General features: G+C 56.2%; 12 protein-coding genes across 23 annotated transcripts; 8 read left to right on the plus strand and 4 right to left on the minus strand.

Moving 5' to 3' along the window:
- The first annotated feature begins 19,919 nt into the window (after positions 1-19,919).
- On the plus strand, positions 19,920-392,499 carry SHANK3 (SH3 and multiple ankyrin repeat domains 3). 5 transcript variants are annotated; one of them, XM_072856101.1, is made up of 22 exons: positions 19,920-19,967; positions 20,545-20,871; positions 59,327-59,530; positions 63,379-63,450; positions 76,473-76,581; positions 94,256-94,407; positions 94,720-94,887; positions 95,979-96,095; positions 97,407-97,484; positions 121,974-122,040; positions 138,766-139,093; positions 187,024-187,217; positions 238,598-238,711; positions 264,911-264,986; positions 301,412-301,494; positions 313,695-313,819; positions 337,073-337,208; positions 340,088-340,168; positions 347,667-347,794; positions 349,711-349,816; positions 359,166-361,491; positions 392,297-392,499. In XM_072856101.1, the coding sequence occupies exons 2-22, from the start codon at positions 20,614-20,616 to the stop codon at positions 392,400-392,402; spliced, it is 5,028 nt and encodes a 1,675-aa protein (XP_072712202.1). In that variant the 5' UTR covers positions 19,920-19,967; positions 20,545-20,613; the 3' UTR covers positions 392,403-392,499. The 5 variants fall into 5 exon arrangements, with proteins under 5 accessions (XP_072712202.1, XP_072712182.1, XP_072712208.1 ...); XM_072856081.1 differs by lacking the exon at positions 392,297-392,499 and adding an exon at positions 385,384-387,059; XM_072856107.1 differs by lacking the exon at positions 392,297-392,499 and adding an exon at positions 364,889-365,750.
- Positions 392,500-397,639: 5,140 nt separating this feature from the next.
- Positions 397,640-411,939, minus strand: MAPK8IP2 (mitogen-activated protein kinase 8 interacting protein 2). 2 transcript variants are annotated; one of them, XM_072856138.1, is made up of 13 exons: positions 411,789-411,939; positions 406,376-406,481; positions 405,497-405,739; positions 403,596-403,698; positions 403,266-403,415; positions 400,971-403,139; positions 400,424-400,499; positions 400,106-400,278; positions 399,891-400,000; positions 399,676-399,795; positions 399,520-399,590; positions 399,147-399,245; positions 397,640-398,948 (listed from the first exon to the last, which is right to left on the minus strand). In XM_072856138.1, the coding sequence occupies exons 1-13, from the start codon at positions 411,851-411,853 to the stop codon at positions 398,876-398,878; spliced, it is 3,558 nt and encodes a 1,185-aa protein (XP_072712239.1). In that variant the 5' UTR covers positions 411,854-411,939; the 3' UTR covers positions 397,640-398,875. The 2 variants fall into 2 exon arrangements, with proteins under 2 accessions (XP_072712239.1, XP_072712231.1); XM_072856130.1 differs by having other exon boundaries at positions 400,971-403,415.
- Positions 411,940-416,797: 4,858 nt separating this feature from the next.
- CHKB (choline kinase beta) lies at positions 416,798-421,211 on the plus strand. Its single transcript, XM_072856178.1, has 11 exons — positions 416,798-416,955; positions 417,623-417,731; positions 417,912-418,025; positions 418,197-418,330; positions 418,507-418,611; positions 418,950-419,008; positions 419,210-419,297; positions 419,399-419,507; positions 419,699-419,805; positions 420,002-420,083; positions 420,219-421,211. The coding sequence occupies exons 1-11, from the start codon at positions 416,813-416,815 to the stop codon at positions 420,273-420,275; spliced, it is 1,107 nt and encodes a 368-aa protein (XP_072712279.1). The 5' UTR covers positions 416,798-416,812; the 3' UTR covers positions 420,276-421,211.
- Positions 421,212-423,745: 2,534 nt separating this feature from the next.
- CPT1B (carnitine palmitoyltransferase 1B) lies at positions 423,746-436,668 on the plus strand. Its single transcript, XM_072856150.1, is given in 20 exon segments — positions 423,746-423,856; positions 425,643-425,802; positions 425,886-426,025; positions 426,584-426,755; positions 428,408-428,509; positions 428,599-428,736; positions 428,945-429,022; positions 429,109-429,216; positions 429,428-429,512; positions 429,616-429,811; positions 431,828-432,013; positions 432,092-432,197; positions 432,702-432,780; positions 432,783-432,815; positions 433,091-433,257; positions 433,796-433,930; positions 434,496-434,648; positions 435,729-435,842; positions 436,155-436,247; positions 436,572-436,668. Coding segments are annotated over 19 exon segments (2,316 nt in total). The 5' UTR covers positions 423,746-423,856; positions 425,643-425,661; the 3' UTR covers positions 436,662-436,668.
- Positions 436,669-438,716: 2,048 nt separating this feature from the next.
- On the plus strand, positions 438,717-443,042 carry LOC140649105 (dromaiocalcin-1-like). The gene is made up of 6 exons (XM_072855805.1): positions 438,717-438,764; positions 441,330-441,408; positions 441,733-441,827; positions 441,915-442,058; positions 442,750-442,855; positions 442,975-443,042. Exons 1-6 carry the CDS (start codon positions 438,717-438,719, stop codon positions 443,040-443,042), a joined length of 540 nt encoding a protein of 179 aa, XP_072711906.1.
- A 2,033-nt stretch (positions 443,043-445,075) lies between these two features.
- Positions 445,076-451,052, minus strand: LOC140649255 (C-type lectin BpLec-like). Of its 2 annotated transcripts, none has more exons than XM_072856199.1 (6): positions 450,759-451,052; positions 449,125-449,199; positions 448,170-448,300; positions 447,766-447,903; positions 445,869-445,983; positions 445,076-445,262 (listed from the first exon to the last, which is right to left on the minus strand). In XM_072856199.1, the coding sequence occupies exons 1-6, from the start codon at positions 450,796-450,798 to the stop codon at positions 445,195-445,197; spliced, it is 567 nt and encodes a 188-aa protein (XP_072712300.1). In that variant the 5' UTR covers positions 450,799-451,052; the 3' UTR covers positions 445,076-445,194. The 2 variants fall into 2 exon arrangements, with proteins under 2 accessions (XP_072712300.1, XP_072712293.1); XM_072856192.1 differs by having other exon boundaries at positions 449,125-449,202.
- A 9,220-nt stretch (positions 451,053-460,272) lies between these two features.
- CIMAP1B (ciliary microtubule associated protein 1B) lies at positions 460,273-462,162 on the plus strand. The gene is made up of 6 exons (XM_072856211.1): positions 460,273-460,381; positions 460,486-460,689; positions 460,770-460,871; positions 461,370-461,491; positions 461,823-461,963; positions 462,085-462,162. Exons 1-6 carry the CDS (start codon positions 460,273-460,275, stop codon positions 462,160-462,162), a joined length of 756 nt encoding a protein of 251 aa, XP_072712312.1.
- Positions 462,163-464,100: 1,938 nt separating this feature from the next.
- On the plus strand, positions 464,101-468,600 carry TYMP (thymidine phosphorylase). Its single transcript, XM_072856164.1, is given in 9 exon segments — positions 464,101-464,298; positions 464,374-464,472; positions 464,685-464,832; positions 464,913-465,031; positions 465,130-465,292; positions 466,968-467,198; positions 468,065-468,154; positions 468,157-468,204; positions 468,296-468,600. Coding segments are annotated over 9 exon segments (1,278 nt in total). The 3' UTR covers positions 468,478-468,600.
- A 29-nt stretch (positions 468,601-468,629) lies between these two features.
- Positions 468,630-470,144, plus strand: SCO2 (synthesis of cytochrome C oxidase 2). Its single transcript, XM_072856304.1, has 2 exons — positions 468,630-468,892; positions 469,353-470,144. Exons 1-2 carry the CDS (start codon positions 468,763-468,765, stop codon positions 470,114-470,116), a joined length of 894 nt encoding a protein of 297 aa, XP_072712405.1. The 5' UTR covers positions 468,630-468,762; the 3' UTR covers positions 470,117-470,144.
- Positions 470,145-470,228: 84 nt separating this feature from the next.
- On the minus strand, positions 470,229-479,906 carry NCAPH2 (non-SMC condensin II complex subunit H2). 3 transcript variants are annotated; one of them, XM_072856291.1, is made up of 21 exons: positions 479,780-479,906; positions 478,821-479,099; positions 478,589-478,690; positions 478,080-478,135; positions 476,604-476,682; positions 475,778-475,849; positions 475,510-475,589; positions 474,456-474,607; positions 474,031-474,120; positions 473,639-473,748; positions 473,457-473,528; positions 473,168-473,234; positions 472,743-472,850; positions 472,312-472,362; positions 471,651-471,721; positions 471,440-471,533; positions 471,241-471,288; positions 471,003-471,055; positions 470,753-470,854; positions 470,512-470,661; positions 470,229-470,415 (listed from the first exon to the last, which is right to left on the minus strand). In XM_072856291.1, the coding sequence occupies exons 2-21, from the start codon at positions 478,926-478,928 to the stop codon at positions 470,278-470,280; spliced, it is 1,803 nt and encodes a 600-aa protein (XP_072712392.1). In that variant the 5' UTR covers positions 478,929-479,099; positions 479,780-479,906; the 3' UTR covers positions 470,229-470,277. The 3 variants fall into 3 exon arrangements, with proteins under 3 accessions (XP_072712392.1, XP_072712377.1, XP_072712385.1); XM_072856276.1 differs by having other exon boundaries at positions 475,778-475,852; XM_072856284.1 differs by having other exon boundaries at positions 475,778-475,852; positions 478,821-479,112; positions 479,780-479,845.
- On the plus strand, positions 479,893-488,634 carry LMF2 (lipase maturation factor 2). Of its 4 annotated transcripts, none has more exons than XM_072856236.1 (14): positions 479,893-480,026; positions 480,997-481,250; positions 482,685-482,713; positions 483,038-483,234; positions 483,460-483,638; positions 483,817-483,955; positions 484,303-484,491; positions 484,602-484,707; positions 485,093-485,189; positions 485,299-485,481; positions 486,589-486,757; positions 487,091-487,202; positions 487,495-487,603; positions 487,690-488,634. In XM_072856236.1, the coding sequence occupies exons 1-14, from the start codon at positions 479,930-479,932 to the stop codon at positions 488,038-488,040; spliced, it is 2,211 nt and encodes a 736-aa protein (XP_072712337.1). In that variant the 5' UTR covers positions 479,893-479,929; the 3' UTR covers positions 488,041-488,634. The 4 variants fall into 4 exon arrangements, with proteins under 4 accessions (XP_072712337.1, XP_072712344.1, XP_072712354.1 ...); XM_072856243.1 differs by having other exon boundaries at positions 484,357-484,491; XM_072856253.1 differs by having other exon boundaries at positions 487,386-487,603; positions 487,690-487,830.
- Positions 488,635-495,992: 7,358 nt separating this feature from the next.
- Positions 495,993-502,228, minus strand: ADM2 (adrenomedullin 2). The gene is made up of 3 exons (XM_072862220.1): positions 502,113-502,228; positions 501,846-501,976; positions 495,993-498,236 (listed from the first exon to the last, which is right to left on the minus strand). The coding sequence occupies exons 2-3, from the start codon at positions 501,950-501,952 to the stop codon at positions 497,756-497,758; spliced, it is 588 nt and encodes a 195-aa protein (XP_072718321.1). The 5' UTR covers positions 501,953-501,976; positions 502,113-502,228; the 3' UTR covers positions 495,993-497,755.
- Between the last annotated feature and the right edge of the window lie 8,816 nt (positions 502,229-511,044).

The raw sequence follows: 511,044 nt of genomic DNA on the forward strand, positions 1-511,044 counted from the left end.
ACACAAGGAGCAGGAGCTGTGGGGTGCAGCAGGGGCTCGGTAGCCTTGTGGGGCTGGCAGTGCTGTGGGGCAGGAATCCCCTCTGCCATGGCAGACCTGGAGCAGGGGGAGGCCGTGCAGCTAAAACGAGTACAAAGAGTAAATTGTCATCCCACTCCTAAATGCAGCTGAGCTGCTGTAACTGTGACAACAGGCAAAAGCTCTGGTTCATGAGTGTCTTGGCTCCTGTTGGCAGCGTGGGAAGGGGAGGCAGTGCTGGCTTTGTGGAAGTCTCTCAAGGATCAGCCCAAACTTTCAGGGGATGGGGTGTCTGTGCCACTACCAGCAGTCAGGCTGCCCATCTCGTTATGGGGAGCAGAACGAATGGGGACTTTTGTAACCCGAGAAGCAGGTTGATCAGGAGACTCTTCTATCATTAAATATTGAAAGATATTCTCTGGCAGCAGTGCGTTCCCCCTCACTGACAGCAGCTCTGTGAGTTTGTGATTCTGGATGTTGTATGGACTCAGCTCTGACTGCATGGGTGACTTTGGGTGGGACAAGGCTGTGCGGAGCCTGGGACAGTACAGGGGGACCATCAGTGCCAGCTTCTCACCACAGTGAGCCCCTCCCCAAGCAGAGCTGAGCCCCCAGGATGTATGCAGGATGTGCACCCCACAAAGAGTCTCCTGCAGCCTCAACTTGCCAGGAGCCCTCCATAGCGGGACCAGGCGTTTGTGCTCCAGCCCAGCCCCTGCTTTAATGGGCTGCTCGTTTGGAAGGAGGCTGGTTCTTTGGGTTGCTCTTTCGTGCCAAGGTGGCTGACTTTGCAAGCTCCAGAACAGCAGAGAGACCTTGGTGGGCAGGGGTGGGTTTGGTGGTTGGCTGGGCCTTGTTTGCATTGAGAAACCCGAGGGTGCAATTTGGTTCAGGGCTGCACTTCTCCCCAGGACAGAACTGATGGGTCCTGGGCTGTGTCCCACCTCCCTACAGCTGCTCCCCCCCTTGGGGACTGCAGGGCTCCCTCCCCCGGGAGAGGCTGGCATTCCTGACTTATTTAAGGAGTGGTTTAGACTTCCACGTCTGGATTCTTCTGCTTTTTATAGACATCCTAAGGGGAGTGCAAAGAATGGCAGGAAACACAGCGGCCCCACAAGTGCTCAGCCCTGGATAATATTGTTCAGCACTGGCGGAAGCCGGCCACAGGCAGGGCTGCCCAGGGGACCTTCCCCTGCCTAGAGGAGGCTCAGCAGAGGCTCAGCCATGTCCTTACAACGTGATGTAATGTTTCCTGGCCTTGGTAGAAAGGGACTACGGCTCTCGGCGTGCGTGGGGATACAGGCCATCGCATGCTGGGGCTCGGGGGCTGCAGGCTGTAGCCCTTCCTCAATGTCTCCTGCTCCTCTGCAGGGTCACAGATCCCTGGAGCTGTGAGAGGAGCCTGCTGGGATGTTATGGCCATACTTAAGCTCACCCTGACTGTCTGCTCACCTCCAGCCTGAGTCCCACAGGCCCATGGGGGCCACGTGGAGCAGCTGTGCCTGACCAGGCTGTGCCAGGCAGTCCCGTGCTGTGGTGGTAATTTGGCAGCGGTGTGGCCAGACCAGTGGCTGAGCTTGGTCTTGCACAGAGATGCGCAGTGATGTCTGCCCGTGGCACTGCAGTCCTTGGCCCACGTTTGTGGCTGCCATGTTGCCGGGGAAGGCTTTGTCTGCATTTCTTGTCTGGAGCAGCTGGAATGGATTCCTTGATGATGCTTGTGAGAGGGACCAAGTGGCATTGTCCCTTTGTGGGGTCAGGGCCCCGGGAGACCTCAGGAGGCAGAAACAGGCACGTCCCCTCTGTATGAACCCTGGTCACAGGCATCTGTGTGTGTCCCATCTGCCATATCCTAACCCCATGGATGTCCCTCTGTGCGGAGAGGCATTTCCACAGCCCTCCTGAGATAGGAATCTCCAGATGCTTCCCAGCTCCCAGTTCTGTCTTGGGGACAGTTTTACTTCCTCTGACTTGTCATTTCTGATCATGTCGTGTTTGTTAGACTGCTGGGAACCAGCTGCTGTGGTTACTGCGAGTCTGCAGTCCTTGCCTCTTATCCTGGTAAGGGAAGAAGCTGAACAAAAAGCAGGGAATCTGGACATTTGTGATAGAAGAGTCAGACTTAGGCAAGCAAAAGGCAGAATTGCCATTCATGAGCAAGAGGAATAACAGCCTCCCTGGAGCTCTCCCTGCTAGTCTGAACAAGGCCCCTCTGGCTCCACAGACAGCAGGATCCTCAGGGACGGTGAGGGCTAGGATCCTGGTCGTGTGCAAGCTGCAGTCTAAATACATTGCAGATCATCTGCATAATTTATTCTTCTGTGAAGAGTTTAATTTATCAGGTCCAATAATAAACTCATAAATCTCCTTTGCCTGTTATCAGGGTTGGGAGAAGATGCTCATATTATAAGCATTTAATTTATCTCCTGAGCTGCTTCCTGTGCAGATCAGTGCCTTTGACATTACTGGATGCATATTCCCATGGTTGACGTTCCACTGGGCCCTCATCACCTGAGGACAGAAAAGATGGTGCTCGAGAGGCCCAGCTCAGGAGGAACCCAGGAGGTTATCATGCTGGCCCAGATCTGCTCTGGAGGTCAGGGTGGGATGGAGATGGTGTGGACGAGAGCCAGGAGGAAGAGCCATCCTGCTGGAGATTGAGCAAGGCTGCTGCCGGTGCTGGGAGCCACTCTGCAGTTCAGAGCCACGCTTTGGAACTGTCTTGCTGCCTGGTCCGCCTCTGGCACTGCCCCAGGGCTGCAGAGGGGCAGTGGGTGTTGCAGGAGCTGGGGACTGGTTGCCTGCACTGAGGGGTGATCCTGCTGGCTGTCAGCAGGCTGCAGCAGAGCCTGCAGGAGGGGGCTGCACAGCCTCGCCAGATTGCTGCCGCTGGTAACTTTGGTTGGTATCCTCACCCACAGAAACCACTAGATCTGGCTGGGAACTTGCACCGTTCTGGGCCTCAAGGGCTTCCTGCGGCAGTGAGCTACACCATCTAATTACGGGCGATGTGGAGAAGTATTTCCTTTTCTTAGTGCGAGATCCCACGACATTTTCCTCTGCCCTCATGCTGTGAGATGAAAAGAGCAGAAGCGTCGTCTCCTTTCTGCAGACTGTTCAGGATGTTACAGCCTTTTATCTGTGTCCCTTCTTATTTGCCTCCTTCTAAGGCAGCAGTCTCTGCTCTTTCCTTTCTCTTCTTATGACAGTTTTTCTTGCCCTTTGGTCACTCTTGCTTCCTGTTTCTGAGTCCTCTTCATTTTGCATTTTCCCGGGGAGCCCTGGTGCCCAGTCCTGCACCCGTTAGATGCGTGGGGCTGTGCCCAGGATGGTGGCTGTGCAGGCACCTATTCCTCACGTGTTCTGTGGCCCTTTTAGCTCCCAGCGCTGCCTGCACTGCCCCAGCCCTCCCTTACCTGGCAGGATGGTGGTAAAGTGCAGCCGGTGCTTGGCTTGGTCAGGACAAGGTGCTGCCAGGGGCTTGCAGCTCAGCATCCTGGGGTTATGCCGTGGCTGTGCCAGCAGCCGTCACAACCTGGGGCCTTGGTGTGTATCTGGGGAAGGCTCCCATGCTCCAGATGACTGCCACATGTGTGTGGTTTGGTTAGCTGTCCATCTGATGCCCATGTGGATGCCCAGAGGGTGTGGAGCCGGGCCACCAGGCGTGATGGGGTGTTTGGATTATTCTGCCTTTGGTGACATGTAGCTGTAGCCACGCTGTGTAGCTCCATCCCAAATGCACCACGTCCTTGGGCTGAGGCTGCCTGGAGGCGGTGGGGTGAGCTGGGAGCACAAGCTGCTGGAGATGCCTTTGGTGGACAGGGAGTTCCTGCTCTGTGGCACCACGCAACCCACTCCCTCATCCGAGCCTCCTAATTGCAGCAAACAAGTCTCCTGGCACCGCTGACAGTGGTGGGGTGGGAGGGCTGGTGTGTGCCCTTGCCTGGCTTCAGACCACACTTTGTGCTGCAGTGAGGGATTTCAGATGGTGCATGGGTGGGAGGGAGGCTATGTAGGTGTCCCAGCCTGTGCCACCCTGTGCCCAGGGGTGTTACCCCTCAGCCCTAAGCACTGCAAGGCTGTGCTCGTAGAGGTTTGATGTCCCTGCAGTCCCCTGCCCCACTGCCTGCCCTGCTCAGTCTTGGTATTCCCAGTGCTAAGGGACAGGAGAGAGACTCAGTTCACTATGGTCACTAAATGTCTAAGCAGGACACACACATACCCTGTGCTATTTTGTTTAGGTCCTACATAAACAGCTGTGGTAGGTTTCCTCTGTTTTCATGGCACAGGTGTCCTGTGAACTTTTCTCAAGAGAGGAGTCAATAGGGTAGTGGTAGCTGTGTCTGGAGCATTGTGCTACGGCCCCACTGGGACCTCAGCAGCGTCATTTTACGGAGAGGCACACAATAGCCGCTAAGCTTTCCAGGTGCATCGCAGTGTCTGTGATCCCTCTGCCAGTGGAGGCTGGAGTATATCTTATAAAATGTTTAAAGCCTGCTGGCACCCCAGTTGCCCACGTGGCACACCCTGAGCTCTCTGCAAAAATGGGATCCTTGCTGCGGCCCCTTCCCCCTGCAGCACCTTGCAGTTGCTGACACCAGCTGCAGCACAACAGGAGTGCTCCAAGAAATCCCAAGTCATACATTTTTAATTTTCTACAACAGAGCAGCCATTTCAGCCACTCACCCAGAAAGGATCTTTAATGAGAAGCGAGGAGGGAGAGCATGCACATTTCCAGCACATAAGAGAGCAGAGACATTATGGATACCGTTTTCTCTTTTCCTGGCTGCCCGTAGCTGTTCCTGTATTTAGCCAGGGACACTTGCCCTGGAGTGTTCTGGAGGTGGGCTCAGCTGGCCCTGGTCTCCTGTTGCTCATCCTGAACAAGAGAACAAGAGGGTCGGCCCTGTGGAGGAACTGATCCTTAGCATTGCTGGCATTTCAGCTCGAGCCTGCCTCTGCTTTCAGGCTGTGTCCCACCCAGGACTCTTGCCTGGGAGCGGATGAGCCGGAGTGGGAGAGGTGCACAAGGACCCCTGCCGACCCAGGGTAGGAGAAGTGCTGGAGGACCCCCGCCGACCCAGGGTGGCTGCGTCCGCCTTCCCTGGTGCTGAGGCCTGGGCTGTTCCCTCGGGAAGCTGCATTGCCCTCGCATGTGGTCTCCCCGAGCCATGCTGCGGGGCCAGCGGAGGCAGGGGGCTGCCAGTCCTCCAGCCTGCCTGGGCAAGGGGCAAAGCCCCTGTGGCTCTCCGCGGGGGGCAGCAGATGTGCCTGTCCACGGGGTGAGGATGGGCTCGTGCAGGCAGGAGGGCTCGGGGCGCAGTGCTTCTGCTTGTGTAGGGAGGCCAGGGACGCTCTTTGGCAGGGCGGCAGGTGTTGGTGCAAGCTGTAGGTGACCTTGCCTCTCTCCCTGGTGTCCTGTAGATTTGCCCTGGGGATGCTCTTGTTCCTAGCCCTGGGGGTTCCACACCTCCCTGCTGTCCTGAGGCTGAATCTGCTGTCTACATGGGTGCAGCGTGCCGGGGGGCTGTGCATGTGGTGCGCTGCACTGATGCTGTCCTTGCTGTCTGTTGTCTGCAGGTTGATGAAGAGGGAGTGCTGTGACCCTGTGCCCGTGACAGTCGTTTCAGGTAAGCACTGTCCTATCCTTCCCTTTGTGCCTTCAGAAGGGCGCTGGGCCTCCCGACGGGAGGTGGTGGGGAGAGGGCTCAGGCTGGTGAGGGCCCTGCAGCCTTGTCCCGGGAGGGAGTGGCCTGTCTGGGGCAGTGGGGACAGGGACCTGGCTGTGGTGCTCAGGGACAGCCATGTGGAGAGCTGAGGGCAGAAACGGGGCTTGTGAGGGCTGGCAAAGGATGGCAGGGCTCAGGCTGGAGGAGACAGGACGCATTCAGACAGGCTGCAAGTGATGCAGAAGCAGTTGAGTCAGAGGTAGGTCATTACTACACGACGTGCTTTGAGGAGGCATCAAGAGGAAAGGTCCCAGGGGAGACTGGCTAACCAGGTCTGCCTGGGCCCATCCAGCTGGGATCCAGGGTACCATCTCTGATGGGATCCCCCCAGGCCCATCCAGGTGGGATCCAGGATCTCTGTCTGGGGCAAGTACCACTGGCCTTGGAAGACAGGAGGGTTCCTGGACATCACGCTGGTGTGGGTGCTTCTTCCAGCGCTGGCTGCTCGGATGCTGCCTCATGCAATGGGGCTTTTTACTACCCTGCCTGAGGACACTGGACCCTTTGCAAGCATTGCCTGTCCCCAGCACTGGTGTGGCTGGTGATCGTGTCACGCCACAGCTGTGCTCATGGACTGGGTGCTGCATGTACACTGCTCTACAGACCAGGGCAAGGTCTTGATGGGAGCTGGGTGCGAATGTGCAGCATGTTGTGAAAGGCATTTTCTTTGGCTGCACAGAGTCATTTAGGCTTTTGATGCTGCCTCTGTGGCTGCTGTCAGGCTGGCACGAGGGGAGTTGCAGTGCCATGGCATGAGGCCACCCAGCTTTGTATGTGCACAGTGAACCTGCAGGACCTGCAGGTGCCACAGCTCATGTCCCACAAAGGGAAGCAAAGCAATGGTGGGCGCCCCTACCCCAGGATGCTAGGCCAAGGGCAGGGGCAGTGCATGCTTCCTCCCAGGGCACCGAATGGATGTGAGCAGGGGAGGGATGCAGCAGCTGCTTGCTGTGACTGTGGTAGGGCCAGAGCCTGGCACAGAGGGAGAAAAGGGCGGCCAGAGCTACACTGGGGACAGGGAAGCATGAGGGACAACGTGGGAGAGGGGAGCAGGGAAGCTACTGCTCACAGCTGGTGGAGAAGCAGCTTGAGCTGTAAGATACAGCTGGGGAAAGGCAGGGGAGAGATGTCCTGTGGGAGTGGGAGATGGCAAATGGCAAACGTCTGCCCATGATCTGGGGCTGGTCTGTCCCTTACCTGCCTTATGTTCTTTGCTTGATGGTAGGCCCAGTCTCCTGCCCTGAGTCATGCACTGCCCTGGCCCCTGCGTGCTCCTCTGAACAGCCTTCTCTCTTCCCTCTCCACAGGGGTTTCTTGGTGCCCAGCAAGGATCCCAGCCCCTACCTGGCACAGTACCGGCTGGTTCCTGCCAATGGAGGGTCTGGCTGATGCTGTTCCCGCTCCAGGTGTGCACACCTGGAGTGTGTCCCTGAGGGTGTGTTCCCACCTACTGCTCGCCATGCACCAGTGCAACCAGTGCTGGGGCTTGCAGAGGAGCAGGACTCCAGCTTCTGCCCCTGTCCCCAGGCTGTGACCTGCCAACCCCATTCACTGCAGATATTTGCCATGTCCCACCACAGGGCAGGGACAAGCTGAGAAGCAAGGGTCCCCCGTGCACGTGCACACCATATGGACACCTCTGTGGGGCTGGGGCTCAGAAAGTGCCAGCCTCACCCAGCCCCTTCTCCCTGTGCACTAGGCAGGCTGAGCTGTGGCGTGCAGCAAGCAGTGTATGTTAAGCTTCAGGGTGAAAGCTTGTAAACCAGAGGATGAAACAAAGGAAACATAAAATGCTAATGCACAAGAATAGTGGGTGCTTTTTCTGGCTTTAGCAGGCTCTTTTCAGAGCCTGCAGCTTCATTCCAGGACCCCTGAAATGTGTTGCCACTTCACCTTGTAAATCCTCCAGATAATTCAGGCTGCCCATGCAGGGCTGGCTGTGCTGTGTGGGCCGAGCCGTGTGGGCTGTGCTGCGTGTTTCCGTGCAGGGGCTGGCTGTGCTGCGTGGGCTGCGCTGTGTGGGCTGTGCTGCGTGCTTCCGTACAGGGGAGTCGCTGTGCCGTGCTGTGCCATGCCATGCCTTGCTGTGCCAGGCGGTTCAGGACTGGGGAGCTGCTGCGCTGTGAGGGGTGCTTCCCCGCAGGGCTGCAGGGCTGTGCCAGTTGTCTAAGCACTGGCTGCCAATGCAGGACAGGTGTAGTCTTGGAATATGTGTGGTGGGAATGAATTGTGTTTGTACTGAGATGTGGGCATTTATCCAAGCTATTCTTCTACTGGCTTGTGTGTTCAATGAAGTCAGTCCTGTGTGGTCCCAGAGCACATCCATGACTTGCAGGGCCCATATCTGATTGCTGTGGCAGCATCATTTCTGAACACTTGCAGCAGATCGCTCCACAGAAGACAGTGCTCAGGCCTGGTCCTCCTTATTCTGCAGCAGAACAGCAGATCCCAGTGGGAGCAGGGCCCCGTGGAGCTGGGCTTGGTGAAGGCAGTCCCTGTTGGAGGGCTTTGCTCCTAGCCCTGAAGGAGAAGGACCGTCCTTCCCTGCTACAGCAGGAGCCCAAGTCTGTGCGACAGGGGGAGGCTTGTCAGCGTCTGCGGGAGGCCGTGGCTAAGTCAGGAGCCTGGCTCAGTCCTGCCCTGCTCTGTCCCTGCCGTGGCTGCCTGGCCAGCTGCTGCCTGGAACCTCTTCCCCGACTCCTGCCAGTGCAGCAGCTCTGCCCTGTGCTGGCCTTGTGCTGCCTCTGCAAGGTGGAACGGGCCTGGAGGCAGGGCTGGACAGGGGTGCAGGGAGGGGAGGGATGCCAGAGAGGCGATTAGCATCTCAGTCCCAGACAAACAGATGGAGGCAGCGTTATCCTATTACCTAAGGGCTAAGTGGGAGAAGCTGAGTGGTGTGTTCAGGGTGGCTGATCAGTGGGCGCTCTGGGCTCCTGCAGCGGCAGGATGTTTTTCTGGGGCGGCAGCCACCCCGACACCAGCTCTGGATAGTGTCTGCACCCGGGCAGCACTGAGTCCCTTGGAACAGGTCAGATATACTCTTCTAGACATGGGGTCAGGACTGGCAGCCCTGGACCCTGCGCTCTGCTGCTGGGGCCTGGAGCTTTGGCAGGGAGGCCAGGGCACCTGCAAGGTTGGGGTGCTGGGGCAGGGCCAAGGCCATCGCAGGTGCGGCTGAGCGAGGGGATGGTGATGGGACCCTCACTGGTGGGGATGATGAGGGGGTGGTAGGTCCTGGCAGCAGCAGGGCTGTCCCAGTTGCTTCGCGGATTGTGTAATTCCTGAAGGTTCTCGGGTTTCTTGCTTCTTGCTGTGTCGTGCTCCTCCTAAGCTGGAGCCAGGAGGGCGGAGGAACGGTGCAGGATTGCAACAGGTACAAGGCAGTCGTGAAGTCTGTGCAGCCCCACAGCTGTGCAGGATGGCAAGCTGGGTCAGCCTGGGTCATGGCATTGCCCACACATCGAGGGTCTGGGTGTTTACCTGGCTGTGCTGCTGTGGGTCTGTGCCTGCTGCCCACTGTGCAGGGACACAGAGGTGTATGCTGAGATGAGGGTGGGAAGTGTGGGAATCTAATGCTTGGATTTACTTGTCCTTGGCCTGTACCACCTTCCTGGGCTGTGCTTACCTGCAGTTGTGCCCAGTGGTGGTATGGGGAGATGGAGGGAGCAGATGTGCTTTCTGCCAGCCTGTCCATGGTGGGGCAGGCCCCAGGATCTTGTTCCTCCTGGCTGTGTCCTCACGTGTGTCTGACCCAGGCATGCTGCTCTCCTGCATCGATGGGATGGGTGTGTGGGTCCTTATGCCCTGGCTCCACATGAGGAACTGGTGGGGGTTCAGTGACTTGTGGGACGGGAGGAGATGCCAGTCCATCCAGTGCACACCTCCGGGCAGAGGTGCTTGTGGCCAGGCTGATCTGTTGGACTGTAGAGGGGTCTAACTCCCTGCTCTGGTCTTGGTGGTGATTTCCAACTGCTCTCGTGGTACTGTGGTTGGTGCAGTGCCACCAGTGAGGAGAGGTTTGTCCCTGTCCCTGCTGGTCCTGCAGGGCAGTGTCACCTGCTGACTGGGCAGGCAGCAGGCTGCAACACGGGTGCAAGATTGGGGGACCCCGACCAGGGGTGCACAGGGCCTTGCACGTGCTCCATGAGAGTGTGTAGCTGTGGTTACCAAGGTGACTGAGTTAAGTGATGTTCCTATGGCTACGCACCGCTCGCGCTCAGAGTTACCACGGGGGGAGTGTGCGAAGCCCCCAGGATCCCTGGTGCCTCCTCACAAGGCTGTTCTCATTGCAGCCATCCCCTAGCTCCCACTCTGGAGACACCTTCCCAGGGTGGGAGAGGCTGCATGGGCAGCTCTCGGTGCTGAGCTTCCCCGTGGGCCGTGGGCTCTGCAGACCCCGAGGGCTCGGGGATGGACCAGCCGTACACTCTCCCTGCCTGGGTCTCCATGGCCGGCAGGGAAAGACTTGCGGTTTGCAGACACCCCTGTTGGGACAGGCCCTGCGTGGTGATGGGGCTCTGGGGACACCCTCACCACTAGAGCAGCAGTCACCAAATCCTTGGAGCCCTGCATTAGTAGTGCCAGCTCCTGTGAAGTGCCCTCACAACACAGGGAGCTCATATCCCAGCTGCATTGTAAGGGAATAGGTCCTGCAAGCTTCAAAGTCTTCACCCACCTCTGCCTTTCCCCAGGCTCTGTTCCTCCCTTCAGGCGGGTGCACCCAGAGGTGGGGTCCTGTGGGGACAGGCTGGGGTGCTGCATGGCCTGTGGGGCTGTCTCCGAGCGCATGCTGCACAGGGAAGGGTGAGGGGCAGCCCAGGAGGAAGGACCGTGGTCACTGATACTTTGCCAGGAACTCGGATAGATACAGAACTCGGATAGATACAGGGCCACGGGGCAGGAAGCAATGGGGACTTGCCCCATCTCTGATGGAGAAGAGCTTGGGGAGACCCGAGACATGGGTCAGTCGTAGAGGGAAAAGGGATGTCTGGGAAGTGGTTCTCCACTCTGGATTTGTACTGGAGTGAGCCCAGACTGGGAGGCTTGACGGACTGTCCTCATGTGGCTGGGGCAGCTGCTTGCATCTTGCTGCTGCTGCGGGAGCCTGGAGCCCCACACAGAGATGTTCTCCCTGGGGGGCAATCAAGGATGCACAGACCCCAAGGAATGAGGCTGGTATGCTACAAACTCAAAACTGCCTGAGGGTTAGCTGTTCCTGTGCAAGACCAGGAGCTGGCTGGCTCAAAGAGGCTGTGGAAACAGCCAGAGTGCAAGCAGCAGATCCTGGGGAGGTGGGCGTGTGACAGAAACCTGGATTGAAGAGGCCACATGTATGGCCAGGGCTGTGTGTGCAGTCTGATAGGGCTGGGTTACAGACTTTCCACCCCCGCCCCTCATTCCTGCTCTTGTGTCATTGTTCATCGCCACTTCTGCGTTACAAGAACAGCTAGAGCTATGAGCTGCTCCTGCTAAAAGCCATCAGGACAAGATGGGCTTGGTTTTAACTTGGGCCAGCTTCCTGGGCCAGCTGGCAGCATGGGCTGCCTGTGTGTCTGCATGTCCACCCCAGGGGTGGAAGTGAGTGCACAAGGATGGGGGCAAGGACCAAACCTCTGTGTCCCAACGTTGCCACTGAAATGCCTATGTGGTGCAGCCTTCGCATGCACGTGCTGTCCTGCCCACCAGACCACTGTCCTACCTGCCCAGCTTGCCCAGTGAAGGGGGTATGTGGCCAGGCAGTAGGCAGGGCTGAGCCTGGCAGTGGCTGTGCTGCCCCAAACCACACTCAGGGCTGTGTGGCCAGTGCCTGGCACCGGATAGCACTGTACTCTGTGTGGGGACTGCAGGGACAGAGAGAGGGTTTGCTGGCCTGTGCTCCTTCCTCCTGGCTGGGACCAGCCAGTGGGTGCTGCTCCTCCAGCATGGGGCCAGGGGTCTTGTCTGGGGCTGTTGGCTCCTGCTCTGCCCTGTGCAGGCTGGCAGGGAGCTCTGCTGCCCATCAGGCCACCTCCAAGGGGTCTGGCTCCTTCCAGCAAGGGGGGCAGTCCTGCGTCACCACAGGGTTATGGGGCAGGCAGTGTGGCCGTGTCCTAGAGCTGGGGATGCACGACCCTCCCTGTGGGAGGTAGGCAGCCAGGAGTCCGTGCAGGGCTATGACCTGCGGGAAGCATATGTATTTTGGGCCAGGGATTACCGCTGTCTGTCCTGTTGAAGAGTCAGCTCCAGCTGGGACAGCGTCAGGAGTGAGCAGAAAGCCTTTGCTTTGGCTGAGTGGGGCTGCCCTGGGGCCAGGCTGGTGGGGATTGGCTCCTGTGGTTGTGTGGTGCTGTGCTCGCTGGTGGCCAAGTACCAGGTTCCTCTCCTGCAGCAGTGCGCAGCGGACGTAGTCAGGCAGTGAGGGACTGTGGGACAGCTGTTAAGGACAACTCTTGGGAACCACTGTGCTAAAGACTATTGCCCCAGAACTCTGCAGACAGGATCCCCTACAAGTTGCCACCAGCCATGCGCCACAGCTGCTTCCACATGTGCATGTGCTGGAGGAGTTCAGGGGTGTCCCTGCCTCCTTGCTGGGCACTCAGAGACACAGATGAGCCCCGGTGTTCCCAGGCCTGCACTGTGTAGGCAGAGGATGCTGCTCCTTATCCCTCTGCCCCTCACTGGGGTCAGCACTGCTCTGCTGTCACCTCAGGAAAGCCAAGCGCTGGTGCAGTGGGTTTGCTCCCAAGAGCGGTGCGTTGCAAGACTTGCCCTTTAATCACCCACACATCCCCAGTGACCCACTAACCCTGGCAAATGGAGAGAGGGAAAATCAATTGGCAGGAGAATTACCCATCAGGCCCTGTAGGACACTGCGGCTACATGCAGGCTGATCAATGAGCACTGCTCCCTCTCCCTCTCCTCGTTAGCTCTGTGCATCCTGACACTCAGTTTGGGGCCACAGTAAGCACAGTCCTGTGCGTGCCCCTGCCTGCATGGGTCAGTTCTGGAGAACACGGGCAGTGGTGGCAAAGGACAAGGTTGGGCTGGTACAGGCTGCTTTGTGCTACCTGTCACGTGGGGCTGGGACGGAGCCATGGCAAACAGCAGGGCTGACTGACCTGCTGGTGCCCTGATAAGCAATGAGGAGGGCTCCGGCATTGTGGAACCCTAGCCCTGGGCAAGGCCCTGCCCGGTAGCCCCGGCATGGAGCTGGCAGCGTACCGAGGACCAGCCCTGTGTCAGTGGGCAGGTGGCCCGTGGGAGCCCCAGACTCCCGACACCCTGCGCAGGGCACTGAGCTCAGGCCCTGCCGTGGGGGCAGAGCAGCACAGTCCCTCCCGCTCCCTGTCCCCCCCCCGCGGAGGCCACCGTGCCTTCCACAGTGCCTGCAACCATCGACCGTGCATTCCAGCTGCAGCCGCAGCCGCCCCTGGTAAATCAGTAACGTCTGGCCTGTGTGAGAGGACGACTCTGCTTGTCCCATGGGCATTGCTAGCCAAGCGAAAGCGGACGCTCCCTGATCCTTTGAGGTGAGGGCTTGACTCCCTGCAGCAGCGTGGGAGGGCTGGGGGCTCTGGGCAGGGCTGTTAAACATGACCCGGGGCTCCCTGGTCCTGGGAGGTCTCAGGGGTGACGAGGAGCTTGCACAGCACCTGCACAAAGAGCCGGGGCCAGGCTCAGGAGTGCCGTGGGAGCTGCTGGAGCAGGCATCGGGTCTGGTCTCTGGAGGGGCAAGCATTGCCTGGGGCTCTGCAGCTGTGTCTACAGGGTCTGGCAGGGTGGGGGCAACGCTGGTGCAGGTGGGTGAATGTGCTGCCTTGTCCCCGGTGCAGCTGGGTGCTGATCTGGAGTAAGTCAGGTGAAGTCTGTCCTTAGTCGGACCTTTCACTAGCAGTGAGGCAGAGGTGGTACCCCAACAGCTTGTCCTGCCGCAACCGCCCCAGCTCCAGCACGCAGGGCCGTTCCCAGTGATCCCAGTAGAGACAGCCCTGTGTGCTGCTCTCCATACCCACCATGGCAGCGACATCCCAGTGGGATGCCGGATCTCCCCTTGGCCCCCACTTGTGATGCTGCTGTATCCGCCCACAACCCCCGTGCGGTGTGAGGAGCCCTGGAGCACAGGGACCTGGTGCAGCTTGTGCCCCTGCCAGTGTGCGGCCGTGGGGGAGAGCTGGTGTATGTGCTTCTCCCACACGTCAGCATGACCCAGGTACCTGGTCCCTGCTGAGTCGGTGCTGCAGTAGCTGCCACTCCCTGCCATCTCTCCCAGGAAAGTAGCACTTGTGCTAGAGAGCAGCTGCCTGCAGCCTCCTGTACCATGCCTGAAGCGCCAGCCCTTGCTGTGCAGGCACACCTGGGGATGTGGTGAGCCAGATGCTCCCATGCTCGTGTGTCTCAGGAGACCCTGTTCCTCAAAGGGCCAGGCCTTTCCGGAGTCACAGAGTCACTGGGCATGTGAGTTGGAGAGGCAAAGCCCGAGGCAGTGCACCAGCAGGCTCACTGTGCATGGGAAAGGCAGGTGCTGCAAAGGGGAGGGAATTTAACCCTGATTCAGACAGGGAAAACTGCCAGTCCCAGGCAGGCTGCATTACTTGCTGTAGTAGACTGGTGCTTGGAGGTTTCTGCAAGACAGTGTGGCTGGATGCAGGTTAACCCACTCAGGTGTTTGTGGCCACCATGCCTGGGTGGCCAACAGTCCCTGCAGAGGAAGATGCAGAAGGTGTGCAGTTCTGCTTTGCCCCCATGCTGAGACTTGTAAGATCTCCCTTGATTCTGGAAAGATTGTCGCTGTTGCTGTTGAGGTGTTAGCTGCTATTATCCTTGTTTCGTTTCCAATGCTCCCTAGCAGACTGTTAGCATCCGTGGGACTGCTGCTGGGGCAGGAGCTGATACCTGCCTGCGATGCGCACTCTGGGTGACAAGGATTTTGAAGCCTGGAAAAGCACGAGCCATGCACCGCACTCCTTCGGAAGTGTGTTATTTTGTATCCCTAAGTATGAATGCAGCCTGCAACTGGTCCCTGTGACCAGGGCCCCTCCTGAGTCTGTCAGTCCCTGGGGGAAAGGGGTCTGCCATGCAAGAGGAGACCACATAAGTTGCACTTGTTTAGCCTGCAAAGTGAAGTCTGAGTGTGGATCTAATTGCTGCCTGTGATATGTATATAAATACATACATAAACAAAGGAGGAGAGAAGAGCTTGCACAGGCTAACAGACAATGCTGACGCAAGAGTAGGGTGAACTAGCCGTGAATGTGTGGGCTAGAAATTAGGCCATTTCTAACCATCACAGCAAAGAAGGGTCTGAAACAGCTTTCCAGGAAGAGGAGAGAGAGCAAGAGGAGAGCTGGAGGAAGGAGTTTGGTAAGACGATTTCAGTCATGGCGCCTGGGGTGCCAGCAGCCCTGTCCCTGAGGATGGAAAGAGCTACCTCCCACCCTCCCACAGCCCGGCGCTGGCCAGCTCTGGCTCCGCACAGCGCTGGGCTCTTGCTCCAGGCTGCAGGACCTGGTGCCAATGCTGTCCACAGCCGCAGGTCTTTGCACCCCTTGCTGGGGTTCCTTTGGCTGCACCAACCCGCTCTTCACCCTGCCACAGGACGGAGTGGCAGCACCTTCCCTCCTGCCCAGGCAGGTGCCAGCTTCCCCTGTCTCAGGAGCAGTTCCAGCTGGCACCCCTGCTGCGGACTGCCTTGGTTTCTTCTTCCTGCTCTTATCATGCCCTGGGGCTGCGTGTCTTCTTCAGATCTTACCTGTTGCACCTTTCTAGGTCCCACCACCGCAGTGCTAGCACTACACATTTCCCAGGATTCTCCCAGCCAGATGCCTTCTCTCCAGAGCAAGAGTAATTCAGTAATACACCAAGTGACAGCCACGGTTCTGCATTACCTCTAACCCAGGGGGGACCTGGAGCCCCGATGGAGAACTCTGAAGATGCCAGAGCAGTGTTCAGCAGCATGGTGTGGGATGATCCCCATGGCATGGCTGCCCTTGACGGAGGGATTTGTGAGAGATGGCAGGGAAGGTGGCTTAGGCTCCGTAACTCTGGGAATGGTGGAGAGTGGGGCAGGCCATCAGGGAATGCTGTTTCTCACAGCAAAAGAGGTAAAGGTGGCTAGACTTTACAACCTCTTGTGAGGGCTATTGCAAAGAGTATTTGGAAATCCAAATAAACTGCTCTACTCTGGGTTTCACTTATTGGTGCTCCTGGTGGCACGTGCAGGCAGCTCTACTAGACTAGTGAGGTGTGACTTTCTTTGATGGAAGCAGTACTGATTTGTTCTTCTCACTAGAAAATCTTCTTGAAAGATTTTACAACTCTCTTTGATGATTTTTCATCCATTTTTCCTGGTGTTAGAATAAGACTCATTGGATTATAATTTCTAAGATGCTCAACTTGTATCTTTTTTCAAGATAAGTGATTTTTTTCCTCAGCAGAGAAGTTGATTTAATAAGAGAAAATGAATGTGAATGACTCTGCAAGTCAGTAATGGAGTTCGGGCGTGGGGGTGGCCAGTGCATTTTTCCAACCATTCACAGTTGTATCTTAAACATTATTGGGAACTAATGAGGTACCAGAAGACTGGGGAAAAAAAAAAAAGAATAATCCTGACAATTACCATCTGGAGCATTTAATTTCTCCCCCTAGTGAAATAACAAGACAAAAAAAAGGAAAGAAATAAAATCAATGAACGGCAATAGTTGAACAGAACTACAGGCAGCAGACCACAGGCACAGGCTCTGATGGGTGCCGCTGCGAGGCTGGGTGGAGGGAGATTTGCCCCTGAGAGGCCACAAGCCAGAGCCACCTCTGCCCACTGGGACACCCTGGTTGCAGGACTGATTTAGGGGGTAGATCCTGGCCTGCTTGGTTTGTTGCCGCAGGGTGGTATATGAGGGTGGCTGAAGCTGTGCTGGCTGAGGCAACATGAAGGGACAGTTGTGGCATTGCTCTTGTTTAATTCCCTGTGTGGTGGTGTGTCAGAGGGAGGAAGGCAGCGGGTGGGAGCCAGGCCCCTCTGCAGCAGCGCACGTTCAGAGGAAAGCTGTAGCATTTGGGGGGTCTCGTGCAAGAACAGTGCCCACTGTCAGTGAGGCGTGCCCCTGCCTGCACGGCACGGGCATGGCTCCGGAGAGGTGATGGGCAGAGCTCGGGATCCATCCCCAATGCCTTTGGGCAGATGGGTCCGCATCCAAAGTATTCCTCTGTGTTGGCTCCAGGCTTCCTTCAGCTCACGGGTCCTCGCCAGCTCCGTGAAGGTACAGGTGTACATGTGTGCCCCAGCTGCAGGAGGTCTTCCTGCTCTGCTGCTTGCGAGGGCGTACACAAGTGTGCATTGCCGTTGTCCCCTCTGTTCCAAGGTCTGCCTGCCTCTGTGTAGATGCATGCCCACAGGATGCAGTCAGACCACGTGTTGCTTGTATTTCTGATGATTTATCTCCTTACTATGTGCATTTTTCCAAGCAGAACTTCGTGTTCCTCCTGCTCTTGTTTCTGATCTCTTTGGGGCCTTTTCACTTGCCTACTCCCAGTTTCACACCGCATTTCATTAAGGTGTTGTTCGATCCTTTCTTCCAAGTCACTAATAAAAATCAGGCCCAGTCCTCGCCCTGAGCCCATGGCAGTAGCTGAACAGCAGTGGTGACAGCTCGTTTTGCGTCCAGCCTTCGGCTACTTTCAAGCCTGACCAAGAGGCAGGCAGAGCCAGTCTCCCACGCTACAATGTCGGGCGAGGCTCTGCCCGTCCCATGGCAGCTGCCACTCTCAGGGAGCAATCCCAGGCCAGGGCTTCTGACACGGGCCCTTTGTTGGCCCATCTCCCGGCCTTGCTGGGCGGCTGACACGCGCACAGCATCCTCCATACAGACCCGGCTTCCCTCAGCCCCGCTTCCTCCGCTGGGGCATCAGCTGTCAAGATTTGAGACCATGGGCTCTCAGGGTCATGCATGGGTTATGACGGGTCCTGCCAAGGGTCTGCACGGTCCCTGTCCTGCCCTCAGCCCCTTGCCGCAGGGTGCTGGGCGCTCCTCAGGGTCCTGCTGGATGCTGTGCTTCCTCATCTTGCCATGTCTCAGTGCACGTGTGAGGATGGGACAGCCTCCCTGAACACTGTGCCACCCTTGCCTGTCCCCCAGGACCCTGGCGCACTGCTGGTGGCAGACTGGGAGAGGCCCCATGGACCCACGCTCGCGTGGCTGCAGGTTTCTTCTCTTGGCCTTGAGCCGTTCGGAGTGATTCTGCCATGTGCAGGCCGCAGTTGCTGGCTTCCCAGTTCAGACTTTCCATGCTCCCCTCTCTGGCCCTTTGTTCAAGATGTATTTTTGCCGTCTCCCTTCCTGACCACTCTTCTTCCTTTGTCTTTTGTGCTATGAGAGACTTCAGCCGGCGGCTCCTTCTTGGCTGTTTGTGACTCATGGTCATTTCATCCACTTCTTCCCCTCACCAGCCGCACCTCGTCCCTGGTGTCCCTGACTCAAAGCCGCAGAGCCCAGCCTGTTCCCTGCACCCCTCGCTTTTGCCAGGTGGTCTCGTCTGCTTCAAAGCCTGCATCCCTTTGCCTGAGACCTGTGAGCTGCTCAGCCCCAGCGTGTGCTCTGTGGAGCTGCAGTTCTGATGCACCTCTACCTGGGGCCTGGACAGACACAGGATGGGGTATGCTGTGTGCTCTGTGGAGCAGGAGGCTTTCCAATGCCATCGGTCTTGTCTCCTCTCGCCCCAGTGCCCTGCTAGAGAGCTGTTCTCAGACCCCGGGGAGACACAGCAGGAGAGCTGCTGAGGGACAGGCACCCTGGAAAGGCATGGTCTTTGCTTGCTTTGTTGCTGGGCAAGAATGTTTTCTCATACCTTAAAAAGGGACTGGTTGGGGATGACTGAAACTGTCATGGCAATGTGTCCTCCTGTCCGAGCACAAAGGCTTGACCCATGCCAGGGTGGCACTGAGAGACCAGGGGCGATGGGAATCTGGGGTGCAGGGGAAGCAGGAGACTCCCTGGTCCTTGCATCTGTGAAGCAGCAGCAGACAGACAGGACCTGCAGCTCTCCAGCACAGGGGTGCAGGTGTGGATCGAAGGAAAGGAGGAGCCCAGAGACCGGCCTGTTGCTCCTGGGCTGATCTCATTGTTTGTTATGATCAAGCCATGATTTCTGTTCTGGGGCTAGTTCCACGGAGTTGCAGTGCTCGTGCTCCAGGCCCTGTTAGACTCCCCCTGTGACCCTGAACTTCCAGGTCTGTGGATGCAGCCTTCTCTGCCTGTCTCGCCTGTTCTGCCAGTGCAAGGCATTTGCAGCAGATGCTGCTCCAGCTGGGAGTTGCTTGGGGCCAGCCAGCCTTGCAGAGTCAGGCTCTCACTGATGCCGGCCTTGTGCAGTCCCTCGGCCTCAGGGTGGGAGGGCTGAAGGAAGAGCCATTAGTCATTTCCTGGACAGATCCAGGCCATACCGTAAATCTCTCCAGCTCTTAGTGGTTTGGGGGCTATTTCTGTTTGAGGATTGTCACGTAGATTAAAGCCTTGAATCCCAGCCAGTGCTGGACCGGACACAGTCCCATGCACAGTCCTGCAGGGCTCAGCCCAGCATCCCATCTGCTCTTGGCAGGGCAGTCGCTGGCCTGTCCCTGCCTGGGAGCAAGGGCTTGACCTGCTGGGCAGGCAGGGTCCTCCTGGCTTTAATTAGCCTTCACTGGCAGGGGGACTGGCAGAAATAGCAGCCCGTGGTGGCAGCTGCTTGCGTCTCTGCTCTATGCTGGACCTAACGGTAGCTGCGCCTGCCACTGCTCCAGTGCGTGCGCATGTGGCTTCTCTGACTGAGAGAGGTCTCTGGGGTGGAAACACAGGTCAGCTGTCCTCTCACTCCCAAAACTTTGGCACAAGGGCACCGCTGCATCCTGTTGTCCCAGCACAAGCCAGTGCGGGAAACCCCTGGCAGACAGCCCCAGCTCCTCGCCCAATGTGCTGGTGGAGGTGCTGCTGGAGCCTGCAGTCCAGGGCCCAGTCTGGCTGTTTGCAGGTGTGCACAGATGCACTGGGTGGTGACCACCTCCAAGCAGGGATATTGGGGTTAGCACTCCAGTAACTGCAGAATGAATAGTTTACAGGGCCAGAACCAAGACCTTTCCCTGTAAAACGCAGAGACAGGCAGGGTGCTGACCCCCCCGCTTCTGAGTCACATCTGCTTGTCCTGCTGATGTCCAGCCTCCCACATGAGTCCCCCCTGGCAGATGGGGAAGGAGCCAGGCAGGTGCTCCAGGTATGCTGGTGTGGATGTGGAGATGGAGGATCATGGTTGCAGATGGGGGACAGGGCCACTGGGGCCAACTGCAGGCATTGGTGATGGTGTGGAGAGAAGACAGCTGATCAAAGGAGCAAAGCAGGCCCCAGAAGCTGGGACAACACATCCTCCCTGCCGGGGTCCCCCCCCGTGGGGTCCCTGTGGGGGTGCCTGTGTGCAGTGTGGGGGTCCTCTCCCAGGCCCCTGCCAGGGTATGGTCCCTGCTGGGGGGTGTTCCGCGGGGAACCACAGGAATGCCCGTGTGCAGTGTTGGGGTCCTCTCCCGGGCCCCTGCTGGAGGATGGTCCCTGCTGGGGGGAGTCTTGCGGGGTCCCTGCGGGGGTGCCCGCGTGCAGTGTGGGGGTCTTTTCCCGGGCCCCTGCTGGAGGGGGGTCCCTCGGGGTCCCCGCAGGGATGCCCGTGTGCAGTGTGGGGGTCCTCTCCCGGGCCCCTGCTGGGGGATGGTCCCTGCTGGGGGGGGGTCCCGCGGGGTCCCCGCAGGGATGCCCGTGTGCAGTGTGGGGGTCCGCGCTCACCGCCTCTCCTCACCCCGCAGGGTCCCCGGGCGGGCTGTGAGCTCGGCCCCCGGTGCCGGTGCCGGCCGCCCCGCCGCGCCGCACGGAGCATGCCTCTGAGCCCCGCCGGCAGCAAACATGAGAGCCCGGAGTCGCCGCCGCCAGAGCCGCCGCCGCCGCCGGAGCGACAGCCCCGCGCCGCCGCCGCCGGGGAGCCGGGCGCCGGCCTGCGGGAGGAGGCGCGGCTCGACCCGGCCCGGGGCCCCGGCGGGCCCCGCTCCCCCAAGCTGGCGGCCCCGGCGCGCATGGAGGAGCCCGCGCCCGGCGCCATCGTCGTCCGCATCGGCATCCCCGACCTCCAGCAGACGGTGAGTGCCCGCCCTGGCCCCGGCCCCGGGCCCGGCCCCGACCCACACCCCGACCCGGCCCCGGTTCCGCTCCGCGACAGCTGCCGTCCCGGCACCACCCGGCAAACTTCGCACCGCCGCGGGCCCGGCAGGACGGCTCCCCGGCGCCCCGCTCCCCGGTGCCCCGCTCCCCATTGCCCCGGCTCCCCATTGCCCCGCTCCCCGGTGCCCCGGCTCCCCATTGCCCCGCTCGCCGGCTCCCCGCTCCCCGGTGCCCTGGCTCCCCGGTGCCCCCGCTCCCCTTTTCCCCGCAGAACCCGGCAGGGACGCGGGTGGAGCGGGCCGGGCAGCCCCGGCCGCAGCGCTGCCTTTCCGGGGCACAGCCCGGCCGGGGCGCTTCGGGGCCCCCGGTGCGGCCGCAGCCGGGGCCGCTCCCGCCGCCGGGGGCCCGCACCGGCCCGGGACCGGGCTATGCTCCGCCGCCTGCCCCGAGCGCGGGGGACAGCGGGGCTGGGCGTGGGGAGCGGGCGCAGCTTAGAAGGCTCCAGCATCGGCATGGTACCGGTACCAGTACTGCTCCAGCACTGGCTCCGGCACCGGGATCGGCTCCGACACCAGGCCGGGCTCCGGGCCGGGCGACGGGAGCACGGAGCCGCAGCGCAGCGCTGGGACCTGACGGCCGCCTGCTTGCTGGCGGTGTGGGCAGGCAACACCGGGCAGGGCGTGCGGGCAGCGGGGCTGCGCCGAGCCGGGTGTGGGTGTGCGTGGGCTATGCATGGATGCCGATGTGACCGCAGCGGGGTCAAGCGTCAGGCCCGGGTGCAGCACAGCAGTCGCGTTGCGTGCTGGTTGCGCTGCTGCGCCGGACGGCAGCACGGCGGGGTGTGGTGTGCCGGGCCAGGGTGCCGCAGGCAGGACGTGCAGGTGTGATCTGCCGGGAGCTGAGGTGTGACACAGGAGGGCACAGGCATCACAGCGTGTCAGCTGGGGCGGCTGTGACGTGGGGCAGCACGTGTGGCACAGAGGGGCAGAGGGTGGCATGACGGGTGGTTACCCGCGGGCACAGCGGGTGCCTGGGAGGGCGCAGTGAACCATGGAGGGTGTGGGGTGGCTGTTACAGACTGGGGCAGTGCTGGGGGTCACCTGTGGTATTGGATGCCTGGGGGGAGCGAGTGCTTGGAAACTGAGCCTGGTCAGTGCAGGGAAAAAGTTCACTGAAGGCCTGCAGTAACTGTGGCCCTAACGAAGAGTGCTCATTAGAGGTGAGGTGCTGGGAGCAATGGCTTGCCTGGGGATGGGTGGACTGCGAGGCAGAGGGAGCCCATGCTCCAGGACGAGGCATTGCGGGCAAGAGAGGGGGTGCCCCTTGGGGTTGAGGGGTGGGGGGAGATGAGGAGACGGAGAGACTTGGGGCGAGCAGAGCATTGCTGGGGTGGAGGGGACTAAAGGAAGTGAGAGCACTCCTCTTCGGTGAGGAAAGAGTTCTCTTTTGGAGACTGGCATGGGGGTCCTGCTCGGTAATGGAGGGGTAGCGGCTGGGGCCAGAGAGCTTGCTAGAGGACGGTGGCTCTGGGGCTGAGCTGGGGCCAAGCACTTGAGGCTGAGGTGCTGGCACACTTGCAGGCACAGCTCTGCAGGCTCAGCTGCCAAGCACTGGGGAGCGGCAGAGGCAGGTGAGGCAGCGCTGCCTTTGCTGTCGAAGAATCGGACAGACGCTCTGCTCTAGCGAGGACTGACCTTGTGCTGCAGGAAAGGCTTTACACCTGCTCGCTCCCGCCCCAGCCTCTACTGGGGTTGTGAGCAAGGCTCTGGGGACACGGTGTCTGCTCTTTCCCTTCACTGTTGTATTAGCCCCAGCACATCAGCTCCTCCTCTGTCAGCCCTGTGCATACCCAACCCCGAGCTGATGCACAGACCCGGGTCTCATCCTGCTCCAGCCCTCACCCCAGATCCCGTTGTGTGATGCAGCACGGGGCAGGGCCCAAGGACTGTCAGTGAGGGCCCTTGCTCTGCACATTGCCATGGTATCCACCTCTCTGCTTTGCTGTTCTTTGGGCACTGCTCTGCAACTCCCTTCCTCGTCTTAGTTTGTTTTGGGAGCGTGCATGGGCATTGGAGGAAGCAGCAATGCTGGAGTCAGTGTGATGGTGTGTTGCAACCCTCCCACCCCTCCTTCCTCCTTACAAGTCTTCCACTGCAACCAGGGGATAGTCCCAGAGTCAGAGTGAAGCCGCTCAGCCTTGCCAGACGGAAGATCACCAGATGCAGTGGAGGGAATGGGGCACTTCATGCAAAGCAGAGCATCTTTGCATGTGTAAAGTAGGAATTTCCCTCCCAGATCTCCCTTCCGCAAGGGGCAGATGCATATCAGAGAGCTGAAGAGTGGAAATGTTTCTGGTGCAACCTCCGTGGGCTGGGGGTGGGAGCCAGCAGAGCAGGAGCCCCTGGGGAGACCCGCGGGCTGCCTGGGGCTGGGGGCGTTGCTCCTCTCGGGCGGCCGAGCAGTGCTTCGGGCTGGCAGAGGGGCGGTGGGGAGCGCTGGAGGCGTGGGGCAGCGCTGCCGGGTGCAGGTAAGAGCACCAGAGCGCTCGCACCCTGCAGAGCGCAGGCTGCGCACCGTGAGCCTGGTTGATGTGCAGAGGCAGTCACTGCAGTCGCAGCTCGGGGCTCTGGCTTTGCAGTGCGAGTAGTGGGAGCTCACAGGTCGAGCACGGCGCTCGTGGAGGGGCAGGGCTGCCCGACCAGCCCTGTCCCCGCTGCCCGTCCCACGGGGCAGCGTGCTCTGGATTTCATGGGATGCAGATGGGAGTTGGAGTCTGTGCTGTGGCACCTGCTTCCCCGGGCAGAGAGAGGCGGGATGAAAGCAGATTTGGGTGCAGGCTCCCTGCAGAGCAGTTTGCCCTGGGGAGCCGTGGGAGGCAGGACGGGGGGGGGGGTGATGGCTGCTCTGTCAGACCCTCTGCTGCCCCGCGGGCTGGGCGAGGGGAGCCGGACACCCCGTGCTGCTCCCTGCACAGTACTCCCGTGCCATCACCAGCCCACAGCTGTGCTCAGGCTGGTTGATGTTGGGGGCATCCCTTTATTTCAAACCAAGGCAGTGCCTGCAGAGGGCTGTTGCATTTACAGCTCAGGTGGGGGCTGACTTCCCAAATAGAAACTGCCTGTTTTGCAAACTCCTCTTCTGTGCTAGCTGAGGCACCTTCACTTAAATAAAGGGAGGCAGGAAAAACCCAGCTGGCTTAACAGTATGCATCCCTAAGAGCTGTATAGTGTCCTGTGACTGGCCCTGAACTTCCTTAGGCTCCTGTGCATCATCCCCATGCATCAGCTCTCTGTTTCGGGCACTCACAGTGCTCATTCCTTGTGCCTTGAGCAGACAGGCTTGGTCCCTGTCTGTAAGGTGACATCCAAGCAGATTGGGGGCCTGACCAGTATGAAAGGGGACAAAGGGGAAAATGAACAATTGAGCCTGTCCCATCTGCCACTGCTGGGCTTGCCGCTGTACTCCTGTCTCCTCCATGAGGCACTCTGGGATGTGTTGGAGGATGTTTGCTGTGTTTTGGAGAAGCTCACAGGACAGATGCTCTAGAGCTGTGTGCATTACGTGCCTCCTCCTCCACTCTTACAGGACATGGGGTCCTTGTTCTCACCCAGCTGGAGAGCAGTGAGGATCCTAGACCTCTTCCCTGCTCCAGCTCCTGGCCCATATGGGTCCTGCTCCTCCCTGCAGTTAATGGGCATTGCGCTGGCACCTGTCCGACTGGAGCCCGGCTCTCTTTCCCAGGGCTGCTGTGGCTCAGCAGGGCTGTGGCACACTGTCTCTCAGGCCAGGTGGGGACCCATCTCCTGGCGTGGTCTCTTGCTGCTCAGACCCTTTTCCCTGGGCTTGGATAGGCCTTTGCACTTCAGAGGAGCTGCTGTCGAGCTGTTGTTTGCCTGAGTCTGCATCCGCAGGGCAGGGAAGACCCCGAGGCACACGCATCTTCCTGGAGGTGTCCTTCCTCTGCTTTTGCTGCTCTGCTTGTCTGGCTTTGCTGCAGTGGTGGCCCTCCCTGGGAGACAGCCAGCAGGGAGGCTGACACTTTGGCTGCTCTGTGGGGGGCTCTCACTCCTGGCCAGGGTTAGTGTCTGCACCCTGGGAGGGATCTCACAGCCTGCGGGTGCAGACTGAGACTCAGGCAGGCTGAGGAAAGGGAATGATGTCCGGTAGGCAGCGATGAGGCACAGGACCCTGATGGCACCTGCAAGAGAGGCAGTCAATTGCCTGCCTTGTGATGGGACCAGTCCTCACCTCCTCTGACCTGGCTCTGCGTCTTTTTCCTGGACCTGTCCAGATGCTGAGTTGCTCTGAGTGATGGGGCACATGCATTAGGGACCATCCAAGAAAAGAGGCTTTCTTCCCTGCTTGCTCTAGGAAGAGCACAAACATAAGGAGAAGGGATGGGACCCCAGCAGGGATCACTGGCCTCCACAGGACTGTGTGGTGCTGGCAAGGGGTTGGCGTGCCAAAGGGGTTTTGCTCACTGAACTCCAGCCCTTGCACAGTATGAAGTGACCCCCTACCCTCCTCCCATGGGTGCCTCTGGCACTCTGGGTCTGGCTTGGCAGCTGCAGCACATGGCTGCTGTGCCATAGGCTTTGCTATAGCAAGCTCTGCTTGAAGACGGGGATTGTCTCTTTTGGGATCTTCAGGCACAGGGTGGATAGGTGGCCTTTCAGTAACAAGTCAGACTCCATTAGCTGCCAGAGTTTCAGAGATCAGGACTTCAGCTGGACAAAGTTCAGTTTGTTCAATCAAGTTCATGTCTTCTGTCAGGGTTGGAGCCTTCAGGTGGGTTTTTAGACTGTGAAGCAGCTGACTTTTCAAGTCAAGTTTCCCAGCTCTCTTGGAGTTGTCTCCAAGCCTCTTTTAGGTTCCTTTGCAACTCTCCATCACTGTCTTTATTCAGCTGAAAGCCTTTGAATTCACTGTTAGTGGTTTCCATTGTTAGGAGCAAATCTCCACCCGAGGCTATGACCTTGTCTCTGAAAAGGCAGTCTCTTCAGGCACATCACTGTTTACATCCTAATGGTGGGCCAGCACTTTCAGCTTAAATAGGCTGAACAACCTGCACCGACTCTGAGCTCAGGGAAGAGAGGCTAAGCTGCCCTAACACCCATACAAACAGCTTGAGAAATGGAACCTGGAGCACGGGAGGAACAGGACATGTCTCCTACTCTGCACAGACACATGAGATGCAGAGAGGCAGTTAGAGATGGGACAGAAGGATGGGTCCTTCTGCAGGCAGAAACTGGGGAGGGATCCGCTTGGATGGTAAAGGGAGCACATCTTAATTGCCAAAAGGAGACTCCCTTTCTTGCAGTGCAGAAGTAGCTGGTGGCATTCCCTGCTGTGTAGTTGAAGAGCTCTGCTGGGAATGTAAACAGGCTATAAACCCCTCAGAGTACTGACCGACAGAGTTGCTTCAGGGAGTTGCATGGTTCCTAAAGCCTATGGGCATGGGACAGCCTTGCAGGTGTTGGGGGTCATGGACTGTCCTGGGCAGGGGCAGAGGCTGGGGCTGTGGGAGATGAGCGGTGCTTGGCATGTGCTGGCACACGCTGCTCCTGTGCTGGGGAGTGCCTGGGACTGCGGTCAGGAGCCACACAATGCCCTGCAGCCTGAAGGGTCTTCTGTCCTGCATGGCCTCTGGCAGGCGACTCCACTACTTAGCTGGATATTTTTCATGGTTCCCAAAATTTGCTGTCCCCTATTCCCCTCTGTGAACTCTCTGTGTGGCAGCTGAGGCACTCAAGGCAAGTGTTTGGGGAAAGGAAGGTGCCACAAGATGGGTACATCTTGTCGCTTCAGTTTTGGGTCCTTGCCTCCTCTCTTCCCCTCCCTTCCCACTAGCAGTTTCCGAAGGACTCTAAGTAGCAGTGTCCCGTGTGTTTGGGGACTCAGCTGTTCAGGAGGTGCCTGGGCCTGCCCAGCCTGCTCTGGGGTCCATCATGATGGGACCCCGGCTCCTGCTGCATGGACTGTGGGTGCTGTGCTCCTGCAAGCAGGTTTTGGGGGATGGTGGGTGCAAGGGGGGTGGCCGGTCTGCTGGGAGCCCCGAGGAGAAGTCGGGGCAGGTCATGTTGGTGGCCGGGCAGGCGGAGGAAGGACAATTTGTGCTGTAGTGGAGGGGAAGAGTGATATTGAGACCCTTTGAGGGGCAGATGCTAATTTGGCATGAGAAACAGAAAGCTGTTTGTGTTGGAGAGGATGCTGTGGAGGGGTTTCTTGCAATGATGCCGTTCGGGAGCATCTGGGCTGCACAGGGAAGCTGGGCGTGCGAGGCTGGAGGGACCATCCGTCTATGGGAGGCGTGTGAGCATGGCTGCTTGGTGTTGCTGGGAACGTGGGCTCTGCTCCTCAGCACCGGCATAGCGGGCAGTGCCAACAGGGAGCCACTGTCTCTCGTGGCATCTGTTTGGGTGCAGCCCTGTGGTGACAGCCTTGGCAGTTTCAGGCCAGATCATCGGTTCTCAAGCTGTCAGGATCACAGTTGGTAAGGTGGATTTGCAGCCCCGGATAGAATTTGATCTCATCTGCAAAGGGGATCATGCTGAAGCGCAGCCAGTTAGCTGTGTCACAGCCGGGAAAGCCCGGGTGATGCTGAAGGATCTGCATCCTGTGAAAGGATGTCCTGTGGTGTCCAGGCAGTGGGACCTGACATGTCTTTCCTCTGCTGGCATCTGTCCTGCAGGAGGGCTCCTCCCCCACGCAGGGCTTTGGTGATCTGTCCGGACCGGTGAGGAAATGTCTCACGATGAAGGGCCTTGGAGGCATGGGACCACCCAGCTCCATTTGTGAGAGGCTGTTTGAGGTCTCTGCTGAGGCCAGGGCCTCCCTTTGCTGCAGGATGGAGTTGCTCATTTCCCTCTGTGGCTGCAGAAAAGGCTCTGCCCTAATTCCTCTTCTCAGTCACCTGATACTTCAGGTTAATATTTTCTGGCTTGTTATCTCCTTAATGCAAATGAAAGAAGAGCCTGAGAACCAGTGCACAAAGCATTGATTTTTCTGTTAAGCCAAGGGAAACGAAGAAATAAATTTTCCTGTTATAAAAGAGAGATAGGCAAAGTTTTCTTGAACTTCTGCTTAGCCAGGACTGATGGCGGGAAGGCAGGCTGCTAAGAGACGGCATGGCGTGCCTTTCATTTAGGATCTGATTTGAATTCACTGTGCCACAAGCCCATAAGCGCGGCTGCAGTTCATCCTGCGAGCAGTACCAATGCTGCATCTCTGCAGCCCGGTGAGGCAGGGATACGGTGGCCACGAGCTGTGGCCGAGCGAGCTGCCCACTGATGATGGAGGCACGGGGACCGCGCACAGCTTCACCTGTGGCCGGAGGGGAGGTGGGGTGCAGTCAGCACAGGGCGGGTGGGGAGGGGTCTGTGGCACCTTTGCTGATGTGTCTCTGGGTGCTGCAGAGGGGCTGTGCGACAAGGGACACTGGTTCTGACCAGGTGGCTTGCAAAAAAGGGTTGTTGTATTTGTAAATTAAAGGCCCTTTCTATAAAACATGCTACCTGCTGCACTGTTTCTCTGCTTCATAAAAGCAGATAAAAGACAGGGGAATGTAGGAAATGCCAGCGGGCACATCTCTTCTGAGCCAGGAGTGCTGAAGCCTCTTGCTCTGCTGCTGTGTGCTTTGTCCCAGGTGATTGCCCATGACACAGGACAGACTTTAACTATGAAAAGTACGTGAAGAGGTGCAGTCAGTTTGTCTGCTCTGGCTTGGCAGCTACAGACGCTCGGCAGCCATGTGAAGCAGCTGGGAGGACCGCTGCAGCACCATGCTGGCAGGCATGGCAGCAGACCTGCCCACAGCCCGCTCTGGCTTCCTGGACAAGGTGCGGTCCCTCACACTGGCTGCTTTTCTGCAGCTACAGAGAGTTTTATTCTGCACGGCTGTGCGGATGCCATGTGCTAAGTAACATGGTGCTGACTGTGGACATCTCAGCAGACAGAAATGCTGAGCTCATGAAAGCAATTGATAAGAAAAGGATGAATGAAACTATTCTTAACATTTATTGTGGGTTAAAAATCCAATAGTAAAAATCGTAGTGAAAATCTGCTGGCATGTATGCTTTATATAAATTGCTGTCCCAAACCCATGTTGCTCCCAGGGTGGCTTCAGGTGTTGGCAGAACAGGAAGGGCTTCCTGGGGTTGGTGGCAGAGGCCTGGGGAAGCACTGCACTCTGGGGCATCCCGGCTCTCCATAGGACCCCCTCGCGCCAGGGCTGGTGTAGTTAACATGCAGACTTTGAACAGATCTGCCCTATATACACTATAGGTTGATAGGAATCAACACAGGGGACCACTCAGTTGCACAGAATCCCTCCTCATCATCAGCTGCTGCTGCACAGAAAAATATGAGAGGCTGTTGTTCTGTCAAAGGAGGAGGAGAAATTGTCTGGTCGGTGGTGTAGTCTTTGAGCAGCGGCATGTGATGGTGTAATTAAGGACTGCATGGTGCTGAGCTCACGAGGGGGCAGAGCCGCTGTGCTCCACGTTCAGCAACTGCCCGCAGACGGCGTGGCTGGCAAGTGCCACTCTCCTCTCTGGCTCCAGGGATTGTCTCCCACAGGATCTAACACTTGCTGGGAAACCCCGGATGCTCCTGGCTGCTCTCGTGTGTGTCAGTGCACTTGCAGGGCTGAATCTGGGGAGTAACACTGCTCGATGGGCTGTGCAAAACAGAGTGGGTGGGCAGGGGTGAGCAGACCCCCCGCGGGGGAGTGGGGCTGCAGCCCAGGGTCTGCCGTGCCGGCGGTGCGGCGTGGGGAGCCCAAGCATTTCATCGGTCCCAGTGCAAGCCTCTGGCCACCGTCCCGCTCCCCACTCAGCCATGCTGGGGAAGCAGTGGTGCGGGAGCTGGGCTCATTGCTGGTGGCAATGGTGTCTGGTGCGGAGCTCCACATGCCTGCTGTCAGTGCTGTGCTAGCGTTTCGCTCCATGGACCCATTCTGTACCATGGCTGTAGGGCAGGGAATTGATTTGTTTTGACAGCCTGGGCTCTATAGTGACTCCCAAGATAGCAATTTATTTGGAGTTTGATAACCTGGGAAGCTCCCTTCCTCCTTTAACCCTGGTCTGCATGAGCTGCTGGTGCACACTGGTGGCCTTGCACAGCCAAAGGAGTGTGAGCCTGGGCAAAGGAAAGAGGAGGACGATGTGCAAGGCCCTGAGGATCCTTTCTAAAGCTGGTGGAGCTTCTCTATCTCGCCTGCCTGCTCCTGCATTCGGCCCATGGCTCCTTATCCTCCAGGAAAGCCATTTCAGCTCAGCTTTTGGCTGTGCATTGCTCTGTGGGAGGGGGTGGTGGAGACCCAGGATAAAATTATCCCAAACGCCCACAAGATTTATGAGATTATAGTTTGTTTTTTAAGGAGACAGAAACTTGCCCAAGCTAAGGTTTGTTTCTCTGAAATAGTTATGAATTGTGGGTCTGTATCATTAAAACATGTTTGAAAACTGATTCCCAAAGTCTTGCGGCGGGAGCGCTTTGGAAACGAGTCACAACCTCATTTGGAGCCTGGTGGTAGGAAAAGGTGGCAATACAGAAATAATCCTAGGCAAAAGTGCCTCCAGCAGTCATCAAAGTCCTCTCTGCAGTGTGTGCTGGCGCTGAAATCCTGCAAGGTGTCTGACCAAACCTGGGATATATCCCATGGGAAAATGCTTTCTGCAGCAGCTGGTGGGCAGCACTGGCCGCCCTCCACATGGCCAGTTGCCACCATGCTTGTAATTATGGAACGGCGAGGCGCAGGTTTTCTATTTACTTTTTCACTGGAAGCAGGGAAAACTTGTTCCAAGGAATCACATCGCATAAAAAACTTATACGTAGAGAGATAAGAGCCTCTTGCAGACGAGTGGTACTTAGGAAGCTGCTAACTATCAGAGAGCTGGAGCTTATTGAAATAGCTTGGAAAGATCTAGATGAATGGCGATGTGCAGTTGATGAGACTTCCTCCCAGAGATTTCCAAGGGCTTTTCTTCTCCATTGTGTGCTGGCAACTCTTTTTCTTTTCCCTTTTAAATCATGTTAAAGCCAGACTGAGGAGCTGCTGTAGGTTAAAATAACAATTTTCCCCATTAGCTTTAACTGGCAGCAGCTCCCTGCGCCGGGTTAGAGTGCACCAGTGGAGTCCAGGGAGGAGATGGGCCCCCTGCAGCAGCAGCAGCCTGTCCGTGAACTGCCTCCTTCATGGGGAACACAGGCCTTTCTCCTCTTCTGGATTGTGTTCAGCTGGATCTGGCATCAAATGGCGTCCACAGACATCGCCACTGGCAGAAATGGTGACTGCCCGTTCCCGCCCCGCGCAGAGCCAGCACCGGCACTCGCACCGCCCCGGGGCTGCGGGGCGGATCTGGTGGTGTCTAGCTTTATTCCAGGTGTTCACACTGAGCGACACCAGGGATGTGTTGTGAGCTCCTGGCAGCGTGCGGATGGAGCCCGCGATTTAAATATACACCCACCCACACCGTGCTCTACTTAGGTGCCTATCTGCTATCACAAATCAGGAATAAAAAGCTCAAAATCATGTTCTTGCATTTTATCTTCTCCGAGGTAATTTCTAACTTGAGGAATGAAAAGCCTTGCTTTACCACAAAGGCCTTTCCCCAAGGGCCGAGGAGGACATCGCCCTGTGTCCTGAGGCCGCGCGGGAACACCGCTTGCTGCGGCTTCCTTCAGGAGGAGGAAGAGGCGTGAGCCAGCCTGTGCAGCCGCCTGCTTTCGGTGCCCAGAGAGGGAAGGGAGCCCGACAGAAAAGAGAGGGGCGAGGAGAGCGGGGCTCGCACTGTGGCCCTGCTGGCGTGGCAGCTTCCCAAGGGGCAGGAGCGTGGCCTCCGGCCATGGCACCTGCTCTCCCGTCCTGGGCGTGCAGGCTCCTCTCCTCTGTCCCAGGCTTTGCCTCTCACTGGTTTCCCAGTACCACGTAAATCCTAAAATCCCTTTTTCCAGGCTCTGTTTTGTCTCAGCTATGTGAGCAGTGAAAAAAAAAAAGAAAATCATCAGAACTTTATTGCTGCAAAGGGAAGATCTGGAGGTCAGGAATTGACCTCCAAAATGGCCTAAACCTGTGCTGAAAACTTTGATCCTTGGCCAAAGCATCTGCTTTCTCCTGCTGTAAAAATCTCTAGCTGTCAATAATTGTATTGGATTTTTCACCCCTTTTAGGGTAGAATCAAACCACTTATGCACATGCTTTGAGATGCTTTTTGATTACAAGCCACACATTGTTTTTCCATAGGAACCCAGCCTCTTTCAGTTCAGATTAATAGTGCTCAATGAATGAGGCAGCTGTTCTGCTTTTTTTTATCTTTCTTATTCACTGTGCAGCCCCATGCTTCATTACTGTATGCTGTTGAATGCGGCACCAAGCATGACATATTTTAAAGTTCCTTTGTAGCCTTTTTTGTGTCTGTTTTCCTAATGCAAATGTTTGAGCACTCTATCAGCATCCAGACGGTAGGATCTGTAGAAGAGTGGGCTGAGATCCTCAGTATAACAAACCATTACATTTTATCCAGTGTCCTTTACACCAAGCTGAGTAGGTTGGGGTTCGCTGCAGCGTAGCACCCGGCCAGCAAGGCATCCGTGCAGAGCTGGTACGAGCGGAGGAGCCCACCTGCTCCCTGGGGAGCGTGTCTGCAGCAGCCTGTCGGTTTGCTCCGTGCACGAAGGGAGGTGAGGAGCAGAGAGGTGGCGGCCGATGTTTGCGCACCAGTCATTAACGTGGGTCACATTCCTCAGCAAAGAGGATTCCTCGTGGGTCACATTCCTCAGCTGCAGTTTAGGCTGTAGTTAGGCTGTAGTTCAACAGTTAATGCTAAACCCATTGGCCAGGGTTTGCTGGAGTTTACCCCTGAAGCCTGCATGGGGAGCAGGGCAGAGCATCGGGCCCCATGGCCACCCCTGCTTTGCTGGAGGTGTCAGAGCCTGTGGGATGGTTGTGCCCGGCTGCGGGAGAGCTGCCCGCGCGAGGGGGACACGGCACAAGGAGCTCAGAGGAGCCCCGGTGAAGGCCAGGCTGGGAGCGCCGCATCTGGTTACAAGATGCAAAGCGCTGGTCCGGTGCTCAGCGTGCGGTGGGCCGTACTGGCGGGCTCTGCAGCCCTGGGCTTTCTGCTGGCTCCGGCGTTGCCCGTCACCCAGGGACCACCAAAAACTGGCACAAACTCTGGGCCGCACACCGAGAGCCGGTACTGGCACAGCTCGCCAGGCTCTCCAGGCAGGCAGGGCCTCTTGCCGCAGGGCATCTGGGCAGCGAATCCCGGAATGGCTGGCAGCCCCAAAGTCCAGCATGGGGACCGAAGGCCACGCCACTGCCTCAAGGGGCCAGGGCAGCGAGGGACTGGGGCGCTCTGCTCCTCTCTGCCCTTGCCCATGCAACGCTGCCGGTTCCTGCCTGCAGCGCGTCTGTCAGGTGTGTTGTGTCCCGGACCACGGGGACGGGCTGCGTTAGAAGTAATTCATCTTCCTCCCAGTGACTTGAGCCGGAGGGTCCTGAGTGGGCGCAGCCAGCAGGAGGGACTCGTGGAGCAGCCCCATGGTGCTGGCTCGGGGTGCTGCGACCCACGGGGTGGTCAATCAGCGCAAATCAAATGAGTGATCTCAAAGAATCCCTTGATTAAGTGTGTGAAACTAGTTCAGATACTAACCCAACTTGTCACCATAAAGCAATGCAAGTGTTTCCTTCATTTTAGCCAGTTCATCTCACAGGTTGTCCTGGTTTCGGCTGGGATAGAGTTAATTTTCTTCCTAGTAGCTGGTATAGTGCTGTGTTTTGGATTTAGTATGAGAATAATGCTGATACCACACTGATGTTTTGGCTGTTGCTAAGCGGTGTATACACTAGTCAAGGACTTTTCAGCTTCCCATGCTCTGCCAAGGTGCACAAGAAGCTGGGAGGGGACACAGGCCAGGATAGTTGATCCAAACTGGCCAAAGGGCTATTCCATACCATAGGATGTCGTGCCCAGTATATAAACTGGGGGGAGTTGGCCGGGGGGTAGCGATCACTGGTCAGGGACTGGCTGGATGTCGGTCGGCGGGTGGTGAGCGGTTGTATCACTTGGGTTTTTTTGTTGTTGTTTTCTCTGGGTTTTGTTCCTCTCTCTCCCTTTCTTGTTATTTTCCTTTTCATTACCATATTATTATTATTATTATTATTATTATTATTATTAAATTATTAAACTGTTCTTATCTCAGCCCACGAGTTTCCTTACTTGTGCTTTTTGGATTCTCTCCCCCATCCCACCAGGAGGGGAGGGTCAGCAAGCGGCAGGAGCCTGCATCTCTCTGTGTTGCCCAGGCTACACTGCAGTGGCTATTCACAGAGCGGATCCAGAAGTGAGGAGCCAGGTGGAGGCTGAGAAAGCTGCAAAGAACTTGCTCTTCCTTTCCACTCCAGCCATAAAAGGCACTTGCAAGAGGGCAAGATGCACCAGCTCTAAGATCTTGATGGCTGTGAAGAAACAGTTAATTTAAGTAACCATCGATAAAAGTCCCTTTTTACGTCTGTTGCTTGTAGGTGCAAGAGATATTTTGGTTGCTTACACATTTCCTATGAATCCAGCACAGGTAGTTTAGAGTAGTTGTATTTAATTTGTTAGTACTGAGAAATATTTTAACATGATAAATGAACATATCTTAATGCCATTTTTATCTTAGTCCACTTTGACTTAAATCACAAGTCAAAAACTACTCATCCTCTATTAAGTAAGAAATACGCTGTTCACTCTTCTCTAAAATATTTAGGTAAAGTTAAAAAATTGAATTGATATTTTACATTATAATTGCTGAAATAGATGCATACAATTACAGTGTGTCTACTTAGGAAAAAGCACTTTCGGTTGTAAAGTCTATATTAAATTGCAAATTAATCTAATGTAATGGTTATCAATTGATCCGATTCAGCCTTTCTTTAGGAAAATAGCTAAGGACTACCAATGCAAAACAACATCAGACTCAATTATTTATATTGAGAATTTCTGCCAGCTGATTTATCATGGTTAAAGTTGGTGATCACTTTGACTTAAATCAATCCACTTTGCTTTATTATGTGCGTGGAGGGAGGCTTTTGCCCCCTCCCAAGTGGGTGGAGAGAGCTGCGGGTCACTGTGTTGGATCTTGTGGCTGTGGTTGATTATTTTGGGGTCTGGGAAGTTTAGCTGCCGTGTTGTGCAACATCCTTTGGGACATTCTGGGTAAATTATTTAATGAGTTGTTTTGAATAAATGCAATTTATTTGCATAAAACTGTTCAAACGATTTAAAGAAAGCCATGTAAATATGCATGTGTGTGCTAGCATAGCGGATTCAGCCCTCTGCTTATCAACAGGGCCAGGCAGTCAGCTCTTCCTAGGTCCTGCTCTGCAAGCATTTCACAGTCCTGATGGAGACTGGGTGGGGAAAGGGGACTCCTTCTTCAGAGCAGAGACGGTATTTCAGGCTCCAAGGCCAGTTAGTTGCCGGCCCCTAATTATTGTGAAGGCTGGTGGCTGTGGTGCACAGGCTGGCTCCTGCAGCCAGGTCCTGGGAGGGCAGGAGGACCTCGTCGTGTGGCGTGACACCGTGTTTCCTGCATTTTGTCCCCAGCAGTGGGGTGGTTGGTGTGGCTGTTCATGTACGGTGAGGGCTGGCTGGGCTCAGTTCCTGCAGCGAGAACGCCTGAGCTGGGGGTGCAGCTGCAGGTGCCCAAACGTTCCTCTGGTTTAGGGGCTGAAAAAGGACAGGCTGCCTCAGGCAGTGGGGTCCGTCTAGTCCTGGGGCAGTCAGGAGCTGAGGACCCTTCCTCGAGGCGTCCCAGACAGCTTGGGAGGAGCCTGTGGGTCCTGGGGACCAGCTCAGGTGGCTCCCTGCCACCGTCCCTTCCGCACAGGCAGGGACTGCTCTGAGCCCGTCTTGCTCTCCAGTTAATTGCTTCCTTGTAGAATTGCTCTGAGAAGATTTGAACATGCACTGACTAATGAGACACGTGCCTCCATCTTGTACATCTGTTCTGAGTTTGCATCCTTCCCTTTGGATGGAGTGGGACTCCCACGTGGGAATGGCGCTGGAGGGTCCCTGGCACTGCCATCACAAGTGCGTTGAGCTGATGCAGTCCTGGCCACGAGAGCGTGAGTGCAGCAGGGTGCAGGGCTGAGGAGGAGGGGGCGAAGGTAGCCGGTCAGAGCTCCCATAGCTGCACTGTCAATCAGTGCTGAGCATTGCAGGTCATCGCGACACCCTGTTTGTCATGTTTTGCTGGGAGAGGGTGTGGGAGCAGGGCTGAAACGTTTTTCTGGAGCTGAGCGTTCATGTATCATTTCTGTTTTCAGTGATGCTGTTCAGCCTCGCAGAGAGCTTGTCTGTAAAGTGGGTCAATAGCAGTTACCTCACCCTAATGTTTCGCATGTGCCCTTCACTGTTTAAGGGCGGGCGCCAAAAGCAATGTTGAGCATCATCGGTGCAAGAGCTGAGGCGAACAGTCACGGTTCCTCCTTGGAGCTGCAGAGACAGTGATGGTAGAGGTTTTAAGTGATGGAGAGAGAAATGAAAAGAAAGGTGTTTCACCTGTGTTGACCACACATCTGAGCTAGAGTTTTTCTCTCATTAACATGGGTTATGCTTTTGCTTCCCTGACTTCCAGCTAGACATGCTCATGAGTGCATTTAACATATAAATGGGACCCGCATTTCATTCATGCCTGTTAGGTTCACTCTGGGGCCTCCAGCATCCTTGGATAATTTGCTGATGCTTCTGTCCATCCCTGTCTGATGCCAGAGCCAGCTTTGTGGTAGGGCATTCTGGACACTGCATGACGGACCTTGGGTCCCTGCGGGAGCTTCCTCCTGCAGTATTTCTGTGTCCTGTGCTCTGGAATAATTGTTCCTGGTCTTTCAGCTTCATGAGGTGAGCTGTAGGACACAGGGTTGTTTCTGCGGCTTCTTCTTTCCTGGCTGCCAGGCGCGTGGGCTGTGAAAGCTTGCTCTCCTCAAGCCTGGCTGGAGGAAGGGAGGGTGCCTGCACGGCGGTGCGAGGGGCTGGGGCGGGTGTCAGTGAGGGGCTCTGCCCGAGGTTGAGCTGTGCGCCGATCACAGACTGGCTGCACTGACCAAAGTGGAAATTTTCCTTGCTGTTGCTTCTTCTACTTAAAAAGAAAAAAACCTCTTTTCTTGCAAAGTCTCTACCGTCAAGCTGTCCGACGGTTGCTGTTTCACTGGCTCCCCGTCCCACGAGCCAGCTTTCTGGGCAGAAGGCGGTTGAGGCAGGAGGTGCCACCACAGCCACGCAGGGCAGACCTGCCGTGAGGGAGGTGGCGGTGCTGGTGGTGGTGGGGTTGGGGGCCAGGGGACCGGGCAGCCCTGTGGGGCGCAGGGAGTACGTAACTGCTAGTGAAGTGGATGGAGGAAAACTTAGAGTAAGCAAGGCGTGAAGGATATAGCAGACACATGTTCCTTGGGCTAAATTGTCAAACAGGCATTTCTCTCATTTTTCTGAGCTCTCTCCCCTAAGCAGTTGCAGACCTGTAGTTGCCAGAGCTTTTGTAGCTCGAAGGTTCAACTGTTGATCCACTCCGGGAGCTGAAGGTTTGTTTGTGGCCGACAGGGACAGCGCAGGGTGGATTTCACAGATCCTCGGTGGGAAAGTGCTCGCAAAATGTACTGCACCATGAGCGTGAGGTCCTGCTTGTGTGTGCAATGAGGAGCTCAGGAGCAGGCACAAGCTTGTGCTATGCACTTAATTTTTTTTCGGAAAGAAGACATGAGGGCAGCCCTCCCTCTCTTTCCTTGCCTGTGCGTAGAGGGCAAAGTGAACATAATTGAGCCATAATTCACAGTTACTGGAAAGAAAGCATGGGCCGCAGTATGAGAAGCAGTATTGGAGCTTTATATTACAGCTATCTCCAGGGGAGATTATTTTTATTAAAATCTGGGTTGGTGGAAAATTCTGAGATTAGCTTCATTTTTAATGTATGGTTCTCTGCGGATCAGCCCAAAAAGAGGCTTCCTGCTGTCTCCAGCTGCCAAGCTGTTGGCGTTCCTGTGCCCAGCAGCGCTGGGACATGACACCCGATGTGCTGAAGATGCCCGGATCGAAATAAACATCTGAAGTTATTTATTAGCATTTCCAAAAAAAGGTGGATATGAAATCTTAGGTGAAAAAGACCACATAAATTATTGGAAATTTACAGTAAAAAAGAACAGTGCTGCAGACCCACGTCTTCACAAAACCGCCGCCAACTCTATTTGCATGCAAGGAAAACGTGCGATGGCAGATCTGGAAGTGCAAGCAGAGGAGGGAGCATCTCTGCCCGTAGGGATTTGTTATGACACTGTGGGGCTTGGAGAAAAGTGCCCCATTGCAAGGAGTGCAGGCCCTCCTTGCTGGTCGCATCCCATGTCCATGGGACGGGCAGGCGGGCAGCCCCCTCCCCACGCATCACGGCCCCTCCTTCCCGTGGCAGTCCAGCCAGCGACCCAAGAGCTGAGCCCTGCTTGTGCCACTGAGCAGCCTAGCTCCGTCCTGCTGGCTGGTGTAGGCACATGGTGCCCAGCGGCTGCCACTGAGCCAGTGCCATCAGGGAGCAGGACCATCTGCTCAGTGGAGCACACTCGTGCTGAGATGTGAGCCCCTATGCAGGCGTGGAAATGAAGGTGAAAGCATCCCGCTGGACCAGCGTCGGCACACACCAACATCTTCACTTGCGGGGGCTGCACCTACCTGTCCCATTTGATACTTTGGTCTAAGAGGTGCTCTTTTAGTGAATTTGGTATGAACTGATGCACAAGTCAGAGCTCAAGCTGGTGCATTCACCTGCTTGACAGCAGTGGGTTTTGGAAGAGCATCCCATGCCAGCGCTGGGGAGGGAGGAGGTCAGGGCTGGCTGTGCCACATGCTGTGGGAATAACAGGTTGTGTAGATACAGCCTTGGAGGGCCAGTACCAATATGCTGTACGTGATGGATGTCTGCCCCAGGGCACCCACGGTCCCACTGCAGGCTGCCAGCAGTGAGCTGGGCACGGGCTCCACATCTGCGAGCAGGTCTCAGTGGCTCCCCACTGCGGGGCTGCCTGGAGGGTGCGTGCTGACGACGAGGTCTGCCGACTGTTCTTGCCCATGTCTGGCCAGGGTGGAGACTTGCACCCTGGGTACCGGGTGCAAGGGTACTGGCACTGTCCTTGAAACCTGTGCATTGTCTTTCTGGTGGCTCTCAGGAGGAACCAGCAGTTGCACTGGTACCATGGAGCCCTTGAGGTGCAACCACCCAGCAGCACCTGGGGACACGGTGTTCCTGGTCACATGCTGGGCCCAGGGCTGCAGGTCCAGTCCTGCCCCTGCCTTGCATGGCTGACACGTGTTCCGGCATGGCTGGGGCTCCTCAGCGCCCACGTGGTGCCTGCAGGGACCTCAGGAGTGTCCCTGAATTTTTAAATTACGTCTGAAAAATTTCCTGATGCGCTTTCACACTTAGGGTTTTTCTCTGCTAACGGCTTGGCAGTGGCTGGATCTGATCTGCTAATGGATTACTTCTGGGTTTATCTGAGTGTATGTTTGGAGGGATGGGGACTCTGGGGTTCGTTACTGTTGGACCAGTTTCCTGATCCCACTCATCGTCTGCAAATGCTGCACTCATGGGAGGGAGCGGGGGGATCGCTTCACTTGTGTTGGGTTCAGCTCACCCCACAGCACAGCCTCAGCTCCCTCTGTGCTGTTCATCCCCTCCCTCAGTAAGATAATTGAATGGTAATAATAAATTTACGAGGTAACCTTTCATAAAGTACACACTGTTAGAGTTCTTTGTTGCCCACGTTTTGCAGAGACTCAGTGTAATGCATTAGAGCGTGCTGTTCGTTTTCAGACTACAGTTTTTTCAAGCATGGATGAGGTGACTCATGATGTTTTCTCCCTGGGTTTTGGAGGAAGGCTGGGACCTGTGCATGCAGAGAAGGGCTGTTCGTGGGCTTGGTCCAAATTCAGCACCATGCCGTGCTATTCAGCATGCTCCTCTGGCTTTAAATTGTTTTTTTTGCTGTCCCCAGCATTTCTCAGCCTGCGGTTAGAGTTTGTGAGTCATATAACTTAAAAATGAATATCTACACAAGTGCTGAGGAAACTTAATTGAAATTATTTCTTTCTTAGTGTCATGCAGGGTCCAAACACAGTACAAGAAGTTAACAGAAAAAGGCTTTAAGAGGGAGGAATTGGAGTGCATGTCGTGTACAGCTCTGGAGACAAGTTCGCTGCCCAACACCACTCTGACTGTCTCTAGCTGTGTCAGGAAGTTTTTTATGCATTTAGTTAGAGAGTATATTTTTAAAAAACTTGCAATGTTGTGCATGGGTGTGTGGATGGATGGACTGTGCAAGCATTGTGTGAAGGTCCTTCTTGCTGTAGTGGGTGAGATTACGTCAGAGGTGAGAGTTTGGCAGTAGGTTGTAAGTAATTGCAAATCTGAAGATGTTCAAACTTGGACTCACCAAATATCCTGTAAAAGCTGGTTCTGCAGTGGATTCCCTCCTTTTTTGCCATCTCTCATTATGTCTTGTCTCAGATATTTTTATGGCAACATGGGCTTTTTTATAGACCTTTGGGCCACTTGTCTACTGTCTGCTTCTTGTTGGAGACAGGAGAGGGTTGTGGAGCAGCACTATCCTTCGTTAGATATACTAATATAGCTGGAAAAAGCAGACAAAGCTCTCCCAACCTGAGGAATGCGTGGTGGGCCTCAAACCCCGTCTGTTTTCTTTAGCTGTATCAGCTGAGTTGACAGTAGACAGTACCTCTTGCTTTATACCTGGGCGGTCATACAGCTGTAGATGGCACTGGCAGGGCTGCCTTTGCCAGAAGAGTGTGGGGTAGCAAGCCTTTGGGGAGATGTCTTTCCTCACCTTGGCCTATGGCACCTGGCCGGGATGTGGCAAGAGCTGTGGGGATCAAGCTGTGAGTGAGTTGTAAGTGCAAAAATCCAGTTTGTTTGTTAGTTATCGCTGTGGTGCAGCTGGGTGTTGGCAGGGTGTCTGTACACACCCAGGGCACACCGGCTGCCTGTTCCTTGGTGGTCCCAGGTCTCCCGTGATGTCTTCTGCGCCCCCGAGACCATGGGCCAGCTTGGGTGATCTCTGTACCTTGATAGCAAGCATTCCCCCATTCCTGGGCTCCTAAATTTGCAGAGGCCCCAGAGGATTTGTTCTCAACATGGTTTATGGGGAGTCAACACTCATGAAAGAATAGCGTGGTTCTGGTTCACCCAAATCCACTTCACACAGTAGGCAAGCTCAGAGTGAGAACATGAACTTTACGCTAGGAAAAGAAAATGTTAAATCCCAGAGTACAAAGTCAGCAGTGCAGTTACAAAAGAGGCAACAGAGCATGGTTTTAGAATATATCTTGCATTTACATTTTTTTTCTGTCAGCTACAGGAAGCTGAGTTTTCTGCCTGGCAGTGTTCTGCACCCAAGTTACTCATTTGGAGCACTTTCTGATGCAGAAATCTTGATCTCCAATTTATACTTTTTATTTCCAAATTAGCTTACCCATACAAAATTTCAAAGCTTGTCCTACTGCCTACCCCCCATTCTCTACAGCTGATGGGACTTCTTGGTATTGTGACCATCCATTTAGTTGCTTGTTTCTTTGACGAGAAGCCCAGCAGAACATATAAGCATGTTTGAGAAGCATCGTCTCTTTGATATCAGCGATTCTCCTGCTTCATCTCTAGCCTGTTCATTTCTTCCTTCAAAAAGTAAATGGAATTAGAACCATAAACTTATATTGCAAACTATGTAGTAAAAAGTTTTTGGCATTGTTTTCGGTTTGGCCTTCGGCTTACTAGCAGCGTATGGAGATTTGGTATTGCATGATGTTACATGCTGTTGGTCCCAGGGACAGTGCACACCATTGGCTTTGCCTCACAGCAGTATTCCTTTCTCAGCCACTCACAAACTGAACTTTCATCTTGCATTTAACTGGGTTTGGTCAATTGATTGCCTGCAGGATGAGGAACAAGGCCTGCAGTGACCCTGTGACAATGGCTGGAACGGGAGGTGGGCCTGGCTGGTGGGCTGACAAGCCTGTGATGGCTTGGCCCGGGGGGAGCGATGCAGCTCACCTGTGCCGGTCACAGTGCCTGCACCTGGGGCAGCGATCAAGGGAATCCTGTTGGGGAGGAAAACAGGACAGGTCACCGCAACCCTCGGGAACAGGGTTAAATACAAGTGGGTGCATGCTTTTTAGTCCCTGCTGCTGGCCCATGTTTGTACTCAGTGAAGGGTCAAACAAGATCTGAGATTTCACATTGCTTTGGGATGGGGGCTCTGTACATTTGGTGTAAGTGGTCTTGTCCGGACTCCTGCGGAGCCGGCTGTGATCCCAGGGGTCTCTCTGGTGGGGAGGCAGAGCTAATTGCTGCTCCAGTAGTGAATGAAGTATGGGACTGCAGAGTGCACACTTGCTGTTGGTAATTGAGTCCAAGGGACTTCACTAATTTTTTCTGTAGCTTTGCAGCAACCTTAACTGGTCATGCTGGCTTATGGATTCATAATTGGTAGAGATACTGATATGTATTTATGGCAATACCCAGGTTCTCATTTCTGATTGCAGTGTCAGTATCCTGGGTGTTGTATAAACACATACAAAGACTAATTTTCCAGCCTGCAAATGTTCTTATTTCTATTTCTGTTTTCCTGCTTAAAGTTACATTTCAGTATATGCCTTTTTTCCAGCTAATAAGTTGCAGAAAAAAGGGTGTGCAGGAGCATTGATTTAGTTTTACTAACAACCATAAATTATTTGTCTGTCTTTATAACTGTACAACACTGTAGTGATCCATTAAAGTAATTGTTGTGTTTTAATATTTGTTTTACTAATCTTTCCTTCTGTTGGTCACTTCAGATTAATGAATAAGTATGAACTGTTTTCTGAATTCCTTTCATTCTTTTGGTGCTTTTCTGGTACTGAAGAGTCCTAACATTAATATGTCATCTTAAATGCATTTACTTCAGTCGTTCTGTGGTGTAATGCCTTTGCAATGTAGCTTCAAATCCAAGAACCAAAACAATTAAAAGGTCCAGTAAGCATGTTCCCAATTGATACTTGTCACCTTGATACTTACTCTTCACCCAAATATCCCAAGAAAGCAGGTTATTTGCTTCTATGGGAGATTACAGCATGGTTTACTGTCTCTGGCTGTTGGGAAGATGTATTTTTTGATGCTGTCTTTTTCTCATAATCTGCTCTCTCTCTGTACGAGGTTTTAGTGTGCCAGTCACTGTGCTGTGTTAGTAAAGGAAATTTGTACTGTGGTGGGTAACACAGCATTTCTCTGTCCAAGGACTGGCTAAGGAGTAGCTCTGGGATCTGGGCTCTCTGGTTCCAGCACAACATGCTATGCAGAAATGAACTTAATTCGCATCAGAGAACATTAAGCATCATGGAACTCGGCTTGGATCTCCTTCCAGCTTGTGTCCTTCCCTGGGATGACCTGGAAAAGCCTGTTGGCCCCGTTATTGCAATTGCTGGGACTGTGGGCACTGAGCTGCCTCTGCCGGTGGGTAGGGTCTGCTGTCCCGCTGCCCATCCCCGGTGGCTCGAGCCCCCCATGGTGGCCCCAGCGGGCCAGAGGCTTGGGCTGCAGATGGCTGTCCTGCAGCTGCCCTTGGAGAGCAGCTCATGGCAGTGCTGTGCTCGCAGCTCTCCGGTGAGGGCTCACTGCACCCTGCTCCTGCAGCTGCTGCAAGGACCTCAGGGTTGCTGCTGCAGAAGGGAGCTGTCTTGGTCCTCCAGTATTTTCTCTGGGCACTTGCAGCGTTCCTGTGGGAGAGCTGTTTCTCTCCTTGTGTGTGTGAAGTAGGGGTGCCGGGCTGTGCTTGTTTAGAAAAACCAAGAAAGCAGAAGGAGCTGGGAAATGAGGAGCAAAAGGGCTCCATGCTACATTCCCACTGCTTAGACTACCTTGGCATCCAGACCATCCTGCAAGGCAAATTTGAGTAGCCCTGAATGTGCCCCTCTTTGCACAGAGCAGGAAAGCAGCACAGAGCAAGATGCCGATCCCAAGCTGTAAGGGCTGGATGCTGGTCTTGGAGCCATTTATGGTTCCCGTTAGCACAGTGGTGCTTCCTGACAATATTGGGCTGCGTATATAGAGATGTGCCTCTCTTCCGTGCTCTGGCTCTGAGTACCTCACAGCTCTTAGGCAGGGCAGGAGGCATGCCCTGCTCCCCTGCCCTTGGACAGAAAGGGAGCGGGGCACTTGGAAATGCCCCTTCTCCTTGGTGACGCGGGGCAGGATGTTGCAGGTTCTCTTACCTCTCTTCTGGGGGAATTTCCCTGGGGAGCCTGGCCGTCCTACAGCGCAGTGTAAAGCATGATGGGGGATTGCAAAGCTGCTCCCCGTGGACCCTTTGCAGTACTGTGGTCACAGACTGCTGAGATCCTCAAGGCAGAATCTGCATGTTGACTTGTACCAGAAACAAGTGTCGTGTTGGTGGAGGGGATGAAGCAGCAGTGTCCTTTCTCCTGTGGATGTTGTCTCTCAGGGGTTCGTAAACCTGGAGCTGTGATGGTGCTTTACCTTCAAGCCTTTTGCCTTGGTGTTAGCCTTGTCCAGGCCTGAGCTGGCTGCTTGTGTTTGCTGGTTTTTTTCCTGAGAACATTGTGGGTGTTTACCAGCAACTAAAACTAAATGGTGTTTCTTCCCACTGCTAGTGCTTGTTTATCAAGGCACAGATTAACTTAGGGACTGGTGCTCCAAATGAAGCTGAACTGGATCTGGATGGGGGTAATTTCTCTTCCCTTTTCTGTGATCTGACAGAGTGTATTTTTCCACAACATTTCTTTTTCTCCCCCCTCATTGCTGGTAAATATATTTCTAATTTGCTGTCTCATGTGTAGGTCATTATCAGGCATTGCAACTTGCATAGTTTCTCTCCTCTACTGAGTATGTGTGGGGGCAAAGTTTTACAAAACAGGATTAGTTTTTGCTGAGTCTCATCTTATTGTCTAGAAACACGTTGCATTTTGTGGTATAACTTGCGATAGTATATACTTGATGGTATAACATCCTGCTTATTTAGGATGCAAACTTTGTTAGTGTCATCTTATTTCCTTTTAATATCTTTGCTGTTTGATTGACTCCAGATGCCTTCCAACCTCATTACTCCATTCAGGTCTTTGACATTATTTATTGTTGCTACTGTACATTTCTTCAGCCCTCAGCTGGTATGATTGTGGCATACCCATGACAATTTTGGTTAACTAAAATCCTGCAAACCAGATGTCATGAAGCAATATTAAACAATGCCTCTAGAACATGGCATCTAGTCCATTCCCATGGTCAAGTAATTTTACAGTTCTCAATAGAAAGAAAACTTCTGTCAGTCTGTTAAAAGTAATGCTTTTCCTGATGATGCTAGTTTTAATAAAACAGTCCATAGCCGCTTTTGGCTTATAGCTTAGTTTTGCTGTAGACCACTGTTGCTCTAAATGTGTCCTGACATTCACAGGTCATTGGCATCGTTAAAGGCTTGGCTGATTCATTAAACAACCAGCTAACCTAACAAAATCCTCCTCCCTGCTTCTGATTGGGTCTTCGTTGTTATTGGTTAATCAATGGAAATTAATACATTTTTTTTAAACCCATTGTTTTACAAGATTGACTTCTGTAACGAGCATCGAGCTGTGAGAGTGGAGGAAGCCTTGAGTGGTGACCAGGGGAAGGCAGCAAGTGTCCAGAGGCAGAATGCGCTGGGCAGCAATGCGTGCTCGGGATGGGCAGCAACGCGTGCTCAGGCAGGACGCATGCTCAGGCAGGATGTGCACTGTGGAGGGTGTCAGGAGGAGAGAGCTGATGCGTGCTTGGTGACGGTGTGGGTGGGGAGCACCAGAGGGGAGGGGGAACAGCATCCACTAATGGGTGGAAAGAGGTCATAGCAAATGCAAAATGGGAGGTTGCTAGAGCAGCAGTGCCTGCTTCAGTACAGCAAAGGCATTTTCATTCTCTTCCCTTAGTAATGTCTTGGCATTCATTTTCCAGGTAATGAGATGTTGTAGTTGCTGCAGGGAAAGCAGAGTCAAGGTTGTGCCACAGGCTGTCCTGGGCAATGTCGGGGTGAGCGTGGCGGCTATGGATGCTGCGCGGGTAGCGCTTGGCAGGGTCTGGATGCTGAGCCGGTAGTGCTTGGCGGGGTGTTTCCGGCGTGGTTGGAGGCTGAGGCCTCTGGAGTGAGGCACAGATGATAACTGTAATGGTAGCAGCTTAGATCACCTCCTTTTGGAGAGCACACGTACCCCTGCTACCACCTTTTCACTAAACTATTATCTTCTGGCCTAGCTCACCTGCCGGTACCACTAAGTATTTTGAGCAAAATACTAATATATACTAGGTAGCTGGAATTAAGGCACATGCTTCAGGATGGACTTGTCGTTGTAAACTATGGATGTTTGTAGCAATATGTAAAATGATTTGTGAAATGTTTTATTTGATAACAAAAAATTAGAAATTAAGTAACTCATCTTTTTAATACTTTCTTTCTCTGTGTGTATTAATGTTCATACTTCTGTTGAAACCCTCCTTTTCCTTCTTAGGGATGTTGATGAAAGTTCTGCATCTTCTCCTTGGAGTTTCAACAGTGTTCGTTTAATTGATATCCTTGTTTTAGTTTGCGTTAGACCAAAGCAAATGTGTGGATAAGATTTTTCATGGTTAGGGACCGTTTTTTTTCTTGCTTTCTTAACACCAAGAAGTTGTAATTTTTATATGGTTGTTAGGCCATTTTTAGTCCACTATTTCCCCAGATTCTTATTGGAAGGACACGTTCAGTTGTTGTCTTTTTCTTCACTGGGTTGGTTTAGAGTTTTTCCTACTTTTTGTGCTGTTGTGACCAAAGTAATTGCATCCTGCCTCAGGGTCTTTGTTTTCTGTGGGAAGCATGATATAAATTTCCATATAGACCCAAAGGAATCTGCAGTATTTAAATGCAGCAGCTTTCAAACTCTGCAGTTGCTAATAGCAGAAAAATGCTACTTTTTTAAATGGGGTAAAATACAGAAGTAAGGCAGTCAGTATTGGCCTCCTAATACTATTTAACTTGCTATTAACTTTAGTTTATTTGACAACTTGAAATTCCTTTGTATGGCAGAATTTTTATTGAAAACATGGTAATATTGTAAAGTCCTGTGTGAACCTGGAGGCTGTGGTTGCCTGGGAACAGTCAAGCTTTTGGGTTGCTGTTGGGAGGCTGCCAAGACTCCGCATGTTGGACAAATACTGGCTGAATTGATCATCAGAGGAGTGGTTAATAAATTTATCAACGTTGTCACTTTTTTTTTTTTTAAATTAAAAGCCACTGAGTAGAGGAGCACGCCTCTTCCAGTGTCTCTTTTGGCTCGCCAGCTGGCACTGCTGCAAGCCTCACTGCTCACCTGGCTGTTGGGACGCTTCTTTGCGAGGGGGTGGGAAGGCAGCTGGGGGCAGCAGCCCCTTGACAGCGCAGCTCAGCCAGAGGGGTTGTGTCAGGGCACCTGCAGCGTTGCCAGCGCCGGGACTCCCGGCCACGACAGCCCCTTATCTGAGGCCTCAGCGATGGCGGAGAGCAGGGACATGCCAGCCTGAGCACCACGCACCTCAGCCCACGGGAGTACGGTCCCGTTCGAGCATCCAGAGCTCGGGGTAGAGCCACGCAAGGAGGCAGTAAGTGAGGTGAAGAAACAAACCGAGTTAACAGTGTAAAGCGTTGGGAAGTTTCACAAAAGAATGGATCAGCAGGTGAGTGCTGAAGCAAACTGATTTAAAAAAACAAAACAGTAGGTAATTACTGAAGGAGTTTTAAGTATGGAGCAGATGAGTAGGTAGTAATAACGTGCATTTTCTTTTCACTCAAAACAGTTATTATATCAGGGAAAAGAGATTAGCAAGAAGGAGCTGTTGAAACCATCTTTAGTAAAAGCCTTAGTGTCAATGTGGAGACCTAAAGACCATTGAACTTATGTGTGGTATAGTAGTTATACCATTAATAGAAAACAGGAATATTTATCAGCTGGAAAATTTCTGGTGAGATTTAACCATTGCATTTTCAGAAGACCATGTCTATCTAGTCTATTTTAATTCTTTAATAAGAGAGAATGGATATAAGAGAGCTGACTGATGGGATTTATCAAAACTTCAAAACAGCTTGATGGAAACGCTTCTGAAAGGGCTGTAGAAGTTACAGGTGGAGAGCGGAAGAGCTACAATGCACTGAGTGCCAGGCAAAGAGATCAGCATGGGAAAGCGTAAACAAATGAATTCCTGTCTCCAGAACAGTTTGGCTGGGTGCTGAGGGGCAGGAGAGAAAGCACCTCGGAGTTTGTAACTTTGTTCAGAGTATTAATAATTTGAAGAGGAACACAGCAAGCAGGCAGATGTGAGTGTGGTGACACCGGGTCAGAGCGTGAGGGTCCAGCAGGGTCCTGTCAGGAGCGACAGGCAGAGCTGTTGCTTCTGGAGGGGTAAGGGAGGCAAGGGACACGCACACAGTGACACCTCCCCAGGGAACGCTTCCAGCCTAAATCAGCAGTTGGCTTAGGGGCTCCCTGGGCTGGAGGTGGGTTACCTGTTAACCCCCAACTGATGTCTTTTCCAGGAAATTATAGTATTATATTTTGAATGCATATCAGCTCTTAGTGCTCGCATCAAGGGTGGGGAGAAAGGAAGCTGCGGGGGGCTAGTGGCCTGTCAGCATCACCTTGGTCCCTGGGAAGGTGATGGAGCAAATCTCCCTGGAGTCCCTGGTCAGGTACATGAAGGACAGAAGGTGATTTGGAATAGCCAGCGTGGATCTGTCAAGGTTAAATTGTACCCAACCAACCTGATTGCTTTCTCCAGTGGGCTGGCTGGCTCTGAACGGGGGGAGTGCAGGAAAGGTTGTCTACCCTCATCTTGGGGAGGTGTTCAGTGTGGTCTCCTGTAGCATCCCCATTGCAAAATGGGACAGGGATGGTTTGGGCAGGTGGACAACAAGGTAGGTGGAAAGCTGGCTGGATCACCAGGCTCAAAGGGTGGTGATGGGCCATACGGAGTCCAGCCGGTGGCTGGTTATGAGCCCATTCCTCAGGGATGGACATGGAGCCGGTCCCTTTTGGTACCTTCATTGACCACCGGGACGATGGAGGGAGATCCCTGTCACCAGCCTTGGGAGCAGCTGACAGGCGGGAGGGCAGGGCTGCTCGACAGTGGGACCTCCCCAGGCTGGAGAAAAGGGCCGACAGGGACTGGCGGGGCTCGGCCGTGACAAGCGCCAAGTGCGGCAGGCCAGGACGGGGCGGCTGGCTTCCCTGAAAAGGCCTGGGGGATCCCGGGGCCCCTCAGGCATGGTGCTGGCAGCACCCTTGGGCAATGGAGGCCAAGCACCTCCTGGGCGGTGATGGCCCAAGGGCAAGCAGCGGGGTGAGGGCAGGGATTGTTGCCCTCCGCTCAGCGCTGGCGAGACCTGTCGGGATACTGGGGCCAGGCTGGGCTCACCAGCACAGGAGGGACATTGCAGTAGTGTGGTGGGTCCCATGGGGGCCTCGGGACGGTTGGGGCTGGAGCACGGGAGGTCAGGGGAGAGGCTGAGCATGGGGTTTGCTCAGCCTGGAGAGGAGAAGGCGAAGGGGAGACCCTACTGCTGCATGGCAGGGTGGGGAGAGAGGATGGAGCCAGGCTCCTCTTGGAGGTACCGTGACAGGACAAGAGGCACAAGCTGCAGCCAGGGACGTCCTCCCTCCGTGGTAGGAAAAGCCCTTCACTGGAGGGAGGTCGGACACCGATCAGGGTCCCGAGAGGCCGTGGGGTCTCTGGCCTTGGAGACACTCAGCACTTGCCCAGCCACAGCCCTGAGCAGCGGCCTGCCCTGAGCCAGATCAGCTTTCTCCAGGACCCTTCCCCTGACATGAGCCTGTGACTTGCTGGTGTGGAGCTCCACAGTGAACACGTGCTGGGTAGTAAGGAAATACCAATTCTTTGTCCTGCTTTGACTCCACTAGTTTCACTTAATACCCTCCTGAGTTTTTTGTTTTGAAAGAGACTTTATTGCTGTTGGGTAGGGGTTAGTGTAATTTAACAGAAACAATGCAATTGTAACAAACAAGGTGTATGTGCAAAATCTTGAAGTCTTAAGTATGAAGAAAAAGGATCCAGCCACAAAATTAGACTGGTGGTTGAGACCTAGAGGCAGAGGGGGTGTAGCTTAATGTAAGATGGGAGAAGCTGTAGCTTTGAAGAAAAGAGTGGTGGTAAACTGTAACCCAAGAGTTATTGCTGCAATTAGAGTCAGATCTGGGTAGGGTGCTCTGACTAGGTTAAGCCAAATGCCCGATGATGCACACCGTACTGATTTGTGGTTATGACTATGCAAGTGAAGGTAGCTGGGAGACCAATTTGGAGTCGATTGCCAGAGCCCGGCGGCATGCTGTTGAGCAGATCAGTGTGAGTGTGTCTAATGAAGATGTCCTACCTGTCACCTTGTCTTGTGGTGTTTGCATCAGTTCCCAAGGAGATAATACCTGTTTATCTTTTCCGTGCCACTTTTGGTTTTGTCATATTCCTTCTCAGTCTTCTCTTTCCCAGACTGAAGAGTCTTGTCTATTTAGTTCAGCCTCACATGGGTGCCACTCCAGGCCATTGATCTTTTCCCCCTTGTCTGCACCTTTTCCACTTCTGGTATGGCCTTTCTGAAAGGGGAGCCAGGACTGCAGGTGGCCGTGAGGACACAGGCATGCCAGGGGCTCCTGCAGTGATGCGGTGATGCTTTCGGTTCCTTTGGTCCCTGCTATTCTGTTGGGCACTTGCTGAGCATTGCTGTGGTGGGGTCACAGGGCTGCTGGCCACAGCCAGGCAATAGCCAGCTCAGAGCCTGTCATTGTTAGCATTTTACTTGCATGGGGTTGATCTGCTGTACTCTTCAGCCGTTTGGATCTGTGAGGTCCTTCTGCTGGGTTTTGCAGTCAGCTCTCAGTTTTACTATGCCAGGTGCCTTAATTGTTGGCTCACAGTTTGCCTCCCCTTCCCAGACCATCCCAGACCCGTGAGCAGCATAGGCACTGGCACGAATCCTGTGGGACTCTGCTGTGAAAACTGCCTGGTTGTGCCTGCCTACCCCCCGTGGCACATCTCTTGATCAGCTGTCTGTGTGGGTGAGACCCTTCCCTCTCCTCCCTGGGCAGTAGAGCTATTCAGCTGCACAAAGCTATCTGTAACAGGTCAAGCCCAGCGAGGAGATTCAGGGGGACCTAATCAATAACACAAGCATAAAACCCCCAATGGATAAGGATCAGTGATGATGATGCACAGTAAGGTGCATTAAAGAGAGGAACATGAACTCCTTTAATGCCTGTGCAATAGGCTAAACTGAACGCACCCACACTGGAAAGGGACTTGGGGGTTAATATAAGAAATTTAGTTCCTTATGGATCATAAGGATCATAAAGATCCCTAAGGACCTAAACTTACATTAACCCCTGAGTTCTTTCATTAACAACCCTGATCCATAAAGATCTTAAAGATCTTATGGATTGATCCATATGGATCAGGTTGTTAGGCTATGTTAGAAATGACTGTTTTGCAATATGCTAAGTATAAAAATACAGAAGCAGGAGTAAATATTTGACAGTTTTTTCATATAACTAAAAGCAGTGGTGGAGTTATGAATAAAGATGTGAGCATAGGTGCCATAAATAAGAGCACAAAACAGCCCTACTGGGCCAAACCAGTGGTCTGTGACCCAGTATCCCTCTCTAGCAGTGGCCAAAGGACATGCTGTTCAGGGAATGCACAAAGTCTGGCCACTTTTTGCAGGCCATTCCCCCCCTTGCTCCTCCCATTTCAACAACTGCTGGTTTAGGGTTGTTAGAGGCTGCATCCCCATCTCCTTTTTTTTTTTTTAATATACATGTAAAACAAATTAGACCTGGGCCTATCAAAATAAATTATCTTTCAATTCATTCAAATGCAGAGTTTTGCAGGTAACTAAGGACTAATGCCAGATCTAGAAAACAGGGAGCTATATCCTGGAAAGGGTGTGGGGTTTGGCCGTCTGAAAGGAATGGAGCGGTCAAAGTAAACTGAACCCAAACTGCCACATGCGTTAGTGAAAAGTGCTAATGTGATGCCTGGAGATGGAAGCAAGGGAATAGTGAGTTGAGGTGAGGACAATATTTTATAGCTGTATATGACAGCTGGGAGACAGATGCTGGAATATTGCCTCTGGCTCTGATTCTGCACTTTAAAAAGTGTATTTAAAATTAAAGAGGGTGCTGAAAAGAGCAACAGAAATTATTTGAGATCTGGAGAAAATGCACTACAATTTACGAACACCAGCCTCTTCTGCTTACCCTAAACGAGACTGAGAGGTGACAGTGTTAAATTGGGGCTACCAGTGTAGCAAGAAACTGAGTACTAAAGAGCTATTCAGTATCACAGAGAAAGATATAACAAGAAATAATGATTGTATTGGAAGTTTAAACAAGGGAAATCAAATAAGAACTAAGACATACCTTTTTTTCATTGAGGATGAGTGTTTGCTTATTAATTTTTCCAAGGAGCGAGTGTGGTTTCCATCATGTGATGTTTTTAGACGCAAGTTGGATGCTTTTCAAGGAAACTGTTAGCCAAATTCAAGTAATTTAGTTCATTATGGGAGTTACTGGTTGAAACTTACGGGGCAGTGATACATTGCTCAGATGAGATGATCTTACGGGCCCTCTTGGCTTTGAATTTGTTGAATCAGAGGGCATGCTGAATACATGCTACAAAGGCAACTACAGTGTGCTCTCTTCACTGGTTTATTCCATTCTCTAGTCAAACTTTATTTCATTTGCTCCTTTATACTGAGAAGTTCTGTATCTCTTTTGCATGTGTGTATTAGGACCTACCTATCCAACTAGCATGTCTCAGCCTTGATGCTGGATGAACAGAAGATCTTATTCTCTGTTTTCCAGAAGAAGCTTTGCTCTACGTGGCTTTTTTTCAGCCCTAGATGGAGCTAAAGTTTCCCAGGTTCTCATTTTCCAACTGATCACAAGTTAGACAGGTGGCTATGGTTGTGGTGTTGTAATGAGCCAAGCAGGAAATATTCCCAGGTCTCTGAAGGTAATAGTCATCTCTTTAACCTGTCTTGGGCCCTTTGGTAGGGTCAGCTTGATTTACAGGTCCAACACTTTTGCATTTCCCTCTGTGCTGTCTTTTCTGTATGAAGAGTTCAGCAGTTGGATGAAACTGGCTGGCGATTTTGCTCTTCAGCAGCCCTTTCCATGCAGGTGGCTAATAATAAAGCTGTTGTAGCTCTGTGTAGGAGGGAGGTTTTGCCTGAACCAGTCACTTAGAGTTAATCAGGAGTTGAATATCTTTAAACATTCATTTCAAGCTGTGTTTGTATCAGAGGCAGCTGCTCCTCTAAAAGCGCTGACTGGTGGGACTGTAGGATGGGGCTGGTTGTCACTGTCGGTACTACTGAAGAGCTGTAATAAGGGGGCTCTTGGACGCTTATTTTTTAAATAGAAGTAACTGGATGGCTTCCTGTCTCAGGCAATGGATTCTAGGGGATGGTACAACAGTCAGCAACATCCTCCCAGACTGGCTCATAAACAGCAACTGTTTCGCTGGAAAACCCGTAGAGCCAAAATATTTTGTTATCTACAGCATATAACTCTGCAAGAAGGGCTCGTGCACCGGGCGCTTTCCTGCTGGGAGCTGAGAACCTCCCTCCTGCTCTTTATCTTGTTTCCTTTTGGTGGAGGCAGCTTCTCCCAGCGTGGCGTTTAGCACAGTGGATGGCAGGGCCAGAGCTTTCCTCAGGAGGTGATCTAAGCCCAGAAATTCCTGTTGTTTTGTGAGCATACACAATTTGCTCTCTAAGCTGGTCCCAGTTTGCCTTTTGCCAGCATCCAGTGCACAGAAAGCTTGTGCTGATCTCTCCTCTCCTCCACTAAAATGCAGAGTGGTAGTTGCTCTGCCCTGGTCGCTGCAGAGCCCAGCTCCTTCCCTGCACCATGGTCATGAAGGGAAACAAGCTGCAACGATGATGTTCAACCCTTCCCATGGTCCCTGGCCAGGGGCCGTCCACACGAGGGGGCCACTGCTGGCTCCCCAGCCTCTGCCCTGCAGGGCTGGTGGTGGGTTTGAAGGGCTGCTGGTGGGAGTGCTCCGAGTGATTCCTGTCAGGGCTGTCTTGTGGCTCTGATCCCTTCTCCCAGTGGTGTGCAAGCGAGGTCAGGAGGATCCTGCGGGATTTCACACACTGCAGGGGACCAGTGATGTCTGCCTCAGATTGCAGGAAGAGCTTGCTGCTGAAACTGCTGCCGAAGGGGATAGGCTTTTAACGAGTAATTGGGAAGAAAAAATGTATAATTGGAGAAAACCAAACATAATCTTTTAAGGAAAGGTGAAAAAGTTACTTGGGCTTGTTTGTTTCATACACAGCATCTGTTCCTGTAACTTTGTCCCAGTCCCGGTGTTACAAGGAGCTGCTGCTCACTCAGTGCAAGCACCTGGCTCGATGCTGTGGAGCGCTGCACGCTCCTCTGGGATGCTCCGCTCCAGCTCTGAGTTCAGACGTGGTGCGCTTGTTCTCTGCAGACCGCTCTGTTCCTCTGGTCACCTTTGTCTTCTTTCCCTTTACCTTTTTCCTGTTTCTGTTGTTTCCTGAAAAGACAGTGCCACCAGACCTGCACGTGATATAGAAGATCTGGATGTGCTGCCAATTCATGAGTGTCATAGCAGCCCTTTCTACATCACTTCAGCCCAGATCCCAGGACGGGCCCCATGTGACTCTGCTGATGAACTCTGGTGTCAGGAAATCTGCCTGGTTGACCTTCACCTTTGTTTACTATCTTCCTTGTCGGTTAGGGATCCAAAAGAGTGCTTTCTTGCTTCTGGCACTTTAGTTTATGGCAGCAAGGGACCTTTTTGGAAATGCACATGCATATTGGTAAGCAGGTCAGCCTTTTTCTGGTAGGCATGAGTTTCCTCCAGGCTCTCCTTGTAGGTGTGAGGCATGACTCCACAGAAAATAAGCAGATTTTTCAGCAACATAAATACTTGTTGCAGTTGCTGTCCATGTTCCTAGGACAGAGGCCAGGCCTTTGGGCCCAGAGCATGGCAGAATTGCAGAGCCCCTCCTGTGTATCAGCGTCTCCTGCCTGTGCTCTGCTCCCGTTCCCGGGAGGGTTTGCACAATGCGGTGCAGAGCACTGCCAGCACCGTGCATGGGCGATTGGTGCTGCTTGCAGTTGTGCTCTCAAATCTGCTGTGCTTGTGCATCCACTGGGGAGCTTTTATTCCTTGTCTGCGAGACCCTTTGCATTGGCATCTGTTGTGATGGCGACCAGTGAGGAGCCCATCCTGCAGTCGGTCCTCATGGGAGGAGGTCCAGGACTCCTCCTTGGATGACTCTCATGCCTCGGTTGCTTGCCGGCCTCACCCACTTTCCGTCAGGCTCCCCTCTTCCTCTGTGTTTGCTAGTTTTTATGCCTTCAATACAGTTGTCATTTTGTGTGTAGCATGGCAGGACTGTGCTCTTTTCTGTTCCCATTCAGAGGCAACTCCCATTTTCTAAAGGAAATCTTTTACTTTTGATAGACTCCTCTGCTCTGTTGGTTTGGCTGCTCCATCTTTCTGTAGGGGCCTCTTAGAGGCTGTTTCTTCATTTTTGCCATACATTTGCTCAGAGCTTCTAATGTGATATTATGAAATATGCTCCCTGCTGCCTGCAAGCACGTTACCTTTTCAGCTGCTTCTTTTAATTTCCTTTCAACTCTTTCTCATTTGTGTGCTCTTCGATGAAGAATTTTTGGCTTTTTTGCTCTTAAGGGATTGTTGAATGTAAGTTCTTTATTGTCATTATTGCAGGGTGGCTCTTGAATAGATCTTGTCTGTCATCCTATGCATTGCTGAGGATTGAATCTGAAGCTCTGAGCTCTTTCTTCCTTCAGGAAGGAGTCATCCGTGCTGTCTGAAAGTTGAGAAGCTGTACCGTTTTCTTTCAGGAGTTGTTCCTAAGGCTTTGATTGTTGTGATCAGAGCTTATAATTGTATGGAAGAAATTATCGCTTGTAACTGCAAACCAGAGTGAGCAACTTGTTCTGAAAGCTGCTCCCACACTGCCCTCCTCTGAGCCTGCCTGTGGCTCTGGGACCTGCTCCGGCTGCAGAATGAGCTTTGCGGGTGCTGTGCCGTGCCGGCTGGCAAGCAGAACTGGTGCTGCCGCAGTGTGCTCCCCGTGGCAGTGCCTCCTTTGGCTCCCTGGGATCCCTCCTGGTTCTTCTGGGGACTGACGCTGGGAACAGCGCTGAGCCTCTCGTTTCAGGAGAGCGTCAAGAGGAAGGGGCAGAGACCTTTCCTTCCCCTGTGGGCTTGGGACCATACAAGGCAATTTGGTTCCTTTTAAAATTAATGTTGACTTGAGTGTCCAAACCCTCAGGGTTGGAATTTATTCACACCCTCTGTGAAGTGCTGTCTCTGGGCTGGATCTCTCCATCCAGTGGTGGCAGGTGCCCCATGCTGTCTGAGCTCAGCCCCTCTTCCTGATGGAGACGGTATCAGTGCCTGGCATGGCATCTGCAGCTCGGGCAGCCAAGCCCTGCTCTCCCTGGGATCAGCCCAGTGCCGGTGTGGGAGCTGCCAGGGCTGTCCCAGCCATGCTGGAGGCCAGAGGAGAGCAACGTGCTCCTCGTGAGATGGAAAGCGGAGGAGCCCTCCCTGCTGTGTGTCCTGGAGCAAAGCAAGCCCGGTCCCCCCGTGCACAGAACAGCTTTCTCCTGCACAAAGATATCCCTTGCAGCCCTTCTGGCAGGGGTTTGTGGGATTAGCCTCATGTTTCTGGATTGCTCCTGGAGTGGCTGTGCTGCATCATGGAGTGGAATAAGCAAGTTTAGTTGTAGGATCTCTGATATGAGAAAGGCATTAATTTATGCGATGGTATTTGGAGAAGCAGAGTCATAAGAGACATTTAAGTAGCTGGATTATGCCCACAAAGGGCTGTGCAGCGTCTTGACCTCACAGCTGAAGTAGGCATTTTCTTATTTCTTATTTCTGATGCAGGTTAAAGACAGAAAGAGACACACTGCAGGGTGGAAGCTGTTTTCTCTGTTAAATATGAAGTGTTAATACTCCCCAGAGTATGTCTCTGCAGTATAAAGTTTGGTATAAAATCCAGTGTTTCTACGCCAGGACCTTCCTTCAAAGGTGCTTGTGCACGTGTGCATGCCTGTCAGTGCTTTTTTTCCTTTAGCCACATATTTTAATACTGAACAGCATAATTTGACAGTGAGGAAGAGTCCTAGAGGCTAAATAAACATATAGGAAGGTATAGACAACGTTTATTTTTTATTTAGGGTCCCTGAAAAGAATTATGTGTATTCTCCTTCTCTTTGAGAACTGAAAGAGAACAGAGCTGGCATTTCTCAAAGGTTTTGAACTCCTGATTTCTCACACCGGCAACCGGCCACCACTTCCTCAGTACCTGCTGGAGGATAAGCCATAGTTGATAAGCATGCTGACTCACTAATACGGTCAGCAATGAAATAGATAACGCTGACCTCCGTTTGCAGTACAAATGCATGCTGTCATGTGCAAGTTATCTGTGCCTGAGAAAAATGAGCTGTAACATCAGCTCGGTGGCTGTCTCGCACGGTGACTTTTCTGGGTGGTGGTGCACAGGCAGGTGAGCTGGCACCGTGCAGGGCAGCGCGGGTGCTCTGCTGGCTCCTGCCCTGTGCCCAGCAGGGTCATCTGCTTCTCTCTGGGCAAAGCTGTTCAGTTTTTTCAAAACGGTGTCCGTTTAATTCGCAGAACCAAAATGATGCTATTAAGGGGACAAGGGACCAAAACAGGCACTGGGGTTAAATTTTGAAGTTGGAAGTGGGGCTGAAGGGGTGAGTGAGGATGTGCAGTTCCTTCCGATGCTTGGGGTGAGTGTCCTTCTCCTGGTCCGGTGCGGACGCAGTGCGGCGGTGGCAGGAGCTCTGGTGCTGCGGGTCCATTGTAGCCGCTGGAAGTGCTGCTGAGCATGTGGAGAAGGTGGGAATCGGGTCAGTCTGTCTGTTTGGAAATCCAGAGAGACGTCTGTGTTCAGGCTTCAACTTTTCAACACCTTCATGGACAAAATGTGCTTATAGCGCTGTGTGGATCCATGCTGCGCCTATCCCTTGGACACGGCGTGCACTTCCAGTCTCCTGTTGCAAGGGTGATGATGTGGACTAGGGGAATAACAAGGGTGGGTGGAAGCGTGGAGTGCCTCTGTGTGATGAGTGGAGCAGGACTCCGCCTGGGAAAGCAGCAGCTGCTGGGGGAGCACTGCAGAGGCAGGGAGGGTGGTTGCTCACTTTGCCTTCCAGCACAAAAATCAGGAGCATTAAACGGGGCTGACAGGCTGTGGCTTTGAAATGAAAAGCTGAAACAAGACTAAACTCTGTCTTCTCCTCCCCTCCCGCAGAAAGTGTGGAGGGGGAGGAGAAACAAACAAGGAGGAAAACAAAGTGACTGGAACAAGGAAAGATTGAGGGCCAACATGCAAAACCAGGGACCTGGGAGGGGAAATGGTGGCTGCCGATGGGGACAGGCTGTTGCGAGACCAACCTCTGGTGCTGTCAGCACGGCACCCTCTTGCCTTCCTGCTCTTCGCCTGCAAGAGCAGATGCTGCGAAGAGCCTGCTGCCCCGCCACCGGGGTGGAGGGGATACAGAGATGGTGCCACAGCACCTGTGTCGGGCTGCGCGTCTCGGCAGGCTCTGGCCGACGCAGGTTCCCACGGCCGACCTGCTCCGCCAGCACTGCAGCCCCAGCCCCGCAGCCAGCCGGGAGTGCGGCAGCAGGGGCAGCAGCTGTAGGAAATACAGCCTGAAGATGATGGGCTATAAATATTTGATGACTTGGGTCCTGGTGGGGGAGGGAAACTGCTTATGGTGTCGGGGAAACCCGCTATAGTCACAGGGTGAGATGGGGAAGTGTGACTTTCCATGTGGGGAGGCAGAGGGCTCTTCTCCTTCCCTCCTCCTGCTGGGAAGACCTCACTGGATGCCTCCAGCTCCCGGCAGGGCTCACAGTGCTGCTGTTCATCCCTCCTTTGTTTGCACACCTATGAAATCCGTGGTGGTGAAGTCAATAGACTTTTTACACCCTATCAGGGATTTTTGAGTGAAATTTTGCTATTATACTGTTATTAGGCCATAAAATATTTTTTGACACTTCTCATATTTTATAGGATGTTATAACGTACAGGGTTTGAGTCTGCCCTGAACCCCACAAAATGCATTGGGGGGATCTGCTAAGTCTCATCCTTCTCTTAACTCTTTTTTTCCCCTTCCCATAATCCACTGACATGGAAAAGATTGTGACTTTCCCATTTTATCCTTCTCCATGTTCTTACTGTGCCTGTTCCTGGGTGCAGCTATGACTGGACCTTGGTGATGCTCAGCTCTAATTGCCCTCTGTGTCTCTCCACAGAAGTGTCTACGGTTGAATCCAGATGTTCCTGTGTGGGTTTCCAAGCAGCGCATCCTCTGCACTTTGAACCACAGCCTGAAGGATGTTCTGAACTACGGGCTCTTCCAGCCAGCCTTCAATGGCAGGGCTGGGAAGTTTCTGGATGAGGAGCGCCTGCTGAGAGAGTACCCCCTGAATCCAGACACTCCTGTCCCCTACTTGGAGGTAGCCATCATCTTCTTTTTCTTTTTTAAATGTCTGTATATCTCTGTATACGTGTGTGTATATATATATATATACACACGCATACATATATATGTATGTACATAAGTATGTAGGACTTCTATGATCCCTTCCACTGTAGTCTCTGTAGGCACCACAGATATTAATGCCCCCTGTCCCCCTCCCCTTTTTTTTCCCCATTTCCCTTCCAGGAGTGAAAGCATAGAAATTTGTGTGGGTGTATGTTTACTCACGGAGAATTCATTGAGGGAAAGCTGAGGCAAATGCCTCTGAGTTTTAGTTGCTCGTGACTCTGTCTGCTCGAGAGCTCCGTAACATCTGCCATAGTCCTGTGAAAAAGCTTCCCTGCTTTCTGACCCTGTTGATCAAAATTTCTTTTTTTCTAGTGGCGCATAACTGTCATGGGAAATTGCAGTAACAGAAGGAAAGCCAGTCTCGTAGGTACAGAGGGAAGATCATAGGGACATCTTTGAATATGAGGCTGAAGGACTTGAGTTTGATATTTTATTTCATTTACAGTTATTGTAAAGACTGGAATGCAACTTTGTGCTTTGAGAGCAAATGGCTCTCCCTGTATGGACCTCATTTGTGTGATGAGCATGGAGGATAATCTATACTATTTTCTGTTCCAGAAAATTAACTAGAGCAGAAATTAACTGAATTAACTCTGTATTTACATTTGCTATAGGTTTTGCCTTAGGCTGGGATTCAGGTGATAGCATGTAGGTGTTTATTCTGAAGTGACCTGCAGCATTTCTTGGGCTCCATTGACTGTCACTGTGGACATCCCCACTGGCTGTAATGCGACTCTAGTTACCTGTACGTGGACTTCTAAATTTAGGGATCTTGTGCTATATTTTACCCACAAAGTCTATTTAAAAAGCATCACACGCTTAAGCTGCACGAGCTCTTATAAATGCAAGTGTGAATGTTGTTATTATAACTAATCCTGACTAATTTGGAAAGAAAGTGCAGCACAATTTCTTAGCAAACTAACATTTAATGTAGAGAGAAACATTTGGAACAACATTAAGAATGCTTGCAAATAAACCTATGAAGTAGTAAATTCCTTAATGTTCCTTATACAGGCTTTAATGCTTTGTTTTTGTATAATTTAGGATAATGTCCACACTTAATGTCTTAGCACAGACATCTAAATGCAGACTTGACATGGATATTTGTTGTGTGTCATTTTGATTCTTCATAACCTGATAAGAATGGCAGCTGAGCACTGGAGAATCCTATTGGAAAACCAAAAATCTGCAATCTATTTACAAGACATAAATCCTATGCTGATACCACTGAGGTTTCTTGAACCCAAAAGATAAATTATCCCTCAGGGCTGCATATGAAGGTGATTGGATAAATGAGAGGTTTGTGCATATTGACAGAAAAATTACATTAAAAAGCAGGTATCTGCAGTAGTTGCCTGGAGAGGTGGGATGCTGGCTCTATGCTACACCAGGGAGAGCTGTAGGTACTCCAGATTCCTTTATTGGGATAAGATAGCAGCTGCCACGCAGTGTGGTGGTGATCAAGCAACATGCAGTGAGGTCTACCTGCCCATCTGCTGAGAGTCGGTTACCCTCATGTGCGTTTAGGGGTATTGACTGTATCCTGTATTATCTTACTGGTTGTTATCTCCTGTCAGAAGCTTACTGTGTCCTTCTTTATGAGGCAGTTATTTTGTTTGCATGCCAAACACACCGTTGTGTTCTCACCATTATTAATCATCACACATTCAATTCACGCACCTTGTAAATTTGAATGAGATTTGGAAATTCTCATGCCTGTATGTCCTCCCCACACAAGTCCGGTCCGCGGGTGAGCTGTTGGAGCAAAACCATTGGGATGTGACTAGCTTAGGGTCGGCTGCCCACTTCAGTCGCTTCTTCAGAAGTTTTGCTGCTCAGTTCTGAGCAGCTGTACGCCAGCTTCTCAGACGAGGTTTTTGCCTTGCACCTGGGTGGCAGTGTGTGTTGCTCTTGCATCAAAGCTGATATAGCCTGGCCTCCCTCTCTCAGACCTGCCTTGCTGATGCACTGCCCTGGCCCCTGCCTGCACAGCGTGGGGCAGCTGGGAGCCCTGCAGGACCTTCTCCAAGGTTGAGTGCTGGGAGAGCAGCGGTGGGCAAGTCCACCTGAGCCAGCGTGTTCAGGCAGGAGGTCGAAAGTGAGCGATCTGCAGAGCAGCGCTGCACTGGCTCAGCCATGGCGCTGCCCAGGTCTTGGAGGTGGAGGCTGGGCACAGAGCTCATTTGCAGACCCTCTAACATGGTGCTGGATGTGAAGAGGAGCCACTGAAGGATGCTTGCATGACTGCGTAGGGATGCACAGAGGATCCCTAACACTGGCAGCATCTGCAAAGGACCAACGTCTGTAAATCACTGAGCAAGATAATTTTTACCTTGGAATGGTTATAAAAAAAAAAAAAAATTGTGTGAGAAAACATCTGCCCAATCATACAAGTTTGTGATAGACTGAAAATGTGCTAATATTTTGCCAGTATTGAAAAGTAAGTGGGATGAGCTTAGTAACTGCAGTCCAAAGATAACTTGGTGTCAGTTCCAGCTGAAATAATGAAATGTTGATGGAGGATTAAGTTCATAGCAATTCAAAATCTCAGAATACAATTCATTCTTTGGAAAAAGATCTAGTCAAACAAATCCAATTTCATTCTTTAAGGAAATTGTAATTCTGCTTGATAAAGATAACTATACAAAGGTAGCAGCCACTTGGGGGTACTTGATTTTGTTCTACATGATATTCAAGTTCAGGATTAGCACTATAAAACATCAGTAGGACAAGTGCTACTGGCTAACTAATCAATGATAAAAAGCAGTTGTCACTGCGATCATCACTGCATAGATGTTTTTCTAGTGGGGTTTCTTAGGGACCAATGTCAATTTTGATGTGGTTACCCCAGGGATCTGGGTGCAAATGTAAAAGCACTGCTGATAAAGCCTGATTACACAAAGTTTGGCAGAGAACATAACAATGTTGAGTGCGCCGTCTAGGTCATTTGGTAAGTGGGGGTCCCATCAAAGTATGGTCTAAGTCAGCCAAATGACAAACATATGACAAACATATAGCCAAACGACATATAGCCAAATGACAAACATATAGCCAAATGACAAGGATTGCTTGCAAAGGAAGGACTCTCATTGTGGAAAACAAGTTTCTGAAGAAAATTTTTGAGCCTTTTGGTCAAGTAACCTAACAGCAATTGCCAGTGTGACGCTGTGGCACAGCGTGACCCTGTAATCCTTCAGTGTGTACCCTGCCAAGTAGTGAGTTGGTTTTAGGAGTGGCTGGGGTGGAAGTGGTTGGTATTGGAGTATTGTGTGGGCGACAGTCAGTGTGCTTGAAAGAACATCAGAAAGAGACATGGCACAGAAAAGAGCAGCAGAAAAGATCTGAGAACAGAAGAGAAGATCCCTCAAGAAGAGAGATTGAGGGAGAGGTTAAGCTTGGCCTGCTTACAGGGAAGTCAGCTCTAGACCACCTGTGTAAGAACTGTCCTGGGGAAAACCATTCTGTTGTTAGAGAGATCCCTAATTAATTGGGAAGAAACAGAATAAAGCCCACACCATCTGGAAGCTGAAGCCAGACAGATTCATATGAAATACTGGTCAGAGTTTCTTTAGTGAGGAAAACAATTAACTGTAAGAGCAAATTAGGAAGGAGAACAGTGTATTCTGTATCTGTGGTTGTTTTCAGATCTCGACTGAATGTCTTCATGCAAGATGACGTTTACTGGAGCTGCTTGAGAGTGGTTTGATGCTGAGTGGGTTTTGTTCATCTAATATCTGACATTCTTCCCCCTTGCAGTTCCGGTACAAAAGGCGTGTGTACACCCAGACTTTGCTGGATGACAAGCAGTTTGCCAAGCTCCATACAAAGGTAAGACTGGAGTCTAGCTGGCAAGCTCAAAGCCCTGGTAGCATGTTCAGCACTGATGATGGTCTATCACAGAGAGGATACCAGGTTTTGGGATGTTTCAGTCTTCCCTGCTTGCCAGACTGCAAACCACTCACGAGAAATGGATGGTGCTTGCCGAAGCCTGGGGTGGTTTAGGTGGTGGTGCAAGCTGAAGGACCCCATTGAGCCATGGTAGGGTGCCCACACAGGGATAGACTTGCACTGCTTATGTGCGCTGGCAGGCAGGTGTGTGGTTGGACTACGCTCTGCGGGAGAGTGTGGGGTCAGCTTTCCCTGGGGTGGTGAGGCAGAGGAACACATGATGGGCCAGCTGAAGAGAAGCTTTATTCTCTGGCTTGGAGGAGTCACTAAATGCCTGGAGAGCACAATGGTGCACATTGAGGAGCATGCCTTCCCTTCCCCCAGCGAGAGGCTGCAGCACGCCTCTGCCTTGCTCGCGGGCTCGTTGCTTTGTCTCTGGCTTTAACCCATGCACTTGGGTCAGGATTTTGCTGGTAGGATCCATATGTGAAGTGGAAAGAACTCTTGGTCTACTGCAGCCCCCACGTGTTGTGGGCGATGACCAAGGCATGTGTCAAGATTAACGGTGCAGGCACTGAATGAACCGTCTGGGTGTTTGCAGAACAGGGAGTGTGGCAGGAATGGTGCTTTTGGGTGCATGGGTGTTTCCTGGGAGGAGAGACACCCCACCAAAACCACTGGGCTCTGTGGCCAGGGACGCCCCAGTTGGCATAGCCAGAGGGTCAGGGATGCTAATGGTGACCAGGCCTTGGGCACGTGTTGGCTGGATGCCCTCTCGCTTTGCTCTTCCCCTAGACAGCTGCGGTGGTCCCATGATGTTGCTGCTTGCCTAAGAAATTGAGAACAATAATTGAGGAGAGGTCTGGAACCATCAGAAGATTTCTGCTGCCACATAACTCTGCCTTGAGATGGCATGTGGCCCCGTGGGGGCTTTGATGGTTCCTGGGAGGGCGGGGCAAGTGGCGCGTGGGAACTGTGAGACAGGAGGAAGGAGGTGGACTCCGTCAGCGCGGTGGCCGTTGCACAGCTGGGTGGCTCTAACGCACTGGGCAGCATTCAAACTGCTGGGTGGCATGAGGACACTTTCATCCCCCATCAAACTCATTTTCTGGGAGAGTCCATGGGGAAATGCTGGGGCAGGGAGCAGTGGCATGGAGGGGCTCATGGGGATGGCTCGTGTGTGGAGGTCACTGTGCTGGGGAAGGCCATGCAGAGAGGCTTTGGGGGTTCTTGTTTAGGAAGGACGTGGGACTGGCCAGGACCCCAGGGCTCCCTGCTAGCTCCCTTGTTGCTGTGTATCACAAGCTTCCTCAGAAATCCCTTGTGCAGAGCGACTGCTTCCCGCCGAGGGCTGGGCAGCCTCTTGGCTGTTTTTCTTTTGCCCCCCTGACGAGCCGCGTGCCATTGTTTGCCTTGACCTTTCTCGGCTACTCAGCCACTCTCGCCCGACAGCCAGCAGCTCTGAGACGTGCAGGACGTGCCCAGGGCCGGGCGACCACGGAGGCACACCCGGGTGCTGTGCCTCCTCCTCTGCCTCCTAGCAGCCCACGTCGCTGCTGGGTGCAGGGTGCCCATGCATGGCTCCTGCCATGGGTCTGCAGGGTGGTGCTTTGTTTCTGGTCACATCTGCTCTGCCAGAGACAGGCAGGCAAGGGTTGTAAATTTTCAGTTAACAGGTACAACAGCAAGAGCTGAGCTAGGTGGAGCCACAGATATAAAGCAGAAAGGAAGAAAACCTTCTCCCAGAGGGCTTGACCTATCCCAAAGGTGAAAATCTTCGTGGGAAGAAGGAGCTCCTCTGTCTTCTGTTTGCAAGAAGCAGGTCCTCTGTCTTCGGTTTGCAGAGCTGCAGAAACAAGAAACAAAATGCTGTTAGGGTTCAGGTTTGAGTCATGAGGATTAAAGTCACGAGGCTTCTGTCTGGTGGCATAAGAATATCCAGGCAGCAAATCTGGAAAGCTCTCAGCATTTTCCTGGCGCCAGGAAGCATGAATCACGGTCCTCCTGAGCCTCGCCAGTGAGAGACCATGACTGTTGGAGGGAGGGCTGGAGGCACCTGCCACAGGGAGACCCGAGCAACAGCATCTGAGGACTTCCCCTATGAGTGTGTAGTAGCCATAAATGCACTTTATTAAATATTCACTTAATCTCCATTCTTTAATTTCTACTTAAACAGATTTCCTTCATGTTGTTTCTTTATTTTTAAACCATCCCTTGCCAATAAAAATACGGCATCTGAGTGAGCTCTTGCATCTCCGCTCCCTTTTGCCTCCATCAAGAGGATGCTGATGAGCGTTTCCTTTGGCTGCTGTTTTCCCAGAGCCCATGGGCACTGTGGGCCACAGTGCTTGTGGGCACATAAGAGGAGCCCTCGCCCTGCCCCGGGGCTGCTTCTGCAGGGGTGCAGTGTGAGGGAGGCGGTGGAGGCAGCTGCAGGGGATAGTGCCAGGAGGGGCACGAGCAGGAGACGTGCTCAAGCTGGCCACTCGTTGGAGTGATGCCGGTGCTGAGAGCCGGCGGCAGCATGACTTACCCGCCTGGCACAGATTGACGCGGTTTCGCTGGGAGAGGGTGAGAGCGGAGCATGTGTGTGCAGCCTCCCGGCAGCTGGCTTGAGGGTGAGAGGGGGTTGGAGAGCGGAGGGACATGGGCTCCTCTCTGGGATGGCGGCTGGCTGAGCAGAGAGAAAACCAGCAAGCTGCTGGGGACCGCAGACCCCAAGCGAAGAGCACAGTACTGCCTGCTTCTGCCCCGTCTGCTGTGCCGCCTCTGCTGCGGCTGCCCCAGGCACCGCCAGGCGAGGGGCCACGGGGGGACAGTCCTCCCGCTGTGCCACCAACCCTGTGGAGGGATGCTGCAGGGGCTGGCAGCAGGGCAGGAGCGGGTCGGGGTTCATTCCCCACGTCGAACGCGCAGTGAGGAGGTGTCTCCGGGCCGACTTGGGGAACGGCTGGCTCCTCCACCACTGCAGGCTTGTACAGGCTTGCACATCGGGTCGGCTGCTGTGGGGGTTTCTCCTTCTGTCTGTGCATGTAGGGGCTGATGTTTTCTTCTGGCGAAGCAGATGCAGGGAGGTGATGCCTCTGTGGTGTGGTGCAGACCGTACACGTCGCTCGAGGTGTGAGGCTTCCCTGTTATTTGTAGCAATGCCTAATCGCTTGGGCAGTGAAATACCATTTTTTATGAGATGTGATAATTTAAAGGGCTGTGAAGGATTAGCTTTAGGTCTAACAGGATGGTGGGACCGCTCCTGAGGCTGTGGTATACGTGAAATCTTTAGGCCTGTGGCTAATGGTCTCATCTGAATGAGAGCAAAGTATGAAAATGTTCAGAGTTTAGAGTCTGACTTTTAGTGGCAGGATACACTACTTGAATCTTTTAATGACCTTGAAACATGATTCTTAACTGCCATTAAAAAAGAAAATCAAGAAAAAGAAAAATAACTCCTTTTTTTGAGTGCCAGTGGACTTGTTCTAAGAAGTGGGGAAACTGATTTCTCGTATTGCTAGCAATAACGAAGTGACTTGGTAAAATCAGTCAATCAGCCTCAGTCCCTTGTGCCTCTTGGGATCTGCAGGCAGTGACATTTCTTATAGATATTTTTCCCACTGAATTGCAGTAGACCATTTAGAAATGGGAGTGCAAAAAAATGCATGTTAGAAAAGGGCAATCCCATTGTGCTTATAAACGAAAATCTGTGCAAAAAAATCTTGGCATTTACCAAAATGTCCACAAAGGACATTGTGCTACCAAGAGACTTGGGATATTACCACCTTGAAGGGGAAAGAAGCAACACACTTAAAACACACTTAAAGTGATTATTAGGAGCACATATGCCATTACTGTTGTAGATGACTGACATTAGTGTAGAGCCAGAAGTGCTGGCCACAGATGGCGATCCTCTCACACTGCAAACCGTACAGTTACAGAAGAACGGCAGCCCTGGTGTGGGGCTGGGGCGGGTGCAGGCAGGGGCTGCAGGCAGACCGAGGGTGATGAAGCAACAAGAAAGTGTCAGCTTGCTGGACAACACCTGCGGCAGGTCCGCAGTGTGACTGTCACCACCTTTCCCATTGGGGTTAGTGCGCGAGAGGGGTGGTTGTAGCGGGGAGGGGACAGTGGCACTGCTCTGCAGAGCAGCAGGACGCAGGGGATGTCTTTGCCTGAGGCGCACCTGGGTGAGGGAAGTGAATGCCATGGCCACAGCAATGCTGGGAGGAGACAGCAGAAAGGAGCCGGTGCAGGCTGTGAAGGACCTCAGGAAGAGATGGGCCACTGGGGCTGGATGCAGGAGCATCCGCGTGCGCTGGTGCGGCGTGTGCTGGCACAGGCAGTGTGTAAGGGGGGGCTGCACCCGCCTTCGGGATGGAGGGCTTGCACTCGCCCAGGCCAGAGGAGGATTTTGCATTAATAGTGGCTGAAGGTGATCAAGGCTGGGGCAAGGATTCAAGACCTGAGGATGGAGAACAGGGTGGTGCCTTGCTGTTTGCTGTTTTGCACTGCCGTCAGTGCCATCTGTGTCCCGGAGTCCCCCTCTACAGCAAGAAACACATGGGACCTCATCTACTGGCATATCACAGCTGGGTGCAAACGAGGCCCATCCTGCCTCTCTGCTGCAGGAGACCTCTAGCTTGTCTCTGACTTCTCCTTCTCTACCCAGACAAACTAACGAACGAAAGCAGGACAGCAGGATCTCATGGCTGAGAGCATGTGAAGGCTGCCCTGGGTGACCACAGCCCATCTGGCCCATGATCCTCCTCTGGTAACAGCTGACCCGGATTTCAGTATGTCCTTGGAGAGAAACAGAAGGGTAAAAGTGAAAAAAAAAACGGTGGGTTGAGATAAAGACAGTTTAACAGATAAAGCAAAAGCTGCGTGTGCACGCAAAGCAAAATTAGGAGTTCATTCACTCCTTCACATTGATGTAAGGACCATTGATGAACACGGCAGGCCAGGACATGTTCAGCCAGGACAGCAGGGCTTCATCACACATGATGGTGACTTGGGAAGACAAACGCCATCATTCCAAACGTCCTCCCCTTCCTCCTCCTTCCTCCAGCTTTTATTGCTGAGCATGACATCCTGTGGTCTGGGATATCCTTTGGGTCAGGGGGGTCATCTGTCCCAGCTGCGTCCCCTTCCAGCTCCTTGTGCGTCCCCAGCCTGCTCGCTGGCTGGGCGGTGTGAGGAGCAGAACAGGCCTTGGCGCTGTGCAAGCGCTGCTGAGCAGTAACAAAAACATCCCTGTGGTATCAACTCTGTTTCCAGCACAAATCCAAAACACAGCCCCATACCAGCTACTATGAAGAAATTTAGCATTATCCTGGCCAAAGTCGGTACATCCCGGCAGCGTCCCATGTGGAGGAGGTGTCCCCGCTGATGAGGCGCTGACAGCAGGGGCTGTCCCCGGTCCTCTGTGAGGGCTTGGCCTTCTCCGCGCGTGGGCCCCTGCACGGCCTCTGTCCTGCTCGCGTTGGGGGTGCTCCAGGCGGGTGCGGAAACGCCCTGAGCCAGCCTCCCAGACAGCGGTTAAACATTGTTGTGGTGTGTCATGAAATCGATTATTTGATGTTTCTGTGGGAATCAATGCAGTGTATATTTGCTGGTGCCTAATGGCTTGTCACACAGCCAATGCGAGGGAGGAGGTTGGTCTTCTCCAGTCTCTTCCAGGGCCTGTGACCCCACAGCAGCCGCCACGCTCTGGAAAGCAGATGGTTTGTCTTAATTCCAGCTGCTGTTTGGAGCAAACTGGACCCTGAGAAAAGATTAGTCTTTCCTTGAGACTGAAATTGCTGGAAACATCAGCATGTGCTTGGCGTGAAGGGGATGTGTTGTCTTTCCACTCTTGCAGAGCACCCGAGCCGGGTGCCTGGGGTTGGCTTCCCCCAGCACCCAGCCTGCGGTGAATAGCAAGTGACAGAATAATTTCTCTGCAAGAAGAATATCTCATTTATTTTCTTTCATTTTGATTCAAGAGAGGGAAGCTTGTTCCCTCGCACCAGTTTCCTCTCAATGAGCTTTTCTTTTCTGGAGGGTGTTGATTTTTCTTGTGGTTTGGTGCTAGTGGAGGATAATGGACTGTGGCACGGCGGCTGCCAGCTGGGCAGCTGGAGCTGTGCCCCATCCCCAGGCACTCTCCCGGCGTGAACCTCCTTCTCACTCTTGTAAACAAACAAAAGTGCCTCAGACTCGCTCAGGAGTAATCTGCTGAGATGGGTGAGCTGAACCGAGCTGAAGCACCGGAGCTGCGGTTCGGGCAGTAGCCCAAAGGGTAAGGGCAGACCCAGGCTTTGGTTCCTGTCTCTCCTTACGAGGATCCTCCACCTCCTTCTCGGGGAGCAGTGCAGCCTTACCCACAAGAAAGAAGATCCCAAAGACAGGGATTGCTTCCCAAAGGTTTTCCAGGTAGCAGGTGGGAGATACAGGAGGTGGGAGATACAGGAGGTGTGAGCTCAGCTCTGTTGCAGTTTCCTTAAAGACCTCGTTGGTCCCAGTGCAGGGGCGAGAGGGGTCCCGCCTGCCCGCAGCCCCTGGGCCCCCGCCCCTGCCCGGGCTGTGCCATCTGCTGCGGCTTGCGTGAAGGCACCTGGGAAATAAGAGACTTAAAACACCCCTTAAAAAAGCAAGGTGGAGTCTTACCCTGAGCTTTAATTTTATTTGCATGAGTTTTTGTTGGGTCCTGGTGTTTTTTCCTCCCTAGAGAAAGCTTGCTTCACTCTGGTTAGCATAGCCGTTCAAACATATCGATTTGCAAATCACCATAATCTTCACACTAAATACAGTGCTTTTGCTCACGGGAAGATCCATTATGAGTGTTTGTTTAAGCAGTTAGATAGTTTATATAAATACATTTAGGTTTTAATTTTTGCATATAGGAAATGGGATGCCATGCCTTTACTGGCTTCTGATTATTTTTTTATTCTTTTGATTTGTATCAAACTGCATTTGGATGAAAGCGGAAATTCAATTAAAATGAAAGCAAAATAACATTTTAAATTGTGTCTTTATCACTTAAATAAATGTTGCTTGAATGTACTGGACACAGAAGACGAAAAGTAAATTTATCAGTACATATCTTTTGTATTTAAAGCTGACTGATCTTTTAAACAAAGGAAGATTTGGTTTGTACGAGTGGTTCTCATCACAAATTCTCAAAGGTATTTAAGTGCCAGGAAATAAGCAAGTATCTAGTGAGATTTTAAAATTGCCTAAGCGGTTTAGGCATCTGCTTAGCTCCCCTTGATTTCAGTGGGAGTCTGACATTTGCTCTCTCTCTTCATGTCTAGTCACCTTAATACATTTGAAAACCTGGCCCCAAATCCCTCAAGTTCTTAGAATAATGAGATCTCATTCCTTTCCCACCAGGGTTTTATTCATAGATTGGGGGGGGAAACAAACTTCCTTACTTTCTCAGTTCTCAAATCTCCTTTCAGCTTTGAGTGAATCAGTCCAAATAATAAGGAAAATATTCTGTGTTTCTAGCTAAACTGAAATGGAAAACAATCAGGAAAGCTTTTCTATCAGCATAAGCTGAAAAACCGACATGGAAGAATGTAAATAACAGCATTTGCTTCATTGTGAAAAGTGGATATAATGTGCCCAGCAAGGGACATGGCTGTGACATATTTGTAGTGTTTGAGTTGATTTCAAAAGCTAAGTATGTTTTGCTTCTGATTCTGAATGAAAAAAGCATGCTTGAACCATGACTGTTGGCAGAAGGGCCATTTAACCAATACGTTTTTATAAATGCTTGTAAATACAGACGTCCGTATGAGCTGTCATGCTGCAAACTCAGGTTAAACAGGTGCATTTTTAAGATGGGAGATACCTTTAGTGTAACTGAAATCTTACTTAAGTGAAACCATTAAAGCCAGGATCAAATTGTTGTTGGTTTGGCACCGCTCTGCCACCCACAGTGCCCGGGGCTGCTGCAATGACCACAGTCGCACCCGGGTGGGGAGTAGCTCCCCGAGAGCCCCTGTATCCCCTCTGTGAGGAGAGGGCTGGCGGGGACAGCCGTGCCACGGGCGGGGATTGCCGCATGGCTTTGGCTGCACCACGCAGCGCTGGTCTGATTTCAGTTAAGCTCTTTGGTCGGACCTGTACCGTGCTTTGGTGGTGGTTCAAACGTTGGGTGCCTCAGGTCTGGCTGCACCGGCTTGCTGGGAATGGGCCGCTTTGACCAAACCAGCTGAAACGGCACCTGGGGGCTGCGGGCAGATGTCCGCGGGCTGTCGAGGGGGGACTGCACACCCCGCCTGTCGGCAGACACCGTGGCGGAGCTGGGGTTCCTTCGTGGAGGCTCCCCAGACCTGCAGCAGCTTCTCTTCAGGGACCCTGAGGGATGCCCAGGAGGCACTGGGAGTGAGCAGGGAGCTTGACGGGAGGTTTCCGTTCTCTGGTTATTGGGCTGCAAAGGCAAAATGCGCGAGAGGCCTGCAAAAAAGAGAGTCCCTGCATCTTGATGCAATGGTTTTAAGCATATAGTGATCAAGATGTCTCAGTTAGCAATTTCCTCTTCTTTTACCTAATCCAATTTCTGTTATTTCCCAAATCTGGCTATTGGTAGATAGCACCGTAGAGCTATCTGGGAAGTAGCAGACCGCCTCCCCAGAATTTGTTCATACAAACAGCGGTGTCTCTCTCTGTGGTCATTGAACTTGAATGAAACAATATATTTTTCTCTAACTTCATTCTGGAAAACAGCTTAATTGAGCTAATAAGTGTCTACCTCTGTTGGTAAAAAATAAGCTGAAAAGTGTCTGATAATGGGAAGTGTTGGGCCACTCTCCTTGTACATGCTGCTGCTCCCGGTGTCGCAGTCGAGTTGCTGTGGTCGCTCTGGTTGCCACCGTGTTACCCAACTGTGCCATTCCAAACCTGCTGTCTTTCAGCAGTGAAACACATATGGTGACCCCACTCCTGGCTGCTCGGCCATGTCTCCTGCCACAGCTCACTGTCTCTGCTGCACAAACACAGCTCTTAGTAAGGCCAGGCTCTAAGCCTGATCAGAGACACCGTCTAGGTTGCGATCTCCTTTTTCTTTTTCCCTTTTTTTGATCTCTTTCCTTGTTATGCCTTAATTCAGGTTTGTTTGTAAGTGGAGCAAGGCTGTCACCTAAATCCTGGGCATGGGATTCTTGTAACGCCTCTGGTGAATGGTCTTTTTCATTATCTATATTCTTGGTTTTCTTAGGCATTTTCATTGTTCCCTGAGGTCTAGGACCAAACCGAAGGAACAGAACTGGGCCAGGGAGGATCAGACATCACTGTGCTGGTGTCCTACCCTCTCCTCATAGTGTTAAGTTTGTGAATTGCAGCAACCTCTTAACGTGGGCACCGAGCTGCACATCTGGAGCACGCTGCAGAGCAGATAGGCAGCTACAAACTGATGGAAAGAGAATATTTTTCTACGTAAAAATTAACTGGTTACATCTCTGGACTTTATAAATTATTTTTGAAGCATTGTTGTGGATTTGGTCCAAGACCTTGTATAGATGAACCTTCTTTGTTCTTTATCTGGAAATGCAGGGTAGTAATTGATTCCCCCCAAAGGGAAATTCCATGTGTAGACCCGTTAATGCCTGCGTGCTGCACAGGACCATGATGATGAACAAGGATCTACAGCGGGAGAATGCAGATCCCAGAATCAACGATGCCTCTCTCTGCATCCTCCTTTTGCTCATGCACTTTCTCTTCAGTTTCCTTTCTAAATATAAAAAGTACCATTAAAAGTTGACATAGTGCATCAACTTCCTACTGTCAAAAAATGTTTTCAATTCCTGAACACCTAGAAAACTGGAAATATAAAAAAGCACACTGCTGCTGGGTGCTGATGGTCTGGGTAGGATGCATTTCTGGGGCTGTAAATGAGAGTCGCTGGCAGAACCTCAGGGGCAGAACTTCAGGTTTGTGCCTGGGATGTGTCTGGTAGCAGCATAAAAGTGAAATTGCTGTGAGCCGCTATCGCGTATGCAGAGGTTCAGTGTTTGCCTTTGCAGGGAGCGCGCACAAGGACCTCTCTGTCCCTGGAGGCCCCAGGAAGGCTGCTGGTGCAGGGGCCTGCATAGGCAGAGGCTGCCAGCATCAAGGGGACGGGCCATATGGTGGGGAGTCCCTTCCTCGGCTTGTGCCTCCATGTGTCCCGTGACCACTGGTGCGGTTCTTGGTGGGACTGGCAGTGCCATTCCTGGCCACAGGGGTTTGGTGGGGTCACGCATGGAGCATCATCGGTTGGGTTAGGTTAGCATCATGTGCTGAATGGCTGCTGGGAGGAGAAGAGGCATATGGACAAATGGGAGTGGAAGGAACAGGGTTAAATCTGCGCCATCGGGTGATGGTTGGGAAGAGGCATTTTGGGATGGCATCCTGGAGGCGGTTGCTGGAGTTGTCAAGTCCCGTCTGTGCTATTGCTGGCAGGCAGCTGTGATTTCCTTCAGTGTTTCTGTACTTCTGCAGTAGCTGAAGGGATACTGAAGCAAGAGGTGGATTTTGCTTTCAGTTACTTGTGAGGCGAGAGGGATCTGGGGGAGAAGTAACACCGAACAGTGAGGGTCAGGGGAATGTCTTGCCACCCGAAAAGACAGTGCTTGTGCCGTGCTGCAGTTGACGTCAGTTGCCTTTTTGCCGTGCTCGTGATAGGAGTGTTCGTGCTGTGGGAATTGCTTATACTGCACGTAGACATTTCCAGCACCTCCCGCTGTGGGTGACCCAACCCTTTTTTATCCTCTGAGTGGTTCCTCCTTGCTTGTGTGCACTGTCCCGTGGTTGCATTGGGTCTGTCCTGGCGGCCCTGCCTGGGCTGATGCGGTCTTGAAGGATGTGAGGGAGCACTCGGGGATGGGCAAGGTGGTCGTAACGGGGAGTGGGGCCGTGCTCCGTACCAAGGGATCAGCTGTGGCATCTGCCATCCCTGGTGAATCCCTGCTCTTCTTGGCTCTTGCCTTACTGCACTGTTGGGGCACTAAGAGGAGTGAACCTTGTAACTGAATTGCATGTTTGTGGCTTTGTGTATTACCTTGTGCATTCCTGTGGCATTGGCATCTCTGCACGCATCTGTGTATCGCTGCAGACAGCCAGAGCGAGCAGGTCAAGTACTGGCATGGGTGCAGTGGAGCTGTGTTACAGTAGAGTTTTGTGTGAGCTAATTAGCTCTGCTGAGATGGAGTAACATTGTAGGGGGTAGTGCACCAAAATGGCTATATAATTTTAAACATGTGACCTGGCTTGTTTATCGCATGGCTCCGTGGTGCTGATTTTAGAAAAGATGTGCTATATGTTTTAGGCTTGATTCTGCAGACTAACCACACAGAGGCTGAATTTGGTTTAAATCAGGTTCACAGCCCAGCATTAATTTGTCTCATCCTTGGAAAGTTTCATCTTGGTGATATTTTCTGTCTGACTTCTTACCACGGTCTCCTCAGCATGTCAGAGATGAACTTGTGGGTCCCAAGTTTTGGGATTTGCAGGCTCCTCTGTAAAATTGGTTCTAAAAGTATTACATCCCCCCCCCCGAAAATTAAATTTTGACAAAATAAAAATATTATGCAAAATAATGTGGTGAAATTTTGTTTAGGAAGCCTTTGAAAAGAATTGTACATGTTTCTGCATCCTGTTTGGTATTTGCAGAATTCTTTTTTGTTCTATTTTCCAACTGGAAATCTTCAAAATGAAATTTGAAGTGAAGCACTTTGGAATTCATATTACTTCATAACAGATACAATTTTTCTATATCAAATTAGGGGAAAAAGGTTGAACCTTGAGTTTTTCACTGGGTGAAAAATCTACTTTGCTCAGATGCGTTCAGCCAGCTGTGCAGTTGTTCACAGGAGCAAGAGCAGTTCCCTGACTGTTGGCTGCAGCTTGACCGGTTGGTTAGAGCTTTTCCCAAAGACTTCCCTCAGTTAATTGCACAGTAATTCTGCTGTGTCAGACACTTTCTAGAGTGCTTTTCCTAAAGCTGGCTACTGCAAGGTTTGATTAAAATAAACTCAAAAAAACCCAGCCAACCTGCAATCAAAGGTCTGAAAATCTGGACTGAAATGTGTGTGAGATGGGTGTTTTCACGCTGTAGTCCGTCACACTGTAGTAACGTTGCCTGCCTGGCAGAGTTACAATTTCTAGAGTCTAGAAATTTAATAAAAGAATGTATTCATCAAGTATAGCTATCCAAAAGAGAAAAAAGGGAAAAAAGAACAACAACCCACAAACAATCACGCGTCCGGACTTAAAGGAGAGTTTTCTGGGCACTCAGTCCCCTCAGGAGAACAAGTCCTTGGCCAAAGACAGAAAATTACACCAAGAATAAAGCGCAATTTCACAGCAGACAGCGTGGCAGCTGTACCCATTGCACCATACAATAATGGTCAGTGTTTGAGTAGCTTGATCTTTCCTCCGAAGTGTTTTAAGTTCAGCAGGCAGATGGGTGATACGCCCTTAAAATGAGTTTGTGACACAACACAATGTACACGACGTTGCAGTGAGACACGGATGAAACCCTGGGCAGTACAGTTTGCCATTGCTGGGATGCTGCTCAGCTGGCATAGCACTTTCCACAGCCAGCGCTGTACTGCATCGTTGACGAATGCATGAAGTTACATGTCTGTTGATGTGCCTGTGTCACAAGCACGTGCAACGTGTGCCTGTCCTCATGGTGTGTACGAACAGGAAGTGCCTTAGCATGGGACTTGTGGTGGGGGCAGTGGGTGGTGGCTGGCAGCCCCTGACGGTTTCCATGGGGTGATCCAGCAATCCCAGTTTTGAGGAGAGGGACAGAAGGACCATGTTCCGTGTAGATTTGTGGCATACCCTCATGTGCCCTGGCTTCTGGTGGGTGCTGCCCCATTATTCTTGATGGTTGCCTTGGGTCTCCTGAATGGGGATATTCCTCTGGTGGCTTCTTTCTTCATATTGGGGTGTTAACATTGTGTATTGTGTGTTTTCCTGGGGTGTCATGGCTGCAGGCAAATCTGAAGAAATTCATGGAGTACGTGCAGATGCTAAATGCGGAGAAAGTCTGCAGACTGCTGGAGAAGGGACTGGACCCCAACTTTCATGATCCGGATACTGGAGGTGAGACTGGCTTCTCCAGAGAGGGGAGAATGACAGAGCAGGGTTGGGGAGAAAGTGTCTGGGAGACACAGTAGGAATTTGGGGGAGTGGTTGTTTTTGAGGGGGTATAGCAAATGATATATTGTCTGAAATGTAAGGTTTGGAACAGAGGGATGTAGGTTGAATTTCTCAGTAGTGTGTCTTCTTATGATGCTTGGGTCTTAGGAGCATGAAGTTACAGAAGGCTCTTGGGAGAAGGTGGTGTGTGTGTGGGAAAGATACAGAGTCTGGGAATGCAGCATAAAATGAAAGAGCTGTGGGGCCGTGCATCTTTCAGTGGGATTCTGGGGAGGATGAGGCTGTCTCTGGGACTGGCATGTTGGGCGAATGCAAATTGCTGACCGAGGATCGCTTCATGAAGCAGTCAGAAGGTTTAAGAAGTCTTTTGGGGGTCAAGAAAATAAAATCTTGGCCTCTGGCTTCCTTGATTTTTTTTTTCTTCTTTTTTTTTTTCCTATCTATGTGAGCAAAATTCACCCCAGAGAAGTCTGGTCACTGGAGCACTGGCTGTTGGGTTGTCTGCAGGCTCCTGGCTGTAAGAAGTGAGAATAAGACTCCAGCACATTTTCCTTACTGATGGGGCAGTGAGGCAGGACCTCTCCCCATTTCCCCTGCTGTGAAGTCTCATAGTCTTGTTCTGAGAGAGGAGTTACTGCTTTTGTCGCTACTGTTTTAAAGTAATGCAGCTTATTAGTATTTATTATAGAGTTGGACTTCTGTGTGTGAATCATGGGCACATTTCCAACCCATGAGCAGACTACAATCTGATGATTAATTTTCTTTGTTTCTGGTTCAGTTGGATGGTTTTTCAGGTTGTTTCTGAAACACTGGCTACCTCTGTACTCAGAAATTTAGTGTGTCCATGCCATTTTTCAGCACCGAGATCAGGTGGCAGAGTGTGGTGTCATTCACACTATTAACCTCTCTTATCCTCGCAGATAACGCAGCTGCATCCGAACTGCCCTTTGGGAATGGCCTCTGCTAGCTCCTGAACTGGGAAGGTGAAAGTTGGTGCAGCCAAACTCTGGCAAGACCCATTTGAACAGTGCCCAGAAATGTTCATACTGTTTAATTTGCTGGTGTAGCCACTCTGTCTGGACCTGCCAGAGTGTCCTGTTGAACAACTGCTCATATGAAAAATAGCTGATAGCATGCGAGTGCAATCACAGTCTGCCCTGGAGCATGACAGGACTGTTGATCTGCTTGAGGGGAGGAAGGCTCTACAGAGGGATCTGGACAGGCTGGATCCATGGGCTGAGGCCAATTGTATGAGATTCAAGAAGGTTCAGTGCTGGGTCCTGCACTTGGGTCACAACAACCCCATGCAACGCTACAGGCTTGGGGAAGAGTGGCTGGAAAGCTGCCCAGCGGAAAAGGACCTGGGGGTGCTGGTTGACAGCCGGCTGAATATGAGCCAGCAGTGTGCCCAGGTGGCCAAGAAGGCCAATAGCATCTTGGCTTGTATCAGAAATAGCCCAGGCCAGCAGGACTAGGGAGGTGATTGTGCCCCTGTACTCGGCACTGGTGAGGCCGCACCTCGAATGCTGTGTTCAGTGTTGGGCCCCTCACTCCAAGAGAGACATTGAGGGGCTGGAGCGTGTCCAGAGAAGGGCAACGGAGCTGGTGAAGGGTCTGGAGCACAAGGCTGATGGGGAGTGGCTGAGGGACCTGGGGTTGTTCAGCCTGGAGAAAAGGAGGCTGAGGGGAGACCACATCGCTCTCTACAACTGCCTGAAAGGAGGTTGTAGAGAGGTGGGGGTTGGTCTCTTCTCCCAGGTAACAAGTGACAGGATGAGAGGAAATGGCCTCAAGTTGTGCCAGGGGAGGTTTAGACTGGATATTAGGAAAAATGTCTTCACTGAAAGAGTTGTCCAGCGTTGGAACAGGCTGCCCAGGGAAGTGGTGGAGTCACCATCCCTGGAGGTATTTAAAAGACGTGTAGAAGGGGTGCTTAGGGACATGGTGTAGTGGTGGACTTGGCAGTGCTGGGTTAACGGTTGGACTCAATGATCTTAACGGTCTTTTTCAACCTAAATGATTCTATGATTCTATGATTCTACGTCCAAACAGCTCAGCTCTATGTGGTTTTCATTTTTGCCCAAGACCTTACAAGCTTTTTGAGGGATCTTTCCTTATAAAGAAAGTCCTCCACTCTTCTAAAGCTGATTCAGCTTTCCAGAGCATGTTATATTGCACAGTGCAGTGTGCTGCTTGAAAAGATGCTGTGAGAGTTTTGGATCAGATACGGTTTGAACCCAGATGTTATTTCACAGAAGGGTAGAGGCTTATAGGAGCAGGCTCTTGAGTACTGAAAAGACTCTGTTAAATATAGAGGGGGAAGAACGAAAAACACCTGACCCAAATAGTCATTTGGATCCAGTTCAGAACTGAGGGCAAAGCCATAGTGGATGCTATGAGATGCAAAAATAGACTGTTAGAGCAGAGAGAGTCTTGGACACCTCACTTCTGGAGTCCTAATTCTTGTGCAAAAACACTTCATTACTGTTTGCGTTACAATCTGTTTCGTGAACATGAAAGAATGACATAAAACTGCTGTTCACTATTCATGGGTTCCTGGAATTTAAGACCAGATGGAGCTATTGTACCATCCGACCTGACCCGTATCTCACAGGATACTCTTCACCCTCCACACGTGTGCGTGTGTGTGTTTTCACTAAGCAAAGCTTAAACATGTTTTCCAGAAAGTCATCAATCTTGATTCAGGGAACAGAGGATCCGTACCTTTCCTTTGTTATTTGGTTAATTGCCCTCATGGTTTAAAATTCGTGTCTCATTTAAATTTGTATGCTTCAGCTTCCAGCTGTCGTTATACTTTATCTTCTAGATTAAAGAGCACTTTAGTACCTGGTATGCCTTCACATGAAGGTATTTATACATGGTAATCAAGTCAACATTAAATCTTCCTTTCCTTAATTAAAGAGAGGCCAAACTCCTCCAGTCTTTCATTTGAAGGTATTTGCTCCAGTTTTCCTGTCATTTTTGTGGCTTATATGTCACTACTCGATTTTTAAGAGGTTTTTAAGAACGCAGGTACCAGACAGCGTGCTGCCTGCCTGTGCCACTTGTCACGGGCAGGCGCAGCTCTTCCTGCAGGTCCCTGCTCTCCGGCCTCCTGGGTCTGCGTTTGGGAGGATGGGGATGACTGCATGTCTCTGGGATTGGACCCCACGTTACGTCCTGCTAGATGGAGGGCCGGGGAGGCTTCCTTTCCTGTTCCTCCTCCTGCGTTGTGTCCTGCCCCCACCTTAACCTGGGGTTACTTGGCCCATGTCAGCTGAATGAAGTGGAACCACTAAGGAGTTCCTTGCTTGGGAGCTTTGTTGTGGGGAGGTGGTCTTCCTTCCTGTTGATTTCCCACGCAGCCTGGGCTGGATGATGGAAAGAGCATGGCAGGAGTGTGCTGCTTTCTCCCGGGCCACCGACCACAGCAGCACGGCTGGGGAGGTCCGGCTTGGCCCCCTGGACAGGAGCATTTCGCAGAGCCGTGACCACAGGGTGCAGCTGCTGCTGCCGCCGCCCGGGGCAGCACGTCTCCTCCCTGATGTGCAGCGTCTCAAATGCGTCCTGCAGGGTTTCCATGTCTGTTGTTCCTGGTTCTGGGATTGCCCAGCCCTGATTGCTCCTAGCACTCTTCCAAGCCTTGTGGCATCTACAAATCTGATCAGAGATTCTCATTTACTTCAGGATAATTGATGAGGATCTAGAATAGAGTCAAGTCCAACACCCTGAAGACCCTCTTCAGCACCCACATGGTCGGCCACGTTCCCCAGTGACTGCTCTGACTGCTGCTCTTCAGCTGGATTTTTGTTCATTTGGAACATGCCCGGCTGACATTTTATACCACTCATTTTTAATGTCATGTAGGACTCAGCCAAGCGTGAGTCTTACATCAATACAGCTATCTGCATCAATCAAACTTTTAATTTACCAAGGAAAGGAATTACGTTTGAGTAGGGAGACCTATTTACTGTAAAGCTTGATTGGGCAATGTTAACAACACAGGTATTCTTTAATGCTGTGTCAATTAAATTCCAAATCAATTTTCCTGGCATTTTCCGAGGATCAGCGTTATTTCTCTGACTTGTAGTTTCATGGATCATTTTACTTGCCCCTTTTTGAACATTGCTGCTTTTCTTCTGGTCTTTTTGAATATCCCAATATTTCAAGATGTATTAAAATTTAATTTTTTTTGGACCAGGAAGATCTTCAGGGAGAAGATAAGGAGGATGATATACAACATTCGCTAGATGTAAACAATTTATTCAACATCAGGTAGCTCATGCCAAAAATCCTTATTTGGTAATGGAAAGGAAAATAATGTATTTCCATAGCAGCAAAATAAAAAAGAAATGATTGGTCATTTTGCTATCTGCATTTATTAGCAATTATACACTCTCTGCCTAGTGACTGACTGGCTTGCACAGGGGTTGGGAAGTCATTTCCGTATTATCAAATTTAAACAACAGCAGCAAAACCGCTCTCTGATAGTCCTTTGCCAGGCCAAATGTGGATTTCTTTACTCCTATGTGATTTGTTCTTGTTATTCTTCAGTTTCTAATTTTCAGTTCATATTGACCACTACCTATTTCATCATGTCCTGTTGTTAGAGTTGTCTCTGTTTGTAACTGCTGCCGTCACTTTGTTGCTGACCTGGGAGGGGCGGGTGGAAGTGGTTCTTCTCTTTCATTTATGGAGTTGTAGTTCTGGGTCACACAGAAATTGTTCTTCAAGACTTCCCAGTCACCTTTTACTTTCTCTTTTTAATTTTAAACCTCCCACACTTCCTATGATTGATTACCTAATCTAATTTCTCTTGGTTGATTCCCTTGGGAAGCATCAAATATTCACCTGGCTAGTCGGGACTTTCTTCTTTCCATGTCAACCCTAGCTGACTAGACAGCAGTCAAATATTTAGCAGATTTTTATTCATTACATTGAGATCCAAAGTAGCATTCCCTTATGTTGGAGTGAAATGGTATCTATAGAAAAGTGATCAGTTTTCTCCTTTTTAGAAAATGAAATTATAATTTGCTTGTTGGATGGGACACCCAGCATTTTCCTTCAAGTTGAAGTTTCCCTGATAGTGCAAATGTTAATTTATACAACTTGGAGATAAACACTTAGAAGTTAATGCCTTTTTTTTTTTTTAGTGGTCTGTAACAAAAATCTGTTGAAGGACTTTTATACTTATTACTTCAGACGCTAATCCACATACATTCAAAGTCCTGTTCTGAATAATCAGTGGCCATACGATAGATGATGGAATTTTAGTGTAAACTCTTCCTCTGGTCCTCCTTGCCCACTCAGTACTTTCTCATTCTCGTAACAATTAGGCATCCTTAATATTCTAAAATGGTGTAATTGTCTGTAGATTTTAGTACTGACAATTATATCACAATTCTTATTACCAGTAAAAGCAGTCCACATCCTTTTTCTTGTTATCCAGCCTCCTAGCATTTTGCAGTGAGCAAAGAGGAAGAAAAAAATCTTCCTCAACGTTCTTTGTCAAATGGGTTTAATTACTTCTGACACGGTGCATTTGTGCTGTGTTTCTCTCTTTGGAGTAATTTTGCTTGTGTTCTTAGTTTAACGTCTTCCTAATTGCTCTACCTATTTCTCAGCCAAGATCATCATCTCACCTCTCGGTGAAGTGCTGGTTGGTGAAGTGCCGGTCGGGTTGTTCACTGAGAGTCCCCCAGAATGGACCAGAACATCTCGGTTTTGCTCCCATCATGTGGCTGATGAGTCACTTACTTCCAGTGTTTTTTGCCTGATGCCTTGTCTTGCTTGTAGGACTGAAGGGGTGTCTGGGATGAGCATATGGACCTTTCTGTCCTTCCACTTTCCTTCCATGTCCTCGTGCCCCTTTGCTAGCAAATTTCTGCTCTTTAATTTCACAGGCTCATCCAGCACTAAAGGAAAATTGTGGGCTGTCCTCAGCTTCCGTGTTCAGACACGTAAATGCAAGTGCTGCTGCATGATTCCCATTCCCTTGGCAAGATTTCCAGATTGTGGTGAAGGGCACCCAGACACGTTTCAGCAGCTGGCCCTGAGGCTGGAGTCAGTCTCCTGGAGTGGACACCTCATGCCGGGGAGTCCGAGACATCAGCGTGGACCTGGCAGGCTTGGTGCGGGGCTGGCAGGAGAGCTGCCTCCTGCCATGGCCAGGAGGTCGGGTGGGATCGGCACCTGCGGTGCTGGACAGGGTCCTCGCTGGGGCAGCTGAGTCCCACCCGTGGGCTGCTGCAGGTGAGCTCAGCTGCGCTCCACTGAGTTGTCCACTATGTCTCCATTAACTGTGGTGGGAGCTTACGTACCCACACTTATGCATGCAGGCTGAGCCCCATCCCTCTGGGTTCAGATTGAGGAAGACAGTCCGCTGTTTTGGTCTCTCACCTAGAACAGTCTTTCTTGGTGATGCTTTTCAGGACCTGAGCCTCTCATGAGTCTTTGTATAAACTATGAGAAATAAGAGCTGATGGTCTTGCTGAAAGCAAATAGAAATAATAGAAAATAAAATACATTTGTCTCCTTTTTTTTTAACTATTTCACTTCCGGCCATAATAGTAATGAATACAGAGTTAGACTAGGAAAGAAAAACCATCTCAAACTCCCTTCTCCATCCCTCTTTGACGTACCCATTTTGCTTTGGTTTGGACAGGGGTGTTTCTCTAGTAACTGCTTGCTACTCTCAGCCGGGTTCCTCTCAGAGGCGCTGGTCATGGTTGGTACTTCTGTTGCCCATCTTGATGCTCTGCTCTCCTGCTTTCTCTGTCTCCCCAGTTCCCTCCTTGCAGATCCTTCTCCTTGCGCTGCCTCTAGGGTTGGCTGCTGAGTCTAGCTGTCCAGCTATCCTCCCGTAAGTGTTCGTATTTCAGATGTTGCACAATGGTGCAATGTGCACTTCTGATCCATATCTTTCATTTGTCACCAGTTCACACTTCATATGCAGGACTGGTTCTTTCCCTCTGTAGAAAGGAAAGCATAGTGCATCCAGCTTGGCATAGCTCTTCCGCTCATGCAGCTGGAATAGATCCATGCCCGAAAAGAAGAAACCATATTCCTTGTGAAACTCCTCTTTGTCAGTCCTGTTTTCAATGGACTTGTTTACTGAACTAGAATTTCCTGAATTACTGGATGAAAGATGAAGGGGAAGCAGGGACCCTATGTGGCAGAGCATGAGAGCAGCATTATGGACCGTGTGGTCTCGTCGCAGTATCAGCAGTCAGTCACGTTGGTACAGTTTGGTGCTGCATGTGTGCAGCATTGTGATACTGCTATACTGTCAGTGCGTTGCCCATCCCTGAGTGAAATGCAAGCAGCTCTGTTCTCTGTGGTCTCTTCATGGGTCTGCAGCTTGGTGGCTGTCACTGTTGTTGTTGCTTGCCACTTTTGCAGTGCTTGGGGGGAAATCATGCAAGTGGCCTTTCTGATAGTGGCAGGACCTCAGACTCCTTAAACAAGGACTCTTCCAGATAGACTCATCAAAGTGTACAGGCCCTGCTATAATGTGGTCATCTCTAGCTCTGTTTATTGTTTCATCACCTGTAGGGCTTCTTTGGATATATAGCTGAGACACCAAATTTGGAGGCATTGCATGTGGTTGTACTGCCTTTCTGATGAGGTGGAGCTCAGGCAGAGAAGGCACATAGCAATTCCCATCAAAGAAAAGTTTTTGGAATTTATCATGGACTTATGGTCTCAACCTGCCTCCCTTCTGCTCCTCTGCAAGAAGATAAATTAGTTATCTCAAGTACCTAGTAATTCAATTAACCCAAGTTTTGGGAAAAAAAGTGGCTCATTTTTACTGAAAACTGTTAGGCAAGACTCCTGTGAAGAGCTGAGCTAGCACGCCGGGATGGAGGCCCTCCAAGTGTAGGGTAGTGAACAAACAGTGGAGGAAGGCTGGGGGAGGCAGTCTCTTCAAGCAGCACAATTGCAGTTGGAAGAGGATTTTTAACAAGCCTTCAGAGTGTTCCTGTGTAAAATTGCACTGATGTAATTTATGGTATGAATTTTAAAGGCTGAACAAAGCAGCAAAGACAGTTATTTTAATATGAATATCTTAAACGTGGTTTGGAAGAGGCTTAACAAATAGCTCTTTATCAAAATAAATATATTTGGGCTATTTTTCTTTAGTTTAGCAATTTTTTTTTCTTTTTTTAAAGTAAACATCTGTACCATGGCAGCACATATGGATGGAGCCTTAGGGTAGAGTTCTGTGTGCAAACCCATGTGGAAAAGCAAGATTAGAAAGGACGCTTGCCTCTCTGCCTCCTGGTAAAGGTCTTAGGATTATCAGTGATGCCTGCTTTGTAATGCTGATCATTACAAGAAGTCAACAGTGGTGTGCTCAGTGTTAAAACCCAACAGCACTACATGGTGTACAAGTACTGCATCTTTGTGGTGCCTGACTCCTGTAACCTGAGGCCTCTCCCTGTTTCCTATCAATGCTTTTTTGCTGTTCTTAAGAGCCCAGTGCATTTTTATCTGAACTTTAAGGTATTGGGCAGAGAGAAAGCTAATTATTTATCTCAGATTATTTGTTTTCCGCTACCAGTTTTCATACTGTCCTTTATGGCAGTATGTTAACCAGTATGATCGATGCGTGTCAGTTGTGATCCTTTTTTGTACCATCTTGTCCTGGGAGAAAATAAATATACATATGTGCAGAATAGCGTTTTATTTTGGTGAATGGTAAAGTAAAAATGTAATTGTTCTGTGTCCTGCCTGCTCTGTCTTTATGTTAGCTAGCCAAGGGTGATGGATGGAAGAATATTTTGTCTTATATTTTTATATTCAAGGGGCTTAACCAAGTCTCAGCCTGCAACACAGGAGGTCTGCTAAAATGAGCATGTGCAGTCTCCGAGGTTAATCAAAGGAGGAGGCCATTGGCTTGCCCAAACTGGGAAGGACACTGGAACTTCCCGGGCACAGGAAACCTGGGAACAGAGGGAGTTGCTGAGGATGAAGCCAGTGAAGTTTTGTTGCAGGACACCATCTCCTTGCCAGTCCCTGTGGAAGCAGAGAAAGGGTGTGGAGAGAAAAGAGCATTAATTTAATACTTAATATTCTCTTCCAGAATGGGGAAGACCCTTGGTGATTTGGACTTCGATTATGCCAAGGCTGAGCTAGTTCAAGAACTGGCTTCTGTGCCTACAGTTCTGGACAGAACCTGACTGGGTTTGTAGGAGCTGCCTCTTTCATTATGTTTGCTCTTAAAGCTTACTTGCAGGCTGTGGGGAAGCCTTCCTGTTGAAGCGCAGAAGCCTTCAATACCATTATTACATCCAAACCCATCTGTGACTCTACAGGTGCCTGGGAATTGTCCTCTGGGACCCCACGTTCCCTCCAGCTGGCCAGGGAGATCTGCAGATGTGGCCAAGCTTCCCATGGCAAAGCCACATGGCATGGTGGCCAGCTGTGTTGTGGCCTGGTCTCTGAGATGAGGAGTAATGCTGTAAATATGTTTTTTTCCTCCTCTGGGAAGCAGGGAGCCGTTGCAGACCAGGCTGCTGAGCACTCCCTGCGTGCAGGGGACAGCCCCAAGAGCCAGCGGGAGGCTGGACAGGCACTATGCAACAGGGGTAAGAATCACTGCTTGACATCCCTGCCTCCTGGCCAGCCAGCAGTCATGGAAACCATCTTTTTCCCAGTGAATTCAGCAGAAGCATGCCAGGAGACATTTAGGGACAGAGGTGCAGGCTGTGCCACCTGGCAGGCAGAGGCAGAAGAGCTTGTAATACATCCCTGTGGGGCCAGGAAGGCTTGGCAAAGCGCGAGAAGGCTGTTTGCCCCCGAAGCCTGTGGGGCAAGGAGGTTTTCTGCCTCTCTGAACACCAGGTCAGATGATGATGTGGCCAATGTTAAATACTGAACTAACAGTGCCTTTGCTCCATCCCTTCAGCCCATAGCGATATTTGAGCATAATGACCAAAGCGGAGACAGTTACCAGTAGTAAATCCTCCTCTGTCTCTCCACTTTCTGAAGACGACGATGCCACAAACTTCCATAAGTGTTCTCTATTCAGGAGCTATCCCTCATTGCACCATCTCCAGGAACCCAAAATCTTTTAGATCTTGTGGTTTTGTTTTTTGGCTTTGGCCTTCTTCATTTTCTCAGGGATTTTTTTAACATCCTCATCCCAAGTCCTTCTGAAACAGTGCTCCTCTCCATCTTTGCCAAGAGATGCCCACCTGGCATCAGCCAGGTCCATCAGCCAGGAGTCCATCATCCATCAGCCAGAGTCCATCAGCCAGGACCCTCAGATGTGGGAATCTGGTAAAACCTGAAACTAGAGAGGATACAAACACAGGGAGGAAACACTCTCTTTCCAAAAGGTCTTAGAGTTTTCTTGCCTACTACTCTGTATCTCCTTTAAGGACCTGCAGGGATACTGTGCATGGAGAGAGAAAAAGCCACTTTGCTGCCAAGTCAAGCATCCTCTCTCCTTGATACTTTGAAAACCATAGTCTTTCCTTGGTTGGGAATACTTCTAAAAATTCTATACTGAATTTTTAACCCAGAGCTTTCAGGTTTATCAGTAAAATGATGGGACTGTGGGCAGATGTCCAACTAAGATTTCAAGAGGAGGAATAAATAAATGATGGTATTTCCAGTGCTTGGTATTTAGCAAAGATAGAAAAAGCTGTAGTGCATAAGTGCTATTCTTAATTTCTCAGCCATCCTTTACAAAATCACTGTAGTAAATCTACTCTCCTTTTAGGCAGAGCAGCATTGCTATTAGCAATGGTCTTTTATCCACTGTGTCTCTAGGGATGAGTCTACCAGGGATATTGTAAATAGGCCCTGACACCAAATGCTCCTTTCTGTGTGGCCAGGTCTTCAGCAGCTTCGATAATTACAAATACCATTTATTCTCCTTCCTCGTACAAAAGTGGAGGGGGGGGAACCCAAACCCTTGAGGTTTTGGAAATTCAGCCCTTCAGCAGCTAAAGCTTTCTTCTTCATCCACTCCTGTGCAACACAAGTGTTCCCTTCGTCCCTGTCCGAAGGCAGTTTGTAACTGCTCTGCTGATTTTTGAGGCAGTGAATGCAGTATTACTGTCTCAAAGACTTTGCAGTATAGATCCCTAATAAAAATTATTCATCATCTTCTCAGTTTCTGTAACCTTTTCTTCTTCCCCTCTTGACCTGGGGAAAAAATGTCCCTGCAGAAATTATTTGTGGGTCATTGTCCATGATCCTATTCAACACAGGGAAATTAATAGTCTTATCTGCAGCCTGCTAGGTTTTCCAGAAAGCAGTGGTCTCCCCTTGCTCCTGAACTATTTCTTTTAAAAGAGAGAAGTCATATAACCCTGCCTGAGGTTTAAATTCCAGCAGTTCAGAAGAGGATGTATCTGTGTTGTAGATGGGAATGATGAAGCACATTTGCCCAGTTCATCTGGGCCACCAAAATACCTGCACTTACTCTCGGTTTCTCCTGTGCTGTTCTATCTCTTCCCAGGACACACAGCAGCCACGGTCCAGGACTTGTCATCCAAGTTGTCCCCGTTAGGAGGAAAACATTTCCCTTCTGCTGTTAGCACAGCTCGTTTGTATTTCTAACGTCAATGCTAGGCTTGCTGGAGACATGGGAGGTTTGCAGCCCGGTTGCACCAGTATCCCCTCACGCTTCATCTGTGTGGGTGTTGCATGCTTGTCCTGTGCTGAATTCTTCTGAACAGAGCGGTTCCCTTGCATGCAGGTGGTGCATGTGTGGAGCTCCCCAGGGCAAGCTGGATGACCCTGCTTGGAGCAATGTTCTTCTGCAGGGTTAAATCCAGTTGATGGATTTGAAATAACACTGGCTGCACCATGAAATACTCTGTGCTTTGTGGTGCCATCCTCACAGCAGAACCACCAGGAAGATATGGCGTCATCCCAGCCTCTTCAGTGCGAAGCTTGGTATCTTCATTTAAGCTGCTTTTGGGAGTGGTTTTAAGCTGCACTGAGGCAGCTGAAGCGCAGCACATGTTCCCGTTCCCCTCACTCTGCTGGGGTGAGAGGGCAGAGAAGAGCCACGTCTTAAACCGTCACAGCCCAATTTGCCATCCTTCACGTTTCAGTGCTGTGGGATTGCTGGGAAGATATTCTAGGAAAGATTAACAGTCTTTGAAAGAGATTAAAAGAAAAATTTCACAGTTGCTTCCTGTAGGTACATTTTAAGGGTGTAAAAAAAATACTTGAGAAGTTACCATTATTCTAAAATTAGACCCAAGCCTGAGTGATAGTTTAGCATGTAGAAAAGAGAAAGGCAATCCTCAATATTTAACATAGGATGGCAACTGGGGAACAGCAGGAGAATGAGAGGAAATAATTGCATTTACAAAGAAGTATTCTTGACTGTGTGCAGCAATACGGACTGTGGCCCCAATAGGATATGAGAACAAATAGCAGCAGGAATAAGTAACTGGGGAGAAATACTTGCTGTGCATGACAGTGCTTTCTCAACCTTCTGCTTACTGTTAGGAAAAAACCCTCTGCCCAAGGCGCGGGGGCTTGCTCCTCTCCTGCTTTGGCTGCACTGTATCCAGACTGTCTGCTAGCTGTGGCATAAGGTACACATGCACAATTACTTGTTTAACAATCTAAATAACTCACCTTCATACATGGTATATTTTCTGTTGCTTTCAGTTTTAGTAGCTAAGAGTTACTCTTTGGTTCAGCCAGCAGTTGTGGTTAGATGGGGGAAACACTGGATGAGACTCCAGTGGCTTGTGGTTTGTAAAGTTATTGTCCTTCTCAGTTTAAAATCTGTTAATCTAGTTGCTTTAAACCATTTTTTTTGAGCAAACTGGTGGCATCTCTTTGAATTGAACATGCAACTGGAGATTAATGAAAAATGATATGTTTGTATTCAGCTGAAACTGGAGATTAAATGTCATCTTGTAATGTTTTCACCTACAGCTGAAAAACACTACCATGAGATTCTACTTATAGGTGGTATTTGTCATAGGGAGATATTTTCTATTATTGTGTGCTATAGGTCTGTATAGGAACACTGTATAGCCAGTAACTCTCCTCTCCAGTAGCTTGCATTAAAACTTTCATATCAAGCCTGTTGTCATCTCAACTTGAACTGAGATCCTCTCTTTTCCTAAATAATAAATTAAGTCCTGGAGTAACAGAGATTTTTTTTTTTTTTTTTTTTTTTTTTTTAGTTCTGGTATCAGAGTGGAGGGGTTGTTCCTGCTCGTGTTGGAGCACTCTCTGGGGTTTCTCACTTTCCCTCGCCATGTGAATTCCAGTTCTCATTACATTCCCCGAATGTGAGGAGCCTCCGCAGTTTGTTTCTTCTGTGAGGCTGTAGAGGAGCATCCATGTCGTGTGACACGGTGGCTGTCCTCTCAAGTTGTCTCTTTGCTGCTGGCTTCTGGGGGGTGTGTGGGACCTGACCCAGAGCAGAGATGGCTGTGGTTGGAAGGAACAGGGGATCTCGGTCTGGTTCTGGGTATGGGAGCTCAGACGTTTTATTCCACAATGCATCCTTGTTTGGATTCATTGCTTTCATAGAAGTGACCAGCCTGAGGATTGCCAGAATATCTTGTTTTGCGATTAAAACATTAGCAATGCTTTTCAGTCTAAGCTTCTTTTAGCAGAATGAAGAGAAAACATAGGTGCAAGACAAAACCAGAAAAAACACTTCTTTAAGTGGAGCAGAAGCAAACTCCTGCAAACTTTCCTGGACCCAGACCTGCTTCATGCTCCAGCTGCCAGAGCCAAGTGCTGTCTCGGCAGTGTCCTGCCCCAGTGGTGCCCCAGTCCTGTGCTGCTCTTGCCAGTCAGGCTGCTGGATCGCAAGGGTGCCCTTTGCACAAGGAAATCCTCCGAGAAGCTGTTCCAGTCCCCACCTCTGCTTCCCTACAACCCATTGATTAGCGGAACAGTCCCACCAGCAGCTTTTTAGACCCGGACCATGTCACCTGCTCCTTCCCCAGGCTCCTGTTCCTCCAAGCACAGGCAGTGCTCCCAAGAACAGCTCTCATCTGCTGACCCTGATTTGCAGATTTGGCTGCAGAATTTAATTTCACCCCCATCAGGGATTAGGTGCACTGGCGCAGCCGCCATGTGCAGCTGGGTGCTGGCTTTGCCATGCAGGCCTTTCCCATTAGAGCAGTTCAGTGAGTGTCAGAGGGAGCACTGGTCTCAAACCCACGCTGTGGAGCTCAGCTGCCTGACAGCCCACAGGCAGAGTCCAACTGCAGCTCCTCCTTACGTCCATTAGTTTCTTAGACTGTGCAACGTGCAATGCGTTGTCTTGCTGGTTCTCGTTTGCTGCAACGGATCTTGTGCACTTATTAGTTAATTACTTTAAGCATATATTCAGATACGCACGTTTCCAAGAATTAGCAGAGTGTAATCACTAAAACGCTAGATTAGATAGTGGTTAGATTAATTTTAGTGAACAAATTGCTAGCTGCAGTTCATTCAGTGCATCTTGAAATGCCCTATTTGGACCTTTCTCAGTCTTTGGGATTCAAGATAATGTGATAGATTTCTCAATTGAATTTGGCATATTAATAACTGAGAGTAAAGGAAGATTTGAAGCCTTGTTTTCTGTGTCTTTTGCCTCTCTGAAAAATTTGTCTCATTTAAGCTGAGATATTGAAAAAAGACTGGTGATTTAACTGTATGTGGAAATGGAAGTAGATGTCTGGAGCAGGATCTGATGAGGATACTTCAGTTCATATGCACAACCTGAAGTTTGTAGCAGTCTGAGTTCTTATCAGACTGTAAGGGCCAAATATGTGCTCTCAAAACAATTAAAAATAACCATAAGAGATTTTATAGAAATTATGGTGAAAAAGCAGTATCTGAAAGTCAGTGGTAACAACAGAAATTAAAGCAATGGCATTTGGCACAGAAGATAAGTGATGGCCCTTAAAACTTCACTAGACTTTCCTCTCTAGCTTCCCTTTGCCTTCGGCTGGAGGTGGCCCTAGCTAAGGAGCTGGGGTATGAGAGTGGGGGAGCTGCACAGCAGGTGGTTTTGGTGTTGGTGGGGAGGAGGAGAGGCTCTCCTCCCCCTGGAGCTCACCCATGGTCACCTGCTCTTCATCTCCCTTGGTGTGTGGAGCGGGTGTGAATCAGGACTTCCCATCCCCATCCTGCTTCAGTGGAAGTGGACTGTGCTTCCACCGCAGCCGCCCAGCTCTTCTGAACCACAGAAACCACAGCAATGTCTCTGCAGATTCCACCGAGGTCTTCCAAGAACCTCCACCAGCACCTCGTCAGCAGCGCGTCTGTCTGTTAGTCATGACAAGTGGTGGCGTTGTCCACTGTTTCCTGTGCCAGGTCTGGCACTGCTCTCTCCTGGTGGCTGCACCCAGTGTGAGAAGGGTTGTAGACTGTTACCAACAACCCTCCACTAAACCCTTATCTTCACTGCTATTGCTGAGCTAAGGAAATATTTCCACTGCTTTTTCTCAGGTGACATTGCTAGTCATGGGGACACCATTACATTCCCATGTAATACGTACGTTGTTACAATGGTAATTACCTTCATGCTTAAAACGCATCCCTTATTTTCTAGCTATAAAGCATTGCACCCGTCCTCTGCTGAAGTTTGACATTGGGCAATGAATGCATGAAGCCATTTCATTCATTGTACCATTTACTTTGCCATATATAACAACATAGCATGTATGTGTGTGTGTGAAATTTCTTAGAGATTACTTCCTATTTTCTTCCAGGTTGTTGTTAAAAATGATTGACAGTTTTGAGCTGAGGACAGGTCCTTAGAAGACCTAGCTGTAACATTCTCATTTACTGGTGATTCCTCTAACTGGTGAACCCATCTTTAATCCTCTTGACAACAGTCTTCAGTAATCTTCATTTTTTATATTGGTGTCTTGTAGCACAAACCCCAGAGAGTTTTAGCAAAGCCACAGAACCTTGTCTGACCTCTACCTATCTTGTTTAAAAATTTGGCTAATAGCGATGCTCTAAAATTAATATTCATATTCTTTTTTATTTGTATCTCAAACCATTTTATTATTGTCATTTAAATAGTTATTTCTACTAAATTGAGATATTTTAATTTGTGTGCAAATTAGGTACCTTTCTAAAAAATACACAGCTGTATTTCTAGCTGATGGCATCTTATTCTAGCTAGTGTCCACATTGCTCCATTTGTGGTATGGGGGATTTGGATGGAAAGACCTCGGGATTTGTTTGAGAAAGAAGGTGTACTTTTTTTAAATTTTTGTAATATTGCACTCTGAAGAAAAAAAAATGATTTACTTATAATCAAAATGTTCAGAAAAACATTCTGTCTCTTAAGGAGACTTTACTAATTTTATATCAAAGGACATTTTTCTTCCTTCTTTGTGCTATCAAATCAGCCCGTGGATAGGCAAGCACAGTCCTTTTGCAGCTCAGATCTCCCTAACACCATCAGGGCAGGACAGAAACCCCCATCCTGTGTCAGCACCGTGGCCCCCACCCAAGGAGAGGTCCTCCACACTTGTCCATGCGAGGACCACGGTGGGGACCTGCAGGTGCAGGTAGGCCAGTCGTACTTCTAGTTTGCAAACCTGTCAAGGTAGCGTTCGGCCAACAGTTGGATGCTGAAATCTGGTCCTTGAGGGAAGGGTGTAGCAGCTCCTGTCGGAAGAGGCTTTGCCCATCCCGCACAGAGGCGCCTTTCTGCATTTCGGAGCTGCACGCACCGATAGAGAGCACCAGATGCGCATCGGGGCTCCTGCTCCCACCCGCAGAACAAAAGCAGAGGGTGGCTGGGGGCCGTGGGGGTGCACTTGGTGAGGGAGGACTGTTGAAGGGGATTTCCATAGTTTTTCTGTTGCCTGCTCAAATGATATCCCTAAGTGGAGCAAGTCCTACACGCTGGGCAGTCCTTGGAGTCTGGACTGATCCTGGTTGGAGCTAGGACTGAAGCAGCTGGGGAGTTTGTGCAGGCTCTGCTGTGCAACAAGCCAGGCTCCTCAGAGGCGAGGGCGGGGGGTCGCACAGGTGCAGGGGCCTTCCTCCCGTTTGGGGTGAGCGTTTCACGTTTGGAGCTTGCTGCTGGTGACGTGAAGTGGTGAGGACCGGCTGTGCGACAGCCGAGTGTGGAGGAGCTCAGAACAGCTCTGTGGATGCTGGTGGTGGTGCTGGGGTGCATAGCTGTGCCTCTCCTCCTGAAACAGCAGCCCCTTCTCCATGCCTTGCTGCAGGGAAAAACTGAATGAGGATACCAATTTTCACCCCCTTCTTCTCCCCTTTGTATAAATGGTGTGTCCAGATGTGTTCTTTCCTGCAGCATAAGAGCCAGCAACAGCATTTCTGCCGTTCACTAAACTGCCAGCGCTCTCCTCTCCCCCTTCTCCTCTGCGGGGCTCTCATCCGCACCCAAAAGAAACTGATGAACAGCCTCTAGCCCGCTCAGACCGTGCATGCACGGTGTTTGGGAAAACTGCTGGTGTCTGAGCTGGGCTGGGAGCAGACACAGGGTTTGGCGCAGCAACCTTGAGGGGAGTGGGGAGCATCCTGCGTTGCTGGAGCCCAGGCAGGAGACGTGCCTGAGCGAGAGGCCAGTGGTGCCACGGCGCCCACCGAGGGGGTGGGTGCCCCCACGGTTCTCACCTGTCTCTCTCCTGGGGCTCTGCAGAGTGTCCCCTGACCGCGGCCGCTCAGCTGGAGCTCAGCACTGAGATGATCAAGGCTCTGCGCAATGGGGGAGCACACCTGGATTTCCGGACGCGGGAGGGAATGACAGCTCTTCACAAGGCCGTCCGGTGCCGCAACCACGCGGCACTGCTGGTGAGTCGGGGGGAGCTACTGCGGGGGCTCTCCCTCCCCTCTGCCCTGTGCCCCAGCACCGGCTCCTCCTCCCACCCCGTCCGGGCTGTTGGCAGGGTTGTGCCCTCCCTGGGCCAAAGCATCTCGCACGTTGCTGTCGGGGAGCACAGCCCATTACAAAAGTGTGGCACTGATAACGTGAGCCTTGGGGGAAAGATGGGGTGAGCACTGCCTTCTGCTGTGGCCGGAGCATCCCCGAACCCTCTGCGGGGCAGGTTTTCCAACCACTTGTCTGCCTGAAGCTGCAGAGCGAGGCAGGTGCTTCTCTTGCAGACACTGCTGGACCTGGGTGCCTCCCCAGACTACAAGGACAGCCGAGGGCTGACACCCCTGTACCACAGTGCCATGGTGGGGGGGGATCCCTACTGCTGCGAGCTCCTGCTGCACGACTACGCCCGGCTCGGCTGCGTGGACGAGAACGGCTGGCAGGAGATCCACCAGGTGGGACGGATGGTGGGAAGGGATCCAGCTGGGGTGACCGCTGTCCTGCTGCCAATGGAGGAGGTTGTCCCATCCCCTTGTGTGCCGCAGGCAGTGGAGGCACTGCTTGGCAGGGGTGGCTGGCACAGGGAGCCAGGCTCCTGTGTGGAGGACTTGGATATGGTGTGCCAGCTCTGGCTCCCATCCCGGGCCAATGCTCAGGCTGTTTTCTTCTGGCCTCAGTCAGCAATGTCTGGGATCCTCCCCAGATTATGAGTGGCTCATAGGATAATGCTTTGGGATCTCAGTCCAATGCCTGAGGCATCCTGGTTCCAAACCACAATTGTATCTGTCCTTGTTTTACACGTTGACAACTGGATTTGGCATAGGGAAGACATGGGCTAAGGGTTAGGGGACCTGAGCCAGCTTTGTGTTTCAAGACCAAGACCCTTTTGGAGAAGGGAGGATGTGCTGGCTCTGCCTAGAGTCCCCTTGTCTTGGACCATTGGGAGGGCAGGTTGTCTTTAGGCCCGTGGCCTCCTGAAGCACCCAGCTCTCAGCCCTCTGCAAGGTGGACGAGTACTGGCACAGCTAAGGATGAGAATGAAAATACAAGAGATGTGAGTTTGTGATCTCGATTTACTGGATATGACTGTCCTCCTTCCTGCCTCCATCCTACATTGCCTTGGCACATCTTTGAGGACTGCTGGTCCCAGGATGGACGAAACGTAGGGGAAAATACCACAGCAGTTAACTAGAGATGTGGGGCTGTTGTCCTCCTCTTTGCCTGCTTGTGCTTCAGGGCTTCTTTTCACCGGATAATTATACTGAGATAGCAAACAGTCTGGAGGAGGCCCTGGTACCAGTATGATGGCGATCCAAAATTTGCAATTGATCTAGAAGTAATTTGTCCGATAAGTATTCAGGTGTATATTGCTGTAAGGAGCAGCAGTAGGTCTGTGTGCATGTTAATGGGACTTTTCAGGATACAGGTCTAGCCTGATTCAACTTTTCTAGCATGGATGAATCCAGCAGAGGATGTTATGGGATTTATTATCTTCCTGCTGCTCCCTGATTTTCTATTTCTTTTTTCTGTTTTGCATTTTGGGCAGGCATGTCGCTATGGCCATGTTCAACACCTGGAGCATCTTCTCTTCTATGGAGCTGATATGACTGCACAGAATGCCTCAGGAAACACCGCTCTTCATATTTGTGCTCTCTATAACCAGGTACATCTGTGTCATTTGGGGCACGAGAAAGTGTAGAGGGGGCACCAGCCTGCCTGAGATAGAGAGAGCACAACAATGGGCTGGGGCATCTTCTCATTGCTATTACTGTTCCCAGACCCAGAAGGGTTCTTCTGAATTGTATCCACACTCTGTCCTGTTTCTGTTTGTAGCACCAGGCTGATTTTGGATTTCTCAAGAGTCAGGTGGCCAGAGAAGAGTCCGTGGTTTAATCTGTTCCTGTTCCCAAGATGTTTTTGCTGATTTACTGCCTAACATGTTCTGTAATTTTTCCTCTGATTCCTATTCCTACTTCACAGCAAGCCCCCATTACTGGCTGGGAGGGAGCAGTTTGCCTGGGTGGAGAGTGCTAATTTTGCCCATGTGCTCACATTTAATTTGAGGTGGGTACGTGCCCTAAGCAGGGCTTGTTGGGCACATCCTGTGGCTTTCACTCTGCTCTGGGGAAGGTATGTGGACTGGGGTCCTGTCCTTCTTACAAATGGCCCTAAATCCTTACTGCTAATCTCTGATTTTTGAAGAAGACTTTCCAGGCAACATAGGACCATTTCTGTTTTATTTTCTGTATGGTCACTAACAGTTCAGGGGAAATTGAAGGTGGAGGAATAGTACTCTCTGATCTTATACACTCACTGTTCTCTTTCTGAGATGTGGAGGTCAGTATCTAAGGATTCCTTCTGTAGGTTTTGTTCCTTCCTAGAGATTTTTTAATACATTTTATTATGTGTTTTTTTATTATAAAGGGAATTTTCAGTTTCTGAGGTGTCCATGCTTTAAAAATTGAACACTGCTATATTTTGCCATAGACGGAGGTACATGGAGGCTGATTTGTGGCTTGTTAGGTGGTAGGTCAGTTCTGCACATTGAGGACTCTTGTACCCAGGTGCCTGTCCATGGTGGGGTGGGTAGAGCGGCATTAAAGAGTACAGAGGCTCATAAACATGTTGAATTAACATAATTTCAAAGCACAGAGCATTCAAAACAGGGACAATAAAAGGCTTTAGGAAATAGCAATACCTGGGAACATGTGGTGGCCACTGTGCCTGTATCTGTGCTCTTGGGCTGACATTTGGGCATGGCCATGGTGCCAGTGCCGCAGAGCTGCACACAGGCAGGGGGACTTGGTCAGCTTGGAGTTGGGAGGGACCTGTTCGGAGGGGTTGAGCATCCTTCCTTGCTTTTGCCAAAGGAGGCTTTCTGAGCGCAATGAAGCCACGTGGTTTGCCTCTTCGTTGTCACCAGTCTACAGAGCTAATTGGTCTCTTCCCCTTTCCCCCTTGCTTGCTTTCACAGGAGAGCTGCGCTCGGGTTCTCCTCTTCCGTGGTGCAAGCAAAGAGATTCGCAACTACAACAGCCAGACAGCGTTCCAGGTGAGGCAGCGAGCTCCGGGCCCCGTTCCTCCAGCAGAGCTCCTTGTGGCCCCCGATGAGGGCAGCCTCTGCAACGTGCCTTGGGCACATGTGGGGTAAAGCTTACTGGAACAAAACCATTGATTCAGGATGTCTATTCTGACACTGGCTTAATTGCTGGAGCAGGAGGGAGGAAAGAGAACACGTGGTACATGTGGAAAGGGCTGCGAAGGTGGTATCTTGTGGTGGGAGACTGAAAGAGCTTGGCTCGTCTGTCCATGTGTAATGGAGGTAGAAAGGAGAATTTATTGCTGTCTGTACAAATGTTGCAGTAAATGTTAGAGAAGGAGCAGAATCCTTAGAAATAAAGGACAGCGTTGCCACAGAAATGAATGCACTTAAACTTGCTGTTAATAAACTGGAAGTCAGAAGATCTCTAGCCACAAGAGGAGTGAAACTCTGGAATAGCTTTCTAGTGAATATGCTGGGTAACATAGGTGGAAAAGGGAAACTTGGTCATTTTGCAGTGTGACTCCTTCCATAAGTTTGCAAATCGTGGGAAGTGACTGCCTGGAGGCTGTAGTTTGTGATGCAGGAGGCCTCTTCCCATCCAAGGTCTGCTTTGCCCTTCTTTTTTAAAGTTTTTGAACTTGGAATAGCCATTCTGTCTGTGCTCTTATTGAAGCACAGTCATTTGCCTGAGGACCTTTCAGAAATGTTGTGACTCAATGTCCAGTAATACTAATCTTCAGGTGTCCCTTGAGAGCAGAGAGTGTCTGTCAGCGTCTTACTCATAAACCAGCTCGGGTGGCTGCAGATGAGCTCGCTAATTATTAGCCCTTTAGAAATGCTTTTTCTCACTTTTCCTTCAATGTTGTTTATAGCAGCTTTAGGCCACAGAGTCTCAAGTGTGACCACGATGATGTCATACAGTCCCTGCGAACATCAAGTGTGGCCCCTGTGAGAAAGAAGCCTTATTACAGACACAGTCGCTCTCAGTGCACGTGTGCGACTGCGGCTGCCGTTGGAGCGACAGCACATCCTGGGGGGGAGGCGGGCAGGGAATTGCTGGGCAGATGCTCTGCACTCGCTGGGAATCTGCCACACTGGGTCGCGCTGCACCAGCGTTGCCTCCCATGCAGAAGAAGTGGGTATGCCTAGTGAGCCTCGTGTGTCCCGAGGGACTAACTTTACTGAAAAGGCACCAAATCCCTGTGCAGCGTGTGTGCCGCGAGTACACCGGAGAGCCGAAGCGCCCTCTGACCTGACCCAACTGCTCACTGGCAGCCACGGTGAACCAGCTGTGGTTCCCCCTGAACCCCCTGCCACAAGCTGTTGCAGTGGTGCTCTGTTCTGCATGAGGATATTTCATTTAAATTTTAAGTATATTTTAATGCAAATTAAGCATACTGTCCTAAAAAGAGTACGCAGAACTCGTGTGTGTACTTACCATGATCGTATATAGGAATCGGGCAGCCGTGCGGAGATAATCAGTTATGAATCACTTGTGTGTACGGTGTGAAGAACTAAAAATGCTTATGTAGTTTCAGAAAATGAATACATAGCTTAGTCTTGTTTAAAAGTAATTTCTTTATTAAGGCTGAGACCATGTTCCTTAGAAGCTGTGCTACATGTTGGCTTGGATGCTGAGAGGAAAAAGGGCCTTGAAGGTCAAATTGAGCATCCTTATAGGTGGTCTGGTATTTTGTCACGTGCAGGAACTTGAGATTTACACCCTGCAATTAATTCTCCTATTAAGTGATGGTTGTCTGGTCGTAGCTGGTGGAGCTCTGTCACTGGGAGTGTCATTTGTGTGACGAAGTGGGGGTACCTGTCTGCAGAGAAAGGGAGGCTTGTCCTCTCCTCCACAATGGCCCAGGGAACGTGGGGTGACTGACTCTGGCTCAGTGCTCATGCGCATGAGCATGACTGCCACCGCAGCTTTGCTCCCAGTGACTGGTGTGACCTTGCTAACCACAGCAAATGCTGAAGGATGCCTGAGCTCAGCCCTTGGTGGGCAGCCCTGTTCTCTGTGAATCCACCTTAGCTCAGATCTTCCTCTGTCTGCTCCATGTTATCTCCTGCCTTGGGAGGTGGGTCATGCAAGGCCTTGATGTAGCAAGGGGAGCTTTGCTCTGGGGATTGAGGATAGTCTCATCTGACTGCTCTCTGATTTAATGTAAAAATACTTATTTCCAGGGAAGGGCTTCTTGCAGGAAACTGCTGACTCCTTTTTGAGATGAGCTGAACTTTTGGAATCAAGAGATGGAGAAAGGATGATCTTTTTGCTTTGGGTGTTTGCAGGACATGGGGTGGTGTAGCAGGTGGTGGAGGGAGGCAAATGGCTCCTGCTCTGATTTTGCTCGTGTCCTGCGGAGTCCTAGTGGGTCTTAATGAGGAAAAAACGGTGTTTGTCTTTTCCTTTTTGAAGTAGTGTGACTAATTGAAAGTTTCTGTTCCAGAGAATGAAAACTGTGGTTGGTAATCCAATCAGTTTGTTTATTGGCAAATCCAAATCAGAATTTGCTATTAGTGTGATATGCTCCCTCAGTTCCCAGCTTTCAAAGAGAAACTCTACAACTCCCTGCTTGGATTGCTTGCTTGAGACTTCAGCATGTCATTAAGTCACTGTCCGCTGCAAGTCTGGTGCTTTCTCGCATATCGTCTTCATGTGGCTGTGGTAATGGGGTGCTGCCTTTCTACGATGGAGTTTCAGCACGGCAGAGGGCCGAGCCTGTACGAGGGAGCGTGCGCTACCCTGCAGTTCTGTGGCTGCTGGGAGCTCGTGTAAATACCTCTGCTTCTGCATGGCTATTTAGTCAGGTTACTGCCCATACCTCCTGTGAATTTGATTGCTACTGTTAATCAGATAGCTTGGTGTCAGTGGCCTGAGATGACTCAAGATAGCAGCGAGTAATTTAGAGGGTTTAGAAGTTGTAATCTGCTTGGTTATCTTCCCTAAGGCAAACAGCATGCCTGGGGTGGCATGCCACCTCTCGCTGTGTCGAGTTCCTCCTGCTGCAAAGGGGCCTGACCCCCACTCATGGAGTGCAGCGCATGGCCTGGGTGGTGGGGCAGGAGTGCCGGGAGCAGTCTCACCTCTTTGTGGCTGGTAGTAGGCTTCAGGGAGGGAGTGCAAGAGCAGGGTGGGTTTAGGGTGAGAGTTTTCCCAGAGTATCTTCCCAGCTTCTGGTAATCCCTATCTCTCTGTTTTCCTGAGCCATGTTTGTACCTACATCTGTCTTCAATGCTCTTAGCTGGCTTTTCATCCATAAATTGTCTAAGAGAGTCTCCTGTGCAGATGCAGTCCTTCCCAAAGCTCCCCTGCCTCATCCAAATATCTTATTCTCACGGAAGGATGGAGACATCATTTTCCAGGTAGGATATGCATACTCAAAATGCACTGGATGAAAAGAAAGTTGGGTTTTTTGGGGGATTTTGTTTGGTGTGGTGTGTGTGGTTTTTGTTTTTTTCCTTCCAGCTGCTTTAGCAGTATCATTGATCAGAAACAAAGTGCTGCCAAAGGGCTAGTTGTCTCTCAAACCGCCCGTGTGCCTTGTGGTTCTCACTGACTGGACTTGGGATTTTGGCCACTGGAGCATGCCGTGGGTCCGCAGCCTGCGATGGGAAGGACAGGCACGCAAGCTGGGACTGTGAAAACCAGCAGTTCCTGTTGTTGATGTGGTGAACTCACCATCCTATCTAAACAACAGAAAGGTACCCAGCAGAGACTGGAACGCGTGGACAGGTGCACAGGTAGGCAGTTGTGCAAACACTGAATGGTGGCTGAGTCAGTCAGCGGTGTCCTCCCTCCCACTGGTGACTTGTGCTGGATCCCAGGGAGCTGAAATCCTGTATTCATAAGTTTAAGTTCAGGATGGCAATGTTAGGCAATGTTTTGTCTCTTAGGAGGGTGAAGACTTGTCTCTAAGTCTTGTTCTTCAAGAGGTGCTCTTTTATTTTGTGAAAAGGTTACCCACTGTCACTACTTCAGTCTTTTTCTTGCATGGGACTATTGAGAGCTCAAGGTCCTCCAGGTCAGCCTATCTACAGTTTCTTGTGGTTTTTACAAAAGTATTAAGTGCTAGCTGCTGTTCAACTGCAGTATTTTGGGTTTCTCTTTTCCCTTTCCTTAATGCCAGGTTGACAGAGTGATTGCAAAAGAGAAGACCTTTAAATTCTGTGAATGACCGTGTCCCTCTCTGAGCATGCAAATCACATGATTTGACTTGGAAATGAAATCATTTACCTTTGCAAGCTGAACTTCATCAGAATGATGATCCACACCTGGTGTTGTAGACAGGCCATGTGAAACAGCCTTCCTGTGTCACACTGGGGTTTGACATCCAGCTGATGAGAAATGGTTTGACAGGGTCTTCATTAACAAGTGTGTGAGAAGGAAGGGCGTACCCTCTACTCTTGCAAAAGTCACTGTCCCAGTGTCTCTAATCCAGCTTGCTATCTACCAAGACCTCCAGGGCCTTTTCTGCTGAACTGCTTCCCAGTCTGTGTCGCTGCCAAAGCTGCTTCTTTCCCAGACATGGGGCTCTGTGTTTGTACTTCTTCAGTTTCAGGGGGGTCCTGCTGGTCTATTCCTCCAGCCTGTGCAGGTCCCTCTGGATGGCAGCGCTGCCCTTGTCGATATTGACCATTCTCCCCAGTTTGGTGTTACCTGCAAACTTGACCTCTGTGATGCTCCACCTGTCACTGGCCATCGGGTAGAGAATGACCTGTTAACAACCACTCTCTGAGCCCAACCATCCACCCAGCTTCTTCCCATCTAGCTGTCCACCCATCCATACTGTAATGTCCTAATTTCTGTATAGATAAAGATGAGACATGGAAGGCTCCATCTGTCTTACTTCCCTGTGTCCTCTGAGAACTGCTGGTTTTCCTACCTCCGTATCAAAGAGGTTGGGCCATCTGTGCCACTCCTGTCTCTCAGCAGTGTGCCTTGTGTGGGGCTGGAATTTTGCTGCCATCGCAGGAACCCTGCTCTCCTCCGCATAGAGATTTCCCTGTAAACAGCAGGAGAATCCTAAAATGCTGCTGTTCAGTAGCTGTACCGAACAGTTTGTTTCTGCTGCCTGTGCATCTGTTTCCCCATCAGACCCAGCTGCTCCGTGTGATTGGTGTGAGCTGGGGGTAAGACCCTGCCTTAGCTGGGTTAAGTCCTTTGGTTTCTTATCACCTGGCTAGTCTCTGCCAGTGCATCAGGTCTTGCTTTCCTTTTCCTCCCTGGTTTTCAGATGTCTTAAGGACTCACTTAAGTGTTTTCTTTCTCAGGAGCCCATTACTCTGATGGGATTAAACCAGGTGTCACATGCTGGCAGCCCTGCACTTTGAACCTCTGGCTCATTTTTTCACCTTTTGTTTAATAAAAGTAGCTTTTTCAGTTGCCCTTACCCCTGTGTAAAAAGTAGGAAAAGTCCAGGTCCTTATGGTCAGGTCACTACGTGCCTTGCACTGTATTCTTCAGTGGCCTGTTAGAGATGCCAGCAATTTCCTTCTAAGAAGTATCCAAGTTTTATCTTGTTCACAATGCTAACTTCCCAGTTTTCTTTCCCAAACCTCACGTCTCTAACATGGAGTCTGAACTTTGTGTTCTCAGTGTCAAGATGGATCTTTCTTGTCTAGAAAGTTACTTACGCTGCCCCTGTATGTTCCTGGAACGTCTGTGGGTCAACCACGATGGTCATATGACAGACCTTGCTGTAATTTGCTATAGTGAAGGTTCCAGCCCTAATCAGAGGAGTGCTTTCAGTGCCCAAGTGACTTCAGAATCACTTGTTGAATATCTCCACCCTTGATATTTCTGGCGTGGACACCTGGAGCTTGGCCCCTGCCTTCCCTAGGTACTGTTTACTGCAGCATCTCAGAGCTGAAGTGGTCTTGGTGGGGCAGTTTGCAGCTGGTGTACGCAGGAGGGACTTCAGGACCCCTCTGCAGCAAGGGCGCGACTGCCTCAGTGTCATTCGCAGCACATGCAGGCTGGGTGAGAAGTTGCAGTTTCTCAAGCAGCCTCGTCCACATGCTGACTTATTGTGCACCTGCCTTTCCCAGAGCCCGCTGAGGTACCGACTTCTTCCTCTGAGGTGGAAGAGGATCTGAAATGATGACGGGCATGTTGTACCTTTTGTGTTCAGTCTTGGAAGGAGAGGGGTTATGAGCTTGAGCTGCTGTGGTAGTTCAAAGGGAAACGAATGGGGTATTGGGGTGTTTCTAGTTCACATCTGCGTTTATGTGGCTGTACAGTCACTGGTCAGTCATCTTTTTTTCTGCGTGTGTTCTTCCAATCCTCCTTTCCCAGCAGTAATGGAAGACACTTTACTGCACCTTTGATGTGCCTTTTCTGGATGGAGGCTTCTCATCTGTGTTTTCCACAAATCACATTGCTTGGCCAAAGTCAAAAGTGGCTTTTCCCTTGTCTCCTCAGCAACATTTCTGATGTCCAGACTGTGGCCTTCAGGGCTGATCCGTCCGAGACCCCAGTGCTGTTGGTGCCTGAGTGCTGCTTATAGTACCAAGATCATGTCATCTAAGAAAAATTACCTGTAAAACACAGCTTAGTTGTATGGTGTAACCATACCTGTAAAACACAGCTTGGGTGTATGGTGTAATCATTTGTCTCTATTTGATTTCCATTCTGCTTTGGACCATTTACCATATACCAAGGTATACACAGGAAAATTATTATAAATGTGTGAGCTTGTCGTAAATGTAGCTTTTACAGCCAATAAAGGTGGCTATGAGGACCTATCAATGTGAACTCAGCACTGGAAGTTTTAATTATCAAGAGATAATAATTCAGTGTTATTTATTTGAAAAAAAAAAAAAAAAACACCTTATAATTTTCTTCATCTAAAGGTTTGTGTATGTATGTGAGCAGGTGACTCTGGTATCAAGCTGAAACTAAACATAGATTGTGATTTCTTTCCTGTTGAACTTGTCTGCCAATGGAGCTATGGGGTCACTTGTGTTAGCTCATCCCAAACATGCCTGATGTAAGTTTTAGAAGTGCAGACAAGTTTCTTAATGATCAGTAAATGTCAATTTTGTACAGATTTATTTGTTCTTCCCTCCCCTGTCCCTCCCTCCTCCCTCCCCCGCTCAGGCTAAATTCTTCTAAGTGAGTTTTTGTGGGTGGGTTTTTTTGGTGTTTCTGGGGTTTGGGGTTTTTTTTTGGTAGGTAATCATGCTGTAAGTAAACAAAGTTTCTTCTTATGATTAGTACAGGCTTTGTTGATGTACAGCTGCTCTGCCTGTGGTGCACTCAGTCACTTGTGCTAGCATCTGTAACTGGAAGACTGACCTTGGCCCTGAAACTCAAGCACATGTCAGAGCCTTTAACTTGACTATGAGCACTTCAGACAAACATTTGGCTTGACATAAGGAAATAATTGCTCGAATCGGGTGTACATGTAGGGAGGTTGCCTCCCTGCAGAGCCGAGGTGGTGCTTGGGGTTGGTGATGGTCGGATGTAGGGCAGGGGATGTGCTGGCAGGTAGAGATGCCCACGGTGCCACTGGGCAGCGTCACAGGGACAGGCAGCAGCATCTTGCGTGGGGAGCTGAGGTCCCGCTCTGGGCATGGGTGCAATTCATCCCTCGAACGCATTGCAGAGCAGGACGTGTGTGTCTATCGCAGCTTGATTTCTTTCCTAGCTCATGGGGGGATAAGGTAGCTATGATATTTTCACATGGAAAATTAATAGCATCATAAAACTGCAGAACTGGAGAGGTGTGGAGGGGCAGCTGAGGTGTCCAGCGCCAGCCCTGTGGGAAACAGCGCCCACCAGCACAGGCTGCTCAGGGCTGTGGCTGGGCAAGTGCTGAGTGTCTCCAAGGCCAGAGACCCCACGGCCTCTCAGGACCCTGATCGGTGTCCGACCTCCCTCCAGTGAAGGGCTTTTCCTGCCACGGAGGGAGGACGTCCCTGGCTGCAGCTTGTGCCTCTTGTCCTGTCACGGTACCTCCAAGAGGAGCCTGGCTCCATCTTCTCTCCCCACCCTGCCATGCAGCAGTAGGGTCTCCCCTTCGCCTTCTCCTCTCCAGGCTGAGCAAACCCCATGCTCAGCCTCTCCCCTGACCTCCCGTGCTCCAGCCCCAACCGTCCCGAGGCCCCCATGGGACCCACCACACTACTGCAATGTCCCTCCTGTGCTGGTGAGCCCAGCCTGGCCCCAGTATCCCGACAGGTCTCGCCAGCGCTGAGCGGAGGGCAACAATCCCTGTCCTCACCCCGCTGCTTGCCCTTGGGCCATCACCGCCCAGGAGGTGCTTGGCCTCCATTGCCCAAGGGTGCTGCCAGCACCATGCCTGAGGGGCCCCGGGATCCCCCAGGCCTTTTCAGGGAAGCCAGCCGCCCCGTCCTGGCCTGCCGCACTTGGCGCTTGTCACGGCCGAGCCCCGCCAGTCCCTGTCGGCCCTTTTCTCCAGCCTGGGGAGGTCCCACTGTCGAGCAGCCCTGCCCTCCCGCCTGTCAGCTGCTCCCAAGGCTGGTGACAGGGATCTCCCTCCATCGTCCCGGTGGTCAATGAAGGTACCAAAAGGGACCGGCTCCATGTCCATCCCTGAGGAATGGGCTCATAACCAGCCACCAGCTGGACTCCGTATGGCCCATCACCACCCTTTGAGCCTGGTGATCCAGCCAGCTTTCCACCTACCTTGTTGTCCACCTGCCCAAACCATCCCTGTCCCATTTTGCAATGAGGATGCTACAGGAGACCACACTGAACACCTCCCCAAGATGAGGGTAGACAACCTTTCCTGCACTCCCCCCGTTCAGAGCCAGCCGCCCTGTTGGAGAAGGCAATAGAAAGCTAGGACTGAGAAGGACCCTGAGAGGTCATTTTTTGGGCTCTTCTGCCCCCCCGCCCCAGGACCAGCTCTGTCTGAAAGTGTTATGACTGGTGTTTGCCGAAGCTGCTCGTCAGCCCCCTGTGCTGGGCGCTGGCTGCGGCCTCCCGAGGTGGTCTGCTCCTGCACTTAGAGCTGTCTGCAGTCTCAGAAAGCGTTTTCTGACATCTAACCTGAATCTTTCTTATTGAATTTTAAGCCCATTGCTTTTCCATGGTTATTGAGAATAGATTATTTTTGTCCTCACTGCAGCTGCCTTCTTTCTGTTTTTACCGTCAGTCACCCCTTCCCTATCTTCTGTTCTCTGGGCTGAATATCCCAGAGCACACAGGCTTTCCTGCAGAGACCTTGAAAGCATAATCCAATCATTACTATTGATTTATTCTGGATTCTTCCCATATCTTTTATTTAACTCTGTTCCTAAAAGTAGCCTTCTCCAGCTGAAACCCAACCTGTTCTGCACAGAGCAGAGGGGTTACCTCACACGTGTTAGAGGTGAGGCTGCTAATTGTAAATCCTGGTATGTTTTCCCTTTTCTGCCACAGCGTGACTTTGTTGACTCATTTGCAGCTTGTGATCCTGCAGTCCTCAGATCTTCTTCAGCAGGACTGCTGCCTGCTGTCTCCTAGCTTGCGTTTGTGCCTGGTGTCGCAGACTCACTGAGCCATCCGGACCGGGGAGATCCGGGGATGTCTCTCCTCCAGCTCTCCTGCTCAGATGAGCCAGCCCCACGGCTGCTGAGGGTGCTCAGGGCCTTTCCGGGCCAGGTTTGGAAAGCCCCCATGCCTGGAGCACTCCCCCCTTGGGGCCTGTTCCCATACCCTGCCATTCTCCTGGTAAAGAGCCTTTGCATTATGCCCAGACAAAATTTCCCTCATTGCACCTTGTGCCCGTTGACTCTTGTTCTGTGTACACCTCTGAGAAGAGGCTGGCTCCATCTTCTGTAATCCCTGTACGTAAACTGTCATTATGTTTGTCTCTATTGACTAAATCTTCCCCCCACCTATTTCTTCAGTTTCCAAAAATCATTTCAGTTCTAATCCCCTAATAACTTTGCGTCTCCTTCCAGCTTGGTCTCATCTAGGTACTTAATAAGCATATTCTGCACTCTATCATCCAGGTTGCTAATGAAAAAATTGAATATTACTGAACCTGGGATAGGGTCCTGTGACATCCATTTAGCACACATTTTTAGTCTGACAGTTAGTCACACATTAGTTTTCTGATCAGTTTTTCATCACTTGGCAGGAGTTTCAGCTAGATTTAATTTCTGTTGTTTCTGAGAATGTTACATAAGGCTGTCAAAATTTTTGCAGAAGACAGCTGTATATCTTCAGCTCCTTTCTCTTCACAAAGCCTGGCCTGCTACCCTCTCCTAGAAGTAACTTGGATCACTTAAATTTGCTTTGCTCTTTACAAATTGCTGTTGTCAGTCATCTCTGTTTACAAACTATCTGCTTTGCCCAGCGTTTTTCTGGACAATAAAATTAAGTTGCCTGGTGTGTAGTGCAACGTTCCTCTCCTTGCGCTGCACATTTACAGCTGGTTGTAACCTCCCTTCTTCTCCAGGCATCTGAGAACTGTCACGGATGATCAGAGTTCACCACTAACGCCTGAGATTGCTCCAAGCAGGTTTTTGGCAGTGTGACTCAGCTCGTGGTCTGCAGATCTCTGGTGCTTTGTTGAAAAGTAAAGACAATTCATAAATTGATTGCAGAACCAGGCACAAAGGCAGATAATGCCCCAAATACGGTGTGTCAGTTTTATGAGGCCCAACTGATCTGCTGATTTGGTGATATTTGCTGCATGATTGCAGCCAATTGTGGAGTAACAAGCTCAAGCGAAAAGACAGCAAACCCTCTGGCGTTTGTGGTACTAAAGCTTTCCTGCCCTGCTGGTGCGCTCGGTCGGCTCTTGCTGAGGGCGCATTGTAAAGCGCTATCCTGCGGCCCCGCTGTTCTTTGCACACCTTGCTTGTATCCCATTTTGTACCTTGACCTTTCTAAACCTCTTTTGCATCCGTCACACGTATAATTGGGCCTTGTAACACTTTGAATGGTCCTCCTTAAAGATTTACGCTTTGATGTTATCTTAGCATACCATTTGTATCATTTTTTGGTACAATACAAACAGGTTGTTAGATGTATTTTCTTCAAAGATTTGTATCTTGTTGCTTTAAAATAGACATCATGATCTGAACTCTGCAATTTGCAGTCACGTTGCCCAGGCAACAGAATATTCTCAAATGGAGTGATTTTGTTAAAGAATGTCTTCAGTTAACTGTGATTTTCCTAATTTAAATTAAATTTTAGCCGACAGTGTTTGGATTTCTAACTTATTAATGACATCATATCTTGTGATGACATAGAAATTAATACATTTATTTCTACTTATGTAGATTATAAGTGTTCAGTGTTAAGAATTCTTGAAAGGAAATGATAAAGCTAGTCGATATTTTACAGTTTAGTTAGCTTAGTTGTAAACTCTTGCTAGCTAGCTGCCATTGTTCCTCAACACGTGTAAAACGTAGAAACAACATCTGCTGTTTGACGTGTTTTAAAGACTTAGTCCTAACTAATGCCAAACATTTTAGCTGATGTGAGAATGTCTATAGCATTATTTTTATTAATAAGCTCCATATTTTTCTTGTCGTCACTACAATGGTAACCTTGTCCTCCTCCATCTGTTCTCTCTTGTCAAACATTTGGATTGTAAGGGTTGTGGGTTTTTGTAAGTGTGTGCAGAGCCTACTGATTTTTCTTTCTAGCTCTACTGTAGTAGAAATTAAAGTAATTTATGGAGGTGTGGAGTTCCTTTTGGCACCTGGAGTGGTTATTCAACCTGTTATGTATTAAAAATGCAGCACATCTTCCTCAAACAACTGTATTTGCTATCTGAGTGGGAAAACTTTTTTTTAGCATTTAAGAGTATGTTTGTGAACTTTTAACATTACAATTCATTAAAGTTTGGGACCTCTGAGAAATCTATTATCTGTGCTTAGGCTCTTCATTGTCCTTAATGATCAGTAACATAGTAACCCAGCTTCTTCTAACCTTTCTTATGCTTCAGATTAATTAAAAGCTTGCTCATAATCCTGACTTTAAAAGCATAGTTTGCAATGAAAATAAACCATTAGTGATTGCAATGCCTATTTGCTTCCTTTAGAGTGACAACGTTTTCCACAGGTGAGATTGGCACCTCCGGGTTTGACTGTGGAGCTGAGCTGGGCTCAACACCTTTTGGGGTGCTCAGTGGCTGTTCCAACCACCTTGCTTGCTTCTCCAGATACTGAAGAGGTGTTGCTTCTGCAGTCCTCAGCTTTTCTGATGTGCCAAATATATAACAAGCCTTGCTTGTGTATGGGTGATTTCTCTAATTTTTAATTGTCATGTCTCTTTAGGACTATTAGGAGTTATAGGTAAAGCAACCTCCTCCTGGAAAAAAAAAATTCATTAACCCTCTGGAGTGCAAACTCAGTCTTGATTCAGGGCTGGAAATACCAATGGGGGGTGCAGGCAAACCCGTCCCCCCTGTCCTGGGGCAGGGACACACGGCTCCATGGAAGCAGGGGGGCTGCCAGGTCTGCGCTCCTTGCACATGCGTGGTGGAGTCTGCCACCTCTCTTCATAAGCTGTTTAATTACCCTCGCTGCTAGAAGTCATCTTTTACCTCAGTGTTACTCTGCCTAATTTAATCATCCTGTTATTAGCTTTTGTGTGTGTTGCAGCAATTGGAAAGCCTTGCAGTTGGATTTCTTCCCCATACCTTAGCACCTACGCAGTGATCGCCTCATCTCCATTGAGCAGTAGAATAGTTTGATCTACTCTAATATTCACATTTTAAAGGCTTTTACAGCTACTGGATCGCTTTTGTGTCCATCATATGACTCTTCCTCTGTTCCTATGTTCTTCTTGACCTTGGCTCTAGGAGTGACCCAGTGCATTAGCACAGGTCCGCTACTGCAGCATGCAGCTCATCAGTGAATTCACACATATTTCTAATTGATATTTTCAATTAGTCTTTATGGTCACAGTTGTTTTTCTAAGAGTTTATGCTGAAGTTTGTCCCTGCTTTCTGAGACTTTCACCTCCTGCAGCGGTGTGCTGTGCTCTCACTCACAGCCTGGCTGTTCTCGGGCCCAGACTCTGCTGCAGCAGTGACCTGGCTGTTATCCCACCAGACTTTGTGCACCTTCAGTTTTACCCTCAGTGTCGATACCTTAGGCTAGGTGTTCATTGCTAGCACACAGTTGGTTGGGACCAAGAACCTGAGCAATACCATTAAGTAATGTCCTTCTTGATGATATCTCTATGTTAACAAATACATTTTGAGCAAGATAAATTATATATAATAAATTATACACACACACACACCTCTCTCTCTCTACTGGACGCAATCTAGATATACTGTCTGGGGAAAGGTAAATGTGTCATATCATACATTTCTGGGCACAAATGTCTTGAATGGAGGTCAAGGTGCCACTTTTCTACCTACTCTGAGTAGGCAATCAGCCCTGGAAATGTTTGTCGAACGCTACGTTCAGTCAAATTAGATTTTTCTCAGTGTTCCCTCTGTGCTGAGAAAGTCAGAAATTTGTTCTTAGGTTTTAATCCTTTTTTTTTTTTGCAAAGTAAGCATATTTCTTTGTCCTTCCAACAGTGGGCTGGTGGGATAATTGATCACCAACCTTTTTGTAATACTCTTTTAAGATTTAAGGTGAGCAAACCAGCCTCTGTCAGTCTTTCCTCAGTGGTCAAGATTTCCAAGTGCTTTTCCAACTTACTGCTTTCAATTTGTTTACCTCCTTCTTAAAGACCTGTGTCCCAAAACTGGTCATATCAGTCCAGATGGATCCTTGCCATCTTGTTAATACCTCCTAGAATTAAATTTGTCTTTATGCAATGTCACCATTTTCTTGGCTTGTGTTTAGTTTGGGATTACCACACGTTGTTTTCTGCTCTACGATGCCTAGCCGGTTATTCTCCACCTTGTATTTATGCACTTGATTTCTCCACTCCAAGTGTAACAGTTCTAGACCTTACTGGATTTCATCTTTCTGATTTCAGACATCGTTGCTTCTGTCAGCCAGACTCATAAACTTGTCAATCGAATTTTATGTATTACGCTTTTTTCTTTTAACAAGATTTTCTTTCCCAAAACTAGGGAAATTATCAGTAAAACAAGAATAAAATCTAATTACAGTTGTATTGGGTTTGCATGGCAAGGTTTTGGTAGTGGGGGGGCTATAGGGGTGGCTTCTGTGAGAAGCTGCTAGAAGCTTCCCCTATGTCTAATAGAGCCAATGCCAGCCGGCTCCAAGTCAGACCCGCTGCTGGCCAAGGCCAAGCCCATCAGCAATGGTGGTAGCACCTCTGTGATAATAAATTTAAGAAGGGGAAAAAAACCACCTGTGAAACTGCAGCCGGAGAGAGGAGTGAGAATATGTGAGAGAAACAGCCCTGCAGACCCCAAGGTCAGTGAAGAAGGACGGGGAGGAGGTGCTTCAGGTGCTGGAGCAGAGATTCCCCTGCAGCCATGGTGCAGACCATGGTGAGGCAGACTGTCCCCTGCAGCCCGTGGAGGACCACCGTGGAGCAGATGTCCCCTGCAGCCCGTGGAGGACCCCACGCCGGAGCAGGTGGATGCCTGAAGGAGGCTGTGACCCCGTGGGAAGCCTGCACTGGAGCAGGCTCCTGGCAGGACCGGTGGAGAGAGGAGCCCACACTGGAGCAGGTTTTCTGGCAGGGCTTGTGACCCTGTAGGGGATCCACGCTGGAGCAGTCTGTTCCTGAAGGACTGCACCCTGTGGAAGGGACCCATGCTGGAGCAGTTCTTGAAGAACTGTAGCCCATGGGAAGAACTTACATTGGAGAAGTTCATGGAGGACTGTCTCCTGTGGGAGGGACCCCGTGCTGGAGCAGGGGAAGAGTGTGAGGAGTCCTCCCCCTGAGGAGGAAGGAGTGGCAGAGACAACGTGTGATGAACTGATGGCAGCCCCCATTCCCTGTCCCCCTGTGCTGCTGGGGAAGGAGGTAGAGAATTCGAAGATGAGCCTGGGAAGAAGGCAGGGGTGGGGGGAAGGTGTTTTTAAGATTTAGGTTTTATTTCTCATTATCCTACTCTGATTGGTAATAAATTAAACTAATTTCCCCAAGTCAAGCCTGTTTTGCCCGTGACAGTAACTGGTGAACGATCTCTTCCTGTCCTTATCTCGACCCACGAGCCTTTCATTATATTTTCTCTCCCTTGTCCAGCTGAGGGGGGAGTGACAGAGCGGCTTGGTGGGCACCTGGCCTCCAGCCAGGGTCAACCCACCACAAGAGTCTATGGTGTCAAAACTGGGATAAGGTATGCAAGCAAAAAAAATTCAGAAAAGCATTCTAAATGCTAAATATGCATCAGTATTCTTAATATACCATAGGTGGCCCCTGTGAAGACTTTACAAAACAAACTAGATATTGTGAGTCTAGGTAATGCTTCTTATGCTATATTACTTATAAAATATTGTGATACTTCTGAAAATGTTTTGAACAGCAAGAAAGCTAATCCAATGAGAAAAAGGTGCAGTAATGAATGAAAAAAATAGGAATATAAACCCAGATATGGGCAAAAAAGGAATTGTGAAGCAAAGAGAAGGGAAAAGGTGTGAATAACCATAACTGAAAATATGAAGACAAGTTCTGGCTTCTTGGTAGAAGAAGAACCAGGAAAGAAATTAGAGGAAAACAGGAAAGGGATAAAAAGGAGAGTTCAGTTTTAACAAAGTTAAAATGGCTTTTTGTATTTTTAATGAGGGAAATGCGAATGCATGCTTTTTTCCTAGCAGTGTTTCTACTCTGTAATCTAGAATTTAGCCCTTTCTTGGATAGAATAAAACTTTTTTTATTTTAAGAAATAGTTTGGTGTGGTCAGGTGAAGCTGGGACATGCAGCGAAGTCCCTTCAGCGTGAGCGGCCAGCGTCACAGAAGCTGCGGTACCAGAAGAACGAGTCTGGAGAGGCTGAGCGTGCTGCTGAACTGCTGGCGACCTGGGCAGGGGCCTGCGCTGGTGCGGCCAGCTGTCTGGAGGGGCCGACGGTGACACAGCAGCCGGTGGTGGGAGAAACGTTCATTTTGTCTCATGTCCTTGGGACTGATGCCAGGCAGCTGGGCCCTTGGTTTCTGAGGCCAATGCTTTTGAGAATCTTAAGTGTTCAAAAGCACTGATGGTCCTCCTGTTCCCTGGAATTTCTCTAGTTTTTCAAGACCCAACATTTTAATGTGTATGGAAAGTTCCTCTACTTGTTTTTTCAAGACTTTCTGTAACTTACCAGGACTTGCCTCTTTGAATATTAATTAAGTTTAGCAAATGCTGCCTGCCATCTTCCTTTGTTATAGCTGGGAGATTTCCACTCCTTTTGGGAAGGACGCATTCCCCTGTTCCTACTACGCACCTGCCTTCCTGCCTCTTCTGCATTGCTGTCTACAGTTGTATAGTCTGCGTCCATGATGGACCAAGGACAGGCCTGTGCCTTTCCTTCTTTGTGGTAGATTTAATATGTTTTCTCCTGGTAGATTACTGGTTTCTTTAGCTTCTCTTATCAATCACAATATAGTTGAACTCTGGGCTTCCAATTGCTGGAGTAGAAGATTGCAGACCATGAGAAGACTATCTGGCCACGAATGATTTTCTGTCATCGTGTAACGGGCTGGAAGTTGTTTTTTCTGAGAGGCTGAGCACGGGCATGCTCACAGAGTGAGGGCATGTGCCGAATGAGAAGTACCCTAGCCTTGCTGCCCTGCATGGGACGCACGCCGCCTCTCCCACGTGCCACCTGTGTGAGCATCCGGAGGTCCATGCCTGTGCGCTGCTCCAGGCACAGGGCAGCCTGCTTACCAAGGAGCAGCTTTCATTTGCCTGATGAACTTCTATTTTTTTTAATTTATTTATCTACTCTCTCAAGGCTTTCTTCTTATCCTCATTTTATTTGATTTGTTTTCTCTCTCTTTTCATTTGAAGTTTGTCGTATAAAAATTGATCAGGTTTCTGGCCTCCTGGCTCCCTCCCACTCCTCCTCCAGTCTTCAGTGTGAGACTGATCTAATTCTGAGTCAGATGCCATCTCGGCTTCGATTATCCAGATGATGTTGCTGACTTGAAATCTTCCCTGACCCGCAGCAGTCACACTCCAGTTACAGATGTTACACAAAAGTCTCTGCTTTGCACAGGAGGCCCTGCATTTCCCCATCCGTCGGACTGAGTCGGGTAGCTCTCGGAAGGTCTGTCAGACCTATCTCTAATCTGGTGGTAAGGACCATTCTGGACACAGATCTACACGCTGTCCAGTCCCTTGAGAGCATCCTTCAGTGCTGGCTGGACCAGAGACCAGACTGACCAACTCTTCCCCAAGAAGACCAGCCTGTCCTCTCTATCCTGTTCTGCCTGCCCTAGATAGCACCATCCATCATGACTCCAACTGAACAAGGCAGACAAGAAGTATCCTCACTGATATGTCTCCCCTCTCTCCTGTGTCTGAGGTACTCTTTTCCCCAGCACTGACCAGCCATGGACCTTGCATTCAGCTCCCTGTGACAAGTAACCATGACTTGATTTTTTTAAGGCATGCTTTGTGGCACTGGGAGGTTTCTATGCAGATGCTATCATGGCTCTGGCCAAATCTGTCATTCTTCCCTTGCAGAATCTTTTTCTGAACTTTCAGGAGATGCCACCAACCCACCTTTGGTCTCTGCAGGAAGCTGAAGCTCATTTCCAGAGCCTTTCTGCAGCACAACAAATTCACGGAAATTGTGACCTCCAGGACATCCACTTGTCAGCCTGCATGGCTGCCCAGCACACTGCTGCCATGGCCTGCAAGTGTCACAGCAGGGTGTAGGGGAGGTGACACTCCCGTGCCAAGACTGCTGGTGGTGCTCGTACCAGTACTTCTTGGATAACACACCACTGTTCTCCATATAGCCTGTACTGATGGTTATCAGCCCTGCTGGAAACGTCAGTCCTGATAGAGGTGAGATTCACTCCTCAGTCTGGAGGTCACATTTCTCTTCCTCCAGCTCAGAGGTTTCCTGAGCATAATGGCTCCAAGGCGCCTTCTTAGGGTTTGTTCCTGCTTTCCAGAAGCATTCAGAGTTCAGAACACCCTGCTCCCCTTGATGGAGGAGATCACAGCATCACTTGCCTCTCTTTAGGATAGTTTCGTGATGCATCTCATTAGGAGAATCATCTTGTTTTTCCAGTAGCTCCATGTGCCTCATCTGAAAATACTGAGAAAGTTCTCTGTCTCTCTTAGCCTAGAGCTGAATGGTTGAAGCTTTGGACATTTTTTGTTTCTCATGTATGTTTACATGTACCCGTTGTCTGATGCAGACCATTCACAGATACTCCTTGTAGGCTTAGTGGCAGAAGACGAGTCTAGCTGCCTGGCTAAAGTGCCTCTTCTAAATCAAGGGCTCGGTGTGCGGTCCATAGGAAAAAATAAATACTCATTTGCTGTATAGACCATGGACATGGTGTTTCCAGGAAGTCTTGGATCTACTGCGTACACATTGCAGGCACAGAGGGCATGCGAGATGCGTTTGTCCCAGATCAGCTGTGTAGCTCATGCACAGGAGCTCTGTCTGTTGCTTCCAGGAAGTGTTGTGTCTACAGCGTAGTCATGCAGTGACTGACCCCAGTGACACCTCCTGTAAGCATCAGACGAGCTGCATCTGTGCAATATAATGGCAGCACACATTGCTGGGAATGTAGCTAGAGTTTCTGCTCATATGGCAGCCCAGATGGAGCTGCCATATGCGAGCAGTAGGATTGACCTAGTAGGACTGCCAGATTCTGGAAATCTAGAACAAATATAGAACATGCTTGAGTCTGCCTGGCCAAGTAAAGGTAGACAACTTTGAAAAAAGTCCAGACATATAGCAGCACTACCTGATTAAATAAAGTGTGATGATTAAAAAGAATCATTCTGCTCTCTGTTACCTGGGATAATGGAGAGGTAGAACACCATCAACAATGGAAAGCCTCAATAATTGGAGAAGTCTTGGGTAAAGTGATACAAAAATAGCTGACAACAGTCTGGCATGTTTACAGATGCTTCTCAGGGTCTGAGGAGAGCTGAGTAGCTTGGATGTGTTATGACACTAAATTGGCTGCTTGCACCCTACCTAATAAGCCCTTTAACATTCTGCTTCCGCAGAAGGTCTATTCCCTTCTTGCCCAGCAGCACTGCTGATGATTGCTTCCTTCTCGCCCCATCATCTCCTAGAGCCACTGCTGCTGCCTCTCACCTGCCTCCCTCATGGCTCTGCTCCTGCCTTTGCACCCCACAGTCATCACTGCTCCTGATGCCTTTTGCACACGTGGGATGATAACAGTGAAGTTCTGGACTTCTCTAATTATTGCAGTCTGCAACTGAGAAATACCTCTGAGAGCATGGTGTGCTTTAATATGGAGCAAACAACATGGAGGTTTGTTTGATTCAGAAAGAGTCTTTCACTTCCCAAGCTAGAGGTTCCAGAGGGTGGGGGTATGTATTTTTTCAGGTATGAAAATACCAGCGTTTTCAGAGCCACTCTGTGTTCTTCTGACCTTCATCCAGGTAACTCCTTTTTGAAGATACCATCAAAAATGTAAACTGCCACTGAGATTGATCTCTTTGCCTCCCTCTCTTCCTTTTTCTTCCCACTTTGTGGAAGTCCTTATCAGCTTTTATGTCAGCTGGATGCTTCCCTCAAGTCAGATGCATATGGCTAGGAGTCTGTGACTCATGGCTAGTTGATATGTTTTGCTACTCTTCTGTCTCCTGATTCCCCAATCTCCTTGTCTTTGAGACCTTTACAAGGTGGTATCTCCAGTGGTGGCAGCCTGTCTGTGAGCTTTGCATGCCATAGGACCCATCCCTTCTTCATCACAGGGGAATTGTGCTTTACCGTGGATATTTTTAGGGATCAAAGAGCAGATAATGGTGGAAATCCACCTTGGACCTAGTAGTGTCCATACTTGTGAGCACAAGTTCAAGGTGATTGTACCCTCTGTCATACTGTCATTGCACCAGGAAAGTGGCTCCATTTTTTTTAATCTTCAGGATAGCTATTCTTCACATTTCCCATGTAAAATACCGTGTTGCAGGTTGGCCAGCACTCTTGTCCCTGGAGGTATTCCTAACCTGAGCCCTCCACAGGACCACTGAGATCCTGCCATGGCGGCAGGATCATCAAAATAGATTTCGTATCCTTCTGTGCTGTGGTTCTTCCTCAGAAAAACTGCAGGAGTGGGAGCTGGAGGTCCCGTCGGACGGTCTGAGCGGGCGAGCTGGCTGGGACTCGTGTGGCACCTGTGAGTGCAGGCAGCTGCAGCGTTTGTTAGCCCTGCCCGGGGGTGGGGGGAAGCCATGGTCCCTCCTGGAGGTGGTTGCCCTGCCCTGGGCCTCTGCAGATCCATGTCTGCGGCGAGTGGAGGACACGGGCTGGCGATAGCAGGTGTAGAGGGGCCGCAGGGTTTGGTCTGCAGGGCTCCTTTCCTGCCTGCTGGGAGCCCGGAGGTGCCTCTTCTGTGCTCCTGCTCTCAATTGAGCAGTTGTTCATGTAACGTAAGCTTGTCCTCTTCCTTGTCCGAGCACCCTACCACTTTGAGATTCCTTTTGGAGCTGAAAAACACAATGTCTTCCTCTAGCAAAATACATCCATCTGAGATCCACCCTGGGTCTCCAGCATACATCACAACTCAGTGCAAAGAGATAACTGATCCTTTAATATGAATATACAGTGACAATTCAGAACAAGAACAATTAAATATTGTTATAAAAGCAGGCCTAGGATGAAAGCCCAGTTAAGTGCCATGGTTTAAAGTTATTTAGCCAATCTCTGTGCATCTTTGATTTACATTTGGTGGCAAACCAATGATTGCACACCTCTCTGAGAAACCTGTGCTAGGTGGAGCGAGGAGGCAGCAGCCCTGGCCAGCTGTGCCAATGGCCTTGACAGTGCGGAGACGAGTTCCTTTGGTTTCTCTTCCGTAGAGACTGGACACCCCCCGTGTGGTCTGAGGGCTGGGTTAGTGGATAGCTGACATGATACTGCTTCCACTGACGTGATGTGCAGCAGCAGTTTGCAGATGGCCCCTCTGTGCTATTGCACCTTGGCACGCTGTTGCTGCGTTCATGGTGAATCCTCATCGGTTGTTACCCGAGCTCTGTGCCAGCCTGTGTTGCCAGGAGGGTGGGAGGGGCTGGGGGATCTTCTAATGGTTTCATGCTGTGTAGTGGGCTTTTTTTTTTTTCCAAATGTTTGCACAGTACTGTTATCCACAAAACCTGGGTTAGATCTCAGAGCGGTGACTCTTACCAGGAATATTTAAATGATCTTTCTGTTTTCTGCTGTTAACTTTTAAGACCTTATAAGCACACCGACATTACATGCTGCACAGCCTGTTCAGATGTCCCTCCTTCTTTCTTTTAGAAATTACTGAGTTTGCCTAAAAAGATAAAAATAGGCGAATTGCTGTTAGATTAAAAAGCGTTGTCACTTTGATATCATGCTATGGAATGACTCAAGGTGTTACAGCATTTCAGAAAATAACCCTGTGCCAGCGCCATAATATGGTTGTATGTCTTGTGCAGCCTGAACGCGGATTTTCGTTCTTCAGCCTGTGGCGTGCAGAAGGACAGAGTCTACATTCATTGCATCAGGGCAAGACCCGATGATAAATGCCCTTTGCCCAGTGTCTGCTGTCTCCATGACATCACCAGGATACGTAGCTTGGCTATGATGTTAAGACGGCATTCCTATGTGGGACATCTGGCTAATTGCTTGAAATTAGATCATTTATCTTCTGTGAGGAAGTCAGACTATTTTTTCTGATAGTCACCAATTCCTCCCACTTTCGTGTACAAGCACTAAAATTGCTAGCTGTGAAATATTTAAAAAAAAAAATAATAATTTTGTTTTCTGGAGTTTCCATCCTTGAGACTTTCTTTTCTTGTTTACCTGTCCCCAAAAAACTATTGCTTTTGACTTAGAGGAGTTCACTGACATGGTCTATCGTGCAGTCTCTTAAACTGTTTCGTCAGCCTGATTGCATGCAGCAAAGTGGTGCTGGGGCAGGAGCGAGCAGGCAAGCATGGGAACGCTGTCGGTGGTTTCATAGCTGGGGAAGCCGGTGTGCCAGGAAGCACCAGCTGAGGTGACAATGCAATACATGAAATCCTTTCATCTCCTTTGCTTTTTCCAAGTTGGATTGAAAAATGTAACCAGCAGGGCTCTTCTCCCTTCCTAGGGATTTATGTGAGATTATATTCTTAAAAGACTTCTTATCCAGCGTGTGTCTTCTCGCCCTTCCTGGAAGTCATAACACTTCCAAGGCAGGGAGAGAGGGAGCTTCTGTCGCCTGCAGCGTCAGCTGTCCTGGTGCTGAGACCGCCGGCGGGGTGGTGGGTGCAGTGGTGGGAGACCTCCGCCTCCTGCAGCCAGACCAGGAGGGACACCTGGGGTATGTGCAATGGCAGAAGCAGCTCCTGGTGCAGCACATACATTCACCATACATTTTAGGAGTTATTCCCGAGGCATACATCTAATGAGACTCATAATTTGTACTTTGAATTTGGATTTTGCATACAGACAGTGGACCATATGTTAATTGTTCGTTTGAGGAACATTTGAAGTTCAAATGCTTTTTCTAAATTCTCCTTTCCAGTCTTTTGTCAGTTTGGTTATTTTTGTTTTCACATTTCCCCAAATTCAGGTCGTTTGCCCTACTGTACAAAAGCTTTCTTTGCCTGCTCAAAGACTGTGACCTTTGGGAGAGCAGACCTTATAAATGTATATGTATATATAAGGAGAGACAGAGAAAGATTGCAATTTGAAGCAAGCTTGGGAAAAAACAGAGATTCTTCCTCGATTTTCTCTACTACGGTGGCCTAATTTCCCAAACGCCAAAGGAAGGCTTCGTTTCTTCCAGCCATCACTGATCGCTCCCAGCTCTGGCTGAGGAGGTGGAGCACGAATTCTGGGCCTCAGAAAATGAAAAAAATTCACATAAACATTGTTGAGCTGAGGATAGTAAGACTATTTCTGCTGATAAAGGATCATAGTAGAGAGGTGTGCATGCTGTACTGAGTCACCAAGTTAAATATATCCCTTCGTCACAAGTTAGTGGTAAAATGCAAATGAACCTCGTATTTCTAAAAGCTGTTCTTGTAGGAGGGCAGGGAAACGTTTAACAGCTGGAGCTGACAGTATTGCTCTTGACTTTGTCAGTGTCTGGGGAGGGTTTGGTTTCTGCTGCCAGCCTGATCAAATACGTTAATCTCAAATACCAACCCTAACTTAAAAAGAAAAAGGGGTGGGGTGGAGGGGTGGGGTGATGCTCCCAGCATGGACAGGCAAAACCAGCAGCTGTATCTCAGCCAGTTCTTAAACGCGTTTTCATGCTCTGAGCAGCAGCACTTTGTTTTCACCCAGAATCCACTTGATCTGGCTGCTTCTCGTTCCCAAATCAGCTGTAGGTGCTGCTGAGTGAGGGCACCGTCCTAAGAGGCTCAGCAGTGACGGGGGGGACTGGGTGTGCTGGGAGGGGTGGGAAGGGCAGAGGTAGCCACGGTTCACAGGGCATCGAAGCAGGACTCAAGCAGTTCAGTCCAGAGCAGTTCTTCCAGTTTATTTTCCTGAGGGCCAGTGATGGATGTCATGTACTCCTACCCATCTCACTGCAGCTCTTTCGCACGTTAAAAGAATACTTTTGGACCTTGTTCTGAAAATATTGGATTGTTCTGCCTTACTAGCTGTGATGTGGTGCTGTTTTGGGTTTTTTTTTCCCAAATATGTAAGAAATCAACAGAGTTCAAGTGATATCGCTAGTCTGTTGGTTGAAGTCTTGCTTCAGGAGAGTAGTACTTCAGTCTCTCTCCTCTTACGCATGTTAACCTACCTTCGTGTAGACTGCTGCAGTTCCCCAGGACATGAGCACCTGTAGAAGCAGTTCCTGGAGTAAGACAGACCAGTTTTGTCTGTGTGTTTTGCTGGCAGACCCACGTTCAGCTTCCCCACTTTCCTTGTTCCTTTGGGTTCTCTACGATTCTTCCTGTGAAGAGAAACCACAGGATGGGTGGTGGGCAAAGCAATATTTAATGTTGGTCTAAAATGCCCTGACTTTACTGGGGCAAGCTGCTACTGCAGCTTTCTGAGTGGAAGCGGTTCCTCGGCCAGTGCAGCCTGGAGCGAGCACGAGTTAGTCCCGTGGACCGTTCAGGTGAGACGTGCAGGGAGCTTGGTTGCTGGTAAGTCACCTTTCATCAGCTAACTAGGATTCACTGAAAAGCTTCAGGCTGGAGAACATCCTGTCAGTACCTGCAAGACCTAAGATTAATTCCTAGCTGGTGTTAGGCATATCACCACCAGACCCTGAGGAGAGGGGAAGGGTTATCTCCGAGCTATTCGCCACCCTCTTGCTGCACAAGCCATCGACATACGCTCTCCCTGTGGTGCCGAGAGCGTATTTTCACCTTGGGGTTACTGACTGGGTGAGCTGAGGCAGAACAATTGTTGGCTCTGCGTCCCCCACGGAAAGCAGCTGTTACTAGTCCATATGGCGTAATCCGTTCAAGCAAGCACAGGATCAGTGCTGTTCAGAGCCACTCAACGGTCTTCCCTCCCTCTCTTTTCAGGTGGCCATCATTGCAGGAAATTTTGAATTGGCTGAAATCATCAAAACCCACAAAGAGTCCGATGTTGGTGAGTTTGATCTTTCTTCTACCCCCTTTTCTCCCTTTTTAATCTTGCTGTAGAGTCCAGGGCTATGTTAGTGTGGGTGTGTTAATGGGTAGTTTCCTGGTGCTGCCTGCAGTGGTCGGTGGAAGCTGCAGCTTGCAGCCAGTTTTGGGTCTTGGGAGTGGCAGGATAGATCTGCTTTCCTCCTGGGGCCATCAGTATCCAGTTTGTTTATTCAGTCCAGTGTCTGCTTATGACTGCTGAGGTTGCCAAGCTAAAGAATTAGCCAAACCGTTAGTCTGGAGTAGCTCTGAAAAGCTCTTCTGTAAAATCCCTTACCTTTTTCTCTCTCTTTGCATCCTTGAGGCCATTTCATACTAGAGATCCTCTCCTGCTAAGGCTATTAACTGGGCTTGGCGCAAGGAGAAGACAACCTCTGTCTTAGCAGTGATAATGGTTATGGAGCTGCCTCACACTGAAGCTCCTGTAAGTAAAAGAAGTGGCAGCCATTCTGGTTGTACTTGCTTCTTTATGGAGGGATATTTTTGGATTTTCTGGTCAGCCTTTTTTGTTTTGGCATCTCTTCTGTCCTTCTGTGGGGTAGATATTATCATGCGATATATTATATGCCATGCAAAACTGATTTTTAGGTCAGATATAAAATCAACACTTACTGAGTTTTCTTGAATTACTCTGGACCAATAAACTTCTCAGAACTCTCTAGAGCAATGGAGGAACCAGTGTGAACAGTTAATTCTCAGCATGTGTGCCTCTATAGAAGGTAGAGAGTCATTGGTCAGCAGCTGAAAAAAGATTTGTGGAGTTTGAAACGGCCAGCAAGTATTGGGCTTGGTTCTTAGAAGTGGCTGTGAATCTAGAAACCTGGGCCCCAAGACATCCTTTATCACTTCTCTTCTCAGCTAGCTATTGCTGATGGTTATAAACAGCTGCTGAGAATTTGTAGGAAGATATAAGAGTCAAAAAGGATGTGGGGAAAAGCCTGAAAATTCCTTATAACTATGTCAGTGAACAGTGCTCGCAAGAAAGCCACCCTATTAATTCAAGAGGAGAGTGACTGTCTTTGTGAGAGGGGTTTTGGACTAAATGACCTCCAAAGGTCCCTTCCAGCCTAAATTGTTCTATGATTGAATCTGAATCTGTGATTGACTGGCTCAGTTATTTTTATTGAAAAAGTTTAAGGAAAAAGGGCATGAAAACATGTCAGGTAGAATGAATTGTTCATGTTTTAGATACGGCTGTTTATGTAAAATAGGTCAGGTAACAGTTGCAAACTAATCACACGCAAACCAGCAGGTCCAGATGGTATCCACCTGAGGTCAAGGGAACTGGCAGATGAAATTCCCAAGCAAGGAGAAATTGGTTTTTTTGAAGTTCATTAAGAACTGAGAAGTGTGAGTGTCTGACCGGAGGAGAGCAGACTGGCATTACTTGGGATGAGGAAGGGGCAGTGCTTGGTCTGGCCTTTGCTCTGATAGTCCTATCAGAACAGCTGGAGAAATACTGAAACTGAGAATCTGGTAGGAAAGGGCAGCATAAGGCAGCATTGTAAGTGATAGATCTTGGAGAAATCTTCTTCTCGAGTTCCCAGTATTAGGCTGCAATCGTCTGGCTGTGAGACAAGAACTGGTGGCCCCCACCATCACAAGTACTCGGAGAGGACCTGCTGCGTTAAGGCTGCGGGAGGAAGGATGGTTAGCAGTAGCTTTTGCTCCGTTCTGCAGGACAGTCCTTCGCATGTAGCTGTACTTCCAGGCTCTTAGAGCATTTCTCAGTGTTTCCGTCTGGATCCGGAGCGCTCTTCTGAGATGGAGCTGGCTGTCCCCACTTGCTGTGCTTTGTCTTACAAGGTAGAGCAAGCCCAGAGGGTGTGAACTGAATTTCTTTCAGATTAAAATAACCCAGAAACTGTGTTCCAGAAAAACACCTTATGTGCTCCATCTGCTGACAGGCATTCAGCCCATGGGTCTAGCCAGGGTCAACACAGTTTGAAATAAGATGCCCAGTGCGGATGCTGGTGGTCAGTGACAGCTGTTTACAGCCCATTGGGCTGCAGGACTTCTCGTGCAGGCTTCGCTGTGGTTCCCTGTGCACAGGTCTCCGTCCCTTCAGTCAGTGCAGAGACCGAGAGCTGCTTATTTCATCACAGCCACCAGCACTGGGGTCGAAGAAGGTCAGAGTGGAAGGCTGCAAATCTGGGGAGAAAGAACGTGTTCTTACAAGTAGAAAACGTTTGCGGAGACTGTGGAATTGGGCTGTTTCATCATTTCTGGTTTTTTCCTTATTCTCGTGTTTTATGGATCTGCAGACAGGGAATGCCAAGAATGGCAACTGCTGCACTTTATTTTTTTGGTTGGATCTGAGAGGTTGGATCCTGAGGTCTTGTCAATGCCACCACAGACCCTCTGTGGCATATCCTGGTGCTTGCTGGCCAGTGCAGCCTCTGCTGTTGCCTGTATGGGAATGGTTTCTGTGGAGCAGCGAGGGCAGCCCTAACCCTCTTCCTAAGCAGTAGGAGGGTCTCCTAGGCTATGGCTGCAGAGCCTTGTCTCTGACCGCTCCAGGGAGATTTGGAGACGTTCTCAGTTAAGCACTGGTAATGCCTTGGGGAAATACCTAGGCCACCTACTCTAGCAACCTTGAGTTGGTTTGCAGGGGCTGTAAAGGGAGAGCTCACTGCAAGGCGGTCCTGAGCCATGTATCTAGTTCCCAGCACAGCCTCTGGAGATGGCAGTGGAAAAAGGCTGAGCAGGAACGCCAGGAGCTGGTCAGCGGGAAACAATGCAAATGGGATAGCGTCTGAACCTCGGGGCCTCTCTGGAGTGCCGCTGCCAACCTCCTGGCATGTCCGTTTGCTTGTCCCATTGGTGTTCAAGTCTTAAATCCACATCAACATTTATCAGTCAAATATGTAATTCCACTCAATAAAATCAGATGTGCACCATATTACCTGTTTTTCATTAAAGCATTTGCAGTTATGCTAATTGCACGCTGGTTTTTAATCAGTTGGATCCCGTACCAGCTGCTCAATAATTTTCATGATCCATCTTTTTGGTAAGTTTTCTTAGCCTGCAAGTTTTAAAGTATTTGTTTCAGCTAACTAGTAGCTGTCTCTGCTTTGTCATCATGATGACACAAATGCCTCTTCTTGCTTCTTTTAGAATATACTTCTGCATCTACAGAACAACCCAGAAGCTTTTTTTGAAGCTTCCTCCATTCTACAAACCACTTGTTTTTCTGTATTGTTTTTAGCTCCCCTTATCGCTTTTGAATGTATTGTAACTTCGTATTGATTTCAATTATTTTCCATAATTACAGAATAAATATAATCTGCAGTACCGATCGATGTCTTAATTTTGCCACTCTTGTCCAAATAGGCATTTAACCATAGTTGCTTTATTTCATAATTGTGGTTTTATAACTTTTCTTTGTGTGCTAATTTTTTAAAAACTCCTGATTTTCATTCATGTTTTCTCTTCCTACATGAAAGTAGATCTGGAGGAATAATATAACATTAGTCTAATACTGAGAAATTAGCCTTAAGAGTTACATGTACGTAAGACTGGTTGGGGCTGTCTTCCCTTTTCTTACGCTGAATATAATCAGGTCATGATTCATGGTCACTAAGCAACCACCAACTTCAAGTCAAAGGAATTAATTCATTATCAGTTATAACGAGGCCCAAAACAGTTACCCCATATTACGTGGAATACCTTTTTGTTGGAGAATGATGATCTGCAGCTCTGTATGAGATCACCGGCATTTGTTTCCCAAACCGAAGCGCTCCATAACAACACTTGTTTTCCTTACGTGTACAGGCAGGGGTGGGGAGTAACTCATCCCTCAGTGACTCTGCGGTGGTCCCTGCTTTTTGGGATGTGTTAGTCTCTTGGCCCACATCTGCTCGAGATCCTACAGCCATGGTGTACCGTTAGCTCTGTATGGGCAGTGTTGCTGGCAGAACCTTCCTCTCTCCTACTTTGGTGTGGATTTTTTTCAGGGTATTTAGGCATAGGAAGACATAGATTGGACATAGCAAAGGTCAGAAAACGACCTGGCCACCTAACTCCTCATGAGGTGTCCATTCCAGGTGTAAAGATGATAAGCAGTGTATATCCAGATGCACATGGCCCCGTTCCCTAGTCCTTTCCCTGTGTGAGCTGACACCACTATTAATTTAGAGCACAACATGCTAGGAAGGTTACATGAGACTTTGGGCATTGAATTGTCAGTTGTTGTTGAGAAATCTCAGCTTTATGACGTTTTATAGCTCAAACCAAAGAATAAGTTATTTCTCATTAATGAGGGTATCCTGGAGCCAACCCAAGACCAGTGTCTCCTTATCCTTCAGGTGCCCTCCTTATAGAATCACAGAATCGTTTAGGTTGGAAAAGACCTTTAAGATCATCAAGTCCAACTGTTAACCTTGCACTGCCAAGTCCACCACTAAACCATGTCCCTAAGTGCCACATCTACACGTCTTTCAAATATCCCCAGGGATGGTGACTCCACCACTTCCCTGGGCAGTCTGTTCCAATGCCAGACAACCCTTTCAGTGAAGAAATTTTTCCTAATACCCAATATAAACCTCCCCTGGTGCAACTTGAGGCCATTTCCTCTTGTCCTATGGCTTGTTAGTTGGGAGAAGAGACCGACCCCCACCTCACTACAACCTCCTTTCAGGCAGTTGTAGAGAGCAATAAGGTCTCCCCTGAGCCTCCTTTTCTCCAGGCTAAACAACCCTCTTATCTGAAGCCTGTCCCAGGTATGTCCATGCGCTGTGAAGCTATCTGTCAGAAACTGTCTGTGGGAGCTCAGTTTGGGATTACACAGCGTGTGAAAAATCTAACATCTTCCAGTGCTACTGATTCTTCAAGTTGTCCCCTGTAAAGAGGAGAAATCCATGCCAAATGATTTAAAAGACAGTGTTTTGCTTCCTTAGGACGCTATGACTTCATATCACTTGTTGCTAAGATCCAATAACTTGTTCATAATATTCACCGTCATTGAAACATTTTTCCTTTTATGTGGGAAATGTGATGCTATTTCAGATCTTTGACCATCCATGTTGCCCTGGTCTGAACCTCATCTGGCTCTACTATGTCTTTTTTGAGATGGGGGATTTCTACAGTTGTATAAGGATGTCTGCTTCGCTTTCTATATTTTTGTAATGGTATCTTGTGCTTGAATAGTGTTTCTAACCACTACCAAGCTCAGAGAGAACTTTTTCTTGGAGCTACGCTGTAGAATGGCATAGAGTGTCTCAGATAGATGTGTATGACAAGCAGAAGTAGAGGTTATGACATTTCTTCTTCCTTTCTAACCTTTCCCCTTGATCCCTTCTCAGAGAAATTTTTGGAAAGTCCTAAATGAGGTAGATGTTGAAAAACTTCGTATGGAAGCCATAAATGAGTTCTTGTATGATGGAAAGCTTTATTTCTTTTTGTCTATTTGCATACAATTTCCTGTAATGTGTAACAAATGCGGATGTTCTTTTTGAGCTTATTCTATTTATAAGGATAGTTGGAAATCTGTAAGCTGGCAGTGGTGAAGAGATAAGATGGAGAATGATAGCTTTCTATGTGCCCTTCTTTCTTATGTGCCTTCTACAAAGACTTCTTTTGCTCACTATTGTCAGACAGAATATTAAGCTACCTGAGGCTTTGGCCTGACCAGTACAGCAGTTCCTAAGAAAGGGTATGGTTCTCTGCAAAAAATACAGTGAAATATGGTGGGACAACTGGCAGCTGGTCCTGCCAGAAGTTGGTCTTCAATTACAGCAGGGTAGAGACAGTTTTCATGCTCTTCTTGGCACAGCAGATTCAGTGGTCCAGACTAGGGATGTTCCACAGCAGAAGTCATAGGATGGTCACAGAACATAGATATTCTGCAGAAAATCACTCCTGGCTGGGAAGACAGAGTTGAGTTGTGTTTGGTGGCAGGGCTTGATTAGAAACGGAGTTAAAATCCGGGCCGGGTAACCTCAAATTTTAGAGTTTATTTGTATATCAAGCATGTAGTTGAGAACAGCAGCTCCTCAAGCTGCGGTCTCCCCTCTCCGAAGAGAAGGGACGCCTGCACCTCGTGGTAATGCTCGGATATCTGCACCTCCCTGGGAGACTTGTTTCTCCATGGTGAAATGCTGGAAGTTGTTGATCCTTCATTTTCACCCAAGGCTGGCAAGGGGACCTGTGCAGGACGCTGTGAGCCTGCCCCCAGGATACTCCTCCTGTCCTCATCTCTCTGAAAGCTCTTCGCCACCCCTTCTGTAGGGGATGCCATCAGTCCACCAGTGACTGTAGGCCTGCGCAAGGGTGACCTCACAGGAGAAATCTATTTTGTCGTCATGAGTTTGAAAAATTCCTCAAAAAGCTACTGATGGAACAATACATTTTTAAGACCAGAGTGACCAGTATTGTCATCTTGTGACGAAAAGTGTAATGCTTGCACAAGTCTACGCAAACTTTTGGATAAGAACTCTTTCCCAGTTTACAAATATGACTGTGACTCTGTCACCTTGGCAAACCATGAATAGCTTCTGTTTCATTATTTTCTTAATATAGAGCAGGCCGACCAGCTTCTGAACCATTGCATGGCTTTATTTTGAACACTTTCTGGGTTTTAACATTATTTTTAGAAACATAGACTGAATTTAGATGCATTTTTCCATAATAACCTTATGGATGAACAGACGATGCTACCCTTTTGAGGGACTGATATATCTGTTAGTTATGTTAGCTCTTCTGCTCTCTGCATTGGTCTTGGAGCCTGTCCTCAGGTGGTTTGTGTCAGGACTCATGGGCTTGTTTCAGGCTTGCTGCTTTTCGAGGAACAGTCCTATGTTGTACAGCCTCCATTCATGTTTCGCAGATGCTTCATCTTGCATCAGGCTGTGATGAAGCATGTTGAGACGATCCTGTCTTAACAAATGCCCGAGATTTCATTGTCTTTGATACCCTTTCTTGTATGTCACAGAATCACAGAATGGTTTGGGTCGGAAGAGACCTTTAAAGACCATCTAGTCCAAGGCCCCTGCCATGGCAGGGACACCTTCCACCAGACCAGGTTGCTCAAAGCCCCATCCAACCTGGCCTTGAACACTGCCAGGGATGGGGCATCCACAGCTTCTCTGGGCAACCTATTCCAGTTTCTCACCACCTTTAGTGTAAAACATTTCTTCCTTATGTCCAGTCTAAATCTACCCACTTTCACCAATGACATTTGGCCAATGTCACTGCACCAGTCATTGCATCAGCTGTACTTTTACTGCCAATTATCTGTATTTTTTCTAAGTCATTGATAAAGGCAAAACTCTAAATACTACTGTACCAAGAACTGACTTACTGGATGATATTGGAAATATTCCCACCTGTTATTCTCCATTAACCAATTCATTATCGTGTCTGTTAAAATGTGCTCTGGTAACTTGTCCAGCGGTAGCATGCAATCAGAATATCATGGGGTCAACAGTTTCACCCAAGCTTATGATGTCAGCAGGTATTTTTGTCAGTGAGATTTGGGCTCTTAAAGCCATCCTGGCTAATATAAATGAAATTCTCGTTCCTTTGTATTAATTGATAAGTGTCCTGTTTCAGTTTTTCCAAGCTTTTCCTAGAAATGATATGAAGCTAAGCTCTGTACAGTTATTGGAATCATCCCACTGACCCTTTCAAAGCTGCCTCCCCATCTCTGGAGCTTTTGAAGGAGTATTATAAATATAGGCCAGCGACTCAGTGAGCTGTATTGTAAATTCTTTTGAACTTTGCTGCAGAAGCTTTTGACCTGCTAATATGAATGTACATAACTGAAGAAGCACCGGTTACTGCTATCCTTGGAATTGTGGGGGAAGTTTTAAATGCTCCATTTTGGTCTTGGGTGCATTTTTTTGCCAGTACAGAGGTATATATGGGAATTATTTTTAAAGACAGATCAGAAACACGCGTTAGATTTTTCTCATTTTCTGTTATCATCATTGTTAATTTAATTGTGTGCCGCCTGTAACAGGTCTGAGCAGTTGTTAGGATTTCCTCTGGGGGCATTTAGCAATGGACTGATAGTCCAAGCAGGACCCTCAACATGCTGAATGTAACAAGGTGAAGCAGAGGAATGAAAAATGCACCAAGCTCTTGCAAGGAAAAATTTTGAGTGTTGAGATGCATCAGGCTGATGGATTTTATCTGAAGAGCAAGGCTGAAAATCTCTTATTAGAGTACCACTCACAGGTGAATTGCCAACGCATTTGAGAATTGCTTGTAGGGGAAAACTAGCAAGTTTAATTAACATGTATTTTTAGCAGTTTCAATTTAAGTTTTACAAATGCAGAGTAAAATCTGTTTCCAGCTGTGAAGGGCTGGCACCGAGCAGGGCGAGGCGCGAGGCCTGTGTTCAGGCGAGGAGTGAGGAGGGGCAGGTGGGAGAGGAGGGGGTGGCTCTGAGGGGCTGCGTCCAGGGCTGCAGCATCGGGTGTGAAGATCGGTAGCTGAGAGGCAAATGGAGATGGCTGGAGAAATGGTTGAAGGATGATTTTTTTTTTTTAATTAAAAAAATATAATGAGGCTATAATTCCTTTCAGTGGACTACTTCTCAGTAGCAAGGTAAATGGCCAGCTCCCTCTGTCGAGCTGAGAGGTTCTGGTCTCCCTCATCTTCTCGTCCTTTTCCTTTAGTTTTCATTCCTAGAAAAAAATCCATACCTGGAAGGTCTCTTGGAGTAGCCTCTCTCTCCTGCATGGGAGAGAAGCCTGGGCATAATCTGCCGCGTGCCGCATGAGGGGAGATGCTATGCGCCGTCTCCAGTTTGCTTTGTAATTTTCCACTATTAAAATGTAAATGCGGTCTCTCAGCTTGGAACTGTGGAGACATTTGCACTCCGTGTGCTTTTGCTCTTTTACATGAATATTTAACATTGAGCCAGCAAATCTAAATAACCTCCGAGTGTTGATTACACTTTGGTTCATTAGGCTGCAGCTCGGGGTTGTTTGGAGCGTGGTCCGGGTGCCGCCCAGGTGCCAGCGCAGCATCCGGGGGCTGGGAACTCCTCGGGGAGCCCTGGCTGCGTCCTGCTCCCACCACACCTGAGAGGAGAGAGGTGTTTTCGAGTCGAGAGCCGTGCATTTCCCCTTCTGGAGGGCAGAAAGCAAACGCGGGAGCGTCAGATGAACCAGGCTGGCTGGGGCACGGTTGTGCTGCTTCGAGCAGCGCTGTCATGGTAACTGAAGTGATTCATTTTGCTGCGAGAAAACCAGTAAACATACTTTGATTAAACTCTTGAGAAGGTATAGAAAAGAATCTTCAAAGCTGATTGTATGAACTGCACAAAGTTTTTTCTTTATTGCTCTCACTTCCCTCACTTCCCCACTGGGGACAGTGGATTTGGGGGATGGGGGGGAACCTTCGTCATAATTGGCTATCTGGCAGCAGCCTGAAACTCTCCTGTTTCTGGCGCCTGGTGGCTGGAGTTCTCAGGCTCAGCAGCTTATTGTTGTTATTACCAGCTTCAGGCAGGTTGAGGAGTAGGGAGAAGCCAGCCATGCAGCCCATGGGGCTGGCCGAAGCGTGCCTTGGGACTTGTACGGTGGTTTGGGGCATCACGGCACGCCAGAGCACCTCAGAGCCTCCTGGCGAGGAGTTCACTTGACAAACCAAGGCAAATCAGCTCTTCCCGTTATAAATTGGTGTCATGAGTAAACTGCCCGTACAAAGCCTGAGTCTCCACGCTGGGGTTTGGCACATCAGACCCTGGCTAGGGAGCAGCTCCTCAGGTCTCATGCCAGGTCCAAGGTCTCTTCCTGCTACCCTGTCCCTGCTCCGAGGCTGGGGGAAGACGAGCTGTGTCCTGGCTGGGTGCTTTGCTCCCCCAGCCTGTGGGGGATGGTGGCCACGTCCCCCTGCCCACGCTGGGCTGGCTGCCCTGGCTCTAGCTGGGGACTGCGTTCCCCGGGGGGGAAACCTGCCCTCTCCGAGCCTTGTTCCCAAACCTCTCGACTGCCTCTGCGAGGGGCCTGAGGACACAGGTAGCCAGACTGGGCTGCTTCCCTGTCTGCTGTTAGCTTGCGGGGGCTTCCTTGAATGCCCCGCTGTGCATGCCCCCTCTCGCTCTTTCCTTGCTGGCTCCTGCCCTGGTGGTCCCCGTCCCCTCCCCAGCCCTGCGAGGATGGTGTAATGAAACTGCTTCCCAGCTGCTGCTGTAGCTCAGCAGGAAGCAGTTTCCTGAGGCAGGAAGAGTCAGGAAGCCCCGGCGCTGTGGCCGGCTGCGGTTCCCTGGCACTAGGGCAGGGCTGCACTGGCCTCAGCTCCCAGCCTGCAGGGGGTCTTGTCCACCGGTCTACATTGCTCCTGTGTATTTTCCTGCCCCTAGCTCTTGCATGGCTCTGGTTTTCCCTGACCCAGAAGAAAACTACTCTCGCACGGTTATTCATTAGTTTTATTTTGCTGCGTGTGCTTTCTAGGAGGCTGATGAGTTGAGCTGGCCTGGGGCTGACGCCTGGGGCTGGCACCCAGTGCAGGGGGGAGTGGTTGAGGGGACAGGTGCCTCTGCCTTCTGGCATTGGGAAGCTGTTGGATGAGACACGTCTCGCATCCTGCAACAGATCCTCAACCTGCTGGGAGCCCTCTCCAGCCCTCCCTTTCGGCTACCTTCTTTCTGGCGAGGAACATTATTTCAGTCCTTCATACTGCTGTGACAGTGGCCGGCAGGGGACAGGGCAGGATCCCATCTCAGTGACAAGCTGGGGCTTGCACAGAGGATGCAATGGGGAGAGCGGCATGAAGGAATCTTGCTCAACGTCCTTCTGAACAGAATAGGACTAAGCTCTCTCTAAAGCTGAGGTTGACCTAATTTTTGGCTGAATGAAGCCACTCTGCTGTGCTGGAGGAGGTTGGCCCTCAGAGTTAGAGCCAGCAGGGCAGACGGGACCGCGGCATCCTCACCGGCATGGTGCAGGAACCGAGTGCCGGCCATCACGCAAGACAGCACAGGCAGAAGCGGGCTCCTCCTGCATTTAAAGACATTAAATGGGCTGGGATTGTAGCACGTTCTGGAGACCTGGATGTAGCTACATTAATGTAACTCGGCTGTTGCATGCACGTGGCTGGTCTGTGCGTTGTTCTCTTAGGGAGCTAGGGTCTCTGAAGCATGCTGCTCAAAACAAAGAGTTACGGTTAATTCAGCACTTCCAACCCTAGTAGGAAGTTCTTGTCTTTCACTCGTCTCCTTCAGAACAGCAGAGGGTTTCCCCAAGACTTTTGCTTTTGAACACACGGTGCTCCCCCAGGGAGAGCAGTAAACTGAGCCAGGCACTGCTGTCAGTGCAGGCTGTGGTCGTCCTTTGCCCGCATCGCTGCCCTGCGTATGTGGTGGCCTCAATTTTCTGTCTGCTGCAGCCCCCGGATGTGTTCCTGGTGCCTTTGCTGTCCTTGTGACTGTGCCAAATGCTGATCTCCTGCTGGACTTTCTCACACAAATAAGTGCACGTGTAGCACCCTTCAACATCAAACTGCCTCCACCAGTTCCTCTTTTGCTTCAGGATCTGCTTTACGGATTTGCCCCAGCCCACATCCCATGCCCACATCCCATGGGTATCTCTCCTGTCCTTTTGCCATCTGGCTGTGGCACAGACAATCTTCTCTTCCACATTTCTGCCATGTGCAACAGATTTCGTCTCCCTTGCTGTCTCCATCTCGTTGCGTATCACAGCTGAGAACATGGTTGTAGCTCTCTGAATAGATCTAATTTCTGTCCAGAAAGACCCAGGCTTGCACTGTATCTGCATGGCAGAGCTTCCAGACTGGCTGGACGTAAGTCTGCACTTAGATGAGGGCTTTGGAGAAGCTCTGGAGCATCTGGGGAGAGAAGTCCTATATCGCTCACACGAGCAGTAACTGTATTCCTTTGATTGCCCTCCTCCTGTGAAGCTGCCTGGATGTCTGTTCATCGGTGTTCTCCGTGAAAGCCAGGCTTTCCCAGGCAGGTACTATCATTTCTAGATCTCTACCCTCTGCATAGAAACATCTGATCTTGGTCCAGTTGCCTTCCTGGCTGCACAGTGACCCTGAAATGGGCCCCGAGGCAGTCCAAGCGCCAGAAGCTAAGCACTGAAGTTGGGGCAGGTGAGGTTTCCATCATCTGTACGTCTGCTCTGAGGCTCCCGAGGGCTCTGCTGAGTCCCCCTGAGCTCTCGCCTATGTGCCAGAGTAGACACCCTGGGTCCTTGGCTGCAGCTGCTTGGGTCAGGAGACATCCGAGCATGTCTGGACACCTGAGAGCCTATGGAACTTTGCAATCTAAATGTATGTCAGCTGAAAGTCTGTGCTCCTATGGTAGTGCTGGAAAGCAGGCTTCGTCACTCATTTTTGGCACTTGTGTGACTCCCTTGCCCCTAAATCCCACTTTGGCAAATAAAATAGGCTGTCTGAATCCCACTTCGTGTGCGGTTACTGTGTGCTGGGGGCCAAATTAAAATTACACAGCGCAGGTACGTCCTGTCTTTCAAGAGACAGCCTTTGCAGCTATAATACTGTCCTCTTAATATGATTCTGGAATTAAATACTCAGGAAACTTTGGCTTTACAACCTCTTATGTGACCTGGATGCCTTCTCTCCTGTAAATGCTATGTTATGTTGTGCTTCAGGGACTCTTATACTTGATGTTATGATGAATGGATTAGTGAGTAGGAGAGCAGTCCTAGGCTGCTTTCTCCAGCCACTCTGCTCTTCCTCTCTGATGTGAATCTGAGACAGAGGTTGTGTTTTTCTTTGTTTTTAAGGTGGATTCTATAATTTTGGTGTTGGGAGGGAGCACTTTGAATATATAAGGTGATGACTGCTCTTGCGTAGAGTGTGGAAATGGGTGACCAGGTGATTTATTTGACAGGCTAAATTAAAGCGCTCACCCTGACCTGTGTCAAGAATTATAGAGTACCTTCACTTTTACCAGTGAGTCGTTGAGCAACCTGTTTGTGTCTCATTGCCCAATAATTGGTGCTTGCTGTGAATGTCTTGCCATGAACCATGCCGATCTTCCCCCTCTGAACCTGGCCCTGACCCATTCGACATGTCCCTGGTGTGAAGTCTGTGCAGTGGGGAGAAGCAGGGACTGGGACAGGCTTACTGCTTTTCAGTTAAGCTAAGACAACCAGGAGCAGAGGAGATCTAGCACAGACCAACAGGATCTCCTGCCTGGTGTGCTTCTTTCTTCCCTTGCATGATAAATCTATGCTTTTGTTTGTTTTCTCTTTCTGTTTTCTTTTTTCCTTTTCTTTTGTCAACTTGGTAAAAGTAGCTCACCAATAGGATTATTTTACAGTAAGCTTGCATATGATGAGTTCAGCGTACAGTTATGATTTTTTTTCTAAGCCATTAATATCAAGAAACTAATAATTAATTTATGGAACACACTAAAGCAAGCCCAGGCCAACTCCTGCTGTCTGAAGTTTTCATTGTTGCACTCTTGTTTTTCTGTTTCTTTCTCTCTTGGTTTGGTGTCAAGACCAATGATGCTGAGCCCAGTCACGCACGGAAGAGCGATGAACCAGACCAGTACCTCAGCACGGGTCTGGCTGTAGTTCTGGTGCTTTGAGTGGCCCTTTTTGCCTCCTTGTAGTAATGGACGTGCAGAGGGGGGAGCGCAGCATGGACTCTGCCTGAGCAGCTGGTGCAGAGCATGGCAGCACCAGTCATTTGCAAAGGGCTGACTGCTGCTCCTGGCTTCTCCCAGGATGGGGGGAAGAATGGTCCAGGCAGATTTTTCTAGATCTCAAATTTTTTCTTGCTGAATATTTCCTGTTTACCAAAATTCTCATATGGTGCGGATCCAAACCTCGCATTTCTCCAGCTGTGACATTGTCTACTGATGGAGCACCGCTGAGACCACCTCTCTGGGGCGTTGCTGTTCCCCAGCTTAGGCGTAACAGGCTCAGATTGACTCTGTTCTGGCAGAACAGCACTGAGCTCCTGTTTGGTTGACTGATGCTATGAGCTCACGGCCTTTCTCCGGTTACAATCCCCTGATCGCTCGCTTTCACCTATGGTGTTGGTCCCTGGAAGTACACCATCGGTGTACTCACTTGACCAGTATGTGCCTTGGCCTTCAGTTTGGAAAGGTATTCAGGCACTGACTGACGTGCTTTTATCACTAGGCAGTGTTTGGCACTTTTAGTAAAAGTAATTCTGTACTTTTTTCCAAGAACCATGCTTAAAGTTACTGACTTGGCTTGGTTGGAAAACAGCTCTTTGAGACTAGCAAGAAACTTCCTTTTATTTCCAGTGACTAGGTCCAATTTCTAATAGTTTTTAGATCCGCCAGTTACCATGACATGCATCCATTTAATGTTTGCGTCTCTGATTTTTGTAAAGTGGTTTTCTATGAAAAGTGACGTAGTACAAAGTTAAATGCCTCCTGGACATCTGTCATATGTCTGGATGACACATGAGCTCGGGCGGCAGTCCTTGTCAACCAAACCTGTTCAGCACTGCCTGCGACGTGTTTGTAGTCAGCCCTGACTGTGGCTTCCTCTCCAGCGGGTTGTGTTGGTAGGACAGGCTGTACATCAGTGTCCGGCATGCTACAGTCCTGCAAACTCCCAGACATTGAATCCAAAGCACATTTTACCCCAGGGACTGCACCATATCAGGCTTTGCTTCTTTCCCTCTGACATCCCTCCTTGCCTGTCACCTCTGGGTGGCCTCTGGTGAGGCCGCACCTCTAATGCCGTGTTCAGCTTTGGGCCCCTCACTCCAAGAGAGACATTGAGGGGCTGGAGTGTGTCCAGAGAAGGGCAACGGAGCTGGGGAAGGGTCTGGAGCACAAGGCTGATGAGGAGAGACTGAGGGACCTGGGGTTGTTCAGCCTGGAGAAAAGGAGTCTGAGGGGAGACCTTATCGCTCTCTACAACTGCCTGAAAGGAGGGTGTAGAGAGGTGGGGTCGGTCTCTTCTCCCAGGTAACAAGTGATAGGATGAGAGGAAATGGCCTCAAGTTGCGCCAGGGGAGGTTTAGACTGGATATTAGGAAAAATGTCTTCACTGAAAGGGTTGTCCAGCGTTGGAACAGGCTGCCCAGAGAAGTGGTGGAGTCACCATGCCCGGAGGTATTTAAAAGCCATGTGGACATGGGGCTTAGGCACATGGTGTAGTGGTGGACTTGGCAGTGCTGGGTTAACGGTTGGACTCAGTAATCTTAAAGGTCTTTTCCAACCTAAACAATTCTATGATTCTATGATTTTGACCCGTTTTTCCTGTTGGGGTGGCCTGGACGTGGGGCAATGGCAGCACCAAGGCTGCGGGCAGGTAGCCAGCAGCAGGAGGCTGGGGAGCTGGGCTGAGCCGCTGCAGGGAGCGCAGACGCTGCCGGCAGAAATTCCCCTGCCACGTGGTTGAAACTCATCAGAGAGCAAACGCATCGCGTTGCTATGACAACAGGAAGATTTACAGGAGCCTGAAATTCTTGTACTTCGAACCTAAAATATTCCTTGGAAAAATATTGTGAGTGCGGCCGTGCAGCACAGCTGGGAAGTGCCTTCAAGGTGTTTGGTCAAGGGTGACACAGGTCTGAGGCCTCGCTCAACCTCAGGCAGCATCCTGCCCTGACCCCGGCTGCTCCCGTCCTCTGCAGCCCCTTGGTGGTGGCCATCGGCGTGTGTTCAGGGCTCACACACCTGTGTGCAAGTTGCTGTGGGAGAGGTGGCCTTGGAAGGACGAAGCCAGGGGAGTCTCGAATGCGGGTGGGGCAGGAGGTTCCCTGTTAGCAGGGTCGCACCGCTTCTGAGCATGCCTTTGAGCAGGAAGGCAGGAGACCTCTGTGTGCTTTACCTGTCCCCTTGCTTTTGCCACTATGTTTGCACCAGAAATGGGCTGGATATTGTCAACTTTGGGCTCCCCGCTGGACATGGCCACACATGTCAGACAAACTTTAAGCATGTTAAGCTTTAGGAAGGAAATGGATTCACTAAACAAAATTTAGGAAAATGCATCTTTCCTGACCTGAGGTCTGCAGTGCTGTGGCTCTGCAGTAAAGCCCGCTTCCCCTGTGACCGCGCCGGGTTCCCCATTTCCACTCTTTCTCCCTCTGCAGAGCCGCAGGCAGAGGCAGGGTTTGTATCTTCAGGTGGCTTCATGAGGTCCATTTCTTCCGCAGACTCCTGAGGGTTAGGTAGCGTGTCAGGTAGGGCAGGGATTGGCTGGTATTTTCTTCTGTGCATTGTATTTTCTAGGCTTGCACTTGGCACGTGCCTGAAGCTATAGATTTAGGCCTTTCCTGCCTCTGAAACAGAAGAGTAAGCGGTGGCTGGGTTGCTGCCAGTGTCAATATCCTGTGCACGTGTCACCACCTCTGAACTGGGGTGGCAGCTGGAGATGGACTGGCAGGGGTCCTGCTGGTGGCCCTGCGCACCCTCCCCGGGTGCCCTTGCTGGCGCTGCCTCCCCCTCTGGCAGCGCTCCTTGATGCTTCCTGAGATGCCACCTCCAAATCCTCCCCACGCCGGTGCGCCGTGGTCAGGCTCGCCTGCCCCCTGTGCTCCCGGGGCAGTTTCCCCGGGTGGTGCAGGGAGAGGAGCTGGAAGCAGGCGGAGCTGTGTCCTCCTCTGCCCCGGCCATTCCTGCCCTCCCGGCCCAGCTCCGCATGCTTTCCCAGCCCTCCTGCTTTGCCGCCGTCTTCCAGCCCGAGCATGGCTGGCCGATGCCAGATTTGCCCTGTGCGCCTGGTAGCTAATGCTGCTTTCCCTGGTTCTTTTGCAGTGCCTTTCAGAGAAACTCCCAGCTACACGAAGCGGAGACGGATCCTCGGCGCCGGTGGCCTCTCCTCCCCGCGCATGCTGCAGCGCTCGGCCAGCGACAACAACCTGAAGGCGGAGAGCCGGGCGTCCTACTCGCCAGTGCCCTCACTCCGCAGCCTGCCCCCGCAGCTGCTGGCCCAGATGCAGGAGGCAGCGGCGGGGGATGGCAGCCTGGCAAGCTCCGGCAGCGCCCGCAGTGCCCACAGCCGCTCCCCGTCCCTGCAGCGGGTGCAGGAGGAGAAGGAGGTCGACCTGCCCACGCTCCGGAGGAGCAGCCGTGGCAAGGCCAGGTAAGGGGCCGGGGGGAAGCAGAGCGAGGCTGCCGCATGCCATGGCTGGCGCATGCCTCGGCACCCACTGGAGCCCCTGTGCCCACAGAGGGCCGGGCACCGGCGGGACCGCGGGCAGCAGGTGGGGAGCAGGAAGGCCCGTGGAGCCCGATGCGGCCCTGTGTCTCCCTGTCTGTGCGCCACAGGGAGCAGGGCTGCCTGGGGCCTGGAGCAAGCACCGAGGGGTTTTTTCCTCAATCTTCTCCCCAGCCCTCAGTCTAATCTTGCATCTCAGAAAAATGGTAAGTACATCAATACCGCGTTGCGCTTGTCGTTGCTATGACAATGAATGCATCTTGAAAACTAATACTTCGAGGTGGCACATTGCAGATAAGCCAACACCTAATGCGTCCCAACCAAGCTGTGGTTATTGCGGTTATTGGTATTCCACCTATGGACCTGGGTGGTGGCATTGCTCTGCTGAACCCACCGGGGCCCGGGAGCAGCTGATGGACACCCTCGCCCGACCCACTGAGCGGCATGGGGAGGCCTTCCTTGTGCTTTGCGTAGTTTCTGTGGCTCAGAGGCATGGGAGCAACATGGACCTCGCGTTCTCCCGCTGCTCCCTGTCGCTCCCTGGCCATGTGCAATGCGAACATGGGCTCTGACACTCCTCACCACTGCTGGTGCTTGCCTTCGGCTGGAAGCCCAGCATGGGCAACCGTTCTGATCCAGGAGGATGGCCGCTGCTCCCCTCAGACAGCAGAAGTGCTGCTGGAGAGCCTTCGTGGCTGAGGGTCCCTTTGGTGACCACTGGGGTCAGGCTTTGCTTTCGGAAGCCCTCTGTTAGTGGAGAGGCGAGAGCGACCGCAGCCACGGCTGATGTAAAGCAGCATCTGCTCAGAAAGGGTAACGAGAAACTCTGATGTGTGAGGCCAGAGCAAGAGTTTGAAGAGTGAGTACCAGGTCTGGGTTGTAGCTGTGTTCACTAATGACCGAGAAAAGGATTTGAACGTTGAAGAACCAGTCTGCAGATGGCAGCTATTTACATTAACTCCATAGCAGAAACAGCTCTGAGGCCCTTTGAGGCAATCTAAAGAATCTGGGGAAAAAGAAACATGTCAGTGAATAAAAAATAATGAAAATAAATGTAAAATAGCTACTAGAGGGGAAAAAATTGAACCACTCAGGTACCTACTAGGATTCTTAATTAATAGTTTAACTCAGGAAAAGCTGCAGGATGTTTTCTAAACAGCTCAATGGAGGCCTCTGCTCAATGTGCAACTTCAGTACAAAATGCAGCGATATTAGATGACCTAACAGTGTGATGGATGATAATATGGAAAACAGTCTAATGCCTTGGTCAAAATCAATGATGGCACCTCAGAGTGCTGCGCACCAGGCTGGGCACTACCAGTCAGCACGAACAGTGTGAGTTAAAGGGTTTCGGAGATGCAGTGAAAATGATCAGGATCGAGAAAAAAAAAAATCTCTGCTTTGAAGAGAGACTTAGAAGAGCAGGATTGTTACCTTAGAAACAGGATGAATAGGAGGAAATATGTTAAAAATATTGAAAATACTGAATGGCTTATCAGAGGGAAATAGGGAACCTCTGCCTGTTTCATGGCACAAGGAGAAAGGAGCATGTAATGAAATTAATGGCAAGCACGCTCAAAAGCAGTACGAAACAGTGGTTTTTCTCCACCCTGCAGTTAGCTCAGGAATTCACTGCCTTGGGACTTGCTGAAGCCAGAAGCACAGTATGATTATAAAAGCATTAGGAGGTTGGTGTGGGTAAAAAAATATACTGTGGGCTTTTATAATCAATAGCTTTTGGAAGTATTCCCAAAATTACCAGGAGCACCTGATGGCAAGGCCAGAGGAGGGCAGCTGGGGAAGAGTCGAGCCTTACCCAGCCGGGCAGTTCCTGGCGGGGGGAGAGCGGGAGCACGGCTGGGCATGGAGGTGCCAGGGGATTTGGGGTCTGCCGAGGGCAGCAGCACGAGGGGGGCTCGCAAAAGCGGGTCTCCAGTGCCACTGGAAGAGCTGGTGGCCAGCAGCTGGTGTGCTGTGCTGCCAGCTCCGGCCTGGGTAGCTGCCGCCCCGTCTGCTGGCCCCACGTCGGCCCGTTTGCTCCCTGCCGAGCGTGGGAGGGGTGGGATGCTGCTGCAGGCTTGGGGCTCCTCTTCGACTTGGTGCACAGACCTCCGAAGTACCGGCTGAGTGTTTGCGCCTGGGTTGACCGGCTCTGGGCTGAAGCCTGTGGGAAGGCTGCTCGCCATGCCTTCTGTCGCAGCTCAGTGAGTGCCCGGAAAGGGCAGAGGAAGGCAGCTGCCTCTTCATCCTGCTGCCAAGCGCTGCTTAGAGTGTGTTTGCCCCATTTTCTTCTGTCTCCTGCTTGTGCAAACTTTTAAAGGATTGCTGAAGATGACTTAATTATTCCTAGCCATATGCATTTTATAAAATGCATATAAAAGTGCATTTTACTCCATTATTTTCAGATACTTGTATATTTTTGCAGGGATAGGAGGATTATGAAATTCATTACACCGAGTTCGGGGCAAGTGAAAGTCACGTGCATGCAACCTGCATGTTCAATGGCTGGTACGCGCTGGCAAGTTCAGAGCTGTCAGGATCGTACAAAGGTGGTCTTAGTGATGGGAGAAAAGCAGAGGCAATAAGTCAGAGGGGAGGAAAAGCAAAGGCTGTTGATCAGGCAGCGGGGTTTGAGCACAATAGCCGCTGTCCTGTGTCCCGTCCCGTCAGTTGTGTGGTGGGCAGGGGTTGGCTGCCCTGGGCTGTGAGCAGGGTAGCGCAAAAGGGACGTTCTGGTGTAGGGCTGGCTGTCACCACGCGGTGCCCGTTGGAGAGCAGTGCTGCGTGGGCGTGAGTGGCCGGAAACTCCTGGAGGAGCAGAGAGGGGCCAGAGGGCCTCCTGCCTGCTGCCCCCCTCTCCTGGCCGCGGGGGTCCCGGTGGTGCCTGGGGAGGGTGTCAACTCCGCTGGCCCTTCCCACGGCTGCCCCCGCGTCGCTGCCGCCCCGCAATGGCCGGGGATGCAGAGTGGGTGCCGCTCTCCAAGTCGCACGGGCTGATATTCTGTTAAATTACACAGATGTATGCACGCACCGTTGCTGTTCAGCATGAAGCGAAGCTGTGTGCTAACAAGTGCTTAGAGCAGCTAATTAATAGTGGTATTCTGTTTGACCCAGTATTTCTTTCACTTGCTGTTTGGCCTTATCGCTCTCCCGGTCGGTTCCCAGTGTGTTTGTGTGTTGACAGAGCTTTTATTTACTCCGGGGCTGGGGAAGAGCCGTGCAGTGATCCCTATCTCATCTGAATACTCAGTTCCCAGGGATGTTTTATTTTCAAACAAGAGAGCCTTCGCTTTGTGGTAAGTGACAAGGCATCTGTAAACCTGCGGAGTCCTCTCACATCTTCCTTGAAAAATCTTGCAGAAAAATTGATTCTGGGTCAGATTTTTATTAGAGTAAATATCAAGAAAATTTAGTGTCTGCAATGTTGCCCCAAAATTCTTTATTCTGAGGGCGAAAACTCCCAGCAAAATTCTGATTGTTTTGCAAATATATTCAGGATGGCAAAGAGGATTTAAATGAAAACTAGTTTAGCATTAGCATTTCGTTTTTTCCAGAAATGATGCGCAGAAGCACTTTGCATGCCTGTGGACTGGCCGGCGGTAGCCTCAGCGCTGGCGTTCAGCGGTACTAACAGCAGGAGCAGTCATTTGTCCACGTTACTCTCACGACTTCAGCCACAGCAGTGGTTCTGGTGCCTGAGTCCTCCCGTGGTCTGCGGCTCTCCAGCCTCCACGGAGGCTGAGCGGCGGTTCTGGCTGGCTGGGGGAGGCTGAGCGTGGGAGCACAGGTCTGACCCTGGAGCAGGGGTGGTGGGTGCGAGCCCAGGGCCAACCATCCCCGCGGTAAGGGATGGACTGTGGCCAGGAGCCTCTCTCGAGTGGGATGTGCAGGGCTGCAAGGAGCGTGGAGCAAAGGACCTGGGTGATGCCCAAGGTTAATCCACCCCAGTGTGGCTTGGATGAGCCATGCATGGCATGTCCCCAAATGCCTTCTGGTGGTCTGCTGCGTTTGTGCTAATAACCTGCTCCTGGGAGTGAGCCCTGGGGGAGGCTGTTGGCAATGCAGTTGGCTCTGAAACCCCCACTTGTGTTGTGGATCGTTGGGGTCCAGGGAGGACCACTGGGAAGGGTCTAACCCACAGAACACCGACTGTGCTCATCCTGCCTGTTCTTGGGAAACCCCGGTGATGGGCATGCTCTGGTGTTTTCCTCACTCCTGCCTCCCTCTGTCCTCACCACTAGGAAGTTTTCTAATGTCTGATCTGAAATTTCTCCCACTAGCTTGTTATGCCACGTTTACTCTGCATAGGTATGGTGAAGAGCTCACTCACTTCCCCCTCACAGCAGTCTTGCGTGCGCTGAAGACTGCTTGCCATGTTTTCCTCGGTGTCGTCTCTTCTGTCAGCTGTTAGCCCCCGTTGCCTTGCCCTGCCCAAAGGTCCGTTTTCTCTGAGGTCCTGCCGTGGCTCCTCTCCAGGCTCCCGCTGTCCCACTCCTTCCCGGCAGTGCGGTGCCCAGAGCAGGCACACAGCAGCAGAGGAGTGCGGCAGCAGAATTGCGTTGCATGTCTTTCAGGCTGTAGTTTTGATAGCTCATCATATTGCATTTTATGAAATGGTGTGATGTGTGACTCACATTCAGCGTGTGATAGCCTCCACGTTTTTTCCCCCTCAAAACCCACTACATAACCAGTGTTTCCGTATCTGAATCCTTGTGCAGTTGATGATTCCTGTGTAGATTTAGTACCTTCAGTTTATCAGGATCCATTTAAACCCTAATCCTGTTCTTTGGAGTATTTTGCAGCCCCTTTGTACTGCCTGTAGATTTGGCCAGGATCTTCTCCAATCCATCGTTCGTATTGCTAAAGGAGACGGTGACTCAGTCAGCCCCCGGGTATCTCCACCTTTGACAGGGAGGCATCGGAGGGTCGTTCTCCCGCCCTGCGGTCGGGTGGTCTCAGGGCAGCTGTGGGGCTGTGAGGAGCCCAGCGAAGGCCGAGGTGTGTGGCTGCTACTCGGCAGCCAGCTCCTCTCACGGTCTGTCCTTGACAAATCCCTTCTGACTGTTACCATGTTGCTTCCTTCTAGGCAAGCACAAACACTTTGGCTTGTTATTTGTTCCAATGTTTTTTTCCAAGAAGTGAACTGACGGTATTTCTTTAGCTTTTCTTTTTCACCCTTTTTGGCCATTTGCTATTTTCTACTCTTTTGGACACACTCTATATAACATGAGCCTTCAAAGGTGACCTTAGGTGTTCTTAGATTGCTTCAATCTGTTCTTAAACTTCCTACCACATGTGTAGTCAGGCACATCCAAATATTCTTAATTAATTCCTGCTTCTGGTTTCCAGGTAGGATCTTAACTCTCTGCCTCTGAAATCTCATGGTTGATCTCTGATTTAAAGACAAACAGGTATTAAGCACATTGGTCTTTTTAATTTCATCCATTGAAAGCTTCCCCTCTCTGCAGTTAGCCAAAGGAGCACAATTACCAGCAATTCCTGGGATCTTTTTCTTGCTGTCAGTGTATTTACAGAATGAATACCTTCTTCTTGCCATGGTGGTATTTCCTCTCATGCTTGTGCTGTCCAGATTTTTGCTTCTGTTGGCTTGTGCTTTTCCTTTACATCTGTCCCTAGCAATCACTCCTGTTTTCCAGTTTATGTAGTGTGTTTGAAGTCAATGATTGTCTTTATGATTTAGCTGGTTTCTTACTTCACTGCTTATGCATCCTCCATGTTGGGATAGGCCTGAAGTCCGTTTTCCTTCACCGTCCCCATCAGGGGATCATGTAATAGTTTGGGTTAAAAGGGTCCTCTGGAGGCCATGTGTCCCACCCAGGGCTGACCTTTCATGAAGCCTTGCCTCCAGTATTCAAGACCATAGAGAGCTTGGCCTCAAAATGCATTGCTCATATTTTGCTGGTCTTTCTTGCTTTCTTCCAAGAACTGCCGAACACTTACCATTTCATGATTGTTCCTGCCAACGTTACCTCTGCCTGCACATTTTCAGCCACTTGGAATCAAAGCGCTAAAAGAGCTTCTATGGCTGTTTTCTGCACCTTCTCTATAAAAATAAATTGTCATGAATATAGCCCAAGAGTTTGCTGGACAGTCAGTGTCCTGATCCTTCCCCAGTAGATCTCTGGATAAATGCAATCTCGTCCCATAAGTCCCATAAGCTAGCATCAGAGGGGCATAGCGGAAGACACTGCACTGGATCGGAATGGATATCTGGCAAGCCCGGTGTCTTTTCTGATGCCTGCCCGTGGCATGTGCCTAAAGAGCAGGACATGTGCTGAGGAAACCAGGGATTATCCTCCCTGCTTTCTGAAATACCTCCTCCTTACCTCCTCCTTTGGTCCTATCCGTGACTATCTCTGCAAAAGGGAATGTGAATTGCTGATGCATGGCTGGCTGGTAGAGTCCTGTTCAGACAGATACTCTCCATAAAAACTGCACTGAGCTCAGTGCTCTTCAGCAGCAAGTAAATACAGAGAGCATCCTTTTCTAGCACCTCCCCTGAAGATTCTTGGCACTTTGCCACCTTGAACAAACATCCTTCTTCTGAAATTGCTAAAACTGCAGTTATTGCATCAACCAGAACCTGGGGACTTTCTTTCTAATATTCTTGACCTTTCCTTGGGGGGTTTAATAAAACAAATGCCTTGTCCCAATCTCTTTTTTCGTATTATTACTTTTAACAATATGAACTGATTCACTATTCCCAAGCCCTTTTTTTCCTCAGCCATGTGAATGAGATCTTTGCCCTAAGTACGAAGTCAGTGGTTTATTTATTAATTTATTAAAAGCCTTAGACGATTTGTTTTCCCTTCCTGGCTTTTGAAAGGGTTAGATCCATTTGATTTGTTCTACCTGCATCAGGGATTTGAAAAGAAATTACCCCAATTTGTTTCATTCTCTCCTCTGAGCCTCAGTTTTCAGCTTGGCACCAGCTGTTGATTTGAGTCCCCTCTGCGTCACAGCTGTAGCCTGAGTCCCCCTACAGAAGCTTCTCAAAGATAAATCCCTGGGGTGGTGGGGGGGAACCTGAAGGTGGGTGATGCACAGGCCACCCACTTCTCTGGATACTCCTGGGGTCACCAGGCTGCTTACGGTCCTTCTGCGCTATTTGCAGCTCAGCTGATAGCGCTGAGCAGGGCAGCAATGCCAGGCCATGCCCAGCACTTTGGGTATGATGTTTTATTTTAGGGTTGGATAGTGAAGAGCATAGGTAGGGGATCTCTTGCTCCTAGCGTGACGCTATGGTCCAAGACAACTCCACAAGTAAGTACTTAGATGGACAGTGCTTTGTGGAGAAACGCGCCGTGAGGAGACAGAGTCCCCTGGAGACCTTGTGCAGGAAATACAGGGTGTTTGCAGAGGAGTTACAGACTTGCGGAGTAATTTAAGTTGGAAAGGACAGCTGGAGGTCATCTGGTCCATCCCTCCCATCTCAAAGAGAAAAGTGGGCTCCAAAAACCTGTCAAGTAAAGCAGCTGGAAGGGCCTCGTCTCTCCCCGCTGGGTGTGCTCCTGCCCTTTGCTGAGGGCTGCAGCTGCCCCAGCCACAGCCAGGGTCAGGCTCTGGGATGGGACCGAGCCAAGAGGGTGCGGGAAGCCTCACTGGGGGCAGCCCCTTGGCTGGGGACCTCATCGCTGGTCCCGGGCTATGCCATGGGGTGCCTGTGCCTGGCGGGTTCTGGGACCCGCCTTGTGCCCAGGACTTGCCTGGCATTCCCAGGATCACCATCCTGCCGGCCCATCATCTTTGTCCCCCGGGACCACACCCCTGCCCTCACCCCGGGCTCCTGCCTTGCCAGCCCTTGCAGGGCAGCTGCTCCCAGCAGGGCCCCGCTGTAGACCCTGTACGCACCCCAGAGCCAGCTCCCTTCCACCGTCCGTCCGCTGCAGGAGAGAAACCTGCTTTGGCAGAACGTCCTCTCAGGACCAAGTCTCACCTTAAACGTGCGAGTAACTGCCTGCACCACAAAACGTCTCTGAGACGTGCTGCTCCCCTCAATGCACGCCAAAACGCACCTGAAGTAACTAGGACAAATGCCTTTTAAGTTTTGATAAACCAAAAGGGAATCTGAGCAATATTCAAGTGAGATTACCTCCATGCCAGGCATATTTGTCTCTGTAATAGCTTTTTCTGTTTGCCTCAAAGTTCCCATAAGAATATGTGCTGTCAGTCTGGGATACCAGCAAAGCTTCAGGAATATTTGTTTCAGTTGGGCAAAATTAAAATGGGACTAGATCAGACGAGCGGAGGTGCCCAGCAGTGTGCTCTCCTCTGCTGGGGTGCAGATGCCTGCCCTGCCTCCAGGACTGAAGGGCCACCCCTCGCGATGATAGTCCCAGCTTTTGGCCGGGGCGTTCTTACCAAATACATACAAAAATCTGCAGCAGTTCAAAGAGAGTGAGCGATGCACACAGCGCTCTCTACAATAAATACAACTCAACACCTGAATAAATAGCAGAGCATTTGGACAGGCTTTCACGTATTCTGTTGGTTAAAACGTTGCCTTTTGTGTCTGAAAACTGTACTGCAGGATTTCTGGAGCGTGGCAGTTTGCAGGACCCTCCTGGTGAGCTGTTTTGTTCTGGGTGAACTGGAGCGCCCGGCAGTGGAGGAAGGTCTTGGCATGTTGGTAGAGTGAGGAGACATGACGGGCTAGCATTAAATCTGATCTGACATGTGGAAGATGAGATTAGGTACCGGACAGTTGGAGCAGTATTTGGGAAGGTTTGGCGGAGTCTGAGGAGTTGAAGTTTGAATGGCTGATGCAATCCAGAGCTACTGTGGAGACAACCCCCAAGCCTGGGGGTGCGGGAATGGGAGGGCTGCCAGAGCCCAGCGGTGGGGTGGCTCGTTGGTGGGGAAGAGCTTAACGATGAGAGCCCTGTGGTCGTGTGTCCCAGGCCAGGAGCTCTGGGGAGTGGCTCGCGCTCCATCGGCAATCCCCGCGGGGACCGTTCCCTCCAGAGTGCATTGGAGGAGCGGCTGCGCTGCATTTATCTGCACGTCGCGCTGGCGCTGCCTGTGCATGGAGTTACAGGAATAGCCACCTTTCAGAAAACATGGAGTGGTGAACGACAACAGATTTACTGGGCTCAGCATCTTGAGGAAGGAGAGGCACTGAAAACACTTGCCGTGCCAACTTCAGAAGAGGAGTTTCAAAAAGATAACAGAAATTCATCAGAAAGGCCTGAAAAATCAAAAGCCGTAACAACATCCGTAAGGGCGATACAGGAAGCGATGGCATGATCCAGGCAGAGCTGCACGAAGCAGGACCTTTGGAAGAGGAGATCATCAATAAGGAGGTATAGCTGGTCTAGGAGACTACTTGAGAGTAAAGGGACCACTGGGAGCAGGAATCTGGGTTTGGGGAAGACAGCGTGAGCTGCCAAGAGCAAAGTGAAGCTGTCTTCCAAAGGAGGAATTTGCGTGGACTCTGGTGGGATCTGACGTCTTCAGCCAAGGTGAGGTCCCAGTGCAACAGGCAGGATAGAGAGTGTCCGGAAGGAGAATTCCTTTACTGCCCTCTCCCCCTGAGCTGGAAGGGCTAATCAGGGTTTGGGAAGAGAAACCATGTCACCCTGAGCAGAGTACTGTGATGGCAAGTGTGAACAGGACTACACAACGTATTTATGTTTAGCAGGTGGTGGCTACATGAGGGGGGAAGGGCTCAAACTGTAATGGGATTTTTTTAGCAGGGGATTTCCATTTTACTAGTCCAAAACATTAAAACTTTACATTATAAATGTTACAATGATGTACAGATAACGCTTTAGAGTGTTTTTCCCCCCATATAGCGTTTTGATCTTTTTGACAGTACAGGGCTGGGAACAGCAGAATGAATGATGGAGATGAGGAGCAAAGGCCAAATGGGAGACGGGAGTAGGAAAACAGAGAGAGAGAGTAAAGCAAAGCGGACCACTGACTGGAGCTAACGCTCAAGGGTTTTGACAGCTTCCATTAGGTTTCCCCTCGTGTGAGGTTAATATGGAAACTAGGCACTTACGGGTATGATGCAGAGCAATGCCATGAACTTTATCTAAGAGAAAAGAAATTGTCCACATTAAAAATGACTACTGCTGTGACAACAATATAGCAAAAACTCACTCTGTTGTTTAAGTCGGGCTGACAGCCTTTCAGGGCAGTGTGCCAGTCCTTACTTTTACCCGAGCTGGAGGCTGCTCTTGGCATTGGCTCCTGACTCCTGCCCTGCAGCGGTGGGAGGCAGAGCTGCTGCCCCCAGGGTGGCAGGCAGCAGGCAGCCTGCGACCAGGCAGCAGCTCTCCGTGTCTTTCAGAATCCTAATTCAGGACAGCCTGGGGCTCTGGGGCCCCTGCAAACCCTCCAGAGCTGGTCTTTGTGCCTCCCTCGCTCCGTGTCTCTGTATTGCTGGTCCCTGGCTTAGTTAGTTTGTACTAGAGGAAACTGTGAGACTTCAAAGGCCAGGCAATGGCCTTTGATAAATACAGGCAATGTGTACTGCAAGGAGGAGGTTCAGACAGCTTCTACATTTTGCTAGATTTTAAATTAACTGCAGTCCCACAGGCTTCCTTGTCAGCGCCGCCATGAAAAATCCCTGCTTTTTTATGAGGACTCACTCATTAAAATACAGAACAAAGCATCAGAATGTATAAAGTGAGATGGAAAATAACGTCAATAACGTGACGATGCTATTCTGTCACTCGGTGGGACGCTGTTACCTGGCTGGAGTGCAGCCCCGGTCGCCCCAGCCGAGCAGAGGCCCCGAGCAGTGCCTCGGGGCAGGCAGCAGTGCTGCTGAGGAGGGGTCTGCCAGCGGAGCAGCAATGGGCCGGGGTGGCCGGGGGGTGGCTGGGTTTGTCCAGAGGAAGGGAAGCGTCAGTGAGATTGGGAGGTGACATTTAAAGCTACCAGAAGGAAACGCGATTTCCTTCGTACCCAGCTGTGCCATGCAACTCCCGTGGCTTCATTTCTCATCATTGGTACTTCATTGCGATCTATGCCTGTTGAGATTTACTGCCTGTGATTTACACTTGCCGTTTGACCGTCAGCTTGCTGCTGAGGAGGGTGTTTTCTTGGGACCAGCTTGCCCCTGCGGGCCTCTCCGGGGTGTCCAGCCCCCCCTCGGCAGGGGGTACCTGGCAGGGTCTGAGCAGAGGCGGCCGCGCCAGTTGCCTGTGCCAGCCCACGGGCAGGTGAGTCCCGCGGATGGCCTGGCTGTGCCGGAGGACCGCCGGCATCCTTCCCAGTGCACCGCTCCCAGTCCATCACTGTAATGTTGCTCTCCCAGACGAGCTTTTCAATCCACAGAATATTTCTGCTTGGGGCTCTTTCTTTCCTCTTTTAATTTTTTAACCTTTTTTTTTTTTTTTTTAAGGGGTGCCTGCTTGCAGCTGCAGGATCTCAGTATGAGTTTCTCGTCCCTCACTTGTCATTTGTGTGTCCTGCTAACAGAACAGCCCCTGCTCCTCTCCCCGTGCCCACGGGGCGCACTTGGGCATTCCTCTGTCCCTGTGCAGGTTCAGGGAGGGAATGTCCTCAAAAGACCCAGGGTGAATTTTGGCACAGCTGTGCATTCCTGGCAGGAAGCGAGTGGCTGCGTCGCTCAGAGCAGGGGGCTGGGAGCAAAGGCAGTGCCCGGCGTGTGGATGAGCATTGCGAGGCTCTGCAGGCGTGAGCAGCCCGCACCTCCTTGCTGGGAACCTGGAGAGCAGACAGCAATGCAAAGCGGATCGAGCAGGTGGGCGATGCTGTCCCAAGCGAAGGTTTGCCAGGAAGGAAACTGCGTTGCAGTGGATGGTCAGATAGCATGGTTGTCTTCTCTGATGCAGTGCCCTGGTGTGTGCTGGGCTGGTTCCAGCAATATATTTTCTGGATAATAATGTATCATGACTCTCAGCTTGTGGCTATCTACATGTTCTCTGTGCGTCCAGCTGCTTTTGCCAAATACATTAGTAAAACAGTTTTTTCCTTCTCTCCAGCATCATCCAGCTGTGATCTCCGAGTGCTTCACGTTGGGGAGTGAGTTAATACTCTTGTCTCCAGTCCTTGAGTTATAGGAGACAGCAGAATCGCTGTGCTTTGCTCCTGTCCCTGAGGAGCTGTAGGTGATGTCCCTCGGCCCTGCTGCGGTAATTTCTCTCCTTCACCTTCAGCCTCCTGCTGCCTGTCTCTGTGTATTTACCTGCTGTGTTGCTCACCACCCTTCGCACCGTCTCTGTGCCATTTCAGCACTGCTTCTCAGTGCTCCCGGTGCCTGATGTGCCTGTGTGAGTGCTGGGCAGGAGCCGAGATGTCATTGCAGCCACCTCAGGGGAGGCTTTGCCCGCTGTGCAGGTACTGCCAGAAATTAAACAGGCAGTTTGGCAATGTAAGAGACAGCATAGTGAGTAGCAGCGAAGATATCCCGGTGCCTTTGTATCCATCAGTGGCACAGTCTAGTCTGAATATTGTGAGCATTATTGGGCAACCTGCGTTGAACAGAGCTCTGCGGGGTGAAGGCAGAGATGAATGCTGTGAATTAGCGGGGGCCTGGAGATGCTCTCTTGTATGCAGAGATGTTGGAAAGAATGGGATCAAACAAGGAGCATGTGATTTAATGTAACAGTTGGTTTGGAGGAGCCATAAAACTGGTAGTCTGTTCTGAGCAGGGTGGAGGCACCCGTTCATAATAATGCCCTCCCCGTAGTGATTCACTTGCATTTCTCACAGCGTCGCTGTTTCTGTAAATGTGAGCAGGTACACATTTATTTATAGATGATAGATGAGCAGGCAGGCAGAGCAGTGGCTGGTCAATACTGACTGCACTCCTCAGCGGGGAGCGCACTCTGCTCCGGAGATGCTGCAGAGCCGGGTGCCCTGGCAAGGCACAAGGATACTGTGGTGCAGGGAATTGGTAGATAATTTCAGTTTTGCCAGCCCAGAGTATTTAAAACTGACATTGGCTGCAGGGCTGACTCACAGCAAAAAGAAGCAGGGACCAAGCAATGAAATGATGAGCTGTAAAGGAAGTCATTACTGCCCATCAGGTAACAAACCTGGGAAACTCGTGTGCAGGTGCAGCACGTGCCCAGCACCTGGGGAGATGCAGAGGAGCGATGCTTCTGGCCAAGGCTCGAGGACTGCTGCTCACAGGAGTTATGGCAGGGGTATTACAGCTCCTGTCAGGTATTGTGGGAATTTCTAACTCCGAGTAGAAAACTGCCTGTGTGGGGGCAGGTTATTCCTGCCTTGCTACTATGGGTTTTTATACCTTCTGCCTTATGAATTAACCCTGCCTCCCACTGGTGATTGTGCAGGCTGGACTTCAGTTCTGAATCCAAATTGCCATTTCTAGGGTTATACTGTTGTTTTGCCGTAAACTACCTCAGTTATGTAGACAGTGCATGGCAGAGGCTGTTGTTCCTTGCCCTGTGGCTGTGCCAGCAGTGGGGCCAGGCTGGCAGTGCTGCCCTGCAGTCCCAAGGCGCTGGCCCTTTTCTGGGAAAGCACCCATCCCCTCAGAGCTTTTCAGCAGGCTCAGAGCTGAGTCCTCCTGGAGCTCAGTGCAGCAGCGTGAGACGTCCAGCCCTGGTGTCTGCCAGCAAACGCTGCTCTGGTCCGGTAAGAGCATGGCCAGCTGCGGGGAGGTGACTTGCGCTCCTGCAGACGAAGATGGGTCCAGTGTGCTTAAACTCGGCTAAGCTGCCTGTACCAAAGTTCATAAAGTGTCTGTGCGCTTGCCAGCGTGCTGTTGGTGCTTCGCTTCATCTGATGCTGCAGGAGTGGTGCTCACCTTCAGTGCAATTGCCTGCATCTCCAAAGTCTTGGAGCAGAAAACAGACGCCAGTGCCAGGGGTTTTCCTGAGCATGGGAGGGACTGCAATAACCCTGACACCGCGTGCCCCGGTGCAAGCCGCCTGCACCCTGCACGCCGTGCAGGTGGGCACGAGGCCAGAAGGAGAGGAGGGAGCGGTGCTCATGGCACCTAGTTCAGTGGACATTTTGGCTGAAGGACAGCTTTTAATTTTATCTAAAGATGGCCAACTTTGAAATACACACTAAATCTGGAAGGCCGGTCCGTAATCCCAGTTTTTACCTGCTTCTCCCAAAAAAGTGCCCTAGTGCAAGGCCAGAATGATTAAGCACCTCCTCCTTTGTAGGCTCATTTTGGCGTTACAATTCCTGTCTGCCTGCCCAGAGGGCAGCTGCGGTTTGGCAGGAGTTTGGCCCTGGTTTGAACAGTATGATCTCTTGGATGACATGCTATTTTGGGAGGGTCATTAGGCTACACCTCCAGGACATAAGGCTGCAGCTTCCCCGGACTGTCTGCCGCTCCAGGGCATGCGTGGCCGCCTTGCTGGGCTGGGCATGGGCGCTGGCGTTGTGCACCCATACTTCAGGGCACCTCAGCTGCCTCCGTGGGAGGTTCAGCCAGGTAGGCTCACAGGAGGGACCAGGCACCCGAGAGTGGTAAAGAGATGCCCCAGTTATGAAGCTGGGCTTCAGCCCAAAGTATGTGATCTTTTAAGAATTTTATGTCTTGGTTTAATGTTTATGTGGCTCATAACCAGCGTGCAGAAGTCTCCCTGTAAGACTGCCAAAGGCACTCGGGACCCCCGGAGCTTTCTGGTGTGAGCCATATGGAGTGACCTTGTGCTGAAGCAATGAACATATCATCGTTACCATTTCAATGATGCGGTATTTATCACACATTTTTATAAGGCTCCCTAGCTATGGTATCTGCACCCCAAATAAGACCACGCTTTATGGCTTGGCATGAAATTGCTAATATTGCCTGGAATTCAGCATTGCTGACACTGGGTAGCAATCTCAACTGTTGTAAAGTGGTGTTGTTTCCCATTTATGGAGCTATTACTTTACGGTGGGTAGAAGTCTTGCCAGTGGCATTTACTGAGCTAGACTGCTCGTAGTGAAGAATTTTTTTAGCCAGTTTTAATCTTTCTGTTCAAATATCTTCCAATCTGAAATTTCCCAGACTTTTCATTGCTTCTGGCTCAGTTTCAGTTAAAAAGGACCAGAATTTTTTAAATGAGGCAAGGTGAAGGAAAAATGGTTGCAATATATCCTTTGAGCAGACATGTTGCTTTTAGAAAAACCCAGCATGATAGAAAGCTAATATTTTACATGGGTGTTAGCAGTGAAGCAAATAGGTGACACTTAGTGCTTCAGAGGAAATGAATTCTGATTTTGCATGGTAGTAGGGATTAGAAAAATCAGGTGTTGTAGATGTATATTTATTTATAAATGGCAGTTTACTGAATCAGGGTCCCATAAATGCTGTCGTGGTCTAGGTCGTATCTCTAGAGAGAGGGATTTACCTTGGCTTCAATTCCCCTCTCCTGCAGTCACTTACTGATCCTTGCCCCAACAAAACTACATGGACGTCTAATAGCACATGTGGATTAGAAAGCCAAGTGCAGGTCCTTATCTCCCAGGTGTGCCATGAGACGGTGATGAACATTCATGCCTTTGACCACACTAAGCACTTGAGCTGGCAGTGACACTTCTTGCTCAGAATCCTGAAATAGACCCTAAAATTCACAGCCCATATAAATATCTGCCTTAGAGCAGGGTGGGGAGCCCTTTCCTGCAGCACTTCACTTGCATTTCTGATAGCACAGCTATCCGTGTCAATGTGAAGAGGATGACAGATGAGCAGCCGGGGTTTGATGAGCGCTGGAGAGGACACCTCGGGTGTCCCTTGGTCAAGGTGCATGCTGCTCTCCCTGGGGCCCGCCACGGAGCCAGCCCTGGTGAGGGACCAGCGTGGCTGCAACGCAGGCAGGCAGTGGATGCATGCGGTTTGGCACGCTTTTCCCTCTGCGCTGGAGCTCCTTGGGATCCCCAGTGCTGGACCAGGAGACAGATGGCTGCAGGGTATGTGGCCCAAGGTGCGGGCATGCAGTCTCATCTTCTGGGACTTCTACAAGTGCCGGGGCAGGTTTTGTAAAAGCTGTCAACTTTAGCTTGTGTTCTCCTTTGAGGGGTGCCTGTTTAGGACATTGCTGTTGTTCATATGTCGGTGCTATGCACAATGATGAGAGTGAGCACTGTGCACAAACCCAGTGTGGAGCTGAATGTCTGGCTTGCAAATGGTAGCAGAAACCTGAGGTTACAATGGTTTCTCGCTCCCACCTCCGCGCTGCAGAGCTCCGGTTAGGGGGGCTTTGCCTGTTCCCTGCCCCAGCTGATGAGCAGGTGAGTTCAGGTGGCCATGGACAGCGTTGCCTTTTGAGCTGAGGTTTGCCCAGAAGTGTGATCAGACATTTCTGCCTAATATGTGACTCTTATGTCCTCCTCCACGCTTTCTTCTGCGTGATCTTTCACAACTCCTTTAAGTCCAGGATCACTGGAGCAAAACGGCTCATCTTCAATCTGGAATTCCCAGCACCATGCCAGTTTTCTGTGCAAAGGCTTCCCTAATGAACACAGCAAATGCAGTGGTGTCTGCCCTCCTCATTGCAAGCCGTCACCTTCTCAGACTCTGTTTGGGGTTCCCATAATTGTAAAATTACCCCTTGTACCTGTCAGGAAAATGTTTCTTGTGTCATTTGTGCCTGTGGACAGTTTTGGGTCCTGCTCTGGCTGTTTTAGTGCTGTGGGTGTTACTGAAGTAGGTTGTTGCCCATATCAATTTTCCCCTCCGTAGAATAGACACAGTTGTACTTGCTGCTCTCAGAGCAATATAGTATCCTTCCCTGACTTGGTTACTTCTTTAAAAATGCATGCTACTGGTCCACTGCTGTCATGTGCCAGCTCCTTTAGGAATCTGAGGTGAAGATTATCCAGCGTTCTGTCTGAACACAACAAACGTTCTAGGGTTTGCCTGCACTTCGTATGTGTTGATTTCCATAGCCTCATCTCTGTTAGCCAGTCAACCTTTGCATTACATTCTTATCAAAACCAAGGCAAAGCATTAATTTAATTTTTAGACTATCTTTATGCCACCCTCACCACATAGCACCTCACCTCTTTTGTCTGTGTTCTTTTTTTCTGAGTGCCTGAAGAGCTTTTCCCCATTTGCTTTAATTTCCTTTGCAAGGTTTTCCGACTGCTGCAGTTACACAATCCTCGTCTTTTCACTGCCTTCTCACACGGGAGTCTTTCCAGAATTTTAGCTGCTTATTTCTGAACCCTCCTGCTCCCAACTTGTTGTGTCTATTGAGAGAAAGAGACCTAAACTTCCCACCCAGCAGTGAATTACGCATGTGGGCACACTCAGTCACTTGGGGTCTCAGACCGGACTCATCTAGCAAGAAGGAGGAAGCTGTGGGTGACTATATCCATCAATTTAGGAAGGGATTTTAAATGCCCTCTTTAGGGACAGACCAGCTTCTGTCTACATGAAGTTAGATGAAACTTCCCTGGTGAATGATCCACCTGATGTTTTGTTCTGTTTTCCCGGAAGAAGCTGGTACTGGTCACTACCAGGATTTGAAGGACTGCTAAGCTGGTGGGGACTGGGAGCCTGCGCTTCTGTCTTTGAACAACTGAGTGGGCTGTGAAATGATTTTACATATAGAAGCATCCTCTGAGTCTTGTGCTGAGAACAAGGATGGCTCTGAACTTCTCCTTAACGAGAAAGAAAGCTCTAGGTTAAACAGTGGTGGCACATCAGACTTGATGGCTGGCTCACGGGAGTATCCCCTGAGCTTGCAGAGCTCAGGACTGGCAGCAGTGGGCTTGGGAGAAGACTCCTCTGGCCACACAGTTCAGAAAAAGGAGCCATCATCATGCACAGCATTCATAGCAAAACCCAACACCAACCCTCCTGAATATGATCCAGGCCTGCAAAAGCCAAGCGTGCCTTGTAAGGGAGCAGCAAGCATGAGCAGCTTGGTTTCTGCACAGAGCACTGGTTGAGCATCGCTGACTTTTGTGTACTGATGTGCTATCCGTATTTTCAAGAGGAATTTGGAGACACCTTGGAAGGGAGATGCAAGAGCTACTGCTGTTCTAGTCCAGCTGTGTGGTGGAGGGCTACTGCAGGGATGATGGTGTGCCATGCTCTAGCCAGGGAGCATCGTTCTGAAGGCAGTTCCTGCCATCTGTGTTAGAAGAAAGTTAGATTAGGTGACTGCAATGATCTTACCTGAAATTCTAGGAGCCATTTTTAGCATTCATCTCAGCTTAGGCTCTCTGCTTCCTCTGGCATTGGAAGCCCTCGTTACTGAAACACATGCGTGTGAGACAAGAGTTCCCAGTGTGGGCCTGGGTTTTTGCTTGCCCCACACGTTGGCATCTCTTGCCACTGAAGCTCTCCATTCTGTTCTCAGTTTTACCAAGCTTCTCTCAGCTGCAGCCTTTGCTTGTCATTCTCCATGGTGTCCTGACAGATGTCTTCATCCTTGTCTAACAAGGTGGTAGGTGTCCGCAATGAGAGCAGCTGAAAGAAGCTGCTTCAGCTCCAGCAGGAGAGTGCATGGCACGGTGTTACAGGGCTTCTGCTGTTTTCCTAGTATTGTAGGGGGAAAAGGTTGCCCAAGAGCTTCACGCCAGCATTACTCTGGGTGAAATGACAGAGCCCGGGATGTCAGTGGTGGCATCCCAGCCATGCTGCCCCTTGCGCACACAAGGCCGAGGGCAGGCACAGGTCTGGCATGTGGTCCATGGATCATGGTGGTGCAGAGAGGGGTATTTGGGCATGGGAAGAATGGGGGAGCCTTTGAGGACCGGAGGGACCTGGACAGGAGAGACAGAGCCAGCCTGCTGGTACCGAGAAGTGACAGGTCATGAGGAGTACTTATACTAGCATTTACAGGAAAGCCTGGGGGAGTTTAAATGTGAAATTGCAGAATTTCTGGCTGAGGTGTGAAACCTGTCATTGCAAACTGCCACTGTGCCAGAGGACTGGGGTTGCCAACATGATCCCCATCCACCAGAAGGGCTGCAGAGGGGATCCAGGAAGCTGTTGAAATCCCTTGTATGATGGTGGTGTCTGCAATCAGTAAAGGATAAGGTCACTGAGCATGTGGAGGACAGCCTGTTGGGAAGGAATCAGCATGGTTTTTGTGAAGGGACACTTGCCTTGCTGACCTAATAGAGGAGCTGTACAAGGTGTCAGCAAACCTCTGGATGGAGGGGATCTGGTGAACAAAAGATATTTGGATTTTCAGAAAAGCTTTGGATAAGTTTTCATATCAAGACTATTGATGAAACTAAAAATTGAAAGACTTCCTTGTTAAAATTGAAAGCTTGTTAAAGGGAGGAAGCAAAGAGTGGGACTTAAATGTCACTTTTCAGGATGGGAAACAGTCAGCAGTGGGGTACCCGCAGATGGTGTTGGGACCTGTTTCCTTCTCTGTTTTCATCGGTGAGCTGGAGAAGGGAGTGTGTGTGAAACCTCCAAGTTTGTGGATGATAGAAAGTTTTTTGAGTAGCCAAATGATGCTGATGAGCTCCAGGAGGACTCCCAGACTGAGAGGGCAAAGTAATGCTCCTAGGGAAGAGCCATCTGAACATGCTATACAATGCTGAACATGGACCTGGTGGGTACAGCTCCAGAAGTCTCGGAGCTGATGCTGACAGCTCTCAAAAATCACAGGCTCTGTGCACAACAGCAGCCAAAAAAGCCAGCAAAATATACCAGGGAAGAGATGGAAAGCAAGGTGGGCAACGTCACGTGGGGCTATGCTGATCCTGCACATGCACACCTTCAGTGCTGTGTGCAGGTCTGGTTCAGCATCTCAAGGAGGAAGTGGTGGAGCTAGAGAAGGGCCAGAGAAGGACAACTCAAATGGTCACGGGGATGGAGCAACTGCCCTGCAAACACAGACTGAGAAGGCTGGGACTCTCCAGTCTGGAGAAGAGAAGGCTCAGGGAGACGCATGGCCAAGGCTTACAAAACCCCCCAAGGCAGTGGGTACAGTGAAGGCAGAGCTGCTGTTCACCAAATCCTGCAGCATTAGAAGGAGAGGGCTCTCAAGGAGACTAGTGGCAGACCAGATAAAACCAGGCAAAAGCAAGCCTTCTTTATGCAGCAGGCAACGGTCGTCTGGAGCTGGCTGCCATGGGAGGCCGTGGAGGTGGACAGGACTGGCAGATTCAGGGAGAGATGAGATGAATTCCTGGAGAGCAGGTCCTTGCACAGATTGGAATGGGATGAACAGGGTCATTCCTGCTATAATGTCCCCAGTATGACGACATTGGATGCTGGAAGGCACAAGGGGAATGGACCACCCAAAATGTCCAGGCACCTGTGCTCTCCTTAATTACTGGCATCTTGTAATGCCACTGTCAAGGACAGGGAACTGGGCTAATGGACCTTTAATCTGGTCTTGTGGAGTATTTTGTGGAGTATTTAGCTATTGGTTAATTAGCTCAGAGTGAGACTGTTACTGTTGTGTTGTATTTCTTTGACCTGAAGTTTGTAGAGAGTGTTTCGTTCCCACCCTGGATGTTGAAACTGTGATAGAAAGCTTTTGGCTTTTAGTATCTGCTGGAAGTGCAAGCAGCACACATGTCTGATTGCGTTAGATGTGTAATTTGTAGGAGCTGTTTAGGTTAGGTATTATTTCCATCCTCAGGCCTTATCTCCCTCCGTGTTAGAGCTGACACAGCTTCGCTCCAGTGTTGCTGTAGTGTTTCTGCGTGTGGGAACCCTGCCTGGGGCAATGCGCCCGTCGACATTTCAGATGTGCTGGCAGACCTGCTGCTTGCTTGTTGGGGCTAAGTCTGTGACTTTGGTTGTGTGGAACTTCTCAAACTGCATCCCTGAAGTTTTCTCTCTCTCATCTCGGTTGTGACAGTTCGGAGGATGCCTTAAAGAGGAAGAATAGCTCTGAACGGGCTGTCCAGGTCCTGACACAGACCTCGTTCCTGGGGCACTTGGCCACTTCTGTCACGCTGGCTCTGATTGACATGTCTGAGCACGAGGTGGGAATGAATCATCTGAGGCTGGCTGAGATCGGGGCCCTGGGAAGCTGCCAGTCTCAGGAGTCTTTGGGCGAGCTGGAAATTGAAGCTGGCCTTGGTGAGTGTTGGTATAGTGCCGTGCGACCCAGCCTGGCCATTCTCCTGGCTCCCACCAAGTCCAGTTTCTCCTGCAGCTGAAGCCTGCCAGGGGCAGAAGTTGTATCAGTCAGACAGCCCTTTCCTAACCCGTCTCTAACAGGCTGGAGGTGTCCTGAAGCTCAAGAGCACTTGAGGGCATGTCCCTCCATGCAAGCTTGGAGACTCACAGAGAAGGGCAGTTACCTTTCCTGGTCAGGTCCTGCATGTCTCATAGCTTGCAGCTTGTGGTAATAGTGGCAATTTAGAAGTTAGTCTGTCCTACAGAGTTCTTGCAGAAAGTTGCTCAGATTGTATCAAGGGCCTGAGAATTGCATGTTCAATGGACGAGCTGAAGACCGTCTCTATAAATGCTGCTGTGTCCTCGCCCTCAGCCCCTGCACCAGCGCTGCCTCCAGACTGACTCCAGCTCAGTGCAGGGGACTGCTGGAGCGCTGTGGAAACGGCTCCTTGTGTCCTCTGCTGTGTTGTGGTTTCTTCCATCCCTGTGACCAGAGTCTGTTCTCGTGCTGCTCCAGTATTTCCCTAGGCATGGCTCAGCTAAGTCCCTCTTCTAGGTGAAACATACCTTCAGCAGGTTATGATCATCTGGGGGTTGTTTTGGACTGCGTCACAAGGAGGAAAATTAAATGGAAACTCCACAAGTCCCCTCTGTCTTCCTCGTAGAGTTTCATTTAAGGTATTTACATGCTCTAGAGATCCTCTTGCACACTGACTACCAGGCACATCCCACTCTTTCCATCAGCTCTTCCTCCTAATCTGATTCACATATTCAAGAACAGGTTCTAAAATTCAATCAGATCCCCTTTCCAGTTGCCTAATATACTCTAGCAGAGTTTTTATTATTGAACTATATTAAATTATGTTGTTCCTTTCACATTTCTTAAAGGTGCAGTTCTAGTTTCCCTTTTTTTCCCCAGAATGAATAACCGTATATCCTGCAAAACCACGTACACAGGACTGCAGGGAACGGAGCTCAGTGTGGTTTTTCATTCACTGTCTCCATAGAGAGTAAGGTCTGACATGCTTTTCCGCTAAGGCAGTTCAGTGAAGTAATGTTTTGTGACATCCTTAAATCCAGTTATTTTGCTGCTGGCTAATTTGTCTGCTAGGGTGCAGGCATAATTCAGACGATATCAATTGCGCTGGCAGATAACTTGCTGGTACCTGTGGCAATTCCAGCTTTGCTATTTAGATGCAGGCCCCGTCTATATGTCAGCTTCCCCAGTTGTGTGGGGGATCTTGTGGAGGGGAAAGGCCTGGAGGATGGCTGGGGCTGAAGTCACCGTATTTGGGTGAGGAAACAGCCTTGGCAGCCACTGCTGCAGGAGGGTTTTATCAGCGTCAAAATCTGAAGGCTTAGTCAAAGACAAAGAACAGATACTATGGCGACAATCTACTTGAAGAATTACCACTACTGATAAGCGATGTCTTCCCCTCAGTGAAGTTCCAGTTTGTGTATTTATAATCTACTTATCTAAATTCCCTATGTACTTTCAATTGAATATGGCATTCTGCTCCACTTCCTATATTAAACTGATTTGTAGCATTACCGTGCACAGCAAACCAGCTCTTGTAGTTCACCCCAGATGTGGTGAAATTTCCTTGATGGGTGAAATTATTGTCCCTCAGCCTTTACCTGAGAGGGAACGTGAGCCCCGGTTACTGTTGCAGAGGACCTGAAAGCTGTGCCTGAAGGAGTCAGTGCAAGTGCAGGTTAGTGCCAGGTGCCGGACCACAGCGATTGCCACCCAGGAGGGCTCGCTGGGGTGGCATGGGCTGGCTGCAAGCGACATGTGGGCTCCCCGAAATCGTGCTGGTCATGTCAGGATGGGGATTACCATATTGCGTCAGGGTATTGATAAGGACTGTGTTGCTGTAGGAGCTGTGACTTCCCATTCCTTGACCGATGTGCCTGAGGTCTTCTGGGGTGACATGTCTGCGCTACTGCAGCAAAAAGCTCTGCCATGGCTGGGGGTGCAGGCAGTGGGGCCATGTTGTTGAGTGCCGGGGTCGGGCCAGACCAGCCCATGGCACCGTCCCAAAAGCCTTGGTTAGCCAGGCAGGTGTGAGGGGGTCCCAGGTGCCTTCTGCTACCCAGGGATGGCAAGCGTGGCGAGCAGGCTTGAGTTCCTGTGTTGTCTGTTGTCTCTTTGCAATTTGCAGTCGGTGGGAGGGACTGACTGGTGTGGAGCCTTGGCAGAGACCTGGAGTAGGGGAGGTGTGTGTTGGGTGGTGGTAGAGATCAGCCTTGCACGGGAGCTGCCATACATACGATATCACACATCATTTTGTGTAGAAATTAGCATACCTGGCCTCTGCCCTGAGAGTGTTGCAGAGCCTGTGGCTGAGGACAGTGCAGGAGATGGTGAATAGCGGTGTTTGAGAGGGCAATGATGACACATGTGAAAGGCAGCAGAGAGATGGTGGTTTAAGAGAAGGTGTGAAAGCCTTTAAGGAGCTCTCGAGCTGTGATGGCATCTGGAGGGCGCTGGAAGCAGCAAGAGATGGGGGAGGAAGGCTCTTCCAGGGAGGTGGCCCATTGTGTGCAGGGACAGAGCTGGGCTACAGACACCCATCGGTGGGTCCGTCTCCTGCAGCTCACTGCGGGCTGGGGTAGCTGGGGGGCACTAGATGTGTGTTTGTCTTTGGAGAAAAGCAGTAAAAATGATTAATGAAAACTGAGTTTACTGTCCAAGCCGGTAAGTCAAAGCTCTCCTGTCCATGCTAGCTCCAAGAGGGGGGCCAGCTGGTGGGTTTGTGGTAGCAGGGCCATTGCCTGGGGCCAGACCACGGGTATCGAGGCTGTGCCAGCACCCGGTGTGTCTCTGCTGCTGCCACAGTGTTGCGAGAGTATCGCCAGGGTGGGAGGACCGCTCGGGTGTTTTGGTCAGGGCTGGAGGCCACTGAACCCCAGGGATCCAGTCTGGTGTGGACAAGGAGGGGATGCATGGGTGCAAAAATTTCCAGTCTGCAAAAAGTGCTGTAGGGAAAGCCAGGGCAGTGACATGTGGGTATTGGAGGAGGGAGGTGGGGGGACAAGGCAGCGGGGTGGGGAGGGGATGATGCCCTGCAGGACAGCAGGAGAAAACACTACAGGAGAGCTGGACCGTTAGGAAGCGGCTCCACAAAGGTTGAGGCAATGAGGGGAATTGCCACACCCCATGGAGAAATGTTTCTGGGACATGTGCCCATGGGGGATGGTGTTAATTTGGGGAGCCTCGGTGTTACAGTAGCCTCCCCTGGGCTGCATTGACTGCATCAGCACCCCACTGACACCAGCCCTGGCCCCCACGGTCTGGACTGGGCAGGACAGGGTCCTCTTCTCAGAGCATCGCTGTTTCCGTTGCCGGTGGTTCTCCGCAGCTGGAGCCTCGGAGCGGTGCAGGCAAAGCCTCACTCACCCCCTCCGCAGAGGGCAGTCGTGCAAAATGCAGGCAGGAATTGGCCCACAGTCACGCAGGGATTGAGGACAGACGGAGTCTCCTCCTGCCTGGCCCGAGTACGTGGAGGCTGAATTCATGTGCTGTGAAGATGCACACGCATTTATATATGCATATGTAATGTATATAAATGATTTATTGTGGCTTGCCCTTTAGCTCTGTAATCCATGATTCAGGTTTTAGGGACCATGTGCATCTTTTTTATCATCACGAAATCGAGTCCTCTTAGATCTGTACTTGCTACACATGCAGTTCCCCAGCAAAGGTGAACACAGTAGATCTAATCTGGGCGACAGTGGACCTTTGATATAATGCCCTGTGTTAAATGGTTTATTCTCATAGAGAACGTGGCATAGTGCAGAGGTGTAATGTAAATAAGCAGTGATCTAACTGTGCAAGAGCAGTGGGTTGCTGAAAGGGGAAGTGCTGGGGCGGAAGGAGGTTAGAAGGAAAAAATCGAGCATGGGTCTTGTGAATGGACTTTAGTGTTTTCTCTAGTGTCCTTGACACGAGAAGTACACTCTTGAACTTCATGGATGATATAAGGTGGGTGCTTAAGACGACTGGAATATTAGGGAGAATTTGAAGGACAGGAAAACTAGAAATAAGATAAAACAGTAAGCAAGCTGTATTTAAAAGATAACAACAAAAATTTCTACTATGAGTTCATAGTTGCCTTATCTGTTAGAAACAATAGAGGAAAATGTCTGGGAATTTTTATCAGAAGATGACAGCCAGGGTCTGTTGTGACGTGAAGGCAAGTGCTGCCATAGTTGTACAACATCCTGTAAGACCTTATTTAAAGTACTATGCACTGTTCATCGTTACAAATGCTCAGAAAAAGATGAACAGAAGCTAGAGCAGAGGAGGGCTGCTGGAAGGGCCACGAGACACGGGGGGAGACCATCCTGGGACCAGGCCTCCTTGCGCCCCACATCCTATCCCCAGTGACAGCAGGTAGTGCATATGCAGGGAAAAGTCACAAAAGAGAGCAAATGCCCAGGAGTGACTCCCACAACATATTTGCCCATAACTGGTGATCAGCAGTCAGCGGGCTCCCTGAGACAAAGGTTGCCTATGGATTATCATTTTCATTAACCAGCAGTGGATTGTCCTTCCTGAACTTGTCTAATCCCTTTTTGAAGTCGTCTCTGCGACTGGCATTCATAACATCCTGCGACACTTAGTCCCTTAGCTGAGCGAAATGGCATTTCCTTCTTGTGTTAAAATCCATGTCCCTGCCACAAGGTTAAGTAATACAAAAGTACTGGAAAATGGGCTTGTTTATCCTGAAGAACTGGAGACAGAGATGGGATTAAGCATCAAGAAAGGCCAACATTCACAGAAGTGAGAGATAATGTCGGCACGGGTACAAATTGGTATAGTTTTTCCATACATCAATGTGGATCTGGAAAGTAAAAAGTGACCCTTGGAGCTGCAAGGGGAGTTCTTCCAGTAGGAGCACCCTGAGTCAGGTGTTATCTTTTGAGTCCTCCTTGAGTCCGCCTTGGCACCTTTTGTACTTAACGGCTCTCCGTGGAGAGGCTTCTGCCTTGAGTTTGTTCTGTGGCTTTTTAAGCCCATGTAAACTTTCCTTTCCACAAATCAGACGGGGAGAATTTTGCAGCTTCCGTACCTGTATGTGAGTAAGTACCACCTGTTCTCTGTTGTGGACTGACTCTCTCCCTGCTTCATTTTACATCGTCCAGTTCCTGCAGTTAGAGAGCCTGTGAACAGCAGATCCCTGTTGATCTTCTGAGCCCCACCCCTGGTTTCACAGACCTCTGCTGTGTCCCCCAGTTTTCTCCTCCCAGGCTGCGGACGCTTTGGTTATGGAGTTGCTCCTTGTGCAGAAGCCATCGTAGACCTTTGCTCATGCCAGTCACAGTTCCTTGGCCTCTCCCAGATCTGCAACAGCCTTTTGGAGGCAAGAGAACAGAACTGCACAGAGATTCACAAAGATGGGTTGTCTCTTCCCGGTAATTCCTGTTTGTCCATCTGTGCAGTAGTCTTCATCTTTAAATAGCCTCTCAATTTGGCCGGTAGAGATATCAGGTTTAGTGGTGTGCTATTTCTCCCCCAGAAACTTTTTTTAAAAATTGCTGTCCCATTTGCCACGTTCCAGTGCTGAAAGCAGATTTGAGGAAAAGGTTACGCACCACCGTTAGCAGCCCAGCTGTTTAAAACGGGTTCCTGGTGATTTCTTACTGCCTCTTTGCTGACCTGCTTTTCTGCTGACTCCTATCGGGGCTGAGGCAGAGTCTCTGGTACGCCACCAGTCAGGAGGAGATCCCGTGTGGGGTCGTCGGCAGTCTCTGTCCAATCTGCTGAAAACATAGATGGCAATTTTCATTTTGTTTTTCTACTATGGCTTTATTCTCTCTGAGCACTCCTTGTATATCTTGGTTATCTATTGGTCTTTTAAGTCCCTGACAGGTTTTCTGTTCTCGATGTTTCTGAAAAATAACTTACTAGTTTTTAGGCTTTCTGCATGTTATTCTTCCAACTCCATATTTGCCCCTCCCCCACCCCCTTAACAAAATAATGCATGATCCGTTCTGGTTTTTTCTCATTTAAATAAACTTTGTCTTTTTGACTGGCATTCTTGCTTCTTATAACCTTATGTACCCTGCTATTCTCTCAGGTCTAAGTCCTTCTTGACAGGTAGCGTGTGTCTGAGCATCCAATAATGTGTCTTGAAATAGTCTCCAGGACACCAGTAAAGGCTTTACTTTTAATGGTCCCTTTTAGTTTCTTATTACCAAAATTAATTTTTATGAATTTTGAAGTCCCTGTGTTTTAAACTGAGCACAATGGTAGTTGATTTATTAGCTTCCATTGCTTCGGCAAGATTATGACCCTAGCTATAGTGGGGTCACTGTTAAATAATGACTCTTAATTAATAAGATTATGAGCTACCGCATGCTCACTGGTCAGTGCGAGGTCAGGAATGCATTTTCCTGCGGTTGATTCCCTGCCTGGCTGCTCCACTGGCCATGCCTAAAAATTTAATCTTGCCATCGTACCCCAACGTGGTGCTTGCTCAGTTTGTGCAGAATTAACTCACTCGCGTATCTTGTTCCCCTGGCATTCGCTGACCTCCCTGGTCTCTGGCAGATCACATTTAGCATCACCGTGCTGCCTGGGTGGCTGGGAGTGTCGTCCTAACCACCTACGTCTCCTGCGGGAGCATCAACCCATGGCAAGTCTATGTTCCTCGTTGGCACAGTTAACTCGTTAATCTGATTGAGCTCTAAGCTGTCTTTGCAATGCCGCACCTCCTCCCCTGCCAGTGCTCGCTCTGCCTTTCCCGAATGCTTTGTGTTATGCTTCCCTACTGTGTCTTTCTTCCACTGAGTTTCCAGTGCATCCATTGTATCAATATTTTTATTAGAACTAGGTATTCTGGTTCTCCTGTCTTATTTCTTAGACTTCCAGCTTCTGTACAGAGGAACATATGCATTAGTTTGGGGTTTCTGTTTTTTCATTCTGTTTGTGCAACTGCTCTTCACGGTTTTGTATCTGACTTTTGCCAGCTCCTGTCCTGTCTCTTTGTGGCTTCACCCCTACAGCATGAGTCATCCCAAAGCAGGTGCTTTTCTGCATATGCTGGCTTTCCTATCCCTTAAGCTAAAAGCTCTCCTATAACCTTGTTCATGTTAAATCCCAGCAGCTTGCTTCCACCCTGGTTTAGAAGTAGTATGCCTCTCCTGCATGAGTATCCTATTTTCAGAGTTTTCCCCAGTTTCTAATCAGTACACATCCTTCTTTTTTACACCATTTTCTCAGTCATGCAGTGGGTTTTTATCTCCCTGCTCCTCTATCTGGCTTCTGCATGGTGCTGAGGGTGTTTCAGAAGACATTAACATTCAGATCTTGATCTTCAGCTCCCTAAATGTTGCCTCCAGCTGCTCTCTCCTACCCCTCCCCATTTCACAGACCCAGGGACCTCAAACACGGGATCCTCCCCAGCATGTCCAGACATCCCATGAGGTCTGCGATCTTACCAGGCGGGACATTAGTCACCGTGAAGTCTAATTGTTTCACAAACCTGGCCATCTCTGTGCTTGGTAACCAGATCGACCACTCTATAATTTGCCTTGTCGGGCAGCATTTCCCCCTTCTCGAGCTTTATTCTTTTTTACCATGAGACTTGCCCCCCTTTTCAGCAGCACCAAGACTGAGGTCAGAGGGGAGATGGCTCCATGCAGTGGGACTTCAGCTCTTCTCTCCTAACTTTGTAGCTGTGGCTGGGCTTCCACCTTAGCCAGATCTGCTTACTGATTCAGTGATTGGCCTTAACTGCTTGCTCAGCATCTCAGATCTCTGCAGGGTTTCACTTTTTTCAGCTGTCATGTTGTCTTTGCTTTTGCAAACTTGCATGTTCATATCCTGTGCCTTTCACACCTCCATGCAAAGCTACAAATCATGTGCACAGCTTGTCGTCAGTCATCCTTATGGCATAAGTTTTAGGGTTAGCCTTTCTGGACTCAGAGATATTAAGAGCAGTTGTACAGCGCTCCATAATAGACTCACCCTGTGTGACTTCAACAGCTCTAATCAAGCAGCTCGTCTGCAAGACGAAGTTAGTGCTAAGCAAGCTGAGGAGTGACTTTGCAGCACAGAAGCCAGTTTGCACCTGGTGCGGATGCTCCTCCTTGGGATCTGCATAGGGCTCCTGACACCCCATCTGCGTGGGGAGAGAGTGCTCGTGGCCTGGTGCACCGCAGTTCGTATTTACACTTACTGTAATTCTACGCAGATGAAACCCTTGGAGTGCTCTTTGGCTGTTGCTCAGTTGGAAACAGCTACAATTATTTTAGTAAATAAAGCAGTGTCAGAGCACAGGCTGACCGGTGTGGCTGTGGTCGTGTTCCCAGGCAGGGCCAGCATCATGTGGGTTGGTGGGGCTGGGGACTGGCTGCGCCCGGTCACTCTGCGGTGAGGGGAGACGCGTGGCGTGAGCCAGCGTCAGCCGCTTGGCTGCAGGGCCAGGGAACAGCTCTCGCCTGTTTTATTAGTACCGTGGGTCCAGCTGGTGGTGTTTGTGCTCGTGGCATTGTTCTGCACCACCATCCCTCCTCCCTCAAATGTGAAACCTCAAGGTGCAATCATTTTTATTTTGAAAAGGCAGTCTCTCCATCTGCAGCTACAGATGCCATAAGATCCACTTGGCTGTGGGAATCCTTGTCCTGGGCGCGCTTTGCCCTGCTGTGGAGACGTTTGTCATCCACTGCTTATGGGGTGAGGTGAGGTGGCCTAAGGGTGAGGTGGTGTTAGGACTCTGTGTAAGAGACACGGTATGAGAATTGCTCTGTTGTTCACATATCACATTTTCCATAATTACGTTGAGAGATAATTGTCTTCAATTTGTGCACGATACCTGGCTCCTAAGGGTCCCGGCCCCTGACCGGAGAGCTGATGTCGAAACAAGCTACAGAGAGTGACTTGGGAGACCGCGTGGTAGCGGGTGCCTGGGAGCCCCACCGGTCCCTCACAGGAGCCACGCAGCCGCCAGCGTGGCCGGAGGCCCTGAGTGCCAGGGCAGGGCTGATCCGTGGGGTGGGCAGAGTCTGTCGCACCCTCTGCGATCTCGCCAGGAACTCCCTGGCTGTCCGGGCGCAGGGGAGTCAGGGTATGCCCGCAGAGAGCACCTCCTCTCGCTGCTCTGAAAGCAGAGGAAAACAGCACAAGGCATTCACAGAAATCATGTATGTGTCTGGGAAGTGGATTAACACGTTAGCCCAAACACATGGTTTCTGAGAGTTGTGAGTCTAACCCCTGTCTGGAGAAACGTACCCCGCTTTAGGTACGGCACTGCTCAAGCAGAGCTGTAGCAACAGCCCCACTCCTCTTTGGCTGCCTTCATCTCCGTGGCACCAGCTAAGGTGCTGGCACATCTCCCGGGCAAAGAGGGGCACGTACTTGGGACACCTCAGTTACAGATGGAGCCATGCAGGAGAAGGTCATGGAGATGAAGGAAAGGATCATGCCTCCACCGAGGGCTGTCGTGGATGTGTCTTTCTGAAGCATATTATCAGTTTTGTGAATCCTCACATGTTGAAGTGGTGGCTGCTAGACCTTTTGACACTTTGTGGCAAGGCAAACCCATTCAGAATTCAGTTTCGGTCTTCCTTGAATATGTTCTTCCATCTTCTCTTGGCTTGTGCCCTTGAGATGTCCTCTGAAACTGACCTGAGTGTGTCTAGTCCATGACATCTGCCTCGTAGGAAAGAACTTGGTCTCCCACCTCGGTGCTGTGTGCCGTTTCTCAAGCTGTGAGTCCAGAGTCCTCTGAGGGGAGAAGTGCGTCAGACGGTCTTTATTCTGCCATTTAACTCTCAGCCTGTGTCTCAGCACCTTCTCCAAGCGGGACCTTGTGCCTTGGCTTCTTGAAGCATCCCATCCTTCTCTCCTGAGCTCACTCGCAAGTCATCTCAAGTGTGCTAACAGTTGTCCCGTGGAGTTTCAGGCCGTTGACAAAATGTAGTAACTGCAATGCTGAAGGCTTGATTTTAGCTTGCTGGAACTGTTTTTGCTGCTATTTTAATGAATGTACAATGTTTAAGTAGTGTATTTCCCGGGCACTGTCAGCGGGCTCTGCCAGAAGGACACTGAGGTGTGATCTCAGCCCTGTGGCACTCAGCTAGTGCGGGGCTCCCAGATGGTCCCGCTGGTGCCGGTGCTGCCCAGCACGGCCCCAAGCAGTGCGGCAGGGCTGACAGCAATGGCCTCTACCACCCCCACCCCGCCCTCGGCGTTATACTGTGTGAACGTGGCTTCAGCATCCCCCTGCAACTATTTGGGGATACCTGGCTTAGTTAATCCTCCAGGCTTTAGTGGAATATTTTAAAGTTATGGGACAAACCTGCCGGCCTGCTTAAAGAGTAGTTTCTATTCAAAGGAGCAGCCCCTGTAAGGACGGTGAAATTACTTCGATGAGTAAGTGCAGTAGAGTCAGGCTCAAGTAAATGCTTGGGATGTGCCATACCTGCTCTTTGCTGTGCAAGAGCTAAAGATAGTCACCTGTACTGCATGCTTTATGCAAAGTTGGTCCAACTTTGAGTAGAATTAAAGCATCGATAACATAAAATAAAGCAGATCTGGCTTTACTATTCCCCCAAACTGATGTATTAGAGAGATTAAATATCAAAGAAACAGATTTTCTACAAGTACGAGAAGTTATTAGCAAAAGGATCACGATGTTTTGTAGATAGAAGGACCATTGCAGAGTGAAAAAGCTACCCTTCAAGGATTCTATCGTGTCATTTATCCTGCAGGTTTGTTGTCCTAGATCCATGCTGTACCATTTTAAACAGAAGGGGTCATTGCTGTGTTTGCTATGTATTCCCAAGCAGTCATTCCCCTGTTTTTTCTGGGGTGACACTTGCAAACTTGCAGTCCAGTCCCGAGTTGTGATGCTTCATTATCCTGGGGGTGACATGTGTTGTACGGTCTGCGTTGACACCCCGAGTACTTCTGCTGTTCAGGCATGTGCTTGCTGAGCAGGGGCAGTAAGAAATGGGCCACACCACCCCCTGTCCTACAGGGGACCTGTTCACGGTGATCCCTCTCAGGTGTTTCTTGTCAGTACCTTTGGTAGATCTCAGCTGGTCAGGGTTAGTGGTGGAAACCTCAATGTTATTTTCTGCACAGTCACTGCCGCTCTGAGCACTGAGAGATGAGGGACAACCCAGTGGGTCCAGTGGGTCCATTTCCGATGCCGTTGGGTCCCATTTCCACCTGCTGCAGCCATCTTTGTCGGCAAGCCTTGTCTTTGCATCATTTTGCCAGAAGCTGAGGCTTCTGATCCTGAAAATTTTTGGAGCAGCAGCCAAACGCCGTGGCTGGGGCTGTGTGACGGATGCACTCAGGTCCTGTGTGAAGGTCACCCTGCTGCCGCGGTGAGCTCTGGATGCCTCCTGCCTGATGCCACCACATCTGCAAGAACTGTGTCACTGCTTGGATCCTGAATCAGACTTGGTGGTGGCAAAATATTTCTGGCGGCGGGGTAGACTATATGCCCCTTCCCAGGTGCCTGTCTGCTAGAGGCGTCACAACAAGCCGCTCTGCCCAGGCGTATGACTCACACATGCTCCCTTTTTTAAGAAATACAGATGCGGCGTAAATGGGAATCAATTACACTTCCTACACAAAGAATCCCCTTGATTTGGCATCTGACACAGACGCATCCTTCCTTCCAAGGGAACAAAATTGAAAATTAATTTGAGTTCCAGGGAAATTTCAGTTATGAATACTCTTTCTCAGCAGTGATTCTCCTTGGCCCTGTCACACACGTGAGAGTCCCCACAGCAGCAGCTACTGGGCGTCTGCCGGTGCCAGAGGGTCCCTTCCCGAGCGGACACCCCCAGGACAGCACCGGTGCGGCTGGGGGGCCGATCCCCACGGATGGAGCTGCTGCTGCTGCTTCCCCTTTCCACCACGGGGCAAGGACCCGCTTCGCCCTGGCACCTTGCAGCCACTGTGATGAAATAAGCTGCTGACCTGAGCAGCAGCCCTGAGAGCATGGCTTTCCTTCATTAGTGCTTGGAAACGCCAAGAAGGTGTGTCCAGGCATGTACAAGAAGGCATCTGTGTTTGCATGTCTGGAAACGAAGAAGGGCTGATTTACCTGCTGAGTACCAAGGACCTGTGACTCGAGGGGCTGGGACATTCATCGCAACCTTTACCCTGTTGCTGTGTCTCTCAGGCAGAGGCAGTGACCGGGGACGGGGCGAGGTGCATGAGTGGTCTCCAGGACGTCAGTGACACACTAGCTCCCTGCCATCTGGGGGTGTCTGAAAACATCTGTTTGCGACACGGCATAGGGCAAAATGCCTGAATTCCTGCTTTGGGGCTCAAACAGACAGAAAGTTGTATTCGTGTCCAGCTGAGGAGTACGTCTCCTCTATGTTCTTCCTTATTTTGCTTTATCCAAACGATAATATGGAAAATAAGGAAAAGGAAAAAAAAAAATATTTCCATCTATCATGCAGGGCCACAGTTGTTTCCAGATCTCTCTGACCTTTCTGGAGATGCATACTGGCAGCTCCCAGCAGCCGCAGATGTGGTCTCAGTGGGCCTGGCATGTTCATGGTGCTTCCTCATCACCTCTGCTGGCTTGGGCTGTGTTGCCAGCAGATCCAGCCCCCCTCGCTGAAGGTGCAGCACATCATGGAGAAACATCCATGGCACCATTGAATTCAGGTAAAAAATTCTTCAGGACTGAGTGTCTTACAATGTTATGGAAGAGAAAACGTCAGTATTCCCAAACTGCCAGTCCTTTGAGAAGAAATCTCTTCTTTTGTGCCACGCAGGTCAGCAGTTGTCTTTGATCAGTCTTTGGGCAATGACAGTTTTAGTGAAAGAGCAATTACTAACAGAAGATCTGGCTCTGAGTGACATGCAAACCACAAGGAGATGGCTGCAGCCACCCTGGCAGTCCTCTGGAGGCCATGTCCCAGGCTGGAGCTGGTTTTCATGTCTCAAAACCAGGACGGTTTGGCCCCAGCTTTCTTGGTAAAGTGCTTTACAGTCCAAGTTTTGAAGCTGCTCTTTTCTGAACAGAGCCAATGCCTGAGCAGGGACTTTGCTGTCAGGGGCTGTGACATTTCTGGGATGCCCTCAGCCAGGCCCTGCTCAGCTTGGTACCTCTGCTGTCTTCTCTGGTGCCACAGCCCCGCTCGCTGCCACAGATGCTCCCTCCAGCACCTCCTGCTCTCCCGGTGTCGCAGCAATGGCAGTGGCTCCTCTCTCAGCTGTACAAGGAGGGGAAAACGAGTGCTACAGACCTGCCGAGAGACAATACTCTGCACACGCTGCCAGTGCAGTGGGAATTTTGTGCAAAGTTGCTGTCTTCTCTGGATCTGAGATGTGTCCCCCACACCAAGGGCTTCTTCTGAAGTTTGGGTCAGGAGATGGTGCAGTTGCTGTTTGCCTGACCTTGCACACTGCACCGAGTGACAGCTGCCTTTCCTCCCTCTGGGGATATTCTGAACTGCATTTTGGCAGTGTGAGATATGCTTCTGTGCAAGTCCCCATTCTTTGGCCTTATTTTAATCCTTTAGCAGTTCCAAGCAGTTCCAGTAACTTCTGGACTCAACCATGGCTGTCTCCCAGCCACTGTTCCTGTGATTAAGGAACTATGCGGGCAGAATGAGTGAATAGCATTTGGTCAAATTATTTAAATTCACCATTGAGAGAGAGTTGGAAAGTAACTTACAGCTACCGTCACAAAGACAGAAAATGACTGCTAGAGTCCACGGGATCTATGAAGGAGGGATCCATTAGGAAACTCTGGATTTCCAAAGGCAAGGACAAAGAGGGTAATGATCTATGGGCATTAGTCCAGGCAAGCCATGGCGTCAGCCTAACAGAGCTCAGGGTAATGATGGTCGTGTTTGGAATAGAAATACTGGTATCTTTGTGCTGACTCTTGAAACAAACCTACAAGAGTTGGGATATTTAGCTTGACAAAGGCAGTTTCAGGATCATCTTTGCTGGTTTCTCAGAGGTGTAGTGAGCTATATGTCTCTGGCTGAAGGATGTGCAAGAAGGGTACCTTAGGTTGAAGAATCTGGTAAATGCACAAAGGAGAACTTAAAAGCGGGCCAAGAAGGCTGTTCTTGGGTGAGCTGGCCAAGAGATGCCATCATTTTCCTAAGGGGGGAAAAGCTAATGTAATTCAAGGAGTTAGCTGCAGGCTTCTGATTAATAAAATAATAAAAATGGTCATGAGTTAAGCAAATAAAGAATCTGCAAAATAAGTTCCTCTGCATTGCTAAGTTGTAAATCTGTAGATCTCTGCTGGTGTGTGCACACGCTTATCCTGGTGTTCTGGATGCACTGGGATGGGTTTGGGAAAGCTCTCTGTGTGCAGCCTGTTCATTGTGTCCATAACGTATGGCATGTTCAAAGAGGTAGCAGTACAGAAGTATGAAAGCACTGCAACAACCGGCACTGTGGTACCAAATTTGAAGGGCATGGCAAAACAAATGGGATCTAGTTGCCCACTGAGGTGTCCAGGCTCCTGACGCAGTGCATGAGGTGTCTGAGAGTCTATGAAGGTGGGAGCAGAGGGCTGCACTATGCCACTGCAAGAGGGAACATCCTAATTACTTCAGCTTCCCTGCAACTGCCTTGCTGCAAACTGGTTACTCCTCCCATGGCCTGGCAGTCTGGGCCCTGGCCTCTTCCTGGGCTGATGTGCTGGTCCTTACTGGTAAGGAGAGTAAGAGGATGGGGGTGCCGTGTCCCCCCATTTTATCCAGGAGCTCTGTGGCTTTGATGGAGAATATGGATGGTTTAGTAAACTCTTGGTAAAAAGCATAGTGTGCAAATCTTATCGTATCTGTTGTGTTTGGTGGGAGTTGCCAGGGCTCACTAAGGGTTTGGATGTGCTAGCAAGTCAGGGGAAGGAGCAGTAGCTGATGACACCAGAGCAGCTCAGATGCTGTGCACGCAGTCAAGGCTGAGATATCCTGAGCAGCATTTCAGGAGTCTGGGGACGTTACTGACGACGCTGGAGAAATGCTGCAGGTGTCAGTCTCTGAAGATGGGACAATAGCAATAATTTTGAGGACCAATGTTTCGGACTACAGTGTTAAAGTCTCAACTCATTCTCCTCGTGGGTCTTGCTCCAGATGCCTGTACCATCTAAACAGTTTTCCCAAGGTAATTTTAGTGAAGGCAGAAGGTGTCTACCTGTGGGTTGTGGAGTCACAAGTTGTTTACCAGTTGTGCTGGAGTAACCAGATCTATCTCAGTCTTTGTCATGGTGCTCTGTGGAGCTGCGTGGGCACCTGGGGAGGACCTTCTACAAAAGGCCCTTCTAGACCTCTAGGTCTGCTCAGTGTCTGGCCACGTACAGGGAGGTGGTGATGTGAATATTTGTTTATGAGGAATGGAATGTGTACCCCAAAACCAGTTGCACACAGCAGATGCTGAATGCATGTGTAGGGCACGGGGTTTTGACTGAGACACACATAAGGACTTAGCAACCAAACTGTTAAAGGTTTGGTAGTCATAGGCTTTGCAAATTATTTCCTACTTTACAAAGCAGCTCCTGCCTTCTGCATGGCATGGGTTTCTCCACCTCTAGGAGCTGCAAAGCCACAGACCTGGGATTGGAAGGTTCGTGGTGCCTAAAGTAGGGAGGGACTGATTAATCATCTCCTGTCACTCCTGGGTAACACTGACCAGGAGATACTGATGAAATGATTCTTCTTTTTCGTTTTTTTCATAGAGCAAAATTTTTGAAATAGCTCGTCTTGATCAGCAGCAGCTTGCAAGGATCCACCTGGACCTTTGCCTCCACCTTACAGTGAGGTGTGGGGTTTGGCAATCCTCTTGCAGCTCCCTTCAGTTACTATCTACCGTAAACTCGTCATGTGCCTTTAGCAGAACTAGGCTTTCTCTCACCTTTGTGAAGAGCATCTGCCAGAGAGTGAGGTGCATGTTAATTCACGGTAGTTGCCTGTTCTTGCATTTGCTAGGCTTATCAGTCAGGTTGTCCAAATTCCTAAGGACTGTGATCTTGCAGGACAGGCAGGATTAGAGACATAATTTTCAGAAATCCTGTTATCCTCTTTGTCAACTGGTAAAACTGTATTTTGTCTTTTCAGTAGGACTCTCTAAGATCTCATGGAACTACCCAGTGATATAAAACACTTTCAGCTGTCAGGGTGGAGAGGCACAAATCCAGCTACCACTGGGGATGTTTCACTGGCTGGGATGCACACAGAGTGCTTTAAAGAGTGAATCAATATCTGTGATGATGTAAAGGGAGACAAAACCTTTTAATTCATTGTCTCTCTCGGGTTTCCAGTTCTGCTCCATCTTCTCCAGACGCGTTTGTAAGGCTGTAGCCACAGCCAGGCAGAGGTGTTTATACTTCAGGGGAAGTAGTTCTACATCCAGACTAATCGTTGCAGTAAAGCATAGGTCACTGCCCAGAGAGGAGGGTGCCTGCAGGACCTCTCCTAGCTGCTGCTTTGGCCAGCTCTCGCAGCCACTGTCAGTGCATCCTTGGCGGCAGACTCTCACGCCAGCTTTCTGAAGCATCTTGTGGGTCACGATTGCCGGTGCTGCTTGGCCGAATGCTCTTCTTCTGAGGATTTTCGCGTCCGGTTGCTGGCCGCGTGGCTAATGTCATCCCACGCTGTGTTTCCCTTGCACGGTGCAGCGCTGTACTCCATCCTCACGGCGCTGCGGAGGAAGGAGCAGCCCCGCTGAGCTCCCGCTGCTCCCGGCGGATGTCGGGATCTGACCGAGGGCTCCTGCTTTACATTTTTGTTCAGGCCCCCCCCCCCCCCCCCCCCCCCCGTGCTAGCTAATTAGCTGGAGCACTGGTCTGGCGGCTGTCTGAGAAGGAGCATGGAAGGCAAGTGATTCCCGTTGTCCCATTGTCTCCCTTTTCCCGAACAGTGTGAATCTGCCACTAATTGGCTCCCGTTAGCAGGTGACTGTGCTATTCTCTTTTAGTTGTGCAGAGATGATCTGAGACCAGAAGTTTCTCAGCAGACTGAACAGCAACCTAATTGAGCCATGCTCTAGGAACAGAAAGGAATAAAATAATTTTGTGCAAGAGCACTAGCGGTTGGCCCCAGAATATCAGCCCAGGTCTGCCTCATTACCCAGCTCGGGGGGCGTGTGGGGGGAGAGGGTGGGGGACCTGCTCTGCTTCTGTGGCTGGAGGGAGCCCCAGCAGTGAGGCGTAAAGCTCACAATGTCAGAAACTACCTCCTGAATTTTGGACAGAACCTGTGTCTTTTGGTTATTATAGAATCATAGAATCATAGAATTGTTTAGGTTGGAAAAGACATTTAAGATCGTTGAGTCCAACCATTAACCTGGCACTCCCAAGCCCACCACTACACCATGTCCCTAAGCCCCATGTCCACACGGCTTTTAAATACCTCCGGGCATGGTGACTCCACCACTTCTCTGGGCAGCCTGTTCCAACGCTGGACAACCCTTTCGGTGAAGACATTTTTCCTAATATCCAGTCTAAACCTCCCCTGGCACAACTTGAGGCCATTTCCTCTCATCCTATCGCTTGTTACTTGGGAGAAGAGACCAACCCCACCTCTCTACACCCTCCTGTCAGGCAGTTGTAGAGAGCGATAAGGTCTCCCCTCAGCCTCCTTTTCTCCAGGCTGAACAACCCCAGGTCCCTCAGCCACTCCCCATCAGCCTTGTGCTCCAGACCCTTCCCCAGCTCCGTTGCCCTTCTCTGGACACGCTCCAGCCCCTCAATGTCTCTCTTGGAGTGAGGGGCCCAACACTGAACACAGCATTCGAGGTGCGGCCTCACCAGTGCCCAGTACAGGGGCACGATCACTGCCCTACTCCTGCTGGCCACACTGTTCCTGATACAAGCCAGGATGCCATTGGCTTTCTTGGCCACCTGGGCACACTGCTGGCTCATATTCAGCTGGCTGTCGACCAGCACCCCCAGGTCCTTCTCTGCCGGGCAGCTTTCCAGCCACTCTTCCCCAAGCCTGTAGCATTGCATGGGGTTGTTGTGACCCAAGTGCAGGACCCAGCACTGAACCTTCTTGAATCTCATACAATTGGCCTCAGCCCATGGATCCAGCCTGTCCAGATCCCTCTGTAGAGCCTTCCTCCCCTCAAGCAGATCAACACTCCCGCACAACTTGGTGTCATCTGCAAACTTAACTGAGGGTGCATTTGATCGCCTCGTCCAGATCATTGATAAAGATATTTAACAGAACTGGCCCCAATATTGAGCCATGGGGAACACCACTTGTGACAGGCCACCACTGGATTTAACTCCATTCACCACAACTCTTTGGGCCCGGCCATCCAGCCAGTTCTTTACCCAGCGAAGCGTATGCCCGTCCAAGCCATGAGCAGCCAGTTTCTCCAGGAGAATACTGTGCGAAATGGTGACAAAGGCTTTACTGAAGTCTAGGTAGACAACATCCACAGCCTTTCCCTGGTCCACTAAGCAGGTCACCTTGTCATAGCAAGAGACCAGGTTGGTCAAGCAGGACCCGCCTTTCCTAAACCCATGCTGACTGGGCCTGATCACCTGCTTGTCCTGGACGTGCTGCATGATGGCACTCAAGATGATCTGCTCCGTAACCTTCCCCGGCACCGAGGTCAGGCTGACAGGCCTGTAGTTCCCTGGATCCTCCTTCTGGCCCTTCTTGTAGATGGGCATCACGTTTGCCAACCTGCAGTCAACTGGGACCTCCCCGGTTAGGCAGGGCTGCTGATAAAGGATTGAAAGTGGCTTGGTGAGCACTTCCGCCAGCTCCCTCAGTACTCGGGTGGATCCCATCCGGCTCCATAGACTTGTGTGTGTCTAAGTGTTGTAGCAGGTCACTAACCGTTTCCCCTTGGATTATGGGGGCTTCATTCTGCTCCCCATCTCTGTCTTCCAGCTCAGGGGGCTGGGTACCTGGAGGACAACCGGTCTTACTATTAAAGACTGAGGCAAAGAGAGCATTAAGTACCTCAGCCTTTTCCTCATCCTTTGTCACTATGTTCCCCCCCGTGTCCAATAGATGATGGAGATTCTCCTTAGCCCTCCTTTTGTTGCTAGTGTATTTCTAGAAACATATTTTATTGTCTTTTACAGCAGTAGCCAGATTAAGTTCTAGTTGGGCTTTGGCCCTTCTAATTTTCTCCCTGCATAACCTCACGACATCTTTGTAGTCCTCCTGCGTTGCCTGCCCCTTCTTTCAAAGGTCATAAACTCTCCTTTTTTTCCTGAGTTCCAGCCAAAGCTCTCTGTTCAGCTAGGCTGGTCTTCTTCCCCACCAGCTTGTCTTTCAGCACATGGGGGCGGCCTGCTCCTGCGCCTTTAAGATTTCCTTCTTGAAGAACGTCCAGCCTTCCTGGACTCCTTTGCCCTTCAGGACTGCTTCCCAAGGGACTCTGTCAACCAGTCTCCTAAACAGGCCAAAGGTAGTCCAAGGTAGCAGTTCTGCTGACCCCCCTCCTTACTTCTCCAAGAATCAAAAACGCTATCATTTTGTGATCGCTGTGCCCAAGATGGCCTCCAACCGTCACATCACAAGTCCTTCTCTGTTCACAAACAAGAGGTCCAGCGGGCGCCTTCCCTAGTTGGCTCCCTCACCAGCTGCATCAGGAAGGTCTCTTCCACACACCCCAGGAACCTCCCAGACTGTTTCCTCTCTGCTGTATTTTATTTCCAGCAGACGCCTGGTAAGGTGAAGTCTGCCACGAGAACAAGGGCTAGCGATTGTGAGACTTCTCCCAGCTGCTTATAGAATATTTTGTCTGCCTCTTCATCCTGGTTGGGTGGTCTGTAACAGACTCCCTCTGTGATATCTGCCTTGCTGGCCTTCCCTCTGATTCTTACCCATAAACACTCAACCCTACCGTCACTGTCATTAATCTCTGGACAATCCAAACACTCCCTAACATACAGGGCTACCCCACCGCCTCTCCTTCCTTGCCTGTCCCTTCTGAAGAGTTTATAGCCATCCATTGCAGCACTCCAGTTGTGTGAGTCATCTCACCGTGTTTCCACGATGGCAACTATATCACAGTTTTCTTGCTGCACAGTGGCTTCCAGCTCCTCCTGTTTGTTGCCCACGCTGCGTGTACTGGTGTAGATGCACTTCAGTTGGGCTATTGATCCTGTCACCTTTTCAGGGGGAGAAGCCCTAATTCCTACCTGACCATTCTCAGGTGCTTCCGTGGTTTCTAACACATCCATAACCCTTTTGTCTTTGCTGCCGCATGGATCTCCATCCCCTACCTCCACTGAGACGGCAGACCGAAGGACCTCACTAGCCACACCATTCCTCAGACATTGGCCTGCCATCCTCAGGCTTATCTCTAGCGAGCCTGGTTTTATCCCTTCCCCCCTTCAAATCTAGTTTAAAGCTCTTTCAGTGAGCCCTGCTAACTCCTGTGCAAAGATCCTTTTCCCCCTTTGAGACAGGCGTACCCCATCGGTCGCCAGCAGGCCTGGTGTCATGTAGACTGACCCACGATCATTATATGAGGTCTGACCCAGGTGATACCCTAGGCAGAGTGTCTCTGAAGATTTCTGCCATTTCTGAATTCAAGATCACTCCCAAAATAGCTAATTGACAGCCAAGGGAAATTCCCATTGACCCCAAATATATGCTGGGGGGCACCCAGCTGGAAAGGAGCTTTGCAGAGAAGGCCCCAGGGGTCCTGGCTGACACCAAGTTCAACATGAGCCAGCAACGTGCCCTTGCCGCAAAGGCGGTGAATGGTATCCTGGGCTGCATTGGGCAAAGCATCTCCAGCAGGTTGAGGGGGGTGATCTTTCCCCTCTGCTCAGCACTGGTGAGGCCACACCTGGAGTACTGGGTCCAGTGCTGGGCTCCCCAGGACAAGAGAGAGGTGGACATACTGGAGAGAGTCCAGTGAAGGGTCACGAAGATGATGAAGGGACACGAGCATCTCTCCTATGAGGAAAGGCTGAGAGAGCTGGGACTGTTCAGCCTAGAGAAGACTCAGGGGGATCTCATCAATGTGTATAAATACCTGCAGGGAGGGTGCCAAGAGAGCACGGAGCCAGGCTCTTTCCAGTGGTGCCCAGTGACAGGACCAGAGGCCATGGGCACAAACTGAAACACAGGAGGTTGGTTCCCTCTGAACAGCAGGAAACACTTTTTCACTGTGAGATTGACTGAGCAGTGGCACAGGCTGCCCAGAGAGGTTGTGGAGTCTCCTCCTTGGAGATGTTCAAAAGCCATCTGGGCATGGTCCTGGGCAACCGGCTGTAGGTGTCCCTGCTTGAGCAGGGGGTTGGACAGGATGACCTCCGGAGGTCCGTGCCAGCCTCAACCATTCTGTTTGATTCTGTGAATCTGGGAAAGTTGTAGAAGCGACGAAGCTGCTATTTTCTTGCTGGAGCTGAAATCGCTTCCATCCAACCCAGTCTATTTCTGTATCTGTCAGCCACGCTTGTAGTAACAATTTGAAACTCCAGAACAGCAAAAGCATTTCTTCCAAAGGACACATAGTAAGTGCCATAATCGAGAAGCAGTGTTTGGTTGTCAGTCAAATTCTGTCTAACGGTACCAGGTTATAAGGACCTGGTGGACTTTATAATAGTGCTTATGTGATGGCAAAATCTCTTGTACCTAAAGACCAAAGAGTGCAACTCGCAAAGGAGATCGCTACAGGTCTTACTACTGGACAAAGCTGAAAGACCTGTGGCCGGGCATGTGTTGTGTGCTTCTTCCCACCAAGCTTTGGGTACAGATGTCTCCAGAAAGGTTCATAACAGAGAAATTGTCTCCAGGTACTGTGTGGGTGCAGAGCTGTATGTGTAAGAGCACGTAAATGTTCTCAGAGCAAGAGGAATAGTTTACAAATCCTTCCTTCCATGGCTGAAGTGAAAGGCAACTCCAGCACCAGAGGCAACTCGTTTAAAAAACAAAAAAGAAAAAGTGTGCTTTGGGGATTGGTGCCTTGTGGACAAGAACAATTTCACAGTCGTGCAGTTACTAGAAAAGGCTAACAGCTTAACTGCAAAGCTGCCAAATACATTTCATTCCTGAAGGGTTCAGTTTATAGCACATTTTGAAACAGTAGGAAGTTCCTCCATGCAAAAACTTTTCTGTATCCTAAAGCAACAAAAAAAATCCGATATTCATCTCTCAAGGGGGAAAAAAATCACGATCTGTAATAGATACTTTCATGATAATGGGCAAGACACCTTAGTATGTTCACTGCCTTCCAGACATTTGCAGAAATGTGGCAAGACAAAGCTTGAGTTATTCCCAGAGCACCAGCACAGCCTCGATGGCTTGGATCTGCCACATCCCCTGGTCCTACCTTCATGGCCCGTGCTGTGGCAGCGAATGCTGCAGCACCCATGGATCATCGTCTGGGCTCCCTGAAAACCGGCGTGCCTTCACCTCGCACCGTGGGTGCTCCGCTGGGATGGTGGTGGGCAGGAATTCCCCAAAGAAGGGAGGAGGAGGAGGGTTGTTTAAACCTAAAACAAGAATCCTTCAGCCAGCACTCACCTGTCAAAAAGTGACTCTCTTCTGATCAGCCCCTTGAGAGCTGCTAATAAAAATTAAAGCAGCTGTCCTGGGTATTTGGGATTGCTTGATGTGTTTGAAGTAATTGTGGGGACTATTACGGTCTGTTAATTCACTTGCAGTGATTTGAACCTAGCACCAGCCTGAGGAAGGGAAGTCTGTCTTCCCTCAGAAATGTCTGTGGCCTGTTGAAGGGATTATTGTAAGTGTCCGCTCTTGTGAGGAAGCTCTTCCGTACTGGGACCCAACACTGTTTCTGATGGAAGCACCCTGTCAGACGGTCAGGTCTCCATCACCGTCTCCAGGCACTATCAAGTCTGGATGCTTCTGGGGGCTAAAATATCTGTAAGAAGCATGAGACGTGGAGTCACACATCAAATCCATCTCAAATAGTTATTTTCAATAGGCAGAGCAAGTGTGAGACCTCAGAAATTTTATACCAAGGCGTGCCATCAGGTTTTCATACTGATGCATAGGCTTACAATAGTGTTTCTTGAGCGCTCATTTATCTGCAGGAGAACCAAACCTGAGCACCTGGACTGCGAGCAGCCCCCGTGCAGGACCTGGCCAGGAAGAACGCCGTATGCAGGCTGCTCAGGCTCCTCCTCGCTCCAGGTGGAGTGTCCAAAGAAATCTGATTTGATCGCCGGCTTCCAGAGCAGGTTGCTGGTTGCAGAGGCAGCAGGTGACATTAGGAGGACAAGTCCTCCATCTGCTATTGAGGCTCATTCAAACCAGACATGCCCCTCTTGCTGGCATGCTTTAGTTGAACGATACCTACTGCTGGGCTGATTTACCCAACATCGTTCTCCGGTCGCTGCGGTGAAATCTGATGTGTAGTTCAGATGGACGAGTTCCAGGTAAACGGCCGCCATGAAGAGAAGAGCCCTGTGATCACCAAGGGCAGGATCTCTGTGCAGAAAAAGAAAGGGCTGCAGCTCTTTCGCAGTGGCTATGTTTTAATTGAGCTGCCCCCACTTCGCACCCCCGTGGGGAGCGGTCTCCTCTGGCACCCAGGCATCTTGGCCACGGCGTCCTGTGTTTCTCGGAGAGGAGGAGGATGTGGGCATTGTGCGTGGCAAAATCACTATTATACACTGGGGACATTGAGAAGCTCCTTAGCTGCTTAATAAACGCTGCCGCGGTAGTGTTTGTTTTATTCATAATATACAAGGCGTCCTGGCTGCTGTTCAGAAACAAGTTATGGATCCAGCAGCGATTAGCTACAGCTTAACTAGGCGATACAAAGGATGAAACCCGCTCCTTCAGGCCTCAAGGTGCCTTATGGCACAGGGTGATAAAGTAGGTGAAGAAACACATTGTCAGTTCACGTGGAAACGTGCCAAGAGATACGCCGCTCCTGACTGATAGAAAACATAAAACCCATTCCAGGCAGTTTTTCTCACATTTTCCAGTTGGGAATGTAGGTAGAAGTGTTCCCAGAGTAGAGCCTGAACCTGGAACAGCTGCACGACTGACACAGGTCTCTATCAAGCAGGCATTAACATGAAATACGATTAAACTAACGAACATCCTTTAATTGAAATTGAGCCTGCCAGAAGAGCCCAAACAAAAATGGTGGTATTCTTTGAAATTATTACAAAACTTGTTATAAATGTACCTCTGATGTAATAGATATAGGCTTCTGAGACATTTTGACTTAATAACTCCTTAACAATTAAAAAATGAGTGTGCTACAAAATCAACATGGCAGATACAAACTGGATTGCAAGCCACATCATTAATGCTTACCCAGTGCAACTGCTGAAGAGGAGCCATGGAGCCTTCACAGAATCACGGCATGGTTTGGGTCGGAAAGGACCTTAGAGATCATCTAGTTCCAACCCCCGCCGTGGGCAAGGACACCTTCCGCTAGACCAGGTTGCTCAAAGCCCCGTCCAGCCTGGCCTTGAACACTTCAGGGATGGGGCAAGAAAGAGAATTTGGGCTGTTGTTTTGATCTTCCTGTCACTTGTGCAAGGACCGGCTCTTGGTGTGGCAGCAGTATTTCCAAATATCACGTGAGAGACGGTGCAAGGTTGTTGCTGAGAAAATGTGCGGGCGATGGTGCATAAAACTGCCACAGTCCTCCTGGAGGGTGCCAAGGTGCAGGGTCAGCGGTGGAGCTGTGGGCTCCTCGGTAGCTGAGGCAGCTGCAACATAGGCAGCAGGGTTGTTTGAGAACAGCATTGGTGCCACAGCAAGGGGAGGGCAGACTCATAGTCAGTAGCTTGGTGGAGCAAAATGGCTGGAGTGGGATCCCGCTTGCTGACATGAAGGTCTGTGTGGGCACCCATTGCAGTCAGCGGAGCTGGAGGGGGTTCACGGCCCCAGCGCTGCAGTGAGCCCACCGCACACCGGCAGCCTGGCCGTCCCGCTTGCGTACCCACACCTGCGCGCAAAGCCCGAAGCACAAGTGCCCGGCCCCGTGGGCTGGGCGTCCCCAGGCCAGCGTGAGCTCGCAGCAGGGTGCAGAGCTGCAGTGTCGGCGAAGCGCGCTGCACTGAGCAGGTATTTCTGTGAGCTGCCTGCAATACCTACATTTTCTGCATGCTTCTCGTGACTGTTTCTAAAAACATAAAGGAGCCTTTTAGAGATCTGAGCTGGTCTTTAATATCTCTGCACTGACTAAAAATGATACTGGAGTGACATTTAGAAGTATTATAAGGAAACGGTAGCTATTTATTTCTTATTAAGTGTTTTTTCCCTAGAGGGAGTGTAACTTAGTGCAGTACTGAAGCAGCAGCCTTCTGGGCTGAGGCTGGCAGGTTACCCGGCGCCCATCCCCGGTGTGACAGTGCCTTCTACTGAAGCCTTGTGCCTGCGGATGGGAAGTTTGACGAGAGGGTTTGGGCAGCCCGCTGATGGGCAAGACGGGAAGCCGTGCCCCTTGTGCCGGGCTGTTGGTTTCGGCATTGGGTCACCGTTGGAGCGCTGCTCTGTGACGGCGGCGGGGCTCCTGGGGGAAGATCAGACTGTCCCAGGCAGAGGGACCCGTCCTCTCTCCTGGCCGCTCCCCGCTTTCCGAGGAGCGGTGTCCTCCTTTGGGTTACAGCCGTTTCTGGGGGTGCGCGGACGGGACGGCTTTTCCTGCCGCAGCGGCCGTTCCCCTCCCGGTGCACCGTCACCGGGCAGCGCCTCCGGCAGCAGGAGGGTCTGCGGGAGGAGACCCCGCTGCCCCGCCGTGCCCCTTCGCCTCCGGCCCGCGGGAGGAGACCTCGCCGCACAGCCGTGCCCCTGCCCCTCCCGAGGGCCCGGGGGGCAGCAGGGGGGTGGTTGGGGGCAGCCCCATAGCGGCTGTGGATGCGCAGCCCCACGAAGCTGGGGGACGTGGGGGCTGCGGGCTGAGGATGTACGCACCCAACAGGGGCTGCAAGCGCAGATCGGGGGGGGGTGCAGCTGCGGGGCAAGGGGGCCCCGCAGCCCACGGCTCCGGCGCAAGCACGGAGCTGGGGGGCTGTAAACCGGGCGCTGCAGGGGCAGCAGGAGGCAGCAGGAGGCACCAGCCCGCTGGAGCGGCGGCGGGAGCGGGGCGCTGCCAGCGAGGCTGCGGCCAGCCCCGGGCCCCCCCCCCCCCCCCGGTGTGCGGGGGGACTGCGGTGCGCGGCGGTGGCAGGTCGGGGGGCAGAGGGACCCCCCCCGGCACCGCCCCCGTGCAGAGGGCACTGCTGTCACCCCCTCGGGGCACTGCTCCCCGCCCCGGGAGCGGGAGCTGGGCACCCCCACATCCCCCGCCCCCGAACTACGGCACTGCCCCCGTCTCTCCCGCGCACACTCCCCCACCTGCCCCCGGGCACCGCTCCCCGGGAACTCCCCCCACCCCCAGCTGCCCGCCCGCCGGCACTGCCCAACCCGCCCCCGGAGCCGCCCCCCGGCGCTGCCCCCCCCCCCGCTCCCCCGGCCCGGGGCAGCGCGGCGGCGGTGGCCGCCAGGGGGCGGCTCGGTGCGCGGCCCCGGCCCCGGCCCCGGCCCCGCGGCGGCGGCGGCGGCGGCAGCGGGTCGGTCGGCGGCGGCGCGGCGCGGCGGGGGCGGCGGCCGGGGGCGGGAGGCGGCGGGGCCGGCGCCGCCCCCGCCCGCAGGGGGAGGAGCCGCCGGCGGCGGCACCTGCCCCGGGCCATGGTGCGCGCGGCGGCGGCGCGGCGCCGGAGGGAGCGGAGCGCCGCGCGGGGCGGGCGGCGCCGCGCCATGGAGCCGGCGGCGGGCGGCGGCCCCCCAGCCGCAGCCGGTGCCCGCGCCCGGGCGGCGCCGCGGCGGCCGGGGCTGCGCTGAGCCCCGCGCGCCCCGCCGGCCCCGCCATGGCGCAGCCCGCGGGCCGCGGCGGGCCGAGCCGCGAGCTGCCGGGCATCAGCACCGTAACCTACGTCTTCGTTTACAGCCCCGGCGGCCCGGCGGGGCCCCCCGGGCCCGGCCCCGGCGCCGAGCCCGCGCCGCACGCCGCGCCCGCCCCGCTGCGCGGGCCCAAGCGGAAGCTGTACAGCGCCGTGCCCGGCCGCAAGTTCATCGTGGTGAAGAGCTACGCGCCGCAGGGCGAGGGCGAGATCCAGCTCAACCGGGGCGAAGCCGTCAAGGGTGAGTGCGGGCGGGCGGCGGCCGGGGCGCGGGGTCGGGCGGGCGGGGGGCCCGGGGACGGTACCCACCAGCCACCGGCTCCTGCCCAGGGGTGCCGCTCCAGCCAGGGCGTCCCGCTCTGGCCGCGGGCTGGGGGCCGGCAGCACTGGTTGCCCCGTCTGTGGCCATGGGGTCCCGAGTCCGTCTGCGGGGCTGCAGGGCCCTAGCCCAGCTGTGGGGTCGCAGAGCTGTGGGGTCCTCAGTCAGCTCCAGCCACGGGTCCCTCGGTCAGGTCCCAGGGGCGCAGGGCCATGGGGTGCTGGTCAGGCCCTGGGGCTGCCCAGTCCTGCCCAGGCCCCAGATGTGGGGCCACAGCTCCTCGGTGTGGCCCTGGGGCTCTGGTCCTGCAGTCAGGCACTGGGTCATCGGTCCCACCCTGTGACACAGGGCCATGGGTGCCACGCTGTGCTGGGACCCTCAGGAGAAGCGGGCACCTCTCTGAACCCTCTTCTCCCCAGCCCGGCATTGACTGTGTGCCCCGAGAGCCGCTTCTGCCTCGCGCTGTGCCGTGGGCCATCTGCAAAGCTCCCGCTCGCCAGCCCACCTCTTGCTGGGCGCGGGCTGAGAGCAGCAAGGGGGAGGTGGGCAAGAAAGCGCTTCCTAAACAAAACTCCCAACCGCACGCGCTGAGGAGCCACGCCGATGCAGAGCTCACGGGGAGATGAGAGGCTTAGAGGGATGATGGCATTGCCCATTATATTGGGCAGACTTCTTGAAAGACGTGTAAACCCTGCGGTAGGTCATAAGTCCGCTTCCAGCAGACAGGGATAAGAAAAGGCTTCCTCTGCAAGCAGGCTAATTCCATAGTTTTTCACAGAAAGTTTAAGGATCTTCTTTTCATCTTCCTGCCTCCACTTTTTTTGCTGATGCCTCTTACAATGCAGGCTGGAGCAGTCTCTAATCTAACTAGTTGCATTAGCTGTAATGTGGATCTGAGCTTGGGAGTGGGAGACAGGGCTTGCTGTTCCATGCTCTGAATTGCTGCTTCAAAGGCACATGAGACCTCTAAGTCCTGTGCTGTGGATGCCGAAAACCTCCCCTCAGAGGTGGCAGTCCAAGCAGACTTGCTGTTGCCCCCACCGATGTGTTTTTGTCCCCTCAATGGAGGAGGAGATAGACGCGAAGTGCCTGTGACTTGGCTGATGTGCCAGGTGGGGAGGCTTTCTGCAGCGGGGTAGTTGGAGTTAATGGTCGTTTGGTGTGTGGAGCTACACATTGTGTGGTCGCGGGATAAAGGTGTTTGTTTCCAGGAGGCTGGGAGGAATCAACAGATGGACAGGGCTTTTGGGTCAGAAGTGCTTTTCCCATCTCTTGTCTTCACCCACTTACCCAGTGTTTTCTATCACACCCTTCTGTATCTCCTCATGCATTTGCATTAAGTAGGTGGTCCTGATGCCATTTCGTAGTAACTGCAACAGAATCCTTAATTCATGTATTCACCTGTAATTGCATATCTTCTTCATGTGATCTCCTGAGAGAAAGCAAGTTGTAGGAAGTACTGTGGGGAGGAAGAGCAGACTGTGATGGGCAATGGCTCCTCGGAGCTGGAGGCACTCTCAGCTGGCTTTTGTAATGCGTGGCTGAGAAGGCTTAATAAGAGTTAAAAGAGAATCACTTCAGTGACTCGCTTATGAAAGATCTCCAGGCAGTGTAGATGGGCAGCGCTCAGTTATTTACTGCTTTTGAGATGCTGATTAATTTTTGCAAGGATAGGAATATTGGCAGTTATTGGATAGGGTGCCCTGGCGTGGCAGACAGGTAGAATGATGGGGATAAATGGAACCTAGCAGTCTGAGCGGAACTGCTGCGGCTGGTGCTTTGTCATGTTTGGTGGACTCGTGACTCCTTTTGGAGACGGGGTGATCTTCAGTTGGTGGGAAGAACTCTCTCGCACCTGGCTTGTGGGAAATAGAAGTTGGTATAAGTGAAGGTCCCTGACTGAGGTGGTGCTGGACTTCTGCTTTGAGCTAACAGGGGTGCCAGGGTGTCCGCAAACGGGTGGCAGCGGTGAGAGGCGTTGGGAGAGTGTGGTTTGAGAGGATGCCTTGCCATGGGCAGCTGGTTCGTCAGCCTGGGGGACTTCAGATCGGGATCCTGAAAAGGATGTACCAGCTGGGTAGGGACTAACTGAGCTGCCCAGGAATCGAAGTGTTGGGGTGTTGGGGGTGGAGGGTCCTGGAGGGAGAAGGTGGCAGTTGGAGGAAGTGTTGAAGTGTGGTGGGTATGAGCAGAAGAGCTGTTTGGGGAAGGGTGGGAGCAGATTTGGGGAGTGTTGTCAAAGAATTGCTGGAGGCAGTTGCCTGATAAGATGAGCTGCATTTGGGGAGATGTGCAAGGGTGAGAGCCCTGCATGGAGGGAGTTCTCTGAGAGTGTGATGCTGAGGGAGAAACCTGTCCGAAGATGCAAGTCTGAGTGAGGAGCTGCCTACAGGCAGGAGTGTGCTGCCAGAAGGGACCTCCACAGGGAGGGCAGCGCTGAGCAGGCGGAGGCTGGGGAAAGGAGATCGCTGGCGTGGAAGCTGTGATAGGGCCCGTGTCTCATCTTAAGATGTGTTAGTGAGGGGACTTGACAGCCATCCCGTCGATGCAATGAAACGCAGCGATTTCAGATGGCTAGGTCTGCAAGCAGTTAGTATAAGAGAGGAGGAGAACAGCAAAACATCTGGCAGTTTTTGTCTTGAGAATTGCAGAGAAGACGGAGAAGAGTTTGAGGTGGAATAACATGAGTACCTCTGTACTCGTGTGTAAGCCATGCAAAGGTTTGTGTATGGCCCTGTTTGAAGCGTGACTGTGTTACAAAGCAAATGCTGCTTGTTGGTGTGCTGTCTTGAGAGAAAGCTGAGGATCCTTGAACAGTCACCCAGGGTTACATTCGGAGGTTGCGTTCCTTGTTGAAAGCAAATGTTACTCCTGCGAAGGTTCTGCTGAACGCTGATGTTAAGCAAGGGTCTTGTGTACTGGATTTGGTGGAGCGAGAGAGGCACTGAACCTTGCACTGTGTGATGGATTTCCTCGGGGCTTTTCAGTAGGAGTTGGTTTGGTTTCAAGAGCACGGTGAAAGTTAGGGTGTCTATCTTGACTGTATACTGTAACTATCCTGGTAGCTGTTGGATGACAAAAGGCAATAATCAATACGGTTATTTCGGTTGTAAGATAGCTAAAGAATTCAACCAGAGGAGAGTCTGTCCTTGATCTGCTCGTTACTGATAATGAGAAATGAAATGAGATGTGAGTGCCCCAAGCAAAGGGAGAACCAGGAGTCACCAGCACTGAAATCCCAAGGTCAGAGGGAGAAATGGTTCCTAGGCAAGGCACAATGAGGACTGAATCTCCAGCCTGGAAACTAGGGAGAAATTAGGAACACTGTGAACGTGCTGGTTTTGGAGTCTCATTTCTTTGCACTTTGTGATTAGGAGGAGTTATTCTCAAGCAACTGTTACCATGTGCATCCAACAGTAGGTTTTCCTCTCTAGTGTGGTTCCTTATTGCAGTTCCCTACTGCAGTATCTAAGCTAACTCTCTGTGAAATAAATGGCAAACTGAATTTCTGTTGGTTTTGTTGAATTATTGTTGTAGCAGTTCTCAGTTGTGCTGGAGGTTGTTTAGATAGAGGGGATTGTTTTACTTGTGAATAAAGTTGTTATTGCACAGAGAAGATAGTTTTGTTAGTGGAAGGTTTTGCAGTTTCTGTTTGATGATCAGCCAGCTAGTTTCCTCTGGACTTTCTTTACCCAGCCAGAAACATTTAGAGAGACTGCTCATGCACAGTTCACCCCGGGCTGTAGGATCCCTGCTGCCCTGCGGGAAGGCAGCTGTTCTGGCGGTTAGTGACGGAGCCATTAATAACTTGGAAGGTTAAGCCAAAGCTTTAAACTTCACCCTCAAACTGTCTGTGCCCATGGTGATCTAGAGCAAAGGGGTGACAAACAGCTGCCTCCTCACCAGACCGCCACTCCTGCCTTATTCCCAGCGATGGAAGAACAGAGGTGGTGACCCGTGTGGTCAGTGAGTCGAGACCTTGCCCCTGCACGGCTTTACAATCACCTGTGAACTGATCACGCTCCACCACTGACACTTTCCTCCTCCTATTCTGGTGGGGAGGCTGCTCTAGAACCTTCCAGACTTCAGGCTTCATCTCTTCCAAGTTCTGAAATAAGTGTTTGTGGCTGGTTTAATAATTTTTTGGTGTGCCTTTAGACACAACAGACTGCTGTGATCTGGCTGTGAGACATTAAAGGCACTGTGACCAGGTCCTCGTTTGGGAAAAGATGACTAATTTTTTTCCTTTCCTAACAAATGAAATGACTTAGTCATGAGTGCTACCTGCTAGCCTCATTTTAGTGATCCACCGAGCAGGGATCCCAGGGTTTACTGGCTCTGGTGAGGGCTGGGTGCGTGAGAGCAGTATCCCACCTGACGCTGCAGAGCATCTCCTCGTGCTCGTTGTCTCCACGGTCTCTTCAGCTCAAGCTGCCCTGTCCTGTGGGTGCTGACTCCAGAGTGTTCTCCACAGCACCAGACAAAGCTGGGAGTCATCGAGAGCCTGTTGCCTTCTGAGCTTGTGGTGCTCCACTCTCTCAGTTCTGTTGTAGCCCTTGGATGCTGACTGTTCTTGCTTTCCCTCTGAGGAACTCTTTAACTCTTCTGGGGACTGAAATGCATTAAAGAACTGTATTTGACCCCAACATCGTGAGTTTGCTGAGAGCCGGACTGTGAGAGTGGATGAATGCTGTTCCAGTTCTCTACAGCCCTAAGTTCCTCGGAAGTGATTAAGCACGCGTGTGGATCCTACCAGGACTTTGGAGAAGAGGAGTCATTGTCTCTCATCGTGTGCTGGAGGGGGAGCGATGGCAGACAGCAGTGCAGAGCTGTCCCCATCCACTGTGGTACATTCCCATGCATCTCCTGCGCCATGGCTTTACCAAAGGTGCTCTGCCGTGAGCATGGCGGTCTTGGACACGCACCCTGGAGTGATTTGAACGATACCTTGTTTGGGAACCAAGCGCAAGGCACCCTAATTGGGTGGCTGAGGTTGTTAGGTGTTGTGGGAGCCTGAGAGCTATGCTTCTGTGCTGTTTGTCTGGCAGTCAGTGTTTGGAAGTTAAAAGATTCTTCAGGAATAATGAGAGCTTCTTGAGACATGGATGAATTATTTCCTCTTGTTGTTGGAAACTTTGAAAAATGAGTCATGGAAGAAGAAAAAGAGAAGAATTGCTCATGAAAGACAAAAGAAAACGAACGGAATAAAACTAAAATATCTCAGGGACGTGAACAAGTTTGTTTGGAAGAAGTGTTTTGGAAGATATGTACAACTCTATGGCCAAACCTGCAGTGACCAGGTGACAGGATACAATCCCGTTCCCTTTCAGGTCAGCGGGACGTACAGTTTTCCAGCGTAGGCTTGTGTAACTTCTCTCCTAGATCTAAGCAAGGTCCTGTCCCTGTGTGGTAATTAGTCTCTGACTAGCTAATGCCAGGGGCTCCTGGAAGGGGTATGGTAGCACACTGACCTGCAGAAGGACTGGCCCTTGAGAGAGCCCGATGGTCCTTGTCTGGCTCCTGCCCCTGCGCAAGAAGATCCATGGTCCCTACTTTGCGACTGTTCTCCTGAGGCAGCTGGACATCAGCAATTGTTGTTTCTCTTCTCTTCTGATAGTTTCATACTCACTTTCAAGCCACTTCAACATTTTCAACCAAATTTGTCCCATGTGTGGAGGTTTCAAGGCCAAGTTGCTCGAGACATGGCAGCTGAGGGTGGGGAGAGCAGCCAGTTGATGGCTCATCAGGCCCGGTGGTCCTGGCCGCCGAGCCTATGCAAGCTCCACAACAGCCACGGCGTGATCTGCTACATTCCGGCCCAGCAGGAGCAAGGGAGTGGCTGGGAATATTGCGGTGGGAAGAGGCAGCGGGGCTGTGTGGGGAGCAGGTGGGGTGTGCTCGGGAGGGAGAGCCGCTGTGGGTGCGCAGGGAGCCGGGGACATGGGGGGATGATGGGTCTGTAGGACATGGGCTTCCCAACTGCAGCTCAGCAGTGGGCTGCCGAGTCAGGGGGCTTTGTTGCATCTTGCCTAGTGTATCTCTGGCTGTTCTTGTGTTCTGTGTAAGTATCTGACCTCTTTCTGATCCCTGCTGTGCTCTTTATGCCAGTTGTGTCATAAGACAGCTAATTATGCCTCATGTAGAGAAGCGTCTAATCTTACTGGTTTATAAATATGTTACTCTTCAGTTCAAGTGTTCTCTTGTTCAGATGCTCCGTGGAAGTTTTGGTTTTTTGAAATCCTGCTTGCCATTTCATATGCCTGTTTTGTATCTGCTTAAATATACATTGCTTTGCCATTAACGTGCTCCACTCTTTAAATCTTGTCCTGCGATTAATTTTTTTTTTGTACCTCTGATCAACCCTTCTGCTCTTCTCTAACCCAGTTTGGTTTCTATTACAAATAAATAGGTCTTTGTGATTGCAGTCTTGGGTGGTATCCAAAGCGATGTAAGATCCACCTGGACAAGTGATTTAAGATAAAGAGAACATAGAATTTATGTTTTACTTACTTACTGTTTTACTTTTTTTAAGCAAATAAACTTTACAAAGTTTAGGAATATTAAATACATATTTAGCTTAAGCTGTGAACCATACCTCCCTTTCCTCTCCGTTTGCATGTTTATTCACTTGTTAAATGTTGATAACAGCCCATGTAAGTCACAAATAAAGGTGACTGTACTTTATTTGGTGTTTCTTCAGGGGCGTTACAGCTTGGATTGCAGTTTATACAGTTGTTCTATGACTGTACCCTCCCGTTTATTGAGGAGGGGGCTGATGAGCTGGGTTATGTTGGGAAGTCACGGCATTGCACTCCCCAGTGCTCACTGTCATGGGGCTGTGTAGCACCAGCAGCTCCAGGGACTGCGTTGGGTTTCTCCAGGATTGCACAGGAGACCAGTTCTTGGTAGCTAGCGTTGAGCTGGGCCCTGACACCTGAAATGTCACTTGCTGGTTGGTTGGTGGTTGGAACAGACCTGGACCACAGGGAGGAATGTGCTTTTCCGAGGGAAGTGCTATTTAGTAGGCAGTCTCTTCCATTCAGAGTTGGCTGCAGGTTTGTGGTGATTTTGAATTATACCCACCGCAACAGCATAACCTGGAAAGAAAGAGACCAAAAGCCTGGATAGGAGTGTAAGGGTTTCAGCTCTGAGGTCCCTGCCTTCCTGATGAATGCAGGGGATCAGAAGCCTGCTAGATATGTGCATCTACCTGGACAGCCCCTAGCACCAGGCTCTGGATGTTGGGGCTCTGAGCGTTTGCAAGAAACGGCCACCAGATCCCATGAGTCTGTGAGGTACGTTAGGACACTGGGGAGGAGAGGGAGGTAGCTTGTTAGAGTCTTACAAGCTTTTTGGAATGCTGTTTATGGTCTAATATCAATCAAGGATTAAGAAGGTCGGGTGGGATCTGATGAGGACAGTGCAATGGGAAGAAGTGTCAAAATCTACTTCAGTGCAAAGAAGAGATGGAGATTCCCTGAGGACACTATAAACTCTATTTTTAGGAATCCTAAACTATGACTAGAAAAATGGGTCTGGCCTAAAATTTTCTCACTCTGTTTAAAGTTTAATTTTTGCCACAGATCAGGCTGTGCACCTTCAGGCTTCCTCGTGTCATCTGAAGGGATAAGCATGCTTGCTTGCTGAGGGGAGTGCTTCTGTGCTTCATGCTCACGCCCTGGGCTCAGAGCACTGAACTGACCTAGGACAGGCAATCCCGGTCCCTTCCCTGAATAAGCAGGTAATGTGTACGCACAAATATAGATAAACCGCATCCTGGCATCAGGGGTTAATCTCCAGAGTTGTTGTATTTGAAGGCAGGGTTGGCCACCATCACCTGTATTGCTGCTGAGGGCTCTTCAGGTGGTTGGTTGGGCCGGGCTCCGCTGGCTGTATGTTGTGTGTAGAAGAGAGTCTCTTAGCACGTGCTTAATCTGAGTGGGTTTTATGATCACTAGCAACAAAAGTTAACAAAAACCCCTTGATCTTGTGTTTCCTTTTCTAGCTTTATTTCCATGAATGAGTTTATTACAGTGTCTCTGTGTCTACTTGAAGGCTGGGAGGGACTCGGAATTACTGGTGAAGCTTTTCCTTCGTACCAGGGTCAGGAAATTCTCCTTCTGTTCCTTCTTGTTTTGTCTACTGGGAAGGTCACTTTGAAAGACATGGGAAGAAGCCAAGATGCGGCTAGTTGCTGTAGCCTGGTATGAGAATTATACAACCTCTTGGGACTGCTGTCTGTCATAAGTCCTGCTTTCTGCTGTGCTAAATTTCTTTACTTGAGGTTAGGACAGGATTTTTCCACTGAGCTCTTACGTGTTGCAGGTCAACAGCATGGTTTCTGGATTGTTGGAGCTACTAAACTGAAAACAGCTTGCTAAGGCCAAATAACCTTTCTGGAAGTCAAGGTGTCATTGACAAGAAAATTCTCTGCTTCAGAATTTGGAGAAAAAAAATCACAAAACAAAGGGAGGATTTAGAGACCATGTCAGGCAGAACAGAATTAGGATCTCAGTTTCTCTGCCGCGCATAGGAAGGACAAAACTGGCCTGAACTGTTGTGGTCCACTTGCCTCCAACCTTGCTTTCCATTCAGGTACACTGGTGGAGAGATTTTGCTCACTTACGATAAAACAAATCTCTGAAACTTTTTTCTATTTTCTTTTTTCTTCAGCATGAATTCCTCTGCCAGGGAATATTAGTCTTCAAAACTTATGGGAACTTCCTTCAGATGTCAGCTTTTTTCAGTACCAGCTTTCTACAAAGATGCTCATTATCCATGTAACACCATACTGGTGAGATAATTACATGCTGGAAGAACAACTGTATAAGATACAGAGTTTGTATTAATGGGTATCGCACAGGTATGCAGTCTGTCCTATTGTGCCCGTTTCCCACGCAGGACTCAGCTCTGCTGCCTTTGAGTGTTCACACTGAAGCTTTAAAGTGTTTGAAAGCCTTTAGGTCAAGATGACTATTTTCTGTGATGTTCTGGATTTTTCATTCTTTCTTCATCTGCGTGTTTTTAATGGAATTTCTTCTCTCCTTTTATTAAGAGAGGGGTAATAAGCGTTTCCTATGTCAACAACTTTGTGTTAGCATGTTCAGCAATGAGTAACGTTGCTCCAGTGTCTCTCTGAAATACACCAAAATGAGATTCTTTAGTGTGTGCATCCAATACCATTTGAAAGTCAGATAGGTACCCAGTGTGAGGTTGGATTATTGCATATTGCCATAAAAATGATAGCATTTGTACTTAGCATCTGCAATGATACGTTGAGAATTCTTATCAGCTTGTCACTGGAGGAGCGGAAACCTTGTTGGCAAGTCAAAAGAACAAGATACCATCAAAATTCTTAACTTCCATAGCGGAAATCCTCTGTCTCCTGCTTTCTTCTCCTTGGGTACTGGGTATCTACGGCTGCGTCCTGAGCCCAGCTGCACAGCAGGGAAACAGAAGGTTCCTAGCAGACTTTATTGGGGTGGTTGTACTTGGCTTGTGTGCATCGTTTCAGTAGCTGGACCCAAGTACAGAGAAAACATATGTGCTTGAGATTGACTAGTACAGAAATTGTCCTTTATTTTTAGTCTTATTTCCAACAGGTGGTTCAGAATGCCTGTGTTTTTCTTGCACCTTGCTTTTGGATGGACTTTCTCCTTTGAAGAAATGTTGGGTTTTCTCCTGAAGATACCCCCTTTTAATTTAATTTTTTTAACCAAACCTATGATCCAATTTGTTCTTCATCCACTGGATGCTCTTCTAGCGTTGCAGTACTTACAGATGCAAGTTCTTGGGGAAAAATGTAAAATCAATCATCTTAATTTAACATGGAGAGTGTTTTTCAGAAGGTGTGTTTGGAGGGGTGGGTTTATGCTCCTGAACTCTTTCTGAAGGTCTTTCTCCATTTCCTATGCTTTGCCTACATCTTAATTCTACAGCAGAGAGAAATTTGTCTAAATTGTGCACTGCTGAACAGTATTTTTGAAAGCATAAAGAATTTAAAAAGCATCCTTGTTGAGTGGCTGCTGAACCAAGTACTTGCCAAAATAATAGCCAAGGTTATTCCCTCCTCAGGTTTCTTCCAGCAAGGTAGAGTTCTTAACGCGGTGACGTTTTCTGCTTGTTGACACAGGAAGAGCAGGACAAATACAAATGTCTCATCTCATCTACCACATGCTCCTCTACTTCCCGCATCTGTCAGATGTGCTTTCAGGACAATCAGGTACTGACAGCTAGCATTGCCTCTCTGTCTTAAATCAAATTACAGCGAGGTTTGCTCTAGCTGCCGAGTGTCTTCAGTCAAATTCCTGGCAGATGCTGTTTGGTGCTACCAAGCCATCTTCTTGTGAGCACAACCCATCCCATTCCCGGACCACAGCTGATCAATTAAATAGTTATTCCTTTCAGTCCAGTCCCGTCTTCAGCCTGTACCAGTTGTGAACCTGACGCTGGCTCCAGCTACCTTAACCAAGCCGCGTGCCCCTGGCAATCCCTGACCTGCTGTCACTCCATAGCTGAATAGGCCTGCTCTTTTCTGCTATAACTTGCTTGTGGGTTTGTTTTTTTTTTTTTTTAAAACATTGAATAGCTTGAAATTTGTGTTAGGTTATAACAGAAAATTTGCCTGTTCATGTTCTCAGAATTTTATTTATATATATGTGTACGTGTGTGTCTCTCTCTCTCTGATTTTACATAATCCCACAGCCCCTTTCTGACATCCCATGATAAGTTTCACACGGTCCTGCAAGCCCCCTGCATACCCCAAAATGTTCCTGCTTGTCACATTTCCCCATTCTTGTCGGTGACGAAGTCTGGGTCGCCCTCTCCAGCGCTGTGCTGCCCGGTTCCCTCGCTGCCCGTCAGTGCAGACCCACAGCGTTTTGGTCTTCGCTGTTGTCTCCAGTACAACCCGCTGTGAATGCTTGTGTGTCTGCGTTTAATGTACGGCTTCCTCTGGTATTTGTGGTTTCTGTTATACTTGAGCACTAGCTACTGTACCGAATCGGGTGCTTTCCCGTTCCACGTACCCTCGCAGCAAAAGCTGGCTGTCTCGGATGGATGGGTAGTCTCCAGGATCTCTCTTTGCACAGCAGTTTTCTGCTATGAAGTGACTATTTTTTTCCTCCCAAACTGTTTTCCCAGCTCTGGAAGTTTTTCTTCTGAAGTTTCTTGTCTGTCGCACTTGAGCTGTTTCTGTAAAGGGCAGAAAGTCTGATTATCCCCCCCCCCATCAGCTTTCTGTAGGGTTTCTCAGGCTGATCTGGCAGCCTTGGAAAGGAGAGGCTTAGGTGGAAGATGCATTCTCCCAAAGTCTGGGTTCTTGGAAAGCTCCTCCCGAGGCGGTCATGGCTCCCGCAGGGCAAAGGCACCTCTGACCCAGCACGTCCTTAGGGGCAGCAAGCACAAACCAGAAGCAGTCGGGGTTTGCGGATGTGGCTGTTGCTAGAGAGTCTCTGCCGAGGTCCTTGGCTGCAGCGGCCCTCGTGCAGACCAGCCGTGGGGTTAGGGTCACCCCTAGGGTTACTGGCAGAGCTGCCGTCCTCCTCGAATGAGTCCCCTCTCTGCTCCAGAGGGAAGTTTAAAGGCTGTCGGAGAGGAGAGGGGGTGATTCATCTGTCTGTGTGTGGCTGGCTTAGGTACACAGCTACACCTGAGGTAGTTGTCTAGACTCCCTGTAGTCAGTGGTAAGAAATAGCTCTTCCAAAGTGCAATTTATCTCATCCCAAGTTAGGCATTTAAAATAAGTCTGATGAATCACACTCTGAAATAGCCTATTTCTCTGTTGACTAGCTCAGATATAGATAGCCTTTTAGCTGTTTCTTTCATCTGTCTTGGCCATTAGCAGTGGCTCTTGCAAGCCATAGCAAGGGTTGGTTTGACTTTAGCATCCGCTTGCTGTCCAGAAAGTGTGCTCTGCTGTTGTCTTTACCATCCTGCTATGGAAGTTAATGAAATGGGCAGTCATCAATCTGACACTCCTCACCTACCCCAGGTGGGTATTAACCAAAGTTACGGGTCTTCTCTTGGAACCACCAAAATGTTCCCTAATGAATCATCGTGCTTTCCCAGCGTAAAGGCTGCTTTCTGTGTGGCCGAAGCATCGCTTTGCAAAGGGAGCCAGAGACGGATGTTCATGGCTGCCTCGGCGTACGCTGCTTCATTTGAATAGTGAATTCATATCTTTAATCTTTTAAGGGTGAAGTTAATTAACGACTGAACAAACCTACCGGTGGGTGTCTTTTGCATAAAGATCAGATGTGTTTCTATTCAAGGCTTTCCAGCTCAGGAGAGGTGAGACTGGCACTTTAGCAGTTTGCTCCCAAGGTGGAACTCTGTTGTTTGACTGTCTGGGACTCTGCTGGCACAGAGGCTTGCTAGATAATCTGAATCTTCAGCTTTGGGAAGAAGCGTGCCAGCAGAAATCTCTGTGCCTGACAGTAACAGCTTGCTTCGAATCCAGCCACATGTTTGTGGATTAAATATGGACCCAGGGTCTAACACCTGTAAGACGCACCAGGGGCTGCCTCTCTTGGGCTCTCCAAATGATGTGTCACAGTCTCTTAAAACTAGAGGCATTGCTGTCACAGCAGCTGGGAATAGCTGGTGGGCATGAGGGGTCATCCTTGGTGTGTTTGTTTCCTGTCTTGACTGAGAATTAGTAATGATCCACATACTCTGCTCCTCGTTTAAAGCTTGCTGTCAAATCATGTCTGTGTATTACCATTTTCCTTTGATCCCCTGCTGCCTGTCAGAAGCAGCATTTCCTTCTCAGTGGGCTCATGATTGATATAGTCGAGTACAATGTTGGGACAGTTGTTAATATAGTCTGCCTACAGACTGGGCAAGAGATGCTGCTGCCTCCTTGCACCCCAGTGCCAGCACGCTGGTTGCTATCTCGTAGGGAGCCTTCGGGAAGGAAGGTTTGAGTCTGAGCTGGGTCTTGGGAAGAGCTCAGCTCTGATGTAATGTAAAAGCTAAACCCAGGACGCCGATCTTGAATCCCATCCATGGGAGGCATGGAGGAATGTCCCAGCAGATTTTTAGGAGGTTGACGAGGTAAAGCTATGTTATCTATTTCTAAAATACAAGTAATGAAAAGAATGATTTTCTGTAACTTCTGTATGTTACCTCTAAATACTGTTTGGTTAATTTTTAATTGTAAGAATAATGGCAGTTTCTTGGGAGCGCAAGAGTTGCAGTTCAAGGCGGTTGCTCTAGGCTGCTGGAGCAGGTAACTCCAGAGATGCTCAGTGCTCCGACCGAGTTCATACAGCTAAAGGACAAGGGGGACCTCCTCCACCGAACTGCAGGTGGTCATCAGCAGGCCAATTGGGCCAGGAAGAGGCATCTTCGGAGCAGCTTTTGGCCAGTGTACCGCAGATCTATGGGGAGAGGTTTTAGCTTGGCGTGGATCCACAAGACATGTACCTAGTCAGGTAAAGATTTTGGTAGAAGGCTTTTGGTTGACAGCCCAGGGTCCAGCCCTGTTCTGATCCGCCCAGGGTTACTTCTTCAGTGCAGAAGTTGCCGGGTGAGGCTGTGTGCTGGCAGAAATCAGACCAGCTGTAATTTGGCTTCTGGTCTCCCCCAGAGTGCTGCTGGCCTTTAACTTGATGAGAGTTTTCTTTGCACTTCTCCTCAGCTCTGTTCTGTGGCCCAGACACCTAGATCTGCTGCTGGGATTTTGGTGACTTTTTTAGCGAAAACTTTTGATCATCATCATTTTTGAACCCAGGGATTTCTTGTTAATTGGCTGCCTGTAATGAGCATCAGCACAGGCAGTACTGAGTGGTGAATGTCTCCTTATCAACAGCGTGGTCCTTTGAGACTTCTATTTGTTAGATCCCACAATTCTTTTTTTTTCCTTTATGGCCTGGCTAGATAGGGTAACCAGAAGAGCTGATCCATGCTGCCCTTTGTAATAGACCAGTTTACCCACTTAAAGCAGTTGTGGCCTCTGACTTGGAATAAAATAGTTCATTTGATTTAGTTCAATTCACTCCCAAAGCTATAATTAGGATAAAAGAAATTATATTCACTTTAATTCTGCATAAGAGCATCCACTCATAAATATGATTTGCTGTGACTAATACATTTCAGTTCAGATCACTGATATAAATTAACTAATCTTCTTGCACGTCAGAGCCTTGGCATTGTAATAGATTCTTGAACGGTGACAGATAAAGGGGATGCGCCTGGTGGTATAACCTTGCTGATCTGTACAAAGTGGTCAGGATGCACACACATCTTTCACCAAAGTTGCTATTTACAAACTTTTGGACATACAAACAGTAAACGTAGTAGCAAACTTACTGCAGTTTAAAAAAATAAACAAACCTCCCCCTCTTTCTTTTAAGGTTTAATCAGGATATTTCTACAAGTCCTGGCACTTAGTTCTTACTGCATATATAATCCTGTGGTTTGGTCCTTGAGCATTGCTTTTCTCTGTCCTCTGGGAAAAGGAGTTTCCTTTTACACCCCCTTCCTCACTGAGATTTCTGTAGGCTGTATATCAGTTATTAGTCAGACTTAGGGGGCATTCCTACAAATGCAGGTAAACAAGATGGTACCTGTATTCTCTTGGTAATGGAATGCTCTCTGGGACTTGGGGGTGGGATTGGTAACTGTTGGCTAGACCACCCTGGGAGTGCAAGATAGGCTTGCCTCTTGCCTTGGCTGCAGACAAACCCAGTAACGTGGCAGAGATGTGTCTTCCTGCCAGACATATCGGCAAACAAATTTCGGGCAGAAATGTGTTTTGTAGATGACCTCTAAACATGACCTGTTGGAATTTGGGGATGCCATTTTAGCAACACATAATCTGTCTTTCCTTGGAAACTACTTAAATTACTAAGACATTCAAGTCAAATGCATTTAGGTGTGCACTGGGCTGGCAGCTGTCCCTATTTACCTTCCAGAATTAGAAAACGCTTCATTAATTCAAGTCAGCATCTTCTGTATGCCTCAGCTTGACCTTAGTAGTGTCCCAGTTTTCGACTATGGGGGCACACAGACCTATTATTAGAGGGAAAACTCAGGTGTGAGCTTGCCAGGCTTTAGTTGCCGTAGGATTGATGTGCACTAGGGAAATGTGGCTTTCTGCTCGCTGAAAGAGTGCATGGACCGTATTCACAGCTAGGTAAGGCTGTGCATATGGACAACTGTGCAGAGCAGCTGAAGCACTGACTGTATGTTTGCATGCTTCTATGTTCTTCAAGAGCCTGCTGATGTAGTCAAGTTCTTAGACATCCAGAGAACTGCCTCGTGAACCCTGGCTTCTCTCTTTATGGGTGTATGTTCTTTGCACCTGTTGATTATTTAATGGTAGAAACAGGTTTGAAAGGGCTGTGTAACAGTCTGATTTGGATATTCAACCTGATCTGGGGATCTGTGTTGAGGATGCTGACCATTCGTGTGCAGCATGGTGTTTGTTTGAGCAGATTTCAGTGTCCTTCATTCAACCGAGTCCAAGAGCTCGGAGCTGAACCTGGGAGCAGGCGGGTGTGAAAGCACCTTGAGGGCAGGGGCTGCTGGGACAGTCAGGTGGGTGCAGTCTTGGTGGACTTTGGTCTGGTGCTTCCAAATCTCTCTCGAGATTAATGCATGTTTAGCATCCTTGTGGTTTACACAAGCACTGTGCTGAGGATTGTATTAGTTGAATGTATAGGACTGTTCACATCTCCTCTGCGCAGCACCAAGAAGTAGCAAGGCATGCAAGGCCATCTTCTGCCATTGCAGGGCTGTTATACACTGATGGTTTCTTCAGGCCCTTTGGTTTAAGAAGCTGCTAGAAAACACACCAACTCCTTTCCTCTTGCTTACTTCTGTGCTTCTAGAGTGACGCTCCCTGACTGTTTTTGCATCATGGTAGGATGTTTCCCCATAGGTGCAGTGGGAACCATCTCTGACAGGACCATAAGCCCAAGACCCAGCAAAGAATCTGGGCAGGGAGAGGCACACGGTGGAATGTGGAGCCAGCTTTACATTAGGATGCTCTGACCTGTAGCACCAGTCACCTCCTCCTTTGTGCAGTGTGGCATGGGTGCCCTACCGGACTGTGGGCGCTGGAAGGGACTGTGCCCTCCCCACACAGCTCCTCACCACGTCCCGGGTTGGGTGATGCAGGAGCTGGCACTGTAGCACAAAGTGGGAAAGGTTCATGCCTGTTGTAAAGGAGTAAGGTTGGTCTTGATTCAGCAGTGCCTGAGGGTTCAGCATCTTTTGTGAGGTGCTGCTGACTCTCTTGAGGGACAAGAGGCCTTGCAGAGGGATCTAGATAGATTGGAGCATTGGGCAATCATTAATGGCATGAAATTTAACAAGTCCAAATGCCAGATTCTGCACCTAGGACAGAGTAATGCTGGGCACAAGTATAAGTTGGGAGAGGAGTGGCTGGAGAGCAGCCCTGCAGAAAGGGATCTGGGGGTGCTGGTTGGCAGCAGGCTCAATAGGAGTCAGCAGTGTGCCCTGGCAGCCAGGAGGGCAAACCGCATCCTGGGGTGCCTCAAACACAGAATAACCAGCCGGTCAAGAGAGGGGATTGTCCCGCTGTATTTAGCGTTGGTGCAACCTCACCTTGAATACTGTGTGCAGTTCTGGGCCCCACTATTTGAGGAGGATGTGAAGGTCCTTGAATGCGTCCAGAGGAGGGCAACAAAGCTGGTGAAGGGCTGGAAGGTATGTCCTATGAGGAGTGGCTGAGGACTCTGGGTTTGTCTCGTTGGGAGAAAAGGAGGCTGAGGAGCGACCTCATCGCACTCTACAGCTTCCCGAGGAGGGGATGTGGGGAGGGAGGTGCTGATCTCTTCTCCCTAGGATCCAGGGACAGGACGCCTGGGAATGGTTCAAAGCTGCATCAGGAGAGGTTCAGACTTGACATTAGGAAGCATTTTTTTACCAAGAGAGTGGCCAAACCCTGGAAGAGGCTTCCTGGAGAGGTGGTTGATGTCCCAAGCCTGTCAGTGTTTAAGAGGCATTTGGACAATGCCCTTAGTAACATGCTCTAACTTTTGGTCAGCCCTGAAGTGGTCAGGCAGTTGGACTTAGATGATCATTGTAGATCCCTTCCAGCTGAAAACATTCTATTCTATTTTATCTGAATGTAGGCCAGAGGAAGGGCAAGAATTCTGTGGAGACAGCCAGCAAAGAAAGGTAATTTAGAAAGCAGTGGTTGGAAGAACAGGTGTTGGTATGTTTCTTGATGATGAGATTAGTTGTTCAGATCTGGAATCACTTGGAGCTTCTTGAGGACTTTAGTGGACAAACCAGATATTCATCTGTCTGGATTCAGTTTTCAGGAACACCAGAATCTCGTGGACAGCCAGCTCAGCTTAAACAGGCCATATGTTGTGTGGCTTAGGGCTTCTGGCCATGTCAGCAGCATGCTGGTTTATGCAGAACTGCTGTTGTACACCGTGCATCGGGTATGAGAGGGGGGACCAGTAGGTGAGCAGGCTGTCTAGGGGAGGAATATAGTGGGCTGTCCAGAGTGGAGCAGGAGGTGGTGCAGGGAGGAAAATGAAAATGCTTTCTATTTCCCTCCTGGGCAGAAGGGACAGAGGAGAGTTCTTTTTATTTTTATCTTTAGTTTATGGACTATTTTATAAATTGAATTTCCTTTTCTGTTTTGGACCGACAGGGCCTTGCAGAATGGGTTTGTCTTTTGGATGCGAGGCCATGGGGTAGAGGAGTCAAGAAGTGTTGTCCTCTAAAGGCTGTATCGTTGGACAGCGTGTGGGCCTCTGGGTTTTCGTAAACCAGACGCTGTGGGGCCAGCGTCAGTGGGCTGTAGGATGCCAGGCTGTCAGTGCCCTCTTGCTCCCTGTGGTCTGGATGTGTCCCAGTGACTGAGCTGGAGACAGCTCTTGTGCTTAACTTCTGTGTTTTTCTGCTTTGCTCTCAGTGCATGTGTCCCATGTTTTTTCTCTTTCATTTTCATTCATGCTTCGCAGTAGACGAGCAGCTTCGTGAACTAGGTAACTATGATTTTTTTCTTTTTTTTTCTCCACTCTGCTGCATCCTTTTCCACTTTTCTCCTTGCTGTGTCCTCTGTGTGTGGGAGTTTACAAGGGCGTTTGGAGACCAGCCTTTCCTCTTCTTTCCTTGATTCCTGCTGTCTAGCCTGGATGGGGTTGGGGGGCAGAGTACAAGAAGGGACCTTCCTTTCCCATCCTGCTGGTTCTCCCACAGTCCTCTGTTCTTGTATGTCTCTGGTGACATACGCAGGAAGACCAGCTGAGGAGATGCACATGCCTCCGAAGAAGATACTCCTATGGTGTCTGGTGAGAGCTGTGGAAAGGAATGAGCTGATCACAGGAGAGTCTCTGCAGAAGTGCTAGCTGTCTGCCTGCTGCTTGCTGCCGAGGTGGTGCGGGACAGCAGGGCAGAGGCAGTACCAGACCCTACTGCTTCCCCCGTTGCTTATGAACGAGGTGGCGAAGTTCGCACCCAGGTCATGTGGTCTTGGTGTAGGTTATTTGGATTTTTCAATGCCAGGATGTAAGTATTTGAGCTTTATTTGTCAAGAGGGACAGATACCATACTCTTCTTTGTGATACCAGTCCCCCCAGGCCGGAGATCCAATCCCCTGATCTGTGAGGATGTGACTGGGGAGCATCGGGTCAAGCAGAACTGACCCCCGCACGTGCTGTGCACCAGCAACGTCCCCGTCTGCTCCCGTTGCCCTCTTCTGTGGGGAGCCCTGAGCCGAGTCCCACTGAAAACGCCGTCTCCTTCCTGTGTCTGCAGAGGAAGCCCCGCTCACTCCAGACAGATGCCCGCTCACTGCCAAACAGGTCTCGCCTCTTGTTGCAGCGCAGGCGAGGCCAGGCAGCTTTAAATCTGGGCTCTGCCTCCTCCAGGCTGCTGTTCTGGATAATAAAGCTAGCTGCTAGTCGATGCAGGACGGGTAGAGGAAACTCTGCATGAAAATGAAATTATCTTCCTAATTCACATTGAATAATAGTTGGTTTCTGCCTGTAAACATTGTTGTAGTTTACAATTACAGGCAGAGCTGGCAGCTGAGATTGCCATGCACCTTCTGGGCTTTCCCAGGCTTGCTTCCCCCATCGTGGTACCTGTTGTGGCCTCGGCACGGGAGGGCAGCCGTCCGCACTGGAGGGCAGGAAGAGGAGGCACAGCTTCACGGGAACGCTGTGGACAGCTAGGGACTAGCTTCAAGGTAGGATGCGGCAGAGACAGCAGAGAAAAGGAGAGAGGCAGAAGACCAGGAACAGGTTTGGAAGCGTTTTTCCTCCCTAGGATGAAGCAGGACCTCTTGGCCTGTCAGAGCAATGGACACTATGTGTTCTCAGTGTGAATGGGCTTCAGAAAGTTATCTGCAGACTTGGGAAAGTGATACCAAGCATGTGTTCAGCTGTGAATTTTTCTTTTTTTTTTTTTTATAAGCTTAAGCTGTTCCCAGATGGGGTTGTTTTTGTGTGTTGGTGGCAGTAAGCACCTTGCAGAGACCTTTTCTGCCATATTTAAGTCCATCATCCGGAGTGTCCAAGTGTCACGGCTGCCTGTTCAGGATATTTGTAAGAGGTTTTTTGTTTGTTTTAGACCCTGTGAAAATGTTTCCTTTCAGCTGTAGTTCTGAACCACAACTGGGCTCCAGTTCAGTTCCAGGCTCAGCTGGAACTTGTTGTTTAAAAGATCATTGAGGCAAATACTTGGTATAGGAAAAGTCATACTAAGCAGTTAACATTAAAGGTTGCTGAAAACAGAATGTTTTGGTGAAAAAATGTGAGACGACATAACGCACTGGCAGCTCCACCATGATGATTTATCCTGTTGTAAACCGTTGCCAGTGTTTCCCTGAAATGCGATTAGATTTGCAAATGCTGATTCTGCTCGGGAGTGTTTCCTGGGGCTCTGCTGACTCACAAGACCAGCTCTGTGCAACAGCACCGTCTGCTTGGCTTGCTTGGCCCCGATGGGAGGAGGAACCCCGCTCTCCCGTGGGTGCCACCATGCCAGCCAGCACAGGGTGGATGCGAATGTGTGACGGGAGAAAGCTGATCTCACCAGTCTGCGGCTGGAGCCTGGCAGGCTGGTCAGTGAAGCGTATGCCCATTCCTCGGTATCCCAAACCTTGTCTTGTATGTGAAGTGCAATCGTGAATTTGAGCATTGCTGTAAAGGGATTCACTGTTCTTTAAGGAACAGCGGTGCTTGCCAGTTTACCGTGAAGTGCTCTCATTGCCGAGCACAATGAAGTGCAGAATGAGGTGCTCTAGCAGAGAGTGGAAATGCTGCTTCAAAAGGAGAGGGGAAAAAAAGGTGTTACCAATATCTGCTTGAAATCTAGCAGTATTTCCGCTGCTGCTGGGGCCTCTCTCCTGCCATTTTTACTGGGACCTTCCTGATGACACTCCATGCTGTCAGTATCAATTTTGGATCCAGTACTTTCAGTAGCCCTTGGCTCTTAATTAGGAAATGGAGTACCTCCTCTGCCTATATACTGGCTACTTGCTCTTCATCCTTGGCTTCCTTGGGCTACTTCAGAACCACCCCTTTAAGAACTTTTATGAAAGTGGAATATTTTTCTCTTCCTCCCTTGTAATTTTCTTTGAGTTTTTCTTCCCTCCCCATTGGTTTGTGTCAGGGATGCTGCTCTAGGTCTTACATGAAGCGTGGTGGTGAAGGACTCGTAACTCCTTCCTATCTCTCTTTTCTAGACAGGAGTTTCTCTTGCTTTCCTAGGCAGCTTCATTAATTAGCACATTTCTTTCCCCCGAAAGGTTTTCCTTCACTTTGCAACACTTGCAACGTGGATAGCATATGTTGTCAGCCATACGCCATATGAAGTGTTTACTGCACATACGTCTTACTGGGTCGCTAACTTCTAGTCTCTGCTGAGAACCCGCGTGACATCGGGATCGCTGATGAGACTTCGTGCTAAACGCCTCTTTCTTAATATCAAAACTGACAAGCATGTGCAGGACAGTACCTAGGTTTCATTATTATATTTCTTCATCATTCCGCCCTTATTTTCCCTTCTTTAAAAGTTCCCAGGACTTTCAGTCTTTTACCATAAAAAGCCCTTTCGTGGCTCTGGTCACATCACTTGTTGGTCTCTAACTTTTCTGTAGCTGTGAAGTACTCTTGAAATGAAGCAGTCAGTGTTGCACTTGATGCACAGATGCGGTGGCCCATTTATTGTGTCATGTGTTTTGTTCTCCTGACTTTTTAAAATGTTTTTTTTGTAGTTATGGCAGCTATCCAGAACTCTCAGCACCTGCTTGTCATGCTTCTGGGGTCTCCTTGCTCTGGGGATATATTTAGTTTGAATGCAATGAAGTGTGAGCTTCTCAGATTTTTCTTCGCTGCATGGTGCACATCATACAAACTGCTGTCCATGATCGTATGACACAATTGCCCTCTGAGGCTATGATTTTTCATATTCCTTGCATAATCGCCTTGTCCCAGATAGCAACAGTAGTTTTGTGTGATGACTGCTCAGTGCAAGGGCATCTTCTCTTCTCCACGTTGTTGTCCTTTAATATAAGAATGTAAAAACGGTTGTGTTTGATCAGGACAAAGGACCACCCGGTTCCACTTTTTGTTGGTGAGAGTGGCCCAAAGCAGTGGCCTGCAGAAGACTATGAAGGGAGGAAGGTGCATAGTGATGCTTGGCTGGCGGCTGGGAGGTTACGCTTACAATGACTCAAGGTTTAATTTATAGCTCTTGGTGATTTTTCTTCATTAATTTCTCCAGTGGCATATTGAACCCATGATAATTTCTACTGTCAGTAATGTCCTGTGGCAAAGTGTTCCTCAGCTTAGTAAGCATTGTATGAAGGGCTACCTCCCTGGTTTTGTTCTAGACCTGCTGACCGGTGTTTCGGTTGGCACACCCCAACTCTTGTGTTAGGAGAAGCAGTGAACGGCTGATGCGTGTCCATCCTTTCCTGGGCATGTGCGATTCCACTGACCTCCCACTCCACTGGTTTCGTACAAGCTGAAGGGTCCTGGTCTATGTATTTGTGTGCAGATGCTATTCCAGACCTTTGTTCTCATTGCCCTCCTCTGGAACTTCTCCCAGTTCTCTTTTGTCGCTTCTGAAATGGGGAGACTGGAGCTCTGCGTGCTCTTAAATAGGTGGGCACGCTCAGGATTATGAGGTGGCTCAGTGACAGCTTTGCTCATGCTTGATCTTACTGAACCTGCAGCAGCAAGAGAACAAAATGTTTATGTCCCCTCCTAACCTGAAGAGAAGTAGCGCTAGGGAATGATCTTGAGCCCAGCAAGTAGGAAGATACTGATGAAGCTGGTCATCGTATAAGAGTGTGCTAAAGGATGGCTATTACCAGCTTATTCTTTTTACAGAAACTGGCTTTAAAAGCCCTTTTAACCCTCCATTAACTGTGGAAATTAAAGAAAAAATAACTTTAAAAAATACAAAGTAGTTACTAAGACTTTCAATTTAACATTTGCTCTCCATGTCCCAGGAGGGAGCACTATTTGAAACCCCCATGCTTGATCATTTTTTTTTGTTGGTACCTGCCATTTTGGTGAGGTAAAGTGAAAGTTAGCTGTGATGATGTAGAGCAGCAGGGTGGGATCTAGTCCTTTTAAGACATGATAAAATAAAGTTTCTGCTCCTGATGCAGCTTTGGGTATCTGTGCACTGAACTACCTTGTGCGGCATAAACACATCCTTATTTTCAGACCTGCTGCTTGGAAAGCATGGCAAGAATGCAAAATAAGGTCAGCCCTTCAGAGACCTGATAAACTCATCTCATGTCAAGTCTCTCCAAGGCTCTGTTGCTTTCAGCTGCTTTTGGTCATATGTTCAAAGTGACATTATATTCCTCATAAGCTAACCCAGGCTTTTCACAAAAAATGAGAAGGATAAGAAATAAAGCAGTAGTAGAGGGATGAAGTGGGAATGCAGGGAGGAGAAGGCAGGGAAGGAAGGGTGTGGGGATAAGCAGAACAACACGCATAGTTCGCTCCAGATGGAAGAGGTGGGAAGCCACGGATGTCTGGCCGCGGTCTCCGAGAGCTGTGGGCAAGCCCTCGGTGTTGTAGGGCTGGTTGGAAATGCCAGTGCACCGATGTGAGTCACAAGCTGCTTTTGCTGCGCTGTCTGCAGGACTGGCTAAGGCCGTGCCTGCCTTCGCTCGGTGGTGCAGGAGGATGGCTGCCGCACAGAAGTGCCTTTCTCCCTGCCCAGGCTGGGGTCTGCGTGTCCCTCTGTGGTCTCCGCAGGAATGGGCTGCGGGGGCGGCTGCTAATCAGAAATGAAAGCTTCCTTTCATCTGCTCCCTTCACGTCTGTGTGGGCGTTTCTGTCTCAAGCAAATTGGATTGCGGGTTGCTGAAGCAGCGCCTATGGGAAAAGCGGCGAGCACAGCTCCAGCACTTGGGCTGGCGGCTAGAAGCAGCAGCCACATTCAGCGAGGAGCGCCGGAGCAGTGGCAGCAGTGATCTCCAGCTCCCCGTGTGGGAAGCGGGGTGGCTGTGCGCCCAGTGACCTGCAGGGAGGCTGGCACAAGCCCTGGGGCCCTGGTGGCCCCTGAGCCGGTGAGCGGGAGGCAGCACAGCATGGGGACTAGTGTAGTGGCCGTGCCTTGCAGGCGGCCGATGGCCTCGGGGGGTATTCCAGCATCTGGTGCCCTGCTACTTGATCAAATCCAGCCCCTGGAGCGCCCCTGGCAAAGTTGTTCGCTCGCCTGTCCATAATGAACTTTGGAAGAGAAAATTAAATACAGTATTAATGAATTCAGGAGTTTCCACAAGGACTGAGCAGTTTTTCATAGAATCATAATCATAGAATCATTTAGGTTGGAAAAGACGTTTAAGATTACAGGGTCCAACCATTAACCCAGCACTGCCAAGCCCACCACTACACCATGTCCCTAAGCCCCATGTCCACATGGCTTTTAAATACCCCCAGGGATGGTGACTCCACCACTTCCCTGGGCAGCCTGTTCCAATGCTGGACAGCCCTTTCAGTTAAGACATTTTTCCTAATATCCAGTCTAAACCTCCCCTGGCACAACTTGAGGCCATTTCCTCTCGTCCTATCACTCGTTACCTGGGAGAAGAGACCGACCCCACCTCTCTACACCCTCCTGTCAGGCAGTTGTAGAGAGCAGTAAGGTCTCCCCTCAGCCACTGGATTTAACTCCATTCACCACAACTCTTTGGGCCCGGCCATCCAGCCAGTTTTTTACCCAGCGAAGCGTATGCCCGTCCAAGCCATGAGCAGCCAGTTTCTCCAGGAGAATACTGTGCGAAACGGTGACAAAGGCTTTACTGAAGTCTAGGTAGACAACATCCACAGCCTTTCCCTGGTCCACTAAGCGGGTCACCTTGTCATAGCAAGAGACCAGGTTGGTCAAGCAGGACCCGCCTTTCCTAAACCCATGCTGACTGGGCCTGATCACCTGCTTGTCCTGGACGTGCTGCATGATGGCACTCAAGATGATCTGCTCCGTAACCTTCCCCGGCACCGAGGTCAGGCTGACAGGCCTGTAGTTCCCTGGATCCTCCTTCTGGCCCTTCTTGTAGATGGGCATCACGTTTGCCAACCTGCAGTCAACTGGGACCTCCCCGGTTAGGCAGGGCTGCTGATAAAGGATTGAAAGTGGCTTGGTGAGCACTTCCGCCAGCTCCCTCAGTACTCGGGTGGATCCCATCCGGCTCCATAGACTTGTGTGTGTCTAAGTGTTGTAGCAGGTCACTAACCGTTTCCCCTTGGATTATGGGGGCTTCATTCTGCTCCCCATCTCTGTCTTCCAGCTCAGGGGGCTGGGTACCTGGAGGACAACCGGTCTTACTATTAAAGACTGAGGCAAAGAGAGCATTAAGTACCTCAGCCTTTTCCTCATCCTTTGTCACTATGTTCCCCCCCGTGTCCAATAGATGATGGAGATTCTCCTTAGCCCTCCTTTTGTTGCTAGTGTATTTCTAGAAACATATTTTATTGTCTTTTACAGCAGTAGCCAGATTAAGTTCTAGTTGGGCTTTGGCCCTTCTAATTTTCTCCCTGCATAACCTCACGACATCTTTGTAGTCCTCCTGCGTTGCCTGCTGTTTTCAGTGCCTGCTGTTTGTTTCACAAGGAACTTTAATGCTGACTCAGTAATCTCTCTGGTGTCCACTGTGATTTGGACCTCAGCCCGAGAGCACGTGATCCCTTCCCCCCCGTGCTGGCTCCAAGTAGAGAACTTCCCACCTTCCCTTCTGCCCCCCCGGCTGTAGTTATTTCCCACCTGGCTTTAAGGTTTTCATGTCAGCTGTGAAGTCTTTTGATTGTACTTCCATCGGTGATCATGCCAAATGTTTCCTCTGGTTGGAGTGTAGCAGCGGAGTGGCGCAAGGCGTGAACTTGAGGAAGCACGGTAGCTCTCCCTAGCCCTTTCCCAGTATCTTGCTGGTGGTGGGGCTCCATGAGGCCCTGCACCGCCGTATCCCGGTAACGTGCCAGGATAAGTTGCCCTTTTGGTCACTTGTACTCTGCCATCATGGGAGACAAAAGCCAGAGCCGTATCCCTCTGGAAGCTGAAGTGATGAGCTGAGCGGCCCTAACAGTGCTCTAGTTCTGTGCTTTGTACGTTTGTGTCAAATTCGGTCCATTTAATATCACAGAAGATGTTTAATTTTCAAAGTGCTTCACTTCTGCTTCAGAGAAGTGCAGTGTCATGCTGCAAAGCACCTTGGACAGGAGGAGAGGTCTGTGCTGCTAATTACAGAGCAGCAAGCTCTTGGCATTTGAAATTGCAAAGGTGTCAGTGGGCTGCTCAGAAGTATATGATCTGGTAATTTTTTAAAAAAAAAAAAAAGCAAGCAGTAGTGAAATGGCTACGAGTGTTAAAGGAAAAGGTGACGTGCTACTACGCGCAGTGCTGCGAGTTGTTTGCGGAGTCAGGCAGAGAACAGCCCCTCTCGTTCTCTCTCTCCGAGCAGTCTGCAGACACCACAGCATCCATGCTCACCCAGGGCTGATAGCTTGAAAGCTGACTACCGAGAGCTGTGGAGGGATAACATGGTGCAGAGAGAGCGAGCAAGAAAATGTCTGTTGAAGTTCAGAGCTAACAAATGCAAATCGTGCCTATAGTGAAGAATAGCCCAAATGATACGTACGCAGCAATGGGAGTCAATTAGCTATTGGCATTCAGATAGTAGATCTTGGAGTAGCAGTTTCTCTGTAGCATTGTCAATTATAATTATAAATAAAGAGATAACCAGCAATACTCCCTGTAAAATCAGTGCAGTGCTCCAGAACTGGTCAACCCCACCCCAGCTGACGGAAAGTTAGGAATTACTAGGGAAGCCCTTAAGACCAGAACAAAACCCATCAACGTGCGTAGTGTAAATCCATGACGTGCCTCATCTGACAGCTTAAGCCCCCCTCTCCCTGCGGCATACAGCTGCGCTGGCGGAGTGCAGGGAGGGTATCGGGGGTGATCAGAAGCCTTCAGTAGCATCTGCAGAAGGAGATACCCTTGTGCAGTTTAAGACTTACCCGTTTGGGAAATAAATGGTGTGACAGCAGTCTGTAATTTCGTGAATAGTTTGGAGAAAGGCTGCTTACTAATCCTCTAATATGGGAACCTGGAGGTGCTCAAAGAAATATTGGCTCCAGCCTTACGACAGAGGAGAGCACTTTTTTGTGCAGTGTGGTGTTAAACTGCAGAATTTATTGCTGCAGGACACTGTGGAGGCCAAGAATGTGAACGGATTTTAAAAAAGGAGTAGGTTCACTTATGGAAGACAGGCTTGTCAGAGTCTGTTAGGCAGTACAACCGCTGCAGTCTCCGGCTCCGGAAAACCCCCTGGACTGTCAGCAGCTGGAAGCCGAGTGTGCTGTTCCTCGCAGCCCTTCTCAGGCAGCTGCCGTCACCTATGGGTCCTGGGGACGGGGTGGTGGGTGCCTAAGCCTTTGGCTGGGTTCAGGAGGGCTAAGCTGGCGTTGCCCATGGCTCCTCCTTTGGATCTGGAACCGGGTTCTCTGTTTCAGCCAGCCAGCAAGCCCCCAAAAGAATTTGCCTGATTTCCATGTCTGTTGTTTTCAGTCCAAGACAGGAATATGAGAAACGAGAACGATTTGGTCCTTTGTGCTGCACTTCATGTGCAAAAGGAGGAGGGAGAGAGAGAGAGAGTGTCGCGCAGGGCAAGGTGAGGCAGCGCGTGGTGAGCTCTTTGGTTTGCCTGGGCTCTAACTCCTGAGTTTGGCTTAGCTTCGGTCTCGCAGAGAGCGTTTTGGACGGCAGCCTTTGCTCCGAGCTCTCGCAGCTGATGGATGGCTATTGACGCCTCCGCAGCGAGCCTGTGCTAGTCACTCTGCTTTCCTGCAGGCTTCTTGAGAGTGATGTGTCAGGGTGGGGATTCCTTCCCAAGAGGCCACCGAGTGCTTTACAGTTCAGGCTTTCTTCTCTATATGGCTCTTGAGTGGATCTAGGGAATTCTTAATCCTTCTGCCTTTAAGGACAAGCTTTCTCAGCTGCAGCAGTAAATTAGAATTGCAGTTGCCAGTCCCTGTATAAGTATCTGATCCTGAAATGTTCCTCGGAGTGGGGCTCATTCAGTGAGGGTTTAGAAAAATCACATCAGCCTGTAATAACCTCCCAGACGCTTTCTTGCCTTTCTGTGACAAGGCATTTTAGCTGTTTGAGTGGTGTTAATACAGCAAAGCGCGTCACAGCACTTCAATGGAAAGAGGATTCAGGCAGCAGACAAAGGGATTTCCTGAACTCCAGGACTCTGACGGGACTCCTCCTCCAGGAAAACAGCTTGTCGGCGAGGAGCAGGGGGGAGATGAGCAAGCAGCGTGATGCAGCTTGGCAAGGTGGTTGCGTTTCTCCTGGATCTCTTCTTCCTGGCAACCCGGTGCTAGTGCGTGGCTGCGAGTTTGTTCTGTGGGCAGCACGCTGAGCTCTGGGTGCGAGCCGGCTGAGAGAGCTCTCTGGCTGCTTTTCCATGTTCAAGAGCTAGGGAAGCACGTGCTGCTGCTGCTTCCTTCACACCAGCAACACCACTGATGCCACTGAAAGCCTGTGACCCCTGCAAACCAATGGCGCGCGTCCTGCTCTGCAGCACTAATGAACATGCCCGGCGTGGCGGGGCATCGGTATGCACAGCAGGACGGTGGCACTGCCGGGCTCTGCAGTTAAGTGCTCTAACGGCCCTGCTCTTCTCTCCGATTGCCCACCAGAGGGTTGGAAATGAGATGGGCAAGGGCATGTGAGATGGTAATGAGGCAAAAGAAGCAAAAAGTCTTGTGCTGAGGAGAAAACCGAGACAGGCGACAGCTGGCGCGTGGGGGGGTGCTGTGTCTGTGTCATCCCTTTGTGCAGAAGACAGGGGTGGTGTAAAGGGCCCCCCACTCAAGGACTGCTGAGCTGTGGGCTCTGAATCCAGAAAGTCCTCCCGTAGTGGAGCTGCCAGGAGTGAACCTGCAGCACGGGAGCGGGCGGCAGGGCAGAGCACCCTCCCCAAGGGCGTGCTCTGGTCCTGGGGGATGCCTTAATCAGTGTAACCTGGCCAGGAGGGCAGTAAATGGGCACTGTGAGTGCTCTGTGCTGGGCAGCTGCTGCTTTTCCCTCTGCTGTCCTTGCTAGAGAAGGAAGAGGCTGGCTGCTCTTCTGCCTTTTCTTCAGACCCTTGTCACCAGCGTGTCTGCTCACCTCGTGTGCTGCGTGCAGCACTACCTTCCTTCCCTGTGCTGGGAAATCAAGCAGGGATTATGTATCACTTTTAATGAATATAGTACACTTGTTCTGTGCTCTGTGTATATATTAGCAATGGAACTCCCCCACACACACACCCTAGGAGAGAGGGAAAAAAAAAAGGCTTTACTGTGGCCTCTCCTGCAGCAAGAAATGCCCCAATGTCTAAGGAGCAGACAGTGCCTTCTCTTGGGGTCTTCCTCCCAGGCCTTTTGGTCCTTTCAGGTGCCCTGCGAGAAAGCAATGCAGAAGTCGTCGTGCAGGAGCCTGGCTCCTGTGTGGCTGGGGAGGCACGTGTGCTCTGGGTGACCAGGGTCCCCAAGGCTTCGGGGGTTTGTTGTTTCTTGTATCTAGTAGTACAGTGTGTGTGAAAACAAGACCAGGCTATTGTCCTTCAGGATGATATTGAGCCTGCAGGTGACCAGATGTCGTGGAGGTGGTTTTCATACATACTGCTCTGCAGTGCTCAAGATGGTGAGGAATTCAGGAGCCTCCTAAATTTTATCGGTGTAATTATATATTAAAAAAACCCCACAACACCATGTCTGCAAAGGCATGTCTATCTCATAGTTAACTTCTCCCAGCTTTCTCTGTGAGTGTTTTGCCAAATAGCAGGTCCTCTTGCTGCTGGTGGCATGGATGGACACGGTGGAAGGTGGGTAGGGCTGTTAGGTGCACATAGTTCTTACTTCCATTTCTGTCATCCAGCCGTTTCATCCCGTTGCCTGCAGGTGTCAATTGTACTAGAGAGATGTGATCCTTCCAAAATCTTGACATGTGAGAGATCCAGCAGCAGGAATACAATTGCCTGCAACTCTTTTTGGGTACACCTTCTGAAGAGTTTCTTATGTTCATGTCCTCCTGTCTCCTCCAGGCAGCACAGGAGCATTTCATGAGCACTGCCTCTGCACAGACGGGAGGAGTTCTGGTCCTTCCCAGGCTCTGTGCCCTCTGCATGCCCTTCCCTTGGCAGGAGATGTCTGAGGACCAGGAGATCTGCAGGGTGCAGATGGACTAGAATTACGTGGTCATCCAGCGATGTCTGTGTTGGCTGTTAAAACTTTTATGTGCTGACAAGAGATTTCAGTGACCTTTAGTCCTTCTCATCTGAGCAACCCCTTGGTAATTCTGTGTCTGCCGATCGTACGTCCGTCGCTGTCTCCTGAGTCTATCTGAAGTCTGTACTTTGGGGGAGATGTTAGCGAATTAGAAGAAGTGTAGAGGAGATCTTAGGAAAGGGATCTGACTCTGGAAAGCTTACATGACAGCTTTACGGAAGGAGGCAGCTTATAGAAGGGACTCTAATGTAGCGCAGAAGGAAACAGGATGGTAGAAGCTGAAATAAAAACTTCAGACTACAAGATCCGAGTGTTGTGGGGTGGTTTGTTTTTTGGGGGGTTTTTTGGGGTTTTTTCTTTGTGGTGTTTTTTTTATTATTATTTTTATTTTTAAATCTTGGGGCTATTTAACCACTGGAGTAACTTACCAAGGGCTGAAGTGGGTTCCCTGCCTTAGGCATCAGACGCTCTGGCCCTAGAGTCAGTGAATTGTTGGGGCACTGAAGGCAGGATATGGTGGATTTACCATCCCCTGAAGTTAAAGATTTGGTGTTTCTTTCTAAAACACTTGTTCTAATACAGACAGAGTAATGGCAGGACGCAGAGATTCTGATATTTGGCAAAGCAAGATTAATACAGCAGTTTCCTCCATCCTCAAAAACCACCAACTCACAAAGCCCCGTATCCTTGAGCGTGCTGGATTTGGCTTGCTACGTGACCTGCCTGAGCAGAGTGCCCATGGCTGTGGGAGCTTCCTGGGGATGAGGGGAACTGACTGGATGAAACACAGGGCTCTTCCAGGCAGTAGCTGTTTGTGAAGTCCCTACTGGGACCTGCAGCCTGAAGACCCAGGCCCACGTGTGTCCTGAAACTGTCAGTGGGCAGTGGAGGGAGATGGAGGAAGAGACAAGCATTTGGATTTTGCAGCTGAAACTTTGAGACCCCAGTGGTGAAGTCGAGGACAGTGACCCTGGTGTGCCCACCAGCTGAGAGCTGTCACTGGGAGCTTCTCTCCAACCCTCTCTGAGCAGTGGAAGCTGGGGTCAGCACAAAATCCTGTCCAAGCTTGGCTCTGATTTCCTGCTGACTGGTGGTTAATTTCCAGTGGCTCGTCTTATTTGGATTGAGCTTAGTGTAGATGTTGAAATCCTTTACCTGTGTTTCTTCCTACTTATGGGTCGGTGAGAGGTTGTGTAGCAGGGAGAGCAAAGGCAGCCAGGATGGGATTGCTGGAGTTGTGCTGCTAGTCCCTGTTCAGAAGCTGTCAGAAACTTTATATGTAGTGAAGCCCACAGACTCAATGCTGTTTGTCATCTGTTTATCTCACTGTAAACAGCATTGGCTATTGAGGCTTGGTTTCTGGTTTGTGCAGATAGGATGGTTTCAAAACGGAGAGGCACCCACAGCCATTATTGTGCCACCTTTTCTGGCCTCGGTTCTCTCTGAATGAGCGGTCAGCGGCAGTGGGTACATGCCTGCCCTCCTGGAGGCGAACTGTCCCTGTTACCAAATGCCATAGATAGGACATCTGCCTGGTCCCTGGCGGAGCTGACACGCGTGCTGCGCTGAGACCTTGAGCCAGCTCCTGGACATGTGTCAGTGAGGACGTTCCTGCAGCTGCCTGCACGAGACAGAAGTCACGAGCATATAAAAACTTCGGCTTCAGGTACAAACCAGCTCTTCTGACAGATTTGGGAAGAGACTCCCCCCAACCCCCATCCCCCTCCCCAAGGCAAGTGATTCTCTTCCAGTCTGTTAGAAGGAACCTTGCTCCTTCCCCTAAACATCTGCCTCTTTCTCCTCTCACAGACAGGAGAGCAGCTTAGATGAAGTCCTGCTCAGGCAGCTGCATGATGCCCGTGTTCCTCCTCGCTTGCCAGCATCCTGTGCAGCGTGTTGTGGTGCTGTCGACTGCAAGCAGTGATCTCCGCTTCCAACGGCGCTGCCTCTGCAGAGAGGATCAGCCCGTGGAAGCTTTGGCTCGTGCCTGGGATGCTTCACCTGCTCCTCCCGCCCGTTCCCAGCCTGCCAGCACTCCTGCTGTCGGCGCGTGTGGTTGCACGGCAGGCTGTCGGGGTGCACACGGGCACTGTGCAGACTGTCCACAGGTGGGGTTGATGTTCAGTGGCTGGGGCCCAGCTGCTCCTCCCGTTACTTTAGGTACCAAGCTGAATCACCTGGCTCTGACTGTGCCCCCAAGCTGGGGGGAGAGGGGAGGTGCCGGAGCATACGATGGTGTGTGGGCTCGGCTGCCCTTTGTCTCTCTCCATGCGCTGCACTGGCACCGCAGCTCCTCGCTACAGCTCATCACCTAACGCTTGCTCCGGTGGGTGCTTCAGTTAGGTAACCGCATTAGCCAAGATAAACGCAGGCTTTAGAGGGGCTGAGCTGGCCTTTTTGGGACCGACGTGATGGGTGGACAAGTGAGAGTTTGGGCCAGTGTGAATCGGAGCATACCACGTTGGGTCGAGGCTGCCCTGTGGTCCCGGTGGGGTGTGTTCACAGCAGCGGGAATTTCTGAGATTTAGGAATTGCAGATTGTCATATTGGTACCTCACCACTAGCAGAGGTGGAAATGGGCTATTTTCTGGATTTCCTGTTTGCTGCTTTTAGTACTGTTTCTGGCCAGGGATTGTTGACTAGTTTCCACTTTATCCTTTTGAGGCAGATGCTTCTGTAGCCTTCAGCTCATCCTTGGACATGAACTTTTTGATTGGTCTGCCCAGATCCAAAGACCATCAGATATGACTGCTGTTGCGTTATCGTCTGTTGCTGGCAGGTTGGAGGAAGAGGGAATGAGTGTGGGGTGTGTGCGTATTGTATATTATGCAAGATGCACAGCACTTTGCCCTTTTCTTTTCCTTCTTTTTATTTACCTGGAATGCCTTCATAGTCATTCCTCTGTAATGGAAAAAAGAAAAAGCAAGGAGGGGAAGCATTACAACCAGCCGTCTCTGCACTGCTGCGTCACTCCCAGTGTTGTTCTCGCTGTGCCTCTGAGGCTCAGGCAATCCCCAGCTGCTGCTTTTTATCGTGGGTGATCTCTGAGCCCACCTGCTCGCAGGTACCACCGTACCTCACCGTCTGTCCAGCACATTAACAGCTCGTTATTATGGGAGTGGATCTTTTGCTATCTGATTACCAACTTTGTGTCCTAATGAGGGCTCCTTAAAATCAACCTGTTCTGTGCTTTGCACACATATTGACATCTTGGGTACAGAAAGTGCTAGATACGCCTGCTGTCTATTCCCTTTTTTGCACACACATGTGAATCCTCCACCTGCGCTCCTCTTGGCACGTGTTGAACAACTGCTGTGCCAGAGCTGCCTGGGGTGCTTGCTGCTCAGATCTGTGCTTGCTGACACAGGATACCCCAGCGGTGCCTGTGACCTGCAGCTGGATCTAGATGTGTCTGAGGAGCCCACCCATACTTTCCTAAAAGCCTTTCCATGTTGTGAGGCAGATGCTGATGAGCACAGGGGAAGAAGAGATGGAGTGGAAGTGTTGCAGGCTGAACTGTGCATACTTCTGGCATGAGAAGTGAAGAGCATCAATGGGACCGGTTTTCAGTTCAAACTAGCTTTCTTTGGGGCACTTTCAGAATGCCAGAGGAGTGGAGTCTGGGCTTCTTCCTCCCTTTCTCTGTCTCGATGCGGTCGGCCATGCAGGGAATGGGTGAGGAGCTGTGAAGAATCCGATTGAAGTATGCAGCACCAGGAGAACTCCCAAAGGTTTGCCCAGGTCTGTTATGCCACCTTGAAACAAAAGGGGGCTGAACACATACAAACAAGAAGATTTAGAGCCAGGACAGGAAACCGAGCTTGTGGCGAGGTGCCAGTTGCACCCAGGAACAGGGAGAAGTGTCTCTGTGGGAGCCTTAGGTCAGTCCTGGTGGGATCTCTTTGGGGGGTGAAGGAGTTTCTCTGCAGACCAAGGAAAGGGATGGATGGATGTGAGCAGGCTGGAAAGGCTGGGTGTGTTGGTGCTCTGTGGAGGGAGGGGAGGGAGTGAGTTGGTACTAGCTGCAGTGGAGATTGCGATGGCGGTTGCTGTTACTGGTGGTGCTTCCTCGGACCGGTTCTCTCCGACCTGCTTTCATCCAAAGTTTGCCCTTTCAGCTGGAGGCTCTGTTCTCCTGTGAGCACGCGTATCAGGGAGCCTTGGAGAAGCACAGGAGGGGGAGTGTGTGTTGCCTGTCTGTGCCCGTAAGGCACCACATGCCCAGGGCTCTTCCTCCCAGGCATGCAGGGGAGAACGGCCACATCAAGAGCAGGCTCCTCCGGCAGTGCTGTATGCTCCTCCTTTGCTGGAAACTTGGAATACTTCCTAAAAAGTCTCCTCCAGCGGGTTCCTGTTTGTGGCTTTTGGAGGGACAGCCAGCCCATGGTCGGTTTGGCCCGTGCAGGGGTCCAGCAGCAGGAACGCAGCTGCCTGCAATCCTCCTTCCATTCACCAGCGCTCATGGTCAGCGCTTCCGGCACCGGGGCAGCGCCTGCTTGAACTCGTGCGTGATGTGCTGCAGCTACAAGCCACCCGTTCATGAGGGACCAGAAGCTGCAGAACATCTTTACCAGAAGCCTGTTAGTCCTTGGCGTGATCCTGCCTGCTGGGAATGGGAATAGGAGCAGCCCCGTCAGCCTGTCCTCAGCAGTGGCCAGCACCAGGTGCCTGGGGAAGAGAATGAGATTGGGAAGCGTATGAGGCTCAGAGCTCTTCATCTGTGTTCACAGTCCCTAACAGTGCTTGTTGGGGTTCTTGTAGGAATCTTGTCTCTTTGCTCTTTTAGCCCGTACAAATTTATTGCAGCTACAGCAGCTTAACTGTGCATTGTATGAAAGCCATTTCTTCTGAGGCTCTTTTGCCTGCTATCTGCTGGTTTTGTTTGATAGCCCCTAAATTTTTGGTGAAAGAAGCAGCAGGCAGGGGATCCCTGTTCATGCAGTGCTGCTCTTGACTTTGTACACTTCTGTCATAGCCCTTTGCTTCCAGGCTACATTCCTTGTCCGGGAGACATTATTTCATTGCCCTGGTCACCCTTTTCCATACCTTTCCCAGTTGTATTGTGACCTCTCCGAGCTGAGGGAGCTGACCTGCACATGGTATTTAAGATACGCTCCCTTTTCCGATCATCCCTAACACTTTAGTTAGGTTTCTGCTGCTGTCGGTCACTGGGCTGTTCTCACACAAAGATCTAAATCAAAACCTCATTCCTGAGGGGCAACAGGTCAGAGCCCAGCATCATACATGCAGTATTAGTTACTTCTGCTCACACACAGCCAGGGCACATTTCCCTGTATTCGATTTGACCCGTCGCTTTCTCGCCCCTTTGCTCGGTGTCACACACTGTAAGCGTTGGGAGCGATGTCGTGGTCCGGCTCCTCTCCCCTGGAGCGCTTCCAGCCAGGCACCTTCCCGGGCGGGCTGGTGAGCGCAGGCGCCTTCAGGCCTTCCTGAGCAGCTGAACCCCGGCCTGTCCTGAGCGGACGGGATCCTCCCCGTGCTCCCAGCCGTTGGCAGCAGCCAGCGTCCTGCAAGGGGCCGCCCGCGTCGCGGAGGGGTTGTGGGCCCAGACAGGTCTTCATGGCAGGTTTTTGTGTAAGCTCTTGCTTTTCCCCAGCAGCACGGTGTTACCATGCACTACCAGACTCCCGTAGGGAAGCTCTGAGCCTGAGGGTGAAATCGAAGGTGCAAGGGGCTCTGCCGCACGTCTCCCCGAGTGCCAGCCTGCAGGGGTGGTACCCCCGACTGGCTGCAGGGCTGCATGAATATTCACGGCATGAGCGTGCATGTGGGAGGGATGTCTGGGAGAACGCCTGCTACGGCTCCCGTCATCGCTGAAGACTGGGTGTACTCTGTCTTCATGCTGCTCTGTTGTTCCCATGCGCGCTTTTGCAAGGCCCGAGAAGGAAGAGCATGGTCACATGTGTTGCCTCAGGTTTCCCTATACCATGGCTGCGGCAGGAGCTGGAATTGGGGGAACCTCCCCTTTATCCTGGTGCGTGCAAATGGCAGATTTTGACAGTGAGCCATGCCGGTTTGTCTGGTGCAGCAGAGCAGCCTGAGCCCTTCCAGTGGCCCACACGTGCTGGCTGGCAGGAACATGCCCTCGGGACAGGTCTTTGGCTGCCAGTCCTGCGGCCCCTGCCTTGCTGGGGCTGACCCCAGGAAGTTGGGATACCTCAGGGGTAAAGAGATCTCAGCCCCCTGCGACAGAAAACTGTTGTAACAGAAGTTGCTGAGGGTGCGTGCACTGGGATGCTGGGCACAGTGACTTGTGCAGTGGTTCATCTGAGTTTTTGAGGGCAGACTTGGCTTTAGGGAAGACTTGACAGGCCCAGTGTCCTGAGACGTCTCCCTGAAGACTGCTTGTCAGACCGGCTGCTAATGCTGGGGGAGCTGCTGGGGCCGGGGCTCTGCAGCGCTGGGCTGTCTGAAATCCCGAGCAGCGGATGTGTGCTCCAGTTGGTCTGCGACGGCCGTGGAAGGGACACGGGGCCTGGGTCCCTGGGGAATCCACTCACGGTGTGGAAATACTGCTGCTGTGAGCAGCCTAGGTGGGACTGATGTCCCCAGCAGGTAGGGAAGGGGAAGGGGAGAGGAGGGGAGTAAGCGTGGACAGCGGAAGAGAACCACGGCAGTCGCCTTTCAGCTCTGGCCATCTGCGTCAGGGCCACCCTGCTCAAGCTTCGCGTATGACGTTTTGAATCTGCTTACTGGGTACCAGATCCTGAAGCTCTGCTTAGGCTGAAAAGTCCTCATTAACATTTTGGGAATACGTTAATTCCCTTCCTTTCCTATTCCAACCTGCTGACTTTGATTGGCACTATTTTTTACAATAAATGCTTAATTAAAGGCATAATGACTGTATAATGATTGTATTAAAAGCAAGATGATTATAAAAATCAGCTTAGCAGCTGGAGGCTGCAGGGCTGGAATAGCTCAGAGCAGAAATAAGCGTGGCGGTGCTGTGGAGGCTGTGCTCACAAGTTGATTATATGCAGCATCTCTGTTGCCGTTGCACTCACGGACCCCCAGCCCGCAGCCCCCTCGTTCTGAGTGCTGTACAGGGATTCACTGCAGAAATACCTTCTGCCTTAAGGAATTTCAGCCTAAACCAGCAGTAGGTGGGGGAAAGGCAGATGTGCCGTTGCTGCCTACTACCAGGATGACTGCAGATGAGGGGCAGAGCTGTGGCATGAAGGAAGCTACAAAATGTAATGCATTTTTGCATCGGCACCGGCTACAGCCTCAGGTCTCTGCTGGGCGCCGAGTCCCACAGAGGCGAGCCAAGGTCAAGGTCTGGGTCCTTATCTGCAGGGTGCACAGCAGTCCGGTCCAGCACAAGGAGCCTGAAGCTCTGGGCTAAGGCCATGACTGACGCATTGCTCCTCGGGCACAGCGGCACCATCCCCAGCCAGGGTGAGACATGCTGGTTTAGGGCCAGCTTGCTGAGAGCTTGCCACGTTCCCCTCCTAGCCTCCCTGCCTCCTGCTCCAAGCACCGCCACTCCTCACTGGGCCACCTCTGCTAGCGTGCACACACGGTCGGTGTGCGACCAAACCAGGTCCTTCTCTACCCAGTCACCAGCTCACTCCCTGCTCACGCAGATCTCGTCCCTGAGGAGTGGTGGGCATGAAACGTGACAGTTGGGTGCATTGGCCAGCCTTTGTTGTGTGTCCTTAAAGCACTGATGAGCATGACATGAAACTTGAATAGAGCAGAAATGACCCAGGAGAGGGAGCATGACAAACCCCTGCAGAGCCTGTGGCTTGTCCTCTGTTGGACCATGTGCTGTGCTGCAGGACTCTGCGGGGCCAAGGGCGGTGTGTTCTGGTCTTAGAGCTTCTGTATGGGCTCCTGCCCTTCCCTTCTAATGGCACTCAGGTGGATCCCATCTGCTCCTGGAGACTTTTCAGGTCCCCAGGCCTTGAGCTTAATTGCTTTTACCTGCCTGCATCTGAAGGTGCCAGGAAAGTTGCAATGTAGTCGGTGACAGATGGCGCAGGCAAAGGTGGTCTGAGCTTTCTCTCTGCCATGCCAGTTCCCTCTTTGTGCCCATTCTTCAGGTCGTGTCCCCATTCATCCATAATGATCTCATTTCCTCCACTGCTATATTTGAGCTCTGTGCCACCTCAGATCTCACTTGGACCCAGCTGTGCCTCTGTTCCTCTGCGGTAGCTGGAGCCCCAAACTTAACAAGATACAGAAGAGGTAATTTAGAAAGTGCCCCTCACCCCAGACTGTTACTTGTGCCGTGCCTGGGTCAGGGTAGTCTGTGTGCAGAGCTGAAGGTTGCAAGTTTAATAAAGCATAAACACTTAATATGATGTTCAAGGGCGTTTTTAAAAAAAGTTGCAAGCTATTTAAGTGTGCACTGATGAAGCAATGGTAGGAACAGCTGTTGAGAGAAGTCCTTTTTGTCTAGAGCTGTGTGCCTGTAAAATAGGCTACATCCATCAAAATGCAGGTTACGTGTTTGTAGCAGATGTTCTGGTGGTCCTAGGTGGGAAGCACTGTGTCTCTGGCTGGAAGCGTTCAAGCACAGGCTGTGCCTGTGGGCAGGAGCTGCGAGGAGGGACTGGACACTGTTGCTCAGTCGTTATCAGCACTGCTGTGCTTCGCCGCTGCACAGGGGACACTGCAAGTCTGCAGGGCTGCTCTGCTTGGAGGGTGCCCCTTTCATGGCCTCCTAGACCGAGGGAGGTGCAGAGCTGCCAACACGAACCTGTGCCTGGACTGCCCGTTGTGAAAGGCTGTGGGGAACCCGTATGTGCAAACCTCTGCCAGACCCATCAAGGCTTGTTTGGTTTGTGTTCTTCTGAACGGGGCTTAACAGTGTGCTGGTCCCCTGCCTGCACTGGTGGGCCTGAGCTCCTGGGAACAGGAAGAGTGGTGATTTCTGCTCCTCAGGCAGACAGCGTAGTCCCCAGCAAAGGTAGCACTTCTCTTTTTATGGACAGAGTTGGTCCAAGCTTGCAGAAGAAACTCGTGCAGCAAGAACCCAGCGCAACCTTACGGTCCTCAGCCTCAAGCCCAGCTGCATGTACCGCCAGGGCAGGCGGCTGCTGCAGTGTTACTCAGCTGATTCTTTGGACCACTGTAAAATTGAATTCTCCCCAAGATTTCTTCAGGAACAATGAGAAAACACTCCCCCTCCCCCCCCCTTCTTTTGTTTCTAATACAGCAATGAAGGTTTTCCTTCCTTTTCATCCTTCTCAGTTTTAAAAATTGTTTAGACGTAAGATACCATGAGTGCAAAATAGTAGGATACCAAAAAAGTCACGTCCATCATCTTGGCCTCTTCTTGTATAGGAAGCAGATAAAAGCGCCCTGTCCTCAGAGTTAGCTTTAGTTTGGGGGTCTTTTTTATCCCTTCCTCTTGGGATGATTTGCATTTTCTGCCTGACTTGGAAGTCTATGATCTGGCATGCTGAATTGCTGCCAAAGTTGCTTGGCTTTAACACCAGTTCTGCTGGCTTTGCTATTTTGAAGATGCTTCAAGAGCAGCCTTTCCTCAGGAGCCACGCACTTGACCAGGTAGTCGTCTCTGCTTGTTCAGTTCAACATGGCAGACTGCAGCCTGGACTCATGCCAGCACATGCAGCTGCAGTATTCACTTTATTCATCCACTGATAACTATAAATCATACCAACAATTTCATGGGATCACTGGCGGCTGCAGTTTGAGCAAGCCAAGGTAAAGGCTGTAAGTTGTCAGGCATTTGATACACTACACGGAGACTTTCTGTGCCCAGGACTAAAAGCATCTTACAACCTGCCCTGGTGCGATGGTAGTTTTCAACTCTTAAAATTCTTAGTGAGAAAATTCAAAAGGGGATTTTGGGTCTCTTCTGTATGGTCTGAATATTTGTACTCTCACTTGCTATCTTAGCCCCTACTGTGATTCAAGGAAAGAGAAGTTTGAAGAGACAGGAATTCTTCAGTCTTTATTAATTTGTCTTCTGTATTTGAGGGGGAACCATTATTCTGCTGCAAGAGTAAACTTGCATGGTAGATTTTGAAGCTCTCCTTTAACTGATCATTTTCACTGATGGGTTTTTGGTCAAGATCTCCACTAGCCACCAAGATTAATCTGCCCTGGTCATAGAGATCACTTGCAAACTCAACAGAGGTGAATAAGTGACTAGAGAGCCCACCAGTTTCCTTTCTACCTATGTGGAGAGCCGACGTTCTCATGGCAGGACGTCTGAAGACTCTTCCCTTCTGAGCTAACACTTCGTGTGTTGGATTTCTTTCTGGAGTAATTTGTTTTAATATTGTAAAGAAAACATGTAACCTTTGAGTGAGAGAAATCCACTTACTTTGCTTTGAGGCTATTTTTTATCACCATGAAGTAATATAGGTAGGGGAGGTAGCTGTAGCTGAAGAATGCCAAATGGCCCTCGCAGAGGAGCAGTCACACGAAGCCTGTTTGGATGGGAATGACTGGAGGCTGTTGTAGGAAGCTTCACGTGCACTTACGTCCTGGTGTAACCTAGCATTGGCCCAGCTAACCAGGTGCAGGTGCTCCTGCATTGGAGCTGCTGAATTGTTGGTGTGGTAAACTGCTCTGAACACCAAGTGTAGGACACCCCGAGGGGAGGTGGCGAGGAAGAGTCTGGCTGTGGAAAGCGGGTTAGGTCGAGGCAAGACTTGGGTAGAAGTTCTCGCCCCAGTGGTGTACAGCCTCTAAGGCAGGTAACTCGTCTGCAGCAGACTTGCTAGGGTCTGTAGCAGGGAGAAGTGTGGAGTGCCTCCATTGGGGAGAATTATGCACATACGAAGGGCTGGGAGAGGGTCCAGCCTTAGGATATATGTAGAACTTCCCATTGGAGAGCAAAATGCTTTCCTTGGCGAACCAAAATTGCACTTGGGTGTGCTTCTGTTTTTGCACTGGGGTGTGCTTCTGCTCATGGGCAATGTGGGAATGGATCATTGCCCACGCATAGTTCTGTAGTGTGTTTTGAGGTCTGTGTCAATGCAGGTGTATTCAGTGGGATGGTGGATGCGTCTTTGGAGTGGAAGACGTCTGTATCCATGCCTGACTGACAGGAGGACTCCATTTCCATGTTGCATGCAGGCTCCATTTCCATGTTGCATGCAGACCCTGACTTCTCATCTGTTGTCAACAAAGGAGCAAGTGGCGTCTAATGAAGGCTTCTTCAGTGTAGCCAGCATCAAAAGCCTCCCCAGGGCATTTCACTGGAAGGTTATGAGGCTGGTTGACAATCATTTTTTCTGTTCATCTGGGGGCCCCATATGAGTCTTTCCTATTTTCCCTAATTTCTTTAACTGCCAACTTGTCTCTCCCTTGGTTTTTTATTAATAAACCCAAGTGAAATCTGTTGTTGCGATGAAAGGACCCTGCAACATCTGCCAGACAGATTGTATGCAGTCAGTTTATTAATTTGATGGGGCATTTAAAATCAGCTTTTATAATTGCATTTTAATTTCATAACAAATAAAGCAGCTGGGCAGAGTAAAAAGTTGGGCTACTGTGGCATATACTGGGGGCTCACTGACTCTAGAAATGCCTTGTGTTTTACAGCTTGACCCATCAAGGATCTGTGAACTTCATCAGATAATGGGGTTTGAGAGTCTCCCAGTTCTGGGAGTTAGGAAGACTGTAGCCTCGTTGTGCTGATACTAGAGACTGTACCTTCCCAGGTCTAATGTCCCCAAGACCTGCGTGGCACAATAGGTGGGCTTCTTCTGGAACGAGGATACTGCTAACATTGGTTCACAAACACTCCTGGGATTTGGGTATCGAGAGTGTGAGTAATTGTGCACTTGAGGAGATGTAGCCTGTGCGTGTGGTATGTGTTCAGGCTTACCAGACTATGTGCATACCCTTGGGCAGTGTGCTCGGGTGTTGAAGTTGAGCTTGGACTTAGCAGGGCTCAGAGCAAAGGATTTAAAGCCATATGAAACTTTACAGTGCTTGGCTTACTTCCAGTTTTGATTATGTCTCAGTATAGACACAGGCAAATTAAATGGAAAGGAGGAGAAACCTTTCCTAGTGTGGGAAGACAATAATAGGAAGAAACTCAGAGCCTGATAAGTTCTGGAGCTAAGTGAAAGTCACAGCACAATGCTGCTGCTCAGAAGAGGAACTTGACCAAAAAATGGGTCAGTTGCTGATGACTTTTCAGAGCTCAGCAACAGTAATTTACAGCTGACATTGAGCAAAACTGTGCTGTCGACACGGTTCTGGCAGCTTCCCTTTTTCTAGTACGGCAGTGGCTCAGAACTGAAAAACATGAAGGTGAAGAGTGTGGTTGAGAGGCCATGTCATCTCCGTGTTACCCTCTCAGACAGATTTGGGTGCTTTGTATAATACACAGGTTACATGAGAGATTGTCCGGGACATGGAGTTGTTGTGCAAGTTGAGGCAATGTTTGCTTGTTTGCTGGGAAATTATTTTGGAATAAAAGTGCCTAGAGAGTTGTGTACGACAGAAGTACCCATTTCCTCTTGACCTGATCTTGGATTACAAGTGTGTAGTGGTGTTGTTTCCATGATGTGATGTACATCTAGTCTTGGAGTGAGGTCAAGGTACCTGTTCAACTTTTTTTCATTTTGTAGCCTTCTGGAGTTTGTCTTTGCTTGTAACACGTCTTCCAGGGACCAACTCTGCTGGGGTCGGGCTGGATATAGACTGGAACAAGATCTTAGCAATGCAGGCAAGTTTACGGCTTCAGCCACGCTTGGCAGCTGCGTATTGTAGCTAATCTGGAACTGCAAGTAATCCTGCGTGCCTGGGGATTTAGGAAGCCCTGAAGCCCTGTGGCCTATGGACAGCAGCAGTGCTATGAGCATGAGGGTCCCAGGTGATCATCTTCATGGATTACCAAGCGCTGCAGATATGCCGCTTGGAGTCATGTATGAGGTTTGAGAGAAACACGAACACTGCGTCAGCCTTTCTACCTCACCATTGAGGGCATCTTACATGGTCGGGGTGGCTTCAGGATGTCCTTTCTGTCAGAGTGGTCAGTGGAAGGTCTCTGAAACCCGAGTCTGATACCCCTCTCTGGGCATCAGCACACGTCTCAGTGCTGCTTGTTGCAAAGGTGCAGTATGATGCCTCTGGGCTTCCGAGGTGTGCCTTATCGCAAGGTTTGGAAGTCTCTGGATTCAGATTCTGTATCTGTCTCCCAAATGGCTTCCTGATAGTCATTTAATAGATAAAACAAGCAGAATGGCTTTGTCCCTTGTTTGTAGCTCGATACATAAGATGCGAATTATGATGTTTTTCTGCCCCTCAGGGGGCTGAAACGAAATTAACTTGTTATCTAGCAACTTGGCCACGACAGCTCCCAAGGACACAGAAATCCCACAAACAGGGCAGTGGGTGCGATCCAGGTGCAGTGCCTGAGCGAGGCTGACGGGGAGCTGCAGGGGGTCGGAATCGAAGGGAACGCACCGGGGTCCCGTGTCTTGCAGTCCCCGGGTCAGCGAAGGAAAGGGCAAGTCTGAACGGCGCCGGAGCGGCCTAGAGAGCGTGGTGATAAGCAGGTTTGTGTTGGAGTGTTAGGGAAGGTCACAGGGAGTAGCAGGACTGTCCTCAAACACTGCCTCTGCCACTTTGCAGAGGAATGCTGGAAAGAGCAAGGTCCCTCTTGGCACTGCTGAGGAGTCAGGATTTGACGACATCGTTAGAGCAAGCGGGAAACCTTGGCGGTGAGTTAAGTGTGAGGGACCCCAGCAGAGTTCAGTGTGGGAGTCTGAAGGGAAGATGAGCAGAGCTATGGGTAAGGATTGATATGAGGAAGCCTGTGAAAAATGAAATTAAGGGTGTTACACACTGGGAAGCAGGGCCTGCAGAGTTTTCCTTGTTGCCCTCTAGGTTGCTCTCTGTCTTCATGCATTAACTTGTCCCCAGCACAGCAGAATCTGAACTGGAAGTCACGTTCGCATACTGCAATAGCTGTGTTGGAATATCCGGGGTCCTTTCAGCTTCTCCCCTCGTCAGGGACTCCACAGTGCTGTGAGTGAGGACAGCGGTCACGCGTGCTTGGCTGTGAAATCGCTTGTTTGTTTGATTTTAATACCCTGGAATAGATGATGGGTTCAGTATATTATGACCTTCTGAGTCTGTGTCATTAGCTCAGGGGTGACAAATGGGAAGAGTTCAAATAGGACCTCCCGACGCAAGAGCTGGCCGGTACGTGGGATTAGTCAGCAACTCTGTTACACACCTATCTTGCATCTTCATCTGGGAACAGAGGTAATAAATTGAGGGATGTGTTGGAGAAAACTACTGTGGCACCGGTGTTGTAAGTGTAGAGGCCCCCAGGGTGTGCTTGTGTCTCCACCAGCTGCCACTTTACACTGCCTGCCCGGAGGAGACCTTCGCATATGGCTCATGGTGACTCCATGCCCTTGGGGGAAACCTTTCTAGGGCATATTCCCTGCAGCATGGGTCGATCCTAGTCTTCCGGCTCTCACCTCTCCTTGCAGTAATGGCTCTAGGCAGGAATAACAACCAAAACATTTTTTAAAATATACCACCGACTGCGAAGACTGAAGGGGTCTGTAGGCAGCCCAGGCTCAAGCCGAGTCTGTGCAGATGCAGGTGGCTGGGTCATGCAGCTTCTCACGAGGAAGCAAGGCTTGGGGCTGGAGCGCTCTGCGGGCTGCGCTGTGCTCCAAGCACGGTGCCGTCCTCGGGACTCGCCTCGGAGAAGCTACGAGGAAGAATATCGCAGTGCACCCCCTTTATGGGAAAACGGCTGATGCTGAAGAGAGAGCCTGGCTTCCTCAGAGCAAGATGGGGACCGTGCCTCCTGAGCAACCGCTATGGGAACTGGGCCGGTGGCTGCTGCCAGAGGGATCGCCAGCACATGCCAGAGGGATCCCTGCACTAATAGAGCAGGAGAGGGAAATTGTCTTGCGAGACAGAACAGAGGAGGAAGATTCTGCTTGAGCAGTGAATGAGATGAGGGTTGGCCTGAGCCCAGCCTCGTGAATAAATGAGCAGCTTGGTGCTAGGAGTGACATTTCTAACAGGGAGGAAACGATAACAAAGCAAAGCGGGGCAAGTCTGTATCTGAGAGACTGTGTAAGAAGGCAACTTCTGGGATTATTCCGGAAAGGAGCAGTCACAGATCAGTGAGTAGGGGACTCAAGAAAGGGAAAACCTGTGGTCGCTGTGGATTGGTTTTTGTCTTTTTCTTTTTTTTTTTCTTTTCTTTTGGTCTTGGAACCTGTGAAGCAGAGGAAAATGGGAGCTTGAAGAGGAACAGTGGTAGGAACAAACTAAAGAGTTTTGCAGTCCAGCCACCTGTGATGTCCCTAGCCCATGTGAAAGGCATGTCTTGGTAGCGTCTAGAGTCCTGTCAGGTTGGAGACCCGCATTGTGCTGTGCAACACACAGGACCAGATCCTGGACCTGCAGGTTGTAGAGTCAAACAGTAGAACAGCTGGCAGTGCAAATACGGGGTGCAAAGAGGTGGTATTAAAGAGCTGACGCTGCTGAGCTGGTTCTATACGTAGGCTTTAAGGGTTAAATGGGGTTGAAATGAGTGGGAGGAACACAGGAAAAAATGTAGTCTTTGGTCAAGACAGCTGCCTTGTCATTTGCACCTGCCTGGGGTCCATAAGCATCACTTCAGTAGGGAATTTTCCACGAGACCTGAAGGGTGCTACAGTGGATCTAGGGAGAAGTTTGCAGGGGTACAGTGGAGTGTGTAGGAGGCAGCATAAAATGGTCTGAACGACATGTTTGGAGGTGAGTAAGGGCTGCGAATGGGGTGGGGGGAAAGTAGGGTCAGGTCCATGGTAGAACAGCGGTGGAAGGTGGATCTGTGCCTCCAAGGGCAAGGTAGGAATGTCTGCATTTGGTATGAGAGTGGAGAGGGAGCCAGCGAGAGAACCCTCAGGAGTGGTTGAGAGAAAGCCAAGATGTTTTCAGCAGCTGCTGCAGGCTTTTCCTCCAGCATCCTGCAGCAGCAGGTTAAAGGATCCTTGCAGGCAAACCCAACTCGAGAATGTGGCAGTCACTTGGGCTTCTTTGTTCAGGCCATGGAGCAAACAGCAGTATAGCACGACCCTAGGAAACAGCAGTGGGACTTGACTGGCCGGGGCTGGCATCCGGAGCTGATTAGCTATGACTTCCTTCATTAAAGAAGTTTTGTCCCAGTATATCTTGTTTGTTAATCTCTTCAAAGCATATTTAAGCATTTCATGTGCGCATCCCCACATGACTTGGTATATGCCTCATTACCATGTTTATAGCTATTCAAATTACCAGTGACCTTCAGAGCTGATGGTTGTGTGTATGAGTTGCCCAGCTTGCATCAATGATTTCTAGGCCTCGGTAGACCATTTGTTTCTCTTCTCCTGTCAGCGCCAGCTTTTTCTTGACCGCTGTGGTATTGCCCACTGGCTCCAGGGCCCCTGCGGGAGAGGAGGGCTGTCACAGGCGAGTTGGGCTCACAGGGAGTTCTGAGCCTGGCGCCGAAGGAGAAGGGCCTGACTTTGCAGAAGAAAATGAAACAGGCTTTTGGAGTGACTTGTCAGGAGAGACTGCTGAGAGATGGCATCCGCATGTCAAGTCAGGCCCTGCTGAAGTCCAGCTGAATCTAAGCTGCTGCTTTGAGTGCTGTCCTTTCGGTGTGCCAGGCATGAACTGTTGTAGCTCCAGAGCTCCTTGGCACCCATCTGCTCCTCTCCCTGCCAGCCCAAAGCCCGTGCTCTCTGTACCTCATTTCAGAAGAAGTTGCGCGCTTATACAGCAAGAAAAGTTTGAATGAGCTGACTGAGGCTGAGGTACCTACCTTCCTCACCTCAGCCTTCACTGGTAAGACCAGGCTTCAGCAATCCCAGATCTCTGAGACCAGCGGGATAGTCCATGGCAAGGTAGGCATACCCTCAGTGGAGGAGGATCAGGTTAGGGAACATTTGAACAAACTGGACATGGACGAGTCCATGGGCCTGATGAGATGCACCCATGAGTGCTGAGGGAGCTGGCCGATGGCTTTGCCAGGCCACTCTCCATCATCTTTGAAAGGTCGTGGTGGTCAGGAGAGGTTTCTGATGACTGGAAAAAAGCAAATGCCACTCCTGTCTTCAGGAAGGGCAAGGAGGAGAGCGTGGGGAACCCCAGGCTGGTCAGTCTCACCTTGACCCCTGGGAAGGTGATGGAGCAACTAACCCTGGAAACCATTTCCAAACACATGAAGGGGAAGGTGGTGATGGGGAGTAGCCAGCCTGGATTTGTGAAGGGGAAATCCTGCTTAAGCATGCTGATCGCCGTCTGCAGTGAGGTGACTAGCTTGTTGGGTGAGGGGAGAGCAGTGGATGTTGTTTGTCTTGACTTGAGCAAGGTTTTAATGTTGTCTCATGTAACATCCTCAGAGACAAACTGGTGAAATACGGACAACTTTAAATTTTTCCTTTCATTAGAATAGACTCAGTTTGCTGTTACCTTAAAATCTGTGTTCAGCTTGATGAACTCAGGCTGAAACTTTAGTCCTTCCAATCCTCAAGAAGTAGCAAATCTTAAAAAGGAGTACTATGATTGAAGAGCCAAGCATAACAATACAAGAACAGAAGGCTCTGGAGAGCTGGATGAGCTCTCCTCCACGAAGGGCTGGTTTGGAAGTTGGAAATACAAAGTACTAGAAAAGGGAAATTTTCCACTGGGAAGTGTTAGCAGAGCTTCTAAAGCATGGATGAGAGCAGCGGGAAATAAGGTACGGGATTTGGGTCTATTCCAAATTGTGACAACATCATAACCTTTGGAGAGCAGGAGCATTTGCATCTCAAGAAAAGATCTAGAGAAAAGACTGAAATGAGTCTCCTGTTTGGCTTGTAAATCAGGCTTGCTTGTTTGTTTTTCCCTTGCTTCCTGTAGGACTAATGCCTAGATACAGGCAATCATGAAGTTCCTCTTCTTTGGGGAATTTGCTTTGGCTGGCATGGAGCAGTGCTTAATTTATTAATAGCTCTGGTGTTTGGATTTAGCTATGAATGACACATGGGCACTATGGTGATGGGTGCAGGGATAAATCTGATAGTGCTGTCTGCGAAGTGTTAGGAGGGAGCTGGATTGGAAAGGTAGCAGCACATGGTAGAGTGTGGATGTGTCTGTGCCTTCTGCCAGTTGGGATATCAAATACCATAGTAATTCAGGTGTTTATTTGTTAACTAATTAAAAAAAAAAAAGTCCACTCAGTTACCAGCAACAGGAATCCCAGCCTGGCAGTACGACCATGGTCCATGTGTGCTGCTGTGTGCGTAATCGCACACTTTTTTTTTCCTGAGATCAAAGTCCTGTAAATCCGCCAACTGGGAATTAAGCCTTATGTTGTATTCCCACCACTGGCACTTGTCTGCCTTACCTGGGAAGGACAGCTTTCCCTTCCAGCCCTGCGTGTTGCTTGGGGCAGGTGGTGAACACCCAGGGGCGGCAGGAGCGAGTTCCCCGGAGGTGTTGGCCCGGACGGACGTACCAAGAGCAGAAGGACTCCTGCATGGTCGGGGCTGCTGATATTTTGGACCAAGACAGGAAAAGAGGAAAAAAAACCCACATTTCCTCAGAGGTCTTTGACTTGGAAGGCACCACTGCACTAATGAAGAGAGCTAATTACACAGTGATTTGTGTAGAGATTATCAGCTGGGGCAGAAAGCAGTGCAGCTAACACGCATGAAGCCTGAACGCTGAAGGAGGTGCAGGCAGGGGCCCCGGGGGTGGTGGAGGAGAGCAGGATGACGCAGCGGTGACAGGCAGCAGTGCCATCATTTGGGCACAGCGCTCCTGCCTCCCCCCTGCCTCCCCCCTGCCTCCCCGTGCTACCATGAAGCGGAGACATCCAGGAGAGAGGAGGTGACCGTGCTGGCCTCCACGGCCCCTTATGGCCTTCAGGACAGATGCCTCACCGTGTTTCAGCTGTAGGTGGAAGTGTCTTCATGGGGAGGAAATCTGAGAGGACGGCTTTTTGGGAGTGGGCGCTCACGCTTTCAAACTGGGCATTTTTGTGCGTTCTGCAGAGTGCCCAGCCTGTTCTGAGGTGATAGGTAAAAAAGTGAGGAGCGACGGGATACCAGGAATTGTGCAGAATCCTTGTGCTATGGAGAAGACGAGCAGTAACTGCTGTTCGTGGGGCTCTGACACCACGCACAGCCATAGGATACTTGCATAGCCTTGTGATACAAATTTTATTATTATCAAAGAGTTTATCTCGAGAGCTATTCCCACCGAGGATCGAAGGTCCGGTTGCTGGGGCTCGTGTCGTACCATTGGTCCCATTTGCTTGGTGGTTTCTTGCATCTGGAGCTGAATAACTGCTCATCAGCTCTGTTCATTCTGCGTGGTTGCAGTGCAGCCTTAGGAGACAGTAAGGTTTCCCTGTGCTTGCTGGTTGCCTCGTCACTGTCATCTCGTTGCCAAAGGGCCTTTTCGGTAATCGGTCACAGGAGGTTCCTCGTCTTGTATGGGCGCCTGCTTGATGGTTGGAGGGAGCATCCAGCAGCCTCCAAGGTCGCTGCCTTTGTGCTGGGTCAGGTCCCGAGGCTTGTCCGCAAACCTGCGGTCTCTACCTCTGGGAGGAGCAGCTCTCTTTAACTGCCAAATTCACTTGAGTATGTTTCAGATCGTAGGCAAGCTCAAAGTGAAGATGAAGTTTCTGCTGTCAAAGCCACAAGGATAAGTTATGATTACAAAGTTGAAGAAACAGCCATAGGAAAAAAAGCATAAGATAAGATGATGCAAGTTTAAAATAGACCCAACGTCAGCCTTTTACTTCACCTGTTGCCCAGGGATTTGTTGAGGAGGTTAAGAATCCAGTTTAGTGTCCCTTCTTTGTATGAGGGGGTTTTATAACGGCTCCTGAAGTTTCAAAGCAAGTCCCAAGAAACCCCGCATCTCTGTGCTAATCGAGGGGATCTCTCGATGTGGCGGGCTTGTTTTTAAGAACTTGTTATCCAGATAATGCTGAGGGAATACTTTTCAGATGGTTTGAGATTTCACTCTGACAGCAGGGACCCCAGGATGCTGACTCTTCTGTTTATTTCTCATCTGGATGTCAAATGAATTGCCGTTATGAATGTTTTCCAAAGGATGTATCAAAAGCTTATCACTTTCGGGTGATGTGCAGCAGTTTCTCTTGATCTATAGCATTTTTAGACTACATCTAACACATTAATTCACAATCTGTTCCAGAGACCACTGTGTTACAAAGAGTTAGGAAAGCGTGGTGAGCCACGGTAACCTGAAAACGTATGTAAGTGCTCTCTTTCTCCACTTTCTTGCATCAGGGTGGTGCAATTAATTGGCCTTGTAAGTGCTTGAATTCAATTGAGAGGTGCACATCAGCCATTTTCTGGGTAAAATAGGGGTAATATCTGGGCACTCTGGATATAATATATAAATAGGGAACATCCAGACAGATCGGTAACTATTCTCACCTCCCTTTTATCTCTCTTGCATTGTGCACATTTTTGCTCTCTTGGGTGCTCCAGGAATAACAGTCATTTTCTCTGTGGCCATAGGAAATGTAGTGGTCACATAATGTAGTGGTCACATCTGACACATTTTTAAATGTCCCAAAACAATCCAGATCTTTCTTGCAGAGCCTGCTAGCATAAGGTGTGGGGGATCCAGTCGCAGGGAACTAGGAGATGACAGGTGACATCAAACACACATTTGCTGGCAATGGTTTTCATAGCAGAAACCTCAGACTGTTTTGTAACCTCAAAGTGTGCTGCTTAGTCTGCTTTGGACCCCAGTTCATTCTTCAGGTGTAATAAGAAGTACTGATTTTGTCTGTAGCTCTTCAGTAGTTTGTATCCTGGCTACCTGAAAGCCATCCTTTTCAGCTGGCAATTGGTGAGGAGTTCAAGCTGATAGTTCCCTGGTTTAATGAGGATGCTCCTGATGTGATTCTCCGTTAAAATCTCCTTGACTCTGAATTCATTTAATCTTCAGAGCACATTTCAAGACTTTCTTTCTGTTCTCTAAGCTTTGAGCAAGTAAAAACAAGGCTTAATGGGTTGGGAGAATTTTGCTGTGGCAGCGAAGTACCTTCCTGTTTTCTGCTCCGTTTACAGTGAAACGGCTCGTGGTTTTTGAGCACGGGCCAGTCAGGACACCCCAGTTCTCGGAGTGACTTGTATTGTTGCCTTGGCCAATTTCTTTCCTTCTTCCCGTCTCATTTTCCTTATGGGGCTGTGATTTCTCTGTTGCTCTGAGGATGTCAGAAGTTACAGTAGGTAGCATGTTTCCAGGAAATGGTTTTATCAAAGCCCATGTTATGTCTGGGTCCCCCATCAACAATTCTTCTTACAAAGACAGATGCTACCAGTTCGCTGTGTAATTTTTGCAGCACATGGCTGCATGAAGGCCACTGTCTACACTGTCTCTCTTCTGGACATGGGTGAAAGAAGCTTTTGAAGGCTTCTTGAGGTGCTTTCTTCCTCCAGACCACTCCTGACCCCAGACAAATTTTCTGTGCTCTGCCCTTTTGTGTTTCTGCTGCGTTAACACGATACGATGGTCATTCTGGCCTTCCCTTTTTCTGAGCGTCCTGCTCATCCTCATGTACCTGTTTCTTTCTTCCCACAGTGCTGAGTATTGGCGAAGGTGGCTTTTGGGAAGGAACTGTGAAAGGAAGGACTGGCTGGTTCCCGGCAGAATGTGTGGAAGAGGTGCAGATGCGACAGTATGATCCACGGCAAGGTAAGCTGTTTTCTTAGGCTGAGTGTCTCTCAGCAGACACACTGAACAACCCCGGAAATTCAGAAGTATTCATTTTAAATTTCTAGCAGCCTCTGAGTTCGCCCATTCTGTGCAATGGGTGATGGATGCATCTGAAGAATTGTATTGCTCAAGGTGTTAGTTTATGATAGTGAGTGCATTAGCATCCAGTGGTAGACACGCTGATCCACGGTAAGTGTGTGGTGCTGTCGTGAGGAGAGCGATCTCCGGTCCCTTTCGCAGAGATCGCTGCAGTCGCAGGGTGTTCTGCAGCGATGGAGCAAGAGAGTGTGACTGTTGATCTGAACCTCCAACCCCACATTACGTTGTAGGAGACTTCAAAAGAAAGCAGTAGGCGGATCCTGAGTAATTTACATGTGTTTGTTCTAGTCCAACAGAAAATATTAAAAATGGCTGTGACTTGGCCCTGGCACTCCTGACCCTCCATCTCCAGCACCAGCCACCACCTAACAGGTATTTGCTGTTCCTGGAGGACAGCGGTGTCAGGAGGAGCTGCAGATTGCATGTCCCAAACAGTATGGTGTTCTTGGAGGTCACCGTGACTTAACGGGTTTCCTGCTGTTGTGGGGTGTATCACCGCAGCTTACCCCTCGTCACTGGCAGCGGCCCGGGCAGCGTTCCTCCAGCCTGAGGACTGAGTGGGAAACACTTCTGGCAAGCCTGAACTTGTCCCGCTGTAAAGCAACTGAAGAGAACATCTGGATTATTATTTTTTTTTCAATGTAGCACTTAGGAGAGGGGAGAAGTGGTCCTGATTTGGCAGATTCAGTGAAGTTCACTTTGCATATTAAATGAGCTTTAAAATTCACACAGCTGGATTCTGGTAAGTGAGGGTTAAACCTTGATTGTGAAGTTGGAAACAAAGTTGCAGAGAAGAGAAAGGCAAATCAATAAAATATGGTTCTCTGTTTTGCACAACAACTAGTTTTAATTAGTTTCTGGAAGCCCAAACCCACTTATACAGTCTTTTCTTTGCTCTAATCCCATTCCTTCCTGAGAGTTTTAAATGTGTATGTTTGCACCCTCAGGCATCTCCGTACCAGGATGCTTGGATTCCATAAGTGAGCCACTAACTCTGTGTGTGCTGTGACGAGTATGTGGCAGGTTGCGTGTCCTCTGGGACACTTGTACGTTAGCCCCTGTGGCTAAAGTATTAGGTGCCTTTGGGACCTGGTCTGGTGGCCATGGAGGGCGTAGTGGGAGTGGATCTCCACCGGTCGCACTGCCAACCTGCACACTGCGGGGTCTCGTCAGCAAAGCTTTTCTCCCCCCGCCTCTGATTTGGTTCAGCTGTTAGCTCACCAGTCTGCAGTTCCAGCTTGGGTTCCCAGTGCTCATGCATATTCTTTCTTAAAATTATCTTCATATGTGCTTCATCTCACTGCACTGGTGACCTCTGCCTTTGCACTCTCCTGGCCAGAGAAGGCTCCTGTCTGAGCGCGGTGTGGTGAACTCAGCTGTGCTCTGGGCCCATTAGAAGTGAGGCAGATGTGTTTCAGTTGTGCTGATGGGAAATGCTTGATGACAGTGAAGGCTTGAATGGGATATTCCTCCTTTTTCAGGGGTGATTAGGGCTGATGAGTTGAGACTTCCACTGATGAGGTTCCACCCTCTGCCCTCTCATGCTGCTTTGGAGCTCTACTCTGGAGCCATTCCAGTGTACAGGGGCTGTTTGCCCTGTCCTTTTGTGATGGTAAATAAAAAAGAGAGCAGACTAATCAATGTGGCTTATAAACCCTTCCTGTATCTAGGAGTTCATGTTTGCTGGGTGCTTTCTTGGAGAATGTTACGTGTTTGTATTAAATTGAAATTGTGTAGTGAAATGTGAAAAACAGATGGTATTTAGACACTGAAGCTGGAGCAGAGGTATGAGTATTTTCCTCCAGTTGTCCATACTGTTTAGTTGTTGGCATATCTGCCAGCGTGGTTTTGGCTTTTGCCGACCTCTACTTTTCCAGACAAAGTTTGGGCACAGTTTTCAGGTACAGATTGTTTGCAGAAGGTAGTTTGGATAAGACCATCATGTTTGTGCACAGAAGAAAGGTTAGCTGCATAGACATGATGTTGCTCTGCTATTTCTCATCAAGATCACAGAAAGAGAAATGTCTGTCTTATGAGTTTAAGTATAGCCCAACAGCTGATCAGGCTGTGCACTTGTGGAAAGGTTTTGGCCTGACTATACTTTGCTGGGGAACAAAGCCACATCAGGCTTGCGGACATCTCCGACTGTGTTTATTGGTTGAGGAGAGTAGCAGGGTTGCATGGCAGATACCTGACTAGACTCTTGTTGGAACAGATTGAAGATGACTGTGACAAGGATGAGAGCAGCTCAGGAAATTCATTGTGATCTTCATTGAAATTCAGAGCGCGCAACTTTCAGGGTTGACATTTTGGAGATGGTATTAGGATGTTCCTTTAACCTGCATGTATTTTCATGCTTTGAGGGAAAAGGCCATGAGCTGCATATTGATCTACCTAAATGAGCCAGGTTCTTCTCTAAGGGTGCCTCTGGGTCAGCACTTCTCTCCTAGGTCCCAGTTCGTAGATGCCACAGTGATTGTTGACTATGAAGGAAGATGTCCTGTTGCCCACCTCTGTTACAGGCCCCAAGGCAGAAACTGAAGTTTCTCACTTCCCAGTGAGGATCTCCTTAGATATCTCCTGTCTGTGGAACTGAAGTCCTTTGGGGCCTAAACAGAGTTTCTTTGGTAAATAACTCAAACTTTCTGTACGCTCTAAATGTATTTCTTCTGGCCCTACTGAGTTGGAGATCTCTGCTTTTGCCCGTCTTCCCATAGAGATGATCCTTCTTGTATCATCCTGACATCCTGAGAGGAGATCCAAGTTCTAATTATCAATCCCATCACTTCATTACACACTTTTATTCCTGTCTGCACCTCCTATAATACCATACCCTGTATTCTACTTAAAGTGGTGTGACATTTCTGTTGGATTCAGGGAATTAATCTTTTTGTGCCTTCCATGTGGTTGAAACAGGCCTTGTCTTTCTGCCAATATAGGATCAAGCTCTTCAGGTGGTCCTCGCAGCTGTTGGTAGTCTGAGATCTGTGGGTGTAAGAACCTGCATGCGAACACCAGCTAGTCAAATCTCCCTGTCTCTGGATCCATTATGAGACTATGGCGTGCAGACCTGCCTTTGGGCAGTGGGAGTGCCTCCCCTCAGATCTCACGCTGCATCATGTGATTCTGCACAGGAATGTCTTTGCCTCCCTGAGTGGAGGCACTGGTGGAGCTTGGGACTGGAGGGACTGTGCTCCCGCTCCCGCTTGTCGAGCAGCCACTTGGAGCTTCATTCACGCTTGCAGAGATGCTGTGGAGTGTCACTAGGGGACATGACAGGTACCATGGCTGGGCAGCACTTGTACAAGTACCTGAGAGACTGCAGATCTATCTCCAAGTGATGTAGGAAGATGATCTTTCATGGTGTGAATGCATGTAGGGCTCTGACTAAAACGGAACAGAAAAAGAGGTTGTTTGTCAGTGACGGTTTTTCAGCATGTCCAGCCCATATGTATATCTACCTCCTACTCTCCTTCCTTTCCTCCTCAGCATGTCCCCAAGGACCACGTAGCTCAGGGTTGAGAGAGCACCAGGTCACTAAGCATGAGTTGCCTGATGTGCATCATCAACGAGGGAAGGAGGCACGTGCCCCTGGGGCTGGTGCTAGAGGAAAGCCCTTTGCCTGGCGTGGCGATGCCCCAGGCCCACGCGAGTGGTGGTTCCCAGTGCTGGTAAGTCACCTGCTACTCAGCCCCTGAAAGCATTGAGAGGAGCAGCGCTCAGTGAAGGGACTCTACCCAAACGTCTGGTCCCTCAGAAATCAAAGTGGCTTTAAACCGAGAAATGAGGGGGCGTGATTTGGATAGGCTGCTATCTGCATTGCTAGTTTTAGTACAAGAAGAGAAAAATCAGGTAGACGTTGACATATCTTTGCCCAAAGGAGCACAAAAGCGGAGGCAAGTGGACAGGTGAAAGCAACAGCAAAGCAGGCAGACTGCTCTGAGAAGAAGCTGTCTTCTCTGCCGATGAAATTGATGGTGGCCAGTAAGATAAGGCTGAGGTATTTGGAATACAAATGCCAGCTCATGAGCGCAGAGGGGAAGAAGCTGAGCCAAGTGGTTTGGTCAGTACAGCAGCTGTTAGGGGTGAGAACAGGCCAGAGCAGCTTGTCTGTGCTCTAAGGAAAGGTGGAGGTGATGTTAAAGCTGTGAGTGTCGAAAGTGCGTGTGATGCATGGACTGTGCAGAAACAAAGACGGGCAAAAACATACCTTTACGTTGCTTTAGAAAATGATGGTGGAAGGTATCCTGGTAATAAGGATAAAGTCTAGATTTTTGTATTTGATAAAGAAGAAAAATGTAGCGAAGTAAATGGAATTTACTATCTTCAGTGAGTTAAAATAGAGGTGGAATTTTGAATGAATATTTTAAGTCAGAGCTACAAAAACCTGCTCTAAAGTGTATTCCTGGCAAAAGAGAAATCTTGCAGGTAGGGAATCCAAATGCCATTGTCCCTAGGCCTGTATGAATAAGCAGAGCTCTCAAAGGACAAAGACTAAGATTCATCTGCAAAAAAATCTGTGTCAGGGGATCTGAAATCAGAAATGTAAGATGCAGCTTGCCAAAAACTCGGCTGAGATAGACCTTGAGAATGTTAAGAGGAGTAATAGTAGATTCTTCAGCTGTACAAATAAAAGAGTAAGGAAAGAGGATGTAGACCTATTAAGCAAAAAGAATGAGAGAAGATCAAAGCTAATGAGATAAAGGTCCAAATCTACCAGAACAGCTCCCTGTCAAAACAGGCATGATGTTGGATGGATGGGCTATGGTGGGACTGAGACTGCCAGCTGGGGAGAACTATGTCAGAGCCCTGAGGGCACTAATATGTCTTAATGTCCCTGACCAGCTTCACCTGGGGTCTCCTCCCACACCACTGGTCCCAGGAGCTCTATTTAAGCTCAGACTGTGGCTTTCGGTCCCTGCCTGAGCTATGTTGGAGGAGTCCTGGTCTCCAGCTCAGTCATAGTCATGCCCATGGCTGGCCATGGACCCTCTCGGTCCAGACCCCAACCCATGGACTGATTTCCCAGCTTGACCTCAGACCTGCCTCATGATCACTGGGCAGGTCCACAGTCATTAGACCTGGCCTTAACACCGACCCGCAGACTGGCTTCCTGGCTTGTCTTGAGACCTGCCCCTTCGCTGTGCTACTGCCTTATGAGCTGGACTCCTGGTGGGACCTGGCCACCATCTCTGGGTCTGTACTGCTGGCCTTGCTTGAGTCGTGGCCAGCGAGGCCCCTGCCACGGCGGCTGTGGGGTCTTCTGTGTTCCTGGCCCCCCTCCCTTTGGGGGCAGCCCTGCCCTTGCAGCCCCCAACAAACCAATGACACCAGCGTTCTGAAAAAATAATAAGAAAAATTACTGGCACGTTAGCAAAGATTTCAGTGAGGTAACGGTGAACCTTGTGCGTGGGAGCACTCTGGGCAGCCCCAGTCAAGGTGCTCCGCATTCACTGGTACAAAAGTGTTTAAAGCAGATTTTGAAGGAAGAGAGAGATGGAGGAAGATGGGAAAAGGGGTAGGACAGAACGGTGTTTAAACAGGAACGTTTTTGTGCTAAAGGAGATTGATTGGCTGTGTTGGCTATGGAAATGCCGTTGTTCCAGCTTGCTTAGATTTCAGGACAGTGTCATGTGGGAAATTATGAGTAAAGCTGGAGGAAATTTGTCATCTGTCACTAGCTGATTAACGATTTCACCTATTACATGCTTTCACTAATAGCTGTGGCCAAAAGAAAACCAAAACGTGCTGCTAATGTTTCCTTGTGACGTTTTATGAGGTGAGAACATTTTACTTTCATTGCTGCATGAGTTGGTGTAACAGAAATAGGATGAAATTCGGTAGGATAAAATGCAGGATCTTGCACTTAACGGAAAATCTTCTCGGTAGTTGCAAGCTAACATTTTACTTCTTGAAGCAACAGGAGGAGGCATATTAGTGGTTCAGGAGATGACTGTAGTGTTATGTGTCTGCGAACGAGGCAGACGTGAACCTGGGATGTCTTGTACAAGGCATTTCCAGTATGTGGGAGGTGTTAGTGCTACGGCACGGGGAGCTGTTAACATCTGATCTGGAGTTGATTGCCATTCTGATCACTGTCTGTGGGAAACGGGGTTCACATCGCTCTTGTTCTCCTTGTGTGCACACGCTTGCTGTTGGGAGCTGTGCTGCTCTCATAAGAGAAATCCAAAGTGTGGGCAGCCTCCGTATGCTCGGCAAGGAACCGAAGCCTCAAGGGTGGGATCCCATCTTGGACAGGAATTGAGTAACGGCTCGTAGGGCTGGGACTCTCTACATGCTAAGCTTGCACACACAAATCTCAGTAATATCATTAGGGAGTATTTGCAATATATGAAATTAAATATGAGTATTAATTTTTCAGGACCTAGTTTGTCAAGTGTTGGACAACTTTCTGCTGCAGTTGGCACTGGAATGGCTGCACCTCTGCTTTGAACACATTCTTGCTTTGGGTTAATTACAGAGTAGTCCTGAGTCTGCGGTCCAGGGAAGTGTTGGGAGAAGGACCTGCAACTTTGGTTAAAATTGCAGAGGAACATTTGGTAGCTGTAGTTAAGACAAAATAGCTGTTTGGGATAGGTTGCAGGCACTGTAAAATGTGCATTTACTTATTCTACCTTGAAATGTGGCAGTACTGTGGTAGTGTCAGCACCCAATTTGGGCTCATTTCACCCTCAGCTATCGTCTCTCTCTCCCCTGACCCTCACTCCCTTGCGTTTTTCAAAATCGCCTTTTGCGGCAGATCCTGACTGTCTCTCCCACCTGATTTCAGTGGTGGAACAGACCTTACCTGCCATACAGACCTCGCCGATCTCTCAGGAAGAGACACCCAGAAATTAAAGGACATGTTTGAGGCTGTGAAGCCGAATGCGCCAAATGCTTCAGCGCATATGTGCGAGCAGCCTGTTGTCGCAGTAACTCGTCCGTGGACTGAGAGAAGGTGTGAGAACGGAGCATAAGCTCCCCCGTGCACTGCAAGCCTGGAAGCTGGCCTTGGTAGAAATCCAAGACTGTTGGGTATCACCTTGCTACTATTTGCCTCGCTCAAGTTGTGTTTGTTTGGAGAGATGCTTTACCGTCTCCTCTAGGAAACATTCTGTGCTGTTTATCTGCTTCCACGTACAAATCTGCCTTTGTGGAGAGAAATGTAGGGAAGCTCTTTGCAAGCTTAATTAGGCTACAGTCTGAACTGGTGGGCTGAAGAGCACTTGCAGACATATGGGGTCTGGGTTTTCCTGCGGCTGCTTCCCCACCGTTCAGGGATGTACAGCTGTCTCCTCCCTCTGAAGCAGCTGAGACCTGGGATGCTCTGGCAGTGCCCTGGTTCAGACAGTTACAGGACCCGGAGGTGGGTGCGCTGCAGATACGCCTGCTTTCCGGGGTAGGGCTTCTTGAAGGATGGGCACGTCTTCGGCACCAGGAGACGCAGGGGTGCAGCCACACAGACTGGGAAGGCGCTGACACCGGCTGTGGCCGGCTGGGGCTGTGGAGAGCGTGTTGTGGGGGGCTGGGACCGACTAAGAGCTACGGCTGATCCTGGGTGTGCCATCGCCCTGGCACGAGTATCTTCTTCATCAGAGCTTTCCCTTTGTATCTCACTTCAATTCCTTTGGAAGGATTTGGGAGTCAGTGGTGTCCCGGGAACCGTCTGTTTTGCATGGCAGAGACCTCTCTCCTTACTGCTCCTTGACGGCCCATCTGTTTGTGGCAAGATTTCCAGTTGTTTTCCATCATCATAGCATCTAAATTACTATTACATGAAACCAGGTTAACCGAGTTCCTAGTGGACTTAGTCTTTGACATTGCTGCTTTTTCTGAGAAAAGAAAAACAATTTTAAGGGTGGAATACACCCCCCTCGTATGACGGGGCTGCATTTGGTTACTTCCTGGGTACCTGCGGGTAGCAGTGGAGGTGGTGGAAGTGTTACCACTTCTTCCTGTTGTGGAAAGGCTTTTTGAAGAACGAATTAGGAGTTTGAACGACCTTTTGATCAAGAAATGAGTTTCTTATGTAAGAGATGTTTTGAAATTGAAATAACAATTATTGGGTACTTCAAATTATTTACAAGTCTAATAGTGAGAGCACCTTGCTGGTTGGGCCTGTCCCCTCACTGCCTCTCCTGGTGGCCAGCGTAGATACTCGAAGAGCAGATGGTATAACAACGGGATTTAAAAAAAAAAGGTTAGTATCGCTGTTCCTGAATCATCCATTCCTGTGTTGCGTAAGAGAGGTCAGAAGTATTTTCCAACCTGGTACACCAGAGGCACCGGAGCACATCACCGCTGAAGAAGATGAAGTGTTGGTGCACGTGCTTGGCCCCAAGTGGTCTGAACATGGACCACGTCATCCAGAGTCCAACCTGAGCTTGCCTTCCGTTGGAGAGCAGGGCTGTTTCTGTCCCGGCTGTTTGGGCTCGGGACGGGAGGTTGCAGAAGTCGTTGGCTGTTTCTTTTGGTAGAGGGCACTGTTGTTCTTCACTCGTCTCTGATGCCAACCTCAGGTGATGCAAATGCGGAGGTTGCAGAGGAGGGGGAGGATTGTGGAGGATTTTGGTACCTTAATGAAATACAGCTCCCTAATTTCCTGCAGTGAATTGATCGTCTCCCTCCTGGAGGTCTGCACCAGCCTTTGGGGAGGTTGGCTTGTTTTGTTATGGCACCCATTTCATAACTTTACCTCTGTGTGTCCTGCATGTGAAGGAACAAGTTATCTCTTTGGCCTTCTCTTTTGTTTTCTTGGTACGTTATGGAGTCTGCCTCGACTGACGGTGATCCTCCTCTGGAGAACTTTATCCCAAAGCGAGACTGGGGGGGTATTGAACTAATGGGGGATATAGCCTCATCCACAGGGAGACTGGATGGTGTGTGGAGCAATGGCACGGAGTTGTGGCCCTGCAGCTGAGATGCTGTTGGTGTCCCCTGTGGCCATTTGTGTGAGTTGGGTGTTGTTGGTTGTAGGTGTTTGCATGTAGCACCCACATCCCTTGTTGTAACTTAGTGGTCATTGCTTTTGACAAATACCTTGCTTTTTGAAGAAAGACTGCAGTAGGAGAGGAAGTACGGACAACAGGAAATGAAAAAATTCAGTCAGCTAAACTTCCCAGGGCTGGAAAGGAGAAGCCCTGGCTGAGCAGCAAGCACCAAGTCTGCACACGGTGGCTTTTCTGAGCAGGTTTTTTGAGCTCCTTAGGAGCTCCTAAGGAGACATCTGCCTCAGAGCAGCAGGTTGGGAGTCAAAGCGGTGCAAGCCCAGCCTCAGGAGCTGGAGCACCATCCCGAGAGCCCCTGCGGGAAGGAACGTCTCTCTTACTTTTCCAGCTCTTCGATGTGACGTTGCAGAACGATCAGCGAGAAGATGGACGTGCAAACGCTCCACTGCAGCTGCGCTGGGGAGCAGATCGGCACCTCGGCACTGCGTGACGAGCGCGTGCGCTTGGTGACAAGCTCAGAGGCAGCTTTCTCGGAGGATACCGAGTGACAGCTCGCGTGCTGGGCGCAGCTGGGGAGCACCGCAAGTGCTGCAAGCTGCCCTGCTGTGACTCTGCTTTGCACCTTCTGACCTTAAGTTCAGTCCCCTCCTTTAGTCTGTACGCTTAATGGTCCTGGGGAAAGACTTCAGCATGAACTGAGCTGGAACCCTGCTTGGCCTGCTGGCCACCAAGTCATCGTACGTAACCCAGCCAGCGAGCCCTCAGTGCTCAGACTTCACCCAGGTAGACAGGCAACCTGAAGAAATCTCTGAGCTTGGGACAGGAGGAGCGAGGGAAGCGGGGGAGCAAAAGCATGGAGTGACCAGCATGGATTTACCATGCACGAATCGTGCCTGGCATGCCTGATGGCCTTCTGTGTTGCGATGGCTGGCTCTGTGCACGAGGAGAGGCCCATGGTTGTTGTACGCCTTGGCTTTTTTCAAAGCCTTTGACGCAATCTCCTGTACTATCCTTATAGCCGTTTACTTCCACACTAAGAGTGGTGGTAAGAGTAGATCTGCAGCCTAAAGTAGCTTCCTTGTTAACAGTCAAAGAAATGTGTCTGCTTTTACCACAGTCTCTTGGCTGAAGAGAGATGACTGTTCCCATTTGGCCACTCGTAAGGTGACAATTCCCTGTCAGAACGGGAAATCAGAATTTCCTCATCTGCAGTGAGGAAGCGTGTGTTGAGCTTTCTGCAGCTGACTGCTGTCCCGGCTGGAGTTATGCATGCAGCACATGAACACACGGGAGCATGTGCAGAAAGGGCTGAAGACCTGATGACAATAGAGCTGTAGATTATGGAGCATTGATCGACACGGCCAGCCAGCTGCTGCTGGAAAAGCATGCAAATTCAATCCATCTTCCAAGAGCTCAGATAACCTCTCATCCCCCCTGGGCCTGGTGCACCGTCCAGCCTTCCAAGCAGAGCTGCGCTCCCCTCCGACGTGCATCACTTGTCATGCACGAGGTGGGAACGAGCCCTCTGGCTACTTCTATACCAGCATTGTAAAAATCCTCTTAATTTCTCTTTCACTTTTCTGACTTCCTTCCAAGCCTGATCCTGTCTCCATTGTATTGCTGCCTATGTGAGGCTTCCTCTCTGGCTGTGCTGCCTTTAACCTTGATCCTCTTTGTTTCTCTGAACTTTCCTCCTGTCTTAATTAATCTGCTACTCTGCTGCCAGCTTCCTCCTGCGGTCAGGAATAAAGGTCAATGTTATGAATATCCCAAGGTGCTGCTTAGGTTTTAAAACTAACATCTATTAGATTTGCTGATTTTTCCCCTTCTCAAAGTGGGAATGTAAAACTTTTGACACTAGATTCTTTCCAGATTCGCTTTTCCTTAACATTTCTGATAACAGAACACTTCATACTGTTTTGACCACTCAGCAACAAAACCCATATGTGTATCATGAGTAGGTTAGTGGTCAGGTTTAGGTACTACAAATGTTCTGGGCATGAACTGAACACCCATGTTCCTTAAAGTGATGGGTGTAAGAGTACTGAGGTCAAGCAGGTGTATCAAGGAGCAGTACAAAGTACCAAGGTTTCCCGTGCCAGTTACGTATGAAGCTCTTATCAATGCCTTGGCGCTCTTAGCCCCTTTATCTCACTTGCACCGTGTCTCCAAGGAGTAAGGATGTGGTTGTCCTAAAGCATTCTTAGGCTGACATTTGAGCTGTTCAGAATGCAAGGGAATTTGAAATACAAAAACAAGCAGTTGCTTAAAGTGGTTTCTCCTGGGCTGATTTGTTTAGGTCTGTAAAAGAAAAAAAAAAGTCTGTAGCATGACTTAGTTTAAAAAACAAAAACCACGTCATTGCTATTTGGCCTCCTGCAGAAAGAATTTAGACTCAGCAGAATAGTTTTATTGACGCTACAGAGCATAAAGAACAAGAGACTCCCTGGAGCAAAGATTTGCACTGCTGCTCCTTGTAGCCTGGGAGGAGAGGAGATTCTGGCCCTAGGCTCTAAATGGAGTAATTCTGAATTCTGCATCTCTCTTGTTTCAGCAAAGCACTAGTCTGCACAGGGTGGACTCAGGCTTATGTGTACCTTACTCCAGAATTCTTGAAAGGAGTTAGTCCTTTTTGTTGTCATCTGGACGCTTGACCGCTGGCTGGTTGGTGTTTCAGCTCTGGTATTTCTGCTGGTCTGTTGATGCTATGCAAGTTGCTGTAGTTAGCGTCTTCTGGTCATTTTTGTTTCAGGCCGATTTGTGTTTTAGTAATTTCCGGCACTGTTTGATATTAGCTCACACAATGAGTTAGTATTTCTGTCTTTTTTTTAAGCAACTGTATCATTATTAGTTGCTAATATCTTCTGGTACTCTTCTTTTGTACTGTGCACTTCCCATTGTTTCAGTAGCTCAACAGTCTTAAAAGAAATGGATACAAATCCTTTCTATATCTAGTTCCCTGCTTTTCTCAGTTAACTTTTTCATTTCTTATCTTCTGGAGCTTGCAAGAAGCGTTTGTCCAGCTTCAGGCTGCTGGGCAGCTGGTGAATGGTAGAGGCCTTGCTCTTAATTAGGCGCCCGTCCTCAGAGCTGGCTGCACAGTCTGAATCCCATCGTCTGCGTATGTGAAAAGTGATTCATTGCCCTTGAAGTTTGCTGCAGGAAGCTTTTTGGTTCAGGCAGCTCAAGTTCAAATTAGAGGGGTCCAAGCCTTCAGTAGTGCTTGCCTTGCCATTAGCCACGGGGGGAACCCGGGTAGCAAGGGTGGTCCTGCTGGGGCCGGGTGTCTCACTGTTAAGCGTGGAGCATTGGTTAAGGTCAATTTTCTCTTGGGCAACCTGGGTCTGCTCTGTAACTTTGTAATTGGTTTGTGATACGTGCTCCGAAGGTAAAACACGATCCAGCATTGCTGTTACGTTCCAGGTGACCCATTTGAGTAGCATCAAAATGAGTGACCAAATCAAATTGTTAAATAATCAAGTTCTTACTGGCTTTTACATGTACCTCAAGATCAGTGTCAGCTTTCATGCTGTAACTACAAGAGCCGTCCGCACTCATCCTTTGAACACTTGCCGCTGACTCGGCTTTCTTCTGCTCCTCAGTTACTTGCTCTGTGTTCCAGGACTTACTGAAAATGTTACTCCAGGGACATCATCAGTGAGATCCTTAAAAGATCCTGGCTAAGAACTCTTACCTAGAACTGCTAATTTTAAGGTACTCACCTCTCATAGTTGTTGTTCAGCATCTCCTGTAGTTACCACTGGAATAAGAACTACATAGACAGTAGGCATCATCTTTTCTATGTATGAGGGAAAAAAAGAAGTCTTGCTTAAAGAGTTTAGCCTTAACTGCATTATTTTTCGTTACTGTAATAGATGAGCAACACTGCCGGGATATAAAGACAAGTAAGTCTGATTTCTTTTTCTTTTTTTTAATCTTGCAAATCAGTGAAAACTAGAATAAAGCAATATTTTATTGACTCTTCCTCGTTTTAAAACCTTTTTAGGGGGAAGTCCACTAGATGTCCTACAAGTCTTTGAAGTAGTCAATGACCACTGGGACGAGGATTGATATAGTATACCAGCACTTTCAAAAAGCTGTTAAGTAGGCTTTCTCAAACTCTGCTTTAAAAAAAAAAACTGGTTGAAACATAAGAAGCAAAGGCTAGAAATAAGCAGGCAGGTTCTACAGCAGATGGAGATTGCCAGTGGTGGGCCACAAGACTGTTTCCAGATGAGGAGAGACTGAATTAAAGAGGCAAGTGTGGGGAGATTGTCAGGAGAATACAATGGGAGTCTGAGAAGGTATGGAGAAGTTCGGTGATTTATTGTTCGTCTAAACGTGAGAATTAAGGGACGGTCAATGAAATTAAGCAGCAAGCTTAACTCCACCAAACGAACTATTTCCACACAGCGCACAGTTGTGGATCTCATTGCCACAGTTAGTGCAGATTGAAGGCTCCAAAAGGAGGTGAGGCAAATCCGTGGAGGTTGTGTTCCTTAGGTTTAGTAGAATAATGATTCTGATACTCGTGCTGCTGAGGGGAAAAAATGAAGCCTTTGCTAGCACACTCTTTGTTCAGAGCATCTGCACTGACAACTGCTGTTTGCCAGCATGCAAAGCCTCCCCGAAACCATACTGCTGAAAGGTCTTCCTCCAGAGCCTTCCCATCTGGGAAGTCTTTTAAGTCACTGTGGAGAATGAGAACACCCCAATCTTTGGTGCCAGTCCCAAAGACAGCAGGTCTGGTGCCAAGGACTAAGCCAAAGAACAAGGATCATAACTGTTACAGATCTTTATCAGCACCCTGAGTGAGGAGACCTGATGAAACCTTTCCACTGACTTCCCTCTGCACCATGTTCTTGGCACACAATGGATCAGCAACATGTTATTGATCCTCATCAGGCTTAAGGTTCCCTCTGCACACACTTTTCATATTACTACTCAAGTTGGAGGATGCCATATCATCAGTGCTTTTGTTTCTTGTTGCTGAATCCTAGAGTAATGGCCAATCTTTTGCTAAGCCAGATCTAGAAGAGGTCATTAATGATACCTTTTTGGCCCCTCGGCTGTCATGCTTACAACTGAAGGACCTCTCTCTGTCCATTGCTCTCCTGCTCCTTCTGCAGCAGGAGTGTAATGTTTGAGGATCAGCAGACAGAAACGTGAATGATCCTCCCCAGACTTGCTCTGGTTGTAATGCCTGCACTACTTGCAGTGTCACCATCCCCAGTGGCCACCCATATCTCCAGAATCTCCATTCTCTGTAGCTGGCACCAAGTTCCAAGTTGGTTGTGCTGTCAGTGGGTTTCCTAGCTTGGCAATGAGCTTGTGCAGGGGGACAAATCTCACTTGCCAGCTTCCCCTCTTTACTCTTTGTGATCCCCTCTCTTGGCTGGGTGTTGGGACAGTACTCTTCAAAGAGCAGCTTGTCACAGAGGCGTGATTCCCTCATGGGAAGAGTGCTCTCCATTCTCTGTGGGGTCTACCGAATATCATTTCAAGGCCTCTTCAGCAGGATGTCAGATTTCTTGCATCTTTGCACACTCTGAGCAGTGTGAACATATGTGCTCTTGGATGTCTGTCACCATATAGCTCCTGTTAAAGTGACCCTGTCCATCAGTGAGGTCATAACAGATCTGCTACGGCCATCTGGCACTTCCCTACCCCTGCTAAAGCCTGCACCTCTAAAAATAGACCTAGTACCAGAATCCAAGAAAGAACTTGGATTCCCTTTATGTCCCTTACTTTGACTCTGATGGTTCTGACTACCACTTGAAGGTCTAGTTAAGCGAAGTCTTTAGGCCAGGACTCAAGAAAATTAGATACTGTGGGCAAAAGAGCATACTCCAGAGGCATTCCTATTTTTCCATTTTGCCGGATGACCAGACACACTTCATTTGCAAGGTATGCTACCCTTGGATAGCTTGGCTATGTTGGCATCCACTTACTCTGTGAACTCCAGAAAGGACATGACAGGCTTTGGTTAAAATCCAGCTCATAGCCAGAACTTCAGTGCAGGCTGCCCTGAGTGTTGTGGGCACTAAAATGGCCACAGGCCTGGCCATCATTGTATCTTCAGTGTGATCCTTTTGACTCTGGAGACCTTACTCTCCTAGAAACACCCGATTTTTGGTGTGACTGTTCCTCTCTGTGGTGTCATCTTTCTGTTGAGGACAGATGCAATGCTACATTCATAGGAGGGCTGCAGTTCTGCCCATGTGCACAGGGACAAAGAATTCAGCCTGTTGGCGTGGGTCAACACCGGGCGTGCTTTGGTGAGCTGAATCGTCCGCATGAAAGGTTTCTGCAGGCAGCTTTCCCTGGCAGACGTGGGGACATTGGTTCTGTTTGCAGAGGGCAAGGATGAGAAGCATACATATGACTGAAGTGCTTTTCTCCCGTTAGAGTGCCGCAGCTGGCAGGTGTGGAGATGGTTGTGCATTTGGCATAAAAGGTTTCTGTGTAGTGTACAATGGTGTAAAAGGCAGATGTTGCATCCCCTGGAGGGTAGCTCCTGCCGTACACCTTGGTGAAGAGCTTTGCTCTGTCTTCTCAGTAACCTTCTCATGTGTCCAGGGAGACAGCTGTTATGTCCTCCCGAAGCTGTCTCCTCGGCGCTAGGCAAAGCCCAACGGCCAGCAGGGCCGCCTCGGTCTTACGGCAGGTGGCTCCTCAGTGCTGCAACGGATGAACACCTCTCTCCTCTGCTTCACCGGGCCCAGGTTTACTGGTCTCGGTGAGGATGCTTTTATTCTAGCTTGGTGTTGTTCAAACACGGGAGAAGGAAGCCCCTCTCTGTCGCAGTGCTGTCACATGCAGAACTTCAGGGCTTGTGCGACCCTTGAGCCATGTCACCCTGTTGTGCAGAGTGCTGAAGGCCGAGATGGTAAAAGGATAAAGCAGTGTCAAGCACTGTCATGCCACTTGCTGAACCCTAAAGATCTGGGAAGGTGAGAAAAACACGTGAACGTGTAAACAGAGTGCTGCTCGGTGGCACCTCTGCGTGGTCCCATAGAGACGCTGCAGCTGTGTTACTGGTGGAGTTGCCCTGCTTTCAGAGTGCTCGTCAGTGGGAGGGTAGCCCTCACTGGGAAGCTCTCCACTGAAAATTGGTTCGTATTTCACCTGTGTCGTGAACCATGGAGAAGGAGCGTACCAAGTGCGTGCCGTGCCTGTCCGCTGCTGCCTCTGAGCAGCTTTGCCCAGTTTCTGTTGCTTACAACAGCGGCGTCCCTAGTGATGCCTCTCTACATTCTGCACATAACGTTTCCATCAAAACCAGGTGATATTAATGTTCTTGATAAAGGGCAGCTTCTCTTTGTACTTGTGGATCAAGAGTTGCTGCTGGGAAGCGATAGCGTCCTGTAAAGCTGGGCTGTTTCACGGGCTGGTTCTGTCCTGACATGATAGCAGCTATCACGGGTCCGGACAGGGCATTCACCTTGTCTGTCTGGGTGCACGTGCTGTCATGTCTTAGTTGTCTGATGGGAAGGAAGGCTTTCTACTGCCTCTCGTTATGTGGAGAAGCTGATACGGTCCGTGGTGGGGACGTGGGTATCAGCTTCCCTTGCATTCGACTGGCACCTCACATAACTTGGACTTTGCTAAAGGTGCTTGAAAACAGCTTACATGAAATCAGCAATGAGGTGTGGAGTGAGAAGCAGGAGGGAGAGAGAAATAAGAGGAAAGATTGAAGTTGTGAGGGAGTATGGACAGAGGAGTCACTGAGAACGGGAGGGGGACCTGCACTAGGTTGTCTCAATAAGCATTCTGTCATATATACATATACATATGCGTGTGTGTAAGCCTATATGTACATATGTGTGTGTGTGTATATGTATATCTCCATGGGGATTTGGGGTAAGGGGTGTCTTTTTACGTGCAGACCTTGGATGATACAAGCAGAAATACAGCCAGCTCCAGAGTGGGTGACTATTTCCTGCCTCTTGGCCATAAATTCTCTTCACCGCATACCCCAGATGCATGTGACAGAGTTACCCTAGGAAAATTTATAGCCTGGAAAACTTCACAGACCTAAGGAGATCTGTGAGTGGTTTTTCTGTCAGAGAAGGGTGGTATTTAGCACCTCTCCAGTCAGTCAGAAGTCCTCCTGTCAGCTGTTAGGACTTCTTCTGGGACTTATGTATGCCAGAGACTCATGGGTTGGGTCTATGCAAGGGAACAGCTGTAGGATTTCTTAATGAAGACTTTCAGAAAAAACCTGGAGGTGGGACAGACAGTCTGGGTAAAAGGTACTGGTTTGGGGAGTGTTGGGTGTGGGTGCTGGTCTGTGCACCCCGAGATACGGGTCTGCTGCTGAAGTGACAGAGACTGGGGAAACTGGCCTGAAGAACTTTGGGTCTGGGAGATAAGCAGTGTACTGCCGCTGTCCCTGCTAAGGAGCACTGCGCTGCTTTGGCCGTTCTTTCTTCATCCCTGTGCCCGGAGCCTCATGTCTCATCCGTGAGCAGGTCCTTGCTGTCTGTCCTGCTCCTCTTTGGGCCTCCTGAGGCTCAGGACAGTTGCTCACTGGAAAGCACTAGTATCCTGTGCTGGACCGTAGCTGGTGGCAATGGCAGAGGCTGAGGTGGGCGATCAGGTTGTGACTATCTTCTTGCTGCCTCACGCTTCTGCCTGCTCTTTCCCACGCTCTCCACCCTGTGTCCTTCCCGTGAGGACCCTGAAGCACCGTGGGCAACAGGCCCCCCAAGTTCAGGGTGAAGAGCGGCAGAGGAATCACAAAAGGTGCGTGCTACGTGTGACGGGAGCAAGCGCCAAAGGGACCCAGTGTTCAGGGAAGGGGCTGGGAGGGACGGGAGGGAAACTGTGGGGGACCTCTGCTCTTTCTGGTGCCCTTCTGCATCTCTTTTTTGAGACCTGCAATGCATCCACCTTATTTTTGGGTGCCCAAACTGCATTTGAAACAGTACTTTGGAGCCCATATTACAAAATGGAAACTACTGATCCATTGGTGTCTCACCAGAATGCTACAGCTGGAGTCTGGTGAGTTTGTCTGTGACCCATCTCCACTTCTGAAAAGCTTGGTATGAAGAGCGAAGGCTTCCTGTGTTCCCTGCTGCCCATATGTCCCCAAGACACAGATCTGTTAGTGCAAATCGAGGATGTTATAGAAGCAGAGGGAGATTTTTTTTCCCCAAAAAAGAAAGAAATGGAAAGTGAGGAACTGGAGAAGCCCGACATAAAGGGTTCTGGTTAAGGTTTAGGTAACCTCAATTCTGGCCTTTCTTAACTGTGTTCAAAGCAGGCACCATCTGCTTTGGAGAAATACGCTTGACCTGGAGACTTTGGAGAAATACCACATACCTCACAGGCAGACAGGCAAAACTCTGACCCATTTCTCCCTCGCCGTGCCCGGTGCCGGTCGGTGCTCTCCCCTGCTGCCTCCATCCCTCTGGTTGGCACCACGCTGCCCGACGTGTCTCCGACCTGCCTTTTCCCTGGAGCTGCAAGAGCAGCTCTGGCTTACCCTGCGTGTTCTCAGCACTTGGTTGCAGGGTTGGGGTTCCCTGTAACGGTGGGACAGTAACGTGTTGTGCAGGTGTTCAGAGCAAAAACGCCTGTCCCGTGCTGTGCTGAGGAATTCGGTCCTCTGCGACGTCAACAGAGCCCTGGTCCCCATAACAGGGGGGTGGCCCCCGGGGCTTCGTGTGCCACACGGATGGCTCTGGCTCCTGTCCCTGGAGGGCAGAGCGGTCTGGAGGGGGGTGATGTGTGCCAGGCAGCAGGTGGAGATGTGGCAAAGTAACCCAGGCTGTCAGTACCGACGGTGTTTGCGTGGGTCTTCACGCTTGGGTAGGGTCCCTGTGCTTCCGAGTCCCCCGTTTGCTGTGCGTGGTCTGGGGTCAGGAACCCAAACCGACCTGCGCTGGGTCATGGCTCTGAGGCCTCCTGCTGCCGGCCTTCTGGACAGCAGGGAGATGGTGTTGCTCAGGTCCCCGTCTGTCCTAGCATGGAGGTGTTGGTGCAGGACTGGCAGGCTTTACCCTAGGATTTGGCTGTGGAAACCATTGGCACAAATGATCTTCCCTGGAGGTAACGAGCAACTTGTGGGAGTTCATGATCCTCATAGACTTGTTGTATTTCTATTTAAAAAAAAAACCCAAACAAAACAACAAACCAGAATAAAAAAAATCCATACTGGGATTGTGGTGGTGTCCCCCCTCCCCTGGTGCTCCAGAGGAGGCGTGGGCCTCTCCCGAGGGACGTGTCCTGCTGATGAGTTCATTGAGGTGGCATCTCCAGCATGAGCAGTTTGCTCCAGGAGTTGCATCTGGTGCTTCCCCCGGTGCGTTGTGGCCTCCGAGGAGGCTGCGGGCAAGGACTGCCCGCCCCGAGCACCTCGCTGCTGCACTGGAGGAAGGCGAAGTCCGACAGAGCCGTCCCCGAGGGCTTAGGGCTCAGTCAGAAAGACTACAGCTGCCTGGATGGCACTTCTAGAAGTACCTTTGTTGCAGAAATGTGGATAAATCCACATGGAATAGCTGTGGAGACCTTCTGCTGAACATAACCTCCTAGGTCCTGCTCTGCTACGTTTGGCAGTTCAGCGCTGTGGCTTGAACTGATCTCCTCATTCCTCTCAGGCTGACGGCCCGGCCGTTAAGTCCCCGTGAGAGGTAATGCACAGATGCTGCTCTCTGACTCATAGTTATTTGAGAGTAGACTTTCATTTTATTTGCATTTTTTCAGTTACAGAGAAGCTAAAAACTCTAACAAGCATAACTGTATTGCAAATATAACTCATAAAGGGCAAGAGGGACTAATACAATTATCTCCTCTGCGCATTCGTGTAACGCAGGCCAACGTTTCACCAGATGGATCACACCTTGTGTGTAAATTGTTGTATGAAACTAAGAATGATACAGCAAAGCTTCTAAAAGCATTCACTCAGAGAAAAGTTGTATTTGAACTTCATAGGATAAAGATCAGTCATGGGGAAAGCATAAATTAGTTAACCATTCTGCATAAAATACAGTAATACCACAAATCACTAAGCAAATACATTCTTGGGCTTTTCTCTGTTTTCAGTTAGCGGATCCAGGTGCCGCAGGGACATGAATCAGTTCATTCTCCTGGCAGCCCTGTGAGAAGGGGAAGAGTCATACTTCAAGGGTTTCCTTGCTTTCTTGCATTTGAAATAAGGCTCCTGGCTGCGGCAGGCAGACCCCTGCCGAAACGGGACCCGCTGCTGCCCCGGGAGCACCGGCCGGTGGTCGCCGCAGCTGGCGACAGAGGCGATGCACTCCAGCGTCTTACCTGCTCCGGCTCCTTCTCTGTGCGGGGGAGCATTGGGCTCCTCCCTGGTCTCGGGCACTGCGTGTCCTTTCCCCCCTCAGCATGGTTCAGCATCTCTTCTTCTGAAATAATTCCCTTTTTCTTCATCACCAGCGCTCTGAGGCTGCCCCAGCCAGATTGGCTGCCTGGCACAGAGCCTGGAAGAGGCTTTAATTGTGGTGGCATCTGCTCATCAGCCTACTCCGAGTCAGGTGCTCGAGAGCACGGTTTGGGACACGTGGGTGAAATCCACCATGGGCAGCAGCGCTCCGTCTGCCCGCGGCAGGGTGGGGAGCCAGGGGGCTGCAGCGTCTCACTGGCTCCGGGGCTGAGACGCTGCTTCTTGGACGTGCTGTGGCACCGCAGCTCTCCCACCAAAGCCCTCCCGGCTTTGGAGGGTTCTGCTCCCTTGGTCCTGGCGCTGGCTGTACCCGCAGAGCAGCACAGCTCTCCCTCGGCACTGAGAACAGCGTCAGCCAGGCTGGTGGTCCAGCTGCTGCAAGATGAGACTGCCCACCACTTCTCCTCACTGAGAGCCTCAGCTGAATATGGTGTCTCTTCCAGGGCGATGAGACAGTTCAAAAAGCAATGAATCAGTACTCCCGTAAGGGATTGCTGAAACCGAGACAGGGCGTCTGCGCGCCGCCTCCGTGGGTGTGTTGGCACAAGAAGTGTCCATGTTCTTGAGAAGGCAAAATACAGACCCCAGCCTTCCCTGTCACTGAGACCGCATCTCTGACTTGCATGTTACTGCTTTTAGTTGGCATTTCAACTTAGAAGGTAGTATCTATTTTAAACCCTCTTTCTCGACTAGCACAGAGCCTAACGGGTATCTCTCTTCCTCGATTCCTTATCCCTGATGGCTCCATGGTTTGCTGTGTCCTTGACCTCTCAGGTGGTCTGATGTACCTCTTGGGTGATAACCGTAACGTCCCTGCTGCTGTATCAAATGACTGAAGAGATCAGTTTCCAGAAACTGACTTGTCATTCCTCACCCAGTGCTGCGGTGCAGGCGTCTGCGTTGCGCTGGCCCGAAGGGCGTGCAGCCGGTGACCATCGGGGAAGGTGCTTGTTGGGGCGTGCTGGCTGCAAGGTCCAGTCCTTTGTTTGGCTGCTGTGGGGTGCTTCTGCCTGTTAACCTCTGAGAATGCCTGCTGATTAGGTGCTGCTTATGATGCAGGAGCAGTTGGTCCAAAATAGATGATGAAAGAGAAATTGCTGCCAGTAATTAGAGGTGCATAAATCGTGCATTTAATAAGATTAAATTGAATTAAATTAAATTCTAAATAGTGTTTAGAAATATAATTCCAACATTCTGTAGAAACAAAAAGGTATATTTTCACATTCCAAAAGAGTTACTTTTTCTGTTTGCAACCCAGTGTTGGTGCCTGAGAGGAGGGAGGATGGGGACAACCCAGGTGCTGGAGGATGCACGGGAACGGCACCCAAGCTTCTTGTCAGTCTGCCCTGGCGCAGCAAGGCTCTCTGTCCGGTCAGTTTGCGTGAGTGCTGCTTCTCTCCCAGAACCTTTTCTCTGGCATGTCCAGTCTGCTCTTGGCCTGCCATGGGGTGCTAATATTCCTGTATTTTTATCTAATGTGTTAGGCAGACTTACCGAGAAGGAATCGCCTTTTAAAAACTTCACAGAAGCGCTTTACAGGCGGTGTACAGAGCAGCTTGAGCACAGCCTGCACCCATCCACGTGCTCCCCCTGGTTTCCAGGCCGCAGTTTTCCAGTGTTTTGTATTCCCTGCTTCCCTGCTTGTGCCTGTCCTTTGTGGGCTGCCTGTGCTGCTGCGTGTGTCTGGATGAGCCCCTGCCACCCCGTGGGCACAGCCCGTCGCACTGGGCTGCCCTGGCGTCCTCTTGCTCCCTCTTCTCTAAATATAGAGCCTCCCTCTCCACACCTATCTGCAAGTGATTTGCTCTTCTCCATCCATCAGCCTCAGTGCCTGGTGCCTCCGTGATGGCTCCATTAAACACGCGCTCGGCAGCAGCTATATTTAGGAGTCAGGAAGAGAATGAGCCTTTGGGCTGCGGACAGCCCATAAATCCAGCTCCCATCACCAAATCACCATTCTTTTATCTGGAATGAGATCGATAGAGGTGTTTGCAGATGAGGTACAAGTGTCCATGCATGTGTGGAGGGAGGCAGGGGATGAAGAGGAGGAGGCAGAGCAGGGTGGAGAAGAGGCAGGAGAAGGGACTGAAGCATGGGCGCATGGGGCCGGGAGAAGCGGGACGTCCTAAAGGCAGAGGCGAGGCAGGAGGAGGGGGTGCCTGTCTGAGCAGGGTTTGCTGTGCCGCAGCAGCAGCATGCTCCCTCCCTTGCAGTGGTCTAAGGGGACTGTGGCTAGTCTCTCCCTGAAGAGAGTCTTCGCGTGCCTTGAGGCGGAGAGGGTGGATGTGCTCACCATCGCTGCCGTGACCTGCTCGGGCTATGCCGTGCAGCGCCTCCACGGGAGTCCGCCTTCCTTCCCTCTCCCACCGCCCCCCTCCCATTTTTCGTACATCTGTGTCAAGTTGTAAAGAGTTGTGGGTGCCAACTTGTTCACAGGCACAACACACAAGACTTATCCTGATGTTTTAGGTATATTTTAGGCCTCTGCTGTCTTGCCTCGTTCCTCAGTGGAAAGCGTTGCGGGATCCCAGCTGTGCGCATGGCGTGCAGGCAAAACCGGAGCCGGAGGTTGCTCCCTGCTGCCGTTGTCTGGGCGCTCCCGCAGCAGCGGGGAAGGAGCCGGTGTGCGGTGCGGGGAGGTCCCCGAGAGCACATCAGCGCCTCTTGAGAGCACGTGGTGCCCGCTCTTCCTTATGGCCGCAGCGTGCGTTGGTTGTGCTGCGGGGGGTAGAGTCCGGTATCCCTGCCTGACGGAGCTGGGAACGCTCTGCCTCTGTGGAGGATGGGGAGCAAGGTGAGAAGCTGCCTCAGATGATCCAGGTGAAAGGGTTATCTCCTTTAACTCTTTACAGCGTGTTGCTGTGCTGATCAGTCCTTAACATCTCCATTTCTTGGTGTAGCGTGTCTTTTTGCCAGTAAGATTAATTCCTTGGTTCTTTGAGACAGTTTTTCCCAGGACCGCAGGGACGGGGCTCGGTGGACGACCACCTAATCGGAAGATTCACGGGGAGCCATCAGCCCCCCTTGTATCATCAGGCTCCAAGAAATCTTCTTCCAGATTAGGTAAACACATTAGGCGATGGACGGTGGCGAGGCTGGAATAGCACGTTGGATCACCAGGGGCTGCTCCCTGCACAGTGATGTCCCTTAAATGCTCCGAAGCCGTGGCACTGCGAGGGCTGGGCTGCACCTCACCTAGCACGCGGCATCCTCCTCCTCGCTGTCTGCGTGGCCTTGCTGGGGGGTTGCTGTGCACTTGCTTCTTTTTGGGGGGGACTGCCAGAGCACCTGCGTTGATCTCGGTGATGCTGCATGTCCCGTGCCTTGGGGTCTCACCATTTTGATCACGTGCCCCTTAGTAAAAAAAAAAAAGTTTGAGCACACATCCCTGTACGCATACATTTACTTATGAATTATATACCTGCACTACTCTGCTAAGATACTATGTGCACTGTAAAGCGCATGCAAAAATAGAAACTAAAAAATAGTGAGATAGAGGTAGAATAAACACCATTTAAAAAATATTTTAAAATTTTATTAACAGTACCAAAAAAAGTTTTCTTCCTGCGCCCCAGTGGATTGTCTGCACGCCCCACTTCAGAGACCACTGCCGTAGGAGGCTGTCTGACGTGGCAGGAAGGAGAGCCAGAACCACGTGGCATGGGGCATTGCCACGTGGCATGGGGGGACCAAGGGCCAGGAGGCTAGGGCTGTTCTTCAGCTCTTCTGAGAAAGAAAGGAAAAAGCTAAATAAATTAAAAAAAACCTAAAACCCACAAACCAAACAAAAACAAACATGCAAGAGGAGCAGAAAAACAGGAATTGGAGCCGGGGGGGAAGCAAAGCTGTGTTTTCAATAGTATAAACAAGTACCATTTTTGGTGATTTTATTTCTAAACTTTGGTAAAGTTAATTGTTCTTTCAACCTTGCCAACAGCAAGCATGTTTTGCATGTGAAATGGAGGTGCATGCTGAGCGTGAGGTTCCCCAAGAGCAGGACATCGGTGCTGAAGTACGTACCTTGTGCCCCGTGCAGAGGCCCCTTTGGGATCGGAGAGGCTACAGCCCAGTCTCTGGAAACGGTGTCCGGCAGTGGAGGGACACGTGAGAGGCAGGACAGCGTGTTGGTGGGGTGACAGGGCTGCTGCTGCTGCCTCGAGGGCTGTCGTCTGTCCCCAGGGTGGGAAACCGGTGGTGTGGCTGCTGTGGCAGCACTTCCCTCTGCGAGCAGCAATGGTTTCACGTGACCGTGAGACCAGGATGAAAGGTTTGAAAGTGCATCCTGTCCTGAGTGTAAAACAAAGTTTGTTGGATCGACAGTAAAAACTGCCCCTCTGCTTTTGCAGCCCCTTCCCACCGGCTGCTGCCATTCTGAATTCCAACGCAGGTAAAAACAAATATTTATTTTGCGTTGTTACTGCTTTGGGTGCAACCAGTTTGTATCCCTACTGGAGAAAAAAGGCGAGTCTCATCTATACTTTGCTCTTTATTTCCCCTCTTGCTCATCCCCTTTATTCATTCCTTCTATCTGACTGCCCTAGTTAGCGTGCTTAAAGACCTGCTGAATTTAAATCAGACCAACAGCCTACCTGGTGGTGTAGCCAGGAGCGCAGTGAGCAGCACCGAGGGCTTCATGAGAAAGTGCTGACAAAGTAGAGGAGTGGAGTTACCTGGTTGTTTGGAATCCCTTCACCCTGGGATGGATGAGTAGCCATGGATGAGTTGGTTTGGTGGAACGTATTCAGTTGGGTTTGTGCAAGGACCCAGTTGCTTTCTGAAGGATGAGTCTTACGGACTAATCCTGGGTCGTGCAATAAATTCCTTTTTCGGTAGTGTGATGCAAATTCCTTCTGTGTTAGGAGAATGGTAGCTTAAATTCTTTTCCATCTCCCTGTCGTGTCTCCTCTTAAGCCATTAGCTGCAGATCGCGTTTTGGATGTCTGCAGTGGCACCTCTGTACGCTTAGTCATGAGTCAGGCTGCCTTCCTTCAGCATCCACCAGCCTGGAGGTCCTGGCATCTGTTTTGTTGTTGCACAGATCAGGCTGGCAGGTTCTCTGGCTTTTTCACACTTCTGAGGCAGGCGAGTAGACTCCTGAGCTGTTACACCCTAAAGGGGAGATCTGGTCCAACAAGTATGGCCCAAAAAGCCTGCTGCCCTGACTTTGGCCAAAGGGCTGTTGAGGACGGTGCCAGGGTTAGTAGAAGAGCAGTAACAGAAGTCTCTCTGGGTTCCCGGCTTTCCTTCCTCGTAGCTCCCGTGACCACCAGGTGAGGAGGAAGGCTAACCAGGACTATTACCATCTCTTCTGTGGGAACTGCATCGCTCTGCCTTGAGACATGGCCAGACACAAGGGGAAGGAATCTGGCTGCTGCCCTGGGACGTGGAGTGTGCGTTTGCCTTCCTGGCGCTGATTCTCCTCTCTGGCTCTGCTTCGGAGTCTTTGTGAAATTTGATGACTTGATGTGGTTTAGAAGTTCTAGTGAAGAGATCTTACCGTCACAGAAGCTGTTTGTGTGCGTATGGGATTGTACACAAGCATGCATGGGACTGATCACATTGACATATGTCTGCACACAGATTATTACTTGTTTATTAATAAATGCTTGCATGAAAGCAGGATTCACTCTGTTTGTTTACATGTAGGGGAAGCAGAGACAACGGAGAAGTGTTCCTCTAACTCTCAGGTTTGTGATGTGTCTTTTTTTCTTGTAGAAACCAGAGAAGACAGGACAAAGCGTCTCTTCCGACATTATACTGTGGGCTCTTACGACAATTTCACCTCTCACAGGTAAGCATCAGCATCTTTGCTTTGTGATTACGAGGAGATTCATTGCCATGGAAAAAGTATCTCCTTTTCCTGACAGAGCAGTATACATTGTTTTAATTTCATGGGAAGGAAACTTTTCTGGTGGTTTTGGTCAATTCAGTTGTAGTCTAAATTGTTAGTCTAAATTATAGTTGAATAAAAGGTTGAAGCTGCCGGGCAGTCTGACTCATGTCTCAGTTGAGGAACAAACGTTCTGGAGACCTTTTGGTGCGCTCCAGGAACTGAAGAACATGTGTTGGATGCAGATGCAGAGTTATAGGTTTGTTCTGGAGGGAAGAAGGGGCAGATGCTGTTGTGCAGGGGGTGGCATGGAGACAGCTGTCGCTCTGGCCTGTCGGCAGTGCTGAGCGCGCTGCCTGGACGACAGAGCGAACACCACCAGCGCTGTCCCGGTACCTGGCGACCGAGCAGACTCGCCTCGGCATGGAGACTGACCTTTGAGAGGGTGGTCAAACTCGACAGGGAAGCAGTCGTGAAAGCAGGGGTGTGTTGCTGGTTTGTGGCCTTGAGCGCGTGTGGCTGGTGGACCTGTTCGTGGAGGCTGGGCTGTTGGAGTGGGTCCGCTGGTTGGATTCAGGAATATGCTTTTGGCACTGGGTTTCTGTGTTTGAGAGATGAATGTAGGGTTACTCTGTGGAATACAATCTCTGCTCGCAGTCAGGCTTTAGTGCTCTTAAAAACTCTTGGTCATTAAAGTAATTGGATGGGCATTATTGCTTCTGACGTGACAGGAGCAAATTGTGAGAATTCATTACACAAAAACTAACTTATCCTGATGGAGCTTGCCAACAAAGCAGTGAATGTGTTCTGGTTTACTGAGCTTCTTGTCCCAAATCTGTCTCCGTGGGTCTGAGCACTTTTTACTCAAAGTTATATGTGTAACTTGTTTTGATTTTCAAAAATCCTGTGACATGCTTCTTCAGGGCTGTTTATATTCTTAACTGATCATGGGGCAAAAGAGAAAATGCTGCTATGACTCAGAAAACAGTAAAGAAATAAAACAGAGGAGGAAGACGGTCCGTTTCCACCATGGCCAAATGCTACAGGGAACCCCCAGAAGGTCTGTGCTGGGGTCACTGGTTGCTCTTGGTCTTAAAGGGCAGGAAATCGGTCAAAATTTGCAGATGAGTCAAAATTACATTCCTTAAGCAAAAGAAGAGTAGGTGGATGGGATTGCATCAAGCTGCGTTGATAAACAGTGTGATATTAAAATAAATTTATTTTGGCACATGCAAGATAACACGCACCAGAAGAAACCCTGTGAGGTACTCTTGCCCAGTAAAGATTGTTCAGCTCTTCGTAATTGCTTAGGAATAAAGATCTGACATCACTGTGGCATCACAGTGAAAATATCGTGTTTAGCACTGAGGCATTCAAAAAAACAGACAAAAGAGTAGGTCACAAAATACAACTAAAGCAGTTGTGAAGGAGGGTCACTGGTGACACTGGGTACTGGGTGGTCAAACAGCAGCTGAACACCAACACAGAAAAACAAGAAGTAATGCATATGGGGAAAAAAAACAGTAATAGTATTTCATATTCAGTGAAGGTGTTAGACTGACTTCTGCTCAGGAACAAGATTTGGGGCTTACTTTGATTCCAGTCCAAACCTGGAAAAAAAACCTGAATTTTTGGAATTGTTAGGAAAGGAAAAAACAACAAAACGGAAAACCTAATTATTAATATCTTTGTATAAATCTGTACTATACCAACATCTTGAAACCTGCATGCAGTTTTGGTCTTTCAGACTTAAAAAGTAATACTTTAAAAGTTGGCAAAGAAAACTAACAGGTGCTCAAAACTGTGAAACATCTTCCATAAGAGGTGAGACTAAATAGACTGAAACTCTCAAGCTTGGAAAATGATGCTGACGGAGAAGGGTCCATAAATGAGTGATATGGAAAAGGTGAACCAGAGGTAGTTGATCTTTGTCTCTTCCTGTGCAAGAACATGAGGTACTGAATGAAACAAGTTTGTGGTTCTTCATCAAACGTACAATTAACCTGTGTGACTCCTTGTTAAGTGACACTCTGAGGGCTAAAAACTGACAGGGGTTCAGAAAGCAGCGGGACAAATCTGAGGAAGAAAAATCATTTGCAGGCTTCTGAGTATGAAGAGACCAGCTCCGACTCAGGGACTCGCTTGTCATCCAGCAGCAGAGGTCAGGAGCGCGTGGTGGGGAGCATTGCTGTCTTCTCACTCTGCTCTTCTTTCCTCGTCGTGTTCCCGTTATCAGCCGATGCTGGGAAGTCAGGAGGATGGCTGGCCTGACCCAGTATGGCTCCTGCTGTGAGCTGTGGGTGAGGTGGGCTTTTCTCTGAAGCCCAAAGCAAGGTTTCCAGCCCTACAGGGAGCAGATTTCAAGGCATGGCCTTCTCCCTGATATCTTCTGTAGCTGCTGAAATGGCTCTGTGGTCAGGCACCTGGTCAACAGTGGTCCTGTTCCTGGGCTCTGAACTCTTCCCTCCATGATGGAGAAAGCCTGGGCGTCTGACCTGAATGTCTCAAGAGCAGACTTCAGCCTCTTCAGAGATCATGGCAGAAGCCCATGGGGTACCATCCTGGAGAGAAGAAGCGTCCAAGAGAGCTAGTTGATATTCCAGGACAAGGTCCTCCAAGCTCAGGAATGGCCCGTCCTGACAAGTAGGAAGTTGGGCAGTGGCAGCAGGAGGCCTGCGGGGCTGCACAGGGCTAAACTCAGACACAAGAAGGAAGTGTACAAGGGGTGGAAGCAGGGAGAAGTGACCTGGGAGGCACATGGAGACACTGCCCAGTCCTGTGGGGATGGGGTTAGGAAAGCCAAAGCCCACCTGCGGTTGAATCTGGTGAGGGATGCGAAGGGAAATGGGAAAGGATTCTGCAAGTGACATCAGCAGCAAAGGGAAGATGAGAGAAACCATGGGTCCACTGCTGAATGGGGCAGGGACCCTAATGACAAAGGTCAAGGAGAAGGCTGAGATACTAAATGCCTTCTTTGCCTCAGTCTTTGCTGGTAAGACCAGCCTTCAGCAATCCCTGGCCCCTCAGACCAGAGGGGAAGTCTGGAGCAAGGAGGACTTGCCCCAGGTAGAGGAGGATCAGGTTAGGGAACATTTGAACAAACTGGACATGGACGAGTCCATGGGCCTGATGAGATGCACCCATGAGTGCTGAGGGAGCTGGCCGATGGCTTTGCCAGGCCACTCTCCATCATCTTTGAAAGGTCGTGGTGGTCAGGAGAGGTTTTTGATGACTGGAAAAAAGCAAATGCCACTCCTGTCTTCAGGAAGGGCAAGGAGGAGAGTGTGGGGAACCCCAGGCTGGTCAGTCTCACCTTGACCCCTGGGAAGGTGATGGAGCAACTAACCCTGGAAACCATTTCCAAACACATGAAGGGGAAGGTGGTGATGGGGAGTAGCCAGCCTGGATTTGTGAAGGGGAAATCCTGCTTAAGCATGCTGATCGCCGTCTGCAGTGAGGTGACTAGCTTGTTGGGTGAGGGGAGAGCAGTGGATGTTGTTTGTCTTGGCTTCAGTAAGGCTTTTGACAGTTTCTCGTGTAAGGCCCTCATAGATGAACTGACAAAGTATGGTTACATAGGTGGAGAGTGAGGTGGATTGAAAACTGTCCGAATGACTGGGCCCAGAGGGTTGTGACCAGTGGTACAAAGTCTGGTTGGAGGCCAGTCATTAGTGGGGTACCCCAGGAGTCAATACTGGGGCCAGTACTGTTCGACATCTTCATTAGTGACCTGGACACTGGGGCAGAGCGCACCCTCAGCAAGTTTGCAGGCAGTACAAAACTGGGAGGAGTGGCTGATACACCAGATGGATGTGCTGCCACCCAGAGGGACCTGGGCAGGCTGGAGAAACAGGCAGAGAGGAACCTCATGAAGTTCAGCCAAGGGAAATGGAAAGTCCTGCATCTGGGGAGCCTCCAACTGTGGAGATACTGGAAACCTGACTGGCCATGTTCCTGGGCATGCTGCTCGAGCGAGTAGGTTGGACTATCTGATCTCAAGAGTCCCCTTCCAACCTCACCAGTTCTGTGAGTTTCCCGACCAGCAGATGTAGACTGATGCAGCTTTTAAGCCCTCGTGTCGAGCTGCATCTCCACAGGCATTTGGATAGTTATTTCCAGAATCGCACATTATGTGGTGCATGCTCCCAGAATCCCTTGCCAGCTCGGCCCCCTTGTTCAGACCCTTTCCTTCAAGCCAGTTTATTTTCCATGTAAGGCAAAACAAAAACCCTACTTAGAGAAAGGTGCTTGCCCTATGGTCTGTGGGTCATGTGTTGCTGCAGAGGAGCCAGTCTTGGCTCTGGCTTGTTCCTGTTTTCCCTCTAATCTGAGGGAAATCCCCTCCACTGCCATATGCGTGCCTCAGAAGTTTGTGTCTGTATAAAGAGCCTGTGTCGTGGAGGAGGGTGCTGGGAAGGACGGCAGAATGGAGCCGTCTCCCACAGGTGAATAAGCCGCTGTCCCATCTGTCTTACAACGTGGTCTCCAGGGACCCTCATGAAAAAGGGCAGCTGGGAGCAAAGTGCATGGATCGTTCTGGTGGCGGCAGTTTTGCTCGCAGTGGCCCAGTTTCCCCAGAATCAACTGGCAGAGGAAGGGGAGGAGGTCGTGTGTACGCGCATGCGTTTAGCTGCACCCTTAGCCAAGAGGAAGACCACATCTTTCCACCCTGAAGTCCCCCAGGGCTCCGTGTCAGGAGGATGTAAGCCTCTTCTGGACCCAGTCATGTATGGCTTCTTGCAGATCATAGTCCAGTTGGTCTAGGCAGCCGATGCATGCAAATTACTGATAAACTAGACTGCTCTGCTAAAGTACGACTGGGGTCTGCTGGGATCACAGTAACAATGCTGACACTGGCTGTGAAAACTTGGCATTTTGACAGATTTTGGTGGGTCGAATTGGAAAAGATTGGAGGATTTTAGCTGCATCCTTGTAGCATGGTGCGTAGTCATGCAACATAAAAGCATGAGGACGGCCACTCTGGAGCACGCTGCAGGTCCTCCAGGCCAGTATTGTGTGTTGCACGGTGGCCAATGGCAGATGCTTTGTGCCGTTATGAGAACAGAATAAGCAACCCAAAATGTTATTCCTGCCTGCAGCAATTTTCTGTTCAGAGTCTTCCTGAGCCAGAGGCAATGTCTTTGTATTTAATAGCCTTTAATGGATCGTTATTCCATTAATTTGCCCAATGACATGCAACTCGAGTTCTTTTGCTCTCTCCTGAAATGGAGAAGGAAACTAGGGTTGGCTTTGGTGGAGACGGTGAGACAGCGGTGGTGCTGAACAGCGGGGTACCTGTGTCTTCTGCTCCTGCTGTGTCAAAATACTTACAGTGTGGTGACAGGAAATGAGAAAGACGTTTCTTAAAGCATATATATATATATATGTATACATACACGCTTGTCACTCATTCATAGGTTGCTCTGAGTGCAAAAGTGAAACGTAGCCTCACCGTTCAGTTAGGGAAATCCGGTGCGAGGTCAAACAAGCGGCCACCTTTGTTACCTTCCTTGAGACCGCGCTGGCCCTTCCCGAGCCTGTGCAGCACCCACCACCCTGTCTGCAGAGGTGGGTGATGGGAGCAGCGCAGCTGGAGCCGTCAGCCATCTGACCAGCAAAAGACATCCCACGACAGAGGCACCAGCCGGTTGCGGAAGCACCATTTCAGTGGAAGCTTCTCTGCTCTGTTTGCTGGAGTTCAAAATGTGGCTATTGCCAAAGCACGGAGACAGCGTTGGTGACCGGGCTTGCAGCGTGGGGCTTGCAGCGTGGGACTGAGCACAGGGGAGCGGAGCGGTCAGCGGTGCGAGGGTGCGTTTTGTCAGCACTACGGGATGGAATTGGGGTTTGGACTCGGTAGCAGGCAGCTTGTGGACATGGGGTGGCGGTCAGGAGTGTGGTATGAGGATTCACGTGGTGGTTTTGGGATCGCCTTAATAAACAGGATAAACAAAATGGATTTTTTCCCATTTTTAAAAATATTAAATGTTTGGGCCAATAGATTCCTTGAGAGCAGAAATTAAGAACTAACTAAGGTGCTGTAAGATCACTGCAGCAGATGGATTAACACGATTTGCAGGAGAGTGCTTTATTCCATCACCTCTGACTTCACTGGAGGTCTCAAACGTGGGAGAAGATTAACATAATGACAATGTTTGAGGAACAACTTAAAAGTACTTGAGAAAATTACACACAAGTGACTTTAGATTTCAGGAAAAGCCTTTGAAATAGTTGCAGGTTTGAATGGATGCCCTGTGCAGTAGAGCAGGGAACAGCATTCACACGACTGAATTGCAGATTTGGGTAGGGTATGTAATTTACTCTTTTTTGGCTTAATAAGAAAAGAAAGCTATGAATATATGGAGGGTTATACATGAGAACATGAGAAGATAGTAGGCTGAATACTGAATAAAAATATTTTCTTTTGTGGAGTCAGCCTCTGGGAAGGCAATGTTTCCAAGTTGTAATTTCATTAGCACGTTGCCAGTAGCAGGCGGTAGGGATGAGGTCAGCTTTGGTGGAGGGCGAGAGACTGGGGCAGGTTCCTCACCGCTCGTTGATACCACTTTGAAGCATAACTGTAGTTAAAGAAAGAAGAAAGCACGAGGCTGCTCTGGAGTCGAGGTGTGCTGGGGTGCAGCCAAGGTCACCAGAGGGCAATGAGAGCCTTCCCCAGACCTCTGAGGATGAGGAGCATGGGACAGGGCTCAGCAAACCTAATCTGGTCTGAAATAGGAATAAGGCAAACAGGAAGAGAAGTCTGAGCTTGTTCTTATCAGAAGGAGGCAATCACAAGGGGAATTGACTTCTCTAATGAACTATGTTAAGGGAAGTGATTAAAGTGATTAAGATTAAAGCGATTCAGAATTAACTCTATAAAATTAAGAGCCCACATTCTACATGGTACAGCTGGAAAGGAAAAGAATTGGGAGCAATAGACAATTTAGGGTTTTGTTTTTTGGTTTTTGAGGGTTTTATTATTATTATTCAATCACAGGGATTAGTTGACCAGGGAGAGAGATTACAACCGTGAGTATTCACAAGCCATCTGGATGAGCCTCCCTTTAGAAGAGATGAAAAACATGAAGAAGTCTCTAAGCAGGCATTTCTGTGCCCTTAGATGCTGAGACTGGCCAAATACGTCGATACACAGAATTACAGAATAATTTAGGTTGGAAGGGATGTCTGGAGGTTTCTAGCACAACCGGTTGCTCAGAGCAGGGCCAGCTAGATTAGGTTTCTTGGCACGTCTCCAAGGCTGGGGGTCCCACAGCCCCCTAGGACCCACGTCCCAGTCTTTGTTTCCAGGGTGAAGAATTTTTCTGTATATCTCATTATAATTTCTTGTGCTTCAGCCTGTGTCCATTGCCTCTTGTCCCATCCCTGTGCGCCTCCAAGGGTCTCCTTCTCTCTTCCGTACAGCCTCCCATGAGGTGGTTGCAGGTGGCAGGGAGGTGTCCACCATCTCTCCTCCAAGCTGAGAAAGCCCAGCGCTCTCAGCCTCCCTTGTACGCTTTAACCCCCATCTACTCAGGTGGACTCAGTGAGCAAATCAGTAATACAAGCGATGGGTCAAATCACCTAGAAATCGTTGGGACTGCACCGATAACTTGCTATTTCTCCTTTCCCCCGACATGCAAGAGAGCGGTACCCGTGTTTGCCCCGCACAGATGGAGTTCAGTGGCTGCCGTTTCCTTCTCTTCTCTAGGCCCTGTTCCGCGCTCATCCTTCTTGGCAGTGTGATCCTATCTCGTACTCCGCCATCGATACCGGCATCTTTGCCTGCCTCAGGCACTGGGATCTCCCATCCCCCGAGCACCTCCTCTGCACATGGGTTTCCTAAGGCTGTACGTGCCTCCGGGGAGGCCAGGGTCGTGCAGGCAGTGGGGACGTACGAGCAAAGAGCTGGTTCCCTTTCTTCCAGATAGGACCGAGTAAAAGGAGTCGCTCTGGATTTCCTTGAGCTATTTCATGGCTGTGTGTGGCTCTGAGACAACTTCCTTTAGTCTTTTCCATTCTGCGGCTTATTTATTGGCTGTTCCTGCCTCATCAGTCCCCAGTGCGCTGTTAGTTTCGGATTGGTATTAAAGCGTGCTGAGCGGGCGGAACCCGCCCTGATTTCTGCTCCTGTGAGTTATCGTCTGGGAGGCAAGCAGCAGGCAGGGTGTTGGAAACTGCATCGGCTTTTTCTGTCGTTCTGTCTAGTTGTGACTAATTAGCAAGCCCGGAGAGAAGCTGTGTTACAGGCAGGGCTCAGCAAGGAGCGTGGAAGAGGCCTAGGTAATGGCCTTGCAGGGCATCGAAAATACCCCTGCAAAAGGAGTTTCATGCTTAGAAAGGGAGAGGGGGAATGAATCTTTGACAAATATATTGTGCAACTCGAGCTGCTGGTCCGATGGCAGCAGCTGATCTGGAGAGGTCCCTGCTTTTGGTGTATTGCAGGAAATGGGGTTTTATAGCAGCAAGCCCATCTAGTTGGAAAAAGGTAATTTGTGCTGGCCTAGTGCAGCCTTCATTTCTATAGCAACAAAAGTGTAGAGGGAGAAAATTAAATCCCTTCTTGAAAAGGCTTCTGTATAATCCCACTTGTCAAATTAACGTGCCTTCAAAATAGTCTTTTAAGATCTTTTGGTGAACAGTATCTTTTGGGACCACTTACCTCTTTCACAGAGAGTTTCAAGAACGTGAAACAGAAGAAAGTGAACTCCCCCCAAGCCCGTGCTTTCCTTCAGCAGTCCTTGTGCTTGGGTCCTGCAGCAGACGGCTCAGCTTTTGCTGAGATTTAGAATTTCAGAACTGGTGGGTAATACCAGGCTTTGTTTTATGCAAGAACTAGGACTAGGTAATGATACAGTGAAGTGATTGAAGCAGAGTGCAGCCAGCCAGCATGAGCTCTTAAGAAAGATGCCCAAGGAGAACAGCTCCAGCCTCCAGAGCTGCTTATTAATGATGAAAGGAGCGTTGGAAAGGGGAACTGTTTACTAAACCCCATTCATTCTCTTCTTTAAAAAAATATTCAGGAAAACTGGTTAGCAGCTTGAGAAGCGGGTCCTGGGAAACTGTACGAACAATCTGTCCAAAATTATTTGCCAGGTGCAGAAAAGTAAGTGGGGTTTTCCTTTAGTTTTTTTCTTTCTTTTTGCAGCTAAGCACAGGATGCCATGCCCAATGTCACTGCCGTGAATGTCGCTGTAGGTGAAATGCTGGAGCGAAGGGCTAATGGTGGGGTGGTGGGAGGGACAGTGCGCGCCATCCTCGGTATTTGTCAGGAGACTTGGTCAAAGGAGTCCTGTTTTCTGCAGTATATTTGCAATAAGTTTTGGTCAGGTAATAAATGGAATACAACTGGAACTTGAGAGGTGACGACTGGTAGAGCTGTTGGTCACTAAACAGCTCGTGTGAGACAAGTCTTTCTGGCTCCTGCTGTGTCTCAGGTTGGAAGTCTTTGAAGCACATACCTGCTTAGCGATGGATTCCTGTAAGGCATTTTACTCCGAGAGGTTTTGGATCATGTGGGTAGTTCTCGGCAAGCATCAGCTGGGCAGCAGCTGATGACACATATAGGATGTTAGGAAAGAAATAGAAAGTCTACTAAAAATAGCGTTATACTTCTATGTAAATCCACGGTTTGACAGTCTCTTACTTGCAGTTGTAGTTTACCCATCTGAACAAGAAGAATTAGAAAAGGTTCAGAGGCAACCAACAAGGGTGACCCAAAGCACAGACCACTTTTCATTTGAGGGAAGGTTAAATAGACTGGAACTCTTCAGCTCGGGGAAGAGACGCCTGAGGAAGATTTGACAGAGTTTTATGAAATCATGAGTAGGCAAGAAGAAGGTGAATATGGAACAATAGTGATTTCTCAGTACAAAGGAATGAGGTGGCACTCTGTGGAATTAGCAAGCAGCAAGATTAAAATAAAGTACTTTGTCACACTGCAGGTGATTAAATTGTAGAATTTATTCCTACTGCATCTTGTGGAGGCCAAAAATATAAATGGGTTCACAATGAGAGTACGAAATTACTGAAGAGTAAATTTGTGACCAAGAAACATTGTGACCTGTTCAGGGGCTTGAGATGAGGAATGCGGTTATGGCTTTCAGAAGCGGGGAAGGTATCACATGGGTGGATCACTGGTCTTTTATTCTGTTTCTTATACTCTTTCCTTTGCTGGTTGTTACTGACCATTACTCACGAAAGGTTGGTGGCACTGAACCCCTAGTCTTCTGCAGCACCCGTCCTTGTATTCTGGTTTACAAAAGGACATCAGGTGGAAGGAATCAGCCTCCCTCTGTACTTCAACATTCAGTGCAATTGAACACTCAAGACTAGCTTTAAAAAAAACCAACAAACCACCAACCTCAAAAAGTCACAAATTCCGTAGAGGATATTTTCTTGTTCCTTCATGCTAAGTGGAAGAATAAAACAAGTTAGACCATGCTGAAGGCTTTTCATTTCTTCCCAGCTACCTTTAGAGATGAACAACTGACTTGGTTCTTTGAACGTTTTACAACCATTAAACTTAGTTGTTTTTCTTCCATAGTGCAGTTCTTTGGTTGGTCTCTGAAAACTTTATTTTCCTACCACCCATTTGGTGTCCTTGAGCAAGGCGTAGATGTTTTCTCTGATGCTGCACTTCGTGTAATGGTTTTCTCCCATCTGCTGAATGGCAGAGAGGAGAGGCTTTTGTCGTCTGTCATTAGTGGAGAAATTCATCTTGTGTAACTTCAGACAGTTCAGTACCTGTCTACCTGACCGTATCGTCAAGGTCCTCTTTGTGGTATGCAGGAGCAAAAGGGGACTTGCAGGGTGCAGTTAGTTTCCATCTAAAACAATCATTTAAGTCGGATGAATCATGACCTCGTTGTGCATCTTTCGCTCCATAGGTTATGAGGGAACCATGGGAGTACTAGCGCACATGGAGACGTGTACACCATCACTGTCAAAACTTAGGCAAGATGCATCCTACTCTGGGTGTTGGCAACAAAAGGTCTTCATTTAACTACCCAGTTAAACCTGGTGGTTTGATGCAGAAAAATAGGGTCTTCCACAGCAAAGTTTATCTGACTTCAGATACGTTCCCTAACACGACATGGCTCATCCCCTGCAATCAGTACCTTTCCCCTCGTTGCACCAAGACTTACTACTGCTGTGGTCCCTTCCCCGTGTTGTGCCCCAGTACTGTGAATGTCTTCAGCATCGTTATTGTTGTTTATGGACTTGGAGACCTGAAGGAGCAAAAGAGAAACCCACAGCCCCTCTGTTAACTTCAGCTGCCCAAAGTGTTTAAGCATTGGGGCAGGCATCATCCTCCCCTTTTCTGGACTTGCTTGATGAGGGACAGAAGACATTGCAAATGCCCTCAGTGAGTCACTGCAAATACTGCAGATTTGCAGGCAGGATGAGAATTCAGAATCATCTTGACAGATATAAACTATTGTTTGAAAACGCTTCGATGCAATTCAGTAAGGAGAAATGCAAATTACCACAGTTGCAGAAAAGTAATCAGCTGCACAAATGCAGGAAAGAGGAGAATGGAGAAAAGGTTCAGAAGTTCTAGTGAATCCTAAGCTGAACATCAATTAGCAATATTAAAATGTTGTAAAAACCAAAGATAATGGGATATTCAAACAGAAGTCCAGCAAACATTCTCCTTAGCTTAGCACTGGTACAGTATAAATTGAGGTGCTGTGCTGGGTGAGTGCATGGTAACAGTCTTCAAATGCATAATTTAAATTGCAGAGGTGGAAATAAACTCTGCGCCATGCCTTTTTGAATAGGACAAGAGATAATCAGCAACAATCACAGCAAACAAAATTTTAGCTAGGCAGTAGGAGAAAATTCCTAATTAGAAGGGTAGCATAGCATTAGAAAAGATTGTCTAGGTAGTTATTTAAAGGTCTCTCATTGGAAAATAAAGAGCATTTTAGACAAACATCTGTTAGGAATGTTTTGGTATAATTGATTCTGCACTGGGACAAGCCTTCTTCAAATCACTTGCAGACCGGGGTTTTGGTGATTTTTATTATCATTCCTTTGCTAAATGTCGACGGTCCTTCATCAGGTGTTCCCCTCCTGATGGATGGGGCTTCAGGCTGCATGTGTCGCAGCAAGCCTTGGTAGCTATTCTTTGGGTGTCACGAGGAAAGGGAAACAAAAGTATTTCTTCAACATAACCAATTGTAAGTCATTTGTACTTATTTCCAGAAAGCAATTAAAAGCAGGTATTACAGGAGATTATCGTATTTCTCTGAGCTGTATCGTTATCTGCAGAAACTAGAATTATGAAAAATACTGCAGATTCTTACAATATCTTCTTAGTGAATTTAGGTGGATTCTTCTTTTGATTAGAGTCTGCTGGTTCTTGTTCTTCCAGGCAGAAGAGAACCAGATCATTACAAACAAATGAAATTTAAAAAATGGTGTCAAATGTTCTTTCCTCTAGCACTTCTTCAACTCACAGTAGTTCAATTAAATAGGTAAGAATTACCAAAAATGTTTTCTGTTTTGATAAAATATGAGTGAGAAGGGGCAATTACATTTAATTTGACTTCCTGTGTATAACAGCCCATTAAATTTTACCTAGATACTGTATTTGATTACAAAGACTTTTGGTAGACTAAAACATTAGTATATTCACAAGACTAAACTGTTCTTTGTCTCAGAAGCCCTTCCACAGTTAGGGGATTTAACAGATGCAGTTTTCCAGCAGAGGACTAGCATCACAGGATGCAAAGGAAGTGAAAACTCCTGGATTTTTTTACCAGTCTAATTTGGGAGATTATTTGTTCCCCTCTTCAAATACGGTAATTGACTCGGAGCATGCAAGCATCCTTGCACAGCCTCAGAGAACTGGCTCACCCCATCCGTTGTCCTTTATCCTGTTCTGACCAGTTTTTGTGCTTCACTTTTTCCTGAAGCAGCATCCGCAAAGAGAGGGAGTGGAAGGGAGAGGGTGGGAGGGGTGAGCATGACAGATTTCAAGATCAGAAGCAATCGCAGCTTCCGAACAGCCTAGTCCTCTCCCATACGTAATCTGGAGAAGCAAGAGTCCACCACTTTCTTGACGCAGGGTTCAATGTTTAGTTGCCCTCTCTGATGGGAATTCTGCTTTATTTCAAGGCTCTTGAGTCACATCTTGAAATCTGATCTTTTTTCTCAGCATTGTTTGAAAATTCTAAAATATTGAAAGTGTTTTTCTTTCCGTATGTACCTTTGTGTAGTGATCTGGATGCCTCTTGACCTCCTCTTTGATAGGAATAAACCAAGCTGAATTTCACATTGTAAGACTTCCTTTCCTACTCCTGGGATTCGTTTTTCATTGCCTTGTGGCATCAAATGTTTTTGCGTCATGCTTGAAGACACCAGCTGGACTATTCTGGTAAAGTCATGTGTACAGAGGGAAGAGGGTTTTGTTTCCACAGTATCATTTAGCGATATCATTTAGTATCATTATAAGTCCAGAGATTGCCTTTCTTCACTCGATTGCAGTGAGAGCTAATGTTGTGGCAGTATATCCTTTTTGAATTGTTGCTTTCCAAGAATGTCTCTTATCTTGAAAACAGAGCTTGTATTTTTGATACTTTGCATTTACCTATATTAAAAACTTTTTTTGTCCTGAGTATTTAATGACACAGTCCAGATTGCTCTGACAATCACTTCTCTGCTATGGCAGTGTTCTTTGTATCCTCTTCAAACTTCAAACACAAAGATCTTGAGTTTCTAAATCAGGGGCTTACATTGTTATTCACAAACTGGATATGGCTTATTTAAAGAGTCTGTCCAATCTCTAAAATTATTTGGGATGTTTCCTGATACCTGTGTGGTCAGCCTTGGGACTGCTGCCACACTCGTGTGACCGCAATGAAGTGGGACACAACTCTGATGGTGCAAAGGTTGCACAGCTCTGGTTCTATCTAAAACTGATGGTTTTACCCAGAAAAAAATTGACTTCAGGCACAGAGGAGACTTGGAGAGACAGGGAATTAGGTATAATTAAAAAAAAAAGACTCAATTCCTCCCTCAGTTCTCCAAACCATCCATGGAATTAGTAGAAACATTTTTGGGGAGGTTAAAAACAACACCTCTTGTTAGTTGGATGCGAGAGCCTCACCCCTGAGTAAAGCTTTCTGCTATGTAAATCAATTCTTCCAACTGAATGGGAAGATGGGTTAGCATTTAAACCATCGAGACCATCGATTGCAGTATGGATTAGGACTGGTCCTTATGGGGCTACCTGGAGACAACTGCCCATGCAGTGTCTGCATGCTTTTGATTACTTTTTTTGGCCTTTTGGTGAGTGCACTTTCAGTATACTAATATGTGCTGTGAGAAGGCTGCAGTGTATGGAGTTAATTCCTGTGCAGTGGTACCAAACCCTTAAGCCAGAGTACATGATCTGTGGTTGCCATCATCAATTATACTGGGATCTTGACAAGGTGCTTGGCAGGATCGACCTCACATTAACCACACCGATGAGATTTCCTACTCGATCTTCTAAATAAAGCATTCTGTTAATTTACTTAGGATTGGAGTCAGGCTGATAGTTTATAGTTCTTATGTCATTCCTGGCAGTCCTTCCGGGGTCTGGAATTTCCCAAGTTTCCAGAATTTCTTAAATACTGACATTTGTTACTGAGATAGTACCTTAGCTGATTTCTCTAAAGCTCTTCAGTGTAAAGCATTCTGGCTTCTGTATTTGAAAATGCTTTATTTTAACAGACGCTGCCTCATGCTCTCCGTAGAGGTGACACGTTTTCTATTCCACCCACATCGTTCGAGTAGATGACGACAGTGCCCTTCTCTGTTCCAAATGCAGCACCAGAGTACCTACGGGACATTTCTGTCTTTCCTACGTTACAGTTCACATCTCCTCACCCACCTCAGTGCTGGTCTTATACTTGAGCCACGTCTAACTTGTAGGCAATCTCTTCTCGCAATGGCAATGCTGTAGGAGCTATGAAGAATGCATGTTGAAATGGTAGTTGGTGTGTACTACAGATTGTACATGCTCTTGAAGGAGTAAGATGCTTCAAGAGAAATCATGAATCTTGACACTCAGCAAGTGAACAAAATGTGTTTTGCCCCATGTAATCCATGCAGATTCACCTCCCTAGAGAGCTTTGTGAGACCAGATTATTTCAACCAGACTCATGTTAATTTTCCAGCTGAAGCAGGATCTGCAGCATCCCTTGTACTCTGTTAAAATAAGAGAGGTTTCTAATACAGGTTTGTTAGCTTGTGTGGTTTTTAACTGTCCTTGGGCGAATGTTTGCCAAGATCTTTATGCCAGTGATGTCCTGAAGATCAAATGCCGCACGTGCTCTTGGTTTGTGGTGGCATTTTCTCTTGGATTGCGAGCCTGGAGTTCAGCTGCCTGTAACTCTTCCAGCGAAGTAACTCGTGACTTGTGCTAAGATTACAGAGAAGGGTAATTCAAACCCTTGTGATACATCTGCTAGAAACACGCTTTGTAAGAACAAGGACTAAAAATATGATGCAAATCATCTAGTCAGAACAGAAATGCTGCGATCGCTGGTTTACTGCTCGCTTACCCATGTGAGCTTGGGCTGATCACGACACGGGGTCCGTGCGGGGCCGGGGAGATGCCCCTCGCGCCCACGGGTCACGCCAGGCTCCTGCAGCCGGCAGACGCAGAGAGGCTGGAGTCTGCTGGCTGGGGGCCGAACACCGTCACTTTGTCAATAATGTGAACGCTTTTAACAGTGAGGGTAATTTATTGTTAAGCAGCTGAAGCATACGGTGGACCCCCCTCCGTGGGGTAACCCATCAGCGCTGGGCAGGCGTGCATCTGAGCAGGACTGGCACAGCGAAAGTCGGCAGCCTGTTCTTTACGGGAAGCTGTCCTCGGTGAAGACGCTTTGATGGAAAGCCACCTTCCTCGAGGGAAGGGCTTGGGACCGACTAGCGAACGGGACTGTCATAGCAAGTGCCCGATGCCGGTCTCTGGACCTCGTGCCACCGTTGGCCGTGGGTGCCAGAGGCGAGTGCTGCTGTGCCCCGCTGGAGAGCGCGGGGTGAGCGCGAGCAGGGCCAGGACGTGTCGGGGCAGAGGTCTGTAGCCACCGGGCCAGGAGCAGACCCCGCCAGTACCGAGTCCTCCAGTGCACGGGTGGTTGTTTCAGCACAAGCTGGCGGGGCCAGGGGTGTCTGTGGTTGTCCGGCACCTGCTATGCTGGCTGCACCCTCAGGGCTGGACAGACCTGGAACGGGGCGGCGGGGGCAACCGGGTGGGGCTGGAGGGGCCGTGCTCTGCGGGAGGCTGCTGTGGCAGCGCGTGCTGAGCAGACCTGGGTTCCTGCCCCCGTGCCCGAGCTCCGCCATCACCTCCCGAGCGCGAGGGGCGCCGGGGGCAGAGCAGGCCCCCGGTCGCCACCTGCCTGCAGGCAGCCCACCCCCGGCCCCTTGGCTGCCATGTCCGTCCCTCCCTGCAGAGCCCGCTGGCGAGATGCCGGTGAGACGTGCCCTGCCTGGGGAGGGGCCAGGCCAGGGAGCTCGGGACCGGTGCGTGGCTGGCGGAGCTGCCCACGGAGGCTGCCGGCTGGGCTGGAGCTGGGCGCTGCCGTGTCCTGGCTCCCAGGCGTGCCCCAGCCTCCTCACCCTGCTGCTGGTCATGGGTGCCCTGGCCAGGTGGGGGGCTGCTGCCAAAGGCCATGACCCGCTCGGGGTGTAGGTACCCCTGGAGTTCAAGCAACAGTAATAATGGGTCCTTGTTTTGTGATTTGAATTTAATCCAGTTAGTACAACTTTTAATATGCTGACATCAGTTATGGGGATTTGAAAGTAACTTCTTGGCCCGTCTTCTGTAGGAGATGCTGAGGAAGAGAAGATTCATTCCAGGGGAATGATTATAGCTGGTTCTGGCACTTCACGTAAAGGCCAAGTAGGGTTTCGGTAGGGTGAGAGAAAATTCAATCACCAAATGGGAAACTGGATGTTTCAGTCAGAGATGTCATTTAATAATGGGTCCTGCTGGTGTTCTGGAAGAGCTGTTTTCATCCTCATGAAATTAAGTATCTTGCTTTCTCCAGTGGGTTTCATAGATCTTGTGGCAAGAGAAGGTTGAACCGCAGATCTTGGAGGCAGCTGACTTGGGGAATCATAGAATTGTTTAGGTTGGAAAAGACCTTTAAGATGATCGAGTCCGACCATTAACCTAGCGCTGCTAAGTCCACCGCTACACCATGTCCCTAAGCCCCATGTCCACACGGCTTTTAAATACCCCCAGGGATGGGGACTCCACCACTTCCCTGGGCAGCCTGTTCCAGTGCTGGACAACCCTTTCAGTGAAGTAAAATTTCCTAATATCCAGTCTAAACCTCCCCTGGCGCAACTTGAGGCCATTTCCTCTCGTCCTATCACTTGTGACCTGGGAGAAGAGACCGACCCCACCTCTCTACACCCTCCTGTCAGGCAGCTGTAGAGAGCGATGAGGTCTCCCCTCAGCCTCCTTTTCTCCAGGCTGAACAACCCCAGGTCCCTCAGCCGCTCCCCATCAGCCTTGTGCTCCAGACCCTTCCCCAGCTCCGTTGCCCTTCTCTGGACACGCTCCAGCCCCTCCATGTCTCTCTTGGAGTGAGGGGCCCAACGCTGAACACAGCATTCGAGGTGCGGCCTCACCAGTGCCAAGTACAAATGAGGTGTTGCTGCTTTCCTAGCTGTGCGTGAGTGTTGAACTGCTGAAATGACCCCAATGGTGGACAAAGCTTCACGTTCTAGATGAAGGCAGAAGAAATAAGCGTGTGACAGCAACCTGCAGTGCTTAGCAGTCTAAAGAAAAGTGTTTTGGTTGCGCATGAATCAGATTAGCTCTAGGCACGTGAGTGACACCAACCAACTGCCTGTTTGAGGCATTTTTCAGAACGGCTGTGAGCAGCGGCATGCACAACTGACAGCGCTTCCCTGGGAAGGGCGCTTGGGAAAAGGCACAGAAACACTGCTGAGTGCAAGCCATAGGTAACAGCAGGGAGCAGCAGAAGCCGTGGTGTGTCGTACTGGTACAACATCAGCAGGGTTTGAGCAAGCAAAATCGACGGTCTTAAAACTTCCTCTCCACCCATCTTTCCATCTCCAGGACTGCGCTCATCATACGTTCCCGTCTATAAATAATGAGTTAAGTCTGTCAGTAGCAGGCCTGAATGTTAATTATCTCCCAGTATAATTATCAGCTTCAGCTTCATAACTGATGCTATGGGGGATAAAAGCCTTTACTTTGCCCTGCAGTCCCTTCTGCCATGCTTGTGAAGGGCATCTTTAAATGGCATTATTAAGGCATGCAGAAGATGAGTCTGTCCCCACTGCTTTCTGGCCAGACACAAGTTACCTCCAGCTGTCATTTGTGCGGCACGGAGCCCGAGCAGGACCTTCTCAGCTTGCTAGAAGCTTGCAGCCACTCGCCCTCCTGCCGAGCGCGGGATCTCAGCATCCTCGGACAAGGAATGCTCGCGTCAGCCCAGAGAAGAGTGTGTGGAGCTACCCATATGTTAGCTGCATATATTTGCATGTATGAATACTAACAGTCATGTGCACAGCAGGAATCACATACTAACAAATCACAATAGGTTTTATAATTATTTTGCGTGGGCGTAAATTACTACTTGAGCTGCACTGGAGCTGCAGGGCAGAAGAGAATCAAACCATAAATCTGTCCCTCTTCCTCCACACGCTGACTGCAGTGCTGGCTTCAAAGCAATCGAGGGTGCTGGTACGCTGCTGCTGCTTGTGAAAGTATTGTGAGAGTGATTTTCTTGTAATGTTTGTGTTGTTAGGAATGCTAATTAACTTTCAGGCCGGTGATTACTTGGATCACTTACCTTTTTTAAAGAAAATAGTGTTCTGTTTGTTTTGCTTAAGTTTCTGCTACATTTTTCTTCTTTTCTGTCTTTTCAGGAACAGTTGTCAGGGTTGCTATACGTGTTCCCATGGTACAAGTATTATTATCAAAGTATTTCCATTCCTGTTCCTGTCTTGGGGTTTTTCATGATTGTCATGGTTTAACCCCAACCGGCAGCTCAGCCCCCCCAGCCGCTCGCTCACTCCCCCCCCTGTGGGATGGGGGAGAGAATCGCAAGAGTAAAAGTGAGAAAACTCGTGGGCTGAGACAAAGGCAGTTTAATAGGTAAAGCAAAAGCCGCGCACGCAAGCAAAGCAAACCAAGGCATTCCTTCACTCCTTCCCATGGGCAGGCAGGGGTTCAGCCATCTCCAGGACAGCAGGGCTCCATCACACACAGCGGTGACTTGGGAAGGCAAACGCCATCGCTCTGGACGTCCCCCCTTCCTTCTTCTTCCCCAGCTTCACATGCTGAGCATGACGCCATATGGTGTGGGATGTCCCTTTGGGCAGTTGGGGTCAGCTGTCCTGGCCGTGTCCCCTCCTGGCTCCTTGTGCCCCCCAAGCCCCCTCGCTGGTGGGGTGGGGTGAGGAGCAGAACAGGCCTTGGCTGTGTGTCAGCGCTGCTCAGCAGGAACGAAAACATCCCTGTGGTATCAACTCTGTTTCCAGCACAAATCCAAAACACAGCCCCATACCAGCTACTATGAAGAAAATTAACTCTATCCCAGCCAAAACCAGCACAATGATGTGCTCTTCGTATACAAATACTTTTTCATTTCCTCATTGTTTAAACTGAAGTGGACTAATAAAGACATAGTATAAGAAGTCAAGAAGTCAAACACATTACATCACTAATAAATGTGATCTTTTTTCTACTTCACCATCCCCTGGCGTTAAGAGAAGCCTCTGGCGTATCACTCCTGTGCTGTGAGTTCTGACTTGTAAAGAGTTTGAGAGTAAGAGGAAACTTGGAGCCACCAAGGCCGAGGTGATGGTTGGTGTCTGCAGAGCTGCTGGTGCAGTCGGTATCGTGGTGTCTGCTGCCTCGGTAGGTGATCTGATCGGCTTTCATTTTTTTTAGACAGCCACAGAAATGCACGGTTTTGGATCCACATGTTCTTCTGCTTCCTTGAGTAGCAGCCATGCCTGAAAGCTGTTTTCCACATTTGGTTTTTCAGCAGATCATTACTTTCTCCCATACAATCCTTACCACGACATTACATGCCTATGTCATGGTCATATTGGCCTTTTCATTTTTTGAAGGCTGCTTGTAAGCTTAATGCTGTGACAAACAGCTTACTTAGCAGCAAGGAAAGCTGGGCTAAGCACATTATGTATGCGCTGCATTGATTTCCAATTCAGACCATCGGTGGTGAACAAGGCTCTCTAAAAAATTAGCGTGAATGCTTCCATAGTAAAACTCAGGCAAGGGTTTTGGCTGAGAGGCTTTGGGATGTGGTGGTGGAGCGTGGGGAGTGCCCCGAGGAGCGAGCCCTTGGCTGGGGAGGTGACCCCGCTGGCTTTCAGAGGGGCTGCCTTTTGCTGTGGTCACGTTCCTGTTCAGAGACAGGTCTAGGGTGGTCGTTCATAGCCACGCGTGTCGTTTCTAGGTGCTTTTTTATGGGTGGGAGAACACTCGGGGCTCTGGACAACCAGCGTGTAGTATTATCGGTACAAAATTAAAAGGAATAAATATGTTTCTGGAACAGGTTCCTGACAGAGAGATTTGGGGTTTGCCTGCAGTCCGGTTTATGTGTATGTGACAGTAAGTAAGGGAGGACGGGGAAGAAAGGGAAGTGACTGATTTTTAACTAAAATTCAGTAATGTACAGAGAAGTGGCTCATGCCAGACGGTGACAGGCTCTTGATGATTCACATCTACGTCGCTCTGTTTGTAAGTTTGAGAGGTTACTTTGCACATCTAGCTGGACTTGGAGCAAAGGAGCGCTCGTGTTGAATATTAGCAGCATTAGGGTTGTGCAAACAGAATTTCGCTAACACCGCTTCTAGCTGTGTCAGTGGAATAGATGTCTTTGTCACTAGCGTCAGCAGAAGTAGCTGATAAACACAGGAGGCAGCTTAGTGAATTAATTGTTTTTCACATGATTTCTTTGCTGGTTGGACACTCACTACAAGCACTGAATGTTAAATTACCAGCATAGAAGGTATAAAAAAGAGGTTTTGTTTCTGGGTGTTCATGTTCTAAACAGAGATGACAAAATATATTGTGAGAAGCAGAGTGTGTTAACTTAAAGTTATTCTTAATTACAGTAAAAAGTTAATGATAATTATTACAGAGGAAATGTGTCAGACCCAAGGGAAACAGACGTTGTATTAAAATGAGAATTGCGCAAATTATTGGATATCATGAGTACGACATGGAAATGTGAGTCCAGGGAGAAACTATAGTGATGGAGGCTGCTGCGTGGGGATCGCCCAGGAGGATATTCCACCTGGCCTCTTCCTGTCACAGAACACTGCAGCGTGGTTTTGCGAAGCGGACCCATCCAGTATTGTGAGATGAGTTATTTTCACCTGATGAGCGCGTTTGTGAAATGATCTTTGCGTGATGCTGCCCCTTAAAATGAGCCAGGAAGCCGTGCTAGGTCTGTGCGAGCTGTCAGCGGTCTCTCAGCCAAGCCGGTGTGAGAGGTGAAGATTTAATCAGGGCTCTGCGTGCAGCCCTGGCTGGAGCGATGCACCGTCACGCTGCTCCTCGTAGAGGGACCATCACGGGTCGGAGACGCTGCAGCTCCTACCTGGTTTGATTCATGAGAAAGCAGTTCAGCTAGACGACTGAAGACATAAAGCCAAAGAACATCATTCAGGTTTTTTCTCATTCTGAAGGTGCTAAGTCATTTATTATAGAGACAGGAGCTGTCAGTTAAGACCATAAAGGATGTGTTGATCAGTAGTGACTACACTGCTTACGCTGAGTCTGGAGCAGCTGCAGGCGCAGCATGCGCCTGATCTGGACATGCCTACATGCTAAGGGGATGTACTGTCGCAAATGTTGTGGAGAGGATCAGTGTAGGCATGTGTGCAGTCAGGGGAAAAGCCATACCTCAGAGCTAGCAGCTGAGGATGATGGTGGGAGTGCTGTCCAGGGACACGCTCTGAGACATGGGCATTTTATACTCTGACACATCAAAGCTGCTTCAAGGTGGGCACAGCCATTCATGGCATCACCAAGAAATTATAAAGGTCCCGTCTGACTCATCTCGTGAACCAGCCGATGACAAGAGTCTGCTGGCACTAGAAGTCATCCCTGTGGATTGCCAGAACAGCAAGGGAGCAGCTGCGGCATAAGATGCTGCTTAGATGACATCTGTCCTCTTGGAGAAATTAAATAATGACTACTGAGCTCTTAGAGAATTAGGACTAAATTGGTCAAATCTCGAGTTGCAGCAGTACACCTGCTAAACTAAAATAATTTGTAAAACAACAAGGATAAAGCGCTGCCTCACTGAGTACCACCTCCAATGATGAAGACTGTTGAAAATCAGTTCCAACACATGACCCTCAAGCAAGTTACTGCATCAGTTGATGAGGCTGAGGTGTGCACTCGTGGTCCTCAGAACAAGGCCCTCTGAGGTCGTGTGCTTATGCACTGATATTTCAGCAAGAGTGGGAAACTCAAATACCCAGCAGCTGTGTGAAAGCCAGGTGCTCCTTCCGCGGGCTGCGAGGTGTTGAACTGCTCAGCAACTTGGACCCCAGTGCACAGTTTCAGCAAAAACGTCTTCTCATTGTGTTCACTGTTCCATTAAGGGAACACGAGCTTCTTTTCTTACGGTTTTGACTATCCTGTGAGTCTAAGATCTTTCAAAAGACAGTGAGACAGTTTTGGGACCTACCTTTGAGCTTCATGAGGGTGATGTCCGAACCTATTGCAGCTATCACAGGGAGCTGCATTTACCTTTAATGCAAACCGGTGCGACTTGAAGAAACAGTGCCCGTATCTTGGGCCACATAGCCATCAGCACCATTAAATAACTCAAAGAGAAAGGCTGGAGACTATCTGCAGAGCGCAGCAGCTTCCAGTATTACAGGACCAAAGCGTTGCCTGAGGGTGATCAGCTCATTAGGCAAGCGTGTGTCAAGAAAACCTGGCATCTGGTGACCCTGGATGAGTTGCTGCCCTCCAGCACTGAGTATTTCATCAAAGCGAGCATGACCAACTCCACAGATGGAGCTGGTTGGCATAACCAGTACCACAGCCCGTGACAGGTGCCGGCATCACCGCCATGAGGACGGGAATCCCAGACACCGGGTGAGTCCTGGTGTGGAGATTTTGTAAGAGAAATACGAAGGGTGGTATGATTGAAATGTCAGTGGAAATGACCTTTGGGAAGGCACCAAGAGAGACAGTAGATCAGGGATCAAAGGCGTGGCCTGTACTGACAACCCCAGGCACGATCAGCAGTAAAACCAGTCGGCACTGAAGGCTGTTGCTGACCTGGGCTGCCCCCAGTGCAGATGCTGGGTTAGATCAAAGTCCTGTGTGCTGATAATGCTACCGCACAGGTGACTCGTCGGCAGACCACCTGCACTCTGATAACGGGAGGATGGCGACAGCGTCACCGCACACTGCACGTACCATTCCTCATCCTTTCGATCCAGCAGGAAGACAGATTCTAGTCACTACATACCCTAAATGAGGAAAGAAAAGGTAGTTGTCAGCAGCCTTGCTAGGATTGAAAAGGACCAAGCAAGAAAGATTCTGGACAAGGATCATGTCATAATAACTGTTGACTGCTACAGGGTCTGAAAGGTCTGTCCAAAGTATAGTTTGGTTTTGCCAAAGGAGGGAACCAGGAGACACGGTGAGAACTTAACAGCCACTGTCCCTTGTACTGGCACACAAGTGACCTCCATCAGTCACTGAGTAGTTGGTAGCTCACGCTTTGGCAGTTCTGAGTACGTGGTTATGGGAATGTGAGTGGACAGAATCACCTTACAGCAGAAGTTAAATACAGTCCAAATCACCTTCCTCAGGAAGGTCTTGCGCTGAGTTTCCTTGATTTAATTCTTACAATGATGATGCAGCAATGACCAAAACGGACAAAAGCCGGTGGCTGCGGACCGGCTGTCAGTGAAGGACTGTGCTCAAACCATTCTTCAGCTACTGAGGCTCAGGCCTCCTATCAGGTATGATTAAATGCTTGGCGCTTTTTGAGCTTTAATCTTTTGGTTTATGGGTGAAGTTTTTTTCTGGTGTTGCAGGTTAGGGTCTGAACAGAGCTATCAATGTGAATCACTTCAAACGTCCCAGGTGCCAGAGCACGAAGCAGGGCGGCCAGCCTGGTCAGTGATGGTCCTGACGGGCTGAGGACAGCCAGCCATCAGGGCTGTTTGTGGGGTTGTTTCAGACACTGCACGTTCCTGCATTCATTGTCAAAGCAACCAGAGAGTGCGGCGAGTGACTCCGGCTGTACGAGGAGTTCAGATGTGTCTGCTGTGCAGCCTGCTGCTCCTGCGGTTTCTACCAGCAAGCTTTCAGAAGTGACTTAGGTGTGGTGGGTTTGGCTCCTTAGAGCCACATTTCTTTTCAAACACTTAAGTGGGTTTTCTAGAAGAAAAGACTTTGAGCAGCACGATGTGTACATGCTGCAGACGTGCCTCTCTTCAACTTAGGCGTGTAGTTTGTGAGCTGAGAAGGGCTTTTGCTGAGCTTTGTAAGAGTGGTCATACTGGCTTAGGCAAGAAGTCCACCTCTCCTTTCTCGGACAGAGACCGGTCATGGGTGACCAGGGAAGGGTATGGGAACAGGGCATATACACGGTGATGCTTCCCCGGAATGTGCTGTCCCTGTCCAACAGCCTGTGGGTCGGAGATTCTCCATCCCAAAGTGTGTCCTGTATGCAGTAATGCTTAAGAGATTGCTCTTCCAGGAGCTTGTCCAGTCACTCCTTGATTCCATGTAAGTTTTTAGCACAATACCCTGTGGCAAGAAGAAGCTTTATCCCATGTCACGTGAAATTGCAGTTTATTTGAAACATTATCTTCTAGGTTCATTTGATGTGGGCTAGTCCTTGTGCTGGAGGAGGCAATAGGCAGGCCACCACCATCAGCTCCTCCGTAGCGCTCAGGATTTGGTAGAACCATTTCCCCTGGGTTGTGTTTCTTCCAGGTTAAGTGCTACTAAGCAGCACCATTCCTTGTACAGAAAATCTTTCCATACTTTGGACAGTCCATGTCAAAATTTTTTTCCAATTTTCTTTCTTTTTTTCCAATTTTACTGTATTTTTTTCCATAATGGGAGGATCAGAGTTACTGCAAGCATTTAAGATGTGGGGGCACTTTGGCTGTGCCAGTGGTCTAACGTTCCTCTCGCTTTTCTTTGCTCATTGCTCCTGGCCATTGTAGGACATTAGGCTGACACTCTTCATGAAGTCTGTCATATCCCCAAGTTCTTAATCCTGGTAGTAGTGTCAGCTCAGAGCCTGTGATTTTACATATGAGGAGAGAATTATTTTTTCCCATGTGCATCAGTTTTTCTCCGCCTTACATTTCATCTTACATTTTAAGATCTTTCTACAGTTCCTCACAGTTTTCCTCCTCTTTATTATCCCGAATAATTTAGCATCATCAGCAAACCTTGTTACCGCTCTTTCATTCCTCTCTCATAAATGATCTAGGGCTATGTTGAGCAGCGTAAGTCTTGGCACCGATCCCTGTGAGACTCTGCTGCTGACCTTTCTTCTGATGTGAAATCCAATCATTTACTTTTATTTTAAACTTTTTAACAAATTTCACATGTAAAAACCTTCCTTTTTATCCCATGGCTTCTTAGCTTCCTCAAGAGATTTTAATGAGAGGCCTTGTCAAATGCTTTTGGAAATCTAAGTAGACTTCAGTTAAGTTTTTGTTGTCAAATAACTCGGATCTCTGCTTTTTTTCCCATCAGTCATTCCCTCTGGCTGTGTCCCCGTTCAGCCCTTGCTCTGCTCTGGCATTGGCCCATTGCATCTCTGGAACAAAACCTGGTTGTGGTTCTGGGGATGTTTAATTCTAGCGAGCACTTGCTAAAGGTGCTACTGAAGAGGCTGTTGAGTTCAGCTGTCTCCTCCCTGCATGATCTTCCCGTGTAATCCCGGCAGGACCTGTACCCTCAAACACCATTGCCATGCTCGTGTAGTGCTCGTGTAGTGCTTAGCACCAAGTTGTGAAACACTGCTTCATCGGGTGCTGCACAGTCCTCAGGTTGTTTGAGCATTTTGAACCAAAAACACATTAAAAAAAGAGGTGGTGTGTTCGTTCCCAGGGGACCCCTGAGGCAGTGCTAGGCAGCACGGGTGCAGGTGCTGCACTCTAAGGGAGAGTGCCCAAGCGATGTCGACACAAGCCCTTCTGCACTGGTTGGTTTTGGGGACCAAGAGTGCTTCCTGACGTGGCTGACGGTAGCGCTGTAGGTTGTGTTCTTCCCCACTGTCTATAGAATCCCAGAATTGCTGGAGGCGGGGAGGGACCTCCCTTACCTGCATCTGTATGTGCTTTATCATAGAATCACAGGATGGTTTGGGTTGGAGGGACCTTTACAGGTCATCCTGTCCAACCCCCCTGCCATGGCAGGGACACCTTCCACCAGACCAGGTTGCTCAGAGCCCCGTCCAACCTGGCCTTGAACACTGCCAGGGATGGGGCGTCCGCAGCTTCTCCGGGCAACCTGTGCCAGTGCCTCAGCACCCTCAGTGTAAAATATTTCTTCTTTATGTCCAATCTAAACCTACCCTCTTTCAGTTTAAAACTGTTGCCCCTTCTTCTGTCACTGTAGGACTTGGCAAAAAGACTTTCTCCGTCTTTCTTACAAACCTCCTTTAAGTATTGAAAGGCCACAATAAGGCCTCCGTGGAGCCTGCTCTTCTCCAGGCTGAACAACCCCAACTCTCTCAGCCTTTCTTCATGGGAGAGGTGTTCCAGCCTCATGATCATTTCCATGGCCTCCTCTGGACCCGCTCCAACAGGTCCATGTCTGTCTTGTACTGAGGATCCCAGAGATGGACGCAGTACTTCAGGTGGGGTCTCACGAGAGCAGAGTAGAGGGGGAGAAGCACCTCCCTTGACCTGCTGGCCATGCTTCTGTTGATGCAGCCCAGGATACGTTGGCTTTCCGGGCTGCAAGTGCACATTGCTGGCTTGTGTCCAATTTTTCATCCACCAGTATCCCCAAGTCCTCCGCAGGGCTGCTCTCAATCCATTCATCCCCCAGTCTGTATTGATACTGGGGATTGCCCCGACCCAGGTGCAGGACCTTGCACTTGGCCTTGTTGAACTTCACGAGGTTTGCATGGGCCCACTTCTCAGGCCTGTCAAGGTTCCTCTGGATGGCACCCCTTCCCTCGAGTGAATCAACTGCACCACTCAGCTTGGTGTCATCTGCAAGCTTGCTGAGGGTGCACTCAGTCCCACTATGTCGTTAATGAAGATATTAAATAGTATTGTTCCCAGTACGGACCCTTGAGGGACACCACTCGTTACTGGAGTTTATGAGGCAAGACTTTCACTTAAAATGCCATGTTAGCTTTCCCAAGTGTAATATTTATCCCTGTGTTGGCTGGCTCTCTGCTTGTTCCAGTTGCTAGAGCCTTGCCCAGGGAGGCATCAGGATGATGGACCTGCAGCGCCTTCCGTCTCTGCTGGCAACCCTGTAAAAACAGGCGCCGCATGCCCACCGTCCCGGCCCCAGATGCCACAGTGGTTCTCACCGCAGCCTACGCACCATGAGTGGCACAGCTCTGCCACCCGCAAGGTCCTCTGGACGCTTAGCTGTCTACTGTCTGGTCTTGGTGGCTTGTGCCTCTCCTTTTTGTTCCATAACCTCTTGTAGAGATGCTTCCATTTCAGACCTGTCTGCCTACACGTCTCTGCGCTTCTGAAGGGGAAACTTCACCACAACAGGGAAGCAAAAATCGTATTTAGTTTCTCTGTTGTGGCCTTACCTTCTCTGGGTGCTGCTTTGACACCGCGATCATCTGACCCCAAAGATGCCCTGGTAGGCTTCCTGCTCTGTATGCACTTGAAAACTGATTTAGTATTGGTTCTGAAGTCTTTTGCAAATTGTTCCACAGATTCATATTTGGCCTGTCATACTGTGTTTTCACATTTAACCTGCAAGGGATTACGATCCTTTCCATGTTCCTCATTTGGATATGGTTTCAGCTTTATGAAGGATGTTTTCTTGGTTTTAATAACCTCCATTTCCCGTCTGTTTAGCCATGCCAGCTTCTTTCTGTTCTTTCTCAATCTGTGGCATGTATTTGTACTGTGTCTCCAGCACAGTGCCCTTAAATGGTCTCCATCTGTCTCCTTTTCTGAGGATGGAATAAATCCACATTGTAGAATTTGGATTTTCTAGGACTTGTTTTTATTATTTATAGAAATATGCATTGTTCTTTCCCGAGTGTGTATTGGGCAAGAGGCAGACATAATGTTCTTTAATCTCCTTTCGTTCAAGCAAAGGGAGATTTTAGGTGTCATCTGTCCTTTCCCAGTACATGTGATAACTGAAGGCAGCGGTGGGACTAGCTCCTCTAACATCCCTCTGTTTGTGACCATTTTCCTCTTTAAATGTATGCAATATGAATTTCGTGAGCTAGTGAGACATGCTAAGATTTGAGATGCTGCTGCATGTTACCTTATCTGTCTCTCTGTGCATCTGCGCAGCCAAATGGCTCCGACGTCAGCTTTGAACAATGCTGTTTCTGTGGAGCAGAATTCCCACAGGTGACATCAGTAATTTGGCAGCGCTAAGCGTGGATCAGAGGCTGCCTTTGCCTCCTTTTTTAGTAGACACCATTTTGCACCATTTGCTGAAGAAGTGATAACGGGAGGCTGTGACTGATGGACCTGAACTCCGCTCTCTGCAGGCTGAGACCACGTTTGCTGGTCTGCGGTCCGTTGTCACTGTCGGTGCCAGGTTCAGCCTGTCTGGTGGAGAGCATATCCAGGGAGAAGGAGCTGGATAGCATCACCTATTCGGCTGCAGTGCCTCTTCTGGCAAGTGAGGATAGAAATCCAGGACAAATACCTTCCTCCTGCCAGTATCAATATAAGCCTGATTATTCCAGGGGCTTATCTTTTGTGCATCTCTGCGATGGCATCTTTTCCTCGACTTGACTGCTTTTTGGCATTCACAGCAAGGTCCTAACAGCTTCCTCAGTATCACTGCTAGTTTGGAGTCCAGGCAGAACATCTCTCGGACTTTCTTCGACTTCTTGTTCCCTTAATGAGCTGTCTTATTTTAATGTTTTGGTTAGTGCCCTAGAAGGTACCAGCTTGGTATGTTTAAATGAAATTAATCCAGTGCTGAACATTTTCTGTGAGAACCGTCCGTGTTTGAATGGGGAAGATGCTGCTTTTCAGTGCCTTTCACTAACGGTCTTCCTCACCTTCTGCAGTATCTGTTCTTCAGAGTTTCTCTGGCACTCACAGCCCACATTTCATCTGGGGCTGAGCCGCGCTGGCTTTGGGTTTTTAACTGGTGTCTGAAATGCGTTTGACCAGTGCTGGAGGGAACGTGATCTCAAACCACACATCCTTCCTGGGGGCTTGCTGCACTTTCAAATCGTGTGTGTGTGTGTGTGTGTGTGTGTGTGGCTGGAAGATGGTTTCTGCTGGAGTTAGAGTTGCTTTTCATCTGTCAGTTTGCTTTTGACGTAGTTCATAATCAGTGCCTTGATGAGCTGCCTCCTGACTGAATTAAACAGAAAATCTTACTGATGATAATCAGTGCTTCAGGACCAGTGAGGAGCATAAATAGGCTCCTTTCTAGCCCCCTCTCCGTTTCCTGCTGTCCTTTGCTTTCGACATAGAAGCACCACTGTTGCCTGCGTTCCCAGAGATTTCCTCATCTACAGTGGAGATTTAAGTGGTTTATTTTTCCATTCGGGATAGGGCTTTTCCCAGTTTCGCTTCTGATGTTGTTGCTGAGGTCCCCTGGCTGCCAGTCTCTGGGCTGGGAGCTCTTTTGGGACAGCAGTAGTGCACTTCAGACCTGCTCCTTTCCTCTTCTCCAGGCTGCTGCTGTCAGTAGATGCTCGAGACGAGACACCTGATCTGGCCCGCTGTGGTCATTCTTTTTCTCTCGTGTTCAAACAGAGCCAAGAAATACAGCTGTGTTGCGCTTTGGCTAGCATCCGCGCTGCAGAAGAGCAGGGCTGTGTGACAACAGCCTCTGCAGAGTGCGCGGGTCTGGGTCAGTCTCTCCAGGCTCCATCGCTGCGAGGGATGCTGTGCTCAGCAAACCATTCACTTGTGATGTGCCCAGCTGATCCCACACCTTCGGGACATCCCTGTTCCCTCTTGATTTCTGCTAGAAGCTGAACTGTTTGGTATATACATCCAAGGGTGATCCGTGATCTCTCTCCCTAAAGCTTCATCTGCTCTGTGAAATGAGATAGGGGTAGGAAGGAGACGTGCATACCGTCTCGTTATCATCCGTGCTGTTTCATTGCGAGCTTCCTCCATGGGATAAACTTGATCCGGGCCAACTCGCACTCTCCTGGACAAGCCCAGCCATCGCGCAAGGCCAGCCCTAGCCAGAGGCAATTTCTAGAATGCAGTTTGGAAAGAGCTACCCTGTCTTACGGCTTTGATTTTTTGGGGGAGAGAAGAAAGTTCATCCATAAAGACTCAGGCTGTACCGCATGCTCTTGGGGCCAGAGCATGGTCTGTGCCCCACTTATTTACTATTACTATAAATCATCCTTCTGTTGTGGGGGATGCTTTCTGCACGAGGTAGCCGAGCAGAATGAAACTCCTCGCGCTGCCTGGCTGGGGGTGTGGAACACCACAGTACGTGAGTGAGGCTTCTGCTGGAAGAGGCCTGAAATGGTCCATGCCTCCACCAACATCAGCTTCCGCTGAACTTAAACTTTTCTTGAGGGAAATTTATGTAAAAGTTCCCAGTAAGTGGCCTTCCATCACCACCCCGTTCCCATGCTTCAGAAATATTACTACTGAGAAGTTGTGTGTCACCTTTTAAGCATTTTCTCATGGGAATAATCAAGCCAATCAGTCAAACCAGGTCTGTCCTGCTGGGCCTTTTATCTTCCAGGTGTCCTCCTCGGGACTCTCTCCTCTTGACCCGCATCCTTCTGCAAGTGGTGCTAAGAACCGGACAACTCGAGTGTTACCTAACTTTAGCAACGTGATTCATGTCACTTCATTGTAGGTGTCTACCATGTAGGTGTCTGAGCTCATCGCCCTGGCTCACCCTGGGAGTCGATACAGATGTGTGCAGTCAGTGGAGCCAGGGGTGCCATTCATTTGACAAAATGTAGGCGGTCATTTCAGCATGGGATGAATCACAGCTCCATTGACTTCACTGAATAGCTCTCCATTGAGTCTAAAAGGAGCCCAGAGCGACTTGCTCACTGTAGGTGCTTGTTTTATATATGCCCACGTTTAACTAGATGACTCCCAGGGCTACTGCAGCATGGGGTCGGGCAGCAGGATTATTTCAGGTCTTAGACAGCACTCCTGTTTATATATCTCCAGGCAGTCCGTCATCCTTTTTTCACAGAAGTGTGACACTGCTGCTGATGCTTATGAGTCCAGGATGGTAGTCACGGCCTCTCCTGCCAGCTGGCTGCCCAGCCAGTCCTCCTCCATCTTCTGTTTTTCTTTTCATAGCTCCTGACTGTAGTACCTTGCACTTTTCCTTTTCCCTCTGGTATTTTTCTGACCATTTCTCCAGTGATGGTAGCATGTGAATCCAAGTCCTCTCTTCCAACATGCTGCTGTCCTCTCAGATGGGATCTTCTGCAAATTTATTAAGTTCTCTCTGTTACATCCTAGTCATTGGTGAAAACATTGAGCTTGTCCCAAGACAGACCCCTGTGAAATCCCACTTGTACATCCTTCCAGTGCAACAGTGAAAAAGGTGTCAAACCAGCTATTTACTCACCTTGCAGTCATTTATGTTCCCCTTGTTTTTTATGAGAATGCCTTGTGAGAGCATTCAAAATGCTTAACTGACATCAAGACACATATCACCGAACTGCCTTTCCCATGTTCATGAGACCTGTTATGTTCAAACAGAAATTAGGTTCATTTAGCACAATCAGTTCTTTCAAATCCATGCCACCTGGTATTTATCACCCTCTTTTCTTCTAGATGTTTTATTAAACTGTTGTGTTGTTTGTTAGAGGATTTTCCTGGGAATTAAAGATGAGTTGCTTCATTTTATACTTCCTTTGATCTTTCTACTGCCTGTTTTTAAAGATGAGCTTCATCCCTTTTTCAGATCCTCTGGAGCGTCGTGCATCCCATGCAAGCTCTCAGAGACAACCCATCACAGATGTCAGATGCTTTCTGCAGGCTGCCTAGGCACTTTCCGTGAATTTCACAAGGCCCAGGCAGTTGAAAAAAACTCTAATTCTTGGTTTTTCGCTTTAGGGTCAGAGCTAATCTTTGCTGTTATGGTATTACCAGGAGTTAACTGTAGCTATTTAGTACAGCCATAACCATGCTAATTTTTTAATTGTTCATTTGATAGCTCTATTGCGTTTGTCCCTCTAAACAGTCACAGTTACTAAAATAATTTGCCCTAGTCAAGCGTCATGTGCATGAACTGTCTTTAATTTGGTTTCAACAAAAGGCAAACCAGCAGAAGGTCTGACACTCAGCCCTGCAGAAACGAGACGGCCCGGTAGACCTTGTGTCGTCTTGAGGAGCAGCTCTGAAGAGCCGTGCTCTGATGGCTCTGTATCGTTACATTAGCTCGTCTATTTATTCATTTACCAGTTAAATGTAGGGCACAGGAATCTGGCAGTGAACTTGAGGTGCTGTTTTCCATTGGGTGTCATAACTTTATTTAAACGTTTATGTCACAAGAGTATTAAATCATTATTTTGCTTAATCTTTCTCTGACACCTTAAAATAACTCCCTACTACATCTTATTTTTTGAAAGTTCCTATTTTTATTTAGACAAAAATTTTAAAATTACTAATTCAGGTTATTTTTTCGGTATCACACTGTCACAGGTCTTGGATTACACTGCTTCATCTCCTTCCCCAGGCTGTTTTTTATTGCTTTTTCCAGCCCTCGGAACTCCAGCAGTGCCAATCAGTGGCATCTCGGGTGTCTCTCTACTCCCCCACAATTCTAGTTCACAAAAATGTAGGGACTTTTTATTTCGCTTTTTATATAGATCTGTCTGTAGAACTAATTAGTGTGGTTATATCCGAATGTGAAGGTGTCCACTGGATCTTACTGTAGTCAGTTACGAACCTGAGGAGTTTTAGGTGCCTGTAGAGCTAGGTGGCAATGGGCAAAGGGTTTGCAGGTTCTGGGGGGACTTAAACTGGGAGTGCTCTTGCAAGATCCCTCTTGCAAGTCTAACTTCATAAATCCCACTGTGGGCGACACAGTGGAAGAGAGTGAGCTAAAACAAATAAACGTCCGACATTGCTAAAAATCGCACAGGTAGCTCTACATACGTACTTTTGGAGTGTTCAGGGACAGTAAGTAGTGTGTTGGGGAGTTTTCCTATTGTTTCTGACAAGTTTAGGTTTTTGAATTAAGGTACTTCTTGCCAGTTTATTTGTAGGAGGAGGAATAATTCAGAAGTGGCGGAAAGAATCAAATATTCTTTGTGCAGAATAACTTTGGGTAAGAGCAGCAGCAGTTTGAACTTATTTAAAGGCTTACATTATTGCAGGAAATCTTGGCAGATGAGGATTGGTGGGGGAGGCTGGGTGAAATTGTACTTACACAGAGTACAAGCAGTTTTGTCAAGAGTTTCTTCAGTTTATCATGTGGATGAAACAACCACAGAGGTCCTATGGGAAGAATTAGAGGTACAGAATTTTCTTTCATCATGGATTCCTCGCTTTCTCATTGACAAAGCAATCACAGCAGGACTAATTGGGCACTTCAGCCCACCACCAGGTAAACAGAAATCATTATTTTATACATAAACATTTGTTTCCCTTTCCCTCTCTCTCTTTCTCTTGCATATACACATGCACAAACACATTCTTGTAGAGGTGGCAGAATTCGCTCTTGGTATGGGGTTAAGATCTGGCACAGGTCATCTACAAGGGATTGACATGTCATATGGAAAGGGGGGATATTCCTGTGGATGCGAAATGTGTTAGGTCTAGCTCTCCTCCTATGTGGTAAGTCATAGTTCAAACAGAAGATAAAGGCTTATCGCAGAATCACAGAATGGTTTGGGTTGGAAGGAACCTTCAAAGACTATCTAGTCCAAGGCCCCTGCCATGGGCAGGGACACCTTCCACCAGACCAGGTTGCTCAAAGCCCCATCCAACCTGGCCTTGAACACTGCCAGGGATGGGGCATCCACAACTGCTTTGATACAGGAATCACAGTTTGAGGTTGTCTGGCTCTTGTTAGGTGGACAGGAGGATTATGTTACCGTAATGACCTCTTCGGGGCATGGTAGCCATGAATCTGTTTCCAGTAGGACACTCTACACTTGGAAGAGAGGATTTCGTTGTAGCGGGGAGAGTTTTACGCATATTGAGGAGCATATGCATAACCAGCTCTGCTTTTGAAAGACAGGCCAATGTGTTGAAAATGTGACATAAAGGGATGGCTGTATGACAGCAGCTGCCTCCCTTAAAGCGGTTCGCATAGTTTTGTTGAAGTGTATCCATGTGTAGGTACTTTGTTGCATGAAGTCACTGCTTTTATAGATACCCTGTCTTTTCGTGGATAGTGCCTAAGCATGTTCAAAATTATAGTGCAAAGTGAACTCCCAGGGAAGTCCGAGGAACTCGGGCTTGTGTCTCACGTTCGTTTCTGTGGACGATGCCTGCTGCACATCTTACTGGAGTGCCTTGGTACCTGCAGCCGTTGCATGTATTGACTTTTGTGATTGCCTTCCCTTGGTCTGGAAAACAATATTTCTGTCCATCTTGCTAGGAGCTAGATACTACTGTGGTGTTAATGGCAGAATCACAGAACTACCTTCCCAAAAAGGGATTGTGATGCCTGTAAAGCCAGCCCTGGCAGATGAGGCTACAGAGGGACAGGATGCAGCGAGGTGTGTCCTGTCCCGGTGCTTGTCGGTCGCAGTCCATGGCTCCTAGAAAGTACACACGAAAATGTGGGCTCCCAACCCAGTCCACGCGGCAGCACTGTGAGCCCATTGCCTTCCATCCAGAAACACCCACCACCACCCCCCCCCAGACCCTGCTGCGTTCGGCGGGGTCCCGGCGGGTGACGCGGGGTGCAGCCTGAGCCCCGGCAGCGACCCCTTCCCTGCAGCAAGGGGCAGGAGGCGGCAGCCTCGGCGTGGCGTGGTGCGGGACGCGTGTGCCGGTGGGGCGTGTGCCTGCCTGCAGCGGCGGTACCGCGCATGTTGGGGCACCTCATACCGCAGTGTGCAAACCCAGCCTGCTCTGTGCCAGCGCCTGTCTACGGCCGTCTCCTCCCTCCTGCGAGCGCGCCTCCTGCGCGCCCGCCGCCGTACCTGCTCCTTGGCAGCGCGTTTCTGTGCAGCGCGGTGGTGCGCGGTCTTTGTTCCCCGCTGCTGCGCGCTGGGCAGACCCCATCGCTGGCTGCACGTGCCCCGGTCTGGGGCTGGCCTGGGCCATCGCTGCCTCGCTCGCTTTTGGCTTGGTGTGCAAAGCTCCTTCCCGCGCCGCCGAGAAGGACCGAGGTCCCTGATTAATTCCACTCTGATGTCAGACATGCGGCTCTGCTGGGAGGGATTTGCAGGGCTGCATTTAAGCTCCCGTTTGCTGAGAGAATCCCTCTCCCGTCTCCCCTCCCCGCCGCCCCCCGCCCCTCCCGGCGCGCGTAGAGGTGGTTTGTTGGAAGGGTCGCTGGCGGCCGGGGTCCGCGCAGAGCTGCGTGGCCGTTCCTCTCTCTCCTCCGCTGGATTTTTCCCCGTTCTTCTCGTCTGGCCGCGGCGGAGGGCAGGGAGAGCAGCTTTGTTAAACTAGGACAATGCCATGCATCCCCCCTCTGCTAATGACAGACGGTTACTTAGCAACGCGGGGGGGGATTTTAAGAGAAGATCAGAGCACCGGGATGAGGATATAAACTCTGCTGTTCTCCCTCCCGGGGAACTTACCAAAGAGGCACCTCTCCTTTTGTCAAGCGTCTAATTTTTTCATACGAGAGGCAACCGGAAAGTCTCAGAGAGCTGCTTCCCTGATGGATGGCTGCCTGCCTCCCCCCGCACCTCCTCTGCTCAGGCGCTCCACTCTTCAGTTATATGCTAAGGGCATCATTTAAAGGGAAGCCCAAAGTGGGATCAGTAAGCTCCCTGCATGCGTATGCAGGTGACTGAGAAGGGGACCGGTGGGCAGAAGGGTGATCCAGGCAGCCGGGGCTTTCCTCCACCTACACGTTGAGGGAAAGTAGCTTTCGTCTTTTTGTTCTGACTTTGGGCGAGGGAGGGAGGGAAGCAGATTGTGCCCAACTCCTTGCTGAGATGAAACGGTCGATGAGAAGAGGTCTCCTTGTCACAGGCACAAAGGCCACCTCCGCCTGGCAGCATGGTGCTGAAATCTAACCCTAGCATCATTCTCTTGTGCTCTTTCCTGCCCAGTGACTACATCATTGAGGAGAAGACGGCCGTGCTGCAGAAGAGGGAGCATGAGGGATTCGGGTTTGTGTTGCGAGGGGCCAAAGGTAAGGGCTGCTTCTTTCGCTCGGTCCTGGGGCTGGGAGGGAAAGCTCCTTCTCCTGACTGTGGCTGGTGCTCAGGACCCCGTTTCCCTGGCTGCACCGAGCAGCCCGCGAGCCCCTGTGCCTTGGGGTCTCTTAGGGGACTCTTCTCTTTCTCCGACGGCTAGGCAGCGTGAGGGCAGCTTATCTCTGGTTACACGCATTGTACAGAAACGGCCATTCATGGCAAATGTGCATCTCTCGCACATTCTGGGGTGTTGCTCTGGTACAGATGCTGGTATTCGTAGCTTTGCATTTGTAGGAGTTTTCACTTCTGCCTAATTACTGGGCGTATAAAGTGCATGTGCTCTGTTTCAGGTGCAGGTGTAAGACCCGTGGGGCAGGGCCTGTGTCCTCCATGGCTTTTTTTTTTTTTAATGCTTGAAGTATTTCACTATACTTTGGCTGTGTAGAGTTGGGGGTCCTCCTCCTGGAGCCCAGGCTGTGTTGGGGTTCAGCCCCAGCATGAGGGCAAAGCAGTAGATGTCTGTCCTGCGGCTGCCACCATACCTTCGACCCTGTGCTGCCAGACAGCCTCTGCTCGTGCCTGGGGCACGCGTCCCCTGCACAGCCCTGGAGCGCCTGTGCTCGTGCAGCCGATGCCTTGGACCGGGTTGTTACTGTGGCTCCTCTTGCCAGAAACCGATCTTTTTGCTACAAAAAAAGAGTCCCTTGGGGACTGGTAACGAAGCTGCTCGTATTCACATAGGAAACAGGCTTCAGCCCCTGTGCTCGGGAGGCAGGTCCCCCTCCAGCTGGAGCGTCCTCTCTCCAGCAGTGCCAGGCTGAAGGCTGGGGAGAGGCGGGGGGGGTCTCAGAAATGCAGCTGCTGAAAGCAGAGGCACAGCCGTGCATGCTTCCGTCCCTTCCTTGCATGCAGGGTGCAGGATGCAGGAGGGAAAGCTTAAAGCAGTGGTTGCCAGCTCATGTGGTACTGCTGCTCCTCTCCTGGACCTCAGCGTGGGTGAAGATCGTTGTGATTTGGGCTTTGATCTTGGGTGTGATTTTCTGTGGGGATTCCTGAATTGTCTTTGTTCTGTCCGTATCGCGAAAGGGCTCTGTGTGCCAGTGGGTGTGTTTGCGTTCCTGTCGGAATATGGTTGCTGTCTCTTCCTTCCCTCTCTCTCCCCTTCCCTATATATGTGACATACGTGTCTGTCCGTGTGCTGCTCACATCGGTGTGTGTAACGTGAAGTGAAACTTCAGGGCTCAAAATGGCATCCATTTTTTTGCCAGATCAGACTTGCAGCTATTGTGTTAGGAAAAATGGGGTAAATTTTGTCCTGTTTCCTTTTTTCTTTCTTTTTTCTTGTTTGCCCTCCTAACGTTTGTAGGCTCTGTATTTTCCTTTGTCTGCTGAGGCTGAGAGAGAGGACTTGGAGCGGATTAAACAGTGGGCGTGAGGCTGTGTGGGACTTGGGTCTGGCTTACGGATTTGCAGCCTGGCATTGCTGCAGGGGGCACTGAGCCGCGTGTGGCTGCAGAGGGTCGTGGCTTGGGAGCCCTCGCAGGGTGGGCATGGTCTGTCGTGCTGCCATCTGGGACGGGTGCTGGTGAGTCTGCTGGTGCCTCTTGGGGAGCAGCGTCCTCTTGACTGAGAGGTGAATGCGGTGGCTCTGAGTCACCCCCGTATTTCCCAGCCACTCAGCCTGGTGCTTCGTGCTGCCGTGGGGTTTAAGCTGGAAGGAGCGCTGAGACTCTCCGTCAAGGCCCCGTCGGTGTCAGCACCGCTCACGCTTCATTTAGATACTCTGTGCCAAACGCTTCAGGCCTTGTGGGGTGAACCAGAGAAGGGGTCTGAAAACAGCAGGGACCAGAGCATCAGCAAAGTCCCTGCAGAGGGAGGGAGCTGGTTATTAAGCAAGACTAAGCTGGATGATCCTCAGAGGAGACTGCACTTTGCGCTGCAGAGGATGGTGAAAGTCTTGCATGGCTTCTACCAGTCCTGCTGAGGGTTGATTCCTTCCCAAGCCCAAATTTGCCCGTGCATGTGAGCTGCACGCCAGGCAGAGGGCACTGCCCACCACCCTGGAGAGCCAGTCCTTCCCAGCCCATCCCATCTCCACCTCTGGCCAGTACCAGGAGAAGTGATGTCCCAGTCAAGCCAACTGAGCATTTGGACAGAGGTTATTTTATCCTGCTCCCTGCAGGAGACAAGCTGCAGCTTTTGGACACGGGACTTGCCTGCAGCCGTTGCCTTAGAGAATCACGTGGAGCAGGTGGGAAGGGGTGCGGCAGCCCCTTCGCTCAGCACTGTGACAGCAGGTGATGAGCAGGTGGATTCACTTCTTCATTTCTTGGCCCAGAGAGACCATCCCTACCTTGCATGTACATGAATGGTAGACCTGTGCTCAAAATGCTGAAAGATGGTATTTCTTGGCTTGTAATATCCTGAACTCAACCAGTCATCTGTGCCTGGACTAGAGCAACCTCCCTCTTCCTGGCTAACCTGACCACAGATCAGGCACTATCTATTTAGTAATATGGTTCATAAAATATTCATACATACTTCCCTGGGGCCATCCCTGTAAACAGTGGTTGTTGCAGCTGATACAGTGACTGCACCTCACATGGTCTCGGCGCATCCCTGCTACCAGTTCCCTGGGCAGAGGAATATTGTTCCTGGGCAGTTAATGCTCATTGGCATCTGGTTATGGTGGGTTCTGTGGAAGCGGTAGAGGGACACGCAGTCCCTGACTTGCGAATTTACTCTCTAGGAAAGGAGTAGATAATATGAATAGCAAGGATAGTGCCAATAATACAAATAATGTCTTGAAAAAAGAAAAGGAGATGGCTCTAAGTCCTTGCTTCAGGGTGCGAGCTCTCTTTTCTCTGCTTAGTTTGGGGAGAAGCCGCCAGGCAGGGCAGGTTATTCACAAAGTTACCCGAGATTATTGCTTCCCGTCATTTGCGTATCTCCCGAAGCAGCTGATCCTGTATGCTGTTGGGGAGACGATGCTGTGCTGATCCACTGTGGGGCTTGGTTTGCTCCTGCTTCTTTCCAAAATGTTGTCAATTTTTTATTCCCCCCACCCACCCCCTGGTTCTCCAGCCAAGCAAGCTCTTCACCTGCTTTACCACGTGCACCTGCCTTGATGCAGAACGCAGAGCTGCTTTCCAGGTTTCTGCCCGGCTCCCCACACCTCCCAGCTCTCGCTGCTCCCTGGAGCCAGTGCCCTTGTCACTCTGCCTGCCCCGGCACCAGGGCCTCCCCGCAGCCCGGGGCCCTCCTGGTGTTCATCTGCACACCATGGCCCCCCCAGCCCCAAACTCTCCTGCTCTCCTCTGCCTGCCATGGCCTCCCCGCAGCACCGGGCCCTCCTGCTCTCCTCTGCCTGCCATGGCCTCTCTGCCCCTCCATGCCCCTCCTGTGTCCAGTGCATTTGAGCCGGACTGTTAAGGACCGCTTGTAAAACCAGCAGGTCACAGCTCGTGACCGAAGTGCCGATCCGTGGGAGTCACTGACGGGGAGGGTCGGTCTGTACCCCAGCCCCGTCCCTCCCGGCTGGGCTGCAGTGGGGCCCCAGGGGAGCCGTTGCTGTCCCCAGCCCCGCGGTCACTCCAGAGCACTCCCTGGGAGCGTCTTGTTATGTTCAACATCGCAGAAAAATTGGGCACTGTGGCGATGCAGCTTCCAGTCCTGCGCCTGGAAGCCCGTGCAGCCATCGCAACGCCCCTTTGCCTGCGCCTGGCCACGGAGCAGCTCATGCACGGCAGGCTGGGTGTCCCCTCCAGCGGTGCACGCGTGCCGTTCACCAGTGGCTCGGTCCCACGGTCGAGACCGAGTTCTGGCCGCACGGGCTCTGCGGGGGAAAGCGCAGAGAGCTCAGGGCTCAGGTTAGGGAGGATCTCTGCGTGGATATCCTCTGCTCGCTTCACAAACTCCCACTTGTTTTTACTGTGTTTTCTCCGCAGGAAGGTTAAAGTTTGATCTTCAGCATCAGATGTTTGTGTTTGCGTCTCTTTGTGTAAAGACCAGTCAGAGCAGCTGGTATTGCAGTTACTGAAACCAACGTCCTTGGGTGAATTCAGTGACCCAGCCACCCAAGCGCAGAACTTGCCTGGATCTGTAGCGATCAGCAGATCATTTGAGGGAGTTTTAGTTTTGTTTCCTGTCAGCACTTGGTGTGAAGACCTCAGGCTCAGAAGCCTCTGCAGGCTGGGTTTTGGTGCTGTGAAGTGCCCGGTGCTGGGTCTCGTTGGCCCGATGGGGGTCCCTGACAGCCGCAGCTCCTGCCCTGCACAGCCCTGGGGGCACGAGGAGGGCTACGGTGAGGCAAGTAGTCAGAGCTTGAGGATCTTGCTGTTGGTCTGCGGCAGAGGGGAGGTTGCCCTAAAGCCCTCCAACGAGTTTTGGGATGCAGTGCTGGTATCATAAAGTTTCATGGAAATGGAAGAGCTCACTGATGGTTTTCAGAAGTTGGCTCTTCTGCAGAGGAGTGCTGTGACACTTCGTGACCCTCAGGATGGATAGAAATTGGGACGGGAGGTGTTCAGACAGCACGTCAAACACCGTCTGTCATCTGTTGTTAAGGGTGGTGTCTTCATTACGGAGATCTAATGGAAAACTAGAAACAAGGCCCAGTAGAGCCTAGATATGGCAAATGCTACTTATGACGCGTTTTATAGTAGCCTTAGAAATTGTAAAACTCAAAAGCTGATCTTAAATAACGGCCGTAGCACCCCTTCTCTCCCTGCCCCCAAGTGCACGTACTCCATTAGTGCCTGTTATCTGTTGGCCACCCAGCTGCAACAGGTACCTGCTGCTCCAGTGCTCTGTTTGGGTGTCAGAACAGCGGTGTGCGGCTTCCTGCCCGAGCCTTGAGACTGAGACGTGCCTTCAGGGCTTCAGGTGAGAAGTACCAAGGCAGCTACAGTATTCTGCAGTCGATATAATGTAGAATCCCATTTTATGATTTTATTTTTCACTCTGTAAATATGTTTCCGGTGAAGTAACTGGGATCTTAACAATTTGCTCTGCTTGAATTAACTTGTAGTATTTTTCACTGCTAAGCTTGGCTAGTAATAAAAGTAACTTGTCCAAGAAAGGCAGTATTCGCAGAGAGTCCCAGGAAGCCTGCATCTTGAAATGCCATCAACTGTGGTGCTGCAAGGGTCCAAATCGGGGCTGGGGCTTACTGTATCAGGTCCTGGGGAGCAATTCCCCACGAAGATGGGCAGCCCAGGGGAAGAGGCAGCACAGAGGGGCAGGGGAAGAGAGAGCTCCCAGCTCTGGGCACGCTTCTGGCCGTGGCAGGTACCACTGAACCAGCTTCGTGGCACGGGCGTCCCTTCAGGATGCCGCCGTGTGCCAGCAGCGGCGCTGTCTGCCCGGCAGCGGCGGCACGGCAGAGGCAGAGCCAAGGCTTCTTGGGACCCTCCCCTTGGCTTCGGGGGCCGTCGGCACCCCTGTGCCAAAGGGCAGGATTGGGGTGCCGCAGGGCCTTCGCCCTCGGAGCTGTGGTGCTGAGGGGGCTGTCAAAGCCACGCCGGCGCTGCCCGGTGACCTGGCTCTGCCAGGGCTTCTCCTGACTGCTGGGCGCAGCTGAAGCGGGCGTCCCTGGTGCGAGGCAGCCCGGGCAGCGGGCTTTTACGACCAGGAAATAGCCGCAGTGATCAAACGGCACAACCAAAGCTGCAGCGTTAACGTGATAGTTCCTTGAGAGGTACGAGTGTCACGAGCTTCTGCAATGAACAGTAGACCTCCTTGTTAGGAAGTTTTACCTCATTGCCAGCGAGAATTTCTGTAATTTAATTCCAAACCTTTTGATTTAGTTTTGCCTTTGCCAGTTAGATAAGAGAGCCTCTTTAGATTTTACTTCCTTCCTGGGTAGGCACTTACAGATGAATTGTCACCGAATTACAGACTTCTGACCTACAGCTTTCCTGCGAGCTCTGATCTGGAAATGGTATTTTTGGAGGGTCTGGTCCCAAGCTGGCTTTTGTGGTGGCTGGTCTGCTGCGCTCAGCCTTCGCTCGGGCTCCGCGAGAGACAGAGGTCAGGATTCCCAGGTTGTGTAAGGAGTACCGGAGTCCTCCTCCTCCATCGCCGGGGCTACATCCAGCTCTGAACACTGTGGGTAGTTCTGGTTCATAGTTCTTGTTTCATCGGTGTTGGGGCTGTAGGCAGATGGCTGGGCTGCTGACGAGGCTGAGGTTAAGCTGACTGAACAGGAGGCAGAGAACAACGGGACGGGACGGGAGAGGTCGGACGTGACAGCTAGCACTGAGGGAGCTGGTGAAGTCACAGACAGCGCTTTGGCGTAATGGCGGGATTTCATCCGTGTGTGAGGGGAGCGATGCTAGACGTGGCCAAGCTCCAGAGACAACTGACAGGGAATACTGGAGACCTTTGGGGGGAACCGCTCAGTGGTACCAGGTCCGGCCAAGACTGCCGAGGTAATGGCATTGCAAATACCAGATTTGAGGGCAGGTGTAGCAGAACGGGGGCGAGTGGGGTAAAAGTAGCTAGAGGCAGATTGTTCATCTGGGAGGAAACTGGGGCAGCAAAAAGGACTGCTAGGAGCCGGGAAGAGGTTACAAAGGCACGTGGATGATGTGCCTGGGGCTGTTTGGCAGCTCTGTGCTCGATCACCACAGCCCAGATCAAGGCAATAAACCAAATCTCTTCTTCTGACCATCCCCTGCGTGTCCAACCTGCTCCTTGGTCTCTGGCTGTCAGCAGAACAGCCCTACAGGTGGATCGAGCATCTTGGTGCCGGGTTGGTGCCTGCTCCAGTCCTGTCAGCATCGGCGTCTGTCCACCACCTCCGAGCGGCTGGCTTTTAGGGAAGAGCAGGCGGGGAGTGCTCCTGAGGTTTGTTCTGAGCCATCGCTTCGCCGTGGCCAGTACCGACTCATTTCAAAGGGCGTGCGGTCTGCCGGCAGCGCGTGGATGTCTGCGTACGGCCGTGCTCGGGCGGCGCGTGCAGCAGCGCGTCCCACGCAGGGCTCCGTCTCCCGTGACCCCGAGGAGCATGGGTTTTCCGCATCAGGCCTGTGGGCTGGACAGGCTGCCGTGGGGACAGAGGGGTGGCAGTCAGGGCTTCTCCCGTAGCAGTGGGGTTTCTGTCCACCCCCTGCCTTTGCCAGAGCAGTGTTCTCCAGAGGTGCTTCTGCCCTTTCAGCAGGCTCTGGTGGTTCGGAAGGAGATAGCCCCACCACCAAGGTCTCCTGCACGTGGCGTGGTTTGCAGGAGCTCCGTAGGGTTGCTTTCAACGTGTATTTCATTTAGTTCTGTTTTGAGAAAACGATGTGCCCAGTACCCATCAGCTTAAGTAAGGCACCTTGCTCAGGTGGCAAGCTGGTTTTACAACTTTTCTGGCACTTACTCAGGAAGTTTTAATTGCTGTGTAGTGCAGGAGAATTTCCTCCCTTCACAGGTCCTTTGCAGTAAAATAGAGCAGTCTCCGTACTGACCAGGTGTAAGCACGGCACTGATATATGTGACTGAATAATGACTAAAAGCAGCTGTAAGGGAAGGGTCTGAAACAAGGAAGCACAGCTGCAGACTCCAGTAAACAGCAGGCTTCCCCTGTATTGCCTGAGTCTCCGAGTTGATTGAGGCGGATGGGAAATCCAGTGCTGCACCTCCAGATCGCACCTACACCTGGAGGCCACAGCTCCTCCATCCGCTGCCTGACGGGGAGCAGCTAGCCCTGCAGACCTCATTCTCTGCACGGAAAAGGGGTGGGTTAGTTTGTGTTTACTTGCCCATTACTAGAGCTTCTTTCTTGTTCCCTGTGGGCGAGTGCCGGGCCTTCAGGCAGTAGCAAGGGAGAGCTGGTTGCTTCCTCTGTCTACGTTTTTCCCCCTCCTGTATTAAATTATGCTTCTAGTATTTGTTTCATAAGGGTACAGTTCTGACTTCAGGATGCATTTCCTTGTTTACTGAATCTTTAAGGCACTAGTGACACTTTACAAATTGCGTATCATGGCATGCAGTTACTGTAGATATATGGCTTCCAGCCCACGGAAAATGGTGTGCCTGGAGTCCTCATGTAACACATCAATAATGCAGGTGACAAAATTGGCTGTAAGGCTGGGTTTCCTGGGTTAATTTTATCTGTATTCCCTATCAGTTTAGATTTTGATTACCAATAAGAAAAGCGCATCCTTGAACTGTCCTTCAGACGACTCTTCTCTGAGTTGTAATTCAGGATTTCTCCGCCGTCTGCGGGCTGTCGTCAGCCCCATGGTGGGGAAGCGCGGGGCAGCGCTTCTGAACTGTGCAACTGTGGGATCGCTGCGGGCGTAAGCCTGATGGGACGGGCGTACCCGGAGCCACTGTGATACGTGGTTTGCTCATGTCAGGCTCCTTCTCCTGGCTAAGAAACCAATTAAATTGTCATCTGTCCAACTCTATCCTCCCCAGGGGTCAGGACTTCCACTTAACCTTTTCATGACTTTAATTATGATGCATGTATAATGAGAGGGCAGTACTGGTATGTCATGCTGATGCTCCCGTATCGTGAAGTACAGTGCTGATACTCTACAGAGACCTTATGTCTCATTATCATAATATAAATAATTTACTTGACACTCAGAGAGCCTGAGTCTCCCCTTTTCCTGTTTTCAGAGGTTCAGGCAATACACAAGGTCTTTCTCACCTTAAACCTGATATCATTCTGGGCCTGCGCCCAGCGTACGTTAATGGGCACCTAGTTTTGCAGCTACAGGCTGCAGCAAGGTCATGTTTGTGGTTCTTTGAACTTCAGACTATTGAAAGAACTTGCTGGTCAACACTGATCCAAAGAGTTGAATTTAACACTGGGGAAGTCCTGAAGGATTTGGAGAAATCAAATGTCGGATTGGCATTTCTAAAAATCGGTAGGATGACTTGTCAACTGTTTGCCACTTAAGCTAGCTTCCATCAAAGGAAGAAGTCATAGAAGGCTGTTGATAAAAAACATCTAAGCATAATCAGATCATTCAGCACATTAATGTCTTGTCAGGCAAACTTTGTCTTGGCCTGGTGCTAGCCGATGGCTGAGTTAGCAGAAAAAATCTTCCATAAAAATGGTAAATAAAATAATAAAGAAGTAGTATGGTAAATGATGGAAATATTTTTATCTGTATGAAATCAGTGTCTCTACATTTCATGCAAATGAAAGAGAATGTAGGTCACATTTACTGGGGTGACCTGACATCAAAGGAGATGTATGCACAAGATCATCCATGGACTGTTATTAAATCTACTGCTTCATTAGGGTTTTGACACAGCTCTTAAAAAATACATTGTTTTGATAATACACTTAGGGTGATGGATAACTTATCTAGGCCTGTTGATGCAATACATCTTTATATTGCTAACAAAACCCATGCTTTCTGCATACCGCAGCTGAGGTGAGAGGTGGACCTACAGGGACCTTTGCTGAAGGCTCTGGCCCCTGTCATGCATGATATCAGACTAGATAATTGTGGGTTTTTCTGACTTGCTTGTTGCATGTCTCTAAGGCAAATGGTTTGTTCAAGCATCATCAGCCACTAAAGCAGACATTTGGTGTTTGAGTTCTTAGAAAGTTAGCCTGGATCCTTCAGTGCATCCTGCTCAGAGCTGTCCCTACACTAGCAAAGAGTGTCCTTTTACCACTGGCTCTTCTGAATGAAGATGAGACAGTGAATCCTGCATGGACTAAAGATTCACGTGAGGAAAAGACACCTCCATCAGTCTGCTGAAAAGCCCTGAGCGAGAGCCTTCGGTTCACCTGGCCCCAAAATTGCCAGCCTGGCCAGGGTTTGGGGAGCATGTCTCTGTTTTGAATTCCTAGGCCCTGCATATGTTTGAGCCAGCTGCTTCATGCAACTGTGGCCTCGCTGTTGCATTTCTTACCAACCAGCTTTAGCTTCTCTCCTACAGAGGTGAGAATTCCTCTGCTCGAGGGGAGGGCAGTACGAGCCATCGCAGCCAAGCTCTGAGAGTCTCTCGTGCTGGTCTCGGTGCTGGCTTGCATGCCCCTCTTCACACTCCTGAGTTAATGACCCTTCAGAGAAAGTAATGCAAAGTAACTCATTGCAACATCAAATACGCCATCTGCCAGGAATCTGTATGCACCCCAGTCAAGACCACTAGACCTAAACTTACTACTTGTATAGAGCAGTGGACTGAGATAACTGCTTCAACACCACCGGTGCCAGAAGCTGTGCATCACGCTTTTCAGCCGGCGCTGTGCGAGTGGCGGTGCCGTGCTGCTGGCCAGGCACTGATCAGCAGCCAACACGTAGATGTTTCAGGCACTGACATCTTTTGGTGCATGACATACGCTGCATCGTTAGGCAAAACAGTGGCTTGTTAGCCCCATCTCCTCCTGGTGATTTAAGTATGTTCAAGAGCTACTCAGCAGAATGACTGCTATGCTGCTGTTGCAGGAGAGGACTTCTGCCGTACAACTGCGATCCATTATTTGACAACTAGCCTTGAGCAAAGTGGCTGTCGCAGGTAGAGGAGGAATAAAACCCACTCGCTGACCCTCCAGTGTGTATCACACCGTCAGGGGAGTGCAGATCTGTCAGAGCGTGTCTGGGGTTTTCAGCCCCTTATTCCTAATGTGTCAATAATGTTCTTTGTCCGTGACAGTCAGGTGATGTGGAACACCGTCTCCTGTTTCTGCAGGCAGGGAAAACAGAGTAGTTGGCACAGGCGGTTCCAAGATTGCACCTTCACCCCCCACCCCCCACTTGCTGAGCACTCCTGTATCTGGTAGCCCATCTTCAGCTTCATCTTTGAGGCTGCTACTGGCTGAGAACAGCTCCAAAACCAGGGCAGCGCCGTTCACTGGAGGTGGCACAATCCCATCCCTAGTCCTGGGACTACCACTAAGTGGAGGTAGGGCTGGAATGACCGTACAGATACTGCTCCCTTGAAGGATGTGCAAACAAGCGGCCAGGTGTCATAGTGCCGAGAACCAGCACTTTTCTTGGAAAGGTGACTTCTCTCTGTCCTCATCTGTGGCACGGGCTATTAGGAACAGCCGTCTGTCTGGTAACACGTGAAAGCCAGTAATGAGATTCCATGCCATTAGAAGAGGGATGTCTCGAGCTTCTCCTGGATCCGCTTCAGGTGTTCCCAGTCATATAAGGCCTAGTGAAGAAGTCCTCACTGATGGAATGCTATGGTCTTGTGTAGCAAGATAAGAATCCCCTCCGTTCGCAGGTCTGTTTGCAAAAATCTTCTCAGAGAATCATGACCAGTCCCTGAAACAGCCACAGGTGATACACTCTTTGCTGAGGACAGCAACCCATCTGGGTACCACTGGTAGTTTCAGGTGACCAGAGTCTGGCCAGATGGGTAAAGAGCAGCTGTGGCCTTTCTGCTTCATTTCTTTAGTGGATCCTGCAACAGTGTCCTCTTGATAAACAAAGGAAGCTTGTTCCTTGGTCACATCACACAAGGTAGCACAGATCACACAAGCTCCTCTCTGCTGTAACTTGGGCATCCCCCGTGCAAAATTCCTTCAGCCTGGATGGGCAGTGAAGCACGCTGGGCTGGACCTGGATAATGTAAGTGTGCTGCCTGGGCCCGTCTGAGAACGTCCTTTCCCTGGATATGGTGTTCTTTCGCAGGCAGGAGCAGGTTTTTCAACCAGGAATGCGGTTAGAACCTCACTGGTGAAGAATGGAGTTCATTTGACTGATGTAGATGTCCATCAGCAAGTGGCCCTCTGCTCCTGAGCTAACGGTCTCCTGTAGGACCAGTACGCGAGGGGCAGCGCTCCAGGCACTGGGAGCAGCTGTCTGCAATAGCGCAGGTGAATGGGGCGCAGGATTTTTTTCTCTGCCGACTGTGAAAGAGGCCTGGAAGCTGCTAACTCAGACGTAGACACAGGAGCGAGTTCCGTCCCTCCTGGCATCATTCACAGATGTTGTTCTCATTTCGTCTGTGGTACTGGGAGGTGGATGAGGCTTTAGGGACCTTGTGGGAAGGTATGTGACTCTGGGAGTCACACGTGTCCAGCAGGCTCTGGGGCCATGTCAGCGTCTAAGCTGATGAACACTGTAGGCATGTAGCATCAGCTCTGGTTCCTGCATTGAAGTCAAGCTGAGCCTTGCATATGTGCTCTTCTTGAACCAATATGTAGAGATTTTCCTAGGCTCCTGGACATTCTTGTCCACCTTCTGCTTGCTTTTTGCCACAGTCTCAATCTCTCTCTCTTTGTGTTTTGTAGCTGAAACCCCAATTGAGGAGTTCACCCCAACCCCAGCCTTCCCAGCGCTCCAGTACCTGGAATCAGTGGACGTGGAAGGTGTCGCTTGGAGAGCAGGGCTTCGCACGGGAGACTTTCTGATTGAGGTGAGCCCCGACGCGGCAGGGAGAGTGACCGGTGGCTGCCAGCAGCGTCCTCCTCTGCAGGACAAGGGCCTACATCTTGCAAAAAATTCTTTTCCTTTATAAGGTGTTTGGAGAGCTGCGTAATAATTGTTACTGAAATGCCTGCTGCCTGGATGTCTTGATGAAAAAATGTACTTCAGGTACAATAATTCAAGCAGATACACGTTCTCTGTGCTAGAAGATGAGCTGACAGGTTCCCTGACAGCTAAGTGAAATTATGGGGGAAATGGAGGTTGGAGAAAAGACGCTAATGGCCCTCTCTGGAGGCCAGTCGGGATTGTTTTGTACTGATATTTATTACAGCTTTGCCCAGTGTGGTACAAGCATTGGGGTCTATAGAGAGGAATTAGATTGACCAGGTACATGGGGCTCTGCTCTTGTGTGCCCTTGGCCCTTTCCCTTTCTCGAGAAGGTGATGATGGAGGCTGTGGACTGCCTTCGCTGCTCCGAGGCCACAGCCAACTGGATTTTCCTGATTACGTTTAAAACAAAGGAAAGCAAGGATTAGAGTCACTGGCAACTTCACGTTAAGCAAGTGTCTCACGGGCTCGGCCGCAAGGCACAGCGAGGTGAAATAGGGGCGCGGTCTCCCCGGGCACAGGCAGGAGACAGGAGAAAACCAGGGCAGGGCTCTGAAGCTGGCTGGCAGGTCTCCAGCAGTGACAGCACTCGCTTGCTCCCGCAGCTTGGCATTATTATCATTTTGTTATTGTTTGTATTAGTGTATGCCCAGAACCTCAGCGACAGGTCAGGGAAACGTGGTGGTAGGTGCTGCACGGCGCGCGGCATCTGCGCGGTACGGGCGGTGACGGCTGTGTCCCAGCGCCCGGACGACGGGGGTGCTCCCGTGCTGGTGCTCGCCGTCTCTGGACAGTGCGAGGGCACGGCAAGGAGCAGTCTTGGCATATCGGCTGCTTCATCTTGTAGTGAATGCCGCAGAGGATAGTTTTAAGGAGTGATTTAGAAGAGAGTGATAACATTAATTTGTTAATGTTTATAGGGACTCTCCTTGCTATAGGAGGAAAGTGTAGGAGGCATTACTGTGGTACTTGCAAGTGAAAATTATGTTCAGAATCCATGCCAAATGGGTATGGTATGAATAGGCCAAGTCTGCCTTTCTTAAAGCCAGAGAAAATGCTGTTACAATGAGGCAGTTGAGAAATGATTAAAGTGTTTGTGAATCACTCAGTCAAGATGCCCGTTTCTGTACCTTAATTGTAAAGGCCTCCCAGAGAGTTTGTTTCAAACGGAGATGTATACACTGTCAGTGCAGGAAGGGATGAGAGGTGAATCTTTCCCCTTCCAAGGGAGCAACAGTGACAGAAGTTCGGAGTGAGGCCGAATTGACACCGAGTCTGCGTAACGACCGTGCATTAGATGGGATGGGAAGGGGAACCTTGTGCGAAGGTTTGAGGTGGGTGGCACGGCCAGGCTTCGCTGCCGAGTCTGCTCACAGCAAGTGCTGAGCAGCGCACACCGGACAGGCAGTCCGTGCGGTCAGAGGAAGGGCTGGCATCCCCTGGGATTTTGCTTTCTCACATCTTCCCATGCAAAAATCTTAAGGCTTTAAACCCAGTAATGCAGTATATGAAACCTGCATTGGTCCAACATGGTGGTGGTGTGGTGTAGGTTGTGGTTGTGCGTGGGGTAGGGCAAGCAGAGCTGCATGCTGCTGGCAGGTGGACGTGCGAAGTTGTACTGGTTCTGGGAGTGCTGCTGGGACGGGGGCGGCGGGTGGTGAGGCTTTGTTCAGCTCAGCTGCGATTCGCTCTGCAGTCTGAAGTTTACGCTGAAAAATGCTCTCCTTTGCAGGGGTGGTCATCACCTCTGTCCCGGGCAGTTGGTCGATGCACCCTGGAGGTCCTATCAGTGCTCTGTGGGATCTTTCTAGCAATACATTTTCCGGACCGAGTACCTCGGACACAGCGATGGACTTGATGTTGAACGTGTCGTTGATGGAAAGCGTGTGCCCAAAGCAGGGACGGGCCGTGATGAGTCCGTGCCGAGGTGCTGCATGTGCTGTGCCCTTTGTCCAAAACGGGGAGTCCCACCGGTGGTGCCGTGCCCACGCGCGTGGTGCTGCTGCCGGGCAGGCGGGAGGACCGACAGCCCACGTGCGGGGATGTGGAGCCGCGTGCTGCCGGGAGCCCAGGGAATCCCACGGCTGGTGGACCACAGTGGGAAGGGGAGAGGGGAGCCAGGCTTGAGGACCTCTCAGCAGAGGTGCAGGTCGGCGCTTGGCCTTACTCCCTGTGGGAGAGCACACCTCTCCTCTCCTCTCCTTTCTGCTGTTAGCGGGGCCCAGATTTGCCCTCTGTACTTGCACCAAACCTTCTGGAGAGCAGCTCCCGGTGGGGCCGTGTCCTCTGTCTGTCCTGCGCGTGGGCATGGTTCTTGCAGCCAGAAAGTCCCCCAAAAGCTGCAAGCGGGAGGGTGCTGGCAAAGGCTGTATGACCCAAATAGCCTGCTGCCAACAACGTCATCTGCGTTGCTGGTGTGTCTTCTGCAGCCTCTAAAGAACGCCAGCAAAGTACCAATTGTCATAAACCTGACAAATTCGTTACAGAGCTGATACCTTTCTTGATACATCCTATTAGAAACATTACAAAGCAAGGAAGAATTTCAAATGCGTATAAAGCCACGTGGGGTGCGAGGAGGAGGTTAGTGCTGCAGTAGAGCAGCCTCATCCCGGCTGAGACTCGCAGTCCCTCTCCCCTCCCTCCCAGTGTGGATGTTCAGCTGCAGAATAAATGTGTTTAGCTGGTAACCTGCCCTCAGCGAGTTACCATTTCCTTTGGATCAGCTAGCTGAGCTGACTTCCCCTGTGGCTGCGTGATCATTAAATCTATGGCAAGTGGAGCAATAAGCATGTGTGGTTTCCCTGGGAAGGGAAGCTGGAGGTGGGTTTAGAATGAGCACAGCAACTTTGCCGCAATGTGAAGCCACATCCCAAGGGCGATATTCAGAAAGGGAGATGTTGTAATACAGCTTGAAGCCTTGCACAGGTCTCTGGGACCATCTTCATCAACCTGTCCAAGTGTATGGATTAGAGATGTGTTAAATTGAGATGGAAGGTGCATGGGCATTTTAAGTGTGAGACTTCATTTCTAGCCTTGTAACTTGTAGCCTGAGACCATCTCTTGCTGAAATTAATCTCTAGTCTTTTAGCTTTAAAGCTTTCTTAGTATTGAAGATCACTGCTAGACAGCCAGATACATGTAAAGTTCTTTCACATTGGAGCTAGCAAATTCAAATGAAGAAGTGCAGGTGGGAAGTCCTGAGACGTGTTTGCAGGCAGAGAAGTTTTTGGTGGCAGTGACAGTCTCCACGTGAGAGCTGACCTTGCCCAGTGGTGGGGAACAGCTCCTCCGGTACCACAACATGGCTCTTTCATGCAAGGACCAGGTGGCAGGGACACTGCTTACAGCTCCAAGCAGGCCCTGACGTGCCCTAGTCTTCCTCACGCTAATTCAGCAATGAAATCAGCTTCTGACGCTGGGAGAGGGGTGGCTGGCTGTGGATGCTGGAGGCAGTCCGGTGGGGGCTCCAGCAGTTCCCGTTCCTCCGCGAGGCTCCCCTTTGCGGGGAGGAGTGAGATGTGTTTCTGCGGGGCCTCGGCACGAGGAGCCGGCAGAGCTGCCCGACAGGTTATACCTGGGAGCCAGCGGATGGCGGCTTGAGGGAGGCAGCAAAGACCACCCAGAGAAGGAGGTGGGCAGAGGGGAATCTGCCCCAGAAGTGGGAGCAGAGCTTCAGGGAAATTCAACGTTTAGCACTGAGGCTTTTTGATTGATTAATACCAACCTACAACAACTGCAGTACAGGACCTGACTTACTTGTACCGTGTTTAAACTGCAATGTCCTAGCCCTCTGGTCAAGCCTGCTGTGCCACGCTGCTTCCCTGGCCTTTTTAGCCTTTCATTTCCCACCAGCACCTTCCATACCAATGGAGTGCCATGACTGGCCTGGACCAGTGCGACAGGCTGAAGCCTGTTTGGTCGGCAAGTGGGGGTGCGTTGATCCTGGCTTTGTCAGCGAGATCCATGGGATGGCTGTATGGAGTTCAGGGTACTCATTTGACGAGCATTGATGTCCTCACCTGATAATTCCTTCAGCAAGACTGGTCTCTGTTCATACTTAACTAGGAAACCTCTGCCTAATTTTGTGAAGGTGGAAAATTTCACCAGAACCCTCCAGGAGGAGCAGATGATCTTGAACAAGTGAGAGCTCCCCAGTAACTGTCAGGAGCTTTACATCCAGTCACCCAACAGATGCAAGGCTGCTGCAGCTCCACGTTCCCCGGTCCGGTCAGTAGCCAGGCAGAGCGTGCGTTCCCCATGGGGACACATACACACGTGTGCACAATATACACGTAAGCACACAGCCCGCCACGCGGACCGGAAAACACCCAGCATCATGCAAACACAAACAGCACAAATGGCCTGACCCTGGTCCTCCCCGACTGATCAGAATGGAAGCCTGTCAGAAGAGAATATATACATATATGCATATGTGTATACAATATGGATCCCTCTAGTAGCTGGCCTTGGACCTCCAGTCTGCCCAGTAGCTGGCCTCCAGCTCCCCCAGTCTCCCCAGCTACTGGCACCTGAGTGTGTGAACCCCTGAGACCCGCTTGCTGGTACTCAGATCTCGACCCACGTGCACACACACGTGCACACAGATGTGCACTGGATTCCCCAGACCTTAGACCCTTGGTCTATCCAGCCGCTGGTCTCCAGTCCCCTGGTCACCCCGGCTGCCTAATGCACAGGCAGGCAGAAACACAACCCCGTCTCCCTGGCAGCTGCTCCAGACACAGGGCCTTACCAGTAGTCAAACCCACGGGTCAGTCTGGGCCCTCCAGTAGCAAATTCCCAGACCCCCAGTCTCTCCAGTAGCTACCCCAGGTCTATGGCCTCTCTGATCCCTGGCTCCAAGCCTCTTATGCTACTCGCTGGCGAATCCAGCTTGACGATTCCTAGCAAATTAAATGCACCTACACGTGCATCAACATACAATATGCATGCAGTCCGGTCTCTGGAGTTGCTGGCACCCCAGCACCTATGGGCCCTACCGCTCATGGCCCCTTCCCCAGTTGCTGGCAGCTGTACCTCCATGCACACCCGCACCCAGAAAAATGGTTCGAAGTAGTGCAGTGACAAGATGCAGCAGGCTGTGGTGCCCAGGCACAGGGCATGGCCAGGCAAGCGGACTGACCAGCAACCTGGTACATTCAGCTGGCCTCCTCCACACCCTTCTCCCTTTGTTCTCCTGTGCTTGTTCTTGCCTGATCCACCATCATCCCTCCCTTCTCCTGCCTTTGGTCCTTTCACTGAGCATCTTGGTAGGTCTGGTACAATCCCCGAATGCTCTTCCTGGCATCCTATAATGAGTCCCGTATCCCCGCAGGCACTGGTTGCCCTCGGTCCGCAGGGTGACCTGGAGAGAGCCTCTCCCATCGGCTCGTCCCATGGGTCCTGAGCACAGACCGGGGGCTGAGCCTTCCCCTGCGGTGGCCCTGGGGGGAGCTGAGCCGGGGTGCTCCACTGACACCGATCAGGTCATGGGGTTCCTCCCGCAGTCATCGTTCCTCTGCTCCGTTATGGCACTGGTGATTAGCCTTTGATCGCGTAATCCAACAGTAACAGCCCATCATCCTGCCTGCAGCCTGTACATAGTCACGTACGCTGCCTGCTCACCCCTCTCCGGTGGAATTTATCTCGTGCTGATCCCAGTTTCAGCAGAAGCGTCTGCTGCGAGGCTGCCCAGCTCCCTTACGCTTCTCCACCTCGGATTGTCTTCTGGCTCTGAGCTGTGGCAGAGGGAGCCTGGAACTGTGGAGAGATGTAACCTCAATCCTGCAATGCCACCTATCAACAGAAATTCAAGCATCAGAAGAAGCGTGTTTAAAATTTTGCCCTCACAGCTTATGCCGAAGCCCTTACACCAGCCGAGTCCCCAGTCTTCCAAGTATTTGCAGCTTTAAAGTACCATAATAGACTGGAATATCTGGCCCTTGCTCTCCTTCCATAGAGAAATACTGTCTCTTTTTTCCTCGCCTTCTGGGCTTGTTGCTTTTTCTGCTCTCCTTGTCATGCTTCAAATCCTCTCTCTCAGGAGGTCTAGACACTTAAGCCTTCTCTTTGTATTGGAGTGAACAGGTTCATTTTTTAATCCCAGCAAACCGTGTTTATGGTTGGACTCAATGATCTTAAAGATCTTTTCCAACCTCAATGATTCTATGATTCTATGTGGCGTGGTCACTAGTGCTAAATCTCCTGCTTTTTGTGTTGACTCAGCCCCTGCTTGCTGCAGTGTATTTTGGGCGGGAATCTGATCCCAGTTTTATTACTACTTAAGATTTTACCCACCGTCTAGATTGTAAGCTTGTAGGGGAACTGTCAGATGCCTGGACCTGCTTGTCCTGACCCATTCAGTGCCATGCCCACCGGGAGGAAATGCTGCCTTGCGGAGAATAAAGCCTGCAAGACAGGGGGGATGCACCGATCATTTTGCGTATCACACAAGCAGGGCAGAGCGATGCATCCCAGGCTGCCTGCCTCTGCGTGCCTGTCTCCGCTAGGAGCCTGGACAGAGGCTGCCTGCCCAGCTGCTGTGCCTCAGGCTGGCTGAAGGCAGAAAACGGGCAGAACATTGGCAGCCCCTCCGGTCTGCCAGGGCATCCAGCCAAGTCACTTGCATTTGTCTTGCAATCCTTCAGCATTTTCCCATGAGCTGCTGCTCACTCTTGGTCTTAGTTTTTCATTTACTTCATCACCCCTTCGTTTACTTCATAAGCGCTGTCTGTTTCCTTTCCTTGACCCCTCCATGGCTACTCTGTCAGGCTGAAACTGCACCTCTGGTTGGGCTTTCAGAGGACCATGCTCACTGCTTCATGCATTTACCTAGCAAAAGCCCAGAGGCCTCCAAAACGTCCATCTGCCCAGGTTTCAAGAAAAGCAGTCCAGGTGAAACTCCTGCCGTAACTCCTCAGCACCTTTGTTATCTGCTGATCCAGCAACCAAAGGATGCTATTTTGCAGATTCTTACGCTAAAACAAATACATGAACCAAGCTAAGTTATTTTGCATCATCGGGTCTTCTAAAGAAGACCAAGAAGACCATCACCAATAGGAAGGCCGCGCTTTCTTCCTAGTGACTAACCTTCCCCATCTGTGATGACTGTGATTCAGATGGGGCAGGGGCAGACCAGCCTGTTGTGTTGGTTGGCATGGGCTGCACCAGGAATGAGAAGGGACAGAAAATTCCCAGAGCGTCTGCTTGCTTAGGGCAGATGGATCAGAGGCATCAAGCTCTGCCCTTGATCTTCCAGCGCAGAGATCACCACCCCTCACCCCCTCTCCCACAGTATTTCTATGTATAGAAATAGCTAGATAAGTAACTTCAGTGTTTACTCAGCATCTCTTTTAGCTGCACTTCCATCGTACGTGCTCCAAGCAGAGTGAGTGGCGGACAGCTCTCTCACGAAGCCAAGTGGCTGCTTTTCTCTGGTTGGTTTGGCTGATACTGGCTTGTCAGTGTTCGTGTTCATGTTTCAACATCCCAGTGCCAGCTGTCCACGGGGAACTCTAATTTCCTAAGTACCGCTGTGGTCCTACAGCCCACAGGGCTGCTGCGACAACACAGACACAGATGATCTCAGTACATGGCCTTCGGTAGAGATCTATGGTGGGATTCATCTCACCTCACGTTAGGCTTCAGTTACCCGGGTGCCTGCACCTGCCTGCCTCGTCCAGTTTGCCGGTTCTGCCTATGGAGACCAAATAAATGTGGAGATGGAATTCAGGGAGTAATTAACTCATCTGACCTAGCCGTAGGGAGACAAATCATGCTCAGGATCTGGTCGATTCACTGACCAGCTCTCCCCTGACTGGACAGGGGTCCCAGGGCAACTTTTTCCAGGGTAAGTCCCCGTTTTGTGGACAGCACGTTCTGTCAGGGGAATCCCAGCACTGTGGTCTCTTGGCAAGAAGCACATTATTCTGTAGCCCTGCAGGCGGGAAATGCCAAACGTGGAGCAGCTCCTTGGAGCATTCAGGTTGTGTTCTCTGTGCTGTCGGGGGGTTCTCTCAGAGGAGCTGCTAGGCTCTGAGTGCTGCCAGCACTATCGATATAGCTGGATATGCAATTGCCATTGGTACTTCTCAGGTTTAGGGGGGGCAAACCCTTGACAACAAACCAGCGATGCCTCTCCAACGTGAAGTCAGAGGATTTTGTGGTGTCCATATGCTCTGAGGTGCTGACCTCTCTGGAGACTCAGAAGTAACACTGAGACTGATGTGAGTTTGTCCTGTTTGCTGTCCTCCGGCAGCAGACATAGAAGAAGGAAACCCGTCCTGGACACAATGCTTCCATTTGGAGATTCAGTCTTTGAACGTGATTCTGAGCATGATATTTCCCTTGCCTCAAGAAGAGATCTGGTTCATTTCCCCGTCTCCAGGGTGCTCGCTTTCTCATTGCAGTCCATCTGTTTCACAGAAGTCACCTCCAGTTCATGGTGGGCCAAGAACTTCAATAGCACAAGGTTTCATCACAGCTCTAAGGCTTTCCTCAAGTTCATCACTGCAGAGGCATCATGTCTAGGTGTGTTGACCCATATGGAGTAGGCAAGAGTGTTACACCATATCCCAGACCCTGTGCTACATATGTAGGCCTGGGTTTATTTATGTATAGTCCTGAAAGCCATACTGTGGCCGTGTTGCTAGAGATGCCTCCATCAGCTATACCTTCAGTGGTGGCAGGATGTGACCAGTCTCTGCCGAGAATCTGCTTTTTTTTTTTACTTCCCCTGTCACTGCAGCTACCTCTCTTTGGCTGCTGAGTGCACTTGTGCAGCATCTCCAGCCTCCCAGATGTTTTTTCTTAGCTGTCTCTGGAAACTGTACAGCTTTTCACGCAGTGCCCTGGATGTCAGATGGCTCTGAAGACTGTTCATTTCCTGTGAGAAATACTCCTTTTAATAACAGACAGACAATTAGCAGATGCATTTTCATGGCTTGGTGGACCATATTTTCAGCCTGAGATATGGTCAAATCCTTATCCATTGATATGGTCAAATCCTTATCCATTGTAGAAACTTGTGTCCCAGTTACACATGAGTCTTTCTTACATCCTAAAATGGAGGTATTTTTCTCTTAGTTCCCTGAGCATGTGTCTCAGTACAGTTTCCGAATATCTTTTAGTGGGAAAGTGGAGAGAATATTGTCCCATCGCTCCTTGTCAGGGCTCTCTGGGGATCTTTGAGGGTTTTTCCATCAATTAATTACTCTGTTTTACAGTGAAACCATAAGCTTGTACTGATCTTCCTCCTGAGCCAGCTTTTGAACCCACAGCTGTATGTTCTCTCTTCTGTAGAGTCATAGAAGTGCTGCTTGGAAGGGTTCTCTGAGATCCTGCTCTGAGAAGGACTACGTTAGGTCAGCTGTGGATCTGTCCAGCCAAGCCTTAGAAACCTTCTGCAGGAAGCCGTCTGCAGGATGGTGGTGCTGCAGTCTTTCTGGTGACCTGTTCTGGGGCTGTACCGCCCTCCTGGGAGATTTTTTTTTTGCAGAAGTCTGAGTCCAACCTGAAGCTCCCAAACCACCATTTGTGGCTGTTGGCCACATTCATTACATCATCTGCTACTTCCAGTTTGGCTCGGTCATCTTTGTAAGTGCCCTGCAAGCAGTGGTAGGCTGCTTGTTTTTTTTTTGTCATGCGATCTGGGTCTGGACCCTCTTCAGTTTTTCTCTGTCTCTCTTGAACTCAATGACCAACAACTGAGCACAATATTCCAGGTGCAGCCTCACTGGTGCTGAGTAAAAAGGGCAATAACTTCCCTCGATCTGCTGCCCAGGCTGCTTGTTACGTAGCCATGTATGCAGCTTGCCTTATTCTCTGTGAGAGTCCGTTACGGGCTCATACTCAGCTTGGCAATCATTGTAAATCCCTTTTCAGCCTCTTGAACAGAGCTGCTACTCAGGCAGTCTCTCCTGGGCCTGGACCAATGGGGTGGGTTGGTCCACCCCAGGTGCACACCTTTCTTCTTCCCATTGTTGGACTTCATGAGGTTTCTGTAAGCTCGGTCCTCAGATTTCCCAAGGCCCCTCTGGTTTGAAGCTCTGCATTTGACTATGTCAGACGCTCCCCCTAGTTTAATATCATCTGTACTTTTACTGAGGGTGTCCTCTGTGTCATCTGTGTTGTTGATGAGGGTGTTGAACAAGATGGGCCCCTGGCCTGGCCCCTAGATCACTCTGCTCATTGCCAGCTGACCGGTCATTAATCACTACCTTTTCACGCAACAGTCCACTCAATTCTCAGCCCACCTAGCTGTCCATGCATCTGGTCCATAGCTCCTCCATTTCCAAATGAGAATGCTGTGGGAGTCAGTGTCAGAAGCCTTGCTGGAGTCATGGTATGTCACGTCCACCACTCCCCTTGCCCACAGAAAACAGTCGTGTTATACTGGTTAAGCACAATTTGCTGTTGGGAAACCCGTATTGACTGTTCCTGTTTGCCTTCTTGTCCTTCAAATGTTTGTGCGTGAAGAGGACGTGCTCCGTGGCCCTAACAGGGCTGGGGAAGGGCTGACTCTCCTTCCCTTCTCAAAGGCGTCACATTCGGGACCAGTTGCAGGGACCTTCCAAATCACCCTGATTTCCCCTAGGGAATAGACGGCAGCCTCGCGATCGCTTCAGCAGCTCCCTCAGCCCCCTGTGCTGAATCCCACTGGGCCTGTGGACCTGGATGCGCAGCTCTTCTTAGAAGTCCCTAACCTGTTGCTTCCCCACTACTCGCTGCCTGTCTTATATTGTCCACTGCACTCCAAGGCCTGGGAGCACGCTTCGTCCATGAACACTGAGACATAAAGCGAAGTTACGCATTTTGGTCATGTCTGTAGTGTCCATGGCTGATTTTTCATCAGCAGACTCGCATTTTCCCTGAACTTCCTTTTGGTGCCAGTGTACCACTACAAGATGTCCTTGTTCTGCTTAATGTCTTTTGATCGTCTTTGCTCCAGCTGGGCTTTGGCCTTCCTGATATTGTCCCTAGTGCTTGAGCAATGGTTTTATTGTTTTGGTGCCTGTCACTGTTTCTCCTTCTTGCGTGTGCTCTTTGCATTTTAGGTCATTAAGAAGCTTGCTACCTTATCAAGCAAGCCTTCTGCAAAAATACCCAGTCTTCCTAAACAACAGGGTTGGTGGGTTGTTCCTGAGATCTCAAAATTTTGTCTTGGAAAACCACCACCCCCTTCTCTTTGGGCTGCTTCTGAGGAAGCTGAAGTCTGTCCTGAACCTCAGGATCCTAGCTCTGCACTCACCTTTCAAGCCTTCCTCCGGATGCTCAATGCAGCCATCTCGCAGTTGCTGCTGCCCTGTGACCACGTTCACCACCAGTTTTTCCCTATTGGTGAGCAGCAAGTTAAGCAGAAGGTCACCTCTAGCAGCCCTCTCCGGTGTTTGTGTTAGGAAATTGTCACCAGCGGTCTGGGAGCCTCCTGGATTTCCTGGCCAGTGATCCGTTGCCTTCCCAGCAGATGCCTGGACAGTCGAAATCCCAGAGAGGATGAGGGCTTGCGAGACGTCCACTAGCTGTTTATGGACGACCTCACCCACCACCTCCTCTCGGGCAGTGGTAACAGACCCAGCGTCCCTCCTGCTCCTAGCCTAGATCCGGAGGCTCCCAGAAGGCGTCTGTGCTCCCACACTGCAGCTCTGTGCAGTTGGGAGCTCCATCATGTGGAGACACCTCCCTTCCCTGCCTGTCCTTCCTGAACAGCCTGTAGGCACGTCCTGATCAACGCATGCTGTCCCAAGTCTCTGAGTCTGACCACATCATAGCCCTGTGACCGCAGCAGGACATGCAGTTCTTCATGTTTGCTGTCCACGCTCTGTGAACCTGAGGAAAGCCTCCAAACACCCGGTGCTCTGGACAAGAAAATGAGTGTTGCCCTGTGGACCTTTACTGGCATACCTCCTCCATACCTTCCTCTCTTATCTCTGGCTTAGGTCCCCGTTCTCTGATGACCTTAGTTTAAAACCCTTCTCTCCACAGCAACAAGCGTGGTCTCAAAGGTGTTCTTCCCTCTTGTAGTTACACAGGGTCTTTCTCTTCCTAGTAGTCTTCCATCATCTTCCCGTGAGGCACCAGGATGAAGGAAGCTGAATGGTAGCTGGCAGCATCAGCTGCATAGCCAGGCATCAGTCTGGCAGACATGCGCGCTCCACAGTGGGTATCTCCTTCAGCCAGAAGAGTTTTTGGGATCAGACTGTGCTGAGAACATAGCTGGAACACTCTTGCTGTGTCTCCATCGCCCTTAACCCCAAAGCCCTGCAGTCGCCTTTGAGCTGCTCAGTGTTTTTCCTGGATGCATCACTGTCACCCACCTGGATGAGCAACAAGGGGTAGCAGTCAGCGGGGCAGAGGAGTCCCAACATCCTTCCACAACACCACCAATCCAGGCCCTGGGGCAGGCAGCAAACCTGCCAGGGGAGTAGTGCTGGCTGGCACGTGGTGTCTTTGTCCCATGTCTGGTGGCAGCCGTTCCCGTGACAATAACGTGAGCTAGGGTAGAGAGCAAAAGCCCTAATATGGTTCTTCACTTTTTGCCAGCACAAAGTCACCTGTCAGAACCGCTGAAGGTTGTTAGCCAAGGTGGCCTCTGAATTGTATCTGGCTTCTTTCCCGAGTTTTGTTCTTCCAGGGCAGAGCTCTCTCCATTTTAAATGCATTTTGTTCTTCTTTATCCATTTGACAAAATCTGTTAGGAAGACCCCAGCACCTCTAGCATTCTGCAGCAGAGGTGTCTGAGAAGGCAGTACCCGAGTGCAGAGACCGTCTTACTGGAGAGCAGTGCAGGGCAAGATTCTGGTAGCCGAGGTGGAGGTGCCAGCAACGCTCCAGGCACATTTCAGTAGGGCTCAGGTGTCCTCCAGGCTGCCTTTGGGAAGCGTCTCCATTCCTGAATTCGGTGCATACCACCCTTAACGTCATTGCCGGTGCTGCGACCTCCAGGTGAGACACAGGGCTGGGGAGAGCAGTGCTGGCACCTCCCCGGGTAGGGACTGTCTGCTGTTGTCACCTCTTCACTTTGGCGGTGCTGCGTGGCATGAACCGTTGAGTGAGGATGCACATGGGTAAGTGAATTGAAGGAGAAAAGGAGGTAACTGCTCACACGTTCCTAGGAATTTGGCGTCCAGCACACGGTCACGATGTCTTCTGGGCTCTTTCACTCGGAACGGAAAGGTTTGGCAGAACAATAGGAGTAGGTGGGCTCTACCCCTTCCTACCACGTTCAGACAGCCTGGGTCCCAAATCCTGCAGGTACTGCTAAGGCAAAGTGTCTGTGCCTGAGCCCTGGGATGTGCACTCAGCCAGAGTTCGAAAGTGCTTGCGGGCAGTGCATCTCGAAGATGCTCTGCTTATGGTAGGTAATCTGTAGAAGGCAGGGGAAGTGGCTGTGACTGTTACAGTGTCGTGTAGCTGGATGAAATGCAGTAGCACAAATGTGGTTTTTCTTGAGGGGAGGTCTCAAACTGCGCAGATTTAGGCAGTCATGCAGAGTTCAGCAGTGGGCTTCACTGGGATACCTTTGAACGAAGTGGGATTTGAATCTGGTAGCTGCTGCAGAGGGTGTCGGGGGACTGCCCCTCCGTGCCCAGCACCAGAACAAAATACATGCAGACAATCACACCGGGACGCAGTTAGTGCTCGCCCAGCTCGCTGGAGTCAGCGGGACAGCGCCAGGCTGTGAAAGTGCCACAGTTTAGGACTAGATTAGACCTATCGGGGCATGGGGTTTTGAAAATCCTACTTTAACTGACCAGGATTCAAGAGCACGGTCTGTAGTGTCTAGGCTTGTATCTTCCTCTGAGCCTGGCAGGTTTTAGATCCTTGATTTTTTTCCTTGAGGAGCCTGTAACTAGTGATGTAGACAAGAGCCTTTGTACGTGCACTTCCATTTTATACATACATTGTGCATGTGTGTGTATACGCACAGGACTTATGGACAGTAAATACAAATATGGATATAAATTTGTGGATATTTTCATTATTTAGCTCTGCATGATCCAGTCATACAAAAGCATTGTTAGAAGAAAAGAAAATTGCAATTAACTATCGACTTGGGATCTCACTGCCAAAACAGCGGGATGCGTAGGGCAGCGCGAAGGTTCCTGGGGCGGTGTTTGTGCTGGTACTGAAGAGACCCCACCAGTCACCTTCCCTTACGGGTAAGGGGAAAACCTGCTACGGCAGAGGTTAGTTCAAGAGGGGAACATTTGCTGAATGTCTCTTCTGCCTCTAGTGAAATATCGTTGCTGTGAGATAATGTAATCGAGTATTAATTTCATTTGACAGATTAAATAAAAGAATTGATGGCTCCAATAAAAACGTGCAGGTGGAGCAGCAGATCTGGCGGTCGGGCTCTGGCCGTGCTTATCACGTGCAGAGCACGTCAGCAACTGTGCGTGTCTCCTGGGGAGGAAAGAGTGCCATTTTTCTGAACCTCAGATTTTGATATTTGGGAACATAAATTTTACATAATTAACAAAATCTGAGGGTTATTTGAGGACATGCTGCTAAATGCAGTCCAAAAATCAGGGGGGAAAAATCTGCTGGGCAAGACATCACCCACTTCAGTGAGATAATGAAGGAGCAGTTAAATATTACTTACAGACACATGTATCCCCTTCTTACTGGAAAGGTTAGCAAGTAAGGGAGAAGGAAATGTGGTTAATTTGAGCTAAAATGTGTAGGAGGTTGATAAGGGGAGCCAAAGGAAATATCAAAGGCCAATACTTAAAGATAATAAGAAATTTTAGACCATTAGAAGAAAAAAAAGAGTCTGGTAGAGATCCATTTCTATATGTAAATGATAAAATTGTATATTCTGGTGCAAAAAAAAAAAAGGCAGAAATGTTCTGTTCTGAGTTTGGAACAAATCAGGAGGATGTATCTATCCATATGATGTGCTTGGAACAGAAAGTTTCCCAGCTGTAACCAAGGAGAAAGTGAGATAGTATTTGCTAAAAATAAACATACTCAAATTAACAGGCTTGAATAACATATACCCAAGTGTCTAAAAGAGCCTAGCTGAGGAGTTGTCTGAGCCACTGATGGTAATACCTCAAAATCTTGCTAATCTATGAAATTTCGAAGAGTTGGTAGAGGGCTGTTGCTATTCTAATATTCTGAGGGTATAAAATAGGTGATTTGGGAAACTGTAGCTTGTTTAGCTCAGCATCAATGCTGGGTAAAATAATGAAGCAATTAATTTGGAGCACAATCAACAAAGTATTAGAGAATGAAAATGCAATTAATATCATACAGCGTGGTTCCATGGAAGGTGGAAGCAAACGTGCTCTCTTTTCTTGACAGCATCATAGGACTGGTTAAAGCGAGGGCTGTGTTTATGCGGTATGTTTTGACTTCCTTAATAACCATGTGACTTGTGTATAAATAACCTTACAGTAAATGGAATTAACGGGACGAACGTGGCGTAGAAGCATTGCAAAGTCACGCAGGGGCACATTTCAGAAAGCAGCTGCTGAGGGGCAGGTACCAGCGTGTGGGGCCATCACCAGCAAGGCTTCTTTACAATTTTTGATCCCCGCAGCTCAACACTTCTATCAGTGTTTCAAAATAGTGACAAAACCCCATGGTTGTAGGATTGCAGGTATCACAAACACCGGGGAATGGCTGACAGTGAAGGAACTGCTGCGGAACGATCTGGCTTTCCTGATGAAGCAGCCATGTTCCAGCAGCCCGTGCAAGGTGACGTCTCTGCAAGCAAAGAATGTAGGTTACAGGATATGGAATTACCCTGGAAAAATGTAATTCAGCAAAGGGCATGGGTTTCTCCAAGATAATTGTGTTAATGTTAGTTGATTGCGTAGGATGTGGCAGAGAGATTTTGTATATGTAAAGGACAAACTTCCAGAGTTACGTGAACTCGCATATTCTGGTTGCAGCTTTGGAAGACCGCTAAAACATCACTTCGTGCAAGTCAGACATTCGCACCGCAGGGTGAATCTGGCGTTACTGAGTGGAATTCTAAAAGGGCCTCAGAGTGATTCACGAGCTGAAAAAAGGTTTGAGGCTTAAGGAGTCCATCTTGCTCAGCATATTGAAGCAGGGCTGATGAGGGCAATAGCTCTGGTGTGTGGGTATTTAATTCCATCGCCCGGCTTGGAGGGAGACAGCTCATTGCAGATCTCAGTGCATGTACAGAAGATCCCCTGGATAACCACAGTCATGGATTTTAGTGAAATCCCATTTCCAACATTTCTGCACTAGTACGTCCTATGCCCAGAGAATGAGATTGCCTGAGAGAGAGGTGGGAAAGAGAGTTTAGAGCTCAGGTTCTCGGAAGGAGCATCTTGGGATCTGGATAATCTTGCAGCCTTTCTCCAGTTTGAGTGCTTTGAGATGCTGAAAGGGTGAAGTTGGCAATCAGAAATCCAGAGAGCTCCACTCTCTGGAGTGACGTACGGGTTTGCTCCTGTTGGTGAAGATTTACCCCCAAAGCCCCTGAGTTTTGCGTAGTGGTCTGTGCATATCCTGATTGATGGACCCGTCGTTCTTCTGGTAGATGTCCATAACGGAGCTCTGCAGCAGGACAAACTTATTTCAGGCTTCAGAGCTTGCATTCCTCTAAGTAACTTCTTATTCCTGGGAACGTGCGTGATTCAGGTGATTCATTGCCAGGTCAGGCTTCTTGTGTACAGACAGACACCGCATAATGAAGGTATGGACAGATACCACATAATGCCTGGTTCTTTCAGACTTCCCTCAGAACTCAGCCCTTCTAATTTTCTGATAATACTGCGCATTTCTCAAAGCTGCTTCTCACTGGTTAACATCATTTGGGTAATGAAGTGTCCAGAATGGACCACAGCATGCTTGCTGAAGCTGCAGGGATGGTACCTTTATCCTCCTTCAAAGTCAAGCACTGCATTGTCATAGCTTTGGATACCGATCACCATTAAAGGATTCCTTCCTTGCACGGGGACAGAGTTTTCTGTTCTCTTTTTCCCGCAGCCTGACTTTAGCTGGGAACATTTTGTTTGTCCCAGCACTGCTAGCACCATGCTGGGGACTGCACAAATGTACCATTGGTCTCCTCATAGGTGGCATCTCCTCGAGGAGGAAGTTCTCTCATGCTTTAGAATAGCCAGATGTGCTGAACCCAGGTCACAGCCCAGGACTCTGACCAGCTGCTTTTAGATATTCCACACGTGGTGGGTTCAGTGTTTTACACCAAATTCACTTATTTGAAGTTATTTAACATTACACAGTATTTTGATTTAGCAGAGTGGTGCAGCAATGTACTTATATTAAGTGCCAATATAAATCACGCTTGGCAGAGTATAGCAGATGCAGTATACAGCTGAATCTCCATACAGATGTGATTCTTGTTACCAGTCTCTATAATCTGCTCACCATCACGACACTGGCTGTACCCAGTCACCTCAAAGGCATAAGTGGGTTGACACCAGCTCAAGCCCGTTGCTGTCTTTGAGTTCTTTCTGTTTGTTGTTCGGTTTTATATTTTCTGTTGGGCTAATTCGCTTACACAGTCCTTCTCCCCATTCTGGTCTTGCTAACTCAGGAAGACTTCTGCGCTCTTCTCATTAATTCAAGGATGACGTTACAGAGCTGGTTGACCCACTCAGCTGGTACAGCCAGTTGATCCACTCACCTGGCGCAGCTGGATGATCCACTCAGCTGCTGTAGCCGCTTGATCTAAAACAAAGACTGTCCCTGGCCCCCTTGGTGTTGAGATCGGTTCAGCTTTCATTGCAACAGCTCTGGTCAGTCGCTCCCTACGTTCTTCCCTGAGCATCAAGAGCACATAGCCCTTGCCTGTCTCTTCAGAGCTTTCTTCTGCTGTAGGGGTTCGTTGGCCAGTCACAAGGGGGGAAGTATTAGTACTATTACTCAAGTCACATAAGAGCTCATCTGGAGTAATATCCACCGCCGTAGAAATCTGTGTTCAAGATGAATTCAGGCTGGAACAGGAGCATAGAAAAGCTACTGAGATGATCAGGAGAACGGGACATTATCTCCTGTGACGACTACTAAAGCTTCATATCCTTATCAGCTTGCTGGGAGGGATCAGGCAGTGTATGAAATGTCCCACTGGCCCAGACTGATGGTCCATTAGCCCAGTTCCCTGTCCTTGACAGTGGCATTACAAGATGCCAGTCATTTGTGCGTCATTTGGCTACTCAGAAGATAGTTGCAGCAGTTTATAATGCCCAGACTTCGACATATTGTCTTCACATTCCTATATATGTTCTTTTCTGTTTTGTAGACACTTTCTGCATGATTTGACTCTTGATCTATTGTCTCCTTCCAGGCCAAAAGCATATCTCCAAGAGCAGGGCGTCCTCTTCAGGCAGTTGTGTCCAAGAAACTGGAAGTTTTTCTTTCTTGCTGGATCAAAACCAGTCAAGTTTCCACCACTGCCTGCCTGATCTTTCTCATTCCAACACCTCCCCCTTTGAGGGCCAGCAATCGTTTGGAGTGCTTAGTTCAAGGGGCAGGACTCCCAGCCGCTGGTCTTCTTGAAGACTCATCTCTGCACTTCATAGACTGGGACCAAAACCTGATTTTTGTGTGTGTGTCTCAGGCAATTCCCCTGCGTTGCTCTAATGTCGTCAGACAGCCCCAGGCTGTCTGTGTGACAGGGATCCTCCGTGCATGGGTCTGCTCAGAGAGATGAAACAGTTTGCTTTGTTCATTTTGCTGCCTCCTCTTTTCATGTCTAAGTGCTTTTCTTCCTCCTGTGGGAGATGGTATTGTGCTCCTGAGAGCGCAGCTCTGACGTTTCCTTACTGCTGAAGGTGGGGGATGGCGTGGCTGAGATCCTCTCCCCGTTCGGCGGATCAGCAGCATCGTCGAACCGCAGCCGCTGTTCCCTCTCGGGCACCTTACGCCCGGGGTCTCTGGCTGTTGCGGCCTCCCCTGGCAGCCCTTCGGTAGGCTGCAGGTGCTGGTGTTGGGTCTCCCTCCCCGCTGTGGAACAGCATCTCCAGCCACTGGTTTGCTCACCGCTGATGAGAGCTCACCTCCCTGGAGGTTATAAACCCAGCTTCGGTGCCAGGCTCTGGGATCTCGGTACACGCGGTTTATCGTGCCATATTGACTCAGCGCAGCTTTGAAGCTGAAAAAGAGCTGAAAATCTTCACACAATCTTCTCGGTGAGCTAACCTGTTTATCAGATGTGTTCTTCTCTTTGTATTTTTAGTTTTTCAAGAGCAACTGTTAGAGAAACTTTGCTCGGATGAGTGTTCAGCCAAAGCGTGCAGTTGCAGAGTTCTGTAGTTCATTTTCTTGGGTGTCACCAGGAACCAGGGGTGAATCAGGATTTCGTATTTTTCAGAAATTGGGTTTTTTTCCCCAGCATTCTTGCATAGTACAAGCAGCTGTCTGACCAGTCTCCCCTGTGGTCAGCTTTACTGTATAACATCCATTCTTGACCTCCTATGTTATTTTAGCCTCTTGACTGCTTTTTTTATCTGCTTTCTGCAAGACGCCTTTCCTGCTGGTCAGGTGGAGCTGCAGTGTCCTGGGTTTTGAGCACCTGCATGGTTTTACTCCATGTTTCACAGAAAAGGCCTGGCAAAGTGGGACCGATACTGTGAGGTTGTCACTGAAGGACCTTTAATGTGCTGTTCCCTCTGTTTTAAACAGCAGCAGAGATGTTATTTTTTCCTGTAGGCCAAATTACTCACATTCACACTCCAGCGAGTGCAGACTTTGTAACCTAACCCAACCCGCACGTTTCTGGCCAGTTTGGTTGTGGCTTTGGGTTGACGTCCTCCTGGCCAAGGGTGTTTCAGAGAGTCACAGGGTCAAGTCGGCGGCCCCGGGCAAGCGTGGCACTGAGACTCTCTGCACTTACTGGCCAGCGTCATGTTTTTCTTGTCTTTCATGGCTGGCCCTTAGCGTGCTTTGTAAAGCCGGTGTTGCTCTCACCGCTGCTGCTTTGTCACACTCTGGGCAGTCCAGGAGTGCCAGCGGCAGATGAAGTTGCACAAGACAGGCTAAGCTGCCCTCTTACGGCTTTTGTAGGAGTTGTCCATCTATGGGCACGTTTGAAACACGTTGGGCAAAAAGCTGTCCGACCACGTTGGTACCTTTTCCTCATGCTGGATCTCACCAAGTTATAATCAATTGAAAATCAACATTTTCCATCTGTTACTTGACTGTCGGCAAAAACACCAGCAGTCTGCCAGAACACCAACAGGATGCGGTGCTCGGGTCATGCTTCTGCCGGGCAATGCCACAGCAGTCGGTGCTCTCTCCCTGGAGACCACGTACCCCGGCTTGTGCCGCCGGGATGGAGCAGAGGGAGCAGGTCCTGCCTTTCCGGCCCGCAGGGTCAAAACCTCCCACTCCTGCTTCTCTGCATTCGAGTAACCTAAAAAATCTGAACTGCTGCCCATTTGGGTGGACAAGTTCGGGTGATTAAAAATGAAACAGAAAGCACAGGCATGTTCTGTCAGTAGTTCTGTTCTTTATTTGGAAGGGGGCAGGGTGATGGTCATGTGTCACATGCAGATGATGAAATGCTTTGCAAGCCGTTAGTAACTGAAGCTGTAAGCATCCTCCAGGTGGTAATTTTTCAGTATTTGCGTTGTGTAATTGTATGATGCTGGGGCAGTGCCAGGAGAGTGGCAGAGTGCTGGCGTTCGGAAGGGGCAAGGGGATGAGCCAGTTTATTATAAACCTGTGGGTCTGATACCAGTTGCTGGCAAAAAATAAACAATCAGATACTGTAGGCAGTTGATAAAGAGTTAAAGAGTAGAATAAAATTACCAGCAGAAGACCTCACAAAACAAATTTCATTTCATTCTTTGAGGTGTCAGATTTGTTTGTTAAAGGTAACTTAAGATGTAATAGATTTTGTTCACCGCCGTATAACTTCCCCATAACATATGGGGAACAAAATAACATTACAAAAGCCGCGGCGTACAAAACCAGCAGAGCGCCTGGGAAGTGGTTCACAAATTTGCCAGATGACGGGTCTTGGCAGGTACCTGTCAGCGAGGAGCCGTCGCTGGCCGGGGTGCCTAGTGGGTCTCTCCAGGACCTGGCTCAAGACCTGATGCTGCTCGGTGATTTCATACGCGTTCTAGAAATGAGCCCGAAATCACGGCTCATAAATCACAGAAGCGCAGGGGGCCCGCGGGCTGCGGTGCCGGGGATGCGCCGCGCAGCCCTGGGCTCTGCTCTGCGACGGCGCTGGGGAAAACTAAAGGGCTTGCAAAGACAAACTGCTGAAGTGGTTTGGGATCAGGAGGAAACACAGGATAACCGTGCTCCGGGGTTCAATCCATCCCATCCAGTTCGTCCAAAAAAAAGATTAAGAGGTGATTTAACTAGAGTAGGCTGGTAATTTCATCGAAATCAAATTTTCTGAGGAAAACGTGTGTTTTCATGCAAATTGAATAATTATTGAATCAATTATAATCAAAATTGAATCAAATGAGTACTTGAATATTTGAAATAAAATGATGGTTTCAGAAGCTTTGCATCTTAGCAAATGTTGATGTTCCGTTTCAGAATTTAGTTTAACCCCTTTTTTCAGTTTTATATTTTTTACAGTTTTTCATAGAAAACAGCACTATGGCTCACGTATTGCAAATGTTATAACCTACATACTCTTAATTATTTAAACAACAGTTCAGTCTACCCTAAAGATGAAACATCTCCAGCTGGAGTTGAAACACATAAACCCCACACGTTCTTGAAATGCCGAAGTTTCCGGCATCCAGGACAGTTCTGCATTTCAGTGCGTCGTGCTTGTGATCGCTGTGGCGCAGGGCCGGTGCCGGTAGTGAGGGAGGTGGGACTGTGCGTGAGGAAGGGTAGCACTAGAGCCTGTGACGGAAAACGGATTTCTTGATAGTAATATAGGAATGCTTTGGGTTTTTTTAAGCGATGGGAATTACTAAATATTTGGAGCAAACCTGCAGAGGAAGGGCAGAATTCTCCATCTCCTGGTGTCTTTGAGACCTGTAGTCGGTGGCATGCAACAGCTTAGCTGTAATGTTTCTGGTCTTGAACTTAGGTGATGAAATTAATGTTGCATGGACAACCTAAATCCTGTCATTACCCGTCTTTTGAATGCTCCACTCCTGGAAACATAAATAGGGACGTAAGTAGTAACATAAGTGCTTCTATAGTTATTGCCCACAGATAATCACTTGTCTGTTATTTGCCATCAGTTGTTATCTTACACCTAGAGTAGCAGAGTCCTGGAGTACGCAGCACATTTCAAAAGTGAGTGCCAAAGTGTGCAAACACGTCTGGTTCTTTTACAAAGCGGGTAACTGAGCGGCAGAAGTTGAAACCCGTCTTTCCAGCAGTGAAGCATCTGAGCTGCAGCATCCTCATCCCCGTTACACCCCAACCTCAGTTACCCAAAGCGAGGGTCCATCTGTTAATGCCCCGTGGAGACCCTGATGTTCCTTGCTACTTGTTAGATAGCCACGGTTGCATTTTCCAGTTTATTTCTTGGTTTTGTGTCTTAGAGATTGCCTAGACTGCCATCACAGCCCAGTGCTTGTTGTCCAAGAAACTAATAGGTTGTGCTATCGCTAAAAACGATGACAGGAATGAGCTTCAGCACGTGCCCTGTAGACCCCTGGAAGGAGTCGACCAGCGTGTCGATAGCTGGGGGAGCAGATAAGTGTCTCCGTCTGTACAGCACGGGTTGCTGCTGGTGGGGACAGGGCGGCTGAGCTGTTTGGGACAGTCCCTCTGCACGCCGCCCTGCACGGGTGCCTCTGCTCTTCCCGCGCCTCTTGCAGGCCTGCGGCACAGCTCGAGACCTGCAGGTCCAGGAGCCTCCCCTGTGGTTGCCCAGTGCGCAGGCAGAACTGGGAAATGCCCATTTTTAGTGATCTGCCTTGACGGCCCAGGGGGAGGTCCAGCTCTTGCCGCCGGGCTGCAGCCCTGATGTGCACCGCTTTGTGCTGGCCTGTTGCAGGTTCCTCAGCGTCTCCAGAAGGTTGAGGTCGCTGATAGGTGACATCCCACAGGGACAGCTTAAATACGAAATGTGCTAGGCTGTAAAAACGGATGCTGCGATGCAAAATCATCTGGTTTTGTGGCCTGACGTCCATCGGTGTTGCCCTCTGCCCGCTCTCTTTGTGACAGCCAGCCTTTACACTGCTCTCTTCTGTTTGTGTCCTAGGTGAATGGTGTCAACGTGGTGAAGGTGGGGCACAAGCAGGTGGTCTCCTTGATCCGGCAAGGGGGGAACCACCTGGTGATGAAGGTTGTTTCCGTCAGCCGCAAGCCAGAGTCAGAAGAAGTTGTTCGGAAGAAGGGTAGGTGTGGAGTCCCGTGGTTCTCTGAGCAGGGTGTTGCGTCGCATAAATGTGAGCAGACGTGCAGAAGCCCGTGGGTCTGCCGGGAGGAGCCCGATATGGGTGGACGGCCGTGAGGCTGCCGAGCTGCAGCTGGTGAGGAAGGAGGGTACCGCGAGGGGAAGACCTGCCCATCCCGGCACAGAAACCTCCGCGCACGCTGTGCTGCCACAGCGGGACGTGCCGGCGCCCGGCAGCTGCGGCTGGGAGCAGTGCAGGGGGGACAGGAACGGCGGTCGGGTGGAGGGGCTGCGGCAGAGCGCTGCCGCTGACGCTGGGGAAGGCCGGCACAGCCGGCAGCTGCCGGCCAGGCCTCCTGCAGGTCCCGTCCGCGGCCAGGCTGCAGGACACCGGCAGCTCTGTTCTCACACCCGAGCTGTGCGTGCTCAGCGAAGGCTGGAGCCGGCTCCTCCTCGGGAACAGAGCTGCTTCTGGGCCTGCAGCCGTGGTGCCAGCGGCAGGCTGTGCTGGAGAGCAGAGACCGCCGCTGCCGGAGGGGGTCGTGGTGGGGACCTGCCCCTGCTTCGGGGGCGTGGGGGTTGTGGTGGGGAACCGGCCCCGCCGTGTGAGGGGGTGTGATGGGGAGCTGCCCCTGCTAAGCGTGGGGCTGTCAGGGTGGAGAACTGTCCCTGTGGGGACATGGGGGTGTCGGGGTGGAGGACGGTGCCTATAGGAGTGCGGGGGGTGCCAGGGTGGAGGACGGTGCCTGTAGGAGTGCGGGGGGTGCCAGCGTGGAGCCTGTCCTCTCTCGGGAATGCTGTGGCTGGGAACTGCCCCATGGGCTGGGAGCTCCTGGGGGCACGGCCAGTCCTGCGGCTGCCAGCCGTGTGTGGGACTTGCCCTCGCTCAGGGGAGGGCAGGTGGCCGTGGGGCCCCAGAAGGCTCCGGGCCTTCGCCCCGTCGTCCCCAGGCCCCGAGGGCAGAGCCGAGACCCTCGGCCAGAGGTGGGGCTGGGGGGGGAGCTTGGTGGGGGGCTGATGGGGTAGGGCCAGCGGGGCAGGGCAGCCCTCAGGGTGGGGGCATCCGGCTGAGGAGGGCAGGGGCACATCTGGAGGGCAGCTGGATGGGAGGCAGCCAGCTGTGTCCAGGGGGGACGCATCAGGGCATCCAGCTGTGGAGGGCAGGGGCACATCTGAGGCCAGCCAGCTAGGGAGGCTGGAGGCACATCTGGGAGCAGCTGGCTGCGGAGGGTAGGACCTCGCCCAGGGGCAGCCGGAGGTGGAGGGCAGGTGCCGGCGGTGGAAGGCAGGGGCAGGTCTGGGAGCAGCCGGCAGTGGAGGGCAGGGGCGCATCTGGCAGCAGCTGCCTGGAGGATGGGACCTCAGCCGCAGGCAGGCAGCTGTGGAAGGCAGGGGCACCTCTGGCAGCACGGGGCAGGCTGTCCCCGTCGCCCCCGCGCTGGGCCGCGGTGGGGGGACAGGCTGCGGGGCAGGGGCGTGTTCGGGGAGCCCAGGTCGGGGGACGGGAGGCGCGGGGGGACGGGAGCAGGGTGCTCCCGGCACAGCGCGCGGGGCGTGGGGGAGGGAGGCAGCTCTGCGCGCTGACACTCAGAGCTGTAATTATATTGTCACGGCACAAAAGCACGAGTCGTGGGAAAGGCTGAGGCTCGGGAATCGGTGCCAGTGCCGCTCGCCGCTTCTCCTGGTGCTCCCCGCCCTGCGGCCAGTGAGCAGCTGCCCGTCGCTGCCCGTCGCTGCCCGCTGCCCACTGCCCATGCCCTGGGCCCACGGAGCTGGGCGGCCGCTCTTCCAGCACAGGGTGTGGGGACCCGAGACCGGAGCCAAGTCCCCTCTGCGGGAACCCTGGCCGCTGCATGGCCAGGGGGGGGCCAGAGCCCCGTCCCCCCCGGGCTGGGGCTCGCCTCTTCCTGGGGGTGATGGAGGCCTGTGTGGGACCGGCGTTTTCTGGCTGAATCCGCCCCGTTGGGGTCTCTGATGCAGGCAGCGCCAGCAGAGCCCGAAGCTCCGGTTGCCATGGCAATGCCTGAGCGTTGAATCCAGCATTGTCAGCGAGCGAGCGCGAGGAGGAGGAGGCACCCCAAGTGAAGAGGAAGAGCCTTCAACTCGTCCCCGCTCTGGTGGGCTCATGGCATGCAGCGCCTCCGGGGCAGCCCCGCGGGCCGGCCCGGCTAGGCAGCCCCCTGGGGCAGCCCCGCGCCCCGGCACAGCACCGCGCCGCCCCGTGCCGGCCATGTGCCTCCGCTGCCCGGTGCGGAGCCGGCCGCCTCCAGCGCTTCGCTAGGGCCGCGGGAGCCTCGCCCCGTCCTGGACACGGCCGAGCCGGCAGAGGAGGGTGGGTGGGCTGTGTTTCGCTGGGGGATGCGCCGCGCTGAGGCGGGAATGAGAGACTGAGATCAGGCCTGCTGGACTTGTTTCTCCCTCCTACCCTCCACCCATGGCGTGTGCGGAGGGGAAGCAGCCATCAAAGCTGTTTGCTGAGTCCCACAGGCAGGCAGCCAGCTGCCTGAGACAGATTTAATTCGCGAGAGGCTTTCATAGCCGTAGCATCTCCGGTAGCTGCAGGGGGGCAGGCGCAGCCCGGGGACATGACTTGGACTCTCCTCCGCTGAGGGCTGTGGGAGCCTGGGCAGCGTGCACGTGCCTGCGGGAGCCACCAGCCCCTCCGCGCCGGGGCCTGCCCCGTGCCCCGGGACTGTGCTACCGAGACCATGAAGAAGTTTGCTTCCACACGCAGCCTCAATAAGATCCTGCAGCAGTGCGACTCCTCATCCCGCGAGTACGAGGAGATCCAGGCTGTGGAGAAGAAGTGGCATCTGCATCTGGCCACTCCTCGTAAGTTCCTGGACAAGAAATGCAAAATGCCGTCTCTCTTCCTTTCAGCTCCGCCGCCTCCCAAGAGAGCGCCCAGCACCACCCTGACGCTGCGTTCCAAGTCCATGACGGCCGAGCTGGAAGAGCTGGGTAAGCGGCGGCAGGGGCTCGCGCGTGCATGCGGGGATGCATGAGGAGCATGCGGGGCTGTGGCCGGAGCAGGCAGCACACTCGCCCAACGTCCGTTTTCCAGAGGGGTGCATGAGCACGAGGCAACGCGCGCACCTCCTGCGCTGAGGTTTCCGTCGTGCTTAGCGGCGTGTGGGGCACGGGGGGCTGAGGGCCCGCCGCCACCGCCGCAGGGGCACGGGAGCCCCCGGTAGAGCCGGTCCACCCCTTCAGTGCCGCCTCCCCGGAGAGGCGGCCTGGGGGAAGGACGCTGGGTGCCTCCGTGCGCTTGTGGAGAGGCTCGCCGTCCCCATGCCCCGTCCATCAGGCACCCTGCTCCTCCGGCACGCCAAACAGCCCCTTGTTTTTATTTTCCTCTACCTCCAGGCAGATACCACATGCTGTCAGATTAGCTGGCATCCCCATGGGCTGCCCTCCCCCCTTACACACACACATGCATATGCACACACGCTCACACGTTCTGCTGTCACTACAGAGCCTACCCACGTTTCCAGATGCTTTGGCATCCCAGCTTGCATCTACATGTTTTCCTATATCCTCTTAAAGCCTCTCCACCCCCACCCCGTCCTCGCTTCCAGGTACCCTGCGCTGAAGCCCCTCGGTCCTCCCATCTCTTCTGGCGACCTCGTTGAGCCCACACCTTCCCGGTGCGCTGGGCTCCCCGCAGGAGCAGCCTGCCGGCTGAGGGCCGTAGGGGTGCCAGCGTTCACACACCCTCTGAGCGGCAGTCCCTTCCCTCTCCACAGAACGATTTGCCCATTTTGCCGCGCGTCGTCCCCGGTGCGCTACAGAGGCCGCAGGGCAGCTGAGCAGGGTGCTCCGCTGGCGGTGGCAATGCTGGCACAGCCGCCGGCCAGGGAGGCTGGCTGGCAGAACGGCGGCCATGCGGCCGGCCGGGCACGGGAGGTGCAGAGGGACCCCTCCTTCTGGGGGAGCCTTCAGGGCAGCCACGCTCCAACCTGCGGCTCTGGCGCACACGAGGCTGGCTCTGCCGAGACGGGCTGTTCAGGGCTGACACAGGGCGGGAGTCGGATGTGCTGCGAGCCCTCACCGAGGGCATCAGCAGAGCGAGAGGGAGCCGCTCTCAGCACTGCCTACTGCCCTGGCTCGCGCTTCTGCTGTTTGTATTTATGTTTTTGCTGTGCAAAAATGTGGTGATGTGTACAGATGTGCTTGCTGGCCATGGTGCAGAGGCTGAGCGTGGCAGAACCCTGTCCTGCCTGGGAGGAGACCCACCTGGGAGGCAGGAACCCAGGCAGAGACCCCACCACCCCCTCTCTTTTTCAGGGTGTTGAAGGAAGGTCCGCGACCTTTCTCACTCTGCTCTGCTCCCTGTCCTACATGCATGTCCAGGCTTTACAACCTGGCAGAGTTCTCCTGAAAGAAATAGACCTTGAGGGTTCAGGCTGACACTCAAACGTGGGTTTGAAGGGACAAATCTCAGCATTTAGGGGTTTGCATCGGCTGGTCGATGGCCACTGTGATTTATTTTGTGCTGAGCCCACTGCCTTGATTTTCACCCTAGCCTGTTCCTCGCTTCTCCAGACCTTTATTACTAAACCTGAAGGCGCTGTGTTTACTAGCAGCCATTAGGAGAGGATTCCGAATAGCCCATTTCTTCCAGTTTTTGCTCTTCCCTTTGCACAGATACTGCACAGACCCCAGGGTTCATATTTTTACTCTCGGTTGCTGGTCCTGAAAGTTGTCCCTAGCCGGTGTGATGGGTGCCTGCTTGCACGCACAGGCAGCATGTTGCCTCTGTGAGAACATGTTCCCCAGCTGCATGTGCCCGTCTTTGGTGAACATCACGCCCGAGTCGAAGCCTGGCGCGCGTTGTGCAGGCGCCTCTGCAGAGGGACGGGCACCCCGGCCACGGCACTTGGCCTTGCGAGTGCCGAGTGGGGTGTGGGACACGGCCACGGGACGACCTGCACCGTGGAAACCCCGCAGCGCAGCGGTGTGAGGGAAGGGGCCCCATTTGCATGTGTTTTGGCAAGCAGAGCTGCTGGGCTCGAGGGGGAGGGGAGCAAGCTTGTGGAAAGGGAAGTCACGAAAAGCAGAGAAACAGCTCTGCCAGAGAATATATTAAAGATGAGTCCTCTTGGTCTCCCTGAGGGTTTTGCATCTAGACGCTGCCTCTCTTCCACCCGGAGAGGGACTAGGAGCGGCAGCTGCCCGTGTCTCCCGGGAGAGGGATCTGTAGCCAGTGACTGGTCTTAGTCCACGTTTTCCAGGGAATTGTAGTGGTTAGTCCCTGCTTCATGTCCTGTGGCTCAGGGAGCATGCTGTAGCCAGTCCCACCACGCATCCCCAGGGAGCACAGCACAGGGAAAATGGGGGATCGTTCCTCCTCCTGCACTTTGTCTTCTGGTGGTCGATCCTCCAGCTTTGACTGCAAAGGGGAGTTTTCGTGCAGGTCAGCATCCCCACGCCTCGGTGGTGTGCAAGTTTAGAGCCCGATCTCCTTTTCTGAGGGGACGGTGGTGTTAGTGAAAGGGACATTTCTACCTGCAGCTTCTTAAAGGGAGCTTTGTCGGATGGTCCCTGCCCCTTTTTCCTTGAAGCCTGTCCCTGTCCTGCAGCATGCAGAACATCCCATGTGCCCACAGCCATACCTGAACGTTTTCTTGCTGCATATTGTGTCAGTCCCCTTGGAAAGCAGATTCCCAGCAAGCTGCTAACAAAGCACTCCGGTCCTGCAGTCCTGGCGTTCACGGGATGCAGAGGAAACTGGCTTTGGGAGACATGCAGACTGCTGTGGGTCCCCAGTGAGCAGGGAGGGATTAAAAGCTTTTAAAAGAGTTTCTCCATGGCTCGGGCATTAAATGCCATCCAGACCTCCTCCTGGTCTTTCTGCCTTCTGACATCACACCTTCCCTCTGCTTTCCTGGTCTGAGTGAAGAGGAGGAGGGCTCAGCGGAGGGCTGGTCCTGGCGGTGGGGCTGGCGGAGAGCCCGGCCTGCGTCGGTCCCTGCCCGCCCACGGGGCCAGGACGGGTGCTGGCCTCCCCACGGAGGAGCATCGGCACCAAGGAGGATGCACAAGGTGCTGCACCCCTTGCCCTGCCTGAGCCTTCCTCCCGAGAGCCCCCAGTGAGGCAGGCACAAGCTCCACTGTCAGGGCCTGATCCTGCCAGCATGCTGCAAGGCAGGAGAGCGTGCGGGGAAGAGGCAGAGCAGGCAGGCAGCGAGGCTGGAGCTGGGAATGAAAGCAGGAACTGTGCATGCCATTCATTTTGTCTTTTGTTTCTTGATTCCAAGCCTCCATGCGGAGAAGAAAAGGGGGTGAGTGAAACCGCACATCCTGGGGCTCCTCCCTTCCCCGTCAGCCTGCCAGCCCAGTCGCACCGCACAGGCAGCCACGGTGCACCCCAAGGGGCTGGCCCAGGTCACCGTCCCCTAGCTGTCACGGGACGGCTCAGCCCAAAGGGAGCTGGAGCTCTGCGGGTCAGCCTCCCGCCCGGCACTGCCGCCGCGGGGAGCAGCCGCCACGTACAGCTCTGGCAGGGCGGCAGAAGGGCCGAGATTGGCGTGGGCGTGTTGGGCTCCTCTCGGGCACAGGCAGGAATGCCCGTTTGCCAGCCGGGCCCCGTGAATCTCCAGGTCTGACTTCCCCAGGTGTTGTACTTGCTTTGTGTTTGCTCCACGGTGAAAGTGCCTTCCACAGGAAGGTCCCCTGCATGTGGGGGCTGCAGTACCGTCTCCTTCAGCCCCCGGGCCAGGCCTCTGGAGCTCCGTCAGGTGACAGGGCAGCCACACTCTGCCGTGTCCAGCAGTGCGGGTGCTGCCCCGGCTTCTGCCCCCGTGCAGGCTGCCCTGCTCCCGGCGGTCCCGCACCGAGGAGGCACCTGGCGACACACCGGCACTGCAGGCAGGGTCTGGTGGCAGCTCCAAGGCGCACCCGAGTGAGCTGGGGGAGAGCTAGTTTATTAATTGTCTGAGCTCTGGGTGGAGAGAGCCACCCACCATGAAGGCCATATTATCGGTGCCCAAGCTGGCTGGCTGGGGTAAAGCTGGTTGCAGCAGGGCTCCATACATGACAGTTGCACTACGCAGTGTCTGCATGGACATCGCCTGAGGGTCCTACAAAGACAGGAGGTTCTTGCCAGGACTGAGAGCCAGTAATGGACAATCCCAAATGGGGCAAGAAGGCTCGTCCCGTGCCAGCACACGGCTCTGCATTGCTCCAGCACAGGCACAGGGTAGAGGGAGGGAGCATAGAGACCTGACCCCAGTTTTTAGCCATTCGGAAGCAAAACTCTCTCTGTCCTGGTAGTGTGAAGCTAGAGGACTGTTTCCCAAGGAACAGGAAAGGTGAGGGACTAAGTCTTCCACTGTAACAGTGCTGGCGTAGGAAAGAGGCTGAGCAGGGCTTACAAGCGGGAGGTCTCTGAGGGACCTCCCCAGACCTCCTCTATGCCAAGCAGATCTGTCAGTACCCAGAGGTGGAGGCAAGGCAGAGGTCCCATGGATCAGAATGATCAGCTGAAGGTCACCAGGGATGTCCTGACGTTGAAGACGGCTGTCTCCAAGTGTGTGGTGGAGACCTCTTGACGCTTTGGACAGCCAGAGTCGCCGGGTGCACCCATCCCTGGGGGTCCCTCTTCCCAGGGCGGCTCCAGCACTGCCTCATCCCCCGCCCCAGCAGCCTGGAGGCAGCAGGATCCGCTCCAGGATGCTCTTCATCTCCTGCAAAGGCATGGCAGACACCAAGTGCAGTTACTGGTGATTTGTCTCCCTGCGGTCTAATGGCATTACGAGACGGAAAGTGAATAAAGCCAGAAGCAGAGGCAGGTGGAGAGGGCTGAGCATCGCTGTTACTCCTCTCGCAGCACTGGGGTCTCCAGACTAACGTCGCTACAGGGCTGCCCAGAGCAGCTCCCAGAGACACCGATGAGGCAGGTTTCCAGCACGTGGTTGTCTTTAGGATCAGCCCGTGTCCCGTCCCCTCCTCAGACTTGGCTGTTAGAGGTCCACGCAGTCGTTCAGCAGTGTTTGGCTGCAAGGGATGAGCCAGCTCCCCTCTGAGCAGGCTGAACCGCCCCGCGCCTCTTGCGGTGAGCGCAGCGTGCGAGTCACACGGCCGTGAGGAATAGGAACCGTGAAGTCCCCCAGAGACAAGGATGGGTGGCTACTGGAGGTCTTGTGTTCAGGAGTTCAGGAGCTGGCCTGAGCCGTTTCCTTGGAGCAGATGCAGGTCCTTAGTCCCAGGGCCTCGGTGGTTACCTGCCACCAAGAGTACTGGCCTCAGAGGGCACATCAGTCCCCTTGGCAAAGACCATTTGGCATCTGTGTTGGTGTAGGGCTTACTCCTACACGGACTGGGCTTCTGAAATGTCTGGGACTCGTTTTTAGTTTCTGTAACTCAGGAGTGCTGGCTCACAAACTGCCACGCGGACAGCTGCTGTGGCCACCGAGTGCGGAGGTACTGAAGCTGGCCCGTGAGTCATACCAGCCCCAGGCGGGGTTTTGTAGGAATGCAGGCCTGATGGTCAGAGCTCTCCAGGTTGCTTGAGTCACAAGGATCAGCAGCTCCCACACCACAGTGGTGACATTTCGCAGTCCCAAGCTCAACAGCCAGGCTGGAAAGAGCCCAGAAGTTTACAGGCTTTACCTGAACGCAGGCAGAGCTCGTCAGCCTTACGGGATGAACGCCGCACGTGTTCTCCCCTCTCCCTGGGCAATTTACTGGGACGGTGGATTGGTTGGGCCATGGAGATAGAGGCGTCCAGTCTTGATGAATGCCAAGGCAGACCCATCAGCTGCAGCACAGCACCGTGCCAGCGTGATGGCCGCGCTCCGGTGCCAGCTGACACCATTTATGACATGGAGCCGACAGGCTGGACCCTGCCTGGCCCAGGGAGCTGTAGGAGCAGGGGGCAGCCGCACCTGAACGGACCCTGCCGGGGCTGAGCACCAGCCCAGCAGCCTTCGTTAGCTCGGCTCTGCTGGACCCTGCCGGGCTGCACGCGGAGGGAGCTCAGGAGGGGTCAGCGGAGACGGTGGCCAGCGTCTGCCTGCCGCCCCTTCCGATGTCCTGAGTTTCAGGATGTTTTACAGCCCCAGACAAAACCCTAGCGGCAGCCGGGGCCGGTGCTGTATCCGAGCGGGTATGCCCTCCTGGCACGAGCGGGGCTGCTCTGCAGGCTGGGGGAGCAGCGAGGGCTGCCCGTTCCCCGGAGCACAGACACCGTCGCACGGCCGGGGGCCTGCCCAAGGTGCTCAGGGCAGACCAAGGTCTGTCACCGTCAACACGAGTCCAGCCTGTCAGGCAGGTCTGTAGAGACGAGGCAGGGCCAGGAGCCGGGTCAGGACCTGCCCTGGTGCGGCAGCCGGGGCCGGGTGTAGCCCAGAGACCTGCAGGCAGGCCTGCGGTGGCGAGGCAGGGCTGAGGTCAAGCCTGGGAGTCGGTGTGTGGGGCAGGCCCGCGGCAGCACGGGCAGGGCCGCGAGGGCTCTGCAGATCGTGCTGCTGCACCACAGCCCGGGCGGGCGCTGGCACCCCTGGCCTGCGCTTAGGCAGAGCTCCCGGGCCCGCAGACGCGGGGGCGCGTGGGGCTGGTTGGTCCCGTCAGGGCTGTGGGGGCACGTGAGTCCGCTCGGGGAGGAAACGTCCCGGTTTGTCCCAAACAGACCCTGGAGTGACACTGGTTGTGCTGGAGCCGGACTGAGTCCCGTGGAGTCCCGTGGACTTGTGCATTGCTTGTGGTCCCTGCGGCACCTGCGTTCCCCTTACCGGCCGTAGCGCAGCTGCTGCCCGCGCCCCGCTTCGCCCAATTAGAATCACAGAATCACAGAATCGTTTAGGTTGGAAAAGACCTTTAAGACCATCGAGTCCAACCGTAAACCCAGCACTGCCAAGCCCACCACTACACCATGTCCCTAAGCGCCACATCTACACGGCTTTTAAATACCCCCAGGGATGGTGACTCGGGGGGGGACTTGGTCTCATTCTGAAGATCAAAAATATAGCTGGGCAAAAATTTGCTTTTTTAATGTAAGGATTGAGGCTTCCTGAAAGCGCGGCACAGCTAGGAGTGGTCCCCCCGCCTCGGGAGCTGGCAGGTCAGACCCCAGAGCTCCGGCAGGCTGGTCAGGGGTGCCCGGGTGGCACGGATGCGCCGGGTGCAGCCGGGGTGGGAGGGCGGCATGGCGCGGTGCCGCTGCGCCGGGCTGTCGTCTGCGGGTCCCCCAGCTGAGCCAGGCCGGTGCCTGGTTATGCACCGTGGCGGGTGGGCGGCTCCAGAAACACCTCCAAAATCTTTGTTAGCGCTGGCTGGGGAGGCGACGACTGAGCGGCCGCTTCCTCGACTCTGTGCTCAACAGGCCTACGAACCGCTCTCCCTGCGGGGACGCTGGCTCCCTGCTTAGCCGCGCCGCAGGGGATGGGCCTGTCGCAGGGGAGCTGCCTCGGTACGGCGGCCCTCGCTAACCCGTTTGCTTTTATGTTTGGATTTTCAGAGAAACTGGATGAGATTTTGGCAGCAGCCGAGCCCGCGCTGAGAGCAGACATTGTCGAAGCAGATTCTAGGGCAGCCACTGTGAAGCAGCGACCAACAAGCCGGCGCATCACGCCAGCAGAAATCAGTGTGAGAGAGGAGGGCTCGCGGTGGGAGAGGGAAGGGCACATCGTGCTGTGACGGACGCTGACTGCCAGCCCTCAGACTCGCGCTGGGGAGCGGAGGGAGAGAGTCTGGGGGGAGACGGAGACGCAGCGTAGGAGCCCGGGCGGGTGGAGGAGCTGACCCGGGCTGTTTGGCACCCGCTCGCCAGTATGGGATTGCCACAGGGAGGACGTAAGAGTGGATCTGAAGGAGTGCGGAAAGCTGAGCTGGAGAGCTTAGTCTGGCTGCAATTTTCTGGATGTGAAGCTGGAAATTAGGAGGAATCAAAGACGAGAAAAATGCCGTCTCTGAGGGGAAGCATGGATGGAGTAGGAGTGGGGCTGCCAGCTCCAGGCTGTCTGGATTGTGAAAGTGCTGCAGGCGGTGGGAGGCAGCTTCTGGAGCAGGAGGTAAAACGGGACAGGCTGCTTCTGAGCAGAGACCGGCCTGAGCGAAGCCTTCCCACGGGAGGAAGGCTGCTGCGGGAGTCGGCATCACTGTGCCACCCCACCCCGGGCACAAAGCGCCGGAGAGCCGGCGGGGGGGAGCAGGCAGGCAGGGGAGAGAGGGCAGGCAGGGGAGAGCAGGCAGGCAAGGGAGAGAGGGCAGGCAGGGGGAGCAGGCAGGCAAGGGAGAGAGGGCAGGCAAGGGGAGAGGGCAGGCAGGGGAGAGAGGGCAGGCAAGGGGAGCAGGCAGGAAAGGGAGAGAGGGCAGGCAGGGGGAGCAGGCAGGTAGGGGAGAGAGGGCAGGCAGGGGAGAGCAGGCAGGCAAGGGAGAGAAGGCAGGCAGGGGGAGCAGGCAGGCAAGGGAGAGAGGGCAGGCAGGGGAGGGAGGGCAGGCAGGGGGAGCAGGCAGGCAAGGGAGAGAGGGCAGGCAGGGGAGAGCAGGCAGGCAAGGGAGAGAGGGCAGGCAGGGGAGAGAGGGCAGGCAGGGGAGAGCAGGCAGGCAAGGGAGAGAGGGCAGGCAGGGGGGAGAGGGCAGGCAGGGGAGAGAGGGCAGGCAGGGGAGAGCAGGCAGGAAAGGGAGAGAGGGCAGGCAGGGGGAGCAGGCAGGTAGGGGAGAGAGGGCAGGCAGGGGGAGCAGGCAGGGGAGAGAGGGTAGGCAGGGGGGACAGAGCAGGCAGGCAAGGGGAGCAGGCAGGCAAGGGAGAGAGGGCAGGCAGGGGGAGCAGGCAGGCAGGGGAGAGCAGGCAGGCAAGGGAGAGGGCAGGCAGGGAGAGCAGGCAGGGGAGAGAGGGTAGGCAGGGGGGACAGAGCAGGCAGGCAAGGTGAGCAGGCAGGCAGGGGGAGCAGGCAGGCAGGGGAGAGAGGGCAGGCAGGGGAGAGAGGGCAGGCAGGCAAGGGAGAGAGGGCAGGCAAGGGAGAGAAGGCAGGCAGGGGGAGCAGGCAGGCGAGAGAGGGTAGGCAGGGGGGACAGAGCAGGCAGGCAAGGGGAGCAGGCAGGCAGGGGGAGCAGGCAGGCAAGGGAGAGAGGGCAGGCAGGCAAGGGAGAGAGGGCAGGCAGGGGGGAGAGGGCAGGCAGGGGAGAGAGGGCAGGTAAGGAAGAGAGGGCAGGCGGGGGGAGCAGGCAGGCAGGAGAGCGGGAGGGAGGATTACCCCTTCAAAGGGCAATAGCAGGCTTTGGAGACGCGCTGGACGGGGCAGCACGGAAGATGGACTGTTGGAGGTAGAGGGGGGAAGGGGTCCATCCTTGTCCCCAGGGAAGCTTCCCCTCCGGGGGCTGTGGCAGCCCGGCTGCAGGCGCGGGGCGGCAGGGACGGGGTCTGGCGTGCAGGGACGTGGGGGCAGAGCCCCAGCTTCACCCGCAGGCGGAAGGATCAGGTGCGCTGCGATGAAGTGCTGTGTCCTTTCAGCTGGGTCTTGCTGATGTCCAGAATGGAAATTTCCTTTTTTCTCTTCCAGTCACTCTTTGAACGCCAGGGTATGGCAGCACACTCGGGGGTCCTTGCCGGAGCTGAGAAGCCCCATGTTTCACTGCGCAAAGGAATTCCACGGACAAAATCTGTAGGTAAGGCAGACTGGGGGGAAATCCCTTCCTAAAGAGGAAAGGTTGTCCCCATGGAGCGTTCATGCCTGCCCGGGACCCAGGAGGAAAGACTGAGCCCTCTCTACTGGCTTGTAACTAAAGATCTTTGAAGAGGGGGTGTTCAACGTGATTTCTACTTTGAAGGTTGCATGTGTCCTGAGAAACCTGTTCTAGCGCTGGCAGGGGTCCTGCTCTGAGCAGAAGGCCGGACTGGAGACCTCCAGAGGTCCCTTGCTCTCTGTGTCTTTATGGCACTGCCAGGGACAGGGGAGTTTCTCCCACCCTCTGTGCTGGCAGATGAGGGTTGGTGGGTGATTTTCTGTCGGACCATGTGGCGGCGGGGCTGGGCGTGCAGCGTGCTGAACACGTGGGTGGCTGAGGGTAACACCGTGAGCTGTACCAAACTGAGACGATGGAGCAGGTAACTGAATTCCTTCTAAGGAAAAGCGGGACAGGGCCTGGAACCGGCACTCTGTGGGCTGCGTTGGGATCTTTAGACCCTGTCCCAAAAGGTTTGCAGTGCAACTAAAACCAACAATATGCTGGAGGAGGGAGATGGGAGGACGAGGCAAAGTGAACAAGGGCTGGTGGCACAGGATGGGGGTCTCATTTTCGCCTCGTGATTTTGCGTGTCACTGGGTTTCATCCCGGTGGTAACACCGAGCCACGGTGTTAGCAAGGTCTGAGGGCTGCGCAGGTCGGAGCTGGGCAGAGAGCATTCCCACTTACGTAGAGAAGCTGAGGGGAGGGAGGGAAGGAGGCAGAGAGAAAGGTGGTGTGCTTTGTGGCAAGTGCTGATTTTAAGTAACCCCAACGCATCATTTGATAGTAATGGTGATGCCAAAACAGATTGTACGTTTAACACACAAAATAAGTGAATAGAAAGTAAATTCTGCTTCAAGCTACAGCTGAGAGCAGCATAATCCCAGCAAGAATGTAAAAATTAGTTGAAAAAATGCAAGGGGTAGTATTCAAAATGTACTTTTTAGTGTACAGAGCCACAGAATTGCTGTGCCTGCATGCCTCACATTCGTGTTTGTATGAGAGCAGCTGGTACCTGTAGTCCCACGTGAGATTGGTCTGAGAGTAGTCGATAGCTAGAGGTAATCAAATGTGCGTATGATTAATCTGAAAAACAAACCAGGAGAGATAATCTTGAGAAAAAAAGAGTAGGTGTTTAATGGACTGCCCTGGTGTGTACTTACACACCATGTTGGTGACGTTGCTGTCCTGCGTGAAATCCACAGGCAGAAGGCTCCCATAACTCTGAAGAGCTGAACTAGAACCTGGGCTGAGCAGATGATGAGATGCAGTGTTGGAAGCGAATGTGGGCATTAATTAGTTGCTCATACGTTGCCGTACTGTTAATGTACATGGTAGAAAGGGAGCAGAGCTGACTGCCTTGGTGCCTGGGATCACCGCAGCACTGACCCACGGACTTGCTAGAGTAGAAGTAGCCAGTTAATTTTCTCATGAAGGTAAAAATGATCGGTAGCACATGCAGGATGGGATTCATCTCATCCAGCCTTACATATTAACAATGCAGAAATCTCCATCCAAGTAAGGTGCCCAGGAACCCTCTATAGCGACCAGGGGGAAATAGGCACTTTTAACTTAATTTATCTGATGTCTTGATCTTAGAGGTGAATCCTGCACAAGTGCTCATTGACTGTAAGGGGTAGCGAGTGTCTGCTGAGGTGTACGGCTACCTGGCAGACAAGCTTGCAGTGGCCAGTGGTGGCTAAAGTGCATCTTTATTTTGCAAACTGTACGCTAGATGTTCGTTTTATGTGCGAGAATGTTTGTGAAAATGCTTCTAAGCAAAAGTTGTTCAAGGTTCAATCAAGCCACAAACAGCTGGAAATCATATTAAAGGGGATCTATTGTGTAAAATAGCATCTTAACCCAGTAATAGATCATAAACAGGAAAAGTATTCATTAAATATGAAACGCTTGCCCGTAAGGAGCTCCTTCTGCTTGGGCAAGCAGAGTCGATGACTCAGGAATTCCCTCCAAAGCTACACCGCATTGTGTGAGGCTCATTGTGCAGGTCAAGGATCTCTGTGTGCAGAGAACTGTGGGAAGGGGGATTCGAAGTCTGTAGGGTTGATACAACTGTAAGGTTTGTTGGGTTGTGTGTAGGGTTTATATGCTCATGAGCATAGAGCGTAGTGTCCCATGTACGTCTGTGTTGTTCAGCACCTAGAGCACTGAGACCCTGGTCCTTGCACGGGATTCCCAGCCATTACAGCACACGCACCGTGCCACAAGGGGATTAGAAATGCTAGATTTAATCTGCATCAGGGAAGATTAAAAGCAGACCTAGAGGTGCCCCGTTTCTGAGCAGGAATGGCTGCAGCTGTCACGAGCACAGCATCCAAGCACAACCCGACAATAAATACAGGAAAAAATCACACGTAGCTCTTAATTATGCTCGATCCAAGAATGGCATGCGTCTGTCTGCACCGAGAGGGAACAATTCCTGTTGAGGAGGGGACAGCAACTTCTTGTTTCCAGTTTGCCTGCCACAATACACACCAAAAGCAGTGCCTCTTAGAAACCGGCTAATTTTTGTGGAATTCCAAATAAGCTAAAATAGAAAACAGCCAAACAGTAGAAATTGGGTTGCAATTGGCTTGTTTTAGAAGTCCTTCTTGAGCTGTCATTTCACACCCACAATGACAGGCTCATACGCTGTACAGTCAGTTGACTTCATGATAAAAATCACTACTAAAAGCAAGGAACTAGATGAAAAATAAGCAGGGGTTGGTTGGTTGGTTGGTTGGTTTGGGTTTTTGGTGAAGAAATGCTCTGAATTATTTGCATATTACACAGCTGGTTTAGATTCCCAGGGACTTGTGACAAAAGATCAAAGCATTTCATGTTTCCATCTAAAAATGTCTTGAGACAAAGGTAGTTAACCCTCGACTGGCTACAAAGAAAGTAGAACGAAAGAAATATTTCAACAAAAATGTGAAGAAAAGAAATGCATTGCAGTGGGGAGGCTGATAGAAAAGAAAATCTCTGTCAGACTTCCAAGATAGCTACCACGCCATCTGCTCCAGCATCAGAAGTTAAAAACACTTGAAAGTCTGCAGAACCATCATGGCACTCGCTAAGTCTCTCCCCTGAGCAAATTCAAGATGATGTAGACGGTGGTTTTGCATGGATAGAAGTAGAGTGTGTCCCCTTGTCAGTCAGAAACACGATGGGCCGCAGGCGCTGGCCGTAGGCAGATGCACCTTACTGACTAGCCGTTGTCCCTGCTGAGGAAATAAGGGGTGACTTGGTGTTCAGAAAGACGTTGAGGATGCTGGGCTCCTCCTGCTCTGCCAGCTCGGGGGTGAGTGTGCATCCTTGCTTGGCTGCACGAAGGTCTGGCAGGGGGGCAGCCCTGCCACCAGGGCTGGCAGCCCTCCCTCATCCCCTTCCAGGGCCGTCCTTCCCTGGACAGGTCCTGGGTGAACTCCCGGTGCTTTCTTCTCTTCTAAACAGGTTCTCAGGTTCACCCCAGCTGCGATTTAAGCTTTGTGCCATAGCACCCAGCACAATACTGTTATTTCACCGCTCTCTGAAGGGCAGCGGGCTTTCCTCCTCCTGTCAGTTCTGTTGTTGCCTGGAGCGGATGCCAGCCCCGCACACCCAAGGACGGTGATGCTCACCTGCTTTCCGCTTCCGAACGTGAGCGAAGCCACGGCACTTGGCACCTTTCTGCTCTAGCTCAGGGGTGTCTTTGGGAGCTGCTCCGCCATCCCTGCACGGGGGAAGCAAGGTTGGGAGTGGTGGGGTGTGCTCTGGAGAGAGCCACCTCATTAGCTAGCCCAAATTAATGCACAGAGTTAGATTCTCACAGGGATTTAGGCTGTTATGGCAACAGGCCCAAAAGCATTATGGAGAGTTTTTGTGTTTTCCTCGGAGATTAATAATGCATTGAGCATGCTGTGAATTGCAGAGCGGGGTTGCCGTGAGGCTTGTGGCATTGCCAAGCTGCGCTTCGGGCATGGACCCAGGAGCACGATTCTCATTTCAGACCAGTTACTCTGGGTGCTCAGATACAGGGTCCTTTGCTGGTCCTTGCTGGTTGCTGGAGGCTCCATTTTGACTCAAGCTCTTTATTCCTGCATGCACCAGCCTCTGTAGTTTGAGCCTGGTGATGTCTCGTTGCTCTTTGTAGGAAGCATATATGCCCCCCCTACAATGAAGACACAGATTATGCTGTTTGAAAAGAACTGAGAGACAAAATCTCAACGGCAATTAGCAAAGGGACAGGTTTGTTTATTTGTCACTGAAGTTTAATCTTCCAGCTACGCACATGGAAGATGGACCAGGCACAGAGGGAGGTCACGGGCAGCGCACAAAGGGCCGTGCCATTTGCAAAAGACAAATGCTCTCTTTTCTCAGAGGTCAGCCCCACCTCTGCCATCCCTCTGGAGAACCTGGAATAGCTCACAAGGTTTCACGTTCATCTGGCAGCCCATCGGTGTGGTAGAGGGATGAGGTCTGGAGGAGGCGGGAGCGCTCAGTCGCTGGCAGCAGTGTGCTGGGAAACAGCGCAGACGCCGAGCGTGATCCTGCGACGCAGGGGAATAGCAAAAGTCGGTAATTGCTAGGTTGAGATCCGATAGAATGAAAGGACAATCTAGTTCAGGTGCTACAAATTTAAAGGAGCTGCCTTCCCTCGGTGTCGTGCTGCGTGTCAGAGTCTGGCTGAGGCTCGTCACTGGAGGCTTTTTGTGTCGGCTCGTGGCCTGTTCTGCGGGTGCGCACGCTGGTGGAGAGATGCTCTGCTCTTCCTTGGGTACCTCTGAGTTGTGTAGAAGGGCTCCAAATGCTGCAGGAGATGGTCAGGCTCCTTCTCCTGCGGACTGTCCATCCCCTGGGCCAAGGTCTGCCCGTTGCCTGATGCAGCATTTAGCAACAGGCAGGTGTTAAGATAAAAGTGAAAAACAAACATATTTATGACGAGTAATTAACTGTGAACATTTCAGTCAGTAGGAGTGGAGTTGGATAAAAGAGAGCCATGCTTTCAGCCAGCAGTATTTTAGATAAACTCAAATAGATTCTCTCGCCATTTCAAGTTAAAAACTGCCAGGATGGTTTCACCGGCCTTGTAGCCGGTCCCTCACCTTTTAGGAGGACCCTTGTCCTCGGCACTGCTTTCACCAGGGGAATTTCTGTAGGGCCGTATGCTCATTACCTCTGCAGGGGTCTGTGCAGGGTCCAGCCTGCTCTGCAAGGATTGGACGCAATTGATAAATTCAATACTTAAATCAAGACATCAGGTTTCAAGCCTGCTCCCGAGGGATTACCGGTTGCCTTTGTTCAACTTTGGAGACTCCCTGAGCAGAACTATATCCTGCATAGACAGTAAATAAAACTCAGCAATGATTAGTCTCATGCTTAACTATAAAGAGATGCTGCTTTGTGTTAAGGGAGAGGTTTCATTTTGCCCGTGTGATCACATGTAAACATCAGTGAGGAGTTTCTTTCTATCACGAAGGCTGTACTTTACAAAATTCACTATCACGGCAGGAATGGGTAGTGAAAGCTTTGAATAAGAGAACATAATAACACAGCAACACAATTCAAAGAAAGCCTTGTAAAAGGTCTTTACAGACCAGATGGGCGTCAAATTAAACTGATAGGTGGAGTTTCAAAAGAAAGAAAAGGAGGTAATCCTGCACACGGTGCTGCTAAGCCGCAGAGCTCGCTGCTGCAGGATATTGGGAGTGCGAGAATTTTGCGTGAGTTCAAAGAGCACTGCCAAGTGTCTGGGAGAAGAAGGTCCGCCAAGGGTTAAACACAAAGGCAATCTGACTCAGCCAGCTCTTGATCAGCAAATTGCTGGAAGCTGACAGAGTGTTTGGGAGGGGCGAAGCAGCGCTGCATGCTTGCTATGTTCTTCTGTGCTTCCTCAGGCAGTTATTATTGGCCGCTGCCAGGCAGCACACTGGGCTAGGTGTGCCTTTGATCTGCAAGACTGGAGGAGAGATGGAGAAGTGGAGTATCGAGGCAGTGTCGTCAACAGAATGTAGGGAGTGAGCAAGCTGCACGGGGAGGAGGAGAGGCAGATGAGTAAATGGATGTAGTTGTTTATGCAGGACTCGGATGGCAAGCGCGCAGATCCAGTGAGCAGAGGAGCTGTGTCAGAATGGTGAGTTGCAGGTAGTGAAGAAAGAGCCTGCCAAGAATTTGCTTTCCTCCCACCTCTCCCATCAGTGATCTCTCCTGAGTGTTGATTTTCTTGCTGAGGAGCAATAGGAGACGTTCATTTTCACAGGGAACAGACATTATTCCTGCTATTCCAAGGAGCGGGGTTGTAGAGACGGTCAGCTTGGGAACCAGAACTGGAATGAAGCCGCTCTTCTTCTGTTGCAGGATCAAAGGATAATTCAGGTTGGAAGGAGGAGGTCTCTAGTCCAACCTCCAGCTCAAAGCAGGGTCAGCTATGAGATCAGATCATGTTGCTCAGCGTTTTATCCAGTCTGGTCTCGAAAACCTCCAAGGATGGAGACTGCACACCCTTTCTGGGCAGCCTGTTCCGCTGCTTGACTGTCCTCATCATAAAATTTCTCCTTTTATCCAGCCAGAACCTCTCGTTTCAGCTTTGCCCGTTGCCTCTTGTCCTCCCACCATGTACCACTGTGAAAAGCCTGGCTTTATCTTCTTGATAACCTCCGCCTAGGTACCAGAAGGCTGCTGTTAGGTCCCCCCCAAAAGCCATTCCTTCTGCAGGCTGAACAAGCCCAGCTCTCTCAGCCTCTCCAGACAGAGCAAGAGCTCCAGCCCTCACCATCTTGGTGGCTCTCCGCTGAACTCCCTTCAGTTTGTTGATGTATTTCGTGTAGTGGGGACCCCAAAATTGGATGCAGTATTGTAGGTGTTGTCTCATGAGTGGGAGTGAGAGGGATAACCTCTTTGCTCTGTCTGTTGCCTTTGCTCCTGTTCACGCAGCCCAGGACGCTGTTGGCCTTTGCTGCCGAGGCACAGGGCCAGCCCGTGTTCACCTCTCTGCGTACCAAGGCCCCCGGTTCTTTTCCACAGTTGCTTCCCAGCCAGCCAGTCCTCAGCCTGTCCAGTTGCAAGGGGTTCTTCCTTCTCAGGTGTGGGACTTGGCATCTGTCCTTGTTGAAATTCATGGAGTTCCTGCCGGCCCATTCCTCTAGCCTGTCTAGGTCCTTTTGAGATCTCTAGCTGGTCATTGAACTTGGTGGTGCTTCTGATATCATTTTCCATAGTGCTCTCCTCCTCATTTAAGAAAAAAAGTGGAGAGACGCTTTACGGCAGAGAAAAGTAACAAGTGGGGAACAGAGAGAATAAAATGAGTAGTTGTAGAAGCAGGTATGTAAAATAAAACAAAAACTAATACCCATGCCATGAATACGTGTAGTTTATCTAACTGTCCCCTTCACCATTCCTTCACTTGAAATACTTTGCTTTTAACATACCAAAAGATCTTCACAGCAGGGACTGTGAGCTCACAGGTGGAACGGGGGCTACCACACCTACAACTGTTCAGGGTCGGCAGCCGAGAATTTGCAGCAGCCGGTGGCTGTTGGTAGTCAGTGTCTCCTCTGGCCTGGCAGCTGCTTGGCCAGTCTGCTCTTTGCAGATCAGGAAGTTTGAGAAAGATGAACCAGCTTTCCAGTTTTAGTTCCTGAAATAGCTCTGTACGCAGCACAGTAGTACCTGTCTACAGGATGGTCAGCACATCCCAAAGACAAGCTCTGATGGCCCTAGACCGTGTTCTGTAACAGGCTGGGCATGGTAACAGAGCTCAGCGCTGCATAAATTTCCTTGTTTCAACTCTCGGCCATTCCCAGGTGAGAAGTAGAAATAAGCATAAAGGCATGACTTTTTTTTTGGATCTTCATGCTGTTAAGAACATGACGGTGTCTAAACTGAATCAAACCGTGGCTCCATCTAGTGCAGGATCCTGTCTTAAGCATTGCTCTTAAGCAGATGCCCAGGGAAGAGTGAAAACAGGGAAAGTATATGATATTTCTCCTGAATACTCACCCAGGCAGCTACTGTCTTCAGTTCAGAGGTTTCTGTGCACATAATAGCCCACAAAAAGTGCATCCGCCAAGGCTTTGTCCAGTCTCTCTTTGAACTTGTTTTGTGCTTCCAGTTCATTATGCTACCTTGGTATTAAAAATCCCCAAACTGTGTTCAGCAAAAATAGCATGGCTTTGAACACAGTGATATTCCGATCAATGTGATGAGATGTAAAGTTCAATGCTCACTGGCCAAAATACTCCCTTTTTCCCCCAGCGGACTCTGCATCTGCGGGCAGTCGGTGAAATTGCTGATGTAATACAAGGCACGGTTGCCAAAGCACTTTGAATGCTGGTGGACATTACAGAAAAAGCATTAGAGCCAAAAAAGCAGGTGGTCACCGTGCTGCTGTGCCAAGACGTGGCTTTCTGCCATCTTGAGCATTCTCTCAAGAGCAATTTGAAACCTTGAAAACAGCTGAACTGTCACTGAAAAGAAGGAGGTATGGCAAGTAAGTGATGAGCCGAGCAAAGCAGGACGTGGTGAAGATGCAGATGGCTGGAGCAAGCTAAGCTGGTTAAGTAGCATCCGTGCAAGTACTTGCACCATACTTGCTATATTAATGGATTTTTCCTCCTATTACTTTACTTAGCAAGATTCTTATACTCTTTCACTGAGTCTTACAAGTACCTGAAAAAGCTCTTGCTGTGCACCCAGGTAGTAAGTTAATAGTAGGAGTGGCGGAATCTGGCTTCCTTGGGTACTTGCAATTCTTGAAATACATAACTTAAGTTTCTGCTAGACCTTGCTTCTGAATTCAGTCTAGCACATTGAAGCATATGTAACCCCTCGGGGGAAAGGGGGGAAGTGTGACACGAGAACAGCAAGCAGGAGAGTGCGAGAACCCGCCCATGGGAGATGGCACTGTTTGCTGTGAGCTGCGCAACCTGGTCGCACTCAGCTGTCTCACACGTTGGCAGTTGGGTGTCGGGAGGTTTGATCGAGCAGGTGTTCAATTCTGCCACTGTTGCGTTGGTCTGGAGAGTGTTCAGCCTGGTTGGAAAGTGTTGGGCACAACTGTCTGATGGATTTAAAACAATGTAAGACATTGTGAGAGTCTGTGGCCGCCCTTCTGTGCCAAGCGAGCGTGAGCAAAGGGCCAAACCGCAAACGCTTGCACCAAGCAAATAGAAGATGAAGTGGAAAATCACCTCAGAAAGAAAGTGGGGTGGCAGGAAGAAAGGGATGTCATATATGCAATTTGCGGCGACTGTCGTGCTCTGGATTCTCTAGAGACGTCCTCTCTGACTTCACTGTTCTTCTTGCTTTCCAGGCGAAGACGAGAAACTTGCTGCTTCTTTGCTAGATGGAAAGTTTCCGCGGAGCACATCAATGCAAGACACTGTTAGGGAAGGACATGGGATTCCACCACCACCTCAAACGGCCCCACCCCCACCTCCTTCTCCATATTACTTTGACACAGGCCCCCCTCCATCCTTCTCGCCACCTCCACCCCCAGGAAGAGCTTATGATACCATAAGATCAAGCTTTAAGCCAAGCCTGGAGGCTAAACTCCATGGACTCCCGCAGGTCATTAGCGCAGCTGAGATGTATGATCAGGGGAGGACTTCCATTCCTTACCCTGAAAGGCAGAAGAGGGCCCGATCCATGATAATCCTGCAGGATTCCTCTCATCTTCCCGTGGAGCCAACAGAGATCCCCCGGCCTGGCCCGTCTGCAACCCCTCCAGAGAAGCTGAAGAGGAAGGGGAGAGTGATCGACAACCCTTATGCCAACATGGGTCAGTTCAATGTCAGCCTGTTTGCTCCCACCAAGCCACAGAGGAAGAAGAGTCCTCTTGTTAAGCAGTTACAAGTGGAGGATGCACAGGAGAGAGCAGCACTGTCCATCACCGGAGGCTTTACAAGGGAGCCCTCTCCCACCCGCAGGAGCCATCGCCTGAGTGGAGTGGAATATCAGCACCACACTGGCATTGCTCAGGTCGAAGCCACAAGCATCCCCTTTGCCACTGCCATCGCTGGAGTCATGAAGGACAGAGACCGTCGTCTGGATGAGAGGCGGAAATCCACTGTCTTCCTCTCAGTTGGGGCCATTGAAGGAAGCCCCCCCAGCAGCGACATGCCATCCTTGCAGCAGTCCAGGTCTATTGATGAGCGGTTGTTAGGAAGCCGAGATGTTCTACTGCCTTCCCCTGTCTCAGCTTTAAAGCCATTAATTAGCAGCTCATCCTCAACGTTCATCCACCCCCTAACAGGAAAGCCCTTGGATCCGAACTCACCACTGGCGCTTGCGCTGGCCGCAAGGGAACGGGCCCTCTCAACTCAAGTCCCATCCCGGTCGCCCACCCCAATCCACAGCCCAGACTCAGACAGAGCAGCACCCCTGTTTGTGGACATCCAAACCAAAGAACCAGAGAGGGCGGAGTTGGAGAGCTTGGTGTCCCCTGTGTACTCACCTGGAGGCAAAGGGGTAATCGGAACAGACTCTGGGACTTTGGCCCCTGCTAAGAGCCAGTGGGGGACTCCATCCACGCTGAGAAAAGACACTGAGGCAAGAGCAGAAACACCTGGGAAGGAGGAGAAGAAACAAGAAGACAAGAAGTCCATGATTATTAGCATAGTGGATACATCACAGCAGAAGACCGCTGGCCTCATCATGGTTCATGCCACAAGTAATGGCCAAGACGAGATAGGACTTGAGATAAAAGAGGAGAAACCAGCTGTCCCTGAAGCATGCACAGAGCCAGCAGAGTCCCCCAAAGCAGAGACCCAGCCCAGTCCCGTGGGAAAGCCTCCAGTCAGTCCAGCCTCTGACAAGACGCTGGGACAAGGGAGTTCGGAGGAAGAAGTGGAGCCCTACACGGTTACCCTCCCACCAGCTCAGTTGTCTTCAAGTGACGAAGAGACCAGGGAGGAGCTGGCCAAGATAGGGCTGGTGCCTCCACCAGATGAGTTTGCAAACGGGGTACTGGTCACCACCCCTGGCACACCAGTCAGCCACCTGGCTACGCCTAGCACGCCATCCATACCAGCGGCAGCAGTAGCACCTTCTACCACTGGCGGAACACCCTCAGGGAAGCCCTCTGATGCCCCCGTAGCCCCAGAGTCTGCTGCAGACTCGGGAGTGGAAGAGGTGGACACCAGAAGTTCAAGTGACCATCACCTGGAGACCACAAGCACCATCTCTACGGTCTCCAGCATGTCTACGTTGTCCTCAGAAAGCGGGGAGCCTACTGACACATACACTTCCTTTGCGGATGGACAAACTTTTATACTCGAGAAGCCACCAGTGCCTCCAAAGCCAAAACTCAAGTCCCAGCTCAGCAAGGGGCCAGTTACTTTCAGGGACCCACTTTTGAAGCAGTCTTCGGACAGCGAGCTCATCTCCCAGCAACATGCGGCCACTCTGGCATCAGCCAGCATTGGCCGGCCACGCTACCTCTTTCAGAGAAGGTCCAAGCTATGGGGGGACCCCATGGAGAGCAGGCCAATCCATGGGGCTGATGATGACAAGCCAACTGTGATCAGTGAGCTAAGTTCCCGACTACAGCAACTGAATAAGGATACACGATCACTGGGGGAGGAACCAGCCGGGTCCACGTTAGATCCCGGGAAGAAGTCACCTGTGGTCGCGGCACGGTAAGAGCCTGGTCACTGGCCAGGGGAGGGGGCGGGGGCAGGGCTTAGGCACCAGGGGGACAGGGAGGTGCATAAGCAGAGCGTAACTGTGCCGAGTGGTCCAGGGTGTGTTCTGAGGGGCATTTCAGAGATGTCAGGACTTCTCAGCTGCACGGGGAGAGACAATGCTGAGACATGCTTTCCAGAAGTTGGTGTGATTTGTTCATGGCTCCTCTCTACGCACCGCACACGTAGCGAGCTCGCACTGTTGCTTTTTCCCTTTAAATTGCCTTCCTGTTGTTTCATGTTCCTCCTCTGTCTCGATGCTATTGTTAAGCTGCTCTTTTTAGTCGTGGGTTTCACTTCTAAATGTTTGCTCCTGAACAATTAATAACAATGTGTGTTTCTCTAGTGCTTTTCATTTCAAAGGATCTCCAAACGTTGTCAGACTACGTATTAGAGCTCTGGTCAGTCTCTGCTGAGCGGGAGCCGTCACGAGGGTGGTCTGTGACAGCCCTTAGAAAGGACACGGCAGCACCACCCCGGCCGTTGTTCGCTGAGGCAGAGCTCGGCACCGTTTCTGGAACGAGCCAGCTCTGGTGACCTGCAGGGAGGTGTTTTGGGGTGTTAAGCGTGGCTCCGGGCAGGCGGGTGCAGCCAGGCATCCCTCCCATGGGCGCTCGCAGCGGCCGTATCCTGCTGAGCGCAGCGCTGGGTCACGCACGTCTCCGTGCCGGTGGGCCGGTGGGTTGGCTGCTGGCTCAGAGGTATCTACGCAGCGCCTAAGCGTGGTAGATCCTCTCACCCCTTGTTCTCCTCCACGCACAGACCTGCGCGGAGCCCGGCCGGCCCAGGAGATCTGAAAGGCCACTGCAGAGGGGCCCCAGGACACGCAGGAGCCTCTTTCTCTTACAAAGTCGTACTCGGGTTCCCTCATCCCTCACGGCACTCAGGAGACACCGGTTCTCCCTCCCATGCTGGAGCTGTGACCGTCACGCTCCCCGAGCAGCACAGACCTCTCCGTGTCCCTCGTGCCACCCTGCGCTGCTCCCCTGCCCGGTGCGTCCTCCGTGCCAGGCCACCCACCGACCTGCCGGCACCCGGCGTTTGTTCTGACCTGCTGCCCCTGTGGCAGCAGTGGCCCCTTTGCCCCACGCTTTCACCCCAACATCCCCACCTCCCTGCAAAACTAAACTAAACCAAAAAACTCTAAATTAGAGTCCGAGATTGGAGAGCGAACCCTTACAAGGCTTTGAAATTCGAAGTTACAGCAGGAAGTGACCCAAAATCTCTGGTCTCACTCTACCCTTTCAGCATGCAGCCGCACGACACCTCCCACAGTAGCAAAGCCACAGTAAGCAGGTCCCACCGGCGTCACCAGTGGGTGGTTGCTGGGGGTCAGCGAGGTGCCAGTTCAGCAGGGAGCTCTGAGCTAAGGGGAACCCTTCTTTTGGAAAGGTTTTTCTAACCAGATGGATCATCACAGTGATGGGTTACAGGTCCACGTGGTGCTAGCACAGCTGGTGACCCTTCAAGCTGTAGCATGAGGGACAAAGTGTCCTACCCTGACATACCCCCAGGGGAGCGTTCATGTAGCTCCGTCCTTCAGCTGGCTCACGTCTCGCTCACGTCTCCCTGCCAGCGCCTGTGTTGGCAGTGCCAGCCTGGGTGCACTGCTGGTCCTCCTCTCCGTAGGTACCAAACTTGTAGTTACGACTGCAGTGTGGAGTCGCATCTCTGGATCTTGCCCTGCTACGCTGTTCTGTCTCTCTGGATTCGGCCCCAAATGCACATTACGGCCATTCCCTGGAGACCGGTATCTCACGCGTGGTCCCTTCTCCCTGCACTGCTTCAGCTGGGAACCGCGGGGTCCTGTGCTGAATGCACTTAGTTTAATTGCATCTGGGGACCCTTCTGAAATCAGGCACGCCGTGCCTAAAAAGTGCTGACTGTGCATATCTTCAGTGATGCTAGAGAACTTGGACGTCGCCAGCTTTTAACGACAACCAGGCGTGGCATCTCAAACAGCTTACCCATGCCAGGCATGGCCCTTTGCTGAGACCTGGTTTGGGGCCGAGCTGGCCCTCCCTCACCCGGGCTTGGTGGAGGGGCTGCTGGGTCGTCTGCCTTCAGCCCCTTTGGTCTCCCAGAGCCAGCAGCGAAAAGCACCTTGTGACTCCCCGTGGTGTCAGAACGCAGCCACCCCTCTGCCTGTCCCCTTTCCTTCCCTGGCCGCCCGTGTCCGTCCAGATCACCCCGTACGGCTGATCTGCTGTTCCTCATGCAGCCTCCCAGCAGAGGTCTGCAAGTACCCCCCATTTCTAGGGGGTACCCCTTGTCCATCCTCTGCCTCTCTTGAACCTCTCCTGCCCTCCACCACTGCTTCCCTTTGACTCCTGTGCTTCCAGTAGGCAGTGTGCTTCCCTCGCCCCGTCTCTCCCAGGAGCAGCAGACCCTGCCTAAGCTCCCACCCCGTGGCGTGGTACTGCTGCATGTCACCTTCTGTAGAGAGCCGTCCCCCTGCACGGGGAAGTGCAGTCCATCCTCCTGGCCTTACCCACCCTGCCACCAAGTGTTTGGCACTTTCAACTGTCCTGCAGTTAAACGTTCTCATTTCTTTTTCTGAAAGCCGTGGCCTTTCATCTCTGAAATTTTTATGCTCCCAGTTGATGTCAAAGACTTGAAATATTTCCCAGGAGGTCAGCTGTAAATAGAATATTTAATGCTGTCAGCCACTCTCCTTCATTGTGAAAATTCCTCTCTTTTATGAAATTGCTGTAAATTCAGAAAGTAATGTAAAGATCAGTTAGATAAGCTTAGATGACCCAAATCAGGACACGTTTTCCAGTCCCTGGGCCTGTCCTGAGAACGACAGTATTACCCAAACCTCCCACCAGAGCCACCCCTAAACACAGCAGTGCTGCTAAGGAGTGAGGTGGAACCGTGCCGCCGGCGGGCACGGCCCTTGAGCATCCCCTCAGGGGCTGAAGGGTGCTGCAGCCCTTTGGCCAGGCTTCGGGAAAGCCCAGGTGATGCTGCAGCCAAAGTCCATTTGAGCCCCTCCACGGGGCATGTGGAGGCCTAAAGGGCTGCGGCCTGACTTGTGCTGCAGCTTTTTCTGTCTGTCTTACATCTAGCTCTGCTCCGGAAAGGGTCGTGAGCCAAACCGAAGCTCTTACCTAGAGCCAGAGGTGTCCTGGAGTTCCACAGGACTCGGGACGATGAGGTGCCCTTGCAGGAGCCATCCACGAGCTGCCGGTGCCCTCCAGGGGCTGCAGGAGCTGCTGAAGCAGGCGGAGCAGCTTTCCTGCGGTGGCAGGTTTCATTGCTGGAGTTTCTTTCTAAGCACATTAAATTCTGAATTTACAGTAGTTGTCTCTAAGAGCAGGTAACTTCTCTTTGCACGCGGTGGCTGTAGAGCAGGCCCCGGTGCATTTCTCTTGCAGAGGTCTGTGAGGGTCCTGGCTGGGGACCCCAGGAACAGAAGACACAAACTGCTTTCTCCATAACTCTAACTCTGGCTGTATCTCCTTCCAAGACGGTCTTCCACAGGAGGACGTTTGACAAGAGGGACTGAGAAAGAGGCCAAGAAATACTGAGAATGAGAACATAAGGTCAGAGTTAAGGCAATCGATAGAGACGATATTTATTCCATCCTCCCCGCTCCTCGGGCCCTGTGTGACCAGCCAGGGCTGAGCGTGGCGAGGGAAGCTCTGCCGTGCCCATGCACTGCGTGCTGTCAGAGAAGGTTCTGCTCCCGAAGCAGTAGTGCGCCCGCTTGCTGAGATACAGCCTTCTGCACAGTCCTCACCGAGACGCCGTAGTTCGGCGGTGACAGTGACAGCAGAGCAGAGTGTCAACTTCCATTTGTACTGTCCCGTGGGAATAAGCGATGACCCTTGAGTTGGGGACACACGAACTGTGCTCCGCTGGGAGCTACCCTGACCATTACTTTGACGTAGCATGTCTCTGAAGTCTGACATGAGGCCAGCAGCGGCTATCTTCATGTTTAACATGAATGGGATCCTTGAAGATCCGGTGTCCCAGCACACAGTAGCCTTTGCTAAGCTGAGCTGCAGGAGAGTGACCCGACGTCTTGGCGTCTCTCTGACTTGAACTTCCCAGCCGCCCCTGGACAGAGCTCATGCAGCAGCAGATGCCGAGCAGTCGTTCCACTGAGCAGGAGCAGTGCGAGGACCCCGCAGCTCAGAGCTGCTGCTGAACGCTGAAATGGATTCATTGTGTGACATCCATTACCACAATAAAGCTGACGCTAACTAATGAGAGGTGTACGTTTCTGATTAGTGATCCAGTGAGTCATAGCTAGCGATGCAAATGCCAGCTGAAGAACCGCATTAGTACCAGAGGCTGAACTCATGCGCTTCAGGGTGACTCACGCGTTAAATGTGCAACGTTAAACCCTGTGTTGAGATGGCATTCTTGTGCAGTGTCCCCTTGTCCTGTGACTGGCCGTGGCCATCCAGCCTCATCGGGCTTGTGTCATTCCTCATTGTGCATAGTCACACTCAGACCTCAACCTCCCACCTCTGCTGACGGGGTTGGTGTGATGCCGATCGGCCCGCCCGTAAAGCTAAATGTGAGCTCATGTTGACTCGAGCCAGAAGCATCTGAAGTGTCAACACGGTTCCGGTTTGGGGCTCCAGCTAATGCAGCCAAGAACCTGGGCTAGCGGGTGCTTTGCAAAGGGTTTTGTTTGTTTGTTTGCTCGCTTGTTTGTTTATCTTTAAGCAACAGCCAAACATGCCAAATGTATCATGTGAAGCAGAATTTTAGATGCAAAACTGAGTTTTTCAGGTGCTGTTCTGGAAACCCACAACTGCTTTGTATTTCTACAGATCTGAAAGAGAGAGAGAAGAAAAATAAGCCTTTTAGGCATTTAGCTCCTAGGGTAAAGCTACCTCTTTCTATATAAACTCATCAATTAATTCTGTTTCAGTTAAATGGTGTAACATTTCTGGTGCAAGCTTTCGGCCGCTGCAGATACAACCCCCTGTTTCCTTGTAGGCTTTTTGTCTCTTCATGGTGTCTAAACTCATGCGCAAAGCAGAGCTGAGCTTTCTTTCCACAGTCAAGGGAATTGTCCGTGGAGAGCTGATGAAAAGCTGGAGATTGGCATTGATGAGGCCAGCTGAGATCCGCGCTTCTCAGCGCCTTCCCTAGAGGGAGTTTGGGGCATACGGGAAGTTATTTATACTGCACTGAGGTTTGGGGAGGAGGCGGCCTTCCAGCTGAGCAGCAGGAGGCCGGGCAGGGTGCGGCAGCAGCCCCCGGCCTCCGTGCGCCGGGAGGCTGAAGCCCCTCGGCAGGCGACAGCAGCGTCCTTTGGCGACGTCGAGCCGGGCGTCCCCGCAGCCCCGCCTGGAACGGCCGGGCTGCTAACGGCCACAAAGGCTGCAGCTTCTGGAGACGCAGGTCCCAGCTGGTGCTCGCAGCAGCACGCTGTCCTGCCAGCCCCGAGCTCCCCCGAGCACCCCACCTTGCCTCACGTGTCTGGTGCAGCCACTGAAGAGGAAGGCAAACCTGCAGTCCCGTGACGGAGGCTCGGCAGGTCTCCATCTGCTTTCCTGCGGCAGCTGGACTCGAAGATGCTTAAAGCATCTCCGTAGGTAACTGTAAGAGTGCTTCCTTCGCGCCATGGACTCCCCTTCCCGTGGGAGGCGGCTTCTGCTCATGGAGGCGTACTGCAGCGGGGCCACCGGCACTGCGGCAGGGGCTGCCGGGCGGCAGGGGGGCTCGCCACGCGTTCTGCTGGCAGCTCAGCGCGGCGTGCCGGAGGATGCTCTTTCCTCCTGGTTGCCATGGCATTTTCCCAGCGTTCACCGCAGGATGTCAGGCTGAGGATGGGGCGCTCCTGAGCCCGGGCCACCTCTGCAGCTTTTCCACGTAGACACGGCGCTGCAGACAGCAGGGGAGTGGGAAAGCACAGGCTGTTTAGAGATAAGCTGATGGAGGTTGGGTATTTGGAAAAGGTGGCAGGAGTTTCTAGAGGGTGCTGTGAAAATGTAGTCATTGAGAGAGCACCTACCGCAGGGAAGCGCTCCCCTCGATCCGAGGTGACACACCGATCTGACACCAGCTCAATGCTTCCTGCCGCTGGCGGCCGGGGGCCTGGTTTTGATGTTGACGTGCATTGCCTACAAGGAGACAGGGGCATTGTGGGTAGCAAGTCTCAGCATGTGTCCATGTCACAGCAAGCACAGCTGGCTTCACCTCATCTGGTCACTAACATCTACTAATCACAGCTCATCCACTCATCCCCCCGAGTGAGTAGAAGAGCAAACCGTGACTGCCTCATGCTTGTCCAGAGCGAGACTTGGGAAGAGCAATGAGGGGTTGTCTAGACCTCGGTGAGAAGAGCTCCGGGTCCCACCAAGACAGTGCTGAAGTGGCCCAAAAGAGGGAAGAGTTAAAGCCTGAAGGGTTCCTTCATTGCTGAGCCTAGCTCCGGGAAGGTCTCACAATGCAGTTGTTTTATCACCCGAGCGCAGGAGAGCTGTAAGGGCTGTTCCTTTCAGGGCTTTAGCGGACTAGAAGTGGAAGTCACAGAAAAAGGGCTTTTCCTCTTGTATGGAGAAATAAGAAGGGACCCATTCAAATTTCAGTTCTTTTGTCAACAACCCGGAGGCAAAGCAACCGCATGGGAAGAGGCCTGCCTGCTACCTTGGGGCAGTTCTGCAGGCAGTCTGCCGCGGCTGCGCGCGCTCTCCGGGGAGAGCTTAGGAGGAGATTGGCTTGCAGAGTCCCAGGGGCAGCACACGAGGAGACGAAGTCTCCTATGGATACTAGCCCTAAATTTCCTTTTCCTACAAAGAAGAGCTCAGACGAGGACAAAGCAGGGTTGCTGCAACGAGAGATGTAATGTTTAGTTAAGGCGTAAGCAGCTCTTACGTCCATAATGCTCTGACCCTGCCAGAACCTCGCTGTTGTAAATGTTTACTGATACCCGGGTTTGCTCCCGATTCTCCCCGTTCCACGACGGAGCACAGGCAGGCGAGAGCTCATGGCTGAGAGACTCGCAGTCCGGTTACAGCACCATCTGCAAAATTACCCAAGAAAAACCGTAGCTGGAGGCCGAGACCCTCTTGTACGGAGAAGCATGAGGGAGGGTGTTCAAAGTGCGTTTGGAAGTCCTCTTGCTCTTCTACATCACTCCTCGAGCATAGCAGGTTGGTCACCATGACACAGCCGGGACACTGTCCTGGAGGTGCCTGGCGTTCCCCAGGGGATAACCACGCGTCCTTCTCGGCCGGCCAGCCCGCCCTGGGGCTGCCCGAGTGCCTCCACTGCGAGCTGCGCAGCACCGGGCTAGATCCTCTAGCTGAAACAGCGCAGTCCTCGCTTGACCCCACTATTAGTGACCCGCAGCAGCTACCCACACTGCTTTCCACCTGCAGTCCCCTGTTTGGCCAAGCAAACCCCGCCGGGAGCAGCACAGCTCCCGACAGAGGCGGCCGTGCTCTCTGCACGGCTCGTGGCCGTTTCTTCCGATTCTGTGTGCAGCCACTTCACCTGCAGAAAAGCGATAAAAGTCTGAATGAAAGCAGTGATCATCTGGTGTTTGTAGCCAGCGTGCCAAACCGAACCATTGCTGAGAGCCCCTGCTACAGCCCTGCAGGGCGGGGAGATGCGGAGTCTCTGCTCGGAGGAGGGGGCCATGTCATCTAGGTGAGACGAGGCCTCTTGCTCCCTCCCGATAGCCACAGCTGAGGGATTTTGCGATGCACAAGAAGAAGGTTTAGAAAGCTCAGTGGAGCAGCCCAGCACCCAGGCAGCGGGTGCAGGGTGCCTCTTTCCCCTGCGAGGAGCTGCGATATGTCCCTCCTGCTCACCGGAGAGCAAATGTTGAATTTTCCCCTGCCAGCCCAGGGGAAGTCCTTTGGCACAGCACAGACCTCAGCAAGGGGTTCAAGCAAACTTCCGTACCAGAGGAACTGTGATTATCCCCTCTGGGAAACACTAACTCACTTGCAAGGCCCTAATAATGTTCCATCGACCTTTAGCTGTAGCCGTTATTCTCACAGTCGTGAAAGCAAAGCACTTAACACAGCTATCGGGTAAAGTCAGAAAATGTTGAACTGTATTTGCCGCTCTTTCTTGTTCTTGCTGTGGAGCATTTTTTTCTCATGCATATGTTGTTTCCTTCCCCTCCCTCTTCTGCCCTTCCCCAATCTCTGTCCTTCCCTTCCCTGTCTCTTCCCCCCTCCCCCTCTCCTCCCAGCTGTTACAAATAGCACTGTCGAATCCTTCAGGCTTTGGCTGTCGAATCCATGCAATTATGAATGTCCCATTTCCTGTAGTAAACACACGGACGTAACCGCAGCCGGTGTGGAACGTCCCGACCTTCACTGGCCCCAAAAGCCCCGTGTCGGCCACTTCCTGGGTCCCTTCGCTGCCCCCGGGATCGCCCCTTCCCCAGAGCTGCCCGGGGCGCGGCCACGCACCCCAGATGGCGAAGCCTTTCTGCCCGGCGCTCCTGGCGCTGCGGGGCCTGCCCCGTCCCCGGCGCGGGGCACCGCCGTGCCGCGCACGCCGCCGCCGGAGCCCCCAAGGCCCGCACGGCGTGGGAGGCCCCGCCGAGGCACCCGGGCCTCACGGCGCGGCCAGGCTCCCGCCGTGCCGCTCAGCCTCGGCCCCGCGCCGGCCTCGGGCTGCGTGATGAAGTCCGTTCGCTCTTCTCCGTCTTGTTGCTGCCCCGGACCGGAGCTAACATTCTCTCTCATTGCCTCTCTTCCTGCTCTCCATCTGCATGTCCGCGCTGCTCTGTCTAGAACCGCCTCTGGCCTCCGGAGGGTGGGCGAGTTGTGTAAGTGAGCATGTTCTCATCCCATAGCAAACTCACCTCGTCTCCCCACGCCCGTGCCGGTCCCGCTCCCCGCTCTCTCGCCTCCCCGGCTGGCCGAGAGCGGGCAGCGGCGCTTGCTCTGGCATGTGAGTGTCCCCCTCCCGCCCTGGCGTGCCCCGGTAGCATGTCCGTGTCCCTGTGCTGTGATGTCGTGTGCTGCTGCTCGTAGGTGACGACTGAGGAAATTCCCTCGGGCTTCCACGGGATTCGTACCGTGGCCCGGACGAGAGCGTGCGCCCCCGTCGCGGCTGCCCGGGGGACATCCAGCAAGGGCTGTGCAGGGGCAGGGCCCCCTTGGCGGGGGGGGGACCCCAGCAAGGGCGGGGCTGAGCTGGCCGCCGCCCCAGGAGGCAACATCCCCTCCCTGAGCCCCAGCAGCTCCCCCCGTGCCCTTGATGCACAAGGCTCCCCCTCCGCCGCGGGGCCGTGACCTCCCAGTCGTGGGGTGTCCCTGGGTCACCTTCTGGAGCAAAAATCCCGTGAGACAGAGGGGCAGCCTCTTAACGCTCTTGCTCCCCGACCATGCAGCCGTCGCAGGCTGGGCTTGGGCTGACCGGGGGAGGGGGGGCCTGGAGGAGACCAGCGGGACAGTGCTGCCTTCCGGCAGGCACCCCAGAGCTGCGGGAGCTCCAGCCTGGTGACCCACAGCGCCTGGCTTACGGTGTCCCCAGGGAGGTCACTGTTGGCACAAATACCTGAGACAGCTGTAGGGAAATCAGGGTACAGAAAACTGAGCCCCCTTCTCCCAAACTGGTTAATGACCGCTGCTGGAGGAGTCCTTGCTGGCAGAGCTCCTTGGCCGTGTCCCCAGCAGGTCTCCGTGTCCTTGCTGGCAGAGCTCCTTGGCCATGTCCCCAGCAGGTCTCAGTTGCTCCCGGAGCTGCTGGAATCCCTTCGCAAGCCCATGGCTGATGAGCCGCCTGCATTCAGCAGGCTGGACCAGGCAGTGAGACCCTGCGAGAGGCCACTCCTGCCTGCACGAGGTCCCTTGGGCCGAGTGGCAGGATCCCTCTCCCTCACCAGGAGGTGACCCGCAGGCCTGGGAGGGCACTGGAGGGCTTGAGCTGTGGCACGTGCCCCTGGTCCGGGCGCCCACCAGGTGAATTTCCCCGGTGTGCATGGCCAGCTGTGTGGTCTTGGTTGTGCTTCTTCCGTGTTTGTCTGTCTGTCCTGTTTTTTTACCCGTAGTGTGTATGAAACTAGCTACCTACATCTGTGTCGCTTCCACGTGTGAACGCAACCCCAGAGCCTACGCAGGGCTCTGGGCAGTCTCATGTTTGATTTTACTTGTCATTTTCTGCCAAGTGGTGAATTCCCGAGTCTGCATCCCCTTCCCGGTGCCCAGCTGGACAGGGCCGGTCCCGGGAGAGCAGAACAGCAGCGCTAGGAAACTCCTCTTGCCCGATGCCCTGCACCCCCGCTGGGCTGGCGGTGGCTGCCGTACCGCTTTCCAGACAGCCGTGCGGATGCCTTCCCCGGGGATCGGCTCTGCTCCAGTCCCAGGCTGTAACACACGGCTGGTTTAAGCAGAGGTGTGGGAGACTCCGAAGCCGTCTGGCCCACTTCAGTCCTTCTGGTGGAGCAGAAGGTTGTAGAGCCCCTAGGTCTGGCTGGGGACGGAGCGCTGCTCTGGCTAGAGCTGGGCGGAGAGGTTCCTGCCTCAGGTTCTGCACAGCAAATCTTGCTTCGTCTGCCTGTGGTCAGCGGTGGGAGGGTCCTCATGTCATCGCATATGCCCATGTCTTCATGCATTCAGTCCTGTTGCTGGTGTCGCAGAGCGTCTGAGTGTTCAGGGTTGCACCCAGGGGAGATCTGCCGCCCGTGTTAGCACCGCAGGCACGCGGCTCACGCCTCAGCCTTGTGCTGCCTGGCACAGGACAGGGCGAATTTAGCCTGCTCAGTCTGTCTTCTGCCCACACGTCGTTAGGACGCTGCCCAGCAGCCCCAGTGGCAGCACCAGCTGGTCCGAAAGCATTCAGGGATGATGGCTGGCCACGCTGAATGGGAGCCGGCTCGTCCCCGTTCCGCTGAGCCGGCGTTTCAGACAATGGCAGTGCCTGCTCCCATCCAGCACCATCTGACTGACCGTGATTGTCAGCTGATGTTTCCTCTCTGTTGCACCCTGTTTGTGTGAAAGCTTTGGACATTGTTTCGCCCGCGCCCAGCATCCCTGCCCAACTCTGAGCGTGAGCTGCGGCCACCCTGCCCGCCCCGCCAGCCCTGAGCACAGCCCTGACGAGGGGCCTGATGCTGCAGACAGGGCCATGGCTCCGCTCCAGCGGGGCGAGCGTGAATGCATCAGAGCCTTGGCCGGTGCTTTCCCGCGGGCTGCAGCCCCGTGCCCGTGCTCAGGGTGCGGCAGCGGGCTGCGTGCCCGCCACGCTCCCCACCGCTCCCTGCACCCGCCTGCGCTGCCCTGCGGCGGAGGGAGCCCTTGCCAGGAGCTGTGCTCAGCGTGCGAGCGGGCTGCATAAACACGAGCAGGAGAGGGGAACAGCAGGCACTGCCTCTGCCCAGGGCCCGTCACGAGTGGCATTATGCCCATTTGCTGCCTGAAGAGGTTAGGGTTAGGGTTAGCTGCTGTCTTGGTCCAAAAGGATCAGCGATGAACCTGGATATGCAATCCATGCTGAGTTTCACAGGTGCCTGCTTAGCTGAGCACCTTTGACGTTTTCTTAGCAAAGGTTTTTGCATTTAATTCCCTGGAAGGGAGGGGTGCTGTAAACCCAGGGTATTTTTAGGGTGCACAAGTGAGGAGACTCAATTCTACAACAGGTCTAAGGCACCATCAGTTCAGGTGCACCAGGGCTTGCTGCTGGCTAGAGGCATGGGGTTAGCTCTGTGTACCTAATTAGCTGTCTTCTGACCCTGTAGATTAACCTTCTGTGTCATCACAGTTAAAACACTGATGGGCCAGCTTCCCCTCTCATTAGTTGCACAATGGGTCAGGCATTCACTGCAGACTGTGGTCGTTTTCCCCTGCAACAAAATTTGTCACCTAAAATGTAAAGCTTCAGACCTGTTTTCCTCCGCGCGCGTGGTGGAGCTCAGGCTCCGGGGCTCGGGCAGCGCTGCCCTGGCAGAAAGCAGAGCCCGTAACCCAGGCTCAGGTTTTAGTGGTCGGTGAGATTCACAAGGTGAGCTGGGTCTGAAGGAAAGCAATGAAACACCTCGACTGAACCCTCCGTGTCCAGCCAGCCGCGGTGCCTCTGCCCTGCCCGAGCCCTGGTACCGTCCCGGGCCTCCAGCGCAGCAAGAGGCAAGCCCAGGGTTTTTCAAGCAACACACACTGCTCTCTTCTTGCCCACAGCACTCGCAGTAAGCACCATGCAGGCCGCGTGAAGCCGTGTTGCCCGGCTCTGCCACGCGCGCTCCGGTGCAGGGCACGCAGTGCTGTGCCAGGGCTTCACATGGCCTGCATGGTGCCCACCGTCAGGGCAGCCGGGAGAAGGGGTGCTCCGTCCTGGCCCTCAGGGCTCAGTGCTGGGAACTGGGAACTGAAAAACAAACACAAACGTGCCCTCCCCCAGCTCATCTGAGACCAGCAAGGAACAATAAATAGGAAGAGTCCCGAGTCCTTCTTTTCTAGGCACTTTTTGGACAAGGACCTCACTTCTGAGGCTTTAGGTGCTACCGGGGGCCCAGTAAATGACAGCTCCGCATCCAGTGCTACAGCTCTGCCAGCAGCTTTCACCTTCCCGTGATCTTCTGTGCAGAGGCTGCTGAGCACAGAGGCACTCTGCTCCGGGTCAGGCTCCCGAGTGTGAGCCAGGAGCCCAGAAGATAGGACAGGCTGTTCTGACCCCAAAGACAGGTCCTGCTGAAGTTTGTAGGACGGTGCGGTGAGCTAGGAAGGTCAGTTAGTCTTCTGAGGTCAGGGGAAAATGCTCTACCAGTGAACAGCACAAATGACTACTGCTCTGGCTGCAGAAGTGTGATCAGAGAGAAGAGGGAAATGATGGGGTGAGAGAGAAAAAAAAGGCAGTTTTGAAACAGGAAGGAGGCATTACCTTGAGAAGCCACAAAAGGGAATATACCTCCAGGGTCTTCATGGCTGGCTCGCTTTTTCCCAAATCCAGCCTCTGTATTTTATTGGGATAATGTCTTATACACAGTTTGGGGGAGAAAAAAAAAAAAAACCAGCAAAAGCGCAATTTGCTCTCATCTGACCATGACAGGCTGACAGGGGAACTCTCCATAAGAAAGGCAACGCATCCGTAGAAGGGCCTGGGGCAGTGGACAGTTCAGAGGTGAATGCCGTCCTGTCAGCATCACACCAGGTCAGGACTTGGTCTTCCGTTGCACCTTGCACTGCAACAAAACCCAAAGCCTCAGAGCAGCAGCTTCATCCTTCCCTTATCCAGGCACCAGCCGGGGTTCCCCGTCTTGTCCTCCCCCCAACACACACACACACACACACACACACACACACACTCTGCTTCCCCACGTCAGCTCAAGGAAGAGTCACAAGCTCTTGGCTCCTTTTCCATCGGTTGCACACCTGCAGGGGTGGGCCCTATTCCCACGCGGAGGAATTCATATAGAGTGAAGAAGAGAAAAACTGTTATTTGTTATGGGATGGTAAACGAATAGTAGCAGAAGCAACGGTTTCATCAGTGATACCATCCCGTTGTTTAGATCTTCAGCTTTGTCCTCCCATGATGAGGTAAAACAGTGACAATTGCCATGGCTTTCTGGAGTGGATTTTTCTTACTCTGTTTAAAGTGATTAGACAAGAATCCGGAAGATCATTCGTTAAACCTAGCACAGCTTCCTCCAGGTCAGAGATGCTTCTCAGGTGAGAAGAGCTTCAGGCCCCACCGCTTGTCTCTTCGGGCATTTCCCCGAGGTGCACCCAGAGCTGCCTGCTGTGCTTTGAAGGCATCCAGAGCTGGAACGGACGGGCCTTCCCTTATTGCTTCAGTGGGGTCCACATCATCTTCCAGCCTGACACGTGTGCCTTATTTTCCATTCATGTCTGCTTGCCTTGGCTTCCACGGACTTGTTCATTTTCCTGTCCCCGCCAGACTGCACAGAGTGTTCCACAGTCGGTGTTTTCTGTGCGCGGTGGTGTTCCCTGACCACGGGCAAGTCCCTTCCTAATCGTGCTCTGCGACGCGCCAGGCCAGCTGAGCCGGCTGTGCAGGTCAGACCAGGGTTCGACCCGCGCTGCCGGGATCTGCTGCGGTGGGTCCCGGCTCTCCTGACAGCTGACTGTAACACGCACAGGCTGCTTCCAGCACCCACCCCAGCCAGAAAGTCTCCCCGGTGCTGCCCATGCAGCGTAGCCGTAGCAGCTCGGCCCAGCAGCAGTTTAGGAGTTACCGCCCTGTGCTAGGGCATGTAGGAAGTCATGGCTTAAGTGACTTTATATGTTACTCCGTTTTTTAAAAGTAATTGTCTACAGCTGTACTGTAAAGCATCCTCCCACTTGTAACTCCTGTGCTCGTGGAGCTTCTGGCCACATCACTGCACTACTGTCCTGCAGTCCTAAGCGTGATCTACAAACTTTGCTGGTCCTATGTGATCTGGCATTAGGGTTTATAAAAAACTTGCATTGTTAAATAAGGGTCTCTTGCTGAACATCCGAACGGCAGCAGAGAGCTGGCCTGATTCACACCGTTGGTTGCTACGTGTCCACTTGCTGCTTGAGCTGTAGGAATCAGCTTTCCCATCTCTTTGTCATCCCCGGAGTCAAGGAGGATGCTGAGTCTGTGCTAGTTCTTGGACTTCATCCCTTGTCTGCTCTTGCAATAAGCAGAAGGAAGTCGGATCCTAAGCAGACTGAGGAAATCCAGAAGAACTTCACTTCTTAGATGTAGAAACTAAAATCTCTCCCCTCCTTTTTCTGTAAAAATAAAAGGTTTGCATTGTACCGTGGTGTGACATGGATGCAGGAGACACTGGCTCTAACTAGTCCCCGGTGGAGGGAAGCGTCAGTGGTACACGTGCCTTCAGGCAGGGAGTTTGTCCTCTGTAGACTGTTCCATTGCCCTGGGTATCTTCCAGTTCGTCAGTGTTGGCAGGTCTGCACTCATCTGGGGACTGAAGTCTTGGTGTGCTGCCCGCACGGTGGCCGAGCACCTCCGGCAACGCGAGGGACGCTTTGGGTTCCTTTGCATTCCCCTCGCCAGACAGAAAATTACAAGTGGATTGTTCGTGGTTTGTGATCAGCGGTTAGACACCGCGATGAGACTTGAGCTGAACGCGGCGTGCTCTGACTCTGAAGACGCTTGGCTCGAGGGAGCTGTGTTTGTTCCACACTCGACGCTCCTCAGGAAGGCCACTCCTGGGCAGGCAAGCTTGTGCTCTCCTGCCAGCTGCCCCGTCTCAGGAGCAAAGTCAGCAGCCCTTGTTCCAGGATGCGGTTCAGGAGCTGGGCATCGGAGGCATAGGAGAGAGACTATTGATATTGAGAATTCTTTCAGAGCAAGAAGTAAGGCTTTGGTCTAGACATGTTTTACAGAGAAAAAATACCAGCAATGAAGAGTAGAAGCAGCTTGTCAGTTTTCATTGTGGGAAAAGCTTAATAGCAGACAGTCAGGTATTTTGTAGTAGGGTCCCACTTCATTTCATAGATTTATTAATTGTATGAAAACCACCGTCATTAATGAGAATTCATGATTTGCAGAAAACGTGAAGTTTTGAGGGACATTGAACTTGGAGAGGACAGTGAAGAGCTAGAGGGAAACTAGCCAAGCTAAATGAGTGACCTGCATGATAGCAGAGAAAGTTCAGTGCTAACAAATGTAAAGAGAAGGGCAGCCGAGGGCAAAAGCTAAATTCTGCAGGCCAAAGAGCACAGTCCCCATGAATTGTGGCCGTCTGATGCTGGCAATGTTCCCGATGCTTGCAGTGTTCTCTGCGCCATAGGCAGTGAGGAGTGAAAGCGATACCGAAATGGTGGGGGCTGGCAGGGAAAGTCAGGCATTGATGGTGCTGCAGGAATATGTTGCTGTTTGCTTGCTGCGTGTGCAGCAGAGAAGGCTGAGGACGCTGGCTGAAAGGTCTGGGGGAAGGTCCATAGGAAGGTCTGTCAACTCAAGCACTCTGCATAAAGCTCTGCCGCGGGGCAGCCCAGCAGACGGAATGACTCGTCAGAATGGGCTTTCTCATGGGGCATTTCATTGCTTTCTCATGGGGGCATTTGCTGTTGGCTGATCGCAGGTCCGTGCTGGTCCCCCACAGCCTGAATTCACAGATTCACAGAATGGCTGAGGTGGGAAGGGACCTCTGGGGATCATCTGGTCCTCCCCCTGCTCAAGCAGGGCCACCTAGGCAGACCAGCATGCCCAGGACAGGTTCTTAATGTCTCCAAGGATGGGGACTCCACCACCTCTCTGGAAAACCTGTGCCAGTGCTCGGTCACCCTCACAGCGAGCAAGGGATTTCCTATGTTCAGGTGGAGTTTCCTGTGTTTCAGTCTGTGCCCAACGCCTCTTGTCCTGTCATGGGCACTGAGAAGAGTCTGGCTCCATCTTCTTTACTCCCCCCGTCAGGTATTTATACACGCTGACAAGGTGCCCTTGAACCTTCTCTTCGCCAGGCTGAACGGTCCCAGCTCTCTCAGTCTGTGCTCCTCTCTCAGATGCTCCAGTACCTTAATCATCTTTGTGACCCTTCACTGGACTCTCTCCAGTAAGTCCCTGTTTCTCTTGTACTGGGGAGCCCAGTACTGGACACAGTACTCCAGGTGTGCTCCATCAGTGCTGGGCAGAGAGGAAGGATCACCTCCCTCGACCTGCTGGCAACGCCGTCCCTAATGCAGCCCAGGACACCGACAGGCTTTTTTACTGCAGGGGCACGTTGCTGGCTCATGTTCAACTCGGTGTCTGTCAGCACCCCAGGTCCTTCTCTGCAAAGCTGCCTTCCAGCTGGTCAGGCCCCAGCATGTACTGGTGGGTGGGGTTGTTCCCACCTTCTCAGGTGCAGGTCTTTGCATTTCCCTTTGTTGAACTTTGTGAGATTGCTCTTGGCCCATTCCTCCAGTCGGGGACGCTCTGAGGGGCAGCACACCCATTTGGTGTATCGGCCACTCCGTTTTGTGTCATTGCACGCTTGCTGAGGATACCCTGTGCCCCATCGTCCAGGTGATTAATGAAGACATTAAGAGGTATTGGCCCCAGTGCCAACCCCAGGGGGTTGCGTACATCACGAGTCACTGGCCTCCAGCTGGACTTCGTGCCGCTGACCACAGCCCTTAGAGCCCGGCAGTTCAGCCCGCTCCCAATCAACCTCACCTTCCACTTGTCCTGTGCATGCTCCACCAGTTTGTCAGTGAGGATGCTTCGGGAGACGCTTTGAAAGCCTTGCGAAGTCAAGATAAACAAAATCCATTGCTCACCGCTCACCCAGCAACCTAGTCCTTTGGCCGTAGAAGGCTGCCGGGTTGGTCAGGCATGACTCCCCTTCGTAAAGCCGTGCTGTCTACTCCCAACCACTTTCTTGTCCTCAGTATGTTTGGAAATGGTTTCCAGGATGATTTACTCCATTGTCTTCCCAGGGATTGATGTGAGGCTGGCCAGCCTCTTGTTCCCTGGTCCTCCTCCTTGAAGACAGGAGTTCCTGTGGTGTTACGGCAACTGCTTTGCTGAGCACCCGGACGGTGGCTGCAAGCCAAGACAGGCATCAAGAGCGGGCTGGCCCTTGCCAAATATTAGGCTTAGACTAAGCACGTTGGTTGCCATAACAACTCAATAGGAAGGAAAAGAAGAGGGATTGCCTTCTGGATGCTGAGCTTCCTCCTTGTTGATGGCCGAGGGAGCTGAGCCCCAGCAGATACCCCCGTGAACCTCCTTCTGCCCGAGTGCCTCATGGCTCACCTTACCCACCACACCGCAGGGTGTCTGGAAGGCTTTCCAGCCTGGTGCCATACGGGCTGTTTTCCCAAACGCCAAGTTAACAGGTTATCCACTTGATCTCTTTTGGCACTCTTACTGGCCACCTTCCTGAAGGGAACAGACCTGCAGTCTGGTCCAAAGGAGCCATCCTTCTCAGAAAAGGGGTATAGAGGTGCCCTACTTCTGAGTTCTTCCCAAAATGCGTACCTTTCCAATGGAGATGTCATTGGGGCAGAATCTGAAGATTTGGGAAGTTTACCCGGGATTCCTAGGCAGGTGGCACGCTAGTCTGAACTGCTGCACCGCCGCTGCAGCGGTGCTGTTTCATGCGTGGAGGTACAAGTTGGTTATACTGTGCTTGTGCAGTGCATTGGTTGCTTTTGGAAAACATCAGCTTTATGGCTCATGGACAATGCAGTTGCTGTGCCCCTTCATAAAGTCTCTGACCCCTGCGAAAGCTCTTTGGGGAAACATTAGACTAGTTGCACACATTCAGCACTGCTGAGCTGTCTGTGCATTGTAAGTCCGACATGTGCCAAGAGCACAAGAGCCGTGCCTGAGGTAACCGATCTTCGCAGACCGTGATCCATAGGACCAAGCTGCCCAATTTGTAGGACTTCATGCATGAGCACTGCCCATAGGTTCTGCATTTATTTCTGCTCAGGAGACTCCATACAGAAGGTAGCAGCCCTTAGAGTTACAAAATTGAACCGTTCTCTCCTGGTTTGCTCATTCTTGTGTTCATCTGAAGAGGAACTCTTCCAGTGCTTCTTCAGCATCATCAGGCCCTCCAGATGCTGATGGAGTTACTGCATTGCCTTCAGGAGGGACAGTACATGGGGTACAATTAACCCCCTCATTTGTATCAGTTTTGCAGGTGTTCCTTCTCAGCATCCCTTTGTTTGTCTACTGTGAAAGAGAAGAATTCAAAAGTGCCAGATTTATCTTCCCTAATGAAAGTGCTGACTGCACTAGTAGAGCCGTAAGAAAAATGACAGCAGGAAATTAGATCGCCTTCAGTAAAAAACCTTGTTCTCAATAGTTCTTCAGATAAGCCTCACGCACTGCTGGGCACCCTCTTCCCTGTGGGCTTTCTTTATGGGGACAAGCCTATGCTCTCTTTGGATTCTTTTGCTGAGAGCCAGGAACAAATTTCTTGCTGAAATTCAGTAGTTAAGGAAGAGCAGTGGGTTGGCAAATGGTCCCTGAGAACAGCTCATCAATCTCCCGGTAACGCAGCCCTGCCTGCCGCTGGCGCCGTGCACGCTGTTGGAGCGGGGTGGCTGCAGTGCTGCCGCTCGTCCTGGGCCCTCGCTGTCCGGGCACAGCATCCAGCGCTGGGGAGAGAAGGGCTTTCCTGGCTCCTTCGTGATGAGGCTTCGCTTGGCCTTCTGGTCAACGGACTTCCTCGAGGTTCTGTGAAGAAGCGTATTTCCTTCCAGCTTTTGAAACAGGCCCGTACCCCTTCACCAGCCGTCCACCAAAAGAAAACTCATCTGAACGGAGCCGTCAGCCAGAGCTGGGGTGCAGGCAGGGGATGGGAAGTGCTGCTTTCCCCTGGACACCGTCCTCACTTGCAGAGCAGCATGCGAGAGCGTCCAGCTCGTGCCAGGGAGTTCACGTCCTGTGTGGCGGTTGTGTTATTTCCATGGTGACGTGTAGCACAAGTGCTTCTGATTTTTGTTTTGGGGGCTATCCAGAGAGACTTTCTTTCCTTTCTGTACTCCTGCCCTTTGTCCTCCCTTTTCAGGGACAGTTCTCATGAGACAATTCTGGAAGACAAAAATCCTTTCAAAATGAGAACTGTAGAGGTGTCATGTCATCTGGGCATGCACCATTCCAGGCAGGAAGCCTCAAAGTGTCCGTCTGCATTTCCAGCAAAGAGAGAGAGGATTAGTCTCCAACCCTGGCCCGCAAGCACAGCCTGGCCATGGTCACAGGTAGCGCCAAGCTCTGCGTCAGAGCCTTTGGGTGCTTCGAGCACTGATGAAGAATCACGAGAGCAGTCTCGTGTCTCACTCGTCAGTTAGCGAAGGTTGTTCATCACAGGAGGCCTTCATGCAGTTCTAATGAAAAGCAATGGAGATGCTTTTGAAGGCCGGCATGAAAACACCTGGAAGCCAAGAACAGCAACACAAAGGGCTTGCTGAGCAAAAGCGAAGCATTTCTCTTTGGAGTGATTAGAAGTGTGTTGCCTCTGTTGCTGAATCTGTCCTCGCCTTTGTTGCTCTTGAAGAAATTTGGACTGAGATACAGAGTTCAAAGGAAGAATCCTTATCCATTAGTGACTCATTCAAGAAATCTGCTTTTTAATACCTTCAGTAAAAGTATTCCCAGAAGGCTTAATTAGCTGTCCTACAAATGCATAATCCTCCTTTCTTGGGTTAGAATTTCCTTTTTCATCAAGCTGGTGTTTCTTTGCTTGTGAGACTGCTTCCCGTGAGACCTGTCCTCCCTCTTTGCTGATTCCAGTCAGTTCCACACGTGTGCTGTGGTGCACGAATCAGGCCTTGTCTTCTGCATCTCAAAAGACTAGTTTTTCTGGCTACACTGAAGCAGCAATCCAGGCAACCGACCCCTTGCTACTGCTGGTGCTGACAGACGGCCACCCCTGAGCTCTGCGGGACAGGGGTCGAGAGCTGCCAGAACCTGGATTTTACGTGGTCAGAGAAGACAAGCTTGAAGGCAGCCTTGGAACCGCGATTAGAGCTGCCACTCACATAGAAACCTGTGGCCACCAGCAATCCCACCATCTCTGGGCTGCTGGTCTCCCAACGCCCAGCTGGAGCACCACCAGAAACAGAAAGTGAAGCATTTCATTTTTCTTGTCAAGCTTCCCAGTTACACTGACTTGGTGTTGCCTAAAGGAGAAGTGGACAACACCGTAGTGCTCATGAAACCTGGCAAAGCTAAAGTCCTCGATAGCAGCATCCCAAAACCAGCAGCACTTGGCCTCAGCCTGGCTGCAGCTGGCCGGTACACGTCTCTGTCAGCGTGTATTCCTCTGGCAAAACACATGCCAACACGAACCTGCGATGGAGAAGAGCAGTGATCCAGGAAAAAACCCTCTGAGCAGATGTTGTCGCAGTGCATAATGCACAGGTCCTCGGAACGGATACTGTGCTGAGGTGCCACTTGTGAACGATCACATCCAGAAAAACGTACCTGGCTTCAGAGCAGAATGAAGTGCCTGTGACCAAATAATTGGACTGATGGCCCGTAATGAAGTCAGCTTCCAGAGCTGGACAGGACATCAGAGACTGGCGGGCTGTCTGCAGCATACCGCACGGCTGGCAGAACAGCGCTGCTGAACGTGTTGAGAGCCAACAGTATATTGCCAACAGCGCATTGCACTGACCAAGCCGGCGCTCTGCAGAGGAGAACAGACCTACAGATTACATCTGCTGGCCGGCCGTGCCCAGAAAGCTCTGCCGTGGCACCACTGTCTCATCACTGCAAGGACATGCCAGCCGTGGAAGCCTGGGCACACAGGTGACTTCTCTCGTGTGGCTGCAGCAAGCCCGTTCCCTGAGAGCAGGAACAGCCAACTTCCCAGGCCCTGTAAGCCTCCAAACAAAAAGAAACGGTGCCGAGAGCCAGGGAGGCCTTGCAGCACAGCCTGCCACACGATGTGGGTCTCTGTGGGACCTGCATCTCCACTGCTGGCGAGGCCCGTGCTGCCGGACAGCCATCGGGCATCCACCACTTCGGTGAGGAGTGCGCTTGCACAGGGCTGCTGCGGGGCTCAGCGCCCTCCAGCCTAAGTCTCTCTTCTCCTTTCACAGGCTCTGACAGCAATTTCCCCCTCTGTCCCACCTCGGGCAGGTTAAACAAGCCTTCGGCACACCGGCTGCTGTGCCTGCAGCCGTTCCTGTGCACATTTACCTTTCTTGAGCATGAGTGACCAGAACCGTGCTCAGAATTTCAGATGGGGGTGTCTCCTATGGCGGCACGAATGCATCCTTATGTCTGTGAGAAATACACACCTTAGATCTTGCAGCGTCTCTTTTGCCTTTCCACGGCCATGCTGCGTTGGTGCCTCCCAGTCACCCCCTCCTGGGGTCTGTCACTAGACCCAGAACTTTCTCTCCCTTCATCACTTCCAGCAGAGAGCAGAGATCCTTTGCCAGCCCTCTGAGCAGGACGCCGTGTTTTGGACTGTCGCTTTTCATTCCGTTTCTTGTACCGCAGCCCTCAAGGTCATTCAGCTCTTCCTCTTCTGTACTGACGGAGCTTCCCAAATGTGATTCATCGTCATGCCTCTTCATAACCCTCTTGCTTTCTGTGCCAAGGTGGCAGGAAAATAAGAATAAGAGGAAATGTGCCTAGGCCCACAGGCTGTGAACAGACCTTCATATTCGTGTTCAGCTAATCTTCTCGGAGCCATCTCTCTAAGAAATCATTAGTGCTTATTAACCTCCCAGAAGCGTGGCTCTTGGGTGGTGTGTGCATTAGTGGCAGGGGGTGTATGCCATTAACTGTAGCCCTTGGACTCCTGTTGCCAGCAAGAGCTTTCCGGAGCGTCCGTCTGTTCCAGGAGGGACCCAAGAGGGGAGGGCAGAGCTTGGAGGGCGGCAGGGAGCAGAGGTACCGCACTGCGCCGGGCTGCACGCGGGGCACCGTGCAGACAGCCCAGAGGACTGCTTGTTTGTTAACCGGCGTCACATCCAGGCGCCCGGGAGCTGCAGTTCTGTTGCATTTTATCGGGTAGTTCAGAGGACAAGCAAACGGACATTGCTTGACCCACACGAGTCGTCGTGGCCTGTTTAGCAAAGAGATAACCGGCCCAGCCCCGGTAATGCCGTGCCTCTTGACGCAGGGCTGCGCAGCCCCCAAGCAGCGGACCCTTCCTCCCCACACGCTCGGTCAGGGCTGCAGCACTTCTGCTCCGGGAGCATCCAGGCCCCTGTTGAGAGCCCTCCTGGGAGCCGAGACCCTGCCAGCCTCAGTCGGCAGCTACCACAGAGCAGCGACCAAAGCCCTGGGGTGGGCTCCGGGACCTGCGTTCGCTCTCACTGCTAGGACAGAGAGACCGCGCGGGAGCCCCAGGGCCCTCCCGGTCAGAGCCCCGTCCCCAGCCGCAGTCAGCAGGGGCTGCTTATGGAAGGAGACCCCAAAGCAGGGCACGAGCAGAGTCGGGCCCAGCAGCGTGCCTTCCTGAGGCCTCCCAGGCAGAGGCACTCGGCTCGTTGTGCTCGAAGGACTCATCCTCCATGGTCTTGCCCTCTCAGGTTTTAGATCCATTTCTTGTCGCATACCCAGAGTACTCGTTTATGCCAGGGGAGGCCATAGAGGCGAGGGCAGAAGGAAGGCATGCTTGCAGCGTGGTTTGTGCCCCGGCGGAGGCTCTTGTAGCGGCAAGCGCGTAGAGCCGAGCGCTGCAGGAGGGGCTGCCCCCGCCCAGCTCCACGGCCTGCGCCCACCACGCGGCAGGGTGCGGGCTGGGCAGGCAGACAGGGCACAGTGCAAGGGGAGGAGCAGTCCAGGCACCTCTGGGCTGCCTCAGCCCGCACGAATGAGCTGACCACCGTCGGGTGACGACCAGACCCCGCTGCCTGCGTCCTTGGGGTGGCGTGACGGCCCTCCCGTCCCCACACCGCTCTCTGGGGAGAGGCCCGAAGGTTCCCTCTTGTCCCGGGAAGGGGCTCTGCCCCGACCGGCCGACGTGCTCAGGAGCGCTGGTTTGCTCCGAGTCCGTGGCGGGACCCGAGAGCACGCCGACGGTAGTGCGGTTAGCGAGGGGGGACGGGGGGTCCCCGGTGGGAGGTGGGGCCGGTGGGCTTCGGTGCAGCTCTGCCGCAGCGTCTTGCCGAGCAGCCGAGGCAGGGCGAGGTGCAGGGAGGTGCAGGGTCTTCAGCTGCAGCGAGTCTGTGTGTGCACCCAGCGGGCTGCAGGGCCACCACCTTCCTCCCTGGTGGGTCTCGGTGGGCTTCAGAGCCGTGGCAGCTAGGGCAGGTTTGGCCAGGAACTGGAGATGCTGGAGATGCTTGCTCGAACCTCTTCTACCTCCTCTGGAACAGCCCTGGCAGGGCTTGCAAGGAAGTCTCGGCTGAAGTGCTCCGAGCCATGTCCCCGACCGCAGAGCCCCTCCTGTCCTCCAGCGGCCCCCCCGTGTATATTGTGTGTGTGCTCCTGTGTCTGGGGACCTCCGCCTCACCCCTGCCCTCTGCTCTCTCTCCTCTCTCTCTCGCTGTACCGTTCTTTCTGCAGACTTTTCAGTAGTTTAGGAGAACTCAGCACCATTTCCCAGCGGAGCTCCGGGACCACCTACACAGTCCGACCTGGCAGTCGCTACCCTGTAACCCGACGTACCCCCAGCCCCGTGAAGCCGGCTCTGGATCGGACAGAGCCCCTCAGCACCGTCCGGCCCTACGGTCTGACCCCTCCCACCATCCTCAAATCTTCCAGCCTCTCCATCCCACACGAGCCCAAGGAGGTGCGCTTTGTGGTGAGGAGCGTGAGCGCCCGGAGCCGCTCCCCGTCCCCGTCCCCCTCTCCAGGGCCGCCCCTGCACACCCTCCACCCGCCTCGGCCCTTCATGCAGAAACCCCTCCACCTGTGGAACAAGTACGACGTCGGGGACTGGCTGGAAAGCATCAATTTGGTGGAGCACCGAGACAAGTTTGAGGACCATGAAATAGAGGGCACGCACCTGCCCGCCCTCACCAAGGAGGACTTTGTGGAGTTGGGGGTGACCCGGGTCGGGCACCGGATGAACATTGAGCGGGCACTCAAGCAGCTGGTAGACAGCTGACCATCCCAGGCAGCGCTGGCCTCTTCCAGAGCCACCGGGGGGGGGGGTGTTTCTACTAGACTAATAAAACCCACTTTGATTCTCTTTCTATTCTGAGCACTGCACTGAAGGGCGTGGAGCCAAGGGGCTCCCGCCCGCTCCCACACCGCCCCGGCGTGCCACGCACACGCAGACCCCCGCTCGGCCCCGCCAGCCCCGCGACGCCTTCGGGACAAGGAATGTTGCATGAAATACATCCTCGTTTCTGTTCCTCCCAGAGAGTCTGGCCTGTATATCGCTTGATGTGCTCTTCCCCGGGGGCGTCGCTGGTGGCCGGAGGGGCCGAGGCACCACGTGCTGCCGAGCCCGGGCTCCCCGTGGTCGAAGGGCAACACCTGGTCGGAGCGGGGAGCGGGGCAGGGCCAGCGGTGCAGTGAGGAGCCGAGCCCCGGCTAGGGAGAGGGCTTCTGCTGTAGGGCAAGCGCTGGCCACGTTGCCCAGGCGCGACAGGCAGGGAGACGCCTTGGAGCGTGCAGGGAGGTGAGCGGGCCGGGCACGTGCTGCCGGGCCGCGTCTCGGGCAGGTCGGGGCGGCCCACGGCGTGGAGGCCCGAGCCGCTCCGAGCCGGCCGGCGTGGTGGGAGCGCAGCAGGGCAGGGGCTGCTGCCGGAGGCAGGCAGGGCCGGCGCCGGTGCCGGCACTCGGCCCGCGTCGGGAAGAGCAGGCAGGAGGCACCACGGCCGCGGTGCCGGCCCCGGCCCCGGCCCCGCGCAGGCCGGCCCCGCCGGGGTCGGAGGCGGCCGGCCGAGCTGGGTCGTCCCGCTGGTGCTCGGAGGGAAGGGCTCCAGCGCGCAGAGGTCTCCGTGGAAGGGCAGTCCCGGCGCGGTGGCCGGTGGACGCCTGCGGCGACGCCCGGAGCTGCTGCCCCCTGCGCAGAGCCGCCCCGGGGAGCAGGCAGCCTTGCTGAGCAAGCCGGAAGAGCGATTCCCGTGCGAGAGACTAGCCCTGGACTGCGTGCTGCTGCTCTGCCTGTCGCCCTCGGTTGCCCCGGTGAGAGAGGGACTGAAACCGCATGGATAGAAGCATGTTTGGGGATGTCGGAGGGAGGCTGGTGGGAAATCCAGCAGAAAACGCTTTGCCAACGTTCAATGGGGGTGGGGGAGGGAGGGAGATGTTTTATTTCCTCTTGGTTTGGGGTCTTGTTTCCAAGGGGGACACGTTGATGGATAATATATAATCTCCGTGCATTTATATAGAGAGCAGCTGATGATCTACAAGAGATGATACTGAACTACAGGATTCCCACTCCGTCCTAGTCATCCTTATTTTGCATCTTTTTAATCAGCTATATATTTGAAAAGAGAGAACAAATATCTATATATCTATATCTATAGCTATAGCCACCTGATTTTGTTATAATTTTACTAAATCTATATATCTCTAGACTTGTTGAGATGCTGGCGAGGCGGTGCCTGCACCCCTCCCCTGGGACGCCCATGGCTCATGGGAGTTTTTAGCGACTGACTGAATGAATGTTAAAGTCTTTTTAAAAAAAAAATACAAAAAAAAACCAACAGCTCCTTTCAGACACTCTGGATTTTAAAGATTTAGCAACACAAAACAAAACTTGGGTTTTGGGACACACCGAGTCTTCCACCCCCGCCAGGCAGAGACGCACGGAGCTGGCGCTTCCACCTCCCGCAGAACCCGGCGCCTCTGGCAGGCGCAGGCCCCGCGGCACCAGGTCCCCTCCCGCCTCCGCTCCCGGTGAGCGATTGCCACCATCGCACCCAGTGCTCGCACCGTGCCACCGCCGGCACGGCCCTGCGCGGGCACCGCCGGCCTGGCCGCGAGGGCCACAGTGGGGCCGCTCCTCCGGAGCGGCCGTCGGGAGCGGGAGGAGGCCGGCGTGCAGGTCCAGCGGCCGGGCTGGCTCCCGCCGCGCCGCTGGGGAGCCCAGGGGCTGGTGGTGCCACGGCGGCACGGTCACGGGGACAACCAGGGCAGCGGGGCTCGGCGGGAGCTGCTCCATTGCCCAGCGGCTTTGGGGGAGCCGGAGTGACCCAGGCCAGCCCCAGCGCTGGAGGAGGTGGCGTCCCCGTCCCCGTCCCCCGTCCCCGTCCCCCAGCGTGGTGCCCGGCGCCCCACGCGCCCCCCTCCTCGCCGCACCGTCCCCCGGCCTCGCCCTGCCCTGGCTCGAGGGTGGCCAGGGCTCGGCCAGCTCGGGAGGGGGTGGCTTGGTGACCGGTGTTCCCAAAAAGCTGAGTCCCCCACGAAGGCATTAACTCTTCTGGTGCTAGAGGGAAGGACAAGGAGGTTCCTTCTGACCCTCACACATCTCCGAACCTTTACAACCTTCAGCCAGGGAAAAGGCCCGGGCCCGGGGCAGGGGCAGCAGCCCCTCCTGCGCGCCAGGCCCTCCCGGGACGGACCCTGACCTGTGCCGGCGCACCAGGCCCTCCCGGGACAGACCCTGACGCGCCACGGTGCCGTCGCCTTTTCCCTGAGCTCTTGCTGGGCGCGTGCCCGAGCGGCTCCATCCGGAGCTCTCCGGAAGCCGCCGGGCCCTGGGGGTTCGCAGCCTCTCCCCGTCCCTGGGCGCCATCCCGCTGCTCCCGACCGGGGCAGGCACCCCGGGACGGTGCGAGGGGCTTCGAGCTGGACCTGCGAGCAAACAGCCTGTGCTCCGCGCCCCAGGGTATCCCGGGCCTCGCGCCCCATAGCCTGGTGAGCCAAGAGGCATCCAAATCGCGATAGCAGCCATTGCGTCTGCCTCAACCCACCGCCGGCTTTGCCAGGCGTGCCATCGCACCCCATCAGGCGTCCCCCTCCCTGTCCGTGCCAACGCTGCCGCTGTCCTGCGTGACCGGGAGCGGGATGCCGCAGAGCAGGTCCTGCCCCTTCCGCCTCCCTGCCCCGTGGTTGCAGCCCGGCCCATCGCCCCTCTCCATTTGTCCCGCTGAGCCCCCGCCACGCGCCCTCCGGCGTACCTGGCACCTTCAGCCCTCCTGTGCGCTTCCCGCCTTCGCCCCTCCTGCACATCTCCCACCCTCACCCCGCGAATCCGCCCCGCCGGCCCCCGCATGCCTCGCCCGCGGCCAGCAGCATGCGCAGCCACACGCACCCACCTACGGTCCTGCGCCCCGGCTCAGCACCCCTCCACCGCCCTCACCCTCCATCGCCCAGGCTCCAGCTCCTTCGCCCGCACTGGCGTTACTTGGCACCCTCCGGTCGCAAGGGCTTGCTGGCACGCTCCTGCACGGGCGGGGACGGTCCCGCACCAGAGACGTCCTGTGCCACCGGCGTGGTTGCGCCTCGCCTGCCAGCGCGGCCGCTGCCGCCGCTGCTCTCGCATCCCCTGGCCCCGCGCTCGCTCCCTCCTCCACCCTCCAGAGCCCCCCAGCTCCGGCCGTCCCCTCGCCTCGTCCCTCCGCCATCTCCCATGCGCTTTGCAGTGCCTGCACCCGCGGTGCTCACAGACACCCGGCCGCAAACCAAACTCACCACTGGTCCCCTGCGACCAGAGCTTGGCTCTCCAGGCTGATGCTGCTTCTCCAGCTCTGTGCCTGGCGAAGCAGCACCGGCACGTCCCGGGATGCCGGTGAGCACCCAGCTCTTCTGCATCCCTGCGGGGACGCGGCCTGCCAGGCCCGCCGCCACGCGGCCCCCCGAGGAAGCCCCACTGCGCACGCAGGCCTGGGCGCGTCCCCGGGTCAGTGCCGCGCAGCCTCTTTCCCGAACCGTAGAGCATCGGGATTTCCTAGGAGTTCCTTTGGCTGTTTGTTTCTCGCGCTGCTTTCACGAGGCTGCTCTGGAGCCTCCCGCTGATGCGGAAATGCTCGCTTGCAGCCCGCAGCGTGCCACGGCGGACCTGTGCCCCTCGGCTGGCTTTGGCCCCTGCTGCCGCATGCTTGCAGAGCCCCCGGCCGTCCCCGCTCGGGCTCCGTCCCCTGGCTCCTCCGGGGCCAGCTCCTGCAGAGCAGCATCCGCCAGAGCACGCTGGGCGTCCGCGCACCACGGCTCGGCCAAGCCTCCGCACCGCTGACGGCTCGTCCCCGGCTGCGCAGCCCCCCCGCTCTTGGCACTGCCCGTGCCCCGCAGCCCCTCCGCACGCCCCAGCCCTGCCCGCCCGGCTGGCTTCTCCCACCGCCGCCCCTTTCGCCTCTTCCCCCCCGCTGTGCTTCCTTCCCACCGCGCTGCTGGCTCCTTCCCCGCCTCGCCCGCAGGTAACGGAGACCCCGGCAGCCCTCGGAGACCCTGGCGGTCCTCATGCCCACGTGCAGCCCCAGGGCCTGCGGCCGGCAGAGCTGCCCCGTCTCCCCGTGGGGCAGCGGGCGGCTCTGCTGAGCGCTGCCCCGAGGAGCGGCCGCGGCCCCTCGGCGCGACCCTCCCTCCGGCCCCGCGCCAGCCCCCCGGGGCGGCCAGCGGGCGCTGCTGGTGGAAGTGTGACGGTGTGTTAGCCTGAGTGCAGGCTGCTCAGCGGGTTCACAGCGGGTGAACCCGGGGTCTCTGCCCCTTCCGCAGCTGTTTCTGGGGTGACCAAGAGAGACCCGCCTGCACCCGCCTCTTGCCGCAAGAGGCCAGAAGTCTGCAGAGCGCAACTTTTCTGCAGAAAGTTCGGTCTGGGACCAGGAAAGCTGGACGCCTTCTTGCCATTTCTGAGGAGCCCTCCTCCTCCTGCCCCCCGGCTCCCCCCGCTGCCCCCGATCCTCTTGCAAGGGCTGGAAATGGTGGATGCACCGCTCTGCCCTGGCAGAGCCGGCGGCCGCACCGCCCTGCCGTGCATCCCAGCTTCCACCACGAAGCAGCTGCAGCCGTACCTGTGTTGGCAAACACTGCGTGATCCCTCCTGCGGGACGGCGGCCGCAGCCGTCGCTCCCAGGGACACCACGGCTCGTCCCAGTCAGGCATAACACGAAAGAAGGCGACTTCCAACCACGCTGCCGCGCCACCGCCCCCGTGCCGGGGGCTGCCCGGGTCTGCCGCAAACCTGCTCCCCTGCCCCAGCAGCAACACCTTCATCCTCCTCATCGTCCTCCCCGCCAGAGCCTGTCCCCCCGCCCCGCAGCTGCCACGGACGCATGCGCGTGGCAGAGCCGGACGAGCGTGGGCTCGGGGCTTTGGAGACGGCACTGTCCCCCGGCAGCACCAGGGCCACCGGGCGAACGTGCTTCGCTTCGGGGCAGCACCTGGGGCACCGTGGGTGGTTTTGTGCCGGGAGCGGCCACGGGCTGGTGCCGAGGCCCCTTCAACCGACTTGCTCGCTCCTCCCCAGCCGCAAACAGCCCGCTCCCACCCTGTGCCCGTCTGCGCCCCGCCGAGCCCACCCGGCTGGGGCAGCAGCGAGGGTGCTGGGCGGCCACATCCCGCGCGCCCCGCTGGCTGCGCAGCTGGCGCCTCGTGGTCCTGCCGGCTCCGGGGGCGGCCACGTCCCCCGCGCCCCAGCACCCGCAGTGCCCGGCCAGGGTCAGGTCGCTCGCCCCGGCGGCGCGGTGCCCGGCGGTGCCTTTACCGGGGCAGCCGGGTTGCCCGAGGGCCGAGGTCTTGTCCCGCGGCCAGCCCCAGCCCCCCCGCGGAACCGTAACCCCCGCTAACGCAGCTGCTGCTACTTCACTTTTATTTTCTCAGCTGAAGCAAAGAGGATTTTCCCCAGGTGTAGATAGCGCTTTCCTGACTCTGTATCTATTCTGGCTGCATTGGCATCTCCGCTCCAAACATCTCCAGACCCAGTGAGACATTTCATTTTGAAAAGCCATCCAGGAGAAGGCAGAGCGGTAGCGGGTGAGGAACCAACCCCACGAGCCTGCGGTGCGGCCGGCAGCGAGCGCCGCACCCCTCGGCCGCGCCGTCCCGGTGGCGCCGGGACCGGCCGCGCGCGGCGGTTACTGTGATTCTCATGGCTTCTCAATGACTTGGGTTATCTTCTGTAAAAAGGGATACACTTTTTTTTTGCTTTGAAGGGGTTTTTTTTTAAAAGTTGTTGGTATTTTTCCTTTGTCCAGACTAACGTCATCAATCCCTGTTCTCCATCAGCTCCTGTCTGTAATTCTGACTGTAAAAGAAGAGAAAACAAAACCCAAAGCACTTTGTTCCTGGTGGTGAAGAGCTTCGCCAGCCAAAACCACTTCCAAACGGCGACAAAGTGCGGCGCGGTTTTCTTTCTGTCCGCCCGTGGGCAGCCCTCACTGCCGCATGCATGTGTCACCCGCGGAGACGCCCCCGCACGCCCCCGGGCGCGCGCTCACACCCACTGCATGTGCATATACCGGCTCCCGCCCTCGCACACGCGCGTGCGACCACATGCGCACGCACACGGCTCGAACATCCACACTCTTGTTTCTTACCCAGACGGACTCACCTGTGGGTTTTTGTTCTGTTCTTAATTTTACAGGGTCAGTTTGACTTCACCCTTATTTTGTATGGATTTTCGGAGGAGATTTCTCCTTCTCCAGAGTCATGGAGGTGTGGCCATTCGCCTCCCGCCCTTGACGTTGTGATACACATACCCCACAGAGATCTATGTTTCTTATATTATATTATTATTATTATTATTAATTATTATTATTATTATTATGTAATAAATTTATAAGAAAGCTCTGCTTTGTTCCGTGGTGTCTCTCAGCTCCAGCACCCCCAGACCGCGGCTGCCATCCGGGGCCGCTCTACTCCGCTCGGCGAGGGGGGGCACCGGCACCCCCAGCGCCCCGGCCGCGGGCAGGCGTGGGCAGCGTGCCTCCCTGCCCGCCGGTGCCCCCGCGCTCCCCGGGCCCGAGCCCGGGGCAGGGGTGGCGGGGGGGAGCGGGGCTGGGCAGGGGCGACGTCCCACTGCGCTCGGGGGGGCCGGGGCCGCTCGCCGCTCCCCGGGGCTGCTGGTCTGCGCAGGGTGGTGCGGGTCGGACCCGCGCCCGCCATCACCCCGGTGCCCCAGGGCTCCTGGCTGGCGGGGGACAGCTTCCCGGGGCTGGTGCCCTGCTGCAGGGAGCCAGGCTCCCGGGGCCGACGCGCTGGGCTTGGCTCGGCAGCAGGGGCTGGCCCCGGAGCTGGTGCCGTGCTGCGGGCACCCTCGCGCTCCCAGCCCTGCAGTGGCCCACGCGACCGATGTCCCCTTCCGTGCCGGCCCGTCCCTTGCGCTGCCCCGGGCCCAACGTCTGGGGCTCGCCCCATGGGACCGGGGCCAAGCGGGAGCCCCGGTGGCACCGACGTGCTCAGGGCAGGGAGCGCAGGGAACCCACGGCCGCGGGGCTGGCAAGCGGTGCCGTGAAGCCAGCCGTGGGGGTCTGCGAGGGAGCGTGCCAGCAGCTACGGCCCCGCGGGCTCCCGCCCGTCCCACCCCGCTCTCGGGGCCCCACCACGCCCGGGGACTGCGGCCACCCCACCCCACCGCCTCTGCCTCGTCCCTCCCCGGCGCCAAGCCCTCTGCCGTGCCCTGCCCCGGGGTGCCCGGCCGAGCCGTGGCCAGGCCCCGTTCCCGGGACGGGTGGGCTGCCGAGGGGCTGGGAGCACTCGCCGTCCCCGAGGCTGCTGCGGGACTTATCCAGGCAAAAGGGTCGCCCCGAGCCGTGCCGCTGCAGGGCTGGGGCCATGCCAGCTCTAGGAGCACGGACGCCAGTGCAGGCCCTGCGGCACCTCGTGCTGAGCACCGGCTGCCCTTGGGGACACTCGTTCTGCCTCCGCGGCGCTGGCCCTCGCAGCTCCTCCGGCAGCGGCACCGGAGCCGCGGGCAGGGTGGGCCGGGGCCCTGCAGAGCCGCCGTGGCTCGTTGCCTGCCCCGGGGGTGGCCGTGGCTCCCGCCAGCCTCCGGGCAGGGTGCCCGGGACTGCGCCAGGGCCGCCTGCGCCAGACGGACGCGTCCGCCCCGCCGCAGCCCCACCGGGGCCCCGGCAAAGCCACCAGCGCCGCGTGGTGCCTCTCCCCAGGCCGGGGCAGGGTGCCACCGTCCCCAGCCGGAGCGGGGCCCGGCGGGGCTGGCAGCGGGGGCAGAGGCACGGGGCGGTTACAGCAGCTCCCAGGTCCCGGCCGTGCGGCACCGGGGGTCCCGGGTGCCAAGAGCTGAGGGGGGCGGATGCGCACGAGGCCTCATTTGGTGTCTGCAGCTGCCGACGAACCTGGACGTTGCGGTTGCCTTGGGGGGAAATGAGGAGGAAGGAGGCATAGCAGGAGTGAAAGGGTTAACAAGATTGAAGTACTGAGGGTCTGGGTTGTGCCTGAGGGAAGGAGGCTGTGTCAGGAGTAGGAGTGGATGGCATTGGAGAGAGGTGAGCGCGTGATTTTTTGTTGTGAAGAAAGGAACTGCAAAGTTGCAAAAAGATAGCCAATTGTATTAGCTGAAGGGACGCATGAAGGATGCGTGAACGAGACATATAAGCCAATAAGAGTTCTCTCAGTAGCGCACGTACAAACAATTAGAAAGTATATAAGCCACGTAATAGTTCAATAAAGGGTCTTTGATTTATCCCTCGATCGGAGTCCGTGCATCAATCCGGGAAAAACAGTGGCCGAGGGACAAAGAGCGGAGGGGAAGAGGGCAGGAGAGGGATGTGGGGTCCTGGGGGACCCCCAGCCGAGCACCCCTGCCCCAGGGAGCCTCTCCAGCACAGGAGGCATTATGGTCGCCCTGATGACCCCAGTTTTCACCAGACAGAATCACAGAATCACAGAATCGTGTAGGTTGGAAAAGACCTTTAAGATCATCGAGTCCAACTGTTAACCTGACACTACCAAGCCCACCACTACACCATGTCCCTAAGCACCTCATCCAAACGGCTTTTAAATACCTCCAGGGATGGGGACTCCACCACTTCCCTGGCCAGCCTGTTCCAATGCTGGACAACCCTTTCAGTGAAGTAAAATTTCCTAATATCCAGTCTAAACCTCCCCTGGCGCAACTGGAGGCCTTTTCCTCTCATCCTATCGCTTGTGACCTGGGAGAAGAGACCGACCCCACCTCTCTACACCCTCCTGTCAGGCAGTTGTAGAGAGCGATAAGGTCTCCCCTCAGCCTCCTTTTCTCCAGGCTGAACAACCCCAGGTCCCTCAGCCGCTCCCCATCAGCCTTGTGCTCCAGACCCTTCCCCAGCTCCGTTGCCCTTCTCTGGACACGCTCCAGCCCCTCCATGTCTCTCTGGGAGTGAGGGGCCCAAAGCTGAACACAGCATTCGAGGTGCGGCCTCACCAGTGCCCAGTACAGGGGCACGATCACTGCCCTACTCCTGCTGGCCACGCTATTCCTGACGCAAGCCAGGATGCCATTGGCTTTCTTGGCCACCTGGGCACACTGCTGGCTCATATTCAGCCGGCTGTCGACCAGCACCCCCAGGTCCTTCTCTGCTGGGCAGCTTTCCAGCCACTCTTCCCCAAGCCTGTAGCGTTGCGTGGGGTTGTTGTGACCCAAGTGCAGGACCCGGCACGGAGCCTTGTTGAACCTCATACAATTGGCCTCAGCCCATGGATCCAGCCTGTCCAGATCCCTCTGTAGAGACTTCCTCCCCTCAAGCAGATCAACACTCCCGCACAACTTGGTGTCATCTGCAAACTTAACTGAGGGTGCATTTGATCCCCTCGTCCAGACCATTGATAAAGATATTTAACAGAACTGGCCCCAATACTGAGCCCTGGGGAACACCACTTGTGACAGGGCACCACTGGATTTAACTCCATTCACCACAACTCTTTGGGCCCGGCCATCCAGCCAGTTCTTTACCCAGCGAAGCGTGTGCCCGTCCAAGCCATGAGCAGCCAGTTTCTCCAGGAGAATACTGTGCGAAACGGTGACAAAGGCTTTACTGAAGTCTAGGTAGACAACATCCACAGCCTTTCCCTGGTCCACTAAGCAGGTCACCTTGTCATAGCAAGAGACCAGGTTGGTCAAGCAGGACCCGCCTTTCCTAAACCCATGCTGGCTGGGCTTGATCCCTTGGTTATCCTCTACATGCCGTGTGACGGCACTCAGAATGATCTGCTCCATCAGCTTCCCCGGTACCGAGGTCAGGCTGACAGGCCTCCTGTAGTTCCCCGGGTCCTCCTTCTGGCCCTTCTTGAAGATGGGCGTCACATTCGCTAATCTCCAGTCAGCTGGGACCTCTCCAGTTAGCCAGGACCATCACCCCGCACTGGCACATGCTCGAGCTGCTTTGGTGGCTTATTGGTGCTGACGGGAATATGCTTAATTAGATGCAAATGTTGCATAATGATTGGCTGCTGTGCCTGCGGCACGTCCGCTCCCTGGCGAGCCCCATCGGCCGATGAAGTGACCACTGTTCGCCCGGCCCCTGCCGGCTCCCTGCTGGGGACGAGGGCCTGTGGGGCCGGGGGCCGGGAGGGAGCTGCCACCCCAGCTGGGGACAGCGGGCGAGGGGCGGCGGAGAAGGGGGCCATCCAGTCGCTGGGGGCTGCACCATGGGGGTGAGAGCCCGGCCACGGCACCGCCGCCGCAGCCTCCAGGCACGCGCCAGGGCCGGGCCTCCAGCGCAGGCCCCAGCGGCGCCGCCGGAGGGGGGACACGCGGCCGAGCCCCAGGGCCGCGGCACGGCCCGTCCTGGCGCGATGGGGCTGAGGACGGCCGTGCTCGCCTCCTGCAGCGGCGGCTCCGCTCCCAACCCCGGGGCCCGGGAAGGTGCCAGGGGCTCGCTGGCACCTCGGCCTCGTGCCCACGCACCTCTAGGGCCCGTCCCGCTCCGCTGGGATGCATTTGGGGAGCCCAGCGCGGCTCCCACCCCCCTGCTGCTCCCACGCCCCACGGCCCTGAGCCGAGCAGAGCCTGGGCGGGGGTCGCACCCCCACCCGCAAGAGCCCCCCTCCCACGCGGCCCGTGGAGCTGGGCAGCAAGGATGGGGCTTTGGGACCGAGGGTCAGAGCCTCCCAGCAGCCGTTCCCACTGCCGCCTCCGCACGGGGAGGCGGTGGGGCTGCCACCACGTCCCACCCACCACGCTGGCCCCGTGTCCCCCACGGCCTTGCTGCCAGCCCAGCCACACCGTGCCCGTGCCCGCACCCCAGGGTCCCGGTACGCGACCATCCCCACGGCCACCCCTCCTGAACCCGGCAGCCCCTGCGCCACTCCGTCCCCGAAGCCGGCTGTCCCCGTGCCTGATGCTCCTGCGTCTGTGCCGCGTCAGCACTGCCCTGTTTTGGTGACACAGCGCTGTTTTGGTGACACTGATGCCCTCGTAGCCGCGGGCACGGGCCAGGACCCAGCGTGTGTCCGTGGGGCTTCCCTGCCACGGGGTGCCACAGGCTGACACGCAGGGAATGGGTCCTCCTGCTCTGGGGTAATGGCTCGCTGCCCCCCGACTGCTGTGCCCCCCCGGGCTGGGAAGCTGCACCCCAAACCTCGGGGCACTGCAGCGTGAGGCGATGCTCCAGCAGAAATGGGCTGCAAGAGGGAGCTGGGGCAGCGGGAGGGGCCGTGCCACGTGGGCTGTGCACCCCGCAGCACCCCGCAGCCCCAGCTGCGCGCCCTGCACGCCCCGCTCCTCCCGCACGTGCACAGCCACGCGCCCCGCGTGCTCTGCTCCTCCTGCACCCCCCCCGTGCACCCCGCACCCCCCGCCGCAGCCCGGGCCCCTGGCAGCAGCCGGCACGCACGCTCGCGTACCCCCCTCTCCTGACCGCAGCGTGCCCTCCCCGCGCGCCCCAGCCTCCTGGTGCGGTGCCCCCCCCGCCGCCTCGTCCCCGCAGCCCGGGGCGGGGGGGCCCGGCTGCCCCGTGGCACCGGCAGAGCGTCCCCAGGCTCGCGGTCACACCAAGCATATATTTTATTGAAAGACCAAGTGGATGACAAGGCAGTGAGGGGAGAACCTTTACCCAGGGTTTGTACAAGTGTCAGTTGCTCAGGACTCCTCTTGTTGTTCGAGTTACGAGATAAATATCGGTACATAGAGCAGAGTGGAGTTATAGTCACTAAACTAGCACTGGTCGGATATACGGGGCCGGCAAGCAAAATAAATCACCAGGCACAGCAGTGAGGAGCGGGGGCGGCCGCCTGCCCGGTGCCACGCTCGGGCCGGACCCCGGCAGCCGCCCCGGCCGCGGGTTTTCCTCTCGCAGGGCAAATACATTCAGGCCGGGGGGGTCCCGTGGGGCCGGCAGCACCGGCCCCCCGCCCTGTGGGGAGCCCTCCGGCCCGAGCGCCAGTCCTGCGCCCCACGGCCGGCACGGCCCCGCGGGGGGCACGGCCCCCCGGGACAGGAGGGGGTGGCAGAGCGGCGGCGGGGCGGGGGCCGAGGGCTGGGGACAGCGACGGAGGCGAGGGGGCCGGGGGCACGAGGGGCCGTGCCACGCTCCCCGGGGGCTGCAGGGCTGCGGCCGCGGAGGGGCCGGGGCCGAGGCCGAGGGGGCTGCGCTGGGGTGCGGGGCTGCTCCTGGGGGCCTGCAGCTGCGGGGGGAGCACCCCGGGGGGCTGGGAGGGCCCTGCTGCTGTGCAGGGGGACGGCGTGGACTCAGGGGCTTCAGGGCTGGAGCTGCTCACCCCAGCACCCCCATGCTCCCCGTGCCCCCATCAGCTCCCCACAGCCCCCTTCACTGCTTTGTGCCCCCCGCCGCCCCCGCAAGCATTTGCCCCCCGCCCTCCCCCGACCCCGTTCACCCCCCGGTTGCTCCATCCGCTGCGGCCGCGGCCGGCCGGGGGCACGGCGGGTCCCCGCTCCTGCGGCCCCCGGGCTGTCTTTGCTCATGCAGGGGGGCGGCTTCTCCCGCGGCCCCGAGGCTCGGCCGCGTCTCCCCCGTGGCCGGGGTCCCCAGGGCGCGGGGCCGGGGCCGTGCTGGGCACACCCCGGATACCCACCCGTGGCCCGCGGCTGCGGCCCGGCCCCCGGCCCCCCGAGAAGCGGTGAGGATGTGCGGGGAGTCCATGGGGCGTGGGCTGGAGCATGTGCAGGGGGGGCCAAGCCGGCTGGTTGTGGGGTCAGACAGAGTCTCTGGCCGCCTGTGGGGCTGGAGGGGGTGCGGAAGCAGGAGACACAGTGACTGCCCCCTTACTCCAGGTAAATGTCCTCTGTGGGGCAGGCGTACTCCAGGTGCTCCTGGTAATATTCCTGAAACGCTCGTCTGCAAGGAAGGGCACGACGGGGGGGCTCAGGGCTGGGCTGGGCTGGGCTGGGCCCTGGACCCCGGCACAGCAACCCCCTGCACCCCCAGCCCCCCTGCACCCCGACCCTGCCACCACACCCCCCTGCGCCCCCAGCCCCCCCATGCCCCCGTGCTCCGGCACGGCCGCCCCTGTCCCCATCCCCGTCCCCATCTTACCCGACGCACTCGGCAACGTGCCGCATGGATTCCTGGGAGACGAAGACATGGCAGGCGAAGCGGCTCAGCACCGGGTGCTTGGTGATGAACCCGAAGTAGCTGCAGCGGGAGGGCGGGGTCTGAGGGGGGGGACACCCCACTCCTGCCCCGTGGGGCAGCCCGGCGGCCGCGGGGGGCTCCGCAGAGGGGACGCCCACCGGGGCCCTGGGGCTGGGGCAGCCGCGCCGGGACGGGGACGGAGCAGAGGGACCTGGCGCGGCACCAGAGGAGCGGGGGTGCCCGGGGGCTGGACGGGGGTCCCTGGGGCCCGGGAGCACCCGAGGGGAGGCAGCCCCTTGCAGCCCGGGACGGGACGCGGGAAGAGGGCTCTCACCAGCTGTTCCGGGGGTGGCACCCGCAGAAGGAGATGTTCTTCATCTGGAAGAAGTGGCTGCAGCGCTCAAACTGGAAGAGAACGGCCGGCCGAGGTGTGGGTGCCCGGCTCGCGGCAGGGCGGGCGCCCGGCCCCCCGCGCGCGCGCGCCCCTCACCTCCTCGTCCCGGCTGTACTCCGTGACGGTCAGGATGAGCTTGATGCCCTGCAGCGTGATCTCCAGGTCACAGCTGGCCGGCGGGCGCAGGTGCACCGTCAGCTTCCTGGTGGTGGCAATCTGGGGGTGCGGGGCAGGGGCGTGAGGGGGGGGCTCACGCCGGCGCGGGGAGGAGGGGGCCAGGCCGCGCCGCCGCCCCCCCGCCTCGGGCTCACCTTCTGCATGGCGGCGCAGAGGATGCCGTTGCCCTGGTGGTACGGCACCTCCACCGAGCCCAGGAACTGCACGTTGAACCGCTCCACCCAGCACGGGTTCCTCTTCAGGCCTGCGCGGGGAGAGGGGAGGAGGAGACAGCGCCCCGAGCCCCCCGCGCCCCCCGCGCCCCACGGCCCCGCCGCCCCACGGCCCCGGGGCCCCCGCCGGCTCCTACCGATGGCGTCCCTGGCTTGGCTGACGACCTCGTGGGCGTAGAAGGCGGGGAAGATGCCCCTCTCCCCCGTCCGCATGTTGTAGCCCCGGTACCAGTAGTCATCCTCCTCCAGCTCCACCAGGATGGGGTCGTCCACGTCCAGCTCCAGCTCGTCCTCGTGGCGGGGGATGAACCTGGGGGGGACGACAGCCGGAAGGAGGATGCGGGCAGGGAGGGGCAGAGCCGCGGGAGAGGGGTCCTGCGAGACAGACACCCCCCCCGCGAGGTGCCCGCAGCCGTGGCCACGGCCGGCATGGCATGGCCGGGCTCGCCGCTCACCTGAAGACGGCCCGGTGGGTTTGCTCCCGCTCCTCCCCGTTCACCACGCAGGAGAACAGCCCGAAGGACTCTGTGCCTGCGGAGGAGGAGGAGGAGGAGGCTGCAGTGGGGCCGGGGGGCGCCCCCCACCTCCACCCACCCTGGGGGGCTGCGGGACCCTCGGGGCGAGGGGAGCGGGCAGCAGACGGCCATCACCCGTGGGCTCGGGCCCCTTCCTGGGGGGTCCCACCCGAGCCCCTGGCCCCGCGTCCCCCACCCAGCAGCCCGGGGCCAAGGACCCCGCAGGGCGCTGGGGCGGAGGCGTGTTGGGGATCGGCCACCCAGCGAAACCTCGTGGCCCCACAGGGGAGAGCCCACGGCATTCGGGTCCGGCCCCACGCCCCCTGCAGCCACCCTGCCCCTGCCCCACCTCCCGTGCCGTGCCGCACCGTGCCGCACAGGGATGATGCCACGGCTGGGATGGCTGAGGCAGGTCGGCGGAGGGCAGCCAGCAGGCAGAGCAGCCTGGGACGGCACGGCACGGCACGGCACGGCACGGGTCACTTACTGGACGAGCGGGAGGTGCTGTTGACAAAGACGTTGAGGAACTTCTTGGAGAACTGCAGGTCGGCCTCGGGGGACGAGTCCTCGGAGGAGCTGTGGACGTCGGGGGCTGCCAGCCCGTCCCCGAAGGCCGCGTCGTCCTCCAGGTCGCAGCGGTCGCAGGCGCGGAGCAGGTCGCTGTCGTCGCTCAGCACCGAGGTGCAGCGCCGCAGGCTCACCAGCTCCAGCTGCGTGTGCTCGTCCACCACCAGCGTGTACTTCACCGAGTCGTAGGCCAGGGACTCGTCCAGCGCCCGCGGCTCCAGCGCCCCGGGGGCAGGCGGCAGCTCCCCCCCGAAGCTTCCCCGCAGGGGGTCCTCGGGGAAGGGGGAGCCCTTCAGGTAGGGCGCCTCGTCCTCGTCCGTGGAGTACGCCATGGTGAAGCCGCGGTTGGTCTTGGCGGTGGAGACGTCCAGGGCGGGCGGGCCGGCGTCGGGGCCCTGCCCCTGGGGCGCTAACCGGACGTCGTCGATCATGTCGTCGGCCTCCAGGACGCCCGAGTCCAGGTCCCTGTCGACGGCCCAGTCCTCCGGGCCGGTGGCCGGCGGCACCGCGGTGGTGCGGGGCTCCCCAGCGGCGGCCTCGGTCCCAGGGGAGGCGCGCGGGGGGGTGCGGGGCGGCCCGGGGCGGCAGCCGAAGGTGGCCAGGACCTCGGAGGCGGCCAGCCTGTCGAGGGCGACGGGGCACCCCGGGAAGACGGGCGCGATGGTGTCGTTGGTGGGGTTGCTCAGGAAGAGGAAGGGGCCCGGCTCATCGGCGGGCAGCTCCGGCACCGGCTCCGTCCCGGCGCCCAGGGCCCGCTCGTCCTCAGCGCGCTGGAGGGAGCTGCGCAGCGTCTCCATGTCCACCAGCTCGATGGCACACTGGCAGCGGGGCAGGGCGGCCGGCTCCCCCGCGCCCACCGGGGAGTCCTGTGAGCCGGGCTCCCCGTCCAGCGCCTCGCTCAGGATCTCGGGCTCCAGGTCGGAGGCCGGGGAGATGGTGTCGCAGAGCGAGTGGGTCTGCTGGAAGCACTCGTCCGGGCACTTGATGGGGTAGGAGCCCTCCGAGATCATCTTGTTGACGAGGTTGCTGAGCAGCCAGGGCGAGTCCGAGTCCTCGCTCAGGTCAGGCTCCGACTCCGAGTCGGAGTCGTACTCGCTGTTGTCCTCCTCGTCTGCCTCGGGCATCAGCTTGGGCCCCACGGGCAGGTAGAAGGAGCGCCGGATGCTCTCCAGGCTGTGGTCCGGGTCGATCTTCAGGTCCAGGGGGCTGGAGGTGGAGATGTCCGTCTGGCCCACGGGCGCGGAGGAGTCCGCCGGGTTCAGGCTGTCGTAGTAGCCCTCCATCTTCAGCTCCGCCAGGCTCTCCCGCCTCACCACACCACGCTCCGGGAGCTCCCTCTCCAGGGTCTCCTCCTCCTCCTCCTTGCCCTTGTCCAGCAGCAGGGAGTCCTTGATGCCCATCAGCCCGGGCGCCTCCAGCTCCGTCTCCAGCTCGGCCTCCGAGGTGGGCGAGCTGGCCTCCTCGATGGAGTTGGTGAGGTGGGAGGACCTGCCGCTGCTGCTGTCACTGCTCAGGTCCAGCTCCGTCTCCGAGATGGAGGAGATCATGTTGCTGACCAGGCGCCCGCCGGCGAAGGCCGCCTCAATCTCCCCCTCCACGTCCGAGTCGGAGCCCGGCGAGCTCAGGTCTTCGCCGTGCCGGCTGCCGGGCAGGAAGGGCTTGGTGGTCCTGCTGGTGAGGTCGGCCTCGATGCCGGGGTCCGAGGAGGGCGAGGTGGTCTCCGAGGAGCCCGAGGGGTGCCCGCGCACGCTGGCCGCCCGGCCGGGCTGGGGGCCCTCCCCATCGGAGCTGAGCGGCTCCACCGGCCCCGCAGGGCACGCGTAGGTGCCTGGCAGCCGGGCCCCCTGCCCATCACGCCGCTCGGCCACGGCCGTGGCCGCCGGCTCCTCCCGGGGCCGCGGGGAGCCGGGCTGCTCGCGGGGGGCTGCGGGGGACCCCGGGCTCCTGGCCCCCAGGCCACCCCCTTCGCCGGGCACCGGCCTCTCCCGGCCACCGGCTGGTTCCTGCTTTGGCGGGGCACGGCGGCCGTCGGCGGCCGCGGGGGCCTGGGTTGGAGAGCCGGTGTCGGGGCCGGCAGGAGCCGCAGGCCCTGTTGGAGAGAGAGACGGTTCAGGGGGTGGCTGGCGGAGGTGCGACGGGGAGTGCGGTGCTCGGAGCGCAGAGGAGATGATATTCATGTTATAATCTTCCCCGGCTCTTGAGGGCGATGGGTTACCATGTGCCAGGGACTCGTGGCTGTTGCCTTGCGAGTCAAAGGGGGAGGACTGCAGCGAGGCGGGGGCCTGCCCGGCCCCCCCGGCGCTCGGCCCCTTCGGGCTCTCCAGGCAGGGTCCATCTTGGATGCAGGCGTGGGGAGACGAGTGTCCTGCAAGGGAAGGCAGAGCCCCGCATCAGCCCCCCGCGCCCCGCGCCGGGGCGAAAATCCCGCCAGGCTTTAACCAAAGGGGGACGGCTGCGGGACCCCCGGGCGGCAGCCCGCCCCAGCGCCAGCCCCTGCCCCACGGCCCCGCTCCAGACTGGAAACCCATCCCCGTCCCGCGCTCACCGATGTGCGAGGAAGAGGAGGAGGAGGAGGAGTGGAGAAGGGCGTCCTGCCAGGTGGTGCGCTGCGCAGGCAGCGCGAAGCTGCCGTTGTTGTTCAGGGAGTCCTGGGGGAAGAGCAGAGCCAGGGTGGGTGGGTGGGCGAGCCCCGGGGAGGGGACACGGGGCAGCCGAGCCCAGGGACGGGGCCCGGGGGGCGTTGGGGGACCCAGCCAGGGAACCCAGAGGGGGTTGCGCAGGGACGCGGGGGCACCCAACGGTGCCCGGCCGGCCCGGGAACGCCCCTCGGCACGGCTCGGTGCTCCCCGCCGGCTTGGCAGCGCCCGGGCCACGTGCCCAGGGGCTTATCCAGATTAGGGCCGTGACGTCCCCAGCTCCCCTGCCCGACCAGACGCACGCCAGGGCAGCGCTTGCCGCGGAGCGGGGCCGAGGGACGGCACGCTGCCCGTCCCGTGCCGCCCCAGGGCCGGCACCCCGCAGGGGACGTGCCGGCACCGGGGCTGTCCCCACGGGACCCCTGGCACGAGGCCCCGCTGCGCCCTGTCCCCACTGAGAGTGGACCCTGACCCCAGCAAGCGGGACCCCGCCACCCCCCCGGAGAGCCGCCGGCCCCGCAGCGTGGGCAGGAGCCGGCAGGGCTGCGGCTGCCCCGTCCGGCGTGGCAGCAGCTGCGGATTAGTCTCGGCGGGAAGCGCAGGCAGCGATAATCCCACCGAGCGGGAGATTAGCGAGCGGGACCGGCGCCACGTGCCGCGGGACACGCACGAGCATGGCGGCAGGGAGGGCGGCGGGGGCCCGGTGCGGTGGGGAGGGTTGGACGCTGCAGCCCCGGGATGGGCGCCGGGGGGGTTGGTGCCCCAGGACCAGGGTCTCGCCTCCTCCCAGGGCCGGCGCAAGTGGGCCGGAGCAGGGATTACCGGGATTTGCACCCAGGTACACCGATGGGGGCCAGATCTGGCCACCGCCGGGGGCTCCGCTCACACCCCGAGGGACGATGGATCAGGATGGCTGGTGTGATCCGGCTTTGCCGGCGCATCCCGCCGGGGTGCAGCGGGTCGGGGCCGGTGGGCTCTGGGGGGAGAGCTCTGGGGCTTTGTCGCCGTCCTGCGCCAGCCCGGCCAAGACCCCCAGGCCCCGACAGCCCCCCCAGCCCCAGCGGCGTGCGGTGCCCTCCCAGGCGGGGGGCCGAGAATCCCGAAAGCCCCCCGGCACCATGGCAACGCAGCCGGATGCAGGCAGCACCGCGCGCAGCTTCCCACACACTGCGGCGGCGCGCAGCTCGGGGCCAGCACCGCACACGCGTGCGCACGGGGACACCCCCGCAGCGCCACGCCTGCGGGGACCCCCCAGCCCACCCGCCCTGGGGGAGCCCCTGCGCCCAGCTCCGGGGACGGAAAAGGAGGGACGCGGCGTGCACGAGCAGCCGTGCACACGCACGTGCAACGCACGGGGCCAGCACGCGACACCCGCTGCGCCCGCAGCACCTGGCAGCCCGCTGCCACACGGAGACGCCCCGGACCCCTGCTCGCCCCAGCGCCCTGCGCGTGGGCATGGGGCCCGCTGGACCCCCCCGAGCCCCGGGGCTTGGCCTGGCAGGGATCGTGCAGCGGCCCCGCCGGGCACCGCGCCGCCCCGTCCCCAGCGTCCCCGGCTCAGCCCCGCCGCTGCGGAGCTGGCGCCAGCGCCATCTTTGCCCTTCTCTGCCCTCCTGGTGCTCCCGCTGCCCACCACCCCCGGCGGGCACAGCCGTCGGCCCACCCCCGGCAGAGCCCTGTGGGGCTGCGCAGCCCCTTCCCACGCCGCGCCCCACAGAGCCCCTGCTCTTCCTCCTCCGCCAGCCCCGGGGCGTGGGGGGCAGAGACCCCCGGGGGGGCAGAGACCCCTCCCGGCCGCCCCCGCCCTCACCTGGGTGCCCGGGGCCGTCAGGTTGAGGGTGGTGGGCCGGTGCTTCTGCGTCTCCTCCAGGGCGGGCGAGGGGATGGGTGAGGCCGAAGGGGACGGTGGAGCTTCCAGCTCGTTGCCCTCCTCCTCCTCCTCCTCTTCCTCCTCCTCCTCCTCGTTGTCGTCGATCATCTCGAACTCCTGGAAGTCGTCCTGGAAGGTGCAGACGGGGTGCGGCTGCTCGCCGCGCTCCAGCACCAGGCAGTCCTGGGGATGTGGCACCGGGTTAGCGGCCACGGTGCTCGTGCTCGCCCCGGCCACGGCCCCGCTCCCCGGGACGGCACGGCCGCGGCGCGACCCTCCCCGGCAGCTCTGCCAGCACCGGGCTGCCAGCACCGTTCCGCTCCCGCCCCAACGGGATGGGGGTCTCCGAGCAGAGGGAAGTGCTCTGTGCCAGGGACCAGGGATCCCCCCGGCTCTGCCGGATCCCTGCCTGTCCCTCCCTGCCTGTCCTGGCCCCTGCCCGTTTCCCCAGTGCCGGGCAGAGCTGGGGACGAGCTGCGTAACTGGGAGCCATGGGAGCCACTGCAGCCACGGGTGGGCACCCAGCCGGCGGGCCCAGCGCCGGGGCTGGCTGCTGAGCCACCCATGTTCCCTGCAGCCACCTCATGGGGCTCGGCTGGAGGTGGTGGGAGGCCCCGGGGTGCCCGGCCATGCCGGGGGTCGTCCCTGGGCTCTGAACCCCGCCTGCACCCTGCGGTGCATCCCCTCGCCGCCCTGGCACAGGGGCCCCTGCACCCTGCGCTCCAGGAGGGGCTTTGCCGGGCCGATGGCCCCCCGGTCCCCGGCACGGCCCCACGCAGCCACTGCATCCCCAGGGGACTCGGAGCTCAGCTCCTGCACCTTCTCGTAGTGGTCCGAGTCGTAGTTCAGCCCGATGCCGCAGTCGTCCGTGATCTCCGACAGGTCCTCATCGTCGAACTCCTCCAGGCTGATGTCCTGGGGGGGCCTGGGGAGAGGGGCCAGGGACGTCAGGGCCAGGGGCAACACGCCGACGAACCTCAGGGAAACGCCTCCCGCTCCCCCTAAGCACCATGAGGGCACGGAGAGACGAGCGGCACCGCAGGCACGTGCTGGCATGGCACCGCCAGCACCCCAGGGCGCCGGCACGGGAGCACTGGCCGAGCCACCATGGCACGCTTCCGGGGGTCAGCCCCACGCTGGGAGCCGGGCGAGGCCGGAGGCGACGGGGAAGGCGACGGCCGCAGCGGTGCACGGGGCGGACGCTCTCATCGCCGTGCTCCCTCCCGCCCGGCTCGCCACAAACTGCCCAGACTCACCGCCGGCCTCGTGCCGGGGCGGCCAGAGCCCGGCACGGCTCAGGGCCACGCGGCTGCGTTGCCCCGGCCGGGCAGCGGTGCCGAGGCCACCGCCACAGCGGGCAGCGCGTCTCCCGGGTTCCCAGCCCGGCAAAATCCCTCGAGCCAAACCCAAGGCTCGCGCCGGAGCCGAGGCGGGGAGGGGACGGCTGCTGCTGCCGCTGGCTTCGGGGTGACCCGCGCCGCGGGGCTGCTTTCCGTGCCTTGCGGGTTTACTTTAGGTTTAACGTCAGCAGAGCCGTGCGCCGTCCCGCAGCACTGCCCGGGTGCAGGCCCTGCCCACGCAGGCAGGGACGGGGGGCGGCGAGGGAGGACCGGCACCCTGGCACCCCGGCACCCCTGCCCGAGGTAAGGGCAGCCGGAGAAACCAAGCTGCGCCGCTCCCGTCAGGAACGGGGGTGTCATGGAAACCAGCGGTTTCTGCAGGGAAAGGGGAAAAAAAGGAAAAAGACAACTCTTGGCAGGATTTGGTGTCGGAAAACGGAAACGAAACGTTTCTGGCGGCTCTGTAGGGTGGGAGGTGCGGCAGCGCCCGGGCACCAGCAGGGACCCTCTGCCCGCCCCTGCCCCGCCGGGGCTGGGGACACCCAGGGTCCCCGAGGGACTGCGGCAGCTCCCGGCCGGGGGCCAGGGCACGTGGGGCTCCTCCGGCGAGGACGGGTCTGGGGATGGGTCTGGGGCCTCGCTGGGACCTCACTGGGGCCTCGGTGCTGGAACGCGGCTGGCAGCGGGAGCAGACCCCACGCCGGGGGGTCAGAGCCCCCACAGCCGCGGCTGCCTCCTGCGCTGCCTCCCCCGCTTTGCCCCCTGCTTTTGCCCCTAATTTCCAGCCCCTCGCCTCAGCACGGAGGCCGGGCGCTTACTCGCATTTCACAGGGAGGAAGATTTCCCCAAATCACATAATTCCCAGAAGTAGGCCATTCAGACAGCACCAAACATTCGCAGATTTGTGGCGAAAGCATCAGAGCCGGCAGCGGGACCACAGCCTCGGCCTGCGGCGGGGCACGGGGCTGGGACGGACCCCAGAGCCCAGCGCCCGGAGCCCGGCCGGGGTGGGGGAGCCCCGAGGACGGCGGGGAGCAGAGCCCGTCTCCCCCGCCCCAGGGGACGTCGGTGGCTGCTCTCCGGCAGGCAGCAGCGTGGGGGGCAGAACCCTCCCGCTGCCAGACGGGCTGCTGGGACCCGCTGTGCTCCCCGGGGCGAGCAGGGGCTTCAGGGGTCCCTCGGCCACCCGACGGGCAGGGACAGCCATGAGTCCTCCTGGGATGGAGACCTGCCGGGGTCCGGCAAACCCCCAGCCGGGCTCCGCTCCCGCACCCCTGGACCCTCCTCACCCAGGGGACCAACTCCTGCACCAGCCCTCGTCCTGGCTGAGGGGACGCGCACACGGGGCCAGCACGGCACGGCGTGGCGTGGCACGGCTGCCCCGCACGAGCAGGGCTGGGGCCCCTGCCCCACGCAGGGCTCCTGCCCGCCCGCAGCCGAGCCCCGGCTGCCCGGGGAGGCTGTCCCCCCTCAGCAGGGAGCGACCGCCGCGACAAACCATGGCTGAAATTTCTAGGTCACAGCGCTCCCGAGCTGGGGCGGGCACGGCGGGATGGGGCCACCGCGGCAGGATGGGGCCACCGCGGCAGGATGGGGCCACCGCGGCAGGATGGGGCTGCCGGCGAGAGCCGGCCCAGCCCCGCAGCCTCCCCGAGGGGACCCTGGGTGTCCCCAGACACTGGCCACGGCCCCGCTGCAGCCGGCGAAGAGGCAGCACCATCGCTGCGGGTGCAGGGATACGGGCGCCTCGGACACGCCGGCGATGAGCAGCAGGCGGGAAGGACGGCGTCCGTCCCTGCGATGGCTGCACAGGGCACCGCGGCCGGCCGGGGCGGAGGTGCGGGTGGGGAGCACCCACGCGAGGGTTCAGAGCTGAAGGGGAGCCGAGGCAGCGGTTCGGGGAGGGGGGAGCTCGCCCAGCCCCGCACACGGAGAGCGGGGTCGGGAAGGGCAGGAGGCAGCGGGATGCCCCACCACCGGGCGTGCAGGGACGCGGCACCCCACCGCACGCCCCGGGCGGCCTCGCCGCCTCCCCTTTGGCACGTCCCGAGCTGGGCCGGGCTGGAGGGGAGAGGGGGGACCGGGGCTGCAGCGGGCGAGGGCTGGGAGCCGGACCCCAAAGGGGGCCCAACACCACCCAGCCCTGGGGCGCAGGGAGCCGGGCCGGGGAGCAGGGGGCACACCGGGGCACGCACACCGGTGCTGGCACCGGCGCTGCCGGGGCCGGGCTGCCCGAGGAGGCAGTGACAACGAGCAGGCCACGGGAAGATTGAATTTCCTCATTATTTCCAGACCAGCTCCCTGGACAGTTCGCCCTGGCAGTGGTTCTCCTGCATCGGCTTCTCCCACAGGGACGGGCAGGGACGGGGACAGCAGACGAGCCCCCACCCCGCTCTGCACCTGCCGGCCCCCGGCCGCTCCCAGGGCAGGGGAGAGGCCGCAGGGAGGTCGGTGCTGACCCTCGGGGGCCTGGCCCCGGCCGGCGTCCCCCACCCCAAACCTGTGACCGGCACCCGGGGCCGGTGCCCCGGACCCGGGCGCAAGAGCCGCCCCGCTGAGGCCCCGCCACGTGTGTGCCGCGGCCTTTCCACACCGACCCCTCCCCGCCGCGTCGCCTTTACCGGCTTCTCCTTGCCCTCCCGTCAGGGGATCCCACCCCACCAGCCCCACCGAGCCCCGGGCAGGGGGCGACTTCCCCAGGGCCTTCCTGGAAAGGGCACAATCCGGATTCGGCCCTTGCAGGGCCTGGCTGAACCGGCACAGGCCGAACCCGCCGGCTGGCGCTGCCGGGCCAGGGCACGCTGGGGCTGCGCCCCCCCGGCACTGGCGATAGCCGGGGCCTGGCCCTCCCTCGCCAGGCCCTGCCAGGCTCCGGGGACCCGCGGGTGCTCGGCGAGACCTGGGCGCAGTCGCCGCCACGGCATCCCCGGGGATTGGAGCCGGTTCTCCGGGCTGGCGCAGGGGTGCAGCGCCCGCTCCCCAGGGGTCACGGCCACGGCTCCAGCCCTTTGGCACCCGCACAAGGGGCTCCGCGCCGCCCACGGCGCTGCCCGGGGCCACCGTCGGGGACCGCAGAGACCGAGCGCTCCCGTGGGAGCTGGAGGGGCGACGGACGTGGACGGTCGGTGGCTGGGGGGGAGCAGACACGGCCAGAGCAGGGGCCAGGCTGCCGCCGTCCCTCCGTCGCAGAGCACAAGGGCAGCGGGAGACGCGGAGGAGCGGCGAGTTCAGTCCCAGGGGATCGAACTCCCTGGGGGGAGAGGAGCGGGTCTGGGTCGGGCTGGGGGGCTCCGGCCTCGCCTGCCCCTCACGGCCCCGCTGGGACCACGTCCCTGGCCCAGGCCTCAGCTGCAGCGGAGGGCAGGGACCTGCCGGGGCCAGCTCTGACCCCGCACAGCAGGGCACGGGCAGGGCTCGGGGGCTGAACGGGGAGCACCGCGAGGAGGACGCGGCCGAGACCCCCGGGGAATCGCCCGGGGCCCAGACCCCGGGCGAGAGGCAGGAAGACGCCGAGCAGCCACAGCAGAGGCCGCGTCCTCCCCTCCCTGCACCGCCGCAAGCGGGGACACCGAGCAGGGACACCCTGGGGTCCCGCTGCGCAGCGAGGGAAGGGAAGGGAAGGGAAGGGAAGGGAAGGGAAGGGAAGGGAAGGGAAGGGAAGGGAAGGGAAGGGAAGGGAAGGGAAGGGAAGGGAAGGGAAGGGAAGGGAAGGGCCCGGGAGCTGCCGTGAGAGCTGCCCAGCGCAGGCCAGAACCAGCCAAGGGCGCATCCCGCATCCCCACTGGAGCCCCTCGGGCCGCAGCTGCCGCCCCCCAGCGCTCCCCGCCGCCGTCTCCCCCCGCTCCCCGTCCCACAGCCGGGGTCCCGCGGCCCCGCGCCGAGCCGGCCCATCCCGCGCCCAGCCCCACGGCTCGCCCGGGGACCCCGGCCCGGGGGGGCTCCTGCCGAGGTCAGGCGAGGGGCGGGGAAGGGGGCGAGGGCCCAGCCGCGTCCCCCTCCCCGCCCCGCCAGGGACCCCCCGGGGCCCGGGCCCCGCGCCTCCGGCTGCCGGGGACCTGCGGGGAGGTGACCCGCCACGGGCACGGCCGGGCCTGCCGCCGCTCCGCGGGGACGGGCGGGGACGGGCCCGGCTGCGGCTTCGCCCTCGGCGGCGCCGGGCCTCGGCGGGGGCAGCTCGGCAGGAGCCGCCCCCCGGCCCCGGCGACGGCCGAGCCCCCCCCCCCCGCCCCCCGGGCCAGCGGCCCCTTCTCCCGCGGGGCCCAGGCGGGCCCCGCTCCCGCTGCCGGCACCGGGCACCCCCGGCCGCGTCCGGGGCCGCTGCGGCGCGGCGGGAGAGACAAAGAGGCGGCGGCGGCGGCGGCTCCCCCCGCAGCGGCGAGATGCGGCGGCACCGGGCACGGCGGGGCCGGGGGGGGCCCGGGCCCGGGGCGGGGGAGGGGGCTGTGCCCCGCCGTGAGCGGGGTCTCGGGGGCCGGGGGCGGCAGCGCGGACCCCCCCAGCCCCGGCGCCCCCCGCCCGGGAGGGAGCGGGTGGGGCCGCGCCGGCGGGGCGGGGGGCTGCGGCCGGCGGCCGCTGCGGCGTTGATCCCCGGGACGGGGCGGCCTGCGCGGCCCCAGCGGCCCCGGCCCGGCGTCCCAAGGTGAACGGGCGGGGGAGCGGCGGGAGGCGGCGGGAGGGGGGGGGGGGGGACACCGGGGAGGGGGGGGGACGGCGCCGGGCCCGCCGTGCCGCCCCAGCCCCCCCGCGCCCCGGCAGCCTCCGCCGCCGCCAAGGGCGGTGCGGCGGGAAGGGAAGGGCAGCCCGGGCAGCCCCCGCACCGCACCGCACCGCACCGGCCCCGGCCCAGCCCGCGCCGCCCCGCATCGCCCCCCCGCCGCGCGGCCCGGGCTCACCTGCAGCCGGGCGGGGAGAGCGAGTGGAAGGTGGAGAGCGAGAACATCTCGGCGCGATCCGCCATCTTCTCCCGGCCGGGGCTGCGCCGGACTGCGGAGCTGCGCGGGGAGCGCGGGGAGCGCGGCCGGGCGGGGCGCGGGGGCGGGGAGCGGCGGGGGGCGGCGGGCGGGGGATGGGCCGGCGCCGCGGGGGGGCTGTGGCGGGGAGGAGCCGGGCGGGAGGGAGGGGCGGAGGCAGCCGGGGAGGGGGAGGGGACGGGGGGACACGGGGGGACACGGGGGGCTGTGGAGAGCGGAGCGGGGAGGAGCTGGGGGCTCTCGGGGGGGTGGGGGGGAGCAGGAAGGGGCCGAACGGGGAGGGGAGGGGGCTGTGGGGAGGAGGGGTGTGCAGGGAGGGGGAGGGTCTGTATGGGGGAGCGGAGAGGGGCTGGGGGCTCTGTAGGGAGGGAGCGGGGGCTGCGCAAGGAGGGGCCGGGGAGGCTGTGGGGGGCAGGAAGGTGCTGGCCGTTCCCTATGGAGGGGGCCGGGGGAGGGGGACAGGGACTGGGTGGCCCAGGGGGTGCCGCGCGTGGAAATGCAGAGGGCTGGAGAGGGGTTCTGCGGGGACCCTATAGGGAGATGTAGGGGGATGTATAGGAGAGGCCTAGGGGGCTGTACAGGGACGTGCAGGGGGCACAGGGGGCTATAGGGGAGGGGCAGGGTGTGTACAGGGAGGGGCGGGACGGTGCAGGGGCCGTATAGGGAGGAGCAGGGGTCTATGGGGAGGGGCAGGGGCTGTATAGGGAGATGCAGGGGTCTATGGGGAGGGGCAGGGGTCTATAGGGAGGGGCAGGGGTCTATGGGGAGGGGCAGGGGCTGTATAGGGAGATGCAGGGGTCTATGGGGAAGGGCAGGGGCTGTATAGGGAGATGCAGGGGGTCTATGGGGAGGGGCAGGGGTCTATAGGGAGGGGCAGGAGCTCTATGGGGAGGGGCAGGGGCTGTATAGGGAGATGCAGGGGTCTATGGGGAGGGGCAGGGGTCTATAGGGAGGGGCAGGGGGTCTATGGGGAGGGGCAGGGGCTGTATAGGGAGGGGCAGGGGGTCTATGGGGAGGGGCAGGAGCTCTATGGGGAGGGGCAGGGGGTCTATAGGGAGGGGCAGGGGGTCTATGGGGAGGGGCAGGGGCCCTATGGGGAGCTGTAGGGGCGGGCAGGGAGCGGCGCCGGGAGCCGGAGGAGGAGCGGGCCCGGCCGGGGCGGGCAGGGGCGGCCCCGGGGCCGCGCGGCGGGAGCTGTCCGGTGCTGACGGGCCGGAGCTGTCCGGGGCCCGGGGCTGAAGGCCCGGGGCGGGCCAGGGGGCAGTGGGGGATCCGGGAGATCGTGGGGGGCAGAGAGGAACGGGGTGGGGGGGGAGGGCAGAGATGGTGGCGGTGGAGGAGGCAGCGGGGGTCCAGGAGGAGCGGGGGTCCGTGCCGTGGGGAGCAGGGTGCGGTGGGGTGTCCGGGAGGCAGCGGGGGGGGCCCACGCGCGGGGACGGGAGATGCGGTGGGTGCTCAGGAGGCTTTTGGGGTCTCTGCATTGAGGGGACAGGGTGAATCGGGGGCCGAGAGGTAGCGAGGGGGTTCTGGAAGCTGCAAGGGGGGGGCGGGGTGTGGGGGTCCCTGCACTGGGGAGCAGGAGGACACAGCGAGGGGGCAGCGAGGCCCTGGAGGCAGCGGGGAATCCGTGCGCCGGGGAACAGATTGCACCGGGGGGTCCAAAGGCGCGGGGGTTATGGGGGGGAATGGGGGGGGCTGCAGCCCCAGCCCCTCTCCTTGGTCTCTGCTAGGGACCGACCGGTCACGCAGGGCTGGGCCGTGCTCCCCCCGGCCACGCCGCGGCCCCGTGCCGGGCCCCGGGGACCCAGCGTACGGTTCCCCTTCTCCCACCGCTCCCGCAGCCCCGGGCAGCCCCAGGGCCCCGGGCGGGGGGGGCTGGGACCCCCTCTGCCCACCCGGCTGCCCTCTGCCCCCCCCCGCTGCCCCGCGGGCCGGCGGGTCCCTCGGTGCCCCCCCAGCCCCTGCAGCTCCGCCCGGCCCCCCTGCCCCGGCTGACCGAGGAGCCCCGGCGAGGCCGAGGAGCCCGTGGGGACGGACCCCTCCCGGCTCGCAGGCGGAGCAGACCCCCTCGGGGGCTGAACCCGGGGGGCTTTGACCCGTCCCCAGGCGCAGGCAGCAGCTGCCGGCCGGGCGCTGCCCGTCCCGTGGGACGACACCGGGGCCGCAGCGGGACGGGGACAGCCCCCACCCGCCCTCCCGCCACCCACGGGCAACGCCTGCGCCCGCTCCCGCCCCACCGGCCTCCCACGGCGCAGACGGACGCCCGTTAGCTCCGCAGCGGGGTCCCCGGTCAGGGGCGGGAGCCCCTTCCCGGCCCCGCGGGGCTCGGGGAGCACGGGGCGGTGCCGGTGGGGCCGCGCCCCAGGACGGCTGCGGTGACCCCCCCCCACCCGCGGCCTCCCCGGGGACGACGGGCAGGACGGGCGGACGCCGTCCCGGGCCAGGGCCGCGACTGCCGGGAGCCGCGCGGGGTCGGGGGCCGCAGAGGGCAGGCGGGCGCAGCGGGGGCCGCGGCGGGCCCCGGGTGCAGCGGGCGGGGAAGGGCTGACCCCGCGGCGCGGCCCGGCTGCTCCAGCACCCCGAGATGCGGCCCCTGGGGCGGGGGCCGTCAGAGTCGCCCGGCAAACGCGGGGTGGGCTTAGGGACGGGGGCGCAGCACCCCCGGGCAGCGCAGGGGCCGCGGCCGCTCCCCTTCCGCCCGGCCGCCTGCTCCTGCCCACGGCTCCCCGCGGGCCCTTCCCCTCCCGGCGTCCCTCGCCGTGGGGCTCTGGCACCGCAGGCAGGGGCTACGGCACGCGTGGAAGGGCTCGGCCCGAGCGGCTGCTGCCGGGCGCGCAGGGCCCGGGCCGGGGCCCGGAGCCCCGTCCCTGCCGGGCTCCCAGCTCCCAGCCCCGGGGAGGGCGGAGGGGCGGCCCCTCTGGCCCCGGAGCCACGCTGGCCCCACGGGCGAGCCCTGGGCCTGCTCAGGCCCCGGCCCCCACACCCCCCCCTCCGGGGAAGGACCGGGCAGCCACGAGGGGCTCAGGGGAACCTGCCCGCCGGCTGGCCGGCAGCGGGCACAGCAGCCCAGATGCCTCCAGCCCCCCCCCCAGCCCTCCCCGCTGACCCATCTGCCGCCGCAGCAGCCCGGAGCCCCCCCCCTCCGCCCGCGGCACCGCCGGGCTCCGCTCCCGGCACGGCCCGTGGCCCCCGGCTGGTGCCGAGCGCGGGGAGAGGCCATAATCCCGGCTCAGGGCCGAGCGCCGCTGCCCATCGCAACCCTCTCCCTCCCCTCGCAGCCAAACCGGCCCCTCCCGCGCCCCTTCCCCAGGGCCCCGCGCCCCGCGGGAGGAGAGCCGGGTGCCAGCCCCTCGCCCTGCTGCAGCGCGGCCCCTCTGCCGGCACAGGGCGGGCGGCAAGGGGCGACCAGGGGTGCCCCGACCTCGGCACCGAGGCCCCGGCGCCCCCCAGAGCGGCCGGTCCCAGGCACAGACGCCATCCGTCCCCAGCTTTTATTGCGCGGCAAAGGGCGGCAGCCGTCCGCGGGGTGGGCTGGCCCCGACCCCGCCGCTCTCGGGGCGGGCCGGCCCCGTCCCCGCTGTCACAGCCCGGATGAGGGGTGGCAGCGAGGGGGCTCTGCCCCCGGCACGGAGCCCTCAAGAGCCCGACCCCCCCTTGGCCAGGAGAAGGTCCAGGTAGGCCCCGGAGATCAGATCCTCCTCCTCGACCCCCAGCTCCTTCATCAGCTGCCGGGCCACGTGCTCGCCGTCCTCCGCCGTCTGCTCCCCGCTCAGCACCACCTGCGGGCACGGGGAGGGTGAGCCCCGGAGCCGGCCCCCGCGCCCCAGCCGCGCCCCACTCACCTCCAGCTCCAGGAAGTCCCCCAGCCCCTCCACGCTGTCCAGGTGCACCCGGGTCTGTCCCACGAGGTAGAGGAGACGCTCCTTCCTCACCACGCCCAGCACGCCCAGCGCCTGCCCCAGCACCGCCTGCGCACCGGCAGAGGAGCTGCCCGCGGCCGGCAGCAGCCCCAGGAAGGGGCGGCTGCGGCGCCGGGCGGCAAAGCCGAGGGCACGAGGCCCCGGCCAGGCCGCGGGTGCCCCACGCAGCCCCGCGGCGGGCAGCGGCCAGCACCCCCGGGCGCTCCGTGCCCCCAGCGCCCACCTCCAGGCCGTCGGGGTCGTCCGTGGGGGTGATGCTGAAGCAGGAGAGCTTGGGGCCGGTGGTGTCGGGGCGCTCGTAGAAGATCAGCTCCCCGCGGCCGTCCTGGGAAGGCGGCGGGTCAGGGTCAGGCGAGGTCAGGGTCAGGGTCAGGCAGGAGAGGCAGGGTCAGGCCGGGTCAAGGTCAGGCCAGTGAGGCAGAATCAGGGTCAGGGTCAGGCAAGGTCAGGATCAGGCAGGCAAGGCAGGGTCAGGGTCAGGGCAGGTCAGGGTCAGGCAGGGTCAGGGTCAAGGTCAGGCAGGGTCAGGGTCAGGCAGGCAAGGCAGGGTCAGGGTCAGGGTCAGGGCAGGTCAGGGTCAGGGCAGGGTCAGAGGCAGGGTCAGGCCGGAAACGCAGGGTCAGGGGCAGGATCAGGATCAGGGTCAGGGCAGGTCAGGATCGGGTCAGGGTGAGGGTCAGGGTCAGGCAGTCCGGTCCCACAGGCCTCCCCGCCCCAAGCCCCTCCCCCCCCCCGAGGCCCGACCCCCGCACTCACCGGGCTGCGGCGGAGCTTGAGGCGGCCCCGCGGGACGCGGAAGAAGGTGTCGGCCTGGACCAGGCCTTGGCCTTGGCCTTGTCCCGGCCCCGCCAGCCGCTGGGCCGCGCCCCGCGCCGCCGCCAGCGCCCTGAGGCGCGCCTTCACCTCCACGTTGCGCCTCATCGTCGCCGCGCCAGCCCATAGGCTGCGCCTCGCGACGTCATCACCGGGCGCGCTTTCCCATTGGCCCACGCGCGCCCCGCCCCGCCGGGCCGCGGCGGGGCTGTCATGGCGGCGGGACGGGGGAACGGGGCCGGGGCTGGGGCTGTGCCCGCCGCCACCCGCCTGCAGGCCTACGCCTGGTGCCGGGAGTTCCTCGCCGGTTCCTGGAAGCTCATCGGGCCCGAGGAGTTCGGTATCGGGCCCGTCAGGTACGAACCGGCAGCCCCAGGCGGAGGCCTGCCCGCCCGGGTGTCCCTCCCCCCCCAGTGTCTCCCAGTTGCCCCCCCGTCAGTGGCCTTGTCCCCCAGTTCCCCCAGCGGGTGCCCTAGTCTCTCCCCAAGTGCTGTCCCCCCGGGTGCCCCCGTTGTCCCCCTGGCTGGTGGCCCAGTCGTGTGTCCCCCCCCAGTGTCCCCATGTTGCCCCTCCAGCCGGTGGCCCTGTCCCCCCCAAGTGCCCCAGTGTCCCCCCCAGTGTCCCCCAGTCCACCCCCAGTCCCCTATCGAGTGCCCCAGTCTCTCCCCAAGTCCTGTCCTCCCCCTACTGCCTCCGTTGTCCCCATCCCCCTGACTGGTGGCCCAGTCCGTCCCCCAGTATCCCCCAGTTGCCCCCCCAGCCGGTGGCCCTGTCCCCCCAAGTGCCCCAGTCTCCCCCAGTTCCCCCATCGGGTGCCCCAGTCTCTCCCCAAGTCCTGTCCCCCCGGTGCCCCCATTGTCCCCCTGACCGGTGGCCCAGTCCCCCATGTTGCCCCCCCAAGTGCCCCAGTCCCCCTAGGTGCCCCTGGCCCTCCCGCAGTTGCATCCCCCTCCGGGTGCCCCCACCATACCCACCCCTCCCCCAGCGACACCCCCGCAGCCCCTGACCGGGCCGTGCCCGCAGCGGGGGGCTCAGTAACCTGCTGTTCAAGTGCGCGCTGCCGGAGCACATCCTCAGCGTGGGGGACGAGCCCCGGCAGGTTCTGCTGCGCGTCTACGGGGCCATCCTGCAGGTGCGTGCGGGCGGCGCCGGGCCCCCCCGGCCAGCAGCCCCCCCCCCCCCCCGCCCCGCCCGGCAGCCCCTGAGCGGCCTCGGGGCTCTGCCGGCGTCTTCCTCCCGGCCCGGGCCTGGCAGCCGCCCCCTGCCTCCCGCGGGGCTGCCGGGGCCGGGGGCTCACTGCCCGCGTCCGCAGGGCGTGGACTCGCTGGTGCTGGAGAGCGTGATGTTCGCCATCCTGGCCGAGCGGGCGCTGGGGCCGCGGCTCTACGGGGTTTTCCCCCAGGGGCGGCTGGAGCAGTACATTCCGGTACGGGACAGGCTCTCCCGGCCCGCGGGAGCCCGCCTAGGGGGGCTCCTTGCCCCGGCTCCGGCCGGCCGCCGCAGGAGGAGATGCCCCCCGGGGCTTCTCGTGCCACCGAGGGCAGAGCCGGCTCCCCGGGGCGGGCAGGCTGCTGACGTCGCCGCTGCGTCCCCCCAGAGCCGGCGCTTGCGGACCGAGGACTTGTGGGACCCCGACATCTCCAAGGAGATCGCGGTGAAGATGTCCCGGTTCCACGGGATGGTGATGCCCTTCAACAAGGAGCCCAAGTGGCTGTTTGGGACCATGGAGTGGTGAGCGCAGCCGCTGTCCTGCGCGGGTGCGGGCTCCCAGGTCGCCTCAGCCCCTGAAATCCTGTGGGGTCCGAGCACGGGGAGGTTTCCCGGCTCGCTGGGGAGAGAGGCGATGTGGTGGGGTGGCAGCGCCCAGGGGTGTCGCTCCCACCGCAGTGCTGTCTCCTCCGCTCCAGGTACCTGAAGCAGATTTCGGAGCTCACCTTCCCCGAGGAAGGGCAGCTGAAGAAGTTCAACCACCTCAAGACTTACAACCTGCAGGAAGAGATGAAGAGCCTCAGGTGAGCCCGACCTGCCCGCTGCCGTGGCACGGGGCGGGGGCTGCCCCTGCTCCGTCGCCGCCTCCTCACGGCAGCCTGCGCCGACTCGGCGTCTCTGGAAACCCGTCTCTTCTCTCCTCTGTCCTCGGAGGGTGCCCTCCGCCCGAGGGCCCCGCGCAGGCCCCGGGGGATGGCTCTCGGAGGGGTCCCTGCGGCCCCGGGGCAGGGTTCGGGCCAGGTTCTGGATCCCAGCTGCGTCCGTAGCTCCGTCTGCCCACGTGCAGCGGCAGCGGTGGCCCCCGCGTCCCCGGGGCCGGCGGGCCCTGCCCCGGCTGAGGCATCTCTCCCCTGAACTGCAGGGAGCTGCTGGAGTCCACCCCCTCGCCGGTGGTCTTCTGCCACAACGACGTCCAGGAGGGTGAGCGCAGCGGGCGGGCGGCTGCTTCCCCTCGCGGAGGCCCGGTCCTGCGGCCGGTCTCTCTCCCTGGCCCGCCCAGCCGGAGCCTGCCCGCCCCCGGGCACGGGCTCGGCCTCCCGCCCCTGCCTGCGGCTGCCCCCCGGCTCCGGGGGGGCCGGGGGGGTCCCCCCGACCCCCCGAGCCAGCCCCGTCTCTGCGCAGGGAACATCCTGCTGCTGGCTGGGCACGAGGCGTCCTCCTCCGACAAGCTCATGCTCATCGACTTCGAGTACAGCAGCTACAACTACCGGTGGGTCCGGGGGCTGCGGGGGGCTGGGCTGTGCCCCGGGCGGGGGTCCGGTCTCCTGCTCGCGAGAGGCCGGGGCTCTGCTCACCCTCCCCTTTCCCCAGGGGCTTCGACATCGGCAACCACTTCTGCGAGTGGGTTTACAACTACACCCACGATTCCTGGCCCTTCTTCAAGGCTTCCCTGGAGAACTACCCCAGCCGGCAGCAGCAGGTAGAGCTGCCCTGGCCCTTGGCAGCGGGCAGGGGGTGCTCCCAGCGAGGGGGGGCAAGGCGGGGGGGGGGGGGAGTGCCTCGTGGAGGCTGGCGGGGGTGTGCCAGACACGGCAGTGCCGGGGCGGTGCGGGCAGCCCAGCCCCCTGCCCGCTGTCGGCAGCGTCCCTGCCTGCTCTGTCCCCCTTCCAGCTGCATTTCATTCGGCACTACCTCTCGGAGGACTCGGGGCGACACGGGGACGCTACGCACGAGGAGCAGGCCCGCATCGAGGAGGAGATGCTAACGGAGATCAACCGGTGAGGGGCGTGCCGTGGCAGACGGGGGTCCCCGTGGCCGCGGGGGCCGTCCCGGGGACACGTCCCCTGGTCCCCGCCGCCCAGAGAGAGGGCGGCGTCCCCAAAACCCTCCCCGTCCTGCTGCCTCCTGCACGCCGTTGGCGTGGGGCAGGGCGGGGGGACGGTCCCGGCGGGGCTGACGGCTGCGCTCCATCAGGTTCGCCTTGGCCTCTCACTTCTTCTGGGGCCTGTGGTCCATTCTGCAGGCGAAGATCTCCACCATCGAGTTTGGGTACCTGGTGAGCGCTGCCCTTGTTCGGGGCTTGCCCGGGGATCCCTTGCACGTCACCCCTCCTCTGCGGCAGGGTGTCGGGGCGGGGGGCTGGGGGTGTCGGGGGGCACAGGCAGTCCCTGACGCCCCTTTCCCGCCCCAGGACTATGCACAGAGCCGCTTCGAGGCCTACTTCCAGCACAAGGCGCAGTGCTCCTGAGAGCGGCCGCCTCGGCCCTGCCCGCACCCGCCTCCACTCCGCAGCCTCCCCCCGCCCGCCCCGGCAGCGCCCGTGCCGTGGGGCAGGCCGGGGACGCGGTGTCCCCTCCGGGGTGGGCCGCCCCCCGTGCCGCGAGGGGGGCTGCCCCCCCGGCCTGGGCTGCCCGGACGGGGGCCGTAACGGTTCGGGGGCTGGTGTCCGTCCCTGCTCCCCGGGGCTGCGCAGCAAGGCAGGGAGAGCCGTGGGTCTGCCCGGGCGCGTGACCCCTGGAAAAGGGGACATCCTGCTCGGAGCGGCGGCACGTCGGCCGTGGGGCACGTCGGCCGTGGGGCACGTCTTTGCTGCCGCGATGGCCCCGGGCAGAGGGGGAGGCGGTTGCCCCGTCCCTGCCTGCCCCTGGGTGCTGCCTGCGGCTGCCCCCTCGCCGCCTCTGGCACGTCCCCCCTGTGGCGGCATGTCCCTTGCCTCTGGCGCTGAGCGGGGCTCGAGCTGCGGGTCGGGCTGGGGGAGCCCCCTGCCCCAGCCAGCAGCGGGGGGGCTGGCGCAGCCGGGGCCGGGGGAGGACGGTGGCTCGGCCGTCCTGGCTGCCTCTTGCACGGTCGTGCCTGGAGCTGTGCCCCTGCCTGCTGAGAGGGGTGCGGGCAGGGGCGCGGAGAGGCCCCAGGGTGCTGCTGGGGACAGAGGGGTGTGGGGGACCCTACGCTTGCGTCTCATTCCCCCCCGCACCCCTCCCCAGACCCGGGGCCGGGGCAGGACCCGCGAGCTGCTCCCCCGGCCCCTGTGCCCCGGCCTGGCTTCCCCGCGGCTCTTGGCTGCGCGGCGTCGCTGCTCAGCTGGGCTGGGGGCTGCGGGCTGGGGGCTGCCCCTTCCCCCCCCCCCCCCCGGCAGCAGAATGTACACTGTCCTCAGACCAATAAACGCTGCGGTGGTGCGCGGCGCCTGCTTGCTCTCCGTGTCCCCGCGGCCACCACCTCCTCCCCGCTCGCCCCCGTCCCCCGTCCCGGGGTGTCCTGGGCTCTCCCAGGCCATCCGGCCTCCTGCTGCGGGGCTGTCGCAGCGGGTGGGGGGCTGCCCCACAGCAGCGTGCGCCCACCCCCTCCCCAGAGCCACCGGCCTGCGCTGCGGGGGTCCGGGTGGGCTGGGGCTTGGGATGGGGAGCGGGTGCCGCAGCTTACGCCTGCCCGGAGCCGGGCTGGGGGGGGACACACGGGAGCCCGAGGCCGTGCCCCTCTCCTGGCCCTGCAGGTACGTTCCCGGCGCCCACCCTGCGGACGGCGAGGAGGGTCTCGCCGATGGCGGCAGCCCCGGTTTGCGCTGCGGTAGAGGAGATGCCGCCCCGTCTCCTCCCGCCCGCGCTGCACCAGGGCCTCCGGTTGTTCGAGGTGTGTTTGTGGGCGATGTTCGTGGTGCCGTCCTGGCCCCCTGCAGCCCCACCGGGGAGCGGCGATGCTCTGCAGGTGCTCGGGGGGGGCAGGCAAAGCGTGGGCCCGCTGCCTGCTCCCCCCCCGCCCCACGGTCTCTGCTTCCCCCGGAGCCGGGGTGTTGGGGGGCTCGTGTGCTCCCCCTGCTCCAGCTCACCCCGGCCCCCCCCCGGGATCTCCCCTGGCCTGTGGCGCGGTCGGCAGAGCCCTGGGGCCGTGAGCTGACCGGGGCGCGTGGGGCCCGGCCGTGGGGGGCCGTCCCGGGCTCTCGGGTGCCCACGGCCGCCCGGCCCCGTGGGGGCTTGTGGGCGGCACGGGAGCAGGGGGGAGCCGGGCTCACCCCCACCCGCAGCCCCGCTGCAGCCCTGGCCCCTCGCCAGCCCCGGGGCTTCAGGCCCCGCTCCTGACCCAGCCCACGGGTGCTGGTGCCGGGGGGCTCGGCTCCCCTCCCCGGTGCTGCCGGTGGGGTTCCCCGGCGGGCGGAGGGAGTGGGTGCGCGGGGGTGCGGGAGGCCCCGGAGGCGGCTCTGGAGAGCCCGGGCCCCCCGGCACGCAGCCCCCGTGGGGCTCAGCCTGCTCCCGGCCGGGCCTGGCAGCGGGTCACGGCTCTGCCCGTCCACGCCGACGAGCGCGGCTTCGGCACGGCGCAGCTCTTCAACGACACCTTCCCCACCGGCAGCTCCCGGGAGCGATGGGCGCTCGTGGCTTCGCCCTCCCCGTGGCCGCCTTCCCCCGCGCGCGCGGCCGGGGCCGCGCTGCGTGGCCGCCTGCCCGGCCAGGAGCTGCCCGCCGGCACCCGTGGAGCCGAGCGTGGGCTGGTGTCGGGGGGCCAGGGCCCAGCGCTCCCCCTTGGCGCTCGCCCGGCTCCTCTTCCACCCACGCGCTGGCTACTCGTGGCCCCGTGGCCAGCCGGCAGCTCAGCGGGGCGTGGGCTGGGGGCTCCTTCCGCACCCGCTGCCCAGCCCAGGACCCTCTCCCGGAGCCGGGAGAGGGGCAGAGGCCCGGGGGTCTCGCCCCGGGGCTGCGCAGGGGATGAGCCCCGGCCGCGGTGGGCACCGGGCCACGCACCCCATCACGCGCGCGGCCTGCGCGCACACGCGTGTGCCCACGTGCACCCCTGCCACGCTGGGGCGGCAGCCCCTCCCGGGGGCCGGGGGCCGGGGGCCGGGGGCCGGGGGCCGTGCTGCTGCTGCGCCGCGGCCTCCTCCAGCGCCCTTCCAGCTGCGGGCAGCGCGGGCAGCTGCCTGCGGTCCGCTCCGGAGGGGAAGGCCGGGGCCTCCCGGGCATGGCGGGCGGAGGCCTCTCCTCTGCCAGGCGCTGCCCTGCTCCGCGGCCGTGGCACGGCAGGATCCGGCCCCGTGGCCCCGTAGGGCCCCGGGCCCGGCGCGGCCCTGCCCCACGCGCGGACCCCCCGGGACAGCCCCACGGCCCCCGCCACGCTGCCCGCGGCGGAGCCGGGATGGGGGAGGGACACGCGTGGGCAGGGACCTGCCTGGGGAGTGGGTCCCCTCCCAGGGTGCCGGTCCCTTCCCGGGGGTGCGGGTCCCTTCTCGGGGGAGGCTGTTCCTGCCCGGGGGGTCTGTCGGTCCCTGCCCGGGCTGTCTGTCGGTCCCTGCCCGGGGGGTCTGTCGGTCCCTTCCCGGGGCGTCTGTCGGTCCTGCCCGGGGGGTCTGTCGGTCCCTGCCCGGGGTGTCTGTCGGTCCCTTCCCGGGGCGTCTGTCGGTCCTGCCCGGGGCGTCTGTCGGTCCCTTCCCGGGGGGTCTGTCGGTCCCTTCCCGGGGCGTCTGTCGGTCCCTGCCCGGGCTGTCTGTCGGTCCCTGCCCGGGGGGGTCTGTCGGTCCCTGCCCGGGGGGTCTGTCGGTCCCTTCCCGGGGCGTCTGTCGGTCCCTGCCCGGGCTGTCTGTCGGTCCCTGCCCGGGGGCGTCTGTCGGTCCCTGCCCGGGCTGTCTGTCGGTCCCTGCCCGGGGGGTCTGTCGGTCCCTGCCGGGGGAGGAGCGGGGCCGCGGGCGGTGCGGGGGAGGAGCGGCGCCCGCCGCTGCCATTTCGGGCCATGGAGCGGGTCCCGCCCGCCGCCGGTGTCCGGTTACCGGCGCGGGGCCGCAGCGGGCGCAGGGAGCCGCCGTCCCCGGGGCTGCCGCCCGCCGTCCGCGCCCCCGAGCAGGTACCGGGCACCCGGGCGGGCGGGGGGACCCACACGCGGGGGAGCCCCGCGGGGGCCGCACGGGACGTGTCCCCCCCCCCACCCCCCCACCGACCCCCGGCGCCGGGGGACCCGGCGGCCGCGCACCCGCCCCCCCGCCCGGCGGCGGCTCCCACCCGTGTCCGTGGGGGCGCGTCCCTCCGGGCCCCCTCCGCACCCCCCGCGCCGCTGTGGGTCCCGCCGGTGCTGCCCCGGCCCCCCCGGCCCCGGCCCGCGGCGCAGCCCCGGGAGCGGGGCCCGGGGCCGCGGGGAGGCGGCGTGGGCCGGGCGGCGGGGCCCGGCGGGGCGGCCCCTCCGAGGGCTCCGGGGCTCCGGGGCTCCGCGGCCCGGCCCGGCCCGGCCCCCAGCGCCCCGGTGACCTTGCGGCGCCGGCGGCGGGCGGGCGGGGGGGGGGGGCGGCCCCACGGGGGCTCGTCCCACCCGCGGCGTGGGCCCTGCGGGGTCCCCGGGAGCCTGCGGTGACACTGCCTGCCGTGACACACAGTGCAGTGCCAGGCCAGGCCGTGGCGTGCCGTGCATGATTCTGTGCAGTGCCGTGCAGCACCGTGCCATGCCGTGCCATGCCGTGCCATGCCGTGCAGTGCCGTGCATGATTCTGTGCAGTGCCATGCCCCGCTGCGCTGTGCCGAGCCGTGCCGTGCGGGGTGATTGCCTGCAGCGGGGTGCGGTGCAGTGCAGCCCGCAGCCGTGCCGTGCCACGCACCGCGGTGCGCCTTAGTGCAGGGCGATGCGGTTTAATGCAGTGCTGTGCAGGGCAGCGCAGCACAGGGCAGTGCCGTGCCGTGCCGTGCCGTGCCGTGCGGTGCAGCGCAGAGCAATGCAGTTCAGTGCAGTGTAATGCACGCCAGCGCAGCGCGGTGTAGCTGCGCCATGCAGCTGCGCAGTGCGGTGCAGCGTGGTGTAGCCGTGCGGTGCAGCTCAGTGCAGTGCGGTGTAGCCGTGCGGTGCAGCACGGTGCACGGCGTGACTTGGCTCTTGCCGAGCTGTTTGCCTCCAGCCCAAGGACGCCCTTGTGAAAGGGCACCCTTAGCACACCCGCACCCGGGGCTCCCCCGGCCCTGGGCTCCAGCAGCACCCGCGGGCCCAGCAGCCCTCGGGCTGAGCCCCAGGCCGGCACCGGCTGTGCCAACACCAGAGCGTCCCCGGGGACCCCACGGGCGCCCGGCTGTGCCCGCACTTGCTGCTTGCCCTGTGGCTCTTGCTGCTTGCCCTGCTGCTGCCTCGGCCGGTGGTGTTCCTGGCGCAGCCATGGCTGCCTGCGCAGAGACGGCGTGTGCCGTGTGCCGTGTGCCGGCGCAGGGGCAGGTGATGCCTCGCCTCCGAGGGTTTCGCTGCGGGCAGGGGCCAGGCAGCTGCCTGCGAGCAGGGGTGTGTCCGCACCACCGTCCCCTCTCCCCGTGCGCCGGTGACGGTGCCGGAGGCGGCACTGACCCTTCCCTCAGTGGGCACCCGGCCAGCGCCGCGTGACTGGGACGGGGCCGCGCAGGCAGCACGCGCATCGAGCTGGCAGGCTCCCATGGGACGTGGTCGTCCCAGCGCTGCGGCAGACACGTCACCTCTGAGGCCGAGCCGGTGCCCGTGCGCCGCGCTGGCCCGGGCAGCGCCGTGGGGCAGACCCCCACCTTTGGGCGAGGGCACCCACCGCTGCCCCACGGCTTTGCTCCCCAAGCTGGGGTGCTGGGGCCGGGGGACCCCTCCGTCCCGGGGAGCGCGTCCCGGGGGTGACCGTCCCTGTGCCCCCCCGCAGGTGCCGGCAGACCCCCAGGATGGCGGAGGCTCACCAGGCCGTGGCCTTCCAGTTCACCGTCACCCCCGAGGGCTTGGACTTCCACCTCAGCCGCGAGGCCGTCAAGCAGCTCTACCTCGCCGGCATCTCCTCCTGGAAGAAGCGCTTGGTCCGCGCCAAGGTGGGCCCGGCCGGGGACCGCCGGGCAGCCGGACCCCCCCTGTCCCCACCATCCCCACCGCCCTGACCCCCCTGTGCCCACAGAACAGCTTCCTGACCGGCGTCTACCCCGCCTCGCCCTCCAGCTGGATGGTGGTCGTGATGGCCACCGCCGGCTCCTTCTACTGCCAGGTCGACCCCTCCCTGGGGATGATCGCCCGCATCCGCCACTGCCTGCCGGAGAGGTGAGTGCGGGCGGCTCGGCCGGGGGGACCACCCCCCCTCCAGCCCACGGGCACGGCCCCACCCGCCACATCCCTCGGCGGGGACCACCTGCCACGTCCCAGCCCGTGGGCACGGCCCCACCGGCCGTGCCCCTTGGTGGAGACCACCCCACACATCCCCCAGCTCCGTGGGCACGGCCCCCCCTGCCCTGTCTCCCAGGGGCTCCCACCCCGCATGTCCCCAACCCCACCGGCATGGCCATGGGGGGGCTGCAGCATCCCCCGGGGGGTCCTACCCCACACATCCCTACCCCACGGGCACAGCCCCACTTGGGGACCTCCCCCGGGGGGTCCCACCCCACACATCCCTACCCCACGGGCACAGCCCCACTTGGGGACCTCCCCCGGGGGGTCCCACCCCACACATCCCTACCCCATGGGCACAGCCCCACTTGGGGACCTCCCCCAGGGGCTCCCACTGCACTTCCCTCAACACCATGGGCACGACGTCCCCGAGGGGTTCCGCCCTTCATGGCCCCCGGCCCGTCACGTCCCCCCCTCACCCCTCTGCCCCCGCAGCCGCCTCCTGAGCTACCAGAGTCGGACGATGGTGAGCGCCGCGCTCTTCTCCACCGGTGTCTGGCTCTCTGCCGTCCTGCTCTTCCGGCAGGCGCTGAAGCTGCTGCTCTCCTACCACGGCTGGATGTTTGAGCCCCACGGCAAGATGAGCCGCAGCACCAGGATCTGGGTGGTGAGCGGTGCCTGCAGCCGGCAACGCACCGGCACCGGCACCGGCACCGGCCTGGCAGGGCAGGGCAAGTGGTGCCGAGCGGGGTGCTGCCGGCGTGGGCGCGGGAGGATGCTGCAGCGTGGGGTGCAGAGTGCGTCTGCATGCATGTGTGCGTGCGCACGAGTGTGTGTGTGCACGTGCAGCACGGTGGGTGCCGGGGTGCTGGCGGGGGCTGCGAAGCTGCTGACGGTGGGGACGAGCTGAGCCTGCTCCGTGGCACGGAGACAGTGGTGCCGGGGGCTCGGGGGAGCCGCAGGAACCGGGCAGCTCTGCCTGGGGTGGGCACCGGCAGGAGCAGCTGCCCAGGCCGGGGTGTCGGGGCAGCGGGCAGGGCTGGGACCCGGCTGCGGTGCAGGGGAGCGTGCAGGGCCGGGACAGGAGCAGCGTGGAGGGCCAGGACAGGGTGAGTGTGCAGGGCCAGGACAGGGTGAGCGTGCAGGGCCGGGACAGGGTGAGCATGCAGGGCCGGGACAGGGTGAGCGTGCAAGGCTGGGACAGGGTGAGCATGCAGGGCCGGGACAGGGTGAGCGTGCAGGGCCGGGACAAGGTGAGTGTGCAAGGCTGGGACAGGGTGAGCGTGCAGGGCCGGGACAGGGTGAGCGTGCAAGGCTGGGACAGGGTGAGCGTGCAAGGCTGGGACAGAGTGAGCGTGCAGGGCCGGGACAGGAGCAGCGTGCAGGGCCAGGACAGGGTGAGCGTGCAGGGCCGGGACAGGGTGAGCGTGCAGGGCCGGGACAGGAGCAGTGTGCAGGGCCAGGACAGGGTGAGCGTGCAGGGCCAGGACAGGGTGAGCGTGCAGGGCCGGGACAGGGTGAGTGTGCAGGGCCGGGACAGGAGCAGCGTGCAAGGCTGGGACAGGGTGAGTGTGTAAGGCTGGGACAGGGTGAGCGTGCAGGGCCGGGACAGGGTGAGCGTGCAGGGCCGGGACAGGGTGAGTGTGCAGGGCCGGGACAGGGTGAGCGTGCAGGGCCGGGACAAGGTGAGTGTGCAGGGCCGGGACAGGGTGAGCGTGCAGGGCCGGGACAGGAGCAGCGTGCAGGGCCAGGACAGGGTGAGTGTGCAAGGCTGGGACAGGGTGAGCGTGCAGGGCCGGGACAGGGTGAGCGTGCAGGGCCGGGACAGGAGCAGCGTGCAAGGCTGGGACAGGGTGAGTGTGCAAGGCCGGGACAGGGTGAGCGTGCAGGGCCGGGACAGGAGCAGCGTGCAAGGCTGGGACAGGGTGAGTGTGCAGGGCCGGGACAGGGTGAGTGTGCAAGGCTGGGACAGGGTGAGCGTGCAAGGCTGGGACAGGGTGAGTGTGCAAGGCCGGGACAGGGTGAGCGTGCAGGGCCGGGACAGGGTGAGTGTGCAGGGCCGGGACAGGAGCAGCGTGCAAGGCTGGGACAGGGTGAGCGTGCAGGGCCGGGACAGGGTGAGCGTGCAAGGCTGGGACAGGGTGAGCGTGCAAGGCTGGGACAGAGTGAGCGTGCAGGGCTGGGATGCCGCTGCGGTGCAGCAGGCACATGCAGGACTCCCGGTGCCGGCAGCTGGAGCTGGCGCACGGGCAATGCACGGCCACGCCGCGGTCCTGCGGCTCTGCCCCGTCCCCTCCATCCTCTCCGCGTGCCCGGCAGGCGCTGATGAAGGTGCTGTCTGTCCGCAAGCCGCTGCTCTACAGCTTCCAGACCTCTCTGCCCAAGCTCCCCGTGCCCCCCGTGGAGGCCACCATCGCCCGGGTAAGGGGCCGGGCCGGGCCGGGGCGGGGGGGGTCCGTCGGCGGTGGGACGGGGACGGGGGGGGGTCACGCCGAGCCCCCTCCCCGCAGTACCTGGAGTCGGTGCGCCCGCTCATGGATGATGACAAGTACAGCAAGATGGAGGCTCTGGCCAAGGAGTTCAAGGAGAAGACGGCTCCGCGGCTGCAGAAGTACCTGATCCTCAAGTCCTGGTGGACGACCAACTACGTGAGTCCCCTGGGTGGCCGTGTCCCCCCAGCACCGGGGCTGGTGACCCCAACCCGAGCCCACGGTCCTGCTGTCCCCCCGTGCTCACGGGAAGGGGGGACTTGGGCCCCCCTGGGTGCCCCAGCTGGGTCATGAGGGCAGGGGGTCCTGCACCCCCTCCCCATCCTCGTCCCCGTCCCCGTCCCCGTCCCCGTCCCTGTCCCTGCAGGTGAGCGACTGGTGGGAGCAGTACATCTACCTGTGCAGCCGCAGCCCGCTCATGGTCAACAGCAACTACTACGCCATGGTAAGGGGGGGGCGACCGCCGGCATGACCGGCCCCCCCACCGGGTGCCCCCCGGCGTCGTCACCGAGTCCCGTCCCTCGTCCCCAGGATTTCCTCTACGTGACCCCCAGCCACGTCCAGGCTGCCCGGGCGGGTAACGTGGTGCACGCCATGCTGCTGTACCGCCGCAAGCTGGACCGCGGGGAGATCCCCCCCGTGAGCACCGGGGCGCTGGGGGGTCCCGTGGGGCTGGGGGGGTTGGGGAGAGCGGGGGGGAGGGGGGCAGGGGAGGCCGTGGGGCAGGGGTAGGGCCAGGGGAGTCGCCGTGGGGCTGGCGGGGGTCCCGGGGCCTCGGGGGGCTGGGGAGGGGGCCGGGGGCGGCGGCGGGGCGCGGGCGCCCCAGCCCCCCCTCACGGCCACCCCCCAGGTGATGGCGCTGGGCATCGTGCCCATGTGCTCCTACCAGTCGGAACGGATGTTCAACACCACCCGCGTCCCCGGCAAGGAGAAGGGTACGGGGGGGGCGGCCCACCCCCCCCCCGCCCCCGGCAGGGGCTGTCCCGGCTGGGGTCCCCAGGCCGCGGGGTGGCCCTGACGCCCCCGTGTCCCCCCCAGACGCGCTGCTGCACCTGGTGGACAGCAAGCACCTGGCCGTCTACCACAGGGGCCGCTTCTACAAGGTCTGGCTCTACTACGGGGGGCAGCTGCTGCGGCCCCGCGACCTGGAGCTGCAGTTCCAGCGCATCCTGGACGACCCCTCGCCCCCCCAGCCCGGCGAGGAGCGGCTGGCGGCACTCACCGCCGGCGAGAGGTGCCGGCACCGGCCCCGGCCCCGGCACTGGCGGGGCGTCCCCGCGCTCCGGCGGGCGGGGGGCGCTGGGGGGCTGGGGGTGCTGGGGATGATACTGGGGGCGCTGGGGGCTGGGGGTGCTGGGGATGATACTGGGGGTGTTGGGGATGCTGGGGGTGCTGGGGGTGCTGGGGATGCTGGGGATGATACTGGGGGTGCTGGGGATGCTGGGGATGCTGGGGATGATACTGGGGATACTGGGGGTGTTGGGGATGCTGGGGGTGCTGGGGGTGCTGGGGATGCTGGGGATGCTGGAGATACTGGGGGTGCTGGGGATGCTGGGGGTGCTGGGGTGCTGGAGATACTGGGGTGCTGGGGATGCTGGGGGTGCTGGGAGTGCTGGGGGTGCTGGGGATGCTGGGGGTGCTGGGGGTGCTGGGGATGATACTGGGGGTGCTGGGGATGCTGGGGATGCTGGGGATGATACTGGGGGTGTTGGGGATGCTGGGGGTGCTGGGGGTGCTGGGGATGCTGGGGGTGCTGGGAGTGCTGGGGATGCTGGGGATGCTGGAGATACTGGGGGTGCTGGGGATGCTGGGGATACTGGGGATGCTGGGGATGCTGGAGATACTGGGGTGCTGGGGATGCTGGGGGTGCTGGGAGTGCTGGGGGTGCTGGGGATACTGGGGATGCTGGGGATGCTGGGGATGATACTGGGGATGCTGGGGATGATACTGGGGGTGCTGGGATACTGGGGTTGCTGGGGGTGCTGGGGATGCTACTGGGGATGTGGGGGATGCTGGGGATGCTACTGGGGATACTGGGGATGCTGGGGATGATACTGGGGATGCTGGGGATGATAGTGGGGGTGCTGGGGATGATACTGGGGGTGCTGGGGATGCTGGAGATACTGGGGTGCTGGGGGTGCTGGGCATGCTGGGGGTGCTGGGGATGATACTGGGGGTGTTGGGGATGCTGGGGGTGCTGGGGATGCTGGGGATGCTGGGGGTGCTGGGGGTGCTGGGGATGCTGGGGGCGCTGGGGTGCTAGGGATGCTGGGGATGATACTGGGGATACTGGGGGTGCTGGGGATGCTGGGGATGATACTGGGGATACTGGGGGTGTTGGGGATGCTGGGGGTGCTGGGGGTGCTGGGGATGCTGGGGATGATACTGGGGTGCTGGGGATGCTGGGGGTGCTGGGGATGCTGGGGGTGCTGGGGATGCTGGGGATGCTGGAGATACTGGGGATGCTGGGGATACTGGGGATGCTGGGGATGCTGGAGATACTGGGGGTGCTGGGGATGCTGGGGGTGCTGGGAGTGCTGGGGGTGCTGGGGATACTGGGGATGCTGGGGATGATACTGGGGGTGCTGGGATACTGGGGTTGCTGGGGGTGCTGGGGATGCTACTGGGGATGTGGGGGATGCTGGGGATGCTACTGGGGATACTGGGGATGCTGGGGATGATACTGGGGGTGCTGGGGATGATAGTGGGGTGCTGGGGATGATACTGGGGGTGCTGGGGATGCTGGAGATACTGGGGGTGCTGGGGGTGCTGGGGTGCTGGGGATGATACTGGGGATGATACTGGGAGTGCTGGGGATACTGGGGATGCTGGGGATGATACTGGGGATGCTGGGGATGATACTGGGGGTGCTGGGGATACTGGGGATGCTGGGGGTGCTGGGGATGCTGGGCATGCTACTGGGGATACTGGGGATGCTGGGGATGATACTGGGGGTGCTGGGGATGATACTGGGGGTGCTGGGGATGCTGGGGGTGCTGGGGATGCTGGGGATACTGGGGATACTGGGGATGCTGGGGGTGCTGGGCATGCTGGGGTTACTGGGGATGCTGTGCACGCTGCCCGGGGCGGCGGGAGCAGGGCGTGGGGGGGATGGAGGAGATGCTCCAGGATGGGGACCCGTGGGCGGGGGCTGCAGCGTGGGTCGGGGCGTGGGGACGATGGGCTCGGGGACCTCAGCAGGACAGGGGGCATCGCCACCCCCGCGCCCTCACGCTGGCCGTGCCGGCAGGGTGCCCTGGGCCGAGGCCCGAGCCCGGTTCTTCAGCCACGGGAAGAACAAGGTCTCGCTGGACGCCATCGAGCGGGCGGCCTTCTTCCTCACGCTGGACGAGGAGGAGCACGGCTACAGCCCGCGCCGGGAGGGCTGCATGGACGCCTACGCCAAGTCCCTGCTGCACGGCCAGTGCTACGACCGGTGGGCACCCCCCCAGCCCCCCGCCCCAGTCCCTCCCCCCCCCGGTGCGCACCCTGCCCTCACCCCCCCTCCCCGCAGCTGGTTCGACAAGTCCTTCACCCTGGTGGTCTACAAGAACGGGAAGGTGGGGGCCAACGCCGAGCACTCCTGGGCCGATGCCCCCATCATCGGGCACCTCTGGGAGGTAACGGGGGGGCGGGGGGGGCACCCCCAGGCTGGGCACCCCCAGGCTGGGCACCCCCATGGGGCACCCCGGCTGGGCACCCCTGTTGGGCTCCCCAGAGATGGGAACCCCCATTGGGGACCCCCAGTTGGACACCCCCACTTGGGCATCCCTGTTGGGGACCCCCATTTGGGTACCCCCGGAGGTGAGCACCCCCAGGGGAGAGGACCCCCACTTGGGCACCCCAGAGGTGGGCACCCCAGGTGGGCACCCCCAGGGTTGGGCACCCCTGTAGGGCACCCCCCAGCTGGGCACCCCCCTCCTGGGGGCAGGGGGTCCCGGGGGGCTGCCCTGGGGAAAGCCCTGGGACAAGCGGGGGTGAGTAGGGCTGTGGTGGGGGGGCGTGGGGCAGCCCTGGGGTGAGTGGGGCAGCCGGGGGGTGGACTGGGGGGGACGGGGCGATGCTGGGGGGCTCGGGGGGCCGTGGGGCCAGTGCCCCACGCTGAGGGGCGCCTCTCCCCCCAGTTCACGCTGGCGACAGACAAATTCCAGCTGGGCTACACCGAGGGGGGGCACTGCCTGGGCGAGCCCGACACCCTGCTGGCCCCCCCCAGCGCCTCCAGTGGGACATCCCCCAGGAGGGGGGTCCGACCCCCAAGCGCCCCCGCCCTGGCCCTGAGGGCAGGCTCTCGGGGTCCCCCCGCGCCCCACGGCAGCGGGGTGGGCTCTCTGCGCCCCCGCCACCCCCCGCGCCCCACGGCGTCGGCGCACCGGGGTCCGTTGGCCCTCGGGTGTCCCGGTGCCCCTGGCTGTGCCCAGGGCTGGGACTGAGCCGTCGGCGTCCCCCCGCCCCGGGCGACGGGGGGCCGGGGGCCGTGCCGCGCCCCCCGTCCGCCACGGCCGCGCCTCTCCGCAGTGCCGCGCCGCCATCGAGAGCTCGTACCGCCTGGCCAAGGCGCTGGCCGACGACGTGGACTTCTGCTGCTTCCAGTTCTCCGACTTCGGGAAGGGGCTGATCAAGAAGTGCCGGACCAGCCCCGACGCCTTCATCCAGATCTCCCTGCAGCTCGCGCACTTCCGCGTGAGCCGCCCCGGGCGGGGCGGGATGGGGACGGGGACGGGATGGGGTGGGATGGGATGGGATGGGGTGGGGATGGGACGGGATGGGATGGGATGGGATGGGACAGGACAGGATGGGATGGGATGGGGATGGGGACGGGGACAGGATGGGATGGGATGGGGTGGGATGGGGTGGGATGGGATGGGATGGGATGGGACGGGATGGGATGGGATGGGATGGGATGGGGTGGGACGGGATGGGATGGGATGGGACAGGATGGGATGGGATGGGATGGGGTGGGACGGGATGGGATGGGACGGGATGGGATGGGATGGGACGGGATGGGATGGGATGGGATGGGGATGGGGTGGGATGGGATGGGGTGGGGATGGGACGGGGTGGGGATGGGACGGGATGGGATGGGGATGGGACGGGATGGGATGGGGTGGGACGGGATGGGATGGGATGGGACGGGATGGGATGGGATGGGATGGGGACGGGGACGGGGACGGGACAGCACCCCCTGGGCACGCCCCGCTCTGACGTGGCCTCTCCGCAGGACAAGGGCTGCTTCTGCCTCACCTACGAGGCCTCCATGACGCGGCTCTTCCGCGAGGGCCGGACGGAGACAGTAAGGTCCTGCACCGCCGAGTCCACCGCCTTCGTGCGCAGCATGGCGGACCCCCGGCAGACCGTGAGCAATGCGCCAGGGTCCGGGTCTCCGGCCCCCCAACCCCTCCTCCCCGGACCTCCCCTCCCAGCCCTCGGCTCCGTCCCGCTGTCCCCAGCCGTGTCCCTGCACGGCCCGGCTCAGCCAGCACCTCCCCTCTCTCTGGTGGTCCCAGTCCCTGGGGAGGTCCCCATCCCTCAGAGAGGTCCCTGTCACGAGAGGGGTCCCCACGCCTCACAGTGGTCCTCATCCCTTGGGGACGGCCCCATCGCTGGCAGATGTCCCTATTCCTTGGGGACATCCCCATCCCTAGACAAAGTGCCCATCTCTGGAGGGGGTCCCCGTCCCTGCGGAGGTCCCCGTCCCTCGGGGAGATCCCTTTCCCTGGAAGAGGTGCCCACCCCTTGGGGACATCGCTGTCCCTGGGAGAGGTCCCCATCCCTCGGGACCGTCTCCCCTGGAGCTGCACAGCCGTTGCCTCCCCTGGGCAGGACCAGGAAGGACTCACCCCGCAGAGCACCCAGGGTGGCCGGGCTGGGGGTGACGGGACCCCCGCCTGCCCCGGCCCTGAGCCCGGCTCTCCCCGCAGCGAGCCGAGCGCCAGCGGCTCTTCAAGCTGGCGGCCGACAAGCACCAGCACATGTACCGCATGGCCATGACCGGGGCCGGCATCGACCGGCACCTCTTCTGCCTCTACGTGGTGTCCCGCTACCTGGGGGTGCAGTCCCCCTTCCTGGCCCAGGTGAGCCCGGGCGGGCGCAGGGGCACGCAGCGCCGCGCCGCACCGCGCCGTGACGGTGACACGCACGGCACGTGGGACGCTGCATGGGCACACAGGGGACGAGCCACCCCCGCCTTACATGTGTCACCAGCACGCGCGTGTGCAAGCGCTGCACGCGTCCAGCTGCCGTCGCCGGTGTGTCACCACGTGCCACAGTGACGGCACCCTGCGCGTGTCACCCTGCGCGTGTCACCCTGCGTGTGGCACAGCCGGCTGGGCTGTGCGTGGGGATGTGGCTGCCTGTGCACGTGGGTGTGCAGCGGGGTGCAGTGGGGCACAGCGGGGCACAACGGGGCGCAGTGGGACTCAGCAGGGTGCAGTGGGGCACAGTGGGGCGCAGCGGGGTACAGCGGGGCACAGTGGGGCGCAACGGGGCACAGTGGGGCACAGTGGGGCTCAGCAGGGTGCAGTGGGGCACAGCGGGGCACAACAGGGCGCAGTGGGGCACAGTGGGACTCAGCAGGGTGCAGTGGGGCGCAGCGGGGTACAGCGGGGTGCAGTGGGGCTCAGCAGGGTGCATTGGGGCACAGTGGGGTGCAGCGGGGTACAGCGGGGTACATTGGGGCACAGTGGGGCGCAGCGGGGCGCAGTGGGGCACAGTGGGGCTCAGCAGGGTGCATTGGGGCACAGTGGGGTGCAGCGGGGTACACTGGGGCACAGTGGGGTACAGCGGGGTGCAGTGGGGTGCAGTGGGGCTCAGCAGGGTGCATTGGGGCACAGTGGGGCGCAGCGGGGTACACCGGGGTACACTGGGGCACAGTGGGGTACAGCGGGGCGCAGTGGGGTGCAGTGGGGCTCAGCAGGGTGCATTGGGGCACAGTGGGGCGCAGCGGGGTACATTGGGGCACAGTGGGGCGCAGCGGGGCGCAGTGGGGCACAGTGGGGCTCAGCAGGGTGCATTGGGGCACAGTGGGGCGCAGCGGGGCGCAGTGGGGCACAGTGGGGCTCAGCAGGGTGCAGTGGGGCACAGTGGGGCGCAGCGGGGCGCAGTGGGGCGCAGCGGGGCACTTGGCCGGCGGCACCCACGCCTGCTCCGGGCAGGTGCTGTCGGAGCCCTGGCGCCTCTCCACCAGCCAGACGCCGCAGCAGCAGCTGAAGCTCTGCGACCTGAGCAAGTTCCCCGACCACGTCTCCACCGGCGGCGGCTTCGGCCCCGTGAGCATCCCGGGGGGGGCAGGGAGGGCGGGGATGTGCGCAGGGTGGGGGCAGGCGGGTGGGCGTGCAAGGGCAGGAGCGGGGTGTGCAAGGGCAGGCGTGTGGGCGTGCAGGGGGCAGGAGTGTGGGCGTGCAAGGACAGGAGTGTGGGTGTGCAAGGGCAGGCGTGTGGGTCCAGCACATACCCCCCGTGGCTCTGGGTCAGGCACGTGCCCCGCACGGGGTGCCCCCAGCCCCATGGCCCAGCCCCATGGCCCAGGCGGGTGCCCGGTGCCCCCGGGGTGCCGCGGCCCCGCTCATCCCACCCCGCAGGTGGCGGACGATGGCTACGGCGTCTCCTACATCATCGCGGGCGAGAACCTCATCACCTTCCACGTCTCCAGCAAGTTCTCCAGCTCCGAGACGGTGAGAGCCCCAGCGCTGGGGCGGGGGGCCGGGGGGCTGCCCCGAGCCGGGGGCTGGGGGCTCCCCGGGTGCTGCAGTTGCCATCCATGCTGTGGGGTCTCCTGTGGGGTCCCCGCGGGCCTGGGGCAGCCCCCCCGACCCTGACCCCGACCCACTGCATCCCGGCCCCTCTCCTGTGGGACCCCCACCTCACTCCAGGCTTGTGGTGCTGCCCGTGCGGGATCTGCCGGGGGTCCCGGGGCGCAGGGGGTGCCCCGGGGGGGAGGGGGGTGTCCCACTCTTGGGGAGCCGGGGGCCGTGAGGTTCATGGGTGCTGCCCCGCAGGACTCGAAGCGCTTTGGGAGGAACATCCGCCAGGCCATGCTGGACATCGCCGAGCTCTTCGACAAGCCGGCCGAGAAGGCGGGGAAGTGAGGAGGGGGGGTGGGCTCGGACCCCAGTCTGGGGGGGACACGGAGCCGGGGCCGGTGGGGGCCGCACCGAGCCCCGGTGCCGGGTGGGTGGGGGGCAGCGAGGGCGTTGCTGCTCTGTACATGCTTCCAATAAAGGCTGTTGGTGTGAGCCCCCGCCCGGCTCTGCGCCCGCCACGGGGCTGGGGACCCCCCGCGTCCCCACGGGCGTCCCGGCAGCATGGCGGCAGCCAGCAGGCCCCGGCCGGTGGGCGCAGGCCACGGGTGCGTCAGCAGCGCCTCGGGCAGCGGATGAAAGGCGCCGTGGGGCGATGAGGCGTGCCCGCCGGCCGCCTGCGCGGCGGTGACGGGGAGTGTGCAGCGGGGCACGGCGGCAGGGACGAGCGCTGCGCAGAGCCCCTCGGCCGTGTCCGGCACGGCGGGACACCTCGCCCCGGGCGGCACCCCACAGTCGGAGGCGGCCGGCACCCTCCTCCCGCCGGCTGCCTGCACCCCGACTCGCAGAGCTTCGATGCGGCCCGGCCGGCACCCGCGGGGCGTCTGCTGGGGCGCAGGGGTCCGGCCCGCCCAGAGCCCCTCGGCAGGCGAGGGGGGCGGCAGCCCCAGCACCGGGCTCGGAGCCCCCCGCCGCGGGCACCTCCTTGTCCAGGGGTGCTCCGGCTCTGGGACACAGGCTGAGTCCCCCTGGCACCCGCAGCCTGCCTGCACATCCCTGCCTGCACACCCTGCCTGCACATCCCTGCCTGCACACCCTGCCTGCACTGCACACCCTGCCTGCACATCCCTGCCTGCACACCCTGCCTGCGCTGCACACCCTGCCTGCACATCCCTGCCTGCACACCCTGCCTGCGCTGCACACCCTGCCTGCACATCCCTGCCTGCACACCCTGCCTGCACACCCTGCCTGCACATCTCTGCCTGCACATCTCTGCCTGCACATCCCTGCCTTCGCACCCTGCCTTCGCACCCTGCCTGCACAGCCTGCCTGCACATCCCTGCCTGCACAGCCTGCCTGCACAGCCTGCCTGCACATCCCTTCCTTTGCACCCTGCCTGCACACCCTGCCTGCACATCACACCCTGCCTGCACATCCCTGCCCGCACACCCTGCCTTCACCCCTTTCTGCACCCCCGCCTGCTTCCCCTCCTGCGCTGCCAGAACCGCCCGATGTCCCCGTGCAGAGGGACGCAGTGAGGGGGTGACGGGGGGTGGCCCCGCAGCGACGTCCCTGGAGCAGGCGTGGACGCTGCACCCGCCATGGGCTGCCGAGCTGGGGTCCCTCCTGCGGCCGGGCGCAGGGGCCACCGTCACCCTCAGCACCAGGGAGGGGGTGCGACCCCCAGCCGTGCACCCCAGCTCAGCCGGGGGGGGCCTGAGCGTGGCGGGGGCGTGGGGCCACGGGGTGGGAGCCGCCGGTCCCCTTGTGTGAGCATCTGCCAGCCCCTGCCCCGGGCCTGGCGCTGGGCCACGTCCTGCACCCCGACCCTGCACTGGGGCCACGTCCTGCACCCCGACCCTGCACTGGGGCCCTGCCCTGCACCCCGACCCTGCACTGGGGCCGTGCCCTGCACTGGGGCCCTGCCCTGCACCCCGACCCTGCACTGGGGCCCTGCCCTGCACCCCGACCCTGCACTGGGGCCGTGCCCTGCACTGGGGCCCTGCCCTGCACCCCGACCCTGCACTGGGGCCCTGCCCTGCACCCCGACCCTGCACTGGGGCCGTGCCCTGCACTGGGGCCCTGCCCTGCACCCCGACCCTGCACTGGGGCCCTGCCCTGCACCCCGACCCTGCACTGGGGCCGTGCCCTGCACCGGGCCCCATGGCCCAGCCCCACGGCCGGGGGTGCCCTGGTTTGGACCCGGAGCCGCTGGGTGCGGCGGGGACCCGGAGCCGCAGCCGGTGCCTCTGCCAGGGGCCGGGCCGGCTCCGGGGCGAGCCGAGCTGCCGGTGCGTGTCCGGAGCCAGGGCTGGAGCCGCGCCGGGACCCGCCGGTCCCGCGCCCTTATCTGGTGCCCAGCCCCGGGCAGCGAGCCCAGCCCTGGCCCTGGTCCTCTCCGCGATGCCGCGGCACCTTAACCCCCCCCCGCCAGCCCGGCCCCGCTGGGGGGTGCGTGCCCAGGGGACCGGCACCCCCGCGACAGGGTGCTCCCTCCCTCCCGGCACCCGCTGTTCCCCCCGCGGGTCCCTCCCCATCACCCCGATCCCCTTGCGGGTCCGTGCCCCTCACCCGGCATCGCTCGGCATCGCTCGGCCCTTGTGTCGTGCCGTGCTGAGGCGTGGCACTGCCCGGGGGTCCCGGCTGCTGCCGCCCCCACCCATGGGGCAGCGACCTGGCCCCCACGCTGGCCAGTGCTCACGCCGGAGCCGTGTGTACCATGTTGGAGCTGTGTGTGCCATGCTGGAGCCATGCGTGCCATGCTGGAGCTGTTTGTGCCATGCTGGAGCCGTGTGTGCCATGCTGGAGCCATGTGTGCCATGCTGGAGCCGTGTGTGCCATGTTGGAGCCGTGTGTGCCATGTTGGAGCTGTGTGTGCCATGCCAGAGCTGTGTGTGCCATGTTGGAGCCATGTGTGCCATGCCAGAGCTGTGTGTGCCATGCCAGAGCCGTGTGTGCCATGTTGGAGCCATGTGTGCCACGTTGGAGCTGTGTGTGCCACGTTGGAGCCATGTGTGCCATGTTGGAGCCGTGTGTGCCATGTTGGAGTCGTGTGTGCCATGCCGGAGCCGTGTGTGCCATGTTGGAGCCAAGTGTGCCATGCCAGAGCTGTGTGAGCTCACACTGGCGCGGTGCGTGCCGCAGGGAGGCCGGGGCCACGGCTGGGCACTGCCCGGCTCAGAGGAGCCATCTTGGCGAGGCATGGCCCGGGGCTGGGCACCATCGTTGCGGTGAACACCAGCAGCTGCCGAGAAGCACGGACACCGGCAGGGCTCTGCCGGGACAGTCCCGGTGACCCCGGGAGCGGGGCCGGGGCTGGTCGTGCTGCCGGACGGACACTGCACTCCAGCACAGCCCCCCCGCGCCGGGTCGGTTGGCATCTGGTGCCCTGCCCCAGCACCCAGGGTGCTGAGAGCAAGGGCAGCACCCCGGGGTGCCTGGGGGCTTGGGGCGGTGGGGCTGGGACCGTGGGGCTCAGGGCTCTCGGGGTGTTTGGGAGCGTCACCCATGGCTGGTGCCAGCGGCACTCGCTGCTGGGGGTGCGGAGGTGGCCCTGGGACGAGGGGCTCTGCCGCGGGCTTGCCGGGGTCCTGGGTGGCACTGGCTGCCGGCACCAACGGGGACCACGGGCACATCCACCCAGGACCAGTGCCTCTGGGGGTGCTGGGGCGAGGGGAGGCCCGGCCGGGGGTCCTGCCGCGGGGGCTGTGCCCACCCTGGGGCTCCTGCCTGCACGTGGCCACCCGGAGGCGTGGGGTGGCCGCCTCTCCCTTTGATGTGGCTGCCAGCGGCCCGAGCGGCTCCCAGGAGTGGGTGCCACCCACCCCGTTTCCTGCGCTGCCCGACGCCCCGCGCCCCGGCCTCAGCCCCTATAAAGGCATCGGGGCGGCTGCACCCTGCTCCAGCCGCGCTCATCTCCACGTTGCTCCTGCAGGTGCTGGGTGGGTGCTGGGGCGGTGGGGCAGGCAGTGGGGTGCTGGGTGCTGGGTGTGGGGCAGGCAGTGGGTGCCGGGGCAGGCGGTGGGGTGCTGGGTGCTGGGTGCTGGGTGTGGGGCAGGCAGTGGGTGCCTCTGCAGGCAGTGGGGTGGTGGGTGTGGGGCAGGCAGTGGGTGCCGGGGCAGGCGGTGGGGTGCTGGGTGCTGGGTGCTGAGTGCTGGGTGTGGGGCAGGCAGTGGGTGCCGGGGCAGGCGGTGGGGTGCTGGGTGCTGGGTGCTGAGTGCTGGGTGTGGGGCAGGCAGTGGGTGCCGGGGCAGGCGGTGGGGTGCTGGGTGGTGGGTGTGGGGCAGGCAGTGGGTGCCGGGGCAGGCGGTGGGGTGCTGGGTGCTGGGTGGTGGGTGTGGGGCAGGCAGTGGGTGCCGGGGCAGGCGGTGGGGTGCTGGGTGCTGGGTGGTGGGTGTGGGGCAGGCAGTGGGTGCCGGGGCAGGCGGTGGGGTGCTGGGTGCTGGGTGCTGGGTGTGGGGCAGGCAGTGGGTGCCGGGGCAGGCGGTGGGGTGCTGGGTGCTGGGTGCTGGGTGTGGGGCAGGCAGTGGGTGCCGGGGCAGGCGGTGGGGTGCTGGGTGGTGGGTGTGGGGCAGGCAGTGGGTGCCGGGGCAGGCGGTGGGGTGCTGGGTGCTGGGTGCTGGGTGTGGGGCAGGCAGTGGGTGCCTCTGCAGGCAGTGGGGTGGTGGGTGTGGGGCAGGCAGTGGGTGCCGGGGCAGGCGGTGGGGTGCTGGGTGCTGGGTGCTGGGTGTGGGGCAGGCAGTGGGTGCCGGGGCAGGCGGTGGGGTGCTGGGTGGTGGGTGCTGAGTGCTGGGTGTGGGGCAGGCCGTGGGTGCTGGGGCAGGCGGTGGGGTGCTGGGTGCTGGATGCTGGGTGTGGGACAGGCCGTGGGTGCTGGGGCAGGCGGTGGGGTGGTGGGTGTGGGGCAGGCAGTGAGTGCCGGGGCAGGCGGTGGGGTGCTGGGTGCTGGGTGCTGGGTGTGGGGCAGGCAGTGGGTGCCGGGGCCGCCCCCTGCCCCAGCCGCCCCTCTCTTTGCAGGGAAGGGGGACGCTGGGGCGGGCCGCGCTGCGGGGGCTCTGCCTGCTGGGCTGCCTGGCCCCGCGCCCCTCGCTGCAAGGTGAGCCCAGCACCCTGCCCTCCTCCCCTCCCCTCGCCCCCTGCCCCGGCCCTTCCCCACGTTACCCGCCCCCGGGCACCCCCCCGCCTTGCTGCCTGCCCTGCCTGCCCTGCCTGCCCTGCCCTCCGCAGCTCCCTGCACGGCCGGGACAGGGACGGGCACCGGGGACTCCCCGAAGTGTGGGAGCTCGGGGGCAGCCCCCCTAGATGGAGGCCGGGGGTGCCCCGGGCCCCCCGGGGCCGCTGCCTGCCGGGTCCTGCCCGCAGCCGGGCGCTGCCGGGGGGGGTCGGGGCGAAGGCCCTGACCCCCCCCCTCCCCGAGCAGGGGTGCGGGCGACCAAGTGTCCCCGGGGGTGGCTGAGCTTCAGGGGACACTGCTACGGGTACTTCGGCCAGGAGCTCACCTGGAGGAAGGCAGAGGTAGGTGCTGGGGGGGCGGGGGGGTGCCCCGGCCCCCGCCGTGCAGGCAGCGCTGCCAGCCCCCCCCGACCTGCCTGTCGCCGCCAGGCTCGGTGCAAGGCCACCCGCGGGGGGTGTCACCTGGCCTCGCTGCACACCCCCGAGGAGCACCGCGCCATCGCCGCCTTCATCGCCCAGCGCCAGCGCCGGGAGGAGGAGGAGGAGGACGTCTGGATCGGCCTCTGCCACCGGGTGAGTGCCCCGTGCCTGCGCTGCTGCCTGCACTCCTGCCTGCAATCCTGCCTGGTTTCCTGCCTGCGCTGCTGCCTGCACTCCTGCCTGCTCTCCTGCCTGCACTGCTGCCTGCACTCCTGCGTGCAATCCTGCCTGCTGTGCTGCAAGCACTCCTGCCTGCACTGCTGCCTGCCCTGCTGCCTGCACTCCTGCTTGCTGTGCTGCCTGCTGTGCTGCAAGCACTCCTGCCTGCTCTCCTGCCTGCACTCCTGCCCGCTCTCCTGCCTGCTCTCCTGCCTGCTCTCCTGCCTGCACTGCTGCCTGTACTGATGCCTGCACTGCTGCCTGCTCTCCTGCCTGCTCTCCTGCCTGCACTGCTGCCTGCTCTCCTGCCTGCTCTCCTGCCCGCACCGCTGCCTGCTCTCCTGCCTGCTCTCCTGCCTGCACTGCTGCCTGCAATCCTGCCTGCACTCCTGCCTGCAGCCGCCCCGGGGGTCACCCCCCCGATGTGCGCTCTGCCCCGGGCCCTTCCCACGCGTGCCCGTGTCCCCCGTCCCGCAGAGGTGCCCGTGCCCCGCCTGCCCTGCCCGCACCCGCGCGTGTCCCTGCGCTGCCCGCGTCCGTCCGTCCGTCCGTCCGTCCGTCCGTCCTCTCCCGCCTGCGCCCCCGGGCGCTGCCTGACGCCTGCCCTCTCTCCTGCCCGTGCCAGGGCCGAGCCTGGACGTGGGTGGACGGGTCCACGGGGCGCTACCCCGCCTGGGGGGGGGACGACCCCCCCAAGGGCAAACACTGCGCGGCGCTGGAGGAATCCTCGGGTGAGAGGGGGCCCCGGGCGGGCGGCGGAGCCCCCGGGCGAGGGGGGGGAGGAGGGGGAGGGGAGGGGGCAGGGGAGGGTCCCCCGGCCCCCCCAGCGCTCGCTCCTCTTCTCCCGCAGGTTTCCTGTCCTGGGAGGACGATTCCTGCGGCGAGAGGAAACCCTTCGTCTGCAAATACGCGGCCTAGGGGGGGCCGGGGGGCAGCCGCCCCCCCACTGCGCCCCGCACCCCAAACCCCGCGTGCCCCTGCGTCAGACCCCGACCCCGCACCCCGTACCCCACTGCACCGTGACCATCACAGCCCCGACCCCAGACCCCGCACCCCCGTACCCCACTGCACCGTGACCGCCACACCCCGACCCCGACCCCGCACCCCCGTACCCCACTGCACCGTGACCATCACAGCCCCGACCCCGACCCCGCACCCCGTACCCCACTGCACCGTGACCGCCACACCCCGACCCCCAGACCCCGCACCCCGTACCCCACTGCACCGTGACCATCACAGCCCCGACCCCAGACCCCGCACCCCGTACCCCACTGCACCGTGACCGCCACACCCCGACCCCCGACCCCGCACCCCTCCGCCCCGTTGCCCCCAGACCCCAAAGGCCGCCGCGGGCGGCCCCCGCCCCCCTCCCCGCGCAGGGGGGGCACCCCACAATAAACTCCGCCGTGGCACCCGTGGCCCCGCGTGTTCCTCCGCCGCGCCCGTGGCCCCGGCTCTGCCCACCCCGCCCGGCCCTGGCAGGGCACGACCGGGCCCCCCGGTGCCACCCACGGGGGACGGGGACCCGGCGGGGCCGCGCGTCCCCCGAGCTCCGCACGGAGCTGGCCGGGGAAACGGGGCAAAGCGCGGGGGGGGGCACAGCCGAGCGAGGGACCCCCCCGTCCCTTCGCCCCGCGGCCCCGGGACCCGCGGCCCCGGGACTTCGCTCAGCGCCGGCCCCCACGCGGGAGCGGCGTGGGGGGCAGCGGGCGCACTGCGGGGGCCCCGTGGGTGCGTTCCCGTGGGTGCCTGCCCGGGGGCCCACGCAGGGGGGTGGGGTGCAAACCCGCAGCAGGGACCCCGGTGTCCCCAGCCCCCCCCGCCCCGCCCCGCCCCGGTTTTCTGCAGCTTTTCCTCCATTTTACGGTCAAAATGAAGAAGGAGCCGGCGGGTCCCCCCGCGGCCACCCCGCCACGGGCTGGAGCGGGGCTGGGCGCGGGCGCCGTGGGGCAGGGGCTGTCCCCGGGGCCGGGGGTGTCCCCAGCAGGAGATGTCCCCAAAGCCGGAGGTGTCCCCGGCAGGACGTGCCCCAGGGCAGAGGGTGTCCCCAGGGCAGGGGGTGTCCCTAACCGTGGGGCTAGGTACCAGCCATGTGGGGCAGGAGATGTCTCCAGCAGGAGGTGTCCCCAGGGCAGGACATGTCCCCAAGGCAGGAGGTGCCCCAAGGCAGGAGGTGTCCCCAAGGGAGGAGGTGTCCCCAGGGCAGGACGTGTCCCAGGGCAGGAGGTGCCCCAAGGCAGGAGGTGTCCCCAAGGGAGGACATGTCCCCAGGGCAGGACGTGTCCCCAAGGCAGGAGGTGCCCCAAGGCAGGAGGTGTCCCCAGGGGAGGAGGTGCCCCAAGGCAGGAGGTGTCCCCAGGGGAGGACATGTCCCCAGGGCAGGACATGTCCCCAGGGCAGGATGTGTCCCAAGGCAGGAGGTGCCCCAAGGCAGGAGGTGTCCCAGGGCAGGAGGTGTCCCCAAGGGAGGACATGTCCCCAGGGCAGGACGTGTCCCAAGGCAGGAGGTGCCCCAAGGCAGGACGTGTCCCAGGGCAGGAGGTGTCCCCAAGGGAGGACATGTCCCCAGGGCAGGACGTGTCCCCAAGGCAGGAGGTGTCCCCAAGGGAGGACATGTCCCCAAGGCAGGACGTGCCCCAAGGCAGGAGGTGTCCCAAGGCAGGAGGTGCCCCAAGGCAGGAGGTGTCCCAAGGCAGGAGGTGTCCCCAAGGGAGGACATGTCCCCAAGGCAGGACGTGTCCCCAAGGCAGGAGGTGTCCCCAAGGGAGGAGGTGCCCCAAGGCAGGACGTGTCCCCAGCCATGGGGCTGGGCACCGGTCTTGTGGGGCACGAGTGGCTTCGGCGGTGGCACTGCCTGCACCCGCGCGTGCGGGAGAAGGACGACGGGCGCGGGTGGGTGCTGGGCGCTCAAGCCAAGGTTTATTGCCCACCGGGCGTGCGGGGGGCCCGGCGGGACGCAGCCTGGCAGGGCCAGGGGGCCCCCAGCGGGGTGGCGGGCAGGGAGGGGCACGGGGGCGACAGGGAGGGGGGCGCGGGGGCACCCCCAGGCCGCAGTGGGACCGGTCGCCCCTCAGAGCTTGTGCTGGCAGAGGAAGGGGAACCTGCAGTTGCAGGGGTAGTCGTGCCATAACTTGAAACCTGGGCAGGGGGTGCAGCGAGTCGCCCCGAGCCCTCTCAACCCCCGGCACACCCCTCCTGCCTCCGTCACCCCCCACCTCCATCACCCCCTTTATCTCCATCACCCCCCACCTCCATCACCTCCATCACCCCTTTTATCTCCATCACCCCCCACCTCCATCACCCCCTTTATCTCCATCACCCCCCACCTCCATCACCTCCATCACCCCCTTTATCTCCATCACCCCCCACCTCCATCACCTCCATCACCCCCTTTATCTCCATCACCCCCACCTCCATCACCTCCATCACCCCTTTATCTCCATCACCCCCACCTCCATCACCCCCACCTCCATCACCCCTTTATCTCCATCACCCCCACCTCCATCACCCCCACCTCCATCACCCTTTTTATCTCCATCACCCCTTTATCTCCATCACCCCCACCTCCATCACCCCCTTTATCTCCATCACCCCCTTTATCTCCATCACCCCCCACCTCCATCACCCCTCCCCTCCATCGCCCCCCTTTACCACCAGACACCCCAACTCTCCTGCAGCGGCCTGGGCTCCGGCCACGCCAGGGGTGGCCGCACCAGCCCCCCCTGCCCCCCGGGCCGGGCTCACCCGAGAACCTGTCCCGCACCACGCAGTCCTCCTTGTCCCACAGGTTGTTGGGCTGCCCCGGGGCCCAGCTCTTGTAGTCGAAGACGGAGTCGTCACACCACTTCCACTGCCTGGTCTGTGGGTGCGGGGGGACGGGGGCAGTGGGCATCCACGGCGGGGGACGGGGCCAGTGGGTGCCCGGGGCGGGGGTCAGTGGGTGCCCAGAGCAGGGGGTCACTGGGTGCCGGGGCGGGGGGTCAGTGGGTGCCCGGGGCGGGGGCCAGTGGGTGCCCAGAGCAGGGGTCAGTGGGTGCCCGGGGCGGGGGGTCAGTGGGTGCCCAGAGCAGGGGGTCAGTGGGTGCCCAGAGCAGGGGTCAGTGGGTGCCCGGGGCGGGGGCCAGTGGGTGCCCAGAGCAGGGGGTCACTGGGTGCCCAGAGCAGGGGGTCAGTGGGTGCCGGGGCGGGGGTCAGTGGGTGCCCAGAGCAGGGGCCAGTGGGTGCCCAGAGCAGGGGGTCACTGGGTGCCCAGAGCAGGGGGTCAGTGGGTGCCGGGGCGGGGGGTCAGTGGGTGCCCAGAGCAGGGGCCAGTGGGTGCCCAGAGCAGGGGGTCAGTGGGTGCCGGGGCGGGGACCAGTGGGTGCCCAGAGCAGGGGGTCACTGGGTGCCCAGAGCAGGGGCCAGTGGGTGCCCAGAGCAGGGGTCAGTGGGTGCCGGGGCGGGGACCAGTGGGTGCCCAGAGCAGGGGGTCAGTGGGTGCCGCGGCGGGGGGCCAGTGGGTGCCCGGGGCGGGGGGCCAGTGGGTGCCCAGAGCAGGGGGTCAGTGGGTGCCCGGGGCGGGGGCCAGTGGGTGCCCAGAGCAGGGGGTCAGTGGGTGCCCAGGGTGGGGGGCCAGTGGGTGCCCAGAGCAGGGGGTCAGTGGGTGCCCGGGGCGGGGGTCACTGGGTGCCCAGAGCAGGGGCCAGTGGGTGCCCAGAGCAGGGGGTCACTGGGTGCCCAGAGCAGGGGGTCAGTGGGTGCCCGGAGCAGGGGGTCAGTGGGTGCCCAGGGCGGGGGCCAGTGGGTGCCCAGAGCAGGGGGTCAGTGGGTGCCCAGAGCAGGGGGTCAGTGGGTGCCGGGGTGGGGGCCAGTGGGTGCCCAGAGCAGGGGCCAGTGGGTGCCCAGAGCAGGGGTCAGTGGGTGCCCAGAGCAGGGGGTCAGTGGGTGCCCAGAGCAGGGGGTCAGTGGGTGCCCAGAGCAGGGGGTCAGTGGGTGCCCGGGGCAGGGGCCGGTGGGTGCCCAGAGCAGGGGGTCAGTGGGTGCCCAGAGCAGGGGGTCACTGGGTGCCCAGAGCAGGGGTCAGTGGGTGCCCGGAGCAGGGGGTCAGTGGGTGCCCGGGGCGGGGGCCAGTGGGTGCCCAGAGCAGGGGGTCAGTGGGTGCCCAGAGCAGGGGGTCAGTGGGTGCCCAGAGCAGGGGCCAGTGGGTGCCCAGAGCAGGGGGTCAGTGGGTGCCCGGGGCGGGGGCCAGTGGGTGCCCAGAGCAGGGGGTCAGTGGGTGCCCAGAGCAGGGGTCAGTGGGTGCCCGGGGCAGGGGGTCAGTGGGTGCCCGGGGCAGGGGGCCAGTGGGTGCCCAGAGCAGGGGGTCAGTGGGTGCCGGGGTGGGGGGTCAGTGGGTGCCCAGAGCAGGGGCCAGTGGGTGCCCAGAGCAGGGGGTCAGTGGGTGCCGGGGTGGGGGGTCAGTGGGTGCCCAGAGCAGGGGCCACTGGGTGCCCAGAGCAGGGGCCAGTGGGTGCCCAGAGCAGGGGGTCAGTGGGTGCCGGGGCGGGGGGTCAGTGGGTGCCCAGAGCAGGGGGTCAGTGGGTGCCCAGAGCAGGGGGTCAGTGGGTGCCGGGGCGGGGGGCCAGGGCAGCCCCCGGCAGAGGCGCAGCCCCCTGCCACTCACGTGCTCCTCGTCCTCCAGCCCGATCCAGGTGTTGGCCCCGTCCCTCTGGCTGGCGACGTAGCTGGCCAGGACCTTGGTGGCCCCCTGGCTGTGGATGGAGGCCAGCCGTCCCCGGGGGCCATACCGCTGGCACTCGACCTGCAGGGGCACGGGCGGGCGGCTCAGCACCCAGCGCCTGCAGCCACCCAGGGACCCCCCCACGGAAAGCCCAGGGGTGGGGGAGCGCAGCAGAGCCCCCCCCCCCCCCGCCCCCCCGCATCTGGGGTGCGCAGAGCAGAGCCCTCCCCCGGCTGCAGCCCCCCGGCCCTGGGGTCCTGCTCCTGGCCGGGGCGATGCCCTCGCTCCTCACCCACGGCCCCTCCCCAGGGACCCCCCCAGTGTCCCCCGGCGGTGCCGGCGCCCACCTTGGCCTCGGCCCAGGTCCTCCTCTCGATGAAGTACCCGTAGCAGTACCCCCGGTAGTAGAACCAGTTCTTGGGGCAGCTGATTGCCCGCGTCCTCGCCGCGTTCGGGCTGGGGGGGCTGGCGAGGGCACCTTCAAAATGCAGACAGAGCCGCCGCTGTCCTACGGGGGGGGTCACCCACCACCGCACCACGGCCCGTGCCCCCCGCCGCCGTGGGGAGGGAGGGAGCCGGGATGTCTGCTGTGGGTGCGGGGCCAGATGTGTGCTGCTGTTGCAGTCCCCCAGACCCCACCCAGGGACGCCCCCACCCAGGGACGCCCCCACCCAGGGACGCCCCCACCCAGGGGCACCCCCAGGCTCTGCCGCGCAGCCGGCACTTGGGGTGCCCAGGGCAGGGTGCAGGGAGGGGTCCCACAGGTGGGGCTGGGAACCAGGGGCTGCCACGGGATGGGGCTGGGGAGGGGGCAGTGGGGATCAGGGAGGGGGGATCAGGGATCAGGATCAGGGATTGGGGAGCAGGGACTGGGGACTGGGGAGCAGGGACGGGGGATCAGGGACTGGGGAGCAGGGACCGGGATCAGGGAGCAGGGATGGGGATCAGGGATGGGGATCAGGGATTGGGGAGCAGGGATGGGGAGCAGGGATGGGGATCAGGGATGGGGATCAGGGATCAGGATCAGGGATTGGGGAGCAGGGATGGGGATCAGGGATTGGGGAGCAGGGACTGGGGAGCAGGGATGGGGATCAGGGACCGGGATCAGGGATCAGGATCAGGGACTGGGGAGCAGGGATGGGGATCAGGGATGGGGATCAGGGATGGGGATCAGGGATTGGGGAGCAGGGATGGGGATCAGGGATGGGGATCAGGGATCAGGGTGTGCTGGGTTGGGCGCTGCTGCTGGGGGGGAATTGCACCCGTGTCCCATGAGGGCCCACGGCCGGTGCAGGGAATCACCTCCTGCGAAGGCCACGAGGAGCAGGCAGGCGAGCAGGCAGGGCGGGGGCAGCTTGGGCCCCCTGCTCGTCTTTTCTGCTGCGGAGAGAGCAGAGGAAGGGCCGTGAGCAGGGGCAGCCCGGCGCGGGGAGAAGCACCCGGAGCTCCGGGTGCCAGGGCTGCGCGGGGGGTCCCTGCCCAGATGGGCAAGAGGGGCTCGCGGGGCTCCCTCGCACCGTGAACCCCCCGGGACGGAGGGCGGGGGCTGCCCAGCTCCATCGCGGGACGGAGGGCGGGGGCTGCCCAGCTCAGCACCCCGAGGAGCAGATCCAGGTTGCGGCAGGACCCTGCACCCATCAGGGTGAGGGAGGGCCACGCCGGGGAAGGGACTCACCAGAGCATGGGGCTGGCTGGGCAGACGGGAAGGTCGGGGCTGGCTTTTGGGCGCTGTGTGGCAGCGGCTGCCCTGGGGACAGCTTACAGAGGGGTTACGGGTTCCTCTGAGGGTGGCTGATGGTCACTCAGCAGCCCGGAGGGCAAATGCCGCTCTCGGGCTTCACAGCCACCAGCGGAGAGGGCAGCGGTAGCTCCAGTTCCCTGGAAGCGGCGACGTCCCATGGGACCCGCTCGAGGTGACGCTGCTGCCCACGCACCCGTGAAGGCACCCTAGGGTCCCACCGTGACCCACCCCGGGGGGCAACTTTGGGGTGGACAGAGGGAGGAAGGGGTTTGGGCTGGGGGTGCTGAGGCGCTGGCACAGGTTGCCCGGAGAAGCTGTGGATGCTCCGTCATCGGCAGGGTTCAAGGCCAGGATGGACGGGGCTTTGGGCAACCGGGTCTGGTGGGCGATGCCCCTGCCCGTGGCGGGGGTGGGCTGGGTGGTCGCCGAAGGTCCCTTCAACCCCAACCGGTCGGGGTCTTCGGCGCAGCCTTCCCAGGAACGGAGGACAGAGCAGGTTTGCTGTGACCATGGCAGCCCCGTGGTCCCGGGGGAGCGGGATCGCAGCGACAGGGGTGGGGGGGTGCAGGTGTCCCCGTCCCACATCGAGGGGTCTGCAAGGATGGGGGGGGGGGGCTGGGGGTCCGAGGGCGGCCGTGCTGCCTTTGCCCCGCTGCCCTTGCTGCCTCCCGGGTCTCCGCCACCCCGTGAGGGTCCTTCGTCCTCGCTTGCCCTCACCAGCAAACGGGGAGCAAAGGAGCCCTGCCCACCCCCACGCAGCCCCTCTCACAGCCAGACCCCCGACTGGGTGCTGGACCCACACGGCTGGGCACAAGGACCCCGCAGCTGGATGCTGGGTCCCCTGGCCGGGTGCTGGACCCCCGTATGGGTGCTGGACCCCCGTATGGGTGCTGGGTCCCCTGGCCGGGTGCTGGACCCCCGTATGGGTGCTGGGTCCCCTGACCGGGTGCTGGACCCCCGTATGGGTGCTGGACCCCTCGGCCAGGCACCTGTAACCCCTATAGGGTGACCCCCTGCGTGGGTGCGTAAGGATCGCGACATTCGTGGGCCCCATGGCGGGCAGCCCAGGGCGGGAGGCTGCCGGTGCCCGAGGTTCTGTGACGACGCTCGCCTAACGAAGCAGGCGTACGCCCGTGGCTGGTCGCTGCCGTCGTCCGTGGATCGCTGTGGGAGGCGTTAGGGATCAGACACTCACCAGACGGCTCCCGGGAGCGGGGCTGGCTGGTGGCCGACATGTCTCTGGGTGGGTGACCCGCGTGTCAGGGGCGGCCCGGTCCCCCAGGGTCCGTCCGTCTGTCGGGGCGAGGACTGCGCTGGCAGGAGCTCCCCGGCTCGGGCGCGCGCCGCTTTTATGGCTGCGGTGCGGGGAGGGCACGGGGCGGGACGGCCTTCCTGGAACGGCCGGGCCACTTCTGCTTTCCTGGAAGGTGGGTTCGTTATTGCAGCTTCTCCGCTCTGCCCTCGACGAGGGCGTCCCGGGGTCCCAGCGAGACCAGCTCGGCCTCCGCCTGCTCCCACACCCCCTCTCCCCCCCCGCCTACGGACACTTGTGCGGGGCACCAGCGTCCCCGGCGTCCCCAGGAGCGAGACCACCGCGTCCCTGGGACGTTTCTCCGTACGAGGTGCAGACCTGCCCCCGCGCCGAGCCCCGTGCTGCTGCCGCTGCGGCGGCTCCCGCGAGGTCCCACCGGCCAACCCAGGAGGACGCGGCACCCGTTTAGACAAAAGCGCTGGAGGCAGCGGTTCCACACGAGCTCTCACCCCCCAAAGCACCGCCCCGCGGCTCAAACGAGCGCTCGCCCCACCGAACCACGCCGCGTCGTGCGCCCGGGTCTGGCGGCCACGGCCGCGGCCACGGCCACGACCGGGCAGCTGCCGGACCCCAGGCAGGGACAGCCCCGGGCCGTTTGGTGAGAGGCACGGACCCGCTGCTGGCCGGCGCGTACGTCCCGTTGCCTTCGGCGCGACCCGTCGGCACGAGCCCAGCAGGCAGCGTGTATTGGCCCAAACAGCCCTTGTGAGGGTAAAGGCAGCCCGAGGCCAGCGACGTGGCGAGCTGGCTCCGAGAGGGAACGCGTTTCAGGCCCTGGGTCCTTCGGAGGACCTGGCGGAGCAGTTTGGGTCGTCCCCATGCAGCCGAAACGCCGAGGGCAGCCGGCTCGCACGCAGCGATGCCCGGGGCGGGGGGGCATCGCAGGGACACGCGGCGGGACCCGGCTGGTCCTTCTGCCGGGGGCTGGACGCTGCGTGCTCATCACGCGTGGGTTGACGGTCGTGTAAGAAATTAAACGTTAAATTTCCGGATTGGGAGGCAGAAGGAGCAAGACGTGCCAGGGTGCGGGCGGCTGCCTGGCGCCGGGTGGCTCTTGCAGGCTCTGTGCTGCCGAACCGGTGCTGGCTGGGTCTGCAGCCGGTGGGACAGCAGCTCTGCTGGGGTCATCGCCGCGTTGGCCGAGGAGCAGCCGAATCGCACCGAGCGCTCGACGGGATCGACGGAGAGGGGCCGTGACCCGCGCAGCCGGGCACGCTGCTGCACGGGCACCCATCACCGGGACCGCTCGGCCAGCCGTGACACCGCAAACTACAGAGGGAGGGGTCAGGACCAGTGGAATTACGGCATCTTCGGCGAGTCGCGGTAGTCGCACGCCGTGGCAGAGGACAGAGCCCCGGTCTGGCAAAACTGTCATGGCTTGCAGCTGGGGAGGCCCCGTCGCAGAGGTCCATGAGGCGTCCGGGCCGGCTTCGGCGCAGGCCGGTGCTCGGGGCTCGCGTGTAAATGGGGGCCGCGCCGGGGCACCGGGAGTGAGCATGGCTGCAGTCATTACACGACCCAGTCGTTACGCCTGTATGATACTAATTAGGAGAGGGGTTTCCCCCAAACCCTGTCGTAGCGCTGGCGTCCCGGCTGCCCGCGGCCTCCTCTGCCCTCGTGATGGGCAAGGTGGCACCCAGGAGGTCCCCGGGCCGCGGCCGCGGCGGGAGGGGCAACCTGGAGGGAAGCCCGGAACGCCAGCTGCGGTCCCTCGGGGTGACGCGGGGCGACGGGGTCCCGGCGCTGGGAGGCGGGGTGGTCCCTGCGCGCCGCCTCCGCCACCCCCTCCCCGCCAGCACCGCGCCGCAAAGGGGCCCGTATAGGCTGTGTAGGCACCCCTATAGGCACCCATATAGGCTGTGTGGGCACCCATATGTGCTGTGTAAGGCACCTGTATAGGCTGTGTGGGCACCTGTATAGGCTGTGTGGGCACCCGTATAGGCTGTGTAGGCACCCATATAGGCTGTGTGGGCACCCGTATAGGCTGTGTGGGCACCCATATGTGCTGTATAGGCACCCGTATAGGCTGTGTAGGCACCCATATGTGCTGTGTAGGCACCCGTATAGGCTGTGTGGGCACCCATATAGGCTGTGTGGGCACCCATATGTGCTGTGTAAGGCACCCGTATAGGCTGTGTGGGCACCCGTATAGGCTGTGTGGGCACCCATATGTGCTGTATAGGCACCTGTATAGGCTGTGTGGGCACCCGTATAGGCTGTGTAGGCACCCGTATAGGCTGTGTGGGCACCCATATAGGCTGTGTAGGCACCCGTATAGGCTGTGTGGGCACCCATATGTGCTGTATAGGCACCCGTATAGGCTGTGTAGGCACCCATATAGGCTGTGTAGGCACCCATATAGGCTGTGTAGGCACCCGTATAGGCTGTGTGGGCACCCATATAGGCTGTGTGGGCACCCATATGTGCTGTGTAAAGCACCTGTATAGGCTGTGTGGGCACCCGTATAGGCTGTGTGGGCACCTGTATAGGCTGTGTGGGCACCCATATGTGCTGTGTAAAGCACCCATATAGGCTGTGTGGGCACCCATATAGGCTGTGTAGGCACCCGTATAGGCTGTGTAGGCACCCATATAGGCTGTGTAGGCACCCATATAGGCTGTGTGGGCACCCATATAGGCTGTGTAGGCACCCGTATAGGCTGTGTGGGCACCCGTATAGGCTGTGTGGGCACCCATATGTGCTGTATAGGCACCTGTATAGGCTGTGTAGGCACCCATATAGGCTGTGTGGGCACCCATATGTGCTGTATAGGCACCTGTATAGGCTGTGTAGGCACCCATATAGGCTGTGTAGGCACCCGTATAGGCTGTGTGGGCACCCATATGTGCTGTATAGGCACCCGTATAGGCTGTGTAGGCACCCATATAGGCTGTGTGGGCACCCATATAGGCTGTGTAGGCACCCGTATAGGCTGTGTGGGCACCCATATAGGCTGTGTGGGCACCCATATGTGCTGTGTAAGGCACCCGTATAGGCTGTGTGGGCACCCGTATAGGCTGTGTGGGCACCCATATGTGCTGTATAGGCACCTGTATAGGCTGTGTGGGCACCCATATAGGCTGTGTGGGCACCTGTATAGGCTGTGTAGGCACCTGTATAGGCTGTGTGGGCACCCATATAGGCTGTGTGGGCACCCATATAGGCTGTGTAGGCACCCGTATAGGCTGTGTGGGCACCCATATGTGCTGTATAGGCACCCATATAGGCTGTGTAGGCACCCGTATAGGCTGTGTGGGCACCCGTATAGGCTGTGTGGGCACCCATATGTGCTGTATAGGCACCCATATGTGCTGTATAGGCACCCGTATAGGCTGTGTAGGTGCCCATGTGTGTTGTGTAGGCCCCTGTAGATGCTGCGTAGGCACCCGTATAGGCTGTGTAGGAGCCCATATGTGTTGCGTAGGAGCCCGTATATGCTGTGTAGGCACCGTCTGGCAGCCAGCACAACCGCCCACGGCTTGCCTGGGCTGCTCCCTCCGCCTCTCGTGTTTTTGGGGGGGGGGCGTTCCGCAGCAGTTCTGACCCCCCGGCCACCTCGGCCGTCGCGGCCCGGGCCCAGCACCCTGCCCGCGGAGGCTCGGGCCGTGGCGTGGCCGGTGGGGCAGGGGCCCACCCGCGCAACCGAACCCGGGGTGTCCCCCGCCCCCGGCCCCCGCCGCATTTATCGCCTCTGCCATCTCCCCCCGCTTTCGCAAGGCCGGGGCCGAGGCTGCTTCTGACCGTTGCGGTTGTCGGCTCTTGACACAACTGAGACCCAAAGGTGGCTGCTCGCCCCCCCGCATCCCCGGTTCGCCCCCCCCATCCCCGGTTCGCCCCCCCTATCCCCCGTTCACCCCCCATCCCTGCCTCCCCCCGCACCCCTCGCTCTCCCCTCCGTCACCGCTTTCAGGGACCCCATCCCGTCCCACCCCGGGGTTCCCCCCCCCGTGTCCTCCGTGTCCTCCCCCCTCTCCCACGCGTCCCCGGCTGCGGACCCGGGCGCTGCCCGCGCCTGCTCTGCGGTGAGGGGGACCCTGCCCTGCCAGGACGTTGCCGGTACAACCGGCTGCCCCTCGGCTGCGCCCGCAGCGCCAAAGGCTGCGTGCTGAGCCCCACGGCCGGGTGCTGAGCCCCACAGGTGGGTGCTGAGCCCCACGGCCGGGTGCTGCACCCCACGGTTGGGTGCTGAGCCCCGCAGGTGGGTGCTGAGCCCCGCGGCTGGGTGCTGAGCCCCACGGCCGGGTGCTGAGCCCCACAGGTGGGTGCTGAGCCCCACGGCTGGGTGCTGAGCCCCGCGGCTGGGTGCTGAGCCCCACGGCCGGGTGCTGAGCCCCACAGGTGGGTGCTGAGCCCCGCGGCTGGGTGCTGAGCCCCACGGCCGGGTGCTGAGCCCCACAGGTGGGTGCTGAGCCGCACAACTGAGTGCTGAGCCCCACGGCCGGGTGCTGAGCCCCACAGGTGGGTGCTGAGCCCCACGGCCGGGTGCTGAGCCCCACAGGTGGGTGCTGAGCCCCACAACTGAGTGCTGAGCCCCACGGCTGGGTGCTGAGCCCCACAACTGAGTGCTGAGCCCCACAGGTGGGTGCTGAGCCCCACAACTGAGTGCTGAGCCCCACAGCTGGGTGCTGAGCCCCTCAGGTGGGTGCTGAGCCCCACAGCTGGGTGCTGAGCCCCGCAGCAGGGTGCTGAGCTCCACAGCTGGGTGCTGAGCCCCACGGCCGGGTGCCGAGCCCCACAGGTGGGTGCTGAGCTGCTGAGCTGCTGAGCGGGTGCTGAGGGTGGGTGCCGAGCCCCACGGCCGGGTGCCGAGCCCCACAGGTGGGTGCTGAGCCCCACGGCCGGGTGCTGAGCCCCACAGCTGGGTGCTGAGCCCCATGGCTGGGTGCTGAACCCCGCAGGTGGGTGCTGAGTCCCACGGCCGGGTGCTGAGCCCCTCAGCTGGGTGCTGAGTCCCACGGCCGGGTGCTGAGCCCCTCAGGTGGGTGCTGAGCCCCACAGCTGGGTGCTGAACCCCGCAGGTGGGTGCTGAGTCCCACGGCCGGGTGCTGAGCCCCACAGGTGGGTGCTGAGCCCCACGGCCGGGTGCTGAGCCCCGAGGTTGGGTGCTGAGCCCCGCGGCTGGGTGCTGAGCCCCACAGCTGGGTGCTGAACCCCGCAGGTGGGTGCTGAGTCCCACGGCCGGGTGCTGAGCCCCACAGGTGGGTGCTGAGCCCCACGGTTGGGTGCTGAGCCCCACGGCCGGGTGCCGAGCCCCTCAGGTGGGTGCTGAGCCCCACAGCTGGGTGCTGAGCCCCACGGCCGGGTGCTGAGCCCCACAGGTGGGTGCTGAGCCCCACGGCTGGGTGCTGAGCCCCGCGGCTGGGTGCTGAGCCCCACGGCCGGGTGCTGAGCCCCACAGGTGGGTGCTGAGCCCCACGGCCGGGTGCTGAGCCCCTCAGGTGGGTGCTGAGCCCCACAGGTGGGTGCTGAGCCCCACGGCCGGGTGCTGAGCCCCACGGCCGGGTGCCGAGCCCCACAGGTGGGTGCTGAGCCCCACGGCCGGGTGCTGAGCCCCACAGGTGGGTGCTGAGCCCCGCGGCTGGGTGCTGAGCCCCTCAGCTGGGTGCTGAGCCCCACGGCCGGGTGCTGAGCCCCACAGGTGGGTGCTGAGCCCCACGGCCGGGTGCTGAGCCCCTCAGGTGGGTGCTGAGCCCCACAGGTGGGTGCTGAGCCCCACGGCCGGGTGCTGAGCCCCACGGCCGGGTGCTGAGCCCCACAGGTGGGTGCTGAGCCCCACGGCCGGGTGCTGAGCCCCACAACTGAGTGCTGAGCCCCACAGGTGGGTGCTGAGCCCCACAACTGAGTGCTGAGCCCCGCAGCTGGGTGCTGAACCCCACAGGTGGGTGCTGAGCCCCACGGCCGGGTGCTGAGCCCCACAGGTGGGTGCTGAGCCCCACGGCCGGGTGCTGAGCCCCACGGTTGGGTGCTGAGCCCCACGGCCGGGTGCTGAGCCCCACAGGTGGGTGCTGAGCCCCACAACTGAGTGCTGAGCCCCACGGCTGGGTGCTGAGCCCCACAACTGAGTGCTGAGCCCCACAGGTGGGTGCTGAGCCCCACAACTGAGTGCTGAGCCCCGCAGCTGGGTGCTGAGCCCCACAGCTGGGTGCTGAGCCCCACGGCTGGGTGCTGAGCCCCACAACTGAGTGCTGAGCCCCAAGGTGGGTGCTGAGCCCCACAACTGAGTGCTGAGCCCCGCAGCTGGGTGCTGAACCCCACAGGTGGGTGCTGAGCCCCACGGCCGGGTGCTGAGCCCCACAGGTGGGTGCTGAGCCCCACGGCCGGGTGCTGAGCCCCACAGCTGGGTGCTGAGCCCCACGGCCGGGTGCTGAGCCCCACGGCCGGGTGCCGAGCCCCACAGGTGGGTGCTGAGCCCCACGGCCGGGTGCTGAGCCCCTCGGGCAGGGCTGAGGTCCCCCCAGCCCGGCTGCCCCGGCGCTTTCCCTGCCGCCCCAGGCCCGGGCCCGCGGCCGGTTCGGCGCCGGGCGGAGCCGCTCGGTCCCGGGGAGCGGGCGGCTGCGGGGCGCGGGCACGGGCAGCGCCCGGGGGCCCGGCACCAGGGAGCCCCCAGCCACCGCCGGGGTGAGGGGCCGGGGCCGCAGCCGCGCTCGGGGGGACCCCGGCCACCGCCACCCCATCCGCGGAAAATCCCCGCCCTCCGTCCCGGGGGGTTCACGGTGCGAGGGAGCCCCGCGAGCCCCTCCTGCCCGTCCGGGCAGGGCCCCCCCGCGCAGCCCTGGCACCCGGAGCTCCGGGCGCTTCTCCCCGCGCCGGGGACAGCACCGTCCTGCGTGCGGGGGGGCAGCCGGGGGCCAGGGGGGCAGGTGGCAGCGGGGAGGTGGGCAGGGAGAACGGCGGGCGTAACGGCCGGAGCCCTGCACCGCACCCCATGGGACCCCCGCACCCCCCCCGGGCCCCCCCCCGGCCTCTGGGAGACCCCCATCGCCCAGTGGGGGTCCTGCAGTCCCAGAGGGATCCCCTGGCCCGGGTGGGACCCCTGTGATCCCCGAGGGTCCCCCGCGGCCTTAGGGAGACCCTGTGACCCGTGTGGGACCCCCACGGACCCAAGAGGGTCCCCGCGGTCGCAGCGGGATCCCGTGGCCCCTCTGGGATCCCCCACAGCTCTTGTGGAAGCCCGGTGGCTCCTCTAGGACCCCTATGCCCCCCCCATGGCCCATGTGGGACCCCCATGGCCCCCAGCACCCCCCAACCCCGCAGACCCCCTGTGGCCCTGTGGGACCCCCATGGCCCCCCGGACCAGTCTCTCCTACAGATGACTCCTGCAGTGGGGCAGCCCCATGCCCGTGGCTGCCTGCGTCCCCCCTGTGCCCCCCCCGCGTGTCCCTGTCCCCGTGTCCCCATCCCGGTCGTGGGCTGCCCAGCGCAGTTTGTTGTGCGGGTGCCATAGTAACTGGGGAGGAGAACCCCAGAGCTCGGCGCTGCTCAGGGTGAGGGGCCTCACCCCGCCGGGACCACCGGGACCTCCCGCGGGTGTTGGGGGCTGCATCCATGGGGTCCCGGGGGCTGCATCCCTGGGGGTTGGGGGCTGCATCCCTGGGGGTTGGGGCTGCATCCATGGGGTGTTGGGGGCTGCATCCCTGGGGTGTTGGGGGCTGCATCCCTGGGGTCCCGGGGGCTGCATCCATGGGGGTTGGGGGCTGCATCCATGGGGTCCCGGGGGCTGCATCCGTGGGGGTTGGGGGCTGCATCCATGGGGTGTTGGGGGCTGCATCCCTGGGGGTTGGGGCTGCATCCATGGGGTCCCGGGGGCTGCATCCGTGGGGGTTGGGGGCTGCATCCCTGGGGGTTGGGGGCTGCATCCATGGGGTGTTGGGGGCTGCATCCGTGGGGGTTGGGGGCTGCATCCATGGGGTCCCGGGGGCTGCATCCGTGGGGGTTGGGGGCTGCATCCCTGGGGGTTGGGGGCTGCATCCATGGGGTGTTGGCGGCTGCATCCCTGGGGTGTTGGGGGCTGCATCCGTGGGGGTTGGGGCTGCATCCCTGGAGTGTTGGGGGCTGCATCCATGGGGCCCCGGGGGTGCATCCATGGGGTGTTGGGGGCTGCATCCCTAGGGTGTTGGGGGCTGCATCCATGGGGTCCCGGGGCTGCATCCATGGGGTGTTGGGGGCTGCATCCCTGGGGGTTGGGGGCTGCATCCATGGGGTCCCGGGGCTGCATCCATGGGGGTTGGGGGCTGCATCCATGGGGTCCCGGGGCTGCATCCGTGGGGGTTGGGGGCTGCATCCATGGGGTCCTGGGGGCTGCATCCATGGGGTGTTGGGGGCTGCATCCCTGGGGTCCCGGGGCTCCATCCATGGGGTGTTGGGGGCTGCATCCCTGGGGTGTTGGGGGCTGCATCCATGGGGTCCCGGGGGGTGCATCCCTGGGGTGTTGGGGGCTGCATCCATGGGGTGTTGGGGGCTGCATCCCTGGGGTGTTGGGGGCTGCATCCATGGGGTCCCGGGGGCTGCATCCATGGGGTGTTGGCGGCTGCATCCCTGGGGTGTTGGGGGCTGCATCCGTGGGGGTTGGGGGCTGCATCCCTGGAGTGTTGGGGGCTGCATCCATGGGGTCCCAGGGGCTGCATCCATGGGGCCCCGGGGGGTGCATCCATGGGGTGTTGGGGGCTGCATCCCTAGGGTGTTGGGGGCTGCATCCATGGGGTCCCGGGGGCTGCATCCATGGGGTGTTGGGGGCTGCATCCCTGGGGGGTTGGGGCTGCATCCATGGGATCCCGGGGCTGCATCCATGGGGGTTGGGGCTGCATCCATGGGGTCCCGGGGCTGCATCCGTGGGGGTTGGGGGCTGCATCCATGGGGTCCTGGGGCTGCATCCATGGGGTGTTGGGGGCTGCATCCCTGGGGTCCCGGGGCTGCATCCGTGGGGGGTTGGGGGCTGCATCCATGGGGTCCTGGGGGCTGCATCCGTGGGGGGTTGGGGGCTGCATCCATGGGGTCCTGGGGGCTGCATCCATGGGGTGTTGGGGGCTGCATCCCTGGGGTGTTGGGGGCTGCATCCATGGGGTCCCGGGGGGTGCATCCATGGGGTGTTGGGGGCTGCATCCATGGGGTCCCGGGGGCTGCATCCATGGGGCCCCGGGGTTTCTTCCCTGGGGCTGTCGGGACCGTCATCCCTGGGGCGCTGAGCAGGGGGTGCCAGGGTGTGGAGCCCCCCAGCCGTTGTGACGCTGCTGCCGCTGCCGCCACGTTGGTGGCTGCTCACCTGCGGACGGCCGCTGGCGCCCGGGCTGCGGACCCTCGTCCCTCTCCAAGGGGACCCCACGGCCGGCGCCGGAGGGCGGCAGGGCCGGGGCGGGAGGTCGGGGCTGAGGGGCCGCGCTCGCTCCCGGCAGGGCCCGCCATGTCGGCCAACACCTGGGTGGGCAGCTGGAGGCCCCACCGTCCCCGGGGCCCCATCGCGGCTCTCTACGGCAGCCCCGGGCCCAAGTACGGGCTCCCCACCAACGTCGGTGAGTCGGGGCCACGGGGGGCCGGGGGCGGCCACGGTGCCGGCGGGGTGCGGGGGAGCCCGTGGGCCGGGGATGCCGCACCCCACCGAGCCCCTTGCCCGCAGGCTACCACCGGCACGACCCCTCCCGCAGCCGCGCCCCCGCCTTCAGCTTCGGGGTGCGCACGGGCGGGCGGCAGGAGGAGCGCTCCCCGGGACCGGCGTACCTGCTGCCCGCCGGGACCACCGCCAAGGGCAAGGACGGGACCCCCGCTTTCTCCATCTACGGCCGCCCCCGCGACCTGACGCCCATGCGCACGCCCGGGCCAGGTGAGGCCGGGAGCCCCGGGGGGGTGGCAGGGCCGGGGACCCCCCGGCCGTGCCCATGGCCAGCCCCCTGCTCCCCCCAGGCTGCTACTCCCCGGAGAGGGCCAGCGGCGTCGCCTTCCCCTCCGCGCCCGCCTGCACCCTCCGCTCCCGCGCCAGGCAGGGCAGCAGCCACCAGACGCCAGGTAGGAGGGACGGGGACCAGGCTGGGCCCCCCATCATCCCCGGGCTGGGCCCCCCATCATCCCCAGGCTGGGCTCACCATCGTCCCCGGGCTGGGACCCCCATCACCCCGGGCTGAGCCCCCCATCATCCCCAGGCTGGGCCCCCCATCATCCCCGGGCTGGGCCCCCCATCGTCCCCGGGCTGGGACCCCCATCACCCCCAGGCTGGGCCCCCACCATCCCTGGGCTGGGCCCCCATCATCCCCCGGGCTGGGACCCCCATCACCCCAGTCTGGGCCCCCACCATCCCTGGGCTGGGCCCCCATCATCCCCAGGCTGGGCCCCCCATCATCCCCGGGCTGGGCCCCCCATCGTCCCCGGGCTGGGACCCCCATCACCCCCAGTCTGGGCCCCCCACCATCCCTGGGCTGCCCCCTCCCTCCCCACCTCCTCAAGGGGGGTACCCCTCCCTGCCCCCCAGCCCCCCAGCAGGGCCTGGCTGAGCCCCATTGCCCCCAGGCCCCGCTGCCTACCGGCTGCCCCCCATGCTGGGGCCCCGCGTGGTGAGCAAGAGCTCGGCCCCCAACTACTCCATACCAGGGCGCAGCAACGTCGGCGCCTTCTACGAGGACCTGTGCAAGGTGAGGGCCGGGGGGCCGGGGGCTGGGAGCCAGGGGGCTGGGGCACCAAGGGGCCGGGGTACTGAGGGGCCGGGGTACCAAGGGGCTGGGGTACGGAGGGGCCGGGGTACCGAGGGGCCGGGGTACCAAGGGGCTGGGGTACGGAGGGGCCGGGGTACCGAGGGGCTGGGGTACCGAGGGGCTGGGGGGCCGGGTGCTGGGGGGCTGGGGCTCCAAGGGCTGGGGCACCAAGGGGCCGGGGTACGGAGGGGCTGGGCGCTGGGTGCTGGGATACCAAGGGGCTGGGGTACCGAGGGGCCGGGGGCCGCGTCTCCGCACCCTCTGCCCGCAGACGCCGGGGCCCTGCAGCTACCGCGTGGTGGACGCCGATGTCTACAAGCGGCGGGCACCGCAGTACAGCATGCTGGCACGCAACCCCCTCCCCGGGGACGCCACCGCCAAGCCCGGGCCCGGCGCCTACAGCCCCGAGAAGGTGAGGGGGTGGCGGGGGTCCCGCCAGCGCGGGCAGGGGGTGCTGGCAGTGGGGGGAGGGGGGGAGGCCAGGAGCCCCGAGACCCCCGTCCCCCACCGCCGCTGTCTCTCCCACCCGGCAGGGCCGGCAGCGGGGGCTGACCTTCGGGATCCGGCACTCGGACTACCTGGCTCCCCTCATCGTGGACATGCCCGAGTAGGGGGGCGCGGGGCCGCCGCGGGGCCGCGGGCAATGGAGGCGACCGGTGCCAAGAGATCGATGTCTGCAGCCGGAGTCGCTCTCTCGCTCGTCCCGCTCCGCCCTGGGTTGCCCCCCGCCAGCCGCCCCCTTCCCAGCCCGTGCCCCTCTCTCCTGGAGGGGACCCCGGCCAGGCCACGGAGGGGGGAGGCAGGGCTGAGCTCTGGCCCCACGGCCCCCCGGCCCCACGGCCCCACGGCCAGGGTGGTGCATGCCAGGGGTGGAGGACGTGCTGCCCACACAGGTACCGGCCCTGTCGCTGCTCCAGCCCCGTCCCGTCCCATCCCATCTCCTCTGGGTCCCCTCCCCGTCCCGTCCCCACCTGCCCCGCCGTCACCCCCGAGCAGCGGGGCGTCTGCCACGGGTGCTGCCCGTCCCGCTCCCCGTCCCAGCCAGGCAAAGGGCAGAGGACGGCAGCGAGCCTCGGCCGCGGCAGGGCCGGTGCCGCTCCCCACGCCACGCCGGGTGCCGGCCGTGACACGGCCCCGCGGCTGCGCCAGGACCAGCGCCCGCGCCCCGCTTGGGGACCCCCGCTGCGCCCGTCCCGCTGCCGCCCGGGCCTGACTCTGGCCACGGGCCCCACGCCGGGCGCTCAGCCCCCTCCGCAGCACCAGAGCCCTCCGCCCCCTGGCAGGCGCCCGCCCGGGCCCCTGCCCGGTCCCCTGGGGCCGGGGCCACCCCAGTGGCTGGGGGACACACGTGGTCACCCGGACCCCACGCAGGACCTCGGGGTGCGGGTGGCACAGGGGGCACCGGCCGGGGAGGGGGCACTCGTCAGCAAAGTGCCGTGAGATGGACACCCCCCGTGCTGAGGGCACCGTGGGTGCTGCAGGTGCCATGGGTGCCACGGGTGCCGCCTGTACCATGGGTGCTGCATGTACCATGGGGGCCATGGGGGCCATGGGTGCTGCAGGTACCGTGGGTGCTGTGGGACCTGTGGGTGCTGCAGGTACCGCGGGTGCTGCGGGAGCAGCGGGTCCCGTGGGTCCCGTGGGTGCGGATGCCGAGAGCCGTGCGGGTCCGGGGCGGGGCGGCCGTGCACAGCCCTCGGGCATCGCCCGGGGCTGTCCCGTGGGGAACGGGGGGCCGGGGGGCCCAGTCCCGCCACCCACCCGCCCCAGCCTCTCCCTGCCTCGCTCGCCGCCCCGGGGACAGAGTCCAGCGCCGGAGACGCCTCCTCGCCGCGGGCACGGGGCCAGGCTGGGCAGGATCCACGCGGGTGCCAGCCGAGCGGGATCGGGGATGGCCGCCCAGGCCTCCCTCCCGGACCTCATCCGCAAGAAGCGGGATGGCGAGCGGCTGGAGGAGGAGGAGATCCAGAGCTTCGTGCGCGGCGTCACGGCGGGCACCGCGCAGCAGGGCCAGATCGGTGGGCACACGGCGGGGCGGGGGACGCAGCCCTGGGACACGCCGAGGGGACGGGGACGGAGGGGAGGCAGAAGCGGTGTCGTGGCGGGGGGGACGCGGCAGGGGACGCGGCTGGGCGCACGGCGCGGGCCGTGGCACGGGGACGCGGTGGGGAACACGGAAGAGGCACGGCCAGGACGGGCCCGGGGGGACATCGCCGGGGGACCTGGCACGGGGACACGGCAAAGGTCGGCGCAGCGGGACACGGGGGGGGATGTGGCCGGGGCAGGGCGGGGGTCCCCGGCAGCGGGGGGTGGTGGTGGGGGGCCCAGCGGAGGGCGGCGGGTGGGACAGCACGGCCAGCCCCGGGACGTGGCCAGGGGCCACGGCCAGGGGACGTGGCTGGGGACGACCCCGGGGGGACAAGAGAGAGAGACCCTCGGGGTGGGACGGGGCCGTCAGAGCCGGGGGCTGCGGGGGCCCTGGGGTGGGGGTCCCGGGGAGGGGAGCGGGGGAGGACCACCCCCGCCCACCCCCGTGCCCCCCAGGCGCCATGCTGATGGCCATCCGGCTGCGGGGCATGGACGCGGCGGAGACGCTGGCCCTGACGCGGGCCATGGCGGCCTCGGGCCGGGCGCTGGCCTGGCCCCCGGCCTGGCGGGGGCGGCTGGTGGACAAGCACTCGACGGGCGGCGTGGGCGACAAGGTCAGCCTGGCGCTGGCCCCCGCCCTGGCCGCCTGCGGCTGCAAGGTGAGCAGGGGGACGGGCCCACGGGGCCGGCGGGGGTCCCCGTGCCCCCCGCGACCCCCTGCCCCGCGCCCGCAGGTGCCCATGATCAGCGGCCGGGGCCTGGGCCACACCGGGGGCACGCTGGACAAGCTGGAGGCCATCCCCGGCTTCCGCGTCTCCCAGAGCCCCGAGGAGGTGAGGGACGGGGGCACGGCCACCGCCGCACCGACACCCTGCGGGCGGCCGGGCGGGAAGGGGCCGGGGGGTGCGGTGGGACGCGGGGTGCCGACGGGGTGCAGGATGCCGAGGGGACACGGGATGGCAAGGGGACACAGGACGCTGACGGAGCGAGCGATGCCGAGGGGACGCGCGGTGCCGAGGGGACGCGCGGTGCCGACGCGAGGCAGCGCGCCGCCATCCCGCAGATGCAGAGCATCCTGGAGCGGGTGGGCTGCTGCATCGTGGGGCAGAGCGAGGAGCTGGCACCGGCCGACCGGGTGCTGTACGGCCTGCGGGACGTCACCGCCACCGTGGACAGCCTGCCCCTCATCACAGGTACGGGGGGGGCGGGGGGGGCCGGGGGGCACGCGGCGGGGCGAGGGCAGCGGGCCCCAGCGAGGCTGCCCCGGCCCCAGCCTCCATCCTGAGCAAGAAGGCGGCGGAGCAGCTCTCGGCGCTGGTGCTGGACGTCAAGTTCGGGAGCGCGGCCCTGTACCCCACGCAGGAGAGCGCGCGGGAGCTGGCCCGGAGCCTGGTGAGTCCCCGGCCCCGCGCGACCCCCTCTGCCCCGGGACGGCGGGCGCTGGGGCACCCCCCTGCCCCGCCCTGCCCCGCCCTGCCCTGCCCGCGCAGGTGGCGGTGGGCGAGCGGCTGGGCATCCGCACGGCCGCCGTGCTGAGCCGCATGGACGAGCCGCTGGGCCGCTGCGTGGGCAACTCGCTGGAGGTGCTGGAAGCCCTGGAGTGCCTGGAGGGGGGGGGCCCCCCCGACCTGCGGGAGCTGGTCACCACCCTGGGTCAGCCACGGGGACAGGGGGACACGGGGACAGGGAAACACAGGGACAGGGGGACACAGGGACAGGGGGACACAGGGACAGGGGGACATGGAGACACAGGGACACAAGGACAGGGAGACAGGGGGACATGGGGACACAGGGACATGGGGACGGGGTAGGGACAGGGGACGGGGTAGGGACAGGGGGACAGGAAAACACGGGGACATGGGGACAGGGAAACACAGGGACATGGGGACACAGGGACAGGGGGACATGGAGACACAGGGACACAAGGACAGGAGTCACAGGGACAGGGGACACAGGGACATGGGGACACAGGGACACAAGGGACAGGGGACATGGGGACACAGGGACACAGGGACAGGGGGACAGGGTAGGGACAGGGGGACAGGTAAACACGGGGACATGGGGACAGGGAAACACAGGGACATGGGGACACAGGGACAGGGGGACATGGAGACACAGGGACACAAGGACAGGGAGTCACGGGGACAGGGGGACACAGGGACATGGGGACACAGGGACATGGGGACACAGGGACATGGGGACACAGGGACATGGGGACAGGGGATGGGGTGGGCACAGGGACAGGGGGACAGGGTAGGGACAGGGGACAGGTAAACACGGGGACATGGGGACAGGGAAACACAGGGACATGGGGACACAGGGACAGGGGGACATGGGGACACAGGGACACAAGGACAGGGAGACACGGGGACAGGGGGACATGGGGACAGGGCGACACGGGGACACAGGGACAGGGGGACATGGGGACACGGGATGGGGTGGGCACAGGGACAGGGGGACAGGAAAACACGGGGACATGCGGACAGGGGGACACAGGGACAGGGGACATGGGATGGGGTGGGCATGGGGACATAGGGACACAGGGAGACAGGGACAGGGGACATGGGGACACGGGGACACGGGGACAGGGAAACATGAGGACACGGGGACACAGGGACAGGGGGACACGGGGACAGGGGGACACGGGGACAGGGGATGGGGTGGGCACGGGGACAGGGGGACAGGGTAGGGACAGGGAAACATGAGGACAAGGGGACAGAGGGACATGGGGACAGGGGGACACGGGGACAGGGACGGGGTGGGCACGGGGACAGGGGGACAGGGAAACACGAGGACAAGGGGACAGAGGGACACGGGGACAGGGGACAGGGTGGGCACGGGGACAGGGGGACGGGGTAGGGACAGGGGGACAGGGGACACGGGGTGGGCACAGGGAAACACAGGGACATGGGGACACAGGGACAGGGGAACATGGGGACACAGGGACACAAGGACAGGGAAACACGGGGACAGGGCAACACGGGGACACAGGGCGACAGGGGACACGGGGACAGGGGGACACGGGGACAGGGGATGGGGTGGGCATGGGGACAGGGGGACGGGGTAGGGACAGGGGGACAGGGGACGCGGGGAGGGCACGGCCCGGGGCCCGCACACGCCAGTCCCCGCCCCGCAGCCCCGCACCCCCCCCAGCCTCGGGGTCCGTCCCCGCGCTCCCCCCCCCCCCCGGCAGCCCGGCCCCGGCCCCGGCCCGCGCACCCCGGGGTCCCGGCCCCTGTCCCCCCTCCGCCCCCCCCCCGGGGGCGGGGGGGCGGGGGGGGCGGCCGGGGGCCCCCCGGCGGGGGTCCCACGGCGCCCGGCCCCGCAGGCGGGCTGCTGCTGTGGCAGTGCGGGCTGGCCGGGGCGGCCGAGCGGGGCCGGGAGCGGCTGGGCCGGGCGCTGGACGACGGCTCGGCCCTGCGCACCTTCGAGGCCATGCTGGGGGCGCAGGGGGTGCCCCCCGCCACCGCCCGCCGCCTCTGCGCCGGGACCCCCCCCCAGCGCCGCCAGGTCCTGGGGCAGGCGAGCGTCTGCGAGGAGCTGCCCGCGCTGCGCGGAGGTGAGGGGACGGGGGACGGGGGGACGAGGGGACGGGGGGATGGGGGACAGGGGACGAGGGGACGGGGGACGGGGGCCAGGGGACAGGGGATGAGGGGACGGGGGACGAGGGGACGGGGACGGGGGACGGGGGACGGGGGACCAGGGGACAGGGGGATGGGGGACGAGGGACGGGGGACGAGGGACGGGGGACGAGGGACGGGGGACAAGGGGACGGGGGACGAGGGACGGGGGATGGGAGACGGGGGACGGGGGACAGGGGGACGGGGGACAGGGGACGGGGGATGAGGGGACAGGGGGACGAGGGGACGGGGGACGGGGGATGGAGGACGGGGGACGAGGGGATGGGGGCACGGGGGTACAGGGGACGGGGGGCCAAGGGGCCAGGGGACAGGGGGACGAGGGGACGGGGGGACAGGGGACGGGATGAGGGGACGGGGGACGAGGGGATGGGGGCCAAGGGGAACGGGGGACGAGGGGACGGGGGGACGAGGGGATGGAGGGACGAGGGGATGGGGACACGGGGAGACAGGGGACAGGGGGACGGAGGGACGAGGGGACATGGGGACAGGGGATGAGGGACAGGGGGCAGGGGGCACCCACCCACACCTTTCCCTTGCCCCTGCCCCCACGCCCCTCTCCCCAAACACCCCACCCCCACAGCCGCCCCCTCCCCTCTGGGGGCCGGGGCTCCCCGGGGTCCCTGTGCCCCCGGCCTGTGCCCCCTGCCCCCCCCCCATCACCCCCGGGATGCTCAGGGCTCCCCTGGGTTATTCCCCCGCCCCACGGTCCCTGCCCCACACCCCCGTGCCCGGGGCCCCCGCACGCCCCAGCCCCAGCCCCAGCCCCTGACGGGCCTCGGCCCAGGCTGGGTGCAGCGGGTGGAGGCGCTGCCGCTGGCCCGCGTCCTGCACGACCTGGGGGCCGGCCGGGCGCGGGCCGGGGACCCCGTCAACCCCGCGTGGGCGCCGAGCTGCTGGTGGCCGTGGGGCAGCGCCTGCAGGAAGGTAACGGGGGGGGGGGGGGCCGGCCGGGGGCGGCCACAGCCGGGGACACGGGTCCCCCGCCACCCCCGCCCACGGCCGGCCCTGCCCGCAGGCGAGCCCTGGCTGCGGCTGCACCACGAGGGCGGCCTGGGCGGGCCGGGCCGGCGGGCTCTGCAGGCCGCCCTGCGCCTGGCCCCGGGCCCCGCCCGCGCCGCCCCGCCGCGCCTGGCCGAGGCCATCCTGCCCGCCGGGCCGCCCGCCCCGGGCCCCCCCCGCCGCGGGGACGGGCAGTGAAGCCGCGGCCCGGGCGTGGGCGGCCGCCTCCTGCCTGCGCCTGCGCGGACCCTGCCTGCTCCTGCCCGGGCCCTGCCTGCGCCTGCGCAGACCCTGCGCGGACCCTGCCTGCGCCTGCGCGGACCCTGCCTGCTCCTGCCCGGGCCCTGCCTGCGCCTGCGCAGACCCTGCCCGGACCCTGCCTGCGCCTGCGCGGGGCCACGGCCGGGGTCCTGCCGGGCGGGGCGGCGCCCCCTGGCGGAGGCGCGGCGGCACGCGCAGGCGCAGAGCCGCCTTCCGCCAGGGATGAGGCGGTGGGGTGTGCTCATTCCGCATGCGCCGACCCCGCCCCCTCCTGCCCCGCTACTTCCGCTTCCGGGCTGGCCGGCGCGGCGAGCGGTGCAGACGGGACGGGGCTCAGGGTCAGAGGGCAAAGGTCAGCGGGGGGGGGCAGAGGGCACCGGTGGTCGCGGTGGGGCGGGGTGAAGGGGCAGCAGGTGGGAGAGAGCTGGGGGGTCAAAAGGCGGCAGGAGGAGGCGGCTGAGGGGTCAAAGGGCTCTGGGTGGGGCAGGGCTGGGGGTCAGAGGGCAGCAGGAGGGGCGGGGTTGGGGGTCAAGTGGCACCTTGGGGGCAGGGCTAAGGTCAAAGGGCAGCAAGGAGCGTGGGGCAGTCAGAGGGCAGTGAGTGGGGCAGGGCTGGGGTCAGAGGGCAGCAGGGAGGGGCAGGTCGAGGGCTCAAAGAGCAGCAGGACAGAGGAGGGAGGGGTCAAAGGGCGGCAGGAGGAGCGGGGTGAGGGGTCAAAGGGCACCTGGGGGGCTGGGGCGAGGGCTCACGGGGGGCGGGGCGCCGGGGGGCCCGTCCCCTCCCCCAGCCCCGCTCCCCCTCACCCCCCACAGCCGCCATGTTCCAGGCCCTGCTGCCCGCCCGCTGCCTGCTGCGCCGCTGCCGCCCGCCCTGCTGCCCGCCGCCCTGCCCGGCCCCGCGGCGAGGCCTGCGGGCGGAGGGGCCGGCGGCGGGGCGGCTGCCGGTGGGGCGGCGGGCGGCGGTGGCGGCAGCAGTGGCGGGGGCGGCGGGGGCGGCCTGGCTGTACCTGCGGGAGGAGAAGGCGCGGCGGCGGCGGGCGCGGCGGCGGGCGGAGCTGCAGGCGCTGGCGCTGGGGCAGGGCGACTTCCGGCTGCTGGACCAGGCCGGGCGGCCGCGGCGCAAGGCCGACTTCCGCGGGCAGTGGGTGCTGCTCTACTTCGGCTTCACCCACTGCCCCGACGTCTGCCCCGAGGAGCTGGAGAAGCTGAGCCGGGCTGTGGCGCTGCTGGAGCGGGAGCCGGGCCTGCCTCCCGTCCAGCCCCTCTTCATCACCGTCGACCCCGAGCGCGACGACGTGGCGGCGGTGGGCCGCTACGTCCGCGACTTCCACCCGCGGCTGCTGGGGCTGACGGGCAGCCCCGAGGAGGTGCGGGCGGCGGGCGGCGCCTACCGCGTCTACGCCAGCCCCGGCCCCAAGGACGAGGACGGCGACTACATCGTGGACCACACCGTCCTCATCTACCTGCTGGGCCCCGACGGGCTCTTCCTCGACTACTACGGGCGTGGCAAGACGGCCGACCAGATCGCCCACAGCGTCCGCCGGCACATGGAGACCTACGAGCCGCTCCTCGACTGAGGGCAATAAAGGCGCCCGCGCCCCCCCACGCGCCTCCTGCGGCTCCGGGTAGGCGGGCGGGGGGGGCGCGGAGGGAGCGTGCCGGGCCCGAGGGAACGGCGCAGCCTTCAGCGAAGGAGGGGGTTTATTGCCGAGGGTCCCGGGGGGGGGGGGGGGCCTGCTCAGGGACAGGCAGAAGGGGGCTGGAAGGCGCGGAAGCGGTCCTGCGCCCGCCGGTGGGTGAGCAGCCGCAGCTGCATGGTGTCCAGCGCCTGCTCCAGCCCCGGCTCCTGCGCCAGCTCCACCACGTAGTCGTTGGCCTGGGGAGAGGGAAGGAGGACGAGGGGGTGGGCTGGGGGGGCCCGGGAGAGCCCGGGGGTCCGTCCGTCCGTCCCCCTGTCCCGCCCCACGCTTACCAGCTGGAGAGAGGCCAGCATGTAGCGGCACACCTCGAAGGGGGGCTGCCCCGCCACCAGGCTGGCGAAGGACCGCCACCGCCCCAGCGCCCCGCAGCCGCCCGCCAGCGCGTCCCCGTAGCCGTGGATGTCGAAGGCGGCTCGCTCCTCCTGCGGGCAGAGCGGGCTCAGGCGCGGGGAGGGGGGGCTGCCGGCCCCTTCCCTGCCCGCCCCGGCCCCCCTGCCCGCCCCCGCTCCCTGCCTGTTCCTGCAGCAGCGGCCCCATCCTCTCCTCCCAGCGGCGGACGTGCTGGGAGAGCTCTGTCTCCTGCGCGTACTTCTGGGAGTTGGCGATGAACAGCTCCTGCGGGGAGAGGGGAGAGGGGAGAGGGGAGCGGGGGCACCCCGACACCCTGCCGCTTCCCCGCCTCGCGCCCACCCTGGGTCGGAGCCCCCCGCCGGCTCGTCCCCGTGCCCTGTCCCCGCGCCGTCCCTCTGCCGCGGGCGCCTACCACGTTCCTGCGCACCAGCTCCTCGTAGCCCAGCGAGCTCAGGTCGTGGGGGTCTGCGGGGGGGGGAGGAGGGCAGAGCGTCACCAGCAGCGACACCGTGCGGGGACAGGGGACGCTCCCACGGATGGGGCAGGGGCGTTTGGGCTGGGGGTACGGCAGCGGCCCCCCGGCTCGCAGCACAAAGCCGTGGGGCTCGCGCCCGGGGGAGCGCGCTTGCCCGCCGCCCCGCAGCGCTCACCTAGGGCTCTTTCCTCCGGCGGGATGTCCTCGTGCTCCGCAAAGTCATCTGCCGGGAGGGGAGACCCGCTCAGTGCCCCCCCGGGGCCCAGCAGCCCCCTGGGGCCCGGCCCCATCTCCGCAAGGGCCACCTAGCCACCGCCACCACTGCGGGAGGGGACGGGACCCCCGGCCGGGGGGTCTCTGGGGTGCAGAGGTACCCGCTCCTTCGTGGCAGTCAGCCCCGCGTTCCTCCTCCAGCAGATCCAGCTCCTCCTCACACGGCGGCGACGGCGGCGGCGTCCACGGCGGCCCCTGGCAGAGAACGGCTCTGAGCCCCCCCCGCGTGGGGCTGCACAGCCCCCCAGTGCCGGTGGGGGGGGGGGCACGGGCAGGGGTCCCGGCGAGCCCAGCTGCCCCCGGCCCGCTCACCGCCCCGCTCCGCAGCTTCCTCTGTGCCGCCGCCCGCTCCTTCAGCCGCTTCCAGTACAGCGCCTCCATGTCTGCGGAGAGACGGGCGCAGGGGCCTCGGGAGTGCTGCCCCGGGGGGGGGTCGGCTCCTCCAGCCCCCACCCCCCCGGCACGCCAAGGCTGTCGGGGTGCCTGCCCGGGCCCCCCTCGCGCCGTTTTGGGGCTGCAGGCCGGCACCCATGCCCGCTCTTCCGTCTCCGTTGCGCCGCTGCATCCCCCCCCCGCCCCGGCGCAGGAGGGGCTCTGCGGCCGGCGCAGGCGAGGTTTGGTTCAGCCGGAGTTCAGGGCTGCTTTTCGAAAGAGGAGTAGCCGCAAGAGCTAGAACTCTCCTCGATTCCCAGACTAGAAAGTCCCCCTCCGGCCCCGACGGCGCAGCCGCCCGCACGCTCGGCCGTGAGCTCCCCCGGCACAGCCCTGCCGCAGCGAGCCCCTTCCCTCCTGGGTATTTGCCGTGCCCTCGGCTCCCCGGCGAAGCGTCCTGCTGCTTTCCAGCCCAAAAAGCCCACCCAGGGAGGCGGTAGGGCGCGGGGCACGGCAGCGGCAGGTTGGGCCGAGGGGCAGCCGGAGCCGCAGGCGGGGAGCGAAACGGCACCTCCCCAACAGCCCCGCCGCGCCCGCTCACCTGCGAACGTCGGCCCCTTCCTCGCCGTTTTCCTGCTGTCGGCGACGTCGTCTGGGGGAACCAGAGAGGATCGAAGTTACGAACGGTCGAAGGTGCCCGAGGGGGGAGAGCTCTGCCCGGCCGCTTCTGTCGCAGAGGATCTCCCCCTTTCTCCTCGGGGCCTTGGTTAAGGTACGAGCCCGGGCGAGGAAGATGCCGGGCCAAGGAAGGCGACTCGCGTCCCGCTGGGTCGGTGGGATGGAGTTGCCTGGGCAGCTCCAGCAAGAACGAGACCAGAGCAGAGACCGCAGCCGCTGCCGAGCGCGGCCGGCCCGGACCCGAGCACCCGCAGCGGAGGGATCTGGGCGAGGCCTTTCCTGGCAGAGAAGGGTCCTGCCGCGAGGCTGGCCGGGTCGCGGCCACGGCGGAAACGCCACGGCCACGATACTCACAGGCTGCAGAGAACCATTTCACGAAATCCTGGAGCTTCCTCGGTCCCTTCCTCTTCCGCTTGCCACCGACCACGTCGTCCAGGCCGTGCGGCACCAGGAAGGGCCTCCCTGGAGGCGGACAGAGATCGGGAGCCCTGCGGGGCCGCGGCTGCCAGGGCCCGGGCGCGAGCGGCGCCGGGCGCCACGGGGAGAGTCCCGTGCCGCTGCTCTAAGCGCAGCCCAGCCACCCCCGAGGGCCCGGGACGGGGCAGCTGCCCCTCTGCCCAGCACGGCGCTGGGAAAGACCCGCCGCGGCTCTGGGGACGCCGAAGGACAGGCGGCTGGGGAACCGAGCCTTCCTGCCCCTGCGCAGGCGGGCCCTGCCCTGTCGCGGGCAAAGCGAAAGCCGGGGAGCAGCCCCTCTTCCCCAGCTCCACCTCCGATACCTTTCTTAAACGGCTTGTCCTCGGAGTCACCGAAGGGGTCGAGGCTTTGCCACGGATCCAGCATCTCCTGGCGGAGGAGCGAGCACAGAATGAAGCCGGCAAAGCTCTGGGACGCTCTGCTCCCGGCAAAGCTCCTGCAGCTCCCCAGGGTGGGCGCACGGGAGCCGCCTGGCTCAGGTCACCCCACCGCCGGCACCGGCACGGCACGAAGCACGGCGGGGACGTCCCGGGGCTTCCCGCGGTGTCCCACGCGGACTCGGAGAGGCTCTCCGGCTCTGGGCACCCCTACCTCGATGCGGGCTTTGGGGTCCTCGGCAGGGGCTCGCTCCCGCAGCGCGTACCCCTTCGCCCGGGGCGCGCTCTGGCAGACACAGAACGAGCCAGTGAGTTTCCCGCAGCGCCGGGCAGGGAAGCACGGGGCGGCAGGGAAGGAGCGAGGCGCTGCCGCCACGAGCCCCTGCCCACGCCTACCTTCTGCGCCTCGATGCGTTCTTTAGCAGCCAGAATCATTTCCACGTCGTCCTCCAGGACCCCGGGCACGTCGTCCTCTCTGCTGTAGTCGTCATCCGGTCCTGCGGAACCTGGCAGGGGAACCAAACGGTCAAACGCCATAAAAGCCTCTGGGATCCCCCATTTCCAGCCGTCTGCCACCGAGTTCCCCGCGGACTTTCCCTCGTCACAGCTGAGGGACCAGCTGAAGCTGCCGAGAGGAGCAGACCGCCTCGAGATAACAGAGGGCAGGAGCACCCCGCACGGCGGCAGCCGCCCGAACACGCGCAGCCCTGCCCAGCCCGGCCGGGCACGCAGGCAGGGAAGACATACAGCCGGATGTCCCCCCAGCCCGCCGACCACGCGCGTCTCACCTCTGTCTTCAAAGAAGCTCAGCGCCTGGACGGGCGTCCCGCCGGCGCCAGTGCTCTCCCTCCCGCCGCCGAGGACGCAGGACTGCGCTCCTGCCGAGGTGACGGAGGTGAGAGGTCCGCAGCCGCCCCGGCAGGCAGGGCCCCCCCGCCGCCCCTGCCCACAGGAGCCCCAGCCGCCAGCGCTGATGCAGAGCGGCCTCGGTGCTGCCCCTTCCCACCGGCCCCGGCGAGGCTGCCGGCCGCGGGCAGCCTCGCCCCCGTGCCGGGGAGCGGGCGGGGGGCAGCTCCGGCCTCAGCGCCCTGCCCTCGCCCAGCACCGGATCGTCTCCAGCAGCGTGGTTTTGCCGGAGGCAGGCGGAGCACCCCAGGGTGCCTGCCACCTGGCCGGCAGCTCCGCAGCCATCCGCGCCCCGAGCCCCCCGTACCTGCCGCTCCGCCGGGGCTGCCTTTGCGCTGCCGGTCCTGCAGGCAGGTGGGGGAGAGGCCTGCCAGCTCCACCAGGAAGGCTCCGGTGGTGTGAGGGGTGCACGTGTTCATCCGGAAATCCTTCCGGCTGGCGAGGATCTCCCCTTTCCGGCTGAGGGCAAAAACCCGTCAGGGGACCCCCGAGACCGGGCTCTGCCCTGTCCCGCTGGGAGCCCGAGGAGGGGGGCACTGGCCCACCTCGGGGAGCCCCGCTGGGGTGTCCCCAAAGCCCCCCTGCTCTGGGGGGGGGGGGATCAGCCATCGCGGCTTCTCTGCCCCAGCAAAGTCCTGCTGGGGTTTCCCAGCGTGGCCCCGGCTCGTCGCTCCCCTGGGACCTCCTGCCCTGCCTTCACCAGAGGACTCCGCGCCTCCCAGCTCTCCGGGGCCTGCGGGGCCTGGTGCTGGAGCGTGTCCAGAGAAGGGCAACGGAGCTGGGGAAGGGTCTGGAGCACAAGGCTGATGGGGAGCGGCTGAGGGACTGGGGTTGTTCAGCCTGGAGAAAAGGAGGCTGAGGGGAGACCTCCTCGCTCTCTACAGCTGCCTGACAGGAGGGTGTAGAGAGGTGGGGTCGGTCTCTTCTCCCAGGTCACAAGCGATAGGACGAGAGGAAATGGCCTCAAGTTGCGCCAGGGGAGGTTTAGACTGGATATTAGGAAATTTTACTTCCCTGAAAGGGTTGTCCAGCACTGGAACAGGCTGCCCAGGGAAGTGGTGGAGTCCCCATCCCTGGAGGTATTTAAAAGCCGTTTGGATGAGGTGCTCGGGGACATGGTGTAGCGATGGGCTTGGCAGTGTCAGGTTTACGGTTGGACTCAATGATCTTAAAGGTCTTTTCCAACCTACACGATTCTGTGATTCTGTCATTATCCTACCCTCCTGCTGTCCAGTTCTAACTGGGAAAGCGCTGCTTCCTCAGCTAAGGCACGAGGAAAGCCCGACCCTGCTACAGCAACAGAGGGGGGCCCAGCTAAACCCGCAGGGGCGGCTGAGGGGCACGGCGAGGGCGGCTTTCACCTCAACAGTGGGTTGTCTCTCTTCTCGGCCTCTTCCGGGGGGACCAAAGACATCGGAGTCAAGGGAACAATGTTCACAGCCTGTGAAGGCAAGGCGGCGGGCAGGAGGGACCCCGGGGAAGGCGCCCAGCACGGCACAGCGCTGCCAGCCAGCACCGTCCCCGCAGAGCCTGGCCGGGAGGGCGGCTAGCCCCCGGCGCCTGAGGGGTTCACCCGGAGAAACCCCGACACGGGGCGGGAGAGAAAAGGAGGAAAACGGCTTCTCTTACGTTGGGCTGATGATCCTTCTTCATGTCCACGTTCGCCTGGCTGCTGTCCCTGATGTCGTCCAGGGAGAGGAACTGCTGAGAGACCCCCACCGGCGGTCACCCCGAGGGACCCCAGCCGGAGCGGGGGGGGGACGACACGGGGCGCTCCCACGGCCGCACGACACGGGTGGGACAGAGCCAGCGGCAGAGCCAGCGGCAGAGCCAGCGGAGCTGCAGCTTTTGAGCTGCTGTGGCAGGAGAGGAGCGGGGCTGGAGCGTGCAGCACCACGAGGGCAGCACCCGACGGGCAGGAGGAAAGCGAGGAAGGAACGGAGAAAGGCGCCCGCTGCCACAGGAAGGGCCCGCTCGCTCCCTGCCCTCCGCTCGGCTCAGCCCAGGCGGCTGCCGCGCCGCTGGGGGAGAGAGTCCCGAGAGACAGCCCGAGTTAAGGACGAAGAGAAGGAAGGCTGAGCCCCAGGGCGGATGGAGGGAGGTCCCCACGCGCAGCGCGGGGGGCTAGCTCTTCTCCAGGAGGGCTGCGAGGTGGCAGGTCACGTCCCTTGGAGGCTGGCACGGCAGCGTCGTGACAAAAAGCTCACCGGGTGCTCCTGCTGCGCCCGGGGCAGAGCGGGGAGATGTGGGGCTAAACCCCCGCTGCTAGGGAAGAGCAGGAGGGTGTACGCAGGAGATGGCAGCCGCAGCGCCGGACAGAAAGGGAGTCCCGGGGGCACCCCCCCCGCCTGCAGCCCCCTCGCAGCCCGGCAGCCGAAAACAGCTCTGGCCGTGCCCACAAGCCGCCGAGCGCTCCGCTCCCCACGCCGCGACGGGGCGCAGACGCCCCTCTCACCTCTTCCTCCTCCTCAGCCCCAAAGGTCGCGTCGGCGTCTTTGCCGTCCTGCCCCACGGAGCTGGGCTGTTTTTCCCGCCTGAGTCAGGGAGCAAAACACAGGGTCAGGATCTGCCCGTGGCAGCAGCGAAGGGCTGGAGGCGAAGCGGCGGCAGGTTCCCTCCAGCCCCGCTGCGGCATCTCTGAGTGCTACGGGCAGCACGGAGAGGTCAGCGCGGCCGGACAGCCGTGCCATCAGCGCGCTCCCCTGACGAGAGCGAGCTAACGCGCTCCCGGTGCTCCTCTGCGCCTGCCCAGGGAGGCGGTGGGGGGCTGCAAAGGAATTGGGGCTTGTGGGAAGAGGGGATCCAGCCTGCCCGACAAACCCCATCTGGAACAAAAATCGTCCTGCCAACGCCAGCTCGGAAGCTCTGTTACAGGAACAGGAGGGAACGTTTCACTTCAATCCCACAGCACGGAAATAATTGTCAGAGACTTTGGGAAACCCCCGCAGCAGCTTCACGTTACCCCAGCCCAAGCAGAGAATCTTTCGGGTGCTCTGCCTCAACCTCCCCAAACGACTGGCAACATTTCCTACGAGCGGGGCTCACGGCTGGGCAAAGCAGAGGCAGGACGGCTCCCTCCGAAAGCTCGTTTGCGTGCTTGGAGCCAAGCAGTTGTTTGGGGCGAGGTGCAGCACAAAAACCTCGTCTTCCCCCAAATCCCCAGTCCGAGCGCAGACGGGAGGGTGCCGTTAGCTGACCTCTCCTCAGCGGAGAGCGTGTTCAGAGCCGGCGCCGGGCTGGCAACAGGCAAGTTACGCAAGGCAGCTTGAGAACTGCAGCTGCAAGGGCAGAGCCCCGCTTTCAGCAATAAGGGGAAAAATAAATCACAAGCTGCTTTGCCACACGGGACGGTTTCTTGCCCGCTAAGATTTACTCTGCAGGATGCTGGAGACTGCCCTCTCCTTACGCAACAGCAAAGCGCTGCAGCAAGAAAACCACAGGATGACGCCACTGGAAGACGCGCGGGGATGAGCATCGCCCCCGGCCCTCTGGGCTGAAGCAAGTCCCAGCAGGAGACTTTCCTGCAGCCACAAAAATCCTTCTGCTTCAAAGAACTCTTTACGGGGCTGGAGGCTGATGCTGCAATAGGTTTGTTTGGGGTATTTTTTTAAAGAGACGATTGCCTAGGGGCGGAGGGCCCCCGTAGCTGAAGTGGGATCAGGGACCTTCCCGCAGGCTCCCACTGCAGGTGGGGCAAGGCACAGCCTCGTCCCTAAAAGGGGACGCGCAGCTCGCACGCTCTCGGGCCAGGAGCTACCGAACCTCGGCAGGAAGGAGAGCGGGGAAGGGCTGGGGCCTTGCCGCAACGCAGAGGGCAAGAGCAGCGAGGCAGAAGCACGCGGCGGCGCTTTCTGCCAAGGCGGCGAAGGCACGCTGGAAGACGGCAGCCCTGGCAAGGCTGCCTGCCTGGGGTGGGGGGAGCTCAACTTACTTTTTATTGGAGATGAAGTCGAGCGTCTGGTAGACCAGGGAGTAGAGATACTCCACCTGCAAAACAGGGGCCAGGCTCTTGGAGAAAGAGGAAGCAGCTCCCAGAAAAGCTACTCCGGCTGATGCGGGGCCGAACCACCGCCCTCCTCTTATCTCCAGGCAGCGAGAGTTCAATTCCTTGATAATCTGTGTTCTTTTCGCTGTCTGAGCGGTTCTCATTTGGGGAAGCGGGGTTTTTGTATTCCACCCTCTAGAGAGCAAAAGCGCTGAACAGCAACATTCCTGCTCTTTTCCAGGCTGCCAACCCCAACGCGTATAAAGGGATTGAATTTAGGAATTATAAAACCAAATACTTTCATATCAGTTAGTCATTATTACGTTCAAGTCTTTCAAAACCCGTTCCCCAGAGCAGCCCCCGTGGAGCTCAGCCTCAGGACCACCGGCTGAGGGATCGCAGAACGGGTGACAGGACCCGGGCCACGACGCGGCAGTCGCCGCCGGCTTCCTCACCTTCCTACTGTAGACACAGGCAGAGCCCTGGATCAGCAGGGCCGCTTCTATGAAGTTCATGGTGGTTTTGCCGTTGTCAAAGGAAATGCAGATTTGATCCAGCTGCGAAACACGCAAAAGGAGGAAAACGAAACGCTGATTCGCAAACTGGATCTCTCGCACAGCGAGGGGGGAGAGGGTGTCACCCCCAACCTCCCCAACCCGGCACAGGGGATGCAGGGCCCCCCCTTACCTCCTCCAGGTACTCCCCGAGCTGGGCGGCCACATCCACCTCCCAGTTCTTGGTGAGGTCGCGGATGGGCTGCAGGAGGTGCAGGAAGCGCGACTCCACCTCCTCCATGGCGGCAGCTCCTGGCAGAGGAGCTCACGGCCCGCTCGGCGGCCGGGCAGGCCCCCGGGGTCGTTTAATCGGGCTGAAACCACCTGTTTCTTGGCAGACGGTCCCGCAGGTGACGCCTGAGGGTGGCGGGTCACCTAGAGGCGGGCGCAGCTGATGCCTTGTGATAGCCAGCTAGGACAGAAACCTGAAGTCAACCGGGTTTCAACAGAATTACAAATTTTCAGTAAACATAGAAACAGAGAATCGTTTAGGTTGGAAAAGATCTTTAAGATTACAGAGTCCGACCGTCAACCTGGCACTGCCAAGCCCCCCACTACACCATGTCCCTAAGCGCCACATCCGCACGGCTTTTAAATACCTCCAGGGATGGGGACTCCACCACTTCCCTGGGCAGCCTGTTCCAATGCTGGACAACCCTTTCAGTGAAGTAAAATTTCCTAATATCCAGTCTAAACCTCCCCTGGCGCAACTGGAGGCCATTTCCTCTCGTCCTATCGCTTGTGACCTGGGAGAAGAGACCGACCCCACCTCTCTACACCCTCCTGTCAGGCAGTTGCAGGGAGCCATCAGGCCTCCCCTCGGCCCCGCAGGACAGCGGAACGGCCCCAGGCCAGCACCAGGAGCCCACAGCCACCTCACGCCATCCCTCGCCTCCCCAGGCAGCCGCAGGGACGCTGGACACAAAACCGCCGGCACAGCCGAGCCGCTCCGGGGCCAACGCCCGCAGCAAGCCCGCCCGCCCCCCCACCCGCCTGCCCCGGGAGACGCTGCCCGAGCCGCGAAGCTCCCCGGGGGCAGCGGGAGGCCCCGGCCCCGGCCCCGGCCCCGGCCCCGGCCCCACTCCCACTCACCAGGCCCCGCCGGCAGCCCCGGTCCCCGCCGCCATTTCGCGCTTCCCGCCCGACGTGACGCGCGGGGCGGGGCGTGCCGACGCCCGTGCGTGCTGACGCAGCGTACGCGCTGAGGTCGCGCGCGCGGCGCCGTGCGGTGCCGGTGCCGCCATGGGGGAGCCGCCGCGGCGGCCGCGGTCGCTGTTCCTGGCCGGGCTGGCCGCCGCCTACCTCGCCGCCTTCGCCTCGCTCTACGTCCAGATCCCCGGTACGGCGGCGGGGGGTGGGGGGGGACGCGGGGAGTGGGGGGACGCCGCCCGCCCGACCCCGTTCCCCGGGCGGCGGGGGGCCGCGCAGGGGCCCGCGGGGGGCCGGAGGGTGAGGTAGGCCCCGCCGGAGGCAGCGAGCCCGGGCTGCGGTGGGCGCCGCTCGTCGCGGGGCCGGGATGGGGCCAGTCCCAGGGTGGGGACGCGGGGAGGGCCGGGCCGGAGCTGCCGCCCTCCCCAGGGGGCCGCGGGGTGCCCGGTTCCCCCCCGTCCCCCCGCTGCGTGCGGGGCAGGGGGATGCGGGGCCCCCGGGGGCGCGGGGCTGACCCTGCCCGGCGTCCCTGCGGCTGCCCCGGGCGGGCGGTGTCTCCGCGGTCCCGCTGCCGGGCTCGGCTCAGCCGGTCCTCGGTAGCTGCTCTCCCTCTGCCCGCGGCCTCCGTTTCCCTACCCGGGGGCCAGCGAGGGGCCGGGGCTGTGCCCTGCCCTGAGCACCGGGGGCGGGGAGCGGGAGCTGCCGAAGCCAACCCTCCTCCATGGGGAGAGGGTCCCCTCCCTCCCTCCCCACCACCCCGGGGGGGGTCTGGGGGCTGCTCCAGACCCTCGCACTCCCCCGCCCCGAGCACCGAAGCAGAGCTCTGCCCGCACGGATCTCCCCTGCCTGCAGCAGGCAGGGCCTTCAGCTCCCTTCCACGTGGCCAGGCTGGGTCTGGCAGCCACCGGCTTCCACGTGGGCTCTTCTCATTGCTGCTCCCTTCCCACTTTCATGAGGAAACTGGGAAGCCAGTTTGCAGGGAGAACTAGCTAGACCCCTCTCACCAGCGCCTCGACGAGCGGGGGCTGCCGCAGAGATTTCATCTCTGCGGCAGCCCCCCGCTCGTCGAGGTGCTGGCAAGAGTGGGCTTCCCCTTCTGCCACCCCAGACGTATAGGGCTGGGAAGGCTTTGTCCCCGCTGTCACCGTCCCCTTTTCCAGGGCTATATGGGAGAGATGGCATCCTGCCGGCCCGCAAAGTGCTGCGCCTGAGCGGGAAGGGGCTGTGGGAGCAACTACGGGATTTTCCCACCTTGTTGTGGCTCAGTCCCCGCTTGGGTTTGGATACGGAGCTGGGGATGGAGCTGCTCTGTCTCCTCGGCGTGCTCGCCTCCTTCGGCGCCTTGCTCTTCGAGCCCCTGCGGGACAGCCTGCTCTTCGCCCTGCTCAGGGTGCTCTACCTCTCGCTCTACCAGGTATCAGATCGCTGGGGTTGTGGGGGGCTCACGGTGACCTGGAGGGGTCAGAGCTGGGACTGAGGAGGGCGGGGGGGTGACGTTCTTGCGTTAGCATCGTCCTACGAGCTCCTGGCACGCTCAGCTTCCCTCACGAAGGTGCTGGCAGCTCCCTGGCTCGCGTGGGGACGTCCTGCCCCATCCCTGCTCTGCTTCTCGGCGCCTTCCCTGGGATAAAACCCTCCCCAGCCTTGCCTGCACAGCCGATTCCTGCACCGCTGTGGGGGTGACTCCATCCCCTGCCCGCCCACGGCCTCGCCGGGCCCGTGACCCAAGCGCCAGGCCCTTTCCCCGTGTCTCTGCCTGGCTGCACGAGAGCTCTGTGCCCCCCAGCCTCAAATCTGCCCTCCCGAGCCGTTTGTGCTTGCTGCCGGGGCTGGTGGCTTCGTGCGGAGGAGCTCGGGTGAGTCAGAGTCTGCTAGCGCAGGTGGCGGGGGAAGGAGATTTTCTCTTCCCTCTGAAACCGGGGGAATTAAAGAGGAAAAAACCGCCTGTGCTTGGAAATCCCTCCCGGGCTGGGCGGCCGTTACCCCACGGGGCAGCTCTCCCACCCTGCCTGCCCTGCTGGAGGCAGCCCGGGCGGCCGGCAGTGGAGGCAGCCCTCGCCGGTCCCTCCTGCCGGGGCTCAGGCCGTGTCCAGTGCTGGTGGCTGCAGGGAACGGTGTTGGGAGGCCGGGAAAGCAAGGCTCCCCGTGGGAGCGGGGTTTGTTCCTTGCTGGGGGGCTGCCCTGCAGCGCCGTTACCCCGTCCCCTCTGAACTGCTCACGGCCTCCCCGGCACACGGCTGTGCCCCACGGGGAGCCGTCGTGAGCAGCTCCCCTCGCGCAGGCAGCCCTGCCGAGCTGCGTGGCCCGTGTTTCGGGCCCGAGGAGAGGCAAGGTGGGAGCCGGGGCTCCGGAGTGACTCGCTGCCTCGGCAGGGAGAGGAAGCGGCACCCGCGGCCGCCGTGCAGGGCCGGGAAGCCCCGGGTGACTCCCACCCGTGGGGACTCTGTCTCCCGGCGTGACTGCTGTGGCATGCGCGGCTCCCGGCCCCATGTGCCAGCCAGGCCTTCCTCTCCTCGCTCCCTTTTAAGGTGATGCTGGAGAGAAAGTCCCTGCCCCTCCCCAGCGCCAGCCTCCCTCCCCTCCGGCCCTCTGCCCGGCTGCTGCGAGCAGGAGGGGCAGCGCCCCGGGGCCGGGAGCAGCAAGGCAACGCGGAGGTTGAGGCCGCTGCTCTGCTCCTTGGCGTTGGCCGGTGGTGGGAAAGGGGCAGCCGGCGGCGCCGGGAGGGGTCTGTGGCCGCCCCTCGGCCCTTCTGCCCCCTCTTTGTGGGGTGGGTGTGGGGAAGGGTCTGGGGGGCCAAACCTGCGCCTCTGGCCTGCCCTGCTCACCGCTCGGTTCCCTCTCTCCGCAGGTGGGGCAGGTCTTCCTCTACTTCCAGTGGTAAGTCAGCCCCACCTCGGCCTTTCCAGCGCGCCCGCCCGCAGGGCCGAGCCGGGGGGGGCGGCTGCCGCGGGGGCTCCGTGCCGGGGGAGCCGTCCTGCCCCTGCTGCAGCCAGGCCGCGGCTTGCCCAAGCCCCGGGCCGGGGAGCGTCGCGTCCCCTGTGGGCGGCGGTGACCCGGCTCGCCGCCCTCGGGAAGCGGCGGCGGGCCGGCCAGCCCCTCGGCACCCCGGGGCCTCGGTGCCGGTGCGGCGGGACAGAGCTGGCTGCCCCGAGGGGTCTGCGTCCCCGGAGTGGCGGTGGGGGACAGCGGTGTTCCCCGCAGGGACAGTCTCCTGCTGGAAGCGGGTTTCCTGGCGGTGCTGGTGGCCCCCCTGCGCCTGCTGAAGTGGCGGTCCACGGCCTGGCGCGCCCACGACGGCGTCACCTTCTGGCTGGTGCGCTGGCTCCTCTTCCGGCTGATGTTCGCCTCCGGCGTGGTGAAGCTGACCAGCCGCTGCCCCACCTGGTGGGGGCTCACGGGTGAGGGGGGCTGCGGGGCGTCACGGGCTTCGGGGCACCCCTGCCGGGCAGGGGGAGCGGGAGCGTTGCCCCAGGCTTCAGCCTGTGCCTCCCGTGCCCCGTGGGCAGCTGCTGCCGGCACCTCTCCTGTGTCGGGCGCGGCTCTGTGCCGGCTCTGCCGGCTCCAAGCCGTGTCCCCGCTCCCCGCGCCCCTCTCTGCACCCCTGACCCCTCCTGTCCCCCCAGCTCTCACCTATCACTACGAGACGCAGTGCATCCCCACGCCAGGCGCCTGGTTCGCCCACCAGCTGCCCGTCTGGTTCCAGAAGTTCAGCGTGGTGGCCACCTACGTCATCGAGATCGCCGTCCCGCTCCTCTTCTTCGCGCCCATCCGCCGCCTCCGGCTCTTTGCCTTCTACAGCCAGGTGGGTGGGCAGGGGCGACCGGCTCAGTGCGCGGGCAGGACGGGCTCCTCGCTCTGCGGGCGCTTGCCGGCAGGACTCCCCCGGGTGCTGGGGTGGCCACGCTGCTGGCGGTGGGGTGCCCGATGTCCTCTGTCCCCCCGCACGGTGACACCCCAGCCCTGCCTTCGCTCCTCCCCAGGTCCTGCTGCAGGTCCTCATCATCCTCACGGGTAACTACAACTTCTTCAACATGCTCACCATCGTCCTGGCCTTCTCCCTGCTGGACGAGGAGCACGTGGGGCGCTGGCTGGGGCGCAGCAAGAGGAGGCATGCCAGCAGTGAGTCCCTGGGTGCCCTGTTTGGGGAGGTGGGACCCCCTCTCTGCCGTCTCTGGAGTTGGGGAAGGGACAGGCCACCGTCGCTGACCGACCCTGTCCGGGTGCGACAGCAAGAGGCGTCGTTCCGGCTGCCCGCAGCTGCCCTCTGCCTCGGTGTTGCGAGAGCTGCTGCCGGCACGGCCGCCTGGCCTGCTCCTGGGGCGGGGGTCCGTGCCCGTGGGGTGCCGGAGCCGGGGCCACCGTGAAGCAGCGTGTGGGCTCCGGGCGCAGGGGGGTGCTCTGAGCGCTGCCCGCTTGCCCTCTCCCTGCTTGGGCTCTCGGGGCACAGTTTGCACCCCTCCGTGCAGCGGTGGGTCGGGCTCGCCGAGCCCCCGGCGTTCAGCGGCCCTGCTCTGCCGCAGCCTGGCCCCCCAGCCTGCGGGCCGTCCTCTCCGCCCTGCTGGAGCTGAGCACCTACGGCTTCCTGCTCTACTGGAGCGTCCAGTGCTTCGGCCTGGAGATCAACTGGGAGAAGAGGCTGCTGGACTCCAAAGTGGGTATGTCACGGCCGTGCCCGTGGGGCTGCCTGCCCGTTGTCCCCCCGGCCCTGCGCCCCCCGGGGCGGGAGAGGCTCCTCGCCGACCCCGCGGGTTTTCCTTCGCTCCAGCCTTCACCTACCACGAGTTCACGACGTGGCTGCGAGCGGTGACCCTGCCGCTGGTGGGGCTGGGCTTCCTCTCGCTCTCCTGGGAGATCCTCTCTGCCATGTACAGGTGGGCGACAGGGGGGTGCTGGGGATCCCCCGGGCCTTGCCGCTCGGCGGCGAGAGCCGAGCAGGAACGGGGCGGCCGGTGGGGGTGGCCTGGGGCCCCTCCCCCCCCCCCAGGGTACGATTCGTGCATGGAGGGACGCTCGGATCTCATGGGGTGCTCGGAGCCAGGCGAGGGCTGGACCCCGGGGCCACGCGGGGTGGGTGCCATGCCCGGCTCGTGGGTGCTGGGTGAGTTGGGAGGGCTCTTCCTCCACAGCGTTGGAGCAGGGCTGAGCCCTCCACCGCTTTGGGCACGGCGTGGGCGGCTCTGAACCCCGCAGCTCACGGCCGGAGCCCCGGACCGTGGGGCTGCGCAGCTCTGACCCGTCTCCCCCCCACCCCCGCAGGTGTGCCTGCGTCCGCGGCTGCTTCTGGAAGTTCTGGGCCACCCTGCAGTGGGCCGTCTTCGCCACAGCAACCATGGGGATGTTTGCCATCAGCTTGGTGAGCGGTTGGGAAGCGTCTGGGGGGAGCAGGGGACAGCAGAGACTCGGCCTGGGCCCCCCAAGCCGCTCCCAGCCGTGTGACGGAGCCGCTCTCTGCCGTTTCCCAGGTGCCTTTCACCTACATCGACTATGAGTCCAACGGCAAGCTGTGGCCCGGCATCCACCAGATGTTCAACGCGGTCGAACGCTTCCAGGTGGTGAACTCCTACGGGCTCTTCCGCAGGATGACGGGCGTCGGGGGGCGGCCCGAGGTGGTGCTGGAGGGCAGCTACGACAAGCAGACCTGGACGGTGAGCCGCCATTGCACAGAATCACACAATCGTTTAGGTTGGAAAAGACCGTTAAGATCACCGAGTCCGACCGTTAACCTGGCGCTGCCAAGCCCATCACTAAACCCTGTCCCTAAGCACCTCATCCAAACGGCTTTTAAATACCTCCAGGGATGGGGACTCCACCACTTCCCTGGGCAGCCTGTTCCAGTGCTGGACAACCCTTTCAGTGAAGTAAAATTTCCTAATATCCAGTCTAAACCTCCCCTGGCGCAACTGGAGGCCATTTCCTCTCGTCCTATCGCTCGTTACCTGGGAGAAGAGACCGACCCCACCTCTCTACAACCTCCTGTCAGGCAGTTGTAGAGAGCGATGAGGTCTCCCCTCAGCCTCCCTTTCTCCAGGCTGAACAACCCCAGGTCCCTCAGCCGCTCCCCATCAGCCTTGTGCTCCAGACCCTTCCCCAGCTCCGTTGCCCTTCTCTGGACACGCTCCAGCCCCTCCATGTCTCTCGTGGAGTGAGGGGCCCAAAGCTGAACACAGTATTCGAGGTGCGGCCTCACCAGTGCCCAGTACAGGGGCACGATCACTGCCCTACTCCTGCTGGCCACGCTATTGCTGACACAAGCCAGGATGCTGTTGGCTTTCTTGGCCACCTGGGCACACTGCTGGCTCATATTCAGCTGGCTGTTGGCCAACACCCCCAGGTCCTTTTCCACCAGGCGGCTTTCCAGCCACTCCTCCCCAAGCCTGTAGCGTTGCATGGGGTTGTTGTGACCCAAGCGCAGGACCCGGCACGGAGCCTTGTTGAATCACGTTCAACGATCGTGTTTGGCGCCGAAGGGGCTGCGGGGAGAAGGGCTGCGCTGCGGCCAGTTGGGTGGGGTGGCCGGGGACAGGCGCTGAAGCGGAGCCAAGTGTCGCTGTCCCGCTGGCCTGGTCCCCTCTGGGGCACGTGGCCGTCCCCGGTGGGCTTTGTCCCTCTGGAAGGAGCCGATAACCCCAGGAGGTGAGGGAGGCCAGTCTGGGGGGGCTCTGCCCCCAGGCCAGCGGAGCTAGGGGAGACCCCCTGTGCTGCTCCCCACATCTGGATGCCCCCCCCCAGCCCGCTCTGCTCCCTGCCCGCAGGAGATCGAGTTCATGTACAAGCCCGGGAACGTCAGCGCGGCCCCCGCCATGGTGGCCCCGCACCAGCCCCGCCTCGACTGGCAGATGTGGTTCGCGGCCCTGGCCCACCACAGCAGCAGCCCCTGGTTCACCAGCTTCGTCTACCGCCTGCTGCAGGGCAAGGAGGAGGGTGAGTGGGGCTGGGGGCCGTGGGGCAGGTCGTGCCGGGGGCTCCCCTGGCCCGGTGCCGCGGCAGAGGCAGCCCGAGGCCCCCGCGCCCGGCGGTCGCACTGCGGCAGAGCCCTCCGTCCCGCGCGGTGGCGGGGATCGGGGGGGGGGGCTGCCTGGGCTGGACCCCCAGAGCGGCAGGCGGGGCCGTCGCTGCCCTCCGTAGGGGGTCTGCGCTCTAGGCCCTTCCCTGGGGATTCGGGGCCGCCGGGCTCCAGCCCCGCAGCGGTTTGGGGTCGTCCCCGCAGCGAGGGGCGCGGGATCCCGGCGGGGGCTAACGCTGCGTCTCCGGCAGTGATCCGCCTGGTGCAGGTCGACGAGTCCCGGTACCCCTTCAGCGCCCGGCCCCCCGTCTACATCCGCGCCCAGCTCTACAAGTACTGGTTCACCGGCAGCGCCGAGGGCAGGTGAGCGGGGCCGGGACGGGCGTGCCAGCGCCTGCAGCCACGTTCTGCTCCCCAGAGCTGACGTGACGCCGCAGACGGTGCCGTGGCGTGTGCCGACCGTGCCGGGGCGGCTCAGGGGAGCCTGAATTTGGGAGCTGCTTCTCCCCTGGCTAATTGGCTCATTAACTCGGCGCACGCCTGCAGCTCATCGGCACCCCGAGCTCGGCTTTGGCAAGGCCGGGGCGCTGCCTGGGTGCACCAGGGCTGCGTGGGGGAGGCAGGGGGCCGGGCGCTCAGGTCTCCCGTCCCGCAGCGAGGGCCCCGCGCCGTGGTGGCGGCGGCAGCACGTGCAGGAGTTCTTCCCCGCCGTCTCCCTGGGTGACCCCACGCTGGAGAGCCTGCTCGGCCAGCACGGGCTGAAGGTAGGGCCTCGTGCCGCGGCCGTGCCGCGCTCCCAGCCGCCGGCGGGGCCGGGGGACGGCCCTGACCCCCCTCCCTCGCCCCGCAGGACAAGACGCCGCTGAAGCGCTCGGCGGACGCTCTCCTGCCCCGGCTGCTGCAGTCCCTCCGCCGGCTCAGCCGTCCCTTCTCCGGCCCCGCCGTCCTCTGGTCCCTGTACCTCGTGGCGGCCACCGTCTGCCTCCTGCGAGCCCTGGGCCGCCGGCCCCGGGGGGGCTCGCCCCCCGCCCGCCACAAAGGCCCCAGGCGGGGGGAGCCCGCGGACCGAGGGGGCGGCGAGAAGAACGGGCAGGTACGGAGGAAGGAGGCCAAAGAGGCGGAGGAGAAAGGCGAGGGCCGGGCCCGGGGGGCGGCCGACGGCCACGGCGATGGCCTCCGCGGCACGAAGAAGAAGAAGTAGCAGCGCCTGGAGCCGCCGGCCCAGGCCCCGTCTTCCACCCACTGACTGCTGGCGCTGCCTGCGGGCCCCGCTGCCTCCCCTCCTCCCGCCCGCCCCTGCCTGCCCCCCGGGGTGCGGGTCCCCGGCTGGGGCGCAGGCAGCCCCCCACCCCTGCCGTAACGCCGCCCGCCCCGGGGCGAGCTCGCTGCTCTCCCCAGCCAGTGCCTTCGCACGCGGCGCGGTCGTCGCTCGTGGGCGGCAGAGCGGGGCGGCTCCGTCACCCCTGCCCGGCTCCCCCGGGGCCGGAGCTGCCCCTCTGTCCCCCTCGCCCCGTCCTGGGCCCCGCGGGGCCGTGCCGGGCTGCGGCAGGGTGCTCCGCGCGCTGGCGGGAGCGGCTTTGGGCAGCCGCGGCGAAGCGGCACGCGCCCTCCCCGTGATCCTGCCCGGCCCCCTCGGCCGCCCCTGCGCCCGTGCTCGGGGCAGTTTGGGGTGCTGCCCCCCCCCCAGAGCCCACTGCCCCGGTGCGAGGGCTCTGGCTGTAACGTGCTTCCCGTGGGCTCGTGGGTGAGCTCAGAGGTTTCCTATAATTTTCTAAATAAAGCCTTTGACATTCCAGCCCCGCGGCTCTCCCTGGGGCCGGACGGGCCGGAGGAGGGGTCCTGCCCTGGGCCTTGTCCTTGTCCCCCCTGGGGAGAGGTGATGGGGGGGGGGGGGGGGGACAGCGCCGGCCCCCGGCCTCTCCCCCGCTGTGATCCCTTCCCCGGCGGGGCCGGGGGCCGCCCGGGCTGCGACTGGCACGGGGAGGGTGCGTGATGAGCGGGTTTATTAGGTGGCCACGGTGGCCCCGTGTCGAGGCGGCTGCTCCGGCGGGGCCCGCGCCGTGGGGCTGGGGTTGAGCGTGGGGTGCTGCGGTGGGGGGGGGTTCGGGGGTCCCCGTTCACCAGCAGAGCTGCCCGGGGCAGTACTTGTCGATGAGGGACTGGTAGTAGCCCCGAAGGTGCTGCACGTCGGGCAGCTCCTCCTGCTTGGTGTAGAGGTCGAACTTGCTGCGGGAGCGAGGGCCGGGTCAGGGCCGGGGGGCTGCTGCCGCCCCCCACCCCTCCCGGGGCCTCGGCCGGGCCCCCCGCAGCCACGCACTTGAGCTCCCTGACCCAGGGCAGCATGCGGAGGTCCTCCTCGGCGCAGAGGTGCAGGTAGTCCCCGTGCGCGTGCCAGGGGTAGAAGGAGTGGAAGCGGACCATGTAGAAAGCCTTTGGGGACGCCGTGGGGACGTGCCAGCCCGGGCCGGGGTGCTCGCCCTCCCCACGGCCCCGGGGCTCGGCCCCGCGTGCCCCCCGGCCCTTACCTCCTTGGGCAGGGCGAAGCCGTTGAACTTCATCACTCTGTACATGTACTCTGGGGGGAGAGGGGGCGTGCGGGGAGGGGACGGGGCCGGACCCCCGTGAGAGCCGCTGCAGCCCCCCGCGCCCCCTGCAAAGGGCTCGGGGCCCGAATCCCCCAGCACGGGGGGGCCGGGCGCAGCCACCCCGGGTGCCCCTGCCCCGAGGAGGGGACCCCGGCCGGCCCCCCGGCCCTTACCGTCGTGTCCCCAGGACATGAGGACGTTCTCCAGGCCGCAGTGGGGCCGGTACATCCCGTGCTCGGTGCTGGGGATGCAGCCGGGTCGGGGGCTCGGGGCTGGATCTCTCGCCGCCCCCCAGCCCCTTCCCCGGCTGCGACGTGGGCCGGGGGGCGCGGCACCCCGCGGCTCCCCGCCCGGGGGTCCGGCCTCACCTGTACAGGGGGTCTCTGGCGTCGGGGTTGTCGTGGAAGGTGGAGTCGCTGAAGACCACCGACTTCTGCACCTTGCAGCCCACGGGGAAGGTGTCCCCCACCACGGCCCACTGCGGAGGGGTGCGACGGGCGTCCCACGGGCCCGGGGGGTCCCCAAGGAGGGGCCTGTGGCCGGCGGGGTCCCCCGGCCCGCCCCCCTCCCCGCCGTCCCGCTCACCTGGGGCTCCCCGAACAGCGCCAGGACCTTCCCCAGGTCGTGCAGCAACCCCACGAGGTGGAACCAGTCTGGGGGCGAGCGGGGCCGTCACCCCCACCCTCGGGACGCGGCCCCGCACGGGCTCCGCGGCGGCGGGGGGGAGTCGGCGGCCCGACCTTTGTCGGGGTGGGCCCGGCGGATGCCCTCGGCCGTTTGGTAGGCATGGTAGGAGTTGGGGAAGTCCACGTCCGGGTCCGACTCGTCCACCAGCTGGTCCAGCAGCTCCAGGGCCTCCATGGCGCTCATCTTGCGCAGGGAGCAGCTCCCGTACTCGGCGCTCTGGGGACGCGGCGGGCGCTGGGGGCGGCGACCCCCCCCCCGCCTGCGCTGCCACCCCGAAACCCCTCGGGACCCTCCCCAGAGCCGCGTGGGGAGCGGGTGCCCCCCACGTAGGCAGGGATGGGGCACCGGGGCTGGACCTGGGGTGCGGGGGGTTGGGAGGGGGGCTGTGGCATCCCCCCCTGCCGCGGGTGGACCCCAGGGGGGGGACAGGCCGGCCCCGGGGGGGGGGGGTTGCACCTTCTTCCGGACGAAGTCGACGGTCTGGTGGGTGTGCATCAGCAGGTAGGTGTTGTAGACGCGGTCCAGCAGCTTCCCCTCCTGCAGTGCAGCGTCAGGCTCTGGGGGGGCTCCGGTGGGGTGGGGGGGGCCCCCGCAGCGCCCCCCCCGGCCTGGGGCAGCGGAGCTCCCGCGGGGCCCCTCCGGCCTCTCCCAGCAGCAGGATGAGACCCCCCAGCACTGGTGGTGCGCAGCTGCACCCCCCGGCACGCCTGGCCTCGTACCGCAGGACCCCCAGCACCCCACCCTGTACCGCAGGACCCCCAGCACCCAGCCTGGTGCAGGGGACCCCCCATCGCCCCGCCTGGGGGTCACCGCCCGTCCCAATGGCAGCGCGACCTGCCCAGCCGGGCTCACCGCGTAGTTCCGGTACTCGGACTTGGCCTTGCCGGACTCCGGCTCCTCGGAGGGGTCGTCGTCCTGCAGCGAGACAGGCCGGGCTCGGTCAGCGGGGCCGGATCCTGCACCAGGCCCGGCCGCCGTGGGACAGCGAGTGACAACAGCCGGGGACAGCGCGTGTCCTGAAGGTTAAGGAGACGCGCCACCCCCAAAGGAAAGCCCTGAACGCACGGCACCGCGCAGCATCGCACGGCATCGCACGGCGTCGCACGGCATCGCGTAGTGCTGCACAGCGTTGCAGAGCATTGCACAGCATCGCACAGCGTCGCACAGCGCGGCACAGCATTATGCAGCGCTGCACAGCGTTATACAGCACTGCACGGCACTGCACGGCACTGCACAGCGCTGCACAGCGTGTCACACCGTGGCACAGCATTGCACAGCGCTGCACAGCGTTATACAGCGCTGCAGGGCACTGCATGGCACTGCACAGCGCTGCACAGCATGTCACACCGTGGCACAGCATCACACAGTGCTGCACAGTGTTATACAGCGCTGCACGGCACTGCACAGCATTGCACAGCGCTGCACAGCGTGTCGCACCGTGGCACAGCATTATACAGCGCTGCACAGCACCGCACAGCGCTGCACAGTGTTGCAGAGCGTCACACAGCATCTCACAGCACACCATTATACAGCATTATACAGCACCACACAGCACTGCACCGCACTGCACCGCACCGCACAGCGTTATACAGCATCTCACAGCACCGCACAGCACCGCAGAGCATTGCACAGCACCGCACAGCACCGCACAGCACCGCACAGCATTGCACAGCATTATACAGCACCGCACAGCATCGCACAGCACCGCACAGCATCACACAGCACCGCACAGCACCGCATCGCACAGCACCATACAGCACCGCACGGCGTTATACAGCATCTCACAGCACCTCACAGCACCGCACCGCACCGCACCGCACCGCACCGCACAGCGTTATACAGCATCTCACAGCGCCGCGCCTCGCTGCTCCGCTGCCCCATTCCGGCGCGCAGTGGGGCTGGTCCTGTCGGGGTGCAGAGCGGGGCCGGGGGGAGCTGCCCGCTCTGCCGGGCCGGGGGGGGCCTGGCCCGGGGCGCCGCTGGTTTAGGGCAGCCGCTCCCCGGCACCGCGGCCTCGGCCCCCCCCGCCCCGGAGCGAGGCCTCTGGGGGCGGCTGAGCCCGTGGGTGCTGGGCCCGTGGGTGCTGCGCGACAGCCGGCGGCCCCCCGGGGACGGGCGCTGCCCCCCGCCTGTCCCGGGGGGGGGAGGGCAGCCCCCCGGCTTGCTGGAGCAGCGACCTCCCCCGCAGCTGCGGGACCCCCCCTTCCCCTCCCCGCAGGTTGCTGCCTGCCGAGGGGCGAGTGTTCGCCCGCTCCCCGTGGGGCTGGGTCCCCCGTGGGGCTGGGATGGACGTGGGGCAGGGACGCGGAGGGGCTGGGACCCGTTGGGGTGGTGTCCCCGTGGGGCTGGGTCCCCCGTGGGGCCGGCACCCCCACAGCAGGGAGGGCGTTGCCGAGGGTCCCGGGGCATCTCCTCTGCCCCCCAAGGGCGACAGCCCCATGCTGAGCCGTGCAGGCCCCCACCCTGCGCAGGGCTGGGGGGGTCCCCGAGGGCTGCTGCTTGTCGGCAGAGACCCCACGGGGGGGGGCGATGCTTGTGGGGCTGCGCCCCACGGCTCCAGGGACGGGGGGGGGGCTGCACACGCCATCGGTGTGTACCTGGGAGGACCTGGCCCCCCACGGGTGGGGAGATGCCAGTGGGGTCTGACCCTGAGGTGTGGGGACAAACCCTGAGGTGTGGGGTGACACGCAGGGGTCTGACCCCGACATGTGGGGCGATGCAGATGGGTCTGACCACCAGTTGTGGGGCGCTGGGTCCCGCCTGCCCGTACTCACCGCCCGCAGGCTCCTCATGCCGGCCGTGGCGAGGGGCGGTGGGCGCACGGGCTCTGGGGCGGCCGCCGGGACCCCCGGCTTTATCCCCTCGGGGGGCGGCCCAGGGGCGGCCCAGCCTGCGCCGGCGGCGCGGGGCAATCGGTCACCAGTTAACCGGCCCCCGGTTAATGTTTGAGCCTGCGGCACCGGGCTCGGGGGGATGCTGCTCCCCGAGGGTGGGCAGGGGCTGGCGGGGAGCCTGGCCTGGTCCCCGAGCTGGGGACCCCACGCTGCAGCCCCCCGAGCTGGGGACCCCCGGCCCCCAAGCTGGGGAGCCCCGGCCATGGGCGGCCCCGCCAGCGGCTGATGGTGGCCCCGGGCTGCCAGGCTCCCAGCAGGGGCAAAGGGACGTCCCCGTCCTGCTGCCCGCACCCGCCGCAGTGACCCTGTGGGACAGGGCCATGGCACAACCCCGGTCGGGACAGGGAGCGGGGCTGGACCTGGCGCCCCGACGGCGCAGTGAGGGGCTGCGGGCAGCAGCGAGGGAGCGAGCAAAGGGGCCTCGGGGCTGCGGGGGCTGGGCAGGGCCGTGGGCAAGCGGTGCGGAGGGGCTGGGGGTCCAGGGGCTGCGGGAAGCAGCTTGGGGGTCGCTACCCTGGTGGGCAATGGCCATACGGCTGCTGATGGCCCTGGGGCCACGAGCGCTCTCGTGGGATCCACGCCCGGGTGGGACGGGCACCGGCTGCCCCCGCGCCTTGCAGAACGTTCAGTTGAGTGACTGCCGATGTTGAAAGCATGTGGGGCAAGACCCCGGCAGCGAGCTGCCCGGGGGGCTGGTGGGCATCGCGGCCGGGCAGGTCCCGTCCCGGGGGCCGCGGGGGGACGAGGGCCTGCCAGGAGCGGGCGTGCGGCTGGTGCACGCCCACGGGCAGGGGTGATGTGCACCCCGCGCACTGAAGCGGAGCGGTGCGTGCCACGCTGTACTGGGTTGTGGCCGGGTCACTCTTGGTCCCCTGTGGGTCGTGTGTGCCAGGGCAGAGGCAGGAGTGGGCAGCAGCGGGCACGGTGCCGCTGGGCAGGGGCCCTGACAGCCCTGCCGTGCCCGGCAGCTGCTGGCACCAGAGGTGCAGCCCCCCGCACAGTCCGTGCAGCCCCCTGCACGGTCCCTGCACCCCCCATGGGAGTCCCCAACATGTCTCCCCTTTAGCTTCCTCCTCCTCCTCCTCCTCCTCCTCCTGCCCAGACCCACCGGCCCCACGCAGCTCTGGGTGCTGGCTGGGCACGGCTGCTGCCGCTGGGATGGGTGCTGCGCTGCTGGCCCTGCACTCGCTGCTGGCCCTGAACTCACTGCTGTCCCTCCGCTCGCTGCTGGCCCTGCACTCGCTGCTGGCCCTGCGCTCGCTGCTGTCCCTCCGCTCGCTGCTGGCCCTGCGCTCACTGCTGTCCCTGCACTCGCTGCTGTTCCTGCACTCACTGCTGTCCCTCTGCTCGCTGCTGGCCCTCCGCTCACTGCTGTCCCTGCGCTCGCTGCTGGCCCTGCGCTCGCTGCTGTTCCCGCACTCACTGCTGTCCCTCCGCTCGCTGCTGGCCCTGCGCTTGCTGCTGGCCCTGCACTCGCTGCTGTCCCTGCGCTCGCTGCTGTCCCTGCGCTCGCTGCTCTCCCTGCGCTCACTGCTGTTCCCGCACTCGCTGCTGTCCTCCGCTCACTGCTGTCCCTGCGCTCGCTGCTGGCCCTGCGCTCGCTGCTGGCCCTGCACTCGCTGCTGGCCCTGCGCTCGCTGCTGGCCCTGCGCTCACTGCTGGCCCTGCACTCGCTGCTGTTCCTGCACTCACTGCTGTCCCTCCGCTCGCTGCTGTCCCTCCGCTCACTGCTGGCCCTGCACTCGCTGCTGGCCCTGCGCTCGCTGCTGGCCCTGCGCTCACTGCTGTCCCTGCACTCGCTGTTGGCCCTGCACTTGCTGCTGTCCCTGCGCTCGCTGCTGTCCCTGCACTCACTGCTGTCCCTCCGCTCGCTGCTGGCCCTGCGCTCGCTGCTGGCCCTGCACTCACTGCTGTCCCTCCGCTCGCTGCTGTCCCTGCGCTCGCTGCTCTCCCTGCGCTCACTGCTGTTCCCGCACTCACTGCTGTCCTCCGCTCACTGCTGTCCCTGCGCTCGCTGCTGGCCCTGCGCTCGCTGCTGGCCCTGCACTCACTGCTGTCCCTGCGCTCGCTGCTGTCCCTCCGCTCGCTGCTGGCCCTGCGCTCACTGCTGTCCCTGCACTCGCTGCTGGCCCTGCGCTCACTGCTGTCCCTGCACTCGCTGCTGTTCCTGCACTCACTGCTGTCCCTCCGCTCGCTGCTGGCCCTCCGCTCACTGCTGGCCCTGCACTCGCTGCTGTCCCTGCGCTCGCTGCTGTCCCTGCGCTCACTGCTGGCCCTGCACTCGCTGTTGGCCCTGCACTCGCTGTTGGCCCTGCACTTGCTGCTGTCCCTGCGCTCGCTGCTGGCCCTGCACTCACTACTGTCCCTCCACTCGCTGCTGTTCCCGCACTCACTGCTGTCCCTCCGCTCGCTGCTGGCCCTGTGCTTGCTGCTGGCCCTGCACTCGCTGCTGTCCCTGCGCTCGCTGCTGTCCCTGCGCTCGCTGCTGGCCCTGCACTCGCTGCTGTCCCTGCACTCACTGCTGTCCCTCCGCTCGCTGCTGTCCCTGCGCTCACTGCTGTCCCTGTACTCGCTGCTGTCCCTGCGCTCGCTGCTGTCCCTCCGCTCGCTGCTGGCCCTGCGCTCACTGCTGGCCCTGTACTCGCTGCTGTCCCTGCGCTCGCTGCTGTCCCTGCGCTCGCTGCTGGCCCTGCGCTCACTGCTGGCCCTGTACTCGCTGCTGTCCCTGCGCTCGCTGCTGTCCCTGCGCTCACTGCTGTCCCTGCGCTCACTGCTGGCCCTGCGCTCACTGCTGTCCCTGCACTCGCTGCTGGCCCTGCGCTCGCTGCTGTCCCTGCTGCGCTGTGGGACGCAGCTGGTGCCGGTCACCTTCTGTCACCAGTGGCTGTGGGACCCAGGTGCCCGCGCCCTGCCCCAGACAGCCCCTCGCACCCCGGCCCATTCCACGCCCCACTCCTGTGGGAACAGCACCCGCCCAGCACCAGACGTGACCCCTCCTCGCACACTTTATTCTGCACAAAAATCAGATTTTCACTTGGAGTGCTCCACGCTGCAATGTCCGCCCGGCCCAGCTCTGGTCCTGCTGCGGGGCAGGGTCCGGCCCGGGCACCCGCGGGGCTCAGCGTGGCCCCTCTGCAGCCCCAGGGATGGGGGTGGAAGGCCTGGGGTCCCCACGTGTCCCACGGTGGCACCGTCTCGGGCCGTGGCCGCCCGTCCCCGTGGGACAGCGCTCACTGTCACCCCGGCAGCAGTGGGCCCGGGGGGCTGCGGGCAGAGCTCCTGCCTGTGGCCGGGGCTGCCCGGGGCCGCGGCTCCGGAGGCTCCGGGACATTTTGGGGTCAACCCCTGCCCGCACCGGGGAGGGGAGCCCCGGCCCGGGAACCTCCCGTGACGGCCACGGGACGCCCTGTCCCCTCCTGTCGCCGTCCTGCCCCATCAGCTGGCTCGAGCGAGGGCCGAGACCCCCGGGCAGGAGGAGAGAGGGGCCGGGAGCAGCACCCCTGGGTGCTCCCCACCCCACCCAGTGCTGCTGCTGCTCATCCTGGGGGTGTTCTGGGGGGCTGAGGTGCTCCTGGGGGCTGATGGAGTCGCTCCCAGGAGGGATGAGGGTGCTCGGGGGGCACAAGGATGCTCATGGGGGGTGAGGGTGCTCCCGGGGGGGGGCTGCACCCGGGGGGGGATGTGCGTGCTCACAGGATGGAGGGGGGTGCTCCTGGCACGAAGGGTCACGGTGCCGACGGGCTGGGCTCCCTGCCCCCCCCATGGGGGGCTGGATCCGTGTCCCCCTGCACCAGGGCCAAGGGGCAGCCCAGGGTGGGGGGGTGGGGGGGGAGCCACACATCCCCATCCCGCCAGGCCACGGGGGTGACAGCTCCACGGGGGTGACACCGGCACTCCCGGGGTGTCACGGCATGGGGTGACAGGGATACCTGGGGTCCCCTCGTGTCCACAGGCCCCCATCCCACCCCGGCGCCCACTGAGCCGTGCCCGTCTCACCGCAGGGCTGCGGGCAGGCCGGGGAGGAGGCAGGGCCAGGGGAAGGGGACAGCACCCTCTCCAGGGAGGACGGGACCCCCCAAGGCACCCCAGCCCCTGCCCTGGGAAGGGACCCCCGAGCGGGGAAGGTGCGGGGGGCTGCCCCGTGCCCCCGCCCTGGCCGGGGGAGCTGGGCTGCAGGGGGGGTCCCTGCGCCCCGGGCTCGCAGGACCCCCACCCGCATGGCTGTGCCCCCCCAGACGAGCCCGGGAGGGGTCTGGGCTGGGGGCGAGGGGGTGCCATGGGGGTGCCGCAGCGGCGCTCGCCCCACCGTGACCGCACACGGTGCTGAGCTGCTGAGTCAGGCGGGAGCGCGGCCAGGGGCTCGGCCCCACGCTCTTGCACAAGGCGCCGGCGCTGCTGCGGTCAGCAGGATCCCCCGCCCCTTGGACCCACCGTCAACAGCCCCGGCCGGACGGGCCACCGCCGGCCACCACGGGCCACCGGATCCCCGGCCCACGGCCATCTCCGCCCCACGGGGCTCCGGCTGGCGGTGGGGTAGGAGCCCCTCCGTGGGGATGCTCCCACGGGCCCGGTGTCCGGTGTGGGGCCGCGGCCAGCGCCGGGCTCTGCCCGGGGGGCACCGAGCACCCCCAGAAAGGTGCAGAGGGAGCCCAGCCACGTCTGACTCTGGAAGCGCTTTAGTGGGGGGTCCTGCGGGACAAGGCGGGGGGGAGGACGCGGGGCCAGGCAGTCCGGTGCGGCAGCCCCCCCCTCACCCATAGCTGTGGGGGCTGTTGGGGTTCATGGGGGACGAGTCCTGGCGGCCCGACTGGCCCATCAGTTGCCAGAGGCGGTGGCTCAGGTTCTGCACCTGGCAGGTGCCCAGCACGCAGCCCACCCGCAGCAGCTGCGCGTGCTGCAGCCGCCCCAGCGCGTGCCGGCGGCCCCGCGCGTGCCGGGAGCCGTGCCGCGGGCCGTGCCGCAGGATGAGGCGGCGGGCACCGTGCCGCGGTCCGTGGCGCGGGATGAGCTTCGGGCGGTGCCGTGGGATGAGCAGTCTGTGCCGGGGGGCCAGGCAGGCACCGTGCCGGGGGGCGAGCCGGGGTCCGTGGCGTGGGATGAGCTTCGGGCCGTGCCGTGGGACGAGCAATCTGTGCCGAGGGCCGCCGGTGGGCTGCAGCAGGGCGGGGGGCCGCGGTCCTGGGTGGTCCCCGAGGAGCGGGGCCGGGGAGGGTCTCCGGTCCGGGGGGTCCCTGCAAGAGAGCGGCAGCGGGGTCAGGGGAGGCAGCAACGCCCACGGGCAGCAGCGGGCAGAGCCGCGGCACCCCGGGCCGGGGGGGGCTGCGTGGCACCGTGACAGCAGGGGTAAAGGGGGTTTGGCCGTGCCGTGCTGGGGGTCCCATGGTGGGCCGGGGGAAGGCAGCCCCCCCCCAGCCCGGCCATGGGCCCGGGGCACCTCGCCTGCCCCTCCCGGCCACCCTGCCCCACTCTGCCCAGGGCCCCGGGCCTGCTGGGACGGGACGGGACAGGAGGAGCAGGAGGAGGAGGAGGAGGAGGAGAAGGAGGAGGAGGAGGAGGAGGCGGCAGCAGTCGGGGTAGGGGAGCTGCTACCTGCAGCCGCACACGTACTCCATGCTCCGGCATCGCGCCGTGGCAGCAGGAGCTGCCCGCCACAGCCAGGGCTGCAGCCGCGGGCCACCCCCTTCCCACCCCAAACCAGTGGGGCTGGGACACCCCCGTCCCGCGGGGCTCCCCGGGCAGAGGGGACCCCACGGCCCCCCACGGCCCCCTGTGACCGCTGCTGCCAGCCCCGCCACGCACCCCTGCCAGCCCCGCGCCGAACCCGCTGCCGACCCGCAAGCCGGGGCCATGCGGGGTCCCCGGGGCACTGAACCCCCTGGGGTGCACAAACGGGGACCCCCCCGGCGCCGCCAGCTCCAGCACAGCCCAGGTCGGCCTCCCTCCGCGGAGGAGCCAGTGACCCCGCGTCAGCGGGGGGCACCCACCATGGCGGCCCCGGGGCTCTGCTGCCCGCAGCCGCCCCGGGCCGCTGCCTGGGAGGAATCCACGGCACTCGGGGGTGGCACGTGCCGTGTGGCCGGGAGCCCCTCTGCTGCCCGCACCGGCCCTGCCTGCGCACGGGCACGCACGGTGGCACCTGCTGCTGCACCCCCCGGCCAAGCCCGCGTGCCCCCCTGCACACGCACATCCCTGCATGCACACCGCCTTCACTACCCGTGAACACACGCGTAACCCCCGTACACACGCGTGTCCCAGCGTGCACACACATGCACACATCCCTGTACACACACGGGCACACGCGTGTCCCGGCACGCACACGCTCTACAGCCCCTGCACACACGCAGGTACGCCCACAGCCCGGTGTGCCCACGCACGCTCACACCACGCACCCCCAGCCCGGTGTGCGTGCGCACCCACGGCGTGACCCCGGTGCAGGCGTCCCGGCGCGCACACGCAGCCCCGGACTCAGACCGCACCACCCCCCCCCCCGTCCCCCCGCCGCCCAGGGCCGCAGGAAATCTGGGTGCCGGAGGGCTCATCCCGGCACAGCCGGGTCGAGGCCGGACGCCGCTTGGCCGTGAGCCGCGGGAGCGGGGACAGAGGCCAAATTCCTCCGGCTCTGCAGAGACGGGAAGCGCTGGGGGGGCCTGGCGAGCGCCCGTTGCCCCTTCCCGTCCTGGGATGTGTTTACGGGAGGCAGCCGGTGCCCGGAAACACCGGCAGCCTCAACCGCCCCGTCCCAGCACTGCCCAGGCCGCGGCACACGGGACTTTCTGGGCCAGCTCTCTTCCAGGCAGCTCCGGCACTGCCGGCCCCCCAAGCCAAGAAGCCCCCGTGCCCGTGTCCCGCAGGATGGCTGCCGGCTGTGGAGTTCCCCTCCCTCCCCAAGCTCGGCTTCTGCCCCAGCTTCGCCCCAGCTGGCCCCGGCGCAGCGTGCCCTCGCCTCGGCCGAGCTCCCGGCGCATCCGGCTGCGCGTGAGATCCTGTGGGATCGCTGCCGCTCCGGCTTCCGTGCCTGGTCGCGGGGCTTTGCGAGCCTCGCCGGACACGCCACGGAGCACCCACCGACCCCGGGGCTGCCGCTGGCTGCGCCAGCGCCTCCCCACAGCCCCCCCAGCTCCCACGAGCGGTTCCCATGCAGCTCCCAGCCCCCTCCGGCTTCCCCCGCTGCTGCCCACCTCGTTCCCACAGCCTTTGCACCGGCGCAGAGCCGGCACCCACGCTCCCCGGCTGTGGGCACCCACACCTGGGCCCCGGGCACCCGTGTGGCGGGGTCAGACTCGAGGACACAGAGCTCCCCACCCCGGGACCCCCACGCCTCAGGGCCCCCATCCCGGGGACTCCCGCGCCCCGGCCCACGGCAGACGCAGCTGTGGCCGTGCCGTCCCGCAGCCGTGGCAGGAGCTGCCCAGCCCATGGCCAGGGTCGGGGCGTCCCGGCCCCCCCCCGTCCATCCCCGCAGCGGGACGTGGCCCAGCGCACGGCCCCCGGTCCCACGCCCCCGGGGGCCGTGCCGACGGCTGCCTGCGGCGGCAGGCAGGCAGGCAGGCAAGAGCCGCTCGCAGATGCCTCCGGAGCCAGACGCAGGCTTCCCACGGCGCTGGGCACAGCCCAAACCCGCTCCTCAAGCAGCAACATGCACGCCGGAGAGCCTGTGCGTGCACACGTGCGTGCACACACGCACCCGCGGGAGCTTCCGTCCTGACCCGAGGTGCCTCCTTCGGCGGGAGGTCCCGGCACCCCGCAGCCCCCGGCCGCCCCTCGCCTCGCACACGCGTGCGGCCACACGCTCCTTGGCACACCGAGAGTTCTCGCACACGCACGCTCTCCATCACGGCGTGTGCCAAAACCTCGTCCGGCCCTTGCACACCCGCGCACAGGTACCGCCCTGGCCCCCGTGCCCTCCCAAACCCGCAGACCTGCCTCGCCGTCCCCGGCACGCTGCGTCCCCGCAGCCCTGGCCGCATCCTGCCCCCTCCCAGCACCGCTCCCCCGCTCCCACCGGGACGAGGCGCAGAGCAGGGGCCAGGGACCCCTCACCCCGCTCCCGCCACCTCGTCCCCCGGGGTCCCCGCCGGCACCGCAGGGACAGGCACGGGACACGCAGCAAAGACAGCGTTGGGGTCCGGCTGGGAGATGGTGCCCAGGGGACCCCCCAGCCCACTCCTCCGCGCAGCCCCCGGTGCACCCGTCTGTCCCCACTCCCCAGGGCATCGTCCCCCCCGGGGAACCTGCCCACAACCCGCTGCCAGCACAAGGGGCTCCGGTGCGGGACAGCGGGACAGCGGGACAGCGGGACAGCGGGACAGCGGGACAGCGGGACAGCGGGACGCATGGCCGTGCTGCCGGGCCAGGCCCTGCCAAACCCCGGGGGAGCCGGGGAGAGCGGCTGGGGCCAGGGCAGCCGGCGGGACAGACGGACACGGAGCCCCCGGAGCCCCCCTCGGGGGGCAGGGCTGGGGGCTGGGCCGCGGGGGCTTGGGGCAGCCGGGCCCCATCAGAGGGTGCAAGGGCCGTGTCCTGGGCAGGGGCACAGAGCCCCGCGCGGGGGGCGGGCAGGGGTGTGGGCAGGGTTGCAGGAAGGGTTGCAGGCAGGGGTGCGGGCAGGGGTGCGGGCAGGGTGCGGGCAGGGGTGCGGGCAGGGTGCGGGCAGGGGTGCGGGCAGGGGTGCGGGCAGGGGTGCGGGCAGGGTGCGGGCAGGGTGCGGGCAGGGTTGCAGGCAGGGTTGCGGGCAGGGTTGCGGGCAGGGTTGCGGGCAGGGTGCGGGCAGGGTGCGGGCAGGGTTGCAGGCAGGGTGCGGGCAGGGTGCGGGCAGGGTGCGGGCAGGGGTGCGGGCTCACCTGCGCTTGGGCGCGCGGCCGTGGGGCAGGGGCGGGCAGGCGCGCAGCTCCAGCAGACTCAGCACCAGGCTGATGCAACCCAGCGCGACCGGCGCCGGGGCTCTCATGGCGGGGCCGGGCCGGGGCAGCGGCTGCGGGGAGAGAGAAGGGCTCGGGGCCGGGCCGGGCTCCGGGCTCCAGCCCCCCCCGCCTCGCCCCGTCCCGTCCCATCCCGCCCCGTCCCGTCCCGCGGCCCGGTGCGGGGTCCCCGGGGGGTCCCGGCCGTACCTGGGCGGGGGCCGGGGCTCGGGTGGGTCCGTGCCTCGCTCGGCGCGGCCGCTCCCGCCCCGGCCCAGGTTAAATATCGCCGGGCCCGGCGCGGCGGGGCGAGGAGGAGCCGAGCGGCCGCGGGAGGAGCCACGGGCGGGGGCAGCCCCGCACCGGCCCCGCACCGCCCCCCGCCCGCACCCCCGCCGCGGGGGGGGGGGGCCGGGATGGGCTGGGGGGGCTGGGAGACCGATCCGGGGGGAAAGGGATGGGGCTGCGATGGGCTGGGGAGCGGGCCGGGGGCTGGGATGGGGCCGGGATGGGGGACCCCTCCGGGGGGCTGGGCTGGGGGTGGGATGGGCTGGGGGAGCAGTCTGGGGAGCTGGGATGGGATGGGGCTGAGCCGGGGACTCCATCCGGGGGCTGGGATGGGGCCGGGGACTGGTCCGGGGGAATGGGATGGAGCTGCGATGGGACGGGGGAGAGGTCCGGGGGGCTGGGATGGGATGGGGCTGAGCTGGGGGACCCATCCGGGGGGCTGGGACGGGGCCAGGATGGGGCTGGGGGACCCATCCGGGGGGAATGGGATGGGGCCGGGCTGGGCTGGGGGACTCCCCCAGGCAATCTGTGCTGCGGCTGATGTGGGGTCTTGGGGTACCCCCCCCAGCCCTGTCCCCAGCCCCTGCGCCCCGGGGCCGGCCGCGGCGGCGAGGGCCAGGCCAGGCGGTGCTGGGCCCTGCCAGGCCCCGGCAGCCACGCCGCGCCACGTCGCGCCACGCTCAGCCCTGCCAAGCCACGCTGCGTGCCTCCCGCCCGCGCGGCACCCCGGGGCGCAGGGCCCCTCCCCAGGGGCACCCCGACACCCCGGTCCTGCGCCCCGCTGCCGAGCCGAGGAGCTCGGGGGGGGGGGGGGCAGAGCCCCCCAGCTCCGCTCGCCGCTCCCCACGCGCGGGGGGGCAAACCCAGGCTGGAGGGCCAGGGCCACGCCGCCTCCCTCCCCTTCGCCGGGCTGTGCGGGGAAGCCCAGTGCGGCCCAGTGCCCCCAGCTCGGCCAGCCCCCCCACCGCTGCCCCACGCTGCCCGGGGGCCCCGTCCCCTCGGGGGCAGCACCCTGGCACCCCCGGGCGCGGCAGCCGGCCCAGGCCTCGAGCGGGGCTGGAGCGGCTCTGCGGGGACGTGCGCCTGCACGCCCCTTCTCCCAGGGCTAATTTAGGTTAATGTTTTTAAACATCACATGGGGCCTTCTAAAACAATTAAGGAATGTAATCCGCGGAGGTCAGGCCAGTCCCGGCGTTCCCCCGCGGGGGAAGCAGCTCGCCAGAACCGGGGGCGGTGGGGAGCCGCTGCCGGCGGTGCCCGGCGGGCACGGGGTGGGGGGGGTGGCGGGCGCTGGGGGCTCCGGGTGCCCCGGGGTGCCGCTCCTCGAGCCGGGCAGCCAGAGCTCAGCAGGGGAGGGGTCCCCACCAGACCCCCTCACCGGGACCCCCTGCCACCGGGACCCCCTGCCTCCTGCTCCGGGACGGGGGTCCGGGTGTCCGTGGTGCCCAGGCTGCTGGGACGGAGCCAGCGTGAGGACCCCCCGGCACCCCAGGGTGCCCGAGCCGGGGTCCGGGCCCCAGGGGACCCCCTCCCCTGCCCACTCCCCCCCCCCCCCGCTGCGGCCTCCCCAGGCCAAGGGGCCGGGGGCCTCCGCGTGCTCCGAATCGCTGGGATTCTTCCGCATTATCGGGCACAAAGGCTTCAAACACCCGGTCCCCGTGCAGGGGGATTTGTGGCAGCACCTGATCATGGGGCGGCGGGGACGGGGCGGGGGGCGGCGGGGACAGACCCCCCGAGCCGGGCTGCTGGTCCAGCCCTGGCTCGAAGCGGCCCAGCCTTCCCCAAGCGCCGCGGCCCACGGCTCTCCACGCGTCTCCCGAGGGGAATTTTTGTGGCGTGCCGGGCTCTTCCGCTTGTTTGTTGCTGGATTATCCCAGAGAGAGAGAAGCCCAGCACGAAAACAAGGCGGCGGAGCTGCGGGCGGGGGCACGCGGGGCCGAGCACCCGGCACGGCCCTGGCACGGCCCACGCTGCCCTGGGCCACCGATGCACCGAACCCCCGCCCAGACCTCGCCGCCACCGTGGCATCCCCGTGCGCCGTGCTCCGGTGGGACGTCACCCTGCGGTCCCCGGGGCTGAGGCCTGGCACAGCTCTGGCACGGTGCCGGCACTCCCAAGCAAACCCCGGGCAGTGCCGTGCCATGCCGGGGTCCCGGCCGGGGCTCGCCCCCAGGCACCTCCCGGGACCCCGTGCAGGTCCCTGTCCGGACCCCGGTGCGGGGCAGCACCAGCCGCTGCCACCCCGGGGACAAACCCGGGTCACCGGTGCTGGCAGCACCGGCGTGAGCCTGGCAGGAGGAGGGGGGCTCTGGCTGATCAGAGTTTGCTTAATGCCGGTTCCTGGGGGGAGCAGCCCTCGCTGGCCGGTCGCCCCTTCCCATGCGGTGGGGGGGGAGCAGGGGGTGAGCGGGAGGCCGGGGCTCGGCCGGGACCCCCGGCACGGCACGGCTCTGCAGCTCCGGGCGCTGCTGCGGAGCAGAGGAGCAGCCCGAGCAGCAGCAGGAGCAGGAGCAGCAGGAACAGGAACAGGAGCGGCAGCAGGACCAGGAGCAGGAGCAGGTCTCTCCACCAGCCCCTGCTCCAGGCGTGCACGCTGCCCACACGGCAGAGGCACGGCTGAGCCCCCGGGCTCCCGCAGCAAGGGCAGAACCCGTCTCCCTGCCCTCCCTGGGGGATCGCCCCTGCTGGGTGCTGGGAAGGACCCCGGGTCCTGCTTCACCACCCGGGTGTGCTGGATCCGGCCGCCGGCCTGCAGCCGTGGCGGCAGAGCGCACCGCTGCCGCTGCGTCCGGTAACCCGGTGTCCGGGCTCACCCGCACCCGGGGCTGTGCCGCAGCCGGACCCGCACCAGGAGCTGCCATCGCCCCGGCTGACCGCTGCGGACGGGCAGCGCTTGCCCTCTCCCTCTCTGCTCCTCGGCAGCCTGGCTTCCAGCCATGGGAATCAATCGCTGCGTTTCAATTAGCTTAATTGCCTCCTGGCTGAGGCCCCGGGGGAGGGCAGGGGCTGAGGGCAGCGGCCGCAGCTCCGCTCCTGTCTCCCGCTCACCAAAAAGTGCTTTTGGGGGGCAGGTGTGTGGAAAAGGAGCGGGGCGGGCTGCACCCCCGGCACGGCCCACGAGCACCCGCTGCGTCCCAGGAGGGGTGGGGGGGAGAGGCAGGGCGAGGTCCCCCGGGCAGGGGCTGCAGGCCGAGGGACCCCATCCCCAAGCCCCGCTGGGACCCTCATGGCCACGGTCCCCGGGACCCCCCGGTTCCCCAGGGCGGCAGCATCGCCTGGGGGTCACAGAGTGTGGGGTGGTGATGGGGGCTGCCCGGGGCGGGGGGCCGGAGGCACGGAGCCTCTGCCCAGGCCGGCAGCGCCACGGCCACGCGTGACGCAGGTGAGCAGGAAGGTAAACACGCCTTTACCGCAACTGCCGGGCTGGGAGCAATGGGTGCGGGAACGGGCGGCACCCTGCCGCGGCCGCGCTGAATCACCCGCGCTCGCGCCGGGGCACCCGGGGCTTCTCCTGGTCCTCGCCTGGGTGCTGCACTTCGCCCCACGTCGTGGCTTCACCCCTCGTTGTGGCACAGCTCCCCTATGATGGCGAAGCCCCCTCATCCCAGCAGAGCCCCTCCAGCACGGCAGAGCCCCCCGCACGGTGGCTGACCCCCACGCGTGGGGCAACGGCGGGGAGCCGTGCGCTGGGGGGACGTGCTGGGGAGGGCTCGCTGGGGAATTCCCCTCCGAGCTGGGAATTTGGGGATCTCTCCCGAGGAGCCACGTGGAAACCTGCCCGCGGCCTCCGCCAGGGAGGGAACCGGCCGCACACGCCCCACTGCACCACGGCCGCTCGTGGCACTTCGCCCTGCTGAGATGGAGGTGTCCTGGGGCCAGGGCTCTGCCACCTGAAACGCGCCCACCCCCCCCCAAGCCCCCTGGGCACCCACCGCACCATGCACAGCATCTCGGCCCCGCTCCTGACTCCGTCCCCGCTTCCCTGCCTGCTCCCGCTGCCTGCGCCCTCCCGGCCCCCTGCCCGCATCCCCACGCCGTCCGGGGGCCGTGGGGCCAAGCAGCAGCCGGGCAGAGCCCCCCAGCAGGGCACGCGTGGCCGGGACCCCCGGCCCCTTCAATGCGCCCGCAATAGGGCTGGGCGTGGGTGCCGAGCCCCCCGAGGGTGCGGGAGGATGCACCCACCCCGAGGTGCTCGGGGTTTGCTGTGACCCCGCAGCATTTCTAGAGCTCTCCCTGCCCGGGGCACCGCGGGCTCCTCTGCCTGCAGCCCCCGCTGCAGGGGGGCACGGCGGGGACCCCATCGCCGGTCGCCCCACGGGCAGCGGCCCCAGCTCCCCCCGACCCAGCTCCTCTGGCCGCTCGGGAGGGAACGGCAGAGCCAGGGCACAGGGACGCCTGAACCCGCCATCGCTCGGCTCTTCCCAGGGGGTTTTAAACCCAAACAAAGGTTTCGGGTGCTGGTGGCTGACAAGGGGGCGCAGGGCAGAGCCCCCCCCTCATCCCGGGGGAGGGGATGGAGCATCCCTGCGATGGAGCATCCCTGCCCCGCTGCTTGCTGAGCCAGGGGAGCGGGGTGGGAAGCAAGGTGGGGGGGTTTGCTGACGCAGGGTGATGGGGAGAGCGGCAGGAGGAGCGCGGGGTGCCGGGGACGAGCCATACCATCAGATACCGTCAGACCGAATCCCTGCTGGTAAGCGCCGAGGGACGTACCGGGGAAACGCTGCTCGCACGCAGCCACGGGCTCCAGGTCCGTGCCCCCGGCCAGGAAAACGGCGGCGGGGCCGCTCTGACGGCACTCGGTGCTGCGTCGCGGCCGTGGGAAACAGCCACAGAAACAGAAACGGGCAGGAGAGGGGAGAAACGCATCCTCCGGCCCCACAAACACGGGGAGCATCCCCAGCATCCCCAGGGTCCCCAGCGTCCCTGGTGTCCCCACAGCAGCGTCCAGCCCCGGGGAAAGCAGGGAGAGGGGCACAAAGCGCCGCTGGTGAGACGAGAGCTGGCCGAGGGGTGCGGGGCAGGCAGCGGTGGGACGCTCGCCCGGGTGCTGGGGGTCCCACTGCACGTGGGCTCGGGGACGTGGACGCAGCCTCCGGCCGAGGCTGCCCTGAGCGGCAGATTGCGGGGACGGGGGCTGTGGCCAGGATCCATCCCGGCTTTGCCGTTCCCCATGGGGGAGCTGGGGGGGGGCAGCCCTGGGACCCAGACCCCCGGGCAGGGCTGCAGCCTGGGGACACCCTGCCCTCCGCCACAGGGATGGGGACCCCAGCACAGCCCCTGCCCCCGTGTCAACCGCTCCAGGCGGGGCTGGGCGTCCCTCTAGCAGCAGTGGCCATGGGGCCACAGGGAGCCCATGGCCACGTGGCACCCATGGGCGCAGCAGGGCTGGGGGCCCACGGCACGGCGGGGAGGACGCAGGCCCGGCATCACCCACACCGAGGCGGTGCCACGGCGAGTGCCCAGCCGGGTGCGCCCCGCCGCAGGATCCGGCCCCACAGCAGTGGCTGGAGGCAGGGGGGTGTCGGGGCAGGTCGGCTGCGGGCACGTCCCCAGGGACATCGATGCCCCGTCCCCAGGGACATCGCGGGCACGAGCCGGGGCTGCGGACAGAGCCCTGGAGCACCCGGGAGTTACAGCCGCGCTGGAAGCAGCTCATGGCCCGACCCCGGGAGGCTCCCGGGCACGCAGCGGCGGCTGGGGGCTGCACGTGCCTTGGGTCCCCCGTGCACGTGCCCCCGTGCCTGTCCCTGCACCCATGCCCCGTGCCGCAGGGCTCCCTGCGCCCGCTGCTGCCGCTGCCACCGCAGGTCCCGTGCAGCCCCTGCTCCCGCACCACCCGCTGCCACCGCGGCCCCGTGGGTGGGCAAGACCACGGCCCACTCAGCCGGCACCAATCGCTGCCAGTGCTGATCACCACCGGTGCCGATCCCTGGCGGTGCCGATCGTCGCTGGCAGCCCTGCGCCCCTTCCACGTGGCACAGGGCAAGACGCACCCCATGCACATCTCACCCTTGGTTCCAGGGCAGCTCAGCCCCATTTCCCCATTCCCACCCTCCGGCACCGCTCCGGTCCCACGTCCCCGCCATTGCCCTCCGTAGGGAGATTCCCGCTGCCGCTCCCCAGGGCTGTCCCTGGGCTGCCGCCCTGCCGCTGGTCAGACGGCCGCTTCGGCGCATCCCCCGGCCCCACGTCGCCGTCCCACAGAAACGCACCCGGAGTCCCGTCCCCACCAGGTCTCGCCTGCTCTGCGTCTCCCCTCGTCTGCCGGCTGCCGCAGGGGTCACCTCGCTGCCTCTGTGGGTCTGGGCTGGGATCCGGCCGTGGTCCAGCACCGACGGGTGCCCCGGCAGGGCTGGCAGTGCCAGCAGAGCAGGAGGGTTTGCCTGCGGCAGCACCCGGCCCCTTGCCTGGGGACGCAGGGATGTGGGGACGTGGGCACGGCCACCCCGGTGCCAGACCCCCGCCCGGCCCCGTGGGTCGGGGAGGCAGCCCTCGGCACGGTGCTGTTGGAGCCCCGGCGCTGGGACAGCGGCAGCAGACCCAGCACCAGCCCGGGAAAGAGGCCGATGGCTGCGCAACACCGGCGCGGGCACACGGCGTGGGCACGCTGAGCTGGGCGGCATGGGGACGCCTGCGGCTTAGTGCCACCAGGCACCCGGTGCCCCAGGACCAGGGTGCCCGGCTGCCTCTGTCCCCACGCCCAACGGGGCAGCCGGGCGCAGGGGAGCCGCAGTGAGCTGGCAACACCGGAAAGCGAAGCCAACAGGGCACCTGGAGAGAAGGGGAGGAAAACACTGACACCCCCGTTATAACCCGGGGTTCATCCCCATTTACCCCCGGGAGGGTGCCCCCACCCACCGCCCCGCGCGGCGTGACCGGCAGCGCTTGCCACCGGCGTGGCACAAGCCCCGGGAGGAGCGGCGGTGGCGCTGGGGATGGTCCCGCCGGCGCGGAGCTTGTCCCGGCGGCGGGGCTCTGGGGGGACCCCGAAGCGATGCCCGGGGCGGCAGGAGGTCCAAGGGCCGTGCAGGGGAGCGGGGGTGCGGAGGGGACCCCGCTCCATGGGGGGCTGCCGGGGCCGGCTGTGCCCTCACCCCAGGCGCCCCTCCCAGCCGGGGGGGACCCCAGGGACACCGGGGAGGGGCCGTCTGCCGCAGCCTGCCCAGCCCGCCCGGCCCCCGCACCCCCAGCCTGTGGGGTCCCGTGGGATCCGGCCCAGCCCCGGCACCCCCTGCCCATGGGGACCCGCAGGATCGGGCCCAGCCCCGGCACCCCCTGCCCAAAGGACCCGGCAGGATATATTTTTTTCTGCCTCCCAGAGTTCTACCTCCCCTCTTTCTCTGTCCCATACGCCTTTTCTCCGTCCCCTCTGCCCTCGGGTGTTCCCCGTCCCCTGCTGCCGCGGTCCCCTGAGCAGCGGGCGCACGGGGGTCCGGCCGAGGGAGCCCCGAGGGGCTGAGGGGGCTGAGGGGCTCCTGGGGCCGCTGCTCCCCGCCGGGCTGGGCAGAGCCGGGCTCGGCCGGGCTGGCAGCTGCCTGCAGGCAGGACTGACCCGCTCCTGCCTTCCCTCCGCCGGTGCCCGTCGGCCGGCCTGGCAGCGCGTGCCCGGCTCAGGGGCCGAGGCCGGGCGCTGCCAACTGCCCCCCCATCCGGCACGCACCCCACGTCCCGCTCCCGCGTGGGAGTGGGAACGGGGATTTTCTCCGATGAATCATCCCCCCGCTCCGGCAGCGGCCATGCCACGGCATGCGCCCGCCGACCCCGCTCACCGCGGGAGGGTCACGGCCACGGGCAGCCGTGCAGCGGGTCCTGCCGCGGGACCCCCGGCCACACACCCCGGCCCTGGCACAGGGGAGCTCCGGGGCGCGGCGGCGGCTGCTGCCACGGGACGAGACGGGACGGGACGGGACGGCCACGCTGCAAGTAGGGGCTGCCGCCGCGGCCGGCGCTTCGGCTCTCAGGCCGGCGGCACCGCGGGGCTGTGCCGGGGCACGCTGCCACCGGCGCCTCCGGCACGTGGCGTCCCCCTGGCCCCGTCCCCGCAGCCGGGCTTGTGCCGGGGTGGCTGCGAAAGGTGAGGGCCCCGGGTGCCAGTGGGAGCTGCCGGGGCCAGGGACGGCCAGGACGGACTCGGTGCCCCGGCCCTGCTGCCGGCATGGCCGCGGGCCTGCTCCCCGGCCCTCCGAAGGCCTGACCCTGGCTCCGGCCTGACCCTGGCTCCGGCCGGACCGGTGCAGGTTCGGCGCTGCACCGGCAGCCCCGAGCCCCGCGGCGTCTCCCACCATCCCTGGGGACGAGGGGCTCACAGCCCCCCCCGCCCCGCGTCCCAGCGCCCCGTGGGCGGCTGCGAGGGACAGGGTCACCGCGCCCCAGCATCCCATCCCTCCGGGGCCGTGGGGGGTCCCGTCCCTCCCGGGGGCTGCTGTCCCGTGGGGGTGCACACCCGGGGGCTGTGCCACCAGTGGGCGCTGTGCGTAGTGGGGGGTCGTGCACATCTGAGGGGGCTGTGCACGCTCAGGGGCCGTGCACACCGGGGCACCGGGGGTTGTACGCCCGGGAGCTGTGCACAGCGGAGGGGTTGTGCAAAATGGGGGGCTTGCACAAAATGGGGGGCTGAGCCCGCCTTGGGGGCTGTGCCCACTAGAGGATCGTACATGCTGGGGGGTGTCCCTGGACACTGGGGGTCGGTGCCCACGGGTGCCTGTGCACACCGGGAGGGCCGTGCACACTTCGGGGGCGTGCGCACTGGGGAGGCCTTGTGCACCCGGGAGGGGCCTGGGGGGCAGGGCCGTGCACACCGCAGGGCCGTGCACATCGCGGGGGCGTGCACACCCGGGGGAGCCATGCATGCACA

Source organism: Ciconia boyciana, chromosome 1, assembly GCF_034638445.1.
Source record: "Ciconia boyciana chromosome 1, ASM3463844v1, whole genome shotgun sequence".
In the NCBI taxonomy this organism is placed as follows: Eukaryota; Metazoa; Chordata; class Aves; order Ciconiiformes; family Ciconiidae; genus Ciconia; species Ciconia boyciana.

Excerpts from the sequence above, each read along its gene's own strand:
- SHANK3 (XM_072856081.1), top strand. The coding sequence starts at position 20,614 with ATGCCTCTGAGCCCCGCCGGCAGCAAACATGAGAGCCCGGAGTCGCCG. Across the intron at positions 238,712-264,910 it reads ACAGTATGATCCACGGCAAG|AAACCAGAGAAGACAGGACA; the intron begins GTAAGCTGTTTT and ends TTTTTCTTGTAG. Across the intron at positions 337,209-340,087 it reads AGAAGTTGTTCGGAAGAAGG|CTCCGCCGCCTCCCAAGAGA; the intron begins GTAGGTGTGGAG and ends TCTTCCTTTCAG.
- MAPK8IP2 (XM_072856130.1), bottom strand. The coding sequence starts at position 411,853 with ATGGCGGATCGCGCCGAGATGTTCTCGCTCTCCACCTTCCACTCGCTC. Across the intron at positions 403,699-405,496 it reads TGACGGCCCCGGGCACCCAG|GACTCCCTGAACAACAACGG; the intron begins GTGAGGGCGGGG and ends CTCTTCCCCCAG. Across the intron at positions 399,796-399,890 it reads TCTGCGCCGCCATGCAGAAG|ATTGCCACCACCAGGAAGCT; the intron begins GTGAGCCCGAGG and ends CCGCACCCCCAG.
- CHKB (XM_072856178.1), top strand. The coding sequence starts at position 416,813 with ATGGCGGCGGGACGGGGGAACGGGGCCGGGGCTGGGGCTGTGCCCGCC. Across the intron at positions 418,026-418,196 it reads GGCTGGAGCAGTACATTCCG|AGCCGGCGCTTGCGGACCGA; the intron begins GTACGGGACAGG and ends GCGTCCCCCCAG. Across the intron at positions 420,084-420,218 it reads CCATCGAGTTTGGGTACCTG|GACTATGCACAGAGCCGCTT; the intron begins GTGAGCGCTGCC and ends TTCCCGCCCCAG.
- LOC140649105 (XM_072855805.1), top strand. The coding sequence starts at position 438,717 with ATGCCGCGGCACCTTAACCCCCCCCCGCCAGCCCGGCCCCGCTGGGGG. Across the intron at positions 441,409-441,732 it reads CCCGCGCCCCTCGCTGCAAG|GGGTGCGGGCGACCAAGTGT; the intron begins GTGAGCCCAGCA and ends CTCCCCGAGCAG. Across the intron at positions 442,856-442,974 it reads GGCGCTGGAGGAATCCTCGG|GTTTCCTGTCCTGGGAGGAC; the intron begins GTGAGAGGGGGC and ends CTTCTCCCGCAG.
- LOC140649255 (XM_072856192.1), bottom strand. The coding sequence starts at position 450,798 with ATGTCGGCCACCAGCCAGCCCCGCTCCCGGGAGCCGTCTG. Across the intron at positions 447,904-448,169 it reads GGACCTGGGCCGAGGCCAAG|GTCGAGTGCCAGCGGTATGG; the intron begins GTGGGCGCCGGC and ends GTGCCCCTGCAG. Across the intron at positions 445,263-445,868 it reads GGTGCGGGACAGGTTCTCGG|GTTTCAAGTTATGGCACGAC; the intron begins GTGAGCCCGGCC and ends CCCCCTGCCCAG.
- CIMAP1B (XM_072856211.1), top strand. The coding sequence starts at position 460,273 with ATGTCGGCCAACACCTGGGTGGGCAGCTGGAGGCCCCACCGTCCCCGG. Across the intron at positions 460,690-460,769 it reads CATGCGCACGCCCGGGCCAG|GCTGCTACTCCCCGGAGAGG; the intron begins GTGAGGCCGGGA and ends TGCTCCCCCCAG. Across the intron at positions 460,872-461,369 it reads CAGCAGCCACCAGACGCCAG|GCCCCGCTGCCTACCGGCTG; the intron begins GTAGGAGGGACG and ends CATTGCCCCCAG.
- SCO2 (XM_072856304.1), top strand. The coding sequence starts at position 468,763 with ATGAGGCGGTGGGGTGTGCTCATTCCGCATGCGCCGACCCCGCCCCCT. Across the intron at positions 468,893-469,352 it reads CTCAGGGTCAGAGGGCAAAG|CCGCCATGTTCCAGGCCCTG; the intron begins GTCAGCGGGGGG and ends CACCCCCCACAG.
- NCAPH2 (XM_072856276.1), bottom strand. The coding sequence starts at position 478,928 with ATGGAGGAGGTGGAGTCGCGCTTCCTGCACCTCCTGCAGCCCATCCGC. Across the intron at positions 475,590-475,777 it reads AGAAGGATCATCAGCCCAAC|GCTGTGAACATTGTTCCCTT; the intron begins GTAAGAGAAGCC and ends TTGCCTTCACAG. Across the intron at positions 473,235-473,456 it reads ACCCCAAAGCCCGCATCGAG|GAGATGCTGGATCCGTGGCA; the intron begins GTAGGGGTGCCC and ends CTCCTCCGCCAG.
- LMF2 (XM_072856236.1), top strand. The coding sequence starts at position 479,930 with ATGGGGGAGCCGCCGCGGCGGCCGCGGTCGCTGTTCCTGGCCGGGCTG. Across the intron at positions 484,708-485,092 it reads ATCCTCTCTGCCATGTACAG|GTGTGCCTGCGTCCGCGGCT; the intron begins GTGGGCGACAGG and ends CCACCCCCGCAG. Across the intron at positions 487,604-487,689 it reads TCGGCCAGCACGGGCTGAAG|GACAAGACGCCGCTGAAGCG; the intron begins GTAGGGCCTCGT and ends CTCGCCCCGCAG.
- ADM2 (XM_072862220.1), bottom strand. The coding sequence starts at position 501,952 with ATGAGAGCCCCGGCGCCGGTCGCGCTGGGTTGCATCAGCCTGGTGCTG. Across the intron at positions 498,237-501,845 it reads GGCCGCGCGCCCAAGCGCAG|GGACCCCCCGGACCGGAGAC; the intron begins GTGAGCCCGCAC and ends GCTCTCTTGCAG.